Genomic DNA, 557,782 nt, shown 5'->3' with positions numbered 1-557,782 from the left:
GAGGCATGTCATCGACAGTTCCTGTCTCTGTGTATCTCGTCCATGTCCGAACAACATCGCTTTGGTTCACTCTGAGACGCCTGGACACTTCCCTTGTTGAGAGCCCTTCCTGGACATTTCCCTTGCTGAGAGCCCTTCCTGGCACAAAGTAACAATGCGGACGCGATCGAACCGCGGTATTGACCGTCTAGGCATGGTTGAACTACAGACAACACGAGCCATGTATCACCTTCCTGGTGGAATGACTAGAACTGATCGGCTAATAGGCGGTGTTCATGCGTGGTTGTTTACATCTTTGGACGGGTTTAGTGACATCTCTGAACAGTTAAAGGGCTGTGTCTGCGATACAAATCCACAGTCAACGTCTGTTTTCAGGAGTTCTGGGAATTGGGGTGATGCAAAGCTTTTTTGATGTGTGTAGTGTCAAGCGTAGCCCTTAATTCGAGTAAAAAACTTCTGAGGATATACGTTTGGAGTACAGCATTCTATGGTACTGAAACACGGACTGTTGAAAAACCAGGTCATAAGAAAAAAAAAGTGTGTTAAATCTTATGGGACTTAACTGTTACGGTCATCAGTCCCTAAGCTTACACACTACTTAACCTAAATTATCATAAGGACAAACACACATACCCATGCCCGAGGGAGGACCCGAACCTCCGCCGGGACCAGCCGCACAGTCCATGGCAGCCCCTTAGACCGCTCGGCAGGACATAAGAGAATCGAAGTATCCGAGATGTGGCGATACAGAAGAATGTTGAAAATTAGGTGGACTAATAAAGTAAGCAATGAGAAGAATCTCCAGAGAATCGGCGAGGAAAGGAATACACGGAAAACACCGACAAGAACAAGGGACAATATGGTAGGACATCCGTTAATACATCACGAAATAACCCCTGTAGAGGGTAAAAACTGTAAAGGAAGACAGTGGTTGGAATACATCCAAATGAGTGTGAAGGATGCAAGTGCTTCTCTGAGGTGAAAAGGTTGGCACAGGAGAGGAATTTTGTGGTGGACCGCATCAAACCAGTTAAAAGACTGATGACTGATGACTCAAAAAAAAAAAAAGGGAGAGGAAAAGGCAAGGCATTTGTCAGTGTAATTTTTGTTTAAATAAAAATTCAATTGTTGCTATACTATGTCAGCAGTGGTGACAGCTGTTTAAATATTAAAATGAGCACGGCACAAGTGGACTTTAAACTTCGAGAAAGTCAGCTGAACACTTAGGATAGGATTCTAAACTTAGAGCACATATGAAATCTGAAAACCACTTATGCTGTACTAACCTTCGCCATACTGGGCTGTGATGTCATAGGTGCTATGCTAATGTCAGTCATCTCGGACTGTGACGTCATGTCCATAAAATATGACAACCATGCACGGAAGTCAGCCTTCTTGGATTGAAATATCATACAGTTCTGCTCATATTCCCAAGTCAGCGATCTTGAATTTTATGAATTTGACAAGATAATATCCAATTTTGCATTTTTTGCCAATTTACACTTAGGACAACTAGGCACTGAGATGTGTCACAAGAGTGACGGATAAGCCTCTAGCATAGTTAGGCTATTTTTGAATTTCCCATCATAGGGAAATTGGCCTATGTCAGAGGTGTGGGGTGAAGGAGAAAATCTAACAACAGCTTATGACGTCGTAGGGGATGGCGAAAATCTGACAGCAATGCAGGTTGGGCGCTCAGCAACGCTACTGCGGCCAATAGGCTAATCAAAATATTTCGAAACAGTTGAGAACACCAACAGATTTTTTGGTTGCAGCGTGCTATGGTGGTAGGATTTGATAACTTGTGCCATTATTATTTCCAGAATACCACTAAAGACAAAAAATCCACTGTATTGGCTGCCAAATAAGAAACTGACTGTACACCTAAAAGCAGATCCACTGACGATCTTATGGCTCTGAAAAACATAACTCGTAAGAGTAAAAACTGTAAGGAACGATGTGAAGCAATGGGGTCTTAAAAACATAAGCTTACCCTCTTCAGATTCAACATAAATCACTAGAAAGAATAAATACATCATCTAAGGCCTTTTAGTCTGAGAGTAAGACGGTTGCAGTTGCATAAGACGTCCTAGGTACTGTTATGTCAGAAATGAAGATGGAAGTTTAGGGTTTAACGTCCCATCGACAACGACGTCGTTCGTGAAGGGGTGCAAACTTAATTACGCGAAGGGTTAGTAAAGAAATCAGCCGTATCCTTTTCTAAGGAAACATTCTGGCTTTTGTTTCAAATGATTTGGAGGGAAAACACGAAAAACGTCATACTATATGGGCGGATGGGAATTTGAATCTCCGTCCTCGTGAATACAATTTCATTGTCTTACCACTGCCGGCCGAAGTGGCCGAGCGCTTCTAGGCGCTTCAGTCTGGAACCGCGCGACCGCTGCGGTCGCAGGTTCGAATCCTGCCTCGGGCATGGATGTATGTGATGTCCTTAGGTTAGTTAGGTTTAAGTAGTTTTAAGTTCTCGGGGACTAATGACCTCAGATGTTAAGTCCCATAGTGCTCAGAGCCAATTGAACCATTTGTCTTACCACTACAACATATCACTCGTATGCTGTCAGCAACTGCTAGTATCAAAGGATCATATGATAAAATACCTGAATAAACTTTCAATATCTGCAAAAGATGGGACACAGAGTGTACAGCGCTCGTGAATGTTTTTGGACACTTCCAAGACTCATCTTTCTGCGCAGAAACCACATATGTTCATCACTGTTTCGTAGAGATTGTGCTGAAGAAATTAGCTTGCACAGAGGCGTATAAGCAGTTATTCTCCGCACGATCCATTCGTGAATAGAACTTGAACAGACTTTAATGTATGGTTCAACTTAAGTTATCTTCTGCCACACAGTTTATAGAGATTTGTCGAGCAAAGATGAAGATGTAGGCATATAAATTTATGTAGAAAATGAAAGAGCACGAAATACTGATTTTTCTTATGTAACTGACCATTTCGCACATACAGAAACGAGGAGGAATTTTGGTTTTAGGGGCATTACGCTCAGCAAGATTATCTGTTCAAGATTGCGGAGCAGCGCTGCCATGTGTTAAGGAGCTAGTAATGTGGAAGAGTTGGCACTGTTTGCTTTATTCGAAGCTAATGCCTACGACTTGTCTAATTTCAGTCTTGCGAAAGCACAAAAAGAACTTGAGCTGGAAAGAATTCCTTGAGAGAAAAGAATCCTTCAGAACCACAGAAACAGCTTTAAGAGAAAAGGAGGAGGACTGAAATTAGGCAGGTTGTGGGCCTTAGTGCGAAATAAAACGAACAGCGCCAACTCTTCCTCACTACAAGCTCAATAATACATGTGCGCGCGACTCTGCCTTCTTACGGGCAGCAGTCTGATGACGTCACAGACCGACCGTAGCACGATTACGAATAAACAGTTCGGCTTGCTGAGCTTGTTTATATTCGAAACTATTATCTGAGTACGCAGCTCGTGGTCTAGTGGTTAGCATCATCCTCTAGATCGTGGGGACCTTCGTTGGGTTCCCAGGCAGGTCACAGATTATCTTCACTCCATCGATGCGCAAGTCATCGAACAACTCCAGAAGGGGCCTCCCACTCAATAATAATCTCTCTCCGAGCAGGGCAAGGAAGCTACAACGATACCGACCGAACGCCGTGTCATCCTCACCGAGAGGCGTCTCTGGATGAGGGGCTCGTTGTCAGCACACCGCTCTGTCGGCCACTGTCAGTTTCCGTGACGAGTTTCTACCAGGTGGATATCAAGTGCTGAAATGGCATCAACACGTTCCATCAGCTCTCACAAAAGATAGACACGCCTGGTGTAAATTAAGCTGCTCCCAACACGCAAGATGGTTGAAATGTGACTGGGACAGTGTCTCTCGTTAACAAAAATATGGAAGACATCTCAATATATGTAAACTTGAAGAGTTTGCGACATTGTGGAACGCTGGAAAAAAGCTACCCGAAGGTGATGATCTCTACATTTAATCTCATATTCCACAGTGGCGGGGTAGCAAATGTCTGGGTGTTCTGTTTCCGAAGAGACCCAGAACTTTGATTCCTCATACTGGTGGTGCATATTGCATCCACGTATGTGATCGCGGTTTCATTGTTCTAAGTTGTAGTTATCCTGACCCCCAAATCTTTGGATACTGCGTCTTTCATTTTTATGTCTTACAATGCGTATTCGCATGTGGAACAAGGGTATATTCTGCAGGAATTAAACCAGTAGACCAAGGCACCATCAGTTGCCAATCTCACCGGTGGAGGAATGGAATGATTTTCGTATACCCAGACGAGCATGTAAGTACCCATATCACTCCACATTTTTTGTTGTATTTTCATCAGTTTTACGTATTTTCCATCAATTTTCGTAATTTTACCAGATTTTCATGAATTTCAATGCATTTTACTCAATTACTCGAGCTGCAAACCACCACTCTCTACGAGTTGTTACATCAACAAAACGTCTCATCATGTCGATCTTGTGATGCTATCAGCCAGTGACATAGCAGTATTGTTCTCAATTTCTGTATAGGTATCCCGTCCGTTACTTTGCGAGGGTAGTATGCATGTGGACATGCGAACTCTGTTACACTGCCTACATCACAAGACACAAATACTGTTTCTTAGTGTAGGAAACAGCTATCAGCAGAGAGGAGGTGCAAAACATACCAAGAACGTACTAGGAAGGAAAGAATGACTGCAGGACGTAAATACACACACTCCTAAGGCTACACGGTTCTGCACTTAAGCATGCTATAATGTTAATACAGTGTGGTTTCCGATATGTTACTCACATGGAAAGAAACGCTGTTACAATTCCAATGCACTAAATATATTCACATCACATGACATACAGTCACTCCCCAAGTTTTGTATCCCACTCGCTAGGGCGAGAAACTTTAAGATGATAAAACTACTACTTCCTAAAGGAAAGTAAAAAAAAAAAAAATCTGTGTTATCAATGGATTATATAAGCTGAAGCGCAAAGGAACTGGTATAGGTATGCGTATTCAAATACAAACACGTGTAAACAGGCAGAATACGGCGCTGCGGTCGGCAACGCCTACATAAGACAAGTGTCTGGTGCAGTTGTTAGATCGGTTACTGCTGATACAATTGAAGGTTATCAAGATTGAAGTTAGTCTGAACGTTATGTTATAGTCGACGCACGAGCGATGGGACACAGCATCTCCGGGAGAGCGATGAAGTGGGGATTTTCCCTTACGATCATTTCACGAGTGTACCGTGAATATCAGGAATCCGTTAAAACATCAAATCTCTAACATAGCTGCGGCCGGAAATAGATCCTGCAAGAACGAGACAAACAACGACTGAAGAGAATCGCTCAACGTGACAGAAATGCAGCCCTTCCGAAAATTGCTACAGATTTCAATACTGGGCCATCAACAAGTGTCGGCCTACGAACCATTCAACGAAACATCATCGATGTGGACTTTCGGAGCCAAAGGTCCAGTCGTGTACCCTTGATGATTGCACGACACAAGGCTCTACGCTTCGCCTGGGTGCGTCAACACCGACATTGCACTGTTGATGATTGGAAACATGTTGCCTTGTCGGACGACTCTCGTTTCAAATTGGATCGATGGATGGACGTGTACGGGTATGGAGACAACCTCATGAAACCATGAACCCTGCATGTCAGCAGGGGACTATTCAAGCTGGTGGAGGCTATGTAATTGTGTAGAACATGCGCAGTTGGAGTGATAAGGGGCCCCTAATTCGTCCAGATACGATTCTGACAGGTGACACGTACGTTAGCACCCTGTCTGATCACCTGCATACATTCATGTCCATTGTGAATTCCGACGTACTTGAGCAATTCCAGCAGGACACTGTGACACCCCACACTTCCAGAATTGCTACTGAGTGGCTCCAGGAACACTATTCTGAGTTTAAACACTTCCGCTGGCCACCAAAAACCCCAGACATGAACATTATTGAGCATATTTGGGATGTCTTGCAACCGGCTGTTCAGAAGAAATCTCCACACCCTCGTACTCTTACGGATTTATGGACAGACGTGCAAGATTCATGGTGTCAGTTCCCTCCAGCACTACTTCAGATATTAGTTGAGTCCATGCCACGTCGTATTGTGGCACTTCTGCGAGCTGGCGGATGCCCTACACGATATTAGGCAGGCGTACCAGTTTCTTTGGTTCTGTGTAGATTTCTGGAGGTATCATATATAGCGCCTACTGTTCACATCTAATTATGGTTCGGGAACTATGCTATACTCGCATCAGTCCTGTGTAATGATTGTTAGCAGCGGAAAATGAGTGAATCAACTACTACATCTTATGAGGAAATAGACAAATGCATAGCAGCGGTGTTTGACATGTGAAATTACACAACACGCTGCTCTAACTCCATGAATGGAACACTGTCTCTTCCACACACGACATCTGTCAAGCAAATGTATACACAGGGATTTCAGTACATCACAAACCACTGTCACTAACTTACAATCACTGCAGTTTTGAAGTGAATGGCTCTGAGCACTATGGGACTCAACACCTTAGGTCATAAGTCCCCTAGAACTTAGAACTACTTAAACCTAACTAACCTAAGGACGTCACACACACCCATGCCCGAGGCAGGATTCGAACCTGCGACCGTAGCAGTCCCGCGGGTCCGGACTGCAGCGCCAGAACCGCTAGACCACCGCGGCCGGCTTTTGAAGTGAAGACTTGTGTTATGTCTGAGATGTGGCAGGGGAGTGGAGTACTTCGCACACATCTACGTTCGTCAAGAGGACGTTGCCGAAATAAGCTTTACATCCGTTTGATAGACATGATTCATTACACACGCGTTGGAAGTCTTCTGCTGACTGCGGTATGAAGAGCTTTGCTGTTAAAGATTGCATGTTCAAATGGTTCAAATGGCTCTGAGCACTATGGGACTTAACATCCGAGGTCATCAGTCCCCTAGAACTTAGAACTACTTAAGCCTAACTAACCTAAGGACATCACACACGTCCATGTCCGAGGCTTGATTCGAAACTGCTACCGTAGCGGTCGCGCGGTTCCAGACTGAAGCGCCTAGAACCGCTCAGCCACACCGGCCAGCAAAGATTGCATGTAGATAGCACATACAGAAAACGTAGTTGTGTATTATTCGAAAGCAGGTTATACAGCACAACTGATACATCTCAAGAGAACAACGGAAAAAAATGGTTAAATGTGTGATAAATGACCTGCCGCAACATTTTCCTCTCTCTGGAATGCATCATCAGGCTACCGATTACTTCATCGAATTTATAGCATCCTTTAACGCAGATCCATGTCAGTTTTCCAGGAAATCATCAAAGACAGCAATCAACTCGTTGACATGAAATCGATAAAATTTTTAAAAAGGCAGAAAATACGTATAAATTGAGGGAAAATTACGCCAAAATGCGGGCGAAGTTGAACGAGAATGTAGGAGTATATACATGTCTGCTTGGTGCAGGAAAATTCTTGCTCTTAAAAGGGAACGACGGTGTGTTAGCAAGATGAATACGAGAAAAAGTTGACATGGAAGCACTGGGTACCAGAGAAACAGTCATTTATTCGTCGACAGCGATAAGGCGGCTGGAATAGAATGTTTAACATACTTGACCACCAAATGTAGAGTAATAAATTTATCTATCTCAGATCATAATGCAACGTGTGAGCCCAAAGTTATCGGCACCACCTTATAGATTTTTAGAAAGTGTCCTTAGATAAAGACAATTGCATTACCGGCTTGGGAGCTGCAGTAAAAAACTACGGGATGGATCGCATGTTTGACCCTGTGGAAGACTGTTTACTTGTTTTAAAATCTAACAGTCAGTATTTACAATGTACTTCTCTACAGTCACTACCAATCACAACCATGCAATGTCAGCTAACAAATACCCTACAGAACAGTTGCTGCATGGTTTTTAACAACATTCTGCTGTATGTTTATTGAAGTAATACAGATACATACAAGTTGAATGCAGTCTTTCACGCTGTCCTGGAAAAGAGGATCATCTGCCTCTAAACTGACATGGATCTGCGTTAAAGGGCGATAGAAAGTAGATGGTGTAATCGGTTGACAAGGCTTGAAACGAGGTTTTCTAGAGAAATGCATTCTACAGAGAGGAAAGCGTTGCAGCAGACCATTTATCACACATTCGACTCATATACAATTACATGCTCTTTGTGTGACGTAGAGCGCTATCTACAAGCAATGGTTAACATCAAACCTCCCCATACCACAGTCATCAGAGGAATTCCAACGCATGTGTGATGAATCATGTCTAATAAACCGATGGAAAGCTTATTTCGGCAAGCTCCTCTAGACGAACGAAGTACTCCATTCCCCTGCCACGTCTTGGACATAAATCGAGTCTTCAGTTTCATAACTGCAGTGATTCTAAGTTAGTGACAGAGGTTTTTGAGGTACTGCAATCGCTGTGTATACATTTGCTCGACAGATGTCGTATATGGATGACACAGTGTGCCATTCATGGAGTTAGGGCAGTTTATTGTGTAATCCAATTGTCTAATTCCTCGTAACATGTAGTTGGTTCACTCATTTTCCGTTGCTGAAGTCATTTTACAGGACTGATGTGAGCATAGCACAATTTCCGAACCATACCCCCCCCCCCCCCCCATGAACCATGGACCTTGCCGTGAGTGGGGAGAAACGCGTGCATCAGCGATACAGATAGTCTTACCGTAGGCGCAACCACAAGGGAGGGGTATCTGTTAGGAGGCAAGAAAAACGTGTGGCTCCTGAAAACGGCAGCAACCTTTTCAGTAGTTGCTGGGGCAACAGTCTGGATGATTGACTGATCTGGCCTTGTAACACTAACCCAAACGGCCTTGCTGTGCTGGTACTGTGAAAGACTGAAAGCAATGGGAAACTACAGCCGTAATTCTTCCCGAAGGCATGCAGCTTTACTGTATGGTTAAATGATGATGGCGTCCTCTTGGGTAAAATATTCCGGAGGTAAAATAGTCCCCCATTCGGATCTCCGGGCGGGGACTACTCAAGAGGACGTCGTTATCAGGAGAAAGAAAACTGGCGTTCTACGGATCGGAGCATGGAATGTCAGATCCCTTAATCGAACAGGTAGGTTAGAAAATTTAAAAAGGAAAATGGATAGGTTAAAGTTAGATATAGTGGGAATTAGTGAAGTTCGGTGGCAGGAGGAACAACAGGTGAATACAGGCTTATAAGTACAAAATCAAATCGGGGTAATGCAGGAGTAGGTTTAATAATGAATAAAAAAATAGCAGTGCGGATAAGCTACTACAAACAGTATAGTGAACGCATTATTGTGGCCAAGGTAAACATGAAGCCTACGCCTACCACAGTAGTACAAGTTTATATGCCAACTAGCTCCGCAGATAACGAAGAGAATGATGAAATGTATGATGAGATAAAAGAAATCATTCAAGTAGTGAAGGGAGACGAAAATGTAATAGTCATGGGTGGCTGGAATTCGATAGTAGGAAAAGGAAGAGAAAGAAACGTAGTAGGTGAATATGGAATGGACACAGAGCATAACTTAATCATAGCTAACACTTGGTTCAAGAATCATGAAAGAAGGTTGTATATATGGAAGAGGCCTGGAGGTACTGGAAGGTTTCAGATAGATTATATAAGGGTAAGACAGAGATTTAGGAACCAGGTTTTAACTTGTAAGACATTTCCAGGGGCAGATGTGGACTCTGACCACAATCTAGTGGTTATGAACTGTATATTAAAACTGAAGAAACTGCAAAAAGGTGGGAATTTAAGGAGATGGGACCTGGATAAACTGACAGAACCGGAGGTTGTAGAAGGTTTCAGGGAGATCATTAGGGAACGATTGACAGGAATGGGGGAAACAAATACAGTAGAAGAAGAGTGGGTAGCTTTGAGGGATGAAATAGTGAAGGCAGCAGAGGATCAAGTAGGTGAAAAGACGAGGACTCGTAGAAATCTTTGGGTAACAGAAGATATATTGAATTTAATTTATGACAGGAGAAAATATAAAAACGCAGTAAATGAAGCAAGCAAAAAGGAATACAAAAGTCTCAAAAATGGGATCGACAAGAAATGCAAAATGGCTAAGCAGGGATGGTTAGAGGACGAATGTAAGGATGTAGAGGCATATCTCACTAGTGGTAAGATAGATACTGCCTACAGGAAAATTAAAGAGACCTTTGGAGAAAAGAGAACCACGTGTATGAATATCAAGAACTCGGATGAAAACCCAGTTCTAAGCAAAGAAGGGAAAGCAGAAACGTGGAAGGAGTATATAGAGGGTCTATACAAGGGCGGTGTACTTGAGGACAATATTAAGCAAATGGGATAGGATGTAGATGAAGATGAAGTCGAAACAGGGCCCCGGGAGTAGACAACATTCCATTAGAATCACTGACAGCCTTGGGAGAGCCAGCCCTGACCAAACTCTGACATCTGGTGAGCAAGATGTATGGGACAGGCGAAATACCCTCAGTCTTCAAGAAGAATATAATAATTCTAATCCCAGAGAAAGCAGGTGTTGACAGATGTGAAAATTACCGAACTATTAGTTTAATAAGTCACAGCGCGAATTATTTACAGGCGAATGGAAAAACTGGTAGAAGCCGAATAATTCTAATCCCAGAGAAAGCAGGTGTTGACAGATGTGAAAATTACCGAACTATTAGTTTAATAAGTCACTAACGCGAATTATTTACAGACGAATGGAAAAATGTAGATGCCGACATCGGGGAAGATCAGTTTGGATTCCGTAGAAATGTTGGAACACGTGAGGCAATACTAACCCTACGACTTATCTTAGAAGATAGCTACGTTTCTAGCATTTGTAGACTTAGAGAAAGCGTTTGACAATGTTGATTAGAATACTCTCTTTAAAATTCTGAAGGTGGCAGGGGTAAAATACAGAGAGCGAAAGGCTATTTACAGTTTGTACTGAAACCAGATAGCAGTTATAAGAGTCGAGGGACATGAAAGGGAAGCAGTGGTTGGGAAGGGAGTGAGACAGGGTTTTAGCCTATCTCCGATGCTATTCAATCTGTATATTGAGCAAGCAGTAAAGGAAACAAAAGAAAAATTCGGAGTAGGAATTAAAATCCATGGAGAAGAAATAAAAACTTTGAGGTTCGCCGATGACATTGTAACTCTGTCAGAGACAGCAAAGGACTTGGAAGAGCAGTTGAACAGACTGGACAGTGTCTTGAAAGGAGGATATAAGATGAACATCAACAAAAGCAAAACGAGGTTAATGGAATGTATTCGAATTAAGTCGGGTGATGCTGAGGGAGCAAAGTAACTGATGATGGTCGAAGTAGAGAGTATATGAGATGTATACTGGCAATGTCAAGGAAAACGTTTCTGAAGAAGAGAAATTTGTTAACATCGAGTATAGATTTAAGTGTCAGGAAGGCGTTTCTGAAAGTATTTGTATGGAGTGTAGCCATGTATAGAAGTGAAACATGTGCGATAAATAGTTGGGACCAGAAGAGAATAGAAGCTTTCGAAATGTGGTGCTACAGAAGAATGCTGAAGGCTAGATGGGTAGATCACATAACTAATGAAGAGGTATTGAATAGAATTGGGGAGAATAGAAATTTGTGGCCAACTTGACTAGAAGAAGGGATCGGTTCGTGGGACATGTTCTGAGGCATTAAGGGATCATCAATTTAGTAATGGAGGGTAGCGTGGAGGGTAAAAATCGTAGAGGGAGACAAAGAGATGAATACACTAAGCAGATTCAGAAGGATGTAGGTTGCACTAGGTACTGGGAGATGAAGAAGCTTGCACAGGATAGAGTAGTGTGGAGAGCTGCATCAAACCAGTCTCTGGACTGAAGACCACAACAACAACAATCAGTTGTGAACAGTAGAACTATATATGGTACCTCCAGAAAGCTATATAATGCATGGATCCCAAAGAATCTATGGTTTATTTTCATTTATTGTAGGATGTACTAATTTTATCATCTTAAAGTTTCTCACCATATTGGGTGGGATGTATGTCAAGTGTTGCGAACATATTTCCTGTATTGGAGTATTAACAGAGTTTCATTCCACGTGACTATACATCGTAAACCACACTGCATGAGCATTATAGCATGCTTAAGAGCAGAATCATGTAGCATTACGAGTGTGTGTTTATGTTCTACAATCGTTTCTCCCTTCTCAGTACATTCTCGGCCAAGCACTACAACAATTCTACAGAGTTGATAGCACAGAAGGCTTTGTAAAATGTTTCAAACTCCATTATCATAAATAATACGTTTCTTCCTCTTCTTAATCGCCTGTTGTATCATCACAATAACCTCAAATGCATCATGCTCGTATCTGTTATACACCAATAAGGAGAGCTGGATCCCTCAGCATGCAGGCATCTAGATTAATCGTGCGTAACTGGATGGGTAACGTGATAACACTGGTATGGAACAGTCTTCGCAGAATGGCAGTTACAGTTTTGGGAAAGGATACAGGTCTGTATCACTAGCGTCTGTCAGCCTCAATTTGGAACAAGTGTTGTTACTCTTTGGGCGAATGCAAAATATCGAGGTGTATTGATTACGCGGAACGCCAATGGTTCTAATGGCTCTGAGCACTATGGAACTTAATATCTAAGGTCATCAGTCCCCTAGAACTTAGAACTACATAAACCTAACTAACCTAACGATATCACACACATCCATGCCCGAGGCAGGGTTCGGTCGCGCGGTTCCAGACTGAAGCGCCTACAACTCCCGGAACTCATCTCGTTCTGTTCCCTCACGAGACATTAAATGTAGCATGTATAGACCCTCCTACATCTGGTCAGTTGCAAATTAAATCAGAGATAATATTACAGGGAGGGTTGGTTAAAAACAGAGGAAGGGTTACGAGATGCCTATAGAGAGGCCACCTAGATTTTAGCTCAGGGTCCTTAGCCAATAGGGTCAACGAAGGGTTAGCTCGTTTTAAAATAGAGGGTGGAGTGCTAGATCTTTGAATATCCGCCATTATCCTACGAATAAGAGAATGCCTCGCGGGGTACCCGAGCAGTCTGGGGCGCCTTGTCACGATCCGCCGGCTCCCCCCGTCGGAGGTTCAAATCCTCCCTCGGGCATGGGTGTGTGTGTGTTGTCCTTAGGGTGAGTTAGTTTAAATTAGATTACATAGTGTCTAAGCTTATGGACCGATAACCTCAGCAGTTTGGTCCTGTAAGACATTACACAAATATCCAAAAAACAAGAGAATACTTTATAGCTCTCATCCACATAGGGGGAGAGGCAAATCGCTATAAATTCTAAACGAATTTAAAAAAGTGTTTCGGCTAAGGGACGTAGTTTTTGCACCTCCTCTCTGCTGATAGCTGTTTTCTACACTAACAGGCAGCATTTGTGTCATGTGATGTAGGCAGTGTAACAGAGTTTGCAATATGTCCACACCCCCGCAAAGTAATGGAGGAGGTGGTTTAACAACGATATAGAAATTGAGAACAACGCTGCTACGTCATTGGCTGATAGAATCACAAGATTGACATGATAAGACGCTTTGTTGATGTGACTACTCGTTGAGTGTGGTGGTTTGCACCTCTAGCAATTGAGTAAAATCCATTGTAATTACGGAGAAGCAGGTAAAATTACGAAAATTGATGGAAAATACGTAAAACTGATGAAAATACGACCAAAAATGCGTAGGAACAAGGGTATGCTCACCTAGGTATCATTCCATTCCTCCACCGGGGAGATAGACAACTAACGGTGCGTACTATCCTTGCACTATTGGCGATCTGTATATACTCTGTGTGGTTGTGAATTTCCTCCTGCACACCAGTGTGCTATTTTTCTAGTTGTGATCGCCCACTACCTAGTCAGTGACTGGTGGAGGACTAGACGATCTCTAACTAATGGAACAGTGTTGTCAGAACGTGATGGGATTTCGAAAGAGTTAGCAGGGGTCTGTGACTTGGTAGGGTACCTCTCTCACTCGGGGAAATTATGTGGATTCAAATGCTATAAAAGACTGAAAATTCGTGGGAATACAGCAGGTGAGCGATACTCTGACGGAAGGGGATTTGAGAGGTCAGCTCTGTACCGCTTCTTCTAAGGGTTGTGGGAAAACATGTTATAGCCTCTCACGTTCGCCTCGTGAAGTGGCTGCAGTGATAAAATTAAGAGCTAATATGGAGAAACAATCATCAGCAGAAGTTCCATATTTTGTTTTCTAGGTAAATAAGAGACAACATACATCTGCGAGTTTTGTGTGCCAATAAATGGATGAAGGAACATCTTAATAGGTAGCCTATATTTTCATTTACATCTATTTGCTTGCTTGGTAAGCCACTATACAGTGTGCGGCGGAGGGTATCCTGTAGCACTTCTAGTCATTCCGTTCCTTATTCCACTCGTAAAGAGAGCGAGGGAAAAAGACTGCCTATGTGCTTGCTTATGAGCGCTGATTTATCTTATCTTTGTGTCCTTATGCGAAATGTATGTTGGTGGCATTGGAATCCTTCTGCGGTCAGCTTCAAATGTCAGTTTTCAATAGTGTGTAAGTAGGCTGTTTAGGTTTTTATATTGGTAACGCCGTGTAGCGCTCTGTATGAAAATCACTGACTGTGCTGTGTGCAGTCTGTAGCTGGTTGGACTCATTGTTGGAATATTCGCTTGTGACATCTAATTAAACAAATTTCCTTTTTCTGACGGACCCACGTCCAGATCGTCCGCTCAAAACTCTGGCATCTCTCATGACATTGAACGCAATTAAGGTAAATACATTGTTTGTTCTCTATCAAAGTCTCTCATTTGCTAATTATGCCTATTAGATAGTGCCTTCAGTAGTTAGAATATTTTATTTAGATAGCAGTATTGGCTCTCGCTGTATTGCAGTAGTTCGAGTAACGAAGATTTTTGTGAGGTAGGTGACTCATGAAAGGTATGGGTTATTGTTAGTCAAGGTCATTCTTTTGTGGGGATTATTGAAAGTCTGATTGCGTTGCGCTAAAAAAATATTGTGTGTCAGTTTAGTGATGATCAGAATAAGTAAAGGGAGCACTGTCTGAGAACGTTCAGTTTTACTCAGCTGTCTTTGTATCAAATAACGTAGAAGTTTACCAGCACAGTAATTCACAATTTTTCAAAGGGGACGTTTCAAGTGTTCCTCGAAAAGAACATCGTATTCCCTCCAGGGTGTTGCCAAGTGAGCTACCTGGTGAGTGTAATCCGACTGCTGGAAAAAAATTACTGGCCGTGTAAAGTGACTCTTATGGTCAATTTAATTAATTAGCCTATAAATTTGATATCAATGGTGTGGCGCCATGTGGGTGGAAGCGAGGGCTAGAGAACAACGGATGTGATTTAGTAGATAGAACAGTAATTAGGCGTTTTTTCGTTGCGACGATATCTCTTAACAAAATTTTAATCTCCCACCTACACATGAGAGATGACCATCTTAATAAAATCAGCTAGACGTTAATGGCTGTGCGGCCACGGTGATACCCTCTTTGGCCTCTGGGCGTCTGATACGGCAGGTGTGTGAACACCGGGAATTGGTGCTAAACTGACTACGTGGTCGACATGCCCGGCATGGCTGTCTCCCTGCGGTGCTGTGCACTCACGAGCCCTTCGCCGGAAAGCGTGCTCTTCGCGTTCGCGAGTATGTGTGTGATTGGTAGGATTTTTTCTCCTGGTATGTTGAGTGGAAACGCTGTGGTGGAGAAGTGTGCTTGTGTTGTTAAACGTCTGTGCATGCAAGATCTCAGATATATTTAGTGCTGCTATGTATTTGTGGCTAAAATTTAATTACTTGATTTGCAAAATGATTGTGTGTGAATCTCAAACGTTTAAAATATTATTTTATTGCGAAGTCGTATCATCGTATTCAAGAAAGGTAGTAGGAGCAATCCACTAAATTACAGGCCCATATCGTTAACGTCGATATGCAGCAGGATTTTAGAACATATATTGTGTTCGAACATTATGAATTACCTCGAAGAAAACGGTCTATTGACACACATTCAAAATGGGTTTAGAAAACATCGTTCCTGTGAAACACAACTCGCTCTTTATTCACATGAAGTGTTGAGCGCTATTGACAAGCGATTTCAGATCGATTCCGTATTTCTGGATTTCCGGAAGGCTTTTGACACTGTACCACACAAGCGGCTCTTAGTGAAATTGCGTGCTTATGGAATAGCGTCTTAGTTATGTGACTGGATTTGTGATTTCCTGTCAGAGAGGTCACAGTTCGTAGTAATTGACGGACAGTCATCGAGTAAAACAGAAGTGATTTCTGGCGTTCTCCAAGGTAGTGTTATAGGCCCTTTGCTGTTCTTTATCTATATAAACGATTTTGGAGACAATGTGAGCAGCCGTCTTCGGTTGTTTGCAGATGACGCTGTCGTTTATCGACTAATTAAGTCATCATAAGATCAAAACAAACTGCAAAACGATTCAGAAAAGATATCTGATTGGTGTGAAAAGTGGCAGTTGACCCTAAATAACGAAAAGTGTGAGGTCATTCACATGAGAGCTAAAAGGAACTTGTTAAACTTCGGTTACACGATAAATCAGTCTAATCTAAAAGTCGTAAATTCAACTAAATACCTAGGTATTACAATTACGAACAACTTAAATTGTAAGGAACACATAGAAAATCATGTGGGGAAGGCTAACCAAAGACTGCATTTTATTGGCAGGACACTTAGAAAATGTAACAGACCTACTAAGGAGACTGCCTACACTAGGCTTGTCCGTCCTCTTTTAGAATACTGCTGTGCGGTGTGGGATCCTTACCAGATAGGACTGACGGAGTACACCGAAAAAGTTCTAAGAAAGGCAGCACGTTTTGTATTATCGCGAAATATGGGCGAGAGTGTCACAGAAATGATACAGGATTTGGGATGGAAATCATTAAACGAAAGGCGTTTTTCGTTGCGACGGAATCTTCTCACGAAATTCCAATCACCAACTTTCTCCTCCGAATGCGAAAATATTTTGTTGACACCGACCGACATAGGGAGGAACGATCACCACGATAAAATAAGGGAAATCAGAGCTCGTACGGAAAGATTCTTTCCGCGCGCCTTACGAGATTGGAATAATAGAGTATTGTGAAGATGGTTCGATGAACCCTCTGCGACGCACTTGAATGTGATTTGCAGAGTATCCATGTAGATGTAGATCGTGAGGTGGTGGTGAGTGTTTTAAGCGAACTATCTGCATCTAAATCTGTAGAAAAGGTATGGGATAAGATGTAGGCTACATAGATTTCGTGGTCCCACTCCCATGGTCCAAGGAAGGTAATTATTACATGTTAGTTGGTATAGACGCCTTTCTCGATTTACGTGGTTCTTTCCTACCAAGGTAACTATTACCACGACAGTTCAAATGTTCAAATGTGTGTGAATTCCTAAGGGACCAAACTGCTGACGTCATCGGTCCCTAGACTTACACACTACTTAAACTAACTTAACGCTAAGGACAACACTCACACCCATTCCCGAGGGTTGACTCGAACCTCCGTCGGAAGGGGCCGCACATGGCGCCTCTAACCGCGCGGCCACTCCCCGCGGCACCACGACAGTCCTTTATAAACTGAATAATGTGGTTGCCATGGGTGGCCCACCACGAGGCTTAATTACTGATAATGTTACACATTTTAATTTGCATATATTCAAATATAGGAATATGCAAACAAATTAACATTATCTCTCCCTGCTATACAAGCAGAATGGGTAAATAGGAATTCAAGTTCAGCCTTGATCGCGTGTCATAGCAGCTATCGAACCTTATGGGACCAATCTCTACCATGGTTGATACTAGCCTTCAATACAGCTTGCCACGAGTGTCATCTGGCCACGCCTACAGAACTTTTCTCTGCCTTAAGACACCACTCCATTGTGCAACCTGCGCTCCATTGACACTTTGTTGCCTGACAAAGTTAAGCCATAGCAGTTGCTTTAACAGTGGAGAAAAGCACGCAGCAATATTCGAAATGTTTGTAGACGCAAAGCACGAAGATATAATAAAAGCAACGGTCCAGTACTTACCATCTGGGAGATACGGACACAATGCAGAACTTGGGGACGGCTGGTAAGGCTACCGATAAGGTGACTAAAAATATTTAGCCATGATATTATAGGCCTTGGGAGAGTGTGGATTTTATTGCTCCCATCACATTATTGCTATATGATGTCGAAAGTAAACGAATCGTAAGAGCTTATCTATCTCAAGTAAAGCGTGTAGCAAAGGTACTGGATTGATAAGCTGTAATACAGAGGGGTCCAAAAAAATGTATCCACTGTTTAAAAGTCCGTAACTGGCAAACTAATTGACAGAGTTGTCCCATATTTGGTAGTGTAATACACTCCTGGAAGTTGAAATAAGAACACCCTGAATTCATTGTCCCAGGAAGGGGAAACTTTATTGACACATTCCTGGGGTCAGATACATCACATGATCACACTGACAGAACCACAGGCACATAGACACAGGCAACAGAGCATGCACAATGTCGGCACTAGTACAGTGTATATCCACCTTTCGCAGCAATGCAGGCTGCTATTCTCCCATGGAGACGATCGTAGAGATGCTGGATGTAGTCCTGTGGAACGGCTTGCCATGCCATTTCCACCTGGCGCCATTTCCGCCTGGCACGGGATACATGCGGACGTGCATTGTCCTGTTGGAACAGCAAGTTCCCTTGCCGGTCTAGGAATGGTAGAACGATGGGTTCGATGACGGTTTGGATGTACCGTGCACTATTCAGTGTCCCCTCGACGATCACCGGTGGTGTACGGCCAGTGTAGGAGATCGCTCCCCACACCATGATGCTGGGTGTTGGCCCTGTGTGCCTCGGTCGTATGCAGTCCTGATTGTGGCGCTCACCTGCACGGCGCCAAACACGCATACGACCATCATTGGCACCAAGGCAGAAGCGACTCTCATCGCTGAGGACGACACGTCTCCATTCGTCCATCCATTCACGCCTGTCGCGACACCACTGGAGGCGGGCTGCACGATGTTGGGGCGTGAGCGGAAGACGGACTAACGGTGTGCGGGATCGTAGCCCAGCTTCATGGAGACGGTTGCGAATGGTCCTCGCCGATACCCCAGGAGCAACAGTGTCCCTAATTTGCTGGGAAGTGGCGGTGCGGTCCCCTACGGCACTGCGTAGGATCCTACGGTCTTGGCGTGCATCCGTGCGTCGCTGCGGTCCGGTCCCAGGTCGACGGGCACGTGCACCTTCCGCCGACCACTGGCGACAACATCGATGTACTGTGGAGACCTCACGCCCCACGTGTTGAGCAATTCGGCGGTACGTCCACCCGGCCTCCCGCATGCCCACTATACGCCCTCGCTCAAAGTCCGTCAACTGCACATACGGTTCACGTCCACGCTGTCGCGGCATGCTACCAGTGTTAAAGACTGCGATGGAGCTCCGTATGCCACGCCAACTGGCTGACACTGACGGCGGCGGTGCACAAATGCTGCGCAGCTAGCGCCATTCGACGACCAACACCGCGGTTCCTGGTGTGTCCGCTGTGCCGTGCGTGTGATCATTGCTTGTACAGCCCTCTCGCAGTGTCCGGAGCAAGTATGGTGGGTCTGACACACCGGTGTCAATGTGTTCTTTTTTCCATTTCCAGGAGTGTAGTTTGTAGTTCCGGCAATCGCCACACAAGCGTTGTTTTGTTTTCTCAGATGACAGTCGCCAGATAGACAGTGTTTTGTTCTTAGTTGCACCTAGTTACTCGAGTAAACATGGCTGACGCAAGGCTTACATTCTATGAAAGGAAGTTTTGAAGTGGTATTTTAAGTACGAAAACATTAATGAGGTTCAACAGCAATGGCGAAATGAGTATCAAACAGAGCCACCGACACATTTAACGATTCAAGACAAATATGAAGCCGAAGGCTGTGTTAAAGATGACACAAACAACGATCTGGACGACCTGTAACAGCAACAAGTCCAGCTAAATCCCGTCGTGTGTTACAACAATTCACTCGCTCACCACAGAAGTCTGTGAGACAGTGTGCCCGTGAAACTCGAGTGAGTCGCTCAAGTGTTCGGCGAATTTTGAAGACAGCAAAGTGGAAATGCTACATCCCACGATTGCTACACGCAATGAACGAGGACGACCCAGATCGTAGAATGGAGTACTGCGAGTGGTTTACTAACATGGAGCGCAACGATGAAGAGTTTGCAGAGGTGATTGTGTGGTCTGATGAGGCAGTAAATGGTACAGTAAATCGCCAAAATTGCACCTACTGGGCCGCCGAAAATCCGAACGTCCATGTAGACAAAGCCGTGAATTTTCCAGGAGTAAATGTGTGGTGTGGGTTGTCTTACCGTGGTTTGATTGGGCCATTCTTCTTTGGCGGCACAGTTACCAGTGAGGTGTACCTTCGGAAGCTTCAGACATCCATTTTACCTGCCATTAGAGACTTGTATGGAGACGTTAGAGTTTACTTTTAACAAGATGGTGCCCCAGCCCACTACCAAAATCGTGTTAGGGCGTATCTCGACGAAAATCTACCAGGAAGATGGATAGGCCGTAGAGGTGCTGTGGAGTATTCACCAGGTTCCCCAGACCTAACTCCTCTGGACTTTTACCTGTGGGGAACTCTAAAGGACGTCGTTTATCGACAAAAGCCACGCACATTGGATGAACTTCGAGAATCCGTCGTACATTCATGTGCAAATATCCAACTGAACACGTTGCAGTTAGTAGTTCGTGCTGCAGTTCGGCGGCATCGTTTGTGTGTGGATGTTAATGGCGACCATTTCGAACACTTACAATGATATCTTTAAGTTGGACTTTAAGCTACACTTTCACCAAAAATGAGACAGACAACTCCGTCAATTAGTTTGCAAGTTATGGACTTTTAAACAGGGGATACATTTTTTTGGACCCCTCTGTAGTTATGGTGTTCAGCCATGGGGTGTTGTGAATATGTGCCGATGAATCGTCGCACATCTGCATTTATCCTTCCTTGACCCGCACTGGTAGTGCCATCGTGCGTCGTACAGGGAAGGAGTGCGCATTTAGTGCGAAGTCGCGTGGTGGAGGGCAGTGCGGCAAAACAATGTCAGTAGCGATGGCTTGTTAAAGTAATCGTCTGGCGAACAGCACCAGTTTCGGACTATGTCAGTGCTTACCCGAATTAGTGGCTTTTTCTGCGTGTGGAGACGTCTTATAGTTGTAAATTGCGATGGAGAATATGTAAGATTATTGAGCTTACTTACAGGAGTAATACAATGGGCCTACTACATTCATAGCCAGCAAAATTGATTTGTTACGTTAATTTCTACACTTCTGCATCCGATACTTCTTCTGTGTTGTTAGACGTCCGGAACTGAGTGGCTAAAGTTACTAGTACATTAGAAGTTCAGATATTATTACTCTATGAATTTTAACTCCGATGGGGGTGGTAGTATCGAGTAATTGACAGTGTATGATGTTATTCTGTGGAACCTAATATTGTTCTCATCATAGTCTTTCTGAATTTCACACTATCGCCTACATCTGTTGGTCTGATACTATTGTGTGAGAAATGTATTGTGAGTCCGAAAACTTGTACCACTTGTTGGCGTAAGGACACAGAAATTTGTAAAGGATTGCAACTATTATCCGAGGTGGTTGATGTAAAACTGGATGTTATGCATGTACGGGGTACTAATATCGTATGAGTACTGAACTCATCATGAACACCGTCGTGTGTAGTAATCGATCACAATGCTTGACAGTTATGGACTGATGTTTCTTTGACTTTATGAACAAACAGGCCAGCAGGTTATTAAGTACTAGCTTACCTGCAGCTTCGCATGGGCTGAGGACCTGTTGGTAAAAACAAATTTTAAGTCAGTGATTTCTTATATGGCGTGCAACGTGTTAAGCTCGAGTTGTAAGAACAGCGGATAGAGTACGTTTAATATCGTCTGCATTTGTATTTTTTTCTGAAAGTGAACACGACTGTGCTGCCGTCCCTGCTAGATCACCAGTTGTCTTAGTCGTGTTAAATGTATGCATTAAAATATGCAGAAAAATACCGGAAGTATACACTAAAACAAGGAGAATATGCACAAAAAATACGCGAATAAGTACTTAAAATGAACGGACCTGTACCTAAAACCAACAGAAAATGGAAAAATAGTAATCCAGTAATTTATCAGGCGTTTTTAACATTACGAAACGAAACGAATCTCCGTGATCAAGCCCCGAAGACTACGCGATGTCGACCGGCTGCTGAGACATCCTGTGCCATACGGCGTCATGCAGATGCGATCTGGAGGGACACGGGTTCAACAAGCCGCACTCCCACGACGTTTAGACCTTGGAGCCGACACCTCTCAACCACGCAGCTCCTCAATTGGCATCGCGAGGCTGAGCACATCCCCGTCCAGTCCTTCCACCGAGGCAAAGCCCTTGTCAGTGTTAGGAATCGAAACCGGGTCTTTCGTATGATAGCTACGTACACAGAGCACTCAGCGACGGAGGCGGACTCCAAAGGCGTCCATCAAATAATTTCTAAGTAAGGGAGTGGGGTGGGGGGGGAGGGGGAGGGCTAGTCGTGGGGGTATGGGGTAATTTTAATGTTTTGGACCACGAATAGCGCCTTGTAGACCCTATTAAAAACCTACGTAATACCGACTTTTAAATCATTTTCTAGAAAGAAAAACACTGACTATACTACATTTTTCCCCTTTTCCTGAGATGCAGGAGGGCGGGGGAGGGCAGACTGTGATATTACACTAAACACTAAACCAGTTCTGGAATAATTATAGTTGTGTCTCTCGTAGTAAATTGCTGAGGATTTTGCCAAATTCTTTGAACAGGCCAAAATAGTTTCCACATTTGGAGAAGTCCCCTTTTCATCACAATATATCACGAAGTTGAACTCCATTATAATAATGTCGCTTGCAAAATAATCTTCGAAATGTACGTATAGAATGTTTGAGATAATGTTTTTCTTTAATGTATTAACCTGAGGGAATCACAGATTACTACAGCTGTTGCGATTGAGCGTTTGATTGTAATTTTAATTTTTTAAGAAACGGAAGGTTGGTGGTTCAGTGCTGTTTCCTGATTGTGATACGTTGACCTGTCTTTACAATAAGGACAAAAAAATGGTTCAAATGGCTCTGAGCACTATGGGACTTAACTTCTGAGGTCATCAGTACCCTAGAACTTAGAACTAATTAAACCTAACTAACCTAAGAACATCATACACATCCATGCCCGGAGCAGGATTCGAACCTGCGACCGTAGCGGTCGCGCGGTTCCAGACTGTAGCGCCTAGAACCGCTTGGCCACCCCGGCCGGCCAACGAGGACAAGAGGTCGGTAAGAGACATCATAAAAATGACCAAGAGGTAACAACTTTTACAAGCACCGCAATAACCATCGAAAATTAGGCAAATAGTTTAGTAGATTCTACCTAACGGCAAATGAAACAGGAAAACCCATCAAATTGTAAAAACATAATTTTAAATGTTACTCACCTAAACCTTCACTTAATTTGCTTTTTGAGCAGCGAAGACCTTCACCAACTTCTCCATGTCGAGCGAACGCGTAATCTGTCTCTCCACAGCTATTATGACAAGACCTCAGCCGCTCATTGCTCACTGAAGATCACTGATTGTTTTTAATGAACTTTAACCTGCAAAAGCTACGTTCTGCAGAGGCTATAGACACTAGCATGCACAAAAATATTTGTAATGCAATTGTTACATTTCGGAAAAGTCTCGCAAATGCTTTTGAAGATGTATTGAAGTACTTCTAATCACGTGTAGCAGTTTTTGGAAGCATAGGGGACAACAGTTCCATTTTATTTAAAGCTCCTGCGAACTAATGTCCCCTGACTGCAGTTAGGATCTCTACAAGCATCTGCAAGATTTCTGCATCCTCTGTTGAGATCGAATTTCTTTGTTGCCAATTTCTTACTGTAACGAATAATACTGGACACTATCACCAGTTACTGAGCTACTGAAACCTTTCCTTGAAAGACATAGTAGCGGTGTCTGAAGAAGTTAACTGTTAAGCGATTGACTGCCCCTGGAATGGGTTCATCCTTACTTTCCTAACAAAAGTGCTTTTCAACACTAAGGAAGTCTGCATTCTGTTAACTCAGCGACGTTTCCTAAAACTGCAACGAAGTCCTCTTCTTCTTTCTTAGCCTTTTCAAACAGTTGGCTCTATATTCTTCAATACCATTAAGTGTTGATTTTCTTAATTTTACTGTAGTGTCTAATTACACACCTTCTGGCTGACTGCTTTATTGACTTTGTTGATGTGGCAGAGGACACTATGCTATACCACTGCACACAAAGCAAACTTAAATTTTGTGATTTATTTAAAGAGGCTAGATACTTCGCTGAAAAACAATGGGTCATTTTTGCAAGTGTTCTTTACCTTTGCTAATGCAAGTCTTGTGTTACTGAGCTCACAACTCAAACACTTTCAGTCCAAGCCTCCCATCTTGTATCACACAGCGGCTTCAGACTCAATTTATTCTTGGGTGCTTCCCAAGGCTACACAGAGTCAGAAAATAATGTGACCAATCTTTGAACTACAACAAAAAATGTTGCGTAATTACAGGTGCTTTAGTTCAAGCTATGAGTGCAGCAAGGGACGTAATGATCTCTTGGATTTTCTTTGATGGTATAAGCTTAGTACCACTCTTCTTGCCCTTCACGTTGCTTACGTTGTTGTAAGACTGACCCCGACAATCTGCAAGCGGTATGTCAAGATTATGTAGTTATGAAGTAACAATTCTGTGAGACCTTTTCCAGTAGTGTCACTCGCGATTTATTCCACCGTTTACAAACTATAGGAATTGATCGATGAGAGGATATGGAACAAAAAGTGGTCTAATGAATTATGTCCGTAAATGCATGGTTTCCACGCTAGAGACCATTTATTCAAGCAAGTATTGTTACAGAGAGCGGTCTAACATGAGCTGTACCACGCAGCCGCAGTTACCGTATGAGTTGAAAATGGTTTCCATGTGCCTCAACGCATACGTGTTCTGTCTCACACGTTCACATCGGCCAGGCTGGATCCGAACAGTATCAAAGGCATCATGAGTACGCTGCTCCAGTGTCTCCGCATCTTGAATGGGCTCTGCAGGCACGATACATTTATCTCAAAAGTATACCCATAACCAGGAACCCCACGGGTTGAGATCTGGTGAACCACAATGCCCTGCAAGTGGACCGCCTCGTCTGATCCATCGACCAGGAAAGACACGACTCAGGCGCGTTCGGACGTTAACGGCGAAGTGGGCTGGAGCACCATCAAATGGCTCTAACCACTATGGGACTTAACATTTGAGGTCATCAGTTCCCTAGACTTAGAACTACTTAAACCTAACTAACCTAAGCACATCACACACATCCATGCCCGAGGCAGGATTCGAACCTGCGACCGTAGCAGCAGCGCGGTTCCCGACTGAAGCGCCTAGAGCTGCTCGGCCACAGCGGCCGGCGGAACACCATCATCTAGCAGCCACATAGCCCTTGAATCATCAATGGCACTTCTTCCAGCAAAGGGAGGCAAAGTCACCCGCAAGAAACGCCGATAGTTCCGACCCGTTACGCAGTATGGAAGGAAGACTGGTCGCAAAATACGGTCGCCAATTGTCCTGGCCCACACATTCCGGCTGCGCCGATGCTGTGGTTCGCTGTCACCATACCATGGGGGTTCTGCATACTATCCCAAAATGACTGCTATGAAAATTTGGAGATACCACTCTGCTCATCTGTGAACAGGATGAATAACACAAATCCCGGAATTATGGTTGCCTGGTGAAGAAGCCAGTGACAAAAACGCTCCCCATTTGGAAAGTCTGTCGCTATCAAGTCCTGTACACGCTGTAAGTGATAAGGGTAGTAACAGTTGTCATGGAGAATCTTCCCTACGGTCGTCTGGCTTACCCTGTACTGGCGGACCAACTGCCTAGTACTGACACGGCTTTTCACAGTATTAACCACATTTTCCTTCGAGCCTGATGTCCGAAGATTTCGAGTTCGTCCTTCGTCATTTCCTGCTTCCTGAAACGAACCTGTCTCACACAAACGGCGAAACACTGATGCAAACACTGAATGCTTTGGATGTTGTCGGCTAGGATATGTCTCCTAATACAATCTTGTTGCCCGCCGCCCGTTGCCATGTGCCTTTCCGTAAGTAAACACCATGTCGGAAAGCTCTCGACTCGAATACGGAACCACTGTGTACAACGATGTATCACATCCACTACAAGGTGGGTGAGCAAGAAAAGAGAATCGGACACAAGATTACCAGTTACTATGGCGGGAGAGGGCGTTATGCCATGACGTATGAGGAACAGTACCACCCTCTAGGAGGAAACCATGGTACTGTAACTGTGACTGCGTGGTACAGCGCGTATTAGACCGCAGTCTCTGTAACAAAGTATGATTTAATATATGGTCTCCAGCACTGAAGTCATGCATTTCCGGGCGAAAGTTTATTAGACCTTTTTTGTTCCGTAACCTCTCATCGATCAATCCCCAGAGTTTGCACATGGTGGAAAAAATCACCATATATATATACAGGGTTTGTAAAACACCTCTAGCACTCTTAAAACCACCCTTAATTGCTCCTTGTGACTTAAACATGGTGTACAGTCCAATATTATTGAATAATATTTATTTCTTAGTATGGTATTGATCATGGGAGATACAGTCTCACCAGGAACTATGGTAACGATTTCATTTTGTAAGCCCTTATTTAAGTAAGCAACCAGTTTTCTAGATTTAGCCACACAATTAATATGATCTTTTAATATGGCGTCGAACTTGGCCAATAATTCGCCTTGCCCTAAAAAGTTTCCATTACCCGGTTATGGTCAGCTCTTAATGGAAGATTTCTTTTAACAAGAGAACATACCATGGGAAATAACTTCAATAATATCGATTGTGGTGTGCGTGCTGTAAGACCTTCGGTACACACACCATCAGATTATTTGACTTGTCGCTCTAGCGAAGTAGGCGAGTGTCAGCAATATGTCTCGTGGTCTTATCGTGGCGTGTTTATCTTCTGCCGTTAGGTCAGACGATAGAAATGCCACTTGCACACTTAGAGTAGCAAATTGACGGTGACCAACTTTAAACAGAACTTGATTAATTTTCACACACATTTATTAAAATAATTAAAATCATAAACCTTACTTAACTTGATTCTGGAGGCAATTTACAATTGACAATCTGAAGTTCCTTTGGTATTGGTACGTTAATCTTATTCTCACATATCTCTGATACTTGACAAAGTGTCTATTCATTTATCTTCATGGCTATGTACAGGAGTATGGTAATCTTATTAGGCGCAGACTGAAACTTGATTATAGACTAATGCAGACTAATGCAGACTGGCTAATCGGAGGTCTGTACACTCGTTATAATACCTCGAGCGTTCAGGTATCAGTGCGCGAGTGTGATCCATGAGGAGAAAAGGTTCTACATTAGCAGTAATCTCATTGGCTGCGTTACATATTAATACGCGGATTGGTGGAAGCAGAATTTGGTCCGTCTCTAAGACAGCGCCATCTCGTAGTGTGGAGACGGACGAGTGCTGCGCCTGCGCTGTTGTGCTTAGGGGGGAGCGCTCTATTGACTACGCGGAACTATGTACACAACATCGATCTCCACCTCTTTTCTTCCAGATAAATTTGATCTTGAATTGCTTAATATATTAATTTTTAGTTTTTAATTCTCTACTTGCACATTTCAATTCTAAGGTTGCACTACAGTTCACTGTTAGAAAGAATTTCTGACAAGTTATGCCAGTCTTTTACACAATGTCTTGTGCGAGAGCCAATCCTTGAATTGAAAAAGTTGTAATAAAAGCTACACAGAGCATCTTTTGTTCGACCCCATCTGCTCCTATTTCTCGAACATATCTGCATCCTCTACACCTCCCGCCGCCTTGATCCCCCTCACCCCCTAGTTGCTCCTCTCCTCTCCCCTCCCATCCCCGCCCCCTGCCACGTCATCACTGTTGTGTCCCCCCTACCTTCCATCTCTACACCCTTCATCTCCTTTCCCAAGGTGGCTTCAATCAACTCCCCCTCCCGGATGATGCCCTCTCTCCCTCCGTTTATCCCTCCTATCAACTCTCATCCTCACTCCCCCTCCTTTCCTCTGTCCTTTTCCCGGGCTCCCTCTCCCCCCCCCTTCCATCCTCTTCTTTCCCCACCTCCCCTGTCTATGCCCCTTCTCTCCCCTGAGTCCTTTTGCATTTCCCTCCTCTGCCTTTTCTCATTCCCTCTCGCGTCTGCCCTGCCCCTCTCCCCCCTTATGTTTTTTTTTTTTTTTAATTGTGTGTCTACTATGTTACTTGTCTGATTCCTGTGTACTTTATTAACATTGCCAACCACTTTGCTTTCTGTTTTAACTTTCCGCATTTTTTCCGCCATTTTACACTTTAAGTCACCGTTTTATCGCCTGTTTTTCTTGTTTCTTTTCCTCTTCCGTTTTTAAAAAAAGTCTGTAGGCTGTAGAGCAGCGTACTAAGCTGCTGTCAGCCCGCCCCCTTCGGGGGAAATTGAAAATCAATAAAGGAAAAAAAACTTTTGTTCGAGAATATATGAACCACATTCACTCAACTTTTTCGTCATTTTAAAGATGACGGAAGCAATGGAGAATAGTGAGAAACCTTCTTGTCTCGCTGTCCACATGAAATTTTGTGTGTTTTGCGGACCTCCCTTAATAGATCTTATCCTAAAATTATTGTTTATAATATCCGGCCAAGTTCCCGGATCCCTAAGGTCACTAACAACGCTAAGATCACTGACGACTTGAAGGCCGTTATCCATTCCTAGACGATTTTTTTTCTCTCCTTGGTGATGTTGGCCTGCTCCGGTATCTTCCGCACTAACACTATTACAAGCTATTTCTGCTAAAGCAAACGTAACGTCAGCCAATATTTGCACGAAACATACAATCCTACGACATCATCAGCTGATGAAGCTACAGCATCACTACATTCTTTCATATCACACTGTAAGTTCAGAGAAACACTGTCAATTTGGTTTAAAAATTTATTTAATGAACCCTTTTGCCGCAACTGCTCTTTTACAATGTCACACGACAAGTACGATCTGTTTTACATTCTTGCATAAAACAAATCATAGGCTCCGATAGCACCACCGCGCCCGTCGGCGACATCAAACGTTTCAGTTAATTCTGCAAAATCCGGCGGTTGGCTGGGGGAAAAATGGAGATATGTTTAGTTGTCGGTCCACGTGGAGAACGAATTAAGGAAAAATAGTATCAACAATGAAGGTGTTCTCGACAGCTGGACTAGCGTGAATGCATCCTACTAACACCCTAAATTTGAAGGATTTTTTTCTTTAGCATGCAAGGGCGGACTGTTAAGTGAGGACAGATTTTGACATGATCATGGCAGGGGCCCCTCAAACTTAGAGCCCCCCGCGATTGCGATTATTGCGGTAGACCTAAACCAACCCTGAGTCGAACAATACTAAGGAGCAAATAATATATAAAAACACCACAAACATATTATATAGAATTAACAAACGAAAAAAATTGTCATTGGAGAGATTCGATCCATCCTTAATATGAAACTACGAAAGATAGACTAGCGCCTTACCCACTGCATCACTTCAGTAATGCAAGGAGTCATGCCTTAAGAGTGTACGGCCATTGGCGGCACAGTTGCGACTGCTGTTGCAATGTACACACACTATGTTTAAATATCAGTGATGTCTCAGCAAAAAAGTAATGAAGAAAGCTGCCACGGTATGTGCTCAGATCAAAGCTGTGCATTTATTTAGTTTGTAGGAAGAAAGGCTAGTGTTATAGAGAGTTCAGTTACTGGACGACAGGAACAGAGATAAGAAGTAAAGGTTTTTGGCTGAAGTGACGACTGTTTTTAACACGCCCACAGGAGAAATTTACCTGAATATCCACAACTCAAGGAATCAGGCAAAGTAGTTTTATAACACAGATTAATTAACACAGAGAAACATGTCATGTTAGGTTTGATAGTAACAGTTTTGGAACTCGGAAAATTGCCAATTAACTTGAAGTAATACAGCTGTACCTATAATTTTACCCAATGTGGTATTTATCGATTATATTATTACATTGGGTATTGAAAAACAGACCTTCAAGAATTTACAAGTGGTTCCTTAAGTCTATACAAGTAAAAATGCTCAAATAAATGAATGTCGGGGAACGCCTCATTTATCGGATATCCGCCCTATTAGGCGTCTGAACTTCTGTGGGTATCAAGATGAAACTGATGTTATTTTATCATAACTGTTGCTTCACCAAATATTAAAGAGAATAAACGTCGCTGGTGCTAGAAATATTAGTGTCACCAGCAGTCTGTAGTTAACACTAATGGATTAACGCATGATATTATGTAGATTGGCAATTTTGGGTCCAGTTATAAAGAGTATTCCTTCCATCTCCATCGCTGACATTTTCGTAAATTTCGATACTGTTTCCAGAATGAGAGTTTCAATACTGTTGTGGAGTTTCCGTCGCAAGTTCTACAATGATATTCTTGCATGGTACAAAATCGTCCTGCCGCCTAATCTGCTCTCTTAAGCAACACCAACACGGTCGTTTGCAGTTTCTTCTTTGACATTAAAAATATTAAAGGTGCAGCTCCAGCTCGATTCTCTTCCATTGCAATCTCTTCCTTCACGCACTCTTGCGAAGAGTGATTTCTCAGCTCTCACAGACACTCCCACTTCCGTGTGTGTAAACGCTTCTGAAATCTGCTCTCGCAACAAGGACATAGCCAGGATTTTGTCAAAGGGTGTCGATTTGTCAAAGAGGAACATAAAAGGGCTCATATTTTCATTCATTCTGAAAACAACTTTATTTATTTATTTATTTTACGTACATAAGTGTGCTTTCAGGAGGGCTTCATACGAGCAGTATTTGGACAACAAAATTAAGCAAGGGAAACCTTTCTGAAATAATTATATTACATATTCTCAACATTATCTGTGTGTCTGTGGTGGCAATTATTGAACTATACGAAAAAAATGTAAATCAGTTACAAACTAAGCCGTGCACACACTTTATTCAACATATAAAAGTCGCTATAGATATTCGGATTTAGGTTGTGATATGTTCGATATGCCTGCCATCATTGGTGATGATGTGGCGCAGATGAATAGCGGAATACTTGATTACCCACTGAAGTGTCGGAATATCGATGCTAGCGACAACCTCATAAATGGCTGTTTTCAGCTCAGCTATGGTTTTGGGGGTTCTTGCTGTATATCTTGTCTATAATATAGCCCCACAAAAAGGAGTCGCAAGTGTTCAGATCCAAAAAATATGGCGGTCAATCGAGGCCCATTCCTGTGGCCTCTGGGTACGCCAGAGCCAGAAAGCAGTCCCAAAAGTGCTCCTCCAGGACATCAAACACTCTCCTTATTCGATGGGATCGAGCTCCGTCTTGTCGAAATCAGGGTCACTTTTGAGGGCTTTCAAAAATAAAATGATGTGGTGTGGTGGCCCTCAACTACGTGCCCTCTGACTCAAAGTTGAAATATTAAAAGTTTTGGCGGATTTCGTTCTCTAGGGGCTGGGATACGTAGTTGCCGCATTGCAAGCTAAATACTGCTGAATCTACAGCGTACAATATGAAAATACAAATGAATCGAATGATCGAATGTTCCTATCACTAGGCAAATGTAACGTAGAAATTTATAAATAAAAGATTGCAATAAATAAAATCCGCAGGTACTATCTTAACGACTTTAAATGATAAGTATGATAGTAGAAGTACTTTTGAGAATGTGGTATATTTCTGCAAAACACTTACTGGTGTGTATGGCCCAGCAATTAAATAAAATATAAGTTGAATAACAGGGAAACAATAGATTCCTACTGCACGTAATTAGTTATGAACGACAAAGTAGCTCGCAAGACATCCACGTCTAAATGCATACTACGTCTTTGCTGTAGAAACCTCGAAAATCTCACAAGTTCACAAGTCCGCACTCCAAACTTCTCCACACTCGTCTCTTTCGCGAACGTGCGTCCCTCGCGCCGTCCTGTCCCAGACTCCCCCGTGTCATCCCCGTACTCTTCTCCCACTTCCATCCTGTCTCCCCACTCACAAGCGCTGTGATTGGCTAGAGCGCTCCCACCATGTCTTCAAGCCAACGCACATTCACAAACATAATGAAAGACATTCGAAATACTGGATTTACTTTTGAATAACTTGAAATTAAATAAATATTCCTACGGCTATATTCCCACACGCTATAACATACGTTATTAAATCCATAAACAAATTAAATAAACATATATCAAAGGAGTAGCAAGCAAAAGTAGGCCAGTAGCCTAATGTCTCTGTGCTTTCTAAAACACAGTAAATATTTGACCAATTTGTTCATGAATAGTGTATATCGGATATAAACAAAGACATAAATGAATAAATATATTTATAAGCATGCTGCTACTGTTTTTTCGTGTAACTGTGAAGTACTTATGGCCTGACGCGATCGATAGTAAGCAGCCACTTTGACTTACAATAACTCGTGTACTATTCAAGTTACATGCCTGTAATTTATATCAGCTTAGGTTTACACTAATAGCTTTCTAAAGACACGTCGATCGACGCAATCGGATGAACCGTTTAGGTTTTGGAAATTCGTTGCTGGGAATTACTTGTATAATTTACAGTCAGATACTAAACCTTAAACTAATAAAGATATTGAAAATCTGATTACACCATCAGAATCCTCGTGCAAATAATGTTGATCTATATGTTTCTTTTTGAGGTACCATGAGTCATCTGGCTACTATTAATTTCTGTACGAACTGTGAAATGTCTGCCATTAAGGTTTCACACCGCTGGACCACGAGTTGGGCTACCCCAAGTGCTCAGCTAACGTTCGACACCACGTGGTTGCTGCCGGCCCGCGGCCCGCCGAGAGGTCCCCGCGTGACCACGCCAACTCCGAACTTACAATATTTCCAGGGCGCCACAACTCGCCCGTCACCTCACACTTTGGACAATAGGGATGAAATCATCTTCCAAAACCTGCACATACCATTCGGTAGTCACTGTGTCATCAAGGTATATAGCACCGAGTATTCCATGACTGGACATTGCACACCACACAGACACCTGTTGAGCGTGAAGAGACTTCTCGATCGCGACATGCGGTTTCTCAGTGCCCCAAACGTACCAATTTTGCTAGCTGACGAACATTTCCACGTGAAAATGGCCAACAACAACAAAATGCTTGCACATGCACATACTAATTCCCATCGTGCCCTGCAGCCAACCGTGCTGTTTGAACGTCCTAATGCAAACCGTTCAGAAATTATGACGATTTTATTTCACATAGTTCAATAATTGCCAAGGATTCAAAGCTCTTTTGACAACAGCTACGTTTCTCCTACTACAATCATACACTCCTGGAAATTGAAATAAGAACACCGTGAATTCATTGTCCCAGGAAGGGGAAACTTTATTGACACATTCCTGGGGTCAGATACATCACATGATCACACTGACAGAACCACAGGCACATTGACACAGGCAACAGAGCATGCACAATGTCGGCACTAGTACAGTGTATATCCACCTTTCGCGGCAATGCAGGCTGCTATTCTCCCATGGAGACGATCGTAGAGATGCTGGATGTAGTCCTGTGGAACGGCTTGCCATGCCATTTCCACCTGGCGCCTCAGTTGGACCAGCGTTCGTCCTGGACGTGCAGACCGCGTGAGACGACGCTTCATCCAGTCCCAAACATGCTCAATGGGGGACAGATCCGGAGATCTTGCTGGCCAGGGTAGTTGACTTACGCCTTCTAGAGCACGTTGGGTGGCACGGGATACATGCGGACGTGCATTGTCCTGTTGGAACAGCAAGTTCCCTTGCCGGTCTAGGAATGGTAGAACGATGGGTTCGATGACGGTTTGGATGTACCGTGCACTATTCAGTGTCCCCTCGACGATCACCAGTGGTTTACGGCCAGTGTAGGAGATCGCTCCCCACACCATGATGCCGGGTGTTGGCCCTGTGTGCCTCGGTCGTATGCAGTCCTGATTGTGGCGCTCACCTGCACGGCGCCAAACACGCATACGGCCATCATTGGCACCAAGGCAGAAGCGACTCTCATCGCTGAAGACGACACGTCTCCATTCGTCCCTCCATTCACGCCTGTCACGACACCACTGGAGGCGGGCTGCACGATGTTGGGGCGTGAGCGGAAGACGGCCTAACGGTGTGCGGAACCGTAGCCCAGCTTCATGGAGACGGTTGCGAATGGTCCTCGCCGATACCCCAGGAGCAACAGTGTCCCTAATTTGCTGGGAAGTGGCGGTGCGGTCCCCTACGGCACTGCGTAGGGTCCTACGGTCTTGGCGTGCATCCGTGCGTCGCTGCGGTCCGGTCCCAGGTCGACGGGCACGTGCACCTTCCGCCGACCACTGGCGACAACATCGATGTACTGTGGAGACCTCACGCCCCACGTGTTGAGCAATTCGGCGGTACGTCCACCCGGCCTCCCGCATGCGCACTATACGCCCTCGCTCAAAGTCCGTCAACTGCACATACGGTTCACGTCCACGCTGTCGCGGCATGCTACCAGTGTTAAAGACTGCGATGGAGCTCCGTATGCCACGGCAAACTGGCTGACACTGACGGCGGCGGTGCACAAATGCTGCGCAGCTAGCGCCATTCGACGGCCAACACCGCGGTTCCTGGTGTGTCCGCTGTGCCGTGCGTGTGATCATTGCTTGTACAGCCCTCTCGCAGTGTCCGGAGCAAGTATGGTGCGTCTGACACACCGGTGTCAATGTGTTCTTTTTTCCATTTCCAGGAGTGTATATTTAAATTTCCGAAATTTCTGAAACCAAGTCAGGATGCCTTCAACACTTCGAAGCATCCCAAGACCCTCAATTTAATGCCAAATTACATATCTTTCATTTCATTAAAATTCTTCAGTTTCAACAATTTATCAAGATCTTTTTAAATTATTATTTCAACAGTCAACTTGAAATTATAGCAACCAAATTTATTTATGAAATAAACCAGAACGCATGAATACTATGAGCTGCAGTTATGGGATCTTAACATTGATTCATGCAAACAATGTACCTCATTTGTAAGTTGACGCTGTTGTCCGATTAAGTGGTAGTGTTGTCATGTCAATAAACTGGCTCTTTACTTCAACTTTGTTATTGCTGTCCAAAAGGTGTGGACTATCTTTGAGCTTTTGTTCCTTTCGTCCGTGTATGCATAGTATGTTTGTGTGAATACAGATATCATGAGCAATGTAATCGTTATTTGTATTTGCCGTCACAAAGCACACTCTGCTAACATTACTTCCTCGTGGATTAGCTATCGTTCAGCTTGTGACTCTCTACACGAGTGCTGGCTAGTTGGTGAAAAGTCCCCAGTGTTTAAACATGGGCCGCTGGGCCTGTCTTTCTCCACTCTAGGTTTGAAAGCATCCAAAAATAGACGCAAAATGGCTATCATTCACTGATGTTGTTCCTCATTCAAGCAAAATCTTACTTGCTGTTGTAACGTTGTTGCATTGATTTGTTCTGAAAGCGGTGCTGATTGACAATGAAAGCGGGTTAAAAGCTGTGAGCTGTCTGGGGAAGCTAACCTTGCATTACTGAGCAACTGTTTCACCTGTGTTCGGTCTAGCTTACCAAATTCCCAACCAGACTAACATTAATTATAATCTTGTAATAGTCATACGACAACCGATGATATATATATATATATATATATATATATATATATATATATATATATATATATATATATATATATGAGAATTTAAATAAAAAGAAATAAATCAGTTTATATTTGGAAATTTATTTTAACATTGATCATTGAAATTTCAGCATATTAAACGTGAGTCATAACTAAGCTGGTGCCTTATTTAGGACTGTGAAAATGTGAGTTTGTAATCTTACGGAACACATCAAATATGGAGCCAAGATTGGGAGACTGCATACAACACTGCATTCATAAAATAACACACGAAGAACGTTGAAACATATGCAAGAGGAAATTAACCACAACCAACCGATTCAATTTTCACCCAGAGAAGTTACGTTCGTAGCGCAATCCTGTCCGTCATGAAATTACCACACACTGGTATACTAAATTCATGCTAACTCTCTGTGAAATCTTCCCGAAAAGAATAGCTGAGGGCTATTTGATGCTTACACCACATGCTTCACGTGGTCAACTTGGTTTACACAAAGAGTGTAACTCCACAATAATTTTGATAATTAAAATAAATTACATCGAAACGCAATTTACTAAAGAAAAACCTCAAACTGGTTACTATCGTCTTACTATTAACCTGATGGGTCAAACAACAGTATAAGCACGTGGTACTGGTCTCACAAAGTACACCCCATGTGGGTTGAACATAAAGAAAAGTAGCTATATTGAAAAATATTGTCAAGACGAGACGTTATAATCTCACGCACATTCGCATTTAAGATTGATGATGCTAGTTAGAGTTACTGATCAACACGTGGTTCCACTTTACTCATAAAGTAGTGACAAAGCAACTACCGGAATATATTCTGAACTTCACACTCGAATTACACTGCGTTGCAATTTAAGATAACATTAGATATTTTAGAGCTAAACCTGAAATAAAGGTGATTAAATTTTCAGTTAGGCTGGACTTAAGAAATCCATTGTCCTACAGACTTCGCAGACACGCGCTTAGCCGGAGATCTTACCACTTTAGACGCTCGCCACGGACAGACTGCCCTGGTCCCTTCCTGAGGGTGGCTCACAAATACAAACGGAAGTGGCCAGAGAGGCCGCTTCCTATACCAACATGACAAGGGACGGACAGGAACATACTAAGAATAGAAACCTCTATGCTTTTAGAAAGCGTAGCTACCTGTTCCGACGTTGGTCCTACTGTTCTCTAGCAGACAGGCTTGTCTGCTACCCTCAAGCATGCAACTAGAAATACATTTGCTCATTCATCCTCTCACACAGAAGGGAAGGGGGATGACAGTATCTTATCATATACAGTATATAAAAGAAAGCGGATGTAGGTTCCGTATGAGACTGTGTGACATGAATTACATATAAACTGTGTTTTAAAGTGTAGCAGTGTGACAGATCGTTGTTTTTTATGTGTAAAAGTAACACGTTCCACTACTCAGTCTCCTCCCAGATAGTCAGAAACGCCACAGTAAATTTAGAAGAGGAATTTATGCCGTAAATGACAACAGATTTAAGAAATCAAACATGAAAGGAATCCAACAGAGACCTTTCACTGTTCATTATTAACTTCCTCCCCTATGTTGTCTGTAGTGGTAGCAGAACACAACTCTTTGTCAATGGTACTGATCTGCCCTTCCAAGACTCGTTAGGCTGTTTGTATGAAAATACCTTTAGCGGTGAGTTGTGGCTACTCCTGACAGTTTGTGATCCAAAGTTCTCCTCAACCACCTGCAATCATTATGACGGTTGTTGGTATGTAGATTCGTTTTGTGAGCCTGAGTAGCCTTTCGCAATCGACAACAACTTCACAGTGTAACTGAGCGTTTAGACTGACCACTGAAAATCATTTCATTGATGATGGCGGAATGTCAGTGTCTTCAACGGCACACAACCGACCACAGCAGTCTTTTTTGTGTGTGCTTGTTACAATAGCGTCATCAATCTGGAGTCCTGATCCTCTGCCTGCAAGAAGTCCTGTCATAGCATAGCATTACGACTACATTAAGTTAAAACGAAAAATTCAAAGGGCTCTGTTCTGTCATGTAACAATATTCTTGCAGTGCATATGCCTGCTGGCTAGACATGTTTCTCATTTGCGACCCCCGAAAAATCACTTTCGTATACACATGGGACATAGTCTTCTTCAGCTGGAGACGATAATCATTTGACTTTACAGAAAAAAAGCCCATGAGTCGACTAGCGCCTGGACAGATTGGCCTGTCGATGAGAGTTCCTGATATCACGGTAACTGTCATCCATGGAGGATCTTCTTGTTAGCAACCTCATCTCAGTTTGTTTTCCTGAATTCGGCAGATAGGCGAGTGACTCGTACTTTTGTACAGCGACAAGAAATGGCTACAGTATGCTGAGTAGCAACCTCATTCAGGGTACAGCATAGCTTTCACCCCTTCCAGTCACCTGAAATTAATAGCACTATTGTGACGGTTGACATCTTTTGTGTAGTAGTCACTGAAAACTGGCCTTCTGACTCGGCAGTACCATGTGTCCAGGCCGTAGACAGTGCGAAAAAAACCGACATGTTGTCCTATGGTTCCTGTCCTTCCTTAGTTACTCCAACAGTTTTAGCTGCCATAAACTGCTGTAGTACTCCTCTTGCTACCTGGAGTATGAGACAGGCGAGGTTGTGGTGTTCTTCCACAATGTGCATAGGGAACACATTCACGATTCAGTCAAACTTCTATTATCTGACTCTTTTGTGTTGCATATCGTTTATCTGTTGATACAACCTGACAAATCCTTTTCCAGAAGAGCTTGATACATGTGTTCTGTGACTCCTTTCATCAAATCTGAGAGTTTGTCAACGTCTATCACATCTGAATTCACAGTGTGGCGTAGGGACATTCAGTACGTGAGACTGTGTCTTCTTCCCATTTCTTCAATTGTTCTGCCGTTGATTGTTACCAAATGTTGTCTTCAGTTCGGAATGAAATTTGTCCTAGGTAACGAGCTACTCTTTGTTGTCCTCGAATTAGTGCTGGACATTGTTGTCGAAGTACACATTTTTCAAACATATTACATGATCCCACTTGTTGTATTTGCTGACTAGGACAAATCCTTTCAGCCATTTCGTCAGGTCCTGAGTAGTGTCTACACAAAACGCTGATGGATGCCTGCTGTGCATCCACCTGTTTCCTGGATATATGGATCTTAATAATGATGTACTGCCTGTACGGTTTTGTGTTGCCTAATTGGAGCCATAATGATGCAAATGTTTTGAAGCACCTGGCATTTCCCTCAAACAATATCCCATTACTTCCACAATCAACTCTAAATCCAAAAGCAAGTGTCTACAGACAAGTACAAAACTTAGCACTGAAACCACATGTATTGCTGACACCAACACACAGTGGTCTGGATCCGAAAAAAGATAGCGAAAGTCGAAAAAAGTGAGAGTTACCGAATATTTAGACAACTATAGAAGGCTTTAGTGCTTATTATTCCAAAACGATATCTTTGATACCTGAGAAGATACGTTAGTCCAAAGTTTCTGTTCTCGGCATAGCATTAACGAAGTGTAACGCCTCCGAAATAACATCATAAGTAGAAGTACGCAATTGTCCTATTTCTCTTCTGTTTGACTGAGATTATTAAGGAAGCTGTGTAGAATATTAGCGTATGTAAAATTTCATTAACTTATACTATTGTATCTTGTAGTAAATTTTATCGAAAACTAGCAAAAAAGTTATGAATTCAGCGTTATTGAGGAATTTTCAACAAGAGGCATATAACTTAAGTTGTTTTTTAATAGAACGTGAAAGAAATTTCAGTCAATTTCTGCCTCTGTTCTTTTAAGTATGTAAATACAGACACCAAGTCACAATGGGCAGCTGTTTTGATAGGTTAGGGTTGACCACTGTCACTTTTTTATAAATTAAATTTATATGGCAGTTGCTTTATTTTGATGTTTTATTAAATTTTTATCAGTTTTGTAACTAATAACTCGAACAGAGGTCATGTTGCAAATACGAAAGTGCGTTGGCAGTGGCGTAATGAACATAATGGGGTATGACATTTTATTGGCCTCCTCCCTCCCATGGAGCCAGGGGTACGACGCTACATTTTATTGCCCCCCCCCCTTTCTCCTGAAACACATATAATAATATAACAGACAGAATTTACTTTAATAATAATATATTTTAACACATTTTCTGGAGAATCTTGTTTGTTTTGGAGACCACTTCGCTCCCCTCTGCAACTGGCGACTCTCCGACCCACCCCTCTCCTCGCCTTATTATGTCACTGTGTGTTGGAAATGTGAAACATGTAATATCTGCTCTCTAGAGTGCTGCACTATAGCAGGAAATATTAGGTTGGTGCATAAGTTCGTAGTGTTTTTGTTTTTCATGTTGGTATTCCGGTTGCTATGGGTTTATTTATCGACTTTCATTTCTTATTTCTAGTTCACTGTTACTATTTGAGTTTACATATTGTCATCTGGAGATAGAGAGCGGATCTGTGGACGCTAGAAAATGGAGTGCCAAACGGAAAAATCGAACACTTCCGACATATTCTTCTGTTTGAGTTCGATAGAGGAGAGACAGTAGCGGAGGCAGCCAGAAACATATGTGCCTAGTATGCGGATAAAGACACCGAGCAGAGCACGGCAAGAAAATGGGTTTCTCGTTTTAGGGAGGATCATTTTGACATTAGTAAGACCTTTGGAGTTTGATGAATATCGTTTAAACACATTAACCTACAATGATTCACAACATTGTACGGGAGAACTGGCAAATGTGATGAACTGTGATCATTCCACCATTGTGCAACAGTTGCATGCAAGGAGGAAGTTTCACCTGTACAAAGACCTGTGAGAATCCACAAAAGATAATGTTAGGCACCTGGTGGAACAGCGATGGTGTGGTGTACTACGAATTGCTTCCCTGAGGAGTAACCATCACTGCTGTCATTTATTGCCAACAACTAAGACGTCTTGCAGTCGAAATCCAAGAACAAAGATTGGGAAGACTGCGTGAATTGATGCTACTACACAATAAGGCCCACTCGTATTCTGCTAGACTGACGAAAAACACTGTACAGAAGATGAGTTAGATTGGTTGGTTGTTGTGGGAGGAGAGGACCAAACAGCGAGGTCATTGTTCCCATCGGATTATGGAAGGTAGTCGGCAGGACCCTTTCAAAGGAACCATCCCGGAATTTGCTTGACACGATTTAGGGAACTCACGAAAAGCCTAATGAGGATGAACTGAGGCTATATTGAACCGACGTCCTCTGCATGCGAGTCCAGTGTGCTAATCAGTCGCTCGGTGGTTGGGTTGGGAAGTCATTCTGCACCCACCTTAGTCACCTGATCTTGTGTCTTCAGATTTTCACCTTTTCTCGTCTCTATCGAATAACCTTCTAGGAACTTCGTTTCTGGATGAAAATCTGCTACGAACAAGGCTCGACGGGTTCTTCGCCTAAAAACCGGATGATTTCTACAGCTGCTGAACCGAAAAGTTACTCCAGCTTTGGCAGACTGTTGTAAATAGTGAACGAGAATATGTTATTGATGACTAACATCTCTGTTATCTGTATCTATTGTGTTTATTCAACTTATCGAAAAACGCTATGAACTTATGCACCAACCCAATAGTTTCCGTGATTCCAATATGTCATGTTAGAAAGCAGTTACTTATATTATGTAGAATTATATCTGTATTTTAGATTCACACACTGATAAAATAATCTGCACTCAAGAACTGTTTGAGGTTGTTGTTGTTGTTGTGGTCTTCAGTCCTGAGACTGGTTTGATGCAGCTCTCCATGCTACTCTATCCTGTGCAAGCTTCTTCATCTCCCAGTACCTACTGCAACCTACATCCTTCTGAATCTGCTTAGTGTATTGATCTCTTGGTCTCCCTCTACGATTTTTACCCTCCACGCTGCCCTCCAATGCTAAATTTGTGATCCCTCGATGCCTCAGAACGTGTCCTACCAACCGATCCCTTCTTCTAGTCAAGTTGTGCCACAAACTTCTCTTCTCCCCAATCCCATTCAATACCTCCTCATTAGTTACGTGATCTACCCACCTTATCGTCAGCATTCTTCTGTAGCACCACATTTCGAAAGCTTCTATTCTCTTCTTGTCCAAACTAGTTATCGTCCATGTCTCACTTCCATACATGGCTACACTCCATACAAATACTTTCAGAAACGACTTCCTGACACCTAAATCTATATTCGATGTTAACAAATTTCTCTTCTTGAGAAACGCTTTCCTTGCCATTGCCAGTCTACATTTTATATCCTCTCTACTTCGACCATCATCGGTTATTTTACTCCCTAAATAGCAAAACTCCTTTACTACTTTAAGTGTCTCATTTCCTAATCTAATTCTCTCACCATCACCCGACTTAATTTGACTACATTCCATTATCCTCGTTTTGCTTTTGTTGATGTTCATCTTATATCCTCCTTTCAAGACACTGTCCATTCCGTTCAACTGCTCTTCCAAGTCCTTTGCTGTCTCTGACAGAATTACAATGTCATCGGCGAACCTCAAAGTTTTTACTTCTTCTCCATGAATTTTAATACCTACTCCGAATTTTGCTTTTGTTTCCTTTACTGCTTGCTCAATATACAGATTGAGGTTATACTGAATAATTTCAGTTCGAACACACGACTTATATGTTTGGAGCAACATTTTCCAACATCAAAGGAAACTTGTGTAATGCTAGACAAGGACAGGAAATCTTTGAATTTGTTGTTGTCCACACTTAAATGGAGATGGAAGCATTCTCAAAGAGTAACAGAATGGCGTCTTCAAAATAAAAAAGTCTGGCCCTCTTCTTCCACGATTATTAATGTGAGCATTGAAATTTAACACTGAGATAAGGAAATACAATTCTACATCCTACAAAAACTTCAAGTAAGACTCAAAATCCCTTACAACAATTTCATAAGACCACGAATTGTTTGGGCAACTAATAAACTGTGGATTCGAGTACAGCGATTCGTACTTCGAAATCAAAATCCACAGAATCAAAGAAACTTGGTCGACCAAGTATGGAATTCGGGAAAGCAACTGACTGAAGCAAGAGAAGACTAGCCACTGATTTGCATAATACAGTAAGCAAACTCCAACTGTCGTTGGCTACTCAAACGAGCCTTCGTTATTCTGGGGACTTTAACGCTGCCAACATCGTCAAAGAAATCACAACAAAGTCACCAGCACAAGCTGATAAACACAAACTAGCAATAAAATTATCAGAAACTACCCAGTTATTAAAATGACTGCCGATTGTCTGAAGTCGTTGAAAAAAAGTTATCTAAAGATCATACATGCTCATCAGATACTCATGTAAAAACGCAATGCTCTTATCTAACTCATTTACAAAAAAGTAATATAAGACGAAGTCAGATATACATGTAACTGAGTCTCGTGCCGAATTCAGTGTACAAGCGCCCCTAAATCATAAATCAGAAATAATTTCGCTTGTTCAAAAATGACACTATCAAAAAATTATCCCTAAAAGTTTCAAAAATTGTGAGACTGATATTAAAACAGGGTTTCAGTGGTTCTTTGGGACACAATGAACACACACAAAAATTTACTGATGGAAGTGATTTGGATGCTAATGTTTTTATTACTTCATTGGTTCCACTGTAAATGTTATCAAGATAGTTTATTACGTAAAGAAATAGTGATATGGAAAACCCCCACGCCTTCATCATTTCAGTTTTTTGGACATACAAGACAACAATTTTTACATGAAAATATACAGTCTACTTTAAATTACAGAAAATACATTGATGATTAAACTGCGTCTACTTCCGTTTGAAACCATTTGGGATGGAAAAGAAATAATAATACACTATGAAATAGTTTTTACAATTATTGATGGAAAGATCTATAATGCTGTAACATCTACTACGTCATCTATTCGTTGCTACTTGTATGTAGCAACGTCAGAACATTTAAATAATCTCGATTTTGTAAAAAAATATACTGGTTAATGTTTCCAATATATGTCATGAATTATTATACACGCATGGATTCGTTACTTTCAGTATTCACTTCACTTCTGACAGTGGCGGATGCAGGATTTTGGTTTGGAATATGCTTGATGGAGCCAAGAGCAAGCTTTATCAACATAAACACTAAAACACTAAAAAGGCACACAACATTTTATTTTCCTCACTTAATGCATAACAAGTATCCTCGGAGATATTTTTGCGTATTCTTCAATGACTTCGACACGTTGTAGGTTGCAATAACCTGTCCTCAGTCACTGGTCGTACAAAGGTACTATTTTATTAGTCTAAGCGAGGAAAATCTGCACTCCACACTAAAGTGGGTAATGATAATGTAGCGAGAATTTGTAAAAGAATTTTTATATTTGGAGAAACTCATCTGTCTCTTGATACGCCTCTGCTGCTGTGTGGGGGAGACGTTTCCTGTCTCTCCAAAGCTCCTTCCAAAGAGGTATTGCTCTGATAATGAAAGAGGGTGAGGCAAATCGCTGTAGCTCCCACTATAGAATTTAGATTTTTTTTGTTTTTATGGCAGCATTTGGTACAAGGGACGACAGGTTCAGGATTGAAGAGTGTTATACTCTCGAAAATCGACTCCGCAACTGTCCCAATACATATTCTATGAAAGCAAGGAATAGATTCAATCTGGAACAAAACATGGCATGACATTACCCTCATGTTCGAAGAAAATAACAGAAAAAAGAAATGCTGCACAAGCAAAAAGCATGTATATGTATTAAAGGTTTATTTTACCTGTAGTATTCCTTTCAAGGGAACCTCCCCATCGCACCCCCCTCAGATTTAGTTATAAGTTGGCACAGTGGATAGGCCTTGAATCACTGAACACAGATCGATCGAGAAAACGGGAAGAAGTTGTGTGGGACTATGAAACAAATAAGCAAAATATACAAACTGAGTAGTCCATGTGCTACATAGGCAATATCAAGGAGAACACAACTCATTAGCGCTGTGGTCCCGTGGTTGGCGTGAGCAGCTGCGGAACGAGAGGTCCTTGGTTCTCAAGTCTTCCCTCGAGAGAAAATTTTAATTTTTTATTTTCAGACAATCATCAAAGTTCAGGCACTCACACATAATGAACTGCGCTCTCCAAAATTCCAGGACATGTTCAGATTGGCTTGGACATATGCAGGATTTGACGGTCTACACAAGGAAAAATTTGAAAACGTTAAAAACATGTTTTGACAGAGCACAGGGAAAACTGTGTGACTGTGAAACTGTTGCATTCATTTGTTTCAGTTTATGTGACAAACTCTTATGTTTTCGTCACTTTTTTGGGAGTGATTATCACATCCACAAGAAAACCTAAATCGGGCAAGGTAGAAGAGTCTTTTTACCCATTCACCAAGTGTACAAGTTAGGTGGGTCGACAACATATCCCTGTCATGTGACGCACATGCCGTCACCAGTGTCGTATACAATATGTATCAGACGTGTTTTCCTGTGGAGGAATCGGTTGACCTATGACCTTGCGATGAAATGTTTTCGGTTCCCATTGGAGAGGCACGTCCTTTTGTTTACTAATCGCACGGTTTTGCCGTGCGGTCGCAAAACACAGACACTAAACTTATTACAGTGAAGAGAGACGTCAATGAACGAACGGACAGATCATAACTTTGGGAAAATAAAAAAAGCAAACTTTTCACACCAAGGACCTCTCGTTCCTCAGCTGCTCACGCTAACCACGGGACCACGGCGCTCCTGAGTTCAAACTATCCTTGATGTTGCCTATCTTGCACATGGACTACCCAGTTTCTATATTTTGCTTATTTTTTTTCACAGTTCCACACAACTTCTTCCTGTTTTCTCGATTGATCTGTGTTCGGTTTTTCAAGGCTTATCCACTATGCCAACTTATAACAAAATCTGAGGGGGGTGCGATGGGGAGGTTCCCTTGTTAGCATCAGGTGCTTCTGTATTTGAGAGATGGAATGAACTTTTGGCGGTTCTGGATGTTGGCACTGGGCTGTCCAACGGTTCTACAATACGACAGGCCTCTTGGAAAATTTATTCATATTTAGTTTACCTATATCTTTCCAATGTTCTTATTATATTGGCTATAGCAAAGGTTAAGATCTAATGTGAGAACCTGTAGCCGCCGTGAAAGCAAAACACTAATTTCAAATGTAGTGGTTGGGTTACTGCCATCAAAGGGAAACAAAGTCTAATCGTTGAATAGAAGCCAAAAGACTTGCACTTTCCTATGACGAAAAAGTTCTGTACATTTCCTCAAGAACCTGTGCAATAGAGTCAAACGTCTTTTCGAATTGAAGGAGTGTATCACACCTTCAAGCTTGGCTTGAAGGTGTGATACACTCCTTCAATTCGAAAAGACGTTTGACTCTATTGCACAGGTTCTTGAGGAAATGTACAGAACTTTTTCGTCATAGGAAAGTGCAAGTCTTTTGGCTTCTATTCAACGATTAGACTTTGTTTCCCTTTGATGGCAGTAACCCAACCACTACATTTGAAATTAGTGTTTTGCTTTCACGGCGGCTACAGGTTCTCACATTAGATCTTAACCTTTGCTATAGCCAATATAATAAGAACATTGGAAAGATATAGGTAACTTTTCCCGCCCCGGATGTTTTCCCGAGGATAGCTCGATTGGTAAGTTCCAACCTCTTTGCCGCCTCACGTACAAAACTGGTCCCACTACTTACAACTCCCTCATACTGCAAACACTAGGCCCGCTGCAAGTCTTCACGGCAGTTACGTTTAGTTTATGTGCTGCAGAACGCATAGAAGTCACTAATGGCTGGATTTGTTTTATTCGGGATAGGACGGCACTAAACTTTCCAAACATATTGCAACTCCATCATAACCTTGACCTCTCAAATTCTCGGATTTCCTCGAAGTCGTCCTGTTTACTGACGAGGCCTCATTTTATCGTGATGGTATTTCGAACAGCGAGAATAGTCACGCGTGGGATGAGGTCCATTTGATTTAATTCTTGAACAATTTGATCGCTTAATGCCGCACCAGTCAAGTCACTTTCAGACGGAAAGAATATGAACTCTGCGTGTACTGTGCTCTTTACCAAATCCAAGTACCAGATACATACACTGAGTTGTTCTGTACAAACCGGCATCAGTTGTTTCGTCGCCAAGGACAGCATAATACACTACCAAAGAAATTAGTACACTCTTTTAGAGATCTCCAATTCACTCAAGATTTATTGTTGCAACAGCGCATAAGGAGAACACGAAATGAGTACATTTACAGATCAATAGCATAAGCGGTTCTGGGATATCTATGCTGCAACACTCATATTAGAACGTGGTGTAGCCTCCACAGGTGACAAAGGAGGCAATAACTCTGGCATCCAGTCGACCATACCGGTGGCACATACTGTCCTGGGCTACATTATGCGACGCCTGCCCAAACTGTTCACATAGTTCTCTAAGAGCTGTTGGTTGATACATCACATGAGTCGCTTCTCGGTTCACCACATCCCACAGATGCTCAATTGGAGACAAGTCTGGAGATTGCGCTGGCCAGAAAAGTTGCTGCACTTCTTGCAGAGCACCCTGACTTTGATGGTCAGTGTGTGGACGAGCACTATCCTGGTAGAGCAACACATCACCTTCCTGTTGCCAGGACGCCAAAAAAATGCGTCTAACTACATTCTGCATGTACCAAGCGTTGGTTAGCGTCCCCTCCAGAAACACCAAAAGTGTGCAAGAGCTGTAGCTTATTCCGGCCAATGTGTCTAGGATAACTGCACTCTACAAGAGAGTGCTCATCAGACCTACATCCTACATGCAAACGAAAATCACTTGTCTGCAGGCAGAATCTACTTTCTTGACTGAAGACCACAGTGCGCCATTCCATCTTCCAACTGATCCTCTGATGCCACCAGTAGAGCCGTGCACGTTAACGCTGTTGCTTGAGTTATAGACGCACTCGAGGTGTGCATGCCCATTGTCCCATTGTTAATAACCGGTTTGCAACAGTTAGTGTTGGCACATCTGGGCTCACGGGCCCTCTTATCTGTGTTGTGGAACTGTACAGTCTGCTACTGTTGCCCGTACGATACGGCGATCCTGTAGGGCATCTCTGCTGTGTGGGCGTCTACAGCTGTGAGTGATTTCATGTAACCGCTGATACCAGCATAGTTGCACAATTGATGCAGCACGTCCGACTTGTGTGGCAGTTTTCTGAAAGGTCCACAATTTGATACCTTTCATACTCACTTAGTTGGCTGTAGGAAGCCTCTGTGACATGGTTGACTGCTTTCTTCGCATGTGTGTACGACACTGAGCCTTCTAGCTGTGAGCATTCCCTATAAATGGGCACACACAGTTGGCGCTCTGGCAACTATGCAATTACACACTCTGTTGGTGTACGACGTTGAAACCATTATCAGTATATCTATTATCTCCCAGATAGCATATGCCGTCAACGGATCAAAATTGACGTCGTCTTTTTAGGCGAACTAATTTTTTTCCGACAGTATATTTTGCTTCTTTGACTCTGTTGAGTACAGTTTTCATTATGACAGAATGTAGAGAATCAATCAGCTAATTCTGAGTTGTGTTTCTCAGATATGTAGTATTTTCCAGGGCTGTGTCTAAATTTTTTGGAAAGGTGAAATACCTCAATCAATACGAAAGTTTAAAATTGCTCAAAATTTTCCTAGGCCGATTTCATCACTTAATGTATCATCTCAGTAGCTTCTCAACGGTATATCTTCTCGACCGCATAGTAAGATCTTCTTTACTATAAGAATCAGGTACTCTCTATTGCATTTAATCATTTTCAATTTCTCAGTTTCGTTTAAAATTTTGACAGCCTTTTCAGGGTTTTCATACCAACTTCTGAAATGTGTACTATCTGACATCGCCATATTGTGGTAATCGGAAGTAGAGTGGTTTCTGAAGATTTGAAGTGTTTTTTTTTTTTTTTTTTACACACTCTAAGAAAAAAAATGCACACCGCGAAGGAGTTATGCAAATTGGTCACAAATTGATATTCATGCAGGTGCCGACATAAAATGCAAATTTGTAAATATCAGTGGCCAATGGGTAAATGTATGATGCTCCAGAGCAATTTCGCCGTGCAGCTGGTAAGGATAGAAAAAAAAAAATGGTTCAAATGGCTCTGAGCACTATGGGACTTAACATCTATGGTCATCAGTCCCCTAGAACTTAGAACTACTTAAACCTAACTAACCTAAGGACAGCACACAACACCCAGCCATCACGAGGCAGAGAAAATCCCTGACCCCGCCGGGAATCGAACCCGGGAACCCGGGCGTGGGAAGCGAGAACGCTACCGCACGGCCACGAGATGCGGGCAAGGATAGAAAACAGGGGACATGTTGATACCAGGCCATAAAGTTTTTGCGAATTTCATTCCATGTGCTCATTTTTTCAGTAACTATGCCTCGCAGACAAATGTGTGAACAGAATATCAGCATTTGAGAGAGGACGTGTAGTTGGACTCAAAGAAGTCAGTTGGAGTAATAGACGAATTGTTCGACATTTGAATAGGGGTGATGCCACTATTCTACGGCGTTGGCAAGAATGGGTAAACCATGGGTGAACACAGCGTCAAAAAGGAAGTGGTCGGCCTAGATACACGATAGGATACTAGGACCGAGCAATCGTCAGAGAGCCACTCAAAGCCCTGGTTTCGTCATTATCATCGAAACGACATGTAATTGGTGCTTTACTGACCACAAGGACCAGTAACAGGCGACTCACAGAAAAGGGAATGAGCTGCACCCCTTGTGCCGACCACTATTCACCTCTATACACCAGCAAGCCGTTTGCAGTGGTGTCGGGCACATTCGGCCTGGAATCTCATTGACTATAGTCTGTCCAAAATTACTTTAGGATTGGCACTTCGACAGAACCTAGAGGCTCGGAACAGAGCTGCACCGTCCGGCACGGAACACACGTGTAATCTTACATTTCATTCAACTCTCTCAAACAGGCAAACTATCACTTTATTAACACCGAAATAGCATCAGGGTATTATGAAAGATCTACTCTAAGTTTTCATTTTAGTTTTATCTGCAACTACAAATTATTAAGACGGTTTTAGGACAGTTGACGAAAGTGCGTTTTCTCACAACGTTACCCAATTTTCGACATGCGGGAAAGTTTTCTAGTACTGAAGTTAAGTGAATACATTACGCGAACGAAGTCTTAAAAATACATGATATTTTCATACGTTCGAAACCAGAACTATGTCGGAGATTTCTAATGTGAGATAATTTGAGTTAAATATGACGCACAATGGTCCGCTCGCGCGTCAGCTATTAATCGCGCGCCCATACAGTTTCGGAACAAAAACCAGGTCGCTATAGGTTTGTAATGAAACATAAATTTTTCTGATCTGCCTAATTAATTCTAAAGCAACCAAAACTAAGATTGAGCGTGGTTACGACTATGAGAAAACGTATCTTAAATAGGCCAAACTCTATCGTTCAGAAATGAGAAACGCTATAAAAATAACAGGGCCTCTGCCTTACAGCACCTATATTGTAAGCAGTAATATTTATTTTGTGTTACGCATACTGAATACCTGAGATAAACTTCCTTTGAAATTAATTGCTACTAAGGCCTTCTTATTGAAATTTGAAAACTTAGACGATATAATTTTGTTATGTAGGCACTTACAGATGTGAATGGCGCACGTCAAAACGTAGCTGGATCCGCCTGTGCTCCATTTCTAAGGGGATAATGTGAAAACTCCACTTATGCCGCTCTCGTCGCTATGACGGATTCTTGAAGTGTCACTGTCACAGTTGTCATTAAATGAAATTATCATCTCCTCCACTGAATTTTCCAAAGAGCTTCATTCTGCCACACCCTTTCCATGATGTTCAGCGTATGTTTGACGGCTTTCGTCCAGTCTTCAATGGTGACGTTCCAGACAGCTTCTCTTGTGAGTGTGTAAAATGGTTCAAATGGCTCTGAGCACTATGGGACTCAACTGCTGTAGTCATAAGTCCCCTAGAACTTAGAACTACTTAAACCTAACTAACCTAAGGACATCACAAACATCCATGCCCGAGGCAGGTTTCGAACCTGCGACCGTAGCGGTCGCGCGGTTCCAGACTGAAGCGCCTAGAACCGCTCGGCCACTCCGGCCGGCTGTGAGTGTGTAAACTGCAGAGAAATACACACATTAAAAAAGTTTTGCATCACCTCGGTTCCGAGAGTTCCGGAACCTGTAGAGAAAATTTTAAGGGAGATCAACATAAACATCGTTTCCGCCCTTTTTACTGCTCATGAAAACCACACACTGCATGTTGTGCCACCATACAGCGAGACCATCAGAGGTGGTGTCCCAGATTGCTGTACACACCGGTACCTCCAATGCTCAGTAGCATGTCCTCTTGCACTGACGCATGTCTGTATTCGTCGTGTCATACTATCCACAAGTTCATCAAGACACTGTTGGTCCAGATTGTCCCACTTCTCAACAGCGATTAGGTGTAGATCCCTCAGAGTGGTTGGTGGGTCACGTCGTCCATAAACAGCCCTTTTCAACCCATCCCAGGCATGTTCAATAGGTTCATGTCTGTAGAACACGCTGGCCACTCTAATCGAGCGATGTGGTAATCCTGAAGGAAGTCATTCACAAGATGTGTACCGTGGGGCCACGAATTGTCGTCCATGAAGGCGAATGCCTCGACAATATGCTACCAATATGGTTACACTATCGGTCGGAGGATGGCATGCACGTATCGTACAGCCATTACGGCGCCTTCCATGACCACCAGCGGCGTACGTCGGCCCCACATAATGCCACCCCAAAACAGAAGGGAACCTCCGCCTTGCTGCACTCGCTGGACACTATGTCTAAAGTGTTCAGCCTGACTGGGATGCCTCCAAACACGTCTTCGACGATTGTCTGGTTGAAGGCATATGCGACACTCATCGGTGAAGAGAACGTGATGCCAATCCTGAGCGGTGCATTCGGCATGTTGTTGGGCCCCTCTGTACCACGCTGCATGGTGTCGTGGCTGCAAATATGGACCTCGCCATGGACGTCAGGAGTGAAGTTGCGCATCATGCAGCCTATTGTGCACAGTTTGAGTCGTAACACGACGTCCTGTGGCTGCATGAAAAGCATTATTCAACAGGGTAACATTGCTGTCAAGGTTCCTCCGAGCCATAATTCGTATGTAGGAGTCATCCACTGCAGTAGCAGCCCTTGGGCGGCCTGAGCGAGGCATGTCATCGACAGTTCCTGCCTCTCTGTGTCTCCTCCACATCTGAACAACATCGCTTTGGTTTACTCCGAGATACCTGGACACATCCCTTGTTGAGAGCCCTTCCTGGTACAAAGTAACAATGCGGATGCGATCGAACCGCGGTATTGACCATCTAGGCATGGTTGAACTACAGACAACACGAGCCGTGTACCTCCTTCCTGGTGGAATAACTGGAACTGATTGGTTGTCGGACCCCCTCCGTCTAATAGGTGCTGCTCATGTATGGTTTTTTACATCTTTGGGCGGGTTTAGTGTAATGTGTGTATTATTCCTGGCAATATAACCTTTAATTTGGGCATATATTACTTCTTTTGGGTTGAAATGGCAGTGACAGCCTAACGACTATATGACCATGTTTTTTGCCAGTTCGTCCATTTCGTATAGGGGGAACTGTGGCTTATGGACAGAGATTTTTTTTTCCATAAGCTCCACCTTTTTAAGGTCATCACTTACATCGATGTTATGACGTTGAAGCCAATCAATCGTTTCTCTTTTCGGTTTGCCATCGTAGGTACCTTGTCAACAACAACTGAATAGTAAGGAGCATTGTCTAGTGCAATTGTTGACTGTTTTCGAAAATTTGGTACTGGTGAATATCCGAACCACTCTGTAACTGTAATGTGGTTCATTTCTTCGTGATAATTTCCTGTTTTCTTTAATTTAAAAGACAGGAGACCCTTTGGGAGAAAACCCTGCGAGATACCTGCATGAAGTCTGCCAACCTTCAGGCATTGCCATTGCTCCTTTAGCTGCGTCGTCTGTCCAGCCCTTCTTGACTACGAGACCAGAACTGACCCACGTTTCGTCACGCCACACCACTTCGTCGATATTTATGCTACGGATGCCCCTTAAAAATCAGCATCACCATGCAGTAATATCCGCCCTCTCCATCAAGAGTTTATGGCCACAGAAACGTCAATAGTGAAAGCAAAGGTTATGTAAAACTGCGACAGCCTTGAAAAAGTCCTGATTCTTTAAGTGTGACCAGTAACTTCCTGAGCGTTGGATGTTTCTTCCTGCAACAATAATCATAAGCACAAATACATATCATCCTGTGCAAACGAATCAATTGATAATCCGCTTATCCATACGACGTTTCTTTCCAGGGGTGTTAAGTTTCGTTAGTTCTTCAGCTTCCTCTTTTTTTTTTTCTTTTTTTTTTTTCTAACTCTTCCTTCCCAACCTTCACAATAGTGTTTTCTTTTGTATACGAACATGCAGCAGTTCTGTCAGTCACTCTGGTAAGGGAGAACAGCGGGCCACCATTAAGTTTTTCATTCTCAAAGTAGGCACGTAACGTGCAAACCATTTCTTTTGACGGTCCTCACATGGCAATTCCCTGGCCACGAGAACGACGTCGAACTTCTCCACTTATAACTTTCGACGAACTTCCCGCTGACACCGTAGAGTACCACGCAACGGATAACGGTAACACCAAATAAAGGTAACAACGAATAACAACTCCTACAACTGTAAAAACAAACACACAGAACGTCACAGGTCGCAGAGATAACGCAGGACATCAGGGTGGCTGCAACTGAAGCTCGCTGCAAGCAGCATCTGTTTGTGGTAACGGTTTGGCAACTTTGGGGATTTGCAGCAGTTATCCGAAACCAAGTTTTTTTTATGGTTGCTGGCAATTTATCGAAAATATGTATTCTTGAGTATTGAACCCCTTTTGGACCAAGGTAAGTGATTTTAGGCCTTTATGTAGATTGTTTTTACTCCTAGTATTGATGCTTTGTATTGAGCTATTGTATAGAAATTATTACTTGCAATAAATTTCATTAAGGAATAAATATACTGTGAAGCAGTGGTTAGAGTATAATGTTCCTTGAACAGGTTCCTACATAATGCTCCTGAATTTATACCACAAATGAGCCTTCTTATTACACGTTTTTACACACTAAAAACTTTTCATGGTTTGACAGGTTACCCCAGAATATGATCCCAAGCGACATAATATAATGAAAGTAAGCAAAATATGCAACGGTTTTTTTTTTTTTTAGATTTATATCTTCTATAACTGTCATCATTCTCACTGCAAATGCAGACTTGTATAGCCACTTCAGCAATTCTATGGTATGCCCTTCCCAATTGAAATTATTATCAAGTTGTAATGTATGATTAAATGATGAAGGCATCGTTATCAGGATAAAGAAAACTGGCGTTCTACGGATCGGAGCGTGGAATGTCAGATCCTTTAATCGGACAGGTAGGTTAGAAAATTTAAAAAGGAAAATGGATAGGTCAAAGTTAGATATAGTGGGAATTAGTGAAGTTCGGTGGCAGGAGGAATAAGACTTTTGGTCAGGTGAGTACAAGGTTATAAATACAAAATCAAATAGGGGTAATGCAGGAGTAGGTTTAATAATGAATAAAAAAATTGGAGTGCAGGTAAGCTACTACAAACAGCATAGTGAACACATTATTGTGGCCAAGATAGACACGAAGCCCACGCCTACTACAGTAGTACAAATATACATGCCAAATAGCTCTGCAGATGACAAAGAAATTAATGAAATGTACGATGAGATAAAAGAAATTATTCAGGTAGTGAAGGGAGACTGAAATTTAATAGTCATGGGTGACTGGAATTCGAGTGTAGGAAAAGGAAGAGAAGGAAACATAGTAAGTGAATATGGATTGGGGCTAAGGAATGAAAGAGGAAGCCGCCTGGTAGAATTTTGCACAGAGCACAACTTAATCATAGCTAACACTTGGTTCAAGAATCATGAAAGAAGGTTGTACACATGGAAGAACCCTGGAGATACTAGAAGGTATCAGATAGATTATATAATGGTAAGACAGAGATTTAGGAACCAGGTTTTAAATTGTAAGACATTTCCAGGGGCAGATGTGGACTCTGACCACAATCTAGTGGTTATGAACTGTAGATTAAAACTGAAGAAACTGCAAAAAGGTGGGAATTTAAGGAGATGGGACCTCGATAAACTGACTAAACCAGAGGTTGTACAGAGTTACAGGCAGAGCATAAGGGAACAATTGGCAGGAATGGGGGAAAGAAATACAGTAGAAGAACAATGGGTAGCTTTGAGGGATGAAATAGTGAAGGCAGCAGAGGATCAAGTAGGTAAAAAGACGAGGGCTAGTAGAAATCCTTGGGTAACAGAAGAGATACTGAATTTAATTGATGAAAGGAGAAAATACAAAAATGCAGTAAATGAAGCAGGCAAAAAGGAATACAAATGTCTCAAAAATGAGATCGACAGGAAATGCAAAATGGCTAAGCAGGGATGGCTAGAGGACAAATGTAAGGATGTAGAGGCTTATCTCATGAGGGGTAAGATAGATACTGCCTACAGGAAAATTAGAGAGACCTTTGGAGAACAGAGAACCACTTACATGAATATCAAGAACTCAGATGGAAACCCAGTTCTAAGCAAAGAAGGGAAAGCAGAAAGGTGGAAGGAGTATATAGAGCGTCTATACAGGGGCAATGTTCTTGAGGACAATATTATGGAAATGGAAGAGGATGTAGATGAAATGGGAGATATGATACCGCGTGAAGAGTTTGACAGAGCACTGAAAGACCTAAGTCGAAACAAGGCCCCGGGAGTAGACAACATTCCGTTAGAACTACTGATAGCCTTGGGAGAGCCAGTCCTGACAAAACTCTACCATCTGGTGAGCAAGATGTATGAGACAGGCGAAATACCCTCAGTATTCAAGAAGAATATAATAACTCCAATCCCAAAGAAAGCAGGTGTTGACGGATGTGAAAATTACTGAACTATCAGTTTAATAAGTCACAGCTGCAAAATACTAACGCGAATTAATTACAGACAAATGGAAAAACTGGTAGAAGCCGACTTCGGGGAAGATCAGTTTGGATTCTGTAGGAATGTTGGAACACGTGAGGCAATGCTGACCCTACAATTTATCTTAGAAGAAAGATAAAGAACAGGCAAACCTATGTTTCTAGCATTTGTAGACCTAGAGAAAGCTTTTGACAATGTTGACTGGAATACTCTCTTTCAAATTCTGAAGGTGGCTGGGGTAAAATACAGGGAGTGAAAGGCTATTTACAATTTGTACAGAAACCAGATGGCAGTTATAAGAGTCGAGGGACATGAAAGGGGAGCAGTGGTTGGGAAGGGAGGGAGACAGGGTGTAGCCTCTCCCCGATGCTATTCAATCTGTATATTGAGCAAGCAGTAAAGGAAACAAAAGAAAAGTTCAGAGTAGGCATTAAAACCCATGGAGAAGAAATAAAAACTTTGAGGTTCGCCGATGACATTCTAACTCTGTCAGAGACAGCAAAAGACTTGGAAGAGCAGTTGAACAGACTGGACAGTGTCTTGAAAGGAGGGTATAAGATGAACATCAACAAAAGCAAAACAAGGCTAATGGAATGTAGTCAAATTAAGTCGGGTGATGCTGAGAGAATTAGATTAGTAAATGAGACACGTAAAGTAGTAAAGGAGTTTTGCTATTTGGGGAGCAAAATAACTGATGATGGTCGAAGTAGAGAAGATATAAAATGTAGACTGGCAATGGCAAGGAAAGTGTTTCTCAAGAAGAGAAATTTGTTAACATCAAGTATAGATTTAAGTGTCAGGAAATCGTTTCTAAAAGTATTTGTATGGAGTGTAGCCATGTATGGAAGTGAAATGTGGACGATAAATAGTTTAGACAAGAAGAGTATAGAAGCTTTCGAAATGTGGTGCTACAGAAGAATGCTGAAAATTAGATGGGTAGATCACATAACTACTGAGGAGGTATTGAATAGAATTGGGGAGGAGAGGAGTTGTGGCACAACTTGACTAGAAGAAGGGATCGGTTGGTAGGACATGTTCTGAGGCATCAAGGGACCACCAACTTAGCACTGGAGGGCAGTGTGGAGGGTAAAAATCGTAGAGTGAGACCAAGAGATGAATACACTAAGCAGATTCAGAAGGATGTAGGCTGCAGTAGGTACTGGGAGATGAAGAAACTTGCACAGGATAGAGTAGCATGGACAGCTGCATCAAACCAGTCTCCGGACTGAAGACCACAACAACAACAACAACAATCCCAGGAATTTAACACTGTCAGCATCTTCTATCTGCATGTCTTCATACGTTATAGACATGTTCCAGGACAATCCCTTATAGGTTGTGAACTGCATATTGTGGATCTTTTCAAAGTTTAATTACTGAATTAGCTTTAAACAATTTATTAATGGCAGTGAAAATTTTATTAGCAGACATTTCTAAATCTGTACTGGTCTTGCTACTTATTGCAATGTTTGTATCACCTGCAAACAAATTAAGTACATTCTCACTGTACATGTAAATACCTTCCTCTAAATCGGAACCCTTAAGGAACCCAAACTGTGACTTGGACATTATATTATTTGCAGTCATATGTTTAAGGAGACACTTGAACATGACCTTTTCAAATATTTTTGAAAAATTCAGCAAAAGTGAAGTTGGTCGATAGTTTGATAGTATCTCTTTATCCCTCCTCTTGTCAAGACACTTATCTTCAGCATATTTTAGTCGGTCTGGAAATGTTTCCACTAATAAGAGATTGATTACACAAGTAACTTAAGATAGAACTGAACTCACATGAGCACTCGTTGATATGTTATCATAAGCACTAGAATACTTGGATTTTAAGGATTTAATAATGGATGCTGCTTCTTTGGAAGACGTAAATGTCATTTCCATTTTACTGAAGTTATTTGTAAAGATTGGTCTCAGATAATCCATTGCACTTTTGACCAAACCCGATAACCCCAAGCTGTCAGTAACAGGAAGAAACTACGTGCTTAAGATGTTGCAACACTACATGTACTTGCTATCAATGTCTCATTTATTTTTTAGAGTTATCTGTTACTCTTCCTCTTTGGCCCCACCTGTCTGTCTTCACTACATCCCATACAGTTTTTATTTTGTTGCCTGATGTACTTATTTTTTGCTCATAATCAAGCTGCTTAGATTTGTGGATTACTTGCTTCAGTATTTTGTAGTATTCTTTGTAATGCATAACAATGCTAACATCAGAGAAATTCCTAGATAGTAGATACAATCTCTTTTTCAACTGCCCTTGTGTAATCCATGGCTTATTTTTAGACTTTGATTTTAGTTACCTTTAGAGGAAAACAATTTTCAAAAGAGGAGGTAACTTTATTAATTAATGCTTTGTCTTTTCCATTTGAGTGAGAAGTATTGTAAACATCCATACAGGTCATGTTTTTGAGCAATCTCCTAAAATTCTCAGTTTTTGACTGATTTAGTACCCTCCTGTAATCAGATTGATCAGTCTCAGAGAATTTACATACCCTAGTTCAAACTTCACAATAGGAATTAAATTGAATGACAGCGTTACTCATTGCAATAACTGTTACTGACAGAGCTTTCCAATAAATTCACATTAAAATCACCTGCAACCACTATTTCCTTGTTTGTTTGTTTTTTTTTTTTTTTTTTTTTTTTTTTTACTGTGAGGTGGGAAAACAGAGCTTCCAGATTTTTTTATGAAAAGGTTAAATTTTCCTGCAGGTGCTATGTATATACTTACTACTATAAAGGACTTATTGTGAAATACTACTTCTGTTGCAAAAACTTCTAAGTGCTGCTCTGAGCAAAATTTATTAATATCAATATTCTTTAAATCAAAACACTTTCTCACAAATGTGGCAGCTCCTCCTTTCTCCATATTTTCTCTACAGAAGTAGGAAGTTAACTTTAATCCTGTAACATTTAACAAATCTGTGCATACACTTGGTGAAATCGGAGTTGGAAAAAGCATATAACGTTTCTTGGACACATGATTACACTAGAGGGGATTAAACCCTACCCACTAAAGGTGAATACAATTGAGGACTTATTCGTATCTGAAAAGAGTTGACGGCAGATATAGTATTCATTGGGTTTTACCTGACACAGCCATCACCACCTCACTTACTTAAGTCACTCAAGGAGGCATAGCGTGGATCTGGGGAGGAGAGCAGCAGAAAGTTTTTGAAGTTCTTTGTTCTCAATTGCTATCAGCACCAACAATAGACCAACTGGACGTGACACAACAATTCTACCTGGGCTGACATGGCAGTTAGTGTAGCATTGGTTATCATGTATTTCAAACATACGAAGTTGACAGTCAATGTGAGCACCGTGTGACTGCCCTTCATCTGCAAAGCATCAACTATGTGGGAAAGACTACACCTGTTACTGAGGAGGAAGCATTGCCCATTGTTTGGGGTTTAGTAAGTTTAGAGTGTATCTGCTTGTATAAAAACTTGGTACTGAGTGCACAGACCACAAAGAGCTATCACTTTTAATGAAATATAAATCAAAACAAGATAACCTGACAAGATGGGCATCTGCATTTCAAGAGTGTGACTATGGAACTGAATGTAAACACAGAAAAGGAAATATTTTTTATGCACTGTCACAACTGCCCAAAAATCTTGGAGAAATAAACATGGCACAACTAACAGTGAAAATTTGAATGAACTTTGTGAAGTGTGTAGCAAGTGAGAAAGAAATTAACTAACCTGCAGAAAAACAATCAGTTGGAGCACAAAAATGGCGAACATATTCCTCTTCAAAAGACTCTGACAGAAAAGAGGAATCAGCTGCCTCAATCCTCATACCACCTTCCTCACAAAAAATTTTGGCATGCAAACATATTTACACTCTTTTAACAGGAAACAATCTACGAGGGTCACTCCAAAAGAAATGCACAGTTTTTTTTGTTTGTTTTTAAATTCATCTTTTATTCTACATGTTTGAAAGTTTTACAATGTGTAGATACATCCTTTAAGAACAATATTTTCATTTCACCACATAATTTCCACCCCTCTCAATAGCCTTACACCATCTTGGAAAAAGCGCCTGTATACCCGCATGGTAAAATTCTGGATCAACCAGTTGGAGCCACTGTTTGGCATTGTGCACAAGGGAGTTATCATCTTCAAACCTTGTTCCACGAAGAGAGTCTTTCAGTTTCCCGAAGAGATGATAGTCACATGGAGCCAGGTCAGGACTGTAAGGCGGATGTTTCAGTGTTGTCCATCTGAGTTTTGTGATCGCTTCCATGGTATTTTTTGACTTACATGTGGCCGTGCATTGTCGTGCAACAGCAAAACATCCTGCTTTTGCCAATGTGGTTGAACACAACTTAGTCGAGCTTGAAGTTTCTTCAGTGTCATCACATATGCATCAGAATTTATGGTGGTTCCACTTGGCATGATGTCCACAAGCAAGAGTCCGGAATCGAAAAACACTGCAGCCGTAACTTTTCCAGCAGAAGGTGGGGTTTTGAAATTTTTTTCTTGAGTGAATTTGCATGATGCCACTCCATTGACTGCCTCTTCGTCTCTGGTGAAAAATGATGGAGCCATGTTTCATCACCTGTCACAATTCTTCCAGGAAATTCATCTCCACTATTCTCGTACTGCTCCAAAAGTTCGTTGCATACCATTTCTCTTGTTTCTTTGTGAGCCACTGTCAACATCCTGGGAACCCACCTGGCACAAACCTTTTTTAGTGCCAAGTGTTTCAGTATTCTGCAAACACTTCCTTCCCCTATCCCAACTTAGTGTGACAATTCGTTCACTGTGATGCATCTGTCAGCAGTCACCAATTCGTTAACTCTCTGAACATTGTCTGGAGTGTGTGCAGTATGAGGCCTGCCACTGCAAGGACAATCCTCAATAATGCCGTGCCTGCTTTCATCACGTAATCTGCTTGCCAACTGACTAACTGTACTGTGATTGACAGTAGCATCTCAATATACCTTTTTCAACCTCTTCTGAATGTTTCCCACTGTCTCATTTTCACAGCACAGGAATTCTATGACAGCACGTTGCTTCTGACGAACGTCAAGTGTAGCAGCCATCTTGAAGACATGCTGTGACGGCACCACTCAGGGGAACAGGTTGAACTAAGTTTGAAAACAAGCGGGAAGGATGTATCTACACAATGTAACACTTTCACACATGCAGAATGAAAACTGTATTTTTACAAAAATAGTGTGCATTTCTTTTGGAGTGACCCTTGTAAATACTGGGAAGGATGTATCTACACACTGTAACACTTTCACACATGCAGAATGAAAACTGTATTTTTACAAAAGTAGTGTGCATTTCTTTTGGAGTGACGCTTGTAAATACTTTCCCCCAGCCTCTCCTTGTAGTTAAGTTTTCATACTCAGCATCTCCCTCTCACATTTTGGCTACTCAGACTTGGAGAAAAATAAAATCCCTGAGAATTCCAGGTATGAGGAGGAAGATGGTGTCATAAGAAGCTCCTTATAAATTAATGGTGAATGGGGAGGAGGAGGGGAGGGGCATGCCACAGTAATAACTTTTCGTTCCTCACAGCCGAGATATATTAGCCATAACCAATAGTTTAACTGCCATTTTTAAACAATGATAATTTGTATGGGATAATATTCATATAATTAACATGCTTTGAAATATTATTTCAATGCCAGGCAGAAAAAACAGAATCCCCTGAGATTTTATGAAATTCCCTGATTTTTCAAGGTGAAACACAATTCCCAAAGAATTCCAGGTTTTCCAGAAGAATTGCCACCCTGTCTCACTTCCACTCTAAACGTGAATGCTGTTGCAGGCTGACTCACTTCAGAGTGGAGTGCCACTCAGCCCACTCTGCAATCATCACCAAAGGAGACAGCGCTGTCTCACTACAGAGCTAGCAGTGCAAGAGTTGTATTATACAGGACAATGTAGCAAAGTTTATAGTCAACTGCACTATGAGAGAAGATACTATTACCCCATAGTGAATCAAGTGATATGTTAGTGTCTAGTGACTGTAGCAAATACAGGTGACATTCCTGTGGACATGGGTTGTTACAAAGTTAAGTATTTCATCTTGTTCAAGTTATAATAAAGTGATCTAATATTTTGTGAGTGCTGTAGTATCAACACGGCCTCCTCCAGAAGTGAATATAAGAACACGCCACAGTGCTGATGATTGTTCCCCCCGACAGAATATTTTCATCACGAAGTTTTTGGTGAGGATGGCAGAATGAGGCAGTTGGCTCCCTATTTTTCTGTCAGTCATTTTAAAAGGTACATATTCATCTTTTTTGTGCTCTGACAGGAGCATTTTTCCACTGGTTGCTATTTATGTAAAATGTGCTGTTTATGTAAAATGAATCCTACAGTCCAGAAGAGTTTTGACTTTATTTGTATACTTCAACACACTTATATACTTCGATACATATAATTATGCACAATACAAGGTTACCATAAAAATGTTCACTTTACATTTGTTCTGCATTATTACTCATTGAAAAAAACCACTAGTCAGATGACAATCAACAAATTAACGAACACTTATTTTGTGCATACTATTAAGCCACGCAAGTCTTCACAAACAATGCCTCACAGTTCCAACTGCATGAATAGAAAACTGGAAGAAAATAATGTCGAACAATTTCTAATCTAAGTTCATTGTCATGGCCCAACAGTTTGTGAATTTGTATTACTTTGTAGGATACACTGTGGAGAAAACCATAAAAACCAGATTGATAAATCACTTGATTTTGAAAATGTAATTAATATCTCACGCCAGTCAGGTACTGCCACTACGCACTGCGTTATTTAGAAGAAAGCCAAGCAGTGTTATTACAGAACCCCTTAGTTTCCACCTACAACAGTACTGATACAAGAAAAATGTCAGAAAGTAGCAATGGATACTGCAAAATGAAAACCAGCTGAACACAAACAAGCCCAAAATAAATTAGTGAGGTTGAATTTTCTGAATTTGAGATTACTGAAGGAGCGATCTGTTTTACTTTTTTGTGTGATCTTGGCTGTTGAATACTTTTTAGCAAATTAGTGACGCCTATTACATATGAAGAAGGCAGTTTGATCCTATTTAAAACACACAAGTCATTGAAGGAAAAGGAAGAAATCAGAAAATTTCACCATCATTCCATTGGTCTGTTTTGGAGTGCAGAAGTAACGCATCTCAATTTCAGGACAGTAGTGTTGTTCAAACTGACAAAAAATATGGAATTCACCATGTGGAGGACACTAAATCCTATTGTCATCACAGTGAGGGGGACAATAAGTAAAATTATTTATTTCATACATTCAAGAACTTCCGACATGTTTGTATCGTATTTTATGTTCATTTCCATGTGAATGACTGGTTCTGATAGCTCCAGTGGGTTTAAGTACAGAAAGTGTTGTACCATACAGACTGTTCTTATGTGTGGAGCTCACATCTAGTGTTAGGATCAACGACCACCTTGTGGCAGGAATGCAATGATCTCTGATTATGTATGGTGCATAGTAGTTAGAAAACTGCCTATGGCTTGGCACCACCTGATTGACTGTATGTCAGTATGCTGCACTGAACTTGCCCCAGTTATATGCTGACAGTGTGCAGGCACTGGGACTGCTGTGTCACTGCCACTTGGAGAGAGAGCCATCCTACCTACTGCCCATGAGGGATGCACATCTGTTTATGCCTCTCCTGAAGCAATTCATCAATTCATGCACATTACACCACACCATTGCTGGAGCACTAATCAAGGACACTGCTACAGTCCTTCTGTATATTGAACAGTTGATACACGTCATAGTGCTGCCCTCTTACCCTTGACAATCCTCAAGTTTCATCAGTGATATGTGTGTGACATCTCAATGCAACATAGCTGTGGAGCACTAAAAGCCAAGCGCACTCTGGTTAGTGTTTCCTCAGTGCTTCATGCAAGTGCTCCATACAAAGATGAAGCAATTACTAAAATCTTTTGTATGGTTTTATTACTTTTGTGTGTTTCCTTGTCTATTACATGGGAATATATTATTTGAATGTATATTTTAATATTGTTCAAATGATATATTATTTTAATGTGTTTAGAAGATTTTGCAAATTGTACATGACTATTTCTCAGTTTTCTAACATTTGATGCAGTTAGGGAAATATTGTCTCTTTCCATCATTATATTTATACCTGTGATTAAATTTGTGATGGGATATTAGGGAATGTTTATTAACCTTGGGGTACATCTGTTAAACGCCTAGAAACGGCACACTTTTTGTAGTATGTAGTCAAGTTCACAGTTGATATTGTCTTTACTGTTAATAAAAAGTTCATTGTTTTCTGTGCATTACTGAAAAATGTTATGCTACATTCTGTCAGTGTTTTTCATCTATATTTTACTGTATATAGCTTCATGAGATCACTGTTTGGTTATCATTATGACTGATGTTATTATTAGTATTTCTTTCTAAGTTGTCACACAAGATTTGATTGTGAATTATGAACATTATGTGGTGCTTATTGCTAAAACTGAAATGATACAGGAGTTGGGGTGGGTGTCATTAAAAAAATGCGTCTTTTGTTGTGGTGGAATCTTCTCAAGAAATATAAATCACCAACTTTCTCCTCTGAATGCGAAAATATTTTGTTGACGCCGATATACATAGGGAGAAATGATCACCATAATAAAATAAGAGAAATCAGAGCTCGCACCAAAAGATATAGGTGTTCCTTTTTTCTGCGTGCTGTATGAGATTGGAATAATAGAGCATTATTCTGAAGATGGTTTGATGAACCCTCTGCTAGGCACTTAGAGTATCCATGTAGATGTAGATGTACTTGACACATTCACCCCTAAACTAAAATTGACTGACATTGATAAGGAGGACATAGATGAGGAGGATTTGTCTACACTCTGCCACAAGAGTAATATTTACAATCTGTGTCACAATTTATAGTATCATTCACACCCTTACACTGTTTAGAATTACATTAGGCACAAGATATATTAGTTATACACATGTCAAAATTCTTCTGTTAACTGAAATTTATTACAACCTTATGATATTTCTTGAACAACTGGGATGTGTTCAGTTACAGTTTTATTTGACCTTCTTAACTTAGATTTTGACTCACATGAGGAACCCAAGAATGGAAATTTAAGAGCTGCAAGGACATGAAATCCAGCTGAACAATAAGATAACAAACACAACCTTTGTGAGGCACAACATCATCCAGTTAAGCATCTATGGATTCCACAATAAATTGTACAGTTGCTTGTTATCAAGCACATGCCAGCACAGCTGTCATTAAAGAGGAGGTTACTAGTATGGTTGACCATCAACAATTTGCCAGAGAAGTAATCAAAAAGCACAAAGTGATGAACTGAATATTACTGTAATGTGTCCAGTGGAAACTGAACAGTATTTTAGCAAGCTGGAATTGTCGCCCATGATTGCAGCATTTATGAAAGTTTAAGTTATTCAAATAGCTTTTGAAAAAGGATACAATAAAGTAAGTGACATCTCAATCCATTGTGCTTAAGGAACTCCACCCAACTAGTTATCAAATACTGCTAAGGATGAAATGACCCATCACTGACGAGGAATAATTATCAACCCGTGAGCAAGCGATAGGAGCCTCGCGAGTGGCACCAGCACATGGCACAGTATAAACTGGAGGATCTGCTCTAATCACCTGCAGGCCTTACAGAAGTTTCTTATGAGTCAGGGGTACCTGTGAAAGCTGACATCTATTCATATGATCAGCTCATCACCAAAATATTACATTTAATTCACAAATGTGTTGTCTCTTTCAATTTCCACACATACTCGTAGGCAAAAATATTTAGAGTTGCCAGGGAAAAAAAAAAAAAAAATAACGACAGAGAGAGAGAGAGAGAGAGAGAGAGGAGAGGGGGGGGGGAAGGGGGGAGAGAAAGAAGAGAGCAAAAAAAAAAAAAAATGCACATCATATAGAAATCTTCATCAGCTATACAGATAAACAACTGACCATGACATTCATGTGCTGCCTTGTAGCATGATCCCTATACTGGGCACTAAGGGGGAAAAATGCTACCCACAAAAAGAAAAGATGTTCCAATGTGTACTGGTCAGTGGTACATATTCATTTTTTACTAAAAATACTGACAAAAATGGCTCTGAGCACTATGGGACTTAACATCTATGGTCATCAGTCCCCTAGAACCTAGAACTACTTAAACCTAACTAACCTAAGGACATCACACAACACCCAGTCATCACAAGGCATAGAAAATCCCTGACCCCGCCGGGAATCGAACCCAGAAACTCGGGCGCGGGAAGCGAGAACACTACCGCATGACCACGAGCTGCGGACAAAAATCCTGACACACACATTGAATTCACTCAGCGATCCAATAAAATTCATCACACCACATTATTACTGATTTTCATTTACATTCATACAGATATTAATGTATTATTTGCTTATATACAAATGTAAAAATGCACATTAAAAGATTATTTTCATTGAGATATTGAAATTCTAAAACTATCATATATACTTTGTAGTTTCATGTAACCAGTAACATTATACAGTGTTGTTATTATTTTCACAATTATTGCCTGTATTAACATTGTTTACTACCAACCTAATAAAATTCTAATCAAATTAGGATTAATAATTAAAACTCATAGTGAAAGAATAAATATTAAAACAATAATAATAAAACAATTTATGTTTTTCTCACCTGATATAAAATCCTAACAAAATCAAAATCAGAAATTGGAAATGAAGTCACTTTCATCTATATTACAAAAATATTATTGTCATGTAATATCTTTTTTTATCTTTGACACAATTATGAAATGGCTAGATGGCTAATCGTTATATAATGGAGATATTGCGCTGCAGACAGGCACGACAAAAAGACTGCTAAACAAATGAGCTTTCAGCTAAAAGGCATTTTTCCAAAGGAGACAACACACAAACACAAAGTACACATGACCATTGTCTCTGACCACTAAGACTGGACGGTGAACAATTGTGCATAATGGGAGAAGGAATCGAGTGTAGGTGTAGGTGAGGAGGAGGTTGCTCTTGGGAAGGGGAGGGAAAGGAGGGTAGGAGTTGGGAACTGTGAAGTGCTGCAGCTTGGGGGAGTATAAAGGGACTTGGTGGGGACAGGGGAGAGCAACTAGGTGTGGTTGGGTTGTTAGATGGAAGGTGTAGGGGGTGAGGAAGAGAGTGGTAAAGGAGAGAAGTAAAGAGACTGTGGATGCATTGGTCGAACAAAAGGCTGTGTAATGCTAGGGTGGGAGCAGGGAAGAGGATAGGTGGCTGAAGGACAGTGACTAATGATGGTTGAGGCCAGGTGGGTTACAGGAACATAGGATATATTACAGGAAGAATTCCCACCTCTGCATTTCAGAAAAGCTGGTGCTGATATGAAGAATCCGTATGGCGCAGGCTGTGAAGCAGTGATTCAAGTGAAGAATTTTGTGTTGGGCTGCTGTTTCCTGGCCACAGTGTATCAGTGGCCATTTGTGTAGACAGACAGCTTGTCGGCTGTCATGTTCACATAGAATGCAGCACTATGGTTGCAGCTTAGCTTATTGATGACATACTGCCTTCGCAGGTAGCCCTGACTATGATAGGTTATGTGATGCTTGTGACCAGAATGGAGTATGTGGTGGTTGGAGGATGTATAGGACAGGTCTTACATCTACACTACTGGCCATTAAAATTGCTACACCGCAAAGATGACGTGCTACAGACACGAAATTTAACCGACAGGAAGAAGATGCTGTGATATGCAAATGATTAGCTTTTCAGAGCATTCACGCAAGGTTGACGCCGGTGGCGACACCTACAACGTGCTGACATGAGGAAAGTTTCCAACCGATTTCTCATACACAAACAGTAGTTGACCAGCATTGCCTGGTGAAACGTTATTGTGATGCCTCGTGTAAGGAGGAGAAATGCGTACCACCACGTTTCCAGACTTTGATAAAGGTCGGATTGTAGCCTATTGCGATTGTGGTTTATCGTATCGCAACATTGCTGCTCTTGTTGGTCGAGATCCAATGACTGTTAGCAGAATATGGAATTGGTGGGTTCAGGAGGGTAATACGTAACAACGTGCTGGATCACAACGGCCTCGTACCACTAGCAGTCGAGACGACAGGCATCTTATCTGCATGGCTGTAACAGATCGTGCCGCCACGTCTCGATCCCTGAGTCAACAGATGGGGACGTTTGCAAGACAATAACCATCTGCACGAACAGTTCGACGATGTTTGCAGCAGCATGGACTATCAGCTCAGAGACCATGGCTGCGGTTACCCTTGACGCTGCATCACAGACAGGAGCACCTGCGATGGTGTACTCAACGACGAACCTGGGTGCACGAATGGCAAAATGTCATTTTTTCAGATGAATCCAGGTTCTGTTTACAGCATCATGATGGTCACATCCGTGTTTGGCGACATCAGGGAACGCACATTGGAAGTGTGTATTCGTCATCGCCATGCTGGCGTATCACCCGGCGTGATGGTATGGGGTACCATTGGTTACATGTTTTGGTCACCTCTTGTTCACATTGACGGCACTTTGAACAGTGGACGTTACATTTCAGATGTGTTACGACCCGTGGCTCTACCCTTCATTCAATCTCTGCGAAATCCTACATTTCAGCAGGATAATGCGTGACCGCATGTTGCAGGTCCTGTACGGGCCTTTCTGATACAGAAAATGTTCGACTGCTGCCCTGGCCAGCATTCTCCAGATCTCTCACCAATTGGAAACGTCTGGTCTATAGTGGCCGAGCAACTGGCTCGTCACAATACGCCAGTCAGTACTCTGGATGAACTGTGGTATCGTGTTGAAGCTGCATGGGCAGCTGTACCTGTACACGCCACCCAAGCTCTGTTTGACTCAATGCCCATGCGTATCAAGGCCGTTATTACGGCCAGAGGTGGTTGTTCTGGGTACTGATTTCTCAGGATCTATGCACCCAAATTGCGTGAAAATGTAATCACATGTCAGTTTTAGTATAAAATATTTGTCCAATGAATACCCATTTATCATCTGCATTTCTTCTTGGTATAGCAATTTTAATGGCCAGTAGTCTAGGTCTAGGAAGGGAGATCTGTGACTAATCTCTCCAGTCACCTGCCACGTCCCAAAGTTCCAGTGTCCAGCTAAAAATGAACATTCCCCTGAAGCTTCAGTACCACCCAGGACAGGAATGACTGAATCACATTCTCCACCAAGGTTTTGACTACTTCTTATCATGCCCTGAAATGAGGAACATCCTACTCACTATCTTTCTCCCTCCCTCCCCCCCCCCCTCTCCCCCAAATTGGTATTCCACACCACCCACTGAACCTATACCATTTTCTTGTCCATCACTACTCCACCTCTGCATCCAACCCATTGCCTCAAGGTGCATATTCCTGTAATAGGTCTAAATGCAAGACCCGTTCCCTACATCCGTCCACCACCACTTACTCCAGTCTGGTCACAAGCATCACCTAATCCATCCAAGGCTGCCTATGGAACTAGTCATGTGATCTACAAGCTGAGCTGTATTCTAGTAAAAGGGCATGGCAATCAACAAGGTCTCTCCACATGAATGGCCACCGACAAACTGTCATCAAGAGACAGCTGGACCACCCAGTTGCTGAGCAACTGCCCAACACTCTTCTCTTCAATGACTGCTTCATAGCCTGTGCCTTCCTACCAACATTAGTTTTTCTGACTTGCGTATGTGGGAACTCTCCCTGCAATATATCGAATGTTCCCGTAACCTCATTGGCCTCAACTTTTGTAAGCACTGTCCTTCACCTGCCTATCCCCTTCCCAGCTCCCACTCTAGCACTACACAGCCTTCTATTCCACCAATGCACCCACAGTCTCTCTACTTCTCTCCTTTTCCACTCACCATCCCTCCCTGTCTAACCTCGCAACTGACCTAGCTGCCCTACCCTGTCTCCACAATGTCTCTGTATGCTCCCAGAAACAGCACTTTACCGTCCCTCACCCCTATCTTGCTCTCATTCCCCCTCCCTCTTACTGATGCTTTAGGGGAAAAGAAATATTCACACAACCACATTACTTTCCAGTGCAGTTTGCTAAGCATTATCAGCATTTTTAGATTATACACTCCTGGAAATTGAAATAAGAACACCGTGAATTCATTGTCCCAGGAAGGGGAAACTTTATTGACACATTCCTGGGGTCAGATACATCACATGATCACACTGACAAATCCACAGGCACATAGACACAGGCAACAGAACATGCACAATGTCGGCATTAGTACAGTGTATATCCACCTTTCGCAGCAATGCAGGCTGCTATTCTCCCATGGAGACGATCGTAGAGATGCTGGATGTAGTCCTGTGGAACGGCTTGCCATGCCATTTCCACCTGGCGCCTCAGTTGGACCAGCGTTCGTGCTGGACGTGCAGACCGCGTGAGACGACGCTTCATCCAGTCCCAAACATGCTCAATGGGGGACAGATCCGGAGATCTTGCTGGCCAAGGTAGTTAACTTACACCTTCTAGAGCACGTTGGGTGGCACGGGATACATGCGGACGTGCATTGTCCTGTTGGAACAGCAAGTTCCCTTGCCGGTCTAGGAATGGTAGAATGATGGGTTCGATGACGGTTTGGATGTACCGTGCACTATTCAGTGTCCCCTCGACGATCACCAGTGGTTTACGGCCAGTGTAGGAGATCGCTCCCCACACCATGATGCCGGTGTTGGCCCTGTGTGCCTCGGTCGTATGCAGTCCTGATTGTGGCGCTCACCTGCACGGTGCCAAACACACATACGACCATTATTGGCACCAAGGCAGAAGCGACTCTCATCGCTGAAGACGACACGTCTCCATTCGTCCCTCCATTCACGCCTGTCGCGACACCACTGGAGGCGGGCTGCATGATGTTGGGGCGTGAGCGGAAGACGGCCTAACGGTGTGCGGGACCGTAGCCCAGCTTCATGGAGACGGTTGCGAATGGTCCTCGCCGGTACCCCAGGAGCAACAGTGTCCCTAATTTGCTGGGAAGTGGCGGTGCGGTCCCCTACGGCACTGCGTAGGATCCTACGGTCTTGGCGTGCATCCGTGCGTCGCTGCGGTCCGGTCCCAGGTCGACGGGCACGTGCACCTTCCGCCGACCACTGGCGACAACATCGATGTACTGTGGAGACCTCACGCCCCATGTGTTGAGCAATTCGGCGGTACGTCCACCCGGCCTCCCGCATGCCCACTATACGCCCTCGCTCAAAGTCCATCAACTGCACATACGGTTCACGTCCACGCTGTCGCGGCATGCTACCAGTGTTAAAGACTGCGATGGAGCTCCGTATGCCACGGCAAACTGGCTGACACTGACGGCGGCGGTGCACAAATGCTGCGCAGCTAGCGCCATTCGACGGCCAACACCGCGGTTCCTGGTGTGTCCGCTGTGCCGTGCGTGTGATCATTGCTTGTACAGCCCTCTCGCAGTGTCCGGAGCAAGTATGGTGGGTCTGACACACCGGTGTCAATGTGTTCTTTTTTCCATTTCCAGGAGTGTATAAACATTGAGCTAAAAAGGAAGAACATCACAAGTATGTGGTAAAACATAAACTGGAGGATCTCCTCCCCATACTTTCGAACCATCAGAGAACTGTTGCTCATAATGCTGGGGCTTGCATATCTGTGAATTCTGTCTCCTGTTCACACCATCAGTTCATCACAAAGACATTTGGATGTTTTATGCACAAATGTGTGCCTCTCAGTTTCCACACATGCATGCGTTCTTCAGTGTGCACGTGCCCCCCACCCCCCTCCCTTTCCCACACACAAATATGGAAACATATCACTGACCAGCTTCAGCAATAAATGACAACATGTATATCAACAAAATATGGCTCTATTTGATGTTTCACCATTCATAATTATTTCTGCCTAATCTCTTTGGACACTTCAGTGATGTGTTGTCATGGGATACAAACAATGTTTTTGCATATGTCAATTAACAGTCAATATATATTTTTGAATGCCCTCATTGTAAACAAAAACTTAATATTTGTTTATATGTGGAAGTTTGACATACTAACTCATTTTCAATTCTACAGACATAAAATGGTGTTGTTTTATGTAAGTGGCATACATCAAGCTACACAATGGCTGGATATAAGATTCTAAAGCTTTGTTCCACATCCATGAACATTTTGGAATACATATAATGCATAAGCTGTATACCATGGTGCCTGGTTATTCTACCGACCCAGTCATATATACGATATGTTATGCAAAGAGGTCAGTGTTATGATGACAACTGCATACTGATATTCACAATCCTGTTGTTATTTGCAAAGTTTACTGCTGATCTTGTCTAACCTTAAACTAATACCACTTGTTGCTTGAAAGTGAGTCAACAATTGTGTCGTTACACTTTGTGGCCCATCAATGGCATCTGCTACCTCAAGCAGCAACAGATCAGCTTCTATCCCGCCAATCCCCTGATATGCAACAGGTTTTCACATGTCATGGTGTTGAGGTGTTGCACCACCTTTAACTGTACCTATGTGGAAACTAAAATCAAATGCCAATTACCAAACGACATCAATATTTGGAGCAATGTAGTTATACCAGTCAAGTTTGTGAATGGATTGACTTCCTTTCCTTTTCCTGTGATGATGCTGAAATGCTGTAATTAAAATTGTCCCAATGAAACATTACTTAGATATTTGAGGCTATGTAGACTGATTTCCTAACTGTTTCAATCAGTGTATAAAGCTGTAGTATCTCTTCTACACAAATATTTTACTAGTAGCGCAAGATTCTTTCTTCCCAAACATTAGCAGAAAATTTTAATAACATATAATGCATTAATAATGCATAGTAGTATTTAATGATCTGCATTCTTGTCAGACATCCTCAATATCAAACAGAAAAAAATGTTTATTTTGGTATGTTAACCTTCACTCGTTCGATGATAGGATGAAGTTGTCTCAGAGTAAATACTAGGCAAATGGAATAGAAGGAAGGAAATAGATATAATTACCAGTTTAATACAAAATTATGTTGCTCTGTACACAATTCTCAGTGTGAAACTTTTACACATAAGCAACTAGAGTACATACAATACAAAATAATTTAAATTATCACAGCAGAGTAATGTTTATTAAGAATACAAGAGGAATGTTCTCCCTTCACTTGGACTTGAACTGTATCCGTTTTACAGGTATGGCCCCCAGCCAATGTACATTCGACAGAGATTATCAATACTGGTTGCTTCCATAATGAGACTATTGGCTTGTCCTTCTACAGATAGTGGGAATGAGTACGGTTTGCTCGCAGACCGCAACACCCCTTTCAAACGTTGCTCTATTCTTGCGAGATTTTGCACAGCCTGCAACAACGTAAGAAATAAACATCCCTTTAATAGCAAATGGTGTACAGATAAAATACAAGTTTCCAATGCACAGTACCATCAATAATGTTAAAACAATAAATATTCTCCAACACATGAGTCAAGCCACGAGACTCACACAGTAAATGTAAATGAGACAAGGTTGTCTCACATTCACAGATTAAACTATTACCGGTGAGATAAACGATTTTATGCAGTGTAATAGATTAATACAGGGCTCATATTACATTTACAGATAAAGCTTTGGCACCTGAGGTCATGTACAGATTTAATTTCAAGATTTTGTAAGGGTTGGAGGGGGAACAGTGACACCAGCTTGACTGAACACAAGAACAAATGTGGGGAGGAGAGTTGCGAACAGGCAGAAATTTTCACTGTGTTGTCAACTATGCAAATGTATATCACTTGTCTTGGCTTTTTAAGAACATCTACCATGTTGCAATTGCAGTTCACCTGAATCTATCTCTAGCTGGAACTGAATCGATTTTGAAACTATGCCATTATGCATATTTCTACAGGAGACAGATTAATGCTTTAAAAATATGTTTGCACAAAAGACTTGAAATTTGACATAACAAATGAAAAATAAGCTTCAACAATGCTGCTAAAGCTGCTACTGGTCTACAGCACTGTTGATTTTCAATTTGGCTATAGTGTTAATCTGATGTGTAGAACTGAGAAAACATTGAGTGATTGTCATTCAATTTGCTGATATTGCCAGCGCTGTAAGAACTGTAACTAGTAACAATTGATAATGGATGCAAACTACAGCTATGCCTCTGAAAAAAGGTGGATCTACGAGTTCGCTGTTCACAATTCGTTCACACAGACAGTATGACACTACAAGTTAACGGTGATTCATAAAGCAGAGGCCACAAACAACTGTGCAGCAGGAAGAAAACTTGGTGTCATAGAAGTGAATGTTTGTGGATGGCGTGAGATTAAGAATACATTAACAAATGCCAGTTTTACATGCCAAATTTTTGGGGATCTACACAGGGAAGGAGCAGCAGGTGCAAGAGAAATGGAATGATGGCTTTCCTATTACTCGACAAATGATCTAAAAGAATGTCTTGGGGATAAAGAGAAATTTTCCAATTGCATGTATTGAGGAATTTACAGTTGTACTGGTGCTTAACTCTACAACCACCAAGCACAGGTAAAAGTTGCCTGAACATTGTTCTTTTATTAAAAAATCATAATCCTTCTGCATTTATGGGCCTTTTTCTATTTGTCTTTCACCTTATAAAGTATTATCTACACAATTCTATCATTAAAATTTTAAAAACAGCAAATAAAAAATACAAATTTTATGCCGAAGGGCATATTTTGCCCTGGGATGGTACTGTAAGTGATCATAATTTTATTGTCTTCCTTACAACCACTTAGCACAGACAAATATTGCCCAAGCATTCTTCTTTTATCAAATTTCATTTGGCAACCTTGAATGTGAGTTTTGCAGTGACTTGTTGAGAGTTTAATTGTTAAGTTTCATTTTCATCGTTGATAACTAACCGTCATTAGAAGCAGTTTGTCACAGTAGAACAAATGTCTTTCTTGTGGAGTAGATCTTCTAAAATGAATTATAGAGGCTTTAACATTGCATAAATTCTTGCTGAACTTTTAGTAAATGGTGAATAATCCGATTTCAATGATTTTGAGTCAGATCACACAGAAGTAGAAGAGCATTCAAATGAAGAAGCTGAGGACACTAAAGGAACAAACATGTTACAAATTCTGGTATGGTGTATCTTTCAGAAGCTCCGAGGCATTGTAAAAGGAATTTTTCTAACATACTTTGTGAACATCAGGGAATAACTACTGCTGGGAAAGAACAAATATACGTGAATCATTCAAGAATTTTTTCAATCCTGAAATGGTACAGAAAATTGACCATACAAATATAGAAACCGAAAGAAAAAAACGTATCTCTTGCTAGTGTTTCTGAAATATATGCTTTGATGGGAATTTTAATTGTAATTTAGTAGGACACCAATATTTCGCTATCTGATTTATGGTCAAATTTATTGGGAAGAGCCATATATAGAGGAAGTATGAGTAAGAGAAGAGGATATCAGCTCTTGACAATTCTTTGCTTTGATGATAAATGCACCGGGGTAGAAAGATGTGTAAGTGACAAATTTGCACTGCTATGTGAAGTACTTGCTGAACTGAATGGAATATTCCGAAGGTACTTCAGAAGTGGACCTCACAATACAATACAATTGATGAAATGTCATATCTTTCCAGAGGTCATTGTCCGTTCAAAATTTACCTCAAAGACAAACATGGAAAATATGGCATACTTGTTACAATTGTTCGTTGTGCAACTGAACGATACATAATTTTTAAGTGTGTGCTGGAAAAGACATTAGACTTGTTTGTGAATGAGGTCCTCTTGAGATTGTGAAGAAACTCTTAAAGCCAATAAAGAATACAGACTAAAATATTACAACTGATCATTTTTACACTTCTGTATAAAGATTACAAACTTACACTGGTTGGGACACTCAAATCGAACAGAAAACACATACTGCAAGAACTTAAGATGACAGCATGCAGACAGCTGCAATCATCCAAATTTACACACATAGATCCCTCTATTAAGGAGCCTCCACTAACAATTGTCTCTCATATCACAAAAAAAGAAGAAAAAAGCTGTTGCTGTTGCCAACATAACATCATGATGCAGGAGTAGAATTTGATACACCCAAAATGAAAATCCATATTGACCATACTATAATTCCACTAAGGGACAAGTGAACACCTTAGATCAAAAGACTAGGGCATACTCTACAAATAGGACTACGAGAAGATGTCCACTGTCAATATGCTACAGCCTACTTGATATAGCTGCAGTAAACTCATATACACTGTTCAAGATGAGTGTGTCTTAGTGGAACAAAGGGAAATCAAATGCCAAGAAACCATGTCTCCAAGAATTAGGCCTTGAACTTTTTTTTTGAAACGATATGTAGAAGAGTGATCCAAGGAGGAGGAGATTATTGTTTAACGTCCCGTTGACAACGAGGTCATTAGAGACGGAGCACAAGCTCGGGTGAGGGAAGGATGGGGAAGGAAATCGGCCGTGCCCTTTCCAAGGAACCATCCCAGCATTTGCCTGAAGCGATTTAGGGAAATCACGGAAAACTTAAATCAGGATGGCCGGAGACGGGATTGAACCGTCGTCCTCCCGAATGCGAGTCCAGTGTGCTAACCACTGTGCGACCTCGCTCGGTAGTAATGATCAAGGACTCGAAAGGACTGCAGTTGCCTATAAAAATTTTTCATAACTCCAGTACATATTAAATTTATCTGCCTTCACATATTCCTCCTTCAGTGCATTATAAATAGCTTCAAACGTTTCTGGTATTGTTTTCGTCAATGTGCACTGCAGCATTAGAACGCTATACCGCTACTGTAAACTAGAGTAGCTATAAATTGCAGTATTACGGTAAGTCTGTCTTTTGCAGATGTAGCATTTCTGAGGAGAGTGTTCAGCTTCATAATATGAGGAGCTATTTTCTTGAGCGCATATTGAAATGTTCTCTCGCCCATTCACGAAAGGGATTTTCATGTGACTTTACGTCCTCGACTTGCAGCTCCCATAGCAAATTTTGTTGTATATGTTTCGCATCTCGCCGTGAAGTTGACAGCTTCACCCAAGCATGTTCCCTTTTCTTCTGCTTCTCTTGCAAATGCAATGACAATGCAATTGCACTGCACGCAACAGCAGACCACGTATAAGTTTACTTACGGCACTGGTGGCGTAGTGTGTTTATGCTGGCAACGACCATTCATTGCTGGGAATTCATTTCACCATGAAGTAAATAATTAAATCTGTTCTTCAGGGTGTCTACGTGGACAAGAAAAAAAAATTCCCGGATTTTTCCCGGATTTCCCGGTTAAAAACACAATTTCTCCCGGATGAAATTGCGTATAAAGCGGGTGAAAATACATCCGGGTTAAGTAACAGTATACTTTCCCTCGGAGCTATAAAACGTATCAGTCCTTTGAATCGTAAAGGTCTTATACCGGCGGAGGACGTCCCACCACTTTAGGAAACGAAATCCTGGAAAAACAATGCATTTGGAAAGTTGTTTGATGCGAGACAATTATTTTCGTATTGCGAAAGTATTTACACAAATTCCACAAATTACAGCACGGTAGCTTCCGAAACTCCAATAGAGATTGCGTTGAGCGATGCACTTTTGTCAGCCAGTCATAACTCATGTCACGTGACCTCGCTAGCGAATGACGGCAGTTATTCAGAGCACGAGGCCTACGAGAAAGACAGGCCGCGGCGCGTACGTTACGAAGTTACACCGAGCTCGCTCAACTCAGCTAAGTGCGTTTCTACACCGGTTAACTCGTAAGCAGATGTGTGTGTACGAACGAGAATTGCATCATCTATTGGCATCCACTGTTATTAGTCCTACAATGATAGGAAGTCCGTAGGCCTACTAACAGGCTCTAATTTGGCAATTAAAATCGTGCCAAAATGATTATCAGTTGCGTAGAAAAGTCGAAATGTTCTGGCATGAAGAGCCTTGTGACATTGCTCAGTAACACATTATGCACATTTTTTTGAAGGTCAATTACACTTTTTGGCATCGATCGCATAATTTTTTATCTATGAAAGAACAACATTAAATATGAAAACTAACCTGAAGCTCGGTCTTTTTTTAGCGTGTGTTACATGTTAAGTCATATCAAATACAAATGTGCCGGTAGAATTTTTAATAGTGGCATAAATGACTTATCTTCTGGGCTCGACATTTTTCAAATAGCTGATTCTCAAAGTGTTACGTTTTGAATGAGAGTTATAAAGCCCTGTGATTTAAGAAATTCACTGCACATTCTCACACGTACCGGTAACATAAATCATCTTGCATGGAAATTTACTTTGAAAGTAACGCATCTCAAGCCACTATTCGTAATATTTTCTGGTGATCTGTTAGAAATTTAAACAGTTGTGACGTCACGCACATCGAATGCACGTTAGTTGTTACGGACGTACTGCATAATCTTCGACCTAAAGCCTTTGACACTTTTCGGTGTCGGCAAACTGATCTGTGCATTGTGTAAATTACCCATTTTCTATCCAACTAAACATTTATTTTGGTGTTATTCTCTGATTTATGTTTCATTGCTGCAGTATTATTCAGCAGTAGTGGACTAAAGTTCTTTGTCAGCATATCTGATCTTACACGTCAAACCTACAAAACTGAAATCAAACAATGAAAAATCCCGGAATTCTAAAAAATTCCCGGGTTTTTCCCGGATGTCCCGGGCCGTATAACCCTGATCTTGCTCAGTGGTAGACAAATTCTTGAATGTACCCTCGTCCACTCAGTAAATTATATATACTCGTAAAATGAACATTTCATAACAATACATTTGCATTATATTAAGGTGGTGTTGCCAGCGTCAGTATTCTACACCGTTGATGCCGTAAGTAAAATTGAACTGCAGAGAATAGTATTAAGTCATCATTGGCCATTATAGAGGAACTTTCATGAAATATTTGACGACTGTGTAATACTCCATTTTGCGCCACGTCGAAGATCACTGTCAAAGAAAATTTGATAGTATAAGACCGGCATAAGCTCCAACACGGCACCGCAGTTGCCAACTAGAAAATAACTTTGTTGCGAGCATCCGAATCCAACTAACACTTAATATTTATCCGACTGACTTGAAATTGTTTTATAGATTGACAGATACGCAACAACAGTATAAACTGTGATAATAGAGTCGTCACGAAAACCAGATGTTACACAGAGGCTGCACAGTACTGAAAAGTACAGTATAATGTAAGAAGCAAAAAATTACGGCAGTGGTGATAGCCATAGGGAAGGTTGGTAGTAGGTGTAGCACTCATTTGTTTCTCGAAATTACACAACTTCTGCCGAACTAAGGCACAACTGGACAATTGTTGCATGTCACTACGGAATCCCTAAACACATCACACCTCATAGTGTATAGGCTATAGTACCATATTACTGTATTTCTAAATATTTTGAGAACTGGTAACATGAGTGGAAGAAAAAAGAAAAGCATTACTATCGCTGAAAAGCTACAAATTTTGAGAGTTGTGGAGGAAAACAGTAATCGAAAGCGGGGGGATACCGCCAAGGAATTAGGAATTTCTGTGTCTACTTTAAATTCTATAGCAGCAAAGGCAAAGGAAATTGAAGATAGTGCATGTGTGTTCGGAATTTCTACTAGCAGGCGGACAGGCATTCAGGGCGGGAAACATGAAGACGTGGAAGACTGCTTCTTGCAGTGGTTCACGCAACTTAGAGCAGAAGGCATTCCTATTAGTGGCTCAATGTTTTATGAAAGAGCAAATGAATTTGCAATTCGACTCGGTGTGGAAAATTACAGTGCTTCATCTGGTTGGCTGCACAAATTTAAGGTAAGACATGGCATCAGCTGTCAGAATGTATGTGGCGAAAGCAAAAGTGTCGATCCTGAGACAGTGCGAGATTGGAAGGAAACGCGTTTGAAAGGACTGACATCCCAATATGATCCCAAAAACATAATCAAGGCGGATGAGATGGGCTTGTTTTACAATCTAATGCCTGACGGCACAATGGCATTCAAAGGAGAGAACTTCCACAGAAGGAAACAAAGTAAACACGGTGTAACAATGCTGTTATGTGCTAACAGTGATGCGAGTGAGAAGCTCCCCCCACTTACGACAAAAGTTTTCAAAAGCTGGCTTCGAAGTGTCGATGCGAAAATGGGTGCAGCAGGCCGGAAGAATTTATTGTTCATAGACAGGTGTGCAGTGCATCCTCCCCTTACTTCCTATTTGAGAAATGTGACTGTGCAGTTCTTTCCAGCGAATTGCACAAGTGAGCACTTGACCTAGGAGTAATACATAATTTCAAGTTGCATTATTGTGAAATGCTTGTGCAGCATGCCATCAGGTTATGTGCAAACATCGAAAAGAAGGAAGAAATGAAAAGAACACTTCGAGAAATCATTAATGAATTTGTTTCTTCTGATAGGCAATGCACTACAATGCAGCTTCATGTCACAGAGTTTAAGACGATACTATTCAGAACTGTTTCCGAAAAGCCCGATTTGGAAATGAAGTCCCTGATCATGGTGGAAATGAGGGGCATATTGACGATATTTCACCTAATAATGAAGAACGGAATTGACATGAAGAGCACGCATCATTTGAGGATTACATGAATGTTGATGGAAGCCTCATCACTACAGAACCCATGACTACCGCTGAGAGGGTTAATGTGCATTCTGAGGAAGAAACTTACGATGAGGATGATACAGAACAGCCTCAGCATTCCTCTGTGACATTTAATGATGCAGTAAATGCATTACAAATAATTGAACAATCTGTGACGCGCCACAATGTTTCTGACGAAATGATGACAGAGTTATCTAGTTTTGAGGGTACAGTGTACGCTATTGCCACGTCAAAGGAAAAACAAGCAAAAATTACAGACTTTTTTACCAAATGAAGTTTCATTCTGTGCAGAGGTTTACATTTTTCTTTATATCTTTGTTAAGTATTGTACCTAGTAAGCCTGTATAATGTTTTGGAGAATGTACATTTTTATTTACTTGATTTTTCATTTGTGTTTACCAATTAATTTGATAGTATGGTGATATATTTCATATATACGCTTTTCACACTTACACAGTTTTCCCTGTAGTCCGTTGAAAAACATATAAACGAAGTTTTACTGTATATCTTAAGGAGCAGTTTATGACAGCATTTTAATTTTTTTAAATTCAGTTAATAATTTTATGAAATACAGAAAATCAAAAGTTCTGTTGCCCCTGGAAGCCAATGGATAGGCAACCTGAAACTGCGATGGGTGACCATAACCATTTAGTTTTACAGCTAACCAATAGAAGCAAATGACATGATTATTCGATAGGCCATATGGGCAATCCTGATCAGACACCTGTTTCCTTCGGTAAAGCATCAAATGTTACTGTTAACATGAAGGGCGTTAAAAATGTTGCTTCAAGTTCCGGCAATGAAATGGCTAGAATAACAGTAATGTAAGGTGCACTAGCAGGTGGAACGAAGCAACACCCATATGCAATTCATTGCAAAGAAATGATGACAAAAGGAAAACTGCCTGCAAGACTTATTTTTTTATGCCAAGAACAGGGATGGATGACAAATGACATGATGCTAGAATGGCCGTAGGCTGCTTCGAATAGAATACAGGGTGTTTGCTTCACTGAAGAAAATTGTTGCTGCTCACCTAGGACGTTAAGGATGTGATACCAAAGCACAACACAGGCCTTTAAGGATTCCTGGTGGCATGACCTAACTTCAAGTAACTAACATTGTTGTAAAAAGACTTTTTAAGGCTCATCTGTGAGAGATTTACAGCAAGCAGCTTCTTCAAGGAGATCATGCCCTCACTACAGAGAGGAGTTAAAGAAACCTTCAATACCCATGCTGGACCAGTGGAACATTGCTGCATTGGGCAGAATCTCAAGTGAACATATTATGAAAGGATTCAGAATGTGCTGCGTACCCAATGCTATGGATAGCTCAGAAGATGACATACAGTGGGAGCTGTGTCAAAAGGAAGAAATGTAGATAATGGTACCAATGATGATGACGATGATGATGAAATTATTATTATTATTAAACAATGGAAAATCCAGGATGGAATGGACAATATTATGAAAAGGATAGCTGGTACCTACCAAATAGTGGAGATGTTGAGTAGCAGAAAGGCACAAAAAATGACTGTAAGGAAGTGAGCTTTCGACCAACAAGGCCTTCGTCATAAATAGACAACAGACAAAAACACACACACACACACACACACACACACACACACACACACACACACACACACACACACCGTCTCTGGCCGCTGAGGCCAGACTGCAAGCAGCAATATATGACGGGAGAAGCAACCAGGTGGTGAGGTAAGGAGGAGGCTGGGAAAGGGAGGGGGAGTGATAGTAGGGTAGGTGTAAGGGACAGTAAAATGCTGCTTGTGGGAGGGGGGGGGGGGGGGGGTGTTAGCGGAAAAGGAGACTAGTAGAAAGGCGGTGGGTGCATTGGTGGAATAGAGGGCTGTGTAGTGTTGAAATGGGAACGAGGAAGCAACTGGATGAGCAAGGACAATGACTACGAAGGATGGGGCCAGGAGGATTACAGGAATGTAGCATATAGTCCAGGAGAGCACCCACCTGAGCAATTCAGATAAGCTGATGATGGTGAGAAGGATCCGGATGGCAGAGGCTGTGAAGCAATATTGAAATTAAGAACCTGTGTTGGGTGGAGCGCTCAGCAACCGGGTGGGCCAGCTGTTTCTCAATCACAATATGTCGGCGGCCATTCATTTGAACAGACAGCTTGTTAGTTATCGGCCGATGTAGAACTACAGCGCCACGGTTGCAGCTTAGCTTGTAGATCACATGATTGGTTTCACAAGTATCCCTGGCTTTGATGGGATAGATGATGCTTGTGACCAGACTGGAGCAGGTGGTGGTGGAAGGATGTATGGAACAGGTCTTGCATCTAGGTCAATTACATGGATATGAGCCGTGAGGCAAGGGGGCTGGGAGCAGGAGTTGTGTAGAGATGGACGAGGATACTGTTTAGGTTCGGTGGGTGGTAGAATACTGCTGTGTGAGGGGTGGGAAGGATAGTGGGTAGGACATCACTCATTTCAGGGCATGACAAGAAGTGACAGTTGGGTTGGGGTTGGGTTGTTTGGGGGGAAGAGACCAAACAGCGAGGTCCTCGGTCTCATCGGATTAGGGAAGGATGGGAAAGGAAGTCGACCGTGCCCTTTCAAAGGAACCATCCCGGCATTTGCCTGGAGCGATTTAGGGAAATCACGGAAAACCTAAATCAGGATGGCCGGACACAGGATTGAACCGTCGTCCTCCCGAATGCGAGTCCAGTGTGCTAACCACTGCGCCACCTCGCTCGGTGACAAAAGGTAGTTGAAACCCTGGAGGAGAATGTAATTCAGTTGCTCCAGTCCTGGATGGTATTGAGTTACAAGGGGAATGCTCCTCTGCAGTTGAACAGTGGGACTGTGGGAGGTATTGGGTGACTGGTGAGAGAAGGCACGGGGGATCTGTTTTCATACAAGGTTGGGAGGATAATCTCGGTCTGTGAAGGTCTTGGTATTTTTCAAGAGGGACTGCTCATCTCTACAGATGCAACAGCCTCGGGTAGCTAGGCTGTATGGAAGGGACATTTTGGTAGGTTTGGAGTCCGTCAGGCATTGGGCAATAGCAGTTAAGGCCATAGGCATTAGGGATGTTAGTGTAAAGGGAGGTTGCATCAATAACAATGAGAAGGGCCCATGTGGTAAAGGAACAGAAACGTGAAGAGTTGGTGGAGGAAATGGCTCATATACTTTATATATGAGGGTAGATTGTGGGTAATAGGCTGAAGGTGTTGGTCTACAAGAGAAGAGATTCTCTCAGAGGGGGCACAGTAACTGGCCACAATGAGGCCTGAGTGGTTGGGTGTATGTACTTTGGGAAGCATGTAGAAGGAGAGTGCAAGAGAGGTAGGGCTAAGGAGAGAGACAGACTAGGGGAGAGGTTCTGGGGTGGGCCTAAGGATTTGAGGAGAGACTGGGGAGCCGGCCAGAGTGGCTGAGCGGTTCTAGGCACTACAGTCAGGAACCGCGTGACCGCTGCCGTCGCAGGTTCGAATCCTGCCTTGGCCACGGATGTGTGTGATGTCCTTAGGTTAGTTAGGTTTAAGTAGTGCTATGTTCTAGGGACTGATGACCTCATAAGTTAAGTCCCATAGTGCTCACAGCCATTTGAACCATTTTTTAGAGACTGGGGATCCTGCTGGACTTCTGGCATGGGGTCGCTGCGCCAGGGTTTGTAGGTGGATGAATCTGACAGAGTCCTTCTGCGAGGTAATACCTGCAGTTCAAAACAATGGTGGTGGAGCCTTTGTCAGCCAGTAGGATTATAAGGTTGGGATCAATGTTTTGGTGGTGGATTGGGGTTCTTTCTCTGGATGTAAGGTTGACTTGCACGTTGAGGGAATTGGGGAAAGATGGTAAGGCAAGGTTCATGGCTAACGATTTCTGGAAGTTGTTGCTTGGCTCATAGAAACTCCCCAAACGGCCTTACCATCAAATTACCCATTCCCGGCTGCATCCCATTCTTCCACAATGCTCTCCATCTGTTCAGATTCCGCCAGTCCTTAACCCTCACCAACGTAGTGCTCCAAAATCATATCAATCAGGCCTGACATTCCTTGCAATACCTCCTCTCCATCCATAAAATTCTCTTGTTATACAATCCCAAATACCTGGATGCCACATCACACACTGAAACACTTGCCCTCCAGGAACTACAGCAACATGCACGATGCCACCTCAAAAAACTCTCCAGCCTGTTCACTTCCAACTCCCACCTCGAACTACCACTATCCACAACCTCTACAACAATCTCCTAACCTACCCCACATCCCTTCATAGCTGACAAACCCTGTCTTGCAAACCAATTACATTTATCCCACCTTCAAAACCTCCTTACCACCACTATACAGAATCCAGAACCCTAAACAAACCGGAAAGACAGTTGTGAACCTTTCCTCCAAAAGCCTTAGCCATGCAGAACTATCAGTCCCCTCCAAAGGCCTCACTTTTGCCCCACTCCCAAATTCAATCGTACAGGATTAGTCAAAGACCTTCTCTCTTTCCTCCAGTCCCTACAGTAGAAATTCATTTTCACCACCAATCATACCAATCTGACTCAACCAAAAACCAATGTTGAACCCTGCTTAACACAGTTCACTCCTCCACTCAACATGATCCACCACCACTGCCACCAAATCACCCCCTGTCAACTTTCCAGAATTTCTTAACCTTGAACCTTGCCTCGTCACCGTTCCCCAATCCCCTCAACATGCAAACTAACCTTACATCCACAGAAAGTACCCCAATACACCACCTAAAAACTGATCCTGACATAATCCTGCCTGCTTACAAACTCCACCACTGCTGTTTTGAATCACAAGAATTACCTGACGGAAGGACTCCACCAGCTGTCAGATTCATCCACCTACAAACCATGCTACAGTGACCCCATTCCAGAAATCCAGCAGGATCTCCAGTCTCTCCTCAAATCCTTAGGCCCATCCCAGAACCTCTCCCCAGAGTCCATCTCTCTCCTCACCCTTACCACTCCCTACACTCCCACCTTTTACATGCTTCGTAAAGTCCATAAACCCATCCACCCAGGACACCCCATTATTGCCAGTTCCTGTGCTCCACTGAAAGAATCTTGTAGACCAACACCTTCAGGCTATTACCTTCAACCTGCCCTCCTGTATAAAATATACTCCTTTACCACATGATGCCCTGCTTGTCACTATTGATGCAATCCCCCTTAACACTAACATCCCTAATGCTCATGGCCTTACCGCTATTGAGCACTATCTTTCCCAACACCCAACAGATTTCAAACCTATGACCTCCTCAACCTATGACCTCCCTTCCTAGTTACCATGACCAATTATATCCTCATCCACAATTACATCTCCTTTGAAGACATTACCTACAAACAAATCCAAGATATGGCTATGGGCATCTGCATGGCACCATCCTATACCAACCTATTCATGGGCCTCTGTTCATATCAAACCTACCAATCACCAGCAATACCTCCACTTTGACAGTTGCCACCCACTCCACACCAACAAGTTCCTTCTATACTGCCTAGCAACCTGTGGCCATTTCATCTGTGGTGATAAGCGATCCCTCTCAAATATACCCAGAGTTTTACAAGGACCTTCACAGACTGTAATTACCCTCTCAACCTTGCACAAAAACAGATCTCCCATGCCTTATCTCTCCAGTCATCCACCACCTCTCAAAGTCCTACTGTATGGTCACAGAGGAGCTCTCTTGTCATGATTCAGTACCAACCAGGACTGGATTAGCTGAATCACATTCTCCTCCAGGGTTTCAACTACCTCTCATCATGCCCTGAAATGGGGAATGTCCTACTCATCATCCTTCCCACCTATTCCACAGTGGTATTCCACTGTCCATCGTACCTACACAAAATCCTCGCCCACCCCACACAACCCCTTCTCTCAGCCCTTGCTCGTACCTCATACCCATGTAATAGACGTTGATGTAAGACTTGTCCCATGCATCCTCCCGTCACCACCACCTACTCCAGTCCAGTTGCAAGCATCAACTATCCCATCAAAGACAGTACTACCTGTAAAATCAATCATGTGATATACAAGCTAAGTTTCAACCACTGTGCTGATGGGCATGACAACCAACAAGCTGTCTGTGCCTATGAATGGCCACTGACATTGTGGCCAAGAAACAGCTGGACCACCCCATTGTTGAGTAAACTGCCCAAAATGACGTTCTTAATTTCAATACTGCTTCACAGCCTTTGCCATCTGGATCCTTCCCACTGACACCAGCTTTTCTGAACTGCACAGGTGGGTTCTCTCTCTGCAATATGCCCTATGCTCCCATAACCCTCCTAGCCTCAACATTTGTTACACATTGTCCTTAGCCATCTAGCCTCTTCCTTGTTTCCATTTCAGCACTACACAGCCCTGTATTCCACCAACACATCCACAGTCTCTTTATTTCTCTCCTTTTCCACTATCCCCCCCCCCCTCCATCCAACCACCCTATTGCACCTAGTTGCCCTACCCTCTCTCCACCTCGTCCCTGCACACTTCCACAAGAAGCACTTTACCGTCCCCCATGCGGCTGGTCCCAGCGGAGGTTCGAGTCCTCCCTCAGGCATGGGTGTGTGTGTTTGTCCTTAGGATAATTTAGGTTAAGTAGTGTGTAAGCTTAGGGACTGATGACCTTAGCAGTTTAGTCGCATAAGATTTCACACACATTTGAACATTTTTTTGAATCGTCCCCCAAGCCCACCCTGCTACCCCTCCCCCTCCCCGCCCCAGCCTCCGCCTTATCCCACCACATATTTGCTTCTCCCATCATGTGCCACATCTCACAGTCTGACCTCAGCATACAGAGACTGTGGTCATGTTGTAATGTCCCTGCAGAAAATACCGTCTACCATGCACCAATTAATCATTTTCAATCAAACCATCCACATTCATTCACTTTGGAAAAGTTATCTGATCTGATTTTCTCGTAATATATGCGGTGACAGCTCGACGATGCCAAAGTATTTTCTAGTGCGTTTATTCTTTGAAATAACAGAGATGCATATATGCATTCTCCATGGTTGTTAGAGTGGTAACGAGGACAGCTTCTGGAGTATCTGTTGAGGGATTGACGTGTTTCTGAGAGATACATATTCGCCTTTTCTTCTCGCTAAAGTGAGCCAATTAACATTTGTGCCGCTAGCGGTTTGTTTGAGGAGAAAGAGATTGTAAAAGGAAAATAATTAAGGCATGGAATCACCGGAGATCTGGATATGTAATGGAGATGGATTTAATACACAATTTCCTCCATAAATAAGGTTTGTGACTTTTTTGTTCTGGAGTGAATGAACGAATGAGTTTTTTCTGAATCATTTGATGATCACGTTGGCCCTGTAATTAGTGGGAAAGTTTCAGCTGTGTCGAAAAGAGCCTGCAATCACTGAGTCTGTGTTAAATCGTCCAAAAAGGCTTCGTACACATCTGGAATTCGCAATCTTTCGTAAAAGGAACAAATTGTCCAAACGATTGATTCTCCCAACTGACTGCAGTGTTTAACAGTAATAATAAATGTAAAGATCTCTTACAGCAAACCAGCCGCTGATTACCAAGACGAAGGACTCCACCAACGATCCTATTTGGCTGATTTCATGTAATGAAATATTATATTAAAAACTGTACATAGATAAAGGAGAGAAAGAGAGAGAGAGCGAATTGAAATAGAGATAATACTAATAATCCTCCATTAGTCTAATTTTTCGCCTGTCTTATCATGGATCAGCCAAGAATGGGGAGGGCCTTACTTCACTGTATAGATTTATGTGTGAAGGTGAAGGGATCTTAAAGGCAACAGATACACTTCTATACAGACAAGACACTACACAGAGATAGTGGCTAGCTGCATTCATCATCTATTCTTAGATAAAGAGACGGCAACTTATTATCCGAACATTTAAAAATGTTAAAATGTGTGTGAGTTGCATTTGTGTGAGTTGCATTTGTGTGTGTGTTTTTTCTATTTCTGACAAAGGTCTTGTTGACTGAAAGCTCACTTTCTGACAGTCATTTTGCTGTGCCTATTTGTGACTCAGCATCTCCCCTATATGGTGAGTAGCAACTATCCTATTCATAATAATAATTACAATAACAATAACACTAAAAATAGTAATACTACAGATTACCGGGTTAGATAGTAAGCACAAAAAAGAAAGTGAAGATTAAAATTAATGTAAACTTTTTTTTTAATTTTATTTCTTCTTGTACTATTAATATGTAAACAATCAATAAATGACATAAGTTTTTAATAGGTATAATGTCATCTTTTTTGAAGATATTTTATATCTATAAAACAGGTTCTAATTTTGTATAGTCAGAATACGTTACAAATGTGAACTCCAATGGGCCTTTTGAGAAAAGGGGTGGTCTTACATTCAGGTTCACATTCTAGTCAGGTAAATACAGCACTCGGGCAATGGAAGTCTTCTGTAGTGATAGTGATGACAATCATGTCTGACACACAGTACATTTTAAGAGTTTAGTGATCTGTGAGTGGTAACGTGTTTGCCTACAACGCAGCAGGCCCGGGTTCGATTCCCGGCCAGGTTGGAGATATTCTCCTCTCAAGGACTGGGCATTGTGTTGTTCTCATCCTCATCTCATCATCACCAACGCACAAGTCACCCAATGTGGCATCACCTGAAATAAGACTTGCAACCCGGTGGCCGAACTCCCCTGGATGGGGCCCCCCAGCCAACAATGCCACACAATCATTTCATTTCATTTCCACTACACAACACAGCATGCTTTTCATAGTGCCTCATGAGACTCCTGGTCATATTGTTATTTTTAAAAGTTTGACTTTTATTCTGGATAGCATACAAAGAAAGTTATATTTGGTTTCCTAAGCAAAACATGAAGAGAGATACATGTAACATTTCTGAAAAATATGAATGCAATGGAGCAAATAAACTGACAAGAGACATATGAAGTTGAAAATATCTGCAGGAAAGGGAGAAAAGGCCACATGACAGGACACAGACATGCTGCCTGCATAATTTTCCAAGATTACGCAAAACAGAAAGTAAATATAACTTTTTGAAAAAAGATGTAACTCAAATTACTACTAACTTCTAAATTGTACGATGAGACATTGTCTGTTCACATTTACAAGTGTACTACAAAATATACATAACTAGTGAGCAAATACATGATTAAATTAAGGTTATCTAACATTAAATAATAGTAATAACAGTAATCATTACCCTTTCATTTGTCATTTCCTCATTTTTTTTCACTGAACTCTTGTTCTTCCATGAAATAATTGGATCATACACAAAAGGCCTCAAAACACACATTAGAGTGTCACTTTTTGTGCGCAGTAAGCGCAGTGTGATCTCACAGGCACGTCGAAATGGTCCTTCCACTCCTAACGGACCCATAGCTGAAACCATGTTGTGTGTCAAACGAAATGGTACTACCTCTGGACAGTCGAAATTCTCACCCTGGAAGCAGAGCAATCCGACAGTTAGTTTTAAAGGTGACTGTCAACAGTGGAGAAATTTGTAGCTGCAAAAATGCACATATAAATACAAACACAACATTTCAGATCATTCATGAATAGGAACACTTCCACAGTGGCCAGAGGCAGTGGTCATGTATGTAAGTTGTGCTTGTGTGAATGTGTGTGTTTTCTCTCTCCTACTTTAAAGAAGGCCTTTTGGCTGAATGCTAAAATGTATAGCTGTTGTTTTGTTGTGCCTGCCTGTAACTCAACATCTCCTCTGTATGGTGAGTAGCAATCTATCCTTTTTGTAATATTGTCCTTACCAATAACTGTGAATGATACAGTTACATAAGGCACCGCAGTGGACATCAAAGTCATCTTGAGCTATCAAGAGCAGAGACACTGCTAATATTAATTATTAGCTCTAGAGAAGACACGAGTCTTTTGGAAAGATCACATGGAAAATAAAACTTATGTCTGAGTGAGGAGTAAGTTAGACTTAATGGGGCACCATCAGTGGAATAAAGATCCCAGAGTATTGTCTGTCCTGTACTACTACAAACATGCAAACAATTGATCATTACTGCAGTGGTCTTCAGTCCACAGACTGGTTTGATGCAGCTCTCCATACTACTCCATCCTGTGCAAGCTTCTTAATCTCAGAATAGTTACTGCAACCTGCAGCCATTTGAACCTATTTACTTTATTCATCTCTTGGCCGCCCTCTAAAATTTTTACTCTCCACACTTCCCTCCATTACTAAATTGATGAACCCTTGATGTCTCAGAATGTGTCCTATCGATCGATCCCTTCTTTTAGTAAAATTTCTTTTCTCCCCAATTCTACCCAGTACCTTCTCATGATCTACCCATCTAATCTTCAGCATTTTTCTGTAGCACAACATTTCAATAGTTTCTGTTCTCTTTTTGACTGAACTGTTTATCATCCACGTTTCACTTCCATGGCAGGCTGCACTCCAGAAATATACCTTCAGCAAATATTTCCTAACTCTTAAACTTATATTTGACATTAAAAAATATCTCTTCTTGCCACTGGCACTCTACATTTTATATCCTCTATTCTGGCCATGATCAGTTATTTATTGCCCAAACTGCGAAATTCATCTACTACTTTTAGTGTCTCATCTCACAATCTAATTCTCTCAACATCACCTGATTTAGTTTGACTACGTTCCATTACCCTTGTTTCACTTTTGTTCATGTTCATCTTACATCCTCCTTTCCAGACACTGTCCATTCCATTCAGTTGCTCACCCAAGTTCTTTGCTGTCTTTCATCATTACCTTGTTTAAATACTATCCTGATCTTACTATGAAGAAGTTTGGAGAAACAACCACTTCAATGGTTTAGACTAACTAATTCGTGATTCATGCCACGGCTCCCTTAATTATCAGTCTCCACTACAGTACTATTATACTATTATCTAACTAGACTTCAACTCTGTTGCTGTGTTGAGAATGACATAGGGGTCATTCCATAGTAACACATGTTACTAAGTGATGTTTATATTATAAGTTTTGGACAATTAATAGAGGGAAATGTTTCTATTAAATATTTTTTATACCTCAAAACATACTTTGTACAGAATGCTCTATAAAACTGTATCACAATAATTGTTACATTACTATATTTATAAAACCACATCTTATAATTATTCTTGATAACTCATGTTACATTTCCAAGAAATGGCTTTTGCAAATGATAAAGACAATACAAAAGTCTGCTCTGTTTTATGTGAACATTTCTTGTAAGTTTCAGACACAATACCAGAAGATCATATAAGTATTTTCACAAAGTTCCAAACATTTAATCCTTAATAAAATAAATATTAAAATGTAATGAACACATAACTCACGTTACAACATACGGTAACTCATGTTACATCGTCACAGATCACAGTCAAACTGAAAAAAACCACGAGAATTTAGAACACTTGGAGGGTTAACTTTTCTGACAATCTTGTCTTTAGTGTAGTATATCTCATCTTTAATTTCAGGCCACTTCTAAAACTTCCCATCTTTCATCATAACATCAGCTTTAAACTCACCATTTTCAATTTTAGTAACATTACCAGGAAAATATGAATTGTCATATTTTGCCACCACCCAGTCATATACTTGTATATTTAGTGATTTTTCTGTTCTGTTAGTGTTTTCCTCTGCAGCTGATAAAGTGGTGTGTCCTACAACTTCATTATTATAGAGTTCCAAATAATGAATTTTAGAAATGTTCAAGAAAGGCTTGCAGTTCTTGATTTAGGCCCATAAGAACTGCTGTCACATTACAAGAGGAATTCAACAATGCTTTTACAAAATCTGTTGCATTAGTGTAGTATATCTCATCTTTAATTTCAGGCCACTTCTAAAACTTCCCATCTTTCATCATAACATCAACTTTAAACTCACCATTTTCAATTTTAGTAACATTACCAGGAAAATATGAATTGTCATACTTTGCCACCACCCAGTCATATACTTGTATATTTAGTAATTTTTCTGTTCTGTTAGTGTTTTCCTCTGCAGCTGATAAAGTGGTGTGTCCTACTGCTTTTCAGATGAGACCAAACTTAGTGTTTGACAGCCCCACCAATTCCATGCACTGGCCCCTTCCCATGAGAAGTTGCAAAGTACTTCCATGTAATTCTTTTGGCATGACTCTTACTTCGAAATTTTATAGCCTCTGCAATATATCTGTTTTTAAACTGGGAAGCAGGACCATCTGACCAGATTGTAACTTACCTAATATGTTTTGGTAGTTCTACCAACATAGGAAATGACGGTGTTTTTTGTGTGATCCTGATTATCAGCTACCAACACGTAGGGGTGAGAAGTACCCGAATGCCAAATCATGGCAGTAAAAATACTGATTTGATTCTGATGCCAATGTGCACTTTGAATTTCATCTTGACTCTCACATGTAAAATTTTCAGAAAAATCGATTTGCATCATGGCAGTTAGCATCACGGAAGGCAGTGAATCCTTATCACGCTGATAGGTCTTTGATTGTTCTCTCTTAAAGTAGCAGTGCTCTAAAAATTTAGGTCCCATGGTAAGAATATGATCAATACGATTCTGTAATGTACCTTCTTCCTCTTCTTTCAAAATTCTCTCAACACTCTCCTGCCACACAACCACTTCACACCGTACTCTTGTACACCAGTACATAAATCAAGAAGCTTAGCTGCCAATAAATCTTTACATTTCATGCACTTTCCCAACCAACAATCGGCTGTATGCTCCGCACATACAAAAAATTCTGGCCAGTTACTGGTGTACCTAGGTATTTGAGATACTATGCTATGAAGAGAGTTAATAGCACAGATGAGATTCTCGTGATATCTGCAGAGACACACGTTGTGTTGAAGTTTATTGGCAAGCATGACATGTTTGGGTCTTAATTCTGCGAATTTATTTTTACCAGTCACTTTGCTATTTGCTTCACAAAACATTGCATGGGTTTCTTTCAAAGGAAACATCAAGTGTCGTACTTGCAAATTACTCTTACCTTCTCATCTTATACAGTCATGTCTTTGCATCCAGGGGCCTGTCTGCTAATGTCATCTCTTCCATAGAATTTGCTCACTGCACTTATTAATTCATCACTTATTTTTTGTTTAGAGATTCCTTCTACTTCTAAAGATTCAACAAATGTATGATACAACCTTCTAATAACACATTTTTGTTTTGTGGGTGATGCTGGAAGTACACGTTTCTCTTTCGATATGGCTTTTCCCAATTAAGACCTATTTTTATGTGGTGGAGAGGCAGAACTACTTGGTGTAGCTGAAGATGCTTCCTTTAGCTGCTTCCTGTACTTGGCAACTCTTTCTCTAACATTCCATTTCCTATCTGCAGCAATCCTTTCTCATTCTCTTTTACTCAAAGGTTTTTCTTGTTCCTGCTTCTTTTTCCTCAATTTTTTCATAGTTTCCTTGTGTTTGATTTTATACTCTTCATATCTGCCTTCATCTTTCAATTTCTGCCTTCTTCTTCTTCTTCTCATCTGCACTTAAAGGCATTCTGCAAAAATTGCAAATTGTTGTAAAGTAGAAATAGCTATTCCCTATGGGATTTTATGTGGCATATGGAGATAAATATACATTAAATATGTTGAAATATAGTGTTAGCTGTGTTCTATGTAATTCAGAACCAATATGACTGCTCAAAATTATAATTAATCCTACAAAAATTGTGGTAACTCATGTTACATAAATAAAGGGAACTCACATTACGTGAATTAAATATCCTATACCAGGAGAAGGCTTCCAGGAGGAACTTTATTTGAGACACCAAATTATCAGGTACACTTATGTGAAGGACAGCATGGTATATAAGTTTCTACACTTTAATGTACTTTGTGAAAATCATAAAAAATTGGCATTTGGTAACTCATGTTACACTTTTTGTTTAGGTTATATAAATGTTTTTGTATTTATCATGCGTAAATTGTTTGCTTCTAAAAATATACCAAAAAGAAGAAGAAGTTATGCACTTTAAAGTGATATATAAACCATACAGAATTAATACAAATTCCATGATTTTTTCTTTCCTTGAAATTGATCAAATCTTCTGCATGAACAAAATCAACAATATAGTCTTCAAAACAATGGCTCCCACAAGTAAACAATAGGTTTTGGAGGGAAAAATCAATCTTGCCAACAAAATTCAATGCCCAACCTATATATGTAACGGGGGAAAATATTCCCACAGAAAAATTAATTTTTTGATAATGATTCCTCGTTTACATGGAATGCCCCATAGGAATAAAAGCAAGACATATTTTTTTTCTTTCCTTTAATTTTGAAGTCATATCTGCTACTTTTTCCTTTTTGAAACTGTAGGCAATTTTCTTGCATTTCAGACTATCACTACACTTAAGATACAGAAAAATGCCCAAATAAATTGGTTTACACAAAAAACTATGAATGATAACAAAACTATGATTGTGAAATACTGGTACTTTATTAATAGTAATTATGTAATGTGTGTGTTTGAAGGGCTATTCTGAGTAATTGTTAAATACAGTCTTTAAAATCCAGTTTCCTAAACCAGGCTCCCACTTCCCAGAAGAAAAGATGTAATGCTGCCAATATATGTCCTTCATCCCAAAATAATTCTGGTACTGCAGAAATGAATCCTTAAAGCTATATAAAATCTTTCCATTTCACAAACAACTCTTCATTGAAGTTTTTACTAGCATCACTATCACAGTTCAGTTAATGATTGACACACTAATTTAGCCCTCTACCAGTGGCATACCCATATTTTATTTTAGTGCTGCAATACAGTGTTGTCCACAATGAGTGGAATGCCGGTCTGTAACGGTAGAGCTTGGAAGGATGACAGAAACACTTGAAATTATTTTGTTATAAAGATACACATGTAAAATAATTAATGCTTCTCTTGTAATTCTTTCACTGTTCTTGTGTAAGCTTTAAATTTTATCTTTTAACCTGAAGTTTCCAAACAGCTGAAAATTCTGAGAGTTGAATAATTTGGGTACTTATACATGTATGTTGATTTGTTCATTATTCTAGACATTGGTGTCTGTCTTCTACTTCATTCATCCATCTCAAGTCCTTTATGTACCTTAGAAAACTAATCTTTAATTGTTTTGTGTTACATCGAAAAAACATTGTATAGCAGTCACAGACCTTGTTGAAAAGGCAGTTGAAATCTACATGGACAACTCCACCACTGCTACAGTCCAATAAAACATTTTCTCCATGCCGATCTCCAAGACCTAAAATGTATCCCACCATTGACATTACTGCGCAAGTACGGACATATGTTGTTCTTGCCTGGTACCTGGAACAAAATTGAAACTGAGGTAAAATAACAAAATATATGGAGCACATAAGTATGTAAGTTGTGGCAAATAAGACACATTGAAACATTTTATAAGTTCACCACACACACACACACACACACACACACACACACACACACAGTGCATAAACCACATGTTCACCTCCATAGCAATGACAACCCATTCAGAAATTTCCATTACCACCAAATTTTTATAAGGGGTACTGATACAACATACCAACTGGATGGATCTGGAAAAGTTTGAAGGAACCATTCACTCAAAATTGGTGGATGCATCTTCAGTAACTTGTCAAATATTAATCTCTTCTTTGCCACTTGGTCCACTTTACCTAAACAAAATAATGTAAGTATCATGGGATTTATATTAGTGATCTTTCATTTTTTCATGGCATAGGACACATGCAATTATAAACCATCCTGTTGACTAAACTGACACAAAATCTGAACTATTGTGGACTACATACATGTAAGAAGTTCTTTAAGAATTCGCTGAGGTGGGCTAATTCCCATCCTCTTGTAAAGACCAGAGAGCATGGGCCTCAAACCCACGAGATCTGGCACCCATTCAATGATGCCACATTCTTCGTTTAGTGGTACTACAGCCTAAAAAAAAGAAAATAAAACCATGATAAAATGACTGACTTTGAACCACTCATAAAGCACACAAAATAATGTCTATTAGCATTTTTCAATGCAAAAGTTACTGTATGATAAATATAATGTTGCAAACATCATTCCTTAGTGTTTAACAACTGTAACATACAAGTAGACATATTTTTCCAGCAACATTTAAAGTGCCAACAAAAGGGTTTGTTCTGCTTTGTTTGACACACAAATAACAGCAAAATCAGTAAAAACCAGCTTCAGATCTGTAATGTAGCCAAATGCCAACAATATCAGTGATAGACACTAAATTCAAATACTCTTTACTTTCTCACAATACAGTCGTAACAAGTCAGAGCTAACCTTTTCCAACCATCATCAAGATGACTAGTAAGCACAAAAGAAATTTGTGGGAGAATAGACTATACGTATGTTGTACAAAAAAAAGGCTTATTTACTCTGAATTTTCACTTTTGTATTACTAACATAATTTCTGAACTGTTTCAATGCTCGAGTTGCCTGATCAAAAATAAAACAATGCTTTTATGTGACAGATCAATCAGACCATATGAAAGTGGGCAGAGGATGGAGTAATTTTAATGTATGTATGATTTAATAGAAAGCATGCAAAGTTTCATACATTATTATTTATTTGGATTTGCAATTGCAAAGGCCAGATAAATTTTATATTAATCCATTATCTTGTGGCTGTTGAAATATGAATACAACTTAATTTAAAATACATTCAAGTTATCTTAGTCAATGAAATTGCTTAATGGGATACTAAACAATGAATAATCACTCTCCAGATAGCGGAAGTCTTAAGCAATGTATTGGGGGGGGGGGGGGGGGGGGCTAAAAAAAAAATACAGTGTGTCACCCTATATGGTGAGTAGATAGTCAAGGGACAAGGGGTGAGGGGGAACTCCACCAAGGGTTTCACTTTGGTGCTCTGTGCCAGGACATCATTGGCAATGCTGAGAGTGGTGACAAGAAGATACTTCAATGGAGACTAGTGGTCGAAAACCAAAGAGGAGGACTGGGTGGGCAACCTCTGCTGGCTACTGTGATGTCGAAGAAGGGTACACCACCTCCTTGATATCTCCTCATGGCTAACAGTTCTTCCAAGTGGTGGGATACACCAGGCGAGCATGCAAATTATTCAGCAAGCAGTGCACAGATGGCTGCAGAGCTGCTTGGTGCAAAAGTCACTGGGTCGTGACTGTCTGTGCAAATGTCTTCTGCCTTTTGAAATGGGGGCACCCATTCTACATCTACATCTACATCTACATCTACATTTATACTCCGCAAGCCACCCAACGGTGTGTGGCGGAGGGCACTTTACATGCCACTGTCATTACCTCCCTTTTCTGTTCCAGTCGTGTATGGTTCGCGGGAAGAACGACTGTCTGAAAGCCTCCGTGTGCGCTCGAATCTCTCTAATTTTACATTCGTGATCTCCTTGGGAGGTATAAGTAGGGGGAAGCAATATATTCAATACCTCATCCAGAAACGCACCCTCTCGAAACCTGGCGAGCAAGCTACACCGCGATGCAGAGCGCCTCTCTTGCAGAGTCTGCCACTTGAGTTTGCTAAACATCTCCGTAACGCTATCACACTTACCAAATAACCCTGTTACGAAACGTGCCGCTCTTCTTTGGATCTTCTCTATCTCCTCCGTCAACCCGATCTGGTACGGATCCCACACTGATGAGCAATACTCAAGTACAGGTCAAACAAGTGTTTTGTAAGCCACCTCCTTTGTTGATGGACTACATTTTCTAAGGACTCTCGCAATGAATCTCAACCTGGTACCCGCCTTACCAACAATTAATTTTATGTGATCATTCCACTTCAAATCGTTCTGCACGCATACTCCCAGATATTTTACAGAAGTAACTGCTAACAGTGTTTGTTCCGCTATCATATAATCATACAATAAAGGACCCTTCTTTCTATGTATTCGCAATACATTACATTTATCTATGTTAAGGGTCAGTTGTCACTCCTTGCACCAAGTGCCTATCCGCTGCAGATCTTCCTGCATTTCGTTACAATTTTCTAATGCTGCAACTTCTCTGTACACTACAGCATCATCCGCGAAAAGCCACATGGAACTTCCGACACTATCTACTAGGTCATTTATATATATTGTGAAAAGCAATGGTCCCATAACACTCCCCTGTGGCACGCCAGAGGTTACCTTAACGTCTGTAGACGTCTCTCCATTGATAACAACATGCTGTGTTCTGTTTGCTAAAAACTCTTCAATTCAGCCACACAGCTGGTCTGATATTCCGTAGGCTCTTACTTTGTTTATCAGGCGACAGAGTGGACTGTATCGAATGCCTTCCGGCTTGATGTGGTCAGAGCTAGTTAGCATGGCGTAACAGGTGCTGCTGATCTACTGCAACTATATACAGCTGTTGCCACTTACGTACCACCACAATGCATTGCTTCCATCCAGGTGACTGCTCAATGTATTTGCCTAGAAGGCGGAAGCTTGCTGATACCGTGGCATGGCCCACAGACCATGAAACTCTGTGTGCAATAGGTCAAAGAGACCATAAGGCTGGCGACAGTGCAGCACCTCAGCCAGGCTATGCTTGTTAATTGGAGTTGTCCACTAAGAAACCAAAAAGCTGGACAGACATTGTTTCTAGGTACCATCAAGACTGTTTTCTTGAGTCACACTTTGAATGTCCTGGCCAACTGCTCAAACTCTGCAATTGATGCTGACTGGAATGGCGTGGTGGTCTGGTGCTGAATACCATTTTGGTGGTAGAATGCTCCAAACTCTTCCAACACAAACAGGCAAGCATTGTCAGAGACCAGGCTGCACAAAGCAATCTCAATAGTGAAAATGACAGTTAATTGCTGTATAGTAGCATGCAGTGTCTTGGAAGACAACCTAGCAACTTATGGTAAGTTAACAAGGCATCTACCAGTAACAGCTTCATAGCCCCCAAAGAAATGACTTGTCAAATCCATGTGCACCTTGTCCCATGGGTGCTCCAGTACTGGCCACGGAGAGAAATTTTGCACTGGGGCTGCCTTTTAGTGGGTGCACGCTGAACTGGCTCACACTGTGTGATTCACAGCAGAATCAATCCCTGGCCAATAGACATGTCGCCAGGACAGCGCTCTGATTTGAGGCACCCTCAATGAGGTGCAATTAACATCTGCTAAAATGTGATGCCACAATGACGGTGGAGTACCACCATGGCAATTCTCATCTTTCACAGCAAGCAGTTGGGCACAGTCAACATCATTAAACTTATCACACATTCTGAAATATATCCAAAGTGCTGAGTCTGACCTAGTGGGAATACATTTCAGCCATCCCTACTCGGCCATTGTAATTACTCTGCAAGGAATGTAGCCTCACTTAAAGCTGCCTCGACTTCGTACGCCATCAAAGGATATTCACATTTAGGGTATTTTGAAGTTCCAGTCCAGCACAAAACAGATTGCCTTCTGCTTGCTGAAGTCGACATGGCACCCACCTTTAACCGTGACAAAGTGCCCACATTCTAGTGCTGGGAGGTAGCTTCAAAGTGCATATCATTAGAATAATTACTCACAAAGAAGGCGCAACTGTGTGAACACTATGCAGTTCTCTCTAGGAGCTTGGACTGGGGGCCAAACAAGGGGGATGAGTGGCTTATGGTCTGTAGGGAGGCGGAGCTTAGTGCCAAACAAGAACACATGAAACTTTTTGACGCTTGATATGATTGCAACTGCCTCGTCCTCATCTGGAAATAATTTCTCTGTGTTGATGACAAGGTTTTCAAGGTGATAGCAACAGGTTGCTCCATGTCATCATGATTCCTGTAAGAGAGAACAGTATCGATGTCATACTGGGATGTATCAGTGGCTAGAGTCAAAGGCTTCCTGGAGGTCAACATGGCCAAACACAGCCAGAGCAGAAGTGTGCTTCAATTTCTGGAATGCCAACTGACATGCCTCTGACCGCTCAAATGTCACTTCTTTTTTATGAAGCTGATTCAGTGGATTACTAAGATGAGCAGCCAGTGGAACAAATTTCACATAGTTGTTTGTATTCCCTAAAAACAATTGCAACTTCTTAATATTCTCAGGAATAGGCAATTTGTCGAATGCTGCAACTTGCTCTGTCATTGGAACAATACCATCCTTACTTAAAACATGCCCTAAATACTGAACTCTAGGAGGAAAAAACCTATGTTTCTCATGGTTTCATAGCAGGCTGTTGTCTAACAGTCACTGAAAAACTGCCTGCAAGTTTTCCAAATGCCGGTCTCTCAAGAAACCAGTAGGCCAAATGTCGTCCAAATAACTGACACAGCATGGAAAGTCTGTTTTAAGTTGCTCAAGAAAATACTGGAATATTCCTGGAGCTGAAGCCATCTTAAATGGCAAAGGTTAAAGTGAGGAGTACTTAATCAATATTAAAATCATCTGAGTCTCAGCATCCAATACCAAGGTCAGGTATGCATCCCTGAGATTAATTTCAGACAGTCTTGACTGCCTGCCAACTTAGCCAATATCTCCTCATGACATGGAATGGGACAAACACCTATTTCCTTTTGCGTGTTGGCTGTGTGCTTAAAATTGTGCTAAGTCTAACATTGGGTTTCTGGATCATGACCCTGGGGGTGGCCCACTGGCTAGATGATATCTGTGACACCACCCTGAGATTCTGCCCTCTGTTCGAATTCCCAGGGTGTATACGTGGATGAGGAAAAAAAAATTCCCGGATTTTTCCCGGAATTCCTGGATAAAAGTACATTTCCTCCCGGGTGAAAATACACTTTTTCCTCGGAACTGTAAAACTTATCAGTATTTTGAATGGTTATGGTTTAATACATGGGCGTAGAATTTCCTGGCACTTTAGAAAATGAAAGTCAGGGTACCAAACACGTTTTGGGAAGACGTATGACATGCAGCAACATGTACACTTCATATTTCCATATTATGAAAGTATAAATTCGAATTCCACCAAACACCGCATGTTACTTTCCGTAACATTGAAATAGTGATTGCGATGCACTTTTGTAAGCCAGTCATAGCTCACTTCACGTGATCTCGTCAGCCGATGACAGCGGATATTCAGAACATAGGACACGTGATGTAGTCGGCCAAAAGCAACATCATTGTTAGGTAACGTGAACACTCAAATAGTTAATGATTTAAATTAATATACGTAGTGTTGCTACAAGAAAAGAAAAGCTTTCACATATAATGTTGCCCCTTTTTGCATGTGTTACACTTTAAGATACATCACACAAATGTGCCAGTAAAATGTTTAAGAACCACATAAATGTTAGATCTTCTGGGCTCAAAATTATTCTATATCATCATACTCAAAGAGTCGATTTTTAAATGAAGAGTCAAAAGCTCTGGGATTTATGAAATTCATCGTACATTCTCACACATAGTTCATCTTGCGTAAAAGGAAATTTACTTTGAAAATAACGTTTTTCAAACCACCATTCGCAATATTTTCCAGCGACCTGTTAGAAATAAGTTCGATTCAGCACTTGCCAGAGGACGCCTGATAACAAGCATCTTACATAATGTCATAAAAGGAACAAGACATTAGAGGATATTCGAAGAGCATGAGTATTTCGTGAACCATACTAAAATGCGTAATTCGGCTAAAAGTGCACATTCGTATTTCCTGATTCGGATGTAAATATTCTTGGAGTACCAGTACTGTATTATCTCATGTTTGGTTCTTTATTATGGCATAATGCCATACAGTCTAGAAGATGAAAACATGCACTTGAAATGCAGCGAACAGTTGAAACTAGCCAATAGTGTGGAATTAAACACTCCGTTTCAAATAAATTGACTGGTTCAGCGGAAAATATTAATAAAAACCAAATTTCTTTAGCAAATCGACAGAAATAACTTCACTGTTCTGCAATGTGATTAATGCTTGACTGTCACAAAGGGGAAATAAAATAAAATCTGAAACTAATAACATATTTTAGCCTTCCGTAATTATGTAATTCACTTGATAGCTGCCGGTCACAGAAATCCGTTTCGTTTTCATTTGACATAAGAGCAATAAACGAAAAGGGAACAGCAAAATCACGAAATGTAACACGGGTCACGTGAGACTACCCACTTCTCCATTACAAGTTAAGTCTGCTCTGTAGTTCTGCACCGGCCTACGATATTTCCAAACCGGGGCAATACTAGATAGTGGCCCCCCACCCCCTCCCTCAAGCGTTTGAGGTAGGACACCAAAAATTAAAAAAATCGACTTTACAAAAAATGTCCATTTTGTAGCGCACATCTTTCTGAAGAGTCTGATACATAAAATATATGTGTTTGAGGAAATGTAACACATATTGTTTGGTCTTTAATGTGCCAAAGTGCAGTCCAACGCCTCTTCGCACAGCATTCTATCGCATGTCACTGTATTTCATTCTGTGGAACTCAAACATGTAACATTTTGCCATCAAACTATATTCAGATTCAGGACAGTGGAAATTAAAATTTCCTGTGGTGCCTCTCCTGCTCCCAATCGGCCGGTTTGACAACCTGCCCTTGTTTCCCTTTTTTTTTTTTTTTTTTTTTTTTTTAAATAAAAGAACACCTCACAATAAATACTAGGTGGGACTATTTGTAACCGGGAGAACAGTAACTCTTCAGAAAATTTGGACTCTTTATAGCCTGTTAGCTAATAACTTTATGTTTTGTGTGACATAAAATTAAATATAGGATACATAAAACCAGTAAAGACAATAGACAAAAAGACAGTACACATTTCTTCAATCCTTAAGTCTTTGCATTGTTTTTCTCACTAACCTTAGTACAGCTTTACATGGTGTGCTTTCCTTTTGGGTAAGAATCTATTAGCTCATCAAAGTTCGTCAAACGTTTAGCTACGTGAAAAAACCAAATATCACTGGCTAATACTGAAAATGCTATTAATATGAATAGAACTCAAGACTGGTGTGGTTTCTTGATCTGATTACGTGTATTTTTTCATGAAAATAGGTCTGCCTAATATTGCAGCAATTGTAACACATACCGAATAAACGAGACTGTTTCGGCACAAATGGTCATTTTTATATCACGACAGAATATAATCACGAAGTACCAATATCAAATGCCTATTGGGCCTACTACAAGCAAAAAGTTTCATGTTAAGAAATAGTTTCACATTTCATTAATATGCTCTAGCTTCTGAAGCAGTAGTACAAAATTTTTATATAAATTTGGAGTTGTCATATTCTTCCATAATTTGTGTGATGTCCCCGGTTCTTCTCCTTCCTCGTTTTAACAATCTCATCATGACTAATTCTGTGACTATTCCTGCCAGCGTTAAAACTTATTCTCTGGTTAACTTGACTAACCCTGCCACAATCACCGTTTTAGTTATCCCACATTTTTTCTCTGGTTTGGCTTTATTACGTGTTCGTACAACGTGTTTTCCGTGCTGCTCCCACAATAGAACTTTATCGGCTGCTAGCCGGGGACTGTACAACTGGCCCTTACCAGTGTAGCGTTCTGGCAAAAAGCGGGAGCAGGTACTACTCATATGTGACTCAACTGCGCATGCGCACGAGTTCGCCAAATGCTCAAACGAATCTACTGTAAGCAGTTGTGACGTCACGCTCATCGAAGGCAATTTGCTGTTATGAAGCATTCCATAGTCTTCCTAAAGCCGTTGACACGTTTTGCTGTAGGCAGACGCTTGTGTGAGCACTGTGTTTTGTTGCTGTATACGGCATATTTCCTTGGTAACTTTGTTTTATTTTCGTTTTTTTCTCTCTTACAAGTTTTATTGCTGCAGTATTATTCTGCAGTAGCGAAATACAGTAATATCCTTTGTTAGAGTACTGGTTCTTACTGGTCAATGTTACAAAAATTTAACTGAAAACTAAAACAATGAAAAAATCCCGGAATTCTAAAAAAAATCCGGGTTTTTCCCAGTTTTCTCCCGGATAAAAAATTTCCTGGGTTTTTCCCAGACCTCCCGGTTGTCACGGGTCGTATACACCCTGATTCCACCTTTACTTTATCTCACATAGCAAATGACAAGGGGCAGGCTTAACAGAATTTGGTACAGTATGTGGGCCTCAAAACTGGCAGCTCTACCCAGATCCTTACAAGAAAGTTGATAAAACAATTGTGGCCATGTCTCCTAATTCTGAAATGGGACCACCTGAGAGACACAGTTAACATATCGACTGCTTCAAATTCAAAAATAGTGAAAGCATCAAGCCCAAAAATGTTTCCTGCCAACTGTGAATTGATAACCAGCAGCATGAGCTGGCATTCCATATTCTGGTATTTGGCGGTGATTAATAGCCGACTCCACAACAGAATCTGCTGTTCACTATAAGATTACAATGTGGCACTGAGAATGCTGCGAGGGGGGCACCCTGCTCAGTGATAAGTGTCTAGATTGGTAAGATTGGCTGAAACCTATGTCCAATTGAAACTTTCTGTGATACCCCACTATCTCCAAGTCTACGATGATGCAGTACGGCTGTGGGCCCACTGATAAGTCTGCAGGCCTAATGGCAAACACAGAAGTGTTGTCCCTTGGCATGGTTTGCCACTGTTTTCTGCACACAGATGTCAAATATTCTATAATAGTTGATATGTTAACTGTGTGTTATATAAAAACAGACAGCCTATGTCCGTCCAAATGTTCATTAACAAATCGTGTAAAAATCTGAAGTAAACTAGACTATCACTTTTTGTGACTTTTGGCAACAACATTAAACAATGACTTGTCTTTATGGAGTAGTATAGATGTTCCTTACATTGTAAAATACATGACCAACTGCCACTCACAGTTGTTACTGCACATTGTTCATTCAATGTACCATAGATATTTTGTGCAGAAACTCACAACAGCAACAAAAAGTAATTTTATACTACTGACCTTTTGACCTTCTACTCTCTCTAATACCTTCTGTTTCATTACTCTCTCCTTACATCCTCACAAATGAACAAGTAGTTCTCTCTTGTGATGTCGAGACTATTTATGGCCACCTTTCAAATCTTATCAAACAAATCCCCCTATCCTGCCTAAGGAAAGAGCACTCACAAACCAAAAGCTAGGAATAATATTTCTATTTTTAAATATTTCTGCAAGCAGCACAAGCTGAACAATTTTTTGATGTTAAGTTTGTAACTGTTTTCACAATCATCAATGATGATTATGTGGGAAAGTAATTGATGGCATATTCCAGATATTTATCAAATAACTATTAAAATACAAAGTCACTGAAATATTTTCTGTACTTTATATTTTGGATAGGTCCCAGATAGTGGTCTTGTGTTGAAACTTATCAAAATTGACGATACACGGTGTTTCAAACAGGAATTAATGACTTTAAAAATTCATATAAACTTATTGGAAGAAGATGTAGAGTTGGGTTTAGTGCTATTTTGTAGGAAAACAAATCAAGGTTTTTTTTAAACAAAAAAAGTGAACCTTAAAGTGAAGATGTTGTATGTGACTTCCGTTGATTTTCCCGCACACATCCCATTGGAAGTCAATTTCTTCCCAAACTCATTGTAGCATTGCAGGTGTAACTTCCTCAGTAGCGGCATAAATTCTTGCTCTAAGTTCAGGTAGAGAATCAGGCAGAGGAGGTACAAACACGATATCCTTGATGAATCCCCATAAGAAAAAAAACGAGTCGTGTCAGGTCTGGGGAACGTGGGAGCCATGCAATTGCTGCATTACGGCCAATCCATTGACCTGGAAAGCGGTCACTGAGAAAATCCTAGATGTCCATCAGGTAGTGGGGTGGTGCACCATCTTAGATGAAGTAAACATTTCATTCTTGGCCATCCTCATCAATCTGTGGTATCAAAAATTAATGTAACATATCCAGGTACATTATCCTGTTGATAGTCCTCTCACAGGGGGGAGGGGGAGGGGCATACACTTTGTTCTTGCACAATGCATGCAAAATGTTCAGTTTAGAGCTATCACAAACATGTTGCAATGTTTGATGTGGATTTTCACTGCCTCAAATCCTACAGTCATGTGTGTTAATCTTGCCATTGAAGTGAATAGCCAATTCATTAGAAAAGATGATTTTGTTCAAGAAATGTTCATTGTTGTGTAATCGATTTAACATATCCACACAGAAGTTCTTGTAAGCAATTTTATCAGTGACTGTTATTGCTTGTAAGATCGTCAATCTGTACGGTTTCAAACGCAAACAGTTTCTCAACACACACCAAACAGTCATACGTGGGATTTTCAGTTCTCGAGATGCATGCCGGGTTGATGTGATAGGGCTGTTGACAAAACGTTGTCTCATTCACTAAACGATGCGGTCAGATGCGCTTGGAAACTCCCATGTCTTAGTGAACACCCTGTTTCTACAAAACATTTGTGCCACTCATAAACTGTAGGCCTACTAGGAGGATCTTTAGCGTACTTGGTATGGAAATTATGCTGAAAAGTAGTTGCCGACTTCGAACTTCAAACCAAAACACAAACTTAGCACTCTAGAGTCCAGTGAAAGCCGCCATCTTTAATGCAACTGCCACTAGCGCGCCTTATGCTGCAATTCAGCACTAGTAAACTACGCAAGACAAAACTTGATGTATTTCCCTACAAATTGACACTACAATCACCTCTGTAGGTACTATGTATTAATTGATATGAATTTTCAAAGTTGTAAAGTCATTTTTGAAACACCCAGATAGTAATTAAAGGAAACTTGTGGACATTTCTTCCATTATCTCTTAACCACTAAAGAACTACAGCATTAGACCAGAAACAGTAAAATGTTGTTTGTCACCACCATCCAATACATCTTCCTCAAATTAGCTTTCCAGATATGTAATCCTTCTATTCACTAACATCTCAAACTTCCTTTCCTTTCCCCTTTATAATGGATAAACATTTATTACTCACACTTGGGGGTGGGGGGAAGAGGAAGAGGAAGAGAGAGAGAGAGAGAGAGAGAGAGAGAGAGAGAGAGAGAAAGAACAGACACATGATAAATCATATACATCTTCTTTGGCTCCTTACTCACTGTAACAAATAAATAAAACACTTCAAATAGGTTTGAATAAGCTGGAGTGACATGTCCCTAGTTTCTTGCAGTTTACTGCTACACACTATCGAGTAATTAATACAATATTACTAAAAAATTCTACTACTTTTCAGTTTTTTTCTTTAAACTAGTTATAGATACTCCACTAAATGTTTATATGTAGAAAAGTTACTAATAAAATAAGGATACCTTGCATATTATAAATCTGAACACAGGACATACTGAAAGATAGATTATCAATTTATGTAAAACACAACATACTACAGAAGATATAATCTGGTAATTGCTTTTTACTCTCTAAGAATAATCAACCACCAATCATTTAACTATTGATATTCATGTAATAGTTACTTCTAGTGAAGAAAAAAAAAGTATTGGAACATCTGCCATCTATAAGATAATGAGTACTACTGGGTGCCAATACATACATAGGTGCGAACACGTAGAGCACGCTGCCTTGAATCTGGGTCCTTTTTTAAGTATTTATTAACTATGCCATTAAACTCCATCAAGCGAAAATCTTTGCGTAGATCATCCTGCAAAACAGATATACAAAGTACAGAGTAAATTCAAACAACATAAGGCAGCTGGTAAGTAGAGGTACACTAATACAGAGACACTGGTCACATTTTTGGTGCTAAGATACAAAACAAAACTTTCTTATTTTTTGCCTGTCAATGACTTGACAGAAACCATTAAACTGTCTTAGTAAACTTCAGACAAGGATCTTCTGCTGTGCTTCAACACACAGAACATGATTGACAATGTCATTCACATGTTCGATATTACATAACAGTAGTTACCTGTACCCTCATGAACAACTGCAGCCTTGTTGGAAAGAGCGTACTCTAGTTGCCACAGCAAATGGAATTGTTCAGTGTTCACCTGAATGGGATGTCCATCAGACCCCAAACTGTCAAGATGAAAGCACAGCACAGGATGAGCAACGAATGTGGTATCAGCACATTGGATCACGGCCAGATCTTTGATGTCTTATACACAGGACACTTCATCTTCAAAGTTAGGCAAGCACTGAGCTCTACACATGTCAGAATGTCAAGTCTGTACTATGAGCACCTTGATTCAGGTATAAACACTGTTACCAGAGACTGGGGTCCCATCTGTTTGTTGCAGATTGTAAAAGTGGACAGCTGCATTGTTGTGTAGTATATCACACACCTTTTGACTGCCAGACAAGGAGAACCCACCATCTGGAGCTACCTTCTTGAACTGGGATACAGGAGTCACCATCCCACATATATACCTCTGCTCATTGTATGTCACAGGGCAAGGCGATTACTATGGTGCAGGAATTCTGCCTCTGGAAGCTCAAAGCATTGAAAAGGGCTACCTAGACTTACAGCCATATTACACAGCCTTACACGTAAATAACAGGGTGCAAGTATAGTGAAAACCACAGGAGGTGATGCGACCTGTTTTCCAGTAGGGTACAATTCACAACTCTCAAATGAAGCGAGGGAAAAATGACTACCTTTATGCCTCCGTATGAGCCCTATTTCTCATAAGTTGACTTCACGGGCCTTATGCGAAATGTATGTTGGTAGCAGAAGAACTGTTCTTCAGTCAGCTGTGAATGCCGGTTCTCTAAATTTTCTCAATAGTGTCTTATATGTGTATTCTTTTGTTTGCTTAAAACAATCGGTAGGAGTCCTGTAGCTTCAGCACTACAAATCACCTGTTCATTTCCAAATTGTGCAAGAATGATTTGAGGAACAAATTATGGGCATTTTGGCGCTCGTCCAACCTTCAGGTCATCTCAGTTTCACTAAGCATAATTGGGATCACGAGAGTCATGTGGGTACTTTAGCCCTGTTTCATCAACATCTACATACAGTTTCCATAAGCAACTGTATGGTGCACAGTGAAGAGTACCTCATACCGACACTAGTCATTTTCTTTACTGTTCCACTCACAAATGAAGCGAGGGAAAAATGACTACCTTTATGCCTCCGTATGAGCCCTATTTCTCATAAGTTGTCTTCACGGGCCTTATGCGAAATGTATGTTGGTAGCAGAAGAACTGTTCTTCAGTCAGCTGTGAATGCCGGTTCTCTAAATTTTCTCACTAGTGTACTGCAAAAAGAATGTCATCTTCCCTCCAGGGATTCTCATTTGAGTTCACAAAGCATCTCCGTAACACTCGTGTGTTGCTCAAACTTACCAGTAACAAATCTAGCAGCATGCCTCTCAACTGCCTCCCTATAAATCAGTCTGGTAGTACCCCAAACACTTGATCAGGACTCACGAATGGGTTGCACTAATGTTCTATACACAGTCCTGTTTAAAGATGAGTTTTCCCTAAAATTCTTGCAACAAACTGAAATTGAACATTTGTTATGCCTGCTACTATCTTTACATGCTCATTCCATTTCATATTGATTTTCAGTGTTAGGTTTAGATATTTAATTGACATGACTTTGTCAAGCAGCACATTATTAATACCGTATTCAAATATCACAGGATTTTTTTCTTCTACTCATCTGCATTAACTTCCATTTTTCTTCATTTGGAGCAAGCAGCCATGCACAACACCATAGAAATTTGGCCTAAATCATCCCATACCCTCCTACAGTAATATACCCTCCTACAGTAATTCACTGACAATGTTTTCGTATACACTACAGAGCCATCAGCAAACTATAGATTGCTGCTCACGCTATTTGTCAGATCATTTATATTTATAGAGAACACGGTCACTCCTGTCACATTTCCCTGGGGTGCTATGCTAATACCCTCGACTCTGGTGAACACTATCATCGAGGACAATGTACTAGGTTCTATTAATTAAAAAGTCTTTGAGTCAATCATATATCTGGGAACCTATTCCGTATGTTTGGACATTGGTTCATAATCTGCAGTCATGTCAAACTTTTTCCAGAAATATGTTGTTGTTGTTGTTGTTGTTGTTGCTGTTGTTGTGGTCTTCAGTCCTGAGACTGGTTTGATGCAGCTCTCCATGCTACCCTACCCTGTGCAAGCTTATTCATCTCCCAGTAGTTACTACAACCTACCTCCTTCTGAATCTGCTGAGTGTATTCATCTCTTGGTCTCCCTCTATGATTTTTACCCTCCACGTTGCCCTCCAATGCTAAATTTGTGACCCCTTGATGCATCAGAACATGTCCTACCAACCGGTCCCTTCTTCTTGTCAAGTTGTGCCACAAACTCCTCTTCTCCCCAATTCTATTCAATACCTCCTTATTAGTTATGTGATCTACCCTTCTAATCTTCAGCATTCTTCTGTAGCACCACATTTCGAAAGCTTCTATTCTCTTCTTGTCAGAACTATTTATTGTCCCATGTTTCACATCCATACATGCCTACACTCCATAGAAATACTTTTAGAAAAGACTTCCTGACACTTCAATCTATACTCGATGTTAACAAATTTCTCTTCTTCAGAAAAGCTTTCCTTGCCATTGCCAGTCTACATTTGCAAGTCTACTCTTTTACCCTTCTTATCTGCACTTTTTCGCAGCCACATGGGACTTTGCATTGAGCAGGAGATTCACAATAAATGTGAACTATGTGAGGTGCCAGTGCCAAAGAGTACTCTCTGCAAAACCAAATAGGGTTTCCATCCAGACCTGGCAAATTATTTCTTTTCACCTCTTTCTTTTGCTTCTCTACATCACAGACACCTATTACTGTGGCCTTAATTTCTTGAACGTGAAATTTAAAATTTCAGTTATTCTTTTGCTGACTTTATTACCACAGCAGATTGGTTGACAACTAACTGGTTGACAATTGAGTGGATAAAAGCCCTCGACCCACTTAGTGATTTTATGTAGACCCAGAATTTGCTCGGGTTCTTGGCAAGATCTTTCACTACACTATGACAATGGACCTTGTGTGCTTCTCACATCGATCTTCCCGAGTTTTATAGCCACACAAATTTCTACCAACATTTGTCTCCTGGCATTTCCATATTTTTTTTTGAATTGAGAGTGCAACAAGCTCTGTTTCCTTAGCATTTTCCAAATTTTATTATTAAAACACTTTGGGTCTTTTCTGTCCTTAATCCACTTACTTGCCATGTACTTCTCCAGTGTGTTATTTACAACCAGTTACGACTTTGCCCATAATTCATCTACGTCCCTCATACTGGAACTGAATGGCGTCCTTTCATTGTCCACATAATATGCTAACAACTGCTTGTCTGCTCTTTCCAGCGCAAATGCTCTCATAGCCTTCTCGATGGGCTTATTAACATTAGTAACCATCATTGCCATGATGGCACTAGCCTCCGTTTGTGACTCATCAGTTGAGTAACAAGTTCCATATTTATAATGACAAAATAATCAATTACTGGCAAAATTATATAATTGGATAGATAAAAAATCTACTCACCAAGCGGCAGCAGCCTGAAGAAGGAGCCACCACTTGCTCCAAAAGCTTGGCAATTACAACAGTCTTTTATCTGCCACTGCTTGATGAGTAGATTTTTCATCTATCCAATTAAATAAGTTCCGTATTTAGCTATTTACATATGCTTCTATAATTTAATTCTTGAATTAATAGTTGTAGAATGGGTGGGGGTGGAGGCCGGGTGTGCATGTCATCTTGGATGCAGGAGGTGCTGGCCACAGTTTCTGAACAGTGGAAGACAGTGTAGGTCGCTGTCAGCCAACTTCGGGCTGCTGCCTCATGGTGTAGCAGCGGTGGAGAATCTGGCACAATGCATGGGACACCTCAGGTGCCCCCTGCTTCGCCCATGTTCTCTGCTACCAAGGTATCTTACAGTTTACCCAATGCAGGGAAGTTCTCACCTGAGGGTGGGTGACAGGCTGTAATACAGGGTGTCTACGTGGACAAGGAAAAAAAATTCCCGGATTTTTCCCGGATTTCCCGGTTAAAAACACACTTTCTCCCGGATGACAATATATTTTCCCCTATCACTCCTTTGAATGGTTATGGTTTTGTACACGGGCGTACAATTTCCCGGCACTTTAGAAAACGAAACTCAGAGAAAAAGACACGTTTTGGAAATATCTTTGATGTGCAGCAACATGTACGCTGCGTATTTTCGTATTACGAAAACATACATTAGAAAATCCACCAAACACCGCATGTTACTTTCCGAACCATTGAAACCGAGATTTGGATGCGCTTTTGTAAGCCGTTCATAACTCATGTCACGTGATCTCGCCAGCCGCTGACAGAGGATATTCAGAGCATAGCACACGTGATGTAGTCAGCCAATAGCAACATCAGTGTTACGTAGCGCGCCAAACAGGGAAAGTTAATAGTTTAAATTAATATACATAGTGTTGTTACAAGAAACGCAAAGCTTTCACATAAAATATTGGTCTCAAGCTGCAAGAGAAGCTAAGCTTTCGCGTATACTGTTGATCTTTTTTGCGCGTGTTACACTTCAAGAGATATCATACAAATGTGCCTGTAAAATTTTTAATAATGACATAAATGTCTGATCTTCAGGGTTCGAAATGCTTCTAAATGGCTCGTCATCAGACACGTGATTTTTAAATGAGAGTCAAACGCTTTGTGATTTAATAAATTCACGGTCCATTCTTGTATGTAGTTCAACTTACGTAAAAGGATATTTACTTTGAAAGTAACGCTTTTCAAACCACCAATCTTAATATTTTCCCGTGACTTGTTACAAATAGGTTCGTTTCAGCAGTTGCCAGAGAGCTCAGGTAACAGGCGACACCGCGCTTGGGTAGGTATCATGACGTAGGAAGCCCGTATGTACGTACGTGTAAAAGATCATCAATGAAAGATGATACTGCATGAGCATCGGAATTTCGTGAACCACATTAAAATGTGCACATTTAAAGTGCATACTTAAAGGCACACTCATATGTCCAGATTCCCAATGAAGTACCGTAGACCCCGACCTGATATTAAGCTTTTAAGTGTGGTTTTCAGGATGTAAATTTTCTTGGAGCACCAGTACTGTATTATATCATGTTTGGTTCTTTATTATGGCATAATGCCATACGTGCTAGAAAATGAAAACGTGCACTTGAAATGCAGCGAACAGTTGAAACTACCCAGTACTGTGGAATTAAACATTTCGTTTCAAATACTGCCTCTGCGGAAAAGATTAGCAAAAGTCAAATTTCTTTAGCAAACAGACAAAAATAACTTCATTGTTCCGCAAGGCGATTAATGCTTGACTGTCAGAAAGGTGGAAATAAAATAAAATCTGAAATTAATGACATATTTCAGCCTTTAGTAATTATGTGAATGTGTTTTAACTCACTTGATAGCTCCCGGCCACGGATATCCGTTTTGTTTTCATTTGACGTGAGAGTAAACGAAGGGGAAACAGCAAAATCACTGAACGTAAACACTGGTCACGTGGAGACTACCCACTATAGCTCAGATTGCTCTGCGCATCAGCCCCGGATCTACGACATTTGCGAACCGGGTCAATACTAAAAAAAATCGAATTTTCAAAATATGTTCATCTTGTAGCGCACATCTTTCTGAAAAGTCTGAAACATAAAACGTATGTATTCGAGGAAATGTAAGACATATTATTTGGTCGTAAGTATGCCCAAGTGCAGTTCCATGCCTCTTCATAAAGCATTTTTCTACTGCACGTCCAACCTATATTCAGGAGAGTGGAAATTGAAATGTCCTGTGGTGCCTCTCCTGCTCCCAGTCGGCCGGTTTGGCAGCCTGCCTCTCTTAAAAAGATCTCGCAGTTAATAGCGGATGGGATTATTTGTAATCGAGAGAACAACAACTCTTCGGAAAATCTGAACACTTCATTGCCCATTAGTTAATAACTTGTTGTTTTGTGTGTCATAAAATTAAATATAGGATATATAAAACCAGTACTGACAAGAGATAAGCAAGAAATTACACATTTCTTCAAACCTTAGCTCCTAGCATTTTTTTCTCTCTAATCTTGCTACAGCTTTACATGGCGTGTTTTTCTTTCTGTGAAAGAATCTTTTACCTCATCAAAGTTTGCGAAACGTTCTGCGACATGGAAAATCGAAATGTAGTTATCTAATACTGAAAAAGCTGTTAATACAAATAATACCCAAGACTGGTGTGGTTTCTCGATCTGATTACGTCTATTTTGTCACTATCTGCTAGATAAAACAAAATAGGCCTTTCTAATATGGCAGCAATTTTATAACACACCAAATAAACGAGACTGTTTTGGCACAAATGGTCATTTTTATAACACGACAGAATATAATCCATAAGTATCAATATCAAATGCCTATTAGGCCTACTACCAGCAAAAAGCTTTATGTAAGGAAATGGTTTCACGTTTCATTTATATGCACCAGCTTCTCTAGCATGACATCGAAAATTAGTATTACGAAATTTTTATATAAATTTGGACTCGTCTTATTCTTCCATAATTTGTGTGATGTCCTCGTTTCTTCTCCGTCCTCGTTCTAACAAACAATCCTGTCATCACCAATTCTGTAGCTATTGCTGCCACTGTCAAAATTTGTTCGCCGATTAACTTCACTAACCCTGCCAGAATCACTGGTTTAGTTCTCCTGCAATTATTCTCCGATTAGGCGTTCTTACGTGTTCGTACAACACGTTTTCCGCGTTACTTCCATAATAGAACTTAAGCGGCTGGTAGCCGGGGACTGTACTACTGGTCCTTACTAGTGTAGCGATCAGGCCAAACATTTTCTGGAAAAACTTCATTTTCTTGGACACACCGAGAAGATAATATATAATCTTTCTCACCTGTTATTCCTGTCAGTCGTTTATTTCCATTCTGATAGTATGAATCTATGGATTTCGCTAGTAATTATAACAACGCGATCATTCCCACACCCAATCAGCCACATAATCAGACAGCGATTGCCATTCATCCATTCGGCTTTACTCCACTCAGCTCGTATAGCTCCGTCCCCTGTTGTCCGTGGAAAGTTTATTTCTAGATGCGACGAGGATTCTCCTGACAGAGACTTCACGTACACTATGCATGCACTCTAAAGTCAGCTTATGATTCATTCAGAAATCAACTTAAAATGTGTTCAAATACCAACAGAGAAGCGTTTCAAAATAATATGACTAATTGATAGGCAAATGTGCGCTGGATGCTAGGTGCTTTGTGAAACAAGTTTTTTTCCCCTCAAGAATATGAATTAGGCGCCCCCTTTTCCCGGAAGTATCCAGCTGCTTGCTGCGACTGCTTGCACAGCCAACAGCCACATTCCTGTTGACAGAAGCGGGAGAATCTACTACTCAAACGTGACTCTACTGCGCATGCGCATGAGCCCGCGCGTTAACTGCTAAAACAAATCGAATGTAAACAGTTGCGACTTCACCCTCATTGGAGGCAATTTGTTGTTATGAAGCACTGCATAGTCTTCCTAAAGCCTTTGACACATTTTCAGTCGGAAGACGCTTGCATGACCACTTGCGTCGTCGTTGTATATGGCGCATTTCCTTTACAATTTAAGTTATTTTCGTTTTTTTCTCTCGTTTATGTTTTATTGTTGAAGTATTATTCTGCAGTAGCGGGATACAGTAATATCCTTTGTTAGTGTGTCGGTTCTTACTAGTCAAAATTACAAAAATTTAACTGAAAACTAAAACAATGAAAAATTCCCGGAATTCTAAAAATATCCCGGGTTTTTCCCGGTTTTCTCCCGGATGAAAAAAATCCCGGGTTTTTCCCGGATCTCCCGGTTGTCCCGGGTCGTAGACACCCTGTAATACATTCACATCACCTGAAGCAGTGTGAATGTGGGGACTGGTCATTTGGCCTCACCCATTCGACCTGTGACTCGACAAGTGACCAGTACTTCAGCAGTGTCCAAGCAGGCGTACAGGGGGAGGGATTTACTAGTTACTTGAAATTCCAATGTTAGGCACATTATGGACCCTCTTAGGGAAACAGCATTCAGGTCTGGAAAGATGTCCACTGTGCGCTAGGTATGTATGCTGGAGCCATATCCAAGATATGGGGGAGCGACTGCCTGCTATCATCGAGAGTGCAGAGAGCAATCATCTTCAAGCTGTGGCTCATATTGGCACCAATAGTACTTGTTGCTTGGGTTCTTAGGCCATTCTCGGGCCAAACTGGTGGCTGGCGGAAGTGGTGAAGGTCCTGGCCTTACTCGCAGGGTGCAAGCAGAGCTCACAATTTGCAGTGTCATAACCAGAATTTGATCAGAGTCCTTGGATTTGGAATTGAGTGAAGGTTTATTGTATCTCTACATGAACCGCAGATATTACAACAACGTATGTGTAGGATTGTATTGTAAGTATAAATAATTTTAATCTACTACACGTGTCTTAAGAAGAGTCAGTAAATATCTTCCTTTATATTCCAAAGTTATCAAATATTGTTGGTTTGCAGAGTCTGCATTCACCAGTTCTATGTATTTACACAGCATAAAGGCTGAAATTGCAGTAATACTGTTTGTTAGTGAAGCAATTATCTTTGACAATGACATGCGATTTCATTAATTATAAACTCATGCAGACTTGCAAGGACGGTGGAGCAAGATTCACTGAACCCGTAATCCCTTATGCTTACTTGTAAGTTACATTGACAAGAGTCTTTATGCACAAAACTGGAATCAAGGAAAGATAACAGAAATTAGTTAAAACATGCCTCACATATTGATTTCTTAATCCCAAACAATGTCCTTAACAGTCATTACAGTTAGCATAAGCTTATATGAAATATGAAAAAAAGAGGTCCCAAACAAAGTCATGGTTTCTATAATCGTAATTCAAATATATTCCCAGATACATATGACAAAGTTTACTGGGATATGAGGATAGCACATAATGCACGTCCACAAATCTGCAGTCTAGATCATCAGAGAATCCACGGAGTCTCTGATGAGACCCTGTGTGCTCCCCATATTCCAGTTAACTTTAGTTCACAGGTATCTGGGAATATGGTTGAACTGAAGATACAGAAGCTGTGGCTCTGTTCAGAATCAATCTTTTTTTTTTTTTTTTTTTTTTTTTTTTTTTTTTTTTTTTTCGTATCTTGTGTAAGTTTATGCTACATGATAGACCGTGTCCAGAGATGTTACAACAAGGATTTGAGAAAGTTAGCTTGGTGATCTCTGGACACTCAATGGAGGTCACTTCCTGGAATTAAAAAGACAATGTCTGCAGGGATTTCTAATTGCTTAAATACAAAATGCAATAGAAAGCAATGTATTAAAGATATCAGTACTAATTCTGTGTAGTCAAAAGGAACTGTACAAGAAATTGTAATGTAATGAAATATGTTCAGTATGGCCAAGTATGCTATTATGATTGTTAAGGACATTATTTTTTCAGATTGTGAACTGATAATCAATAGAATGTAAAAGCACTATGGAAAGGAAAGTTGCCACTCACCATATAGTGGAGATGCTGAGTCGCATATAGACACAACAAAAAGATTGTCACAAATTAGCTTTCGGACAGTCTGGCCTTCATCAAAAATAGATGACACACACACACACACACACACACACACACACACACACACACACACACACACACACACGACTGCACATTAGAAAATAGTAACAAAGGAAAACAGCCACAAGCTTATATTGTTTGTGACAGTCTTTTTGTTGTGCCTACCTGTGACTCAGCATATCCATTGTTTGATAATTAACAGTTATACATATGTTTTTGAACTAATGTGTATTATCCTCCCTTGGTTTCCTATTTCACACACAATGACGCTCGTCTGTGTAGGTTACAGGGATATGTCAAGAATAATGGGTTAGTTGAATCCTGCCCCACGGTCCTTGGAATTCTGCATGAATTTATGATAAACATAATTGCGTGTCACAGTACAACATGCTTAAAACCTGCTCAACCTCCACACAGAACTCTGTTCTGGCACATACTTATGGATTCCCTGTTTCGTTATATCTGATGATGAACTACAGTTTTCACGTAATGAAATGTATTTCACCTATCTACATGTGTGTGACATATGGAAGTTTTTGTCAGCCCGAGGAGTATGATGATAAGGCAACTGCTCACAATAAGTGGGAAATCTGGGTTCAAGTCCTGGTGCAGCACAAATTTTCTCATGGTGTTCAAGGGAGTACATCTCAATCTATTACAGTTAAGTTGGATTCCTGGAATAAATTCCCTGCTTCTTTTTTAAGATGTAGCAAATAAAATCCAAAGATAATCACTTCAGTAACAAATAGTACTAGTGCGATTTCAGCCTTCATGCAGAGTAGATATGTAGTACTGGGCAATGCAGACATCTCAAAGTAACAATGTGCAATAAAGCTGGAACTTACAGACAGAGATTTAGTGAGACTTTTTGATATGCGAGTGACAGGTTATATTATTCCCATTTACAATACTCTCTTACACATATTTTATTGTAATTTCCATGTTTCATGTAAAGATATAATAGTTATTGTGATCAAATTATTCTTGGAACTGAGAGCTGATTGAAACCCTAAGTAGAAAGCTCCAAAATATTTAACAAGACATTGAATCTATATCAAAAAAGACATTAGATGCCATAGGGGGAACGTCCACTGCAGTTGATTAAAATATTGTGTTTATCGTGGTCAAAATTGAGTCTGACAACAAAATTATCTAGACGCAAGTAAACAGCCTAAGAGAATCAAGTTAATCTCTGGGTGTATTTACTAGCAACCTGATTTGATCGTAACAGTTGTAGAATCATTCAAAGACAGTCTACACTCAATAGTGTGAAAATATCCAGATCATGCAATATTAGCTGGAGGCAACTTTAACCTGACTCATTGCAGGTGGTACAGACAGTCTTGTGAAAGTCATTCTGCAGACTTTTTCTGAAAACTATCTTGAGCAGCTAGTTCGACAACCCACAGGCAATGGAAATATTTTACACTTTACAGCTACTGGTAGGCCTGAACTTGTTGACAGTATCAGTAGAGAGACAGGGATTAGTGATGAAGATGTCATCATAGCAACTTCCAATGTCAGTTTATTGTGAGCATTGGCTGAGTGGCCATGGTTCAAGATCAGTTCCCAATAGTTCAGTGTCTCGTGGAGCCCATTTCATAACACACTGCCACTGTCATCTGGATAAAATTTAGTGTCACATGTACTATGTACAAGTACGTTATATTTTTCAGTACATCATAAACAATTTTTAGAAGAATGTTATCGTCACATAGTATAAAAAGCTACAAACTGATAAATATGAGAACTATTAGATCAATCTAATGTCTCCTACATGCACACTGATGACTAGAATGTTAATACTATGAAGAACACCTAGCAAGTATGGGAACATTCTATGGCTTCAGTATAACATTTTATTCTAAAATTTCCATCATGTTTTTCAGGCATGCATCTAGCATGCGCTCATTGTGGCCTATGTAGGAGGTAAAACTGTGGCCTCAGAAGAGACTGTTATTTCTCGTAATCTGCTGACAAAACCAGAAAAATGTTCACCATGGTCAGCCAATAGGAAGTGTGGGAGAGACATAAAACGTTGGTTACTGGCTGCTTCTTAGAGTGTGTGGCCCTGGCTGTTCGCTCTAATGTGTTTTAGCTTTCCTACAGGGTGTGTGGCTTAGGTTCTCTGTCTCTGGTTTCGCTCTTCTTGACCAGCCATCACATAATTCAGACATGAATTGTCCTAACTCTTCCTATTCCTCTGTATACTATTATCAGTGATCGCCCTGGCTGGCGGACAGCCTCACAGCCCATCCCAGGTGGGCCCACATAAATTCCGAGTTTTCAAAATTTAGCTTATTTAACTCTTTCACTTCAAATTCTTTTCAGACGTCCAAGTCCTTTTCCACCCTGATGAGGTGCACCTGTGCAATATAAGTAAACAAAACGAAAAAATTGAAGTAATATTGGATAAAAATTATTTGCCTTTGCAAAAGACATAGGTGGAAATGAAGATGCTTTACTCTAATCAGATACTTAAACCTATATTCCACAGATCACTAGCTCATTCGAAACTATGCAAAACAAGTCTATTTACAGACTACATACATATAATTTTCTTATGTTTGTTACTGCATTCTGGCATTTGCAAATTACAGTGACTTACATTTAATGAAAATTAATACATTACTGCAGTTTTTGCATCCACAATGCTGCAGAGATGGAGATGCTAGCTGCTAAATATCTTATTATGGGACGTTAAAACCATATATTTTCTTTTATTATAATTTTTATCACCAACCAGCTGTATTTATTGCCTGTTGTGTTGTTTCTATACCTTACAATGCTAGACTTGCACTTGTAAAACACAATGTCTGACAAAATAAGTGACGCACCAAGATGGGGAGGAGGAAACAAAACAAAAGTTCATGGATTGAAAAAGTATGTGATGTTTCTATCAGGGATGTTGTTGGCCACGGGAGTACCTCAACATCGTGCAGAAAGATCACAGAGATACATGTGTGGACGAGTAATGCCCTGTTGAAAAATAGCATGACGATAGCATTATATAAGAGGTAACACTTATATTGCAGGATTTCCGTGATATACTGTTGTGCCATCCGAGTTTCTTCAATCACTACCAGACTTACCTGTAGTCATATCCATGACACTAGGAGTAGCATCACTTTTCCACTCCAAAGCATTGGAAGAACGGGACCTCTCTCTAGGTCCATGTAATCACCATACTCTCCAAAGGCCAAGGGTTGAGTGGGGGATGGTGTGTGGGGTGTAAACCACGATTCATCATGGAATACAATGTGATGATATTCTTCAGCAGTCCATCCGCCCCAGTCATGGCACTACTCCAAATACAGCCAATTATGCTGTGGTGTTAATGACAAACTACACATGGGATGGTAATTCCTTAGTACTGCTGCATCTAGTCTCTGTCACATACGAATGTCACACAAATCTGGATACATCACGATTTGACCAGCCAACCAAATGGAATCTCCGAATAAGCTTCCTTCCCAACTCTCTCAGGTGCTAAAAATGATGTCTCACATTTGTGGCATCTCCATGACCTTCACTGTTTTCACTCATCATAAGATGCTGCTGATGCCATTATACCCTATCAGGCCCAGTAACAACACTAATGCACTCCAGTTGCCATTTTAACTGTTACAGAGTATTGCAACTCTAAGCAGTCACACACTTGCCAATGGCGTGTATATCGACATCCAACCCTGTCTTCTGGGTGCTTCAATTTTTTGTCAGGAAGTGTACATCAGTTACCAATGTGCCTAAACATAATGCCTTTTGTGCTTTAAAATCAACTGCAAATACTCAAAAATATTAAATAAAGCTGAAACTTCCTGGTAGATTAAAACTGTGTGCCAGACTGAGGCTCGAACTCGGAACCTTTGTCTTTCGCATGCAAGCACTCTACCAACTGAACTACCAATGCACAACTCTCGACCCGTCCTCTCAATCTTACTTCTGCCAGTACCTCATCTCCTACCGTCCAAACAACACAGAGGTTCCAGTAGTGTTAGTCCTGCACGTTTCGCAGGAGAACTTCTGTGAAGTTTGGAAGGTAGGGGATGAGGTACTGGTGGAAGTAAGATTATAAGGACGGGTTGTCAGTCATACTTGGGTAGTTCAGTTGCTAGAGCACTTGCCCGTATAAGGCAACGGTCCCAAGTTTGAGTCTCGGTCCGACACACATTTTTAAACTGCCAGGAAGTTTCAAATCAGCGCACACTCCGCTGCAGAGTGAAAATTTCGTTCTGGAAGCATTAAATAAAGCTGGTTGGAGATAAAAGTAGTAACAAAAGAGTACAAGTAGTTTTTATTCTACATAGCAAGAAATCGCTCTTTGATACAACTGCAGTTACTACAACAACATCAGTATAAATATTTACATCCATACTTTGCAAACCACTGTCAAGAGCACGGCTGAAAGTACTTATCATTGTATCAATCAGTAAAGCTTGTTCCCATTTTATTCACGTGTGGAATGTGGGAAGAATGAGTGTGCATTCTAATTATCTTCTTGGTCCCACTTATATTATGGTTAGACATTGTCTCGAAACTCATCTGATGCATATTCTACTGATCAAAGCTGTACGACTGACTTCCAGTGTTAGTTGATGAAGCAATTATTCTTGCGTTGAGAACTAAGTAATATGTGCTTCATATCATACAACTGGTTTCAGAAGCAGATGCATCATCAGCGGCTACCAAATAATTAAAAAAACATTAATGTGTGTAGGTCAAACCAGTCAGTCATGAGGATCAAACCCATGCCAAACAATGCATGTGAGCTTATGAACAGCAACTGGACAGCAGCTGACCAGGAACTGACTAGTGCAGTCTGCTGGCGAGCCAGCTGATTGTGGTGACACAAGCGACTAACGTACGACCACATTCATCTCACTTCCTTGCAAGCTGTACTATTCAGTTCTTTATGGCTGTCAAGGCAGCTGCCCTGGTTGCTCTTACTAGGCTCACATGTGTTGTTGGGTGTGGGTTTGATGATCTTGACTGCCTGGCTCGATCAACGCAGGTTCATAAGTTTTTAGTTATTTTGTAGCACTTGATAATGGAGCTTTTAAATTTTGAAACAGTCTGTGCAGTGGGAAAGACAAATTACTTAGTTCTCAAGACAAGTGATATCTACTGCACCGACTAACACTGGAAGTCAACTATACAGCTCTTATCAACATCAACATCACAACACGCACCAGATGAGTTTCAAGACAATGTGCAACCATAACATAAGTGTTGACATCAAAACCCAGACAGCAATAAAATACTAAATTCATCAAATAAACAAAGGTCAGAAGATTCCAAAATCAGATAAATCATTTCATTATTGTAGAAATAATAATGAAAATAGGAAAGGTAAATGACAAAAACCATAAAAGATTTCTTCTTCTTGCCTTAGATACTCACTTTTGGTTTGCACAACATCATATAGTTTTCCCCATCAGAGCCAACCAGAGTAATACACCTTGGTTTTTGCATCGACTGTAGAATTGTCACTTTCTCAAGAAGGTGGGAAATATGAACACCAGCTCTAAAACAATATAGAAAAGCAAATGATAACAATGTAATTTACTATTAACTACGAGGTTATCTTTTTAAGTTTTTATAAAGGTAACAACTGCTCTGATTAAAACTAGTGAATATAAAAGCATTTATATGTATTCATCAACCTGCTGACACTGAAAATCTATATGGTTTTCTGTGTCCAGTTACATATTTTGTATAGATGAACCAGCAAAATTAGCTTGTTACGATTATTTACATCTCTTCTCTTTCTTACATTAATGCAAGTTTACTTGTAAACAGTGCCTTTCAGTGCAATGACTCACTTTGTGAATTCTGATCTCACTTCAAAAGGGGTATTGCATTTGTACAGATACAAGCATTGTAAATACTCAAGAAACCAAACCCTTTCTATACTGTTCTAGAATAAGCCACATTGTGAGAGGGTAACATTAATGTTATTCTCTCAGAATATGGTTTATTCTAGAAAAATATACAAAGGATATTTTGAACACTGGAGCTTTATTTGCATTTTTTCTGATTTTAAATATTTTGCTTTAAATGGTGTCATTTTCACTTTCAGCTGTAACTGGTTTTATTGAACTATTGTAATTTTGGCTTATGTGCCACTGTCAATTGTAAGGCTTGATGTGATGATACAGAAACAGGTTAAAAATAAAAATAATAATGCTCTTGTAGGGCTGTGTCATTCTTGATAGTAATATTCAATGGCTGTTGTCAATGACATGAGTATAGCTGTGTTACTGATGTGACTGATAAACAGCCGTTGACACTATTACCACCACAGCCTTACAAGAACACTGTTATTTTTAACCTGTTTCTATGTTGTAGCACGACATCAAACTTTATAGTTGACAAGAGCACATAAGCCAAATTAGAAATAGTGTAATAAAAACAATTATAGCAAAAAATATAATAATGAAGTAATTTAAAGAATTTATACAAGGTGCAGGCTCCCGTTATGAAAAGTCAAGTACTTTTTTCTTGTTTTCAATTATGTCTACTAATCCTACTTTCAGGTTTGATACAAAGTAAGTGGTCATGTTATGAACATTACATTGTTCAGTAAAATTTATCGATGTGCTCTGGCTTCAGGAGAAACACTGAATATTCACTGCAGGACTATGTACCAACAGAAAAAATTTCTAGTCAATCAATTTTATAAATTAGAGTGACGACCTAAATGAGATCATCAGGTTGATGGGGGATGGAATGTTGATTCATCTCATTATCAGTAATGACCTTTGTACTGTACCTTTAGTGTTCATACTCAGGCTATTAACATTCTTTGAGTTATTTTACCAGCTGACTGGTATTAGATTAGATTCAAATTTTGTTCCATAGATCCAAAAAATAAGATGATTCATGTCAGAAAGCATAAAATAAAAACATAAAACATTTGAATATAATACTTACTAACCTGATCATTTGTCAGGAGATTGTCAAAATAGGTGAATACAGTGTGCTAAACTGGAACAGCTAATATTTACATGATTAATATGCTGTCAGAATGAAATATTGTTATGCACTTTTAATAAATTTATCATACACAAAATATCTGATCTTGACTGTTGTGACCACGTGCTGTCAAAATTGAAATCTAACAGATATTTTTACTTAAGCCGGCTTAACAGCCTCTGTTAAAATATTCATCTATGGAGAAGAAGGAGTTATGAAACTCTGTTTAAACTGTGCTTTATCTGAAACCAAGTTTTTAATGGTTCAAAATTGTTAAGGCTTTCATGGCCACTTGTTGACAAACTGCCTATTGGCTTCTGTCTCGGGTTCTTAGGCCGACGTTCATCTAATGATTTTTCTATATTAGATGAATGTCGGCCGAAGAACCCGAGAGAGAAGCCAATATGCAGTTTTAAAGGTTTCTGGCAACTTATTGAAAATGTGTGTTCCTGAATACTGAACCCCTTTTTGGACCAAGGTAAGTAATTTCAGGTCTTTATGTAGATTGTTCTTATTCCTAGTACTGATACTATGTATTGAGCTACTGGTTGAAAATATGAATTACTTGCAACAAATTTCATTAAGGAATTCCTGAATTTACACCACAAATGGTTCTTAAAACATACTTTTGCACACTAAAAACTTTTTCTCAGTTTGACGAGTTGCCCCAGAATATGATCCCATACGACATAATAAAATGAAAGTAAGCAAAGTATGCAAGTTTTTTATATTTATATCTCCTACATCTGACATCATTCTCATTGCAAATACAGACTTGTTTAGGCACTTAAGAAATTCTGTGGTATGCCCTTCCAAACTGAATTTATTAACGAGTTGTAATCCCAAAAATTTAACACTGTCAACCTCTTCGATCTGCATGCCTTGGAAGGAAATCTCTTACAGGTTCTGAACTGCATATAGTAGGTCTTCTTCAAGTTTAAGGGCAATGAATTAGCTTTAAACCACTTATTAATATCAGTGAAAATTTGATTGGAAGCTATTTCTAAATCTGTACATGACTTACTACTTATTGCAATGTTTGTATCACCTGCAAACAAAACAAACTTAGCATCTGGCAATGTAACAGATGAGAGGTCATTAATGTACACAAGAAAAAGAAATGGACCCAAGATGAAACCTTGAGGAACACCACATATAATTAATTCCCCAGTCAGGCATTTTGCTATGACACCCTTTGTTTCCTGTTAGATAGATAAAACACAAACCACTTCACATTATTGCCAGTGAGACCATAATATTCTAATTCATGTAAGAGAATGCTGTGGTTAACACAGTCAAAGGCTTTTGACAGGTCACAGAAAATGCCAGTAGCCTATAATTTATTATCTAATGAATTAAGTACATTCTCACTGTAAGTGCAAAGAGCTTTCTCTACATCAGAACCCTTAAGACATCCAAACTGTGACTTGGGCAATATTTTATTTGCAGTAAGATCCTTACGGAGATGCTTGAACAGAACCTTTTCAAATACTTTTGAGAAAGCCGGCAAAAGTAAAATTGGTCAATAGTGATCATTATCATCATCTCTATTTGTCACAGAGGCTACAAGAAAACTGTGTGAAATATGCAGTATCTTATTTGACAATACTACAGCCAACTAATAATGTAACTACTACCTGTATTGTATGGATGTGAAACTGAGCGATCATTATAATCATCTCTATTTATCACAGAGGTGACAAGAAAACAGAGTGAAACATTTGGCAATACTGTGGCCAAACAATGTCAACAATAACATCACATATCAATCATAGTTTGAGAGTGATAAGTGATCATTCAGCATTTAAAAAGAGCAGATGTTGTGCAACAAACACTGGGAACTCCATGGCTGAGCCAGTGTCAGTAATGGTTCAGACCAGGAAAAACAACTGACAGTGCTTTCCATTTGGATTGTACGTAGATAGGTCCCCTCAAAATACGTAACTGTCATACTGATCGACATCAATGCCTTCAGTAACATCTGGTGGTCTGTAGTGTTTATGTGGGTGAAAGAACTCACAATATGAACAACACAATACAAAAATACTCCACAGACTATTTTGAATGCTTAGTTGTAGAATGGTCTACAAGAACTGCAAAATTATGAAGCAATCACAAAAGGATGCATAAAATCATCAATATCTGAGGAAATTTTCTAAGATCTGGCAGTTAAACCCTTTCTTGGAATTATGAAAGGGAACAGTGAAACTGAAAGAGCTTTGTGTACACAGATAACATTCTAATGATGGTTTCAAAGTATTACAGTGCTGCAGTGGACACTAAAGTCTGTGGTTTACTGGAACACATGGGAAGATTGTATTCATACTGTAAACTCATCATTGCTACACAAACCCTTGTAGTAGCTTCAGAGAAACACGACTGTCAGGCTGCTCTGACACTGCCCCATGGGGCATGGGTGCTCAAAAATGCCTATCAGCTAGCCCATGAGAAGGTGATTCAGGCTACCTGCCAGGTAGGCCCACTGCATAAGCCTTTTACCCATCCCTGATGGATGGTCTTGGCTGAGATATGAAGTCATGTAGGCTACAGCCCAGCTCACTGATTGTCCGTACATCAGCTGTTTGCCCTGTGGATGCCCAACTCGAGATGAAATAGCCTGAGCTAGAAATGTGTGTATAAAAATAATAATAAAAAAATACACCACTTTCAGGTGCCTGGGAATATACATGGATGAAAAATTAATTATACTGAACATATTAACACAATGGCACTTAAGAGCCAGGACTCTAGTATAAAACCAGCCATAGTTGGCTCTGCAACATACAAATTATCCATGTAAGCAGTCTCCAACTACTACAGCTCTACCTTTACTACAGTCACTGGTTTTGTGACCTCTGCCTGCAAGGAGTGGAAGAGGGGGGAGGGGGGGGGGGGGGGCGGAGGACGACTCTGCTACTGATAGTAAAAGACAGTGCATTTCCAGGTGCCGAGGGCTGTACATATAGGCTCATTGGTGTGTTTAGAACCATGCCAGTAGGCTCACTATTTATCATTCCAGGAGTCTATTTAACTGATACAACTACTTAAAAAATCAGCCCACACAGTACTGCTCCTCTAAGCAAGACAAAAATCACAGAATCACAGCCACCTGTACAACTAGCAGAGTTGAATTGCGAAACTGGATAGTGGTTGTACAGCAGCGAACCTTGAGAAGAGGCTGTCAGTAATAATATGGTGAATATATGGAGTGTGAGGTGTGAAGACACCCTGTCTCAGAAAATTATAAAAATTGCAAGCCTTATTTAGCTTAAAAATTTGGTTTTCACAGTATTACCATCTGAATTTGCTACACTACTTAGGCCTACTTTTACAAAACTTACTTTCTTATTATGATCATTTTTCACTTTCTTTCTTATTACAGATTGACGTGATAAGTAAATTCATGACTAATGGTATCTGGAACATCTACAGAAGCTTCCACATTACTTTGCCCCCCCCCCCCCCCCCATCTCCCCCCTCCAGATATCATCTGCACTGTTTAAGGTCACATTATCATTTGTGTATCAGACTGCCAAAGGAACAAACAAACATGTAAAATCTAATTCCTTGTATTTTTTGACAAAACAACTAAATAAACCTTAGCAGCTAACACTATACACGTAGTGTTTTTGAATTCTAACAAAACGAACAAACTCACTGAATACAGATAATTTCACAAAATTACCAAAAAATTTCCCTGACCTATAATAATTTACTCCAGGTACAATTTAAAAAAAATTTAAGGTGACAGTCATTACTATAATAGAGCCAGCATGGAGTGTACCATTACATATGAATTAATAGGTGAACTGTACATCTTTTGATGTCACCTGGTTAGAAAAACAGCCAACAGCTTAAAAACAAATACTTTGAGCCATGGGTTATCACATGGTTTACAATAAGTTTTATTGCTACCTTTTCAGCTGGCATGTGCAGAGCAAAAAATTGTCATTGTCACACAGCAAAACCTACCTTAGCAAGGCGATGAAATCATTCGTAGGCAGATTTACTATCTACTCAGGAAGGAAATCATTACACTCTATAAAATATTTTAATAATAAATGATTGGGAAGACATAAACATTACCTTTTCCATTTCTTTAAAAAAAATTGTAAAATTTTTTAACAATTTCTTGTAACTCCATAATTAAGGTGATAAAACCATAACGATTATGGACGAACTGTAATAATTGTCAGTCATGAGGGTGTAACATCCTTCCTAGACAATATGGAAAGCTTGAGAATGCATTGCATCAATTGCAATCAGGGCTAACTGCCCTTTCAACAGTGACTGACACTTTACACAATCTCAATGGTGTAATTTGTATCATCTTTTTGTAGTAACAAACTGAGTGCCTCACTTTATCAGCTGGCAGGGTATATGAATAAAACAAATCTGGTCACTTTTAAACAAAACAATGTACACTCCTGGAAATTGAAATAAGAACACCGTGAATTCATTGTCCCAGGAAGGGGAAACTTTATTGACACATTCCTGGGGTCAGATACATCACATGATCACACTGACAGAACCACAGGCACATAGACACAGGCAACAGAGCATGCACAATGTCGGCACTAGTACAGTGTATATCCACCTTTCGCAGCAATGCAGGCTGCTATTCTCCCATGGAGACGATCGTAGAGATGCTGGATGTAGTCTTGTGGAACGGCTTGCCATGCCATTTCCACCTGGCGCCTCAGTTGGACCAGCGTTCCTGCTGGACGTGCAGACCGCGTGGGACGACGCTTCATCCAGTCCCAAACATGCTCAATGGGGGACAGATCCGGAGATCTTGCTGGCCAGGGTAGTTGACTTACTCCTTCTAGAGCACGTTGGGTGGCACGGGATACATGCGGACGTGCATTGTCCTGTTGGAACAGCAAGTTCCCTTGCCGGTCTAGGAATGGTAGAACGATGGGTTCGATGACGGTTTGGATGTACCGTGCACTATTCAGTGTCCCCTCGACGATCACCAGTGGTGTACGGCCAGTGTAGGAGATCGCTCCCCACACCATGATGCCGGGTGTTGGCCCTGTGTGCCTCGGTCGTATGCAGTCCTAATTGTGGCGCTCACCTGCACGGCGCCAAACACGCATATGACCATCATTGGCACCAAGGCAGAAGCGACTCTCATCGCTGAAGACGACACGTCTCCATTCGTCCCTCCATTCACGCCTGTCACGACACCACTGGAGGCGGGCTGCACGATGTCGGGGCGTGAGCGGAAGACGGCCTAACGGTGTGCGGGACCGTAGCCCAGCTTCATGGAGACGGTTGCGAATGGTCCTCGCCGATACCCCAGGAGCAACAGTGTCCCTAATTTGCTGGGAAGTGGCGGTGCGGTCCCCTACGGCACTGCGTAGGATCCTACGGTCTTGGCGTGCATCCGTGCATCGCTGCGGTCCGGTCCCAGGTCGACGGGCACGTGCACCTTCCGCCGACCACTGGTGACAACATCGATGTACTGTGGAGACCTCACGCCCCACGTGTTGAGCAATTCGGCGGTACGTCCACCCGGCCTCCCGCATGCCCACTATACGCCCTCGCTCAAAGTCCGTCAACTGCACATACTGTCCACGTCCACGCTGTCGCGGCATGCTACCAGTGTTAAAGACTGCGATGGAGCTCCGTATGCCACGGCAAACTGGCTGACACTGACGGCGGCGGTGCACAAATGCTGCGCAGCTAGCGCCATTCGACGGCCAACACCGCGGTTCCTGATGTGTCTGCTGTGCCGTGCGTGTGATCATTGCTTGTACAGCCCTCTCGCAGTGTCCGGAGCAAGTATGGTGGGTCTGACACACCGGTGTCAATGTGTTCTTTTTTCCATTTCCAGGAGTGTATTTCTGATTTTTGGCAAAGCATTAATATCCTTTTTACACAATGATGTCCAATAACTGACACAAATCAGAACCTACCATTCCTCTTCTTCATCATAGTTACAGGCTACTGAATAATTGGGCATGAGAGTCTATAACACTTTTTCTAGTCTTTTTTAATTACATGGTTTTCGGTTTGTGCGATGATTTACACTCTTTGGCTGGCAGATAATGACCATTGGTGTTAATGTGGTTATGACATTTGCTGAATCTACATTGATCTTAACATATCTCCTGAATTGTTTGGGTGTGCCAGTCATTAGATGAAAGTAGTAGTGAAATGTGTGTTATGTAAGTGACTTTGACTGATTTCACGGAAAACATAGAGGGATGAATGAATAGTTCTTATATGGTCCTTATATTCTACATGTGGTTAATAGAAGCTATACGATTTCAGGTGTAAAAATCACAAGCTTGGCACACAGTAGGATCACTAACTATATCAAATGAGAGGAAAGAATGAGTCGCAGATAGGCATAACAAAAAGACTGTCACAAATAGGCTTTCAGCCAGGAAAGCCTTCATCAAAAACAGACGACACACACACACACACACACACACACACACACAGTCCATAACACTTTTTCTGGTCTCTTTTAATTACATGTTTTTAAGTTGGTGCGATCATGTACACTCCTTTGTTGGCAGATAATGACACTGGTGGGTGACAGCGTGTGTGTGTATCTGTCGTCTATTTCTGACGAGGGTCTTATTGGCCGTAAGCTTATTTGTGACAGTCTTTTTGTTGTGCCTATCTGTGATTCAGCATCTCCACTATATGGAGAGTGGCAACTTTCTTTTTCATAATACTGTCACACTCCATCCTGAATTTTCCATTGTTTAAGAGGAAAGACTGCATACTTAATGAATTGCCCAACCAAATAATACTGCTTTCAGATTACTTTTGGACAGTTAAGAAATCAATGGGAACAAAGTGATATAATTTGGCAGTAATAAGTTTAGAATTATCATCACATGATGTGCTACTGTCAAGGTCACACAGGTTCTGTCACAGGAGTGTGACAAATTATAATCCTGTCATACTTGCTGCATTTTATTGATATTTTTAATGCATAACTTCAAAACAATATTAGAAAATCTGCTTTGGCTGTAGTTACATACTCTGGAAATGGGTTGTGTTCCTTTGAACCATTTGAAGGGAGCACAAAACTCAAATACTTCTGTGTGGGGACTATGATTCTGCTGAAATTTGGTGATCTGAGAAGCTGGTTGAGCTGTGGTACAAGATCTGTTACTGTAGTCGTTGATGCCTGCAGGAGTAAAAACATGGCCACATTACAAATATTAGAAATTAAAAATTTTTAACTAACAATAGAAAATATTTACATTAAACATTTTTAACTAACAATAGAAAATATTTACATATCTTTTACATGTTTTGTCAAAAGAGACAAACAGTTCTCCACAGTCAAAATGGAAAATACTATACAAGAACAAGAACAGACTGCCATGTGTGTCAGATAGTATTTTACATTTTCATTGGATGGGTGAAAACCTGACTGCTCTTTTATTACACTTTTGTCAACATACTCTGATATTTAATATAGAATCAGTCTTTTCAATACCTTATACAAATGCCAGAGAAGTGAAAGTGGACAAATTTTTCTGAAACTATTGGCTCTTAAAAGTGGTACTACATTAGTTTTGTGCCATATCTTAGGAATCTGCAATTCTGAAATAAAGGTATTCATAAGATTTAATATCTACTGTTTTGTAACAGGTACAAACATTTCAGTTTCTTCTGTTTGTAGTTTGTCTAGGTTTGCAGCTTTATTGTTCTTCACACACTTGAATACTATATCCCACATATGATACTGGAAAGTTGATTCCATTTGTACATGATCATAACAACAATGCAATGATAACATACAAACAATATGGCTTCAACAACTGTCAGTGTAGTAGCATACAATTCTCTAAGCTGATGTTGGTAGTGACCTTAAACAAGTGAGTATTACTACAAAGTTGCACATCATCGACCAACTTCTATTGAAACAGCTCCTCTAATCAGCCATTGTGAATGATTAATAGAACTGGAGCATCAATGGGGCAACTGGCTGAGGATGGAGAATTAACTTAACATAGCATTTTCAATGGTCCAGGCATTAACCTGAAGCAATTTCAGAAAATCAAGGAAAATCTAAGTCTGAGTGCCTTGATGCAGAATTTAATTCTACTCTGCTCAAATGTAAATCTAATATCTTAAGCTAATGTGCCATCTTGCTTCACCTTTTAAGAAGAGAAAAAATTACAAGGCTCATTCCATGAAATGTGTCATCATTGCTCTGCTAAAGTTCTCTTACAATTGATTACTTCTCTTAAGTAATGGATAATTTGAATAGCAACAAATAATTTGATGGGAAAAAGTATTTGTAACATAAATTAGCAGGTTAACTGTACTACTGCTTTCCTTTCTTAAGCAGAACAACATTTGGTTATACTAATCAGTTCTAAAAACACACCAAGTAACCTGCTCTAATGGACCTCAAACTGAGTAAAGATGTTAATAGTCTTCCTCAATTTGGTTCAAAAGTTTAGAAACAATTTTTTCTTCAGAACCAATGCCATTTATTAGGAGGACCATTTTAGTGTTTTAGACCACCATACATCTCTAGTGTGCTCTTTCTTCAAATTTTCAGTTTCTTTATACCAACTTCTTCCACTCTAATAAAATCCTTAAGTTTTTATCATCTTCCTGATTTTCCATTGTGCCCACTGTTCCAGTAATCTATTTCAACTTTTCCTTCTTTACCTTCCCTGACCCATATTAATCTCAGTTTACTTAAGTAATATGTTACACCACAGTAATTCAAATCTGACAAATTATTTACATATGTCATGTCAGTCAATTCTATATGTGCATTTTCTAGCTTAGGTGTATTTTTCACTGTGCAATAAATCTATGATTAAATAACTGCTTAAATTACTAATGAACACTGAAAAATTACTTGGGCATGTATCACTCCTGTTTCTACAAATTATTGTTCCTTTAACCACAATTCAGCATCTTCAAATATCTACGTCACTAAACTTTTGAAAAAAGCAAATCTGAGTTACACCAGATAAAAATATAATATACAGATTTTCATCTTTCTATCTGTTAAAACTAATTATTACAATTAATAAGCAGCTATATCCCTGAAAGGTACCTTAGTTAAACACATTGAAACACAGATTAGTTTAACTTATACACACAAATTTTGAAACTTACATCAGAAACAGGTTTGTTTGTGAGGTCAATAAGCATATCTGTTAGTGCAATGTAGTCACTGACAAGTTTTGAGAGACCAGCGTGGATGACGCTCTCATCATGCAGGATTTCATGACACCGTTTGGCTCGAACGTTGTAATTGGACTGTACAAAGAAAAATGTATCAGTATAGTACAAAAATTAAAGAGGATCTTTAGATTTAGAAAACATCGTTCTTGTGAAACACAACTAGCTCTTTACTCACACAAAGTGTTGAGTGCTATCGACAAGAGATTTCAAATTGATTCCATATTTCTGGATTTCCAGAAGGCTTTTGACACTGTACCATAAAAGTGGCTTGTAGTGAAATTGCATGCCTATGGAATATCGTATCAGTTTTGTGACTGGATTTGTGATTTCCTGTCAGAGAAGTCACAGTTTGTAGTAACTGATGGCAAGTCATTGAGCAAAACAAAAGTGATTACTGGTGTTCCCCAAGGTAGTTTTATAGGCCCTTTGCTGTTCCTTGTATACATAAACAATTTAGGAGACAATCTGAGAAGCCGTCTTAGGTTGTTTGCAAATGATGCTGTTGTTTATCGACTAGTAAAGTCATCAGAAGATCAAAATAAATTGGAAAACGATTTAGAAAAGATATAAGTATGGTGTGAAAATTGGCAATTGACCCCAAATAACGAAAAGCGAGAGGTCATTCGCATAAGTTCGAAAAGGAATCAGTCAAATCTAAAGGCTGTAAATTCAACTATATACCTAGGAATTAAATTCCAAACAACTTAAATTGGAATATACACATAGAAAATGTTGTGGAGAAGGCTAACCAAAGACTGTGTTTTATTGGCAGTAAACTTAGGAAATGTAACAGGTCTACTAAGGAGACTGCCTACACTACGCTTGTCCGTCCTCTTTTAGAATACTGCTGCATGGTGTGGGATCCTTACCAGATAGGATTGTGGAGTACATCGTAAATGTTCAAAGAAGGGCAGCACGTTTTAAATTATCATGAAATAGGGGAGAGAGTGTTACTGAAATGATACAGGATTTGGGATGGACATCATTAAAACAAAGTGTTTTTGATTGTGGAGGAATTTTCTCACAAAATTCCAATCAGCAATTTTCTCCTCCAAATGCGAAAATATTTTCTTGACACTGACCTACATAAGGAGAACTGATTACCATGATAAAATAAGGGAAATCAGAGTTCGTACGGAAAAATAAAGGTGTTCGTTTTTTCTGTGTGCTATACGAGATTGGAATAATAGAGAATTGTGAAGGTGGTTCGGTGAACCCCTGCCATACACTTAAATGTGATTTGCAGAGTATTGATGTAGATGTGGATTACATGTAATAAAATCCTAACACCAGAATCATAATACATAACACGGTGGGTAGCAAAAACAGCCAGAGGCACAGCAGAAACTGTGGTGAACACATGTAATTCACTTACTACTCCTAGAGTCATTAAGTACTAACTGAGTTGCTGTCTTGAGATTTATTTAAGAGTACAGCTAGCTCATTATTATCCAGTCCACAAAATGGTGGCAATGTGGCTACACTTTATAATTGGAGTTTAAGTGTTTAATGGTAATATTTATCAAAGAATTTAGAGATTTGAAGACATAAATTCAACTGTGTTTGAACATCAATAGAGAACATCCCAATCATGTTTAGCCTCCATGAATGTAAAATTTCATATATTTTCAGTTACGTAACTCAACAACATAATTTTTAGAACTAGCTCTATTTAAGCAAAAGAATATTTCTCTTCAGTCAATCTGTAGTACATGCCAAAAGTAAAAAACAATCAATACATTTAATATGCAGGGTGGTTAGAAAACAGTCTGAAAGCTTGTAAGGGTGTTGAAGGGTAGATTTGTGCAGAGAAAAAAAAATGTTTAAGAAAAAAATTCGATATATTCTGCCGTTTCCAAGTTAATTAGCATTGATGTTAGACAATCAGGCCATTGTGTATGCAAATTCAAGCAGCCCACCAGATACAATTAGTGTCAGTTGTATTCATAGCATACTTGATGGTGCAAGAGACAGTTCAGCCTCTGGTTCAGCTCTCTTGTTTGCTTTTAGGAAACTGAATAAAGAACATGTTTGGTGACACCGTCTCTGGCAGATCACTTGGAAAAAAAAAAAAAAAAAAAACAACCACACACACCACATTTGTTCAATTTATGAAAATGTATTGTGACTGGATAGAAAAAAAATCTACTCACCAAGCAGCAGCACGAGAACACACACATATTAAGGTTAAGGAAATGTGCATTATTTTTGGAGCCAATAGCTCCTCCTCCTGGCAGAAGGGTTGAAGCGAAAGGACTTGCGAAATTTAGGAAATGAGGGAAGTTTGAAAAGGTGTTCCAGAACGCAGGTCAGAGAGACTTAAGAGACCCCTTCAACCCTTCTTCCAGAAGAATGAGCCACTGACTCTGAAAGCAGGCAAATTATCTTAACCTTTATATGTGTGTGTTCTCCTGCCACACCTCGGTGAGTAGATTTTCTTTGCCTATGCAGTTGCAAACACTGAAAATTAATTATTTTTGTTATCACAATTATTCAAGATATTTTTACACATATTTCATCTGTAGTGAATTTCACCTGATGTTTCTGAATCCTAAGGAAACTTTAAATCTCCATGTATAACAAGTTTGGAAGAAGTTGTTGACAATGACACAACATTTTAGGTGTTCAAATTGAACAAATACTTTTAACTTTTGTAATAGCACAAGTATTTCACCTCATCTCTTCAGTCACTAATATTCATTCATTCTTTTCTTAAAAAAAATTGTTTATCACATTGGATGATACAAATGAGAGACAGATTGTGTTTTACACTTTTAATGTATTCCAAGTTAACTAAATACCAACAGGTTGTTTTCAAACATTTTTATATCTTATTCTACTCATCCCTCACTTCACCTTTAGAAGTGTAGGTTAATACTCCAACAGTGTTTTTATGAAAATAATAAATCATGTGTACATAAAATTTAGTTATGCCATTCCAGGTATTCCAGAGCTATGCTTTTATTTCACCCTCACCCTTAGCCGTAGGTGTGCTAGGGACGTCTTACTGTCAAGGCTATCTTTTACAGGTAGCAAGTGATACATGTGCCAAGTTTGGTTGAAATTGCTTCAGGCATTACAGAGAAAAATCATCATCACGACTGTCACCAGTGAATCTAGCAACCCCAAAAACTATGAATTCGACACTAATATTGCTCAGTATTGAAAATTTTCACATATCACATCTTCTCACCCCAATGACACTCCTATGGTTGATGTGATATACACCACCACAGTATTGTTATACGAATAATTACACAAATATTGAGTCATGTATGTACACAATTTGGTTGAAATTACTCAAGATGCTCCTGAGTTATGCTTCTGTGTAACTGTCATTTCAAACCCTCTGCCCACTGCCACTATGGGAGGTAGATTGCTCTTATCCCCAATGTACTTCTTTCCAGAGAGTAAGTGACGTGAGGGACAAGTTTGGCTGAAATCAGTCATGTGGTTTAGGAGGGGATGTGAAACATACATAAGTAAATACAACACCCATTTTTATAATACACTCCTGGAAATGGAAAAAAGAACACATTGACACCGGTGTGTCAGACCCACCATACTTGCTCCGGACACTGCGAGAGGGCTGTACAAGCAATGATCACACGCACGGCACAGCGGACACACCAGGAACCGCGGTGTTGGCCGTCGAATGGCGCTAGCTGCGCAGCATTTGTGCACCGCCGCCGTCAGTGTCAGCCAATTTGCCGTGGCATACGGAGCTCCATCGCAGTCTTTAACACTGGTAGCATGCCGCGACAGCGTGGACGTGAACCGTATGTGCAGTTGACGGACTTTGAGCGAGGGCGTATAGTGGGCATGCGGGAGGCCGGGTGGACGTACCGCCGAATTGCTCAACACGTGGGGCGTGAGGTCTCCACAGTACATCGATGTTGTCACCAGTGGTCGGCGGAAGGTGCACGTGCTCGTCGACCTGGGACCGGACCGCAGCGACGCACGGATGGACGCCAAGACCGTAGGATCCTACGCAGTGCCGTAGGGGACCGCACCGCCACTTCCCAGCAAATTAGGGACACTGTTGCTCCTGGGGTATCGGCGAGGACCATTCGCAACCGTCTCCATGAAGCTGGGCTATGGTCCCGCACACCGTTAGGCCGTCTTCCGCTCACGCCCCAACATCGTGCAGCCCACCTCCAGTGGTGTCGCGACAGGCGTGAATGGAGGGACGAATGGAGACGTGTTGTCTCCAGCGATGAGAGTCGCTTCTGCCTTGGTGCCAATGATGGTCGTATGCGTGTTTGGCGCCGTGCAGGTGAGCGCCACAATCAGGACTGCATACGACCGAGGCACACAGGGCCAACACCCGGCATCATGGTGTGGGGAGCGATCTCCTACACTGGCCGTACACCACTGGTGATCGTCGAGGGGACACTGAATAGTGCAAGGTACATCCAAACCGTCATCGAACCCATCGTTCTACCATTCCTAGACCGGCAAGGGAACTTGCTGTTCCAACAGGACAATGCACGTCCGCATGTATCCCGTGCCACCCAACGTGCTCTAGAAGGTGTAAGTCAACTACCCTGGCCAGCAAGATCTTCGGATCTGTCCCCCATTGAGCATGTTTGGGACTGGATGAAGCGTCGTCTCACGCGGTCTGCACGTCCAGCACGAACGCTGGTCCAACTGAGGCGCCAGGTGGAAATGGCATGGCAAGCCGTTCCACAGGACTACATCCAGCATCTCTACGATCGTCTCCATGGGAGAGTAGCAGCCTGCATTGCTGCGAAAGGTGGATATACACTGTACTAGTGCCGACATTGTGCATGCTCTGTTGCCTGTGTCTATGTGCCTGTGGTTCTGTCAGTGTGATCATGTGATGTATCTGACCCCAGGAATGTGTCAATAAAGTTTCCCCTTCCTGGGACAATGAATTCACGGTGTTCTTATTTCAATTTCCAGGAGTGTATATTAGCAGAGTACCTGGTGTTGCCTGGATATTTATTTATTTCAATCTTCTACTTGAAAGGGAGAAAGATGAACTATTTCTCTCTCCCCTCTTCCGCGTGCCTCCTCCCATCTTGTCCTCCTTCAACCTGCCTCCCCACACCCTGTACCTCTTTCACCTGCCTCATCACAATTTGTTCCTCTTCCACCTGCTTCCCCACACTGTCTCACTCATTCACCTCACGCTTTCTCCCTCTTCCACCTGCCTTCTCACATCCCGTATGCTTTCCCATTTGTCCCCTATCTTCTTCATCTCACACATATTTTGAACATCCCCCTTCTTTCCATCCATCTCCTTCTCCCCTCTCTCTGTTCACTTCCTCCTCCCCCTCTCTCTTTATGCATCCCCTCCTCCCCACTTTCTGTCCATATTCCCCTCCTCTTTGTCTGTCTGTCTCCTGCTCCCTCTCTCTGTCCATCTCCTACTTCCCCCCTTTTTGTCTGCCCATCTCCTCCTTCTGCCTCTCTCTGTCCATCTTTTCATTCTCCTTCTCTCTGCCTTGTCATACGCTCTCCCTCTTTGGACTGGCTCCAAACACCCTCTCCCTCTTCCACCTAGCTCCATCCATATTCTCTTTTCCATCTGCTCCCTACCCATCACTATCTTCCACATGCCTCCTACACCCCCCCCCCCCCTCCCCTACATATCCTCCTCACAACTAACTTTGTCCACCTCCTCCTCGTCCTTCTTCTCTTATTCCATATCTGCCTTAAATTCTATCTGTCCATCTCCTCCTCCCCCTCTCTATCAATCTCTTTTTCCGCTCTCTCAGACCATCTCCTCCACCCTCACAGTCCAGCTCCTCCTCCTCCTCCTCTCTATCTGACCATCTCATCTTCCACCTCTATCTATCCAGCTCATCCTTCTCCCTGTATGTCTGTTCACCTCCTCCTGCCCCCCTCTCTCTGTCCTTCTTGTCCTCTCCCCTTTCTCTGTCTATCTCATACTCCACCTCTCACTACCCATCTCCTCCACTCCCCTCTCTTTGCTCAGTCATTACCATCTGCACATATGCAGCTTGGAACATTCTGATACCACCCGCACAGCAAGCCAGTCCTGCAGGGCAGGCTAGACTTCAAGCATCATTATGTCAAGTGTCATAAACCTTTTTGCCCACTCTCAATCCAACCACTATGGGAGCAAGGTGGTTCTTACCCACACAGTACTTCTCTCCAGACAATGACTAGTGTTTGTATCAAATTTGACTGAAATTTATCCAGTGATCAAGGAGGAAATGTGGACCATACATATACACATACATCCAATCACATGAAAAATGCAGATTTTACTGTCAAAAGGTACAGACAATATGACATTTTAAGATGCAATTTACCTTTAACGGTGCCATCAACATCCAAAGAACATAATGTGGATATGCGATGAGCACTCTGACAATTATAGTCTTCAGCTGTTTCACCACCATGCTATTCTGATGACACACTCTTGATATAAGCTGTGACAGTGCAGTCATCAGCATGTAAGGGGGTAGAGCTGATGTTACTTTCACTGAACAAAACAGAGATAAATAAAAATCCTCATTATTCATAGACCTTATCAATATTATGTTTCAGATATATGAAAAAGAAATATGTATGATTATATTCCACCAAAGAAATACAGGAAGGAAGGGACACAGTCAGGGATTTAAAACCTTTTCAGTGACAAGACCATGAGAGACAAACACAGGCTTGGTTGGGTAAAGATTGCGAAGAGGGAAGGAAACTGATTGTGCCCTTTTCAAAGGGGCCATCCTAACATCTGTCTTGTAGGACTTAGGAAAATCATGGAAAACTTATACCAGAATGGCTATGTGGAAAACTGAATCCCCACACTGAAAAGATGTCCAGTACTTAAAAACTCTACTGTCTTATTTGATAACATAGAAACGGGAATCACCAGTACAAAAACAACTGAAGAGTGATGTCTTAGGAAAATTGTGACCACTGTTGCTATAACGGAGGAGGGGGACTGTATCACTTACTATACAGGGTGTCCCAGGAGGGACTGTAATTATTCTGAAAAGCAAAAAGGCCTAGTAAACAGGGGCTCTAAAATTTGTACCTTAAGAGTTAAAGTACTACTTCATCTTCAATACTGCAAGCTCTTTGCTTTCCATATTTTGAGAGGCAGTAGTACGGACTGAAACAAAGGGGAAAAAATAGTAAACTTAGGCTCTAAATGCATAACTTAAGAGCTATGAGTACTTGTTCATCTTCACTACTGTGAAACAGATCTCTTCTACTGAACAACTGCCCACAGCTCTTAAAGTATGCATTTTGAAGCATACTGACCATTCCTCCAGGCACACTTCATATTTGTAACTGTGATTATTGGTCTGATGAACAGACATTTGAGATCTAGTTCAGAAAAGTGCAGTTTATCCAGTCTACTGCTGCATGGTAACCCTTTTGGATAAATTGCACTTTGCATCATTTTTTTTAGATCAGAGGATATGTTTATCAAATCAAAACTAGTAAACAAAATAATAAATATAGTGACTGTTCCAGATGCTGTTTTCTTTCATTAGACTGTAAGAACTCAGCAACTCAATAAACATTTTGACACGGGAAGATGAAAGAATCACAAGTTTTCTTCATAAGTATTTTTCTAAAAGAATTAGACTAATGGATCAAACAGGAAGATATTCAGAGTAAAAATAGTAAAGCATAATAAAAGAAAATAAACAATGAAATGCAGAAGACATTGTTCGGAAAACTCATATGTGGCAAAGTAACAGATAATAATAGAGCAGTCAGAGACACACAAAACACAGTCTGTATGTGGGATGGGGGGGGGGGGGGGGGTGTGTTAGTTTGAGAATAAGTACGTAGTGGAAATCAGCCACATGTCAGATATAGATTCCATCCCACAAAGTTCAGATTTAGTAGTACTGGGAGAAAGTATCCACTCGAGTCTATCTAGAATCTTAATGTTAACTACACAAGGCACTGAAAATTGCCACTATCTGACCATTTGCTTTCTTTTCATGAAGTTTAAAGCTTAACAGTAACATTGCATATGTTGTTGGAGAAACATGAATTATCTCCATCTCTGGTTATGGTGTCACAACAATAATGGAGAAGGGAGTAGAAGGCAGTATAGGGTTGAAGGGTCAGGGTGGCGGTGTAGGGGGCTGGGATGCATAAGACAAACCTGCAATTGGGGATGGGGGCAGTTGTGTGAGGTAAGAATCATATCTATCCAGTTTTTAAGTAAGAAATAATAAATCATCGAACAGGACAATCCAGACTAATTAAGTGTTGGGCTGAATGAAAGTCAGATAGATAGTACTGGTAGATCAGGACAATATGACCCTGATAACAGATTTGTAATGTTTTATTCTCACAATCCTTGTGTATGTGAGTAACGTGAAGCCTGACAGAATAAGACAGTGGGAAGCCAAATTGGTTCAATGTGATATTCAAATAACACTATATCAGTATTTATCACAACTGCAAATATTTAGAGAATTCAAAATAAGATTAAACGACAGGAAAAGGCATAGGATCAACAATGTATAGATCAACATACTTGTGGATCACTAGTCTGACACATTAGCAAACTGGTTTACTGTCAAGATTTGCACAAGTACCGACAGGAACAGTTGTTATGCATCAAGCTATTTGTGCAAGACGCATTACATGCAGAAACATATCACTGAGAATAGAGTTCTTCACTCCAACAGTAGGATGCTTGCTGGTGATCTGTCCATACCCTTGCTGATTGTGGTAATCGGTACCCAAAATTAATGTGACTATTGGCCGAGAAAAGAATCGGACACCAAACTGCTAAGCAATGTGAATTTAAATCTGACTAATTAACTGGCAACCAGTGGAACTAGTAGCTTTGTGTTATCTACACAAAAACATCAACAAGCTATAGTAATAAAAAAAACATGTGTTTCTGTCAATGAGGACAGAGATAATTTTCTGAGTGCTTAGGTTCCATAACAAAATGATAAAGCTTCCAAAGTGAGAGGATTTTATTCATGACTACTATGATGAGAAACTTGGTACTAAGAAAGAAATACAAGTTCAAACTTAGAGAAAGAGATAAAACGAAAGTTTCCATGATGTCATTTTTAAGACTAGAAAATGGGCTCACAATAAAAACCCTGTTTAATTTGAAAACAAAATTATTTGTGAAACACAGGATTAATATATCACAATGGTCAAATAACAGTAGTAAAATGAATCAAATATACCAATTATATATAACTAAACTAAAACTTGCCTTACATGAGTTAGGGGAAAAATATCTTAATTATAAGTGATACATTAGCACTATAAAACATTTTACGTTACAAACTAATAAAGTAAGAAAGTTCACATACTTAATGATATGTATAATTCCACATTACAAAATTAAAGAACATAAAGCTGACAGCCTCACAAAAATAAAACTACAAGACGGTAAAAGTCCAAAGTTCTTTGTGTGGCAACCACAAGAAAGAGAGAGAATCATACCAAGAAATCATTAAACTCAAAGATTATGAATGGAGGAAGATACCTTGGACTCTACAAAGAAACTTGATGAGAAATTTAAAAATTTCCCAAGGTTTATGGAGATGCGAAAAAGAAAAATTATGTCTCTTTGGTGAAATCATGTCCACAAGAATTTCAAACAAATGGCATCCCTAAAACACAAATACAGAACTGAAAATTCTTCTTTAAAGTGTTACTAGAAAACATAAGAATGTTAATGTAAAGGAGAGAAGAAGAGCATTGTTGTTGTTGTGGTCTTCAGTCCTGAGACTGGTTTGATGCAGCTCTCCATGCTAATCTATCCTGTGCAAGCTTCTTCATCTCCCAGTACCTACTGCAACCTACATCCTTCTGAATCTGCTTAGTGTATTCATCTCTTGGTCTCCCCCTACGATTTTTACCCTCCACTCTGCCCTCCAATACTAAATTGGTGATCCCTTGATGCCTCAGAACATGTCCTACCAACCGGTCCCTTCTTCTGGTCAAGTTGTGCCACAAACTTCTCTTCTCCCCAATCCTATTCAATACTTCCTCATTAGTTATGTGATCTACCCATCTAATCTTCAGCATTCTTCTGTAGCACCACATTTCGAAAGCTTCTATTCTCTTCTTGTCCAAACTATTTACCGCCCATGTTTCACTTCCATACATGGCTACACTCCATACAAATACTTTCAGAAATGACTTCCTGACACTTAAATCTATACTCGATGTTAACAAATTTCTCTTCTTCAGAAACACTTTCCTTGCCATTGCCAGTCTACATTTTATATCCTCTCTACTTCGACCATCATCAGTTATTTTGCTCCCCAAATAGCAAAACTCCTTTACTACTTTAAGTGTCTCATTTCCTAATCTAATTCCCTAAGCATCACCCGACTTAATTCGACTACATTCCATTATCCTTGTTTTGCTTTTGTAGATGTTCATCTTATATCCTCCTTTCAAGACACTGTCCATTCCATTCAACTGTTCTTCCAAGTCCTTCGCTGTCTCTGACAGAATTACAATGTCATCGGCGAACCTCAAAGTTTTTATTTCTTCTCCATGGATTTTAATACCTACTCCGAAATTTTCTTTTGTTTCCTTTACTGCTTGCTCAATATACAGATTGAATAACATCGGGGAGAGGCTACAACCTTGTCTTACTCCCTTCCCAACCACTGCTTCCCTTTCATGTCCCTCGACTCTTATAACTGCCATCTGGTTTCTGTACAAATTGTAAATAGCCTTTCGCTCCCTGTATTTTACCCCTGCCACCTTTAGAATTTCAAAGAGAGTATTCCAGTCAACATTGTCAAAAGCTTTCTCTAAGTCTACAAATGCTAGAAACGTAGGTTTGTCTTTCCTTAATCTTTCTTCTAAGATAAGTCGTAAGGTCAGTATTGCCTCACGTGTTCCAGTATTTCTACGGAATCCAAACTGATCTTCCCCGAGATCGACTTCTACTAGTTTTTCCATTCGTCTGTAAAGAATTCGTGTTAGTATTTTGCAACTGTGGCTTATTAAACTGATTGTTCGGTAATTTTCACATCTGTCAACACCTGCTTTCTTTGGGATTGGAATTATTATATTCTTCTTGAAGTCTGAGGGTATTTCGCCTGTTTCATACATCTTGCTCACCAGATGGTAGAGTTTTGTCAGGACTGGCTCTCCCAAGGCCGTCAGTAGTTCCAATGGAATGTTGTCTACTCCGGGGGCCTTGTTTCGACTTAGGTCTTTCAGTGCTCTGTCAAACTCTTCACGCAGTATCGTATCTCCCATTTCATCTTCATCTACATCCTCTTCCATTTCCATAATATTGTACTCAAGTACATCGCCCTTGTATAAACCCTCTATATACTCCTTCCACCTTTCTGCTTTCCCTTCTTTGCTTAGAACTGGGTTTCCATCTGAGCTCTTGATGTTTATACAAGTGGTTCTCTTATCTCCAAAAGTCTCTTTAATTTTCTTGTAGGCTGTATCTATCTTCCCCCTAGTGAGATAAGCCTCTACATCCTTACATTTGTCCTCTAGCCATCCCTGCTTAGCCATTTTGCACTTCCTGTCGATCTCATTTTTGAGACATTTGTATTCCTTTTTGCCTGCTTCATTTACTGCATTTTTATATTTTCTCCTTTCATCAATTAAATTCAATATTTCTTCTGTTACCCAAGAATTTCTACTAGCCCTCGTCTTTTTACCTACTTGGTCCTCTGCTGCCTTCACTAATTCATCCCTCAAAGCTACCCATTCTTCTTCTACTGTATTTCTTTCCCCCATTCCTGTCAATTGTTCCCTTATGCTCTCCCTGAAACTCTGTACAACCTCTGGTTCTTTCAGTTTATCCAGGTCCCATCTCCTTAAATTCCCACCTTTTTGCAGTTTCTTCAGTTTTAATCTACAGGTCATAACCAATAGATTGTGGTCAGAGTCCACATCTGCCCCTGGAAATGTCTTACAATTTAGAACCTGGTTCCTAAATCTCTGTCTTACCATTATATAATCTATCTGATACCTTTTAGTATCTCCAGGGTTCTTCCATGTATACAACCTTCTATCATGATTCTTAAACCAAGTGTTAGCTATGATTAAGTTGTGCTCTGTGCAAAATTCTACCAGGCGGCTTCCTCTTTCATTTCTTAGCCCCAATCCATATTCACCTACTATGTTTCCTTCTCTCCCTTTTCCTACACTCGAATTCCAGTCACACATGACTATTAAATTTTCGTCTCCCTTCACTACCTGAATAATTTCTTTTATTTCATCATACATTTCTTCAATTTCTTCGTCATCTGCAGAGCTAGTTGGCATATAAACTTGTACTACTGTAGTAGGTGTGGGCTTCGTATCTATCTTGGCCACAATAATGCGTTCACTATGCTGTTTGTAGTAGCTTACCCGCATTCCTATTTTCCTATTCATTATTAAACCTACTCCTGCATTACCCCTATTTGACTTTGTGTTTATAACCCTGTAGTCACCTGACCAGAAGTCTTGTTCCTCCTGCCACCGAACTTCACTAATTCCCACTATATCTAACTTTAACCTATCCATTTCCCTTTTTAAATTTTCTAACCTACCTGCCCGATTAGGGGATCTGACATTCCACGCTCCGATCCGTAGAATGCCAGTTTTCTTTCTCCTGATAACGACGTCCTCTTGAGTAGTCCCCGCCCGGAGATCCGAATGGGGGACTATTTTACCTCCGGAATATTTTACCCAAGAGGACGCCATCATCATTTAATCATACAGTAAAGCTGCATGCCCTCGGGAAAAATTACGGCCGTAGTTTCCCCTTGCTTTCAGCCGTTCGCAGTACCAGCACAGCAAGGCCGTTTTGGTTATTGTTACAAGGCCAGATCAGTCAATCAACCACACGTTTGTCTGGCCTCTCAGCAGATACCCATTCGTTGTGGTTGTACCTATGGTACGGCTATCTGTATCGCTGAGGCACGCAAGCCTCCCCACCATCGGCAAGGTCCATGGTTCATGGGTGGGGGGGCATTAGGAATAACAAAGAGAAAGAATGAAACAGATACAGACAAGCAAACATGCAAGCAGCACCAAGTGGTTCATTCAACAAATTAATATTTTTATTATTGTTGTGTTGTTGTTACTAAGACTAACAGATATTTTCATTTAATTCATTTTTTCATTTTGCTACCTGTAATAGTTTTATCCACTAATCAGCTACAGGGTGTTCAAAATGTCTCTCCGCAGTGCCATACAACTGTTCACCTGCCTGGGTTACTCCCCTTCAAGTGGACTCTCCCAACACTCCTCTGTTTCGTTTATCTCAGCCAGCGTCAGTAGTATCATTGGTGTGTGTTGTTACGTGTTGACGTGAACGTTTTAAGTTAAGTTCCTTTGTTCGTTTGCTTCATTTTTGTCACTGTTAAAATGCTAACCATTGAAGAACATGTGTTTTTAGTTGAACAAGTGCTCAAAGCTTGCGGTAAGTACACATTTTCAGTTTGTCTAACATTTAATTCAGTTTTCCCAGAGAGAACACTCCCACATCGCGATACTGTGCAAGATTTGACTAACACGTGTCAGAGTATGGGTTCAGTGACAGATGCACCGAGAAGTGGTCGTCCTAGCATTTTGTCTGAGGATAAACTACTCGATATTTCCGATAAAATGTCTATTAGTCCAAAAAAATGTGTTTAGTGAAATACTGAACGGTTATTTTCAACAAGATGGTGCAACCGTGCATACAACTTGCATTTCAATGTCAATGCTTGCTGATATTTTTGGTGATTGCGTAATTTCACAGGTACTTTGGTCTGACTTTTTCTTCTGGGGTGCAGTGAAAGCAACTGTCTATAAAAACCGTCCAAAATCCATCGATGAATTGAAAGCTGCAATAGTCACTTTCACTATTTCTGTTACACAAGAAATGTTACAGTTTGTGTTTGAGAACATGATTAGACGAATTGAATTGTGTACTCAACAACAGGGGGGACACTTTCAACATTTAATTGAAAATTTGTAAGTAAAAATGAATATTCAATAAATTAATAACTTGTATTTCACTGAGTTTCATTTCGGTATATTCACTGTGGCTAACAATCGTACGGCACTGCGGAGAGACTTTTTGAACACTCTGTACTACCAAAATATTGATTAGATGTAGAATAATCTCCATAATGCAAGTGCTGCTGAAAATCTTCACATTTGTGCCCATTATCTAAACATGAATGACTCCAACTGAACAATGATGATATTAATCTTATGATCTAATTTTTCTCAGTGTTGAGAAATATTTCCTTGCAGCTAAGCAACATCTTCAATGGAGAAATATATTCAGACTTTTTTCCCTTGTTGTATTTTATGAATAACTGTGCTTGAGAAATATTAGCAAGAATGCTTGGTCAAATTTATATTCACCTATTAGCTCCGTCATTTTTACAGCCATTCCAGCATTACTCCGACCAGCAGCAGTTTGGTTGGAACCGTAATCAAGCCACAGTGTCAACATCCGTGGCATAGACTGATAAATATATTTACAGCCATATTTTAAAGAGCTTCCATAACAGTTCACAATTGCCAACTGAACATCTCTACAGGACAAACAGAAATGAATCAAGATATAAGAACTGCAGACAAATATTTGAGTAGGTTAAAAAATAATGTATGCAAGTAAAGCCTATTGACAGCACGCACTGTTGCTTTTAGTATCAACATTTCAGTAAATTACTAACTTCAGGTTTTGAGTTTGAATAATGTTAGTGAAATTATAATATAACTAGAGAAACGAAAAATCTACTCACCAAGTGATAGCAGGAAGAAACACACGTAAAATGCGCAAGCTTTCGAAGTCGTGGCTCCTTCCTCTGGCAGAAGGACTGGAGGGTAAGAAAGAAGGATGAAGGAAAAGGACTGACAAGGTTCAGGAAATGAGGTTACAAAAAAGTCACCCACAACCCAACTTGAGGGGAGACTAAACAGATGGAATGAAAGGGAAGGACCGACTGTTGGTCAACAATCATTCAACCAACATCCAATTTTTCCTTCTAATCCCATCCGGTAAACCTCCCATAACAAGGGGTTCTGGGAGAGTTTTTGATAACCCTCCACATTTCCTATACCTCATCAGTCTTCTTCCCTCAAAAATGGTTCAAATGGCTCTGAGTACTATGGGACTTAACATCTGTGGTCATCAGTCCCCTAGAACTTAGAACTACTTAAACCTAACGAACCTAAGGACATCACACACATCCATGCCCAAGGCAGGATTCGAACCTGCGACCGTAGCAGTCTCGCGGTTCCGGACTGAGCGCCTAGAACAGCTAGACCACCGCGGCCTGCCTTCTTCCCTCATCCCCCTTCCTCTCTCTTCAACTATTCTGACAGAACAAGGAACCACTTCCTCTGAAAGCTTCCACATTTTCATAACTTTTACATGCGTTGTCTCATACTGCCCCTTGGTGAGTAGGTTTTTTTATCAATCCAATTATATTTTCAAAAACTGATTATTTTCTTGTATAATGTTAGTGAGCTAATACAAACTTTGATCAATTAGAATAACGCTTGCGTGTGTGTCTATTGTTGACGAAGGTCAATGGCTAAAAGCTGTAACTGTGAAAGACTTTCCATTGTGCCTATCTGTGACTCAGCTTTTCCGCTATATGATGAGTGGCAACTTTACTTTTCATAATATTATAATGTTTCTTCCTGGATTTTCCATTGTTTGATATTAAAAATATTTACATTCCATTGTTAACATTGTTACATATGGTACATAAAATAATTAAGAGCAAACTTTATCGTTATTACAATATTTACTATGATATAAGTACGGTATGGACTCCACCCCCCATTTGTTACTGTCTATCAATGGGAGTGTTCGTTGCTGTTAGTAGTAGTTTATCCTGTAGTGAAGTAGAAGTGGATAGTTCCTGTGAATTATTATGGGTGGAGGTTACACTCAACAACCGAGCTAGGTTAATAATTGGCTCCTTTTACCGACCCCCCGACTCAGCAGCATTAGTGGCAGAACAGCTGAGAGAAAATTTGGAATACATTTCACATAAATTTTCTCAGCATGTTATAGTCTTAGGTGGAGATTTCAATTTACCAGATATAGACTGGAACACTCAGATGTTTAGGACGGGTGGTAGGGACAGAGCATCGAGTGACATTATACTGAGTGCACTATCCGAAAATTACCTCGAGCAATTAAACAGAGAACCGACTCGTGGAGGTAACATCTTGGACCTACTGATAACAAACAGACCCGAACTTTTCGACTCTGTAAGCGCAGAACAGGGAATCAGTGATCATAAGGCCGTTGCAGCATCCCTGAATATGGAAGTTAATAGGAATATAAAAAAAAGGGAGGAAGGTTTATCTGTTTAGCAAGAGTAATAGAAGGCAGATTTCAGGCTACCTAACAGATCAAAACGAAAATTTCTGTTCCGACACTGACAATGTTGAGTGTTTATGGAAAAAGTTCAAGGCAATCGTAAAATGCGTTTTAGACAGGTACGTTCCGAGTAAAACTGTGAGGGACGGGAAAAACCCACCGTGGTACAACAACAAAGTTAGGAAATTACTGCGAAAGCAAAGAGAGCTTCACTCCAAATTTAAACGCAGCCAAAACCTCTCAGACAAACAGAAGCTAAACGATGTCAAAGTTAGCGTAAGGAGGGCTATGCGTGAAGCGTTTAGTGAATTCGAAAGTAAAATACTAGGTACCGACTTGACAGAAAATCCTAGGAAGTTCTGGTCTTACGTTAAATCAGTAAGTGGCTCGAAACAGCATGTCCAGACACTCCGAGATGATGATGGCATTGAAACAGAGGATGACAAGCATAAAGCTGAAATACTAAACACCTTTTTCCAAAGCTGTTTCACAGAGGAAGACCGCACTGCAGTTCCTTCTCTAAATCCTCGCACAAACGAAAAAATGGCTGACATCGAAATAAGTGTCCAAGGAATAGAAAAGCAACTGGAATCACTCAACAGAGGAAAGTCCACTGGACCTGACGGGATACCAATTCGATTCTACACAGAGTACGCGAAAGAACTTGCCCCCCTTCTAACAGCCGTGTACCGCAAGTCTCTAGAGGAACGGAAGGTTCCAAATGATTGGAAAAGAGCACAGGTAGTCCCAGTCTTCAGGAAGGGTCATCGAGCAGATGCGCAAAACTATAGACCTATATCTCTGACGTTGATCTGTTGTAGAATTTTAGAACATGTTTTTTGCTCGAGTATCATGTCGTTTTTGGAAACTCAAAATCTACTATGTAGGAATCAACATGGATTCCGGAAACAGCGATCGTGTGAGACCCAACTCGCTCTATTTGTTCATGAGACCCAGAAAATATTAGATACAGGCGCCCAGGTAGATGCTATTTTTCTTGACTTCCGGAAGGCGTTCGATACAGTTCCGCACTGTCGCCTGATAAACAAAGTAAGAGCCTACGGAATATCAGACCAGCTGTGTGGCTGGATTGAAGAGTTTTTAGCAAACAGAACACAGCATGTTGTTATCAACGGAGAGACGTCTACAGACGTTAAAGTAACCTCTGGCATGCCACAGGGGAGTGTTATGGGACCATTCCTTTTCACAATATATATAAATGACCTAGTAGATAGTGTCGGAAGTTCCATGCGGCTTTTCGCGGATGATGCTGTAGTATACAGAGAAGTTGCAGCATTAAAAAATTGTAGCGAAATGCAGGAAGATCTGCAGCGGATAGGCACTTGGTGCAGGGAGTGGCAACTGACCCTTAACATAGACAAATGTAATGTATTGAGAATACATAGAAAGAAGGATCCTTTATTGTATGATTATATGATAGCGGAACAAACACTGGTAGCAGTTACTTCTGTAAAATATCTGGGAGTATGCGTGCGGAACGATTTGAAGTGGAATGATCATATAAAATTAATTGTTGGTAACGCAGGTACCAGGTTGAGATTCATTGGGAGAGTCCTTAGAAAATGTAGTCCATCAACAAAGGAGGTGGCTTACAAAACACTCGTTCGACCTATACTTGAGTACTGCTCATCAGTGTGGGATCCGCACCAGATCGGGTTGACGGAGGAGATAGAGAAGATCCAAAGAAGAGCGGCGCGTTTCGTCACAGGGTTATTTGGTAACCGTGATAGCGTTACGGAGATGTTTAACAAACTCAAGTGGCAGACTCTGCAAGAGAGGCGCTCTGCATTGCGGTGTAGCTTGCTCGCCAGGTTTCGAGAGGGTGCATTTCTGGATGAGGTATCGAATATATTGCTTCCCCCTACTTATACCTCCCGAGGAGATCACGAATGTAAAATTAGAGAGATTAGAGCGCGCACAGAGGCTTTCAGACAGTCGTTCTTCCCGCGAACCATACGCGACTGGAACAGGAAAGGGAGGTAATGACAGTGGCACGTAAAGTGCCCTCCGCCACACACCGTTGGGTGGCTTGCGAAGTATAAATGTAGATGTAGATGTAGATCCTTAAAACATTTAATAAATGAGGCACCTAGAAGCCAACAGAGATAAGTGTAGTTTGTGTGGTCTGGAGTCGAATGCAGCTCTGAACGTGTATGAGTGTCATCTGTCGAGACAGCAAGGAAGGTGAATGAGAGTTATACAGGTGTTGAGATCTGGCAGCAGAAATATGCACAAGGTATGATTTTAACTGTATTTCTTGGTGGCCAAGGGAGATAACTGCAGAGCCAAGATCTTCTCCAAATATCACTCTCTCAGAAACTGTCCTGTGATCCAAAAGCAATAAATATATAAACTGATATAGATTCTGAACTCAACAACACTCCAGAACTTAAAGAATGAAAAGGATAGATTGCTACCCACTGTATACAGGAGATATGGAGTTGCAGACAGGCACAACAAGAAGACTGCTGAACATGTGATCTTTCAGCCAAAAGGGCTTCTTTTAAAGTAGACAACACAACAACGCACACGATTCACAAAAGCACAACTCTCACACCCACATGACTACTGTCTCTGACCACTGAGGCCAGATGTAAGATTTTCATGCATATTTTTGTGGAAAGCCATAAACATACTGACCCACATAATGGGGATTTAGAGTGTAGCTAATTGAAGTCTCAATTGTGATCAATACAACAATGCATAGAATATACGCTCAAAAGGGTGTATCAGGAAATCAGTATGTTTTTATATCTTCGAACATGGAAACTGGAACGTATTACTATTATCAGGAGCAGCTTATGGCACTGGCACACAATAAGAGTTATCATTACTAAGACAATAACCACAACAAAATAAAAGTACTCCAAATTTTCTCTGCATGCACAAATATTAGAAACATTTTTATGTTTTAATATTGCATATCTTCAATCATGTTTTGGATACAATCACCTGCAAATGGGGAGGGGGGAAAACCTCCGTAGGAAAGGACTGTGCAATCAAGTATGCACTGGAGCTGACTGTTCCAGCTCACAGGCCTGCCGTATCTTTAAGATAGTTGAGTACCTCCAAACAACAGGAGTATCTAGACTAAAAGAAGGCAAGAAATTTGAGAGAAAGATCCTCTGTAAGATAATGTGTCAAAATATTCAGGATGGATATAACAGTTTACAAGAGAGGGGAGAGTGTACCAGATAAGTTGAGCCAATTTAAAAAAAAAAAAAGGACTAAAATTTTAAGGGTATCTATTTAGGATTGATGAGAAGAGGCTGACAAAACATAGATCCCAGGAAGTAATGTTAATGGAAAACTACAAATTTATTCAACCTACAATGCTAACTAACAACCAGTTACACCACCAAGTGTGGAACTGTGCAACATGCGATGAAAGTTGAAGTTAAAGAGAAACATATTTATTGAGCTAGGATTTTCAGTAACCAGTTATTACTTCAGTTTTCCATTTATTTTGTTTCCTCTGAATTTGGAAGCCTCAATAGTATCTGATTACTGAAAATTCTTTCTTATTAATATATGTTATTGTTACAGGGTTCCTCAGTCCATTACAGATAACATCAAGAAAGGAAGGTAGTCAAGCACTAAACATTACTAAAATTTCTGGGGGAAAAATGCTACTGCTCTTCCAAAATAAGTAAAAGAAAAAAAGCACTACGCATTATCTTAGTACCATGTCCTTAACATAAAGTATAGAATCCTAAAACTTATGGTGTAATCAAACAACTTTCGATCTCAGAGCATCTCACTACAAAGCACGTGAAAGATTTTCACACCTGTAAATATAAAATTACATACATAATGTCCAAAGTACAGTAAAGTACATAGCAGAGGATACTTAACTTTGCACCAGATGTTACTGTTTATGCTTGTTATAACTGTCTATGGAGTGTGGGAAGAATGAATGCTTACATGCATCTGTCATTGTAATTAGTCTAATCTTGTCTTCATGGTTCCTATGAGAGTGATACACATGGGGACTGAAGTATATTACTAAGTTCTTCATTTACTATTGGTTCTTGGCATTTTTTGAGTAGGATTTCACAGAATAATTGGCATGTATCTTCAAGCATCTGCTACTTCAGGTTGTTCAGGATTACTGAGAGATTCCTCTGCGAGTGAAACAAACCTGTAAGCATCTGTGCTGTCCTTCTTTATATACAATCAATATCTCCCATTATTCATGTTATTATTACTTGATCAATTTTCTAAGATGGGATGCATAAGTGTTCTGTAACCAGTCTTCTTTGTAAATTAACTGAATTTTCCTAATATCCTACTAGTAAACCAAACTCTGCCACCTGCTTTACCTATGACTGGGCATGTGTGATTACTTTAGTTCACATCAACACAAATACCTAGATGTTGATATTCCTACTGTAACTTCTGAAGTGCAAACATCAGTACACTAGTGCATACCACAAAAAATCTTAGTCAAATTAGGCTTATGGCTCATGGAAGGACAAAGGCATGGTATAACAGTTTGTATAGATATCGTACATGTTTTCCACATGTTATGCACAGAAACTGTCAGGACTTATTACTGATGCGGCACACAGCGCTAAAATATAAAAGAGAAACAAATAAAAATAGTAGAAAGACACATATAATACTTGTAACAACAGCAATTACAGCCTGATCTTCCTATGTTGCAGAGTTGTAACATTCATCTCAGTAATAAAACACTAAGTTCACTGAAAAGGTCATAAAATAGCTCACTATAACTTTGGGGCAGGCTAGTGACATCAATTTGAAGGAATTGGCCACGTGCGAGTGGACTCGCGCACTGGGGGCTCCTTGCAAGCTTTATATTGTCCATCCTGGGAATGGAGGATCTCAATTTTTCTTGTTTTCAATATAGATACTGACAAGATATCGCTCTTGGGAATTCCAAGACTGCATCAAAATCTCTACAGTAGTTCCTCAGGCTAGCCCAGATATCCAAAAAGAAATGAGCAGGTTAAGTCAGTTCATATATGTACATATAGAAGATTTTATTAAATGTTTTCACTGCCAAGAGGCTACAGATCTTAATATGCGACATAAATTTGAACTTGATACAGCTATCGGTTTTTGAGAAAAAGAGTTGTTAACAACTAGATAGACAGACAGACAACAAAGCAATCCCAGCAGGTTTCCATTTTTACAGACTGAGGCACAAACCTCAAAAATTAATAAATAAAACTTGAAGAAACAACAGTCACTGTAACTTTTGATTTACTTAAACAGATAACTGGTTCTGAGTTTACAGCCATCATCAGATATGTTAGAATAAAAAAACAAAAGTGTTCAGAATTTGTGAAACATGAACCTGCAATGTTTGACAACATGTTTGTGACCTTGTTTCTTGTTTCAGTCTCTGTCCACACTGCTAGCAAACATTTCTCATAGTGAGTTCACATCATCTGCAACACTATCTGTCGTACTGTTATCTTACGATATGCTACGTTACGTTTTGAGTCGAGGAAACTGTAATGATATGTGGTGCTGCAATATTAATACCTGAAGGTTCAAGCAAACAAATTGAAAGGCATCAGAGTTGTTGGAGGACGAAAACATACTACAGAAGAACTATCAGGAACACAAAAGAGCTGAATACAAGGCATGACTCTGGTTTCTGTAACTTCCCTCAGATGTCTACTGATTTTGAATTTCTGCCAAATATGGTATCACCATTTGTTAAAGAAAAAAAAAATTTCATGAGAGCCATTACTGTCAACCAATGACTTGCTGCTACTCTTCATTTTTTGGCAATGAGAGATTCATTTCAGAGCTGTGCACAATTATTTCACACTTCGAAGCAAGCTATATCTCAAACAATAATGAAAGTTTGTAGAACATTGGTGGCATCCTGAAAGATTATGAAAAATATTGTTAAACACGCATATTATCAAATTTTTATTCATTTTGTGTGATTTCACACAAATCATCGAAATTGCATCCTGAGCAGTGTTATCAGCTTCAGGGTTGCTTATGGATGTGATAATACCAAATGTAGCAGCAGTTCACTGCAGAGCTCCTCGTTTTTTATTGCTGTTACTGTCTGCTTCAAGTATTCCGTAAGCCTCATCCATTACTCTTTTTCTTCGGAAAAACTTGATACAACATACAAAAATACAACACCTAACAACTCTACACAACACGAATTAAAAATATATGCTAGTGCTGTGCTGCGGTAGCCAGCCTGAAACACTGTATCCTTTTATCTGTACCAATATTGCTACAGATAACTGTTTCCACATTTCAAAACGGTGTTCGCATATATTAGCTGGAAATATAGGTTTTGAAAACATGTTTCATGAGTAGAAAATCCATTAGAAAACAGTAACAAAGAAAAACAGCACTGGGTCATCAAGTATAAACACAGAAAAACAGCACCTTAGAAAATAGTAACAAAGGAAAACAGCACCATTAGGATACAGCAACAAAGGAAAACAGCACCGTTAGAAAATAGTAAAAAAGGAAAACAGCACCATTAAGAAATAGTAACAAAGGAAAACAGCACCATTAAGAAATAGTAACAAAGGAAAACAGCACACCGTTAGAATATATTAACAAAGGAAAACAGGATATTAGAAAATAGTAACAAAGGAAAACAGCATATTAGAAAATAACAACACATGAAAACAGCATATTAGAAAATAACAACACATGAAAACAGTCAAAAGATTATATTGTGACAGTCTTTTCGTTGTGCCTATCTGCGACTCAGCACCTCCCCTATATGGTGAGTTACAACTTTCCTTTTCATAATATTATTTCCACGAGTAGTGTATATGTGGGTTAATATTTAAATAATGAGCTAAAGTGCCAGTGGCCATGGTGGAAGGAACTGTGATAGTCATTTATTTTAGTAAAAATACACCATGGATCAATCAGTTTACCATCACAGCCTTCATTCCGAAACACTGCTTCTAGTAATGACACAACATTTGCTGGCTTTACCAGGTCACAATCAAACTATAAACTTCCAGCCCAACCTAGACCACATGTTACACTACAGTTTGGTCTGTCACCAGAACAATTGCTCCAAAAAAGTAGTAAAAAATATTGGAGCTCTGGTGGTGGTGATTTCAGACTCTCCTTCATGACACAATATAATCATAAATAAACAGTTATGAACATTATACATTTTCATTTTCAGTGCTCTCATCTCTCATTGATCACATAAAACTATCCTCCCACCGGCTATGTGAAACTGACTCATTTCTAACCCAAATACCACAGAGAAAAAGCACAATAGCTAGCTCTGCCCATACTCTATACACTGGTGGCGTGTCACCTTATTCCGTCCCCATGGATGCGAGTGTACGTGGTGTATAAGCATTCTGTGTGACTAGCATTTGTCATTACAGTTACTCTTTGACGTTAGAGGTATAAACTATTCCATGTTGCTCTTTACAGCAACTGTTAAGCCTTCCATGCTTGTAAGCTACCTTGTAAAGACATGTTTTATGTGAATATAAATGTTCAATTCTATCAGATACCCACATATTGTCTGACAAATGTTTTGGAATCTGCATACGTTCCAGGCCAGACGAAACTTTGACCACTCTAATAGTGGCCTGCACTCCTGGATGTGCTAGCCTGTGATGCACTCTAATGTGTTGGGACCCAAATGGACGCGCTTTTGGTCCAGACAGGTCAGAATACAATTTAACATTTCCTTCAGGCATCACAACACACTGCAACTTCAGCCATGATGCTTGTTTCAAAAGGGCTTGTAACTCAGCATCATATTGCTGGGCCTGTGTGAGGGCATCAAAATCAATGGTAGCCTCTACAGTTTCAACATGCGAGCATGTATCTGCTGTCTTGTCCGCAACATCTACACATGATAGCACATCTGCTGGTACATTCAGCTTCCTTCATATATAAGCAATGCAGGTGGTGATTTGGCTAATGTAATTTAAATGGTGTAACTGCCTTGGTAATGCTTTCTCTGGTTTTACAGCACAGGCATATGTTAACAAATTGTGATCCACATAAATAGCAAACTGTCAGCCCCCTAGTAAATGTCTGAATTCCTTGACTGAATTGTAAGCTGCATAAAGTTAGCAGTTATAGGTTGCCAACGTTTCTGTGAAGGTGACAACTTGTGACTGAAGAATGGTATGGGCTGCCAACAGTGATATTAGCCATTATAAAAACCTCACATGATATTAGCACAGAAAGATGTCAAAAAGAAAGCTGGGATGAGTAAGAGGTGGACAGGATGACTTTAAAACTAGTATAAATTGTTTAAATAAATTGAAAAGACGAGAAAAATTTGTGGCAGGTAACTATAGAGAAATCATCATATCAGTTTGTGAGGTAGAAATTGGTAAGTCTATGAACAAGAAAATTACATAAGTTACGATTACCATTCTAGTGAGATTAATTCCAGACATAGAACTAATATACTGTTTAAGCTCACAGTCTTAAAGAACCTCCTTATGAGTAAAGTTAAGAAATGATCACATCCTTCTTCATAAATTGTTTTATTTCACTTCTTAATGATCTACACACTTATTATAAAATGACATGACACATACTTTAAAAGAGGTATGTACAATGCATAACCTTACCCTCCTTTTGTATCACGTTCAGCTTCACTGAAATTCTGTAAAACACGGTCATAGAACCGAGCAAGACTTACATAACCTTTCTCCCAGCAAGCGTACATGCTCAGAGCACGATTGTAGTTACGGACCGACTGCTCAGTATCTACTTTCAGCATATCATCATTGTAGCGAGCATATAGAAGTAGTGCCTGAAAAGAAATTATTGTTCATTTGGTTATTAAATATTTCACTACATTTTAGTAGGCAAATGTTGTTCTATTGCAGAAGAATAAAAGAAAACAAATTATTGGCAAAAAGTGAATTGGCATCTAAGGTACTATACGCTTCAAATGTAATTACATAAAAGTAAGCACACATTAAATATGAATATCACTAAAAGTCACAAATATGGTCAGAGACTTTAGTTCCACTGAGTGTTGCAATATGTAAGGCTATGACAGACTCTTCAGAAGAGCTCAAGGATTGCCATTCCACAATTTAACACTGTGGGCTCCTGGGTTTGGCTCTTTCAGTTTTTAAGCTGGTGTCTTTTACTAAACATTTCCCAATACTTTATTAACATTGAAATAAAATATGTTCAAAGAGACAAAACTTACATTTGAACTTAGCAACAAACAGGAATATGGATACTAGCTATTTCTTCCAAATACAGTTATCTGCAATAATGAAATGTTCTTCACAAATGTTTGCAGAACTGTAAGGCACAACATTAGAAAGACCACTGCCTAAAAATGTGACAAATGTAATTTGCTGTATGCTCATAAACACAAAGAACATTCATCCACCTGGCTTCAGTATCAAATAAGGCAGCTTGGTAGTAAGTGCTTCCTCATTTACTGGATTCCCATGTTACATTTTGAATGATTTTTCTGTTGCATTTTATTTGCGAAACCACACACAAGTCTCCTTCAGTATCACCACCTAAACCCCTCTCACTATTTTTCAAGGAAAAATCCCATTTTTTCTGTGTTTTGTACTTTCAGTACTCTGTGGAGACGAATTTCATCTTTCATGCATTAGGATAAAGAACAATAACTGCCCCCTCCCCTTTCTGTTCAATACAGATTTCTATATTTTCTATATATTGTATATGTATTGAACTATGATGACAATTTTCTACATTTCAGCTATCCAAGTACTCTGCACAAAGTATTACTTTTAAACTCGGGCTTCAAACAAAGAGACCATTACAAACGAAGATCTAAAGTTTTAATGCTGAAATTCTCAACTTTTGAGGATTCTGGATATTAGTTTCACCTTGGCATGCAGTATTCTCCGTGAAGTCATTTCTTCATCTTCCTCTTCTTTTTCCTCAGGAAAATCTTCAGACACAACACATTTCAGTGCATGAAACGCTGATTCATGATCACCTTTTATCCAGTGCAGTTTTACTTTCTCAAGCAACAGTTGTGGAAGTTTATACTTTTCAGCACTCAAGAGATAAGTGTATGCCTGCTGATGATGGTTACCCCTGTTTTATGAGAAAAACTATTTTTGGTAATAGATACATACTTTATTCACTGATCTATTGGAAATTTTTGAATTATACAAGCAACATGCTATCATGTAATGAGCCAATGACACATAAGTACTGGTACAAAATAAAAACACACAATGAATTTCTGAAAATGTCATAGAAACTCCAGAAAACCTAGATGTTTGGTTCCATTTAAATGGCCTATAGCTAAATATTTCAAAAATACAGCTGATGCAATTTAAGACAAAACAGTCTCAAATAAATGATATTTACATTATGCACAGAAGCCAGGAGCTAAATAAAGCAAAGCATGTTAAATTCTCAGAAATGCAATTGGACAGAAACCTATCATGGTCCTCACACATAGATTATCTAAAAAATAAACTAAACAGCCCGGCGACTGCTATGACAATCTTAGCCAATGTCACTAGTATAGACACAAAAAGAAGTAGTATACCATAGTTACTCTGAGTCAGTAGTCAAGGGATCACCAATTTAGTATTGGAGGGCAGTGTGGAGGGTAAAAATCGTAGAGGGAGACCAAGAGATGAATACACTAAGCAGATTCAGGAGGATGTAGGTTGCGGTAGGTACTGGGAGATAAAGAGGCTTGTACAGGATAGGGTAGCATGGAGAGCTGCATCAAACCAGTCTCAGGACTGAAGACCACAACAACAACAACACACCAACAACAACAACAACAGTGAAATCTGGTATTGTCTTCTGGGGGAATTCTAGCAACATGACAAAAATTTTAACTTTGCAGAAAAAATTATCAGAAACATATGCAGTGCAAAGCCATTATTATCTTGTTGGCCATTATTAAGAGATCTTAAAGATACTAAGCGTTCCCTCTCTGTATCTTTTCACAAGTAATAACCCTAAACTCTTTTTGTCAAATAATTTCCAGCATAGTTATGAAACTAGAAACAAAGAAAGCTTCATGTTGCCTACACACAGGCTTAATCTTTCTGCACAGACTCCACAATATATGGGAATGAAAGCATACAATAAACCGAAAGACACAAATTTTGGGAAGGTCCAAACTGAGGCAGTAAAAAGAGAATTGTATAGCACCCTGGTGCAGAAATGTTATTACTCTGTTGATGAATAGTTTAATGATCTGGCCATCTGAGCAGGATAAAAACAATAATAATAAATAATATTCAGATTTTATTGTGATTATATATAAAATATTGTTTTCCACAGATGACGAGACTCCGGTACATAAAATCAATGATTTAACTAGTACGTTATGCGACAATAAAATTCTGATTCTGCCAACAATGTCCCAATTGATGCACAAATCTCTCAACGAAGCACAAACATAAATCCAAGCCTATAAATGTATAAGAAAATACCATGCTACATCACTAATGGCCAATCACCTTCAGATCTAAATTCTAATAACACAGTACTCTTAGAAACTAAGCCTGTGTTTGTGTCCACTGACTCATGAGGCTAATGTTCTTTTTTATGGAAATATCAGTAAATGACCTTTTTTTAAACAGCACTGTTAACTACAAAATATGGATTTTGCTGTAATTTTTAAAACCAAAACAGTCAGTATGCTTAATAACTGAGTACTTATTCAATAGTTTGGGGTCTGTCCTCTATAAACTGTTTTATGGTTTAAGAAACAATAATTTAATAAAAGTCCTCTAGCAAGATTTTGTGTCCAAATTGATGGTAAACAAAAACTGGACCAAAACAGAAACATGAAAATACTAAATTTTGGCATATTTTGCACACTTGTCCTCTCTGTGGCCTTACTGAATAACAGTGTTCAATACAATATTTGTTCCAAAACATTGTAACTATCATATTACTTGTTCTGAAACAAAAACCTTATCTCTGAGATAAGACGATGGGAAATAAGAAAACTGCTTACAGGAGGCAACTCCATTGAATATACTACATCACAACAAACCGCCACATGCAGCTCAGTATTTTCGATTAAATAAGTGAGGGAGGAAGTTATAATACTTCTGATTTTTTACATAAAGTAAAAGAAAGGAAAACTGAAGTGTCTAATCCTTAACACTGCAGTCAAAATGGAGTCTACACATGGATACATTAACCAGGAAGCTCAGTCCAATGTATTACGCTCTTAGAAGCAGCTTCCATTGTGTTGACCAAGGAAAAGAGTGTTGTCCTGTTGTGGAAGCTCACCAAGGTAAATAAAGCATTTGTTCAGAAGAGGTTTGCAGTAACAGTATTGTGTAAAAACATATTTACAGATTTAGAAACATACCACTGTAATTAAGAAAAATTAATCTGCTAATAGCAGAGAAGCAGCAACTGTACAGTAAAACTGAGATGGCTGCCCCCACCCCAACATTAAATTTAGAAGGCATAAGCTTGAACAGAATTGAACAGTAGAGAGATAGTTTATTGTTACTACAGTAGACAGGTTAAGTTTCTATTATGTCTATTGTCTCACATTAATGTATGCCTTGATTTATTCCACATCCCTGAAGGTTCTTCTTCGTGATGGGATCTATAGAGCACAATGAATGAATGAATGAATGAATGAGTGAGTGAGTGAGTGAAGATGGATAAGCATGAAAAAGGAAAATTGTTAAAGTAATTATCACAGCACTTGTCTGACATGATGTGAGAAAAGCATGGGAAAATTAAATGTGGATTCTCAAATCAGAAATTCATTACTATAAAATGGGGAAACATCAGCCACAGGGGTAAATTTGGACAGGAACAGCATATGCCTCTTCTTCATTGGTGTCACTGAATGCAAGCTGTTATTTCACAATTACATTCTGCTGTTTACATCTTACATATTGTCAAGAAGATTCGAGTATACCTTATTGCACATAGAAGTTCAGATGGTGGTGTTTAGCAGTTTTCAGGGTAGGGTACAATTACTGTTGTTATCTTTATGCAAATAGTTCATTCCTTGTACTAGAAGAGAAAAAAGTGGCAAGCATAATTTCCTTATAATTTACTTTTTTAATGTTAAGAAGGAAATGTGAAAGTAGTTTGTTCACATATCCCACTTGCACTCATGTGTAGTAAACTACGAGGGTGATTCAAATGTTGTTGTTGTTGTTGTTGTTGTTGTTGTGGTCTTCAGTCCTGAGACTGGTTTGATGCAGCTCTCCATGCTAATCTATCCTGTGCAAGCTCCTTCATCTCCCAGTACCTACCGCATCCTACATCCTTCTGCATCTGCTTAGTGTATTCATCTCTTGGTCTCCCTCTACGATTTTTACCCTCCACACTGCCCTCCAATGCTAAATTTGTGATCCCTCGATGCCTCAGGACATGTCCTACCAACCGATCCCTTCTTCTAGTCAAGTTATGCCACAAACTTCTCTTCTCCCGAATTCTATTCAATACCTCCTCATTAGTTACGTGATCTACCCACCTAATCTTCAACATTCTTCTGTAGCACCACATTTCAAAAGCTTCTATTCTCTTCTTGTCTAAACTATTTATTGTCCATGTTTCACTTCCATACATGGCTACACTCCATACAAATACTTTCAGAAATGACTTCCTGACACTTAAATCTATACTCGATGTTAACAAATTTCTCTTCTTCAGAAACACTTTCCTTGCCATTGCCAGTCTACATTTTATATCCTCTCTACTTCGACCATCATCAGTTATTTTGCTCCCCAAATAGCAAAACTCCTTTACTACTTTAAGTGTCTCATTTCCTAATCTAATTCCCTCAGCATCACCCGACTTAATTCGACTACATTCCATTATCCTCGTTTTGCTTTTGTTGATGTTCATCTTATATCCTCCTTTCAAGACACTGTCCATTCCGTTCAACTGCTCTTCCAAGTCCTATACTGTCGCTGACAGAATTACAATGTCATCGGCGAACCTCAAAGTTTTTGTTTCTTCTCCATGGATCTTAATACCTACTCCAAAATTTTCTTTTGTTTCCTTTACTGCTTGCTCAATATACAAATTGAATAACATTGGGGACAGGCTACAACCCTGTCTCATTCCCTTCCCAACCAATGCTTCCCTTTCATGCCCCTCGACTCTTATAACTGCCATCTGGTTTCTGTACAAATTGTAAATAGCCTTTCGCTCCCTGTATTTTACCCCTGCCACCTTTAGAATTTGAAAGAGAGTATTCCAGTCAACATTGTCAAAAGCTTTCTCTAAGTCTACAAATGCTAGAAACGTAGGTTTGCCTTTCCTTAATCTTCCTTCTAAGTCGTAAAGTCAGTATTGCCTAACGTGTTCCAGCATTTCTATGGAATCCAAACTGATCTTCCCCGAGGTCGGCTTCTACCAGTTTTTCCATTCGTTTGTAAATAATTCGTGTTAGTATTTTATTAAACTGATAGTTCAGTAATTTTGACATCTGTCAACACCTGCTTTCTTTGGGATTGGAATTATTATATTCTTCTTGAAGTCTGAGGGTATTTCGCCTGTCTCGTACATCTTGCTCACCAGATGGTAGTGTTTTGTCAGGACTGGCTCTCCCAAGGCCGTCAGTAGTTCTAATGGAATGTTGTCTACTCCCGGGGCCTTGTTTCGACTCGGTCTTTCAGTGCTCTGTCAAACTCTTCACACAGTATCATATCTCCCATTTCATCTTCATCTTCATCTACATCCTCTTCCATTTCCATAATATTGTCCTCAAGTACATCGCCCTTGTATAAGCCCTCTATATACTCCTTCCACCTTTCTGCTACCCCCTCTTTGCTTAGAACTGGGTTTCCATCTGAGCTCTTGATATTCATACAAGTGGCTCTCTTTTCTCCAAAGGTCTCTTTAATTTTCCTGTAGGCTGTATCTATCTTACCCCTAGTGAGATAAGCCTCTACATCCTTACATTTGTCCTCTAGCCATTCCTGCTTAGCCATTTTGCACTTCCTGTCGATCTCATTTTTGAGACGTTTGTATTCCTTTTTTGCCGGCTTCATTTACTGCATTTTTATATTTTCTCCTTTCATCAGTTAAATTCAATATTTCTTCTGTCACCCAAGGATTTCTACTAGGCCTTGTCTTTTTACCTACTTGATCCTCTGCTGCCTTCACTACTTCATCCCTCAATGCTACCCATTCTTCTTCTACTGTATTTCTTTCCCCCATTCTTGTCAATTGTTCCCTTATGCTCTCCCTGAAACTCTGTACAACCTCTGGTTTAGTCAGTTTATCCAGGTCCCACATCCTTAAATTCCCACCTTTTTGCAATTTCTTCAGTTTTAATCTACAGTTCATAACCAATAGATTGTGGTCAGAGTCCACATCTGCCCTTGGAAATGTCCTACAATTTAAAACCTGGTTCCTAAATCTCTGTCTTGCCATTATATAATCTATCTGATACCTTTTAGTATCTCCAGGATTCTTCCATGTATACAACCTTCTTTTATGATTCTCGAACCAAGTGTTAGTTATGATTAAGTTATGCTCTGTGCAAAATTCTACCAGACGGCTTCCTCTTTCATTTCTTAGCCCCAATCCATATTCATCTACTATGTTTCCTTCTCTCCCTTTTCCTACTGTCGAATTCCAGTCACCCATGACTATTAAATTTTCGTCTCCCTTCACTACCTGAATAATTTCTTTTATCTCATCATACATTTCTTCAATTTCTTCGTCATCTGCAGAGCTAGTTGGCATATAAACTTGTACTACTGTAGTAGGCATGTGCTTCGTGTCTATCTTGGCCACTATAGTACGTTCACTATGCTGTTTGTAGTAGCTTACCCGCACTCCTATTTTTTTGTTCATTATTAAACCTACTCCTTCATTACCCCTATTTGACTTTGTATTTATAACCCTGTGTTCACCTGACCAGAACTTTTGTTCCTCCTGCCACCGAACTTCACTAATTCCCACTACGAGGTGCATTCAAGTTCTAAGGCCTCCGATTGTTTTTCTCCGGACTGGAAAGAGATAGAAACATGCGCATTGTTTTAAAATGAGGCCGTGTTCATTGTCAATACGTCCCAGAGATGGCAGCACCGTACGGCAGATGGAAGTTTACCGCCAGCGGCGAGAATGAGAACTGTTTTAAATACTTAAAATGGCGACGTTTCCCTTACTTGAACAGCGTGCAATCATTCGTTTTCTGAATTTGTGTGGTGTGAAACCAATTGAAATTCATCAACAGTTGAAGAAGACATGTGGTGATGGAGTTATGGATGTGTCGAAAGTGCGTTCGTGGGTGCGACAGTTTAATGAAGGGAGAAACATCGTGTGACAACAAACCGAAACAACCTCGGGCTCGCACAAGCCGGTCTGATGACATGATCGAGAAAGTGGAGAGAATTGTTTTGGGGGATCGCCGAATGACTGTTGAACAGATCGCCTCCAGAGTTGGCATTTCTGTGGGTTCTGTGCACACAATCCTGCATGATGACCTGAAAATGCGAAAAGTGTCATCCAGGTGCGTGCCACGAATGCTGACGGACGACCACATGGCTGCCCGTGTGGCATGTTGCCAAGCAATGTTGACGCGCAACGACAGCATGAATGGGACTTTCATTTCGTCGGTTGTGACAATGGATGAGACGTGGATGCCATTTTTCAATCCATAAACAAAGCGCCAGTCAGCTCAATGGAAGCACACAGATTCACCGCTCCAAAAAAATTTCGAGTAACCGCCAGTGCTGAAAAAATTATGGTGTCCAAGTTCTGGGACAGCGAGGGCGTAATCCTTACCCATTGCGTTCCAAAGGGCACTACGGTAACAGGTACATCCTACGAAAATGTTTTGAAGAGCAAATTCATTCCTGCACTGCAACAAAAGCGTCCGGGAAGGGCTGCGCGTGTGCTGTTTCACCAAGACAATGCACCCGCACATCAAGCTAACGTTACACAACAGTTTCTTCGTGATAACAACTTTGAAGTGATTCCTCATGCTCCCTACTCACCTGACCTGGCTCCTAGTGACTTTTGGCTTTTTCCAACAATGAAAGACACTCTCCGTGGCCGCACATTCACCAGCCGTGCTGCTATTGCCTCAGCGATTTCCCAGTGGTCCTAAAGAAGACTTCGCCGCTGCCATGGAATCATGGCGTCAGCGTTGTGAAAAATGTGTACGTCTGCAGGGCGATTACGTCGAGAAGTAACACCAGTTTCATCGATTTCGGGTGAGTAGTTAATTAGAAAAAAAATCAGAGGCCTTAGAACTTGAATGCACCTCGTATATCTAACTTTAACCTATCCATTTCCCTTTTTAAATTTTCTAACCTACTGCCCGATTAAGGGAGCTGATATTCCACGCTCCGATCGATAGAATGCCAGTTTTCTTTCTCCTGATAACGACGTCCTCCTGAGCAGTCCCTGCCCGGAGATCCGAATGGGGGACTATTTTACCTCCAGAATATTTTACCCAAGAGGACGCCATCATCATTTAACCATACAGTAAAGCTGCATGCCCTTGGGAAAAATTACGGCTGTAGTTTCCCCTTGCTTTCAGCCGTTCGCAGTACCACAACAGCAAGGCCGTTTTGGTTAGTGTTACAAGGCCAGATCAGTCAATGATCCAGACTGTTGCCCCTGCAACTACTGAAAAGGCTGCTGCCCCTCTTCAGGAACCACACGTTTGTCTGGCCTCTCAACAGATACCCCTCCATTGTGGTTGCACCTACGGTACGGCTATCTGTATCGTTGAGGCATGCAAGCCTCCCCACCAACGGCAAGGTCCATGGTTCATGGGGGTGGGGGGAGGGAGGGTGGGGGCGGTGGGGGGGGGGGGTGATTCGAATAAAAACCATAAAAGTTCCATAAAATTTCGAGACGTTGTGTGATTGAGTTTGTAGGTGGCAGCATGGTTCCTTAAGGTTCAGAACATGACTGACATGTGGCAGAGTAAGGTTACAATGCAGGAAAAGGCAGCAGCATCCACAGCATTCATAGCAGAATGACAGTGCAGTACAATGATTCATGTCTGTTGCTGCAGCAAGTTGGTGAGTGGTGCAGGAAGTTTAAATGCAGTGTAGCTTTTATGGAGGATGCCCTAAGAGCACAGTAGGCTCACTGTGTAGTGACAGATGAAAATATTACGTTAATGGAGGAGCTTGTAAAGAAGAACAGACGCATACCGCTGAACGAAATAGCCATAAATTTGAAGATAATTACTGGTTCAGTGCAAAATATTGTTCACAAAGTACTGACTTCAACATGTCTGCAAGATGCAGTAGCGACTCATTAGTATACATTCCTGGTGTTCACAAATTTTTAATTTCAGATAAATATGAGTATGCAGAATTAATAGCATCAGTTATGCTTAGCAACATATTTGTACAACTTCAGCCACTGTCAATAATAATAATAATAATATGCATAACTTGTCTGCAAAAAGGAAGGACTGTTTTTGTGGAATTTCGTTGTTTTTGTACACAATTAAGAACATTTTATGGCAAGAACAAAATAATGTTTAAGCTTTCGCTACTCTCAGTTTCACATATTTGTGTAAGTGGATGTTTCGTCCTTTTTTTTTTTTTTTTTTTTCCGGACAAATGTAAAAGGTCTCTAACTCATGTACTAGTTAACAAATTAACTTGGAGGCTGAAAATCAGGCATTCTTACGTCATACCCACAAAACAACTTATGCTTATTACACATATCTTTGTCAAATGTTCGCTTACTTGATTTCGTCACTTTCTCAGACAACGGGTCTGGTCTGGGAGACTCTACTTCCTTTGCTGCCAACTCTTCCTTTTAATTTTCATTTCTGTTAGTGCTTAATACAGGTTCAACGATGTTCATGTTGACATTGAACAGGAAAGCCAATTCCTGCACAGTAAGCAATCAACTCCAAACACAAACTGCCATTTGTGGAAATTATTAAATTCATGTAGGACTATCTACCAACAAGGTCACTTGACTAGAATATAAATAAGACTGAGAGACAGAAGGGCCAGAAGGGCCAAAAGCACACTCTCTTCAACCTCCCTATATTTAAGTGAATATCAAGAGAAACCAATGAGACAGCTTTTCGTGAATGTTGGGATACACGTACAACATGGGCCTACATAAACCTGACCCACCATAATATCAAAAGATATCAGAAGCACGAATAAATGCTACAGTCACACAATTGACAATGATGTGCTTTGATTCTCAGCGCATCACGTGGATTACAGTATGAAAAATCTAAAATGTAATATATCTCATTCAGAACCCCACAAAATAGGTTTTTCTATCAGTATAATTATAACATATACTGATGACCAATCTAATTTTAGTACATGGTGAATGAATTGGCATATATGTGGAGTGTGCTACAAACTAGTGGGATTTAAGCCATGCAAATGTGGACAAAAATCTGTTGCAGTGTGCTACCACCTGGTGGGATTGACTTAAAATCGTAGTTGAATGGTTAAGTGGTAGTAGCGCACTCTGTGAACAGTGCACATTGTTTATCAAATCCGTATATATTTTGTCCGTAAGGCAATTACGTCACTCCAGTTGCGCATGAGCAGAAGCTCCTTAAAATGTGCACATGTGAAGGTGTGCTTGCAACACTGATGCCATGTTTCACCGAGTCTAGAGAAGCAATGTAGCACAGCGCATTAGATTTTGCATCATGTATTTCAGATTTCTGTATATACATTAAGTTTAATAGCATTCAAAGAAAAATAGCCAACAAATCCGCAAGGTGACAAAAATTGGTGTCTTATTGTGGTCTTACACAACAGCCGCAACTGGCAAGATGGATGCTACATCAGTTGAATGTCAAATTGAAAGATCAAGTCGATGCTTGTGTAGAACTTTTGCATCATTTCCATGTTGAAGGTGATGCATTTCTGGGAAAAAATTGTTACAGGCTATGAGACTTGTGTCTACTATCATCGAACAGACATGAAAAGGTTAACCCATTAAGTCCCGAATTAATTTTTTTTAAAAATTGAATTTTTTATTGCTTAATTATAATGTACATAGTGTATGAACCACAATAAGTACAAAAATTGCCAAAGAATATTTATACATGCTCATATAATGGACGACCTCAAAATAGGACACTGGGATCTAACAGTATCGTATACCATACTAAACTGTATTCAAGTCTTAACTATTTATTTCTTGTGAAATGGTACAAAACACTTCACACAGTGTTACACGGCATTTAACACAATATGTTTTTGGTTTCCCGTTGCATTTAGCTCTTACCCATCTTCTTGGCATGCTTCTTTTGTCAATCATATGACGACCAATTCCATCAAACCTGATGTCTGGTATCACTCTCAACTGACTTGATGGGTATTCCATTGGACGTCCAGTATTCGGTCTTCCAGTGTCCAGTTTCAGGTATGTAACTGTAACAGCACATCTGAAATCCAGTAAATCCTGTGCATTTTTTCCATGTACTAGTCTGTAGAAGAGTCAGGCATTTATGAGGGCCATTTCCAGCAAACGTGTAATAGGACCCAGCACCATTTTTCCCTCTAATTACCGTCGCATATTTTCCAACTAACCAGTCATGGTGGTCAACACCTCCCATGTACGCGTTATACGACTTCAAAACGGCAGGTTGTTGCACTTGTGTATTCTTACTTGCTTGTCTACTGTAACGCATAGCTGCTCCCAAAGGTTCAACTTCGTCAAAATTTGTACCAATTATAACGCATCTGTTGTCGTGGCATCGAACAAATAAGACATCACCATTCCTGTCGAAAATGTAGTCATAGTTTCCTCTTTTTCAATTCGTTGCTGCTCAGTAGTGGACAGTCACCAACTCGATTCTCTCTGATAGTCCCAGTTGCTCGAAAATCCAAATTTCTCAGATGAATCAGAAGATCTCTACTAGTGAAGAAATTGTCAAAGTACACACAATGATTCTTGGGTTTTTCAATGCAGTCCGACATGTTTAGGACTACTCTTGATCCCAATAGTAGGTCATCCCTTGCAGTATCTTTTGGATCCTTTCCACAGTATAAATCAAATTGCAGTAGCCACTTGCTCCACAAAGAGACCACAACTTATAGCCAAATCTTATATATATATACATCTGCTTGTGTCTATGTATATGCGGATGGATATGTGTGTGTGTGCGCGCGAGTGTATACCTGTCCTTTTTTCCCCCTAAGGTAAGTTTTTCCGCTCCCGGTATTGGAATGACTCCTTACCCTCTCCCTTAAAACCCACATCCTTTCGTCTTTCCCTCTCCTTCCCTCTTTCCTGACGAAGCAACCGTTTGTTGCGAAAGCTTGAATTTTGTGTGTATGTTTGTGTGTCTATCGACCTGCCAGCGCTTTTGTTTGGTAAGTCTCATCATCTTTTGAGCTAACAATGCAGGTAGTTTAAAAGGACACATTGTTGACTATAAATAATCGCAAAAAGATCTTTGCCACATATTTCAAATATTACTAAATTGTCGATAAAGTAAATACCTGTAATAACGAAAAGTGTGCCTTAGTATTCAATAATCAATTAATGACAGGATTTATAGCTTTTAACTTCCTGTAAGCATACATTTGTTATAAAAAGCATCAACAAATGACTTAGAACAGTAATAGTTGCAAATTAATAACTTATTGTGTATTTATAAATAAATATGTGCTCTGTCCTCAAAATAGGACACTGGTACTTAATGGGTTAAGCATGGCATGGCACCACAACTCATCACAGAAACCAAAAAACTCTGAACTCAACCATCTTCTGGGTAAGTCATGTTCATTCACTTCTGTGATGCAAATGGAGTAATTTTGGAGCAGTGTATAGGGCAGGGACAGTAATAAGTACTTCTTATTCAGACATGCTGAAAAATAAACTTAACCCTATAATCAGGAGTATGATGATGATGATGATGATGATGAGTTGGGTTGAGGGGCGCTCGACATCACGGTCATCAGCGCCCTGACAAAAAGTCAACATGAAATCTCATGGGTGGAGACGAAGGCTGTCCCCAAATGCAGAGCAGTTTATAACGTACTTAAGTCTGCCACCCTTCCCCAACAGTTTGTGGATGAGGCCTGATAGTTCACAAAATTTCACCACTCTGTTAACACTGGTATTGGTATCTGTGAGGACGGTGGGCAGATCTCCAGCGAGACCAAGGGCTGCCCTATTATCAGTATACAGGACACACGTAGCCACAATATGCCGAACTGAAAGCGGCATGCCACAAACTTCACAAAAAGGTGGATCCTCCCCCTGGAGGAGGAAGCCATGTGTGAAAGGGCTATGCCCGAAGCGCAGTCTGGCAAGCAAAAGCTCCTTCCAGCGGCAAAGCTGACACAAAGTCCGCCAAGCTTTTGTGGTCGGTTTGAGCGACCATAGTTTGTTGTCTGACACCTGCAACCATTCAGTCTCCCACTGACGCATGATGCATCTGTCAAAAAATGAGATAATGGCGTGCAATGGGACGGGACATTGATGGACAGCACCATCCCAACATGCTTCCTCGGCAGCTCTATCAGCCATGTCGTTATGCTGTATCTCAACGTGGCCAGGTGCCCAGCAAAAGATTACCTCCTTACCATGGCGTTTAAGCCGCTGTAAGCAGTCATGGATGAGCTGAATCAGCGGGTCTACCGGATACATTTGGTGAAGCGCTTGCAGTGCAATAAGAGAGTTGGAACAGACAAGAAAACTAGTACGGTGATTTCTGTGAATCGTCTCCAGTGCCATTAGAATGCCATATAACTCTGCATCATAATTTGTAAATTGTTCTGGAAGACGCACTTTAAAAATCCTACCAGGGAAAACCACAGAACAACTGAGAGCTTTCCCCTGCTGTGATCCATCTGTATAAATAACGATAAAACTATGGTACAAACTTATAATAGACGAAAACAAAGTTGTAAAAACCATATCTGGAGTACAATTTTTCGGGTGCAGCGTCAAGCTTAAAATAACTTTGGGCCTCCGAAGACACCAAGGCGGCAGTGCATTCCATCCCTGGGTGTGTATTTTCATGCCCGAGAGTTCCAGACCCTTGAGGCAGGCTGTAGCACATATACCAAATGGCTGGGTTACTTGGGGCCGATTCCTGAACAGTCGTTCGAAGGCGGGTTGGATCACAGGACTAAATGCCAACGACTGGGATCACACTGATATTTTCAGCACCTGTCGAGCCAAAAGGATACGTTGCTGAATCCAGAGTGGTGGTTCACCAGCCTCTGCACACAGACTCTGAACTGGGCTGGTCCGAAAGGCTCCAGTCGATACCCAAATGCCCGCAAATGACAGCATCTAATATCCAGAGGTAGGAAGGACGGGCCGATCCATAGACCACGCTGCCATAGTCTAAGCGTGATCGAACAAATACCCTATAAAACTGTAGGAGGCGGAACCTGTCAGCTCCCCATGTTTTGTCGCCAAGGCATTTCAAAATGTTCAACAACCAGAAGCCCTTTGTTTGTAGGTCTTTCAGGTGTGGGAGCCATTTTAATTACGAGCCAAATAATAAATCCAAAAAGCGCACTGTGTCTGGAAAAAGTAAAATACGGTGCCCCATTGTAAGCTCTGGTTGGTTAAAACTCCAACGAGCACGATTAAAATTGACACACACAGTCTTCTCAGGTGAGAACCAAAAACCAGTTGTCTGTGCCCAGGTTTCCAGCCTCCTAATGGTCAGTTGTACCTGCCTTGTCGTTGTCTTAAGATCAGAGGAAGAACAGAAGATTACAAAGTCGTCCACAAACAAAGAGCATTTGACGGGGCTCCTGACTGCAGAGGAAATGCCATTGATAGCGATGGCAAACAATGTGACACTGAGGACACTGCCCTGGGGCTCACCATTCTCCTGAACATAGCAATCAGATATGGCATCGCCAATACGATAACGAAAACGCCTGTCCTCGAGAAAGGATTGGATCAGAAGCAGCAGGCGTCCATGTAGTTCCCATTCATGAAGTTGGCGAAGGATGTTGTGCCTCCAAGTAGTGTCATATGCTTTTTCGAGGTCAAAAAACACACAAACTAAATGGTTTTGGCGTAAGAAGGACTTCTGTAATGCCGTCTCCAGTAGAATTAAGTTGTCAAGAGTGGAACGGTAGCACCTGAAATCACACTGGGAGCAGCTCAGGTAATCTCGGGATTCGAGCAGCCCAGACAAGGCGGCAGCTGACCATGCGTTCAAGAGTCTTACCCATACAACTAGTAAGGGCGACACTCCGATAACTGTTAGGGGCGCTACGGTCCTTACCTGGTTTCCAGAATGGAATTAACATTGCCTCTTTCCAAGTCGTGGGGTACTGTCCATCAAACCAAATCTGATTGAAACAAGACAGGAGCTGACCTTTCCCTTCAGGGCACAGATGATGAAGCATGGTATAATGGATCTCATCAGGTCCCGGAGCAGTGTCTCTGGCTGCAGATAAAGCTGATTCCAGTTCCCACACTGAGAATGGAAAGTTGTAGACTTCTTCATCACACGAGAAAAAATTGAGCTTCCTCATCTCTGCAGTCCAACGGAATACCTGAACAGCAGGAGCTTGTCTGGATGACTTAGTAACAATAAAGAAGTGTTCAGCTAAAACGTGAGCCATTTCTTCTGGCATGTCCACCAAGCCCCCATTATTTGACAAGGCCATAAGGGGATGTGGACTACCCTCGCCTGAAATCCATCTTATTGATTCCCAAAAGCGTGCAGCGGAAGGGGACCGATTACTGGAAGTCGTGAATTCCCTCCAGGGAGCCCTCTTCCATCCTTCGATCACTCGCCTTGCATGTGCTCTCGAAGTCCTGAAGACATGAAGATTGTCTGTAGTTAGACACTGTTTGAAGTTCCGAAGAGCTGTCTGTCTGGCCCTGATTGCCAATTGACAGTTGTCATCCCACCAAGCTACAGGACGTCGTCCGAGGTGGTTACTAGACCCGGGGATGGACTCTGCAGCAGCCCTTTGGATCTCATGAGTGATATGGGCCACCGCCTCTTGTGCACAATCCTTTTGTTCAAAAATAGCCTGTCAACTCTACTGTAACCAATTTGCCCTTTGTATCATCCACCTGCGTGGTCTCCTGCTGGCCACTGTCCTAGGCGGCAGATGAATCCACACTGGGAAGTGGTCACTAGAATGTAAATCTGGAGCCACTTCCGACTGAACTGAATCTGCAATAGCTGAGGAACAAATGTAAAGATCAATAGCTGAAAAAGACCCTGTAGCTGTGGAAAAGTGAGTCATCTGCCCCGCGTTCCGAAGGCATATATCCTCAGAATGGACGAGTCGCTCTATCAGCCGACCTGTGGAGCAAGTAGTAGCCGAGCCCCACAGCACATTGTGGGCATTGAAGTCCCCCACAAGAAGGAATGGGCACGGGAGTGCCTGGAAAAGGTCTGCCAGTGCGTCCGCATCCAAAGTGTCATTGGGGGGGGGGGGGGGGGCAGGCACAAAGAACACACTGTGATAGTAAACGTTGAGAAAACTTTCACAGCAATTGCTTGGATGGTCATGGTAAGAGGAACAGCAGAGTAGTGGTATCTGTCATCAAGAAAAACAGCCACTCCACCTTTAGCCCTGCCTACAGTAGTATTGTCTTTCCTGTATATGTGATAGCCCCATAATGTAGGTGTGTCTGTGACTTTAAGATGCATTTCTTGTAAGCAGACACAGAAAGGTTTATCCTGGACCAGCAGCTGCATTTCTTCCAAATGTGAGCGATATCCATTCAAACTTGACTGCAAGACAGAAGTCTCTATGGAAGCCATTGGTCAGCGGTGGTGGTTCTTTCCTTTCTCCCTCGGAGGCGGTGATTTACCAGGGAGGTCAGGGGAAACGTTAGCCAGTTCTGCGTTCTCTAGTTCTGATAGGAAGTCCATATCTTCAAGAGCATAGTCGCCATCACAAAGGGAGAGTGCTCGTCGATCCAAAGGCTTACCTACTGCTTTCTTGGACTTAGAACTACTTTTGAAGAACGTTTTTCTTTACTGACAGGAGGAGGAGGCTGCCTGGGATGGCTTAGGTGGCTTCTGAAGTTGGGGAGTGTTATCAGGCTTAGGTGGTAAGTCCACTGCTGACGGCTTCCGAGCAACATCAGTTGCAAGTGGAGCGTTTAGCCCACAGGTACAGCGACAAGTGCATGTGCTCGTACTTGAATCTGTGGTCTGAGTTTGTGTGAAGGCATCACACTTAGCTATTGGTGTTTTAAGGGCTGATGCAAAAAGAAGTTGCAAAAACTGGTGGTTGGACGGCTTTGTAAGCCTTTTTAGCTTCATCATAGGGTATACATCTCTTTAATTTCAACTCTTGAATTTTCTTTTCCTCATTGTAAACCCCACACTTTCTGCTCCACACTGGGTGATCCCCAGAGCAGTTAACACATTTCGGAGAAAGTGTACAAGAAGTTCCTGACTCGTGAGCAGAGCCTCCACAATTGCCACATGTAGCCTCCCCATTACATACCATAGTGGTATGGCCAAATCTTTGACATTTATAGCATCGCATGGGATTAGGAACAAACGGGCAAACTTTAAGGTGGATATAGCCGGCAAGGATATATTCCGGTGATTCGGGAGTACTAAACGTTAGAATAAACGTTGCCGATTTTTCCAATTTGCCATTGACTCTCCTCATATAATTCTGCACCTCCTTGACGCCCACATTCTTCCACTCTTCACGCAACTCCGCGTGGTCCATGTCCATTATATCGGAGCAGGTAACCACGCCCTTACTATAGTTAAAGGTGTTATGCAATTCAGACTCGATTGGGTAGTCACCTAAGACCTTACATCCCAGAAGCTTAGATATTTGGGTGGAATTAGCAGTTTCCACCAAGAGCGTTCCATTACATAGTCGTTTGACACTTTTCAGAGACCCAGCAATACCTTCCAATGCCTTGTTAATATAGAAAGGGGATATCTTCTCAAAGCTTCCCCCGTTTCGCTTGATTACAATAAAAGTGTTAAGGCACACTAATGCCCTGTTACTATTACTCGGAGATTTCTTTTCGGGAGGACTGACCAACAGAGCTCTCTTTGAGGAGTGGGTGTAGCTGTTGCCTGACCCATACCGTCAGGAGTAGTAGTTTCATGAGACAGTTCCATAAGGATCCCACGAGACGCTAGGGAAACAACCGTATACCCAGGCAGAGACCTGCATGCCTCAGCAAGCCTGATTCAACTGAGGTGCGGCAGGTGCCCCATAGGTTGCTCGCTAAAGACTATTTCCCCTGTTCTCTGAAACATACAACATCCCACCGCTGCGCCGCATGGTGGTCGTTGAAGTATGACCAGAGCTTACGGTGACAGAGGACTGGTGGTGCTCAGGAACCACGGGGTCACCAAGCCCGTATTCAGCAAACGAATGCTGAGCCCCTGAGGGGATGTAATCAGGAGTAAATGACAAGGACTTCTGACTTCAGGAGTATTGCAAGAGCATGACAATGACAATGCCCAACAGCATACAACCTGTAAGACAGTTGAGACTATTCAGGAAATTAAATCTGAAGGTCTGGTACATCCTACTTACCGTATTTACTCGAATCTAAGCCGCACTTTTTTGTTTGTTTTTGTAATCCAAAAAACTGCCTGCGGCTTAGAATCGAGTGCAAAGTAAGCGGAAGTTCTGAAAAATGTTGGTAGGTACCGCCACAACTAACTTCTGCTGTCAAATATATGTAGCGCTACACAGAGATGCTTTGTAGGCACAAAGATAAATACTCGCGCCAAAACCTATGCGTCAGTAGGCCTAAATAAATTTTAAAAAAGGTAGAAGAATGTAAGCATTACGCCATGTATTCTTTCGTGTTTGCTGCTATCTCATTTAAATCCTGTCTGCCTAATAAACTACGAAACTAGAATGAGACAACAGCAAACGCGAAAGAATATACATATCATGTCATGTTTATATTCGTATTATCCTTATACTGAATAGTGATACAGTCAGAAATGATGCACGGCAACTCACTAGATTTTTAAATCTAAGATGACTAATTTCTGTGCAGAATGTAATGTACTAAAGAGGCGTCTGCAAAGATTTTCAAATGGAGAAAATTTTTCGCTAAACTCTCGTTCAGAACATCTATCATACGCAGTCTATTACTTGGTTCTTGTTGATTATTATGAAAGAAAGCAGCAGTTTAAGTAACAACAAATAGCAGTCTGTTGCCATTGTTTCACTAATGTGACAGTACCTCTCTTTTTTTTTATTGTAAGCAGTGGTAGCACGCAGAAAAGCAAGCCATGCCGCGACCGGTGACAGGTCATAAACAATCATGATCAGAATGCGACAAACAATGCATGACACAGTACAATAATGCATTTTCAGCGTAGAGTGACGTAAACACCTATAAGAAAGAGAACGGCACTTATCAGATCAAAGCAAAATAAGCAATTGATTCAAACCAGACGAAGCACGTCAAAAAGTAATGGTACCCATATAAATACGGACTAAGCGCCTGACACATAGCAATGGCTACTTGGTAAAGCTTAACTGTTAAGCTTATGACTTGAACCATACTATTGTAGCCCTATCATCATCCATTAGACCTAAATTGTGTGTCATGTTACAATGGACCAACTTCGTTTCGATTTGGAGGTGTGATCTAAAACTTTTCTCTACCCTTGAATTTCAAGCCTCAAATTTCAGGTGCGGCTTAGATTTGGGAAAATTTTTTTTCCTTGATTTCGAGTCTCATTTTTCAGGTGCGGCTTAGATTCGAGTAAATACGGTATTCACCAGATCACTCTCATCTACTCAGTGCACACAAAGAAGCAATGGGAGGCAGGAATTTCGGAAATAACAAAGAAGTGAAAATCGCAGTGCACAACCGGCTACACACATGACCAAAAGAATTCTTTCATCATGATACACATGCACTTCCAAAGCACTGGAATACATGCATTTAATGTTAGGAAGACTATGTTGAAAAATGACATGTAAGTTTTTTGTTCACTGTTCCAATTAAAAATATTATAGCACTTTTAAGATTTTCATTTGAATCATCCTCGTATTTAAAAACATCTACGTGCATTAAGGGAATATCGAAAAATGCCGCAGGCTTCACACAGTGAGGCTTAGTGCTCTACCAAGGTGCAATTATGACCACCGAAATCTTGAAAAAAAAATGGTTTGTTGCTGTAAGCTCAGGAAAACTGTCATACAGAAAGGCCTCAGGCAAATTTAACATACCGCACTCAACATTAGAGAGTAAAGTTAATAATACAAACTTTGGAATGACTGGAAAGCTTCTGTTTTAAGCAGTATTGAAGAGGGTACACTTGCCCACAGTAACTTAATGACTGCATATTGGCATTTTCGTTTTACCTCTGATGATGTACACAGTGAAAGAATATCTCGATAAATATGGATGAAGAAAAAAACACTTTTCTTATAACATGCCAGGAACAGAGGGGTCAAATTCATCCTTACAATGTCACTCACATATATTAAACATCCAACTATCTGAGAACATTAAATGGCAATGTGTGTAAGTGAATTATGAGACAGTGAAATCATATCTCCAGAATGTCTCAACATGTATCAAATGTTTTCTGGAGATGTGGAAAATATTTTGTAATCGATGTGTAAAATATTTTCTAAACATGGAAAATGATTTCTTAAGCATGTATATTTTTGAAAAAGGTAGTTTGTGTCAGAAATTACCCCATTAGAGGGAAATATGGAACTCTGGATGAAAATTCAATGAGCATCCACAATTACCAAATCATACAGAGTAACATCGGACAGTTTTATTTGTTAGAATGTGGTTACTTAAATAATATTTTCAATTCATGTTCTTTGATCATATTATTCTTTAAAGTCACCATAAATACCCTGAACTTTTTGCTGCATGAATTTAATATTCTATGTGAGACTACCTCAAAGAATATTAAAATTCCGTCCAGTATCACCCCATCTAACAGTATGTTATACACTGTTCCAATACAGTTAAAATAGGTGAGGCACAAGTTCAACTAATTCATTCATTCACACTCTGTGTTCCATAAATTGTATTATGAATGAGAGGCATCAGGGATGTGGAAAGAGTCAAATTACACATTAACAGCAGATGCAGTCGTTGTCGTTGTAGAATACTTCTGTAACACATACTACCAACTTTGGGGAAAAAAAAAAAAAAAAAAAAAAAAAAAAAAAAAAAAAAAAAAAAAAAAAAAAAAAAAAAAAGGCACTGCTCCTCCTCATAAATTACTCAGCTGCAGTTTTTATCTAATACTTCAAACAAAGTGTTCGCATACTTTTAATCAATATATTGTGGGCTGTCGATACTCTCTCCCAATGAGAAATCAGTTTGTTGATGCCATCATTGAAGAATGTTGGATTTTGTTGACAGAGCCACAACCTCGCCTCTGCTGGCACCACTTCATTGCTAGCAATGTGACATATTCAAAGGTGTTATTTAAGTTTTGGAACCAGATGAAAACCAAATGCGGCCAAGTCACGACTGAAAGGAGAATGACTGATGACAGTGAACCGAAGGCATCAGATTGTTGGGATGCCGCAGCACTTGCGTGGTCTGGCATTGTCATGCTGAGCAACAGGGTTCTTCATGTGTGGACTCTTCGAATAGATGCTTTCAGTTTTCTGAAGGTCTCACAGTACCTTACGAGTTTATGGTGGTGCCTTTAGGCATGAATTCCAAAGGCAGCACACCTTGAACATCCCAAGACACTGCGAGCATGATTTTGCCTACTGATGGCATGATCTCAAATTTTTTGGCATCAGTGGTCCTTTGTGGTGAAACTCCATTGATGCTCTTTTGCTTTTGGCATCAAAATGGTGAACCCTGGTTTCATCACCTGTAACAATGTTGTTAAAGAACCCATCACCCTCACACTCAAAATGCAAACGAAATTGTTGACGGATATCCAATAACCTCTGCTTCATGCCAGGAGTGAGAACTCAAGAAGCCCACTGTGCGCACAGTTTTCCGTGCCGCAGTTCTGCAATGATGACCTGTACATGCTCTTGTGATATGCCTCACTTACCTGAGAGCTGTGTCTGTGTTATCTGACAATTTTCTCTCATGAATTCACCAACCCTATTCCAATGAGTCTTGTCGGTTGCACAAAATGTTAGCCATTCTCAGCTGTCAGACATGTTGAGGTTAGTACCATAATTTCCTTCATTATGAGCACGAACAACCCAACGTCGCACATTACTGATCTCAATACAATCATCACTGTATACAGCTTTCATTCTTCTATGTATTTTAATTGGAGGTATATTTTTCACAGTTAGAAACTCAATTAAAGCATGCTGTTTCTTACACAACATAATTACATTACACGTCACCATGTTACATGTTACATGTTACATGCTACATGCAACAATTCGGAGCCCTCTAGTGGCAGAGAGTTGTCACTTGCATCAACAAAGCAGGAAAGTCGACTGCACAAGATGTACGACTTGTAATACCTCACCTGATAGTGAAAATAGAATAACAAATTCAGAGGTATCACTTAGTCTTAAGCAGTGTTCAAATCACGAAGATTATTTTTACTGATGAAATTATGGGACTGTTCTATAAAATGCTACTTTAATTTGCCTTTAAATATTGGGGACTTTTCAATTTTCTACCTTATTGCTATCAGCAACCTGTTTCAGACCTTGGCAGAAGAACAATAAAACAACATTATGAACCATAGACAAGTGTGCAGTCTATAGGAAAATTATATTTACTTCTCATATTGTGGTTGTGAATTGCACAGTTCATCCCATTTGCACTCTTGTCATTAACCACACATACCATGATGGAGTACTATATTGGCATGTGAATGTAAGAATACTTAGCTCCCTGAAGAGGCTCCTGCAAGATGGTTATTGCTACAGAATATCCTTACTGCACACTTCTGTAAAATAAATGTTTTTTTGATCTTAGCTGCATTGTCCCAAAAGATTATTCCTTAGTACAGTATCAACTGAAGTATGCCATCAACCTCGTGTGCAGGTCAACGCTATAAGAGAGATTTATACGTACAAAGATGACAAAAATGTGCTTTTTGGTTTATTACTCATGTACTGGTGCGCCAACTCACTTTATTATCCAACTGGACACCTACAAACTTTACACATGAGCCTCACCCTTTGATCTCTATTCCTAGTACCTGCAAGTAATTTATATTTGTTTGGAATCAAACGCTATGAGTGTATGATCGAGGATTAAGTAGTTATACGCGAACCCGTTACAAGCCTGTTCCGTAACACGGGTGTGTTCAGCAGCTATGATTTGTCCACAAACTTGATTCATCAACAAATATCACAGTTTTTGAAGAGTCCAGAGTAAATCATTTACAGAGGTCAATAACAGGTGTGGGCCTAATACTGAACCTAGCTGGACACCATATTTAATGTTTTCCACACAAAAACCTATGGTGTCCTTTGATAATGTGACCCTCCGTTTCCTGTTGTTAAGACAGGACTTACAACATGCATGTAGGGCATCTTTTGTGTCATACCATTTTTGTTTGCCTACAGGAACTTTACGAGCACAATAAAAGACCTATGCAATAGCACAAAAACACCATTTCCACTGGAACTGAGTTTGTGATACGTAGCTCCTTCTCACTAGAGAAGTCTATACCGAACCTAAAATAAACTGCAGTTGAAAAGTTACTCTCAAAATAAATACATAAACAAATAAATAAATAAATATAATTAAAAAATTAATCAGATCACTAGGAGGAGGCAGATATGTTTTTAATTTGAAGTCCCTTGCTTATTTCCAATTATCTGATTTAGTGTTACTACGACGGACTTGCACTCTCAGAGGATACATCAATTTTTGGGATTACTGATACAAAATAAAATTCACACCCTCTAACAGTCCTACAAATAGTTCTCAGAAAGAATAAATTCTATGGGCTCTAACCAAACTTCTTTCCCATCAACCACTGTGAAAGATACACTGAAGTCAAACAGAAATAGCACATATCAGATTTTTTTGTTTGCATGTTAAGCAACACCACAAAATAATAATAGTAATGATACATACTTGCGAGCAGCCCTTGCACTTTGCAGCCAACTCGTTCCAATTTCACGGTCAAATAGTTCTGAAAGCTGTGAAAAACTAGGAGCCACAGCATCACGCAACAATCCCAGCAATGTTCTACGAAAACGGAGAACACATTCAGCAACATGGAATGACCGCTGGACTACTTTAAATCGTGCATCCCAATTTGAGAAAAGCTGTCGTGCTTTTTTAATTCCAGAAGTGAGATTGCTTTCACCTGACAAAAGATAATGAAGTAGTGTAGATATCTGTTCCATCTCGTGTGCAATATGTAACCTGTAACAGAGAAATATAAAGTAGAGAATTGAGACAAATAATATTTTGGCAAATATAACACACCAGTATACTAAATGAACTGCGATCTTTGCTTTGCCCTTTTCACTTACATACAGATCAATTCTGTTATAATGTGTTTTTCTATAGATATGAAGTTTGATAGCAGTGTTCATAGTTTCAAGGAAAGAAAACACAAGGGTAAGTCAAACATTATCCACAATGTTGACATAACTCTTGCATTGATCATACTGACCTGTCCTCATTTATTTTATTGTTATACTCTTCTGCCCCTACTACGAAAGTCTGATGCTAATTCCTCCATCTGTCTTCTTTTTGTTGCAGATATACCATGGCCGCTCTATTAGAAATCTGAACCAAAGAAGAACAACAAGCATTGGTCTGGTTTTTGTGGTCGAATGGTGTATTGGGGCCACAATCCATCAGAGACTTTTGCCACAATATGGGAACAGTGTCTTGCCACAACGAAGTGTCAATGAGTCGATTGCAAAGTTCAAAAATGGTCACATAAGTGTTACACGTGAGGAAGGAGCTGGACGACCATCCATGAGCACAAATGAAGACAACATTGAGTGTGCACATGACATGGTTCTGGTAGATATATGAGTGACCATTGAAGTGGCATATCATCTGCAAATTAGTGATGTTTCTGTCTACAAAATCATCCACAACAGACTTGGGTTTCATAAAGCCTGTGCAAGATGGATCCAGAAACAATCCACAGTGTTGCATAAACAAACAAGGTTGGACATCTGCCAAACACATATAGATCATTACGGCAATGAATGTGAAAGTTTCTTAGACAGAATCATCACTGGAGATGAAACATGGATCGATCATTACAAGCAGGAGAGTAAACAGCAGAGTATAGAATAGAAATATCCACTATCGCCCAACAGGAAAACGCATCCATCTGCAGGAAAACATGTTTACCATTTTTGGGACGTGCAAGGCTCAGTACTGAAACATTATCAGGAGAATGGCACAATAAACAGTGCAAATTACAGTGAGATGCTTACTGACAGGCTAAAGCCTGCAATCGGACGCAAATGCCAAGGACTGCTGTCGAAAGGTGGTGTGTTGTTGCAGCACAATACCTGTCCACATACCGCTGCCCACTCTGTAGAAACTCAAGTTTGAAGTAATGGCTCATCCTCCATATAGTCCTGATCTTGCCCCTTCTGACTATTACTTGTTTGGTCCACTCAAAGAGGATCTAAGGGGCTGTCAATTCAATTTGGCCCAAGAAGAGCAGGACACGATGCATGCATGGCTTGCTGCTCAGCTACAAACCACCTTTTCTGAGAGCATCAGGAAGCTTGTGCAATGATAGATCAAGTGTACTGAAAAGCAAGGGCACTATATTGAAAAATGATATTAATGTACGTGTCCTATTTGTACTGCAACAAAAGGTATAGCTACATCGCGGATAATTTTTGACTTACCCTCATATGTTGGACAATTACAGAAAATCTGTGTAGACATTTCTGAGAAGGAGGCAGACGTGTATGCTTTTCAATTTCTTATCAAATTTTTATGAATGATAGCCTTAATATTTTTCATACTAATCTCCAATTCCTTAAATATCAATCTGAGAGAGAATTACTGATTTTGACTTGTATGACTGGCAGTCAACAGTAAGCCTGAATGTGATGTATTATCAGCAGTTTCCTTTTAACATAAATGCCTCTGGACCAGCCAAGAATGTATTGTCTACTCGCAGACTGTTCCAGACATTTGCACCAACATTTCGTGCATATCTACGGGCTGAAAGAACTCGTATCACCCACATACTACTTGTTACTGTGGTATTCAAATGGAAGATTGGTTTGATACAGCTCTCCATGCAAGTCTATTTGGTGCAAGCTACATCACTCTACTTAACTACTGCAACGTACAAAGTATGTCTGAAAAGTAAGAACCATTTTGGAGGAAAACTCATATAAACATTTTTTTTATTTTTACAAGAAAGAGCACTTCTTAAACTATTTTTCTAATAGTTGTCACCATTTATCAGGTATTTGTTGTAAAAGGAAACCATTTTTTTCTATACCCTCTTCATAGAAAAATGCCTTGAGTATAGACAGGCACTGCTGATCACTGGTTTTCATGTTGTCATTGCTGTCAAAGCATCTTCCTACAGAATCTCACCTCAAGTTCAAGAACAAGTGGTAGTCAGGAGGTGCAAGACAAGGGCTGTACAGCAAGTGATCAAACTGTTCCCAACCAAACTGATGAATAAGGTTTCGAGTGACACAAGCAAAATGAGGATGTGCACTGTCACGAGGCCACACAGTGACTCAACTGAGCATTCCATTCCTTTTAGTTTTGAATTGCGCACCAAAGTGTTTTCAATTTTCCACAATTTTGTACACACATTGACTGTTTCACCTGTAGGAACACAGTGAGCAGAATGCCCTGTCTGTCCCAGAACAGGGTGCACATGAATTTGTGCTGATAATGTTATTTTGAATTTTTATTTTTTGGAGAATCATATGTGCCTTCATTCCATCAACTGTTGTTTTGATGCTGAAGTGACATGATAAACCCAAGTTTCTTTCAGCAGCCACAATTCTGTTTAAGAATTAAGAATATAATACTCTATCAGACAAGAAATGTCAAAGTGCTGTCAAGTTGCTTTGTTTTGTGAATATCTGCAAGCATTTTCGAAACCCAATGGGAACACAATTTGCAAACATTCAAGGACTTTGTGACACTCTCATACTAACTGGTTTTGAAATTTGCGAATATTAGAAAGCATTCTTGCTGTGAACCATCTATTTTCGCTTTCTCAACCAAATCAGCATTGAAAACAGAAGTTTGCCCACTCCATCCTTTGTCATGAATACTGGTTTGTCCATCACTGAATTGTCTCACCCACTTTCTCACCATTCCAGTAGTCACTAAATTTTCATCACAAATCTCTAAAGGTTGATGATGAATTAAACCTGGCTTGGCATTCTCTGCACTCAAAAACCATATTACAGAACACACTTCTTCACAGTCGATGGGCTCAAAGTTTGTCTTCAGTGTTTTGAACGATCACTAACCAAATTCAAACACAACACAATTTGGCCATAATGGCATCAGTGGAAAGATTATTGAATTAACGGGGCTTGATATGACCAAGAAATTAATCATTTTGTGTGTGTACAGATCTCCCAGTAGTAGTGTGGTCACTTTTTTCAATAAATTAACAGAAGTTCTAGATAAAGTCTCAAGTACAAAGGTCAACATAATTCTGTGTGGGGACATTAACATCAATACTAATATCATAAATGAATCCAGCATCACCTTCATAAACATCCTTGAAAGTTTTGGCATGTCCCTATTGGTCAATAGTGCAACAAGGGTTACTACGACGACTGCATCAGTAATTGACCATGTGGCCACAAACATGGACAGGGAAATATGTGATGCAGCTGCAAAAGATCTCAGAATATCAAATGATCTCTGTCAAATAACAACAGTAAAATCAGGCATTGAATCATTCCCTAAACTACAAGACTACAAACGACATCTATCAGAAATAAAAATAAAGGATTTTTCAAAAGAACTAGAAAAACAAAGCTGGGGTGAAGTGTATAAGGAAACCACTGTGAATATAAAATTCTCTAAATTCTCCACATTGTTTAAATTGAACTTTGAAAAGGCATTTCCAAAAGTATGCATGTCTCTATCAACATCTCACAAAAACAGATGGACAACAGCAGGTATTAAGAAGTCCTCCAAAACACTTAAACAGCTCACGTCCATGAAAAAGATTCGCAATGATCCAGAATTATAAAATTTATATCATAGATACAAAAAGATCTATAGGAAGGTGCATATTGCTGCAAAAAAGTCATTTAATGACAAAATAATGTATAATGCAGAGAATAAAAGCAAAGCAGTCTGGGATGTTATAAAAATGCAAATGGGGAGAGGCAAAACACAGAATAACATACTGCTAAGGGAGGGGGATAAGGTAATAAATGATCCACAACACTTAGCAAACTATGTAACATTTTTCAAGTATTGCAGAGAAGTTACAGCAAAAAAATCCCCAAAACAAATGTAACACCTGTAAATAATATTGCACTAAATACTATGATGTTACTTCCAACCACAGAGAATGAAGTCAATAAAACTGTTCAAAAACTAAAAAATAAAAAGTCAGTAGGCTTATATGAAGTAACAAAGTGTTTACTGAAACAATGCATAGGGATTATAGAAGGCCCCTTAACAAATATAATACATGAAGCCTTCACATCAGGGACATTTACAGAGCAGTTAAAACAGGCAAGAGTTGTACCTTTGCTTAAGAAAGGTAATGCAGAAGACATAGAAAATTACTAGCCCATTTCCCTGCTGTCAGCATTGTCAAAAATAATACATCTACATCTACATCTACATGACTACTCTGCAATTCACATTTAAGTGCTTGGCAGAGGTTTCATCGAACCACAATCATACTATCTCTCTACCATTCCACTCTCGAACAGCGCGCGGGAAAAACGAACACCTAAACCTTTCTGTTCAAGCTCTAATTTCTCTTATTTTATTTTGATGATCATTCCTACCTATGTAGGTTGGGCTCGACAAAATATTTTCGGATTCTGAAGAGAAAGTTGGTGACTGAAATTTCGTAAATAGATCTCGCCGCGAAGAAAAACGTCTTTGCTTTAATGACTTCCATTCCAACTCGCGTACCATATCTGCCACAATCTCTCCCCTATTACGTGATAATACAAAATGAGCTGCCCTTTTTTGCACCCTTTCGATGTCCTCCGTCAATCCCACCTGGTAAGGATCCCACACCGCGCAGAAATATTTTAACAGAGGACGAACGAGTGTAGTGTAAGCTGTCTCTTTGGTGGACTTGTTGCATCTTCTAAGTGTCCTGCCAATGAAATGCAACCTTTGGCTCACCTTCCCCACAATATTATATATGTGGTCTTTCCAACTGAAGTTGTTCGTAATTTTAACACTCAGGTACTTAGTTGAATTGACAGCCTTGAGAATTGTACTATTTATAGAGTAATCGAATTCCAACGGATTTCTTTTGGAACTCATGTGGATCACCTCACACTTTTCGTTATTTAGTGTCAACTGCCACCTGCCACACCATACAGCAATCTTTTCTAAATCGCTTTGCAACTGATACTGGTCTTCGGATGACCTTACTAGATGGTAAATTACAGCATCATCTGTGAACAACCTAACAGATCTGCTCAGATTGTCACCCAGGTCATTTATATAGGTCAGGAACAATAATTTGTAGAAACAGGAGTGATACATGCCCAAGTAATTTTTCAGTGTTCATTAGTAATTTAAGCAGTTATTTAATCATAGATTTATTGCACAGTGAAAAATACACCTAAGCTAGAAAATGCACATATAGAATTGACTGACATGACATATGTAAATAATTTGTCAGATTTGAATTACTGTGGTGTAACATATTACTTAAGTAAACTGAGATTAATATGGGTCAGGGAAGGTAAAGAAGGAAAAGTTGAAATAGATTACTGGAACAGTGGGCACAATGGAAAATCAGGAAGATGATAAAAACTTAAGGATTTTATTAGAGTGGAAGAAGTTGGTATAAAGAAACTGAAAATTTGAAGAAAGAGCACACTACAGATGTATGGTGGTCTAAAACACTAAAATGGTCCTCCTAATAAATGGCATTGGTTCTGAAGAAAAAATTGTTTCTAAACATTTGAACCAAATTGAGGAAGACTATTAACATCTTTACTCAGTTTGAGGTTGTGCTTCTTATCTTGGTAAGAAGTCCAAGTAATGCCTGGGCTATAAGACGAGTTGTTTTTGGTGTTAGAGGAGGGTAACCAACTGATGACCCATACTCACAGCTACACTTCCACTGGTACTTTGCCTCCTACCTTCCCAACTCCACATAAGTTCTCCTGCTAAACTTGCAGGACTAGCACTTCTTCATGAAGGATTCCTTAGATAACACATGTATGGATTTGGTAAAAATGTAGCACAAGTTAATAATAATAATAATAATTGTCCCAAACCCAAAGAGAGATTCCCGAAAGTGCACTCACTGCAGATCTCGTCACCACCAACAAAAGAAGAAAGTTATGTGCACATTAACAATCTTAAAAGCAAGAACACATCAGGGGAGGACGGAATTGTAGCAGAACTCTTGAAGAATTTAGGCTCAAATTCACACAAAGAAATTGCTCAAATAAACCAAAACCTCTGGCAAATCGAAAAAATCTCGGATGACTGGAAGATTGCTCTGATTCATCCACTACATAAAAAAGGTAATAAATCAGATATAAACAACTGTCTCTCTGTTACCAGTCACCTACAAAATTCTATCAGCTTATCTCTTTAATAGAACACAGCAGCAATTGGACCCCAAAATAGGAGAATATCAAGCAACATTCAGACAGAACGGATCATATTTGGAGCAAATTTTCAACCTGAAAATCATACTCAAAATGCGAGCTCTCAGACAAAAACCTGTAGTATGCACAATTGTAGATTTCAAAAAAGGCCTATGATTCAGTAGACAGGCCCCACTATTCCAAATTTTAGAAGAGAGGGGATTAGATCTCGAAACAAGAGAACTCATAAAACAAACACTAATTGGCATGAAAACTAAAGTAAAATTTATGGGAGGGATCTCAGAACCTTTCAACATTCAAACAAGTGTGAGAGAGGATGATGGAATCTCTCCTATTCTGTTCAACATAGTTCTAGACAAAGTTATGGAAGAATGGGAGAAAGAACTCTAGAAATGTGGGTTTTGGAAGCCAATTCGACTGGGCGTTGCCAAAAAAAAACCTCTACATACCATATTTTGCATTTGTGAATGACATGGCGATACTAACAGAGGATGAGCATACTGCAGCCAAACAGCTGTAAATACTCAAAGAATGTGCAGAAAAAGTAAATTCACAAATTTCATTTGAGAAAACTGAATTCTTTTGTTCAAAAACACAAATTGCAAGCTTGAAAACAAAATATGGTAAAATTAACAGGGTCTCATACTTTAAATACCTTGGAGAATTCATTGAGCAGACAGGTACTGAAAGAATCGCACAGCAACATCACCTCCAAAAAATTAAAAAAGGGTTAGCGTTGACGCAAAACCTCTACAACAAAAAATCAATGTAAAGAGGGCCAGAAATTTGATGCTACAATACTATCATAAAGTCCGCAGCTCATGGTCTTGCGGTAGCATGCTCGCTTCCTGTGCACAGGGTCCCGGGTTAGATTCCCGGCGCGGACAGGGATTTTCCCTGCCTTGAGATGACTGGGTGTTGTTGTGTTGTCTTCATCATCATCATTCATCACCCTTATGGTCGGAGGAAGGCAATGGCAAACCACCTTCGCTATGACCTTGCCTAGTCGGCGGTGCAGGTCTCCCGCATCGTTCCCTACACTCCTCGGAGTATGCAACCTCATCATCATCATCATACTATCATAAAACCAGAAATCCTCTACGCAAGTGAAATACTAACCATTAATAGAAAACAACAACTTGAAGACATCAAAACAGAAGAGAGGAAGATCATCAGGATAATTCTAGGAGGAAGACATACCCAAGACGGTTATAGGCTACAATCAATTAAAACAACAGAAAAGTTTTCAAACATTGTAACTGATATTAGGAAAAGGCGAATGAAATTCTTTGATCAAGGACCTAAATAATGTGAACATAAGACAAGCCGACATTCTAGAAAGAGAAACCTTCAGACGCAAAGTAAACAAATGGGAAGTTATATCAGAGCAACCAAAAGAAAAACAGTACAGACCAAAGTGGTCAGATGAGCTTTTCAGAAAGAATGAAAGCCTATTAGAAGAACAAGAAGAACTCTAAGAGAAACTTCTCGAGTTGTTAACGTCCTCCATTTCTGGGGCGAATTCAACAATAACAACAACAACAACAACAACAACAACAATAATGAAACATGTCATTTCACAATACACTTTTGCACGGTATCTCCCCCCCCCCCCCCCAGAAAACCTTGCACCCAAATCTTTGCACTGTATAATACCTAAACCTTATCATCTTTCCAAGCTCAAAAACTTCCTCAGAGTGGAGGGATGGTGACACAGATTTTCGGGCACACAGATGGGAAGTCGCAGTACACAAAACAGAAATCAAAATGTCACCCCTAGGCTCTGGATGTCAGCTGGTAGTGCTAGTGTTGCTACATTATGAAATTTTGTGTGTGTGTGTGTGTGTGTGTGTGGGTGTGGAGGGGTGCTTGCGCCATGACTGGTAGTGAGAAATGAATGAACAATATAGCACTAGCTTCTTACATTAATATACAACTTTTTTGCAAAATAGTACTGTACACTAGGGGTAAACCTCAGATTTTCTATAGCCCACCGAAACATTGATGTAAGCATTTCTCTGGGTCATTCAAAGTACATTTTAGTTTTTAGAGGTTTTGTGTGAAAAGGAGGCTTATGACTAAGTACACGCAGCTTATGCTGATGCACAAAAGTAATATGCAAATCAGAGTTTTTATTTGTCTTAGCTACAATTGAAACTTAGACATAGTGTTATCCACATATAAGGTTTTACAATCAGGCAATGGAAAATCCAGGATGGAATGTAACAATATAATGAAAATAATACTTGCTACTCACCATATAGCGGAGATGCTGAGTCACAGTAAGGCACCACAAAAAGGTGTCAGAAAGTTATCTTTTGGCCTTTGTCAAAAGAAGACAAAAAAACGCACACATGCACAGACAATTCGCACATACGTGACCACAGTCTCTGACAGCTGGAGCCAGAACTGGCTCCAGCTGCCAGAGACTGTGGTCATGTGCATGTGAAGGGTGTGTGTGTGTGTGTGTGTGTGTGTGTGTGTGTGTGTGTGTGTGTGTGTGTGTGTGTGTGTGCTTAAAAGGCTGTAATATTACGACAATTTTCTGTTCTTTTCTCCCTTAATCTATGTAGAACAGAAACGTTACCAGATAATACAGCGCATAACTTACTCAACAACTTTGTTATAAGCATGACGATACGCTCCATGCTTGTACACCGTTTCACAAATGGAATCGAGAACCAAGCGCTGAATATCACAGAGACAAGCAGTCAGAGCACCACCAGAATCAGGAAGGCGCATCAATGAAATGGCCTTTCCAACCTGTACTCCCCAATGTTGCACAGGAGCAACATCAGGGCGACTGACAAATTTTTCCAAGTGATCATACTGGCCCAGCCGCCAAAGTGCTTCTGCTTTTTCTGAGAGAATATCTTGCTCTAATTCCGGCCTGTAAGGAGAAAACAGTGAAGGTACTCAATATTTCATTAGAAATGCAAATTCTTAAAATCAGCTCGCATACTTAACAATCGTTGTAATAAACTTTTCTTTCACTCTCTAGATCCCTAACAAATCACTGCAGGCCAACTGGAGTACGTAATTGTGGCGGGTGAATGGATGAGGGAAGTGAGTCGTGAGTGGGAGAGACAGTTGGGAAAGGGTGGCTGATGGTCGAGACAGAGTTAGCAGTGCTAAATACAATTGCATCATAAAGTAACACCAATTTTAAGAATTTCTTTGTAAGTACTCTTCAGTAGAGTAGAAGACAGCACCCAACAGCAAGTTATTTAGTTCACTCTCAAACCACTATATAACACAATAGGTCTCAAATGGTAAAATCAATTCAAAAAACATAGAAAACATAGATTCAGAAAGATGCAGGTTTGCAGTAGTTATACAGAAATGAAGAGGCTTGCACACAAGATAGAGTAGCACAGTAAGCTGCGTCAAACCAGTCTTCAGACCGAAGACAACAACAACAAGAATAACATAATTACAAGGAGACAGATCCTAATGGCAAGTGCTTACCTTCAGGATGTAAAATTCTTTTTACGGCTGACAGAAATAGAAAATACTAATCTTAGCATTTGGACACCGAATGTTCCTTCTTGCAGGAGGAAAGAGAAATTGTTTGCAGCAGTTTGTAAACTAGGGCAGGTCATTCGAAGACTAGGCTGAGAGAAATCCAGATGCTGTGAAGAAGAGGGGAGACAAAGATGAAGGTGGTGTTTGAGAGAGAGAGAGAGAGAGAGAGAGAGAGAGAGAGAGAGAGAGAGCATGGGGGTGGGGGGTTAAAACAAGTAACTTGTTACACTTGCTACTAAGAATTTATCTCACAGTGTGAGTGTGATAAATGTAGTCTTAGCGCATCAAAAAATTGCTGATAAATGATTAAAAGGACATGGGCAAGACTATTAAACACTTTTTCTGATCCCTAAATTCCCATTGTCCTAAACCAACAGTATAACTACTTCGGCACTGTGGGGACCTATCAGCAGCTCACATGGCTGTTGTGCATACTGAAAATTGTAGTTGCAGATGGACATAATAATGTCACCCAAATGTGTATCACAGTTCAGAGATAGTTACTATTTCTTGAAACACTCTATGCTATTTCCGTTACATCAAACAGAAACACTTACCAAAATTAACACAGATCAGAATTATACAATATAATATCTGCAAAATAAATTGCTGTCAATTAAAGACAAAATCATAAATATGTTAACATCCACATCTGGAGATGTGATTTGCTTGCAACCTTCTGTACGTAAATAGTGCGGTCTATAAAAAATCATAATCTGTGCAACTTTGATAGAACTTTTCAATACCTTATTGCTGTAACACCTTCTGTAATTTTCATGGCAATAAATGGTTGATCAAGCCGTAAATAACATTTTAAAATTCCTTGTATATTATGGGCATCTATATGGAATTCTTGTGCCATTTTTTCGTAACATGCAGATGCTTCCTATAGTAAAACAAGTATCAACAATTAGATAATTAATCACAAAATTATAGAAGATGTCTGTGAAAACAGAGGTAATTGTGGTTTACCTGAAGACGACCCATTACTTCATGTGCACGTAATGTTTGGTATAAAGAAGGCTCTTTGCCTTGTATTGCCAATGTGCCAGCAACACCATCCAGATCATTAAGATTTACATATATTTCCTGTAAAAGAATTTATTTGGCCAAAAAAACATAAGATGATCTAAAAGAGATAAGTAGAAAGTACAGGAAAAGGAAGCACAATTTTTCCTCTGTTCCTCCAACAAACTCATTCTGTAATAAATATTTATTTGAAATACTCATCATCTATTTTCATGCCTTAGTCCATTTGACTAGTTGCATGAACCTAAATTTTTGATAATCTTTGAGAAAGTTTAAATATTTCACATTCATTTATAAGTGTAAACATTTTTTAATACTCACTTCCAAGTAGGACAAATTGGCTTGTAGATCACTTGGTTGGTTCTTTACATGTGATTCCAGATATTTCAGTGCACAAGCATATTCCCTGCAGAAGAAGTTTCCTTTCGAAATAGACAGTTTTGGAATTTCTTCCAAGAAACCTGCAGCAGTACATGAATACATTACACTCAAATTATAGTTTCTTGCGAGTAATTTTGTGACAGTCAAATCTACATTTTTGAACATAGTACTCTATAAACATGGCATGAGGCAGTCTTCCTTCTTTCTAGTATGAAGGCAATGATAACCTTAAGCGCTTGGTAGCATTACATAAGTGTACTCTTTGATTACTGTGGCAATAAACTGCAAGAAAGACAGAGATACAGTGTCCTACAAGTGGTAAGTAGGATACAAACTGTATGGAAACAGGGAAGACAAATCTATTAGGCAAGAGTTCTGTTTTCCAGTTGGATCATATATCCACCATTCTGACAAATAATTTTTACTGAAAACTGGTGTTGTAGATCTGCAGTGAAAGTTGTGTAAGGGTAGATGAGTATATTGTGTAGGTTTGGTGGACAGCGGGATACCACTGTGGGAGGGGTGGGAAGGATAGTTGGCAGGATATTTCTCATTTTAGGGCACGACAATACGTAGTCGAAACCCTGGCAGAGAATGTAATTCAGTTGCTCCAGTCCTGGGTGGTACTGAGTCCACCACTGTTTTGAACCGCAAGGATTACCTGGCATAAGGACTCCACCAGCTGTCGGATACATCCACCAACAAACCTTGCCACAGTGACCTCAGGATCCAGCAGGATCTCCACTCGCTGCTCAAATCCTTAGGCCCATCACAGAACCTCTCCCAGAAGTTCATCGCTCTGCTCACCCCTACCAGTCCCTGCACTGCTACCTTCTACATGCTTCCTAAAGTCCATAAGTCTAACTAACCAGGACGCCCTATTGTGGTCGGTTACTTTGCCCCCACTGAGAGAATCTCTGCTCTCGTAGACAAACATCTTCAATCTATTACCCGGAACCTACCCTCCTATATAAAAGATACCAACCATTTCTTCCACTGACTCTCCACAGTTCCTGCCCCTTACCACACAGTGCCCTGCCCATCATTATTGATGCCACCTCCCTTTAAAGTAACATTCCTAATGCCCATGGCCTTACCACTATTGAACACTACCTTTCCCAATGATCGACAGATCCCAAACCAATGACCTCCTTCCTAATCGCCACCACCAACAATACCCTAACCCACAATTACTTTTCCTTTTAATGCATTTCCTACAAACAAATCCGAGGTATAGCCATGGGCACCCACATGGCACCATCCTATGCCAACCTATCATCTACAGGAACACTTCCAAAAAAAAAACCAGAATCCTAAATCCCTGACCTAGTTCAGATTCAGTGAAGACATCTTTGCGATCTGTATTGAGGGTGAGGACACCCTATCCACATTCCTCTAGAACCTTAACAACTTCTCCCCCAGTTGCTTCACCTAGTCCTACTCAATCCAAAACAAGCCACCTTCCTAGAGGTTGACCTCCATCTCAAAGATGGCTACATCACTACCTCTGTCCTTATCAAACCTACTAAGCACCACCAAAAACTCCTTTGACAGCTGCCACACATTCCGTGCCAAGAAGTCCCTTTCATACAGCCTAGTCAACCGAGGTTGTCGCATCTGCTGTGACGAGCGGTCCCTCTCAAAATATACCAAGTGTCTCACTGAAATCTTCACAGACCATAAAAATCCTCCCAACCTAGTATAAAAACAAATCTTCCATGCCTTATCTTTTCAGCCTCCCACCACCTCCCAAAGTACCACTGTCCACCCACAGAGGATCATTCCCCTCTTACCTCAGTACTACCCAGGACTGGAGCAACTGAATTACATTCCCTGCCAGGGTTTCGACTACCTCTCATCGTGCCCTGAAATGAGACTGTCCTGCTCACTATCCTTCCCACCCCTCCTACAGTGGTATTCCGCCGTCCACTGAACCTACACAATTTACTCATTCATTCTAACACAACCCCTGCTCCCAACCCCATACCTCACGGGTAATACCCCTGTAATAGAACCAGATGCAAGATCTGTCCAATACATAATCACACCAGCACCTACTCCAGTCCGGTCACAAATATCACCTATCCCATCATAGGCAGGGCTACCTAAGAAACCAGTCATGTGATCTACAAGCTAAGCTGCACAACACTGTGCTGCATTCTGTGTGGGCATGACAACCAACAAGCTGTCTGTCTGCGTGAATGACCACCGACACACTGTGGCCAAGAAACAAGTGGACCACCCTGCTGCTGAACACGCCGCCAAACACAACATACTTCATTTCAATGACTGTTTCACAGCCTGTGTCATATGGATCCTTCCCATCAACACCAGCTTTTCTGAATTGTGCAGATGAGAACTTTTCCAGGAATACATCCTATGTTCCCGTAACCCTCCTGGCCTCAACCTTTGTTTGTCATCGTACTCACCTACACAGCCCCCTTTCATGTTCCCATTCCAGCACTACACAGCCGTCATTGCACCATCCTACCCAGTCTCTTTACTTCTCTCCTTTAGAGCTACTCCCCCCCCCCCTCCCCAACTCTCCCCTGCCCTCCATCTACCCTGCAGCACTTCACTGATCGCCAGCCCCACCATACTCTCTCCCCCCCTCTCCACCCCAGCCTCCTCCATATCCCTTCCCAGTCCCCACTCCCATCATGCACTGGTGCTGCTGCTCACTGTGCGGTTTCAGTTGCCTGAGACTGCAGTTGTGTGTGTGTGTGTGTGTGTGTGTGTGTGTGTGTGTGTGTGTGTGTGTGTGTGTGTGTGTGTGTGTGTGTGCGCGTGTGTGCATGCTGTTTGTTGTTGACAAAAGCCTTAATGGCCAAAAGATTTATTTGTGACAGTCTTTTTGTTGTGCCTGTCTGCAACTCAGCATCTCCGTTACTTTCCTTTTCATAATATTGTTACTTTAATTTTTTACAAGTTTCTCATAATTTTGATTAACTATATTTCATTTTTATAATGACATGGGTGTTCTAACGAACTGCTAACAATCTGAAACTTTTATTTTATTAGCAATGTATCCCCAAAATTTTATGTTCCATATAAAGTAAATGGAGATTTCAAAGCTCATGTACTAACTATGGAGAGGGTCCCTGACAATATAAGAATTCCTCTACTAAACAAAATGATTTATTAGAATTCAAATGCAGTACAGAAGGGCCTGCAGTTAGGAAGGAGATTTCACACATACATTCTGCTTTATGTATGTAACAGGTAACCCACATATAACTGGTCATTATTCAATCACAATAATTTACTAATAGGCAAATTTTGAAGTTTTAGATTCATTTTTCATTTTCAGTTTTTTAGCTACATTCTTTATTATCCATTTTAAAATACATCTGCTGGCAATACCTTTTGTCTTGAATCTCAATCACTTCAAACAGTTGAACAATGTGAACATAAGCAGTGGAAGGTAATGTGAAGCTTTTGTCTCCACTGTTGTTATGTATACTACAAACAAGCTAGTCTGTGGAAACTGATGTGCAAATAGCAAAGAACACAAACAAATGGACTTACTGGTAAGTGGAATTTTACTACTGCTAAGGAAATGGTTCATGAATTCACACAAAAAGAATTTCTTGGAAAGGTTGGTCTACCAAACAGTCACTGCCACGGACTTGAAAACTTTAACGAAATTTTAATATGTTTGGAGAAATTCTCAAACTCAACAACAAACGGCAGCAAAATTGTGACCAGCCTCTCCTTTTTCTCCTAAGTTGGTTGGGTTCTTCAAAATTCAATATATGATTTCAAAATATTCTATCCAGCTGTTTCAAATGGCTCTAAGCACTATGGGACTTAACATCTGAGGTCATCAGTCCCCCAGACTTAGAACTACTTAAACCTACCTAACCTGAGGACATCACACACATCCATGCCAAGGCAGGATTCAAACCTGCGACCGTAGCAGCAGCGCAGTTCTGGACTTAAGCGCCTAGAACTGCTCGGTCACAGCGGCCGGGTATCCAGTTGTTTATTTCAAACAGTATTAAAAGTGGCATATTTTCAGTATCGGAAAAAAAGTTCAATCAACAAATTCTTTGTTATACAGAGTATAGTGCTATGCTAAAATTATTTGATATTCACATATGGGTACAGAATATCTCTTCTCATCCATCATCAGCAATTAAAAATGTGAGGGGCGGAGTATATACGTGACAGAATTAGTCATAATGACTTTCCACAAGGAAATTTACAACTATTATCTCAGTTGAAATTGTTATGAAAGTAAACGATAAAGTAGTGAATGAGTAGCAGACCAAAGAATGGGAGACTCCTAGCACTTTCAGCATGTCAAAGAACTGTTTGAGGTGAATTTTGCAGATATAGAAACTTTTGTATAAGCAAGGAGCCGAAGTTACTCTTAGCAGACCAAAAATGTGAGTAAAAGAAAATTTCCCTTGCTCTGATCGTTTCCGAAGAGTAAAACAAATTTTGTGTGAAACTATTTTATACTGTGCATGACATTTATTCATTGTAACACAACACAAACTAAATAGGAGTCAAAACAATAAGCAGATGCTGGCTCCTTAGCACTTAAATCAGGACAATTGGTTTCATCTGTAAGGAATATAACAGGGTTAAAGTTTTGTGATGCTGCAGTGATTTTATTCCCTGAATTTAACTTCCTCTGTCTCCTTCTGAAACTCGTCCTCCCTGATCGCCACTTCTGGGAGGGATGGAGTGGAGAAGAGGTGAGTGGGCAGAGTGGGAGAGGAAATTTGTGGTGACATTTTCAAGGAAACCATGATAGCATTTTCCTCAAGCAATTTATGGAAACTGGAGAAAAACTAAATCTAGAAGGCTGGATGAGGATCTCTACCATCCTCCTCCCAAATAAGTCCAATGTCTTCTTACTGTGCCACCTGTGCAGAAACCTCTCAAAGAAAAATGGCGGCAACTGGTCACTGATGTGAGAAATGTACAAATTATCAGAGAGACAAATTGGAGAACAAAAATGTTTTAGAAATAATGTGTTGGTACACTGACCATTAGTCAAACAATTTCTCAGACAACTCAGTAGAAATAAAACAGATACAACACTGGTAATGTAAGCCTTACCATGGTAACTTTCATGGATCTCTGTAATAAATGAGCTAAAATCAGTTATCAGTATGATAAACTAAACTAGTTGCAAATAGTCAAATATTTGTGATATTCTAGTTATACAAAAGGAAAAGTAATGAAACCTAGAATTTATTCCTGTAAATTGTTTTTCTTACTTGAAACTTTCTGGTACGCATGATCATCAGAATTGGCACTATGGGCAGCTTTCCATTCACGAAGCCAATGAGCTAAAAAATCTAGCAATGAATACATAACACGGCAGGCACGTATGTGCTCTTGTTCGCGAGGTCCTTGATTGTGCATTCCCGGACGTCGACGAGGATGCAGCAAGATAGTTCTGTGTTCCACTTCATCTGACATAGTTTGTGGTAGAGTGTTCTGAACTAGTGTTCGCACTTCATATAGGATTGTTTCACGCTGCACAGTGTTACATGCAATAAGAGCATGCACTGTAAAAAAAGAAGTATGTACAATGAGAAATAATAAAACAAAATTAAGTAGGCAATTTAGCATGCACTAACAGTTCTGTGATTATTCTACATCAACAAAAATGTAGAGTCCGATGGGATGAAATTAAGGCTGATGTATAAACAAATGTTGTTACAATTAAAAACACACAACAAATCACTGAGCTCTAAACACGATTTTTCACAACTTAATATACAGAGTGTTGAATAAAAATGGGCATTATGCATGAATTTAACATTTTATCTCAAACAAACATTATCATCATTATTACAAATTGCCATCTGTAAAATATGTACAATCATCATGATGTTTTGCTCAATATTTTGAAAAACACTGTATGAGCAGACCATCATTCAGAATTGGGCAATCATCAAATATTTGATAGATATGGTCCATAGCACTTTTCAACAATTCAAAAGAAGTGTCATTGTTTATAGAGTAGATGCTTTTTCAGGCGCACAGTTCTATGTGAGCAGTTTGCATTCACTTTCTGTTTAAGATGACTTGAGAGGAAATTATCACAAATTTAGAAACTAGCAATGCAGGAATTCATGAAATGTCGCCAGTCTAGGTGCCCAATGCTATGTGAGCAGTTTGCATTCACTTTCTGTTTAGGATGACTTGAGAGGAAGTAATAATAAATTTAGAAATAGGCAACAAGGGAATTCATGAAATGTCACCAGTTCTACAAAAATGGCACATACACTCCTGGAAATGGAAAAAAGAACACAGTGACACCGGTGTGTCAGACCCACCATACTTGCTCCAGACACTGCGAGAGGGCTGTACAAGCAATGATCACACGCACGGCACAGCGGACACACCAGGAACCGCGGTGTTGGCCGTCGAATGGCGCTAGCTGCGCAGCATTTGTGCACCACCGCCGTCAGTGTCAGCCAGTTTGCCGTGGCATACGGAGCTCCATCGCAGTCTTTAACACTGGTAGCATGCCGCGACAGCGTGGACGTGAACCGTATGCGCAGTTGATGGACTTTGAGTGAGGGCGTATAGTGGGCATGCGGGAGGCCGGGTGGACGTACCGCCGAATTGCTCAACACGTGGGGCGTGAGGTCTCCACAGTACAATGATGTTGTCGCCAGTGGTCGGCGGAAGGTGGACGTGCCCGTCGACCTGGGACCGGACCGCAGCGACGCACGGATGCACGCCAAGACCATAGGATCCTACGCAGTGCCGTAGGGGATCGCACCGCCACTTCCCAGCAAATTAGGGACACTGTTGCTCCTGGGGTATCGGCGAGGACCATACGCAACCGTCTCCATGAAGCTGGGCTACGGTCCCGCACACCGTTAGGCCATCTTCCGCTCACGCCCCAACATCGTGCAGCCCGCCTCCAGTGGTGTCGCGACAGGCGTGAATGGAGGGACGAATGGAGACGTGTCGTCTTCAGCGATGAGAGTCACTTCTGCCTTGGTGCCAATGATGGTCGTATGCGTGTTTGGCGCCGTGCAGGTGAGCGCCACAATCAGGACTGCATACGACCGAGGCACACAGGGCCAACACCCGGCATCATGGTGTGGGGAGCGATCTCCTACACTGGCCGTACACCACTGGTGATCGTCGAGGGAACACTGAATAGTGCACGGTACATCCAAACCGTCATCGAACCCATCGTTCTACCATTCCTAGACCGGCAAGGGAACTTGCTGTTCCAACAGGACAATGCACGTCCGCATGTATCCCGTGCCACCCAACGTGCTCTAGAAGGTGTAAGTCAACTACCCTGGCCAGCAAGATCTCCGGATCTGTCCCCCATTGAGCATGTTTGGGACTGGATGAAGCGTCGTCTCACGCGGTCTGCACGTCCAGCACGAACGCTGGTCCAACTGAGGCGCCAGGTGGAAATGGCATGGCAAGCCGTTCCACAGGACTACATCCAGCATCTCTACGATCGTCTCCATGGGAGAATAGCAGCCTGCATTGCTGAGAAAGGTGGATATACACTGTACTAGTGCCGACATTGTGCATGCTCTGTTGCCTGTGTCTATGTGCCTGTGGTTCTGTCAGTGTGATCATGTGATGTATCTGACCCCAGGAATGTGTCAATAAAGTTTCCCCTTCCTGGGACAATGAATTCACGGTGTTCTTATTTCAATTTCCAGGAGTGTAGTTTGGAAAGTTGGTTAACACAAAAATTTGTGTGTGCTGTAATGCCACCTTACTGAAATTAAAATTCCCAATTTGACAAGGAAGCATGCTAGTTCAAGATTAAGGGATGTCTCCAGCATGTCAGCATATTACTGAAATGCCACTGAGGTTACTGACACACACTTATCTTCAGAAAAGAAAGTAGACATTGTTCGAAATGTACACATCGCAACCACACCACACTTCTTTGGGTATTGTTCACATAGATTTCTCTTAGACCAGCTAAGACTGTTTTGTTTATTAATTCAAGCACTAAAGTGAAAATGATCATCATCATTCATCCATATTAAATGTAAAAATGCTTCAGTACATGTTATTTTAGTCAGAACTTCCACACACAGATTAGTCACCATTTACATTCAGTTTAAATTAATCACTGTGCTGAACAACCTTTTTATGGTATTCTTAAACCATACCAGAAGATTCTGTGCACATTCTGAATTGAGATACATGGTGTTGTATAAAATCACCCAACAGAACACTTGGGCTCAAATGATGTAACATTTTGTACTTCTTTCCTATATATGAACACTTCTTGGAGTATATGTTGGTTTATCCTTTAACAGGCTTCCTATTCTTTCTTTCTTTCTTTCTTTTTCACTTGTTTCCTTAATGGATGTTACAACAAATAAGAGTTGTGAAACCCAATGATGAAACAATAATGGTTTTATTTTCACGGTGTTGAAACACAGTCACCATTTCTGTAATATACTCTCACAGCTACATGGAAGGAAGAAAAGGAGGAATGAATGACTGAATGCAGAAAGGAAGGAAGAAAGATGAGGGCTTAAAACTCCTTCATCAGGATTGTTACAGACAGAAATGAGATTGGCTTGTGAAAGGACAGGGAAGGAAATTGGCTAAGGCTTATACAAAGGCCTATTCAGAGGAAACATCCCAGTATTTACTTTAAGCAATTTAGGGAGGTATCATGGCAAACCTAAACATGGTTGGCATGACGAAGATTTGAGATGCCTTCCCATATGTGAGTCCAGTGTCTTAATATCTGTGCCACCTTGCTTGATCACAGCTACAATGTGCTGAGTTCATTCCAGCTATCTGTCTTCAAATATAGTTTACCACATAAAGCAGACAACGATAGTTCCAATTTTAATGCGAGAAACATTTGCTGCTGCCAGTCATAACTTGTTTAGAAAGAGTAGAACAAAATTTTACACTAAACATTTCCAACACACACAAGATCAAAAGGTAACGGAAATTCTTTCTTTACTTTCACAATATTTATACATCCGACTATCAAAAAAAATTTTATCGTGTTGGTGCACATGTTCCTGATACATATTTGCATTTTCAGCTGTTTTGAATATTTAGTTTATGGCTGACAGTCGAAAATGTTATTTGTGTTTTAAAGCACTCAGTGAATTTTTACTTTCGAGAAAGATGGATCAAAGAATTAACATTAAATTTTGCTTGAAAAATGGAATAACGTGCAACATAGCATTTGAAATTTTGTTTGTGGCTTTTGATAAATCTACTATGAGTAGGACAAGAGTTTATTAGTGGTGTAAATATTTCAAAGAAGACTGAGGAGGTACTGAAGATGAAGACCATGCTGGACACTGTAGCACATCAATTACTGGCAACATTGTGGAAGAAGTAAAGAAAATAATTCTGGAAAATTGCTGAATCATGATCAGAGAGGTTGTTGATGATCTCAGCTTATCCTTTAGCTCATGCTAGCAATTTTTTCAGATTTTTGGGCATGAAAGCGAAGTTTGTTCTGAATTGCTGAATTTAGACCAAAAATGGTGTCGCACAGTCACCGCTCATGAATTCTTGAATGAAGTCGACAATGTTCCATAACTTCTAAAGAGGGTTATAACAGGTGACAAAACATGGGTATACGTATATAATGTCGAAATCAAGGCCCAATCATCTCAATGAAAACTGCCTGAAAAGACAAGACCAGAAAAAATTTGACAAGTTCGATCACATGTGAAGGTTCTCACTATTTTCTTCGATTACAATAGAACAGTGCATCATGAATGCCCGCCTTGTGGTTGTACGGTCAGAACAGAATAATATCCAGAAGTTATGGAGTTTGCACTAAGTAAAACAAAGAAAAACAACCAGTGGCAAAGCAGCTTGTAGAAACTGTGTCATGATAACGCTCCCACTCACACCTAAATGATTGATTGTGATTTTTTGGCAAAAAACAAAACCATTATGTTATCTCAGCCTCTGTAATTGCTGGACATGTTCCCAATGACTTCTTTCTACCCCTGAGGCTGAAGAGAACCATGAAAGGATGATGTTTTGCCACCACTGATGAGATAAAAACAGAATGCTGAAGGAGCTAAAGACAATAACGAAACGTGAGTTCCAGAAGATTGGAAAAAGCACAGCCACAGTGTATATTATCTGCGGAAAATGAGTTTGAAGGGGACAAAGTTGACATGGTTGAATAAATACAGATTCTTTAAGAAAAACAAAAATTCCTGTCTCTTTTTGATCACACCTCATATATAATCAATGCAGAAAAAGTAAAATCAGTGGAAAATATTTTGTGTGTTCATCAGTTTTTACAGTTGCAATATTCTAAGAACTATTTTTAGTGCTAACTAAATTACAAAAAATAATTAATACCATTATTTAAGAACTTACGCAAAATGTAAGGGAGCAAGTAAAGTGCAGTTGTCAAGTCTCTCTTCACAATCAGTGCACAAGCATCAAAAATCTTTCTACATTTCCTCTCTGTCACAAAGCTAATCATTTTGAAGGCCCAGCAGTACAACCAAGTGTGAAGGTTTCTCCCATACTTTGACCTGTAAGACAAAGAAACAATAACCAGTAATTTCAAAATCATTGTTTTATATCCATACACAAAAGTTAAATTTTTAGGTGTGGCCTAGAGGTGAATCATCCACCTTATCTTACTGAACTAAAGTACAACAAAAGTGATTATCTATATGCCATTATTCTTTTCTTTTGACATGGTAAAATATTTTCATAGTCCTTGTCAAAATAGTCTTGAAATTTAGTAAATAATTCTTTTAATGGGTATTATTTGTGAATTAACTGCTGAGTTTCTGCCTAAAAAAGTTATCAAAATTCACATTCACAGACAACAATGATTCCGTTACATATAATTCTCAATCTATTTTTGTTCCATTAACATTACCTATGTATACAGCACTGTTGCACACAAATAACTACAATTTACCTTAGATAACTTTCATTTCCTATAGCCATTTACACATTTAATATGTGCTCCCCTCATGTAAAATGTAGTCTCACTTCTGATGGATTCTTGTGTCTTAACCAATACACAATCATTCTCACTCATATATTGTGTCTTCACTGCTACATTAACACTCACTCAAATATAAAGTTGGCACTGGCATTCAAGTTACTGATATATTCATCTCAAGTCCATAGCTTTAATTACATATATAACTTTTCCTATTCATGGCAGAATGATACAGAAACAAGTGATACGTGTTTAGAAGAGATAAACACTCTTGACTGCAAAACAGGATTTATTATTTTATAGTCTGCCAGTAACATGTTTCATCTCATTTAAGGCATCTTCAGATAGGCTGGTACAACAGGAATTAAACACATAGACTGCCATCCATACAAATGTCTTACATTTAAAATATATAAAAGACCTCAACAGGCAACTGACCTTGTCGAGATGTGATAAACTTCATGCAATGCCCTTGTAGAATATACAGCCCATCCCAAAAGACAACATTATTTGCAAGGCCAGAACAAGAACATATACAATGGCATGTCTTACATGTTTACATTTTGTGACGCATTTCTGTAGGCCTGATCCCATTTTTGGTGTCTTCTGGACTATGCTATATAGTCTACAAGAACAGGGTGTAAAGTCTCTTAACAATTGACAAGGTCAACTACCTATTGATGTCTTTTATGTATTTTAAGTGCGACTCCTCATGTACTCGATGCTGTTTTATATCAGGGCACCATTAACATATTGACAATGGCGTATGCTGCTAAGGCATTTGCATCTATGGCAGCCTTTGTGTTTAAAACCTGTTGTGATAGCCGATCTGAAGGTGCCTTAAACAAGGTGAAATGCACTACATGCAAAATATACAACAATGAAGCCTCTCTTGTAGCCAATACTGTTTATCTCCTAAAAAAAAAAAGTATTTACAGAGTATCAGTTTTATATTACATCAAGATCTGATGATAAAACAAACCATTATTTGTTACCAATTCTGATCAAAATGACCATCATCATTTAATATAAAATACTTACAAGCTGTGGGCCATCACTTGCACAACGCATATTTGCCAAAGTACCATATGTCTCTATTTCTCAAAGAAAGCAGTTATTACTAACTTTTTGTTTGAAAGACATTCTTACAAGGAAACAACATGGCAATCGCATATTTGTAATTTTTTATATGGTACATCAAGTTCAGAACTTAAATATCAATCTCAAAATGCTATTATACACAACCCTCAAATCTCCTCAAGAAAATTGTCTTTGAAGTTTTCCAAGTGTCTTTAGTACTGTGAATGAAAGTGGATTTTTCAAAAGGTAGTGTGGTAGAGTGCTCATCTGCCAAGTAGATGGCCCTGGGTCGATTCTGGCTAATGCAAACAAAGGTGCATGTTCTATGATCATTCCCTTGAAGTGTAAAATGAATTAAGATGGAAAAAAAGTCAGTAGCATCCAAGACTGGATGTTGCTGGATTGTTGGTTTGCATCTCAATACGCAAGTACTTGCCATAAATCTAACTCCCCCTTTTATCTCTTTGCACAGAATTACGGCATCTTCTAAACTCCTTGGAGAACGATCAGCAATAAGTAAATGTTTTGCAAAAATTAAACTGTGTACATTACAACCTTCCTTTCCCAATAGATGTTCTTTGCAACTCACTGACTGCTCTACCAGTCTCTCTCTCTCTCTCTCTCTCTCGCGCACACACGCACACGCACACACACACACACACACACACACACACACACACACAACACACACACACCAATAATCTGATCTAGACCCTTGCAATTTCTTCCTAGTCTTGAAAATGAAACTGAAGTTGAAAGTGTGCTGTTAGTGTGCTGTTTTGACTCTACAGAAGAGATTCAAGTAGAATTGCTAATAATTTTGAATATGATTCAGCCAGCACACTTTCAGCATCACTTCCAACAATAGATAAATTGCTGTAAGCTTTTGGGTGACTGGAAATCAAGGTGTTAAGTAAGTTTTCTGATTTATACAGGGAAAATCTCAGAAATTTTGGGTAGTACTTCAGGCTTCATGCAAACAGACTTACATGGAGAAACCAACTTATTAGTGTACATGAATTTTCCGTCCCTTTGCTACCGTCCAAGTTCAGAATTATCCACTGGTCCAAACCAATATTATACTGTTTGCAGTATCACAGATGAACACAAGTAACAAAACACTTGTTTTACCATGTGCTGTATAAGAATGAAACATGTACTATAGTACACCAAAGTTAGCACCAAAGCAAAAGGGCAAAGAGACATAAAGTCAAACATACAGAATCTATCTAAAAATATTTCAGCAACAATACCAAAACTGAATCGATCACTGCAGAAAATGAAAGTCAGGGAAATAATGAAGATGAGTTAAGAGTGTCATAGCTTTCTGTGTCCTTGTAGGCACATTTCTGTGCAGGAATGACATGTATCTGTTACTTTCAAACCTGAACAGACTACTGCAGACAACTTGGTCATTTCATGAATGGGTAAGTCAGCGATCTGTCTCCTTCCTGTGCTAAATTAACTAAAGGGTGTGCATACAGCAGCCAATAAGGTGAGTTACGAGAAAATGGCAGACAAAGTGGATGTAGCAGGAAATTCACAGTAATAACAATGTTTGATTAGTGGTAAATGTATGTGTAATGGAAGTGATTGCCATAAGAATGTATTCAAGAACAGCAAAGTGAAGGGTAAGCAACATGTCAACTGTGCTGGAAAAACAGTATCGAGTCGTAAAACAGGAGAATCACGTGGATAAGTAGCAAACTGAATATGAACATAGGACTGTATCCAGACTTTGAACACATTTCATGAGTGGTTACAGCTGTCTTTTGTAATACTAAAATAGCTTAAGGCAATATTAAGGTGTATGATTTGATCATTTCAGATGCAAAAGAATGCATTTTCAAAGGTTACAGGAAGAATATTTCAAACATGCAATTAAAACAATGAAACTGTTCACCAACAAAGACCATCAAGGTCAAAGTGAGCAATCATAAATAAAGAGTCTAATAAATATCATATCATTAAGAGTGATGATGCAGAGGCAGAACTGTGTAAGAAAACATTGCTAGTCTGTACAGTGTATGGATATAGCAAGTCCATCTATTGTGTAATTACCTCTTCAGGAAGAATCTCCGAAAGAGGGAAGAGGGTTGAATGACAAATTGAATACTAACTAGTAGGAAAATTACATCTGATCAGGAACCCATTCAGTATTTCCCAACTAAAGCTACATATTACCAGGACAATAATGTAAGTTATCTGGATGCTCACCTCAATGTAAAAATAATGTACGACCTCTTTGTTGCAAAAGACCCTAAAGTGGGTCTGTGCAGTATTTGTGAGTAGTCAGAGGTTCAAGGGTTAAAACAAAAAATTCAAATTTATGTGAATCTGCCAAGAGAGCAACAGTTTGACAACTTATGGCTCATTAACATCGTGGTAAGAAATTTTATTCTAAATGCAATAACTGCAGGAAAAATGTAAAGAATGAGATTAAGTACTACGAATATGGTTCAGTTTTATTCAGACCATTCCTTTGCTCCATACATCAGTGGAAGGAATTTTTTATGATAGGCAATTGTGGTTGAAAATTTAATATTCATAAGCTTAAAGATAATAAGGCATTTTCTATTCATATTATGAAAACACTGGCAGTAACTCTCCAAATGAGGTATGTTCATTCCTGCTTCATTACATTCACAGTAACATCCTCTCAACACTGAACACTTTGAAATAAACCATTCAACATTTTAATTATTGTTGCACTGAGGGTAAGAGTTTGATGATGATGATGATGATGATGATGATGATGTAGTCCCATACACCTTGATAGAGCGTAGGAGAACGATGAGGGAGACCTGCACCGCCGTACTAGGCAAGGTCCTAATGGAGGTGGTTTGCCATTGCCTTCTTCCGACCATATGAAGACCATGATGAAGACGACACAACAACACCAGTCATCTCGAGGCAGGTGAAAATCCCTGACCCCACCGGGAATCGTACCCAGGACCCCGTGCTCAGGAAGCAAGAACACTACCGCGAGACCACAAGCTGCGGATGGTAAGAGTTTATAAATTGTAATAAGTCAACACTTATAATAATGAAATTATAAATTAAAGTTTACTCAACATAAAAACAGAAAATTCCAATTTATGTGCTCGAAAAATAATGGTAGTACTGCTGTCATATGCAAAACAGTGAATGGATTTCAAGCTTTAAAGCAGACGTTTCTCCACCTGGACAAGAAAAGAAAATATTAATAGAGAATGATCTGCAGATTTTATAAAACAAAAAGGGTTGTTCGGAATTTTTATCTTGAATCACTTTGTTTCCTATCCGCAAGCCTAGTCTTTCCTGTTCTCAAATAAAACAACCCTTAGTTCTCCTAGATTCAAGTTCATTAATTAATCCGACACCCTGTTCTGCCGACTTTTAACTGATGACAAAAAGATAAGACTTCTGTTTTTATTTTGAAAAAAGCAAAACATTCTAAAACCTCACTGTCATCAGGAACAATGATTACAGGCCCTGATCGTCAAACATAAGCCATTTGTATTCAAAGACAACAATTGGATTGTTTTCGTTTATTTAATATTATTGGCATTCGGTGTACATATTATCCAGCCGTAACTCATTTAATTTAGCAGAACATCTGGTAATTACAACAAATTCTTGTTAATACATGCAGAGCATGGATTCATTAAAATCAGGGATAAGTGTCCACTGTGAGCTATGACCTTTGCAAAGGGATTTACTTACTCGTTTTATAGGATGTTTTGAAACATTGTAACACAGGGAAAGTTGGTAAAGATCCAACTGTTGCAGCTCAAAAACCTTCTACAATATGTTCGTAAGATGAATGTTTCTGCAACTCCATACTGCAAGTGTGTCAGATGCGATAGCACACTTACCAAATCAGATAGGGCCAGGATCTTGTTCAGCCCAAACTGCATGATGAACTGGGGAGCTAGCATGATGGCTACTGCCTAATCTCTAAACAGTGACATGATCTAAGGTACGAGACATGATTGTTCTGACTGATTATCAGAGCAAAAGATGATGCTATACAGATTTGATTGACCAATAAGTTTTGACCTGCCAGTAAATATTTTAATCACATATGGATAAGGCTTTTGTGTAGGGGTCATAAGGAAGTGTTCCTCCTGAGTAAATTACTCCCTAGGAACTGAGACCTTATGATGTCTCTCAACGTTGTGTTGAGGCATTCAGCTATATCATTTTGCTGTGATCTGTATGTCATTGTTACTTTGTGCCAAATTCCTTCAGATTCACAGAACTGCAACAATTTTCGCTAATAGAATGCTAGGCCACAGTCTGTGCAAATTCTCTTCAATTCTGATTTGTTTTTCTGTTTGAATCTTCCATTTCTTGAATTCTTCAAACGAGTCATGCTTATTTTTTAAGAAATGCACAAATATGTATCAGGCTGCATCATCCATGACACTCTTTTAAATATTTATTCCCTCCAAAACTTGGAACACCAATAGGTCCCATGATATCACCAGGAACTTATTTTAAAGTGGATGTTTGTTCCTTCGATTCTTGTGATACAGTTTACAGAAACAGTCTTCATGTCGATTTATCCCCCAAACAGCCATGACACAGATTTATTTCACCTTTTTCACAGGACTGCTTCCTTCTATGTATTGTCTATTGTGCACTTACTGACAGGCATCATTTGACAATGCAATAAATCTAGTAATTCTGTGTTATATTCGTTATTCCTCAATTTGTTTATTGATCTGTCAACTGAACATGGTTTCGTACCCTTACTGTGTTGTTTATTATATACTTACTAATGTGCATCATTCAACAATCTCGTAAGTCTAGTGATTTTGTGTTACATTAATTATTTCTCAATATATTTATTGACCTGTCACCTGCACAGGAGTTCATATTCATCTAATATAAACAACCTTTCTGCTAAGTTTTAATGAACAGTCTCCCAGATTCACAGTAGATCTTGCAATCTTCTTTAATGAAAATAACCTCTCTCTCATTTTCAGTGAGCTGCTTAATAGACAAGATTGTAGGGTCGATCTCAGGCACAAATAGTGTAATGTTAGCTACAAATTCTGTAGCTAAAACTTCAGTGTTAAATTTCTTCAACCTTACTGCACCTTTCCCCACGGCTTCTGTATTTTCTGCCACCATTTATGATCTCAACTAAAATATTTTTATTAACAGCTGAGAAAAAAATTTCCATTTGGAGCCAAGTGATGAGCTGCCCCAAATTCTGGTATCCAGTTATCGCACCGTTCAATGTTAACTGTGCCACAGGCAGCACTCATACTAACAGCATCTAGTTTCTTTTGTTCCTTTCTAAATTTCTCATTTCCAGTTTCTGGTTATGTGACTCATTTTGTAAAAGTTGTAACAAACAAAACTACCTCCTCATGTTGTTTCGCTCTTTGTTTGTTCCTCTCCTTCATCACTTTCCATAAGTGGATTTTATCAGTACTTTTGATTACCAGTATAAGCTTTCAATCCCTGCAGAATGTTTATCTTGATTAGATTCATAATGTCCAGTATCTTCAGCAAGCAGATTCTTTTTAATTATTACTGGCAAACTGCACAAAGCTGTAACTACTGCATCCCATTCGTTTGGAAGCCCACACGGAATAGTCATTACTGAAGTTCCATCATCAATTTCATCACCACCGTTCATTGTATGTTTTGTTTATCAGTCCTAAATAATTTTCCGTAGATTCGCAATTCTTCATTTTTAGAGAATATTACTTCCATTTTAGTACACAGTGCAAAATTTGCTATCCCTGGGGGTATATAATTTTTTGATGGGGTGTATAGTTTCTAAAGTTTTTCTCATACTATTTTTGGATTTGACAAATTTCATATATGGATTTGCTGGTCATCGCATATGGAAAGTACAACTTATGCTGATGCCTTACCTTGACATGTTATATATACCTTTTCAACAGCAGCTGATGCACCTTCATCAGGTTCTATCTCCCCAAGCTCAGTTACAGTGCACAAATCAGATCTATCAGGATGATTTTCGTGTGATACAACCAGAAAGGGTACTTCACTCCACTTAGTTTCTCAACTCTGTATATTTCACTACTTGTTTTACTGTCATTTTCTTTTCTGTGAGATTCACACATTTTCTTTTCTGTGAGATTCACACACACAGCTCAGTGTCAATTAACATTTTCCAAATCCGTCACGCAAAAATAGTAAGCCAGTATTGGCAAATATTTCGTCTTCACCATGGGGATGGGTTTAACTAACACTAACACACTTTTCTATTTTCTTCATTAGCATGACTGGGCCCATAACCATTGCTGTAATGGACTAAAACTGTCAGATAACACACATATTTTAAAAAAGATGCTGTGACTTACCAAACGGGAAAGCGCTGGTAGATTGACACAATCAAAAACACACAAACACACACACAAATATCGAGCTTTCGCAACCCACGGTTGCTTCATCAGGAAAGAGGCAAGGAGAAGGAAAGACGAAAGGATGTGGGTTTTAAGGGAGAGGGTAAGGAGTCATTCCAATCCCGGGAGCGGAAAGACTTACCACACACACACACACACACACACACACACACACACACACACACACAAGCAGACATATGTAAAGGCAAAGGGTTTGGGCAGAGATGTCAGTCGAGGTGGAAGTACAGAGGCAAAGATGTTGTTGAGTGACAAGTGATGTACGAGGGGCGGCAACTTGAAATTAGCGGAGGTTGATTACAGGTGGGTAACGGGAAGAGAGGATATATTGAAGGGCAACTTCCCATCTCCGGAGTTCTGATAGGTTGGTGTCAGTGGGAAGTATCCAGGTAACCCGGACGGTGTAACACAGTGCCGAGATGTGCTGGCCATGCACCAAGGCATGTTAAGCCACAGGGTGATCCTCATTACCAACAAACACTGTCTGCCTGTGTCCGTTCACGCGAATGGACAGTTTGTTGCTGGTCATTCTCACATAGAAGGCTGTCCATTTGCATGAACAGACACAGGCAGACAGTGTTTGTCGGTAATGAGGATCACCCTGTGGCTAAGCATGCCTTGGTGCACGGCCAGCACATCTCGGCACAGTGTTACACCGTCCGGGTTCCCACTGACACCAACCTATCAGAATTCCGGAGATGGGAAGTTGCCCTTCAATATATCCTCTCTTCCCGTTACCCACCTGGCCTCAATGTCCGCTAATTGCAAGTGTGTGTGTGTGTGTGTGTGTGTGTGTGTGTGTGTGTGTGTGTGTGTGCGCGCGGAAAGACTTACCTTAGGGGGAAAAAAGGAGAGGTATACACTCGCGCACACACACACATATCCATCTGCACATACACAGACATGTGTATGTGCGGATTGATTTGTGTGTGTGTGTGTGTGTGTGTGTGTGTGTGTGTGTGTGTGTGTGTGTGCGCGCGAGTGTATACCTGTCCTTTTTTCCCCCTAAGGTAAGTCTTTCTGCTCCCGGGACTGCAATGACTCCTTACCCTCTCCCTTAAAACCCACATCCTTTCTTCTTTCCCTCTCCTTCCCTCTTTCCTGATGAAGCAACCGTGGGTTGCGAAAGCTTGATATTTTTGTGTGTTTTTATTGTGTCTATCTACCAGCGTTTTCCTGTCTGGTAAGTCACACATTATATATATTAAGAGAAAAATTGATTGCAAACACAATCAAAGCAGTGACAGAGTGACAGTATAACAACAATTTAACAGTCTTTTTAAATAATGTCAAAGATAATCCAGTCACATCTCAGACATGGATTGAAGGGAATAAATAAAAAAGCTCCTCTCCATCTGTTCATCTCTTAACCATAGGACAAGCTGTAGGACACAAATGGTCTTTGGTCTTGGTCTTGGTCACATTGTCAGTGAGTCAGTCAAGACGACTGCGCAGTCGAGTAGCCCTGTCAGCTACATAGTTTAACATTTTGTTATACTTGGAATAATTTTGTGAGCACAAGTTATATACTTTAAATTTTCAGTGACTTATATTATTTGAGTCTGTTTTCAGTGATTGATTTTCCATGAGTTTACAAACATTAAATTTGTTTATGACATTTCAGGCAGCTGCAATCCGTAATTATTTGCTGCAGTTGCGACGAGATCCGAAATGTGAAATAATTTGGGTGAAGGTCACGGTTAAAGCAGGCTCAGACATGGTAATTGGATGACTCTATAGGCCCCCTGGCTCAGCAGCTGTTGTGACTGAGCACCTGAGGGATAATTTGGAAAATATTGCGAGTAGATTTCCCCACCATGTTATAGTTCTGGGTGGAGATTTTAATTTGCCGGATATAGACTGGGAGACTCAAACGTTCATAACGGGTGGCAGGGACAAAGAATCCAGTGAAATTTTTTTAAGTGCTTTATCTGAAAACTACCTTGAGCAGTTAAACAGAGAACCAACTCCTGGCGATAACATATTAGACCTTCTGGTGACAAACAGACCCGAACTATCTGAAACAATTAACGCAGAACAGGGAATAAGCGATCATAAAGCGGTTACTGCATCGATGATTTAAGCCGTGAATAGAAATATTAAAAAAGATAGGAAGATTTTTCTGTTTAGCAAAAGTGACAAAAAGCAGATTACAGAGTACCTGATGGCTCAACACAAAAGTTTTGTCTCAAGTACAGATTGTGTTGAGGATCAGTGGACAAAGTTCAAAACCATCGTACAATATGCGTTAGATAAGTATGTGCCAAGCAAGATCGTAAGAGATGGAAAAGAGCCACCGTGGTACAACAACTGAGTTAGAAAACTGCTGCAGAAGCAAAGGGAACTTCACAGCAAACATAAACATAGCCAAAGCCTTGCAGACAAACAAAAATTACGCGAAGCGAAATGTAGTGTGAAGAGGGCTATGCGAGAGGTGTTCAATGAATTCGAAAGTAAAGTTCTACATACTGACTTGGCAGAAATTCCTAAGAAATTTTGGTCTTATTTCAAAGCGGTAGGTGGATCAAAACAAATTGTCCAGACACTCTGCGACCAAAATGGTACTGAAACAGAGGGTGACAGACTAAAGGCCGAAACACTAAATGTCTTTTTCCAAAGCTGTTTCACAGAGGACGACTGCACTGTAGTTCCTTCTCTAGATTGTCGCACAGATGACAAAATGGTAGATATTGAAAAAGACGACAGAGGGATAGAGAAACAATTAAAATCGCTCAAAAGAGGAAAGGCCGCTGGACCTGATGGGATACCAGTTCGATTTTACACAGAGTATGCGAAGGAACTTGCCCCCCTTCTTGCAGCGGTGTACCGTAGGTCTCTAGAAGAGCGTAGCATCTCAAAGGATTATAAAAGGGCACAGGTCATCCCCATTTTCAAGAAATGACGTCGAACACATGTGCAGAACTATAGACCTATATCTCTAACGTCGATCAGTTGTAGAATTTTGGAACACGTATTATGTTCGAGTATAATGACTTTTCTGGAGACTCGAAATCTACTCTGTAGGAATCAGCATGGGTTTCGAAAAAGACGGTCGTGTGAAACCCAGCTAGCTCTATTCATCCACGAGACTCAGAGGGCCATAGACACAGGTTCACAGGTAGATGCCGTGTTTCTTGACTTCCGCAAGGCATTCGATACAGTTCCCCACAGTCGTTTAATGAACAAAAAAAGAGCATACGGACTATCAGACCAATTGTGTGATTGGATTGAAGAGTTCCTAGATAACAGAATGCAGCATGTCATTCTCAATGGAGAGAAGTCTTCCGAAGTAAGAGTGATTTCAGGTGTGCCGCAGGGGAGTGTCATAGGACCATTGCTATTCACAATATACATAAATGACCTTGTGGATGACATCGGAAGTTCACTGAGGCTTTTTGCAGATGATGCTGTGGTGTATCGAGAGGTTGTAACAATGGAAAATTGTACTGAAATGCAGGAGGATCTGCAGCGAATTGACGCATGGTGCAGGGAATGGCAATTCAATCTCAATGTAGACAAGTGTAATGTGCTGTGAATATATAGAAAGATAGTTCCCTTATCATTTAGCTACAAAATAGCAGGTCAGCAACTGGAAGCAGTTAATTCCATAAATTATCTGGGAGTACGCATTAGGAGTGATTTAAAATGGAATGATCATATAAAGTTGATGGTCGGTAAAGCAGATGCCAGACAGAGATTCATTGGAAGAATCCTAAGGAAATGTAATCCGAAAAAAAAAGGAAGTAGGTTACAGTACGCTTGTTCACCCACTGCTTGAATACTGCTCAGCAGTGTGGGATCCGTACCAGATAGGGTTGATAGAAGAGATAGAGAAGATCCAACGGAGAGCAGCGCGCTTCGTTACAGGATCATTTAGTAATAGCGAAAGCATTATGGAGATGATAGATAAACTCCAGTGGAAGACTCTGCAGGAGAGACGCTCAGTAGCTCGGTACGGGTTTTTGTTAAAGTTTCGAGAACATACCTTCACCGAAGAGTCAAGCAGTATATTGCTCCCTCCTACGTATATCTCGCGAAGAAACCATGAGGATAAAATCAGAGAGATTAGAGCCCACACAGAAGCATACTGACAATCCTTTCCACAAACAATACGAGACTGGAATAGAAAGGAGAACCGATGGATGTAGATGTAGATGTAGATGTAGATATTTGTATCATGTGTGATGGACCTGTTACGTTTTTGCAGTGGTTAGTCACAATAATTAACTTTAGTTTACATTGCAACTGACAGTGGGAAACTGTACTTCCAGATTTTGAATGTTTGCTGATGACTTTCAAGAATTAGTGTGCAATTAAATGAATACTGTATTCCCCACATAGATAGCAGCCAATGAAATGGGCTGTGCACTCATAGTTGGCATCACTCTAATACTTATTCTAAAGCAGCAATACCATGAATATTTGGCAGGAAAGTTTTTCAGCACTTTCTGTGTACCATTGTCCACATCTTCTTAAAGAGTATTGCTTTGCCATTACAGTGACTGGTGAACACACACATGATCATTGATGACAGTTTTCTCATATTCATTTTTTTAGCCACTAAAATTTATAGTGCCTAGTTTTTCACATTACTCGCCATCACTACTCTGCATTTGTAGCTCAGAAACCTCCTTAATTACTTTTCTTATGTTTGACGTTTTTGCGCTGTATAATAACACAGATTTTATTCTGACATTAATAATGGCTTAGAGTACTTCAATAATAGTTCAACTTAAGAAAAGACTGTGTATGTCCAAGACATCATTTCACAAATAACTGTAACAGGCATTACTCTGTCAGGAACCATTTTGTGACAACCAGTCTTGTTAGTGGTGCACCTTTTTAACAGAGATTTAAAATTTCTGTTTCCAAACAAAGCCTCAACAAACAACCATTTACGGAAACAGGATGTGATTATATGTGGTGACTTTAATATAGACTTTCTCACCCACAATAGAAACAGGGAGACATTGATTAACATTGCAAAAGCTCATAATCTGCATGGCCTTGTAATCGAGCCCACTAGAATAACACCCTCATCCAAGACAGCTCTAGATCAAATTTTTGCAAATAGAAATAAACTTAACCCAACTCTAGAAGTATACAATGCAGGATTCAGCGACCACCAAGCTTTCATTCTAAAGGTCGATGTTTGCAAAGATACCTCAAATCCAGTTCCACCTAAAACTTTACGAAGGTTTTTCACCCAAGATAATTTGAACAAGCTAAATGCCCTCCTTAGTAAATAAAAGTGGACAGAGATGTACACAGCCAATGATGTCAACATGAAATTCAACGTATTTCTTGACAAAATGATCCACCACTTTGAAGAGGCCTTTCCACAAAAACCAGTAAGAATAAATAATAATAATAATAATAATAATAGGAACAAGAGTTGGATTACACCAGCAATAAAAATCTCTTGCAAACATAAAAGATACTCCACATGTTATGTAAACAAAGTAGTGACTCCCTCCAACTAAGAGAATACTATAAAAACTACACATGTATCCTAAGAAGAGTGATAAGACGAGCAAAAAGGATGCAAAATGATGAGTACATTGACAAATCCAGCAATAAAGTAAAAGCAATGTGGAATATCATAAAAAGGGAAAGAGGGGAAATGAAATTTCACACATGAACATAGAAATCAAACTCAACAATGAATCTATATCTAATCCCGAAGTAATTGTGAACTCTTTCAACAATTTCTTTACGAGCATAGCTGAAAAATTGGTCAAAAATAATCCTAAAACAAATTACCAACCAGCAAACCAAAAATATCACACATGTGCAGAGTCAATTTTCATTACCAAAGTCACTGAAAATGATGTTGCAAAATCCCTCAGAGAGTTAAAAAATTCATATTCAGCTGGAATCAATGGTATTCCAGCAGCTGTAATCAAAAATTGTGAACACACAATTGCTGAACCATTAACTCACCTCTGTGACTGTTCTTTCCAGGCAGGTATTTTCCCTGAAGCTCTGAAACTTTCTAAAGTAATTCCTGTCTTCAGAAAAGGCGATAATAAAGATAAGAATAACTACAGGCCTATCTCAATCTCATCCTGCTTTTCTAAAGTTTTTGAAAAGATAATGTACAAAAAAAATGATGGATTTCATTGGGGGGGGGGGGGGGGGGGGGGAAGAGGATTTACTAAGTTTAGCTCAACATGGGTTCACAAGCAAATCTACTGAAACTGCAGTATATGATTGCATAAATATGCTATTAGAACTGTTAGATAGAAAACAACCCATAACAGGCATATTTCTGGATCTGTCAAAGGCTTTTGACACTGTTGACCAAAAAATATTGCTGGAAAAAATAGAACACTATGGTATCAGAGGAATTGCAAACAACTGGATTGCTATATTCCTAACCAATCAGATGCAGAGAGTCAGCATGAAATACACTAATAGACAAAGCAACTCAATAACCGAAATACTATCAAGTAATAAAACTGTAAAGCAAAGTGTTCCATAGGGCTTAGTATTGGGACCCCTACTTTTCCTCCTGTACATTAATGACTTGAGCCTGAATGTTGATGCACACAAAACAATAATATTTGCAGATGACACAATTGTATTCCTCAAAGGGGGGAATACAGAGTCTGTGTAAAAAGCTGTGAACTTGGCCATTGAACACCTCACCTCAGCAAATGGGCTAAAATCAACAGATTAACTATAAACACCAAAAAGACAGCTTCCATTAACTTTCACACAACACAAAATGCAAATTCCTCTAAGCCATTTGTCACTGTAAATAACCAGCCAATAGATACCACCACTGTTTTCAAATTCCTGGGTCTGTGGGTTCAAGATAACCTGAAATGGCATACACATACAGGAAAGGTAAATGCCAGAATTAGTACTGCATTGAGTGTATTGAAATCATGTGCAAACCTGAAAACATTAACCAGCGCGTACTACGCTTACATACAAGCCCACCTAAAATATGGTGTGATATTCTGGGGAAATTCTCCAACTGCTCAGAGCACGGTCGGAACCCAGAAGAGAGCAATGAGGATTATTACTGGGAGCAAACTCAGTTGAGAACTTAGTGCCAACTGACACAAGAGTCATAAAAAATAATGAAATACATGAACACAACACCAGTAAAAGCGCAAATGTGCATGTTTTACGTACAAACACTCAACTGTGTAAAAAAGGAGCTTTCCACATGGGCCTCCAACTGTTCAACAATCTTCCCACTAGTATTAAGTCCATCGAAAACAACATAAAATTTAGCAAAGCCGTGAAGTCATATTTGTTGTTCACTGTTTTTACTCTGTAAATGAATACTTAGAACAGTAATCTTGCTATCTGAGTTACATTGAAAACATTGAGCAATATAATATGTTAGGATACTATAGGCCTATATTAATATATGTCAACAATGTTAACTGATATTTTCCGACATCTGCAACACACTGTGTACCATCAGATCACATGGAATTTATAAATAACAGAGGAAAAGGCACAGCTCATCGATATCTGGTCAATGTTCAAAGCTCCTTTTAGCAGTGGGTTATTTACCTATCTTTCTGAAGTACAAAATTAAATTAATTTTCACTTACTTTCTGTGGTTAAGTGTTACTTACCCATATATAGGGCATGGGAAGTCTTCTGGACGTTTCAACACAGACTTGTATGTGGATTTCAGAAGTGGTCTCATAATGTCCTGAACATTCCCCGAAAATTTGTTCCATAATGGTGAATTTTCTGTTATCTGATAAATTTTTAGTAACTCCTACAGCACAAAACAAAGAACGAGATACCAAGACATAATCTTTAAAATCCTACCACAAGGAAATGTGGCTAAATATGCATAACAACAATAATGTGCATGAAAGTCTGACACAAACCTGTATAGAATATGAGAAGGCGTCTACATTTTGAGTAACTTTTGATTTTTGGAAGCCTTTCGCCAATTCAGTTATTGCTGCTACAGCAAAGCTTTCATCTTCAACATCAAGTGAGAAAGTGTATCCTGAACCTATAATCAACCATTCCAACAAATTAATAAAAACTGTGCTTGTCGTCCAAAAGTATCCTCATATCTATTACTACAAAGAATGCAAAGAACAATAAAAAAAACACACACCAGTATGCTGCAAACGTTCCCGAGTGGGCATTATGCCAGGATCAATTGCACCTAACTCTCCAAGACACCTTCCAGCAGCTAAGCGTACAGCTTCATCATGATCATGACAAGATTCCATTAACACTCTCACCAACTGAAAAAAAGATGGAGTACTTAATAGATTACTCACTAAGAATGACTACTGAAAATTCAAATTCTTTTATTTGGCTAATGCTAGTGTAACTAGTGCTAAGGATCACACATCGTAATTTCCTGATAGATTACAAATTCTTCAGACTAATTTGATGCTACAATACCTTTTCATATACCTGTAACTTTTTACACCCAAAAACCCTGTTAATCTGTTTTAAATATTCTTTCTAATTTGCATTTGCCACTACAATGTTTTGGCTCCAAGTCATCTACCAATGTCAGGTTATCTTCTCCTGGATGTCCCAGTTTCCAATAAGGGCAGCAGAAGTTATGCAGAGAACTACTGTCCAATACCCTTGACACCCATTTACTGTAGAATCTTAGTACATATTCTGGTATCAAACACAATTATGTACCTCAAACAGAATTACCTCCTCTGTACAAACTGGCTAGGATTCCAGACGCAATGGTCATGAGAAATCCAACTTCTGCCTGTCTCGCACGACATCATGACGGTTATGGATGAAGACAATCTCACAGATTTTCTTGACATACGAGAAGTATTTGACACTGTATCACATCTACATTAATTATCAAAAGTGAATAAATAAATTGTTAAAAGCACACAATTTAAAATTATTGTGGCAATTATATATCTCTGTTACAATGACACAAACAAAGAAAAAACTTCGAATTTATCTGTAATACACAAAAACTGTGCCACAATTATGATTAAAATTCCTTGTATCATAATGAGGGAATTACAAGAACTACACCCAAGGTAGTGTTACACGTCCTTTGTTGTTTCTTATCTATATAAACGATTCACGAGACAATCTGAGCAGCCGTCTTAGTTTGTTTGCAGATGACACTGTCACTTATTAACTAGTAAAGTCATCAGAATATCAAAGCAAATTGCAAAACGATTTAGAAAAGATATCTGCATGGTGCAAAAATTGGCAATTGACCCTAAACAACAAAAAGTGTGAGGTCATCCACAATTGTGCTTTAAGGAATCTGTTAAACTAAATCCAAAGGCCATAAATTCTACTAAATAAAAGGAATTATAATTATGAACAACTTAAATTGGAAGGAACACAGAAAATGTTGTGAGGAGAGCTAACCAAATATTGTGTTTTATTGGAAGGACACTTAAGACTGCTGTGCGGTGTCGGATCCTTACCAGATAGGATCGATGGAGTACATCGAGAAAGTTCAAAGAAGGGCAGAATGTGTTATACTATCATGAAATAGGGGAGAGATTATCACTGAGATAATGCAGGATTTGGGGTGGACATCATTGAAACAATAGCGTTTTTTGTTGCAGTGGAATCTTCTCACGAAATTCCGATCACCAACATTCTCCTTCGAATGCGAACATATTTTGTTGATGCCGAACTGCTTAGGGAGAAATGGTCATCATAATAAAATAAGGGAAATCAGAACTTGCATGGAAAGATACAGGCATTCGTTTTTTCTGCACGCAGTACTAGATTGGAATAACAGAGAATTATTGTGAAGGTAGTTCAGTGAACCCTCTGCCAAGTACTTAAATGTGATTTGTAGAACATCCATGTAGATGTACATGTATAGAAATATCGGGTAAACAGTTCAAGTGACAGTGTTATGGTAAAAACGGAACACTCCACAGTACTCACATTTGTGATCACAGGAATAAACAACAACTACAATGAAAGAAACAAAATTTGTGGTTGTGTGTGTTAATACACCACTAACTGATTACCCAGTGTTGCAAGGATACTGATGTATCACAATCTTATGTCAAATAGGAAAAGGAATGTAATATTATTTTTCTGCGTCACTGCCTTTCCATCCTAATTTGGATCAGTGATATTTTTCCAGGTAGTAAGTGATAGTCTACCAAGCATGGCTGAAACTGCTCCTTGCAGGACAGAATTATGTTACACATGTCAGTCCCTTTCCACTCTCACAACCCCAAAATCTGCAATTTTACACAAATTATTTTCACATGTTACTCCTTTTCAGCTCCTACTAACAGTCACAAGGATTAAATGTCACTGTGACTGTCATCAATCAACCATGCTACACTGAAATCTACGGATTCAATACTAATACCAGTTTTTTTTATTATTTTTATGTATCACCTGCTTCCCAGCCAAGCAATGAAGCCAGTCACAAGCCAAGGGCAGCAAAACTAGATGAAGCTCCCAGCCTGCTTAGAAACTGATGTATTTGTGTGTACAATTTATAAACATATAGATGTAATGGCTGATAAAAATAAATTTATACTGTGTGTACTCTACACTCTAGTAATATACAGGGTAGATCAAAAGACTATATATGCACTTTAAAATCGGCTATACAAACCATACACTTTGAAATCACAATGGGTATGGGTTGAACATGTAGTACAATGGCTGAGCAACACATGCCAGTAGTGTCGTGTTGTGCCAATGTCAGTAAACAAAGTGAGGCCCTGGCACAAACACAACTAAAGTTCAAGGAGTAAAACAGCATTCTCAAATGGTAAAGGATGTTTGGAACATCAGTGAAGTGCAAGAACAACAGATGCAGGAAAATGGAACTGAGTCACCAACACATGTAAGCATCAGTCACCTTTGTAATAAATTTGAAACTACTTGAACAATTATGGATATGCAAAAGGGAAGATCGGGCTGGCCACACACAGCGACATATGAAGAAACTGCTTAAGTGTTAGAAGCAGTCACAGACTCACCACAGAAATCAACACAACAATGTACATGTGAAGCAGCTGTAAATGAACAAGTTGTATATTGCAAAGAGTAAGATGGAAAGTTTACATTCCATACTTGTTATAGGCACTGAATGAGAACAACAAAGCCAGAAGAGGTCAGTTTAGTGAATGGTTCCTCACACACGTCAGACATGATGCTGATTTTATAGAGATAACAGTGTGTATTGGAGCCCCATGAAATCCTGTTTATGTCGAGCAAACGGTCAATTATTCAGGACTTAATGTCTGGTGTGGGTTATCATCAAGGAGACTGACAGGACCTTTCTTTTTCGAAGGTATGATTACTGGCAGCAGTTACCTGGAGATACTGGACACATTAATTTTATCATCCATTCATGCTTTGTTTGGTGTTTTCTTTCAAGAAGATGGCACTCCACTCCCACTTTAATTTGGGTGTGAATGCCTATTTGGAAAACAAAGCACCAGGTCATTGGATTGGACAAAGGGGTCCCATCGAGTACTCCACATGTTTCCTGATTTGATTCCACTTTATTTTTACTTGTGGGGTACCTTCAAGTACCAGTGTGCAGCAGAAAGCCACACACAATAGCAAAACTGTGCCATCAAATGATGAAATTGTATATGCAGAATGAAGCTATAAATGAAAATTTGTACCAAGGCTGGGATCCGAAACCAGGTCTCCTGCTGACTTGACAGATGCTATAAGCACTACGTCACCCTGCCACAGTGGCTGTACACCTCAGTACAAACTACCCTAGCATGCCTCCCTTCCCAAATCAAATTTCCGTTCATGCCACTTGGTATTCACATTCCATTTGATTAAAACATCTATGCCTGGGCTTCAGGCAGGATTGCCTGTTTCGTTCAATGATGAGGTGCTACTGCAATACAGTTGGAGGGCCTCTGAAATGGTGTTTCAGTTTAGGGGGAATACCAAGTGAGTTGAAGTGCAAATGGAAATTTGAACTGAAGAGGGAGGCATGCTACAGTAGTCCGGGTAGTTGTGCAAAGCCACTGTGCCAGGGTGGCGTAATGGTTACAGCATCTGCCTAGTGAACAGGAGACCTGGTTCCAAATCTCGGCCTTGGTGCAAATTTTCACTCTTCACTTCAGTATGCATATACATCACAGATGTTTGAGACTTTAAAATGTCTCTGGAACCATATAGTTTTATTTGAAATTGAAATGGCTTGTCAACAAATACCTGTAGCTATTCTGGAAGACGTGACCTTGAATGTGCAGCATCATGTTCAGAAGTGTTTGGAGGACGTTGGTTAGCATTTTCAACACTTACTGTAGCTGCTTCACATTGATTCACTGTAATACTAATGATAACATATAGACTCATCTTCATCAAAGTGTAAATACATATTTTTATCTACCTCGTACGTACTTAAAGATATAGGCGGAACACTAAGAATGCAAATCAGCATTTACTACAGCAACTGTCATGAAGAGAGCAAAGAAATAATAAAGAATAGAATAAAAAAAACTACCATTTACTTTTTTATGGCTGAAACTAGAGCTTGTACGATTATAACATCAGTTACTTTCGTAACCTCAGCACAAGTCAGTAGTTATTATTGATGTCATTATAGCATGTTTTTGTACATTTATTATACTGAAATTCTCAATAATTAATTTTTTTTACGTTAAACTTTTCTTTCAACTGATAAAATGGACAGACTGGCTAGTCACCGTCAATTCACTGTAGAGTGAAGGTAATTTTTTATTAGTTTCAGGTTAGAAAAACTTCATTTACTTGATGTGAAGTCGGCGTCCCAAAACACCCCGATGGTGTTGTATAGGATTCAGGTCACGACTCTGTGCAGACCAGTCCATTACAGGGTAGTTATTGTCATGCAACCACTCCACCACAGGCCGTGCATTATGAACAGGTGATCGATTGTGTTGAAAGATGCAATCGCCACCCCCGAATTGCTCTTCAACAGTGGGAAGCAAGGAGGTACTTAAAACATCAATGTAGGCCTGTGCTGTGATAGTGCCATGTAAAACAACAAGGGGTGCAAGACCCCTTCACAAAAAACACAACCACACCATGACATACACCGGGCATTCGGCATATGCACACCCTGCCATCGGATCGCCACATTGTGTTCTGTAATTCGTCACGCCACACAACATTTTTCCACTGTTCAATCATCCAATGTTTATGCTCCTTACACCAAGCCAGGCATCATTTGGCATTTACCGGCATGATGTGTGGCTTTCGACCAGCTGCTCGAGCATGAAAGCCAAGTTTCCTCACCTCTTGCCTAACTGTCATAGTACTTGCAGTGGATCCTGATGCTGTTCGGAATTCCTGTGTGATGGTCTGGATAGATGTATGCCTATTACACATTATGATCCTCTTCAAATGTCAGCAGTGTCTGTCAGTCAACAGATGAGGTTGGCCCACACGCTTCTGTGCTGTACATGTCCCTTCACCCTTCATGTTTCCACATCGGAAACAGTGGACCTAGGGATTTTTAGGAGTGTGGAAATCTCTTGTGCAAACATATGACGCAAGTGACACCCAATCACCTGACCACATTCGAAGTCCATGAGTTCCGCAGAGTGCCCCACTCTGCTCTCTCAGGATGTCTGATGGCTACTGAGGTCGCTGATGCAGCACAATGCATCTAATATGAAAAACGTACGTTTTTGGGGGTGTCCGGATACTTTTGATCACATACTGTAGGTCAAAAAGCAAAAATCATATATTGCTGGAAGCAGCAAGACAGCTGCAGATCTTATATCAAGGTTTGTCTTGAATGGATCTTGCATAAATTTCGAAGTGCTTGCAACTGTTTCCACTTTTTCTTTTACAACTTTAACTGAATTATAATTAGGAGTTCAGTAAGTATCAGGAAATTGTTTAAAACTTTTTTGCACTCCCCCCCCCCCCTCCCGCCCCAATTTTTCTTTTTACAAGTAAGTCCCATCTACTCTGAGTTTGCAATACTAAAAAGGAGAAAATGTTGTTTTTATGTTACCTGGTATGTGTGTGTTCTTGAAATGACCTCGGCCATGTTTCCTCAAAACTCACTGGGTGGAAGGGCTATGCTTAGCAACAAACTGTTTGGTTCTTGGCACATTAGTTACGGTGACACAATGATTGCTGACTGTAAGCAAAGATTGAACTTTAAGTTCTGTGTTAAGCTCCACAAAACCCCCTAGTGAAACTTGGACAATGATTAAGCAAAGAATATGCAGGTGAGGCACTTTCAATAAGTCATGTTTTTTAGTGACACAAAAGATTTCATGAAGGCAGAGAATCAGTGAAAGACAATCCCAGGAGCTGGTCACTGTCTACAGCACACACCAATGCAAACATGGAGCGTGTAAGGCAGTTACTGAAAGAAGACCATCATGTAAAAGTATGTGTGATATCAGAAGAACTTAATTTGAATCATAACGTGTATCACAAGGCTTTACGCAAAGATTTAGGGAAATGGAAACTTAATGCAAATCTCACCTATCACAATGATGAATAGAATGAGGAAAGATGAATAATTTCTACTGAACTACTGGATCCAGCCAGGTGTGATCACACATTTCTGTCAAAACTTATTGTTGGGGATGAAAATAGTGCTAATAGTATGACCCTCACATGAAATGCAAAAGTACTGGATGGCAGAGTTCTGGATCGCCAGTATCAAAAACAGTGAAACGACAGTGTTCAAGAACAAAGACAATGTTGATCGCATTCCTTGACAGTAAAGTGTAAGTCCACCATAAGTATGTTCATCCAGGTCTAACAGTGAACCAAACTCTTTACATGGAAGTCTCAAAATGTTTGTGACAAGCAATTCCAAGTTACCGCCGTGATTTGTAATTCTCAGAACTGTTTCTTACTGCATCACAATGCAAGACCTCATAGTGCCTTTTTCTATTATCGAGTATCTGGCCAGACTTTCTGTTATTGCCACCCCACATCTGCAATATTCACCCGACCTCTTGCCTTGCAATTTTTCTTCTTTCCACGAGTGGAAAGGCAACTAAAGGGGAAAAATTCATCAGAATTTTGCAGACATCCAATGGGTTGTGATAAATGAGCTAAAAAGCATCACAGTTGAAAATTTCCCTGCTTGCTTCCAACACATCCATAAACGTTGGCAACTGTGTATAGATAGCTAAGGGGACTACTTCAATGGTAATTAGGAACATTACTTGGCAAGTGCAACTTTCTAAAAGAAATAAAAAATAAATAAATAAAAATTCTGACCTGGAACTTTTCTGAGAACAGGACTATATGTAGAAGATAAAAAGAATGAATATAATTTCTCTACAGTTCCAAAGCAGGTATGCTAGACGGAACACCTGAGAATTCATGAACTCCACAAAGGTTTAAGGAATGATTGCCGTAGGGACCATACTGCACTTTTGGATTGACTTCTCGAATTTTTTGTTGTGTTCCTACATCTACACCTAAAATTGGTGAGGTATTATCATAACCTTGAGTCCTGTACAAAGAAATATGCAGCCCATCTTTTTCCAGCTGCTGTTGGATATCTTTTGATATATCTTCCAGTTCATCTAGTTGGATTTTCTATTCATAAAATACACTACACAATATTTATGTATAACATTTGAAAAAGTAATTTTTAGTATGTAATGCTTTAGTTAAAAAATTAGCAGATCACTGGTAAGCTCTTCCCTGCACTTATGCATAGTCATGGTCTTTTGTTTTTTTAATGGTACTTATAGGTATCAAGAATGTTTCATGCAGAATAATTGTATCAAGCTGACAACTGGTTATCACTCTACAGTTTTTAAGTTTCATGCAATATTTTACAAAAATTTTAAAAATTCTAAACACACCCATTGACAACAGCCAAAGCCTGATATTAGGTAAGTGGGTACCTTTGTTTATATTTTTCACACATTTGACAATGCTGATGGAATACACTCTCTGAAAGCTTGAAGGTAGCAGGAGCAAAATACAGGGACCAAAAAGCTACTTACAACTTGTACATAAACAAGACGACAGTAATGTCAAGGGGCATGGAAGGGAAGCAGTGATTGAGAAGGAAGTGAGACAGGTTGTAGCCTATCCCTGATGTTATTCAATCTGTACAATGAACAAGTAATAAACGAAATCAAAGAAAATTTGGAGAAGGAATTAAAGTTCAGGGAAGAAATAAAAACTTTGAGATTTCTTGACGATGATGTAATTCTGTCAGAGACAGCAAACAACTTGGAAGAGCAGCTGAATGGAATGGACAGTGTCGTGAAAGGATATTAAGATGAACATCAAAAATACCAAAACAATGGAAATAGAATGTAATCAAATTACATCAGGTGATGCTGAGGGAACTAAATTAGAAAATGACACACTAAAGGTAGCAGATGAGTTTTGCTTTTAGGCAGTAAAATCACTGATGATGTCCAGAGCTGAGAGGATACAAACTGTTGACTGGCAATGGCAGGAAAAGATTTGCTGAAGAAAAGGAATTTGTTAATATCAAATACAGATTTAAGTGTTAGGCACGTATGTAAGCGAAATGTGAACGATAAACAATTCAGACAAGAAGCAAAGAGATGCTTTTGAAATGTGGTACTACAGAAGAACACTGAAGGTTTCATGTGCAAACTGCGTAACCAACAAGGAGGTACTGAATTGAATTGGGGAAAGCTTGACTAAACAAAGATATTGAATATTAGGGCACATTCTGAGACATCAAGGGATCACCAATTTAGTATTGGAGGGATGTGTAGGGGCAAAAATTGTAGAGGCAGACCATATGATGAATACAGTACGCACATACAAAAAGACATAGGCTGGAACAGTTATTCAGAGATAAGATGCTTGTACAGGATAGACTAGCAAGGAGAGCTACATCAAACTAGTCCTCGGACTGAAGACCACAACAATAATGGGAACCTGTACTCCAACGTGCTTTTTATTTAATGAACGTATTTTAGCCTTGTGGATTTGATTAAAAATGATCTGGTCTGGGGGTGAGGGGTGGGGGGGTGGAGGGGGGGAGGGGATCCAGAAGGAGACCTCCAAATCAGAAGGCCCTCAAGATTTGGAGGTCGCCCAGGCCAAGAGACCCCCTCACACATCCAGCCCACATAGCAGCAGGTAGGTGTAGGTGGAGAGTCACTGCAAGTAGGTTTTACCCAGGTGCATGGCTGTTGCTGGCTGTTTGTGGAATTTGATTTCGGCATGGCATGGAGTCAGGGGCCACAAAATCATTTCATGGCCACAAAATAGCAATGACAACAAATGAAAGTTAAAAATGAAATGAAAACATGCAACTAAATGCCCAGTTGGTAAACAGGATGGTACCTGAGATACTGACAAGAATAGTACTTGAGATAATGATGATTTACGATTTGCATTAGCTAATAACTCCTGTAAACACATTAAGCAATTTTAAAGAACCAAGTGCCCACAGACAGCACCTGAACAGCACTATCCAAATATAGGTTCAGAATTTCTATTAATATAATACATATTGAGATATGAGCCAGAATGGTACTTCCAAGAACTAAAAACATATTTTAATACAAAATAAAGCACTAGGAAATAAATATAGTGACAGTATGTGAAAGTAAGCTAACATAGCTATCTATAAACTTGTTAGTTTCATGGTGGTCAGTAATAGACAGCAGATCAGTATAAGTTAATTATCTCACCGATTAGAATGTTAACAATGAGACAACCATAAGGACTTCAGCAAAAATCTGCCTTGCACAGGAAAGCTGGTGAGATTCACGTGTAATATCTGTAGTAGCAACAAGTTCAACATAAACTTTTGAGTGTGTATTCACAGGCAGTGGTGATACTGATTAGAAACAGATTGTTTTCAGAGACCACCAGCTATTGATGAACATGTTGTTGTTGTTGTTGTTGTTGTTGTTGTTATGGTCTTCAGTCCTGAGACTGGTTTGATGCAGCTCTCCATGCTACTCTATCCTGTGCAAGCTTCTTCATAGATGAACATACTGATGAGTAATTACAGTGACTGCAATTTTTTGGGTGACAATTTCATGAGCTTGTGAATTTTCTGACAGCTAGTCTGATGAATCTTGAAATTCAGGAAGAATTGGATTTGTATGTATGAATTTTTCTACAGCTAGTTCTATAAAATTTTAGCTTTGAGCTGCGTTGTGTTTGGACTTGTGAATTCTTCATATAACTTCAGGAATTTGAACTCTGAACAGTATCATGCTGTACCGGACTTTTGTAATCTATCGAGTGACTCATGTGTCATGGTTTCTCTCGCAATGTTAAAGAAAGGTTTATTAACGGTTTTTATTTCTAAATGATAACCAGCTGGTTTAGAATATCATGCACACTGCTGACTGTAATCCTGCCTGCAACCGATAATTATTAGAAGTTAACAGAACAATTTATAGGGAATTGTGGCAGGTGTGGAACATCCTCCAGACCAGGGTTGGGCAGGAATCCTGCATGTGTGCAGTGCACTTACACGCGTGCAGTTAACAGGTGTCCTGCGTGCACACAGGGGCAAGCTGGCCACCCACTTCTCTCCCCTCCCCTCCATACCATCTCTCCACTCCTTCCTGTGTAATGCGTTTTGTTTCCTAGCTTGCTTTATTGAATGAACGAATAAGGTTAGTAGGAGTGCTTGAAAGAAATCATCGTTTTAAAAAGTACCTATTACCTAAGATACGTTTTATTTAATTATCACAGGTGGAGTTTACAATACGTTTAATGTCTGGAACAAAATTTCTACATACAGGCAAATGCAAACAGTTACGTAAATTTTCATCAATAATGTTTGCTCTTAACCGGGACTTATTAATTTTCATAACAGAAAAAAATCTTCACAAACGTATGTCGAGCCAAACATTGACATTATCTTCACAGCTTCACGATGGAGACGACAAAATTCTTGCTGTGGACAAGTCGTGATAAAAGTTGTAACGGAACTGAAATGATGGTGGGCTGACAGTAATTTGGAGCCCGCGCGTCGGAAACGGGCGCGCTTGTGTGAGACTGCCAGGGAGTGCACCCTGATGCCATCTATTGGCGAAACTGGGAATTAGCGCTGCCTGTCAGACAATGCACTAAGCTCTCGGAGTCAAATGTATTCTTTTTCTTGGTAATTATAAGTTATTACTGTATAATTTAATGTTGTAAAGCACTAGTAGTAAATTATTATGACTGGTATGGACTCCAGGGTAGTAAATATAAATATTCTTAAATACTAAATGATTTCGGTAAAAAGGTGGTAGGGGAACGCCCCCACTCTTGGTGATACGAGCGTAGCTAGGGGTAGCTGGAGACACAGGGACTGAACAATGAGATGGCCTGGGGAGTGTTGACGTGATCGGACGTGCGTACCGTATTTACTCGAATCTAAGACGCACTCTAATCTAAGCCGCACCCGAAAAATGAGACTCGAAATCGAGGAAAAAAATTTTCCCGAATCTAAGCCGCACCTGAAATTTGAGACTCGAAATTCAAGGGGAGAGAAAAGTTTTAGGCCGCACCTCCAAACCAAAACAAAGTTGGTCCATTGTAATACGAGACACAATGTAGGTCGAATGAATGACGATATACAGCTACAGGAGTTTGGTTTGAGTCGTAAGCTTAACAGTTAAGTTTTACCAGGTAGCCATTGCGCTCCGTCCGTATTTATACGGGTACCCTTCCTTTTCACGTGCTTCGTCTGGTTTGGTTTGAATCGATTGCTTATTTTGCTTTGATCTGATAAGTGTCGTTTTCTTTGTTATAGGTGTTAACGTCACTCTGAGCTGAAAATGCATTATCATGCATTGTTTGTCTGATTCTGATAGTGCGTGTTTACGGCCTGTCGCCGCGCGCGGCATGGCTTGCTTTTGTGCGCGCTACCGCCACTTACAATTAAAAAAAAGAAAAGAGAGGAATCGTCTCACTAGCGAAACAATGTCAAGAGACTGCTATTTGTTGTTACTTACACTGCTTTCTTTGATAATGATCAACAAGAACCAAATAATAGACTGCATATGATAGAATATGTTCTGAACGAGAGTTAGGCGAAAATTTTTCTCCGTTTGAAAATCTTTGCGGTCGCTTCTCTAGTACGTCAAATTCTGCACAGGAATTAGTCATCTTAGATTTAAAAATCTAATCAGTTGCCGTGCTTAATTTCTGACTGTATCACTATTAGGCATAAGAAAAATACGAATGTAAACATGACACGATACGTATATTCTTCCGCGTTTGCTGTTGTCTCACTCTAGTTTCGTAGTTTATTAGGCAGATAGGATTTAAATGAAATAGCAGCAAACACGAAAGAATACGTGGCATAATGTTTACATTCATATTATTCTTATGGTGAAGAGAATACTGCATGTGATTCACATTTCGTCAGGTTCCTATTAGCAACCACCTCTTCTCACAGGTAGTAAAAAATTCAACACGTAGAGTTGGCCATATTGACAAACATCCCGAACAGTCTTGCCAGTCGGATTTTCGTAGTACATTGAAATTCTGCTACATTCGAAGATGAACAATACGGAATTTGTATTTACTTCGTTGGATAATGTACGAAAATGCAGTGGTCGAAACTCGGGGCGGAGAAAAAAGCTCGTCTTCCACCTTTTTTTTTTTTTTTTAATTTATTTACTGACGCAGAGATTTTGGCGCCAGTATTTATCTCTGTGCCTACAAAGAATGCCCTTGTAGCGCTACATATATTCGACGGCAGAAGTTACTTGTGGCGGCACCTACCAACATTTTTCAGAACTTCCGCTTGCTTTGCACTCGATTCTAAGCCGCAGGCGGTTTTTTGGATTACAAAAACCGGAAAAAAAGTGCGGCTTAGATTCTAGTAAATACGGTAACTGTGCTCACGCAAAAGTGATTGTGCAACAGCAAAGAGGCGAATATCGTCGCCGTTTTTGGAGTAAAACGCGACGAATGGTTGTTGAAGCCGCCTTTATGCCACTGGGGCTGATTGTAAGAGTTCCTGTGCCCAGATTTTATGGCGGACGTGCAGTAGCTTATACGAGTGCTACAGCTCATAGTTCCAGCCGCCATTAAGGGCATGAGGCGTGAAGAGCTGCGTTAGCCACATGCATCTCACCACCGGCACCTACACGTCTACCCAAGGCAAGACTGCTTGCAATAGTTAATTCGAACTTTGTATACATGTAAAAGGAGAATACCAGTTTTCTTTTATGCAAGTGCAGAGGACAGAATATAGTAATGAGTAAAATTACGACGCATGTTGTTCATTGTAAAGTGTAGTAACCTCAAACATAGTATAGTGAAATCAGACTGAGGCCACCATCGCCTCTTTCATTTACAATTCTTTTGGTTGTAGAATACTTTAGCGTATAAGAATGTTGAAAAGAGCAATGGTCACACTAGAATGAGTCGCCTATTTACAGTTACTTAAATTTTTCTGAGCAACCTTTCAAGTAAAGTCACTTAACTAATTCTGTATCAATGGTCCAAAGAGTAATATCCAAAATCATTAAATAAGTTGAAGGATAGAATTTTGTTAACCGAAGTTGCATAACCTGTCTTGGTAGTAATTACCCAGCCAACTCACAGAAATTGAGAGAGTATTTGCTTTGTAGAAGCCATTTCACTTTGAAACGAGCCCAAAAATTGATTTATTCTTTTGCTCCTTCAGAGCTGGCGACCGTAGTTATAAGTATTTTCAGGAGGATTCGACGGCAAGTCTGCTGCTCTCGTCGTGCTGATAGGATTATCCACTGCTGCTAGCAGTGGTGATTGGATACATAAGCTCACTACCAAGTTAAGTGGGTCAGGTAGGCAGTGTTACCGTGTGAACTGTAGGGCACTGTAGGCTGTGGATCGAACCCGTTCAATCATCACAGCTCTTAGGGAAATAGTCCGGTTAGGAGTGTACTAATCATTAGGTAAATACTGGCGAGTAACGGTCAAAAATGTATACGCAAGTGAATTTAGCAAGGTCCACGTAGCACCTAGTTAATGTGGTGCAATGGCAAGGGTAGGAGTGGAGTAAAAGTGAGCTGAGCTTGTGGCAGCTGTGCTGGATTCAAATATTAACTACGTGAATTCACTACTGCCTCTTACCATTGGGACTGAGCTATTTACAGTTAAAATACGTAGCAGTAAGCGCAAAGGCGTGACAGCTACAAGTCCGTATTGGTTTTATACATACGGAATTGGGAAGTGGGTCATTCCGTCAGTGGAGGGGGTTAAAACAACCGAGTCAGTGGAGAACATACCCCATTTACTGATGGAAAGATTCAGCGGTTCGGTCGCCAAGTCTATTACACATCTTGCCAAAAGGAACTTGTCTCTCAGACGAGAATTACACTGTAGATCTATTAATTCCATCTGCAAATTGGGATGAATATCTTCTACAGAAACAACAAATGATCTCAAGAACGATTCAAAAGCTTGGGATAAATATATCTCCAAATCTCTTGATAAATTCCTCTTTTATTGCACTAAGTACGGAAACATATTCTTTGCAATTCTATTCTCGCACAGTAGGCAGAGTAGGGAAATGCAGTGCGTTCCCTGATGAGAGCGGTCATTCCCACAGCTCAAGCTTGCTAGTGAAACCTTTTCAGCCATTTCACAAATTAGCTGATTTTCTCCTTGCAAACTTGTGTTCAATGCATTCAAGTGTCCGGTAATGTCCACTAAAAATGCAAGGTCGGCAACCCACTCTGTATCTTCTAACTTGGGGTTGTACCTTCCTTTGTCCTTTAAAAACTGATTTTTTGGTATTCTCAGCTCAAAAAATCTTTTGAGTACATTACCGCGGCTGAGCCAGCGGACTTCACTGTGGTATGGTATGTCACCGTACTCTTCCCCAATTTCAGCTAAATATGAGTGAAACTGTCTATGTGTAAGCCCGTGGGATTTGAAATAATTAACTGCCCGAATAACCACTTGCATGACGTCCCCCAGTTTTGCTGCTTTTGCGCAGAGTACTTCTTAGTGCAAAATGCATTGGATGCTGTACAATGATTCTTCTGTACGCTGTAGCTTTTTTCTTAGTAATCCAACAAATCCCATTTGTTCCCCTTCCACTGCAGTAGAGGAGATTTGTTTCACAGTATCGAAGATCAAGAATTGCACGTCAGATTCATCTAGTATCGTCAGATCGCTCTTCTTAAGCCCAGTCAATTTCCCCATCCGCTCAGAATCCGACAATAAATTGTACTCATCCTTGTGAAATTTATTATAATGGCGTTCAATACTAAACTTCTACTGACCAGCAAGAATACTGCCACATATTAAACATTTCCTCAAAGAAAAAATGATTCTCCCATTCCTGTCCTGTTTGAAAGATAGCATATCTCCACGTCTCCGTTTCCTTGATTCACTCTGCATTTTCCGGTTCTTGAAATACAATGTTCATTACGTAGTGGTCGCTTAGCATCAGCGTCCGCAGCTTAGCCTGGTACTGCACTGCCACAACCTGCTGGCTGTCGCCACTGCCCTGGTCGACAATTGCACGCGAGCAGCACACGTGCACCGTTGTGCGCTCGTGAGCCGCGTGCAATGTTTGCCCGCCCCTGCTCTAGACCAAACAATGTCAACATACATTAAATCGGGCATACATTTCATAAAACCTTTGACTTGCAGAACGCTAAGCACTGCATGCAGGCAAGTACTTCACACATGTGAAATCATGTTTCCAGGACAGTGTTTCACAATCTGATTGGTGCAGGAATTCGTGAACGCAATTGCAGAAGGCAGTAGCAGCAATATCATAAGTCAACAGGTAACAATTCTAGTCCATCTAGCACGTGACAACAGACTTCCTGGCAGATTAAAACTGTGTGCCGGACCAAGAGTCGAACTTGAGTCCCAAGTTAGAGTCTCGGTTCGTTACACAGTTTTAATCTGCCAGGAAGTTTGATATCAGCGAACACTCTGCTGCAGAGTGGAAATTTCTTTCTTGATGACAACAGCATTCAATGCTTCCTAGAGGCTGCAAGTGGGTATAAAACATGCACAACAGTAAGCAGTCGACAGCAAACAGCTGGGGACGCACAGGAGCAGTCCATCTCATCTCGTCTCATCTCATCTCATCTCATCTCATCACCGAGGAGGTGACTGTGGCTACAGAGTAAAGTTGTGGGTCATTGAATAAGTTAAAGGAAGCAGCAGTGCACTGATGCTATTTTTCAGTTTTCTTGTGAGGCACAGCAATGAAAAAGAAATGTGAGTCTGTAGCTAGTGGACGTGAGCCTGAGACTCCAAAATGATATGCTGAAGTAGGCACAATTTCAGGAAGCCCTGTGTTCAGAGGAATATTGTGTCAACTGAATGTTATTATAGGAATCTTTAAAGTTGATTTTGACAATTCAGTGGGGAGTTTGAAACATGATCTTAAAAAGATAGGAGTGGTTTGAAAAATAATATGCGTATTTTATGGACAATTTAAAGAAGATATGCTTAAGGTGAAAACTGACTACCACTGGGAACATTTACGATAAAATTATTGATTTAAATAGCAAGTTTGGCAAAGCAGAGCAGAAGCTGCTGTCAAGAGCTGAAGCAGTTGGAACTGAATTAAGAGGAAAAATTGATTTCAGTAAGCAGAAGTGTGCAGCTAGGGATGTAGAGATGAAGCAGGCTCTAGGAGAAATGGATGAGCATTGTGGTTTCCAATCATGAAACCAAGTCTGTTCTGAGACGCAAAATGACAAGCACAGCTGAAAGTCTGTGGAAGGGAATAGAAGAAAAAGCCACAATAAGAAAACATCACCCAGAAAAGATCACTAAACTAAATAGTAGAATACGCAGTTTAGAATTGGGTATTGTCACTGCCAATGTGGTGTGGCCTGTCATACAATTTTCTACTACTAAAAGCTCTAAAAGAGATAGCAAAAATCATGCCGTAGATGTTTTTGCTTCTTGTAAGGATTGTTTTATACATGGCTAGAATGATGAAGCAAAAATCATATTTGTAAAAAATTACTGCAGGGATTGGCATAAACTTTGGCTAACCAAAATACCAATCAATTTAATATGTATGACATGTTTGAACAAATTATTTTAAATAGATACTGGAGTCAAACTAAAATTTAGCTTCACAATAACATTTTGTATAGATCAGTATACAGGGCAGGAATATATTCATTCAGTGAGGAAATTCTGCCAGGAGGAATTAAGTAAGCTGGTACATCTTGATGGGTCCCTTGGTACAGGGCATAGATATCAATATTAAAAAGAAGGTTACCGGAGACTCTATAATGGTCATTAATCGAGTGCTCTACTGACTCGGTAGTAAGTTTTTTGAGACTTTAATTAGATGATGGATCAAGCAAAATGTCTGCCCAAATTGGGTAAATAATCAAAATAACAGCCAGAGACACAAGAACAGCAACAGACAGGATAGGAAGTGGCAAAATAATAATACAAGAAGGAACAGGCATCACGATGGAAACTGGAGGAGCAACAAAAGTAGATTTAACTAGCGAATGGGAACCAAAGAGATCACTGGAAAAATAATAACAGAAATAAGCACAGGCAGGTTCCAGATAACAGACCAAAAATTTAAGGAGAAGCAAGCACAGTGTTCCAGAAATTGAAAACTGTTCTAGTTAGGGTCAGAAATGGAAAAAGAAAGCATGACTTGAACAGGACCTAGAGAAGAAATTTTAATGAGTACAACAACAACAGATTTTATAATAATAATAAAGAGCAGAAATGAAAGAGGTTTTGTAAAATGGTTGAAATCATGGGAGACAATTATTTATGAGGACATTTGTTTCAACATAATGATAACATAAAAATAAATAAAGGCAGAGCTTGTGGAACAGCAAAAAGTAAAGAAGAAGAATTTAATATTTAAACATTACATGATGATACCTGTAAGATTGTGGAAATTGGAGATGATAGTGTGGGACTAGCAGCTTTAATGTCATGTAATCATTCACAGTTAGAACAGCAGCGATACCACATTAAATAAATATGAGATGTAATGAGCTGAATGAATGTGTGAACAGCAACACTAATAATATTGAATTAGGTGCAATAGGGTCACCCACCATTGTAGATGATGTAAGTTGTGTGCATATCGCAGAGCTTGTGTCAGATGTTTTTGTGGCCAGAAATGTACAGGAAGGTGCATGTCCCACAAACGACGTTAGTTGCCTGCAGATAATGGAACTGTAACAATAGCTTTTGCAAATGGGCATTTACAGGGAAGTGCTTGTGCCAATGATATTTGTGTTGTGCAGAGAGAGTTGATGATGATGATGATGATGATGATGATGATGATGATGATGATATGAATAAACTGCACCGTATACTGGAGACCAAGAGCTTATGGTTGTTGAAAATGACTCCATAAATGACAGGATGAGAAAAGATCAAAATAATGAGGCCAGTGGATAGCTCGTATTCAATGCTATCATTTGCTAACTGCTGAAAACTGGGAGGAAGAAAAAGTTTTGTTTTGCAGTGAAGCTAGGAGGACTAAGTATAAAAAATTTTAATTTAGGAGATTCTTTAACGTTGTAACGCATTTTTTTTGGGGGGGGGGGGAGTGGGGGGGGGGGCAAGGGGGGGGGGGGTTAAAATTCACAATAATTTAAAGAGAAGCAAATTTTTTTAATGGTTTCGGGTTCTATTAGGAGATAGAGGTGGATCTTTTAACAGAGACAGAACTGAAATAACATGTTACAGAGAGGATTCAGATTGTGTTTAATGTTAAAGAGGGTAATGTAAGTGAGGAGGAGGAGGAGGAGGAGGAGATTGGTGTTTAACGTCCCGTCGACAATTATGTCATTAGAGACCGAGCACAAGCTCGGGTTAGGGAACTATGGGAAGGAATTCAACCATGCCCTTTCAAAGAAACTGTCCTGGCATTTGCCTGAAAGAATTTAGGGAAATCACAGAAAACCTAAATAAGGAAGGCTGGAGATGGGATGGAACCGTCATCCTCTCGAATGTAAGTGAGGTTGCTTTGGTAGACACTGGTAATACTATAAACATTATACAAGAAAGTTCCATGAATTTGTTAAAAATCAATATATTGTAGAGCTTTTGGTTGCAGAAGTAAAAATAAAGGATGCCCACGGAATTACAGCATAGTAGAAAGGGAAAAAGCTGTATCCGATGTAGTCACAGAAAGAGAAAAACTAAATCAATTTTTAATGGTGTAGGGAAAGACAGATTGCTACTTACTGTAAAGAAGTCTCATTAAGATGCAGATGGGGATAATTAAAATTACATAAAGCTTTCAGCCACAGCCTTCATCAGTAAAAGAGAAAGACACATAATTCATATACGCAAGCACACACCTCACGCACACATAACCGCCAACTTCAGCATATCAGGCCGGAATGTAACTATCATGTGGGATGCAAGTAGCAATGTGGAGGGGGCAGGGAAGGGTAGGGATAGTAGCGTATGGGAGTGGAGAGACAACGCTGTCTGGTGGAGTGTGTAGGGACTAGAATGCCAGCAGGTGCAGCATCAGAATGTTGTGGGGCTGCAAGGTACAGAAAAAGTGTGCAAAAAAGGAGGGGGGGGGGGGGGGGGGGGAAAGGTGGGTGGATGTGTTGGCAAGGTGTGATATGAGACTGGGGAAGAGATGATAGGACACAGGGGAGACAAAACTGTTGGGTGGAGGGTGTGGGGACAGTATGTTATAGGTTGTGGCTGGGAGAATATGTTGTATATGGGCGGAGAATATGTTGTAAGGATAGTTCCCATCTGCACAGATCAGAAAAGCTGGTGGTGGAGGGAAGAAACAAGATGGCTCAGGTAGTAAGCAGTTTTTGAAATCAAGCTTCTTATGTTCAGCTGCATGTTGAGCCACAGGATGGTCTACTTTGCTCCTGGCCACAGTATGGTTGGCTGTGGACATTCATCCTGGTGGACAGTTCGTTGGTAGTCATGCCAACAGAAAAGCTGTGGAATGATTGTAGCACAGCTGGCAAATGACATGGCTACTTCCACAGGTGGCCTGGCCCCTGGTGGGGTAGGATAAACCTGTGGAGTACTGGAATAGGAAGTGCTGGGTGGGTGGATTGGGTATGTCTTGCACCTGGGTCTTACACAGGGATATGATACTTGTGATGACGGGTTGTGATTGGTAGAGGAATAGGGATGGACTAGGATGTTGTGGAGGTTGCGTGAGTGATGGAACACCACTTTAGGACAGGTGGGAAGTTTCTCAGGTAGGATGTCCCTCATTTCAGGGCATGATGACAGGTAATCAAAGCCGGGGCAAAGGATGTGGTCCAGTCATTCCAGTCCTTTATGGCTGGTCCTTGGGGGTGGTGGCAGGATTGGAAGTGTGAGTGGAAATGGGACGAGAGATCTGTTAGATCTAGGTTAGTGCCTTCCTGTGAAGGCCTTGCTGAGCTGTCATCATACTGAGGAAGGGAGTTTTTGTCACTGTAGATATGCTCTCTCCGGGTGGCCAGGCCGTATGGGAGGGAGTTTTTGGTGTGAAAGAGATGACAGCTGCCGAAATGCATGTACTGTGGTGGTTGGTGTGTTTGGTGTGGATGGAACCATCAGAGAGGAGAAGGTAAATGTCTAGGAAGGTGACATACTGGATTGAAGAGGATCATGTGAAGCGGGTGGGAGAGAAGGTGTTGAGGTATGAAGGAACGGGGGTAGGATGTTCTGGCCTTGAGTCCATATCATGGAAATGTCATCAATGAACTTGACCAGACTAGGACTTTGGTGTTTTGAGAGGCTCGAAAGGTCTCCTCTAAATGGCCCATAAAAAGGTTGGCATAGGAGGGTGCCATGCAGGTGCCCATGGCTATGCCACAGATTTGTTTACATACCTTTCCTTCAAAGGAGAAGTAGTTGAGGGTTGGGACGAAGTTAGTACGGTGTATGAGGAAGGAAGTGATGGGTTTGGGGTCTGAAGGACGTTGGCAAAGATAGTGTTCAACAGCAGTAAGATCATGGGCACGAGGGATGTTGGTGCATGGGGAGGTGGCATCAACAGTGACGAGTAGAGGAGAGAGTCATGAAAGATGTGTTTGGTGTCTTTGGCATGGGAGGCTAGCCTCCCAAAACACCAAACCCCTAGTATGGTCAGGTTCACTGATGATATTTCCTTGATCTGGACTCAGGGCAAGAACATCCTACCTCTGTTCCTGCACACCTCAACACCTTCTCTCCCATTCGCTCCTCAATCCAGCATGAAACCTTCCTAGATGTTTACCTTCTCCTCTCTGACGGTTCCATCCACACTTCTGTACACACCAAACCCACCAACGACCAAGAGTACATGCATTTTGTCAGCTGTCATCTCTTCCATGCCAAAAACACCCTCACATACAACCTGGACACCCGGGGACAGCATATCTGCAGTGACAAAAACTCCCTTCCTCAGTATGCTGACAGCTCAGCAAGGCCTTCACAGACAGGCACTAACCTAGATCTAATCTGCAAACAGATCTCACATCCCTTTTCCACTCAAACTTCCCGTCCTCCCACCACCCCCAAGAACCAGTCATAAAGGAGTCTCCCCTTCATCATCCAGTACCATCCCGGACTGGAATGACTGGACCACATCCTTTGCCTGGGCTTTGATTGCCTGTCATCATGCCCTGAAATGAGAGACATCCTACCTGAGAAACTTCCCACCTCTTCTAAAGTGGTGTTCCATCACTCACCCAACCTCCACAACATCCTAGTCCATCCCTATTCCTCTACCAATCACAACCTGTCATCCCAAGTATCATATCCCTGTGTAAGACCCAGGTGCAAGACATACCCAATCCAACCACCCAGCACTTCCTATTCCAGTACTCCGCAGGTTTATCCCACCCCACCAGGGGCCAGGCCACCTGTGGAAGTAGCCATGTCATTTGCCAGCTGTGCTACAATCATTCCACAGCTTTTCTGTTGGCATGACTAGTATGTTAACTGGAGAGAACTTGATGACTAATTTGTAGATGGTTCAATGAGAGATGGATGGAGGAGGAGGAGGAGGAGATTAGTGTTTAACGTCCCGTCGACAACGAGGTCATTAGAGACGGAGCGCAAGCTCGGGTGAGGGAAGGATGGGGAAGGAAATCGGCCGTGCCCTTTCAAAGGAACCATCCTGGCATTTGCCTGAAGCGATTTAGGGAAATCACGGAAAACCTAAATCAGGATGGCCGGAGACGGGATTGAACCGTCGTCCTCCCGAATGCGAGTCCAGTGTGCTAACCAATGCGCCACCTCGCTCGGTGAGAGATGGATGTGTTAAAGGTTGTGGAATAAATGAAAATGAAAGTGAGTGACATAAAGCTTATAAATGAAAATGATAACGCAGAACTGTTTCAATTGGTGTACAATAACAGGGATTTGTTCTCCAAAAGACCATGGTGGTGACAAACTTGGTGTACTCAACAACAGTAAAACAACATGGGTCCATTAAAAATTAGGTCTTATCCTAAAGCACCAGCAGATAGGAGAGCTGTAAGAACTGACTTATAGTAAATGTGTGATTTGCATATTATTGAGAAGTGAATTCTGTAACCCCGTAGTAGTTGTGAAGAAAAAAGGATAAGTCAGTCAGTATAGTTTTAGATGCTAGGAAATTAAGTAATAATTAAGGTAAAAGACTACCCCAACAACGAGGTCACGCTAATTCAGGGTTTTTATAAAGCCACATTAATGTCCCAAGTGTGGATCTTACTGCTGAGTTCCAACAAGTCCCATTGGCAGAGGAGAGCAGAAAATACACTGCTTTTCTATTTGAAGATAGGACATACCATAACAAAGTAGCACCTTTTGGTCTATGCATATCTGCTACTGCATTCATAAGGGTGTTGTGTTCTTGGCAGTGAACTTATAAAGCAGCTCACAATTTACGTTTATGACGTACTGGTAATGACAATTTGGCAAGAGTACTAAAATTTGTTAGAGGATATGTTCACCATTCTGCAAGAAGAGATGATGAAACTTAAACTCATGAAATGTGAACTGAAGTGTGTGCACGAATAACGCTGTAAGGGACATTTTGTAGAATGGCGTGGAATAATGTTGTATACAGCAGTCTGCTTTGTCTACTGCAACAGTTGTCCTGTCTACCATCTGAAAGCAGCATTAAATAGCAAGGAGACTCAAGTGGTTTTCGTGCCTCTGTACGAATAATGCTGTATGTTACAAGAATGTTTTAGATGCTAGTGGAGTGTCGCAAGGTAATGCAAAATGTGCCATACAGCACTATTTGTGAACACACTTCAATTTGTAAAAGCCGAGTTACAGTTTTACGACATATTCCATCATTAAAAGGAATTGTGACCTGTGAATTTGTCACATAGCTTCATGAACTTTAACTTTGAGTGGTATTGTGGTGTGCCACACTTAGTACTTTTGCAGTCTAGCTAGTGACTATCTGTCGTCGTCTCTCTCATGGTTTTCAACAAAGATTTAATGCACATTTTTATTTCTAACCAGTAACTAGCTGGTGTCAAGAACATTATTTACAGCTCTAAACACAAACATAGCCACACATTTAACAAACCAGAACTTGCCAGAACTGTAAGGAATGAGTGCAGAGAAGTACATCGCAAGTGTCATAAAAAACTGGCCTTTCACAAAATCAAACAATGGTAAATCCAGGATGGAAAGTAACAATATAATGAAAATGATAGTAACTACTCACCACACAGCAGAAATGCTGTCGCAGAAAGGCACAACAAAAAAACTGTCAGAAAGTTAGCTTCCGGCAGACAAGGCCTTTGTTTAAAAAAAAAAAGGACCCCACACACACACACACACACACACACACACACACACACACAACTCACAAGCACACAATCAGTCTCCGTGAGCCCTCAGTCTGGCTCTAAATGTCAGACTGTGTGTGTGTGTGTGTGTGTGTGTGTGTGTGTGTGTGTGTGTGTGTGTGTGTGTGTGTGTCTATTTTTGACAAAGGCCTTGGTGTCCGAAAGATAACTTTCCAACAGTTTCGTTGTTGTGCCTTTCTGCAACTCAGCATCTCTGCTACATGGTGAGTAGCTTCTCCCCTTTTGATTATATTGGTCTTTGTCAAAGTTGATTATGTCAGTGGATTTCCCTGCTTGCAGTCCATATTGTCACTAGACTGATCCCTCACACTTCTCTGTTCTGCTTACACATTTTTTCTTAGTGCATCACATGCCCACAATGCCACCAGGCAGCATTCAATATCAGGTTGGTCGGTGGACATCATATTTCGGTTTATTAGTGCAAATTCATTTTCCTGTATATAGATCTCTTCGAGTGCCACAATTTAACAAGTATCATTAATATTAAGAGATTTGTATATGCATCTGTTATCTAATTCAGATGTCATTTCTTTCAAAAGCCTTACTAGTTCCATAGTTCTATCGATGCAATATACAGAATGCACCCGTTTCTGTATGCTGAGATGTACAGATTTTTTATTTCCAGGTTCTTAATGTCTGTGATAATTATCTTGCAAGATAAATGTAAACGATAAATCTACAGGACAATTATAATCCTTCTTTGCTGTAGAAATAACACCATTGGTCAGAACGATGCCAAACTGCAGCAGAATATTATCGGAGAAGGGGGAAAACATGTGGCAGAAGAAAAAAGAAGTATGAAAATTGACCAATAGATGGTTCTGTTTGTGTCAGAATACATAAATGAAAATACCTGTCATGCGCATGACCCATTGAAGTTGGTATAAACACCCCAGGTACACAGCTTTCCCTCTTTTCGTGTCTGCGACATTTGCCAAGACTGTCTCAATACAGTTTCATGCTCTGCTTGTATAGCTTTACTACAAGAATGATGACTGTGCACGTCACTCTGTGGAAGTTGCAGACATTGAAGGGTTCGAAAAAAGGCATTGGTCCGAAGAAAATGATTCAGAAATTGGAAAAGACATGTTCTTTTGGTGTGCGTGGTGCGCAAAAGTGTAGTTCACAGCGAATTGCCCGAACGTTGGATATACCCATGAGCACGGTGTGTAAAATCCTACGAAACGTCCTTCTTTGCGATCCATTCAGAATTACGAGTTACTTCCTGTTGACCTGCCAGCAAGAGAGACCTTTGCTATAGAATTTATTGCTTGCATAGAAGTGAACAACGAGTGGCCGTGGAAGATTTTGTGGACAGACGAAGCCCACTTCCATCTGACAGGATACATCAATACACAGAATTGTTGAATATGGGCAACGGAAAATCCACATGCAAATCAACCAGTACCACTTCATCCTGAAAATGTTACTGTGTGGCGCAGGTTTACAGCATCATTTATCATGGGGCCATATTTTTCTGAAGAGACAGGTGCTTCTGGTCCTGTTACTTGTACCGTCACTGGTAAGTGCAACCATGTCATTCCAGTTCTCCAACAACATGGATGTGTGGATGGGATCATTTTTATGCAAGATGGCGCACCTCCACACATTGCAAATCCAGTTAAGCAGTTGCTGAAGCGCCATTTCGAAAATGCTAGAATTATCAGCCGCCATTTCCCTACAGTCTGGCCGTCCCGATCACTTGACCTTAATCCATGTAACTCCTGGCCGTGGGGCTATCTGAAAAATGTTGTGTTCAGTGTTCCAACAGCAAACTTAGCTGCATTGTAGGCAAGCATTGCACAACACATTCTGAACGTGAGCCCAGAAACACTTCGATCAGTTGTGGAACATGTTGATTATTGATTTCAACTTGATGCAGAAAACGGTGAACAGCATATTGAACATGTTTTGGGTCAGTCACACGGAAACTAATAATCCAATTTGATTCTGATTTATGCTTTTAATGCAGTTTTTGGTCTCAGGACAATTAAAAACTGATGTGAATGGTGTTTTTTATGTGCTTTTGACCTCAGGATAATTAAAAACCAATGTGATTAATGCTTTTTATGCGGTTTTTGGCATCAGGACAATTAAAAACCGATGTGATTGATGCTTTTTATGCAGTTTTTGGCCACAGGACAATCAAAAAGCGATGCGATTGATGCTTTTTATGCGGTTTTTGGCCTCAGGACAATTAAAAACTGATTTGAGTGATGCTTTACATGCAGTTTTTGGCCTCAGGACAATTAAAAACAATTTTTCCCATCCGACGAGATATGACCTTGCCATGGTGCATGCGCTTACGTAACTAAGAGTATCATCCCCGTATGCCCATGAACACTGAGTTGTACAATTTGTTTAACATCAAACATACACCTTTGACATTGTTGTATGACTCATTTTTCATTTGTAGTCAACCACTATTAAATTTTGATGCTTACAGCGCCATATATTTTGTAACTATTTATTTTTCTTCTGCCATATGTTTTCCCTCTTCTCCAATAATATTCCGTTGCAATTTGATGTCATTCTGACCAGTGGCGTTATTTCTACAGCAGTTTGAAAGTTTAACTTTAGTTATAATCACCCTGTACATTATGAAAGCACTGCTAAACAGCTCTTGGGGTTGAACACGTAATTTACTGCAGTAATAAGTTCTGGTATCTTCCTTCTTATTGATTCAAATAACAGGTGTACCTGAACACCATGTCCTTCAGTATCATTTGAAAATGGCTACACAACCAAAACTCTGCAGTAATGGTGAATACATAATAAAAGAGCATTTTAATCGAACTAATAAAAGCCAGTGTAGCAGATTGTCATCATTCAGAAAAATCGTTATAATATTTGAGTGCCTTATATTAATTTGTTGATTTTTATCTGAGCTCGTTCCACTTACATCTATCATTCACACATATTTGAATAAACAGGATACATACACAGAGTGTCTCACCTAAGAGTCATTAGGTGCATTTTCTCTGATGTTTCAGCAGATATTTACAATTTCATTCTTGCATTGCATTCTTAGAGTCAGCCAAAACAAGTAGTGGTCATGACGTCTTTCATACACTGCCCAGAGTCGACAGAAAGTATTGGTTTGTGCCCTGTTACAAACAACATGATTTTTAAAGTGCCATTTTACATGCCTATTCAATAGAGTAGTCGCAGAATACTCTAGTGCGATATTAGTTTTATTGCTACATATTAACAGGGATAGTAAAATTCAAAGAATAAGCAGTACTCCACAGCAACATCACTGCCCTAGTCTGTGCTGACTGCTACTGCCAAACATGCTGCACTACTGAGTTGGTAGTGGATTGCTTCTTATTCTTAGTGTTTTACAGTTCCTGTCAATATGCATCAATAAAACAAATATCACACCAGACTAATCGGGGACCGCTATATTAAATAGGCACGTAACATCCCACTTTCTGTCGACAATGGGTGTCACATGAAAGGTGTAATGAGCACTTGTTTGGACTGACTCCCGTCACAAGCTGCAAAAATTACCGAAACACCAGAGAAAATGCACCTAACGACTCTTAGGAGAGAGACCTGTATAAGTAGATAAAACATAAAATAACTTCAAAATACAGTTAGAATATAATACATTTACCTCAATGATACTGCGATCAACTTTCTCTTTTGCAACAACTGCTTCATTTACATTTGTTCTACTTTGCTGTATAAATGATTTCAAATTCCTGAGCCCTTCAAGTCTTACATCTATTATTTCATGGCTGGCATAAGCAACTCGTTCACGAAGCATCACAGTAAAATCATCAGATCTGTAAAATGATAATATGAACTGATGAGTCCTAATGATTATAATGTACATTGTTTTGACTACGCCGTGTATCCAAAATTGCTAATAAATTTCAGCAGTATTTTACAGGTGGTGTATATTTCCATCAATGACAACTATTTTCATCATAAATTTTTAATTTTGCTTTAAATGTCAGCATAAATATAAGACTGTTCCTATTCTCTTTTGCATGGTTTAAGCCAACTCCCAAAGTAGCCACGCTCCACATTAATTACAGCTCCTGAAAAATCTTGTACTACCTTTCTAGTACGGATGTCATGCTGTAAGTTGTTGATCAAAGCAGCTGATCTGAAGGAAGAATAAACATCTCAGGGAGAACTGATCTTTTTAGAAGAATTTAACGAATAGGAATGATGATTTCAGATGAGACACATTTTCGAGTTTGATCCTTTCATTAGCCTTCACAAATGTCATTACAATGTTATGCTGATCAACATTTCTCCATCCAAACAGAACTCAAATGTTTAACAGTGGATGCCCTTCCTCAATCAGTTAAAAGGTGTATACAATTCAATTTCTTTGCAACCTAGCAAATATCTTTGGGTAACGTGGTCCAAGCTATATGTGTAAATAAATGACGCAACGCTACAACTTCAGTCAGTTAGTTCACTTGGGAAATGGCCAATGAGTATATGGCTGAAATATCAGTGGAAGAAACGAAGCTGCTATAGCACACACTTTAAACCAAATAAATCAGTTATTGGGTCAAGAAAACGAAAAATGCACAACAATAAACAAATTGTTTGCAACTACTAAGAATAATATGAGTAAATATTTAAGCAGCGTAACTGTTGGGAGTTGTAGGGTGGGGGGTGGAGAAGGGGGATGGTGGTGGAGAAAGGGAAGTACCTCACTGAAGAAAACATAATCATGGACAAAATTTAAAAAAAGAATTAAAACTTCAAGGAAGGTGCACATTATCCTAATTCCTTAGAAAAGTGCTACTACATTCCAAAATATCCAAGTGATCTGTTGAACCTCTAACACTTCAACTGAAATACAAGCGGATGTGTACATGTTAAACTTTTTCCAAATTTCCCAAGTGAAGTTTGTCTTTAAGTAGAGTTACAGAACATTGCCTTATGACACTCTTAAATAAAATGTCACATTATGCATAAAAGAATTTTAATTGTTATAACAAAATACAAATAGTTTAGGAAATAGATTATTGCTATAAGAGAAGTAATGAATACATTAAACATCATTAACAGAAACAAATTTTCAAAACTATAATTTAAGGTTTAGCATGATGGATGTTTCTTTTGGGTTGACTCCATCACTAACCTGTTCCTATTAGAAAACTTCTTCACTGCTTCATGGACAAATTTCAGATCTTGTCTGTCAGGCACAAAATATAAATCTCTAAAACTCTGCCACAAATCATCCTGTCTTTCTATTATGAGATACCGGAAAATGGTAAGTACTTCTTGTGGTAAAGTGTCCAGAAGTGGCAGAAGAGAGATGAAAACAGTGCTCAAAAGTGCTCCTAAGGCAGCAGCATCCAAGCTAGAACATAAAATTCAATACACTGTAAAGCATCCTTGTAAAAACACAGTACAAATAACAAACTGTCTCAACGGTTCAACAGTCAGGCGAAACAAAATTTTATACAAATAATTAGCATTGTATTATTCCTTATTCCTGAAATGTACTATCTTCACACACTGGGCATCATGACAGTTTCTAAAATGTTCACAGAGTTCAAGGTGTAAGAGTATTGGTAAAACTCAGCAGCCTCCAGCTTTGGATGTCTGAACTCACCATTCCAGTTCATAGCCATGAGAAAGATGGGAGAAGAGTAGATATTTTTGGGGTTTTCAACCTTCTGACTATTACTAGCCTTAACTTCAACTTTTTTTCATGTCTTATGTGAGAGTGCCTGAACTCCTTAGTTGGTCTGCACACAGTTTCCTGAGGACTGAAACTGTTGGAGATGTCTGGATTAAAGATAGCAAACTTGCAGCTTTTCCTGAACAGTTGACTGATTTTGGTGAGTTTTCTCACTGTTCAGTCACTCACCCTATCCTTAAACACACTAATCTAACAGTAGTTCTTGACTGCTACAGCTCTGTTTGTAGTACTGTCAGGTCACAAGTAAGTTTTAAAACCAACTGCTGCTTTTCTAATCATGTAGTGATAAGCGTAACTACTACAGTGCCGACGGTTAGCCACAACTCCAGTCTAGCTTACTGTTTCACAGAACCCAATATGAAAAAAACCTAGGCAGTCTTCACACTGTCAACCATTTCTTGCTGCTCTGTGGCAGTTTGCTCATTTTTCCACTGCAACAATATTTTTAAAACAAATCAAGCATGACTATAATTTTAGTCCATGAATGAGATCACAAGAAAACTTGCAATAGTATATAGGAGACTGCATGAACTATGCTGAAGCATAAGCCAATTGCCAAACTACATAACCAGCCTAGAAGTGTGCACACGAGCCACCTGCAAAATTTTGCAGCTGAATGCTAAAACTAGTGCTGGCGTAGCATTCCAAAATGCAGCTGTTTGCCATAGTAGTGAGCTGTGTTTCTAAACACCATGGCACAATGCTGTGCTTTGATACGATAGCCACAGCTACCTATGTGATACGGAGGCGGCTCCTGTCACACTACAGCCTGCCAAATTGACTATAAACGCTCCCTGCTCCGTCATTAACAGCACTTGTTCTCGCACTTCCAACTACTGCTGACACCATGACTGTGTCCATGGCATCCAATGGTCCAATGTGGGGCCAAATGGCTTCAGCCTCACCGAGTAGACATCAGCTAGGCGAAGCTGCTGGTCTATAAACTTCCAGCCAGACCTTATAGTTCCAGGTCTCAAGCCAGTGCTGCTAAGTGGAAGACACTTTTAGGATGCCATCATCTGACACTCCGCGAGATCAACTAGCAGCATTTGCAGTGGCTGTTCAAAGCTGCATAAGCTCACAGGCTGCTGACCTGACGTCGTCCTCGCACCATTAAGGACACTTCACTGCCCTTACTATTCCACTGTGACAACAACCTGCTGCCCCAGCATACAAACATGCTGCTATGGGGTCATAAACACTGCTGGTGTGTTATGCTGAGGTAGCCTGCCACTGCCTTGACAACCCTATCTGCCATCTGGACACAGACATTGATCTCTTGTATGGAAGTCATGCTGAATAAAGAACACTGATACTGAGGGAGCTTTCCCGATCCCATGTTCACCATGGTATTGGATGCTCCTATCCCACAGTTCCCACCCACATCATTCTAGGCAGAAGCGGACACACTAGCCAGTAGAAGTCATTCATGCTAGCAACACCATTACAATAGTGGCATCATTGGTAACATTGCTTTGTTTCTGTATCAGAAGAGGTAGCACCAATGGGTGAATTCATGGAGCAATGATCTGCAGCTTCATTTTAACATGGTGAGTGGAGATTAACTATTATGTCATTTGATAGGATTGAACAAACCAAGTCTAAGTGGGCAGATGGACTGGAGCACTGGACAGGAAGTTCATGTGTTGAAAGGGGGTGTTGTCAGTGAATTAAGTTATTTTAAAGATGGAAACAGATGACAGCTTGTGCCCAGTTAGGTGTATGCAATGTAACTTCTTGTAGCATAGTACATCATGCACCCAGTCATCACTTGATTTATTTCAAGTGTAGAAGGCCTGAACAATATGCCATGGAGTGTAGGGAATGCTCTTGGTTAGAGTTCAGACATAATAATCAGGTGTGTTCCGTGTCAAGAAATGTGACTGTGATATCAATGTTAGTTCCTTTCATTGTAGACATAGGCTATGTAATGGACAGACTGGAGGTAGACAAGATTACCACTACAGATATGGTCCACACCTCGTTAAATCAGATTGTAAAATTGCATGCAGACAATGTGGAGTTGTGCAGGCATTTAGATGTCAGTAAGAGGGGACACATCCTTGTTGTGATCTTGCGAGCTTTCCCAGTACAATAAGTCTTGAAGTCTCTCTGGGTTTACTGCCAGATCCTAAAATCAGATTGATTCATTATTTTGGTGACCCAGCTGTACGTCACCTTCAGGATAATGCTGCCACTGCAGCTGACTCCTGCTGAAAACTAATGACACAGTTGCAAATCGTCTGTACTGAACACAGTACATGCGCCCCCCATCACAGTTGCTGCCCTCCAAGATTGAGAAAGTAGCTCTACCCTTAGAAGAACACGAGGGCAACAATATAAGGGGTACAACTTTGCTTCCACCGTTTGCTGATAGGTGGCGACAATGGTAAATAGCGGTCGAAAGAAACAAATCGCAGACGTCAGGCAGTTAGCTTGAACCTTGGTCAGCATAAACTCATTCAAACATTAGTCGATTTATGTCTGGATCATAAAGTTGTTCTTGATTGAAAATGTCAGTTTACGAGCCTGCAGTTTGTAACATTCACATACTTACAAGATTTCACTTAATGTCATGGAAATATTTTAAAACTAACATTATTATAAGACCATTAATAATTTTAGTTTGTATGCACTCACAACACATCTTGTAGACTATAAGATTCAATTAAAATTGCATGCTCTAGAGGGCATCCAGTCTGAAGAAAGACACACTGTAGAAAATATTTCAAATTAGGTATAGGGTTCTCTCTCTCTCTCTCTCTCTCTCTCTCTCTCTCTCTCTCCTATTGTGCCTATATCCCACATTGGCATTGGCACAGGGTCAGCATGGTTAATTTCAGGGGTGGCTGGATACCTTTCCTATCACCATCTCATTCCTGCTGAGACAGAACATGTGTACTTAACATGCATGGCTACCCATGCAGGTCACACTGGGTAAAGGTTGTTACAATCAAATACAATTTAAAGTTTAAAGTCACAGTATTAATAATAGAAAATACTTCAAACATTAAGCTAGCTGGTGTGCTTTTCAAACTTGTCCCATGTTCATACTTTACATCACATTGCACAATATGCAATAATAAGTCAACAGAGGAAACTGTTGACGAGGTCAAAAGAGCATTTATATTTTTCGGTATGGCTTCTCTTGCCCTGAGAAAACTTTCTGTGTGACAAATCACCAACCAATTACTGCCATAGAGAGTGGGAATTGTTCAATTTGGAAGGCATCAGTCAGATCCAAGGAAGCTACAACCCTAGACCTGCAGAGATTGTCCAACTAGACATATATTATTACACTGATTTTAAATGACAATTGTAGACAATTTCAGGAAATAGAAACTTAATTTTAATTATATTTCAGTTCTTATATAACTTTTTTTTAAAAAGGAAAGTAACAACAATGGGTTATTTTTCAATTTCCCAAACCCTTATTCAGAATTCTGTTCTGATATTTCTAAGTCCTACTGAAGATGATCTGCAAGACTTCCTGGAAATCTTAAAACTACAAGGAACATAACAGAAAATTATTAATCCTCTTAAAGTAGAAATAGAAGTACATCCAAGCTTGAATTAAAAAATGAAGGCTTTTTCTTTCATTTATTTTAGTAAGTCAGTGGTGAGTGGTGAATCATGAAAAAGAGATAGTTCATTCGAGTGAAGAGCGGTTTATATCCATACCTGAAAAGAACAATTTTGTCTATCTCTATTGGACAGAGGTGGAAGTGGGAGTGGAATAGGGGCTAACAGAGTTTGAAGCCAGGAGGACTGTGACACTGAATCAAGTGTCCCAAGGATAATTCCTGTCTATGCAGTTGCTAAAAGCTGCTATTGAAGATGGAGGGAGGATCCAGGTGACATGTATTGTGAAGAAACTACTGCAGTGAAACGAATGTTGCTTATCTCTGTCACTGGATTACCTACACATTGCTGTTGGGCACAATTTATGCTCTCAAAAAAACACCTAAGCAGTGGCTGCAGCACAATTGATATGTGACTTGATAGCTTTTACACATGGCCCTCTCTTTGACTGCATAGCGTTCCCTGCCATAGGACGGCAGTAGGATTGGATGGGTCTTACCTTTGGGTCTTTCCCAGAGATATGACCCATATGGCAAGTGGCTGGGGGTAGACATGACAAAAGGATGAACCAGGATATTTTGTAAATGGGTTGAATGGTTGGCAAATGGTTCAAATGGCTCTGAGCACTATGGGACTTAACATCTATGGTCATCAGTCCCCTAGAACTTAGAACTACTTAAACCTAACTAACCTAAGGTCATCACACAACACCCAGCCATCACGAGGCAGAGAAAATCCCTGACCCCGCCGGGAATCGAACCCGGGCATGGGAAGCGAGAACGCTAACGCACGACCACGAGATGCGGGCAGCTGAATGGTGGAATACCATTTTGTGTGAGGGAGAATATTCCCCAATTCAGGGTACACTGAAAGGAAGCTGAAGAAACATCCTTTGCAGGTGTGGGAGAGTATATGGCACGTAGGGGGAGGGGGGGGGGGGCATCAAGAGAGTTAGGGGTGTGTGTGGGTATGATTCATATGACATTATTGATTAATATTCGTGTCTGCAAACTTATGATTTTTATGTCATGTTATTTACCGTCTTTTAATTTTAAAATATTTCAAAAATTACCTGATGATATGAACTTAAGAAAATGTAAATATACCTCAAAGTATTTATTGATGTGAATTGTACCACATGAAATGTCAACATAAATGTATCTTTGGTTTATGTTTATGCTGCTATGAGAAGTAGTGGATAGTGTTGTACTGTGGAAGACAGCAGTCAAAATATACCCTGTCTCCATTGTACCCAAGTGGAACTTATTGTTTATTTACCAAGAAATAATGAAAACCTTTTTTGCATCTACATAAAAGTGGAGAATAAATAAAGAATTTACTTTAATCTGGTGTTTCTTTCATTTTGAAGAAGTTACTTTTAATACCTGTTTATGTTATTTTGAGAGCACAGCTAACCAGCATTACTGGTGTCTTTGTTTAAAGTAACATTAATATATCGTCATTAAAAACTTACACGGTTCAGGTAAGCTACTGGCAAGATCATATCCTGATTACATTACAGAACAACAAGCAGCTAAAACAACAACAAAAACAACAACAACAACTTCAATGTCAACACTGCATAACAAACAGGGTTAACAAAAATTGCTCTAGGTTCCTTGTCCTGAAACTAACTGAAACAATTCTGTATCAGGTAAATTTTCTCAAACGGAATTGTATCTGAACTTTAAACCATTTAACATTATTTGGATTGTATGCAGGACAGGGTCCTATTAGAAGGTGCATGAATTCCTTGATGAACAATTTCAAGGCTACTGGACTGGACACGGTTCAGCAACACATGTAGTCCCCATCAGAATGTCCATCACATAGTCTGGATGTTAACATCTCATACAACTCATTATGGGGAATAATGAAGTCCCAAGTTATCATTGTCATAGAAAACTAACAAAGAATTATGGTTGGGTTTGAGGAGGAGATTCAGAAGGATGTAGGCTGCAGTAGGTACTGGGAGATGATGAAGCTTGCACAGGATAGAGTAGCATGGAGAGCTGCATCAAACCAGTCTCAGGACTGAAGACCACAACAACAACATTGAGGAAACCTTTCAAAGCTTACTTCCCAAGATACTCTGCAAGATCTCAAGGAGGATATGGAGACACATACATCTCTGTGTAAGGTACAATGGCACAAGCACAAATATACTGATTACATAGTTTTTATGTGTAAGCACCCTAATATATTGTACAAATAATGTTTCGGCATATGCGTAGAGGGACTTCTCAGACACAATGTACAGGAGAGACTTTCCAATGTGGAAGGGGTGGTAGGCATTGAAGTGGAGTTACTGTTGATCAAAAGTACGGTTTAAATGGATTGAAGAGAGGTGGAAGTCACTATCCCGAAAGCTGGCACACTGAGCTCAAGACCAGGTGAAATAGATACATGAAAAGTCTAAGGCTGTGATGAAATGAGGACAATAGGTCTTGAGTCCAGATTATGAACATTCCTCAATGAACCCATATCTGAAAATGGGTTGAGGATCTCAGGTGCCTTGGAGGGGTTTAACTTTGTGGGCCACAAAAGGTTTCATATGCCATACTTAGGAAGTAGCATTACTGATTAATGTTGAAAGTCTTCATAAATCATAAATTAATTAACATATTCATAAAGGGGGGAGGACAAGACACAGAATTTCACCAGTGGATTCACTGCACATTATTGAACGTGGAAAAAAAAATTATCAAAATAGTAAGTAGTGGCTGAAAATATTACACAACATTAGTAACCTGTTCTTCAGGTACAAATATATGATACTCATTGAGTTCATCTTCCTTTAGTAACCTGAAAATAAAAGATGATGTTCCTCTTGGTGACATAAATCTCCCTCATAATAACCGATTATTTCACTCAATTATCAATTAACTTTAATAGTAATAAGTTAGTACCAATGAACATATGCATCCCACGCTGCAACAGTCAGCTCCGGAAAATTGCTATAATTAAGCCTCAGGGCAATTCGCAGGCTTGTAAGCACTTTGAAGCGAGCTAATGTAATATACTTTGTTCCCATTAGTCTAATAAGCATGGGTAAAGACTGCAGTGCTTTCTTTTTTTCTGTATCAGAAACATGTTCTGCTGCCAAACTATTGTCCAAGTAAATGAGTACCCCAAGAAAACGAGGCTGTAAGAAATCTGCCTGAAAAACAGAACAGAGCACAGAATATTATGAACAGCAAAGACAATAATATCATTTGGTGAAAGACAATGGGGGAATGGAGAAATCTGATTTCAAATAAAACTTGACTGTGATGAATCAAATAAACATATAAATAATATATTTTACAAAAATGATTTGTAAAGTTGTTGACAGTTAAGGCAAGCTGTACGTAAACACAGCATATAATAAAGTAAATTTCTTCAAAAATTAAATATATGCAAAGTAATCAATTGCAGTTTGTATAAAAATGTCAACCAAAGTAATAGGTTTCATAAATCAGTGGCCACATTAAAATACCAAGTAGTAGCATAAACCTGAAGTGAATACTTGCTCTGAAATTTTTATTCTTTGTTAGAAGTCCGTGGAACATCATCCACTTACTGACACAGTTTATAACATACCCGAGATTATAAACTGCAAAAATAAGGCCATCTTCACACCCGTTTCTCATGTTTTTCTTTTCCCAGTGTGGCTTTTTGTGAACATATCCAAAATGTTTTATATTGTAAAATTTTGTTTCACAAAGGTATGTTGGAAACTGTTATACAGTAAAACTTGCTCAAAACACAATCGCAAGGGACTAAAACAATTTTCCAAATTCAACAAGATTCCCAACTATACAAAACTCATTAGGCTACATAAAATTTGTCGGATAGCATATATAAAAGCATAAATTTGGAACTATGCATGTATTTACCTTCACTCTTGCACAGTAGGTGTTCTTTTGCTGTATACTGTACCACAGAACACTACATTAACACACTAACTGATAAATAATATGGCATTTCTGTATTTTTACTCCAACTTTAAATAAGTTTATTGCTGAATACACATATACACTATTCCAATGTTTATTTGCTTAACATTTCACTTTTTTCGCCACACATCAAGGAGGGAAACCTGTTTGAATTTTCTGTTCAAAATTGTTTTTCTATGCAGTTTTTTGCACTATACAATTGTTCCAACAGCTTGGGAAATTTTGTGTGTGCTGCAAACTGCATAACATCGATTAGGCATGCAACAGCTTCTTCATGCATATTAATTTTGCTAGGAGCATCATTTTGCTCTTCTTCTTCTTCTTCCTTTCTTTCTTCCTGATGATCTTCTGCATTGAAAATTTCTATTCAGTCTGTTGCTGAAGTAAAAGTGGAGTGAATGAATAGAAGTCATCACTTCAAATGTAGTCACCTGCACTACATAAAATGTTTCACATTTTAATTAATTTTGCAACTGCTGCTGCATTTTCTTGAGCTGTGATGGCCCCAGAATTGTCTTGTTCTTGACCTCCAGATCCACTTACTTGAAGCACTTGGTAACAGTTTCAGCTTTTATGTCTTACTGCCAAGTCAATCCAATCTACTGCACCCGGAACAGAAACTGACTAATAAGAGACTGCACCAATAATCACCTATATTGGAAACTTCAGTCGTATGTTAAGTCCTCAGTCCATGGGGTGTGAGAGGCTGGTAGAAGCTGCTGGGAACTAAGTCAATTTCACATTTGGTAACTTGACACTGGTGGCAGGTTGCATTGTCTAGAAAAAGGAAAACTTGGCAATTTCCTTTTTTCATTTTGGCATTAAAGACCGCAGCCCTTTTTCCATAAGATCACTCACCACTTACGCCTTTTTATTGCTTCGCCATGTGCCTAAAAGCTTACTGTTGTCAGTGTTTTTGAAATACTGCAGTTTTGCCGGCTTTCCAAAAACCTGTGGCTTCCCCATTTCACCTAACATATTTCCACTGAGCAGTACTGTGAGTCTTTCCTTGGATATTTTTCCACCAGTGCACTTTCCTCCTCAAATTACTAGAGATTTCGCAGGCAGTGCGCAATTAAACAGTCCTGTTTCATCAGCACTGAACACATCTTTCGGGTCATAATTCACAATTATGTTCTACAGTATTGTCTTCCATTCCATTGCTGCATTTTCCTGCACATTCTTATCTTACCCACACACTTCATTCCACACAACATTGTGCCTAGCTTTGAAACTGTCCAGCCATTCTGTGGATGCATTTAACTCCATGTTTCCAAAATCTTTAGTGACTTTCAGAGTCTCACTCTGCAACATAGGTCCAGACAAAGGTAAATTTTTTGTCTGCGCACTTATGAACCATTCCTACACTATCTTGTTAATTTCTTCATTTTCTGTCTTCTTCACCTTTCTTTTCATTTTCCCATGCCCTTTCATCCACTCTCCCCACAGTATCATAAATCTGTGTCTTGCCACATTTTAAACACAACATTATTTCTTACACAAAGTGTTTGTCTTTCTTATTTGCCTCAATTAACTTAATCTTTTTGTTACTAGTTAGTGGCACACACTGTTTGTTCAACATCATGTGTTCACTTTAAGTGCTTCTAGTCAATTGAAACTGGCAGAAAATAACATAGGTAGTGCATTTCTGTGGAATGCTTGACCTTGCCGGGTAAAACTATTGTCTAACAGGACACCACCCACCTCTTCCGCTGAGCAGATTGCAGAAGCGTGTTCGCAGGTGGACAACAATGCCCCAGCGTGTGCCCGCGCATCAGTAATAATGGAAAATGAGAAACGGCAACAAACAGAGCGCTCACAAACGAACCATGCAATCTGATGTACCGACACTGGAAGTAACTTCTTTGCTGTTGCACAGAGCACCATGGTTTTATCTCCACACCCTCAATGTTGCACTGAATGTCTTTTCTCTATTTTGCTCCCCCGACACTGGAAGTAACTTCCTTGCTGTTGCACAGAGCAGCACGGTTTTATCTCCACACCCTCACTGTTGCACTGAACATCTTTTCTCTGTTTTGCTCCGCTTAACAGCATTGTCAGGGCTTTGTGTTAAAAGTAGCATCCTTGTAGAGTTCCGAATAACTAAAGGATATTGTGATACAGTAGTACAGTATAAGCTCTTTTCCACATTATACAATGAATTATTAATTAAATCTTAAAATTTGCATTCCATTTCTACATTAGGCACATTCCACTTTACACCAAAAATTAGCGTACAGAAGTGTATTGAATGCGTAGGGGCTGAAATATTTACATGGTTCGGGCAGATTTTTGAATTACACATTTCCAATTTGATCTATACGCGTAAAAAGGTTGTGTAGGTAATCAATATCAACAGGAATTTGACAGACATCATTTCTTTCATACCACTGAAATGTCCACATTCTTCTACTATTTATAAATACATTTAATGAAACAATGGAAATGCCAGGTTGGAATATCAACACTACGTGGAAAAAATAGATTGCCACTCACCGTAAATATGACATGTCGAGTTGCATAAACGCACAACGAAAACATCCTTACACATTAGCTTTTGGCCACAGCCTCCATCAGAAAAGGAAACACACACAGATTCACTCACACAAGCACTTATGACTGCCACTCCGACAGCTCAGGCCAGAATGTGACTGTCATGCAGAATAGAAGCAGCAATCTGGAGGGCAGTAGGGTGGGGGTGGGGGGGTGGGGGTTGGGGGCGGGGGGTTGGGGGGGGGGGGAGGGAAGGGTGCCTCAGCAGGATACGGGTAAGGGGGACGGAAGATTACTGTCTGGCAGAATGTAAAGGGACTAGACTGACAAGAGTTGCAGCATCAAAAAGTCACCATTACAGTGAGTAGCAATCTTTTCCTATGCTGTTAACATTTTAACACAAATTATCAGTGTCAATTTAGAAAGAAATTCACTTACAATACTTTCAAGAGGCATATCCTGGGAACCACCTTTGTACACAGGATCCATCATAGCCAAATATCGAAGTGAGTCAAGAACTTTCTTCTGATTGCTTGCATATTCTAGTATCAACAAATTATGTAGAACCTAAAATGTAATATGAAAATTAATGGCAATGTAAAATTTGAATTGGTATACTAATGTCACAGGAACAAAACAAATAATGAACACTCCTGTTAAGAAAACCTTTTTGCAGTTCACACATTTTACAGATACCATATTGTGAGCCATCTTCTAGCCACAGGCACAAAATCCTTGAATTTTAAGAAGAGAGAGCACTTACACAAACTGGGATCCCCACTTTTCCATGGGTATCTATTGAGTGTTTGCTCTCTCTTTTACTTCCACTAAGGAGACTTTACTATCCACTTATCCTTAGCATATAGTTCCATTAATTTTAAAAAACAACTCTACGTTTGTACAGAGAATGACAAATATGTTAGCAGCCCTTTTTTCCCTTCAAAGTTTAGAAAATGTAGCAATAGAGTTTGTATGCACTGCTGCTTTAATGGTGGTAATGTGTCTGCAACAATTAACAATGGCCCAGAGAAACAAAGAATTAAACAATCTAAAACTAATAGCTAATAAATGCATACATACTGATGAATGTTCTGCTTCCCCAGAGGTATAAACAGAGACTTTTAACACTGTATACTGTGGTACACCAGTGAATGACATTAGAATACCCAGGAAGTTCCAGTTGCCAATCTAAGTAAAATTACATTTGTACTAAAGACATGTGGTGACATTATATGTTGCAAAATTATCACTCTATTGAAAATATCAGACAATATCAAACAAGTCAAAAGAACATTTTGAAACAATAATAACTCAAATTCAAGCACTGCACTCTTCTAGCTGTGTATGCACTTCTCTAGTTGTATATGCACTTCTCTAGTTACATAACATGAGGGGTGTTCAATAAGCAATGCAACACTTTTTTGCTCAATTTTGATTAAAAACTGTAATTTTGCTTGTGACATTCTTAAACATTCCCACATCATCTCTTACATTTCCAGTAACTCTTGGTAGATGACAACACTATAATCGGCCTTCAGAATTGTCTCTGCAACTGAGGTGCATTCCAAGCAAATAGCAGTTAATTTCTTTTGGCAGAAAACCAGGTTGTCACAAATATTCACAGGCATTTACAAAATTTCTATGGACAATAGGCTGTGGATAAAATAGTAAGTTGCTGTGTAACGTGTCTGTCATCAACAGAACAAGGAGAAGCAAAAATAACTGACCTCCCACATGCAGGTCAGCACATGCAGGTGTGATGCCTGCAATGTTGCAATGTGCAGATGTTGGGTCCCTCAAAGCCCAACTGAACAGCAGAAAGAGCAAAGGAGGAACATCTGTTTGGAATTGCTTACTCATCATGCAGCTGACGGAGACAATTTTTTCTCGAACATTGTCACAGGTGATGAAACATGGACTCACCACTTCCAATCTCGATCAAAACAACATTCCATGGAGTGGCAACCTGTAACATCTCCTATGAAGTAGCTCAAAAGAATGATAGCCATGACTTTACTAAGCCATGACTTTACCATTTGATGCAACTGGTAAAGTCATGGCTTGGTAAAGTCATGGCTATCATCCTCTGGGACTCTGAAGGGAATATTCTGTTCAATGTCCCCTCATGGTCAATCAGCCAACTCCAACGTCTATTGTGAGACTCCTATGAAATTGAAGAAACAATTACAGACCACAGGTAGTTAGTTATGTGCTCCATTGATCAATTTCACAGTAACCATGATGTGGAACATGTCAAAAATGTGAACGTGCTCCATGATAATGCACAGCCACACAAAAATCTGCGCACCCAATAGGAGATCACGTAACTTCCGTGTACTATTGTTTCCTACCCACCACACAGCCTGGATCTTGCACCTTCTGATTTCAACATCTCTGGCCCACTGAAGGACGGACTTCGTGGGAAGCACTACAGCAATGATGGTGATGTCATTGACGCAGCAAGAACTTGGCTAAGACGCAGACCTGTAGAGTGGTCCAACGCAGTGTACAGCACTCGCATTAACGTAGTGTAAGGCCATAAAACCAAATGGAGTTAAGTTTCAAAAATAGGGTTTTATAGTCAAAGAATGGGAAAATAAAATGTTGAATTTCAATCATAAATATTGTATTTCAATCATACATAAAACTATCCTGCTCTGAGAAAGAATTGTGTTGTTTTACTTATTGAATTATCTCATGTCAACTTGGTGCCGAGTAATGGTAGTGACAAAGATAGTCTCTGAGTTAGGTTATTATGTGATCGTTCCATATGTAATATGTGCTCCAGAAAGGTAGTAGGAGGTATTTTATGAACAGAATACAAGTGTTGATATCATGATAAGTGCTTGAAAATAAATCTCAAATTCATAAACAATAAAGATCTGTGGCAGTGCCATATGTGTGTCAAATGTTTAGTCGAAATAAATTTAAAGGAATCCGCAGCACTGCAGGAAAAGGAAATAAATACGGTAAAAGACAATCTTACAACAATTACAACACATTCTGAATATGAAGACCACATGAATAAATTAGAAGAAGTGAAGAAAAAACTAATAACAGAAAGTGATCAACACACAACTGATCCACTGTGTTCATGTGGCTAAAAATGCCAATAATAGCGAGCTCGTTACTCTGAACAAGAATTTCGGTGCTTCAAACAAGAACTCCTACAAGAATATTCTCGTGCATATCACCGGCGACAAAAGGCCAAGGCAACATATTGTCACAAAAGCAGCACACATACCAACTACTGTATTAATAACAATGACAATGAACACTTTTCTACACAATGGAAAACTAAACTTTCGGCTAAAGACAGAAACTGTTCAAACAAAAATCCATGAGTAATAAATACACTGTGCTGTTTTTGGCGGACAGTCAAGGCAGGAAACTAAGCAGTATATTAAATGACATAACTAGCGACACTGGGAGCACAAACAACTGCTGTCCTGGAAGGTATCAACCAAAATAAAATAGTATTGCAAGAAACCAACCATGTTGTGTGTTTAAGTGAATAGAATGATGTGGCATGTAATGAAGCAGACACCTGTATTGCAGGTATAAAGAAGTTCTTAGAACATAACCAATCAAAAAATGCAGTTGTTGTTACAATATCCCATAGATATGACTTAATTTCACATTCATGTGACAACAGAGAAGTACACAAAACAAATACCTGCTTCACACAGCTTTGTTCGCAGTATGGGAATTGTTACGTTATAGATGTATGTGATATTGAGCGATCTTTGCATACCAAACATGGCTACATTTAAGTTACAAAGGGAAATTTTTCTGTGTGAACAGGCTAACAGAATAATTGAGGACAGACTCTCAAAAAATAAAAGAATGGGTTTATCAAATTGTACAATCAAAGAGGATCCAGTCTCTTTCTTAGAGAAAATTGTGAAAGATTAGTTCCAGAGTCGTCATAGAGTAAAAATATTTCATGTAAAAACCACGTTCCTAATCACTTAGATACAAAGAAAAGCAAATGTAAATTAATTACTCTCTTGTGAGCCAACATTCACAATATCAGGAATAAATTATTAGACTTAAGCATTTTTGTAAGATAAAAAATATGATGAATTGGTTTACAGAAAATCAAGTAGATCTTTTCATACCCAACGAGTACATTCTGGCAGATGGGCAGAAATGGGAGAAAAAATGGGAAGTTGCAATATTTATCTAACAATATATAAAATTTTCTAAGACAGATACAAGCTGAATTAAATGGAGAATTTAGTTGTATAAGACTGATTGAACAGAATATCATAATTGTCACTGCGTATAAGATCTCCAAATGGTGATGTTAATCTCTTTTTTAAGAAATTTCAGCAAATGCCAAGAAAAATTTTAAAGCTCAAAACAAATGTTGCAGTATGTGGTGATTTCAACATAGGCTGTCTGGTTCATATAAGACAAACTTAAAAATTTTTTAAAGCTACTCAGATCATTAAAATTTATATTGTACTAATAATTGTCCAACACATGGGAATGCCTCTTTAGATAATGTTATAGTTAATTTCTCAAGAGACCCATACAATAGCAGATAAACATTTTACCGATCATGATGATCTAGTACTCACATACAACTGTGCAGAGTCAGATAATGATTATGTGACTGCAAATAATAAGCCAAGCACGATATGCGTTAGAGGTCAGAAAGAGGAAAGTTTAAGTTATTCACTGCCTTAGAAATGCAAACTGGGACTTGGTTTATGAATATGACGCAGATAAATCACCTGTTGAAACACTCTTTAATAATTTCTTTAAGAGATATATTGATGTATAATATAAACGGGTAGATACAAGACCTACTCACCACACACACACACACACACACACACACACACACACACACACACACACACACACACACAAAGGATTTAAAGTTTACAAACTTTTGGGGCCAGTGGCTCCTTCTTCTGGCACAAGAGTTGAAGGGGAAGGAAGAGGGGTGAAGGAAAAGGACTGGAGAGGTTTAAGGAAAGGGGTACAATTGAGAGAAGCCCAGGTCAGGAGAGACTTACTGGACAAGATGAGAAGGAAAGACTGATTGTCTTTCTTCTCATCCCATCTGGTAAGTCTCCCCTAACCTGGGGTTCTGGGTGACTTTTCTGAATTGTACCGCTTTCCCTAAACCTCTCCAATCCTATTCCTTCACCCCTCTTTCCCCCCCTTCAACTTTTGTGCCAGAAGAAGGTGCCACTGGATCTGAAAGCTTGTAAAATTTAAAATCTTTTGTGCTGCTGCTTGGTGAGTAGATTGTTTATATACCCATTTATAATATATTATATTATCAATAATTGATTATTTTTGTTGTTATATATTGGTTCATGGTATTCTTGCTCACCACTGAGAATAAACAGTTCTAAGCCATACAGAAAAGGTAAACAGCTTAAATGGCACACCTGGGATCCTTGTTAGAATCAAGGTAAAGGATTTCACTGTACGAAGGTGTGTAAAAATAACTGCAAACATGACATTTCTTATAAAGCTTACCTGAAATGTGAAAAACATTATAAAGCTGAAATGAAACTTGCCCAAAAATTTCCTATAAAAATCACGTACAAGGAGCTCTGGACACATGTTCGGCTGCCTGGTATATCGTAACACAAGAATCCACTTCTACCCAAACTAAAAACTTTGCTTGAGCCAGAAGAGCTCAACAAATACTTTGCTACTAGAGGAAATAAATTAAGATCTAAAATTAACCAACCAGTATACTTGCTGATTAGCTTCCTAGAGGACATGAATTCCAGTGGGATCTAGTCACACCCATAGATATAGCAAATGCTGTTTCAAAATTTTCTAACTCGAAAAGCACGGACTGTTACTGGCTATGTAGCTGTACAGTAAAAATGACAATACTCTTTACATGGAAACCATTTGCTTTTATTATGAGTAAATGCCTTTAACTTGAAGTTTTCTCTCACCCAGTCAAAATTTCACAAGTTATACCTACATACAAAAAGAGCAAAAAGCATCTCCCTGGGAACTAAAGGCCAGTGTCTATTGTTACAATCTTTTCCAAAATATCTGAAGCAATTTTTCACTTACAGCTTAGTAACTACTTTGTAAAACATAATCTTCTTTGTAGTAGACAGCAAGGTTTTTGGCAAGGAAAAAAATAGCACTTCTGGAGTCCTTGAAGTTGTTAACTAGTCACTAACTGCATTTGAAAATAACAATGCAGTCTCTCTTGAGTTATGCAATTTGAGTAAGGCTTTTGACTGTATTCCCTATGACATATTACTAGCCAAAATACAGTATTATGGAATAAATTACACAGCATTAGAAACAATTAATTCTTATCTAAATAATATGAGGCAATTTGTCTCAATTCAAAATAGGCATTCTTCCCTGAAGACAGTCACATCTGGTGTACTTTAGTGCTCTATCGCCGGACCGTTCTTCTTCATTGTTGCAATTAACGATTTGCCACATTATGTTGGGCTTCAGTCTGTTACCTACTTGTAACACCAATAGTGATTGTGAGTAATTGGTACAGTGTAATTTTATTATGAAGTATTTATTCTGTAGAGTTAAGATGTTTGAATTGTTGGAGGGAAGTGGAAATTTGTGATAAATACTTTGTAAATATTTAACAGTGTGTTTAAATACTGGAATTTTATAAAATAAGTCTGTTGGTAACAACAAAATTTTATGTAGAAAACTGGTTCATGCTTAGGGATCTTGTATTGTGAAACAGAAAAGACGTAGTGAATCTCCTCCATTACAGAAGAGGCTTGGCATGCGAGAAAATGTGGAAGTGGCGGTCAATCTGTGCGGTAAGAGAGAGAGAGAGAGAGAGCATACTAGGCAGTCAGTGGCCAGTAGTCGCACAGTCAACACCGCAGGTGCCACGTGAGGCATTCTGAAACCAAATCTATGATGGAATGGCCTCGGACGTGGTTCCGGCTGTAAAACAGTGCTCTCAAATTTGGAAAGGCTCTAAAGAAGATGAATACATCGCCAAGAAGAATTAAACAGAGCTAAAAACTGCCAGAAGGATGCCTGATAACCACCACGTGCTTGCCATCTCTATTGTGCCACTGCTTCATCTACTTTGGAAAACAGATATGTATACCAGTATAAACCAGTGTCCTTGTGTCGCTTTTGCAATAATAATTCAAGTGTTGCAAAATTTGTGTTTGAACTTTGAAACTGTCCTCTTCATGATACCAAACAGGGTCCTATCCTACAAGTGGTAAAGACAGAGTATCCTTTTTAATGAAGAAATACAAATTTGTTTCTATTTAAATGTGCCTCAGTTTCAGTTTTAAAGTATATAAAAGTTGCTAGTTAAATCATTTGTTTCATACATAAAGAGAGAGGCACATTATTTTAACCTTGTTAAAAAGCTTTATTTAGCTTTGAATTGCTACTACTTTGACTGTGCCAAAGTTTAGTGCTAAAGAGTACAAATGTTGATAATTAAATCACTTGCTTACCAAGCAATGAAAAAGGCACATAATGATAAACCTAACAGAAGCTTTACTTTACCTTGAATTTATTTCTGAAGCTAAATAAGAATATTGCTAGTGTAAATTGTTATAAAGCATTGAGGACTAAATAAACTTAAGTGGGGTTGTAACTCAGCATTTACGTGACGCAAATTGTTTCTGTAATGTGTGCATAGTTGCTTATAAAGGAAGGGACAGTTTAAGGGCCCTACTTTAATCTTCGCTGGTAGGGAAAGATTAACTTCAATTCAGTTTTTGCCATTGAAATCTGGAACATTTCCACAGTAGAGTGAATATGAAATATCTTAGTACAGTGTTAAATTATTGCATTTGTAAATGTATGTATTAGTCAAACTTGAACTCTTGCCAGGTGCCACTTAATCTCGTGAGGTCTTTGAGAAAATATTGTGCTGAATTAATTAATGGTTGATGTAGTAATTATAGTTAACAGGGGTAAAGTCACTTTTACATTTCTGTGATTCCTAACCTATGCTATTATCAGCTACTGCTATCAACTGTGCATTTCACCTGGTAATTGTTTGTGTTCATTGAACTTTATTAAGAAAGAATTTATGAAAGTCCCCTTTGCAAGAGTATATTTAAATCCACTGAAAATAATGTTTTCACATTATTATGCCTAATTAGGCTGGAGACCATTTATTATTTCATTTGATGGAACTTTATTGCTTTCATTTCTTACAAAATTAAAGTATTTCTGCTTTCTGCTAATTGCCATAGCATGAATTTTATGTTCGATACCCTCTATCCATTAGGTTAACACACGGTCAATTTCAAAATTCCTCCCAGAAGGTAACGCTATATTGTATGTTAAGGTCACATTTGGCACAACGTACGTACATACGTATAGGCGTTATATGCTATGTGGACAACACAACTTAATCACCACAGACTGAGATAGGTTAAGGTTACGCCAGAAATCACAGGACACTCTCTCCTTAACACTAAACTGGTTCCCATCCAATAAACTACAGTGCAATCCAGAGAAAACTCAAAAGGTGCTGCTGGGACTAGCTAAAGGCATAGAAATAAAATCTGTAAAACTGCCTGGAATACATATTACTTCCAAACTAAACTTTATTAATCATGTCTGCAGAAAGATATCAAGGTTGTCCTACCTCATTTGGAAATTATCTAATCTAGTGAGAAATGTATATCTTAGGGTAACTTACTTTGGACTTTTTTAATCTCACATATCTTATGAGCTATTGTTATGGGGTCACTCACATCATGTCAAGTGATGTATTATTGATTCAAAAATCGGTGCTAAGGATACAGTGTAAGGTTTGTCCAAGGGAACTCATTCACTAAGATCAAAATAATGACAGTGATAAATTTTGATATCTATGCATCAGTGATACATGCAAAAAAACAACATAGCAGAGTTTGATAGCACGGAAACATACACTGTCATGACGACAGAAACAAGAAAAGCATTGACATTCTTAGGCACAGGCTGATAAAAACGGGCAGCTCTCACAAAGGTTTTAATAAACTGCCACATTCTGCAACCAACACACCTTTCAATACGTTTGAAAGTAAGTTGTATAAATGGTTAATAAAAAATCCATTCTACAGTTTAAGAGAATTCTTGGATACTAGCAGTTTACAAATTGAGTTTTAGGATTTTGATTACAATTGTGAACAACAGGATACTATATGATAAATTATTTGTACATGCAATGTGAACAGTAATTAATACAGTGATTGCTATTGTATATCAGTATAAAGGCCATTCCACTACATGATGTCAATACCTAATAAAGAACCTGAATAAAGAATTTCATAGTACTAGACCATTTCAAGAAAAACTTTTATTGAATGACACAATTATGCTTAAATGAGTAACTGACCCTGGCTTGTTGGCAGACATTTTCAAGATTAACACAGAGAGACTGGTCATCAGTGTTGTTGCAGACAACTGCTAACTACGACGATCAGAAAAACAAAGCAGTGACTGCAGTACTGAAGATCTGCTCACTGAAGGGATTATAAGAACGATTGTGACAGTATAAGTTCATCTACTTCTACATCTATACTCTGGAAACTACTGTGAAGTGCATGGCAGAGGGTACTTCCTACTGTACCACTTATTATGGCTTCTTTCCATCCGATTCGTGTATTGAATGCAGGAAGAATAATGGTTTAAATGCCCCTATAAGGGCTATAATGACAATGTCCTGAAAAGGCTAGATTGCTACTGACTAGATAGCGAAGATGTTAAGTCACAGACAGGCACAACAAAAAGACTACTAAACACATAAGAGTTCAGCTAGAAGTCCTCCTTCCAATATTGGCAACACACACACACACACACACACACACACACACACACACACACACACACACAAATGCAGCTCACATACACAGCCACTGTCTCTGGCTGCTGGGGCCAAACTGCGAGCACCTGTGCATAATGGAAGAAGCAGTCTGGGTGCAAGGAAGCTAGGACAGGGAGGGGGAGGGAGACCAGGATACAGATGGGGGACAGTAAAGTGCCGTTTGTGGGAGCATACATGGACGAGGTGGAGAGAGGATAGGGCAGCTAGGTGAATAGGTGCAGTCAACAGGTTACGTCGTGGTGGTGGTGGTGGTGGTGGTGGTGGTGCTGGGGAGCAGAAAAGGAGCGAAGTAAAAAGACTGTGGGTATACTTGTGGAATAGAAGGCTGTGGAGTGGGAACAGGGAAGGACAATGACTAACGAAGATTGAGGCCATGAAGGTTGCAGGAGAATAGGATATATTGCAGGGAGAGTTCCCACCTGGACAGTTCAGAAGAGCTGGTGTTGGCAGAAATGATCCAGATGGTGCACGCTGTGAAGCAGTCATTAAAATGAAGGATGTTGTGTTGGGCAGTGTGCTCAGAAACTGGGTGGTCCAGCTGTTTTTTGGCCACAGTTTGTCAGAGGCCATTCATACGGACAGACAACTTGTTGATTGTCATGCCCATGTTGAACAAAGCACAGTGGTCACAGCTTAGTTTGTAGATCACATGACTGCTTTCACGGGTAGCCCTGCCTTTGATGGAATAGGTGATGCTTGTGACTCAAATGGAGGAGATAGTGGTGGTGGTTGGGAGATTTACACACCGATCTTGCATCTATACCCAGATCAGAATGACAAAGTGATTGACATCTAGCTGTTCACAGGGCTGCTACCACTCACAGAATGTGGTTAGCTGAGCCTCCTGTTGCATTCACCATTGTCAAATCTCTCTGCTACTGCAGGTAGCAGCCTCTGCAGCCAGTTGTAGATAACACTTGCAGCCAGTAATGTAAACAGTTGCAGTCCGCTTCATTGTGTTGTTTCTGTGTGTGGCAAGTTTACTTTGTGTTGCAGAATGTCTAAAGCTTGTAGTGGAAGCATGCAAAAAAGTGTGGCTGCTAAATGGAAAGTTCAGTGATCCACTCAAGTTTTGCATGATCAGGCACATGAGTTTGTGTGCTCAGTGCAGAAATATTTTGAGAAAGAGATTGACAACGGTGCAACTCTATTTCCTCTAATGAAGGAAGCTGACGGGACAGCAGAAGCTTTAAAGATATGCAAAAATACTGTCGTCAAAATTTGTAAGGAGAAATACTGTGCAGAAGGGAAAGAGCCTGGTTCATCCAAACTGCAGCCACCTGGAAAGAAGGACAGAACCATGAGTAACTAACCTGGACTCTTTTCCATAACATGCTGTTCATCGCGACATGCATGGATATTATGAGAGAAAAGAACATTCAACAATTAAAAACCTGTCCGTTTCTCTTCAGGAGGCAGAGTTATTCAGTGTCAGAAAACAGTTGTTAGAGCCCTCAGTTTGGTTTAAAAAAATTAATGGGCAGAAAATTATAATGAAAAGAGAAGATTATTAGCATGGTGTTTTTGATTTTTAAGAACTATAGTTAAAGTGACATTTGAAGACATTATGTGGCTCAATGAAACCTGGATAACTGCCAGTCTGTCAGAAGAGACTGGACAGATGACAGCATATGAAGAAGTTCTGCTGTTCCGGTGGGAAAGGACACAAGAATTATTGTCTTGCATGCTGGAACTGCATCTGGTTTCGTACCTAACAGTCTCCTCATTTACAAATTGAGGAAAACAAACAGGTACCACGAGGAGATGAGCCATGATAGTTTTTTTTAAGTGGTTCAAGATGCAACTACTGGAAAACTTAAATTGGGCATCCTTCAGTTTAATGGCTAATGCCCCTTACCATTCTGTTATTAAAGATGAAGTTCCATCGATGTCAATGAAAAAAGCCAATGTTATTGAATGGTTGAAATGCCACAATGTGAAAATTTAGAATGATTTATGTAAGGCACTGCTCATGGAAATAGTAAACAATACTAAGCCACAGTTTCAACAATATGTGTGTACGAGGTAGATAAAGAATCTGGCCACAGGATTCTCAGGCTTCCGCCATACCACAGCTACTTTGACGCCATCAAAATGATTAGGGCACAAATTAAAAATTATGTGGCAACAATTTAAAAGAGCTTCACTGTGGCAGAAATTCAAAGACTGTAAGAGGAAGCAGTGACACAAATAACACCAGAGAAATGGAGAAATGTTCTACACCACATAGAAATAGTTGTTAAAGAAGCATGGAAAAGTGAAGTGAGTGAGTGTCGTGAGTACTGTAGAAAATATCATTATATCTTTGGGCAATTCCATTGACTCGTCCATGGACCAGAGTTCAGATAACAACAGTGCCGAGGAAGAAAGTGATTCTGAACTATGCGGCATTTACTCTGTGCCTCAATTTGTCTTTATTTTTGTGTTTGGATTTCATATTTTTGCCTGAATGGTGTTTACTGCAGCTGCACAATAAATCCTATATCATTACTAAGGTCTACCCCTCCGCACAAGTATGACACAATGCATGCACACTACAGTGATTGGTAAGTACTCCAGCAGTTTATGTTATTTTAATGTTTTTAGTTTTTGTATTTACATGAACAATTCAGATCCATTTTAACACCCTTTATGTATCGAATATGACAACTGAATGTGATTCATTCTGATTGCTGTAAAAGCATTGCTCTTGCCTTCATTGAGATAGACAATTAATATGAAGACATTACCATTTTATACTTGGGTGTGCATTTGTTAAGCCACAAGGATATAACGATCCTGTAAAGCGAGCTCAAAACCGCACATTAAAAGGTGGTGTGTGAGAAGGTAGTCCAATAAGGAACCACACAGCTGTTGCTACTAGACATAATGTGCACACACACACACACACACACACACACACACACACACACTAATCACGAACCGAAAACATCGCCCCCTTCCATGCTCAATTATGCTTTGCTGTCAATTCCTTTGTTATTCTGATCTGGGTGTGGGTCTATTACAAGGATATGAGCAATGAGGCAAGAGTTTGGTAGCAGGGGTTGTGTAGGGATGAACAAGGCTATTATTTACACCCTTTGTGCAGTGGAATACCACTGTGAGAGGGGCGGGAAGGATAGTGGATTGGACATTTCTCATTTCAGGGCACAACGAGAGGTAGACAAAACCTTGGCGGAGAATGTAACTCAGTTACTCCAGTCTTGGGTGGTACTACGTCACAACTGGAATGCTCCTCTGTTGCCACACAGTGGGACTTAAGTAGCTGAGGGGTTATTGGAGACATAACGCATGCGAAATCTGTTTCTGTACAAGCTTAGAAGGGTAATTACGGCCTGTGAAGGTCTCAGTGAGATCCTTGGTATATTTTGAGGAGGACTACTCATCATTATAGATGCAACAGCCAAGGGTGGCTAGGCTGTATGCAAAGGACTTCTTGGTATGGAATGGGTGGCAACTGACGAAGTGGAGGTATTGCTGGTGGTTGATAGGTTTGACATGGACATAGGTACTGATGTAGCCATCTTTCTTTGAGGTGAAGGTCAATTGAGGAAGATGGCTTGTTGGGTTGAGAAGGACAAGGTGAAGCGAATGGGGGGAGAAGCTGTTGAGGTTTTGGAGGACTGTGGATAGGCTGTCCAGGAAAGATGCAGTTGGTCATGATGACCAGGAAGGATGTTGTAGGTTTGGAATCTGTTGGGTGTTGGTAAAGATAGTGTAAAAGGAGTGGGCATCAATGGTGACAAGCAGGGCACGGTATACTAAAGGAACACAAACTATGGTGAGTCCATGGAGGAACTGGTTGGTACCTTTTATACAGGAGGGTGGGTTGCAGGTGATAGGTTGAAGGTGTTGGTTGATGAGAGCAGAGGTTCTCTTGGTGAGATGTCCTGGGTGGTTAAGTTTATGCACTTAGGAAGAATGTAGATGTTAGCAGTGCGGGGAGTGACAGGGGTAAGGAGACAGACAGACTCTGGGAACTGGCTCTGGGTTGGGCATAAGGATTTGAGAAAAGACTGGAGATCCTGCTGCATTTCCTAAATGGGGTCACTGTGGTAGGGTTTGTAGCTGATGAATCCAAAAGCTGGCAGAGTCCTTCTGCCAAGTAATCATTGTGGTTCAAAACAACAGTGGTGGAGCCTTAGTCAGAAGGTAGGATAATTAGGACAAGATCAGATTTTAGATGATGTATTGTCATTCTTTGTGCAGATATAAGGTCAGCTTGCATGTTGAGATAACTGAGGAATGATGGTGAGGCAAGGTTCAAGGTTAAGAAATTTTGGAAAGTTAGCAGAGGGTGATTTGGGGGCAGTGGGGGTGCATCACAGTTGGAAGAAGAATGTACCGAGTCAGGCAGGGTTCAATATTGGTCTTAGATTGAGTTTAATTGGTAAGATTGGTGACAAAAAAGTGTTTCCACTGTGGGGACTGGGACAAGGAGAGAAGGTTTAAAGTCCAGTAATATTGAATTTGGGAATGGGGCAAAAGGTAAGGTATCCCGTGTCAGTTGCCCACCATCTCTCAAAGTCTCACTGTCCAGCCACAGAAGCGGTATCCTCGTGACTCAGCACCACCCAGAAGTGGAGCAACTGAACTACATTCTCTGCCAGGGTTTCAATTACCTCTCGTCATGTCCTGAAATGAGGAACGTCCTATCCACTATCCTCCCCTCCCACAGTGATATTCCACTACCCACCAAACCTCCACAATATCCTCATCCACACCTACACAATCCCTGCTCCCAACCCATTTCCTCATGGCTAACATCCCTGTAATTGACTTGTCCCATGCATCCTCCCACCAACACCTACTCCAGTCCAGTCACAAGCATCAGCTATCTCATCAAAGGCGGGGCTACCTATGAAACCAGTCATGTGATCTAACAGCTAAGCTGCTACCACCATGCTTCATTCTACGTGGGCATGACAACCAACACCTATCTGTCTGAATTAATAGCCACCAACACATTTTAATGACTGCTTCATACCCTGAGCCGTCTGGATCATTCCTACCAACACCAGCTTTTCTGAATTGTGCTGGTGGGACCTCTACCTGCAATAAATCTGACATTCCAAAAACCCTCCAGGCCTCAACCTTTGTTGGTCATTGTCCTTCATCCATCTATTTCCTTTCCTGTTCCCACGCCACAGCCTTCTATTCCACAAGTGCACCAACTGTCTTTTTGCTTCTCTCTGCTATATGGTGAATAGCAATTTATCTGTTTCATAATACTGACATTATTCCATCCTAGATTTTTAATAAGGGCTATAACTGATCTTTAATTTCATCTTTGTGTCCCTACAGAAGAACTGCAGCATATTTCTACATTTATCACTTCTTGCAACTTTGAAAGTACATTTTCACGGGATAATTTATGTCTGTTCAGGCATCAGCCAGTTAAGGTTTCCAGCTTCTAAATTATGCTCTCCCAAAAGTTGAACAAACCTGTGACTATTTGTGCTGCCTTTCTTTGCATACATTCAATACCCCTTGTACTTCTTAGAACAGGCCCCACGTACCTGATTAATATTCTAGTATGAGGCTGTACTACAGCACAGTGGGAGTAGCCTATTTGTTCTCATACCAGTCCTAGTGCCAATATTACTTTTTTTTCTTTTCTGGCCTCTTTTCATTAACAGTACATGTACAATAATCATGTTAAATAACTAATTCCTTATTCAAACAGTATTTCATTAAAATTCATGATTCCATTGTAATTTCTCAGTTGCTGATATATTTAGTTCTTATGAAAACATTTTATGTAAAGAAATTCTTATGGTTTATAATACCTGTAGCACATATGCACTTCAAAATTCAATGTTGCTAAAAAGTGTCCATTTCAAGATTGGTATTGTTGATTTAAGAGCCCCCATTCTCCACTTTTCAACCAATGTTTTACTTTTTCCAAAAACTCCATATTTCATAAGTTGTGTATTCTTGTACATTTTGTGCACCAGAATATTCGAATCTTAGAGTGTACATCTTTAGAAAATCCACTGACACTGTTTTGTAGCTCTCATTTTTTCTTCTTCTGAAAATGTCTACTTTCACTAAAACAATTTGCTAGTTTGTTAATTATTCAAATGAAAAAGTTTCAATTCTTAAAAACTTTTGACAAACTTCGGGAACCGTCCTGCACATTAAACTGCTGTTCCATAAAACAGTACCAATAATTTTGCCATTTGCTAATTACACAGCTATTACTTATGCAAACTTACTTCATTGCCTGTTATTTCCTTGTCTCTATCAGTTTTCTGTCCTTCATGTTAATATCTAAAATGTTATAGCTGAGTATTTCATCAATTTATAATTTTCTGTACTATATACATCCATAAACAGGTGTCACAAACAAAGACAAACTCAGTCAGGTCCTAGTAGTGATCTCATAACTAATCTGCTTCATCATCTTATTAGACATTCAGTGTTCAGTAGTTACACCATAAAGTTGCTATGTCCATCATACCTGAAAAACTCTGTTAAGCCACTCACAGATTTTATGAAGTGCTTAATGTGATACACTCACTATCAGACTTACTAACTATAAGGTGCAAGTGAACAAAATGTGAATTTGACCATGTTGTGGTATAAGGTCTACTTATTTACGTTAAACAAGCCTATTACTTAGCTAAATATTTGTGATGATGGACATCCACAAGGCTTATGACACAAAGTAAAAGGTCAGTAACTTTACAGGTCACGCAAGTATTTTGTAAGCAAGCTCCTTTGTAGATTGACTGCATTTTCACAGTATCCTACCAATGAAGCAAAGGCTGCCACCTGCTTTACCTGCTACTGAGCCTAAATGATTGTTCCATTTCATATCCCTACAAATTTTCACAGCCAGGTGTTTGCACGAGTTGACTGATTCCAGTTATCACTCACTGTTATTCACAGGATGCTACATATTTTCTTTTTCTGAATTGCACAATTTTACCTTTCTGAACCTTTAAGGCAAGTTGCCAAGCTTTGCAGCAGCTTGAAACATTATCAAGATCTGAATAAACATTTATACTGCTTTTTCCAGATGGTTCTTCATTATACAGAACTGCACTATTGGCAAAAAGTCTCCTGAGTCATTAACATTTAACATGAACAGCAAGGGTCCCATCACATTTCTTTAGGGCATGCATTAAATTATTTTTACACCTGTTGGTGACTCTCCATCAAAGACAGGATGCTACATCCTCCCTGCCACAAATTCCTCAATCCAGTTGCAAATTTTGCTTGAGATCTAATACAATGGTGGTTTTGTAATAAGCGTAGATTCAGTACTGAGACAGATTCTCTTGGGAAGTCACTAACGCTGCATCATCCTGACATCCTTGATCCATGACTTTCAGGATGTCATGTGAGAAACGTGCCTTGGGTACGGTGTCACCTATGTTTTTGGAATCTATGCTGGTGGTGTGAACAGGGTTATTCTGTTCAAGATACCTCATTACCTTTAAACCAGACATGTTTTAATATTCAGCATCAGATGGAAGTCAAGGATATTGGAGTGCAGTTTTGTCAATCACCTGAGATACCCTTCTCATAGTCCAGTGTGACTTGTGCTTTCTTTCATCTATTGGGCACAGTTTTTGTTCGCTGGCTCTACAATGTACACACCTCAATAAAAGTTTGGAATATCATTGAGTTTACTACAATGATTTTGAACAGAACATCAACTGTGGTATTTACAACACCTTATTAACAAAATAAACATAGTTTCTTCTGAAAACAAGAACAATTTTCGTTAGTTAAGAAAGATCCTTACAAAACAAAGCAGGCTCTCTCCCAAGTGTACATCTTGGAAACAACAGTGAAAAATCTTTATCTCATGATGATGTGATTATCAGTCTTTAGTAGTGAGTATGTCCTTCCCACACACAGATGAGTTGTTCCACTCTGGATGAGACCATCAAATTTATCTTGGGGTATGAGGGGTCCACTCCTCAATGACAGCTTCAGTGAAGTCCTGAAGATTTCCAGGTGGACTTGGACACTGTGCAATGACCACCTTCAACAAGTCTCGTGCATGCTCAATTGCATTCATGTCTGGGGACTGTGCTGGCCAATGCATTCGGTTGATGCTGCATCTCTGAAGATACTAAGACACTGCTGGAGAATGGTGTGGTCTTGCATTGCATGGACCAGGATGAAGTTGTCACTGACTTCATGTCTGTAAGGCCTTACAATCATTTGTAGGACCCTTTGAAGGTATCGGGGACCAGTCAAATTGCCATAGATGGGAATTACAGGGGTCCACCGTCCCATCATTATTGCCATTCAGAATATTACACTTACACTTGCAAATGGATGGACTTCCTGAACATATCAGAATTCCTAGTGTCATATAGTGCTTCTCCAAACTATAACACATCTAGTGTTTGGTTGCAAACCAATAATGGTCTCGTCAGCAAACATGACAGTACTCCATTCTGCAATAATCCAATAATGATGAGCAAAAGCCAGGTCCTTCAATTGTGTCAGTTCCGTTGATTCGGAGCAAAACTCACATTGGTCTTCTGGAATGAAGATCAAGCCAACACAATCTTCTACACACTGTTTGGTTTAAGATCAAATCCCTGTTGCCCGGGAGGAGTCATTTCCAATATTTCTGGCAGTTGATGTTGGGCACATGGGAGCCAATAGTTGGAGAAAATGATCCTGCATTGGTGATGTCATACGATGATGACCACTGTAAAGTCTATCATTCTCATTTCCCATCTCTCTGTATGTTTACACAGCTGCGAAATAGCCACAAATATTGCCAGTAGTCAACACTGTCCAGTGTATGGGCTGTAACTGGATAACACATGAAGTGCCTAGGTCAATGAGACCTCTAGCATTGTAGACTACATTTTACGATAATATTCCAAACTTTTGTTGAGCTGTGTATTATTGTTGATTAATATGGAAACTCTGTATTGAACCTTTTAGGATAGCTGCCGATACTTAGAGGTTTGTTCAGTTTTTACAATTTCCATCCGCTTCCCATGCAACTAACACTAATATCTGTATCAGTCACCTTTGCAATAGTACATTAATTAAACTGTTTTAGTACTCGTAGATATTCCTTTGTAAAAGAACATGTGAAAATATGGTTATGGCTTTGCTTCGGTGTCCTCAATTTCAGTTCCTGTCTCATAGTTTAGTGTCTGAACACTAAGATTCTGATTCTGCTATGGTAGTCACTGAAGGCTTCACAAATAGTCCTTCTGACAAACAAACATGTTTCATTTAGCATTCCTCTATCTATAACCCTATGCTGTATCTTACTTCTAGTGTGCAGGAATAACAGCAGTAGCATACTGCAGGACTGTGATTCAAGAAACAAGCATATTAAGTCATGGCATTTCTTATGAAGCAAATGTACTAATGAGCAGATGGATTGTGGGGTCTTAAGGGATCAAACTACTGTGGCCCAGAAACATGGAAAAAGGCTCAATTTTAAACCACCTGCAAAGGGAGTGGGGATGGGAAAGGGGGGGGGGGGGGGGAGGGGCTAAAAGAAAACTGGCATAAGGCAGCCATAAGGGGTGTTAAGAATGAATCAATAAAGGGGTCAGGGGGTAAAAGATAATAGTGTGGGACTGATGTCAGCTGGGAGCAATCTAAGACCCAACGCAACTTGTCATGCGGCAGAAGGTGCACCCCCACTTGACCAGTCTCCCTCGGCCACTGTACCATGCAAACACAGTTGAGGATTTAGCTACCTAATAGGAAGAGCGTAAAACATTTTCAAAAATAAAGACTCACTGTATTATTAAAACTGATTTGGTATGCTCCTCTTTTGGGGCAGCCGGAGGTCCTCTGGGCTACAAATTTTGCAGTATGCCAAACTCCTTTCCCCCTAGCAGCCAGCAGGAATGTTTCAGTTGAAGTATACAATCCACTCTGACGGGTAAAATTTAAAACTTGATTCACTTCCTAGTTGCCATCACTTAGGGTTTCTGGAAGTGACTCAGTTAGCTGTGAAGCTAGGCATGTAGCAATCAAGGTGGGGTTATTGATGATTGCCAGGGGAGTGCCACAAATACAAAGGGGGTAGGCACCTTGCTGTAGGATATTACCCAGGAGTGACTGCTGTGACGAAAACAGAGGTGACAAAAGATTCAGAATTCCCAGTGAGATGGCCAAAAGGAAGACTGCCATACAACTGTACTCATTTACAGCTTGTAACTTCCTGGTTGTGGTCATAATGCTACATTCACTCTTCCATACCACTAAGAGTCAGTGACATAATGCCTTCCACATGTTAGAGCTTGGTACCTTTATTTCCAGAGCATCGTTCTCATTAGGTTTCTTGGCAAGCAGACTGATAAATTCATTCCCTGGGACCCCAAAATGACTGGGAGACCAGAGGAACACTACTGTCTTCCAGATGTTGTGGAAGTTTAAGAGGAAATCTTACATTCGGCTTACTAAAGGATACCTTAATAACAGTGGGCTACAGCCTGTATGGCTGCCCATACAGTCACTGTAGATTAAGAAAAACTCATGTGAAGGGGTGTGGATGTAGTGAACGGCATACATAATTGGGACAAGATACACACCCAGGTGAAATCTGGGATACAGCATGCTCCATCAGAGTGTTCCCATGTGTGATGTACTGACAGGAAATAAGTAAAAGTCAGAAATGATAAGATTGTACCCAAGCTCATATTCCCACCCAAGGCCACTTTTTTGGAAGTCTCACTTCTGCATCAGAAACTGGAACTACTGATATGGGTGTTCTGGACAGCTACGGACATATATGGCGTAGATGAGTAATTGATGGTACCTGATACGTAAAGGGAGGAATCCCTACCTCCACCCCTCTATCGTGAGGTCGACCACAGAGCTAATTCAGAAGGGCCCAGTCGTAAGTCTGGTTCTACAATGGTTGGGCATGTAGCAACCATAGTGCTGATGGTGCTCCTGATACATAAGCCAGGCTGCCATAATCTAAACATGATAATACGAGAGCTTTGTAGAACTATAAAATGCTAGATTGGTCAAAATCCCAGGACCTGTTATCAAGACAGTGCAGGACACAAAAGTTTAAACTGGCCTGTCTGCTTAGGCTGTCGCATATACAGGTGGAAAGTACACTGTAATTTGGGCCCATATCTGTGAGAGTGAGGTACTAGTTCTGATGGTAGATACTATAAGGCAACTGTTCTCACAGCTCATCTGAATACTGATATGCATATACGAGCCTAGCGAGCAATAGTATCAGCAGGTTGTGAGAATAACTGAAACTGCGCCTCTGGCCACAACAGTGGGTGGGTTTCGCTCTGTGCTTAGCACCATGGACAGTAGGGGTATATCAACAGTCATTGGAGAGTAGTCATGGTGAATGACTGTATGGATCAGAAGCAAAAATTTCACTTTTGGCACAATCTGTCTGTTGATAATAAAACAGCTAGCCATACAAAATGTATCAAGGCGTTAGTAACTTGCTAATCAGATGGCTCAGTTGAGAACAGTAAAGTCTGATTCTAGTGCAGAAAACTAACAGTAACAGGAAATAGTTATTATCAATAAGAGACCTCTTGTTAGCAATTAAGTCAATTTACCAACTCATACTGCAGCCCACTTTAGGACAGGAAAGGAGGAAGAGATTTACAAGATGGGAAGCAATGAGAGTGTAACAGGAGGAATGTTGTAACTGAAACTTACCCAGCACTCCTTCTTTTGCCATTTTAGAAGGCAGCAGGCTCTGGCTTGGAGATCATAAGTGTTGTTCAGCGGATGGTGCTTATAAATTCGAAGTGTCCTTCTCTGACATTTAATAGCTGTGATGATCTCCTGTATTCGCCAAGGGACTGGCCTCCGATGGGGGATTTTCAGGAAATTGGCAGTTCTGCTGAGTGTAGGATCTTGTTTGAGGGTCTCTTCAATAGTATCATGGGAGGTGGCTTGGCTCTGAGCACTATGGGACTGAACTTCTGAGGTCATCAGTCCCCTAGAACTTAGAATTACTTAAACCTAACTAACTTAAGGACAACACACACATCCATGCCCGAGGCAGGATTTGAACCTGCGACCGTAGCGGTCACGTGGTTCCAGACTGTAGCGCCTAGAACCACTCGGCCACCCCGGCCGGCCATGGGAGGTGTATCGGGTGTTATGGAAGTGCTGAATATGTGCCAATCAACGTTCCAGTTGAGTTTTGGCATAACGGAAAAAAAACAGCCTGTCAAGGAGAGCTTCGCGAGCTTTCCATTGAAAAAATTGTGTGTTCAACAAAAATGAGCAGACGAGCCATTGTTCAGTATGCAAAGTTAAATATTTAAAAATGTATGCTCTAATAAATATCACATTCAGTGGTTTTAGAGCTGCCCCATAAATGGTTCTGATCATTAGAATCAATCAGTAAAAGGAAGAGTGTGGGCTAGCTGGAAGATCAAATTGATCTCATGGTCTGTCATTTCTTCCTTGGGTGTGGGGCAAGGAACATTGTAAAGGGAGAATTCTATATTTGTTCATATTCATACCATATTTGTTCCATCATGGTAGTAAGTGCATTTGGTCACTAGATGTTGTCTCAAGGACTATCATACATACTTCACTAGATGTTCTTTCAAGGTCAATTCTGTTCTTATAACAGACTCAATAATTATGTAAAATGCGTGACTATGCTGCAGAGAATCAGTTTTCTGAAGATGTTATGTAAATCACTGAGTACAGTAAAAGCAAGTGCTTCATAGCAAAAAGGTGGCGATAATGGGCGTTACAATTCCACTGGATTATGTTTGCATGTGTGTTCAATGGCAGTGCAAACAGGATGCAATTTTTAATCAAAATCACTAACACATGCTGGTTGTCAGCTATTTGCATGATTTGAATAGTCGTGGAGGCAAAATCAAGCTTAAATGAGTGCTGCTGGGTCTGCCTGCAATGTAGTAACTTCTTCTCCTCAATGACCTCCTCCTCCATACGAAATATGGATTCAGTATGAAGAGTATCAGATACGAGCCTAGTAAAGATGAGGAGTGGGCTGTTCTGTAGCCAAATTTTCACATTTCTTGCAGCTGCTGGCTGTCATTATGGTGCAGGGATGCAATGGTTTGGGTAGTATGGCCAGGAGGGAGATACCCAAGGTGTCAGTCAAGTATACAGCTTTAATATGATAGCAGAGGGGACCATGATAACCTATGCAGATGTACTGGTAAGGGCCGCTACAGCCCACTGACATGGTCCTCGTGGTATATGATGGAAGGGTTACTTTTTGTGAGTAGCTTGCTCTCATCTGGAAAGAGTGAAGGTACTTCTGCTTGTTCCTGCCTTCTTGATATGTTAGATGACAAAAAGTCTTGAACATACATATTTTGTTCAACCTCTTGTGACACAGCAGGTTGTGATCAGGGGAGTGATTCTCAATATATCTGGTGCACTAAGATGGTTATACACAGGAGGTATACCTGTGCAGTGTTCATCTGCAATATGTACAGACAGATTTAGTCATAAAACTAAATATTATGTGGTTAAATTTCATATTCTTAAACACCTCATAAGCATTTGCATCACATTGGTAAACCACAATCTTAACTTTATCTGGAAGTCACCTTCAAAACCTAACATGAATGCTCTGCTGTCTACATTGTTAATTTTAGGCACTCACTGAACCCACCTGATAAAATGGATGCCACATTGTTCCAAACTGGCAGCTCATTACTGATCCACTTGAAGTATGAGGTCCCTATGGAACATCAATTTCTTGACGATATTAAGATCCCGTGATGGGTATTAGTGACAAAAATGTCGCCGAGTTTATCAAGCTTAATGGTCTGTGGTTGAGTGAAGAAAGCTGTGAGGCTGTTTTAATCAGTATAGATCCACTCCGCATTTTGTTTGTTGAGGTGACTTCACAAAACTTGTCTTCAATTTCCTCCACAAAAATAATGGCTGTCATTTGAGAAGGATGCACTACCAATGGTACAGACCAGGAATTGAGGCACATATCTCCCTCTTTGTTTCACGGGTCGGTTTTCATCTCAATTTATACTTATTGAGGGAACAGTATTGGGGTTATATCCTTCTATACTGAAATGAGTCAATCACTCTGACGAGTCCACCGGAACCATATGAACATCAGCATGATTCAATTTAATTCTTTTTTATGTGACTGGTTCGCCTGGATGCCACCAAGCCTCACCAGGGGCTCTCCCCCAACTGCCCTCTCGCATGGAGGTCATCGTTCTGAGTTCTGTGTCCCAAATAAGGTAAACACACACTACAGGGAATTCATGGAAGGAACAGCACTGGCAGCATTCCCTGCATAGTCAGCACCTACCACCATACACATACCTCACAATCCCTCAGATAGACTGGCTATCCTGCTGTGTACCAGCACTAACTGTGGTTTGCACTACTGAAAATTTTTTTGAAGTGGAAAGTCAAACCCAGTGATAGGTGCAATTTTTTGGACAAACTGAAAGGTGTGTAGGATTTAACAAGTAAAGTAAAATTGAATAACAGAAAGCAGAGACCACACATTTCACTGATCATCCGCCTTGCTGGAATGAAGCACTTGCTTTTACTATACTCAGTGATTTGCATATTATCTTCAGAAAACCCAGCTCTCTACAGCTTAGTCACTTATTTTACATAATTATTGAGTCTATTATAAGAGCAGAATTGACCCTGAAAGAACATCTAGTGAAGTATGTATGATAGTCCTTGAGACAACCTCTAGTGGCCAAATGCACTTAATACCATGATGAAACAAATATGGTACGAATATGAACAAATATAGAATTCCCTTTGCAATATCAAAGATGGTATCTGTTGAAGGTTAAGTCAAAGGGATAAACAGACAGGGAACTGAATTGTGAGACAGGAAGGGAATAAATGTTACAATGGCTGAGAGCTCTCAAAAGAGCTGTGACCCCCTGGCAGGAGATCGGGGACGGAAGCAAGGATCATTTCCATAATATTACACAATCCATGTTCACATTACTGTTAAAGTAATTTTAATGTTTTTGTTGGTACTTGTCTTCCCTGAATATCTGAAGTTATGGTCTGTAACACAGATCACTGATCGTTTCACATGTGGCTGTAAGTTTGAGACTCTAGAAGATTTATATCATCAAAATAGTGATGTAACAAGCTCACAACCGAACTCAAATTCCATTCCTCATTTTAATGAGTATTCAGAACAAATATTTTGTAACTGAAAAGATAACACAATTTAAAATATCACTATTTATTTGTGCAGGAAATGTCGTCAACTTATGTCTTTCTTCTCCAATAGATTTTTGAAAACTTGTAATAAACAATTTCACTGTCACACTCTGAGTTTATTTTTGTCACACTGAATTTCACATTTTGCTGTTATGTATTATTGACCACTATTCATACCAATACAAAAAAAGATGAAGCTGTCATCAAATCAAAGATCAGTTAAGATGCTACAATGCTTTTCAAGTCATTTAGGTTGTTACTACTGGAAGCAATATGCTGTTGCCTTCCTCTAACCTTTGAAATGTCTTATCCAAGCTATCATAAAGGAACCTACACTTAACATGGACTCAGAACCATGATGCAACTTGTCATTTTTCACATTAAAAACCACTGCCAGAAGTGAAAAGTCATACATGAGGGAGAAAGTACCATTAATATGGTTATGTATTAATAGTAACAGCTACCAAAACAAAGACATTATTTAACAAATATAGATTGTTGGTCAATAAAAACATTAGACAGAATTAATAGAATAATAATTGCATACCTTGAAGGAACTGAAAACCAAATTGCGTACTGGCTGCCCAGTTATCTTCTCAATTACTGCCAGAGAGGAGCTAATGACTTCCTCACTCTCATTCACAATGATGTATGGATATATGTACTAAACACAAAAATACATACTGCTGTGATAATAAGATAATTTCATCAGATTAGAGCAAGCTGTTTCAATATAATGTTATAAATTTCATCTATCAATAACAATCAAGTTACAATATACAAAAATAGTCACAAATTAACACAGTTACTATGAACCAAATTTCCTGTACATTCACATCTGCAAAATTTCTTTCATTCTGAACATTTAAATTAGCTAACTCAAAAAATATGAAGCATGATTGTAAATTAGGGTCATAAAATAATAACTATAAAGACAGTCATATTATAATATTTAATTAATGGAAGCTATTGTGTAGGACTTAATATATCTCTGACAGGAAACACAGGGTGTAATTAGGAAAGAGACATGTATTAAGCTATCAGGCATCATCCAACTGGGAACTAGTTACATGTGGTGTCCCACAAGATTCCATCTTAGGGCCATTACTTTTTCTTATGTATATCAACGACCTTTCATCTGCAACATTACAAGACTCCAAGTTTGTTTTGCTTGCAGGTGACACAAACATTGCAATAAATAGCAAATCAAATATTATCTTAGAAAGATTAATCAATGAAATTTTCACAGACATTAACAAATGTTTCCTAGCCAATTCAAGGTTTCCTGCCAGTATATGGTTAAAATATGATGAAAAAAATATAGAAGAAATTGACAGTGCAAAATTTTTGGAATTACAGATTGACGATAAATTTAACTGGAATGAGAATACCACAGAGCTGATAAAGTGCCTAAACAAATATCTACTTGCAATGCCAAACACAGTTGATTAAAAATAAAAAAAGCTATCATAACATGTTTACTTTCATTACATGTCATACGGGATTATTTTTTGGGTAACTCATTAAGCCAAGCCAAAGTTTTCTGCATTCAAAAACTTATAGGGCATAATAATAATAATAATAATAATAGAACATCCTGTGGATGCCTGTTTAGGGTCTAGGGATACTAATTACTGCTTCCCAATATCTTTATCCCTTAATGAAATTTGCCATTAAAAATATATCTCTTTTTCAAATCAATGGCACAGTTCATGGAATAAAATAAATAAGAATACTCTTCAAATAGATTTAAAGTCATTTTTTTCGGTCCAGAAAGATGTATCTTAATCGGGAACACACATTTTCAATAATTTTCCAGCTGTCATAAAAAGTTGAACAACTAATAAAGTTCAGTTTCAGACAAGCCTAAAGGATTTATTGGTGGTCAACTCCCGCTAATACACTAATGAATTTCTACGTAGAACCAACTATTGTGTATATGATTTTGTTTTCTTCTTCTGGAGCATCAGTCATGTCAAATTTTCAAAAAGTTATTTCTGTTATTTGACTGTACATAAAATTAAAATAATGTGAGTGTCAGTACAATCTGACTTCTGTATAAATTTAGTGCAATAAAACTATTATTGCAAATAAGTAGCACAGTGTACTGAACATTTACATGTCCTGTGACAAATCATTTATTACCTTTCACATGAAAGTATGTTTAAGATTTTTTTTCACTTATTCCACATCCATGAGGGACATTTCATTTGAAATCTGTGGAAGGTACATTATCATATTTCATGTAAATATTTATTACATTTTCTTGTTTCTCTGATAATGTCATACATCCTTGAGGGCCTCCTCACTATGGATCTGTTGGAACGAAAGTACACCTAATCTAATCTGACCCATATACCTTTATCTACTATCCACATGCCAGTTGCATCTCTTCCTGGAGTCTGTCGAATAGGAGTCATGTACTGTAGCATGATGTGCATGAATAAACGTGTTGCAACAAAGTAATGAAACTGAAAATGAAGTAAGTGGCAGACAGTTGTGACAGAACAAAGTACCAGCCTATTCATACTTGATATTCATACTTGGAGTGCGTTAGGAATTAATCATGACACAACATTTTTTTAATTCAAAGGGAATAAGGAAAATGCAGCATAAAAGGTCTCGAAGGGTAGCAGCAACTAGAGGAAAAAGCTAATCATTCTGTGTTGAGTAACCATTTTTTAATGCAATTATATTTAAATACACACAATATCTGTACAACAAATAATATGAAATGAGAACAACCTGGAACTCTTGCAGAATGAGTTTTTCACTTGTATTATCGATCTGCTCTGCCACCTGTTCAAGTAGTAACATCAATGTGGATTCTCCCAGAACCGACACCTCTGAAAAGAGGAAAGGAAGCAGTCGATGGCCTTCTTGTAGTAATAGTGTGCGAGCAGACTCAAATCCAAATAGCTTGCTTGCTACTTGTAGCGTTGCCACAAAATTACGCTTAGATTTGGAATGGCTCTGTACAGCAAACATTACTATGACCTGCATGGAACAGAAAATTTATATAGCTATTTCTGAGGTTATTTTCAATAATATTAAGTTTATTTGTAACAATGTCTTTATTACAAACTAATTTAAATGTACGTTTAAAATCATCTACATTTCAAAAGGTACTAAGCAAGTGTCACAGATATGCTTCAAAACCCTTGGAAATATAGGAATGGTAAATTTCAAATATTTAACACACGTGTAACATTAATAGTTTACATAAAATTTTACAACACATAATAGTACTGGCATAGTTCTAAAAAAATGGATCAAATGGATCAAATGGCTCTGAGCACTATGGGATTTAACTTCTGAGGTCATCAGTCCCCTAGAACTTAGAACTACTTAAATCTAACTAACCTAAGGACACCACACACATCCATGCCCAAGGCAGGATTTGAACCTGCGACCATAGCGGTTGCGCGGTTCCAGACTAGAGCGCCTAGAACCGCTCCCACCCCGTCTGGCTGTCATAGTTCTACTAAATATCTCAGTGTCACTGCCCTCCTTTCTTTTCCCCCAGGGTTAATTATGATTCAGTGGAACAATATCAGGTGTGAGGCTTTCCCACTGCTAACAAGGACTCTGCCTATCTGAGATCATCGCGCACAAATTTGTAGAATGACATAATGAAATACACAGAATGTGGATAGCTGTGGTGTTAGAATGAATTTAAACACTGTCTCCTTGATTATAGACTATAATCATTGTCCCTCCTTCCTTAATTTCACCAGTATTCTGGTAACAATGTTACTCCACATCAAATGAAACAAGAAGTCAGTGAAACAAAGATACTATCCGAAGTTTGATGAACCTCTGAAGAATGTAATTTGATAAATCAGGTAAAGCAATTGATGGAATTGGGGTGGGGGTCACTTTAAGTATCGTACAGCTACCACAAATGTTTGTCAAGCAAAAAAAACAAAAGCTGTAATGCAAGTTGATAACTAAATGTCCACTCAATATTTCTGGAATCCACATAATCATTATTATGGATAATTGCACTGTGCCTTCCACTGTGTTATCTCTCAACTATTCTCTGGTCTCAAATCATAAGACACTAACAAGTAAGCTGAAAACAGATATTCCAGATCACCAAGTCCTTCCTTTATTAGACGCACTGGATGGTTGCAATTAAACTGATGGTGTTCCAAATGCTGCAGTGCTAGCTATATGCATTGCAGGATGCTGAAACATCATAGTTATGTTCATTGATCAGTGCACTCACAGCATATATGGCATTGTAAGCAGTCATAATGTGAAATCTTTCATGTTTTGACATCAGCACGTTCTTTGTCACTTGGCAACAGTGAAACAAAGATACTGTCCAAAGTTTGATGAACCTCTGAAGAATGTAATTTGATAAATCAGGTAAAGCAATTGATGGAATTGGGGCGGGGGTCTTTCGTGAAGTGCCTGTCAGTGTAAAGGGTTAAGAAAGTGAAGTTTTCAGTATGAGACGCAATGACTACTGGGAAGAAAGACCATGCACTGTTAGTAAAATTGTTTTATCAAAATAGCTGCAATAGCAGTGCTGCACTGCAGAAATATTGCTGACAGAAACAGCTGCGAAGAAGCCCCAGGTCGATAAATGGGCTAAGAAGCATGAACACAAAATTTGAAGTGAAGGTGAATTAGGTGGTGCATCAGGGAGTGGGAGACAACCCAGTCCCATGGCAGTTGATGAAGTTAGTGCAGCCATAGCCAATCGTGCAGCACAGGCCTCAAATTCTGCAGCCAGTGCTTTGGGGAACTGTCTCTCCCCTGGTCAATAGTTCAAAAGATTTTGCAGCTCATTTTACACTGGTATCCCCACAAGGTTCAAAACGTGCACCAGATGAAGCCCCAAGACAGGCAGAATCTCTAGGCAGCCTCAAGATGTGTGGCCTTCCAGATCCCCTGACGTAAACCCACGTGACATCTGGTTGTGGGGATAACTGAAAGATCGAATCTATCAGGGATGTATCTGGACCCTTCCTAATCTGAAAGACAGCATACAATGACATATCGCTCTGATTACATCGGATATGCTGTGAGCAACTGTTGACTATGCCGTGTTGTGGATGCAGCATGTTGCAGAGTCGGGAGACCACACTGAACACGTTCTAACTAATGACTATATTCTAATAAACATGCCAGAACTACTGTTATCAAGTGTTTAATTGTCCCTCCCTTTTCCTGTATCCACACCAAGTTCTGACAACTTAAAAGTGCCATATTTTCACCTCGTGGCAAAACTGGAACCACTTTTTTTTTTTCAGCATACTCCATGAGCACATAGATTAATGAACATAATGTTTCAGCATCCTGTGATGTATACGGCCTGCACTGAAAGCACTCAGAACACCTTCAGTTTAATTATAACAATATGGTAGAATCCAATCACTGTTAAAAAAAAATGAAAAAGCCATAGATCCCAACAGAGACAATTTCTCCTGGCCACAAATGTTGATTTTGTCCACAAAGAAGTAATAGTCTTGTACAGTAATCAGAAAAGCCACTGTGAAGTTTGGGAAGAAGGAGACAGGTAATGGGAGAAACGAAATAGTGAGGATGGGTCATATATCATATCTGGACAGTTCAGTAAGGAAGAAGGAAAGAAAGAAGGTTAGGGTTTCATGTCCCATCGACAATAAGGTTATCAGAGATGAAGCAGAAGCTCAGATTATGTCAAAAATGGGGAATGTGCTGTTTCAAAGGAACCATTCTAGCATTTGCCTGGAACAATTTAGTGGAATCACAGAAAACCTAATCAAGGATGATCAGAGGTGGATTTGAACAAACATCCTTCCAAATGCAAGTTAAGGGTGCTAACCAAAGCACTGCCGGTAACATTCGTGATTCTCAAGTCCCCCCCCCCCCCCCCCCCAAAAAAAAACTAATTATTTTACTGAAGTTACAGTGTGTTCAGAGACAAAACCTGTTCAAATATTTCTTAACCAAAAGTTTATGCTAGAAGACATTTTTGAGGCTCTATTACCTAAAGCTCCCAAACTAATTAAGAGAAGTGGTCGACAATAAAAGAAACTCCAAAGACAAGTGAGTCTGTGAATGTGTGAATATGCTATTATTCATTACATATCAACAATAACTGGTTGTTGCACACTGTCAAAACTGTGGAACTTATTTCTTTTCTTTTTGCATGTGAATATTAGATTTTGGTTGTAATGGAGTGACACATGCATTAATATTTACAAGACACCAGACTTTTTTCAGGGATTTTTCATAAATGCTAATTTTGAAGGGTCAGAGAAGCCAAACTGTTGTGAACAATGTGCTGTGCAGTGTTAGAGGTAAACACTTTCTATTGTTTTCCAGTTTCTTGTTTGCTATAGTAGTAGAAAATGTACATTATTGCTTGTCACCTTATGAGGAATAAAGACTGCCTGGGAAAAACAAAACACCAGGAAGACATGGTTGCATAACGATGTCACTTCATAAACATGTACACACCATCAGTGCGTATGTAAATGATTACAGCTGGAATCCTCTATGACAGGTAGAATGGCACCAGAATGAATTAGTGTTGTTCATGTTTAGTGATGCTACCAGACCTGACAGAGATGTAAGGAGTGTGAACAGTATCAGATACTGAGTGATTACTGTGAAGGATACAGATATGCTATGTACTTGTGTGAGGCAATGCCACTGTGAAGGATACAGAGATGCTATGTGTACTCGTGTGAGGCAATGCCACATACTTGGGTGACACACCATTATCAGCACCTGACAGAGTTTGAAAGGAGCATCATGTAGGTCCCCACTTAGCTATCTGGTTGAATCATGTAATATCCAGATTTCTGGGACATTTGGATGTAACAGTGAAGTCATGTTGGAATGCACTGGAATAAGTGAGACACATGCTTGTTGTCAAGGTTCTGGTCCACAGTGTCTGACCACCACAAGGGAAGATCACTGTATTGTGGAGCTATTACATTGTAACCCCTACACATCTGCGCCTGCAATCCGAGAACAAGTGATTGACTCCATGTATCATTCTGTGACATCCTGCACCAATGGTTGCAGAGTAGCAGCAGCTCGACTAGGAAACTACTGTGCCAAGTGCAGGTTGATGTCAGTGTCACAACACAAATGGCTGCATTTGGAATGGTGCCGTGGCCAGGAAGCATGGGCAGCTGATGAATGGTATTGCATTGTGTTCAGTGATGAATTGCAGTTCTGCACTATCGCTCATGACCATCATCCCCAATGTAGGGCAGTGATATGGGGAGACGTCCCATTTTTCCAAACTCTGACTTTAGGTCAAGGCTGGTAGTGATGGAGGGAACTCTTACGGCACAATGGTATCAGGACATCCTATGTACTCAAGTGCTACCTCTCATGTGACAGTATAGTTGTGCCAATTTTCGACACAACAGTGCTTGTCCACACATCGCACATGTCTCTGTAAACTGTTTCGAAGATGCTATGATACTCCTGAGGCCAGCAAGACACCCAGATCTGTCCCTTACAGAACACATGTGGGGCCAGCTTGGATGTAAACTCCATCCCAGTCCCAGTATCCAGGATACCAAGTACCTGTTACATCAGTTGTGGGCTAGCTTGCCTCAAGAGAAGATACTTTGGCTTTCCAACCAAATCAGTGCGTGCATCCAGGCTAGAGAGAGTGTAGTGCCATACTGGTAAGCGGGCTCATGCTACTAAGTTCTTTGTGAATTTGACTCCATTTTGCAATCATTGAAATTTCATTTGGTCTCCTGGTCACCTTCAGTATGCTTCACTTTTTGTTTTGTCAGGCAATGACAAATGTGATAAAATGTGGAAATTAAAGTCTCCTGCTGCATTTCACAGATTTTATGTTTTTATGCTCAAATTGTTAACTTACTTATTTTCAGAGCAAAACAGTCATTAAAAGTACCTGAGAAATTTCCTGCAAGTCTTCAGTATGTTCTAGAAAAACATTAAATTTTGCTACAGTACTTACACAGCCCAGCTGAAGTCGATATCTTGTAAATAACATTTGAAGAGATATGCCATGAGCTTTGACTATGGCATTTAAACACAGCCTGGAAACACTTGTACAACTTGCATTTACGTGTAAAGCCAAAGCTACAAGGGCAGCAGCAGTATGCAGCAGTATTCCTTCTATGCGCACATTACTGGAAAAGAAAAATATGGTGGAACTGGCAGTGATGGTAGTAGTAGTTGTACTGGTAGGAGAAGGAGAATGAGCAATGGAAAGTGTAAGATCAATCAGGGTAAATATAATAATAATATAAAATACACATTTTACTTATTTTCCTTAGATACACTGTTGTAATCTGTAATGGACTTCAAAGTCACAATTTTTCATCATAGTGTAACAAGTGCTAATAAAATAATGAGGGGAATGGCAACAGCTCCAAAATAGATGTGATGAACTGCAAGCATATAAAATGCAAGTACACAGCATGCACATGTGCATGTACGCACACATGCATGAATGCAGGCGTGACTGCCTACACACACACACACACACACACACACACACAACCCTTAGCCTTGTTGACTGCTTCCACTCTCACAGGCATATGTTCAATCACGTGCTGTAAGGTTTCTTGGGGAATGGCAGCCCATTCTTCACAGAGTGCTGCACTGAGGAGAGGTATCGATTGTAGTCGGTGAGGCCTGGCACAAAGTTGGCATTCCAAAACATCCCAAAGGTGTTCTATAGGGTTCAGATCAGGACTCTGTGCAGGCCAGTCCATTACAGGGATGTTATTGTCATGTAACCACTCCCCATAGGCCGTGCATTATGAACAGGTGCTCAATCATGTTGAAAGATGCCGTCTCCATCCTCAAATTGCTCTTCAACAGTGGGAAGCAAGAAGGTGCTTAAAACATCAATGTAGGCCTGTGCTGTGATAGTGCCACACAAAACAACAATGGGTGCAAGCGTCCTCCATGACAAACATGACAACACTGTAACACCATCACCTCCGAATTTTACTGTTGTCACTACACACACTGGCACACGACATTCACCGGGCATTCGCCATACCCATACCCAGCCATCAGATTGCCACATTGTGTACCATGATTCATCACTCCACACAACATTTTACTACTGTTCAATCGTCCAATGTTTACACTCCTTACACCAAGCAAGGCGTCATTTCGCATTTACCGGCATCATATGTGGCTTATGAGCCGCTCAATCATGAGATCCAACTTTTCTCGCCTCCTGCCTAACTGTCATGGTACTTGCAGTGGATCCTGATACAGTTTGGAATTCCTGTGTGCTGGTCTGGATAGATGTCTGGCTATTACACATCACGACCCTCTTCAACTGTCAGCAGTCTCTGTCAGTCAACAGATGAGGCCGGCCTGTACGCTTTTGTGCTGTATGTGTTCCTTCACGTTTCCACTTCAGAAACAGTGGACCTAGGGATGTTTAGGAGTGTGGAAATTTCGCATACGGACGTATGACACAAGGACACCCAATAAGAAGGAAACACAAACTCCTCTCATGAAACAGGAATTTGATGAAGATATAATACATGTGCGTCACAAATAATGTGACTTTACTACCACTCCCAGAAACTCAACAATCTCGAATGTAATGAGCATCATCAAACAAGTCGCCATCCCCCCTCTCCCTCTCCCTCTCCGTCTCTCTCTCTCTCTCTCTCTCTCTCTCTCTCTCTCTCTCTCTCCAGCAGTGCTGGAATAATATATCAAGGAACTGGTCAAATTCTGACAAACGCTTGACCTGATAAACTGAACATTTCAGGAAGCGAGAGACAAGCACTCAATGCACCTACAGGAGAAAGCAAACTCATCTCCCTTGCAGCTGACAAGAGTAATACTAGAGCTGTTCTCCAGCATCTTGTACACAAAATGTGCAATTGCTCCTCTGACTTCATACAATGTTTGCAAAGAATTACATCTTCAGGGCAGAGCCACATGGTCAGTTTCAGCATTTTATCAACCTTTAGTTAATATACCTGTTGGAAAATCACTGCAGCTTATCACACAAAAGTTTCATACAACTGTGAAGAACTCTTTAAACAGGTGCTGCATCCATTTACTTTCTATATATGGAATTTGAAATGAAATATGACCTCATTACAGCACATCAGCTGATGGTGTCATGGTCTGGTATTGAAATATAATGCTACTTGGTATAAACATTAACTATAATACCTGGTATTTTTTCTTTCACAATTTTCACCAGGTAAGATGTCAGTCTTTTAGCTGTTTAGTTGTCATACTCATAAAGAATGATGCACAATAGTGTAGCACAACTGGCAAATAGTGTGACTGCTTTCACATGCGTCTTTGATTGGCTACAGAATGCCCAGGCCAAGGCTGCAATAGAAAATGGTAGGTGGTTGTGTGTAACAGATTTCACCCAAGCTATCCACAGGGAAATAGCCCACAGGCAAAACAGGTTTGATAACAGGAGTGGCATAGGAGCGAACTACAAACTGCATAGGCTGAACAGTCAACATAATGTCATGTTTCAGGTGGACTACAAATTGTACTGGGTGAATGATCAATATAATGCCATGTTTCAGGTGGACTACAAGTTGCATAGGCTGAATGGTCAGTGTAATGCCACTTTTTACGTAAGGATTTGGGTATGATACCATTAATTTCAGATCTCAATGAGAAGCAGAGAAACCCATGACACAAGATACAGTTGATGTTCTCAAGATACAAGTGACAAAGGACAATAAGAAAAGTACTGAAACACAGACTAAAGTGTTCAATGGCACTCTGCCAAATTTTAATGTCTAATTAGATAGATAAAAAATCTAACTCACCAAGCAGCAGCAGAACACACACATAAAAGACTGTTGTGACTGCAAGCTTTCGGAGCCAGAGGACCCTTCTTCAGGCACAACAGTTGAGGGGAAAGGAGCTTGAAGGAGGAGCCATTGGCTCCGAAAGCCAACCAGTCACAACAGTCTTTTATGTGGGTGTTCTGATGCCACTTGGTGAGCAGATTTTTTATCTATCTAATTAAATAATTTTATCAATAATTGATTGTTTTCATTGTTAAATTTTAATGTCTGATTGGTAAAATATTTCAGCAACTTACCTTGTCGTCATCATCAGAAACATCTGATGTACTGAGCTGATAAGTGAGCTGCCCTTTCCTTCATGATGTCCCTCTATTTCCTCACCTGGCATCCCCATGCACCTGTTTATGATGTTCCATCTGACATCTTCTTCTCATGGGTGGTCTCTATTCTGAATCAATCTGTACACAGTTTGCCCCTATAGATGTCACTTGACATTTATGTGCTCTGTAATGTCCCCTTCCCCTGGGTCATTTTGCAGCAGCCGGTGATCCGTACAAAGTCAGCTTTCAGCAGAACCAGTGGAATTTTTTGTTACATCTACCAGTTGAACAGGTGCTGAATAAATGCTGGTACCACTTACAGAATAGCAATCTGCTGCATGTGTATGCAGATAACATCACTCCTTCTGTAACTTAAGCATAGGTCGCCAAGATTTACTGAGTTGGTAGCCAGGGTCTATGTTGATAAGGGCTTCCCCCAACTTGTTCTGCACTGCCTTCATTTTGACACTCCCCCACAATATGGGAGGTTGAACCAACATTTTTGTCTCATAATAATTAGTGGACTGCTTGTGCTCCAGACAGTGCTCAGATACTGCACATTCACTGGTTTGTTCCAACCACTTGTTGCTTTGTGTACCACACAATGACACTTTATTTTCCTGTCATTTGATCAATGTATACCACATTCACAAGGAATACTGTAGATGCCTGGCTTCCATAATCCTAAACTGTCCTTTAGATTACAAGAAAGTTGACTGTCTGTGTCAATGGGCACATCACACATTTGAAGCTATATTTCCTGAGGATTTAAGCAGAAATGGAATCCGCTTTCTGCAGGTGTGCCAGCACCTTTAGTTTCTCCTCTTCCAGTTCTTCTTCATGACTGAGGTGCTGATGGACAAACACATTCAGTTTGCATAGTGGAACAGCAGTTTTTATAGGAACCTCTCATAAATGTTGAAGTTAAGCAGCCAAACATTCTTTACCTGATGCATCGTAAATCAAGGCCCTGCTTTTTTGCTTAGAAGAGGAGCATACTTAAGACTTTCATTCGCCACAGCCAAAAGCACAAGAAGCAGAAGAGTGAGTCTGGTGGAAAGTCAGCAGTGGTGATAGGAGTGTTGGAGTTATGAGAAAAAATGCCAAGTCAGTAGTCAGAGAGGGGTGGCCCTGGAGGTGAGCAAGTGTGAGTGAGTGTGTGTGTGTGTGTGTGTGTGTGTGTGTGTGTGTGTTTTACCAAATGTCTGTCTAACCAATCAATGATGGTTGCTGCAGTTGAAAGTATTTTTTATTAGTTAAATAGTTAAAAACCACAAACTGTTTCGAAGATTTTATTACTGTTTGTGCATGTAAACTGATACAGAGTGACGTCATGCGTCTTCAAGGTGGGACAAGAGCAGTTCACTACACGCTGTGGTACCGGCTGGCTTCGCAGTTATTCTGTACTGTGGTATCCCAGCTTGGAGAATCAGGGTGCACCACTGAATAAAAGGCACGCTGTGCCAATTGTGCTGATGTCATGGAAAACATACAACACTTAGTTATCTGTCAATTTACACAGGAATGTTATTCCTTGCTGTCAGACAGAGTTCATATAATGTCATATCAGATGAATGGACACTAACTGTATATGTGGTGTTGCCTTATATACACCAATTGTGACAGAAGGGACAACATAACTGTGTTCAGGGTAAGTGCTTTCTATTATTTAGCATAAAGTTGAAAATTTATTGAAGCTTCCAGATTCCAGCACACAGCTTCAACACAGAAATAGTCCATATCAACATGATCTATATGGTTTACCCCAGCATTTATTCGAGATGTAGCAGTTCAGGATTTGAGGATAACAACAGTCGCAATCTAACATGCATTTCACAAACTAGGGAATACTTCAGGTGTGTGTGTGTGTGTGTGTGTGTGTGTGTGTGTGTGTGTGTGTGGAAAAGTGGGGGGGGGGATGTTTACCCACGTGAGAGAGCGAGTACTTTAAGCTAGCTCAAAGGTTAGTGTTGTTTAAACAATTTTAAGTGTGCCCGTGTGACATTAACCATTTGTCTGGTGGTTAGTAGCTGCCTGTCTTCAGTTTTGTGGTTAGTAGCTGCCTGTCTTCAGTTTTGTATATTTTTCCCATACCAAAACTATCATCATATTATTTAGTGCAAAATTCAAATTCTGTGAATCTAACGGTTAATAAAATGGTGAATTAAGATCCAACAGTGTAGTATTGACTATGATAATACACAGATGTATCTGAAGCTTGTAACAATTTTCTTACGTAAACACAGATTACTTCAAAATATTTTGATAATGTCAAGGAAAACAAGAATTAAATACCATACACTGGGAACAAACAATATAACTCCTTTTTTACTGAGTAAGTTACAGTAATGGATACATATTTCATAAGGACATTTCTTCCTGCCTGCAATTCCCCCATATAAGAAAATGAAGCTAATCAAAAGATGCAACTATGCCTCAGGGAACTACCAGCAAGCCAGTTCCTTGCTAAAAACATGAATACATTTTGCTTCAGATTTACTACCAACTATACAATCATTAAGAATAACTGCAGAAAATGATGTACACTTAATACAGCTCACAACTTTTGACAGCCAAAAATCAAACTTTTTTTTTAATGCAATACTACTCCTACTAACCATCCAAGTGTCTTCAGAGTGAAAATAAGTGACTCCTGTAAAGGCTTGTTTTTGGTGTGAAGAGCTTTCCGTACTGCAGCCATGATATGCTGGGAAAACTCAGACAGGAGCTCTTGCTGACACTCCTTACGCTGGCCAATTATTAAATGGTGAACATGTTTTGAAAATGCTGAGCGCACGCTGCTATCTGGATCGGACAGCATGGTAAGCCACTGACTGAAAGGAAGGCCTTTTGGATGAGAAAATGCCACTGGAAAATGTCTTGCAAGCGATGGTAAAAACATAGCAGCAGCACGTTTCATAGGCGATGTACTTGATTCCACTGCCAATGTTGTTAATCCTGCCAGAAATTCTGTGGTATCACTGTTCAAAGACAGTTGCACCTCAGGCCCATCTTTTGACTGGCAGTCAGTACACACAAGTTGCAAGTCCAGTTGATTCCCAGTTAATTTCCTGTGATGAAACAAATGCTCTTTTTTAGTATGTTAGGTTTTACCACAAATATGTGTATATAATTCTGTGTAATTCCTTCTAAATTTAAAGGGAACTATGATACACAAAAGAGAGAAACATTTCATATGCAGAGGGAAACAGCATCATCAATTTGTTCCCACAAAACAAATTGGCAGTAAATAGTAGTGTGTGTTACATTAAGATGAGGAACGAAAAAATGTGACCAACATATTCTGGCTGAACAGATACAAGCCGTGTTTGAATAATGGCCATTAAGGTGCAAGAAAACCACCATGGTTGTGTCAAGGATCACCAGTTTTCACCTACATAATCTGTTTTATGAATGCTCCTAAGTTTATATCAGTGCCGTCAGCTAATTAATCCACGGCCACAGTTCAAAAATGCAAATCAAATTCATGGAAAAATAAAAATAATAACAAAAACTTTACTAATTTCATCAACCTGGGTCCTAAGTATTCCGAGGTCGCCTGCCAGAAGCCAGAATAAATGAGGAGTGACAGAAAACTATATCTCTCAAAAAATATATCTGATAGTACCATTTAAGAGCCCCTTACCAAAATTAAGACAAATATCTTAAAGACAGTGAAAGCTGAGAATGTGGACATAGGAATAATAGAGCTGGTAACAGTGGCAGCCTATTATCCAGGGCTAAAATGAATGGAGGGGCATGATGGTTCCAGGTGTGGTGGTGGTGGTGGTGGTGGTGGTGGTGGTGGTGGTTGATCTCAATATCATTTGTTCCAAACATTAGAGGCAGCTGATTTGGTATTATTCCAAGCTAACAACATGGTCTTATTTTATAAATTCAGGGATAATGATATTATAGTTCGTGTTCTCTACAATTTACAATTTCAGATCAAAAAACAGGAAGTTTACATAAGCACATCACTACCCTGGATAGAAAATCAGATGAGGAATCTACCATTAAATCTTGTAATGTCTACAGACCAAGGTCTCTGGACAAACCCTATACTTGTGGTGAAGAAGAACAGGAACATGCTGAAATGCCTTCTGAAGTTTAAATTCAAAAGGGAGTACCATTATCTAACACTAAATTTAAATTCCCAATACAGCAAAAGAAAGCATAAAACAATTTAGAAGAGAAACTGAAACAGCTAATAAGAACAGTAAGATCAAACTCCAAGAACAAATTTCTAAAGGAACACAGAAAACATTGTGATTTATGAGTAAAAAAATAACTGTTTTGAAGTAGAAGTGTGAAAAAGAAGTAGAACAAAAAAGCTCATAAATGGAGAAACTGTTCAAAAGAACCTGCGAAAAATCTAAGCTTACAAAAATAAAATAAACTTTCACCAAAAATAATACCAGAAATTTTTAACAAACTTTTCAAAATATACTTAAAGTGTATCCTGAACAAGAATTTGTTCTGAAGATGAAAATGGTGTAATACAGTGTGGAAAGTTTTGACACAAAGTCAATCATTTATTGAGGAGTAAGATGCACACTCACTGAATAGAAGAAGTGTTGAGTTACTGACAGGTACACACAAAAGACAAAGAAAACTAGCTACTTGTCAATATAAATCCTTTGTCACACACACAAAATTATATACAGTAAAAAATAAATAAACTGCCCAATTTTTGTAGACAATTTTGCAACAATTTCAGTAAATATGGCACAAACATTTTCTCAAATAAATCCTCTGGAAAGAATAGTCAACAGAACTGGTCTCAGAAACTAAGCTGAAAAAGCATAATTCAGGAGAAATATAGGAATGTGCCTAAATACATGAAACATAAATATTTACAACAGAATGATATCGCAGACTCAGACATACTGGAGAAACCATACAGCAGTATGAACTAGAAGAAATAGTAATATATGCAGAGTTTAAAACAATTAGAAAGAGTATACAGTCTAACTTAAAATATCTACATCAATAAATATGTGTCTAGAAGTACATGACTAAAGTACTGTAACACATTGGTAAGAGGAAAAGATTTATAGACATGGGAATGCTTAACAATGAACTACAAGCAGGACAGGGTGTATATACTTGAAATATGCAGTACTAGAGAAATAATGGATGCACTACAAATTAAAGATGGTTGAAAATGAGAAGTGATAAGGAAATGTTCTGCAGTATACAGAAATCATCAGAAATACTGAACACTTCTACTGAATGAATGTAATTTGCTAACAAAACAAATATTTCCTTATATCTGGAAAAAGCAGTTAAAAACAGCATGGATTGCAGAAATAAGAAAAACACTGTACAGAAACATCAGCAAAGAATTGGAAATAATACAAAGAAACACTTTAAGAATAAAATACTAAATTTAGAAGGCTTCAGCACACAACAAAAGAAAGAAATCAGGAACTATATGAAAAGAACACAGGAAAAGACAACATTTCGAGAAGATGTAGTACAGCTAAATAGAAAACAACAAAGAAAGAAGAGGAACTGAGATTGTTACATGATCCCAGTTTGTCTGTAGGAAGATTAAAAAACTTTATGTGTAGTTCTCTAGGAGGAAATAATATTAAATTTAATATTTTTCTCATTATGAACGGCTCAAAAAATTAATGTTTCAGTACGTGACCAAACACCAACCACTATTAAACTTAAGTAAGTCTGTAACTTGCATTGGATCCATTATTTTTCTAATAGCAGTATTTCAAGAATCTCTATTCTATTCAATCTATAGTTCACTGATAAGCATTCAAATACATGAACGTAGAATTTTCTCTGCATAGTGTACAAAAAGTTCCACTGACACAGGACACATCACACTCCCTTTGTCAGGAAAGTTCCAGAACAGGTTTTTTTTTTTAATTTCTGACCTTCCAATACAAAAAAGCAACAAATGTTTTTATGTTACCTGGTATGCATGTGTCTCAACGACCTTTGTCATGTTTCCGTGCAAGCACACCAGGTGGCAGGGCTACACTTAGCAACAAACTCTTTGGGTTCTTGGTACATTAGTTAGGGTGACACACTAGATGCTGATTATGAGCAAGGAGTGAACATTAACTACTGTGTGAAGCTCGAGAAAATAACTAATAAAATGTGGACAATGATTAAAGAAGTCGCGTTTTCGAGTGTCACTAAAGGTTTCATGAGGGAAGAGATCCAATGCAAGATCATCCCACAGTTGGTCACACATCTGCAGCACATACTGATGCAAACGTGGAGCGTATAAGGAAGTTACTGCAAGAAGACCGTCATGTAAATGTATGTGTGATACCAGAAGAACTTAATTTGAATCTTAACGTGTATCATAAGGTTTCACACAAAGATTTTGGGAAATGGAAACTTAAAGCAAATCTCATCTATCACACATTAACAGATAAAACAGAAAGAGGAAAGGTGACAAATTTCTGCTGAACTACTGGATAGAGTCAGACTGGATACAGTTCTGGATCACAAAGCTCCAAGACAGTCAAATGACAGCCTTCGAGAACAAAGACAATGTTTATCACAGTCTTTGATAGTAAAGGATTAGTTCACCATAAGTATATTCCTCCAGGCCAACCAGCGAAGCAAACTCTTTACATTGAAGTCTTGAAATGTTTGCAACAAGCAATTCAACAACACTGCCCTGATTGTGACATTCTCAGGATGGGTTCTTACTGCAAGACCCCATACTGCTACATCTGTTACTGAGTATCTGGCCAGGTATTCTGTTATTGCCATCCCACATCTGGCATATTCACCCAACCTCTTACCTTGCAAGTTTTTCTTGTTTCCACGAGTGAAAAGGTCACTGAAAGCAAAACTTCATCAAGATATCACAGACATTCAATGGGCTGTGACAAATGAGTTTACAAGCATCACAGTTGAAAATTTCCCTGCCTGCCTCCAAGACCTCCAGAAACACTGGACTGGCAACTGTGTATATATAGCCAAGGGGACTATTTCAAAAACCGCCCTGGAAATTTTATGACAAAGGGAGGATTTCCACTTCCCCATTTTTCTTTAAAAAGGTACGCTGATATCTTAACCTGATCTTAAAATGTTAAGTATATGGATCAATTCTACAATAACATTAGTAGTATTTTGTAGTGATCACTTCTCCACACAAAGTATAAAACAAAAGAAAAGTGAAATTCAAATAAAAATATATTAAACTAAAATAAACATATGTTGAAGTCATTACCTATCAGACAAACAAAATTACATTTAATGTAGCTTCAGCTCTTTGAACCTAAAATTTACACTCTCAGTAGCGCAAAAATGACCAACAAAAATAAATGTGTCACAGGAAGAAGCTAAATAATTTATTATGTGAATTACAAGAGGAACAACGTCCTACAACAAGCAAGTTTGGAATCTAAATACAGAACAATTCACCAAATACTGGAGCTCATACAAACAGTAGTAGTGTGCATGTGTGTGTGTGTGTGTGTGTGTGTGTGTGTGTGTGTGTGAGAGAGAGAGAGAGAGAGAGAGAGAGAGAGAGAGAGAGAGAGAGAGGAGGAGGAGGAGGAGGAGGAGGAGGAGGACAAGAAGAAGAAGAGGAAGATGGTAATAAAAACATTTACAGATATTGGCAGAATCTCAGACAGATTAATATGATTTATTTTAAAATGAACAAACGATACTTCATAGAAACCACACAGTCTATGCACAAAATATTTGCATTCCAATGGGGAGACAGGGGACCCATAAACAGAGTCACAAAGATGGACACAAGCTAATAAATAAAGAGACAGAACGGCTGGCTAGCACCTGCATTCAGGAAGCGAAGTTTGTAATACTGTCAACAGACACATATAGAAGTAAAGGTGATACACTTCCTAGCTTTTGGAACTCATATTTCCTTCCTTGGGGAGGATAAGTTGGAGAAGGTTAACAATGAAGGGCACATCACTCAGACCCCAGCTAAAAACCTATCAACCTTCCCTTTACAAAGACAAAATAGTCACTACAATTATCAACAAGCACAGAGAAAAAACTAAGTCTTAATCCAGGAGACAAACGAGGTGGGTTTAAAACCAGGTAAAAGACAACAGACACTTTGCAGCTGATGACTAACGTGAAGAACAGAGCAGGCTTATGAGTGCAACTCTTCAAATTGGATTCATAGGCTCTGTGAAGTGTTTCAACGCAATCTGCTGTTCTTATCCTCATGCTGTGAAGTCCAACATTATGAAATTACACATTAAAGAAAACAGAATATTTAGGATACATTAACTTACATTATGATAAATAATTCTTCTGTTGCTGTTTGACAGAGTAACTTCACACTTGTAAATGAAAAGGCACAACAAAGTGGATGCCCTTCAGTACTAATACATTTATTTAAGCAGTTTTTGGCTTACAACGGCACCATCAGTCACTAACTGACTGATGAACATCCTTTAAAACGAAAACTAGTTAACTACACAAATTAGTACTGTAGAACATCAAATTTTCTAATGATGATATTGTAAGACGGAAGCTAGTTAACTAAAAAATTAATACTATGAATAGGCTGTTCCAACTCTGCACGATGTTGTGTAAACATCAACAGCTAGCATAGTGGTACAGGCACAGGTTGGTAGGCTAACTGCAGGCAGTTGTATTACATTGTGTTCTCACCACATTCTGTCACATGTGCGAGTCATTTGCCCATCCCTGCCCATGGAAGGTCAGTGAAGGAACATAGGCTACAGCCCAGCTTCCTTACTGCCTCCCATGCACCTGTTTGCCCACCTCTGTTTGGCTGGTTGAGCTGGAACAGCCTGCCATAGAACTTCATAATTTTTCATGATTTTGTTTATAATATTCAAATAAATTTTAAAAAAAGCTGTGAACATATCATACATGAATAGAATAGTGGGAAATTAATGCTTATGGTCCACTATGTCATATTGTTGGTTTGTAGAATACGAGGTGTTTGAAAAAGAACTTCCTAGTTTTAAGTATAAATTTATGGGGAAACTAATGAAAAATTACATCAATGAGTACATATCGTGAAAGATAATTCCTTCAAGTTTTGTTTAATGTTAGTAGACATCAATGTGGGAGCCATTTGTTGCCCTGCACACGTCAAGGCAATATTCCACACGTCAAGGCAATATTCCACTTCTCACCACGTATTCACCAACATTTCACGTGTAACTGTCCCAACCACCACGACGATTGTTTCCCATAAATGATTGATGTCTCTGATCTACACAACATTCTTCTTATGTGGCCCCAAAAGAAAAAGTCCTGGGGGGGGGGGGGGGGGGGGGTAAGTCTGGGCTTTGTGGAGTACATATTGTTGCAGAGTTGCCCTGCACAGAGCTGCACACACGCCTGGACTGAACTGAGGGAACAGAGGGGAAAAAACACCTCTAGTGCCATCTCAAGGTCAAGCAGACCTGCCAACTGCAGGGGATCCAAAAATTGGAGAGTTGATGGATCAAACACCACAAACTACAATAGTGTATGTCATTTAAAACTAGGGAGTTCTTTTTCAAACATCCTATACATGTGTACATATTAAAAGTGGCTAACTGTCGTCAAATATGCTAATTTCAGTGAGAGAGAGAATCCCTTAAAACAACTTCTCCCTTAAAAATAGGTAGTCTTATTACTGCTAACACTGGATTATCCATAGGACAGCAACACAACAAGTTTTTCACCTCTTAATAATACAACGTTCCGTTAGAGCACAAAGGATATCTGGTACAACCCCAAGAAGGTGGACATGTAATGATGCCTGATTGCGTGCTGGTATTAGAAGCTGGAGCACAATTTCCTCTGCTTTTGATGATTCAAAAGCCGTCAGCAGCAAAGGAATAATTTGCACGGCTGTCACAGCATGTTCTCCACCTTCAGCAATAAGCTGAGAAATAAGTTTTACACGCCATTCTTCATCTTCTGACTGTTTTAGAGGTGCCAAAAATCGGATGCATGTATCAATCACATGTGGACCTGTGACACAAAAGAATTAAGTTCAGTAACCTAAAATTTGCTTTCTCACAGTAGGACAATGTACTACAAAGGCACTTCTACACACGAGGTCTGTTCAAAAATTTTCGGAACATTCATAATTTTGCACCAAAGGCGTGTTGGAGCAAAATGCAGTTTGCATCCCCACACATGCCTGTGTTTAAGGTGAAACTGCTGGAAGTTTAATTATTGTATGTCTGATAGTTATTGTTCAGTGCTGTACCGAGTACAGCATTGTGTCGCACAGTTTGCGATTTTCAAGATTGCAGAGTTAGCAACAAGTCTGCATTAAATTTTGCTTGAAACTTAAGAAAACCTCTACAGTGGCACACCAAATGGTGCAGAAAGCCTACAGTGATGAGTGCTTAAGCTGTACTCAGTGTTAAGAATGGTTTACACGGTTTAAAAGTGGCCAGATGGAAATTAAAGATGACCCTTGCTCAGGACGCCCTTCCCCTGTACTGACTACACTGATGTCAGGAACGTCAACAAAATTGTGAATGCCAGTTAAAGACTTACTGACTGAGAGATTGCAGAAGAATGTAACTTCTCAGCTGGATCATGTCATGAAAACTTGACACAGCTTCTTGGAATGTATCGCGTTGCCACCAAATTAGTGCCACAGCTCATGAGTCAAGACCAGAAAGGTCTTTGCCTCGCAATCTGTGAAGAGCTTTTGGATCACACAAATGAGTACAAGATGTTCCCAAAGAGAATCATAACTGGTGATGTGACATGGCTCTATAGTAATGATGCTGAGTCCCAGCTTCAATCTTCACAATGGGTCGGAAAAGGCTCTCCAAGACCAAAAAAAGCTCGTCAGGTCAGGCCAGGTCCAATGTCAAAGCCATGCTGACAGTTTTATTTGACTTGAAGAATTAGTTCATCATGAATTCATGCCACAGAGACAAACTGTTAATTGATGGTACTATTGCAACATGTTGCACGCCTGCAAGAAAAAATGAAAAGGAAATGGGCTGAAAAGTGACGAGACAATTCATGGCTCTTGCATCACAATAATGCACCCACACATTCATCCCTGTTGGTGCATGACTACTGCACAAGAAATGAAATCACTGTGCTGCCTCATCCTCCATACTCTCCTGACCTGGCCCCTGCAGACGTTTTTTTATTTCCAAAGTTGAAAATCCTGTTGAAAGGACAAAGATTTGCAACGATAGATGAGATAAAAGAAAATTTGCAGATGGCATTTTGAGTGATCCAGCAAGAGGTGTACCAATTTTGGAGGAGAGTATTTTCAAGAAAACCATGAGCAATAAGTAAAAGATAAGCAAAGAAAAGTTTTGTGCATGAAGTTCTGGGATTTTCTGAACAGACACACACACACACACACACACACACACACACACAGAGAGAGAGAGAGAGAGAGAGAGAGAGAGAGAGAGAGAGAGAGAGAGAGAGTTTGTAAATAATTTACAAATCACTTAATTGATCAGTTTACATTTCCAGTGGTCAAAACCATGCATCAAATAATTTTTTCAATGTTACACGTGGCAGATTACCCCCTTTTATCATTCAATGTCTGTAGGAATCGCCACATCCTTTGTTGCTCCTTTTTTCTCACCTCCCTGCCCCACAGCCTCCAGATGCTGCGCCTGTTGGCAATCTAGTCCCTGCACACTCCACCACCCAGTGTTCATCTCTCTCCTCACCCCTTTCCCTTCCCCACTCCCTCCAAACTGCTGCTGGTATCTCGCATGATAGTTGCATTCTGGTCCGAGATGCTGGAGATGGTGGTCATGTGTGCATGATGTGGGATTGCTTGTTTGTGTGAATGTTGTGTGTCCTCCTCTTTTACTGATGAAGGCTGTGGCTTAATGCTTTATGTAAGTGTCTTTCAATTGTGTCTGTCTGCAACCTGATGTGTTTTCTTTACGGTAAGTAGCACTCTGTCTTTTCCTACATTGTTGATATTCCTACCTGGAGTTTCCATAGTTTGATTTTTAGCTAGACAAATGTATTCCCAAAATTTCATTACTCTGCACTGATTATTTTTTGGTGTTGTCTGTTTTCTTCTTTTTTTTTCGTCAATGTATGTACTGTCCTTTACATGTGGCATCCTTTAGAATCCCAAACTTTCAATTTTGAAACTTTAAAAATTAATTTTTACCTTTATTTTATTCCTCTGATTTCTGCTAGAGTGAAAAATTGATTTCCACATGAGTGAAAAAATGTAAGTTTACATAAAACTGTTAATAATACAAAAACATCCAAATTAATTATATGATTCTAGAACATACTAGAAGCTCACATTTTAATAAGTTCAACTGAGTATGTGCCATATAACCAGAAGTTAGCAGCCATTATGTGTATTAGTCTCTGTTTTTGTGTATCTGTAATACCTTTTTGTCTCTTAAAGGCATGAATGGAATGAGTAAAAAGCTCTCCTTGGTGCTAAAATGCTGTATGGCGTATTTTTACTGTTATGGCAAGTTAAAATGTGAAATTAAGTATGTGCTATCATGAAATTCGTCTTCACTTTGTCAGTAAAAAACTGTATGTGTGTGTGTGTGTGTGTGTGTGTGTGTGTGTGTGTGTCTCATCTATTTTCAACAAACGCATTGATGGCCAAAAGCTTATATTGTGACAGTCTTTTTGTGGTGCCTATATGCGACTCAGAATCTCCGCTATATGGTGAGTAGAACTTTACATAATATTGTTACATTCCATCCTGGATTTTCCATTGTTTGAATCTTAATTTAAGGCATATGGCTTTAATCAAAGTATGTGACACCTGAGACAGTTTCAACTACCACTTCCTTTGGACGCATTACTTCATTTTACTTTTATTTCCTTTCTCTGTTCTTTTTATCACCAAGGATTTGGAACTTCTGTTATAGTAAACAAAATGAGCCACCCTTATGTTCTTGACAGAGCAAGATTTTCAAATTAAAAGAGGCATTACCTAATCTTCATACATGCATTACTATTTCTTCAAAAGCTCAGTTGCAAAAGGAACGAAGTTCGGTTTCATCAACTATAACACTAATTTTTACACTGCAAGATGCAACTTCTTCAAATTACACAACCATATAAATATTTGCTCATTTTTATAGATTGTGGCACCCCAAAGGGTAAAAATTCCTCACTTTAATTTATTCTGGAACTTTATAAACCAAAAATACAGATTTACATATAAATATTTATCTTCCTACTACACACTGTGAAAGCTCTAGGTCTAAGTGACAACTCACAGGGAAAAAACGTAATTATGATCAACATAACAGTGAAATGCAGCTTTACACAGGATGAACTCGAACTCCACAGACAAAAGTAGGAGATGTCGAGGGACATTTAATGAGTATTTTGGTATAAGAAACTTTTATCTCTAAAGGCTCATCACAGCATAATAATATAATTATGATTTATTTGGTTTATTACACCAATTATCTTCTTTTTTACAACAATACCTTCACAACAGACAGAAGCTTGTAACATACCGTCATCAAAATGAACAACACAAAAAACAGAGTAATGCAACTACTCCCAGATGGAAAGTACTACAATGTGGCTGCCACCACTGTAGGAACAGCTCAGCAAAGTGTCATCACGCAATTCTTCCATTGCACTCTGTGAACCCATACACGAGATGCGTATCAGTCAACTCTTCATCAGTACACCTACACATACAGCCGTGTGTTTTTTTGATGTACAACTAACACTACCAGAAAAATTCCAAGACAGTAATTTGCAGTACTGAATGCAAATTTGAGGACAAAGAGTAAATTAGGCATTACTGTTGACAACAGCTAGACCCATGAGTTGATGGAACAAGTTTGTTTCAAAACAAGACACACAGCACATATTGTCAACATATGCACTATTGTGCAGATATTTTCAGTACAAAACAAATTAAAAGAAAAATGAGCATAAAAAAATCACATGAAATGCAATTATTCTGTACCATTCAACCAGAAACAAAGATTCTTATTTCAAAATTGTGAGGAAATATCACCACACAACTTCAAAAATATTGTTGGCATTGTTAGGATTCTACCTGTAAAATTATATTGTAACTTCTATGAACACATTTTCTTCCACTGAACCAAAAAATGAAGATGTATTTCTCAACTCTAATAAATCACACGAGGTCACAGATATTAGTGTAAATACATTAAACGACAAACAGTCAATAACCAGTACTGTACAGGGCCTCCTATGTATCAGGAGTTAAATGTAGCATCAATGTGTACATATATGCGAGCAAGTGAAACGTTTAGCTCCTATGTTCTACATTTGTCTGTGTCAGTTACACAAGTTCCAGAACATTCAATATTGCTGCTGAAATATCTGAAAATAATATCTTAAATTACTCCTGATGCCAACTGCAGAGTTATGTCTCTCATAGTGTTTTTGAGTACCAACAATAGCTCTGTCTAGCACATGGTCTCCATGTCATTAGCAAGCAGCTGCAACGTTAACTGGTGCAAATTATTTTTCAAAGTCATCACAATGACCATATGGAAGAGTGCACTGTGCAAGCATTCCTCGCGTGTGCAAGCATCCCTCGCCAATGGTGACATGTCAGAGTAGCTGCAGTAGAGGTTTATGGTAAACTTTCACTTTATGAATAAGAAATCATCAGCCCATTACTAGACATATACCTACCAATTCTGAAAACCATAACAAATTATTCACATAAAGAGGCACAGAATCCTTAGTCCAGGAGCCTTGTTGATTCATAATAATGTTTGCCAACATACAACCAGGCAAACAAGACAGGCATTCTGGCATGATGCATCTGATCAACCAGTATAACACTGACCTTTTTCCCAGAAATTCCATATGGCTTTACAATTTTAATTAATTTACTTATTTATGTGTTTTGTGGACAATATTTGGATAACTTTCTATGATGTAAACTGTGACTGCATAGTTATTACTATTATACCTTTTGTCAGTCAAAATATGGGTGCATTTGACTATTTACACAACAGGGTTTTTGGTTTAACCTTTAATTTAACCCCAGTATTTACAGATACCACCTATACATAAATTCTACAATATAACAAAATGGATTATCAAATAGAAATTATTTCAATTGTTTTTAAAACTGTTTTTATTACCTATCAAAACCAATTCACAGTGGAAGCAGTCCAGTTTTTTATGGCTGCACACTTTGCTCCTTTAAAGTGCATAGATAAGGAAAGACTGTGCAAAGCAAAGCTTATTTTTATTCCTTCTGTTATATTTATGAATGCCATATTTTTTATTAATTATGACTGGTTCTTCATGATAAACTTCATAAGAGACTAAATGTGTTGTTAGGCTGTCATTAGTACAACTAGTTTTCTTCAACAGTTGCCTATGAGAGGATCAAGGGTGGACATTAGATATATTGTGAGTTTTAAAATTTTCCCACTGAACTGAATGTTCAAATTTTGGGCTTGCAGTCAGATATCGTTTAATTCATCACACGATCCTTCAAGTGGGCACCTGCCATTCATCCTCAGGTGAGCCATCAAAGACTGATGACGAGCTGCTCTGATTCAGAAAACATAATGCACTGCAAGTATTCTGCACATGCATCAAAATCAGGTTGATAGATGGACCACACTACCTGGCAGCAGCAGTCTTGCTGGTGGAGCCATTTGTTGCAGCCATTTGTTCACTCTTGTCGTCTTTGAGTAGAACAAATCATGGAGATGATGGGGTTCCTTGCACTGCCTAACTGGTAGCCATTATCACTGTTCATCAGGTTTTCTGGCAGGCATATTTTTACAGTTTCTTTAATACTGGAGTCCCAAAAATATGTTGCTGTGAATCACAGTCCTATTAAACTCCATAGAATGTCCAGAGGAAATACAGTGTTCAACAATAGTGGACATGCTTGGTTGCAAAAGGTGAGTGCAGAGTTTATTTTCAGTGCAGCGTTCTTTCACAGTGCATGTGGTCTGTCCTATGTAAGCCCTACCACATTGATAGGGTATTTTGTAAATTCCGGCCCCCACAATAACAAGTTGTCCTTCATTGATCCTGAAAGGTCTGCAATCTTAGATGCTGAACAGAAAATCACTTTCACCTTGAATTTACATAGGACTCTTGCTATTTTAAATGAAACATTGCCCATGACAGAGAGAAAAGCTATTGATTTTGTAGACATGTTGTTCTCTGTCTCAACATTTTGTTTAAAATAGCAAGAATCCTCTGTAAATTCCAGGTGAAGATGATTTTCTGTCCACCATGTAAAACTGCAGACCTTTTGGGATCAGCAACGGATGGTCTGTCATTGCAGAAAGCCAAAATTCACAAAATACCTTGTCAATTTAGCATGGCTTACATTGGACAGACCACAAGCATAGTTGCTCTGAACATAAACGCTGCACTCGCCTTTTGCAACCGAGCACGTCCACTATAGCCAAACACTGCGTTTCCACTGGACATTCATTGGTGTACGACAGAACTATGATTCTGACCACATCATCTTTTTTGGACTCTCTTTCAAATTCTAAAGGTGGCAGGGGTAAAATACAGGGAGCGAAAGGCTATTTACAATTTGTACAGAAACCAGATGGCAGTTATACGAGTTGAGGGGCATGAAAGGGAAGCAGTGGTTGGGAAGGGAGTGAGACAGGGTTGTAGCCTCTCCCCGATGTGATTTAATGTGTATATTGAGCAAGCAGTAAAGGAAACAAAAGAAAAATTCGGAGTAGGTATTAAAATCCAGGGAGAAGAAATAAAAACTTTGAGGTTTGCCAATGACATTGTAATTCTGTCAGACACAGCAAAGGACTTGGAAGAGCAGTTGACCGGAAAGGAGGATATAAGATGAACATCAACAAAAGCAAAACGAGGATAATGAAATGTAGTCGAATTAAGTCGGGTGATGCTGAGGGAATTAGATTAGGAAATGAGACACTTAAAGTAGTAAAGGAGTTTTGCTATTTGGGGAGCAAAATAACTGATGATGGTCGAAGTAGAGAGGATATAAAATGTAGACTGGCAATTGCAAGGAAAGCGTTTCTGAAGAAGAGAAATTTGTTAACATCGAGTATAGATTTAAGTGTCAGGAAGTCGTTTCTGAAAGTATTTGTATTGAGTGTAGCCATGTATGGAAGTGAAACATGGACAATAAATAGTTTGGACAAGAAGAGAATAGAAGCTTTCGAAATGTGGTGCTACAGAAGAATGTCGAAGATTAGGTGGGCAGATCACGCAACTAATGAGGAGGTATTGAATAGGATTGGGGAGAAGAGAAGTTTGTGGCACAACTTGACCAGAAGAAGGGATTGATTGGTAGGACATGTCCTGAGGCATCAAGGGATTACAAATTTAGCATTGGAGGGCAGTGTGGAGGGTAAAAATCATAGAGGGAGACCAAGAGATGGATACACTAAGCAGATTCAGAAGGATGTAGGTTGTAGTAGGTACTGGGAGATGAAGGAGCTTGCACAGGATAGATTAGCATGGAGAGCTGCATCAAACCAGTCTGAGGACTGAAGACCACAACAACAACAACATTATTAAATAATCTGTAAAATAAGGCTGGTGGAAAATCTGATGAACCACAATAGTGGCTACCAGTTGGACAATGCATGGGATCTCCTCATCTCCATGATCTGTTCTACTTGAAAATGACACTGTGCCAATGGCCACAGCAGATGATAATACAGAGGACAGCCGAGTTCCGTGGTCCACAAACAAGGGTGGTGCTGACAGAAGTGTGGTCCATCTGTCAACCTGATTTTGCTGCATGCACGGAATACTCAGAGCACACTGTACATTGCAGAACAGAGCAACTCTTCATCAGTCTTTGGCAGCTCATCTGTAGGTGACTGGCAGTTGCCCAGACAAAATATCGTGTGATGAATTGAACAACTGGCTGCAAGCCCGTTCTCTCTCTCTCTCTCTCTCTCTCTCTCTCTCTCTCTCTCTCTCTCTCTTTTTGTCCCTTTAATCCTCACAGTAATTTTTAATTCAAGTTTCGATGAGTATGCACGTCCAGAAATTTGGATCATGCTGTTTTATATATTTCATTTTCCCTCTGCACTATTTTAATTGATGATTATATATCATGCCTTATTCAAAACTGAATAAAATATGTTTTATTCTAAATAACTAATCAGTAATGCTTCAGAATATTTCATTAATTGTTCCTTCTACTGTCCATACTAATTATGATGGTTGCATCATCAGCTATGGGTATTAGTTCTGCTTTATTAGTGTAAAATGAAAGTTCATTTATGAACAGCAAGGACAGGAGTTGTCCCAATGCTGAGCCCTGTAATACCATCCATAGTGAACTGTACCCATGCTACCTGTGTGAACTATTTAAGATAACCTCATAATTCCTCAGAGTGTTTTCTCATAAGTAATCTTCCTGGGACAATGACACATGCACACATAGAGATTTGAAAGACTGTCTGGCTGCACCAATGCAGACAAGATACTATTAAAATCAATAATAAAAATCACACACGGGACTGTGCGCACCTACAGGCATGTTCATGCCTACTCAATACTCTTAAATGAAACTATAATACTGTCATGACATAAAATATTAATAAAATGAGAGTTAGTTTTAAAGAGCATTAAAAGATATTCCTTGGTACCTGTTGATGCTTGAACATTACGGAAATTCAGGAAAGAGTCAGCCACTGTGAGAACAAGTAAAAACAGACTGACAGTTCTATACATGGGTGCCGAAGGTGCTCAAACAAAAACCTCTGTCTCACTTTCAAAATATGCATTAAAATCAGTAATGGGCACACAGTCAAAATTGCAGAACTACAATATAGATAATGATAAATGAGTTGATCACTAACTAGAAAAGGATGAAGCAACTATGTTGAGATACGTTAAAATAACCTACCCAATAACTGAGGCGAGTCTTGACGATATACAAGAAAGCTTAGAACCTTTTCTACACTCATTTTATTGTTATTTAAAATCATTATCAATAAAAACCACTGTCTTCAAATATAATATAAAATGCAATCAAGTAAATTTGTTGCACCAACACTGGTATGCCACAGGCATTAGGCATTAGTGGTTCCTCCCTCCAAAGAAGTGCTCATGTGTCAAGAGAACAGCAACCTATTTTCAGATGCATCAAAGCCACTTCTTTCCATATACATGACTAATAATGGAATAATTTCTGCCATGGAAAAACTGTATGCTCCATCAGCCTTAGTTTTCATTTTGCACCTCAGGCCACAAATTCTCCCATTGATACATAACTCTCCCCTTAACAACGAGGTAATAGCACTCAGGGGGACAACACGGTACCTTGGCATTGCAAAAAGCAGACACCTGTAGATGATTGAGTTCTAAGGGGAACTTACAAAATAACTTACAGGAGGTTTCCTGAGAAAGATAGTTTCACAAATCTATAATAACATTTGTTCTTATTTACCACTGACACAAAGCAAAAGTGAGCACATTACTGAGTGTTTCAATAGCAGCCTCACATAAATAAAAATTTCTCACACTTCTGACACAACATCAGCCAAAATGTATTTACTGGCTATTACGAAAATGACTTGCTAGTCAAAACTGGTTTAGCAATTAAGGAATTCATGTGAGTAGTTGACTGCATTAAACAGTGTCTGCATGTTCAGAAAAGCGTTGAATTATGCTTATTATTCCACAAAATACGAACCTCTTCAAAAACAGTCAACAGAGCCATAAAACAATGCACGACATCCAATGGCTACATCATCCCAAGGAACTTTCACCATAAACCTGCTAACAGCTCATGTTCAAAATAAGCTAAATGAAATTATCAATGAGAACAACCTCTTTACTTTGTGTATGAGTAAGCCTGAATTTCTTCTTTCTAAACATAAATTACTTACGCAACTTTCACAGAAAACCTTGGATTTTGAGAGCAACGTGGGTATCGGTAATGATTATCAATCAACTAATTGGCAACTAATTCATTTTTATTGCTAGTTCACTCTAAGAAGAGTTACAGTGTAGTAGCTGATGGGAGTAGCTTCTTCGAATGCATTATGTGTGTCTACATACTTGTAAATAAAAGCAGGCTGTGAGGCACATAATTATCTAATATCTTCGTCATTTACAAGTAAAATGAAAATTATTTTCACGACTAGCCAGAAATGATGGAGAACATACTGACCATAATTTTCAGTCTGCAAATCCTCATTACTCATTGTGCTCACCGAAATAAAATGTTCCTACCTGCTATTTACTCAGCAAATACAAGTTCACTCGCACAATATATAATAATATATCTAATGATAATAATAATAGCCCTACCAGAAACAAGCACTATTAACATTTCAGAGGTGACCTCTACAGGAAGTTAAAAGTAAAGTGGTCTATCGCCCTGACTGATAATCACCAAAAGTTATTTGCTTGGCACAAATGAGGAGCACCATCTCACCACTTGCCAGGAAAACCATCTCACCACTTGCCACATGGTTCTGTCAACATTAGGTGTGGCATACAAACAGTCACTTCCGTGAAATCTAAGCAATCCAGGACAGTGTACAGTCCTTGCAAGTTCACTTTCTACTTTGACTGAAAACGCTTTAGGTAGGTGCCTAACTCTGACATTGTCTGAGGCACAGTGTATGCCAGCATTCAACTGACACGGACAGATTGATATCTTGGTGCGAAGTGTCTCGTCTTATTGCCTCTCGGGCTGTATTTATACATGGGCACAGTGGACCATTGAATGGAACATCTGCTATCAATTGCTCTAGGCAAAGGTAGCAGAATCTAAATGGCCCCTTTCTCAGATGTGTTAATTAATAACTCTGTCATTTAACAATTTATAATCTTCTTAATTTTTATATGAATGAAGTTGGCTTGAGTTATAGAAAAAGGTTTAGCTCAACTGCATTTAAGATTTGCCAGTTAGAATTTTTAGAACAGAACCAACAGTAGAACATGACCTCTGAACTTCCTCTTTTAGAGTCCTTGTAATGATTGCTATTTACAGTGAAGTCTTGAAACTTGGTACAGTTGTATTATTTCATCAACATAATCAAGTGCTATAATGAGAAATTTCTCTAACAATTACAAATGACACTTAATCTATTATGAATTTAGTTTTTAGTAAGCAACCTGAAAACCAACTGAGGTAGCTTACTTATGTTACATATTTCGTGGTTTTATATCAAACTGAGGCTACATAGGAATTTTCATCTTCCTCAGTCTGATATTTAGAACCTTCAATATTTCGTAAAAATGCCGATTTTGACCAAAATATTGGTCCGATTAAGTTGAGACTTGTAAGTTTTGGTTGTGACATATATTCGCACATTCTGAACAATTTTTAGCTTTCTAGCTTCATTATTTAGCACCACTTATTTTTTCCTTAAAATAATATATTTAGCAAAACATATTCATTAGATCATTCTTAGACGCGAATGAACCCATTAGGACTATGCAAAGTATTTTAATTTTTAATTTCATCCTAAGATTATAACACAATACTTCGTATGCCTCACACAGGCCCGTTATGACAGCATGACACTAGTAGCAGTGAACTGAGCGAAGTCCCGGCATGCTCACTCACCTCTGTATCTCTCACAATGATACAGCACATGTTTCATCACAAGGCATAACACGCAGAGTTAGAGATCACATAAATGTTACATGTAATTGAATTTGAAATGGTTTAAATTTGTTTATATTTTCAATGAATCCTCAGCCACTCCCATCAACCACCACACCGAAACTCTTCTTAGAGTGACGTAGCTAGAGTTACTGACCCCTTTCCTACATAAAAATTTCTTTAGTATTTGTAGCATTTACAGTCTTGATGCGAGTTCTAATATCATTGAAAAGATTCTCCGAAATACCTTTTAAAGATTTCAGGGGGCCTAAATGAAATGTAAAAAACTTAAAGAGTTTGATCTAATTACATTAACTCCATGAGTGATAATGTAGAAGTTCATACTTTATTAGTATTACCCTCACTACTGCTCATTCCATGGCCTGAAATTTACTTTTTCATTGTCTAAAAAGGAAGCACTTTATGCCAGGTGCTCAAAGTATCAGCTTGTTGCTAATCTTTTTATGTTCCTCTGTCATTGTCAGAAAGTTTTCATACAACAACTTTAAAATACCCCTTTTTGTCATGGGAAATAGAAATAGAATCTGGTTCAGTTTCTACTTGTACGAGAAAAAGATACTAACTAGAAAGGCTTTGTAAATGATCCTGTACATCTCTCAATGGATGACCACTAGGTAACAACTCCATCACAGCTCTCTGTTGCAGCCATGGAGCAGCAAGAATGCCACCCAATGTGCACATACTTTCCTCATCAAATCTCTCTGGAATACGCATTAAGCAGCCTGCCATTTCCACCAGCACTTCAAGTAATTTCTGCGCTTGAACAGATGGACAACTGCGAACAAGTAGTGCAACGTGGACCATGCCATCAACCACAGATTTCAACCTGTAAAACAGAAAACACTTTGAGCATTAACAAAAAAAAAAAAAAAAAAAAAAGAAACAGAACATCATTTATGTTATAAACACCGCAGGCATTACAATGGCACATCTTCAAAATGATTGTTTACTTATTTATTCATTCATTCTAGTCCACTTTCTTGATAACAACAATGGATTTTTCCATATAAAATTACATTTATATTAATATTTATGAGAATCTACTCCTTTTTCTTTCTCAAACAATGGAAAATCAAGAATGTAATAATGGCAACTGCCTTTTGATTTTATGCTATTCTGTTCATTGAAATAGTTTTACAGTGTCTATCATACTGTTTATCCACATCTCTGCCTGTTTCTACTCTATCATTTAGATGGCGAATAATTTCGAGAGAAGCAATATATTATCTGCAAACATATAAAATGTAATGATGAAAAGCAGATATTGTTTCCATGTGACTGGATTAACAGGTACACACAATCATACTTTTTATGGAATCAAGAGTTATTGGTTTTGTGGTGTACACTGTGTCATACAGGATATGCCAAGTAAAAATTTTGTGGTATTAAAATTTGGGCAGATATTCTACACTTCATCAGTATGTTTAACTCCAATTAATGTTTTATTCAGTAATGAACATCCCTGAAGTACCACACTACAGGAACAAGCAACATCAATCAGTATATAGGTAGAGGAAACACTTTAATGTTTTCCTGCAATATAGTATGGTACAATTCATCTGTCGAACTTCCCTGAAAGGAAAATAAACCCATATTTCCCCAAGCTTATGAAGAGCAGCCATAAAGTTTTAATTGCCACATTGAAAAAATAATGTTACATAATTAATTTTTTGTCTGTTACCAGATATGTGTCTGCATCACTTGTTCACACTGAAATCCCAACAACACAGTACCATAGCAGGCTGTTAGGGATACCACAACAAAATGACTTACACCTCATCTCCACTTTTAACAGGATGCACATTTTGTTCTTGTTCCTCTAGCAGAATACTATAGTACTGTAGTGTGGAGAGTTCACTGTGCAGGAGCAATGAGGACATGTATCTGCTAACAAATAAAAACTTAATTACGTAATTTTATTTTTTTCAAGATGATATTTAATGCTTTATGGCTACCAACACCAGTCGAAGATGTGGCTAAAGTACTGCAGGAGGGACTGAGCAGTGGTGTGTAAACATGCTGTGTATGGGGAGCTGGTCGAATGTTGGACTTGCCTGTGAGCACACTGCATAAATCCTACCATACATCCTTCATTATTAGCCATACAAAATTACACATATTCAGGACTTCCTCCCTGCTGACTTGCCAGCAAGAAAAATATTTGCTCTAGAATTTCTTCGTCGCATGAAAGTGAGAAATGAATGGCCATGGAACATTCTGTAGGCAGGTGAAGCCCATTTCCAAGGACACATCCATAAGCAGAAATGCAGAATGTGGGCACCAGAAAAACCACATGCACATCAACCAGTACCACTTCATTCTGCAATGATGACTGCATGGTGTGGACAGCATAATTTATTGAAGAGAGGTATTTTTTCGAAATGAGTCATGCATATCCTGTTACCTGTACCATCACTGGTAAATGCTAAGACAGTCTTTTGCGCAACAATGTCATTCCAATCCTTCAACAGCATGGATGTGTGGGTAGGATCATTTTCATGCAAGATGGTGCTCCTCCACACATTGCACAGGCAGTGAAGTGGCTGCTGCAGAGGTATTTTGGAAATGCTAGAATTATCAGCCAGAATTTCCCTACAGCTCAGTCGTCCAAATCACGTGATCTTAATCTGTGTGACTCCTGGTTGTGGAGTTATCTGAAACATGTTATGCTCAGTGTCCCAATTACGAATACAGCTGACCTGAGGGTATACAATGCACAACACATTCTGAACATGGCTCCCGAGATACTCTGAGCTGTTGTTGAACATGCTGTACCTTGATTTCAATTTGTGGCAGGAAAAGATGGACAGCATATTGAATACATCCTGCACCAGTCTCAGGGCAATTTGAAATCAATGTCATTTTGATTTTTGTGCAGTTTTTGGCCCTAGAACAACTAAAAACCGAAGTCACTTTGCTTTTTCTGTGGCTTTTTGCTCCAAGACAAATGAAAATCAATGGCTTTTACTTTTTATGCAGTTTTTGGCCTCAGGACAATGAAAAATCAAATTTCACATGCAATGTGGTATGACCTAGCCATGGTGGATGTGCTTATCTAACTAACTGTGACACAAACTGTTGACTGCCGAACTTGTACATCCATGCACACTGAACAGTACAGATGGTGTAACGTGCAACTCAAACCATAGCCATCATATTGCAAATCATCTGTCATTTATCGCTGACCCCATATCAATTAAGGTGCTTACAGAGCCATCTATTGGTAAAACATTCATTTTTTCACCCTGTGTCAATAATACGCTATTCAAATTTGACATTATTTTGAGCAGTGGTTTTCTTTCTACAATGTTTTGAAACTGGAACTTTAATTATGGACAACCTGTATTTGATATTTCTTGGTGAACTCTTTTCTCTAATAAAACCTTTACATTACTTGCTGTTGAAGTCGACATATTCTCTGTTATATTTTTGCATACATTTCTATAGTATGTCAAAGAATAACCCCATCTGATTTCCTTGAGGCTCAGATGGGGCACTCCTTTGCAAAGAAACGCAGAAAAGGGTAATGGCAGTGCATCACCAAAATTTGCTTTCCACTATCATTGCATTTCAGTACTTCTTTATTTTCAATAACAGTTCAAAAATCATTATATTTTGCAACGAAGAAAGACCCTACCAACACACACACACACACACACACACACACACACACACACACACACACACACACACACAAAATAATGATCCTTATTGCTTTCCAAGAATCATATCTATTATTAAATTTTAACTTATGCCCCAAAAATAACAGTTAGCCTTGGTACCAGTTGTAAGTTGCCAGTTTATGTGGTTGCCAGTCCATATGGTTGCCAGATGAGGTCATCTCGGTGCATCTAGCATGCTCATTACTCACTGTGCATTGAGACAAGATGGTGATAACACAGTAATGAAAGGAGTCTTGCATTGCCCATTTCAATAGGTGCAAGTCAGTTACCACTGTGCAATGTGATTTTAGTGCACCTCAAAGAATTTGACAACAGCCCTAGCAGTTTCAAGACTGGTTGTTTGTGTAACGGAAATAGCATATCTCACTTCTGTGTGCTCATTTAAGGTGAAGAGCGCAATCCATGGGGTTTTGCCCATAGTTCACAAAATTCTATTCATCAGGCCAGTTGAGAGTAAGCCATTCCTCTTCATGTGTCTTATGTGCATTTTGCAATGATGTTTGTGTCTCAGCCCAAACAGGATTCATTTGCTACAAGCCCATCATGACAGTGATGGAACAAGAATCTGTAGAGTTATGTGAATTCTTCTGAGCAGGGAGATGAATCATAACACAATTTCCTTTCACATCCAATGTTCAGTGATGATGCTATGATCCACTTCAGTGGAAAAGTGATCTGCCACAACGTAAGAAACACAGCAGCTACATACCATAGTTGAGCACAAAAGACCATTTCCAAAATTTCTGGTGTTTTGTAAATTTTCCCAAGATGATTTATGGCATGTTCTTTTTGCAGAAAAGCAGATTAAAGGAGTGAGGCATCTACATATGTCCGAGATGTGAGTTTTTGACAACTGCAAGAACATGCCACAAATTTTATTTTTCAACAGGACCAAGCACCACTACATTGGCACTTGCAGGTAAGAGTAGATCTTAACAAGAAACAGCCTCAGTGCTGCTTTAGCTACAGGGTGTGTGCGAATACTATATTGCACCCTGACCTCCAAAGTCACCTGGTATCATACAATATGACACACTTTTTTATTTTTTTGGATTTGGATTGGATTGTTTTGAGGGAGGAGACCAGACAGCGAGGTCATCGGTCTCATCGGATTAGGGAACGACGGGAAAGGAAGCCGGCCGTGCCCTTTCAAAGGAACCATCCCGGCATTTGCCTGGAGCGATTTAGGGAAATCACGGAAAACCTAAATCAGGATGGCCGGACGCGGGATTGAACCGTCGTCCTCCCGAATGCGAGTCCAGTGTGCTAGCCACTGCGCCACCTCGCTCGGTTTTTTTTTTTTTTTTTTTTTTTTTTTTTTTTTTTTTGTGAAAGCCTCCATCTAGGTGCCTCCCCTTCCAACAACTTTGGGACTTTGGAACTGTGATGTCACACAGCAACTTCAGTCAACACGTAACTTCACAACTGCTTGAAAAAGTAAAGGGGAAATTTTAACTATTACCTTAATGTTTGTTGTGTGTCCAATGGAGGGCACACAGAACATTTGTGAAAGATAAATGAAAAAAAACTCTGATGCTGAATGTAATTGTAAAAATTACCCAAAGGTAGTATGTGGATGCACGTACGAGACATACCTCTGCAAAAACATATGGTTCTTTTGGAAATAAAATCTTTGTAGTCCTATGCCAAAGTTAAAATTCGCCCCACATTTCTACCTTCAATCATGTACAAGATATACTACTGTGAAACTGGACAAATCTTTTTTAAACACTCTGTAATACACAACTTCGAACAAACAAACATTAGCTACTGGTATCACAAATCGACATAAATGCTCACCATTCTGTAAAATTTCTTGGGTCCATCTGGATAACACCAACACACAGATGAACTACTTAGAAGCTCATTTCATTTCAGCCTGAACCTTTTGTGAAAGGCAAAAGAAGGGTTTTTGCTGAATTGAAACAATATTATGAAAAGGATAGTTGCTACACACAACATAGCAGATATGCTAAGTCACAAATAGGCACAACAAAAGGACTGGCACAAAATCAGCTTTGAGATAGCAAGGTCTTCGTCAATCTATTTCCGACAAAGGCCTTTTTGGTCGAAAACTCATTTTGTAACAGTCTTTTTGTTGTTCCTATCTCCGACACAGCATCTCCACCATATGGTGGGTAGCAACTATCCTTTTCATAATATTGTTACATTCCATCCTGGATTTTCCATTGTTTGATTCTGCTTTATTGTCATAGCTCTCTGTAGTGCTATGTACAATAAATAAAGAATTTATTCAGAAGAAGTGAGTAGGAAGAATAAATGGTGAAGCAGATGTTATGTCTTGCACAGCAAGACAGAAGTTGTTCGTAAATCCTCAGAACGAGTGCAGAATACCAACATTAAATGCTGGATGGACAAGCACCAAGTGTTCAAGCTAAACAGCAGGGAAAGACTCCAAAAGTGCAGCCAAGGACAAACACAAAATTAAGTCAGTGCAACAGTATAGAGAAATGGCGACATAAAAAAGCAAGCGAGCATACACTGAGTAAAAATGGATCAAGCTAGTGCTACCTGTGACAGACTCTGGACATTATGTAACGGAAAAAGGGAAGTTACAATTCCACAGCCACTGGCCAACATATGCAATATTTACACTGCTCAAGGCAGAGCTGCAGATCGCTCAAACTATCACAGCTTACAACTCCTCATCTCACATACCTGCGTCTGGTGGGGATAGCAAATATCTCCACCTTTTAAGAGGCACATAGTGCTGAAAATGCCCAGGTCTCTGCTGGAGTCAGTAAGTCAAGGGACAAGGTGTGACAGTGATCTGTGCCAGGTGTTCTGTACGGGCACTCACTGGAGCGAAGTCAAGGGTCGTGCTGGAGGTGGTGACAGACTGATACTCCACCTGAGGCTGGTAGTCAAGAAGCGATGAGGGTGGGCAGGGATGGGGGGGGGGGGGGGTCAACCTCTGCTAGCTGCTGCAATGATGGAGGGAAGAGGTGGTGGTGGTGGTGGTGGTTGGGATTTTTAAGGGGGATTAAACAGCTAAGGTCATCAGTGATGGAGGGAAGAGCTCTGCCTCCATCAGACATCCTTCTGGCTAACAGTTCACCAGGGTGGGGGTTTCACAGAAGGAAAATGCAAATTACAGGGCTATCAGGGCATATGTGATGGGAATGTTGGCAAGCACTGCTCAATGCTTGAAGCCAGGGGTTGTCTGTCTCTCATGCCTGAGTGTGTGCCATCTGAATAACTGGGATCTGGTGCCTGTAACTCAATGTGACATGGGCGTTGCTGGTTAGCATAGCACGTCATGCAGTGCTGACCCACCGTCACAATATAAAGTTGCATTGCATCCACACTGGTGTCCCCCTAAATGTGTGTGCGCAAATGGCAGAACCTTGCTGATACCGTGGCACAGCTCTCGGGCCGGAGACACACAGCGTTATGCGCAGAGGGTCAAAGAGACCACCAGCCTGATGGCCTCAGCTGGACTACACCTGTTGATTAGAGCTGCTTGGTAAGACGTCAAAAAACTGGATGATCTCGAACACTATTTTCTTCAGTTGCAATTTGAATATCCTGACCAATCACATGACCTCTTCATTAAATGCTAAATGGAATGGTGATGTGGGTAGGTGCTTAATACAATTTCGATGGCAGAGTGCTCGAAATTCTTCAAACAAAAACTGATGACCATTGTCTGAGACCAGAGTGCACAAAAATGGCAGCCACGGACCAAAATGTATGTTGCAATGTCATGGAGGACAATCTAGCAACATGGTTGTGACCATATGCTGTATAGCTTTGCACTGCGTGCTCGGTGACAGAATTAATTGCTGGCCAACAGACATGTCACTAGGCCAATGCTTTCATTTGAGACATCCCCCAATGGTATGCATGTAACATCTGGAAAATGTGTTGTCGCAACGACAATGGAATAGCACCATGACAAATCTGATCTTTTGTAGCTAGCAGTAGGACACCACTGACAATGCTGAGCCTATCGTGAAGTTTGAAATACATCCAGAGAGTTGGGTCTGAGCCCACAGGCAGAGGCTCCAGCCATCCTTGCTCAAGTGTAGATCCTCACTCGTAGCTGCTGTAACTTCTCCGGTAGTCAACAGAAACACACGTGGCCCTGCCTTGAATTGTGTATGTGTGAAACTACACATGTCATTTATCAACTGACATGCCTGCACTGCACAGACTTTTACATCAGTATGACAACAACTAAACTGGCTGAGCGCATGAACGGACACAGACGAACTGTCCGCCTAGGAGATGCCCAATACCCAGTAGCGGAGCATGCCCTCCAGCATAATTCTAGGGACCTAGGAACCTGCTACACCGTATGTGCCATTTGGCTTCTCCCACCCAACACCAGTCCCTCTGAACTGCGGAGATGGGAACTTGCACTCCAACACATCCTTTCATCCCGCCATCCCCCTGGACTGAACCTACGTTAAACAACCTCACCTCCATTTACTCTTCAGTCTTCTCCTCTTTCCCTTTCCTCTTTAGCCTTTCATGCATCTTTTCATCCTACATAGTTGTGTTTATCTTTATGCTACATACCTCTTTACTTCTGTATGCATCCTCTTTGGTTTGAAGCTGGCACAGTACTTACAGTAGAATATCTTTGGCTTCCCTCTGACAACCATGCCTCCATCCTTGCTACCCTCCCTATTTTCCTTTCCCTGTTGCTTCATAACCTGAGTTGTGAGTAACTGAATCTACTTTCCCTTCTTCCCTTTCTTTCCCCTCTCTCCTCCCTGATGAAGGAACACTTGTTCCGAAAGCTAGGAACGTAAATTTTCGGTTCTGTTTTTTGTGTATCTATCGGCTGTACTGAGCTGACGTAAGTACTGGCCAGCCCCTCTATCTCGTTGTTAGTATTTGTTTCACATCTTTATATGAGATTTTCCATTAATCATTTAAATACTCAGAAAGAAGGTCAATGCTGTGCTGTTCTGTCCATGAGCTACGACTGGGGACCAAGCAGAAAAATTAGCGGATTATGATCTGTACGCATGTGAAACTTAAGTGCCATACAAGAACACACAAGACTTTAACACCATATATGATCACAAGTGCCTCCTCCTCAATCTGCGCAGCTGCTGAAAGGTTGAGGCAAACGTAACAGGCTGTTCCAAGTCATCAGGATTCCTGGAAGAGAGAACAGCGCCAATGTCATATTGGGATGCATCAGCAGCCAAAGTCAAAGCCTTACCAGGGCTGAATGTAGCCAAACATGGGAACTAAGTAGTGGTGTTGCTTCAATTTCTGGAATACTAATTAACATGCCTCTAACCACTCAAATTCACTCCTTTCCTACAAAGCTGAATCAAAGAATGACAAAGATGAGCAGCCAGAGGAACAAACTTTGCATAGTAATTTGCCTTCCATTGAAAGGACTGCAACTCCCTAATATTCTTAGGGACTGGCATTTTGTTGATTGCTGTAGCATGCTCTGCCATTGGTATTGTACCATCCTTATTTAACAAATGCTGTAAGTAGCACTGCTCTGTAGGATAAAAAAAACTACATTTCTCAGGCTTTCATTCTGCTCCACTGTGTAAAGGTGGCTGACAGACTGAGTGCAAATAGTGCAAATGCTGTTATCTTGTTGAGCCTGAAAACAAAACATCATTCAAATAGTTGGCACAGCACGAAATACCACTGATAAGTTAATCAAGAAAACATTGGAATATTTTCGGAGCTGAAGCTACCCCATATGGCAACCAGTTACAGTGGTGCATCCCAAAATGAGTACTTTGTACTAAAAGACACTGAGACTCAGTGTCCAACAGCAACTGCAAGCAAACATCTTGGAGATCAATTTTGGAAATATACTGACCGCAGGCCAACTTAGCTCACAACTCTTCGGGACACAGTATGGGATAAACTTCTATTCCATTACGTACATTGATCATGTGCTTAAAATCACCACGAAGTGTAACATTGCCACTGGTATTCTGTATAATGATTATGACATGGTCCTCTGTCTTGACGAAACTGGTGACATTACTTTGTGATTTTGACATCTGGCTCAACAGAACTTACAAACCACAGATAGTTTCAATGTAATGTGGGCCTCAAAACTGATGGCCCTACCCACATCCTTACCAAAAAGCTGATCGAACAACAACAGCAGTGCTCCCAAGTTCTCAAACTGCATCTTAAAGACCAGGTTAATACTACTGACTACTTCAAATCCAAAAATTGAACACACTAGCCGAAAATATTTTCTACCAACTGTGAATTTACAAATAGAAGCACGAGTTGGCATTCCACATTTTTGTATTTGACCACAACTGGTAGTTGTCTCTGCAAGAGAATCTGCTGCCCACTATAAGGTACTATTCAGCACTGAGAAAGCTGTAAGGCGGGAGGGAGGGAGGAGGGGGGCACCCCAGACGATGATAAGAATACAAATTGATTAGACTAAACAAGGCCTTAGTCTACACTCGACTACCTCCAAGTCTGCAACAATATGTTGTGGCTGTTGGCCTGCCGACATGCCTGAGAACTCAAATGTGGTGTCCAGTGACACAGTGCAAGCATGACAAGCTGCAAAGAAATAGCTGATACAGCTCTCATCGCATAATGAGCAGAAATCTGAGCAAGAATGGTTCAATTGCAGGGGCAAGTCCAACACAGTGTAAGTACAATGCTCTGCGCCTGCTGTGAATTCAGTGAAAGAAACATGCAGCAGACAGCCCCTACCTTTGTAGCTTACCTGTGTTGGGATGCCAGTGTACCCATTCTGTTGTTATGCCCATCTGGTCACCTCATAACATAGAATATGTCCAGAGGGCGTATACTGGCAACACACAACATCCTGTTGCAAAGCATGCTCTACAACATGACAACTTGTCACTTCAGTGCCTGTTTCACTTGTGCCATCTGGATTCTTCCCCTCAGAGCTCGGCAGGTGGGAACTGGCCTTACAAACAGTCATGTCCTTGGTTCTCATCACCCATCTGGCCCTAATTTACATTAATTTCTTCTGTCTCAGCATTTCTTCTCAGTAACTATTCCTTTCTTCAAGCACTTTTAGTTTCCCATATCTTTTATTTTCTGACCTGTCTATTTTTCCCCATCCTCCACACACAGAGCTTTCCACACTTATTAACTTATCGTCGCTAGGTAATGAAAACCTCATAACTCCATCTGACAATGAAATCCACATAACTCCATTACCAAATGTAGACAATTATGCCACATAACCTGTTGAAACCTTCCTTCTTCAAGTTGTACGCTGTCGCCATCTAGCGGCAATAATGTAAAACTCGCATCTCCAGCGATATGTAGTGCGTGCTGTAAAGCTCGGATCTCTGGTAATCGCCACTGTTAGGGTGCAGGGCGAACATATGCTCCGAGATTAAAATGTTTTTTGATGTGATAGTAACCCATTTGACTGACAGACCCAACATTGCTTTATTGCTACAGGTACGTGTTAGTATTTCTAGGTGTTTATGTATTGTATTTTAATATACAGAATTAATAATGACCTTGTTAAATACAATGTTGATTTACTAGTTTTTTCATCGCGCATAAAGCAGACTGCACTCGGTACATACGAGGTTTTAATTTTAGAACTTAACAGAATCCTATACATTCTACAGTAACTGCTTTGTTTTCAGCTATGGGTAAAAAGAGTAAATTCACTCTTCACCTTATGAAACAAGCCGACAACGGGTCATATTGTATAAAATCACCGGAAGAAGATTCTAGTCAGTTTACTCCTTGTCGTAAACCAAAAGAAAGAGTGGACCTACAACATAAAGGTAAACCATAGTTTATAGTGTTGTAACTTCAAGTAAAATCCTTGTTTGAAAGTTGAGGTGATTAAATTATTTAAATTTTATTGATGACATTATTGTTTACACTTCAGATAATGTGGAAAAAGAAGCCAATACAGAGGCGAATTCCACTACTGAGTTTGAAAGTCTTTTCGAACACAGCTGCGAGGATGATATCTCCAGTGGCAGTAGCGATGTGTATGATCCAGGTAAAAACAAAAATGACCATAGCAGTAACAACAGCACGGAAGACGACGATGACAAAGTTGATATGGGAGTAAAAAGTACTAAGCAGCGCCATGAAAGGAAAAGAAATCAATCACTTCAAAGTTTGCAGAAAGAAAAACGTATGAGAGGACAGGATTATTTAGGAATGCAAAAAGATGAGTTTGGCAAAAAGAGACCAACAATGTGCAGGAGAAGGAGGGAAATTAAACCATGATGTACTTTTAAACATTCTTCCTTAAATCGGAACAAGAGTTGCAAGGATATTACAAAAGAGCAGAGACAGGTAATTTTTCATCATTTCTGGCAGGATATGTCTTGGGGTGAAAGAAAATTTTTTGTTAGAAGCCACGTCTACTACGTTCCAGTTAAAAGACGCAGAAATAATTCAGAATCTAATAAATCTCACCATTCTAACACACTATATTACAATTTTGTAATAGAAGGACAGAGAAAAACTGTCTGGGTGACTATGTTTCTCAATACTTTGTGCTTAGGCGAATTGAGTGTCAGAAAATGGGCATCTAGTGCATCAGAAAGAACACTTGCAGAAGGGCCTCAAATGCAGGAGAGACCAACGAAAGTTTCAGGTGGACGACAATCAGCATCAGATTTTTTTGCAGTGTTGCCGAAACTGGAATTGCATTACTGCCGTCGTTCTTCCACAAAACTCTACTTGGAACCTAACTGGCAGAGTAAATCAGAACTACATAGGGAATATAAGGAATTTTGCAAGAAAAGAGGACAAATCCCAGCTGCTTAGAAAACAGTTCTGCAAGTTATTCGATGAAAATAATCTAAACTTATTTTCGCCTAAAAAGGATCAGTGCGATCTTTGTTGTTATCACCAGAGAGGCAGTCTCTCAGACAATGAATACTCTTTGCATATGGCCCGAAAAACTGAGGCAAGGGGAGCAAAAAATAGTGATAAATTAGGACCAGCTAGAATGTTCACTATGGACCTTCAAGCACTTCTGCTTTCTCCCAGACTAAAAGTATCCGCACTGTACTATAAAAGCAAACTAAAGGTCCACAACTTTACCACTTATGATTTAAAAAGTAACGATGGTTATTGTTACCTTTGATACGAGAGTGAAGGTGGACTAACAGCTTCGGAATTTGCCAGTATACTGATGCATTTTATAGAAATGTACGTCCAAAATGATTCAGAAGCTATTTTCTATAGCTAACGGATGCACATACCAGAATCGAAACTCAGTCATGAGTAATGCACTGGCTCATCTCGCCAATCAGAAAGGCATTACAATAGTGCAAAAATTTCTGGAGAAAGGTCACACTCAAATGGCGTGTGATTCTATGCACTCCACCATAGAAAGGAGGTTAAAAAACAGACACATTTATACTCCTGCTGGCTATGTAGATGTTTGTACTACCGCAAGACAAAGTCATAGACTTTATGTTGTCAATTATTTGGACCACACGTTTTTCAAGTCCTATGATAAACTCTCGTCGTATTCGTCTATTCGGCCAGGATCCAAAATTGGGGATCCAACAGTGTCTGATATCCGGTGTCTCAAGTATGATCTCTCCGGAAAAATGGAATATAAATTGAAATTCAGCGATACATGGGAAACATTCGAAGAACGATGTCAAACATATCCAACTCATTTACAGTGCCCCCTCTCTACAGTTCACCACTAAAGATCAGTGCAGAAAAGTTAATGCATTTGCAACAACTAAAGCTGGTCCTTCCTAAGGATGTGCATTCATTTTATGACACACTGTCTCACATTCATAATGAGAGAACATGTCCATGCCTAAAAAAATGCAGCCGAAAATAAACTTGTTTACAGCCACCTATGACTGTGATTGTGATAGTAGCAGCAATAGTAACAATAATAAATGTTAATAAACTGCACAATTGTTTACAGTAATAAAAGTTTACTAACAACATTGCTTCTGTGTTTTTTACACATTGTAATTTATTAACATTCAGATTCCAATATTTTGATCAATATGAAATTATTCATTTCACTTTATATCTGTAACAATGTATCCTTACAGATGTTTCGTAATACACAAATGATGCAAAGTTTAGCTAAGTATGTATTTTTTAAAACAAATTAAACATTCATTCATTTCAGTTCTTAACCGTGCACTCATTACATGCCTCTTATCTCCATTACTACCAAAAAAATAACTGTGAAAACCTTGTAACTCCAAAAACTGGCAGAAAATTTGAAGTGCATGATGAAGTCTTATGTACCAATGACCGGATCCATATTGTGTAGCAGAAACCACTACATTTGACTAATCAGGTCCCCATGTGATTTCAATAATTAGTTTTTTGTTTCTCCTGTAAAATTTGACCAATTTGAGTTACAAGGTTTTCATTGCCTAGCGACGTTATGATTTTTTGTCAGTAATCTCTTTCTTGCTTATTCCCCTTTCTTCCAGTTTTACGTTCTACAGTTTTCAAATCTTGTCTGGTACAGTCCCCAACAATTAGTCTTTCCTTCTCATCCCATCCAGTAAGTCTCCCCTGATCTGGGGTACTGGGTGCCTTTTCTGAACTCTCCCCATTTCCGAAAACTCACCAGTCCTTTCCCTTCATCCCTCTTCCTTTCCCTTCAATCCTTCTGCTAGAAGGAACCACTGGTTGTGAAAACTTGCACTTTTATATAAGTTTTCTCCTTCCACCACTTGGTGAGTAGTAATACCAACCATAATACTAACTTCTTACTTCAATGTAGCAGAGTTTTATCACTGTCGTCAGCCACCATCATTCAAAAATTGATTAATGTCCAGTACAGGAGATAGGACGCAGATGTTTTAAGTTATGGCTAACAATGACTTTTAATTATCAAATTAAATAAGTTGAAAGCTTTAATCAAGTGCATTTTTTAACACTCTATGATACATTTCCAAGTATTTCACCTCCATTCCCAGGAAGACTGATTTACTGCTAACATACATTGACAGTTGAGTATGGCTTTATAAGAAATTGTACTCATTTTTTAGCAGTTAAAGCTTGGTTTTCAACCAATTTTCAGCATGTGCTACAACAAATATCACACACAGGTACCATAGAAAAGAGAGGAGATACATATACAAGTTGAGGACATAAAGAAAGCCCTTCCAGCCTATCATTAGCAGATGCTCCACATTCTCAACAGCAGAAATACTTCCTTACTAAGGAGATATCAGGAACGAACACATGTCTAACATATAATTGACAGTCTTACACCATTTCATTGGATGCTTTTGTCTTACAGGAACGTGTCATAATGTAACCACTTCTTCGAAGAGTATTTGACGATATCTCGTTTCATCCTTTTTTTTTTTTTTTTTTTTTTTTTTTTTTTCCCCACCCTACCTGAGAAAGATCACAAAAGCAGGAGCACAATCCGTCTAAACAGAATCATTCCATCATCTGTTTGGAGAGGTGCCAGGACTCCATCAGTGTCAATACAAGGATAGGGTAGTACAAGAGGATAGATGAGAAAGCCTCTGTCAGAAATACGCATGGGCGTAATCTGTGTCCGTGTGAGATTCTGACTAATAGCAGAGAATACCAAATATTTATTTCTTTTTTTTATATTTCATCGATTTATGTACTGATGGAAGACATAACTCATAAATTATTTTTTATAGCATAAGCATTTTTTCTGTAATATAAAAGTGAAGAACCATATTTACTAGGCCACTCACCTTTCTCCATAAAAAATAATCTCTCCAACATCCAAGTAGATGCCATGTAAGTGTTCGCCCACCTCTGCAGCACATGCTGTAATAATGTGAGCAAATTTAAGATGCACAACAGCATTTAAAGTCTGTGAATCTGTAACTAGATGTTCCTCTTCACATAAATCCTTCAGAGTTGACTCCAGACGCTTAAGCAATGATGACCATGTTCTGCTTCCTGTTGCAGCTAATATCCTGTCAAAACAACAATAAATGAAGACCCAGAATTCAACCTATGCATCAGCTGGAAAAACTAAATAAATCACGAATAATGCAAGTTCTTTCTATTCTGCAAAAAGATTTATATAATACAGAAAACACATTCAACTGCATGCAATGAAACTAAAATGGAAAGTCACACACATTAACGTAGATGGCTACGGCTGGGAGGGAGAGGCAGTAAGAGGATGGAATAGGAATGTGGCACTGGTAAGACAGGCCTGGTGCTAGCAGTGGAAGTTCCATGGAGCGCACAATGAAGTGGCTGAGTTGATAGAGAGGGAGAGACTGCAGGTATAGCAGAGGGAGAGGAAGATTGCGGAAAGGAGAATGCGAGTATAAAAAGAGCGACACAGGAGGTAGAGATACGGAGATGCAGGTGGGTGTGGGTCAGGGGCTAACTGTATCTGAGGCCACGAGTGTTCTTCGACTCCAGTCCTCCTCGTCTCACCTGTTATCAATCTTTGCCAAAATAACATAGAATACTGGATTAAATTCATTAATGAAACTGGTCACTGTAAATTGCTACACATTACATATCATAGAAAATTATTCCAACAATATCAAATATGAAACTACGATTTTCTAATTTTTCTTTTCGCCATGACTAGTTCAGTAATTTATCTAGTGAACACTTCAGTTCTTCCACATATTGTACACAAAATTCAGATTCCACACAAACTAAACTTAATTTGAAGTTTTCCTTTATTCAAACATACAAGTTTTATTTCACTTATCCTCCAACCTTTACTACCAAGAACCTTCACCTTACTCTCTAATGATACTAAGTAGGCATCAAAATTATTTTTCAGGGCAAATTTACGACTGGCATTACATTTCACACCAGAATTCATCTTAGTTCTTAGTGTTTGTTTGTCTCTCACTCTCACTCTCTCACTCTCTCTCTCTCTCTCTCTCTCTCTCTCTCTCTCTCTCATTGACTGCTTCATACCGCCATTTAATGGTGCATCCAGTTGGTTCAACTGTTATGCTCTTTCATCTCAACCTCTTCTTCACTGACAGTAACCATTTGTCAACTTATACTTGACATTTCTTCCCTGAACCACTAGATCCTTTCAGATCCAGCAGACATTTAAAACATTCTACAATCATATTTTGTGGTAATTTACTACAGGCAGTCTGTGTGGAGCTGTAAGGCTGGGTGAAGCCCCTGCCACCCTGTGGAGCTGCCGCTGGTTCCTGAATGCAATGGAATACAGCAGATAGTGGAGGCTGCTGATCATTTATGAGTGGTTGCTATGGTTCATAGGTGTGAGGAAAGACGAAAACAGTGTCAAAACAGCAAGGGAGTAACATACAGAAGAAGGAGACATGGGAGATAATGGAAGGCTGGAGAAGGGGAGGTAGGTGGCTCTCAAGCAGCAGCAACTTAACAACCAAGACACTTGTCATGCACACACAAATATTACGACTAAGGAAACTCATTTGAAAATTTCAAATCTAATTTAAGGCATTTCTCATAAACCCAGACGTTACACAGCATATTCCGTAATGTCTGTCATTCACAATCTTTCCATATGAACCTACAGTATGCAGGACTTTTTTCGGGTAGACTGAAGTGTGATTGAAATGACCTGTTGACAATATCTTGTTTGTCACAGTTCATAACAGATTTTCATCCCACTGAGATGGCTGTGAACAACATAAAATGAGGTTACATTGGAAACAAGTATAACTAGTGTTCCAAGTGGAACAAGTGTCACAGGCAAAAAACAATATGAGAAGAGGAAGCCTTCTCTAAAACTTTCTAAAACTGTCCAGCAGATCATCTCCCTAGCACACAAGAAGGAATGGGTACATCCGAAATAATATTCAAGTAATACATAAAAAGAACTGTTGTTACTTTCATTAATGCAATATTTTCAGAGATTAAGAATATTCTTCACATGCTTACAAACTGTTGCTCATAATCAAAACACTATAGGAAGTAGATTTCTAGAATGGAAAAAAAAATTATCATCATGCTTTTATTGTCGAAAACTGTCAAAAGTCTGCAGGTGCTAAGTACAAACACACTACTGGCCATTCAAATTGCTACACCAAGAAGAAATGCAGACGATAAACAGGTATTCATTGGACAGATACACTATACTAGAACTGACATGTGATTACATTTTCACGAAATTTGGGTGCATAGATCCTGAGAAATCAGTACCTAGAACAACCACCTCCGGCTGTAATAACGGCCTTGATACACCTGGGCACTGAGTCAAACAGAGTTTGGATGACGTGTACAGGTACAGCTGCCCACGCAGCTTCAACACGATACCACAGTTCATCAAGAGTAGTGACTGGCGTATTGTGACGAGCCAATTGCTCGGCCACCGTTGACCAGAAATTTTCAATTGGTGAGAGATCTGGAGAATGCGCTGGCCAGGGCAGCAGTCGAACATTTTCTGTATCCAGAAAGGCCCGTACAGGACCTGCAACATGTGGTCGTGCATTATCCTGCTGAAATGTAGAGTTTTGCAGGGATTGAATGAAGGGTAGAGCCATGGGTCATAACACATCTGAAATGTAACATCCACTGTTCAAAGTGCCGTCAATGCGAACAAGAACTGACCGAGACGTGTAACCAATAGCAGCCCATACCATCACGCCGGGTGATACGCCAGTATGGCAATGACGAATACACGCTTCCAATGTGCGTTCACCGCGATGTCGCCAAACACGGATGCGACCATCATGATGCTGTAAACAAAACCTGGATTCATCCAAAAAAATGACGTTTTTCCATTTGTGCACCCAGATTCATCGTTGGGTACACCATCGCAGGCGCTCCTGTCTGTGATGCAGCGTCAAGGGCAACCGCAGCCATGGTCTCCGAGCTGACAGTCCATGTTGCTGCAAACGTCATCGAATTACCCTCCTGAACCCACCGATTCCATATTCTGCTAACAGTCATTGGATCTCGACCAACGCGAGCAGCAATGTTGCGATACGATAATCCACAATAATGATAGGCTACCATCTGACCTTTATCAAAGTCGCAAATGTAATGGTACGCATTTCTCCTCCTTACACGAGGCATCACAACAACGTTTCACCAGGCAATGCCAGTCAACTGCTGTTTGTGTATGAGAAATCGGTTGGAAACTTTCCTCATGTCAGCACATTGTAGGTGTCACCACTGGCGCCAACCTTGTGTGAATGCTCTGAAAAGCTAATCATTTGCATATCACAGCATCTTCTTCCTGTCGGTTAAATTTCTTGTCTGTAGCATGTCGCCTACGTAGTTTAGCAATTTTAATGGCCAATAGTGTGGTACTACACATTTCAAATCTCATTTGAATACCAAAGTCCTTAGCAAAGTCTCACTCAAAGATTCATACAACCATGGAATTGTCACGAGTTTAGCACTCACATTAGTTACCACTGTGGAATATTATTCTAAAATATCTGCACAGAGAGAAGGCTGAAGGTTCACCGAATATTATTAAAACTTACAATGGGGCTCTAAATATAAAGCATACTAATGAACACAAACATAGCTGATTCACCTTGGTTTCGGTAGAGACTCATTCCGGAGTAATTTTTTTTGCATTTCAAAATGTCCTAGTACACTTTTGCGGCTTTCATCCAAATATATAGTGTTATTCTGGTAGTCAGGCATCTCTGCCAATTCTTTAACAATGCAGCATACAATAATAGCCCTCCCATACTGAAACATAGAAAAAAAAATCTAATTTTTACGTACTGTCATAGAATGTTGCTCCAGAACGAAAATGGAAGTATATTAGAAAATATTAGAAACACATGGTGATTTCCAGAATGATATTTTCGCTCTGCAGTGGAGTGTATGCTGATATAAGACTTCCTGGCAGATTAGAACTGTATGCCAGACCAAGATTTGAACTCCGGACCTTTACCTTCCATGGGCATGTGCTCCAGCAAACGAGCTACCCAAAGCACTACTCATGACTTGTCCTCACTGTTTTACTTCTGCCAGTACCTCGTCTCCTACCTTCCCAACTTAACAGAAGTTCTCCTACAAACCCTGCAGAACTAACACTCCTGGAAGACAGAGTGTGCTAGTCCCGCTAGTTTCACATGAGAACTCCTGTGAAGTTAGGACAGTAGGAGACAAGGTACTGGCAGAAGTAAAACAGTGAGGACATGTCGTGAGTCGTGCTTTGGGTAGCTCATTTGCTAGAGCACATGCCCATGGAAGGCAAAGGTCCAAAGTTCAAATCTCCGTCCAGCACACAGTTTTAATCTGCAAGGAAGGAAGTTTCACATGATGGTGTGTGTGTGTGTGTGTGTGTGTGTGTGTGTGTGTGTGTGTGTGTGTGTGTGTGTGTTCAGTAAATCACTCAAAGACAAATTTCAACACAGTGATTATACATCATTTTATATAATAAGTACAGTTAAAAGCTTTGTACCTTTAATCAAAAATGTTCCAGTCTTTAATCCAGGCATTTTTATCTCACAACTCTCAAGCTTTTTTTAAGAATTAAGATCATGCTTGTAATAAATGGCTTTAAAATTGGCTACAGTTATAAAAAAGTAGATTTGAAAAACAATCTATTTATATGATTGAGCTCAATGACTGCTTCTATACTTTTACTGCCTTGTACCAGTTTTGTAAATTATAATTAAATAATATTTGATTAAGCTGACCCATAATGGAAAGAACATGTGATGAAAAGAAAAATAATATTTAACTTAAAATCACAAGTACGTATTAAGAACCAAATTGCATGAGACAAATAAAACATAGTCTGTGCTTCTTTGTGTCACTAAACACAACACAATTACAGCAAATAAACAATGAATTAATTGAAAATAAATATTTATTAAATAATTATAATCTGTTTGAATTTGGTCTCCTTAATAGAGTGTATTCAGAGTTATTTGTAGTGTGCTATTCCCATCTGAGAGAGGAGGAGGATATATAAACAGACACAAAAAAGGTATTGCATAAATAGAAACTGTCAGTATGATTAAGTGCACTTTTGGGGCATGCTAAATCTCAAGCAGGTTGCCCTCTTTGAGGCCTGTTATCTCAGACAGTTAGCTGGATGTAATATATGCCAAACCACTCACAACCAGTAGGTTGATTTTAATGCCCTTGCCTTCCTCAGACTTTTGAACTGGCTCATCCAGCCACTTATAAGACCTACAATTTAATGTGGACTCTAAACTTTACTGCAATTTGGGATTTTACACACATGAAAATCATTGTCAGATTTAAAAGAGGCAGTAAATAACTGGAAAAATCCTTGGACAGGCTGAGCATTGAGCTCACCAATACTACAAGTTTGGCTTTGACACGTGATGATGTACTGCTGGCCACCCTCAGTGGAAGATGTGCCTCAATACGCTCCCTAACTTTCATTGTTTTGAGTGATCACTACAGTGGTCATATGTGGCATCCAAGTGTAAAGCTGAACCACCTACGTGCCAAATTCATGCATTCTGCACTTTGCTCTTTTATACACAACAATTAGTTTCATTTGTGCTTGTGGTGTTCAGATTAACACCAACATACCTGTAGATAACCTTGTGAAACGTCACAGGAAGCTGCAATTCTCAAGAGTCGTACCTCTCCAACTCCTAAAATCATTCTGTGGGGAGATACTAGATACAAAAATAGGACTGTTTTGGTAACTGTTGAAGAGAGGCTGAATGCGAATCAGTATGTCACGAGAATAGTAAATCCTCTTGCAATACCCTTCATGACTGTGGTACCAAATGAAATATTCTAGCAGAATAATGAAAGGCACTAAACTGCACTTCACACCACAAATGTCTCAAAAGTACAGATTCTTGACTGCTCTGACCAGTCCCCTGATTTGTTACCCATAGAGTAACTCTAGGATGCAATGGAAAGATGTAGACTTTCATAAGAACCTCCCGCCAGCAATCTTTGTGAATTGGTACAGCATGTTTCAGGCATGATAAGAACTTCCTCAAGATGACATCCTGAAGCAGTTTTCTTAAATGACACAACGAATACAAGAATGTATTCATGACCATGGAGGTCACACCTCATACTGTTTTCAACAATGGACATCAGTTCTGAATGGAATAATTTAATGGCCATTGTCTGATGAATATTTCCACTACTTTTGATAATTACCGAGCTGGTTCTTCATCGTGTACAACTTTAAATTTTTTTCAGTATGCTACTGATAATGATCATAATAGTCCTCTCCTTTGATCACTTCTTAAATTACTATTTAGCTTGTTTTTTCCATATCTTTACTACTTTGAGAATGATAATTATTATGTGCATTTATAGTTGGACTTCACTGTTTTTTGCTTTGAGAATAATTATTATGTATCTTTTTACTGGACTTACATATATACCTAAAATGTTTATCACTGCTTTCATTGCATGCTGAGAAGTAATGAATTCTTCAGCAACATGAAAGTTGTAATCACAGTTGGTCAGTATCACCCAGTCAGACAACACTGATGAGTCATTATAGTAATCACTGTGGAACGCACGTATCAGAAAGGAAATAAAAGTATGCCATGACAGTTCATTGCTATAATAATTACTGGAGGTGGTCCAGGGCTGCAGAATTTGTGGATATTTCAAACAAACTAGGAAGGAAATACACTGGGTAATATGGCAATCACTACCCTGAAAACAGTTTTAGGACTCGCTCAAGATTTGCTCAGCAAAGAGTTTACTGTATTTATCTCAACAACTGATACAATTGCCCAGATTGGTAAACAAACTAACATGTACATTTACCAAAGTTGGCACAGTGCAGCACGACTGAAATAAGTTCCCAGACTTCATGGAAAATGAAATACAGAAGACAGGAGAAAACATAACTGCATACAGAAACAAGAAGATGTGATAAAATGGAACAAGATATATATGATAATAGTCAGCACCATGGAAATGTAGTTGTAAAAGTAAATGCAAAGAATATGTTGTGCAAAAGTTGTATAGTCACAAATTACAACAAGAACATGGAACCCTTGGACAGGAGTGATTCCAAACTGCAATTCGGTAAATAGTTGGCTGTATTCTCTCCACTATATGGGTCATCAGTTGGTTACCCTCCTCTAACACCAAAAACAACTCGTCTTATAGCCCAGGCATTACTTGGACTTCTTACCAAGGTAAGAAGCACAAAACAAAGACCAACAGATGTATGTACAAAAGGAGGAGGCATCTTACTCATGCACATAATGTGAAATTTCTTCAGGTGCAAAGAAAGCGATTTTTCATTTTGTGAAAATATAACATTCTTTAATTTTTAATACATCACAGTCAACTGTAAGCCATTTTAATTTTCACCCATAAATTAAAAATCCACAATAAATGTGGCACACATTGTGTGAGGTGGCAGTTAGCACACTGAGGTTGAAATTGTGCCAGCCTATGCTAGGGGAAACTACCCACAAGAAAGAGACGTAGGCGTAAAATACTGACTTAAGGGGTTAGTAAGAAAGACATACGACCCTTTGACTTTTGTTCTCATCCTTTACAGAGATGTCACTGCATTCAGTAACAAATAAATTCCCCTTAAAAAAAAAGAGAACAAGAAGAAGAAGAAGAAGAAGAGAGAGAGAGAGTTGGTTAAGTAGTTAAGTTTATAGTATTCTGCATTCTTCGATAGGCATTATACATTTCAAGCAAAAATCAAACAATGGAAACTACAGTTAGGAATATCAACAATGCATGAACAGACAGAATGCTACTTACCATAAAGATGACAAATTATGCTGCAGACAGGCACAATAGAAAGACACCAGCAGATAAGCTTTCGGCAACAGTCTTCGTCAGAAAAAGAGAAACACCAATCATTCATTCACACAAGCACACACCCCTCACACACACAGAACTGCCAACTCCAGCAGCTTGGGCCAGAATGCAGCTATTAGATGGGATGGAAGCAGCAATTTAGAAGGGGAGAGGATAGCAGTTTACAGGAGGGGGGAGAGAGAGGAGTACTGTCTGGTGCAGTGTGCTGGGACTAGAATGCCAAGAAGTTCAGTATGAGGAGGTTGTGGGACAGTGAGGTGGGGAAAAACAGAGCAGATAAGGAGAGGAGCGGACAAAGATGGGCAGGTGCATTGGCAGAGGGCGGTAAATGAAGAGGGGGGGGGGGGGGGGGGGAATGGGAGGAGGTGATAGGACAGTATGTATGTTATCATAGGATGAGGCTAGAATAATTACAGAAGCAAAAAATTTGTTGTGAGGATAACTCCCATCTGTATAGTTCAAAAAAGCTGATGATGCAGGGGAGGATCAAGGTGGCTCAGGTAGTGAAGCAACCATTGCAATCATGCATGTTTTATTCAGCTACATGTTGTGTCACAGGATGGTCTACTTGGCTCTTAGCCACAGTTTGACAGTGGCCATCATCCTGGTGGACAGCTTGTTGATAGTCATACCAACATAAAAATCTGTATAATGATGCAGCAAAGCTAGTAAATGACATGGCTGCTTCCAAAGGTGGCCAGGGCTCTGACTGGATAAGATAAACCTGTGACAGGACTGGAATAGGAAGTCTGGGGGGAGGGGAGGGGGGCAATTGGTTGTACCTTGCATCTAGGTCTTCCACAGGGATATGAACCTTCTGGCAGGGGCTGGGATTGGGAGTGGCATAGGGATGGACGACAATGTTGTGGAGGTTGGGTGGGTGGCATAACACCCTTTTAGGAAAGATGGAAAGGATCTCGGATAGGAAGTCCCTCATTTCAGGGCATGATGATAGGTAATCAACGTGACGATAGGTAATCAAAGCCCTGGCGAAGGATGTGGTTCAGTTGTTACAGGCCAGGGAGGGGGGGGGGGGGGGGTTATTGGATGAGGAAGGAGGCATGCCTTTGTGGCTGGTTCTTAGGGGTGGTGGGAGGATTCGGGCTCTGAAAGGAAATGGCATGGGAGATCTGTTCCCAGACAAGGTCTGGGGGATAGTGCCTGTCTGTGAAGGCCTTGGTGAGACCCTCAGCATACTGGGCAAGGGAGTTCTTATCACTGCAGATATGCATCCCTGGGTGGCCAGGCTGTTTGGGGGATGTTTTGGTGTGAAGGGGATGACAGCTGTCGAAATGCAGGTCTGTTGGTGGTTGGTGGGTTTAATGTAGACAGAGATGTGGATAGAGGCATCAAAGAGGAGGAGGTCAAAATCTTGGAAGGTGTCACGCTTGGTTGAGGTGGTTGTTGTTGTGGTCTTCAGTCCTGAGACTGGTTTGATGCAGCTCTCCGTGCTACTCTATCCTGTGCTAGCTTCTTCATCTCCCAGTACCTACTACAGCCTACATCCTTCTGAATCTGCTTAGTGTATTCATCTATTGGTCTCCCTCTACGACTTTTACTCTCCATGCTGCCCTCCAGTACTAAATTGGTGATCCCTTGATGCCTCAGAACATGTCCTACCAACCGATCCCTTCTTCTGGTCAAGTTGTGCCACAAACTCCTCTTCTCCCCAACTCTATTCAATACCTCCTCATTAGTTATGTGATCTACCCATCTAATCTTCACCCATCTAATCTTCAGCATTCTTCTGTAGCACCACATTTCGAAAGCTTCTATTCTCTTCTTGTCTAAACCATTTATCGTCCATGTTTCACTTCCATACATATTCTCTTCTTGTCTAAACTATTTATCGTCCATGTTTCACTTCCATACATGGCTACACTCAATACAAATACTTTCAGAAACGACTTCCTGAAACTTAAATCTATACTCGATGTTAACAAATTTCTCTTCTTTAGAAACGCTTTCCTTGCCATTGCCAGTCTACATTTTATATCCTCTCTAATTCAACCATCAACAGTTATTTTGCTCCCTAAATAACGAAACTCCTTTACTATTTTAAGTGTCTCATTTCCTAATCTAATTCCCTCAGCATCACCCGACTTAATTTGACTACATTCCATTATCCTTGTTTAGCTTTTGTTGATGTTCGTCTTATACCCTCCTTTCAAGACACTGTCCATTCCGTTCAACTGCTCTTCCAAGTCCTTTGCTGTCTCTGACAGAATTACAATGTCATCGGCGAACCTCAAAGTTTCTATTTCTTCTCCATGGATTTTAATTCCTATGCCGAATTGGTTGAGGAGACCACGTGAAACGAATGGAAGAGAAGGTATTGATGGTGTGAAAGAACGAAAACAGGCTGTCTTGACCATGAGACCAGATCATGAAGATGTCATCAATGAACCTGAACCTGCTCTGGTTCAGGTTTGGCATTTTGCAAGGCTGGGAAGGTCTTCTCTAGATGGACTATAAACAGGTTGGTATATGAGAGCACCATGCGGGTGCCCATGGCTCTGCTGCAGATTTGATTGTATGCCTTCTCTTCACAGGAGGAGTAGTTGTGAGTTACGGATAAAGTTAGTAAGGTGTATGAGGAATTAGGTAGTGTGTTTGGAGTCTGAAGGGCGTTGGGAAAGGGAATGTTCAATAGCGGTAAGACCAAGAGCAAGAGCGTAGTTGGTGTACAGGGAGGTGGTGTCAACAGTGAGTGGGGATCCAGGAGTTGAAGGGGTCGGAATGATGGAAAGTTGGTGAAGAAACTGGTTTATATCTTTGGTGTGGGAGGCTAGATTACGGGTAATTAGTTGGAGGTGTTGGTCAATGAGAGCCAAAATTCTTCCAGTGGGGGCACAATAATCAGCCACAATTTGGCATCCAGGATGGTTGGGTTTGTGGGTTTTGGGAAGCATGTAGAAAGTTGGTGTCCAGGGTGTCGTAGGGTGAGGCTTTAAGCAAGGATTGGAGGTTATATTGGACTTCTGGGACGGCATCACCCTGGCAGAGTTTATAGGTGGAGGAGTCAGGTAATAGGTGGAGGCCTATCGCCAGGTAGTCACTATGATTCATAACCTTTGTCTGCAGGTAGGATGTGACTAGGTCAGGACTTACAGGACTTATTTTGAGGTTGTGTATGGCTATTCTTTCTTCTGTTGAAAGGTTGGTGTTCTGTGTAAGGGATCTGAGGAAGGATGGTGATGCTAAGTTGGATGTAAGGAATTACTGGAAGGTGACCAGCAAGTGGTTAGGTGGGAGGGGGCGGGTGAGGAGGGGAGAGGATCACAGTTTGATGATGGTACGAACTGGGAGAGGCAGGATTCAATGTTGGAATAAAGTTGGCTTTTTGGCTTTTGCTGGAGGGACTGGTGGCGTAGAAGTGTTTCCATTGCAGGGATCAGAAAAATGACAGTAGGTCTTTGACAAGTCCAGCATGGTTAAATTGTAGTGTAGGGCTAGGGTGAGGCCTTTGGCTAGTACTGAACCCTCTATGGACCTGATTGTTTTTGTGGAAAGATTAACAACACAATTATAGAAATGTTTCAGCTCTGGATTTGGTGGATTGTTGATAGGGAGTTTTGAGGGATGTGGCAAGTTGAAAAGGTCACCTGAGAAGGGCTTAAATGCTGTGAGGGGTGCATAAGGAGGAACACTGTTGGTAGGGTAGGTGTAGGATAGTGGTGCACTGAGGCAACAATAGGATGTCAGCAGGTTGGATAATGTATGGATGTGGTGTCTGGAATGCTCCTCCAGGTGCTGGAGAGCAAGGGATTCAGTTTCACAGATGTGATGTATGAAGTAGGGATTTCACAGTAGCAGTATGTTGTGGAGTGAGCACAGTTGCTTCTGGGATGCCTGTGCCATGGAGATGTGATTTTGCAGTACCAGGTTTGTGAGGGCTAGGGACTGCCAGAATATCAAAAACTGAAGATCACTGTGAAGGGAGGGGTGGAATCCAGAGAAAGGAAATTTTATGCTCAGACCATTTGGAGGGATTCCATGGTTCGAGCAGCAGTAAAAGAATAGGATGTGAGACTGAGTGTTAGCCAGGGAAAGGGATACTTTTCTGAACTGGTGTAGAAAGATGGAGCAGAGGTCCATTGTGACAGGAATGGTGTAAAGGAAATGGGAATGACACAGAAATGGCAAGATAGGTGTTCATGCTTGTGAGAGGAGCTGAATAAGAGAAAAGATGTGTAAAAAATAAATAAAGACAAACAAAACCACACACAGAATGCAAAAATACATTAAAAATTAGTTATCCAACTGGCTGACATCCTACTGCTGCACTGGGGCATCGCTATCCAAGCCCTATCCTACCCACAGGGTTTCTCTTCAGCCACTCCTTGTAGCACCTAAACCCTGCCTAAGCTGTCCTTACCAACTTGCCACATCCCCCCCCCCTTTTGTCACTCAGTACCACCTCAAACTGGAACAATGGTAATAAATCTTTCGCCAAGGCTTTGATTACCTATCATCATGCTTGAAACAAGTGACATCCTACCCGAGATACTTCCCACCCCTCCTAATGTGGTGTTCCATCACCCACCCAACCTCCACAACACTCCCAATCATAACCCCCTGCCACTAGGACCATATCCCTGTGGAAGACCCAGGTGCACAACAGACCCAAGCTAGCCAGCCAGCATTTCCTATTCCAGTCCTGCCACAGGTTTATCCTAACCCGTCAGGGGCCACGCCACCTATGGAAGCAGCCATGTCATTTACCAGCTCTGCTACAATCATTACACAGCTTTTTATATTGGTATGACTATTAACCAGCTGTCCACAAGGATGAATGGCCACTGCCAAACTGTGGCCAAGAGCAAAGTAGACCTCCCTGTGGTGCAACATGCAGCTGAACGTAACATGCTTGATTTCAATGACTGCTTCACTACTCAAGCCATCAGGATCCTCTCCTGCACTACCAGCTTTCCTGAACTGCACAGATGGGAGTTATCCTTACATTTTCTGCTACCACAACTATCCTGGCCACAACCTATGGTAATGTACTGTCCCCACATACTCCACCCAACAGTTTCCACTACCTCTATTCTAACACCTCCATCCCATTCTTGCCTCCCATCCTCTTTGTTTGCCACCCTCTGTGCCAATGCACACACCCATTTTCCCTGCCCCTCTCCTTTTTTGCACTGTATTTCCCCACCTCCCTGCCCCACAACCTCCTGACACTTTATCTGTTGGCATTCTAGTTCTCCACCAGACAGACCTCCCCCCATCAGACAGACCTCCCCCACCCCCACCCCCTCCTGTAAACTGCTATCCCTTCCCCTTCCCCTTCCCCGCTACCTGCTTCCATTCCACGTGATAGTTGCATACATTTCATGCACTCGTTTTTTGCAACTTCATTTTCTTTTATCTTCTAAGGAACATATCACATCCGTTTTAATTATAGGAAATATGCTCAAGCTCTTCTCCATGACCTCATGTGACACAAGTCAGATTGTATTTACCTTATAACTGGAAAGTGGAAACTAGTCATCAAGTAAAACTCACACCAAATCCAATATTTCTAATTTATACATTTACTGTCTACATTAAAAGCCCTACTTTAAAGAGTATTCCAATCTTATTGTAATCTTTTCTATTCCTGTTACATTCTGACATGTTACCTGGTCTTCTTTTCTCTCTATTTTGCTACGCATTAACACCCCGCTCCGGGCATTTTGAGGTCCAGTTTCACCTTGGAATGGTACTATTAGCTAAATACCACCAACCATATGCTGACAAGCTTAAACATTACGACCATTGCCTACTGCAATGCGGGATGCCACCTGCTGGCGTTGCGGGTATGCGACGTGGTAACTTAAGTATGTAAGCAGTACAGACACGGACAGGGTGTCAACCAAGCGAAGACATGGGCTGCAAATGAGGAAATCCACTGAGGTAAGTAACACTGACAAAGTGTGGATTATTATTACGCACAGCCTGTGGATGAGTATTTCGAAAATGGCAAAGCTGTTTGAATGTTCATGTGCTACTGCTGTGATCATCTACAGAGAGAGTTAGAAGTATAGTGAAACTACCATTAAGCGCTAAATGGTTGGACATCCATGACTCTTCACAGAACATGGGGTTTGGAAGCTTGTCTGTTGTGTAAAGCGGGACAGATGGTAATTTGTGGCATCTCCGCTGAAGGAGCACAGCACTGGTGCACACAGAAGTGTTCCAGAGCACACTGTTCATCGTACATTGTTGAATATGGAGCTCTGTAGCAGACCACTCCTACGTGTTCGGATGTTGGCCCCACAATGTCGTCAGTTCCAACTGCAATGGGCACGGGACCACCAGGATTCAGCCACTGCTCAAGGAAAAGTGTTGGCTCTTCGGGTGAATCATATTTTTACTGCACTAGGTCGCTGGTCGTCTCCACTAATGTCATCATCACCGTGAATGGCGGCTCAAAATGTGCAGCATGCTAAGGACACAGGCTGCTGGGAGCAGTATTATGCTATGCGAGACATTCTCCTGCCGTGCATGGGACCTGTGGTAGTAATCAAAGACACGCTGACAGCTGTGAACCATCTGCATCCCTTGATGCTTGATGTCTTCCCCAATTGTGATGTCATCTTTCAGCAGTATAATTGTCTGTGTCTTGGAGCCTGAAATGTGCTAAAGTGGTTTGAGGAGCATTATAGTGAACTCACATTGATGCCACAGCAAGCAAATTCACCTGATGTAAATCCTACGGAACCCATCTGGGTCGCTATCGGTCACCATCACTGCGTAAGCAAATCAGCAGCCCATTATTTATGCAAATTACATGACTGGTGCCTACACATCTAATGTCTCATACCTCAACAAACCTACCAACAAACTGTCAGATTTCTGATAAGCAGAAGAAGTGATGCATTTCATTCCAAAGACAGATAAACAACCAATTAAGCAGGTCATCATAATCTTTTGGCTCATCATTGTACGTGGGCATTCTAGTGTAAGACTGAGCAGTGTACTGCAGAAGTGCTGACAAAAGGCAAATGTGAGATGATGTCACTGTAATAATTCAACAAGGCCAACACAATGCTGTGAGACAGGTTAGCTTGCTGAAACAGCAAACTCAACAATAATGCACAGACTAGTGAAACAAGGGGCAAGGCAAATTTACACACTGACAGGAGCAGTGACGTTTTAGGATACGTAAAAGTGTGCCGCAGCGGAAAATTTTTATAATGGAATTTAATTTGGGGCAGCCCTACCAGGACAACAAGGCTGTGCTAGACGAGGATGCCACAAGGACTTGCCAGTATAAGTCACAGGTTTGAGGCCACAGCAGGCCAACATCTCTATGCATTGGCGCAGCAGCCCTTCACAGGTCATCACCTGCAGCACAGCTAATTCCTGCCCAGCAGGTCACTCCCCAGGCACACCAGCCACCGTCCACCGCTGCCGAATAGGCATCTCAGCATGTTGTGCATCCACCACCATGACACAGCCGCATGTCTCCCGGGGCCATAGCAGATACGTCAGTGTCACATATATGCCGCTGGTGTAGAGGCACATGGGCAGCGCACCTACTGAACCCACCAATACTCAGTGGAGATCTGCTTCAGCATCTTGGACCCTACATGCAGCCAGCCAAGCAGAATTCAGCAGCCAGTCGACCACTTACCCGGTGCATCATGCAGTGCAGATACATCAATGAAAGTGTTTGTTACATTTGTAGCTGCCTTTTCTGGAACTTCTTGGGCTCCCATATTGCCTCCACTGTCCATTCGAAAAACTATGGCTCGTACCAATCCTTCCTGCACTAGGGTGCCAAACAATGCTAAACAACTCTCAACTTTTTAGAACATATGGAATTTTCACACCATCCAAGAAACCTTACTGCAATAGTAATAAAGAAATTGACTAATCCAAGTGCTTACAGATTATGTGTGTCAGATTTTCTTCCAATTTTGTGAATGTCAGCTTGTTTAAATAAATCCAAAGCGAATGATGTAACATAATTTCTACATTTTCTCCAACATATAATTAGTCTTGAAGATTATGTAAAAGGCGGAGAAGGGCTAGGTACTTACTTTACATGAATCTAGTTTCCCTGCAATCTCCTCTATAAAATGTCTTTCCAGCTTCCATTGGAATGTGCGTCCAAGTATTTTTCTAATAATATTGTTCAGGGTTTCTGACACAATATCTAAAAAAAATTGATGGAGAATAGTGATCAAATAAAATATAAAGGCTAATGTAACAAATTTTTTTTAAAAAAAAATAGTCAAACACTAAATTTAAATTTAGAAACCAGAATTATAGTGACATGTGAAGACCATTTTAATAATAACATAATATGACCTGGAAGAGAAGTCTGCTGTCATTACTTTCACTGCTACAACATTTAAAAGCAAACACACAGAGATAAGCATACTTATACTCTTATTTAGCCTCTAATTAGTTACAAGTACAACTAGGTCTAATATGCTACTTTAGCTCAGATAAATTTGCAAACATTATCTCACCCAAGACGTTCCCATCCTAATGGTAAAGTAGAATCACCTCTTAAAAGTAGAAAGTATCCTCCTTTTTAAATACCTTTTTACAATATGTAACAATGGAAAATCCAGGATTGAAGGCAACAGTATTATGACAAGGATAGTTGCTAGTCACCATATAGCAGAGATCATGAGTTGCAGAAAGGCACAACAAAAGGACTGTCAGAAAGTGGGCTTTCAGCCAACAAGACCTTAATTGCACACACACACACACACACACACACACACACACACACACACACACACACACATACACATACATACATACATACATACATACTCTCTGGCAGCTGAAGCCAGATTGCAAGCCCATGATGGGAGAGGCATACCCGTAGGGGTAAGGAAGAGTGTGGGACAAGGAAGGAGAGATATAGCAGGGTGTAGGTGGAGGATGCTAAAGTGCTGTTAGTGGGAGCATACAGGGAAGAGATGGAGAGAGGGTAGAGTGGGCAGCTAGTTGCAGTTGGGGGGTTTTATGGAGGGCAGCAGAGAAGGGGAGGGGGTGGAGGTAGTGGAAAAGGAAAGAAGTAAGAAGAGTGCATGCATTGGTGGAATACAGGGCTGGATAGTGGTAGAACGAAACAGCGAAGGGCTACATGGATAAGGACAATGACTAAAGAAGGTTAAGGCCAGGAGGGTTATGGGAGCATAGGATATATTGCAGGGAGAGTTCCCACCTGGGCAATCCAGGAAAGCTGGTGTTGGTGGGAAGGATCCAGATGGCACAACATGTAAAGCAGTCATTGAAATGAAGAAAGTTATGTTGGGTGACATTCTCAGTAACAGGCTTGTCCAGTTGTTTCTTGGCCACAGTTTGTCAGTGGCCATTCACGCAGACAGACAGTCTGTTGGTTGTCATGCCCACGTAGAAAGCAACACAGTGGTTGCAGCTTAGCTTGTAGATCACATGACTGGTTTCACAGGTAGGCCTGCCGTTGATGGGATAGGTGATGTTGGTGACAAGACAAACAGGTGGTGGTGAGAGGATGTATGAGACAGGTCTTGCATCTACGTCTATTACAGGGATATGAGCCATGAGGCAAGAGTTTGGGAGCAGGGTTTGTGTAGGGATGGACGAGGATATTGTATAGGAGAATGTAATTCAGTTGCTCCAGTGCTGGAAGGTACTGAGTCATGAGGGAAATTCTCCTCTGTGGTAGACAGTGGGATTTTGGGAGGTGGTGTGTGACTGGAAAGATAAGGCATGAGAGATCTGTTTTTGTACAAGGATTGGAGAATAATTATGATATCCAAAGGCCTTAGTGAGACCCTCGGTACATTTCGAGGGGGACTGCTCGTCACTACAGATATAATGACCATGGGTGGCTAGACTGTATGGAAAGGACTCCTTGGTATGCAATGGGTGGCAGCTGTCGCAGTGGAGGAATTGTTTGTGGTTATTAGTTTTGATATGGACTGACGCACTGATGAAGCCTTCTTTGAGGCACAGGTGAACAACAAGGAAGTTGGCTTGTTGGGTTGAGTAGGACAGGTTAAGCAAATGGTGGAGAAGCTACTGAGGTTCAGGGGGAATGTGGAAAGGATGTCCTTGATCCAGATCACGATGGTGTCACCAATGAATTTGAACCAGGTGAGGGGTTTGGGGTTCTGGTGTTTAGGAAGGGTTCCTCTAGATGGCCCAAGAATAGGCTGGCATACGATGGTGCCCTGGATATGTTTGCAGGTAATGCCTTCAAAAACGAAGTAATTGTGGGTGAGGATATTGTTGGTCCTGGCAACTATGAAGGAGATTGTTGGTTTTGAATTCATCGGGCATTGGGAAAGGTAGTGTTCAATAGTGGTAAAGCCATGGGCATTAGCATTAGGGATGTTGGTGTGAAGGGAGGTGGCATCAGTAGTGAAAGGAACATGAACTGTGGAGAATCTGTGGAGGATATGGTTAGTATCTTTTATGTAGGAGGGTAGGTTGTGGCTGAAGATGCTGGGCTATGAGAGCAGAGATCTCTTAGTGAGTGCACAGTAACCACCCACAATGGGGTGTCCTGGGTGGTCGGATTTATGGACTTTAGGAAGCATGTAGAAGGTAGGAGTGCAAGGAGTGGTGAGGAGAGACATGGACTCCAGGAAGAAGTTCTGGGATGGGCTTAAGAATTTGAAGAGAGACCTGAGATTCTGCTGGATTTCTGGAATGGGGTCACTGTGGCAGGGTTTGTAGGTGGATGAGTCTGACAGCTGACGGAGTCTTTCTGCTAGGTAATCCTTGCAATTCAAAATAACAGTGGTGGAGCCTTTCTCAGCAGGTAGGATTATGAAGTCACAACCAGTTTTTAGGTGGTCGACTGCAGTTCCTCCTGCGGGTGTAAAGTTAGTTTGAATGTTGGGTGATTTGGGGAATGATGGTGAGGCAAGGTTCATGGTTAAGAATTTCTGGAAAGTTAACAGGGGGTGATTTGGGGGCAGTGGAAGTGGATCACAGCAGATGGAGGAGTGAACTAAATCAGGCAGGATTCAACATTGGTCTTTGGTTGAGTCTGATTGGTAGGTTTGGTGGCAAAAAAGTGTTTACACTGCAGGTACCACAAGAAAGAAAGTCTTTGAAAAGTCCTGGATGATTGAATTTGTGAGTGGGGCGAAAAGTGAGGCATTTGAAAATGACTGATATTTCTGAGGGGCTAGGGATTTTGGAGGTAAAGTTAATGACTGTTTTGCATCTGTTTAGTTTCTGGATTCTGTGTGGTAGTTCAAGGCAAAAATCAAATGAAATTGGCATGCACTATCGCCTTACTCCCTCTGATTTAATCTTGTTTCCCTTTACTTCATCCATTTCATCATTTTCGTGATTTTTCCCACGAGTTTAGCCGGTTTCTTTGTAAAATTTTTTTGGACGGAATTCTACATTATTTGCATATTATTACTCATTTTTATCCATCATGACGTATCATTGCTCCTTTCATCTGCATCAATACAGAAAAGCTTATTTATCCCTGACCAGAGCCCAGTCCCACATACTGTTCCTGCAATGTTGCCTCCCAAATGGCCTTACCATCAAATTACCCATCTCCAGGTGCCACTCTTCCTTCCACAATGCCCTCCATGTTCATATAACAGCAATCCTTCACCCTCCCAAAACAGTCCTGCAAAACCACATCAATCAGAGTCAAACCTCCTTGCAATTACATTCTCTCCATCCACAAAATTCTTCTGCTATGCAATCCCAAGTTCCTGGCTCCTGTGACACATACTGAAACTCTTGCCCTCTAGGAGCTAGAGCAACACGCACTATGCCATCTGAATAAACTCTCCACCTTATTCACTTCCTATTCCCACCTTGGACTACCATAATCCACCACCTCTACAGCAACCTCCAAATCTTCCCCACATCCCCGTCCCCTCATAAAAACAAAACTTGTCGTGCAGCCCTACTATATCTATCCCACCCTCAACAACTCTCTCCCACCACCACACAGAATCCAGAACCTAAACAGACCCTAACACAGTCATGAACCTTTCCTCCAAAAGCCCCAGCCCTGTAGAAGTATCAGTCCTTTCCTAAGGCCTCACCTTTTGCCTCACTCCCATGTTCAACCATGGGACTTGTTAAAGACATTCTCCCAGTTCCTACAGTGGAAACACTTTTTGCCACCAACCATACTAATCAGACTCAACCAAAGACCAATGTTGAACATTGCCTGACTCAGTTCACTCCTCCATGCAACCGTTATCCAACTCCACTGCCTCCCAATCACCCCCTGTTAACTTTCCAGAACTTCTTAACCTTGAACCTTGCCTCACCATCATTTCCCAAATCCCTCAACATGCAAACTAACCTTACATGGGCAGAAAGAACCGCAATCCACCACCAAAAACTGGATTGATCCTAACCTTATAGTCCTAGCTGCTGACAAAGGCTCCATCACTGCTGTTTTGAACCACAAGGACTACCTGGCAGAAGGACTCTGCCGGCTGTCAGATTCATCCACCTGCAAACCCTGCCATAGTGATCCCATTCCAGAACTCCAACTGGACCTCCAGTTTCTCCTCAAATCCTTAGGCCTGTCCCAGAACCTCCAGCCGGAGTCCATCTCTCTCCATACCCCTATGACACCCCGCACTCCTACCTTCTACATGCTTCCTAAAATCTGTACACCCAACCACCCAAGACATCCCATTATGGCTGATTACTGTGCTCCCACTGAGAGAATCTCTGCTCTCGTAGACCAACACCTTCAGCCTATTAAACGTAATCTTCTCCTCCACCAACTCTCCACAGTTTCTGCCCCTTTACCACATGGTGCCCTGCTCGTCACTACGGGTGCAATTTCCTTTTACTCTTAACATCCCTAGTGCCCATGGCCTTACCGCTATTGCACATTACCTTTCCCAGCACCTGACCGATTTCAAACCAACAACCTCCTTCCTGGTCGCCATGATCAACTATATCCTCATCCACAATTACTTCTCCTTTGAAGGCATTACCTACAAACAAATCTATGGCTATGGGCACCCGCATGGCACCATCCGTAACACCCAGAATCCCAAACCTCTCACTTGGTTCAGATTTACTGATGACGTGTTCGTGATCTGGATTGAGGGTGAAGATATCCTATCCTCATTCCTCCAGAACCTCAACAGCTTCTCCCCCACTTGCTTCACCTGGTCCTACTCAACCCAACAAGCCATCTTCCTCGATGTTTACATCCATCTCAAAGATGGCTACGTCAGTATCTCTGTCCATATCTAAACCAGCAATACCACCAATTCGACAGCTGCCACCTGTTCCACATCAAGAATTCCCTTCTGTACTGTGTAGCCACCCGTGGCCACAACATCTGCAGTGATGGGTGTTCCCTCTGAAAATATACCGAGGGTCTCACTGAGGTCTTTACAAATCCTTTTTACCCTCCCAACTCTATACAAAAGCAGATCTCCCGTACCTTATCTTTCCAGTCACCTAACACCTCCCAAAGCCCCACCATTCAGTCACAGAGGAGACTCAATACCATCCAGGACTGGAGCAACTGAATTGCATTCTCTGCCAGGGTTTCGACTGCTACTCATCATGCCCCGAAATGAGATATGTTCTACTCACTATCACTCCCACCTATCCCAAAGTGGTATTCTGCCACTCACCAAACCTACACAATATCCTCATCTGTCCCTAGACAATCACTGCTTCCAATCCCTTGACTCATGGCTCATATCCCTGTAGTAGTCCTAGAAGCAATACCTGTCTCATACAGCCTTCCACTCCCACCTACTCTGGTACAGTCACAAACATCACCTATCACAAGAAAGACAGGGCTATCTGTGAAACCTGTCATGTGATCTACAAGTTCAGCTGTGACCACTGTGTTGCATTCTACATGGGCATGACAACCAACAAGCTGTCTGCCCGCATGAATGGCCACTGACAAACTGAGGTCAAAAAACAGTTGGACCACCCAGTTGCCGAGCACACCGCCCAACGTGACGTTCTTCATTTCAATGACTGCTTTATATGTTGTGCCATCTGGATTCTTCCCACCAACACCAGCTTTTCTGAACTGCATAGGTGGGAAATCTCCCTGCAATATATCATATGCTCCCATAACCCTACTGGCCTTAACCTCTGTTAGTCATCCTTACCCATGTAGCCCCTTCCTGTTTCTATTCAAGCACTACATCACCAAAACACCTCCAGGTTTTTTTACTTCTCTCCTTTTTTGCAACCCCCTCCTCTCTCTCTCTGCCCTGTGTCTAGGCTACCAACTGCAACTAGATGCCCTAACCTCTCTCCACCTCTTCCCTGTAAGCTCCCACTAGCAGCACTTTCCATCCCCTACCTCTATCTTGCTCTACCCCCCACCCTCCCCTCCCTGGCCCATCTTCATCCTTATTCCCACCACCCAACTGACTCTCCCATTATGTGCTGCTACTTGCAATCTGGCTTCAGCTGCTACAGATTGTGGTCATGTGTGTGTGAATTGTGTTTGCTTCAATGTGTTTGTGAATGTTGTCTTAATCTGAAGAAGACCTTGGTGGCCGAAGCTCATTTTCTGACAGTCCTTTTTTTTTTTTTTTAACCTACCTGCGACAGCATCTCTTCTACATATTATCACATATATTGGTAATGTGTATCACTTACAAGTCTGTTTTGAGATGCCACTCAACAACATGATGAACAGAAACAAAAATCCAGTGCCACGATATGAACTAGTGGCTATTCTGAAAATATCAGTGGAAGGCATATTGATGAGAGCGAATCCAAAAGGGTGTGTGAACAATGACTTTGTGGTTGACTGGGTGATGCATGTTTGGCAACATTGTCCTGGTGTTTTACTGGATTTATGTACACATTGGTCCTGGACAGCTCCTGCAGAAATACAACTGAAGAATTGCGGGGGAAGTTGTAGAATGGGTAAACAGACTTGGACATTATGCCTGAAGGCCTAACATCCATTCTGTAACCACTATATGCGAGTATAAATCAACCAAAGCAGATGGATTTGTCCCAAATCAGTGAATGGGTAAATGTGCATGAAACTCAATTCTGCTACCACTGATGGAAAAACCCTTCAAAACATGTGATATTACAAATTCACTGGACAGAACCAAGGACGATGCTCAATGGGAAGATGGCAATAACAACGATTCTTCTGCTAGTGATGATGATGAAAGTGATGATAAATAGAATCATTATATTAGAATATACTTTTTGTAAAGAAAACACAAATTAAATGCTGTATTCCCTTCTTTTTTTTTCCTTCCTTAAAATTAGGATGTGTGGATTATTCGATGTTGTAGACTATTCATATAAGTAGAATAAGAGCATCTTGTTGGAGCACTACAACATACTGACGTAGGAAAAGTAAGTGTGTGTGTGTGTACGCGTGTGCGTGTGCATACATGTTCATAACGAAAGTATAGTACACATACCTGACAAAGCATGTGATAATTCTTGAAGCACAATATTTATTATAGTGACCTTTATGAAATCTCTGTCCAGATCAGGATAAAGATGAACATTTTCTGCAATTTCCTCTAGTAACGTCTTCACTGCACTTTTCAACTGTCCATAGGGTGCCTCAGGTAAATCAAAAGTGTGACAAGCTACACATATCTTCTCCAAAAACTTATAAAATGTGATCTGGTTGCTTTCCTGTAATTTTTCATAATTTGTGAATAAAATATGAACACCCTCAGATACAAATGAAAAGTATGTAACAATTAATACAATAACTCAATGAAAATGCAAAATGGCATATTGTTGCATATACAAGAAAATATATTTCCAGTAAAAAAAAGTAGATCTACATATAAGAGGAGGCTGTGCAGGGCAGGAGAGTGGGAGGGGAGGGCAGAGGGGGAGGTGACAAATTAGGTGTCCGTTAGCATGATGCTGAAAGAAAGAAAGATTAATGTTTCACAGCCTGTACATAATTAGGTAATTAGTGACAGAGTATTAGATAATTAGTGACAGAGTATAAGCAAGCTTATACATTTTCTATTACTTTTATTTGCACTCTGTACTCCTGCTCATTCACAAACTTTCCTTTCTAGGCTTGAAACAACTCCAAATTTGTTGCTCTCAAGCCTTGCTTTACATGAGGACTGATTGATATGTCACATTAGTACTTCTTCACCACTCAGCTGCTCCACACGTTTGAATGCTTCTCTCTTAATGTATTCTAAAGAATTATGACAATATTATGAAAAGGACAGATTGCTACTCACAGTATAGAGTAAACGTTGATTCTCAGACAGACACAAGAAAAAGACGTTTATGCTTTCGACCAAAAGGTCTCTTTCAGAAACAGAAAACACTCTCTCTCTCTCTCTCTCTCTCTCTCTCTCTCTCTCTCTCACTGTCTACAACTCATTTATTTATTTTACAATGATTTCTGGTCCTGAGAATGAACGGCGTAAACGACAGGTAATATGATTTACCCATATCTTTATTGTAGACCTCTGCGATATGAAAATATGAAATTTCCAATAAGCGATGACGTCTCAGCTATTAAAACTTTATCTACAACTCAACATAGCCTCTATACGGTGAGTAACAATCTACTATTTTCTATAATATTACTTGTTCAAAATATATTGAGGTATAAATTGCATATACAAAAAGATTAAGATAACAGTGTCAATACCGCTGCTTCAAACTTTTGGTAATGGGCAAAGGTTTCAAAAAATATTACTTATACAAAGTTGTTGCCCCTTCAAATCAAACACAATTTACCGACGGTTAGTGCTATTACATACAATTATACAATACCAAATTTCATGTCATTAACAATTTGGAGCAGGGGGGGGGCCACACTTAAACTGAAGTGTTATTACATACAATACAAAATTTCACATCAACAACAATCTGGAGCAGAGTGTCAAAAATAACCAGTAAGAGCTGTATTGGCAGAGGTTGACCCTGCTGACTTACACTTATATATTCTGAAAATGGCCTGACTTTGTACACATCAGCTGCAAATTCAAAAGCTTTCATCTGCACAGGAACTGTTCCAGTTCTCAGCAAGTCCAGTACTAAAGGTAACAGGTTTGAATGAACAGTGTGAGGATGTGGTTCAAACCCAGTTGTCATTGATTTCAGAAGCTGCAACAAAAACATAGGTGTCCTATTTTTAGTCTTCAAAAGACTGAAAACCAAATACAAGTAATACCTAAGAGAGACAATGAGCATTATTTATATACTGCTGAAACAATAAAAACTGGAACACAAATGCTTTATTTCAAGGTTTTTGGGCACTTTTTTTCTTACAACATTTTGCGTTGTTGTCTCCACTTGCTCATATTCCTGAAAATTATAAGGAGACTTGACTCTAGAAATTAGTTTAAAATATACAAGTTTGACAAAATACCCACTATCATAAGAAATAAAAAAACCTCCAATAAATGTTTAATGTGAAGAAAACCTTGCTTACTACAAGAGACCAAATCTTTCAGGTGAATACCAGTGATGTTCACTAACTAATATACCTGAATATTTATATATATAAAAAAAAAAAAAGAGCAGAAAGTCAATACTGCTACTAAGTTTAACATGTGACAAAATAAAATCAAAGACTTCCAACAGCAGGCAGCGATACAATTTTTATAAGTGTTTGGGCTTACCTCCATTCTCAGCTTGCATCTCAGTTTTGTTTTTCGAGTTTTGCATCATAAAGTCAATAAACAAACCAATTTACATTCAAACCTTAAACAATGGTTATTTACTGTTAGTAACATGTACGGCTAACAAAAAAAATGGCTCTGAGCACTATGGGACTCAACATCTTAGGTCAAAGTCCCCTAGAACTTAGAACTACTTAAACCTAACTAACCTAAGGACATCACACACACCCATGCCCGAGGCAGGATTCGAACCTGCGACCATAGCAGTCCCGCGGTTCCGGACTGCAGCGCCAGAACCGCTAGACCACCGCGGCCAGCGTACGGCTAACATGTGTGCCTCCTTTATTCATGGTTGACTACAACTAAAGTCATTCTTCATGTGTAAAATTTATCATGGATTCTTTCATCTGGAGTTAATATAAAAGCCCTCAAACAAGAATAAAAGTGTAGCTTAAAAATTGTGTAAAATATCAATAACAGAGCCCCAATGTGCATTTTTTTATCTTAAACCCTGCAATAATTCCAGAAATTTAGACCTCTTTATTCATACACTTAAATAAAAATCTGTAACAGTGCTAAGAACTCTAAAATTTTCTTATTCACAATGCAATCATTCACATTATTGTCTCTTTTCTACTCTCTTCCACATTAATCTACTCTCTATCACATTAATTGCCTTTCCAGAATGATGAATGTATGAAGGGGAACTCCTCTTCCATAATAGATGAACAATTGGTACCAGGGTGAACAGCAATCTGCCTTATAACTAAATTATTTTGTCTGCTAATAACAAAGGTCCACCTGTTAAAACTTTTTATTTAAGAATATTAAGCATTCCTCATCATCACACACTACATGATTGTCATGAAAACACAACTTTTAGATGACATATTAAGACCAAATATACTGAAACTCATTGACAAACAAGTTTACAAAGCAGAGAAAAGAACTTGATACAGAGTGTCAAGTGATGTCTGTCTTAACACTGGTGCTCAACTGATCATGCACTGGCATTACACAAATTAGCTATCATAAGAAGGCATCAAGTGACACAGTTACAGTGAGAACTGGGACTTTGCATTAAAAGTGACACACAATTATTAACAAAATCAGCATTGGAAATAAAAGTAAAAACTTAAATTAAGAAAAATAAAGGTATGTGATTAATATAAATCATTTGAGCAAGGGATAATGGGAAAGGAAGGAAGGGAGGACAGAGGGTATGGTGGGACGACCAGGAGACAATCCTAGGTCGTGCAAATGAGTGCCAGAAGCATACAGCACTGGTAAACCTACAGCTAAAGTACAGTGGAAAGACTCAGTTAATTGTATAAATCAGCACTCATATTCACTTGTTTCCAGCAGCTACCAATGTTGGTCTTTAATACTATTTGCAAAGAGTATTTTAATTGAACACATCAATAAAGTTAAGCATTTTCAAATTCAATTACATATAACTGGTAGAAGAACTCCAACAGCTGTTGGATGTCAGATACATCCATCTATAAACCTTGCCACAGTGACCCCATTCCAGAAATCCAACAGGATCTCCAGTCTCTCCTCAAATCCTTAGGCCATCCCAGAACCTCTCAACGGAGTCCATCTCTCTACTCATCCCTACCACTCCCTGCACTCCTATCTTCTACATGCTTCCTAAAGTCCGTAAAACCAACCACCCAGGACACCCCATTGTGGCCGGTTACTGTGCCCCCGCAGATAGAATCTCTGCTCTCATAGACCAACACTTTCAGCCTATTTCCCATAGCCTACCCTCCTATATAAAAGATACTAACCATTTCCTCCATCAACTCTCCACATTCCCTGTCAATTTACCACATGGTGCCCTGTCCCTTTAAACTAACATTCCTAATGCCCATGGCCTTACCACTACTGAACACTACCTTTCCCAATGCCCGACGGATTCCAAACCAACAACCTCCTTCCTAGTCACCATGACCAATTATATCCTCACCCACAATTATTTCTCCTTTGAAGGCCTTACCTACAAACAAATTGGGGGTACAGCTATGGACAGCCGCAAGGCACCACACTATGCCAACCTATCCATGGGCCATCTATAGGAATCCTTTCTAAACACCCAGAATCCTAAACCCCTCGCCTGGTTCAGATTCACTGGTGACATCTTTGCGATCTGGATCAAGGGTGAGGACACCCTCTCCACATTCCTCCTGAAGTTCAACAGCTTCTATTCCATTTGCTTCGTCTGGTCCTGCTCAACCCAACAAATCACCTTCCTAGATGCTGACCTCCACTTCAGATATGCCTACATCAGTACCTCCGTTCATACCAAACCTACTAACCACAGGCAATACCTACACGTCGACAGTTGCCACCCATCCCGTACCAAGAAGTCTCTTCCATACAACCTAGCCACATTGTGGTCGTCGCATCTGCAGTAATGAATGGTCCCTCTCTAAATATACTGAGGGTCTCAATGAGGCCTTCACAGATCATAATTATTCTCCCAACCTTGTACAACAACAAATTTCCTGTGCCTTATCTTTCCAGTCTCCAACAAACAACAATCTCCCAAAGTTTCACTGTTCGGACACAGAACAACTCAGTACCACCCAGGATTGGAGCAACTGAATTACATTCTTCATCACAGTTTCAACCACCTGTCGTCGTGACCTGAAATGAGAAATACTCTGCCCACTATCCTTCCCACCCCTCCTACAGTGGTATTCTGCCGTACACTTAACTACGGATTATACTCATCCATCCCTACACAATCCTTGCTCTCAACCCCTTAATTCATGGCTCATATCCCTGTAATAGACCTGTCCCATATCTCCTCTCACCACCACCTACTCCAGTCCAGTCACAAACATCACCTATCCCATCAACCGCACGGCTACCTGCAAAACCAGTCACATAATCTACAAGCTAAGCTGCAACCACTGTGCTGCATTCTATGGGGGCATGACAACCAACAAGCTGTTTGTTCATATGAATGCCCACCGACAAACTGTGGCCAAGAAACAAGTGGAGCACCCTGTTGCTGAGAATGCTGCCCAACATGACATCTTTCATTCCAATGACTGCTTCACAGCCTGTGCCATATGGATCCTTTCCCGAAACTTCAGCTTTTCTGAATTGCACAAGTAGGAACTTTCCTCGCAATATATCCTACGTTCCCATAACCCTCCTGGCCTCAACCTGCATTTTACCCGGGCCGCTGAAACATTGCACTTGACGTTTGCGTATGAAGTTGGCAGCGTAACAGAGTAACAAGTGAAGAACGATAAGTGCTAGGCGTTCAGCGTGGGGCACCAGCCGATCACAGCGCAGTGAGCAATGCTGTTACATGCTGAGACGTCAAAGTTCCCGTGTTGCCGGTTTTGTTTAGTGAATGTGTATTCAACGTGAATTGTATGTTGTTTACCATGTGTTTTCGTTGTACTGTGTGCTATATCGTTGTGACTTTTGTTACGTTGTGAGTTTACATACTTGGAAAATCCCACCGAAAAGACTTCATTCACCTAGTGACAATCCTTTGCATCGAGGGGTGCCGCTAAACAGCCAGGCACTGGAGTTACTACGCAGAACTCGTGAGTTTTACGAGCAGGAGAAAAACTACGTAAGCATTCATGGACAGCCATCAATTCCCACCGATAAAGCGGTGGAACGTACGTCGAAAACTCTTGGAATTAGTGCAAGAACCATGGTAAGTAAGGGAGTATTACTACAAAACTTGGAAGATACTGAAGTGAGCCGTAATGATTCCGAGCTGTCTGGATAAAATAATACATTTTTAACAACGCCGGGAAAGAAGAAAAAGCAGCCTAATCCTATCAGACATTTAGATTCTTTCCAGACTGATGCAATTCATAGGCATGTTTATGCTTACTACAGCAGAAAAGAGTATCCGACTGTAGCTAAGTTATTAGTCTCTTTAAAAGAAAGAACTCTTCAGGGGTGGTAAAACATCACTAAAAATTGTGCTAAAAATATGGGTTTCCGTTACAAAACGCTAGACGGACGCAAAGTACTGTTAGAGAGGGCACATATTGTTACCGCTTGTAGCATTTTCTTGCACAAAATTGTGGGCAGAGACATTCATTCCATAATTTGGCTAGACGAAACGTGGGTTAATGCCGGGGAAGCTGTCAGTAAATGCTGGATGGATAACACACCCAGCAGTAGCTGCCATCAGCAGACGGGAAGAGGAGCTAGATTAATCGTGGTCCGTGCAGGCTCCTCCAGTGGTTTTGTCCCTGACACTCTTTTAGTTTTTAAATCAAAAAAGACTGTTGATTACCATGAAGATATGGATCACACACGATTTGTTGAGTGGTTCAGGAACCTTTTAAAACAATTTCCTGTCCCTACAACAATTGTAATGGACAATGCTCCATATCATTCGGTGATACAGAACAAAGCCCCAACCACAAATGGTCAGAAAGAAGTTATGGTGCAGTGGCTACAGGCTCGAAATATTGCAGCGGATATGAGTATGACAAAGGTTCTATTATATTCTCTTGTTAAAGAAAATAAGCCTATGACACCTACATATGTAGTAGACGAAATTGCCAAGGAGCAGGGTAATAATGCTGCCACCATATCACTGCCATTTCAACCCTATTGAGTTAATACGGAGTGATGTAAAAATGTATGCAAGGAACAACACAAGTCCTTTACAATAACAGAGGTGGAAAAGCTGTTGCGTGAAGCTCTTGTGACTGTGGGTGCAGCCTCATGGAGAAAAAAAGTAGAGCATGTCGACAAACTTATACGAGCAGCACAGACAATAGAAGGCATTATCAATGGCCATGAACAACTAATGATTTGTCTTGCTGTTGACGACGATGAAGACAGTTTTGGCGATGAATTGGACAACAGTGACGATGGCGAGCTGGATGGAATTGCGCCATTATCGCTGTAAATTGGTGAATGAAAAATTACTAATATTGGTAATTTATTGCACTCTTGGTTATTATTTATTTTGTAAACTACGTACATTATTGATTTTAGAGTACCAGTCGTCGGATGCTTGTTTTTTGTATTTCTCTGCTCCGTTATCGAAAGGGTGTGCATTGTTATGCTTTTACATGCATTATTATACGGTTGTTTACTTCCTGTCATTGTAGTACAACTACAAACGAGTTTTTATATACACTGTAATTGCTCAATCGCTTGCATTTACGAGATGGGACGGAAAACTGTATCGTGTGCTGTGTGTATAGAGGCTGCTGTTGCAACGTCGCTATTACAGTATAGCCAACCTAACTACACAAAAACCCAACTGTCAAGTACAATGTTTCGCTGGCACGGGTATAGTCATTTTTCTCACCCATCCAGCCCCTTCTCTGTTCACATTCCAGCACTACACAGCCGTCATTGCACCATCACACCCAGTCTTTTTACTTCTCTCCTTATCCGCTACCCCCCCCCCCCCACCCACCTCTCCCCTGCCCTCCATCTAAGCTCCCGACTGCACCTAGCTACCCTACCCTCTCTCCAACTCGTCCTTGCATGCTCCCCAGCAGCACTTCACTGTCTCCCACCCCTACCCTTTTATCCCTCTCCCTCCCCATCCTAGCCTCCTCCTTACCCTCCATCCAGTTGCCGCTCCCATTATGCACTGCTGCTGTTGCTCGCAGTATGGCTTCAGCTGCCAAAGGTTGCAGTCGTGTGTGTGTGTGTGTGTGTGTGTGTGTGTGTGTGTGTGTGTGTGTGTGTGTGTCGTCTATTTTCGACAAAGACCCTGTTGGCTGAAAGCTTATATTGTCACTGTCTTTTTGTTGTGCCTATCTGCAACTCATGATCTCCACTATATGATGAGTAGCAACTTTCCTTTTCATAATATTGCTACATTCCAGCCTGGATTTTCCATTTTACATATACCATTTTTGTGAGCTTTAAATCCAGGAGTTACATCTGCTTTCATTTACAAGTACAGAGATGCACTTAACATAGGGTCATCTGCTGGTTATGATTTACTAAGTTGACTTTATACCAACTGAAGCCATTATACTTCTATTAATACAGCTACTCATGTTTGAAAAACATGATATCCTTTATTTCAATGACTGCTTCACAGCCTGTGCCACATAGATCCTTCCCACCATCACCAGCTTTTCTGAATTGTGCAGGTGGAAACTTTCCCTGCAATACATCCTATGTTCCCGTAACCCTACTAGCCTCAACCTTCGTTAGTCACTGTCCTCGCCCATCCAGCCCCCTCCCTGTTCCCATTCCAGCACTACGTAGCTGTGATTTCACCACCATACCCAGTCTTTTTATTTCTCTCCTTTTCCGCTACTCCCTCCCCCCCCTCCTCACCTCTCACCTGTCCTCCATCTAAGCTACAGCACTTCACTGTCCACCACCTCCACCATGTATCCTTCCCCCTCCCCACCCCAGCCTCCTCCTCACTCCCACCCAGTCACCACTCCCATCACACACTGATGCTGCTGCTCACAGTGTGGTTTCAGTTCTGTGAGACTGCAGTCATGTGTGCGAGTTGAATTTGCGTGCGTGTGTGTGTGTGTGTGTGTGTGTGTGTGTGTGTGTGTGTGTGTTCAAAAAATGGCTCTGAGCACTATGGGACTTAACAGCTGTGGTCATCAGTCCCCTAGAACAAACCTGCGACCGTAGCAGTCGCACGGTTCCGGACTGCGCGCCTAGAACCGCGAGACCACTGTGGCCGGCGTGTATGTCTGTGTGTGTGTGTGTAACTTAACATAATACAGTCTTACAACATAGGTACTAGCACAAATTTTTTTCCTCCAAAAACAATTGCAAGCCACATCCTTAAGTACAAAAAATAATACAGGTAGCCACAAATGCTTCACATCAAATCTAAAACAATAAACACACTAGATATTAAAGCACAAGCCCTACCTCCAACAAGTAACACTGCAAATTTGCACAACCTTCAGAACTTGACAAAAGTATAAAACATGGAGACAAATCAAGGTCAATGCCATCAATTGTTTCCCCTTCAGGAATAAATCTTCTCAGTTCAAATTGTTTTTTCAACGTTCCTTCTGTTCCCAGAGCTTCAGTGATATCTGCGACAAAAACAATCTACAGTTCATCTAAGAGTAAAAAATAAATTGCAATTATGTTTTTCTTTAGGTTCCTTGTACAATGAAAATAACAAAATAAAAAGCTGTGTATGTCCATGCCATCCATAGGAAGCATGAAATTGTTAAGTTCTGGCAAAAGGATTCATGAATTTGGTATGCACATGAGATTGTAGCATTACATGAATATGTCCAATATGTCTACTTTGCGTCACATGAGGGTAGGGGAGTCAAAACAAGTAGTGACCCACAACATCACATCAACTTGATATTTTCTTTTTTAAACATGTAATTCATTTCTAAATTTTATTGATTATTTACAGAGTAAATAATTTAATTATGTACAACATTTAATAGGTAATGAGTTTTAATGTGAGAGATATGTTTTGACATAGCAAATCACCTTGTTGCATTATGCCTGATATGTTTTCTCTTTGTAAAAACAAAAACTTCCGTGTTGCTCGAGTGTGCGATCAAGTAGTTGTCGAGTGCAGATCATCTGTAACTTATGAATGGGTATAGAATTGTTAACTTACAACCCGGAGTTGATTTACAAATTATTCTAGGGAACAACAGCCCGACTTTGGTGCAAACAAATCGCATGCGAATTCTCAAATATCAGCACGGAGTTTAAGATACGCGGCTGGATATCGGGCGCTAACGTCAAGTGTATGATTCAATAAAATTAATCGCAATTTACGGACATTAGCTTGATAATAACTGCCAACGACATATGAGCAGCATAGTAATCATCTTGATGCTTAAAGCAAGTGAGAAGCGATTTACTGTCTGTATACGACAAATATTAATCATTGCATAGTCAAATTGTTGATACGCTGCTTAGCACCTCATAATTGGATAGTGATAGAAATACTGAAACGATTTTTTAAGTATCAACGACCACTACACACACATCAGAAATTAATTACTCTAACTGTGAGCGAATTCTGGATTGGACGAGTTCTTACGAAGTAGAAACTTCATCAATGGTGTCATGCTCATCCAGTTTAGTAGAACGATAGATAGCACTAGCTGCGCTACTATTTTTAGTTTTAACAGAAAAGAGAGCACGTACCTGTTTTTCTTTTGAGAAATGTTCATACTTCAGTCATCAGTCTTCTCAAACCAGAGGCACGAATGATGCTCGCTCACAGCACTATGATATCGTGCACCACCACACACATGTGCCCCCGTCTCACTACATTTCTGCATTGAAAACCCTGAGATATAGCCATGGTACAATAAGGAAGAAAGAAGAGGAAATATCAGCAAAAGAAACAGACCAAAGAGAGAAGGGGAGGTCACATTTGACACCCCATGTTGGGGAGCAAAGAGAGAAGGGGAGATCACATTCTATCACTGTCTGTTTATGAGTTGCTAAGCAACGTATCAACAAGTTGACTATGCAATGATTAATATTTGTCGTATCCCGATACTAAATCACTTCTCGCTTGCTTTAAGCATCAAGACCATTACTATGCTGCTCATATAAGTCTTTGACAGTTATTATCACCCTACACACGACGATAATGCCCGATATTGCTAGCTCCGGGGTTTGGTGTAATGGGTACAGTAGTTTTTTCCATTGGGGTGACTGTGGCGGTGTGGGAAATGGGATCAGACTCATCAGTAGTTCTGTAGGATATGCAGTAGAGATAGGAAAATAGTGGAACAGGAGGGGAAAATTGCTGCCCTTCAGGCACAGTTAGAGGAGGCTAAGGAAGATTTGAACAGGTTAAGGAGGGAGAAGGGTAAAGAGAGGTGGGAAGTGGAACAGGTAACAGGAGTAACAGACCTAGAACTTGGTCAGACAGCTTCGTGGTGAATGCTGATGAGCCTCAGACAGAGGTAGGTGTAGAGAGGGCACAACAAACTTTCAGTAGAAAATTGAATAAGAATGTAGGGAAGTCAGCAAAGAGACAGAAAGTTTTGTTGTTAGGTATTTCACATGTCAGAGCTGTAGGCCAACTTTTGCAGGACCAGTTAGGATCAGAATACCAGGTCAGTCAAGTTCTGAGAGAAGTAAAGACTGAAATCAAACAGCATAATCCTGGCACATTGGATCAGCGAACACAGCTGCTGGTTAAAAATTTGCAGCAATCAGCAGAAATTTTATTTCCACACGATTTCATCTTGGTAAATGTGAACTGCCAACTATCTTTAGTGCATCAAAATATTCAAGGGCTTACAAGTAAAATTAATGAAATACTTATGTGCATTGATGAATTAGAGTCATCGAACCCAGTTGATATAATCTGCCTCTCTGATCATCATGTGACCACTGGTATAGATATGGTAAACCGTATAGAATTTTGGTTAGCCTCCTACTTCTGTAGACAAAAGATGGAGAAAGGGGGAGTTGCCACATTTGTTAAAACAGTTTTAAATTTAAGAATACTGACAGTAATAAATTTTGCTTAGAGCAGCACTTAGAAGCATGTGCAACAGAGATAGAATTTCATAATAGGTCCTTTATAATAGTAGCCATATACAGAGCACCTTCAGAAAATTTCAACCTGTTTATAAATGGTCTTGAAGATTCATTATCTCATATAAAATTAAAAAACAAAGAACTAGTGGTTCTGGTGATTTTAATATAGATGTCCTGAAAAACGCTGTCAGTGAACAGGTACTGAAATCAGTTACATTGTCATTCAATTTAATTTCTACTGTAAATTTCCCAACAAGGGTATACAAGTGTTCTAAGACTGCCATTGATAATATATTTACAGACAATTCCTGGCAACTAAGCCACATTACAAAACCAGTAGTAAATGGACTATCTGACCATGACATGCAACACCTAACATTAAATTTTGAAAATTGTCAGGGTAAAACATCTATCAGAACTGAGTACAGAAGGCCAATAAAACAGTCAAAAACTGAGAAATTTAGGAGATTGCTCAAAGAAATTAATTGGATGGAAGTTTACAGCATCCAAGACACAAGTGGAAAATACAAAACATTCATTAATAAAGTTTGCACCTTATTTGAAAATTGCTTTCCCCTGAAGGTAACTCAAATTAAGCAGAAGTCTAATAAGAAAGCATGGATCACACAGGGGATAAAGATATCATGTGAGACAAAAAGGAAACTATCTGATATGTAGGGACACCTTTGATACTAGCATTATAGCTAATTACAAAAATTACTGCAAAATACTGAAGAACGTTATCCAGAAATCTAAACACCTGCATTATGAGAAGAAGATAAATACATCCAGCAATAAAATAAAAACAACATGGGATATAGTTAAGTCAGAGACAGGTAGGACCAGAAATGAGGAGGAACAAATAGTTCTAAAAATAAATGAAACCCTGGTAACAAACGCATGTTGTGTTGCAAACCATTTAAACAAGTATTTTGTCTCTGTTACTGATAGCATGGGGTTGTCAGGTTCAGTAAATAATGCAATGGAATATCTGAGACCAGTACACACAAGCAATCTCAGTAAAATGGAATTGACACTTACTTCACCCAAAGAAATAGAATCCATCATAAAGTCCTTGAAATCAAAGCATTCTAGTGGTTATGATAACATATCAACAAAGTTAATAAAAGAGTGTTCATGTGAGCTTAGTCATATCTTAAGTATTTGTGTAATCAACCACTTGTCACAGGAACATTCCCGAACTGGCTTAAATATGCTGAAGTTATACCTCTCCACAAGAAAGGGGACAAAGAAATGCCATCAAATTATCGACCGATCTCACTTTTGCCAGCTTTTCCAAAAATCTTTGAAAAGGTTATGTTCAAGCGTCTACTTAAGCACCTTAGTGAAAATAGCATACACCATGTGCTGTTGACTATTTTCCCTTTGTCTTTAAGGGAGAGGGGATAGGAAGGGTGTTGTATGAATTCCCAGATCACCAGTATTTACACCAATATCCTGGATTAAATTCCAAAAATCTCTCTACTGTGTCTCATGACATGAATGCATGTGACACTGCTGATGATTTCCATACATTGGATGGATGTTAAGCTCAGTGGGCCTCTTTGTGCTCTTCGAGAGAAGTGCTCTATGTGCCTGCACTTGCTTTCTCCCTCTCCCTTCTCTCATCATCTCCAACACCAACAGAAAACTATACTACATACACAGCCATCACAGTCACCTACACTTAACAGATACACACACGCACACATAGCCTTCATACTCTGCAAAGTAATCTGTGAGCACAAAAGAAAGGGAAAACATTTCCAATTAGGCAGCTAAATCTATCCTTCGGGGTCTCCCAGGTGTTCATGTCATATGTCTTTACAAGTGGGCAAGCAAGATTATGTTATACAAAAGCCTGAGAAAGAAACATTTTGTACTCTTGTTGCACTATGGCAAAATGCCTGCCACCTGCTGTGAAATGGTGGCCACAGCTGGGATGGAGGTCAGTCATAAATGCCCCTGTGGCCAGCCTAATCCTCTCATGGTAGACTACATCCAATATCCATATAGCTTGACCTCATAAACAAACCACACAAAGACTCAGCAATTTTGGAGAAGAGAAACTTAGTCTGTTCCCTGTCTGATACATGCTATGGATTTTAAAATACTGAGCACTTATTAACACTATGTTTTCAGGTCCCTCAGGTTCATAGCCATGAAAGCTCCTGAGTAAAAAACTTCCAGGTTCGAGAAAACCTAAAACATGATTGGAATAGTTATAAGCAACATATGCAAATTTTCTGACAAAAACTTAAAATTAATTTTTGGTGCCTATTAGACCAGGCTCATAACCATTCTCTGCACCATGCAAGAAAATTAAAAAGTTACACATGACTAAACAGCCCTGAATCATAGCCTTTTACTGTGGATGTAACACTATTTATGACAGTGGTGGATAAACTTTTCTGTAGTTAAAAATTGTGGTTTTTAGGGGAAGTTAGATGGTTTATTAAAAGGTGAGAAGGGCAGCTGTGGCAGTAGTACCAACATATTTCAAGAAGAACTTGCCAAATTATATTAGGGCAACATTCCCGCCAATTTTGGAGATCCATCTCTATTAATACTACCCAAATTTCTTCACGAAAGCTGCACCTCATAATGCACCCATTAATTCCAATAAGTTTTCTCTAATTGTGGTACATTTCATTGACTACCTCTGTGTAGTTCTTGTATTATTCTGATGTTGCCAGTAACACTTTGAGCAAAAATAAGTGGTTGGGCAATGTCATCTATGTATGAGCTTTCAGAAAGTACCGCTCCAACTACACAAACTTAAACACCAATTGTTTGTAAAAGTAGTGTTGTATGTTCTCTAATCGGAAAGTTATCATTTTTCTGGACACACTGATACTTGGAAAAAACTGGCCTGGATGCATTTACAGATTTTGTTGAGAAGTGTGTCATAAAACTGTTGTATCCTCGGTGTTGCTGTCCAAGCTGGCTCCACTGTACTAGTTAACATGTCTTCTTCCCATTCCATTCATTACTGAAGTGCAGGAAGAATGATTGTTTAAATGCTTCAGTGTGCTCTGTAATTAATCTAATATTGTCTTTGCAGTCTCTGTGGAAGTGGCACACACGGGGTTGTAGTAAACTCCTGAATTCATTATTTAAAGTTGGTTCTTGGAATTCTGTAAGTAGGTTTTCAGGAGATAGTTTGGGTCTGTCTTCAAGTGTGTGCCAATTAAGTTTATCCAGCATGTCCATGACACTCTCTCATAGGTCAAACAAACTTGTGAACTATGAAATGATTTTTTGACAATTCACTGTTTTATTGAAAACCTTAAGCATCAAACAACTACAGTCTTTGACTACCATCAATGGATATTTACACAAAGGTAAAAACACAAATCAAATCAAATTTTTATTATCACATTACATGACTCATACAAAAAAGACTGTGACATAGGTAACTTGTCATTTTTAAAACTAACTCTAAGGTGACAGTACATATGTATTACTTTACACGGTTAACATTTTTTTTAAATATATGGTTATAATATGTATGGTGTTACTATATATATATATATATATATATAGAGAGAGAGAGAGAGAGAGAGAGAGAGAGAGAGAGAGAGAGAGAGAGAAGGAAACATTCCACGTAGGAAAAATATACCTAAAAACAAAGATGATGTGACTTACCACATGAAAGTGCTAGCAGGTCGACAGACACACAAACGAACACAAACATACACACAAAATTCAAGCTTTCGCAACAAACTGTTGCCTCATCAGGAAAGAGGGAAGGAGAGGGAAAGACGAAAGGATGTGGGTTTTAAGGGAGAGGGTAAGGAGTCATTCCAGTCCCGGGAGCGGAAAGACTTACCTTAAGGGGAAAAAAGGACGGGTATACACTCGCGCACACACACACATATCCATCCACACATATACAGACACCTGTGTGTGTGTGCGAGTGTATACCCGTCCTTTTTTCCCCCTAAGGTAAGTCTTTCCGCTCCTGGGACTGGAATGACTCCTTACCCTCTCCCTTAAAACCCACATCCTTTCGTCTTTCCCTCTTCTTCCCTCTTTCCTGATGAGGCAACAGTTTGTTGCGAAAGCTTGAATTTTGTGTGTATGTTTGTGTTCGTTTGTGTGTCTGTCGACCTGCTAGCACTTTCATGTGGTAAGTCACATCATCTTTGTTTTTATATATATATATATATATATATATAGAGGGAAACATTCCACGTGGGAAAAATATATCTTTCTTTTTAAATATATATATCATTGCAGGAGACTAGATTATCTTTAGGGAACTTCTTTGCTAGTTTCTTGTGTAAACAGAAAGTGAAAAACGAAGTTACCATTATAAAAAATACAGAAAAACACCAATTCCAAAGCAAAAAGGTACAAACCTCTGTAATATCCAGATGCTAAATGGTAGCATAATTATTGTATAATGATCCATGAGGTGTGTAAACACAAACATCAATCACAACATAAACATAATGCACATGGCGTTTCTAATATAAAATCTATTAAAAATAGGAGCAAATCGTCAACTATCATTCATTCACACTCTACCTAATTACATTAATCAGCTGCGGCCACTAGTTAACGATTATGTGTGAAAGACCACATCATATGTGATTGTCATGTCAGATTCTTTACTTTTAAAAACCAGATCTAGCAGTATTACTGTCACAAAAATGTAACCAACCACAGCATACGCAAACGAGTGGCCAAATTTGACTTTACGGACTGCTAATATCAAGTGTATATAACAGCAATGATGACCACACAATTTTTTCTTTTATAAACATAATGCAATTGTAAGGCACTGAATAAACTGTCACTGGGTTGTTTAAGATGCCAGCAGAAAATTACACTTAATACCCGGCAGATGATTGTCAAACACAATATTTACCTGTAGGCACACTGATCCAAGAAACATTACAAGGAATGTGGACCTCAGACTACAGTTGACTTATCCAATACATATTACATAATATCCAAAGCAAGTGTTTGGTAACCAAATATGTGAAAACAATGTCCATGAAGAATAAGTACATAGCAAATTAACACACTGTCTAGAGCAATAATGTGATCACATACTGGGATGTGTATTCAACTGGTGAGACGTCATGAAAATGATGTAACAATAATTTGACAGTATAGTATCTGTTGGAAAGACATACGACACATTCATCGAGATACAAAGAAACTGCACCATGAATTTTAAAAAAAGTAGGGGCATACTTCACGCAAAAGACAACATATTGATTAGAATTTCAGACTTTAAATATACGTCCTGTTAACTGCTGTCACTACTGACAGCACCATAAATGTCCTGTGTTGAATTTATTGTACTGGAATTCATTACTTATTACACTGGTGTCCAAAATTAATGCAACAAACAGAAATTTCGCAAGGTTGTGTTTATTTTGCCACAAAATGGTATAAATCGATGATAGTAAAGTAAAAACAATGTAAAAAATACGGAATTATAAACAACTGCAACATGCATAATGGTAGACAAAAATGTCCTTAATTTTTTTCCAACTTAACAGATTTGCGCACACATTCAACAACTGGCTAATGTGCCCAGTATGGAGTGTGACCACCTCTGACAGCACTACAGACCTGACAATAATGGGGCATGTTGTGAATGATGTCATCCTATATTGAGGCAATAATGCTCCTTTTTCCTGCAGAGCTGCTCGCAACTCTTGAAGAGTGTTTGGAGGATGCTGACATGATGCAACCCACCCCCCTACTGCATCCCAGAGAGATGGAGCTGTGAGATTCAAATTGGAAGGGTAAGCAGGCTACGCCATGCATGTAGTATCTTCCATTTACAAGAAAACATCAATCATCTGTGCATTATGAGATCAAGCATTATTGTCCATCAATACAAAGTCTACACCCACAGCACCTCGCAATACCTACAAATGAGGTCAAAAGATCTTGTCATGATATCTGACAGCAGTTAAACCTTGCCTATTCACTCATATGCGCTATGATGGAGAGATGTTCAAGTGGTCAATATAATCCCTGCCTACACCATTCAGGATCCTCCTTGATATTGGTCTCTTTTCACAATGTTACGGTCCCGAAATCGTGTTTCACATTACCTCCAGATGCATATCCACCAAGAGTGATTCTCCAGACCAATCTGGGACTCATCTGTGAAAAGAACAATGGCCCACTGTTCGACCACCTAGGTGACATGTTGACGACTCCACTCTAGACATTCCCATCTGTGAAGACACATCAGAAGTACACATACAGCAGGTCTTTGACAACGGAGGCCACTCTGCCGAAATCTTCTGTTAGCTATTTGCCTTGATCCAGTGGATGCTGTGAGATAAGATGCCTGCTGCCATGCGGTACTGTCTTGCCCTTACCGCCACATAATGGTACTCTCATTCTGACATCACACATGGTCGGCTTGCCCCAGTCTTCGGGATACAGTTTCTGTCTCTGTAAACTGTCACCACATCCAAGAAATAACAGAACGATTCAGATCAAGGCATCAGACTACGTCAGTTTGCAAATAACCTGCATCCATTCTTCCTCCTCCATGGCAGAGTGTCTAGTAGGCAACTTCTCTGTGCCATACTGCACCATCTGTGATTGTGTACACAGCAAATGTGGATGAGGAATTATCCGGCAAACGCTAACCCATTCGGTAGGTGCCCAGACATCATCACTAGCGTAGCTGTCAATTGACTGAATGCCATCTTCCATGCAGAACACAATCATAAGGGCATCTGTTGACAATTTGTACAATTATATAATGAATTAGACATAGGACAGGAAAATGGCTGTCATTGCTTTAATTTTGGACATCAGTCTATAACACCCTAGATGTGTCTACTGTCAAATAATGACACGAGAGTTGTATTTACTTGAACTGTTTTTAACTTTATAAGTATTCACATTGGTTTTGTACCTCTTTATAATTTATTAATGTATTTCTGTGCATTATATTTATCTGTGTCTGTAGCTTTCAATAGATATCTGCTAATGATGGTCAAGGAACAAAACTGGTTGATGCTTAAGATATTCAATAAAGCAGCTGATGGTCAAATAAGCATCTCATAAATTACAGCTCTAAACAGTCATCTAACAAAACTGTTTAAGACCTGTGACCATTTGTGCTGCCCTTTCCACACATATACGAAATCCCTGTTAGTCTAATTTGGTATACGTCCCACACACATTTGAGCAATATTCTAGGCTGGGTCATTCAAGTTTTCTGTACGCACTGACTGCATTTCAGAACTACTCTACCAATCAATCAAAGTCTGTCACCTGCTTTTCTTATGACTGAACCCATGTGATTGTTCCATTTCAAATCCCTACAATTGTTACACCTAGGTCACATATTTGTAAGAGTTGACAGTTTCCTACAGTGACTCACTGATATAGTAATCCTAGGATACTTTTTTTATGAAGTGCAGAGTTTTACATTCCTTAACATATGAAGCATGATCTGAATCACTGCACTACTTTGAAATCTCATCAAGAGCTGGTTGAATATTTGTGGAGCTTTTTTCTGACTATATTTCATTATAGGTAACTACATCATCTATGAACAGTCTGAGGTTACTATTAATATTGTCTTCAAGGTCATTAATAGACAACATACAGTGTCTTCAAATGCCTGGTTCTCTTTTGCAAACTATACACTAGAACAACACTAGCTTTTTCACTGTTTAATATTTCTACTGTGGTGGAAGTATTTTGTTTGCCTCTAACTGAACCATCATTAGCATGAGATTTACCTCTTTGGAAACTATGATGTCCTCATTGTACATTAAGCACACAGATTTATCACCAACATCAATTGTTCAAGGTTTCTTGAATTGTTTGACATTCTCTACCATCTCCTTCAACCGCTCTCCCCCTTTTTTGTTTTTGCTGTCACCCTTCAGACTAAAATGTCATAACAACAGTTCAGAGTGAGAAAACTGCAACCTTCCACACAAGCAAATTCATGCATGTAATGAAAATATTGCTTTACATATGTAGGCTATAAACTATCTTGACACTATTGATGGCTACTATGCAAATTTTTGGATCCTGGTTGATTCAAGAAATTGTAGCAAACCAATACACTCCATATTTTGTGGATGGGATGATCCAAATACACCTACAAGTCAATCTGTCAACATCTGTGAGTTAGCATCAGTCTGCAAGCCACTCCTTAATAGAACATTAATGTAACACATTCCACTTATCTCTGAAATTCTTTAAATGTTCTCCTATATGTGTGTTTCTTCAGTATAACTGCATATGCTACTCAGGACCTGTTGTCAAGATCTCTTCATGCCCTCCTCCAAAGTTCTGCAGCATAATGTGCGAAATGCTTCAAGATTCTCTGCAATTGACCAGCTCCGCAACTCCCCAGACTAGAACTGCTTACCTGCATCTGACTGAGAAGCATCAGTCCTCACTCTACATGGTAATAAGCTTTGTTGGATGGGTATTTCAGCAACCTCATAAAAGATATAAATAATTTGATTCATCAACTTCTGGACACTGTTGCACTGTTCAAATGCAGTACATTGGCTGTACAGCTTTTCATTTTGTCAACCACTGTTAATCAATCTCTGCCCTCTTCATCTACATAAGGCACTCAGTGTAACGTCAGAAGCAACTAATAATTTGACCATATTTAGCTGACTCTCTCTGACCGAGTGCCTACATCTTTCTAGGAAGCATTTATCAGTTTACTATTCTTTTAATTAATGGAAGAGGTAGCACAAAAGAAAGATTTTATGTAATATAATGATTTATTGTTTTTGGTTCCACAATGCTACTCTCGCAACAGCTTCTAACACACTCATTCCCTCCTGCAGATTTCAGACCTGCAATCTTGGTCAGTTAAGCCACTGTTTATTCTGCTTAATATTTCTGTTGAATGCAGTTTGGATAATTCTCACAACCCCTTTTAGGTAAATTAACACCGTCTGCACCACATTCTAAGAAAAGTGTTACTACTTTTTGTCAAACATAATCGAGTTTACATTTACATGCAATACTAAGAACCAGATATTAATTAATATTAATTTGCACTCTCTACAATACATAAATGAAAAAAATCATTTCAATACACCTTCAAGTCCTTCATGCCAATTTTTGCCCATTTAGGGTAAAAAAAGTTTCCATTTAGTATTCGCAGCACTTTAGGTATCCCGACACTCAATTGTGCTCAAACTGCTGAAAACAGATCTGCATTATCAGTATGTTTGTTCAGAGTTACTAAAGAGTTGCAATGGAGGAGACATAGTTCCCTTACAGTGCCCATCTTTGCAGTTTTCTTTCAGGCTTCACTCCATCTCGTACACTTACAAGCAAATCAGAAATCAGTCACTGGAGTGTAGATTATCAAACATTCCCCACGAAACAGCATGTGCAAGGGCTAGAGAATGTACTGAGAGAGCAATGGCAGATAATGACCGTGAACCCGTGTTGCAGTGTGTGTTCTGTCCTTTATTTGAAAGACACATCACATTGTAACAAGAAGAGGCTGTCAACAGCTCAATAAGGGCAGGTGATTCCAGACCTCCACAGTGTGTTATGTGGATTGAAGTGTCTACAGAGTGTGGATGGACAGGGGACTGTGCAAGAAGATTTGAGAAGTCATCTGCAGCTAAGGTATCATATGGTGGCAAAGAGAGGGGAGATACATTAACCTCATTGGCCTCTTGCAACTTGACTGACAGTCAGACAATACTGACACAGAGGAGAATGGAAAAACTGAAAGAAGCCAACCTCAGGCAACACCAGTTTGGATTATGGAGAAATGAAGAACACGCTACGCAATCTTAGATGATATGTTATGGTACAGAAAATATACATTGATAACACTTGCCGACTTAGAGAAAGCTATTGACAATGTTGAGTGGAATACACTTTTTCGAAATTCTGAAGGTACAGAATACAAGGAAATAAAGTGGTAAATACGGGAGAACTAGGAGGATGGACAGGTAGAGAAAATAACTACAAAAGAGGTACAGAAGACAGCTACACAAATGGAAATTGGGAAATCACCAGGACATCGAAATGTACCAACAGAATTAGTGAAGAATGGTCTAGGCATCCTGTATGCATATCTAAGTAAGTTATTTAATAAATGTATGTGGGATGGGGAGGAAATTCCAGCAGAGCTGACCTTCATGTATCTAAGCCCCACACATAAAAAAGGAAGCAAGAAAGTATGTAGCAATTATAGTGGCATAAGAGTCACAAAAACAATTTGCAAGCTGTACAGGGAGATTTTAAAATCAAGAATGGAGAAGTGGAAGAACAATGTGGCTTTAGAAGAGGCAGGTCATGTGTAGATAACATATTTACCGTAACACAGATCAGAGGAAGAGACTGGAAAGGAATCTAAGCAGTCATTTGGTTTCCATAGATCTTGAGAAAGCATATGACACAGTTCCAATAAAGATATTGTTCGATGTGCTGTGATCAGAGGAACTGGCAAAACTTTAAGAAGTATCATAAACCTTACAAGTCAGCAGAATTTGTCATTAAAGTAGGGAAAGAAATTTCTAGAGAGGCCTTCAGAATAACTAAAGCACTGAAGCAAGGATGTTGTCTGTCTCCCACCCTCTGCAAGATGTATCTGCATAAGGGACTGGATCCCTGGTGTAGAAAGTGCATGGGCATGGAGACTGAAGTAGGGAACCACTGTATGTACACTCTTTTCTACGCTCATGAATACATTGTTGTAACAAATGACGGAGAGGAGATATCTTACATGCTTAGGAAGTTGTTGGAAGAGTATAGAAAGTGGAGCTTAAAAATTAATTTTGAGAATATGGAGAATTTCCAAACATGACCATGTAAGAAATGAGAAAATAACAGAAATGACACAGACACATAGTATTACGGAAAAAACAGAAGAAAGACAGCTAGGATGGTTTGGACATGTCAAAAGAATGGATGAACACAGCCCAAGAGAGTACTTTCATGGCAACCTCTTGGAGGGGAAGGACAGGAAGATCATGGAAAGTATGGCTAGTGGTATCCAAGAAGCAATGGAGAGAAGGGGAATGGAAGAAGATGAGAAATAAGGGTGAAATCAACACATTAGGTAACAGAGATGTGGGATACAGCTGAAGTGTAGCGGCTCGTATCATGCCTATTCAGATGAGATATTACAGCGGTGATTGGACATACAGTGAGTCTCGTATAAGACAGGTGGCATCAGATGGCTCGAGTGTATGCAGTTTCTATGCAATATGATAGAGGTCACTATCTGATGGACACTGTTGGAGTTGCAGTCAAAATATTGTCAAATTTATTTCCAGTTTTGTGGGTTTCATTTTCTGATTGTTTGTTAATTACTATTATTATATTGTTAGATGAAGTTGAAATGGGAGATATGATACTGTGTGCAGAGTTTGACAGAGCACTGAAAGACCCAAGTCGAAACAAGGCCCCGGGAGTAGACAACATTCCATTAGAACTACTGACAGCCTTTGGAGAGCCAGTCCTGACAAAACTCTACCATCTGGTGAGCAAGATGTATGAGACAGGCGAAATACCCTCAGACTTCAAGAAGAATATAATAATTCCAATCCCAAAGAAAGCAGGTGTTGACAGATGTGAAAATTACCGAACTATCAGTTTAGTAAGTCACAGCTGCAAAATACTAACGCGAATTCTTTACAAACGAATGGAAAAACTGGTAGAAGCCGACCTCGGGGAAGATCATTTTGGATTCCACAGAAATGTTGGAACACGTGAGGCAATACTGACCTTACGACTTATCTTAGAAGAAAGATTAAGGAAAGGCAAACCTACGTTTCTAGCATTTGTAGACTTAGAGAAAGCTTTTGACAATGTTAACTGGAATAAGGAGACACCCTCTACCAAGCGAAACGGCCTCCTAGGAGGGCGGATGAGCAGGTAGAGGCAGGGCACTCTCTTGTCCTTGGGATGGGAAACTGTCCCTAAAGGCGGAAGAGCCACATGATGGCCAACGGCATAGAATGAAGAAGGCAAGGAGAAACCACTTCATTAAAGATCTAATTAGATTTCTCAAGTATCAGCAGCCATAATATGAATATGAAACAAGCTCTAGTAAAAATGCAATCCGGAGTAATAGCCCCTCATTCAGATCTCCGGGAGGGGACTACCAGAGATCTCGTTTCAACAGTTCATAGGAAGAAAGGAAATAAAAAGAGCTATAGTAGAATTGGAACGTGGAACGTCCGCACCTTACTGCAGATGGGGAAGCTCGAAAACCTTAAGCAAGAAATGAAGAAAATGAAGTTGGATATACTAGGAGTGTCTGAAATGAGATGGCCTAACTGTGGAGATTTCTGGAGTGATGAGTACAGGATAATTCACACAGGAACGATAGAAGATAGACCTGGAGCAGGTGGGGTTGGAGTAGTTATGAGTCGAAAATTGGGGCAGAGAGTGAAGGGATATATACAATATGGAGGAAGGATAATACTTGTCAGTCTGGATACCAAACCTACAGAGACGGTTGTGATACAGGTCTATATGCCTACCACAAACCAGAAGGATGAGGAAGTTGAAGCTGTATATGAAGAGTTAAATGGAGCCATGAGAGGAATCAAAGGAGAAACAAATTTAATAATTATGTGAGACTGGAACGCAATAGTAGGAGATAAAGAGGTACAGCCAGCTGTTGGACGCTACGGCCTTGGTAAAAGGAATGATAGAGGAGACCGACTTATAGAATTTTGTAACAGGAATCAACTGATAATATCGAACACGTGGTTTCAACATCACCCCCATAGAAGATACACCTGGAAGTCACCAGGGGATAGAGAACGATACCAAATTGATTACATTCTAGTAAAAAATAGATTTAGAAATCAACTAAAAGACTCTAGAGCATACGCAAGCCCAGATATTGTGAGTGATCACAACATGGTTGTTGCGGAATGCCGACTCAAGTTCAAATGCATAAGGAAGAAAATAGGAATGGAAAACTGGATATAGGGAAGCTTTGAAACCGTGAGACGCAGAAAGAGTTCCAAGAAAGGGCTAAGGATCTAATTCAACAGCATCCTATAGAGAATGTAGAACAACATTGGGAAAATATGAGAGATGGCCTAATAAAAGCAGCTGAAGAGATAATTGGAAAACAAAAACCTGAAAAGAGGAAGGAGTGGATAACTGATGAAATAATACTTATGTTTGAGGAAAGAAGGAAGCTCAAAAATAATGAAACGGAAGAAGGGAAAACGGCATACCAAGTGCTTAGGAACAAAATCAACAGGAAGTTGAAGCAAGTAAAAGAAAGATTCCTTGAAGACAGATGCAAAGAAGTTGAAGACCTTCTGAAGAAAGGGAACCTTGAATTAGCATACAAAACAGTGAAACGCTTCTTCTCAGGAGGACAAAGGATTAGAAGGATTAGATGTAATGCCCTAATAAGAGAGGATAATAAGATGGTGTATAATCATGAAGATATAGCACTTACGTGGAAGGAATACCTAGAAAAATTATATGGAGGCAACGTACAAGATGACATGATTGAAAGTGAGGACGAAGTAGATAAAGATGAACTAGGAGACAGCATACTAAGGTCTGAATTTGATCAGGCACTACAGGCACTTAAGCACGGAAAAGCACCAGGAATTGACTCATTGCCTGCAGAAATCATCAAAGCAGCTGGAACAGAAATAAAAGATAAATTGTATAAATTAATCTGCCAAATATATGATACTGGAGAGCTGCCTGAGGACTTCAAAAAGTGTATTATTGTTCCATTACCAGAGAAAATGCCAGCAAAATCGTGTGCACAATACAGAACCCTCAGCCTAACATCACATGCATCAAAAATTTTGACGACCATCCTCCTCAGAAGAATTGAAGGGAACGTGGAATGCATGCTCACAGAAGACCAGTTTGGCTTTAGAAGAGGGAGAGGTACGCGAGAAGCCATTATGGCCTTAAGGCTCATAATAGAAAAAAGAATGGAAAAAGGAAAGGACACCTACATAGCATTTATTGACCTCGAAAAAGCCTTTGATAAGGTTGAATGGAAAAAGCTATTCCAGATATTGAGGGAAACTGGAGCTAAGTATAAGGACAGGAGAACGATATGGAACATATACAAAGAAGAGGTGGCAATAGTGAGATGTGGGGAACATCAACAACAAGCAAAAATTAAACAGGGTGTGAGACAGGGATGTGCACTCTCCCCTGTCCTCTTTAATATGTACATACACAAAGCAATGGACGAGGTCAGAGAAAAGTTAGGACAAGCTAATGGAATCAGGATCCAGGGAAAAATAGTTGATATGCTGCGTTTTGCGGATGACATTGCTGTCCTAGCGGAAAATGAGGAAGAATTACAAGTAGTGTTGGAGGAAATGGAAAACACTCTTGCTACACGGTACAACATGAAAATTAATAAGTCAAAAACAAAAACCTTAGTTGCAAGCAAACAAAATAATCAAGCAATTACGAATATAAGGCTGAATGGAGAGAAGCTGAAAGAAATACAAGACTTTGTCTACTTGGGAAGCAGAATAACATCAGATGGTCGTAGTAGGAAAGATGTAATAAGTAGAATAAATCAGGCAAAGATTGCATTCTATAAAAGGAAAGGACTCCTCACATCAAATATGATAAGTCTGTCGTTAAGGAAGCGGTTAATAAAGACCTTTGTTGGGAGTGTGCTTCTCTACGGCAGCGAAACCTGGACACTTGGAGAGGACGAAAGAAGAAGGATTGAAGGATTCGAAATGTGGTGTCTGCGAAGGATGTTAAAAATTCCATGGACGGCCAGGATGACAAATGAAGAAGTCCTGCAGAGAGCCGAGGAAGTTCCAGTTCTTTGGAAGACGGTCAAGAAGAGGAGAGATATATGGATGGGACACATTCTGAGACATGAAAGTCTTCTCCACACTATAACGAAAGGCCTTGTGGAGGGCAAAAGGGCAAGAGGCAGACCTAGAAGAAAGTACATAAGCCAGATAATGCAGGACCTAGGATGCGGAAGTTTCACGGAATTGAAGAGGTTGGCCGACAATCGCACTGAATGGAGAGCTGCTGCAAATCAATCTTAGGATTGGCAACTTAAGAAGAAGAACTGGAATACTCTCTTTCAAATTCTGAAAGTGGCAGGGGTAAAATACAGGGAGCGGAAGGCTATTTACAATTTGTACAGAAAGCAGATGGCAGTTATTAGAGTCGAGGAGTATGAAAGGGAAGCAGTGGTTGGGAAGGGAGTGAGACAGGGTTGTAGCCTATCCCCGATGTTATTCAATTTGGATATTGAGCAAGCAATAAAAGACACAAAAGGAAAGTTCGGAGTAGGTATTAAAATCCATGGAGAAGAAATAAAAACTTTGAGGTTTGCTGATGACATTGTAATTCTGTCAGAGACAGCAAAGGACTTGGAAGAGCAGTTGAACGGAATGGACAGTGTCTTGAAAGGAGGGTATAAGATGAACATCAACAAAAACAAAACAAGGATAATGGAATGTAGTCAAATTAAATCAGGTGATGCTGAGGGAATTAGATTAGAAAATGAGACACTTGAAGTAGTAAAGGAGTTTTGCTATTTGGGGAGCAAAATAACTGATGATGGTCAAAGTAGAGAGGATATAAAATGTAGACTGGCAATGGCAAGGAAAGCGTTTCTGAAGAAGAGAAATTTGTTAACATCCAGTATTGATTTAAGTGTCAGGCAGTCGTTTCTGAAAGTATTTGTATGGAGTGTGGCCATGTATTGAAGTGAAGCATGGAATAGAAGCTTTCGAAATGTGGTGCTACAGAAGAATGCTGAAGATCAGATGGGTAGATCACATAACTAATGAGGAGGTATTGAATAGAATTGGGGAGAAGAGGAGTTTGTGGCACAACTTGACTAGAAGAAGGTATCGCTTGGTAGGACATGTTCTGAGGCATCAAAGGATCACCAGTTTAGTACTGGAGGGCAGCGTGGAGGGTAAAAATCGTAGAGGGAGACCAAGAGATGAATCCACTAAGCAGATTCAGAAGGATGTAGGCTGCAGTAGGTACTTGGAGATGAAGAGGCTTGCACAGGATAGAGTAGCATGGAAAGCTGCATCAAACCAGTCTAAGGACTGAAGACAACAACAACAACAACAACAACAACATATTGTTTTGTTATGAGAGTGAAAGAATGTGTGAATGTGAAATACTGTTTTATGTAAAGTTTTTATACTATACACTGAAATAACAGGTCACATGAGGAGTGTTTGAGAATGACATGTGCTAGTCATTCATACTGGGGAGTTTATTATAAACTATTTCGTCAGTTTATGGTATTGAGGAAATGAGATAATGATTTCGGAAAAGTAGTTTTGTTAACAGAAAATTAATTTTATATTTGTGGGTGTTCAAACTTTTTTTATGGTGATATACTGTTCTGAGTGAGTGACAAATTTTGACTGGTTCTGTGTAAATGTGCAGGATTGAGTGGGTTTGGTGCTTCTTTCCAACTGGCTGTGATGTTTTCTGCCTATCAGAAATTAGTATATTTGCACGGTTCTTGGGGAACCACAAACTTCTTTTGTGTAGAGAGAGCAGAGTTGGGGCTTGGATCTGATGGTGATTAGACATTTTGATATGTGCTCCATTGAAAATTATTAATATTGTGATATTTCGGTACTAAAATGTTTGACATGTCCAGTAAAGTGCGGAAGAGTATTCGAGTTAATGCATAGGGTGAAACTCGGATTTTTTGGTGACATTTAAAATATCTATAGACCACATGGTGTGTTGCTTACTCGCAAACTTGAACAATTTGTTCTGTGAGGCTAATATTAGCAACATTTGAGCAAGCAATTCTAAAAGAAACAATCTGTTTGTATACTTTCAGTGAAGGATTACCATAAACTGGCTATGGTTATGAATGAGGTGTGCTTGTGAACTTTTCAAGTTATGTACAATTTAGAGTAAGGCTTGGTAGTAACTGGTGTATGTAACCTTACCATAATAGAGTGAAATTTTGTGCAGACAAATACTTTCATTTAACTATTCCTTCCACCAACAAAACAATTTTAGTGTGCCTTGAGGTTACGACGACTCCTGCTGTTTTTTCTACAGCTTTTTCCAGCTCAGGACTGAATGTCGGTGACTTCAAGGACGTGTGCCTGCAAGAAGGGATTCACCAGCAGGTGAGTGGAACTTTGTAATAAACGGCGACAGCTGTAGCCCCCCCCCCCCCCCTCCCCCTCCCAACAAAGAAGGAACGAAATTCAGAAGGTAGCAGGGATAAAGTACAGGGACCAAATGTTATTTACAGCTTGTGCAGAAACCACTCAGTGGTTACAAGAGTCAAAGGGCATGGAAGGGAAGCAGTGGTTGAGAAGGCACTGAGACAGGGTTGTACCCTGTCCCCGTGATACTCAATCTGTACATTCAATAATCAATAAAGGAAACGGAAGAAAAATTTGGAAAAGGAATTAAAGTTCAGAGAGAAGAAATAAAAGCTTTACGGTTTGCCAATGACATTGTAATTCTGTCAGAGTCAGCTAAGGACTTGGAAGAGCAGTTGGACAGAATGGACAGTGTTTTGAAAGTAAGATATAAGATGAACAATAAAAAAAGCAAAACAAGGATAATGGAATGTAGTTGAATTAAACAAGGCAATGCTGAGGGAATTAAGATTACGAATAAGACACTAAAAGTAGTAGATGATTTTTGTTATTTGAGCAGCAAAATAAGTGATGTTGGCTAAAGTAGAGAAGATATAAAATGCAGAGTGTGAATGGTAAGGAAAATGTTTCTGAAGGAAAGAAATTTGTTAACATTGAATTTAAATTTACATGTTAGGAACTCTTTTCCAAAGATATTTATCAGGAGTGTTGCCTCCTACAGAAGTGAAACATGAATGATTAGCAGTTCAGACAGGGAAGGGAATATACGCTTTTTAAATGTGGTGATACAGATGAATGCTGTCAATTAGATGGGTAGATCATGTTGCTAATGAGAAGGTACTGAATAAAATTGGGGAGTAGAGAAATTTTTGGAACAACTAATAGAGGGAATCAGTAGACAGGACACACTCTGAGACATCTACGTATCAACAATTTAGTATTGGATGGAAGGTAGGGGTGTGTGTGGGGGGGGGGGGGGGGGGTATTGTGAGAAAGGCCAAGAGAAGAATACACTAAGCAGTTTCCAATGGATGTATGTTGCAGTAGTTATTTGGAGATCAAGAGGCTTGCACTAAAGATCACAATGATAACAGTGATAAGGTAGAGTACAGAGTAGCACAAATCAGTAGCAAAAATTGGCACTCCCATCTGTGTCCCACCCACAGAGGATATCCAGTCTGTAGAGTAGAAGAGTACCACAATCTTTAAAATGTGCTCCTGGATACAAAGGAAGAAATGTCTTTACTCTGAATTATAGTTCCATGTGCAACTCAAGCCCATTTATGCCTCTCTGTAGTATAGGAGCCACCTTCTTTTAATTTTTTCCTTATGGCTGAACGTATTTCTTCCAGTTACCATTTCACAACCTGAAGTTTAGCAGGTTTTTGCATTCACTACCTTTTTGTCACGGATATGAATGATGGTGGAAATACTGGTGGTTTCGTAGACTAATATTATATTCAGTTTCACCATACAGTGTCATAATGACGTACGTTTACTGAATCTTTTTCTCCTTAATGAAATTTTTGTGGCCACAGGGTTACACAACTTACTAAGTACAGGGTGTCTACATGGCCAATGAAAAAAAATTCCCAGATTTCCCGATTAAAAATACACTTTCTCCCGGGTGAAAATACACTCTTTCCGTGTTAAGTGACCTTATACTATTCCTTGGCACTGTAAAAATCCTCAATCCTTTGAAAGTGTATGGTTTTATATACCAACGTAGAATTTCCCGCCACTTTAGATAACGAAACTCAGGGGGGGAAAACACGTTTTGAAAAACCTTTGACGTGCAGCAATATGTACACTGCACATTTTCGTATTACGAAGGTATAAATTCGAAATCCACCAAATACCGCATGTTACTTTCCGAAGCACTGAAATCAAGATTGCGATGCGCTTTCGTAAGTCATTCAAAACTCATGTCACGTGATCTCGCCAGCTGATGACAGCATAGGACACGTGATGTAGTCAGCCAATAGCAAGATCACTCTTAAGTAGCGTGAAAACACAAATAAGAAAAGTTAATGGTTAAAATTAATATACATAGCATTCACATATAATATTGGTCTCGAAGATTAATAAGCTGGAAGAGAAGCTAAGCTTCCACATATAATGTTGATTTTTTTCTGGGCATGATACACTTTAAGATGCATCACACAAATGTGCCAGTAAAATTTTTAATAACGACTTAAATGTCTGATCTTCTGAGCTCGAAATCCTTCTAAATGGCCGTCCTCAAAGAGTTGATTTTTAAATGAGAGTCAAACACTTTGTTGTTTAAAAAATTCATCGTACATTCTCGCCCATAGTTCATCTTGAGTAAAAGGAAATTTGCTTTTAATGTAACGCTTTTCAAACCATCATTCGCAATATTTTCCCACTACCTGTTAGAAATAGGTTCGTTTCAGCAGTTGCAAGAGAGCGCCAGATAACAGTCGTCACCGCGCGATGACGCAGGAAGGCCATATGTTCGTACTTGTAAAACATTAAAAGATCTTACATTATGTCCTAAAAGAAACAAGACATCAGAGGATACTTCAAGAGCATCGGAATATCGTGAACCGTACTAAAATGCATAATTCGTGTGTCCAGATTTGGATGTAAATTTTCTTGGACAACCAGTATTATCTCATGTTTGCTTCTTTATTATGGCATAATGCCATATGTGCACTTGAAATCAGCGAACAGTTGAAACCAGCCAACAGTGCGAAATTAAACAGTTTGTTTCAAATAAACTGACTGCCTCAGCAGAAAAGATTAATAAAAGCCAAATCTCTTTTAGCAAACCGGCAAAGATAACTTCATTGTTCTGCAAGGCGATTAATGCTTGACTGTCAGAAAGGTGGAAATCAAATCTGAAACTAATAACATATTTTAGCCTTCCGTAATTATGCAAACGTAATTTAATTCATTTGATATGTCCCGGTCACAAAAATCGGGTTTGGAATCATTCACCGTGAGGAGCAATAAACAAAGAGGAAACAATAAAATCACTGAACATAAACATAGGTCACGTGGAGACAACCCACCTCCCCACCACAACTCAGACTGCTCTGTGCATCAGGCCCGGATTTACCATATTTCCAAACTGGGACAATATTAGGTAGTGGCACCCAGCCACACTTCTATAACCAGAAGCGGGAGAAGGTGCTACTCATACGCGACTCAACTACGCATACACAAGAGCCCACCTGCAACTGCTTAAATGAATCTAATTTGAACAGCTGTCACGTCACGCTCATTGGAGGCAATTTGTTGTTATGAAGCATTGCATAATCTTCCAAAAGGCTTTGACACACTTTGCTGTTGGCAGACACTTGTATGAGCACTGTGTTTTGTTGTTGTATATGGCGCATTTCCTTTGCAACTTAGGTTTTTTTACGTTTTTTTTCTCTCTCTCTCTCGTTCATGTTTCATTGTTACAGTGTTACTCTGCAGTAGCGAAGTACAGTAACATCCTTTGTTAGAGTATTGGTTCTTACCACTCAAGATCACAAAAATTCAACTGAAAACTAAAACAATGAAAAATTCCCAGAATTGTAAACAATTCCCGGGTTTTTCCCGGTTTTCTCCCGGATGAAAAAATTCCCAGGTTTTTGCTGCATCTCCCGGTTGTCCCGGGTCATATACATCCTGTAAGTAGTTTACAGAGATTAGTTGCTATGGCTATGGTTGTCCACATTCAGGAACAGCTGTTTCAAATTTACTATAGGTTGGTCTGTCTTGAAAGATGTGATGGTTATGTTTCATAATGGTGACATTTGAAGCATCCTTCACATTTTGTACATGCTTATCTCCCAGGAAAAAAGATGTTTGTTAGTATTATAGTGTGTCTACATCACTTCGTTGTTTTAAAAATGCCACCAATACTTCTCAATAATACAGATATAGATCAATGAAATCTTTGTGAACAAGACACCATCTCTTTTCATTACAATAACAACATTCTGCAACACACATAAACCTCTGTTACTGTTCAAGCCCATTTCATGACAATAAAGACATTCTGTGATACAAATTCTCTGATACCATTCATGCCCATTTTTAGACTTGAAGGATAGGCCTACAGCAAGCATTTGATGGGCTGATAGTGAATCCTGCCCCACAGACTACTCTAAATGCTGAGAGTGAGCTCTATAGATTACCCATTAGTGGCTGGAAAAATAGAAGTTGATTGAAAGAGAAATCTACCCTATGTTTTGTATATCCTTATGCTGATGATTCCTCCCCCCCCCCCCCCCCCTCCCTCCCATGAACCATGGACCTTGCCGTTGGTGGGGAGGCTTGCGTGCCTCAACGATACAGATAGCCGTACCGTAGGTGCAACCACAACGGAGGGGTATCTGTTGAGAGGCCAGACAAACGTGTGGTTCCTCAAGAGGGGAGCAGCCTTTTCAGTAGTTGTAAGGGCAACAGTCTGGATGATTGGCTGATCTGGCCTTGTAACACTAACCAAAATGGCCTTGCTGTTCTGGTACTGTGAACGGCTGAAAGCAAGGGGAAACTACAGCCGTAATTTTTCCCGAGGGCATGCAGCTTTACTGTATGCTTAAATGATGATGGCGTCCTCTTGGGTAAAATATTCCGGAAGTAAAGTAGTCCCCCATTCGGATCTCCGGGCGGAGACTACTCAAGACGTCATTATCAGAAGAAAGAAAACTGGCGTTCTACGGATCAGAGTGTGGAATGTCAGATCCCTTAATCGGGCAGGTAGGTTAGAAAATTTAAAAAGGAAAATGGATAGGTTAAAGTTAGATGTAGTGGGAATTAGTGAAGTTTGGTGGCAGGAGGAACAAGACTTTTGGTCAGGTGAATGCAGGGTTATAAATACAAAATCAAATAGGGGTAATGCTGGAGTAGGTTTAATAATGAATAAGAAAATAGGAGTACGGGTAAGCTACTACAAACAGCATAGTAAACGTATTATTGTGGTCAAGATAGACACAAAGCCCACGCCTACTACAGTAGTACACGTTTATATGCCAACAAGCTCTGCAGATGACGAAGCAATTGATGAAATATATGAGGAGATAAAAGAAATTATTCAGGTAGTGAAGGGAGACGAAAATTTAATAGTCATGGGTGACTGGAATTCGAGAGTAGGAAAAGGGAGAGAAGGAAACATAGTAGGTGAATATGGATTGGGGCTAAGAAATGAAAGAGTAGTGCTAGTAATAGTGTTCCATAGATTTCGTGTTTGTTTTGAATACAGTCAGAGAGAGTCCCTTTAGTCAGCCATAGTGCCAGTAGTGTTAGTGTTTGTTTTGAATACAGTCCAGAGACAGGTAGTGCTATTTTCATTGTTTTCTACAAGAAGTGGCTAGCAACCACAGTTTAGTCAACAATCAGTCACCTTTAGTGAATTAGCAGTCTAGTTGAAAGTTGATTAACTCTCTACAGTAAATTGATTTCTTAGAATGGATAGGATGTGTGACTGCTGTGTACGGACGCAGGAGGAGCTGGCCACTGTTCGCGAACAGCTGAACGTGTTGATGGCTGCGGTCAGCCATCTTCAGGCTGCTGCCTCGGAGTGTAGCGGCAGTGGGGAGTCTGGTGCGTCGCATGCTACACCCCAGGTGTTACATGCTTCACCCACTGTCCCTGCTGTCGAGACATCTTCGCGGGCACCGGGCGCGGTTGGGCCACCCTCTCCCCAAGGGGAGTAGCGGCGTTCACGGTGCACGAGGCAGAGGATCAATGTGGAGGCTGGCCGTGTGGCATCGCCCGCTCTGCCTGTGAGTGGATATTGGACCGCTCCTCCAGCAAGGTCCGAGCAGGCACAGGGGGGGGGTTATTAGTTATTGAGAGCTCCAACGTTAGGCGGGTGATGGAGCCCCTTAGGGAAATAGTGGAAAGGTCGGGGAAGAAGGCCAGTGTTCACTCTGTCTGCTTGCCGGGGGGTCTCATCTGAGATGTGGAAGAGGCCCTGCCGGCGGCGATAGAGAGCAATGGGTGCACCCGACTGATAATTGTTGCTCATGTCGGCACTAATGACTCCTGCCGTCTGGGTTCAGAGGTCATCCTCAGTTCGTACAGGTGGTTGGCAGAATTGGTGAAGGCGGAAAGCCTCACTCGCAGGGTGGAATCAGAGCTAACTATTTGTAGTATCGTTCCCAGAACCGATCGCGGTCCTCTGGCTTGGAGCCGAGTGGAAGGCTTAAACCAGAGGCTCGGACGATTCTGCGGAGATCTGGGGTGCAAATTTCTCGACCTCCGCTATCGGGTGGAGAAATATAGGGTCACCCTGGATAGGTCAGGCGTGCACTACACGCCGGAAGCGACTACAAGGGTAGCGGAGTACGTGTGGAGGGCACATGTGGGTTTTTTAGGTTAGAGAACTCCCTCCCTAGGCCCGACATGACGCCTCCTGTGACGCGGCAAGGTAGGAGTAGGCATAATGCAACAGGGAATAACAATATTAATGTGCTAATAGTAAACTGCAGGAGCGTCTACAGAAAGGTCCCAGAACTGCTCTCATTAATAAACGGTCACACGTAAACAATAATGAAATCCTAAACTCAGATTGGAATGTATACCACAGAGACAGGCTGGACAGTGAAGGGGGAAGCGTGTTTATAGCGATAAGAAGTGCAATAGTATCGAAGGAAATTGACAGAGATCCGAAATGTGAAATAATTTGGGTGAAGGTCACGGTTAAAGCAGGCTCAGACATGGTAATTGGATGTCTCTATAGGTCCCCTGGCTCAGCAGCTGTTGTGGCTGAGCACCTGAAGGATAATTTGGAAAATATTTCGAGTAGATTTCCCCACCATGTTATAGTTCTGGGTGGAGATTTTAATTTGTCGGATATAGACTGGGAGAATCAAACGTTCATAACAGGTGGCAGGGACAAAGAATCCAGTGTAATTTTTTTCAGTGCTTTATCTGAAAAATACCTTGAGCAGTTAAACAGAGAACCGACTCGTGGCGATAACATATTAGACCTTCTGGTGACAAACAGACCCGAACTATTTGAAACAGTTAACGCAGAACAAGGGAATCAGCGATCATAAAGCTGTTACTCCAACGATGATTTCAGCCGTAAATAGAAACAGTAAAAAAGGTAGGAAGATTTTTCTGTTTAGCAAAAGTGACAAAAAGCAGATTACAGAGTACCTGACGGCTCAACACAAAAGTTTTGTCTCAAGTACAGATAGTGTTGAGGATCAGTGGACAAAGTTCAAAACCATCGTACAATATGCGTTAGATGAGTATGTGCCAAGCAAGATCGTAAGAGATGGAAAAGAGCCACCGTGGAACAACAACCGAGTTAGAAAACTGCTGCGGAAGCAAAGGGAACTTCACAGCAAACATAAACATAGCCAAAGCCTTGCAGACAAACAAAAATCACACGAAGCAAAATGTAGTGTGAGGAGGGCTATGCGAGAGGCGTTCAATGAATTCAAAAGTAAAGTTCTATGTACTGACTTGGCAGAAAATCCTAAGAAATTTTGGTCTTATGTCAAAGCGGTAGGTGGATCAAAACAAATTGTCCAGACACACTCTGACCAAAATGGTATTGAAACAGAGGTTGACAGACTAAAGGCCAAAATACTAAATGTCTTTTTCCAAAGCTGTTTCACAGAGGAAGACTGCACTGTAGTTCCTTCTCTAGATTGTCGCACAGATGACAAAATGGTAGATATCGAAATAGACGACAGAGGGATAGAGAAACAATTAAAATCGCTCAATAGAGGAAAGGCCGCTGGACCTGATGGGATACCAGTTCGATTTTACACAGAGTATGCGAAGGAACTTGCCCCCCTTCTTGCAGCGGTGTACCGTAGGTCTCTAGAAGAGCATAGCGTTCCAAAGGATTGGAAAAGGGCACAGGTCATCCCCGTTTTCAAGAAGGGACGTCGAACAGATGTGCAGAACTATAGATCTATATCTCTAACGTCGATCAGTTGTAGAATTTTGGAACACGTATTATGTTCGAGTATAATGACTTTTCTGGAGACTCGAAATCTACTCTGTAGGAATCAGAATAGGTTTCAAAAAAGACGGTCATGTGAAACCCAGCTCGCGCTATTCGTCCACGAGACTCAGAGGGCCATAGACACGGGTTCACAGGTAGATGCCGTGTTTCTTGACTTCCGCAAGGTGTTCGATACAGTTCCCCACAGACGTTTAATGAACAAAGTAAGAGCGTATGGACTATCAGACCAATTGTGTGATTGGATTGAAGAGTTCCTAGATAACAGAACGCAGCATGTCATTTTCAATGGAGAGAAGTCTTCCGAAGTAAGAGTGATTTCAGGTGTGCCGCAGGGGAGTGTCATAGGACCGTTGCTATTCACAATATACATAAACGACCTTGTGGATGACATCGGAAGTTCACTGAGGCTTTTTGCAGATGATGCTGTGGTGTATCGAGAAGTTTTAACAATGGAAAATTGTACTGAAATGCAGGAGGATCTGCAGCGAATTGACGCATGGTGCAGGGAATGGCAATTGAATCTCAATGTAGACAAGTGTAATGTGCTGCGAATACATAGAAAGATAGATCCCTTATCATTTAGCTACAAAATAGCAGGTCAGCAACTGGAAGCAGTTAATTCCATAAATTATCTGGGAGTACGCATTAGGAGTGATTTAAAATGGAATGATCATATAAAGTTGATCATCGGTAAATATTCATTGGAAGAATCCTAAGGAAATGCAATCCGAAAACAAAGGAAGTAGGTTGCAGTACACTTGTTCGCCCACTGCTTGAATACTGCTCAGCAGTGTGGGATCCGTACCAGATAGGGTTGATAGAAGAGATAGAGAAGATCCAACGGAGAGCAGCGCGCTTCGTTACAGGATCATTTAGTAATCGCGAAAGCGTTATGGAGATGATAGATAAACTCCAGTGGAAGACTCTGCAGGAGAGACGCTCAGTAGCTCGGTACGGGCTTTTGTTAAAGTTTTGAGAACATACCTTCACCGAAGAGTCTAGCAGTATATTGCTCCCTCCTACGTATATCTTGCGAAGAGACCATGAGGATAAAATCAGAGAGATTAGAGCCCACACAGAAGCATACCGACAATCCTTCTTTCCACGAACAATATGAGACTGGAAAAGAAGGGAGAACCGATAGAGGTACTCGGGGTACCCTCCGCCACACACCATCAGGTGGCTTGCGGAGTATGGATGTAGATGTAGATGTAGATGTAGATGTAGATGTAGAAGCCGCCTGGTAGAATTTTGCGCAGAGCATAACTTAATCATAGCTAATACTTGGTTCAAGAACCATAAAAGAAGGTTGTATACATGGAAGAACCCTGGAGATACTAAAAAGTATCAGATAGATTATATAATGGTAAGACAGAGATTTAGGAAACAGGTTTTAAATTGTAAGACATTTCCAGGGGCAGATGTGGACTCTAACCACAATCTATTGCTTATGAACTGTAGATTAAAACTGAAGAAACTGCAAAAAGGTGGAAAATTAAGGAGATGGGACCTGGATAAACTCAAAGAACCAGAGGTTGTACAGAGTTTCAGGGAGAGCATAAGGGAACAATTGACAGGAATGGGGGAAAGAAATACAGTAGAAGAAGAAAGGGTTGCTTTGAGGGATGAAATAGAGAAGGCAGCAGAGGATCATATAGGTAAAAAGACGAGGGCTAGTAGAAATCCTTGGGTACCAGAAGAAATATTGAATTTAATTGATGAAAGGAGAAAATATAAAAATGCAGTAAATGAAGCAGGAAAAAATGAATACAAATTTCTCAAAAATGGTATCGACAGGAAGTGCAAAATGCAGGAATGGCTAGAGGACAAATGTAAGGATGTAGAGGCTTATCTCACTAGTGGTAAGATAGATACAGCCTACAGGAAAATTAAAGAGACCTTTGGAGAAAGGAGAACCACTTGCATGAATATCAAGAGCTTTGATGGAAACCCAGTTCTAAGCAAAGAAGGGAAAGCAGACAGGCGAAATACTCTCAGACTTAAAGAAGAATATAATAATTCCAATCCCAAAGAAAGCAGGTGTTGACAGATGTGAAAGTTACCGAACTATCAGTTTAATAAGTCACAGCTGCAAAATACTAACGCGAATTCTTTACAGACGAATGGAAAAACTGATAGAAGCCGACCTCGGGGAAGATCAGTTTGGACTCCGTAGAAATGGTGGAACACATGAGGCAATACTGACCCTACGACTTATCTTAGAAGAAAGATTAAGGAAAGGCAAACCTACGTTTCTAGCATTTGTAGACTTAGAGAAAGCTTTTGACAATGTTGATTGGAATACTCTCTTTCATATTCTGAAGGTGGCAGGGGTAAAATACAGGGAGCGAAAGGCTATTTACAATTTGTACAGAAAGCAGATGGCAGTTATTAGAGTCGAGGAGTATGAAAGGGAAGCAGTGGTTGGGAAGGGAGTGAGACAGGGTTGTAGCCTATCCCCGATGTTATTCAATTTGGATATTGAGCAAGCAATAAAAGACACAAAAGGAAAGTTCGGAGTAGGTATTAAAATCCATGGAGAAGAAATAAAAACTTTGAGGTTCGCCGATGACATTGTAATTCTGTCAGAGACAGCAAAGGACTTGGAAGAGCAGTTGAGCGGAATAAACAGTGTCTTGAAAGGAGGGTATAAGATGAACATCAACAAAAGCAAAACGAGGATAATGGAATGTAGTCAAATTAAATCAGGTGATGCTGAGGGAATTAGATTAGGAAATGAGACACTTGAAGTAGTAAAGGAGTTTTGCTATTTGGGGAGCAAAATAGCTGATGATGGTCGAAGTAGAGAGGATATCAAATGTAGACTGGCAATGGCAAGGAAAGCGTTTCTGAAGAAGAAAAATTTGTTAACATCGAGTATAGATTTAAATGTCAAGAAGTCGTTTCTGAAAGTATTTGTATGGAGTGTAGCCATGTATGTAAGTGAAACATGAACGATAAATAGTTTAGACAAGAAGAGAATAGAAGCTTTCGAAACGTGGTGCTACAGAAGAATGCTGAAGATTAGATAGGTAGATCACATAACTAATGAGGAGATATTGAATAGAATTGGGGAGAAGAGGAGCTTGTGGCACAACTTGACTAGAAGAAGGGATCGGTTGGTAGGACATGTTCTGAGGCATCAAGGGATCACCAATTTAGTATTGGAGGGCAGCGTGGAGGGTAAAAATCATAGAGGGAGACCAAGAGATGAATACACCAAGCAGATTCAGAAGGATGTAGGTTGCAGTAGGTACTGGGAGATGAAGAAGCTTGCACAGGATAGGGTAGCATGGAGAGCTGCATCAAACCAGTCTCAGGACTGAAGACCACAACAACAACAACAACAACAACAACAACAACAACTATGCTGATGAAACAAGTGACACTTTCATTCTACGAAATGAAAATACTTCACTACACAAAATTTGTCTCAATGAATATCTTCATGACAAAACAATTAAACATATTTCATGGCTATTGCCCCAAGAACCACGGCCTTGCTGAGGTGGGATGGCCTACATGCCTCAATGATACAGATAAGCATAACTCTGAACTGCTAGATGCCATCTGGTGTTATTAAGGCAGCTGTTTCTTGGTTAACTTTGTCAAACTCAATTTGCCAGTAGCCTGTCTCCATATCTACAGCTGAGAAATACTTTGCTCCTTTCAAGCACTCTGGTGTGTCATCAAAGTTCAGTAATGGGTAGACATCTTTTTTCATGATTTTATTCCAACATTGGCAGTTGACAGACAGAACGCTGTCTGCCATCCTTCTTCAGAAGAACCACTGGAGTAAAATAAGGAAGGTTCCACGATGTCATCTTGCAGCATCTTCTCCACTTTCTCTCAAATTATTCATTGTTCAGCCATCAACACCCTACACTAACACTGGTTAGTTGATTAATTATCCCCAGTGTTGACAAGGTACTTTATTGTGGCCCGCTTTGTTTTTTCTCCACTTTGGATTTGAAAGCATCTGAAAACTGGCGAAGAATGGCTAACACTCGCCAATGTTGTTTCTTAGTCAGGCCATATCCTACTGGCAATTCAATAGTACCTTCCTCCACTGTGTTGTCTGTCGTGGTAGTCAAGCATAAGTCTTTGTCAATGCCACTGATCTGCCCATCCAGAACTGGCTCAGCTGTTTCTATGCACATACTTTTAGAGGTGAGTAGTGGCTGCTCATGACAGTTAGTGACCCCAAAGGACCCACTGACTGCCTCCAGCGCTTATGGTAGTCATTGGTATACAGATTACTTTTGTGAGCCTGAGTAGCTCTTCACAATTGATGAAAGCTTCACATTTTAATTGAGCATCTCGAGTGATAACTAGAGCTTGTCCCATTGATGAAGGTGAAATAACATCTTCAAAGGCAAACAACCGCTCAAAACAGTATTTGTTGTGGGACTTGTTTGAATAGTTTCGTCAGTCTGGAGCTCTGATCTTCCAGATTTTATGACTACTTGTGAAGCCTTTCATAAACTGCATCCAAGAAAGACATTATGGCAACATTCTAAAAAAACAACAAATTCAAAAGTCTGCATTCTGTCATCAACCCAGAGTGAATGAGGTGAAAAATTGTTACACCAGTTATGAGGTGGGTATGAGATACCCGAAGCTCTGATAGCAAATTTTTGATACTATAATCGTGTATGGAGTATTTTTTTACTTGGGATATTAATAATGGTGTCTATGAAACAGATGAGTAAGTAAAATACTATGTTTAAGATATAAAAACCTTGCTTTTTGAGTGAAGTGTATATTTTCTCAGAAATAGTGTAAGTTTCAGAAGTTTAAGATTTTTTCATACAATTCATACAAAATTCAAACAAACCTAGTTTCTTTGATTAATTAACATAATGATATTATCTTCTAATTATATAACAGACAAAGAAAATAAAAAGTCTTATGAGATCAATTAGCTCAGCACCAACATTACACCTACAAATCAGCACATTCTCCGCAAATGAAAATCGCGTGTTCCATACATATTGGCTTCTCACACTGCGAACGTTTTGTTTTCTTGTTTTTTTTTTTTTCTGCCCCCCAGTACAGTCACCACACCTGACATTTCTACCAGTCTTTTTTTTTTTTAAGGGGGGGGGGGGGGGGGGGGGCCTGGCGACGAAATTTCTCCCATTTGATCAGCAATCCTCTTTCGAATTTCCCTTGGAAGACATATGCGTTTCCTTGTCTGATGCAAAGACTGGCATGACTTTGACGGCATTTATCGCAGTCATATTGAGTATACCATAAAAAACTGTCACAGGCCAACATTTGCAGTTGCAGATAACATCATAAGTGGCACTCAGTATATCTGTGACATTGACTCGAGCTTTACTTGCATTGTAATAAGTAATCATTTCTGGTTTTCTTTTTATCACCTGTCGATTGGTCTGTTTTTATCATGGTGTGAAGTTGATATAACCAGCACAACTTTATTTTTTTAGTTATGTAGGACATCAATGAAACATCATTCTGGGATCCAAATAAAAAACTATATACTTCTGTTTCTTTTTCTGAAAATCTCAGATACATTGGTCTTGTTTTTACAGACTGTGCCGACAGAAGAAAATGAATGTTCTTTCAATAGATGGATTCCTATTTGTTTTCGCTACTGGCTGCACTAAATAGTTTCCCAATATCATATGCTTTATTACTAAGGTGGTAAGGTCCTGGTGGTTGTTTCCCGGGTATACTTCCAGTTTGAGGACATAGAATGTCTTCGCATCTACAAGAGCCATATTTGACTGATTTGTTTGGCATGTATACACGGAAAGGAATCTCCCTTGGAAAGATAACAGTATCTCATCAATAGTAAGGTTCTCAGACGACATATAGTGTTGCTGGACATTTTCAACAAAATTATCAAAAATATATCTTCTGGCGGCCAAATTGTCAGACTTTTTCTTTTCATCCCTGGTGTTCTTATCATCGAATCTCAAACAATTTTGGAGAAAGTAAAGCCTCTGAGTGATATTGTAGTCTGAAAGATTGCAGTTCCAGTATCATCCAAACGCCACAAACCGTTCAAGTTTTGTCTATTTATGCGTTTTATGCCCACTATACACAGAAGTCTCATAAATGCCTTCAAATCCTTCAAGTTGCACTGTTCATGTGATACTACCCTTTATTTTCTGGATATTTTCCCCTGATATTCCTTATTTGATTATTTGTATGTGGGACTGTAGTATTCAACATACTGTTTGTTATAAAAAGACTCCAACATTCAGTCTCTGTTTTGGCATGTTTTGCAGCACCTTTTACACCAGGAGAATTGGCAACAATATTCTCTGAACGAATACGAACACTTTGCCTAGGACAATCCTTCACCCATTTTGTACCATCTTTGGACGTATAAAAATTCCCAGATACCTCAGGTGCCACTAACACAGATCTTCCAAATCATCCAAAATACCCTATTGCTCCAAATCACTTCCTACACTTCTTTGAGAAACTTTGGCAATCTATCTCTTCTTCACTCCCAGAGTCACAGGAACTAGCATTTGAACAGTTTTCTAAAACTACTTCTAGCAGTTCTTGTAGCCAACATTCATTTTCTTCATAAGACATCTTGAGAAATATAAAATCTAAAAATAAATCAAAGAATACTATAACTAACTATATATCTCATAAGCTTGCTGACAGCTCAGAAATGTAACACTGACTACAAGGTCGGGTGTGACATACCCTTGCCACCTTTGCACCCTTGTATCTCCCTCTGACTCTGGCGCAACAATAAACTCAACACTGCATCTTGAGTCCCTCTCCCTTACCTACAACTACTGTGACAGCAATATTTGTGTGGCAACAATGACACTCAATAATCAGTGCTTCAAAACATCTCAGGTATGACGCACCCAACCTCACTCGCGCTAGGTTAATAGCTTTTCTCGTAACACAGGTTCCTGTCAGTTTAAGGTATTTCCCATTTGTTACATCCAGCACAATCACTTTCATATCACGGAACATAGTCTACTTTAATTGGTAACAATAGGCATTCGACATTACACGAAAAGAAGCCTCTCTGTTGACTAGTCCCAGATAGATTGGCCATCAATGGTGACGTCAATGACATCTGAGTAACTGTCAACACTTGAGGAATTTCATATGTGGTGGCCTCAGTTCCACAGGTGGTTTCCTCAGTTTTCTTGAATTAGGTGGCTAGGTGAGTGGCTGGGACCTCTGTATGATGATATGAAATGTCTAAGGCATATTGAAGAACAACTTCATACATGGTACAGTGATTGACTTTCTCCCACAGATAGGCTATAACACAGAGCAATGAATTTTAACTTTGTGTCTTGCCCCAAGATGAAAGTATGTGGTTTTTACTAAATGCTGATTGCGAAAATGAAATCAGAAACATTCCATCACATATCCATTTTTCTGGAAAAGATATGCCACATATCTCACTTTCGAGAAACATTGGAAACGACTCAGTAACAATACAGGAGGACTATGTAGTTGATTAATATACAGACCATGCATCAAAAGTAATTGTTTGTATTACAAAACATAAAATAAAATGCAAATAGTACAAGAAAGCCAAATAAAAGCTTGAAATATTCTTAAAAGTTAAGAGACTTTTCCTGGAAACTTTTCATTTGTGGGTGGATACTAAAATTTCTTGTAGGAATGTCCAGCAGTAATCCGGCAAAAAGTGACTATCTTCCCTAATATATTGGTGAAATCACTTAGTATGTTCGTCACTCACACATTTAAGATTAGGTGAGAAGAAATTCAAATCGGAATGAAGGAAATGTAATTCAGAGACATGTTTTACCCCATAGTCTTGTAACAGTCAAGCATGTGTTCAATCAGTTCCCTGTAATTCTCAGAATTTACTTTTCCCGAGAAATTGCAGCAAAAATTTTTAAAAGCAAGCTCAGCAGACTTCTCAATATGTCAGCAACTGTTCAAAGGTAATATCTTTCATATGATATGAATATGTAGTGTCTGTTCTTTCAGACATATCCGAAAGAACAGACATCACGCATTCATATAACTGTTCACCTCTTTCAGTGTGGATGCACAACTGCATCTGACCTCCTGAGGGATCTCAAAGTAGTGAGCATGGATGACATGGTAAGGGACAGAGGATAGGTGGCATTAAGTGAGAGTATAGTTTGGCCACGAGGCTTGCCGATATAGTCCGCCAGCTGCAGTAAACAGTGTCCAGGTGGCACAGTAGTTAACGGAACTGCCTAGTGAGCAGTAGATTCCATGTTCGAATCCCTGTCCAGCAGACATTTTCACTCACCGCCGCTGATTCTGTGTAAAGTTCCGAAGCAGATGACATCAATAGCCCCTTCCCTTCCCTTTCCTCCCCCCCCCCCTTTCAATTTACATGTAATATCTTACACCGAGTCATGGAGATGAGGCCCAATGAAAATTCCTTCTTTAATTTTTGCCGTACTAATCACAGGAAATTCAGATAGTGAAAAATTGAAAACCCTCATACCTTTGTCCACCGCTTTCACAAAATTCTTCATAAAGCCCCATTTAGGATGGAGTGTTGCTAACAGCACACTTTATTTGTCATCAGCTGTTCATGCAACACATTTTTTACACCAGGATTGAATATTTCTCTCCAAGGCCACACTCTGACTATATAATGGTCTTTCCTTACCCTACTGTCCCAGTCACACAAGAAACAATAATATTTTGTGTAAATTGTCTTCAATCCCAGAAGGTCCCAGAACTTTTAACTACAGATTGTTCATTTGTGATTCAAATAGCTAGTATACTTCAGGTGTAGCCTCATGTTCTCATACAGTTCCTTTAATTGAACGGAATGGGCCACTGGTATTGATGGCTTCTCGTTTCTGTTGTGTAAAAGAACAGTTTTGAGACTACTCTTTACGGAATCTATAAATAGGCACCATTCTTCTGGATTGTGAATCATTCCAAATTTTGTACGCAGTCCATTTATTTCATTACAATATACCAAACTCTCTGTCACTGAGAAAAGACCAAGCTGTCGTTTATGGAATGTAATACTAGTGTTTGCTTGTTACAGGTTCTTCTCTTGAAGACAAGACCCAAGTAAGTCTACTTTCGTCTTTGAAAGAGTTAGATCTCCTACAAGATTTTCAATTCTGCCTCCAACAATGGCTGTGGTTGTAGCTGTGCTGCAGATGACATGTACTTAAGATCTTCACAAGCTGTTGGTTTGTCACTATCATTGTCTGTTTCATCTTATAGCGTCCATTCTGTTGGTGATTTTGAAACTGGAAGAGAATCAGAATGTGGAACTGGGCGAATTGCAGATCCTAAATTTGGATTAGAAACTGAATGTTTTGATTTAATTGAGATTCCTTTTACTTTTGTTAAATAAAAGTAGCAATCTGTAATGTGGTCTCTAGGTTCCATCCACAACTGTCGCAAAGTAGATGGCACAGGAGGTGGGTGTGTTCCATGCAACCAGCCTCCTAAATATCTGCAGCAACATGAGCAACAGTTCTGTGGTGAAGAGCACTTACACTCATCTACCTTTGATTCGAAATACAACTCGTATGCCTTTTTGACAATTGCTAAAATGGGATGCCTTTTGGGACTAAGTAGTAAACTCGTTCCACACATAACAAAAACATTTGGTGAATTAACACTCTTCCTAGACATCGCTGAGTGTAAGAAATGTGCCAACAAGCACAAACAATATTCTTCATGTTAGTGTATATAAACACATCAAGAGCCGATACTGTGTGATCTCATAGTGAGATAGTCGAATCGATAGTTGATTAACTGATGCACCTGCAACTTCCCTCTACCTTCCCCAAGTTGCTATTCCACCTACCCTCTCTGCTACCACCACTAGGTAATAATATTCTTAAAATAACAGAATGTGATAAGCACCGCAACAAAATAAAAAACACATCCAAGTGCAGATAAAATTGCATCTCCAGAAGAAAGTTAGGTGACAGCACACAATAGTTTTCACCACTGTCATCAGGACACTGAACTACATAACAACCACATATTTTTGTTTTAACAGCAAATCTCATAGTCGCACTGTGTAATCGTCTGCAGCTGAGAGGTGTGAATAAGATAATTGTGACAGCTGGCATCTTGCAGCGTCATAGTCATCAAACACTCGTCTTCCTTCTCTATAACAGCATACAAGGTGGTCATGGTGTCCACAGTGCAAACATACCAGCTTATTGTCTTCCAACTGCCAAATGTCTGTTTTTCTGTGAAATATTATACTTGATGAAGGAGTTGGCTTATCTGTGTCAGTCAGACGCTGGGCTGTTGTTTGACAACTGTGTCGTAAGTCTGAATTGACAAGAGTCCTTTCATCAAGATGTGTTCGATTGGTGGCAGAGATTGGTGCTAAAGATCAACACACCTCTTCCTCAACATCCTCTACTACTTCTTGAGGTATGGCACCAACAGTGCTATATCGCTTTTTTTACTACCTGGCATATGAAGCAGCTGAGGTCATAGTAGCCTTCCGCAAGTCCCATAGGGACCATCTTTGGGAGTTGGTCATACCCCTCTTATCTGACTTTTTCTGTGGCATTTCCTCAATGCACTGGCATCACATGATGAATTCCTCTGTCTTCATAACATCCTTTACCAGAAGAGCTTGGTACATGTCTTCTGCAGCTCCTTTCATCAAGTGTGAGATTTTGTCGGCTTCTGCCATATTCAGATTCATAATGTGGCACAGGGACAAAACATTCTGTTTGTAAGTCTGTGTCTCTCAGGTTTTCTTGGCATGACTGATCGATAGTGTGCTTCCGGGTGTTCTGACAAGTTGTTGTTTGCAAACAAGCACACTATCAAGACTGTGTCATTTCCCCATGATGTTGGACCTTGTTCTTCAATTCAATCGTTTATCCGCTAAGTGGACTTACTGCTGATTGTCAACATTACCCCCAGGTCAAACTACCATTTTGCCTGGACAAATGCTGAGCTGTGCTTTGGAAGCAAAGTACACATTTACCTAACATGTCATGTCATCCCACCTGTTATGTAAGAGGGTGAGTCAAATGAAAACCTTAAATTTGTAATAACAAATCGAAACTTCGTGCCGCTATCCTACAAGTTGGTAAGCGTGCTACAAACAGCGTGCAGAATGGCCTGTAGGTGGCAGCTCAGTGCAGATGCACACATACCGTCGCAGTATCAGTATAAAGATGGCCACCCCACTTGCGACTTGCACCAGGGAAGAACAGCATTCTGTTATTCGGTTCTTGCATAGTGAAGGTGTAAAACCTGTTGAAATTCATCGACGAATGAAGGTTCAGTACGGTGAAGCATGTTTGTCACAGCAGCAAGTCTACAAATGGAGTAGGAAGTTCACAAATGGTGTGACTTCAGTGGAAGATTCTCCTCGTCTAGGTCAGGCACAAAGAGTTGTGACTCGACAGAACATTGCAGCAGTTGAACCCATAGTGAAGGAAAACCCCCGAGTGACACTGAATGACATTGCAGCATGGGTCAGCACACCACACTGTGCATGATGGGCTCCAGTTTCACAAAGTGTCTGCAAGATGGGTGCCATGGCATCTGACTCCTGAAATGAGAGAACAACATGTTGATGCTTGTGAAGAACTTCTTCGGCGCTTTGAATGAGAAGGTGATGGCTTCCTTGCAAGAATTGTTACTGGGGACGAAACCTGGGTTCACTTCCACCAACCGGAAACAAAGAGAGCGAGCAAGGAATTCTCATCACAAAAACCAAAGAAGTTTCGAACAGAACCATCAGCAGGGAAGGTTATGCTGACTCTCTTTTGGGACGAAAAAGGCGTCATTTTGGGGCATTACATGCCTAGAAGGACCACTGTCACCAGTGCATCATACACAGATCTCCTAAAAAATCATCTGCGGCTTGCAATCAAATCAAAGTGTCGTGGATTGTTGTCAGCAGGTGTCCTTTTGCAACATGACAATGCAAGGCCCCACACTGCCCATACAACAGTTGCAACAATCACAGACCTGCATTTTGAATGCCTTCCTCATCCATCATATTCCCCAGACCTTGCCCCAAGTGATTTCCATATGTTTGGGCCACTCAAAGACGCAATGAGAGGAAAGAAGTTCCGTTCTGATGAAGAGGTACACCATGTGGTGCACAAGTGGTTGCGCGGACTACTAAAAGAATTTTTTTCTAAAGGAATTTATGCAGTTCGTAAGTGCTGGAGGACTTGCATTGAGCATGGGGGAGATTATGTTGAAAAGTTATACAGCTTTGTACCACTTCTGCACAATAAATAATATTTTAAAAAAATATTTAAGGTTTTCATTTGACTCACCCTCGTATTCGGTGACTCGGTCAAATCCTTTCAGCCATTACGTCAAGTCCTAACCAGCACCTCCTGGAAACACTCATGGATGCCTGATATGCAGCTGACTTACTGCTACTTTGTAATCCATAATTTTCCTGAATATAAGGATCTTGGGAATGATGTACTGCTTGTACTAAAGTTCTTGTCTGTGTAGGCAACAGCTTTTATGTTCCTAGCTTGAGCCACAGTGATGTAGACCCATCAACATAACGAAGTAACAACAATTAAGTCCAAATCTGGAAGCACGGTCATCAACGAAATACAACACTTAGCACCAAAAACACATTTATTACAGACACCATCGTACAGCCACAACAGAACTGTTTCCTGGCTGGAAAGTGCTGCTCTATATAAAAACCGTATATTCCATAAAAGGCGAACACTACAAAAATACGAAATTTCGAGAACCTTCCAGAAGTGATAAATACTAAATAACAAGCCTTCGGTGCACAGATTTGAACTGGTAAACTGCAGCATGCGAAGCAGCTACACTACCCGTTACTCTACTTTGCATGCAGCACAGCTCATGGCAATATTTACATGCCTCTTTCACTGCCATCTGTCATTAATATTTTCATCTGAGAAAATGCCACCACTGCTTTCTAAAAACAAATAGTTCTGAAGGGTATAACACATTATTATAATGACTGCTGTGTCATTTGATCAGATTTTAAACTCCGAACCATCACTTTCTGAACCAACTGACACTCAAACTATTACTTTCACTGAAGGAAGAAAAATCATTTATTGTATGCATGGTAACTTTGTTAACTGTAACCGTGTAGACTAGTACTTACAGCCATTACATCCCAGTTATCTCATGATCAACACAAGAGCACCTTTCTGTTACTTCTTTCTTAAAACTTTCACATTTTCTTCTGCTTAGGATAATATTTTGAAGAACTCAATTCTTTGTCTCTGAGACATCAAAAGCCCGGTTTTTTTTTTTTTTTTTAAAAAGTCAGTAAGTTCCTTTTACTTCCAGAACTCAGTGATATGCTCCTATAGAAGTAAGTGTATGTTTGGAACTGAAGACAGACTGGTCAGCCAGTTCCACAGGAACAAGGTGTGTACAAACAAAAGAGAAGAGAGTAAACAAAGCAAAAATCTTTGCTAAGTCCATGAAGAACAATTATATTTAAACTAAAAACAAAAATATTAATTTTTAGTTATATGTGTACTAATCAGTTATTAGATAACAGATCACACTCCAATTTACATAAGTTGTAATAATACAGAGTAAAAAGAAATTCATTACCTTGGAGACAAAAGATATATTCCTGCACCAATTCCATGGCAAGAGCAGGATGTTCTGCCACAAGCATATCTAGTATTTCGATCTGACTAGTTACAATCAGCTTGTGAATTATAGATAACCTTGGTTGCCCCAACATATGGAAGAGTCTTCCAAACATCCACATATTGAACACTACAAAAATAAAATTAACTATATTCCACAGTAATATGTAGGTATTAAATGTTACATAAATCTACTTAAATGCTGTGTCCTCTTTTAACATTTTATCTTTTCTCCAATTTTGTTTCCCTTCCTTCTACAAGACAAAAAGCCTTCTCTGCAGAAGGACAAGCCATCTACTACTCTGCTCACACTGACCATCCCTAGCATCAGAGAAACCGCACAGTCTGGCCCCTGAATGCAATGTCCATTACCATGAAAATATGTTGCACTCCCCTGCTCTTTCTTCACCCCGAGTTCTTAAGAAAAAAAAGAGGATCATACATAGTCCATAAATCCTTATCTGACTCCTTAAACACCCAATACTACTAAAACAAAGCAAACACTTTTATTGACTAACAAATATCTCGCATCTCACATCATGGGCCATTACTTAAGATAATTTTGAGCACAAGTGAGAACAACTTGGAGCAGATGAAAAACAAAATTACATCACCAATATTAATTATTGTTCATAGCATTTAAATTCACTTCTCGTCTGGTCCCCACTCCAGTCCCATTTGGTCTCCCCCATGTTTACTTCTTTGCATTTTCATCTCTCGTTGTTTCTTTTTTCATTGTCACTGATCTAGTTGATAGACTCATATCATTCACCTACCCATTATTTCTTAACCCAACGCTTTTAAACACATTTCACAGCACTCAAAGATAAAACTATACATGTACATAAGTATATTATACAGCAGCTTTGCTACAACAATTGTTCACTGTTCCAAGTGGAAATTACCATTTTCTAATCATATACATTATCAGGGTGTATACGTGGACAAGGAAAAAAAATTCTCGGATTTTTCCCAGATATCCCATTTAAAAAACATACTTTTTCTCGGGTGAAAATACACTTTTTCAATGCTAAGTGATATTCGGTTTTCTGTAGATTTTTTCCTTTGGAACTGTAAAACTTATCACTCCTTTGAATGATTAACATTTTATACACTAGCGTAGAGCTTCCCGGAAAAGAAAACGGAGGAGAGAAGTTTTGGAGAGACTTTTGCTGAAGAAAAAAAAAAAGAGAGAAGTTTTGGAAAGACCTCTGGTGTGCAGCAACATATACACTGCATATTTTCGTATTACGAAGTATAAATTCTAATTGCACCAAACACAGCACGTTAGTTTCCGGAGCGTTGAAATCGAGATTGCAATGTCCTTTTGTAAAGCCAATCAAATCTCATGCCAGGTGATGTTGCCAGCCGATGACAGCAGATATTCAGAGCAAGATCACTGTTACGTAGAGTGATTACACAAAGAGGAAAAGTTAATGGTTTACATTAACATACGTAGTATAGCTACAAGAAAAGCTAATCGTTCACATATAATATTGGTCTCGATGATTAATAAAGCTACAAGAGAAGCTACGCTTTCACATGTAATACTGATCTATTTTGTGTGTGTTATACTTTATCACACAAATGTGCCAGTAAATTTAAAATAATATCATAAATGTCTGGTCTTCAGGGCTCGAAATTCTTCTATGTGACTGGTCCTCAAAGTGTTCAGTTTTAAACACTCTGTGATTTAAGAAATTCATCCTACTTCCTACAGTTAACATAATTCATCTTGTGTAAAAAGAAATTTACTTTGAAAGTAACGCTTTTCGAACCACCGTTCACAATACTATCCCGAGACTACATAGTTCCGATTTAACAGTTGCCAGAGAGCGCCAGAAAACAGGCGTTATTGCGCGTGCACAGCTGCAGCGGTGTAGGAATCCTGCATGTTCATATGTATAAAGCACTAAGAGACCGCCGGCCGAGTGGCCGAGCAGTTCTAGGCGCTTCAGTCTGGAACCGCGAGACCGCTACGGTCGCAGGTTCGAATCCTGCCTCGGGCATAGATGTGTGTGCTGTCCTTAGGTTAGTTAGGTTTAAGTAGTTCTAAGTTCTAGGAGACTCATGACCTCAGATGTTAAGTCCCATAGCACTTAGAGCCATTTGAACTAAGAGAGCTAACATTACACCACAAAAGAAACAAGACATCAGAGGATACTCCAAGGGCATCGGAATTTCATAAACCATACTGAAATGCATAATTCGGCTTGAAGAGCACACTGGTTTTTTCGAGATTCACGGTGATATTAAGTTTTTCAGTGTGGTTTTTGGTACGTAAATTTTCTTGGAGTACCAGTACTGTAGTATGTCATATTTGGTTTTTTATTATGGCATAATGCCATACATGGCAGAAGATGAAAACGTGCACTTGAAATTCAGCGAACAGTTGGAACTAGCCAATACTGTGGAACGAAACACTTCGCTTCAAATAAATTGATTGCCTCAGCGGAAAGATTAAATAAAGCCAAATTTCTTTAGCAAACTGACAAAAATTACTTCTTTGTTCAGCAAGGTGACTAATGCTTGGCTGCTAACAATTTGTAAATAAAATAAAATCAGAAAACTGAAACTAATAATATATTTTTGCCCTCCATAATTATGTGAATGTATTATAATTCAATTGATAGCTCCCGGCCGCAGAAATCCATTTTGTTTTCATCTGATGTGGGAGCTGTAAACGAAGATGAAATAGCGAAATCACTTAATGTAAACAGGGGTCAGGTGGAGACTAACCCCCTTCCCACTACAACTCAGAGAACTCTACGTATGCGTGAATCTGGCAGCTAGGGCGTGTGAGAAAAATTTTTCTCGTTAGCATCTGGCTGCTTGCTGCCAATACTGCCAACAGCCACACTTCAAGTAGCGGGAAGCAGGAGAAGGTATTACTCATACGCGAGTCATTTGGGCATGCGCAAGCGCCCGCTGGCAACTGGTCAAATGAACCTAATGTAAACCGTTGTGACGTCGCACTCATAGAAAGCAGGTTATTGCTACCAAGTATTACATAGTCTTTGCCTTAAGGCCTTTGACATACTTTTGCTGTTTGCAGACGCTTGTGCGTGCACGGTGTTTTGTTGTTGCAAATGGCACATTTCCTTTGCCACTAAAGTTTTTTTTCCCATTTTATTGTTGCAGTATCATTCTCCAGTAGCAGGATACAGTAACATTCTTTGCTACAGAATCAATTTTTACCAGTCAAAATTACAAAAATTTAACAAAAAGCTAAAACAATGAAAAATTCCCGGGTTTTTCCCAGTTTTCTCCCAGATGAAAAAATTTCCGGGTTTTTCCAGGATTTCCCGGTTGTCCCAGTTCGTATACACCCTGATTATCATCAACAGTTTATTGATGTAAACTTAACTAGCTACTTTGGGAAATAACATGTACAATTTCAGTAACTGCTTCAGCACAACAACCCAGGCCATTATTTGATGTGTGCAGTTTGTAGGGTGCAAACTTTCAGCATCATCTTTATACATCACATAGATGAAGTGCAAAATGTTGAAGAGGTCTATGAATGGTGCCACACCACTGTTTGTGTTAAAAATCCGTATATTTATTAATGAATGTTGCCATTTCTCCTTCTGAGTTCATGGAGAGCAGATTGGCATCACATATTACGGAGTTGTGTTCTTGCACGAATAAAAGTATGTGATAATATTCAGACTGGAATAATCAGAGATGAATAATGTTCACATGTAATTTAAACACTCAGATATCCGACTTCAATGTTCAAAATCTTTGTGACAAGATGACTTAATCTGTTGAAGAGGAACTGCTATATGACAAAGCCTGAAAAGAGCTTACTGATTAAAATAAATGACCACATACAACAGGAAAAGCAACTACCAACATGCATTAAAATGTTTTTCACAAGTTGACTTCCCTGGTGTAACAAATGTTACATCAATGTCCCAAAACTGAATCTGCACTAACCCCAACTTTTCCAATTCTCATCCACCTGAGTACTTTCCATTTATCTATCCCCCACATCCTGCCACTCTGCTTGGTTCCATTCCCAAGATTGTTCCCATTCTCCTTTCTATATTCACTTTTCATCCTGTACTCACTCAGTTCAAGATGACCATTTTACAAACTGCCTTTTGGCTTCTGTCTCGGGTTCTTCGGCCGACGTTCATCTAATGATTTTTCTGACGTTTCGCCAGCACGAGTGGCTGGCATTGTCAAAGCTTCACCCTCCATTGCTGGTGGTGAACTGGAGCCGAGCTTGCGGCCGCAGACTATATGTACCTGGCGCGCCAACGTCCGGGGGCTTCTCCGCGGTCATTTCCGGTGCAGTTCTCCTCTTGCTACCTGCGACGGTCGTTCGCTGCAGTACGGGAAGCCAGAATCCGTTTACCTTAAGGCTTTCCTCTTTCTTGTTCAAACTGTTCACGTGTTTTTGTATTTCTACAGCTTCTCTGAACAAGCGCGTGTGATAGTGCTTCTCTACAGCCAGAACTTCCGTGTTGGCGAATTTTATTACGTGGTCGGTCTCATTCAGTGCGTGCTCTGCCACGGCCAATTTCTCCACCTGCCCCAACCTGCAATGTCGCTTACGCTCTTTGATCCTGGTGTTAATGGATCGTCCAGTCATTCCGACATAAACTTTTCCACATGCGCATGGTATACGGTATATTCCCGACATTGCAAGTGGGTCTCTTTTCTCCTTCGCCGATCTAAGACACTCTTTGATCTTCCTTGTTGGTTTGAAAATCATCTTTACGCCACGTTTGCACAATGTACGGCCGATTCTGTCCGTCACTCTGGGAATGTATGGCAGAAAGGCCGTACCCGACATTTCTTTTTCTGGTTCCTTACTTCGCCGAGTGTTTGACTCTGTTACACTTCTAATATAATTTGTGGAGTACCCATTGCTCCTCAGGACAGTTTCCAGGTGTTGCATTTCTCGTTTGAGGTGTTGCGGCTCACATATTCGTCCTGCTCTCGTTACGAGCGTACTAATCATGCCTCTTTTCTGGCTCGGGTGGTGGTTTGATAGTTTGTGCAAGTATCGGTCCGTGTGTGTCGGTTTTCGATACACGCTGTGTCTCAGGTTTTCGCCGTCCCTTGTGACCAGCATATCTAGAAATGGCAGTTTCTTGTCCTTTTCTACTTCCACGGTAAATGTTATGCTGGCATGGAGGCTGTTCAAGTGTCTTAGGAAGTCACCGAGCTGTTCTTCACCATGGCTCCACACCACGAAAAGTATCATCGACGTACCTGTACCACACCTTAGGTTTGCAAGTCACCGAGACCAGAGCCTGTGCTTCGAATTGTTCCATGAAGAAGTTGGCCACCACTGTACTGAGAGGACTAACCATGGCGACGCCTTCCAGCTGCTCGTAGAAATCGCCATTCCACGTGAAATAGCTCGTGAGACATGCATGGAAGAGCTTTCTGATGTCTTGCGGGAAAATGGAACCGATGTGCTCCAGAGCGTCACTGAGTGGCACTTTCGTAAACAACGAAACAACATCAAAGCTGACCAGGACGTCGTTTGGTGCAAGTTTCAGTTTCTTCAGCCTCTCAATGTAATGTCCTGAGTCCTTAATGTATGTGTCGGTCTTCCCCACGTGTAGCTGGAGCAGAGAGGCCAAGTGTTTTGCCAGTTTATATGTTGGTGAGCCAGGAGCGCTAACGATCGGTCTCAGTGGAACGTTGTTCTTATGGATCTTGGGTAATCCATACAGCCGAGGTGGTAGAGCTTCTGTGTTAAGCAGGTTTCTCTGTATGTCTGCCGGCAGAGAAGAGGCCTTGATTAATCGATTCGTATTCCGTGTGATACGCTGCGTCGGATCTGCGCTTAGTTTTCGGTACGTCGTCGGATCTAATAGGTCTCAGATCTTTTGCTCATAATCTTCGGTCTTCATTACGACAGTCGCATTCCCCGTATCGGCAGGCAGTACCAATATACTCTTGTCGGCGTTGAGATTCTTAATGGCTTGTACCTCTTCTTTCTTCAGGTTGCAAGCTGGTGGTTTTGCTCGGTGCAGTATCCTGGCTGTTTCAGTGCGTATTTCCTCTGCTCTTTCACAAGGAAGGGTCCGAATGGCTGCTTCAGTGTTGGCAATGATGTCCTCCATAGGTATAGTTCTCGCGATGATAGCAAAATTCCCTCCTTTTTGAAGAACAGACACTTCCTCTTCGGTCAATTGTCGTTCAGTGAGGTTAACCACCGTGTGTGAGATGTCGGGAATCGCCTTGTCGGTCTGCTTCCGGCATCTTTACTTTTCCTTCTGCCGCTCGGTGCAGCGCTCGAGTTCGTTCTGCATTGCAGGTTGGGGCAGGTGGAGAAATCGGCCGTGGCAGAGCACGCACTGAATGAGACCGACCACGTAATAAAATTCGCCAACACAGAAGTTCTGGCTGTAGAGAAGCACTATCACACGTGCTTGTTCAGAGAAGCTGTAGAAATACAAAAACACGCGAACAGTTTGAACAAGAAAAAGGAAAGCCTTAAGGTAAACGGATCCTGGCTTCCCGTACTGCAGCGAACGACCGTCGCAGGTAGCAAGAGGAGAACCGCACCGGAAATGACCGCGGAGAAGCCCTCAGACGTTGGCGTGCCAGGTACATATAGTCTGCGGCCGCGAGCTCGGCTCCAGTTCACCACCGGCAATGGAGGGTGAAGCTTTGACAATGCCAGCCACTCGTGCTGGCGAAACGTCAGAAAAATCATTAGATGAACGTCGGCCGAAGATCCCGAGACAGAAGCCAAAAGGCAGTATGTCAACAAGTGGCCACGAAAGCCTTAACAATTTTATGTGACCATTTTAGTTATCCATCTTTAAGTATATTTTCTCTTCCTTACTTTGCTTTTCTGAAAGAAATGCCTATTCGTTACTTTTGTCTTTCTGCAAAACAAACTTGTTTCTTCCATGCAGGACAATTCTTATATCAGTGTCTTCCTATAACCTGCATCTACATTCACATACCCAACATTTCTCTCCCACTGAGAACAACACTTCACTCGCTGCTTCCAATAGACATAACCTTTGACAGAAGTACATCTGTTCTGACACTTGATGTTACTTGCTTCTGACAACTGACTAACATTTGAAAACTTTAGAGCAATATTTTTCTTTTGTATCCTCTTTTACAGCATTCATGACAAAAATAGCATAGTGGTGTATCCCCTGCCAATTGCTTTCTTCCTAACTGGTTTCAAACGCCCAAAATCTTACACAATGGTATTGTTTTATTAGCATAAATCAAATTTACAAGAACATCTGAAATTTCAATATTGCTTGGGCAATTCTGACAAGGAATAAAGCTGAATGTTTAAACAAATATAGCTAAATATGCAGGCTCACCAGCATAATTGGATTATGTATGCCAAAACTAACATTTTCCATTTTCTATACTGATATCAATAAAATATTACACAAGGAACATACATTATGATAAATTTATGTGACAGAGTACACACCTGAACAGTTTTTAACCATAGCAGAATAGTGCTCCTTGCAACATTTTTGATTAGGAACAAAATACTTCACAAGATTCTTTTTGTTGTCAAGCAGGTACTTCAAAAATGACTTTACATGAGCTTGATTTTTATCTAGGTTTTTATATATTGTTTTCACTGGTTCATTAATTGTCTTCCATGCACGATCATGTCGAAGGATAACACTTTCATTTGTGCAAACAGGACTGCAAGCAGAAGTCACAGACAGATTATAGAGAAAAAGAAAGAAACAGCACATGCATAATTTGAAATAATTGATACAAACTCTCCAGAATTCCTACTGATTCTTCTTGTTATTACAGAATCATCATCATCAACATCAGCTGAGTCTCCATCCCATGTTTCACTGCAAACAAAAAATGTTTGTCAAAATATGAAATTAGCACAAAATCATAAACAGGAAATTTGATACAAAACTGTGAAGTACACTATGATAAATTCTGTACTGAATACCACTTACAATGTTGAGAGAGCAGGAAAATGAAGTTTCCGTTGAAAAGAAAGCAGACATATATGTGAATAAACTGACAATTAACGCAACATGGAACATTATGAAACAAAATAAGTGTTTATATCGATACATACAAGTACTTGTATGTATTGTTCACACTATATCTGACACAGCTTTATTTTCATTCACATTCAATGCTTCAGTTAGGTATATACCTATCACTCCTCTCTTTCAAAAGAAACTTACAAACTCATTAACTTTTGGAATCACAGGTATCAAATTCAGTGTGAAAACTGTCAATACAACTGTTACGGCACAATACATTTGCTAGTAGATGTTTACGAACATGACTCAGACGTCTTCCCTGGCAGCAAAAGCATCTTCCAGCAGGGTAAATGTCTGTGTCACAGGGCTAGAATCAGGCTACAGTAGCCTGAAGAGCATGATAGTTAACTCGTATTCATGTCTTGGCCACCAAATTTGCCTGATCTGAACCCAATGGAACACATCATAGATGCTACTGGACACTAGATCCAAGCCCACAAACGACCAGCCTGTAATTACCAGGAGTGGTGTGACCTGTGCAAGGACATTTGGTGCCAAATACCTACAAACACCTATGAAGGACTTGTCAAATCCATTCGGTGCAGAACTATTGCCGTCTTGCATTTCAAGGATGGAGCAACATGCTATTAAGCAGGCAATTATAAAGTGTTGGCTCATCTGTGTACATTAATGTATGATGGGTAGTATTTGTTACAATCTCAAACAACCTAGTTATACAAAATAAGACGTTACTCAATAAAAATGTAGCCTTATCCCATTGGCTCTAGAGAAAATATCAAGAGTCACAACCATTTCTTAACGTCGAAATAATTGTAAAGATGTTTGCATTGCAAAACAGAAATATGTTGTATAGTTTGATTACAAGTTTTATCAGTCACAACTGGAGTCTGCTATATCACACAAAATATTAATAAAAACGTAAACCACATGGCAGGTCTCAGTTTAGTAGAAGGAGTGGGAAACAGGTATTTGACTGGGATGTGTTGACATGTCATAAGTGCTGAGAGATAGACCAGAACATGACCAATATTTAGTTTACTTCTACGTTATCTTTTCAAATGTAAGTTGTGATGATAAACTGATAAGCACTTTAGCCCAAAGTCTACGTTAGCTTGGAAAAGTAACAGCTGTATGTCAGCAAATCCAAAAAGAATTAAAGCATGAGAATAATTGTAATTCTTGTTATAATGCATGTTCAAATACATTAGATTTTGGTACGGATTTATGTCTGCCTTTTGGATGGCACCATGTGTCAAAACAGATGGTTGGTAATAGAAGTTCCACATTTCACCTGACTGCAAAAGTAACTGATGAAAAACACAACTGTAAATACTTCTTATTGGACCATAACTCACAGTAAGTACTAATGTGTGTGATGTTAACACTAGGGACTACCAGCAGATGTCATGAGTAAGTGGAAGCCATAGTCTTCTTTGTCCGATATAAGCCTATATCAGAAGCATTTAGAAACCTCAACTGACAGACAAGGCAAAAAACACGTCAAACATCTCAAAAAATATTTTTTGCAAGTTTCAAAGAATCAGTTTAAATAACCAAAATTACAAATAAACCACTATTAAACCTATGTACAGACTGCGTAGACAAAATTCGTATACATAAAGAGAGTGTTAATAGATAGTTGTGTGTTCCATAGGTCACATTCACAATAAATGTTATGATGCAGAACATGTCAACTGAACAGATACTGAATACATATATGAAAGAGAGACAGAGCAATGAAAAAAAAATATTTATATGACGATTACATTCTGGCCATTTACATGTTTCTTCTATGTAATTAACTAATTACTCCTATTTATGAAATCCTCTATCAAACAATAGACAATGCAGGATGGAGTAACAATATCATGAAAATGATAGAATACTATTCACCAAATAGAGGAGACGCTGAGTCACACTCAGAAATAACAAAAAGGCTGCTATACATTTGAGTTTTCACTCAAAAGGCCTTCTTCTAAAATGGAAAACACACACACACACACACACACACACACACACACACACACACACACACACACACACACAAAGTGCAACTCACGACCACTGGTATATGAGCCAAGGGGTTGGGAGCAGTGGTGGAGCAGGGATGGGCAAGGATATTACTTAGGTTCATGGGGCAGCACAATACCACTATGGGAGGGTGGGAAGAATAGTAGGTAGGAAATTCATCATTTCAGGGCATGATGAGAGGGAGTCGAAATCCTGACAGAGAATGTGATTCAGTTACTCCAATCCTGGGCCGTACTGAGTCATGAGAGGAGTGCTCCTTTGTGGCTGGACGATGGGCATGCAGAAGGTGACTGGTGAGGCAAGGCGCAGAAGGTGACTGGTGAGGCAAGGCACAGAAGATCTGTTTCTGTACAAGGATGAAAGGGTAATTTTGGTCTGTGAAGGCCTTAATGAGACTATCAGTATACTCGGAGAGGGACTGCTCATCTCTACAGATGCGACAGCCATGGGTGGCTATGCTGTATGTGGGAATGTCTTCATATGGAATGGATGGCTGCTGCCAAAACCTTTCACAACCACCACCAGTTCCACAATTTCGACAGCTGCCATCCATTTAATACCTAGAAGTCCCTTCCACACAGCCTATCAAGCCATGGCTGTCGCACCTGCACAGACTGAAATACCCTTCTAATGTTTTACAGAAGCAGATAGCATGTGGGGCACGTATAGCAGGTGCTCCATAATACATTACGGGTACTGAAATTCCCAGGAGAAAAACTGTTGGAAAAAATGCTCTGTAAGATCTGTGAGAGTCTCAGAATGTATCATTTTTTGTGGAGGTAAATACAGTGAGCATTAGTTATCTATTGACCCACATGAACTTCAATGGCAACTGCTTGCAGCACAGTAATCACGGATACAGCAGAGGAGTGGTGCGTGTTATTGACAAACACTGATATCCCTCCCTTGGCTCTTTCCTCAGTCAGCCATCCTTGCGGTGGAGGGGACAGCCCTGTGGCACAGCAGTGAAATATGTTTAAAATATGTTTCTTGTAAACACAAGCAAACCCACTGATGTTCACTGAAGTATGGGAGCCATTTTATCGGCGAGATTTCTCTTTCACATTGTCTCTCATTACATTGTCTCTCAACTGGAATGGGGATCCAGGAATAGTAGGAGGCTGTCTTATGGGCTTTATGGCTGTTTCAAGCAATTGGATTTCATTGTCTCCACAGCAGAATCATTAGAACAGTCAGATGGAATGATACCTATGACCTGACAAAAACCAGCCTTCGTCTGAAGTTGACACTTTCCTTCAATTTATTTGTCAGAGGAGTCTTTGGAGGAATCGTCACAGCAGTGGTAGTAAAAGTGCTGACCTGCTTACTGGAGTCTGCTTGTTGAGTTGCCAGAAGTTCTACAATGTTGGCAACTGTGGCCTATTTGAATGTGCTGAGAGAGGGAGGGGGCTAAGACTTTGTGACAGCAGTGATGACACTAGCAACCTCAATTTAGTAGACTTTTCGCCTTTCGGAATACAATTTTTAAGAGCTGAAGTGAAAGAAATAGTGAAAGCAGGAGGCTGCATGGCCTTATAGATCTTTTTGGTCTCATCATATGGGATATGCTTCATTGTTTTGAGCTCCTGTATCTTCTTTTCTTTGAGGCAAACGCTGTAGTCTCTACTTATGACTATGTGACCCATAGAGCAATTCACACACTTCAGAGGAAATAAACAAAGACTTTTGCTGTGGCCACAGGAGTGTGCATTTGGGTGTCTCTGCACTTGTGTGTGAATGGGTGTACTATTGCTGTGGAAAGAACTAGTGCTTGAAAGCTGTTTTCTGTTATGAGCTACTGTGCTTGAAGCATCTATCTGCTGTAGGTGAGTGGTTGCCTTTCCCCTATTTTGCATACTGCTCCATCCAAGAATTTCCATTACTGAAGTATGTATGGTTAATCCAGTCCAAAAGTAAAGTAGCCACTCAAGTTGTAACAATTATTGGCCTTTTGTCAATTGTCCCAGTGTTGTTAAAAGTTATGCAGGTTGCACGCAATACGCATGTTGCCTCAGTGGCTCAGATAGTATGTGCCACATTACAGACACAAAGGCGGCAGTCAGTCCCAGAACTTTTCTCTGTCACCTACTGCCTTTGGCAGTGATTTGTTAAAATAAAATATAAGAATCTACACTGTCATCCAGAGTCCACATTAAACTGTAGATTCTGCCTTTAGCTGGCTGGGTACATCTAGTTCAACGATCAGAGGAAGGCAAGGCCATACAGCCTCCATTAGTTCCATATCCAGCAGGAAACTTAAGCAACCTTCAAGTTGAGGACAGCTTTACTATTTAATAACCAAATTGTAAAATACTTTGCAGAAAATAAGATATTCAGCAGTAATAAGTTTGGTTTTAGATCAAGTTTGGGCATGGTTAAAGCTGTTTTGTTATTTCTTATACAGTATATGCAAGACGTTGTTTAGAGCAGACTTTTTGACACTATATGCCTTGAAGTAATATTGAATAGCTACATTTTTATGGATTTAGAGACAATGCTATTGGATTGATGGACTCATTTAACAGAATGCAGATGACTGAATTTCAAGGCACAGAGTCTGAATAGAGCCCTTTGCAAGTAAATGTCCCTCAAGGTTCTGTACTGGACACAATCTTATCCATTATTTATATGAATGACTTGTCACCTAATATAATGGTATCAAGTACATGCTGATAATTATTTGCAGATGGCCTTGCAGTCTAGACAACATCAAAAACAACAGAGATGCTTGTCTATGGCACAGATCAAACCACTGTTAATGTATAAATATAGAAAACAGCAACCAGTCACTTTCTTGAAATATCCGTGACTGTTTGCAGTTTTCTGTATTAATATTCTCATTCTTGGGTTCTAGAACATCTATAATGGATAAGCTTAAAATTAAAATTAAAATTTGTGTAATGCTAACTCCCTCTGCATCAATCAAGGTGAAGTATAGGACAAACACACAGCAAAGGATTGTGACAAGCTAATGCAACAGGATGTAATTGCTGATACTTGCTTTGGGATAACAACCTATTCTGAACTATCTAGAGATCGTCATACAGAGAAAATGATACACAAATTTAATGAACGTATATTAGCTCTAAGCAAATTCCGCCTCTGTATTGATTTTCCTGTACTCAGAGTTGTTTTATTAGTTTTGCATGTTCTGAGGATCTTGAAAGTGAGTTCTCTCTATGGTGTGGAACAAGCAAATTTTACTATTATCGTACACTTTCTCAGTGAACAATTTGGTACAATGTAAAGCATTTACATGACCCCGTACATTCAAAAAAAATTAAAAAAGGCCTCAATGGAGCAGAAGGAGTTGCCAAACAGATAAGATTCAGTTTGCATTTGAAGCTAATTTTGTTATCTAGGAAATACTTTACACCACTGGGTCAGTAGTCAAACACTTTTATGGCTGAATAATGAATACCAGTATCTCACTCCACTTTGTGCCACGATAAGGCCAAGGCCTCATGAACCAAGGACTTCGCCGTTGGTGGGAAGGCTTGCGTGCCTCAGCAATACACAGAGCTGTACCGTGGGTGCAACTACATTGGAGGAGTATCTGTTGAGAGGCCAGACAAACGTGTGGTTGCTAAAGAACGGCAGCAGCCCTTTTAGTAGGTGCTGGGGCAACAGTCTGGATGATTGATTGAATTGACCTTGTAACATCAACCAAAACAGCATTGCTGTGCTGGTACTGTGAATGGCTGAAAGCAAGGGAAAAGTATAAAAACGGTTGAAAGCAAGGGAAAACTATAGCCTTAATGCTTCCCAAGGGTACGCAGCATTACTGTATGGTTAAATTATAATGGTATCCTCTTGGGTAAAATATTCTGGAGGTAAAATAGTCCCCCATTCGGATCTCCAGGGCACTACTCAGGAAGACGTCGTCATCAGGAGAAACAAAATTGGCGTTCTATGGATCGGAGAATGGAATGTCAGATCCCTTAATCAGGCAGGTAGGTTAGAAAATTTGAAAAGGGAAATGAATAGGTTAAAGTTGGATAAAGTGGGAATTAGTGAAGTTTGGTGGCAGGAGGAACAAGACTTCTAGTCACGTGCGGACAAGGGGAATAAACACAAAATCAAAAAGTGATAATTCAAGAGTAGGTTTAATAATGGAGAAAAAGTAGGAACATGGATAAGCTACTACAAACAGCATAGTGAACGCATTATTGTAGTCACGATAGACACGAAGCCCATGCCTACCATAGACACGAAGCCCATGCCTACCACAGTAGCACAAGTTTCTACCAACTAGTTCCACAGATGATGAAGAGATTGAAGAAATGTACGATGCAATAAAATAAATAATTCATACAGTTAAGAGAGACAAAAATTTAATAGTCATGAGAGACTGAAATTCAATAGGAAGAAAAGGAAAAGTAGTAGGTGAATATGGACTGGTGATAAGGAATGAAAGAGGAAGCTGCCTGGTAGAATTTTGCAAAGAGCATAATTTAATCACATCCAACACTTGGTTTAAGAGTCATGAAAGAAGATTTTATATGTGGAAGAGACCTGGAGAGAACAGAAGGTTTCACATTGATTATGCGGGCTGGATACAAATTTTGTCACGAAATTTTAACCCTGGATAGCTGATGCCAGTAGGAACCAAAATTATTAATGTTGTGTAGTCGACAATGCACCATTTTTAAACTACAGAAACTTGGCGCCACGCACTCCGATTGGGAATGGTATTGCCCTGTTACCGTTCATCGGTTGATGGGCAGTGCTATGGTTGTCGGATCACACAAGCAAACATCCCTCGCCCCGTCACTCCCCCAATGTGATATGCACACATGTTGAATAGGTCTTCCTGTTTGTCTCCATCTCAGAGGCATTCACACGTAAGCTTCACTTCAGAGCACACACACGTCACCAGCGATTTAGTCATACAGTAAGCTTGTCAACACAGTATTCGTTTGAAGAACAACGAGACATGGTTTTTGTTCATGGACTAACGAACGGTTATGCACATGAAGCTCGATGGTTGTATGAGAAACGGTACCCAGCAAGATGCCATCCATACCGGAAAACGTTTACAGCAATTCACCAGCGACTTGGTGTAACAGGCTCATTAGAGAAATATCATGGTGATGCTGGAAGACCTCGAACATGATGGGATGCTGCATTTGAAGGGACTGTTCTAGAGCGCTTCAAGGAAGCACCTACATGAACTACTCGAGAGGTTGGACACGACATGGAGGTCACTCATCGGTTAGTCTGGAAGGTTTAGAGGTATGATGGCCAGCATCCATTTAGTTTCCACCCTGTCCGAGAGCTAAATCTTGTGGCGGAATATGAATGCAGTCTAGGGTTTTCCCGGTGGTTCTGCAATGTGTTGCACTAGATCCCAACTTCCCCGCCATTGTGTTGTTTACCGACGAGTGCACCTTCCATCAGTATGGCCTTTACAACACTCAAAACATTCATTACTGAGCATGGGGAAATCCTCACATCACGTACGTCCACAGACACCGGGAATGATTTTCACTCAACATTTGGGCATGCATTGTGGGTGACAATCTGATTGGGCTGGTCTGTCTACCTTCTCGACTTACCGGGGCAAACTACCTTCACTTTTTGCAAGAAACTCTACCCGGCCAGCTGGAAGATGTTCCCCTGGACATACGGCTAAACATATGGTTGCAACATGGTGGGGTGCCCTCACATAAGTCATGCTGTGTGTGGGTATTTAAATGAACTCTTCAACGGCCGGGTAATTGGCGGAGGTGCTCATAGGACATGGCCCCCACAATTAACAGACCTCACACTAAATGCCAGGATTTTTTGAAAGATTTCGGCCAAACACCATTCGACGTTACCAAGCTTGTGTCGCGTTCGACTCAGTTCCACACTGTCGCTTGCTACAAAAAGTGCGCACTGTCGAACTATCCAATGACATATGTGGTTGGGTAGAAAGTTTTCTAACAGGCAGAGAGCAGTATATCATCCTGAATGGGGTGACTTCAACAGAAGCAAGTGTAACTTCAGGTGTGCCCCATGGCAGCGTAATAGGTCCGCTGCTTTTTACGATTTACATAAACGATCTGGTTGATGGTATTGACAGCGGCATTACACTGTTTCAATGAGATTTGTAATGCTCTTGCGATGGCTAAATGTTCTAGTCACAAATCTTGCTGCTCTTCTTTGGACCTTCTCAATCTCTTGAATCAGACCCAACTGGTAAGTGTCCTATACAGACGAACAATACCCTAAGACTGGACAAACTAACGTATTGTAAGCAATTTCCTTTGTTGAAGGACTGCATCGCTTCAGGATGCAACCAATAAACCGCAATCTAGAGTTCGCCTTGCCCGTTACTTGTATAATCTGATTATTCCATTTAAGATCATTTCACCCAGATACTTGACGGATGTTACCACTTCAAAAAACTGGGCATTTATTTTGTACTCTTACATCAATGGGGATTTTCGCCTTGTTATACGCAGTAGGTACACTTACTAATATTGAGAGATAACTGCCAGTCATTACACAACACATTTGTTCCCTGCAAATCCTCATTGATTTGTTCACAACTTACATGTGATACTACTTTACTGTAGACTATACTATCATCGGCAAACAGTCTAATGCCGCTGTCAATACCATCACCCAGATCGTTTATGTAAATCGTAAACAGCAGCGGACCTATTACACTGCCCTGGGGCACACCTGAAGTTACGCTTGTTTCTGTTGAAGTCACCCCATTCAGGACGACATACTGCTCTCTGTCTGTTAGCAAACTTTCTATCCAACCACATATGTCATCAGATAGACTGTAAGCATGCACTTTTTGGAGCAAACAACAGTGCGGAACTGAGACGAACGCCCATCAAAAGTCGAGAAATATGGCATCAAACTCGGAGCCGGTATCTAGAGCCTGTTGTATATCAGGCACAAAGAGGGCCAGCTGTGTCTCGCATGACCGCTGTTTCCTAAAACCGTGCTGGTTTCTGCAGATGAGCTTCTCAGAATCTAGGAAGGTCATAATGTCTGAGCACAAAAATGCTCCGTGATTCTACAGCAAATCGACATCAGTGAAATTGGCCGGTAATTATGTGCATCCAATTTTCTACCCTTTTTATAGATTGCTATGACCTGGGCCTTCTTCCAGTCTCATGGAACTTTCCACTGTTGCAATGATCTCTGATAGATGATGGATAAGAATGGTGCTATATTTGTAGCATAGTCAACATATAATCTTACAGTGATACCGTCTGGGCCAGATGCCTTCCTGGCGTCTAAGCATCTTAACTGTTTTACAATCCCAGATACACTAAAGACTATGTCAGCCATCCATGCGTTTGTTCGATAAATGAAAGGGGGAATGGTGCTGCAGTCCTCTACCGTAAACGAGTTTTTGGAAGCTATGCTTAGAATTTCGGCCTTCTGTTTATCATCGTCCATTACATGACCCGTACTGTCAGCAAGACAAGGTATTGAATTATTTGTAGCGTTCATAGATTTTATGAACAACCAAAATTTTTTGGGGTTATTTTTGGAATCTGCAGATAAAATATTGCTTTCAAATTCGTTAAAAGAATCTCTCATTGACCTTTTAACAGCTGCTTTCATTTCGCATAATTTATGTTTGTCAGCAGGGCAGTGATTACGCTTAGGACGACTGTGCAAAGTTCTCTGCTTTCTCAGCAATTTCCTAATATGTTTATTGTACCAAAGTGGATCCTTTCTCTCCCCTATATATTTGCTAGGCATATACTTCACTAGCACCTGGTGGGCAATACCTTTAAATTCCAACCAAAGATGCGCAATAACTTTGTGTCCCACGGTGAATGCTTGGAGCTGACTATGAAGATATTCATTAATGACACTTTTATTTGCTTTCCCAAACAAGAAAACACTTTTTGAAACTTCCACTGACATAGAAGCCACAACGACATTATGGTCCCTAATACCTTCTTCTAGATTAACTACCTCAAAAAGATCAGGTCTGTTTGTCGCCAAGATATCTAATATGTTCCCATCTCGAGTTGGTTTTCTAACCAATTGCTCAAGGTTGTATGTTGAGAGCGTTCCTACAATAACTTCACACGAGTCTTTGCTTCTGCCCCCTGTCATAAATCTGTAATTTTCCCAGTCAATGGATGCCACATTAAAGTCTCCACCTATAACTAATGGATAATTTGGATATTTATTTCCTATGTACTCAAACTTTCCTTGAAACGTTCTGCAACATTTGTTGTGGATGCTGGAGGTCCATAAAAACATCCTAACACAATCTTAGAGTATTGTTCGTCTGTATGGGACCCTTACCAGTTGGGTCTGATTCAAGAGATTGAGAATGTCCAAAGAAGAGTGGCAAGATTCGTGACTGGTACATTTAGCCATCGTGAGAGCGCTACAAATCTCACTGACAGTTTGAAATGGGACACACTTGCAAATAGACGATGCACTAAACAGAAGGGACTGCTCACTAAATTCAGAAATCTGATCTTCGCTGAGGATGAAGAGCATATATTATTACCACAAACTTTCAAATTGTGCATTGACCACCATTCAAAGATAAGGGAAATTAGAGCTCGTATCGAGGCGCTCAGACAGTCATTTTTCCCTCGCGCGATAATTTGTAAAAGACTTTCTGTATGCAAACTAACAGCTGTTGACATGTTTGTTCCCGGTACGTCTTATCATGAAACTACAATGGACATGTCGGGACCCAGCGGATTCGCCCCCAGAGGGGAAGGTTGGCGCACTACCACCAAGCGTGCGGGCCGCCTTGGCTACATCGAGATCTCCACCGTAGGCAAAACATTCGCGGTCATGCATTGTCCAGAGCACCATGCAAAAGGGTAATCCCGTGGCCAATCGGAGCGTTTGGTGCCAAGTTTTCATAGTTTAAAAATTGTGCGTTGTCGACCTATACAACATTAGTAATTTTGGTTCTTACTGGCATCAGCTATCCAGGGTTAAAATTTCATGGCACAATTTTTCTCCACCCTGTATAATAGTAAGACAAGATATTTAGGAACCAGGTTTTGAACTGTAAGATATTTCCAGGGACAGATGTGGACTCTGGCAACTGTAGATTAAAACTGAAGAAACTGCAAAAAGGTAGGAATTTAAGGAGGCGTAATCTGGATAAACTGAATGAACCAGAGGTTGTAGAGAGTTTCAGAGGGAGCATTACAGAACGTTTGACAAGAACAGAGGGAAGGAATACAATAGAAGAAGAAGGGGTAGCTTTGAGAGATGAAATAGTGAACACAGCAGAGGATAAAGTAGGTAAAAGACGAAGGCTTGTAGAAATCCTTAGGGAACACAAGAGATATTGAATTTAATTGATGAAAGGAAAAAATGTAAAAATGCAGTAAATGACGCAGGCGAAAAGGAATATAAATGTCTCAAAAATGAGATCGACAGGAAGTGCAAAAATGGCTACGCAAGAATGATTAGAGGACAAATGTAAGGATGTAGAAGCATGTAACACTAGGGGTAAGACAGATGCTGCCTACAGGAAGATTAAAGAGACCTTTGGAGAAAAGAGAACCATGAATATCAAAAGCTCAGATGGAAAACTAGTCCTAAACAAACAAGGGAAAGTTGAGGGCTGGAAGGAGTATGCAGAGGTTCTATACAAGGGAAATGTACCTGGTGGCAATATTATGGAAATGGAAGAGGACGCAGACAAAGATGAGAAGGCAGATACGATACTGTATGAAGAATATGAAAAAGCACTGAAAAACCTAAGTCGAAAAAAGGCCTTGGGAGAAGACAACATTCTGTTAGAACTACTGGTAGCCTTGGAGAGCCAGCCATGACAAGACCCTTCCGTCTGATGAGCAAGATACATGAGACAGGCGAAATACCCTTACACTTCAAGAAGAATATAATAATTCCAACTCCAAAGAAAGCAAGCGCTGACAGGTGTGAAAATAACTGAACTATCAGTTTAATAAGTCACGGCTGCAAAATACTAACACGAATTTTTTTTACAGACGAATGGAAAAACTGGTAGAAGCCGACCTCAGGGAAGATCAGTTTGGAATTTGTAAAAATGTAGTAACATGCGAGGCAATACGACACATGGCATCTCATAGAAGATAGGTTAAGGAAAGGCAAACCTACATTCATAGCATTTTGAGACTTATGGAAATGTTTTGACAATGTTGACCAGAATACACTTTTTCAAATTCTGAAGGTGGCAAGGGTAAAATACAGGAAGCAAAAGGCTATTCACAATTTGTACAGAAACCAGATGGCAGTTATAAAAATCAAGGGGCAGGAAAGGGAAGCAGTAGTTCAGAAGGGTGTATGTTATTCAATCTGTATATTGAGCAAACAGTACAGGATACAAAAGAAAAATTTGTAGTAGGAATTAAAATCCATGGTGAAGAAATAAAAAAGGTTTGCCGATGACACTGTAATTCTGTCAGAGACAGCACAGGTCTTGGAAGAGCAGTTGAACGGAATGGAGGATATAACATAAACATCAACAAAAGCAAAACGAGGATAACGGAATGTAGTTGAATTAAGTGAGACTTAAAGTACAGGTGAGTTTTGCTATTTGGGCAGCAAAATAACTGATGATGGTCGAAGTAGAGAGGATATAAATGTAGACTGGTGATGCCAAGGAAAGCGTTTCTGAAGAACAGAAATTTCTTACCACTGAGCATAGATTTAAGTGTCAGGAAGTCATTTCTGAAAATATTTGTATGGAGTGTAGCCATGTATGGAAGTGAAACATGGACGATAAATAGTTTAGACAAGAAGAGAACAGAAAGTCTTGAAATTTGTGCTACAGAAGAATACTGAAGATTAGATGGGTAGATCACCTAACTAATGAGGAGGTACTGAATAGAATTGGGAAGAAGACAAATTTGTGGCACAACTTAACTAGGAGGATTGGTAGGACACATTCTTAGGCATCAAGGGATCACAAATTTGGCATGGGGGGGGGGGGGGGGGGGGGAGTGTTGAGGGTAAAAATAAAAAAGGGAGACCAAGCGATGAATACACTAAGCTGTTTCAGAACAATGTAGGCTACAGTAATTACTCACAGATGAAGAGGCTTGCACAGGATAGAGTAGCATGGAGAGCTGCATGAAACCAGTCTTTGTAATGAAGACCACAACAAAAAAGGCAAAGGGATGGTAAGTGTAAATCATTTCTCTCTCTAGTGTTATATTTATGAATGTTAATGTCGTTTATGAACTGTAACTGACTTTTGACAACAAACTTGATGAGGTAATAAATGCACTCCGAAGTAGTTACCGGCTCTACAGTGGATCCTTATTACATACTTCTGTGCAATAAACATTTTTCCTCAATGATTAGTTACCCAGAACATGATGCCATAAAACATCAATGAATGAAAATAGCAAAACTACGTAAAATTTTTGACTTCAAAATATGACATTATCCTTAGCTAAAAAGCTGCAGAGATTTGACATTCAGGAAGATCTGTAACATGTAATTTCCAGTTCAAGTAGTTACGAATATAGAGCCACAAAAGTTTAGAATATTTGATTTCATTTATAGCTTTATACTCATGCATTATTTTTAATGGTGTCGTCAGGCCTTGTGCAGTACTGATTTGTTCTTAGTGTCTTTTATCTAAGTTCAGTGATAGTTCTCTTGCAGAAAACCACTTATTAATTTTCAGAAAAAAATATTTACATTTTCAAGTGCTGAAGTTCATCCATTAGGTTTGATTATAACACCTGCAGTGTCAACAAAGAGAACAGTCCTGTCTTTGGATATATGATGAAAGCCCATTTCTATACAACAGGAACAAGGTCAGATGCATTTCATTATGTATACTCCTTGAGTTACTTAATGTAAAACTTCACCCCATTTCAATAAGATAAGGTGAAAACCAGTTATCAGCACAATCAATGATACCACAATATTTGAGCCTCTCTAGAGCGCTGAACTGCGCTATCAAATGCTTTTGACAAATCACAGTTGGCAATACTCTGTCATTCCAAATTTTGTATGTTCTGAGTTGTAAATTGAAAAATGTCGTGTTTTGTGGAGAGACTCTCTTGAAATCCACACTGAGACTGAATAAATATTAGGTTGGTGCATAAGCTTGTAGCATTTTTGTTATGCATGTTGGTATTCTGGTTGCTAAGGGATTATTTATCAATTGTCATTTTTTATTCGTAGTTCACTGTTGCTATTTGAGTTTACATACTATCATTTTCTTATTCAGAGATTGTGAGTGGAGTTGTGGACACCAAAAAACTGACTGAAAGGTGGAGCAATCAGAACATTTCTGACATACTCTTCTGTCTGAGTTTAATACAGGGATGACATCTACATCTACATACGTCCTCCGCAATTCACCATACGGTGTGTGGCGGAGGGTACCTCGTACCACAACTAGCATCTTCTCTCCCTGTTCCACTTCCAAATAGAACGAGGGAAAAATGACTGCCTATATGCCTCTGTATGAGCCCTAATCTCTCTTATCTTATCTTTGTGGTCTTTCCACAAAATATAACTTGGCGGCAGTAAAACTGTGCTGCAGTAAACCTCAAATGCTGGTTCTCTAAATTTCCTCAGTAGCGATTAACGAAAAGAACGCCTCCTTTCCTCCAGAGACTCGCACCCGCATTCCTGAAGCATTTCCGTTAACACCTGCGTGATGATCAAACCTACCAGTAACAAATCTAGCAGCCCGCCTCTGAATTGCTTCTATGTCCTCCCTCAATCCGACCTGACAGGGATCCCAAACGCTCGAGCAGTACTCAAGAATGGGTCGTATTAGTGTTTTATAAGCGGTCTCCTTTACAGATGAACTACATCTTCCAAAAATTCTACCAATGAACCGAAGATGACTATCCGCCTTCCCCACAACTGCCATTACATGCTTGTCCCACTTCATATCGCTCTGCAATGTTACGCCCAAATATTTAATTGACATGACTGTGTCAAGCGCTACACTACTAATGGAGTATTCAAACATCACGGGATTCTTTTTCCTATTCATCTGCATTAATTTACATTTATCTATATTTAGATTTAGCTGCCATTCTTTACACCAATCACAAGCCCTGTCTAAGTCATCTTGTATCCTCCTACAGTCACTCAACAACGACACTTTCCCGTACACCACAGCATCATCAGTACACAGCCGCAAATTGCTATCCACCCTATTGAAAAGATCATTTATGTAGATAGAAAACAACAGCGGACATACCACACTTCCCTAGGGCACTCCAGATGATACCCTCACCTCCGATGAACACTCACCATCGAGGACAACGTACTGGGTTCTATTACTTAAGAAGTCTTCGAGCCACTCACATATTTGGGAACCAATCCCATATGCTCGTACCTTAGTTAGGAGTCTGCAGTGGGGCACCGAGTCAAACGCTTTCCGGAAGTCAAGGAATATGGCATCCGTCTGATACCCTTCATCCATAGTTCGCAAGAACACATATGAAAAAAGGGCCAGTTGCGTTTCGCAGGAGCGATGCTTTCTAAAGCTGTGCTGATGCATGGACAGCAACTTCTCTGTCTCAAGGAAATTCATTATATTCGAACTGAGAATATGTTCGAGAATCCTGCAACAAACCGATGTTAAGGATATTGGTCTGTAATTTTGAGTTTCCATCCTTCTACCCTCCTTATATACAGGCATCACCTGCGCTCGGGACTTTACGTTGGGCAAGAGATTCGTGATAAATGCAAGCTAAGTAAGGAGCCAATGCAGTAGAGTACTCTCTGTAAAACCGAATTGGAATCCCATCAGGACCTGGTGATTTATTTATTTTCAATGCATTCAGCTGTTTTAAAACCCCAGGGATGTCTATCACTATGTCCTCCATACGGGAATCTGTATGAGACTCAAACAGCGGTGTGTTTGTATGATCCTCCTGCGTGAAATATTTCTCAAATGCTAAATTTAAAATTTCAGGTTTCACTTTGCTGTCTTCAGATCCCAGGCCAGACTGATCAGTGAGTGACTGGATGGAAGCCTTCGACCCGCTTACCAATTTTACGTAAGACCAGAATTTCCTTGGGTTTTCAGCAAGATCTTTTGCTAAGGCATGACGGTGGTAGTGGTTGTATGCTTCGCGCATCGCTCTTTTTACAGCAGCATGAATCTCCTGTCCTCATTCTCCCGATCTTTCTTGTACTGCAAGCGCAACTGTCTTTGCTTCCTGAGCATTTTCCGAATTGCTCTGTTAAACCACGGTGGGTCTTTTCCATCCGTAACCCACTTTTTCGGCACATAGTTCTCCAATGCATGATTTACAATGTGTTTAAAATTTGCCCATAATTCTTCCACATCCATCGCACCGGAAGTAAATCAAGTCAATTTATTTACTAAGTGGGATGCTAACAACTGCTTATCTGCTCTTTCTTGTAAGAATACTCTCCTAGCCTTCTTGACCAACTTTTTAACTTTCGTGACCATAGTCATAATGACACCATGATCACTAATCCCTGTCTCAACACTGACACCGTTGATGAGGTCTGGTCTGTTCATGGCTACCAGGTCTAAAATATTTCCATTGCCCGTTGGCTGTAGATTTAGCTGCTCAAGACAGTTTTCGGATAATGTGTTCAAAAGTAATTCACACGATGGCTTGTCTGTACCACCTGTAATGAATCTGTAGACATCCCAGTCTATACTAGGCAGGTTGAAGTCACTTCCAACTAATATAGCATGATCAGGGTACTTCTACGATACAGAGTGTAGACTCCCTTTGAATGATTCTAGAACTCTCACGGTGGAACCTGGTGGCCGGTAATAACACCCAACAATTAACTTTATTTCTCCTAGCCCTGCTAAACGTGTCCAGATAACTTGACAATCACACTCTACTTCAACCTCAGTAGACACAATATTTTTGTCAACTGCAATGAAGACACCACCTCCAACAGTGTCTAATCTCGTTCCAACCCTCACTAAATATTTCAGAACTTCCTATCTCAGGGTTCAGCCAAGTCTCAGTCCCGAGAATAATTTGCGCACCACATGCTTCCTGGAGGGCAGTAAATTCAGGAACTTATTCCTGAACACTCTTAAAATTTACTGTTAATATCTTGATAGCTGAAGTGTCTTTACACTGAGCACATCCTGATTTCCCTGCCTGCACATCAACTGGTGAGTGTTCATCAGGACACCTCGCACTACTGCCTAGACTAAAAAATCCCCATGTGCACGCCACAAGTACTCTGCTACCCGAGTAGCCGCTTCCTTTGTGCAGTGCACCCCTGACCTATCTAGGGGCATCCTACAATTCCCCACCCAATAGCGCAAGTCTATAAATCTGCAGGCAAGACCGTCACAGAGTCGCAAAGCCTCTGGTTGAGACCCTCCACTCGGCTCCAAACCAAAGGACCTCTATCCACTCTGGGAACGATGCTGCAAATATAGAGCATCTGCTTGCAGCTCGCGTGTGAGGCTAGCAGTCTTCACCAAATCTGCCAGCCGCCTGTACGAACTGAGGATCGCCTCAGAACCCAAGCGACAGGCATCATTGGCGCCGACGTGAGCAACTACTTGCAGACGACTGCACCCCATACGCTCGATAGCCGCAGGCAAGGCCGCCTCCACATCTTGGATGAGGCCCCCCGGCAGGCAAACCGAGTGCATGTTGGAATTCTTTCCTGCCCTGTACGCTATTTCCCTAACGTTGGAGCTCCCAATAACCAGCAAGCCTTTGCCCCCGTGTGCCTGCTCGGGCCCTGCTGAAGGAGCGGCCACCTGCCCACTGACAGGAAGAACGGGCGAGGCCAGCCACCACATTGACCCTCTGCCTCGAGTGACGTGAACGCGTTGCAGTCAACCACTCACCCTGAGGTGAGGACGGCCCCAATGCGCCGGGTACACTAGAAGGTGCCTCAGCGGCCGAGTTAGCGGACACATCAAACGATACCTGGGATGTCTCAAGCGACACACCAGACCCTCCGTCGTCGTTGCACCTCGAGGCAGCAGCCTGAAGGCGGTTGACCATGGCCAACAGCATGCTCAGCTGCTCGCGAACCATGGCCAGCTTATCCTGCGCCTGCACACAGCATGCACGCACCCTATCCATCCTATCTGGACGTATAGAGTTGCGACAAATAAAACAGCAATATGCAACTGCACAGTTGCGTCACCAGCGCCAGATTGAGCTGTGATATATGAACAATTACTTACGAACTAAGCAATCAAATGACCACGACTACACCACTACACAGATATTACAATGCGATCCTACCCCTGTCTTAGTACAAATGACAACTGCCTAAGTGATGTTACACTGTAACATTATTAAAATTTGAAACTACCCCTTTCTAAATTCGAAAATACGCAAAGATCCGAACAATTTCACCACACAAGCACAGAAACACACAAAGTAATTTGACTTAAACCTGAGGAACTAATATGAAAAACTGAATATACGACTAGTTTCTGCTACTGCTGCTCGCACACGTCACTCGCAAGCACAGATGAAACTGCACTGGCCTCTGTCTGCCGCTAACTGACTCTACGAAATAAACAGAAAGCAGTGGCTGTCCAAAACAAACAACTGACTAACGACTCCGCGAATTTATACTTAACAGCTATCAATAAACAATATAACTCCTCTCAAATACAAGAATACGCAAGGATTTTATGTAATTAAATATGCAAGCGCACAAACACTCGGAAAGAAATTAAGAATCAAACTACAAAACAAATATGAAAGCTAAATATGCGACTCCCTACTGCACTGCTGCTGCACTGCGCTGACACCAGTGGAGGCAGCCAGAAACATTTGCACCGAGTATGGGGATAATGCCACTGGATAGAACAAAGCAAGAAAGTGGTATTTTTCATTTTAAGGGCGATCATTTTGACATAGTGACTCTCGATGACCAGGAAGACCTTTGGGGTTTGATGGAGATCATTTAAAGGCATTAATCCACAATCAGAAGGTGGCCTTTGTGAATCTCTGCTTTTTTGTCATTAATTGGCTCATGAACAGCACTGATCATTCCTATCCTGTATTGTTACTGGTGATAAGAAATGGTGTCTCTATGCAAACACGAGGAAACAAAAGGAATGGCTGAGCCCAAACGAAGCAGCAACTTCCCTTACAAAGAGCTGCATGCCTCCACAAAAAATGTTATCCACCTGGTGGAGCAGTAACAAAGTGGTGTACCACAAATTGCTTCCCAAGGTGTTACCATCACTGCCGACATTAAATGTAAACAACTGGGACTTCTTGCATACACAATCCAAGAACAACGACCAGGGAGACTGCGTGAAGTGATGCTACTCCAGGATAACATCCGTCTGCCACATTCTGCTACACAGAGAAAAAACACTATACAGGAGTTGGACTGGGAGATCATTCTGCACCCACTTTATTCACCTGACCTGTTGCCTTCAGCTTTTCATCTTCTCTGTTCTCTATCAAACAACCTTCAAGGATCCTCCTTTCCAGATGAAAATGCGCTGCAAACATGGCTCAATGAGTTATCTGCCTCAAAACCACATAATTTCTACAGTTGTAGAATCAAAAAGCTACCCCTGCATTAGCGGAGCGTTATAGATAGCGAAGGAGAATATATAGTTGATAAATAAAGTCTCTGTTATCCTTATCTGTCGTGTTTCTTAAATTTATGGAAAAACACTGCGAAACTTATGCACCAGGCCAATACTTTATTTTGAAACAGGTATGTACTGGTTCTTGCATACATAATCTTTTTCGGTATCTTTGAGGAGGAGGAGGAAAGTAATATGACTGGTCAGAAGTTATAAATGTAGGTTTTACTGCTTTTGTGGGAAAGGGACGGACAACAACATATTCACTTTGTCTGGAAATAATTCCCATAACGATGTACTGCATATGTGATTGAATACAATGTATATAAGTGAAAAGGCGGGATTTAGTACTTTATATCAAGTATTATCAACTCTATGAGAGTTTTGTAAGTGGCATTACACTGTATAAGTCATATTCCTCAGATCACATGGAGAGTGGTCTCTAGGATCTGTAAAGTATAACACCAGCTTTCTTACTTACAACAAACTTCTGTACTGTGAATATACTGTGCCTATACGTTGAATTTCTACAGAAAATGATTACGTAACTCATTACTGACAGGAAATATGCAAAACAAACTGGTTTATTTATTTTTAAATCACCAAGCAGCACTTATCATGCATACGAAAAACAAAGCAGAACTAAGACGCACCATTATGTAGGTGTATACAGAGCACAACAACTTCTTAGCAATAAATTGAGAAGTATGGATGTAGGGAAGTTACTACATAAAAACAAAGACAGTTCTGTTAGATATTTCTCATGCCACAGGTGCATGTAACTTTTGCAGGATGAAATAGGACCAAAATATCACGCTACCAAATTTTTAACCCCAGTGCTGGTCTGAGTCCAATGACAGATGATTTAGGATTATTTTGTAATGTGACGACCAATATCATTTGAACTCTTCTCTCAAGAAAGTAAAATGGGGCATGAAACGGCTGCTTACACTGGGTGCACAGTCAAATACAGGTGTGGTTCATGTCGATTCTGTCAGTAGATGGGAATATACTAGGCATGGCCTTCACTTCAACAGGAAAGGAATGGATAAACTAGTTTGGCTAATAGCATAAACCTTACAGGGGTAAGGAGTGGCAGAATACCAATGGTTACAAGTCCAAAGGCAGTAGCTATTTTTACGATAGGTAGGACAGAAAGAAATAATTTTTATATGAGGTTAAGACTGTAATAAACCTTCCATTTGACATAGAATCTATACAACATAATTCTGACATACTGTACTGCACAAGTACAAACAGCTAATGGCTGAAAATTGTCAGCAATCTTCAGAAATTTTTAATTCCACTCATTTGTTTCAGTCAGCATGGAGAGCCAGCTATCTTCATTTTTCAAAATATCTGAGGGCTGAAAAGTAAAATTAATTAACTACTTCTTTGTATTGATGAATCACAGTTCTCAAACCAAGTTGATATAATCTGTCTCTCTGAACACCATGTGACCAATGGTATAGATAGATGTGTTAAACATTACAGGATTCAGGTTAATATCTCAATTTTGTAGAGCAGATATGGCAGAAGGCAGAGTTGCCACACTCATCAGACATCGTCATAAATTTAATAACATATTGACATTAATAAATCTTGCTTAGAGCAGCATAAGGAACCATGTATAATGAAGTAGAATTTAATAATAATTCTTTATTTAACAGTAAGCGTATACTCAACACTTGCAGGTAATTTTAATTTGTTCATAAAATACCTATATGCTTCACTTAAAAAAGAGGTAGTAGTGACCTGTAATTTTCTTACATACTCTTCTAGTAAGAATTTAAAGCAGTCTGTCACATTATCATTCAACTTAATACCCACTGTAAACTTCTGAACTAGGGTAGCTAATTGCTTAAAACCTGCCAATTATAATATAATTACCTCCCAAGGCAAAGCTGACATGAGGTACCAAATGAGTCAGCTCAGCTGTTAGAATAATATAAAATGGCAACCAGACTTCATTGCAGCAGCAGCAGCCTTTGAAAACGTTATGTTGTGACACTGTCCCTAATTCATTTAGCAGTGTGTATTGCATATCAAAGAGAATATGTCTACCAACAGTATGACATGTAGCACAAACACAATACCAGAAACAAACACAATCTAATACCATTCCACTGTATCTATACAAAACTACATTAACTTTTTAAACACAGATTAATAAAACATTTTAATCACATACATCATTACATCAAGAATATAGCAATTCAACAATTCAAAAAGATAAGAGAATTACGGTGAAGGCTCTAGTTTTGGCCACTACCCCACTTATGGCCACCTTGATGTCAAAGGTTAATTTTTAAGCTTCTCTGGAATACCAGCCAGTTCTACTATAGATTATTATAAACTTTGTGAAAGGCTCTCTTCATTTGTCTACATAATAATTCTTTTGTCTGTTTTTGTTTGGAGACACCATTTTGTGAAATGATCAGTGTTGCAGAAGCTGGGTTTTGCAGAAGTTTTCTTTAAGCAACACATGATCTGTTTTTTTGTATTTTACATGTTTAAATAAAACATTAGAAGAAACTTAATCTGTTCAGAGGTAAGATAAGACATTATATTTTCATTTCTTTTAAGTTTTATATCGCTCAGCCTAAAAACATGTTATCAAAAGTATGTGGCCATTAACAGATCCATATTTAGCCCTGGTTCCGTGTTATGGCCACGCATGTGGCCATAAGTGGAGACATATATGTATCCTGTTTTGGCCACTTCTAAAAACTGATACAAAAACATCAATATTAGTGTTCTGTCCTACATTACACTAGGCTAATTTTATTTAAATAGGCTTATTAAAATATTTTTGGTATTTTTATATCAATATATACCTCATTGTTAGTATTGTCTTGGCATATCATACTAATTTACCTATGCTTGTAAGATACAAAATATGCAATAGGCACTATTCAAATATGCAACATTCTTTAACTAAATCTTTGTGCATTATTTATAGGAAAAATGAGTCAACCAAAGAATAAGAAGTTTCGGTATTCTCCCAGCAAAGTTAAAGATGCTCTAAAGGCTATTGATGAGGGAATGAAGGTTGCTACTGCAAGCAAGTTGTACAAAGTTCCAAGGACAACATTAAGAAACAAAATTTCTGGTGTATCTCCAAAAGAATCTACAGGGCACTGTGGTCCACATTCTGTCTTAGGAGAACAAATTGAAAAAAAATTGGTGGACTGGGTTTTGGACTGTTCTAGCATGGGATTTCCAGTTACTAAAGAAAATCTCTGTGCATCTGTGCACAAACTTATTGAGAATGCAGATATGGAAAGTTGTAAGGCTACATTTACTAACAATCGACCTGGAAAAAAGTGGTATTATGGATTTCTTAAGAGGCACAAGGTTCTGTCACAAAAACATGCAGAATATGTCAATAGGTCTAGAGGTTCTGTTACAGAAGAGAAAATAAGAAACTGGTTTCACGAAGTATCCATCACTTTAAATGATATGGATGTGTTAAATGACCCAAATAGAATTTTTAATATGGATGAAACTTCTTTTTTTCTGGCTCCTAAAGGGGAATTAATCATAAGTCCTCGTGGCCATCATGTTTATGAAGAGTCGTGTAACTCTGACAAAGATAACATTACTACATTGTTTGCAGTGAATGCTGCTGGAAAATTTGCTCCTCCCTTAACACTGTTCAAATATGCAAGGATTCCAGCATCATTGGTGAAAGCAGCTCCTCCAAACTGGGGCATTGGAAAAACAGAAAATGAGTGGATGACAGGTGAAAGTTTTTTTGAGCATATAACAAATGTATTTGATCCGTTCTTGAAAGAAGCTGAAATTCCCCGGCCTGTAGTAATATTTTTAGATGGGCACTGCTCTCATTTGACACTTCATTTGAGCCGATATTGTAGGGAAAATCAGATCATTCTAGTTGCTCTCCATCCCAATTCTACACACATCTTGCAACCATTAGATGTAGCTGTCTTTGGACCTATGAAAAAAATGTGGAAGAAGATTGTTCATAAATGGCGTTTTGAAAATAATGGCACTGAAATTTCAAAATCTGATGTACCTTCTGTTCTGTCACAAATTATTACAGAACCTAAAATGGTGGCAAATATTCGTGCTGGTTTCAGGGCCACTGGTCTGTTTCCATTTAATGTGAACAATGTAGATTACAGCAAGATAGTTGTTCGTAGTATACCAGCCTCAACCACAGTTCAGACAAATGAGGAACTTCAGACACATTTCTCATACATAGAAAAGCAAATTGATCCTGTCCTTCTAGATGAGTTCAGAGCAACCAAGAGAAGCAATCATGAGTGGGAAGGAAATCAAGAAGCATCATTACTTTTCAAGTTCTGGAGAAAAATAGCTGATGAGGTTGAAATGCATGGTGCTAGTGGTAACACTGATGACATTCTGACAGATAGCATAGCGCCTCCCTCTGAAGATAATCAAACGGAGAATGTTTCACAAAATGCAGACAGACTTAATCAAAATGTTGATAATATTGACATATTTTCAACACGCAATTCAGATATTCCTTCAACACCCACCAACAGTCTTATTCCTGCAGACATATCAACAACCCCCAACAGTATTTCACATAATTCAGTTACTCCAATATCCAACCATAGTCCATCTTCAGTGTGTATCCAAGTGACACCACTAAAATCATTAGCAACAGTTTTTGAAAGTGTCATCACTTGGCCAGAACCTAAACAACGAGGCACAAAGAGAAAGAAAGAACATACACCCACTGTTGTGACTAGTGACAAGTGGGTGGAATATCATGAACTGAAGGAAAAAAGAGAAGCAGGAGAAGGAGCAGGAAAAAAGGAAGAGAAAAGCTATGAAGGAATTAAAGTCCAAAGAGCAGCACTTGGCATTCTCACACGTAAAAAAGGGGAAAACAAGAAACAGACAAGAGTTAAGTGATAGGCCAACAAGTTCTTCCGAGGAACGAGAATGGATGGACAATGGAAGCAGTTTCGATGACTATGTAGAAGGAGATGAAGATGAAATACCAGAAAATGTGAAACTATCTTCGAGTGAGAATTTGAAAGTAGGGGACTTTATTTTGGTAAAATTTAGTTTAACAGGAAATAGAAGAACAAGACCTGCAATTTTTAAGTATGTATCTGTAATTTTGAAAGTGCTTTCTGACTCTGAATATGAAATTCAGTGCCTAAAAAGTTCTAATGTTCAGAAAACTTGTTTCGAATACATTGCAAATGATGTTTTGACTATAACGGGTGAAGATATTATAGGGAAACTGCCAGATCCAGTCTTGATGCAAGAAGGACGTTCATTAAAAACAAAGTTCCCTGGTTCCATTGATACTCGTGAGAAATAAACTTGTGTGGAAATTGATTTAAGTAATTACTGGGACAATTCTTTGCCTAACGAATTTTTTTTTCTGTTCATTCAGTTTCTGTACCTTTTACCTATTTGATGTATGTTTGTTGTCTGTTGTCTTATATACTTGTATAAAGCAGAAATTACTTTCTGGCACATGGATTGACAATTATTTTAGCCATAGTTTTATTATAATATGAAGTGGCCATAAGTGGGGAAACAACTGGCCATAGGTGGGGTTAACATGGCCAAAACTGGGGAAATGCGCCATTTATTTTTCAATATTTTTTTCTGCTTTTGTTAAATAACTTAGAATATTTGTTTTTACATGGTTGTAATGTGTAGACTTTGAAGCAATAGATACAATTTTTTAAGTAATTCGTATACTTTCTTCCTATACTAAAAATGTGGTGTATCTCGAATTGCCCTTAATGTGGCCATAACTGGGGCCTCGACCGAATCTATTACAACTGGGTGGTTAGGAAGTGATGAATTTCTGACTGCTGGGTGTGATTCAAATATCTGCATTATTGTACATGTTGACTGTCCCATATTAGTGATAACTAGTAGAATGTACTCTTCATTTTAGAATGCGGTAAAATCTTGTGTAACTGTTTATATCAACATGGTACTTGAAGTTACTAATGGTTCAGAATATCCAGAAATTCTTTGCAATACCAAAAATTTATCCATTCACTTAAAGAATAAGTGGCTGTCTGAAACAGGTGATTCCTCTGCACTTTCTAGCAGTTAACAAGATGACACCAAAACATCAGGTAAGAAATAACACGAGGCGAGATCCTTGATATCCCACTATAAAAGGGAATACAGCCTAATATTGTAAAATCATCTGCGAACGAATGACCGTTTATTAAAAGAAAAACATACTAAACCGCAGTAAAAACAAACAATCAAAATATTCATCCCAACAATTATAATTTTAAAATGCGCAGATACAAATTTAATTAAAGCGGAATATCACAATCCTGACAGCTCTTAACCACAAAATGATTTCTCTCGACGCGCAAAATGTTCAAATGACTTACTGGAATGCAGCCGGACGACGTTTTCGGCGGTTGCTAAAGATGTCCCCCGGCTGTATTCACGTAAATTATCTGAACACCAACACATTGTTCGAAAAGTACAGTGAAATAATCGGGTACGTACACTGATGGACTTCTGATGCCTTGCACTTCCATTGCCTACCACTTGACACGACAACCTGTACAGCACTATTTACGTCATCTATTCAATTACTTACAGTATAATGAGTCAACATACACAAAGCATCAAACACAACATAATTACGGTTACACAAGTGACACATAACAGTAGTGAATGAAAACAGTCCGTATTTCAATCAACTTCCCGCTCTGGCCAAAGTTTACGATCAGAGAGATGGAACAATAATCCATACACTCCTGCAGGGAGTAGGTTTCTCTGAACAGTGTAGCTCGGTGGCTCATGAGACGAAGCTGACCTATATTTCTGGTATTGTGTTTGTTCAGGTCAGTGTTTCCATTTAGATTAAGTGCTCGGAATAAAATAATTGGTTTAAAAATGTACACTAATCAGCCAGAACATGATCACCGACCTACTATCGATATAAATCCATCCAGACAATACGCACACACACGGACAGTGAACTTGCTATCCGTTTGTAGAATGAGGAAGGCACAGGATCTGTTTGAGTTTCACAAAGGACAGATTGTAACGGCCTGGAGGCTTAACGAGAGCATTTCGGTAACTGCACGACTTATTGGCTGTTCGGGGAGTGCTGTGGTGAGTACCTTCAACACGTGGTAAAACAAAGTGCAGACGTCATGGGGTTGGGCGGCCACTCCTCGGTACAGATGTCGGACATCGTAGGCTGGGCAGACAGGTAAAATATGACACGTGGCAAGCTGTGGCGGAACGAATATCGGACTTTCAATGCTGGGCAGAGTGCGAGTGCGTCTGAACACACAGTGCACCAAACAGTCCTAATGATGGGCCTCCACAGCCGATGACCCATGTATGTGTCAATGCTGACACCACGGCATTGGCAACTGCGACTGAAAAGTGCGCATGGCCATCATCAACAGAAATTTGTACACTGGCAGAGCGTTGCATGCTCTCATGAACCCCAACACCTTCTTCATCATGATGGGAACGCGCAAATCCGTCGTCCTCCAGGTGAACAGCTCCTTGATACACGTCCTGCTGGATGCAGACAAGCTGGCAGCAGCTCCATTATGCGGTGGGGAACATTCCTTTGGGCATCCATTGGTCCAGTTGAGTTTGTGCAAGGCCAAGAAGTATCGTAGAATGGTTGCACGTGTACACCTGTTCATGACAATCGTGTTTCCCGACAGCAGAGGCATTTTTCAACAAGATAATGCGCCATATGACAACACCAGGAGTGTGATGGAGTGGTTTGAGGAACACAGTGGCAAGTTCCAGTTGATGTACTGGCTCCCTAACTAGGCAGATCTGAACTTGATCAGACACATCTAGGTTAAACGTAGCGTCAGAGTTCATCGCCTTTATCCCAGAATCGTTGGGAATTAGGTGACTTTTGTGTGCATATGCAGTGCCAACTCCCTTCAGCCACCTACCAGTGTCTCACTGCTTCAATGCCATGATGCGTTACTGCTGTTATCTGCGCCAAAGGTGAACATATTGGGCATTAGGTAGGTTGTCATAATGTTCTGGCTGATCAGTGTACTTATCTATAGCAGTTAGTATCCCAACTTTAGGGAATAAAGCACAGTATGAGCCTCTTGGTTTTGCACCACAAATTATTCTTACAGCCTTCTGTAACTTCAAACGCTTATGAAGATTTGTTTGTGTGGTAGCATCCCATATCTCTATTTCATAGTTTATACTAGAATACATTGACATATGATAAGCAGACTTCAGTACATAGGTATTATTTCAGTATTCGCTCTGCATATTTATTGCAAATATATTTTAAACCAGTCTGCTTGTCACAGAGAGAACATATGTATCCCAGTATTGTTATTTCCAGGATTTCTATAAAGTTTTCCTTGATACCAATATCAGTTCCGGAGTACAACTGAATTTCAAAATCTGTCTTGTGGGGTTAAAATCCATTACTGCTGTTATCTTGTGCTCACAATGAGGGTGGATGGAGCACCAAGATATAGAACTATCTTTGAATATTTGGAGCAGTATTTAATGTCATCTACATAAATCAACAAAATAAGGCATCGCAGTACAAAGCACTGGGTACCCAGTATTACATATTAGTAATGTGAGATCTGTGTGTGCCATTTGTCATTCTTAACAGCGAAAATTGATTTTTGATAATATTTAATTAGACTATGCACTTGGATTGGTGCATCTTATCTGCAGGATTAACTCCAACCTGTGTATTAATGAAGTTTGCAGGCTGCATTGTCACCACATTTTTATTTCTTTGTTTGAAGCCATAAATATCCTCATTAAGCAAAGCAGATGTATTTGTCAGACTGATGAGACGACACAAAAAGGTCACACATGTAAAAAGTAATAATAAAAGGAAAGATTGCAAAGAAGTTCCTGACAGCTCATTGTAAAACTCATTTGTTTTTGGAGATATTAGTTACTTATATCTTCCATCCAGAAACTTAAGAAGGCTTTTAGTTCAGTGTCTTCTAGGCATAATGCTGTTCATTGAGCATGGCAACAACCAAGCCTGAGATAATACAGTTCCGTGATACTACCTAAGAAGAAATTGATGCACTGGATGCAAAGTGTGCAATTTACTCTACCAGCAGGTGTTCCAGGAGATGGCCTCGCACTATTCTACACCATCATGAATATTTCTGTGGTAAATACATTACTGATATAATCATCACTGACAGAAAATCGAAGAGTCACACTTTTGCTTCAAGTCCCTGAAGAGGCAGTTATCAACCCACACTTTCCACAGGAGGTAGGACTATCAATTACAGAATTCTGAAATGTAGATCTTGTAAACCTACAGTTTATCTAGCAAAACGAGTAAGAAGCGACATGTGTCCCAAATCAAATGAGAGAACAAAAGGTTGCTGTGTTATAGCACACAAATATACAGTGACTAAGAAGTGTGTATAATGATTGCATTCAAAGCTATGTAGATTTATCTAATTCCTAGTTTAAGTAATTTACATTATTTCATTGCTATGGTACCTACTGTTATCCATTAAAGTCAGAATGTCAACAACTACTTTGTTACTTTAAAATCTTCAACGTGTTTGCTGCAGCCAACTCTTATAAGTGTCAACACAAGCCACTAACCCTGGGCATTTAAGTGTCAGCTGCAGTGAGTGTGTGAAACAAGAAAAATTTTGCAATTTATTTGAAAGTCCTAATTGAGTTTCCTTTTCCAGGTGCGTTTATTCTGAAATATTAAAACTGATGAGAGTTTCATTTCTAGGCCCCTAATTTTGAAATCTGGATGACACCATCCCAGCACTGCAACAAAAAGTGCACCATTCATATGACATGGCCAATGTAATCTCTCCTCTCCCATAAATTTGCACCTGCACATGTTGGGATCACAGGAAACTGCACCAAACATGTCAGTATAATACTACTGTTCATTTTCCATATATCTGAGCGAAACCAGTTCTTGCCTGCCCAGGTTTATCTCATCTATGCACTGCATCTTTCCCTGAACTTTAGTGTACTTTACAATAAAATTTGTATGGAGAGTTTTCTGAGTAAATTACCTATTCCATACCTACAGCTAATGCTTATGTAACCCAGTGTTCCATTCATATAGGTTTACCTGAGCGTCAATACAAGCCAGCCAGTGTGGCTGAACGATTCTAGGCCCTTCAGTCTGGAACCGCGCGACCGCTACCGTCACAGGTTCGAATCCAGCCTCAGGCATGGATGTGTGTGATGTCCTTATGTTAGTTAGGTTTAAGTAGTTCTAAGTTCTAGGGCACTGATGACCATAGATGTTAAGTCCCATAGTGCTCAGAGCCATTTGAACTATTTTTAAACTTAAATTGGAATGACGGCATCGATAATGTGAAGTGTACTAAAGAGCCATTTGAACCATTTTTTTTGTCAATACAACTGTCAGGTTTGATTCTGGAAACTTCATTCAAAAATATATTCCCATGTCACTTTTTAAGTATCTGTTCTCAGCTGCAAAATGTATTGTGCACTGTCAGTGTGATTTCAATGTAAACATTTTAAATCATGCTGATGAATATACCAATAACACAGTTTCACCATACCTCAGAAATTTAATTTTAATTGCTTCAACCAAAGAGAACTTGGGACCAAATCTTGCACTGCCCTCTTTTTGTGTATTAACCCAATGGTGGGCACAAAGGTGCTGGTGGTCACAGCATATAGTTCTGCTGTGGCTGACAGTGATCTTGTGGTAGTCAGTGTTGTAACAACCAGATAGCATTTTTACACATTTTTATATTACTGAGCAAAAATATTTATTTATGTCTGATATTTCTTACCTTTTCCAGACGATTTTTGGGTCTGCAGTATTTTTATTAGGATGTCTTACAAAACCAAACGATTAAATGACTAGAAAGTTGTTCATGAATCCAGTTCTAGATACATATTTAACATAAGGTACTTAACTCTGTATAGGATAACAGCTCAAACAGTAATTACAAATCTATCTTTCTTTTTAGCCAAGATTATTTTAGATGCAAATACTTCGTGCTCAAGGTTCCTAAGGGCCTGCTGAACACATTGACTGCCATGCTGCTGCCACCAGCGACAGCAGAGCAGCACGCTTAACCCATTAGCGCCGGAATTAATTTTTTCGTGATTTTTTTAAAATTTGCGCTGTTATGTCTGTAAAAGGCATAAATTACACAACAGAGTTGTTTCAACGAAAGTCATTACCACCATTAGCGAGATATTTGATGTTGCCATATGGCAACGCTAGGCGCTTTCACCACCTAAATTTATATGGATTACAGCTTCAACTAAAACAAGTAGGTTATTGAAATTTCTCATTACATATACAAGTTTTGTCCAAATTCATCATACAATTGATACTTTATAACACAGTACAATTAATAATCAAAAACCAAACCTAGAACTTAGCATTATTTTACATGAAATGGAATAAAACAGTCAATACACAATCCCACATTACACTTTGTTCGCACAATAGATTTACAGTCCTTCTGCGCACACCTTTTCTTCTTCTTTCCTTCTGTGTGCTGGACGAGGTGGTCAGTCTTATCAAACCTAATTGAATCTGATATGCGGCTGTCGGAACATGCTCTTGATGCAGTTGGTCTCCCGGCTCCTTTTGGTAAAGCTTGGTGTCTTTGCAAGTACACTGTTGCTACTTTTCTCTTGAAATCAAGCTGAGAAATAGTTTGCTTTCTTGCTTTATTATACAAAATCCCTAACATCCATGTAAAGAGACACCAGTATCATTTCTTGCTTCTCATTGCAATGCGATAGCATGCTAGATCCTGATCCATCTGATCAGTAGTACCTTCCATTTTTGCATTATATTTGACTACCAGTTTTAGTCTGGAAATCATTATATTTCGCTTTCTTAGTTGCGAGAATCTCTTGACTTGGCCAACTTCTTGTGCACCACATGAAGAAGAGATCATTGTGACAACTGAGTTGTCCAGCGACCGCACATACAATAGTCCATCATTCTTCTCTATTGCTGTCTCAAAATATTTCCAAGCTTTCTTGGCATTATAAAGAATCTCTAGCGCCTCAGCAACCTCTTCTAAAACAAAAAAGAGAAAATTCGTCATTTTACTGAGTACAAGCGCCATATGGCAACGGCCTAAATGAACATAATTTATTTCACAGCAAGCAGTAACCTCCAAGGAATATATATTTGAGTATTTAAAGTACAACCATTCTGAAAAACCAAATTATATATCGTAAGTTACTGTGTAAAACGTACTTACTCGAACTTATACTCCATTTTAGTTCGTCGTTCCAACACTGCGACGCCACAGAATTTAAATTTATTGTCAAACTGTTGCATTGTAGTGATCTTTACAGTCTTGCGGAACGGGATACAGTGCTGCCAACACTCTCGCTTTGTTGATGTCGTGGAATCAACGATTTTAAAAAGTGTTACAAACGTTGCCATATGGCAACGCATGGCGCTAATGGGTTAATGCTGTATGCTTGAACTGGTGGTGAAACATCTGTCACTTTCTAAGTCAGTAAAACTGTTAAATATAGAAAAACTACAGCCAAGAAAGCCAGCAAGATAGACTCTGGGGAGTACTATAATCTAAAAACATAAAATTGCAACTAAAAAGTCAATTTCCAATTATGTCAACCAAGCAAATTATGCTTTCAGTCACTTTCTTTTACCACAACTGACTGGTAAACATGCATACTGGAAGACTGGTGAATATTTATACTTTATCCGTGAAAAGCAGCAAAGCCATTAGATAGAGCTATGCAAATAGCCCAATTTATGTCGAAATTATCAACAGGGTATGTCAATTAAATTTTGTCAACTATAGGCAGCACAATAAAGGAACCAATAGAAACAGACAAACACCGAATTAATTTCTTTATTAACAGTGCTCGGATTTCCACATCACCATTGAGGTACCAAGCTTAATGTGCTACTAGTTCTTTTACATGGTGAGTTTCCCCAGTAGGCCTATAAACCATGAAGCACACAAAAAGCTACTTCCCTCTGTCTTCTCTTCTTTGGACTTCCACTTTAGAAACTCTGAAACATCCATTGAAAAAACAGATTACAATACTCACAAATCTGGATTCTGTCACTGCAATTCGTAGGTTTCTTTTCTGTAAAAAATACTTATTATTGTCACTGATATAATTTTGAACATTCAAAAGTTTTCATGTATGCAGCAACATGTTACTGACAGCAAATATTTGAGCGATACTAAAGTTAGAATAGAGTTACTACACAAATTCTGACCAACAAAAAGTTACGATGATTGCAACTTATATACCGAAGCCAGTTCTTGTGACAATACGCCGTTATGACTAACAAGCCACATAGATGAACTGAAAGAAATACTGTAGGCACAAAGAACGAAATTCTATAGATTTTCTTCCATAGCATAAACATAATTACACAAAGTTACTTACCGCTCATTGTCTGGAACATAAACTTTCCTTTCTCCATTGGAACCATGTGCTTTAGCTGCATATGTGTTCTCAATTTAGCCAAGACGTTGAACGAAAACTACAGCCGTCCTGCAGGCACTTCACCGTACCTTCCGTATTTGGATCTATATCCTCACTACAGCTATTCACAATATAACTATGATACAAAGTGTTCCATACTGAAATGCTTTATCACATACACAAAACACAAAATCCGCTATTATACATACACCCACAACGCACAAGAACCAGTAAAGAACGGCTTGGTTCGAAAATACCAGTGACATTGGCTGGCATGAGAGACGACGTCATGATATGATATGACGTCATGATTCCTCAGGACCTGCAAACGACGTCACCCAAACAATTTTTTTTATTATTATTATTTCACTTTGAAATGGTTATAATACAGTTTAGACTGTAGTTCTAGTTGGTCAGAAAGAATAGCCCACAGTTACTTATAATAATCTGCACTACAGTTATTCACAATATAACTATGAATTAGTCATACCTTGAATTAATTAGTCACCAAAAATTCAACAATCGAACCACATACTCGAGAGCTGCTCATGTCATAGTGTATGCAGAACGGATGTCTTGTTGCACATTGAAAACAAAATTAATTTACTCTCTCATATATGCAATTGTGCATTTAACACATGCCCTCAAGAACGAATCACTGATTTCTACTTGTGGTTGTTTTTCCTATTAGCCCTACAACCACCAACCACAGGCAAAACTTGCCTGTACATTGTTCTTTTACCAAAAAAAAAACATAACAAACGTCCTTCTGTGTTTATGATCCTTTTTCTATTTGTCTTTCACCTTCTAGAGCACTATATTGTACAATTCTATGGTTAAAATTTTAAAAATTGAAAATAAAAAATAGAAATTTTAAGCCCAGTGGGAATATTTTGTCCTGGATTGGTACTACATGCGACCATAATTTTTTTGTCTTCCCTGTAATCAGCAACCATGGACCAAAATTGCCTGTACATTTTTATTTTAGTAAATTTTATTTGGCAGCCTCGAATGTGAGCTTTACAGTGCCTTGCTGAGAGTCTAAATGTTTCGTTTCACTTTCATTGTTGGTTACTAACCATTATTATTAGCAGTAGAGCAAACGCCTTGCTCCTAAAGGAGAGTTTTTTTCTAAAATAAGTTATAGAGGCTTGAAGGGCGCAGTAATCCTTTCTGAACTTTTAGTAGATGACGAATTATCAGAGTTCAGTGATTTTGAGTCGGATCACACAGAAGCACAAAGAATTCAAATGAAGAAGCGGAAGACAATGAAGAAACCGTGCAGGTAATGCTCCAAACAAGTATGTTACATGTTCTGGCAGAGTGTATTCTGCAGAACAGGGTGTATACGCTGGCAAGGAAAAAGAATCCCGGATTTTTCCTGGATTTCCCGGTTAAAAATACACTTTCTCCCAGTTGGAAACACACTTTTTCTGTGTTAAGTGACAGTATATTTTCCCTCAGAACTGCTAAACTTATTGAACCTTTGAATGGTTATGGTTTTATACACGGGGGTATAATTTCCTGGCACTTTAGAAAACGAAACTCAGGGGGGAAAACTCCTTTTGGAAATACCGTGGATGTGCAGCGACATGTACACTGCGTATTTTTGTATTACGAAAGTATACATTGGAATTCCACCGAACACTGCATGTTACCTTCCGAGTCATTGAAATAGAGATTTCAATGCGCTTTTGTAAGCGTCATAGCTCATGTCACGTGATCTCGCCAGCCGATGACAGCAGATATACAGAGCATTAGACCAGCCAAAAGCAACATCCGTGTTAAGTAGCACGAACACACAAACAGGAAAAGTTTATAGTTTAAATTAATATACATAGTGTTGCTACAAGAAAAGAAAAGTTTTCACATATAATATTGGTCCCTAAGGTTAATAAACTGCAAGAGAAGCTAAGTTTTCGCATATAACGTTAATCTTTTTTGCGCATGTTACACTACACACAAATGTGCCAGTAAAATTTTTAATAATGACTTAAATGTCTGATCTTCAGGGTTCGAAATTCTTCTAAATGGCTCGTCATCAAAGAGTTGATTTTTAAATGAGAGTCAAACGTTCTGTGATTTAAGAAATTCATGGTACGCTCTCACACGTAGTTCAACTTACGTAAAATGATACTTACTTTGAAAGTAACGCTTTTCAAACCAACATTCGCAATATTTTCCCGCGACCTGTTAGAAATACGTTCGTTTCAGCAGTTGCCAGAGGGCGCAGATAACAGGCGACTCGGCACTTGCGCAGCTAGCATGACATAAGGAGCCCGTATGTACAAACATGTAAAACATTGAAAATTCATACATTATGTCGTCAAAGAAACAAGACATCAGAGGATACCCCAAGAGCATCGGAATTTCGTGAACCATACTAAAACGTGCACATTTAAAGTGCATACCTAAAGTGCACATTTGTATGTCCAGATTCCCAATGAAGTAGACCTTGATCTGATATTAAGCTTTTCAGTGTGGTTTTCGGGATGTAAATTTTCTTGGAGCACCAGTACTGTATTATTTCATGTTTGGTTCTTTATTATGGCATAATGCCATACGTGCTAGAAGATGAAAACGTGCACCCAAAATGCAGCGAACACCTGAAACCAGCCAATACGTGGAATTAAAAATTTGGTTTCAAATACATTGAATGCCTCTGCAGAAAATGTTAATAAAAGTAAAATTTCTTTATCAAACAGACTAAAATAACTTCATTGTTCAGCAAGACAATTAATGCTTGACTGTCAAAAAGGTGGAAATAAAATAAAATCTGAAAATAATAAAATATTTTATCCTTCCGTAATTACATGGATGTATTTTATTTTACTTGATATCTCAAGGCCACAGATATCCATTTTGTTTTCATTTAACGTGAGAGTAAACGAAGGGGAAACAGCAAAATCACTAAATGTAAACACAGGTCACGTGGAGACTACCCACTATACACTGTAACTAAAGACTGCTCTGTGCATCAGCCCCCGATCTACGATATTTGCTAACTGGGTTAATACTAAAAAAAAATCGAACTTTCAAAAATATGTTCATCTTGTAGCGCACATCTTTCTGAAAAGTCTGAAACATATGTGTTCGAGGAAATTTGAGACATGTTACTTGGTCTTAAGTGTGCCAAAGGGCAGTGCCACGCCTCTTCATACAGCAGTCTTCTATCACACATCACTGTATTTCGCTCTGTGCGATTGAGACGTGTATATTTTGTAATGGATGCCATCAAACTATATTCAAGGACAGTGGAAATTGAAATGTCCTGTGGTACCTCTCCCGCTCCCAGTCGGCCGGTTTGACAGCCTGCCCCTCCCCCCCCCCCCCCCAAAAAAAATAATTGCGCTGTTCATAGCGGATGGTATTATTTATAATCGGAAGAACAAGAACTTTTCAGAAAATTTGCACTCTTTATTGCCTATTAGCTGATAACTTGCTGTTTTATGTGACATAAAATTAAATATAGGATACATAAAACTAATAAAGACAAGAGACAAGTAAGAAAGTATACATTTCTTCAGTCCTTAGCTCCTACCATTTTTTTCTCTCTAATCTTACTATAGCTTTACATGGCGTGCTTTCCTTTCTGCGAAAGAATCTATTACCTCATCAAAGTTCTTCAAATGTTTTGCTACATGAAAAATCGAAATGTCGTTATCTAATACTGAAAAAGGTGTTAATAGAAAGAATACCAAAGACTGGCGTGATTTATCGATCTGATTACGTCTATTTTGTCACTGTCTGCTAGACAAAACAAAGTAGGCCTTTCTAATATTGCAACAATTTTCTAACACACACCAAATAAACGAGACTGTTTTGGCACAAATGGTCATTTTTATAATATGACAGAATATAATTCAAGAAGTACCAATATCAAATGCCTATTAGGCCTACTATAAGCAAAAATCTTTATTTTAGGAAATAGTTTCACATTTCATTCATACGCACCAGTTTCTCAAGCATGAGATCAAAAAGCAGCATTACGAAATTTTTATATAAATTTGGAATCGTCTAATTCTTCCATAATTTGTGTGACGTCCCCATTTCTTTTCCTTCCTCGTTCTAACAAACAATCTTGTCATCACCAACTCTGTAGCTATTCCTGCCACTGTCAAAATTTGTTCGCCGTTTAACTTCACTGAATCACAGGTTTAGCTATCTCACGATTATTCTCCGGTTAGGCTTTGTTACATATTCGTACAACATGTTTTTCGCCTTACTTCCCAAATAGAACTTAAAGTGGCTGCTAGCCAGAGACTGTACAACTGTTCCCTACTAGTGAAGCGATCTGGCCAAAAATTTTCTGTCAAAATTTCATTTTCTTGGATACACCAAGAAGATAATACATAATATTTCTCACCTGTTATTCCTGTTAGTCGTTTATTTCCATTCTGGTAGTCTGAATCCATGGATTTTGCTAGTAATTATAGCAAAGCTGATCATTCACAAACCTGTTCAACCACATAATCAGACAGCGATTGGCATTCATCCGTTCAGCTTTACTCCACTCAGCTCGTATAGCCCCATCCCCTTTTGTCTGTGGAAAGTTTGTTTCTAGATGTGACGAGGATTCTCCTGGGAGAGACATCACATACACTATGCACACATTCAAAAATCAACTTATGATTCATTCAGAAATCAACTTAAAATGTGTTCAAAAATGTTCAAAAACCAACAGGGATGCGTCTGAATATCATTTGAATAATTGATAGATCAACCTGTGCTGGATGCTAGGGTCTTTGTGAACTAATTTTTTTTTTCCCTCAAGAATATGAATTTAGTGCCCCCTCTTCCTGGTTGCATCTAGCTGCTTGCTGCGACTGCTTGCACAGCCAACAACCACTTTTCTGTAGCCAGAAGTGGGAGAATCTACTACTGAAATAAGACTCAACTGTGCATGTGCATGAACCTGCTCGTAACTGCTAATTCGAATCTAATGTAAACAGTTGCGACTTCACTCTCTTCGGACACACTTTGCTGTTGGCAGACGCTTGCATGAGCACTGTGTATTGTTGTTGTATATGGCGCATTTCCTTTGAAATTTAAGTTATTTTGGTTTTTTTCTCTAGTTTATGTTTCATCGTTGAAGTATTATTCTGCAGTGCAGTAATATCCTTTGATAGAGTATCGGTTCTTACCAGTCAAAATTACAAAAAATTAACAGAAAACTAAAACAACTTCAAATTACCGGAATTCTAAGAAATTCTAGGGTCTTTCCCAGGTTTCTCCCAGATGAAAAAATTCCCGGATCTCCTGGTTGTCCCAAGTCATATACACCCTGCAGAAGTTCCAAGGCATTTAAAAGAGATTTCGCCAGCATACTCCATGAACATCTGGGAACAGCTACTACTGGGAAAGTAACAAATACATATGAATCGTTCAAGAAATTTTTCACTCCTGAAATAGTGCAGAAAATTGTTAACCATACAAATGAAGGATCCGAAAAAAATACGTATCTCCTGCTAGTGTTTCTGAAATATTTGCTTTGACAAGAATTTTTAATTCTAATGGAAATTTACCAGGACACCAATATTTCGTTACCTGATTTATGGTCAAATGTATTGGAAAGAGCCTTATATAGGGGAACTATTAGTAAGACAAGAGCATATCTGCTACCAAAAATTCTTCACTTTGATGATAAAGGCACCAGGACAGAAAGACATATAAAGGTCAATTCACACTGGCTGTCACATCATGTCACGCCCAGTCCTGTCAAAACATTCTACAATACATTACAAATGGTGGCATCCACATTGGCCATCCCGTAACGCCATGTCATGTCGTGGCTCCGTCAAGGTTTCTCGGCAAGAAAGTTTTGATGGTTGATATTATCCATCCATTGTTGATCACATGACCCCCAAGCTCATTTCCTCCCAATATATGGCCATGCGCAAATCTTCATATTTTATTTGGTTGTGGTTTCAGTGGTTAATATCAGTTGTTTTTTGCTATAAAATTGTTTCAATTTGTTATTTCTTTTGTTAAAATTTACAATAAATGACGAAAGGTCAACTGAGGCAGTGAGGCAGCAGTCTGAATTGTATAACATGAGCGTACTAAATAACTTGCCCACTACTATATATATACAGTGAATTTTTATACATACTGGTACAATATTTATTATTTTACAATGAAATGCAGACAATATGGCTGCAGCTTGAAGTGAAAATAGTATTATGTACAGTATCAGATTGATTAGTAGGTGGACTTTATTTGTATATTGTCAAACAATGGAAAATCCAGGTAGGAATATCATCAACATAGGAAAAGACGGATTGCTACGTCCCATAACGAAAGAAGACATATCAGATTGCAGACAGGCACAATTATAAGATACTTACATAAATTTTTTGGCCACAGACTTCATCAGTAAAAGACACACACACACACACACACACACACACACACACACACACACACACCATTCACACACACACAAGTAAGCACCCCTCACGCACACACAACAGGTAACTCTAGCATCTCAGACAGGAATGCCTGAGGCATTGTCAGGCATTTGTAGCGTTTTGCAAGGAAATGCCCTGAAAACGTCAGACATTGCGAGTTGTTTGCTTAAATATGTGCTTGTGGCATACCTGTTTATTGTTAAGACGCTCTGTTGGTTATGTATGAAATAGTTTTTCAGGGCATCAGTGGTCAATATTTATGTGGTTTCACATATAAGATGTAAAGAAAACCTATAAATGTTGAAGGGGTAGGTATTGAGTGTGATAGCACTATTGCACTGGACTAAACTAAACATAACCTTAAACAAACAAATTTTTCATGGGATGTGATGGCACCTTTTTTTAGTAATTCTGGATGCAATTTGATGTAACAAAAAAAAATTATGCTTCAACTTTCTAAAATATAAAATGAAGATACCTCTTCCTCGGGTTCCTTGTACAGTACAGTACGTGAAATTCCCTTTCTGTACCACATAATATTTTTCGGATCCACACTCTTTCTTTGTGTAGTTTTGCAATTCTGTCTTCCTTCTCTGATACACAAGCTACCTCTGAAAGCTGCAAACCTTTTGAGTCCAATAAATGCCATTTTCATACAAATAGGGACTCAAATACTCATATATAAAAGCGACTACGCTGAGTATGCGAACTACATGTAAAAGACGTTGAAAATCGTCTTGCAAAGATCGCAATTCCAGCAAAAAAAAAAAGCTGCCGATCTGCCGTTAGCCATGCGATTTGAGATCACGTGACTTGAATTGACTTTATGCCCCATGACGTGATGGACAGTGTAAATACACCTTGACGCAGTGTTGCCTTGACATGATGGATAGTGTGAATTAGCCTTACGTGACAAATTTGCATTGCTGCGTGAAATATTTGAAGAACTGAATGGAATATTCCCAAGGTACTTCAGAAGTGGGCCTCACAATACAATTTATGAAATGCTATATCTTTTCAGAGGTCGACGTCCTTTTAAAGTTTCTCTCAAAGACGAAACCTGGAAAATATGGTATAGGTTAGAATTCTTATAAAATTTTTATAAATTCTTATGAAAATGGAAGTTTGTGCTGAAAAATACAGTAGACCTGTCTGTGAACGAGGTCCACTTTAGATTGTGACGAGGCTGGTGGAGCCAATACAGAATAGAGGCTACAATATCACAGCTGACAGTTTCTACATGTCTGTGGAATTGGAGGGCATTTGTATGAAGATTACAAACTTACATTGTTTCAGACACTCAAATCCAACAGAAAATACATACTGCATGAATTTAACACGATAGAAGGCAGAGCTGTATCCTCAAAATTTGCATTTATTAATCCATCTGCTGAGAAGCCTCCAGTAACAAGTGTCTCTTACACTACATATGATTAAAAAAATCTGTTGATGATGTCAACACAACATCGTAAAGAAGGAGCAGAAGTCGATATACCCTAAAAGAAAACCCATATAAACCCATACTATAATAGCACTAAGGGAAGAGTGGATATCATAGATCAAATGGCTAGGACATACTCTAGAAGGAGCGGTATGAGAAGATGGGCACTGTCAATGTTCTACAGCCTACTTGATATAGCTACAGTAAACTCATACACATTGTTCAAGATGAATGCTTAAGTGGAACGAAGAGAAATTAAATGCCAGAATGCTGTATTTCCATGAATTAGGCCTTGGAATTTTTAAGCTATATGCAGAAGAGTTATCCAAGGACTTGAAAGGACTCCATTTGTCTATTATTTGTGCAACTGGAGAGATCATTGGAAAGAAACTAGAGGTGACCAAAATTGCTGCAAATGAGGAAAGCTAGATGTTACATGTGCTTGAAGAATGCAATTAACCAGGAGACAGAGACAGTATCACGAAAACCAAGTTAACATTTGCAAGCTGTGGTCTCTATCTGTGTAAGAATCATTCAGAATCAATCACTTTCGTGCAATAGGTGAAGGTCATCTGAAAAATGACAGTAATTTGTCCAAATGAATTGTCTTTTTTGAAAGTTTTCAATGTACCTCAATCCATATTTGTGCAAGTGTTTTTATTTCTGTTTTTGAAACTTTCATTCGAGGAAAAAACTGTATTATTCAGTTGTTAGATCAAAGAGTGCATAGAAATTTTGGACAGTATGTGTATTCAGGCACAGACTTAACATATCTAGTTTACACTGTGCAGGGAGGAGACCCCCAAGAGGGATCATTGCCGACAAAATTTTATTAAGTAAATTTTCAATGCATAGTGTTCGGCCGTAGCCGGCTTAGGCATACTGTGATGGAAGGTGCTGGCCGGAAGACCATGGTCGGCACATTCCTGCCACGTGCTCCTCGGTCAGACTCAAGTCCCACGGGTTGGTTGCGCTGACGGGGGTACGCTACTAGCAAGGCGCGTTGGCGGAATCAACCCTCCAATCAGAGACTAATCGTGTGATCACGTGGGGACGCGGCCGGGAGCGGCGAGGGCGGCTTGGAAACAGCTCCGCGCTCTCTTAGCTTCTGTCCTCGGCCCTGCGTAGTCGCTCCTCTAGCCTCTGCCTCTCTGATGAGCAGACGGCAACCCCTCTTGGGGCTGCTCAGCCCTACGTAGGCACCACTGTACCATCATTACAAGAATAAACTGGGTCCATTCCACTCAATTAATTTTCATTTTACAACGCCCTCCGCTCCTGACTTCTATCCCGACGAACAAATGGTGTCAAAAAGGGACGAACTAAAAAGTTCTCTCCCCGCTTTGAAGGCCCGTATCGGATTGTACGGTTGACCTCACCAGTCAATGCAGAACTGCAATTAATCGATCGTACGGTGATAGCGCACTTTGACCGCCTGCAACCTTACCACGGTAGGGCTGTGTCACCACAACAGGTCGCAGCCCCCAATCGGAACAGAAAAAACCAGGACTTGAAATGCATAAGCCTCGCACGCTTTGTTTATGGGACCAGCTCTTGGCGGGGCAACACATCAGCCGTCGCCTCCCCTCCTCTCTTCAGCGCTGTCCCTTACGTGCGTCTCGCGGGCCCCGAGGAATCGCTTCATGACGTCATCAAAAAAGGCTGGAAGCGTGACAGCGCTGCCTGGTGACTAGACCTGTAAACAACTCTGTTGACGTAAGTGACGTCACACGTTGGCTACAGTGTTTATATAGACTGACTGTTGTTTTGGAATGTCAAATCAATCCAGATTGTTTTAATGAAGCTTCCGTTAACAGAATAAAATGTAGAAAGAAGGTTTAAATGCGAATAATCTGTATTACGGTGACATGATAAACCCACAGCGTAGTCAAAGTTACATATTAGAGCCGTACGTGATTGATTGAAGCCAACTGATTACAAATTATTGGTCGAAAGGCAGAGTGATTTATAGCATAACACATATTACACATTGCGGACAATGTGTCTAAATGTTTTTAACGCATTAACTGCAGCTTACTAATGTAGGCTAACTACCACTGAGACGTTTGCAGCACGAATTTGTCTTTGAACCCATACCAGCAGTAGCAAATGCGGAAAAACGAATCAAATACGGTAAAGGATGCGTAGTGGAACGCCCATTGCATATCTGTACGTAATATGCATCAAAACACGTCGGATGCTTGTTCATTTTCTAATATATGTTTTTTGGGGATGACCTAATAGTTTTATTGTTTTTATTATGAGAAATGCGTTAAATGTGGGAAAGTGCATTTAAATATGCCGCAAACAAATATTAGGCAAAGACACACGTCTGTCTGTTACCACAACCTTTATTTCTCATTCGCTGTGTTCCACAACTGTCAACAAAATTATCGCTTTTCTACCTAATGTAGACCTCAGACTATGCTACAAATAAAGTTATTACTCCAGTCAAGGTTTCTAGGGAAAAGGGGGCGAAATCCAGTATAGTGCTCTTGCCCAGATATGTGCTCTTGCCCTGTGTGTGTTACCGATATGCTTAAATTTTGATCGTTATTTTTCTGTAAACAAACAGCTATATGTCAATCACATCTTCTGTGTGTAGTTTCTCAAAAATCCAGTTTATGTGATCTTAACATAAAAAAACTCAATGAGGGAATATTAATAGATCGAAGCAATACTGACATCTCCAAATTGTAAGGCTGCTATATATGGAAGTCACTGATTGTCAGTGTGTGTCAGTGGTACAAAACATTTGAAGTAAATCACGAAGCTTTAGGTTAGTTCAACTATTACTTCTTAATGTAGTAGGCAGTCACAATTTTTCTTCCGTATTTTTATGTATATACATACTACACAAACAACCAAATGGTACCGTTCCACTCGCAAATAGAGAGAGGGAAGAAAGGCTGTCTATCATCCGAGCCCTGATTTCTCATGCTTTCTAAATTTTCTCAATAGTGTTATACAAAATAATACTCGCACATAGTTTGAAACTACTGGTAACCTATCTAGCATCCAGCCTTTGAGTTGCTTCAATGTGTTGCTTGAGTCTGACCTGGATCTCAAACTTTGGAGCAGTACTCATGAATGTGTCACATAAGTGTTCTATACGGGTGGTCTAAGTGATCTTCCCCTCATTTCCAGTCACGAAACGTATTCATCAAGGAACTAATGACCCTGAAAGCTAGAAATGGTATTTTTATTCAAGTACTGTTTTTCTCTCATACTTCGTACAAAGCATTTCAGAATTTTACAATGAGTACTGGCAGCCCTACATATAATGGTAACATTAAAACCCTGTTAATATGAACCTTAGTGTTAACTATCATATGCATCCTTGAGTCAGAACATTACGTTTAATTATAATTATAGAAGGAGAGGTTAATAAAATAATTTTTTTACTTTGTATTTTATTAATATCTTAGGATTTTCAGTTTTCTGCCTGATGTCTAGCAGCAACCTGTTAAAGACTTTAGATCAGAATGTGAAATTCCGTTGTGAAACGTAGGCAGGGGTGTATAGTCTACATGGATATTGTTTTTTCTTGCAGTATTTTGCAAGTTCATTTCACTGAACAGAGTAAAATTACCCCTATTATGAACAACAAATACTATTAGGGAGTAAATATGTTGACATGTAAGTGAAAGACTCCGAAGGCCCTGAAGAGACTTCCGTAAGAATCTGCACTATCGATTTTACACAATAATTTTACTCACATGGATCAAAAGTTCTGTTAACTTGCCATATCAGATTTGAATAATATCGCAAGCTTTTCATAACAGCCTCCATCACCGTCACCGGTAATGGTACTGGTACGTAATGGTAGGGTGTACTGTAGCAGCACATTACAAGTGTTTCAATTGAATTGATTCTGCATTATTTCTCTTCCCCATGTCCTTGACATTAATGCTACCAAGTTATGTTCTTGTACGTTAATTAGTTTCCATATTATAACATGTTAAATCTAGAAAGTTTAACTGTAACCAAGCAGTAGTTTTCTTTCATGACAATATCAGTTCCAGTGCACAACTGAATTTAAAAATCTGTCTTGTGGGGTGAAAATCCGTTACTGCTGCTATCTTGTGCTGACAATGAGATGACTTTCATAGAAATACTGAGTTATTTCATTTGTAATACAGTTTCATAGTTTTTGTAGTTGCTCATAATCTTTACACTTGCATGCAATGGGTGTAGCATCAGTACACAGAACTATCCTTGAATTTGAGGAGCAGTATTTTGTCATTTACACAAATCAACAAAAGAAAGTATCCCAGTACACAGTCCTGGGTATCCTGTATTACCTATCAGTAATGTTAGTTCTGTGTGTGCCACTCACCATCCTTATGAGTGAAAACTGATTTGTGTTAGATAAGGTTTTATTAAACTGTGAACATTATAGGCATAATTACCAGCCGTTTTCCCGTAGTATTTACTATCTCTCTCTACAAGCAACTGACAGAGATTAGCTAAAACAAATCAGTAATTTCAGATGGAGGTCTGTCTATATCTAAAATTATGTTTCCTTTCCCATGCTACCAAGTTATGTTCTTGTACGTTAATTAGTTTCCATATTATAACATGTTAAATCTAGAAAGTTTAACTGTAACCAAGCAGTAGCTTATCGCAGAAAGTTGAGTAACACCTTCAACACGTAGGAATTACATCTTTGAGCACCAATTATTGCCACTTTTTGCAACATCACCGTAAGGTTTGATATCCCTACTAAAAGATGAGCAGAAATTTTTGTTAATGGGTGCATAATAAGATTCTTTTTTGGTATACCAATGCTCAGTAATAACTGAAACATCTGGTGCATTAAAACATGCTACTACGTCCAAATCATTGTGCTTATTTCCTTAGCTCGTAAAGTTTTGGAGGATGATCTTGGTTTGCAGGTTGCATTCTATCCACATACCATCATCATCATCATTTAAGACTGATTATGCCTTTCAGCGTTCAGTCTGGAGCATAGCCCCCCTTATACAGTTCCTCCATGATCCCCTATTCAGTGCTAACATTGGTGCCTCTAGATCGTAGCTGAGCGCTCACTGCATTAGCTTTGCTACACCTCGCTTCCAGTTCTTTCACTATGTTGCCATCCTGTGAGAATATGCATCCTAAGTACTTGAAACCGTCCACCTGTTCTAACTTTGTTCCTCCTATTTGGCACTCAATCCGTTTATATTTCTTTCCCACTGACATTACTTTCGTTTTGGAGATGCTAATCTTCATACCATAGTCCTTACATTTCTGATCTAGCTCTGAAATATTACTTTGCAAACTTTCAATCGAATTTGCCATCACAACTAAGTCATCCGCATATGCAAGACTGCTTATTTTGTGTTCACATATCTTAATCTCACCCACCCAGTCTATTGTTTTCAACATATGATCCATAAATAATATGAACAACAGTGGAGACAGGTTGCAGCCTTGTCTTACCCCTGAAACTACTCTGAACCATGAACTCAATTTACCATCAACTCTAACTGCTGCCTGACTATCCATGTAAAGACCTTTAATTGCTTGCAAAAGTTTGCCTCCTATTCCATAATCTTGTAGAACAGACAATAACTTTCTCCTAGGAACCCGGTCATATGCCTTTTCTAGATCTATAAAGCATAGATACAATTCCCTGTTCCACTCATAACACTTCTCCATTATTTGCTGTAAGCTAAAGGTCAGGTCCTGACAACCTCTAAGAGGCCTAAACCTACACTGATTTTCATCCAGTTGGTCCTCAACTAATACTCGCACTTCCCTTTCAACAATACCTGCGAAGATTTTACCCACAACGCTGATTAAAGAGATACCTCTGTAGTTGTTACAATCTTTTCTGTTTCCGTGTTTAAAGATTGGTGTGATTACTGCTTTTGTCCAGTCTGATGGAACCTGTCCCGACTCCCACGCCATTTCAATTATCCTGTGTAGCCATTTAAGACCTGACATTCCACTGTATTTGATGAGTTCCGACTTAATTTCATCCACCCCAGCCGCTTTATTGCACTGCAATCTATTGACCATTTTTTCCACTTCCTCAAATGTGATCCTATTTCCATCATCATTCCTATCCCATTCTACCTCGAAATCTGAAACATTACTGATCGTATTTTCACCTACATTGAGCAACTCTTCAAAATATTCCCTCCATCTGCCCAAGGCATCCACAGGGTTCACCAGCAGTTTTCCTGACCTGTCCAAAATACTTGTCATTTCCTTCTTACCTCCCTTTCGAAGACTGCTAATTACACTCCAGAATGGTTTTCCAGCAGCTTGACCCATAGTCTCCAACCTGTTTCCAAAGTCTTCCCACGATTTCTTCTTGGATGCTGCAATTATCTGTTTGGCTTTGTTTCTTTCTTCAACACAACTTTCTCTGTCTACCTGGGTTCTGGTATGTAGCCATTTTTGATACGCCTTCTTTTTCCTTTTACAGGCTGCCTTGACTGTATCATTCCACCAAGCTGATTGCTTCATCCTACTTTTACACACTACTGTTCCAAGACATTCTTTAGCCACTTCTAGTACTGTGTCCCTGTACCTTGTCCATTCCTTTTCCAAAGACTGTAATTGACTACATTCAACTAACTGGTACCTTTCTGAGATCACTGTTATGTACTTGTGCCTGATATCCTTATCCCGAAGTTTCTCCACTCTTGTCCCCCTACATATGGACCTGACCTCCTGCACTTTTGGCCTCACAATCCCAATTTCACTGCAGATTAAATAATGATCAGTGTCATCAAAGAATCCCCTGAATACACGTGTGTCCCTCACAGCCTTCCTGAATTCCTGATCTGTTATTATATAGTCAATGACAGATCTGGTTCCCCTGCCTTCCCAAGTATACCGGTGAATGTTCTTATGTTTAAAAAAGGAGTTTGTGATTACTAAGCCCATACTGGCACAGAAATCCAAGAGTTGTTTCCCGTTCCTGTTGGCCTCCATTTCTTCTCCAAATTTACCCATAACCTTTTCATACCCTTCTGTTCGATTTCCAATCCTGGCGTTAAAATCACCCATGAGCAGAACACTGTCCTTGTCCTTTACTCTAACAACTACATCACTGAGTGCCTCATAAAAACTATCCATCTTATCTTGATCTGTCCCTTCACAATGCGAATATACTGACACAATCCTAATTTTCTTGCTAGACACTGTCAAATCTATCCGCATCAGTCGTTCGTTTACATACCTTATTGCAACTACGCTGGGTTCCATTCCTTTCCTGATGTAAAGCCCTACACCCCATTGTGCTATTCCTGCTTTGACTCCTGACAGGTAGACCTTGTATTCTCCCACTTCCTCTTCTTTCTCACCCCTTACCCGAATGTCACTAACAGCTAAAACGTCCAGCCCCATCTTATTTGCAGCCTCTGCCAGCTCTACCTTCTTCCCAGAGTAGCCCCCATTGATATTAATAGCTCCCCATCTCATTACCATTTGTTTGCCAAGTCGTATCTTAGGAGTCCCTGGTTTGTCACCTCCAAAGGTCCAAGGCATTTTGCTCTGATTGTTGCCAGCATCATATTTAAAGTACCAGGGAAGCAGGTTGCTAGCCTTACTTGCCCCGAGTCCCATTGGGTTTTACCCCTAACGGCTGAGGGACTAACCGGTGGATTTGGTAGTCTTTGCCGTATGAGCACAAAGGTGACCACGACTCAGAATATGTCCGAGATGCCCAGTCTTATTCCAAAGTAACTGGTATCCCGACTATCGGGACCACTTACTTGGCCACTCATACGTTGCCCGTGGTTCATGAACTAGGACATGACTACAGGAACCCACACATATTTATTTATTTATTTATTTTTGTAACCATAAATATCCCCATTAAGCAAATCAGATGTGCTTGTCAAACTGGGAAGAGGAAACAAAAAGGCCACACATGTACAAAACAATAATAAAACCAAGATTCCAAAAGAGTTCCTGACAGCAAAATGTAAAACTTAATGGTTTTTGGATATATTACTTCTTATATCCTTCATTCAAAAACTTAAGAAGGCTAATAGTTTAGTGTCTTCAAGGCATGATGCTGTTTCATTGAGCATCGCAACAATCAAGTCTGAGATAGTAGTGTACTATGATACTACCTATGAAGAAATTGATGCACTGGATGTAAAGTGCACAGTTTAGTCTACCCAGCAGGTGTTCCAGATGATGGCCCTGCACTGTTCTATACCATCATGAATATACCTATACATTAGCGATATATTCATCACTGACAGAAAATTGAATAATCACATTTTTGCTTCAAGTTTCTGAAATGGCAGTTGATGAGATCATATCTGAAGAGACAGCTATCAACCCACGCTTTCAGCATGAGGTAGGACTAGCAATTACCAGAATTCTGAAATGTGGATCTTGTAAACCTAGAGTTGCTCTAGGAAAACAAGTAAGATGTGACACGTTTTCCAGATCAAAGATGAGAAAATAAAAGGTTGCTGTATTAGTTATAGCACACAAATATGCAGTGAATAAGAAGTGTGAAATGACTGTGTTCGCTGGCCGGGGTGGCCGAGTGGTTCTAGGCGCTACAGTCTGGAATCGCGCGACCACTACGGTCATAGGTTCGAATCCCGCCTTGGGCATGGATGTGTGTGATGTCCTTAGGTTAGTTAGGTTTACGTAGTTCTAAGTTCTAGGGGACTGATGACCTCAGAAGTTAAATCCCTTAGTACTCAGAGCCATTTCAACCAACCATTTTTTGGCTGTGTTCAAAGCTATGTAGACTGGTTTAATTCCTGGTTTAAGTAATTCACATTATTTCATTGCTGTTTCCTGCTGTCATCCATTAATACCTCAATGTCAACAACTACTTTGTTACTTTAAAACCTTCAACATGTTCACTGTGGCTGACACAAAGGTCAATAAGAGCTACTAACACCGTGCTTTTAAGTGTCATCTGCAGTGAATGTGCAAAACAAGAACATTTTTGCAATTTAATTGAAAGTCCTAATTCAGCTTCCTTTTTCAGGCATGTTTATTTTTAAATATTAAAACTGATGAGAGCTTCATTACTAGACCACTAATTTTGAAATCTGGATGACATCATCCCAGCACTGTAACAAAATGTGCACCATACACAACAGGTTCAATGCAATTTCTCCTCTCCACAAATTTGCACCTCAGATGTGTTGTCATATAATACTACAGTTAATTTTCCATATATCTGAGCAAAACCAGTTCTTGCGTGCCCACGTTTATCTCATATAGGCATCGCACCTTTCCCTTAACTTTAGTGTGCTTTACAATAAAATTTGTATGAAAAGTTTTCTGTGTAAATTACCTATTCTACACCTACAGCTAATGCTTGTATAACCCAGTGTGCCATTCAGGTGGGTTTACTTGTGTGTCAATATAATTGTCAGGTTTGGTATGAAAGGGTTTCTTGAAATATATTCCCACATAAATTTTTTAGTATCTATTCTCAGTTGCAAAATATGTTACGCACTGTCAGTGCCATTTCAATGCAAAAATTTTAAATCATGCTGAGGAATATACCAACAACACAGTTCCAGCACACCTCAGAAATTTGATTTTAGTTGCTTCAACCAATGAGAATTACGGACCAAGTCTTGCACTGCCCTGTTTTGTGTATTAACCTGTTGGCTGGCATGAATGTGCCGGTGGTCACAGCAGACTGCTCTGCTGGGGCCAGCAGTGATATGGTAACAACCAGGTATCAGCAATTTTACACTTTTATCTTACTGGGGAAAAATATTTACTTATATTTGATATTCCTTGCCATTTCCAGACTATTTTTGGGTCTGCAGTAGTTTTATTTAAATTTCTTACAAAACCAAACGATTAAATGACTACAAAGTTATTCATGAATTCATTTTTAGATACATATTTAACTGGGTAAAGGATAATTCCTGAAACAGCAATTAACATTCTAGCTGTTCTTTTTAGCCACGACTGTACAGATGCATATACTTCACATTCAAAGTTCCTAAATGCCTGCTTAACACATTGACTACCATGCTGCTCACAGCATAGCAGGACACTTACTGCTGTATGCCTAACCTGGTGGTGAAACATCCATTACTAGTCATGTCAGGGTCAAGAAATGCAGAAGATAATCTCTCAGGGAGTACTATAATCTAAAAACGTAAAATTATAACTAAAAAGGTCATTTCCAATTATGTCTACCAAGCAAATTATGCTTTCAGTCAGTGATTTCTTTTGCCATAAATGACTAGTGAACGCACGTGCCAGAGGATGGTAAATATTCGTACTTTGCCTCTGAGAAGCAGCAAAGCCATTAGAAACAGCTATGCACATAGTCCAATTTATGTTGAAATTATCACCTGGGTACTTGAATTAAATTTGGTCTACTATAAGCAACATGATAAAGGAATCAAAAGAAACACACACACACACTGAATTAATTTCTTTATTAACAATGCTCGGATTTCCACTTCACCATAGAGGTACCAAGCTTGATGTGTTACTCGTTTTTTTACATGGCGAGTTTCCCCAGTAGGCCTATAAACCATGAAACAGACAAAAAGCTACTTCTCGCTGTCTTCTCTTCTTTGGATTTTCACTTCAAAAACTGAAACATCCATTACAAAAACAGATTACATCACTCACAAATATGGATTCAGTCATTGCAATTCATACCTATTTTACTGTAAAAAAATACTGACTATGATGAATGATGTAATTTTGAACATTCAAAAGTTTTCAAATGTGCAGGTTACTGACGTTAGAATACAGTTACTACACAATTTTTGATCAGGAAAAAGTTACGATGATTGCAACTTAAATACCGAAGCCATCTGTTATGAGAATACGCCATTACCACAAATAATCCACATAGAAACTTTACTGGGTAACATAATGCATCAGAATACTATAGGCACAAAGAATGAAATTTCTGTAGATTTACCATACACTTTACTTTTCTTGAGCATTATAAGATTACTACCGTAACTTACTTACCGTCCATTATCTGGAATATAAACTATCCTTTCTCCTCTGCAAACGGAAATACGGAAGCGTCCGATCTAACCCGTCGGCTTTGACCCATGACGTCACAAATATAGCGGAAACGACAATTCCAATATGGCGGATATAGAAACGTTGCATACGTATCACGAAGACGAAAACACATAGAAAAAGAACACACACAAAGGTTTCACAAGAACAATCTGCTAACATTGATAGCAAACAAAGATAATAATAAACAAGTGGTACTCAAGGCCAGGCAGGGGGGGGCTGCGCCCCCCCCTGACCCCCTCCCCGCCAAAAAAAAACTCCCAACCTAACCTCGTATTCAGGGCTACGCTACAGATCAATGTGTAGGTCAATCAAAAGATAAAAAAAAAGAAACAAATAAAAAAAAAGAAAAAAACAATATTGATTCATTAGACATAACGAGTAGCGACAAAACATATAGACCATAAAGATTGAAATGACGTCACACACCACAACACCCTTACGTCACGGGTCAAAGCCGACGCGTGAGATCGGATGTTTCTGTTGACCCCTGCAAACATCTGCTTTTGCAGCAAGTATTATCAATTTTTTCCCGTGATTGAAAAGCTTTAACGCACACAAATCACAAAACCCGCCATTATACACACACACACACACACACACACACACACACACACACACAATGCATTAGCATCTCCATGGAGGTATAAAGAGGGGAGATGCCATGACGTCACAAACTTGAAGCCGACAGAAACCGAGCTCCGCCATTGCAGTTTGGTCAGAAGACTCGTTTCCGATTGTGCTACTGTGTAAAGCTGCTGAAGATTTTTTTCATTTTAAAATGCTGGTTTGCGTCGTTTGCGGGTGTACTAACCGTTGGAATAGTGCTACCAAGTTAAAAGGAATCATGTTCCATGCGTAAGTGGCCCCGTTCGTAAAATATTGTCGTTTATATTCGTGAGATGTGCGGCCTTGTTTACGTTTTGTGAAACTGTTTTCTTCTTATTTTATTTCAGATTTCCGATCAATGAAGCTCGTAGGGCTCTGTGGGTTCATATGCTTATTTTTCTTGACAAAGCACAAACGATGTTTGTATTTACAAATGAAATTTTGTATAAGTGTGTAAACGAGTAAGAAATATCATCCCGTATGTAAAGTAGCATAGCTTTCGGGTTCTGCTTTCAGTTTACATCGACACAAATACAGTAAAAGGTGATTTGAGTTTGAAAAGAGCTTTGTACACTGTTATTTTTCATCATTCGAAGTTCGTATCCAAAAGAAACACTTAAGTTAACGAAACCAAATCAGTTGTATTGCTGGGGCAAAAACGCATTAACAACAAAACGAAAACACCTGAAGAAGCTATTCTGACGTTGTGTTATGCATGTAAACATTGTAACACTCATCATCTGAAATTATTTCGCAGACATAACGTTAAATATGAAGAACACGCAATTCTAACAAGAGCTCTGTCACCGTTTTGACCAATCAAACATGGCGGCCCACCGGCTTCAAACAGACGTACAGCAGACGGCCATAGTGCCATCTCCCCTCCTTATACCTCCATGAGCATCTCATGTTCAAAGAATATCCGCGTTTCGAAAACTGCCAGCGATATTGGCTAGCGTGAGAGACGACGTCATGTCATGATGTGACGTCATGATTCCTCGGGGCCCGCGAGACGCTTCTTTGTCCCTTCTCCTCGCCAAGAACTGGCCAGCGGCCATAATTTTTTCTCAGCCAGTAACAGCGCTCCGCGCGATGACGTATCTTATTACCACGTGCGCTGCCGCCTCCAGCGTCTCAACACGCGGCGCGTCCGAGTAGTTACAAAAGCAAACCGCAAATTACTGCCCTATCTTCCGTGTATGACAGACCACAATGCATTTACCATCATTTTATATAACTAACAGCCTTTTTAAGAAACTCTTATTCTAGATAATTAGCAATTTCTAATTCATAGTTATTTCTGGTACACGCTAAGCGCGTGATATTTGTCGCTGCAGTAGCGGCCGGTCTCTCGCGGCTACACGCTGTCTCACATAACCGCTGACGTGCCGGTGCCTACTTCGCACCTACGCGTGCGCTGCGCGCTCGCTAACAGCTCCAAGCTGGTTTCTTTCATGCAGCCGGAAGACACGGCAAACAAAATTCATTCAAACATCCCAATAAATCTTAACATAAATATTAAGTAGATGTGATTCATTGTTTAAATTCTTTTCCTTGTTTTGTTTCACATTAGCTGGATAAATCACACGAAGTTCTTAACGATTTACATTATTCTGCATACCTTAGTCTGCCAATCCTATAAGTGAAGTTTCACTACTGCTTTGATTCATTGTATAAGCTACAAACTACAGCCCTAACCCTCTTACACATCGAACTATGATGACATTTAACGTTAACTTCCTTGGACAAGGCCAGATTGGGCAAACCAATGCAATGCCACGGGTTTTTCACGCTACTGACGAGGCACAAACGACCAATCGTCCGGGCTGCCGTATATCGGTGGGCGATTGTTCCTTGGTTGCTACGCAGTTATTTTCGCCCTTCCCATTTATTTTACTCTACCGCCGTGGTCATTGTTCTATCCTGTTTTCCTTCTTCTGTCGATGAGGAGGCCCCTACCACATGTTAGGTACCCTCTTCCGACAGTACCGGTCTTTTAATCTTACCACCCATTTACACCGAGATATTGCTCTCCCTTGTTGCAGTCTTGCCCCAAAATATCGGCCGATGATCCATTGTGAGATACGTACTTTGCGTCTGATTAGCAGGTGATGTAAGCGCTACGGGAACTGTGCCTAGTTGTCCTTTCAGTTCAATTTGTTATCGTCAGTTTTAAAACTAACACACACGCAGCCTAGCAGCCAGCCCCAGGTGGCCAGTGTTACATGTTAACGTTGAGCGTTCCGACTGCTTACAGCGTTATTATTATACATCATTGTGTTTTTATTTTCCTGTCAATATATGTCATTGTGTTTAATTATGTCATTATGCTAGCGCTAGTGATTTATAGTTCATGATTTTCATTTTATGTAGTGTTATGTACTGCGCGCACAAAAAGTGACGCTATTTATGCATGTATGCTATTCTAGCTTCAGAGCTATTTTTATTGCTTGAACAGTCGACATTTTCCTAGTACAGCAGGTCGCTAATAACGCCGCTGATACTTTTATTACATGTATCGCAGGAAACTCATGTGCCTACACTAATTCTTATTAAGTCAGGCGGACGCCCTTAGGCCCGCTGAACCACGGTATCGCTGATAGCTCCAATGCACTGCCTACCCCTCAATTATTAGACAGGTTGCCTTAGCACTGTCCGCAGGTTGCTCCATTGCCCTGCAAATTATATAATCATCAATCCAAGTCTGCAGATTGCACTAATGCACTGCTGAACTTAATAGTCGGGTCACTCGCAGGTAGCTCATACGCACCGCGAACTTGTACTTACACGTCACCGAATCCTAGGCTCCTCGGTTGACCACAAAACAATTCATACATCAATTACCGTGAGGCAATTTGCACTCACACTACGCCTTTGGCACTCATCCACAAATGAACTGAGCCCAGACGCTCTTTTATTACATTTTATACAACGCTATTTTCTTCTACATGGCAATTCCATTGCAAAATCATCGGATTCTGCCAAAGATTCAGATACCGTTCCAGAAATGGCAGCCTTTTCCGTTGCTTAACGGATTAATTGCTTTTCACCATCTGACACTGCAAACTGCACTTTTAAGAACTATGTTGTTATATACACACACTGTCGGATTCTACTGACGTAGTCCCTTATGCACTTCGTCAACCGACTAAAAAAACAACTTCCCCTGACGGATTTCGTATCCGATTCGGAAGGTTATGTTCGGGAAATATTCCCTTTATTTTATTTCTTGTCAATTATTATTACTTCAATGTCATGTTTTATTGTTATCAATTCATAGTTATGATTGATGTTAGTACACTTTATATTTATACGTTATTTTTGTGTCATATTCGGTATTCCCTTTTAACTTTCATTGTTTCTGGACTGGAAGAATCTCTGATAGCACCTATTGGCCTTCAATTCGTATCCGCCATCAGCTACCATTAGTCACACATTTACACAACACTTCATACGCCCAATAACAACTAACAACACACTCACACTGTTCATATCCACACTACCTTGGTGTAACTTGTTGATGTTACCAGACCTCTATTGTCATATACTAAGTACTTGAACAAGACTTTTATCGTTTATGCCCTCCGCTCTTCGGAAGGGGAAAGGGAAGTACGTACGTATGTACGTTATGTTCAGTAGCAGTTTCTTTTAATCAACGACGTAATCAATTTACCTGTTGAACACTTAAGTTGTTCTGTTAAAATGGAATCAAACGTCTTTGTGACATCAGCTATTCGTTTACCATTGCTTTGCAATAGACTGTTACTTCGAAGTTGCACTTACAAAGTCTTAAGCCCGGTCCACACGCAACGATCTGTCTGCGCAGACATTGGCACAGATGTCTGTACATGCAAAAGATCGCTGCAAATGTGCTGTGTTCACATGACACAAACCCCAATCTACTACTCGCCCGCCATCTGTCGGTGTAGAAAAGAAAAATCCGTGGCTAGCGACTACGCTCCCCGTAAACGTCAAAAATTTAATTCAGTTATTTTGAAATATGGAAATGGAGGAAGTTCTGTTGTGGTCTGTGTTCGCAACTTTGTGTTGCAAAAAACATTCAGACCAACCGCAGGAAACAGAGAAGGCGGTCAAAATGGTGTAAACAATGGTTGCTAAAGCGAAAGCAGTTTTCTCACGTACATTTACTGCGAGAGTTGCAGGGCGAACCTGTTTTGTTTTACATTAACTCTTGTTCCATTTCCTGGCACATTGACACTTCAATTTCATCTTCAGTTGTACTCCTGCTTGGTCTTGGCGTTTCTTGATCACTAAGAAAGCCAAGCAGATCAAAATACCATAACGTTGGCTGGTATACTTGATCTACTTTTACACCAGATCTTCTAGATTTCTGAACTTTGGATAACTCTTTTCGGTAAACAGTTCGCTGACAGACTTAATTTACTTAGCTTGCCTTCATGAACTCATCCTTCAGGACAGCGTAAATAGCTTCACATGTGTTGGGTAATATTTTACTCAACGCTTGTTTCGATATTGCAGTTGAAAATTCCAAATCCTTGTAGCTCCTTCCTGTTGCTAGGAATCTTAATGTTACCGCCAGCCGTTCATGAGGAGACATTGCCCTTCTCATACAAATATTTTTTCTCATAATATGAGGGGTTACAAGCTTTAAGAGATAATTATAAATTTCGACATCCATCCGCAAATAATTTCGCCAGTTCGCAACGAATTTTTTTTTATTTTTTATTACCGTTTCTCTGTTTGCCGAGGCGTCAACTGCCCGCAACTTTTCAATTAGAGCATTGTATGCTGCTGTCTTTTTGTCTCGGTCACTATATTCTTTACTTTTAATCTTCCACAAACATGGGTAGTTTCTATATATTTCAATGAATTCACTTACAAACTCTCGAGAACACTGACGAGTATCAGCCATTTTAATGCCCTATGCGCACAAATGCAAACACTAGACTGAGCAAACAGCTGCTTCGTGCCAGATTTGCGGCGATCTCCTGTCCACACGCTCCAACTTGTCTGCGCAGATGTGGTTTGAACCCACAGATTTGAGAGGTTTCGCTCAAACCTCCAACTCCAACTTCCAGGTTTGCACACACCTCAGGTTGGTGCAAATCTTCTGTCCACACGCAACGATCTGTCTGCGCAGATGTGATGTGCGCAGACATTTGCGCAGACAGATCGTCGCGTGTGGACGGGCCTTTAGTCTCGGACGCAGAGCCACTAGCGCTCTCCGACGCTGTTATCTGAGCTCAGCACTCTGCCGGCTCAGCGCTGATAAAGCTGCGCTGCGCCGCCTCCACTGCTTCACGCCCAGCCTCTGTATTCACGAGCAACAGACTCGCTCTCGCTAACATTCATTTCCGACTTCAGTACAGTTAATCTCTCTATTGACCACTTCTGTACGTAAAGATCCTATGATTATTGAGTTAACTTGAGTTGTCCTACCCTCATTCGGGTTTTCTACAGCTGAAAAACCACTCAATATTATTTCTGAAATTTATGAAGTACTTCACCTGTCTCACCGTGTCGAGCCTTAGCGGGGTGGGTGCCCCTGCGTAGTGGCCAATGCGTGGGAGGTGCCTAGGCTGTGCAGGTTTACACCGCGATCACAGGATTCCTTCTCATTTTATTCATTAAAAAAAATAAAATAAAACAAAATAAAAACTTTCTTCGTACAAAATCTCAAATTAATTAACGACACTTGGCCTTCGTCCCATAGCAGGTTGAAAAATTTTTCCAGCGAGTTACGTTTAGTCTGCGCTGCGTAGTACTGCCTCCGCGTTCAGCGTCCTTTTTGCTGACGCGTGATTGATCAGCGGATACTCAGTATTGAATTACACCATTGTCTTGCCGCCTTGCTACCCCCACGGCTGCCAAACTGTTGGTTGCCTGCCGTGATTCTACTTCGTGGCCTTCTTCATCAGTAAGCGTGACTGAACGGGTCCATCGTCGCTACTTGCCAGGTAATTATTGCTACAACGTTGTATCCCCTCTGTCATCTCTGAATTACTCATCAAGTAAGCCAGGAAATTTTTACTTCTAGGGTCACTAATACTTTCTCTCGCAGTCGACCGTTATCAACATTGGAAGCTGAAAGCAACCTCCGTTCAAATGGCTGTCAATTTATCATCCGCAATGGGCAGCATGTTAATCTCAATGGTTGTCGTCGTCGCCGTTAAGGCGCCTCCATTTCGCGTCTACCCTTCCACATCTGGCGTGCTTTTTGGACGTGCATACTCCACATTATGCTATTGTGTTAGCTGATGTCAACTTAACATTATTAGAAGAGGAAGACCGTGCTTTATATGATACAGCTCAGCAATTGTCAAAATATGAAACCTTCTTGACGCAGACGAAGGAACATGAGTTTCTCCGATCTTTGTGGGAAGTGACTAGAATTATTTCAACCCTTCGAAGTCAATTGAAGATGCAGTACCACTGCCTCGTTTCAAACGAGCCTGGTTGCCCGTTGGAGGTACATTATTAAAATCTGTCTTTGGGACTCCTGACGAAACAGACGCAAACGCTGGGATTTGGACACACAGCAAGCGCTTTCGGAAACACAAGTTAATCACGAAGTGTTGGTACATCAACAGGTGCGCCTGACACATCTTGAGAATAACCTGTTAGCCACAACTAGACAAATACAAGTTGTAGCCGACAGCTTAACACGACACTATGGTGCACTTGAACAATCCTTTAACCAAGAGTGGACTCATCTTCGCACGGGATTACGTAATCTAACTATCACATTGGACATTATGAAGACCACGCAGATTCTTTTATTTAATATACACACAGCACAGTTACACGTGCACATGTTACACTCGGTCATTCAACTCGAACTGCAAGGGAAGCTCAGTCCACATCTGTTACCCTCAGAGCCCTTCTTGCACATCCTACACAATGTGTCGTCGCAAATTTTGGCCCCTAAACAAATGCTTTATGCCGCGCGGGAAAGCAACCTCCCCTTTTACTATGCTGCGTTGGAGGTCCGACTTACCCGTAATTCGGACGGTATTTGGATGCGAATGAGGTTGCCAATCACGTGCGCAAATTGCGAATACGAGTGCTATCAGATATACACTTTTCCAGTCTCTTGAGCTACCCTTCACCACCATGTTGTTTGGCAGACTCAAGAATTTTTAATAGTTAGTCGGGATCGACAAACTCACGCCACTCTCTCCTGCGCTGAACTATCCAGTTGCTTCCACACAACACATTACTTATGCTCCACGCTAATTTTACACACTAACACTACTGAGTGCGAGATGTCACTGTTTTTAGCTGAAACTACTACACCTCCATGTCCTCGTGTTCTAGTCTCACTTCGTCAACCAATAATTCAGCCTGTTGGCAACAGTTTTCTGTTCGCTGTTCCACAGACTGTCACCGCCACCCTGGTGTGCCACCCGTTCAATGTCAGAGACTGAATCGTACCGGGTAACACTGAATAATAGTGGCCTAGTGTATAATAGTTCAAGATGTGACGTATACGCTGCTTCTATGAGGATATCAGCTCAATTGCACTCCACCTTTCATGTCACCATTCCCACATTTACCTTATACGTTCCTGAACTCTCTTTTAAACTCCATCACCATGAGAAGCTAAAGAATTTACCGAATGCCAATGATTCAGATCTACTCCAATCGATCAATCATCTCCTTACCCAGGGACACAACCAAGTTGCTCTTGACCGAGTGGCCTCACATATTGCTGATTGGCACCAAACCAAGCGATTAACCACCGTTGTATTACCCAGCGCTGGTTCGGTAATCATCATTGTAATGATTCTGATTATAGTATCCTGGATACTCTGTAAAAGAGGGTTTTGCAAATGTTTCACTTCCTTCTGAGAAGTAGTACCACCCCCACAACCTGAAGGTGAATATCACACCTGAAACTACCTGCCAACCTTGGTGCATGCGATCAGGCATGACCCCTCCCCCCCCTTAGAATTAAGTTGTAGTCTAGGTGTCAGGTCAATGAACTAATTTTGTAATGGATTTGTATTTCTATGTAAAGTCTATGGAATCACAATTTAACTGTCGAGTTTTAACCCTCATGTAAGTCATTTTGTTTTCTCTTTAAATTTTTGTCATTTTGTAAAGTTCTCATTCACCCACTTGGGCAATTACCACTGTAATCCTAGATTTAAGAACTCAAAGTAATATTACGGGGAAAAACCCCCTTGTGACTGTTAGGCCTGGGAGCATTCTCTCACCCCCACGAGCGTGGAGTGTTTCAGTGTGCCGTGCTCCGGTGCCCCTCATCATCGCCTGGGTACCCACCACCACTGATACCGCCGACACACACTCACAGCATGGCGCCGCCTCACTGCCGTCGCACCAACTTCACAAGTTTGTTATTCAAGAGCCTTCCTTCAGGCCCTTCAGGCCACTTTGTAACTTTTGCACATATTGATATCACTATGTTATGGGACCCTTCGTAATGATCATACATTTTTTTAAATGGGATAATCAATTAGAATAAGCTCATTCATTTTCATCCAGAGAGCCTTCTTCGGAAGGGGAAAGGATGTGCAGGGAGGAGACCCCCCAAGAGGGATCATTGCCGACAAAATTTTATTAAGTAAATTTTCAATGCATAATGTTCGGCCGTAGCCGGCTTAGGCATACTGTGGTGGAAGGTGCTGGCCGGAAGACCATGGTCGGCACATTCCTGCCACGTGCTCCTCGGTCAGACTCAAGTCCTACGGGTTGGTTGCGCTGACGGGGGTACGCTCAAGGCGCGTTGGCGGAATCAACCCTCCAATCAGAGATTAATCGTGTGATCACGTGGGGACGCAGCCGGGAGCGGCGAGGTCGGCTTGGAAACAGCTTTGCGCTCTCTTAGCTTCTGACCTCGACCCCGAGTAGTCGCTCCTCTAGCCTCTGCCTCTCTGACGAGCAGACGGCAACCCCTCTTGGGGCTGCTCAGCCCTACGTAGGCACCGCTATACCATCATTACAAGAATAAACTGGGTCCATTCCACTCAATTAATTTTCATTTTACAACGCCCTCTGCTCCTGACTTCTATCCCGACGAACAACACAAACTTTCATTCTCGAAGATTTGATCACTGTTGCTTGTTATATTCACCCTGTGTGTTCAAAAAAATTACGTTTTCAGTTATGATGTCACTACTTCCTATTAAACTGATTTCACATTGGAAACACAATTACTTAAAATAAATACATATTGCAGGATTGACAGCTTATTGTAGCATGGCCAAAATTTGCCTCTGGTTGGTTCTCCATGTAACCTAAAATATCTTGGCACTTCTAAGGTTAGAAGCGGAGATGTCAACTCTAATGGAGATGACACGTTGATATGACAGAACTGGTAGAACAATCTCTGCTGGGACTGTGAGTGATTCTCCATACAAGATTTCTGCTAGTGATCCGCAAAGGTCTTCCTTGAATGCCATATGAAAATGTAGGGTTCCGCTGTATTGGAAATTGTGCTGGTTTAGCTGTATGTTTCATTTTTTTCTGCCTATATTTATCCATTCATTTGCCTAAGTAGTTTGTGCTAAAGATTAAAATGCGGTAACCCACAGCGATCACGTATGTGGAACTAGCAAGAAAAGATGAACATTAATTCTCTCCTGTTTGTAATAACTCCTAACAGATGTTCCATCAGTCCTGCACTATCTGTCTTTTCCCATCCATGGTAGAGAGAGGACATGGATTTCTGTTCAGTTCATTAATAATGTGAAATAATTTATTTCTTATAGTATGAAGTCAAGTTCACTTACTAGTTCCTTAATCACATTATCTATCTGTCTGTGTTAGCAGTACCAGTAATATTTTAGAGAAGCAAGAAATTTAAGCAGAGCAAGCTGGAAGCCATAACATTGTCTTCAAAGAAGAAGAGGAGGTAAATTACGTCAAGGCTCAAAAAACTGTCACCTATTAATCCAATATTATATGTTACAGATTTTTCATATTTACGAAAACTCATAAGCCTGACTGTCTGAACTGTGCCACTGTGCGTAAATTAGCTGAAACACACGTTTCTGAGCAAACTCACTATTGTTGTGCCTCTTGTGCGATGCCTGCAAATTTCCATTGTAATTTTTATTCTTAAAATTATTAATGAATCAGTAGAAATGGCGACTGTTCCTGCGTGGTGCCAGACAGATTAGACAGGTACAATAATAATCTGATACAAAACATGTTGTGTAATATTTTATCGTAGTAATTGTGTTTGTATTTACTTTGTTTCATGATTGAAATATTGGAGAGAGAAAACGAAGGTCAGACACCACATGGTATGCATAAATTACAAATTTTTACCAGAAGAATTATACCAACAACATTTAAGAAGATAATCAATAAGGTAGGGAAGGACTCCAACTTACAGCTCACATGACTGTGCTTGGTATCGCCTCGGCTGAAAGAAGTATTAGTGCCTTACACTGTCCTGTTACAAATCTGAAGCTCTTTTTTTTTAAGCAATCGAGATTTGGGTTACATTATTTTCATTTTTTGGGGTGTGGATAGAAAAATTGTAAACAGGAACAATACGCTAAATGTAGGTGTAAATGTCGTTTGACTAGTTCCTCCCGTCAGGGAGACCCTTCGCCGGGTGCAAATCTTTCGATTTTACGCCACTTCGGCGACTTGCGCATCGATGAGGATGAAATGATGATGATTGGGACAACACAACACCCAGTCCCTGAGTGGAGAAAATCTCCGACCCAGCCTGGAATCGAACCCGAGCTCTTAGGATTCACATTGTGTCGCGCTGATCACTCAGCTACCAGGGATGGACAACAATAAGCTGCAATACTAACATAAAATACGTCATGTACTGATTTCGAACATTCTCGAAATAAATTTTAAGATTAAAATTTAATTTTATTTCATGTTTAACTTTAAAAAAGATTTGCAAAATGGAACCAGTTAAAAAAATTGTACTGGCTAACGCAAAAAGAGTAGAGATACAAAATGTCGCCACAGTGGGTGGGACGACAAATGATAGTGACAACGAAAATATCGATCATATTAATGACAGCAGAGAATATTACTGAAATTGAAGTTATACGACACAATAATGTCTAACCTCATGACGCTACCATGCTCGCAGTAGACAAGGCTAGTTCCCAAACCTCACTAAAAAGCATTTTCTCTCATAAAGCCAGTGAAAGACACGCTAGTGCAGAATCAGTAAATTCGAATTTCTCTGGGTTAGGAGATCATGTTTCAAATATGATGGAACCAGACATGATAGGTACACAAGAAGCTAATGCGTCATCAGTGCATTCAGTTCAGGACACGTATAAGGGTCTCACTGACCTAATCACAACTTACTTAATAATTTTTCTATACAACAAACGAAAAAACTTAATGACAAAATTTCGTGATTCTAAAAATCAACAAAAGCAAACATTTGATAGTTTTAAGAAAAACTTATCACAGAGGTTCCATAATTTATGCCTAAATTTACCCACTGACCTTTGTAATGATATAACTTGTAACTTTGCAGATATGTGGACGTTATTAAAGATGGAAATGTTAACTGAGTTGTCTCAGGAGATAAACAACATAGATCAAAAAATATCATCTAGAGATGAGGCATAACAGGAAACAGCAGGCAAACTAAGGACCATGAGTGACATGCAGACTCAGATGTAAGAGGCTCAGTTGCAAATTTGCAAAAATTTAGAAACTGTGACCAGTACTGTTAATGAGTAATGTGACAAAGGGATCAACACTCCATGCTGGATTATTGCCAGATTTATTCAAGATGCCAGATCCAAGATGGCGGCCACAGATGTGGCAACACTGTAATGACGTCTTGGTGGGATGTTCAAATTTTGGTGGGAAAAAGTAAAAAAAAAAGAAATAGCATCAAATTTCCGTCCATTTTCACTTTAACCAGAATTTCCAAAAATTTTAGAAAAAGTAATGTACAATGGGCTTTATAACCATCTTTAACATACTGACAAAGTCGCAGTTCGGATTTCTAAAAGGTTCTGATATTGAGAAGACTATCTACACTTACAGTGAAAATGTGATTAATTCATTAGACAAAAATTGCAAGCAACTGGTATATTTTGTGATCTGTCAAAGGCATTTGACTGTGTAAATCACAATATCCTTTTAAGTAAATTAGAATATTATGGTGTAACAGGAAATCCTTCAAAATGATTTGAACAATCTTATATCTCTGGCAGGAAACAAAGGGTGTTATCAGAAAAGAGACATGCATTAAGCTATCAGGCATCATCCAACTGGGAACTAATTACATGTCAAGTACAGATAGTGTTGAGGATCAGTGGTCAAAGATCAAAACCATTGTACAATATGCGTTAGATGAGTATGTGCCAAGCAAGATCATAAGAGAGGGAAAAGAGCCACCGTGGTACAACAACCGAGTTAGAAAACTGCTGCGGAAGCAAAGGGAACTTCACAGCAAACATAAACATAGCCAAAGCCTTACAGACAAACAAAAATTACGCGAAGCGAAATGTAGTGTGAGGAGGGCTATGCGAGAGGCGTTCAATGAATTCGAAAGTAAAGTTCTATGTACTGACTTGGCAGAAAATCCTAAGAAATTTTGGTCTTATGTCAAAGCGGTAGGTGGATCAAAATAAAATGTCCAGACACTCTGTGACCAAAGTGGTACTGAAACAGAGGTTGACAGATTAAAGGCCGAAATACTAAATGTCTTTTTCCAGAGCTGTTTCACAGAGGAAGACTGCACTGTAGTTCCTTCTCTAGATTGTCGCACAGATGACAAAATGGTAGATATCGAAATAGACGACAGAGGCATAGAGAAACAATTAAAATCGCTCAAAAGAGGAAAGGCCGCTGGACCTGGTGTGATACCAGTTCGATTTTACACAGAGTATGCGAAGGAACTTGCCCCCCTTCTTGCAGCGGTGTACCGTAGGTCTCTAGAAGAGCGTAGCGTTCCAAAGGATTGGAAAAGGGCACAGGTCATCCCGTTTTCAAGAAGGGACGTTGAACAGATGTGCAGAACTATAGACCTATATCTCTAACGTCGATCACTTGTAGAATTTTGGAACACGTATTATGTTCGAGTATAATGACTTTTCTGGAGACTAGAAATCTACTCTGTAGGAATCAGCGTGGGTTTCAAAAAAGACGGTCGTGTGAAACCCAGCTCGCGCTATTCGTTCACGAGACTCACAAGGGAACCTCCCCATCGCACCTCCCTCAGATTTAGCAATAAGTTGGCACAGTGGATAGGCCTTGAAAAACTGAACACAGATCAATCGAGAAAACAGGAAGAAGTTGTGAGGAACTATGAAAAAATAAGCAAAATATACAAAATGAGTAGTCCATGCGCAAGATAGGCAACATCAAGAATAATATGAGCTAAGGAGTGCCGTGGTCCCGTGGTCAGCGTGAGCAGCTGCGGAACGAAAGGTCCTTGGTTCAAGTCTTCCCTCGAGTGAAAAGTTTAATTTTTTTATTTTCAGACAATTATCAAAGTTCAGGCAATCACACATAATCAACTTCGCTCTCCAAAATTCGAGGACACGTTCAGATTTTCTTGGACATATGCAGGATTTGTCGGTCTACACGCGGAAAAATTTGAAAACGTTAAAAACATATGTTTTGACAGAGAACAGGGAAAACTGTGCGACTGTGAAACTGCTGCATTCATTTGTTGCAGTTTATGTGACAAATTCTTATGCTTTCATCACTTTTTGGGGCGTGATTATCACATCCACAAGAAAACCTAAATCGGGCAAGGTAGAAGGATCTTGTTACGCATTCGCCAAATGTGCAAATTAGGTGGGTCGACAACATATTCCTGTCATGTGACGCACATGCCGTCACCAGTGTCGTATAGAATATATCAGACGTGTTTTCCTGTGAAGGAATCAGTTGACCTATGACCTTGCGATCAAATGTTTTCGGTTCCCATTGCAGAGCCACGTCCTTTCGTCTACTAATCGCACCGTTTTGCGGTGCGGTCGCAAAACACAGACACTAACTTATTACAGTGAACAGAGACGTCAATGAACGAACGGACAGATCATAACTTTGCGAAAATAAAGAAAATAATCTTTTCAGTCGAGGGAAGACTTGAACCAAGGACTTCTCGCTCCACAGCTGCTCACGCTAACCACGGGACCACGGCGCTGCTGAGCGCAGAGTAACCTCGATGTTGCTTATCTTGTGCATGAACTACTCAGTTTGTATATTTTGCTTATTTTTTCATAGTGCCACACAACTTCTTCCTGTTTTCTCAATTGGTCTGTGTTCAATTTTTCAACGCCTATCCACTGTGCCAACTTATAACTAAATCTGAGGGGGGTGCGATGGGGAGGTTCCCTTGTCAGAGGGCCATAGACACGGGTTGACAGGTAGATGCCTTGTTTCTTGACTTCCGCAAGGCGTTCGATACAGTTCCCCACAGTCGTTTAATGAACAAAGCAAGAGCATACGGACTATCAGACCAATTGTGTGATTGGATTGAAGAATTCCTAGATAACAGAACGCAGCATGTCATTCTGAATGGAGAGAAGTCTTCCGAAGTAAGGTTGGTTGGTTGGTTGGTTTGGGGAAGGAGACCAGACAGCGTGGTCATCGGTCTCATCGGATTAAAGAAGGATGGGGAAGGAAGTCAGCCGTGCCCTTTCAGAGGAGCCATCCCGGCATTTGCCTGGAGTGATTTAGGGAAATCACGGAAAACCTAAATCAGGATGGCCGGACGCGGGATTGAACCGTCGTCCTTCCGAAGTAAGAGTGGTTTCAGGTGTGCCGCAGGGGACGGTCGTAAAACCGTTGCTATTCACAATATACATAAATGACCTTGTGGATAACATCGGAAGTTCACTGAGGCTTTTTGCGGATTTTGCTGTGGTATATCGAGAGGTTGTAACAATGGAAAATTGTACTGAAATGCAGGAGGATCTGCAGCGAATTGACGCATGGTGCAGGGAATGGCAATTGAATCTCAAGGTAGCCAAGTGTAATGTGCTGCGAATACATAGAAAGAAAGATCCCTTATCATTTATTTACAATATAGCAGGTCAGCAACTGGAAGCAGTTAATTCCATAAATTATCTGAGAGTACGCATTAGGAGTGATTTAAAATGGAATGATCATATAAAGTTGATCGTCAGTAAGGCAGATGCCAGACTGAGATTCATTGGAAGAATCCTAAGGAAATGCAATCCGAAAACAAAGGAAGTAGGTTACAGTACGCTTGTTCGCCCACTGCTTGAATACTGCTCAGCAGTGTGGGATCCGTACCCCATAGGGTTGATAGAAGAGATGGAGAACATCCAACAGAGAGCAGCGCGCTTCATTGCAGGATTATTTAGTAATCGCGAAATCGTTATGGATATGATAGATAAACTCCAGTGGAACTCTCTGCAGGAGAGACGCTCAGTAGCTCAGTACGGGCTTTTGTTGAAGTTTCGAGAACATACCTTCAAACGAAGAGTCAAGCAGTATATTGCTCCCTCCTACATATATCTAGCGAAGAGACCATGAGGATAAAATCAGAGAGATTAGAGCCCACACAGAGCCATACCGACAATCCTTCTTTCCACGAACAATACGAGACTGGAATAGAAGGGAGAACCGATAGAGGTACTCAAGGTACTCTTTGCCACACACCGTCAGGTGGCTTGCGGAGTATGGATGCAGATGTAGATGTAGATGTACACAAGGTTCCATTTTAGGGCCCTTACTATTTCTTGTGTATATCAATGATCTTTCATCAGTAACATTACCAGATGCCAAGTTCGTTTTGTTTGCCAATGATACAAACATTGCAATAAGTAGCAAATCAAGTGTAGTCTGAGAAAGATCGGCTAATAAAATATTTGTGGACATTAATCACTGGTTCCTAGCCAATTCTTTGTCACTAGACTTTGAAGAAACACACTACATGCAGCTCAGAACTTGTAAGGGGTGTCCCACAAGTATATGCCTAACATATGATGACAAGCAGATAGAAGAAGTGGCTAGTGTTAAATTCTTGGGATTACAGCCTGATAAAAAATTCAACTGGGAGGAGCACACCACAGAACTGCTGCAGCGTCTTAACAAATCTCTATTTGCAATGCGAATTGTGTCAGACATTGGGGATATAAAAATGAAAAAGCTGACATAATATGCTTACTTTCATTCCATAATGTCATATGGGATTATTTTTTGGGGTAATTCATCAACCCAAGCTAAAGTTTTCCAGGCACAAAGCGTGCAATAAGAGTGGTGTGAACTCAAGAACGTCCTGCAGAAGCCTGTTTAGGGGACTAGGGATACTAACTACTGATTCCTAATATATTTATTCCTTAATTAAATTTGTCATTAAAAATATATCACTTTTGGAACCAACAGCTCAATTCATGAAATCAATACTAGAAATAACAATAATCTTCTCAAGGATTTAAAGTCACTTGCTCTTGTACAAAAAGGTGTGCATTATTCAGGAACACACATTTTCCAGAACTTGCCAGCAGCCATAAAAAGCTTTACAACCAATGAAATTAAGTTTAAGAGAAACCTAAAGGTTTTATTGGTGGCCAACTCCTTCTACTCCATTGATGAATTTCACAGTAGAACTAACTGATTTTTATATATATATATATATATATATATATATATATATATATATATATATATATGGCTTCGTACAATTGCAGTGCAGTAATGTGTTCATTATAAATAAGTGTGTGTGTGTGTGTGTGTGTGTGTGTGTGTGTAAGTATGTACAATCGAACTTCTGCACCATTTCAGTGTAGTGATGTGTTCACTGTAAGTAAGTATTATAGTAGTTCTATTACATGTTTATTATGTTATAAATAAAAAACTATTTTATTTTAAATTCAGTGCATTAGTGTTTGTAAAATGATTCTTTCATATGTGTTCATTAAAAAAAATGACAATCATTTCACTTGGGATCTGTGGAATGGTACATTATCTTATGTGTTTCAGTTGTAAATAATTGTCATGTATCATTGTTTTTCTGACGTGTTCTACATTCCTGGAGGAACTTCTCACTACGCATCAATTGGAATGAATGTAACTCTAATCTAGTGTTGTGACACTGTCCGCCATTTTCTTCTGCAGATGGCCAAATTACGAGATTTTCAGCAGCAAAACTATTTTTTACAGATCGAAAAAGCAACATACAGCAGACATATCGCACTGACAGCTAAACCCTGCAAAAGTGGTGTATAGGTCATGAAATATGAAAACTGTCACAAAAGAGACTTGCTCAATTACACTGCTCTGCTACTGTCGAGGAAAACTTGAATTTTTCAGTGCGAAACCGATCTCCAACGAGACAATATCACCACACAATTCGTATCCTGTACCATACAAAATCATCACTTCTGCAGTCTCCGGACAGCTATTGATCACCAGACACTCATACATACACCGCAAAAACAGGCATATCCAAAAACAATATAAGCACATGCACATATAGTCGAAACTAGACATTTCCTGAGAGGTCGGTCGGTCATCCAGGGGGCCAACACTCATGAGTCAACTGCCCACGCACACTCGCTGCCCTGACACACGATAGAGACGGCCCTGCATTGGCGGTGGGCGCTCTCTGAATTACTGTACAAAGGCTTGGCGATTACCCCTAGCACAGAGACGTTACCTGCTTGCTTGCTGCCATGCTTTCTACACCCATCTCCATACTCTGTAAGACACAGTCTCCTTTACTAACGATTGGTTAATAGGACTGACGTGAGCGTAGTATAATTTCTGAACCATCATCGGATGTGAACAGTGGGCGCTATACATCTGTGGAAAGCTCTATTGTGCATGTATCTCAAAGACTATGTTTTAAGGAAGTAGTTTTTCATTTCACATTTTGCCACTGTAGTTTATTGTAGAGAAACTTCCAAGGAGAATGTATTCCATATGCTGGAAATATATTTCTTACAATGAAATATTAACAGCGCTACATTCCACATGACTAATAGGTCGGAAACAGCAACGACCTAACAATATAGCGTGTTTTATGTGTAGAAACCGGTAACCTTAGGAGTGCATTTGTTTATGTTTTCTCTTACCAGTACCTTCTTGGTACTGACCCCAGACACTAGAATGATACGTTAGAATTGATAGCACAGTTGATTTACGTAAACTGCGTCAAACTCCGTCCATCTAGAGCTGTATCATGCATAAAAACCACATGTTTCTTCTTCTTAACCGCCTGTTATATCATCACAATGCTTTCACATCTACTATAAACCGATATGGGGTGCTAACGTCCTCGACATGCGCGCATCCGGAGCAATCTTTTACACTTGAATGGGTACCGTAAGATTGGTGCGAAACAGCAGTTACGGACTCGGCTCACTGTGTTCCTTCATGAGATGTGGAATGTAACAGGCTGGCTCTGGTCAGCTGCAAATTTAATCTGTGGCAGTATTACAGGGAGTGTTGGTCAGGGACAATGCAAGGATATCTTTCAACCTCTAACTTTATCCACAGAATGTGAGAATGTTCTGTGACACCCGTCTGTAAAGGGAAAGATGGGCAATCGTAATCGTAAATTACGCACTATGATCGAAGTGATATAAATATGTAGAACGCTGTCTGGTATACTTTGGTGTATATGTTCAAGAATTAACGTCCATTCATGTATCTACATGCACAATCGACTCTGTAAGCGCAGAACAGGGAATCAGTGATCATAAGGCCGTTGCAGCATCCCTGAATATGGAAGTAAATAGGAATATAAAAAAAGGGAGGAAGGTTTATATGTTCAGCAAGAGTAATAGGAGGCAGATTTCAGACTACCTAACAGATCAAAACGAAAATTCCTGTTCCGACACTGACAATGCTGAGTGTTTATAGAAAAAGTTCAAGGCAATCGTAAAATGCGTTTTCGACAGGTACGTGCCGAGTAAAACTGTGAGGGACGGGAAAAATCCACCGTGGTTCAACAACAAAGTTAGGAAATTACTACGACAGCAAAGAGAGCTTCACTGCAAATTTAAACGCAACCAAAACCTCTCAGACAAACAGTAGCTACACGATGTCAAAGTTAGCGTAAGGAGGGTTATGCGTGAAGCGTTCAGTGAATTCAAAAGTAAAATTCTATGTACCGACCTGACAGAAACTCCTAGGATGTTCTGGTCCTACGTTAAAGCAGTAAGTGGATCGAAACAGCATATCCAGACACTCTGGGATGATGATGGCATTCAAACAGAGGATGACACGCGTAAAGCTGAAATACTAAACACCTTTTTCCAAAGTTGTTTCATAGAGGAAGACCGCACTTCTCTAAATCCTCGCACGAACGAAAAAAAGGCTGACATCGAAATAAGTGTCCAAGGATTAGAAAAGCAACTGAAATCACTCAATAGAAGAAAGTCCACTGGACATAACAGGATACCAATAGATTCTACACAGAGTACGCGATCGAACTTGCTCCCTTCTAACAGCCGTGTACCGCAAGTCTCTAGAGGAACGGAAGGTTCCAAATGATTGGAAAAAGATCACAGGCAGTTCCAGTTTTCAAGAATGGTCGTCGACCAAATGCGCAAAACTATAGGCATATATCTCTGACATCGATCTGTTGTAGAATTTTAGAATACGTTTTTTGCTCGCGTATCATGTCATTTCTGGAAACGCAGAATCTACTCTGTAGGAATCAACATGGATTGTGGAAACAGAGATCGTGTGAGACCCAACTCGCTTTATTTGTTCACGAGACCCAGAAAATATTGGGTACAGGCTCCCAGGTAGATGCCATTTTCCTTGACTTCCGACTTGTAGATAGTGTCGGAAGTTCCATGCGGCTTATCGCGGATGATGCTGTAGTATACAGAGAAGTTGCAGCATTAGAAAATTGCAGCGAAATGCAGGAAGATCTGCAGCGGATAGGCACTTGGTGCAGGGAGTAGCAACTGACCCTTAACATAGACAAATGTAATGTATTGCGAATACATAGAAAGAAGAATCCTTCATTGTATGATTATATGATAGCAAAACAATCATTGATAGCAGTTACTTCTGTAAAATATCTGGGAGTATGTGAACGGAACGATTTGAAGTGGAATGATCATATAAACTTAACTGTTGGTAAGGCGGGTGCCAGGTTGAGATTCATTGGGAGAGTCCTTTGAAAATGTAGTCCACCAACAAAGGAGGTGGCTTACAAAACACTCGCTTGACCTATACTTGAGTATTGCTCATCAGTGTGGGATCCGTACCAGGTCAGGTTGACAGAGGAGATAGAGAAGATCCAAAGAAGAGCGGCGCGTTTCGTCACAGGGTTATTTAGTAAGCGTGATAGCGTTACGGAGATGTTTAGCAAACTCAAATGGCAGACTCTGCAAGAGAGGCGCTCTGCATCACGGTGTAGCTTGCTCGCCAGGTTTCGAGAGGGTGCGTTTCTGGACTAGGTATCGAATATCGAATATATTGCTTCCCCCTACTTATACCTCGCGAGGAGATCACGAATGTAAAATTAAAGAGATTCGAGCGCGCACGGAGGCTTTCCAGCAGTCGTTCTTCCTGCGAACCATACGCGACTGGAACAGGAAAGGGAGGTAATGACAGTAGCACGTAAAGTGCCCTCCGCCACACACCGTTGGGTGGCTTGCGGAGTATAAATATAGATGTAGATGTAGGATCTAGTATATGGTACTCGCAAAGTAGAGGAGGGATGGTTTTAGCGATGGTATAGAAATTTGGAAGGATGCTGCCACGTCATTGGTCAGCATTGAAATTACGATAAAATTTCTAAAACTGATCGCACTATCAACTTTGATGCTTATTACAGTACATCGACGTTGTCTTTGCCATCCTATCCATCCACTGGTATACTGTTGATTAACTCATAATAATTGACTGACATTACTTGTTTGAGATGAAGAAAGAGTCTTGGTGGAGGGGCAACATCTTCTGGGGATGGTTAGCACCGAAATAGAGATCGCATACATGACTCTAATATGAGGAATCCATCCAAATGTAACACTGTGCCATCTGCTACCCCAGCATTGTGAAAGATGAGTTTAAATGTAGAGGTCATCTTCAGACAGCTGTTTGGAAAAGCTCCACAATGCAGCAAAACTCTTCAAGTTTCTGTAGCTGTGATTGTCTTTTATTTAAAATCATCTTGTGTGTATGTTGTGGGAGCAGCAGCAACATAATTTACACCATGTTATGTCTAGTTCTCTGTGAGAACCAATGAATCGAAATACACTCCTGGAAATTGAAATAAGAACACCGTGAATTCATTGTCCCAGGAAGGGGAAACTTTATTGACACATTCCTGGGGTCAGATACATCACATGATCACACTGACAGAACCACTGGCACATAGACACAGGCAACAGAGCATGCACAATGTCGGCACTAGTACAGTGTATATCCACCTTTCGCAGCAATGCAGGCTGCTATTCTCCCATGGAGACGATCGTAGAGATGCTGCTGGATGTAGTCCTGTGGAACGGCTTGCCATGCCATTTCCACCTGGCGCCTCAGTTGGACCAGCGTTCGTGCTGGACGTGCAGACCGCGTGAGACGATGCTTCATCCAGTCCCAAACATGCTCAATGGGGGACAGATCCAGAGATCTTGCTGGCCAGGGTAGTTGACTTAACACCTTCTAGAGCACGTTGGGTGGCACGGGATACATGCGGACGTGCATTGTCCTGTTGGAACAGCAAGTTCCCTTGCCGGTCTAGGAATGGTAGAACGATGGGTTCGATGACGGTTTGGATGTACCGTGCACTATTCAGTGTCCCCTCGACGATCACCAGTGGTGTACGGCCAGTGTAGGAGATCGCTCCCCACACCATGATGCCGGGTGTTGGCCCTGTGTGCCTCGGTCGTATGCAGTCCTGATTGTGGCGCTCACCTGCACTGCGCCAAACACGCATACGACCATCATTGGCACCAAGGCAGAAGCGACTCTCATCGCTGAAGACGACACGTCTCCATTCGTCCCTCCATTCACGCCTGTCGCGACACCACTGGAGGCGGGCTGCACGATGTTGGGGCGTGAGCGGAAGACGGCCTAACGGTGTGCGGGACCGTAGCCCAGCTTCATGGAGACAGTTGCGAATGGTCCTCGCCGATACCCCAGGAGCAACAGTGTCCCTAATTTGCTGGGAAGTGGCGGTGCGGTCCCCTACGACACTGCGTAGGATCCTACGGTCTTGGCGTGCATCCGTGCGTCGCTGCTGTCCGGTCCCAGGTCGACGGGCACGTGCACCTTCCGCCGACCACTGGCGACAACATCGATGTACTGTGGAGACCTCAGGCCCCACGTGTTGAGCAATTCGGCGGTACGTCCACCCGGCCTCCCGCATGCCCACTATACGCCCTCGCTCAAAGTCCGTCAACTGCACATACGGTTCACGTCCACGCTGTCGCGGCATGCTACCAGTGTTAAAGACTGCGATGGAGCTCCGTATGCCACGGCAAACTGGCTGACACTGACGGCGGCGGTGCACAAATGCTGCGCAGCTAGCGCCATTCGACGGCCAACACCGCGGTTCCTGGTGTGTCCGCTGTGCCGTGCATGTGATCATTGCTTGTACAGCCTTCTCGCAGTGTCCGGAGCAAGTATGGTGGGTCTGACACACCGGTGTCAATGTGTTCTTTTTTCCATTTCCAGGAGTGTATGTTAATGTCAGTTGAGAACCTGACACAGACCTCGAAAACGTGATGGAAAAAACAAAATGTATGGTGGTGAAGAATGCTGTATCCTACCCGGCTTGGATGAGTTAGGGCAACACAGGGACCCTCTCTTGCGACTGATAGTCTGTGGGATATGGTCCTCCTACAGAACAGGCGATGAAACTTTACACTGTCTGTGCATGTGCAGATGACTTCGATCACTAAGCGGATCGATACCAGTATATGTAATAGGATCGTTGACACTGTAATAACTTATCAAGTTCTCTACCAGATAATGTTAGCTGAGTTTTTATAGTAAGTAGCTTTTTGTTCTCTGTTGGATGTTAGATGATAGAGAGAATGTTTGCGTGAAGACGTGGATGCACCCTGAGGGATGCAAATCTCCTTTGGACTGCAGTACCTATATGTAGTTTAGAGACATATCACAATGCAGTAGCAAAATGTCATCATTCTCCCAGTTCCCATAACTATTTGTACTGTGCAGAAAGTTTCGTTTTGTGCTGACCTTACTCATCGTACATGGCTGGCAGAGCTATGACAAAATATTCCCATTTCCACCGAATAGTCAAAACATGGTCCCGTCGCATTAACTCAGCTCACCCTGTTTCAACACGGGTTGCAGAAGGTGGCAGATACAGCGCTCTCCGACTTCTGCTCAGTTCCAAAATAAATTGGAACGATCACAGGGAGAGCTGGGCAGAGACTGAGGACCAGTTCCAAGATGCATAGGGGTTGCCGAAAAAAAAATATGTTGGAGTTTTAGCGTAGCAAATAGGTTCGAAAATGGTGACTCGTTTTGAGATATGAGAGTGCTATGAATATGATTGACTAGTGCCTGTAATCATTAAAAGACATCTACACAGGATCCAATGCAAGTATGTGGTTGAATGGAATGATTTGATTCCAAGTCGCAGACAGCATCTATCTATCAGAAAGTACAACATTATAGATCTGAAAAACCAGTGTGCATTTTATATAACCTCAACCTAGTGGTGTACGTTTTATGTGATTCGTCGCATAGCAAACCATTTACTGTACGTGATCATTCTCAATCAACCATCGCCTATAACCCAGTGTATGTATCATAGAACCTAGGACATGTCATCGAGTTAGAATGCATTACAAATACTGGAGACTGAATCCCTTTCTCGCCAGTTTCCAGATGAGGGTGTAACCTCCCCCTCACTTACCGACCTTAATGACAGTGAAAAATTAAACCGCATGTACCTAATGGAAATTTGGGAAAAGCAATCGTCACCGAGGTTAATTTGTCGGTAAAGAGGGAGGAAAGGGTTACATCTAAATGAAAGGAAAAATGCTAATGAAACTGGTGGAAATTAATTTTGAAAAAGGGGTAAAGTTAATAAAGAAAGTAAATGTGCGGCCGTTACATTAACAATCAACTAGCGGTAATTAGATATTTGAGATTTGGGGGAAATTACGGTCGCCAGTCCTAAGGACAATTACTATAGTAACTCAAAAAGAAAGATTATTACACCTATAATTAGCACTAGAAGCGTGGCAACTGAAGGTTGACAAGTGTAGTGTGAAAACTGAAAGTTTGTCAAAAGTAATAAATTTCGCTACACTCTGACTTAATTTAGCAAAAGAATTAATAAAACAGGAAAATCGAAAGTTAATTTAGTGACTGAAGTTAACAGTGAGCTTTCTTTCTGAAGCACATCGAAATTCAGTAAAATACGGTTAGTCTTGGACTACCTAAACAATCATTTCAAAAGCTACTTGAATCTACGCAATTTAGAAATAAGAGATTTAACTTTGAACTTGAATTAAATGATTCTGAACAATTAACAATAGTAAAATTTAGTACGTACCAAGCTGAGCTGCAGTCACAGGTAAGCTAAAATATGGTAACAGAACTAGCACTCTTAATTTGTGCTTGTGTAATCTAAGTATTGTAGCCAGCTATGAATACTTTAACTGAACTTTGAAATTAAAGTAGTGAAATGGAATGATTGTATTTTAATGCTGGCGTCTGAATTTGAACGACACTCGGGTTCATTCTGGAAAAGGAAGGGACCCTGCTTGGTAATGCAATTGGGACAATGAGCAACAAAGGTTCATGCTAAGTAGCTGTAATTTTGTGATGCAACAATTTTAAAAGTTTGAAAAGCTGAGGTCTGCCATACAGTTCTAAAACTTTACGTGCTTCCAGTCTTCCTTGTTGCTTGATTGAAGGTTTGAAGCCGTCGATCGAGGAGGTGGCGACAGTCACTCATTGTCGGCCGTCGCTGTTGCAGAAGCTGGATGTTGGCGCGCCTTCTTCTCGATACGGTCACCAGACGAAACGGGCTCTTGATGTGCGCCAGCTAATGCTTCCCATCCGCGACACCATGTCAGAAACTATCATCGCAAGTCGAGCGCAATTACATGCTGCCAAACCCCGAAAGCGCGGCAACTCGCGGGAGCTTCACACAACACACCTGCTCCACTCGCTACCCCCGCCAGACTCTCCCTCTGCCAGCGCTCCACGCGACAGAGTTAACACTACCAAAGATCCTAAACACTTTCGTTCTCCACACGACCTATCGATGTATTCGTTCGATAGTATAGTTTTCCCTAGGCAAGACCCAGTGCAAAAATACAAATAATATTTACGAAACAAACCAATTATACATCAACATAAATGCATAAATATATATATACAAATAATAAAACAATTACAATATGTAAAGCCACAGAAATGTCATATATTCAGGTAACAAAAATAAGGAAAACAAATTTATAGTACACTAGATGGAAATAGGAGGATATGCATTTCCGGCGTTACAAGGGAGGGGTAGGGAGGGGAACAATGGATACAAAAAAAGACTTACATCCAACCTATCTGGCAGCTGAGCACAGACTAAATCCTTTTCCCACCAATTTCTATATGGTGATGGGAGGGGAGGGATGGTGGTAGGGTGGTGGTAGCGGGGTTAGGTTAGTGGAAGCAGCCCAATTGACTTATCTTCCGACAAAAATTTCAACTTCCCACCATGACGTCACTGCGACATTGCCACACTTATGGCCGCCATCTTGGATGCGCCACCATGAATAAATTTGGCAATGATGGAACATGGGATTGGTGCTCTCTTTGTCCCACAACTGTTGCAATCTTTATGTAAAGATTTACTGGAATAAGTAATTGAGCTGTTGGTAAAATTGAGTAATTTAGATTTAGACACTGTTGTTGTTGTGATCTTCAGTCCAGAGACTGGTTTGATGCAGCTCTCCATGCTACTCTATCCTGTGCAAGCTTTTTCACCTCCCAGTTCCTACTGCAACCTTCTGAATCTGCTTAGTGTATTCATCTCTTGGTCTCCCTCTATGATTTTTACCCTCACCGCTGCACTCCAGTACTAAATTGGTGATCCCTTGATGCCTCAGAACATGTTCTACGAACTGATCCCTTCTTGTAGTCAAGTTGTGCCACAAATTTCTCTTCCCCCAAATTCTATTTAATACCTTCCTAAGAGACAATCTCCATTCCTTCCGAACTGACTATGCAAATGTATACGAGATGTGGCTCAAATTCAAAGATATAGTAGCAACAGCAATTGAGAGATTCATACCTCATAAAATGGTAAGAGATGGAACTGATCCCCCATGGTACACAAAACAGGTCCGAACGCTGTTGCGGAGGCAACGGAAAAAGCATGCGAAGTTCAGAAGAACGCGAAATCCCGAAGATTGGCTAAAATTTACAGACGCGCGAAATTTGGCACGGGCTTCAATGCGAGATGCCTTTAATAGGTTCCACAACGAAACATTGTCTCGAAATTTGGTACAAAATCCGAAGAAATTCTGGTCGTATGTAAAGTACACAAGCGGCAAGACGCAGTCAATACCTTCGCTGCGCAGTGCCGATGGTACTGTTACCGACGACTGTGCCGCTAAAGCGGAGTTACTGAACGCAGTTTTCCGAAATTCCTTCACCAGGGAAGACGAATGGAATATTCCAGAATTTGAAACACGAACAGCTGCTAGCATGAGTTTCTTAGAAGTAGATACCTTAGGGGTTGCGAAGCAACTCAAATCGCTTGATAAGGGCAAGTCTTCAGGTCCAGATTGTATACCGATTAGGTTCCTTTCAGATTGCGCTGATACAATAGCTCCATACTTAGCAATCATATACAACCACTCGCTCACCGATAGATCTGTACCTACAGATTGGAAAATTGCGCAGGTCGCACCAGTGTTTAAGAAGGGTAGTAGAAGTAATCCATCGACCTACAGACCTATATCATTGACGTCGGTTTGCAGTAGGGTTTTGGAGCATATACTGTATGCAAACATTATGAATCACCTCCAAGGGAACGATCTATTGATACGTAATCAGCATGGTTTCAGAAAACATCGTTCTTGTGCAACGCAGCTAGCTCTTTATTCGCACGAAATAATGGCCGCTATCGACAGGGGATCTCGGGTCGATTCCGTATTTCTGGATTTCCGGAAAGCTTTTGACACCATTCCTCACAAGCGACTTCTAATCAAGCTGCGGGCCTATGGGGTATCGTCTCAGTTGTGCGACTGGATTCATGATTTCTGTCAGGAAGGACGCAGTTCGTAGTAATAGACAGCAAATCATCGAGTAAAACTGAAGTGATATCAGGTGTTCCCCAGGGGAGCGTCCTGGGACCTCTGCTGTTCCTGATCTATATAAATGACCTGGGTGACAATCTGAGCAGTTCTCTTAGGTTGTTTGCAGATGATGCTGCAATTTACCGTCTAGTAAGGTCATCCGAAGACCAATATCAGTTGCAAAGCGATTCAGAAAAGATTGCTGTATGGTGTGGCAGGTGGCAGTTGACGCTAAATAACGAAAAGTGTGAGGTGACCCACATGAGTTCCAAAAGAAATCCGTTGGAATTCGATTACTCGATAAATAGTACAATTCTCAAGGCTGTCAATTCAACTAAGTACCTGGGTGTTAAAATCACGAACAACTTCAATTGGAAAGACCACATAGACAATATTGTGGGGAAGGCGAGCCAAAGGTTGCGTTTCATTGGCAGGACACTTAGAAGATGCAACAAGTCCACTAAAGAGACAGCTTACACTACACTCGTTTTTCCTCTGTTAGAATATTGCTGCTCGGTGTGGTTTCCTTACCAGGTGGGATTGACGGAGGACATCGAAAGGGTGCAAAAAAGGGCAGATCGTTTTGTATTAATGACGTAATAGGGGAGAGAGTTTGGCAGATATGATACGCGAGTTGGGATGGAAGTCATTAAAGCAAAGGCGTTTTTCGTCACGGCGAGATCTATTTACGAAATTTCAGTCACCAACTTTCTCTTCCTACATAGGTAGGAATGATCATCAAAATAAAATAAGAAAAATCAGAGCTCGAACAGAAAGGTTTAGGTGTTCGTTTTTCCTGCGCGCTGTTCGGGAGTGGAATGGTAGAGAGATAGTATGCTTGTGGTTCGATGAACCCTCTGCCAAGCACTTAAATGTGAATTGCAGAGTGGTCATGTAGATGTAGATGTACCTCCTCATTAGTTATGTGGTCTACCCATCTAATCTTCAGCATTCTTCTGTAGCACCACATTTCGAAAGCTTCGATTCTCTTCTTGTCTAAACTACTTATAGTCCATGTTTCACTTCCATACATAGCTACCCACAACAAAAATACTTTTAGAAACGACTTCCTGACATTTAAATCTGTACTCGATGTTAACTAATTTCTCTTCTTCAGAAACGTTTTCCTTACCATTGCCAGTCTACATTTTATATCCTCTCTACTTTGACCATCATCAGTTATTTTGCTCCCCAAATAGCAAAACTCCTTTACTACTTTAAGTGTCTCATTTCCTAATCTAATTCCCTCAGCATCACCCGATTTAATTCGGCTACATTCCATTGCCCTCGTTTTGCTTTTGTTTACCTTATATCCTACTATCAAGACATTGTCCATTCCATTCAACTGCCCTTCCAGGTCCTTTGCTGTCTCTGACAAAATTACAATGTCATTGGCGAACCTCAAAGTTTTTATTTGTTTCCCACTGATTTTAATTCCTAGTCCGAATTTTTCTTTTGTTTCCTTTGCTGCTAGTTCAATATACAGATTGAATAACATCGGGGACAAGCTACAAACCTGTCTCACTCCCTTCCCAACCACTACTTCACTTTCATGCCACTCGACTCTTATAACTGCCGTCTGGTTTCTGTACAAATTGTAAATAGCCTTTCGCTCCCTGTATTTTACCCCTGCCACCTCAGAATTTGAAGGAGAGTATTGCAGACAACATTGTCAAAAGCTTTCTCTAAGTCTAGAAACGCCAGAAACGTAGTTTTCCTTTCCTTATCTATCTTCTAAGATAAGTCGTAGGGTCAGTATTGCTTCACATGTTCCAACATTTCTATGGAATCCAAACTGATCTTCCCCGAGGGTGGCTTCTACCAGTTTTTCCATTCGTCTGTAAAGAATTCGCGTTAGTATTTTGCAGCTGTGACTTATTAAACTGATAGTTCGGTAATTTTCACGTCTCTCAACACCTGCTTTCTTTGGGATTTGAATTATTATATTCTTCGTGAAGTCTGAGGGTATTTCGCCTGTCTCATACATCTTGCTCATCAGATGGTAGAGTTTTGTCAGGGCTGGCTCTCCCAAGGCTATCAGTAGTTATAATGGAATGTTGTCTACTACCGGGGCCTTGTTTCGACTTATATCTTTCAGTGTTCTGCCAAACTCTTCATGCAGTATCATGTCTTTCATGTCATCTTCATCTACATGAACTTCCATTTCTATAATGTTGACAGATCATCAAATGCCATTTGAGAAACGAATCATTTATTAAGCATCACACAGTATGACAATATGATATGAAACACCAACTGCACATTTCCAAACATAGCCAGAGATCATCACAGCTACCCAAAAATGAACCAAAAAATTTTGAGACATTTGACAGACAACCTTCAAAGAATATGAACGATACATATGTATACATATATATAACAACACTGAAACATTAATACTTTCACACTCTCCTGAAATGTTTTATATATATATATATATATATATATATATATATATATATATATATATATATATATATATATATAGTGAAGTAGGCACTACACCAACAAGTTCCTTCATCATTTATTATTTTGTGTATGGTACCCCATTTGTCAGAAAGTCTGTTGTCTGATCACCAGTTGGTATGGCATTCACTTCAATCTTCCTCTCTCTCAACAGTTGACAAATCTAATGATACACTGTCTATGTGTTTTGATTGTTCATAAAACTTTGATCTATTAATAAATTTGATAGCACTTTGGTTATGAATTTGTAAAACAGGAACAGATGTCTCACCAACAGCTTCATTTTATTTCAGAAGTCTGTCTAACCATACAAGTGATTTGCAAGCTTCACTTGCAGCCACATATTCTTCCTCCATTTAGGAAAGAGCAACACACTGCTCTAATTTACTTTTCCACACAACTGGCCCCCTATGGAACTTGAGCAGGACGCCACTTGTTGATCGTCTAGCACCTCTGTCCCCACCATGGTCACCATGGTCCTTCATACACTTAATGCCATCTGTAATTGTTGATTTAAGATGCCTAAATATTCGTTTGAGTAATGAAACGTTTGCGTGTGTTGGTGAATCTAGAACTCTTGAGGCAACATTAACAGCATATGATAAATCTGGTCTTGTGTCTTGTGTTAAAGACATCAAATTTCCAACCATTTCTCGATACAGTCCAGTATTATTAAAAGGAGGTGACTCACCTGGTTCAATGGGTAAAGACAATGGTTTTGCATCCATCACATCATATTTCTCCAAAATCCTCTTCACATATGCAGATTGATGTATTTCAATACAGTTGTCAAACCTCTTGATTTGTCAAGCCAAGAAGTAATCAACTTTTTCGACACTGATTTGAAAACGTTTCCCCAACTGTTCAATGAACTTAGCAGTGGCATCAGTAGAGCACATAGCCAATCCATCATCAACATAAAACAACAATACCAGGTTTTCATCATAAAACATACATGGAACCGAATTGCTCTCCCGTAAGTTACATTCAGTAAGGAACCCAACAAGACATTCGTACCAGCATTTTGAGGCTTGCTTTAAACCATATAGACTCTTCAGTAACATACACACCATCATCAAATTCCTCTGGTTGACTCATGTAGATTGCTTCCTTCAAAATACCACTGAGAAATGCTGCTCTCACATCAAATTGCCTTATGCACCAATCATGTTAAATTGCAACACTCAAAAGGCATCTCATTGTCTCACATCTTGCAAGAGGGCTAAACATGTCAATATAATCTGCTCCAAACCGTTGAGTATATCCTCTTGCCACTGGTTGAGCCTTATATCGAACAACATCATTATTTGCATTTAATTTTGTAGCAAAGACCCATCGAGTTCTAATCCCATTGTTTGGTTTAATTTTGTAAACTAATTCCCATGTTCCATTTTTCTTTAGAGCATCCATCTCTTCCTCCATTGCATTCTTCCACTCTTCAGAATTCTCTGACTGCAATGCTTCTTTATAGCTTCTTGGTCTCTCACAAAGAAACATCATTTTTGGTTGATGAAATGAATCTTCACAGTAATAAGATGGTTTCTTCAGATTTCGCCGTTCACATGAATTGTGGCTTCCTCTTTCCTCATTCCTTGCTTCCATGTTACTTCCAACTTCTCCCTCAGTGTCATATGACTCGTCGTTAACACTTTCATCGCTTGTAGCAACATCTTGGTTCATGCAATCCTCTTCAAAATCACCATCTTCATGCTCAGTCTCCAAAACATCTGCATTCTTATCTACAGCTGATATTTCAACAACCCTTATAGACTTTTGAGTACCGATAAGAGGCTTGCAATTCAACTTTACATCTCTGCAAACACACACATACCTTTTTTCAATAAAATAAACACAGTATCCGCAATCATCATAACCAACCACATATCATTTCGAAGATTTAGCATCAAACTTCTTCCGTTTCTGTGTAGGAATCCAAGCATAGCATTCCGTTCCAAATATCACAAATTATCAAAACTACCTTCTTTCTTCAAAAATATTTAAATTGGAGCTTTACCTTTAATTTTTGTGGGACCTGTCCAATTCAAAGTGTATGTTGCAGCCAGAACAGCTTCACCACACAATGTTTTTGGCAGATGTTCAGCAGAGTAAAGCCAAGAATGTGCCATCTCACTGGGGATTCCATTCAGCAATTCCATTCTGTTGAGGCGTATATGGTGCTGTGATTAAATGTTTCAGTTCAACTGAGCCAGAAAATTTTTGCACATCTTTATTATGGAACTCCTTGCCACCATCTGTTCGTAATTCTTTCACAGTAACGTCTGCCTGAGTGTTTATCATTTTAATGAACAGTGGAAGATTTTTCTTTAATTTCATCTTTGTGTTGCAAAAGGTATGTTACTCTAAAACTGGAAAAATCATCCTTAAAAAGAGCAAAGTATCGATGACCCTGCAGATCATTTTCTTCCATCGGACCACAAACATCTGCACACACTAACTCTCCAGGTTTAGTGGGTTTCTGCACTCTTTCATCAAATGGCATCCGGTGATGTTTACCATAGACACACCCTGCACAAAAACTGTTATCAGTTGTTGCCTCTACTCCATGATCCTTCAAAAACTGGTGCACATAGCGTTAATTTTGATGACCCATTTTTTCATGCCAACTCTGTAAAGCGTCATCACTTTCAATAACAACACAAGACTTTTCTTGACGAACAACCTCCACAGCCAAACGATAAAGCTCATTTTCACACTAGGATGTGGCAATAGCTATTGCAATATTATATGAAGATAGTAACTGTTCTCGAAAGACCAGATACCATTGATGACCATGCAGCTTCTCTAGGATAAATTGTAATTAACTGAAACCCTCAGCTGCCGACAGCAGCAGTTATATCTCGATGAGGACAGCTGAAAATGTCCCGACCGGGACTCGAACCCGGGCTCTCCTGCTTACATGGCAGACGCTCTATGCATCTGAGCCACCGAGGACACATATGAATAGCGCAACTGCAGGGACTTATCCCTTGCATGCTTCCGTGAAACCCATATTTCCAGCTGTCCACAATCTACATACGTAAAGTTCCTAATAGATTTTTTCCCACCACTTACGACACCAAATGTTTCGTCACACTCTAAACTAATTCTCATAATAATTCTCCAGCTCCCCCAGTTTTCTGGGCCGGTGAGTTTATCTAGTTGTTGTCTTTCGTCGGCCATTGTCTCGTCTTTGCACTTCTGTATCGTCAAGTAATTCTTTTCCGAAATCGGCTATCGCACTTCGTACAAACTTTATCAACCGCGCACGCCTGCTACAATGTTTACAAATCATCAAATGCTGTTTTAGAAATGAATTTATGAGACATGTCACAAACAACCTTCAAAGAATATGAACGATACACACACACACACACACACACACACACACACACACACACATATATATATATATATATATATATATATATATATATATATATATATATATATATATATAACAACACTGAAACATTAATACTTTCAGACATAATATTGTCCTCAAGTACCTCGCCCTTGTATAGACCCTCTATATACTCCTTCCACCTTTCTGCTTTCCCTTCTTTGCTTAGAACTGGGTTTCCATCTGAGCACTTGATATTCACATACGTGTTCTCTTTTCTCCAAAGGTCTCTTTAATTTTGCTGTAGGTAGTATCTATCTTACTCCTAATGATATATGCCTCTACAGCCTTACATTTGTCTTCTAGCCATCCCTGCTTAGCCATTTTCCTGTGAGTCTCATTTGTATTCCTTTTCACCTGCTTCATTGAGTGCATTTTTGTATTTTCTCCATTCATCAATAAAATTAAACATCTCTTGTGCTACCCAAGGATTTCTACTAGCCCTCGTCTTTTACCTACTTGATCCTCTGCTGTCTTCGCTATTTCATCTCTCAAAGCTACCCATTCTTCATCTACTGTATTTCTTTCCCCCTTTTTTGTCAATCGTTCCCTAATGCTCTCTCTGAAACTCTCTAAAATCTCTGATTCTGTCAGTTTATCTGTGTCCCATCTCCTTAAATTCCCACCTTCTTGCAATTTCTTCAGTTTTAATCTATAGTTCACAACCAATAGATTGTGGTCAGAGTCCACCTCTGCCCCTCGAAATGTCTTACAATTCAAAATCTGGTTCCTAAATCTCTGTTTACCATTATATAATCTATCTGAAACCTTCCAGTATCTCCAGGCCTCTTCCATTTATACAACCTTCTTTCATGATTCTTGAACCAAGAGTTAACTATGATTAAGTAATGCTCTGTTCAAAATTCTACCAGGCGGCTTCCTCTTTCATTACTTACCCCCATTCCATATACACCTACTATGTTTCCTTCTCTTCCTTTTCCTACTATCGAATTCCAGTCACCCATGACTATTAAATTTTGGTCTCCCTTCACTATCTGAATAATTTCCTTTATCTGATCATACATTTAATCAATCTCTTCGTCATCTGCGGAGCTAGTTGGTATATAAACTTGTACTACTATGGTAGGCGTGGGCTTCGTGTCTATCTTGGCCACAATAATGCGTTCACTATACTGTTTGTAGTAGCTTACTCACACTACTACTTTTTTATTCATTATTAAACCTACTCCTGCTTCACTCCTATTTGATTCTGTATTTATAAACCTGTAGTCACCTGACCAGATGTCTCGTTCCTTCTGCCACCGAACTTCACTAATTCCCACTATATCTAACTTTAACCTATCCATTTCCCTCTTTAAGTTTTCTAACCTACCTTCCTGATTAAGGGACCTGACAAACCACGCTCTGATCCATAGAACGTCAGTTTTCTTTCTCCTGATAATGTCGTCCTACTGAGTAGTCCCCTCCTGGAGATCCAAATGAGGGACTATTTTACCTCCAGAAGATTTTATCCATCATCATTTAACCATAGGGTAAAGCTGTATGCCCTTGGGAAAAATTACTGCTGTTGTTTCCCCTTGCTTTCAGCTGTTCGCAGTACCAGCATAGCAAGACCATTTAGGTTAGTGTTTAGACATTAATTTCATAAAAATAGCACAAGAAAAAATCGAAAAGGAGGTATAGAATTTGAAGGACAGAGCCAAAGCACGAATGTTAGATAAGGGGACGACCCTCACGCAGAAGGTCGTGCAAGAGTGTAAGATCTGTGGGGAAGCAGTTGAACAGGTAGTAAAGGAAAGGGAAAGCGAATTGTTTGCTAGGATTTGGCAAAGCTTAAAGGCAGTGGAAGAGAACTTGTAGAGCGGTCTAATTAATGTTGCAGATGTCACAAGTAAGACGTCAATCAGGTGCAGTGGGGCAGGACAGATAATGGTAATACTTATCAATCATTTGCTACTAGCCCTTCAGACAGAGAAGAAAGGAACTACAGTCACGGCAGTATCAACACCAGTTATGCAAACACAACCAGAGTATAATCATGTGCATCCAAACAATACCACATGGCAGCAACAGACATTACTGCATGTTTGTCTACTTTATTAGTGGACGAGGGTTTGCTCTATTGTAGGCAATTTCCGATTATTTTAATGGAGGGTAAGAGAACGAACCCCCTAGTGTTTATCAGAGCATTCTGCAACATGTTACCCCACAACTTGACAAAAGCACAGAAGATCTCGTTCATTATGGGGTACAGAGGGCGATATTTTATTGTGGGCGACAGATATGGCTGAGAGATGCAATTTGAATGGGCGTTCATGGACATATGTTTGTCCACAGCTGTCCAAAAAGGCTAGGTCGAGAGGTTTCCAGCCCAACACCATTCAGTAGTAAACATGGGATACTGAGAAAGCATCTCGAAAAATACTTAAACAAAACCAGATATCGGTTAAACCCAGTGTCCCACATGGACACAATGAAAATCCCGAAAAGTCTCGTGCCAACCCCTATCAAGGTAGAGCTGATCACTACACCTAAAAATGATAGAGAGTATTTCTTATCTGAACGCAACTTGATTGACCTAATATAAGAAGATGGGCCATCGCAACCACAGAACATTACTATGCAGTATTCATCTCTGCAAAATAGTCAACGGCAGAATGGTGGTTGCCCCCATATGCCCCATGCAACAACAATAAAATAAGAAATAATTACAGTAACACAGGAAACGAAAAGTACAAACGAAATCTACAAAATTACAATATACCAGCTTATACAGAAGAACTGTGATCAGCAGGTTCACAATGCACCCTCAACAAGTGGCAATAACCAATACAGGAATTGCCAGGAACCGACCACAAATAGACGATCTGACAGTCCACCACCTGACAGTTACAAACAATGGAATAACAATTATATATCCAGGGGGTCAAGGTCAAGGAGAATTTAATTCTAGGGCAATGCAGGACACAACTGGAGAGGTCAAACCTAGAAAGAAGAGATAATTGAAGGGGTTGTGATAATCCTCCATTTGCAGAGCAATAAAAGGGGTGGGGCATGCAGTTTATTCCAAATTACTTTTTCAGATAGACCAAGGGTTAGCTATGAAAGAAAAACTGTGTCAGGAAGATATAAGCAACTTAGACAAGGATAATGAGGAGTCAGTGGAAGTTGTAATTAGTGCCTGGATATGTGATCCAGATGTACCTGTGGTACTTGACATGGGTGCAACAACAAATGTAATATCACAAAGTCTGTTTAAAGAGCTGCAGCGAAGTTATGCACCAACATTTCCAGTGCAATGTGGAGCAAGTCAAAAGGAGTTTAACGTCAGGCATTAGTACCGATAACGATCAGCAATTTTTCCTTAAAGTTTATTTTTCTGTTAGTGGAAAAACTTGTTGTAAACTGCCTTATTGGAGTGGATACCTTTAGACAGTACAAAGTACGAATTAACATACAGAAAGGAAAATGTTACTTTACAATCAACAAAACGAGGTTATCAGTAAATTTAATATAAACCAGCACAACTGAAAATATACTCAAATTCAGTACTGAAATTGGAGTACAATTTTCATATCCAAACGAATTCTTTCTTGATATATAAAAGGGTGAGCAGCTGTCTGAAGAAGACATGAACCCAGAGACAGTCCCAACCAAAGTAAGTGAATCTACATGTTTATCAGAGGATCAGAAGGAGGAATTACAAGAATTAAAATTTCGCTATGCATAAGTATTTAGAAAGCGCCCCAGGGTAATAAAGAATTATGAGTATAAATGGACTTTTGCCCGCACAATACATTCTGCTTTTCTTCAAACCCAATTCCTTGGACAAAAAGGGAAGCTGTGAGGAAAGAAATTGAAAGGATGATAAATTGGAAGATCATACAACACTCCTAGTCCCCATATTGTAGCCCTATTTTAACAGTCACAAAGCCCAGCGGTAGTGTCAGGATTGTGCTTGACCCCTGAAGTATAAACAAAATATTTGTTCCTGTCAGGACACGCCCTAACAACCTTAAAGAACAGTTACTGAAATTTCACAGTGTTGAATACCATACTGTAATTGATTTAAAAGTATTGTATTGACAAACAGCATCACACTAAGATATTAGGAAGTACACAGCCTTGGTGTGTGGGGAGAGATACATGAATTTAGTGTTTTTGCTGTTTGGTTTGAATGTGAGTGCAGATGTTTTCATTTCCAAATTGGACAAGGTCTTAGGGCCTGAACTCCTCAGTGGAGTTACTATGTTAATGACCTGTTAATAGCTGCTCCCACATGGAAAGAACGTGTGAGGCTTTTGACACAGGTATTATACGGATTTGCAGAATATGGGATCACAGCTAATTTAATGAAGTCAGAGTTTGGAACAGAAAAGGTCAAATTCCTGGGCCATATTATCTCAACACAGGTTATACTACCAAACCCAGGAAAACTTTATGCGAACAAACATTTCCCACCACCACAGAATAAAAAACAAATCAAGAAATCTGGAATTGGTTTCATTTATTAGGAAATCATTCCAGATTAGTTATTGAATAGCGACACACTGCGGAATCTTTTGAGGAAAAACAATCCATGGATATGGACTGATCAGTATCAAGCTGACTTCAACAAAATAAAAGAAGCATTGCAACATGCAAACATACTACATCACCCTGTCATGTCACAGAATTTTTGCTTCATTACAGATGCATCTTCACAGGGACTAGGAGCATGCTAATTTCAAATCACTGAAATTGGGAGTGAAACACTATCTAAGATAATCAGTTTTGCCAGTGGAACACTTTCTGAATCCAAGCAGTCATATTCCATAAAAGAAGTCGAGGCTCTCAGGATTATACGGGCATTTAAGAAATCTGAGTACTACTTATGGGGAAAGAACACCAAAGTCTACGGTAACCATCAAAAACTTTCTTTTCTGTTGACATGCAAATTATTACATCGATGGCCAGCAGGAGTTCAGCTTTAAAATCATATACATCAAGGCTAAAGAAAATATAATCATGGACGTCTAACCAAGGTTACCTCAAGGGTTCAATGAATTCTTAGAATTCACGGAACAGAATTCTGACATTAGTGTTCTATTTATGCAAGGCAGGAGACAACAACCATATTATGTGTGAGAGTTTGGCTTAATTGCTCGATGGAGGCCTGCAATGGATACAGGTAAGATCGAAACTGTCTGAAAATAACGACTAGAATGTGAAGAAATTCTATACTATTTACAAGGGACCCCTGTTTCTTCGGCACACACCGAACTATGAACCAAAACGTCACTTAGATGATTTCATTTTGTACACTCACAATGTATGGGGTCACTATGGAGTTTCCAATTCTACCAACAAGATAAATACATATTGCTATTTTCCCAAACTGCAGAGAAGAGATCTCCAAGTAATTCGAAAGTGGATTACTTGTCAAACAACGAAGCACTCAGACAAGTCCAAGTTGATTGAACTGTGTCCTGTAGTTCCCATAAAACCTTTAGAATTAGTGTCCTTGGATGCTGCTGGACCACATCCACTAGGAAAGGGAGGTGTCAAACATGTTATTGCCTTACATTATGTTTTCATAAAATATGTTTAGTTGTACTCGGGACAGTCTGTGACTACAGGTTCTGGTAATAGGAGGATTACAGAAGATTATCTTCAGAGAGTGGGGGAAGCTGCAGATATTGTTACTGGACAATGCATCATATTTTATAGTCAACAGATGGAAGGAATTTACTAACACAAACAGGATAATCATATATATATTAGTATTCAGATTTCAACGACACAAACCCACTAGTAAGGATATTCAAGGAATGTAACAGGTTTATAAGCACATATAAAACCCAGAACCACACGAAACAGACTGAGCTTGCCTCACTGTTTCAACAAATCATTAACAACTTACCACGTCCCTCAACCAGTTTTACACCCACTGAATTGATGTGTAAAAGGAGACAAGTCAACAAGTGGGAAAACCCATTGCCTAAGACACCTAGGGGAGAGATGTCAGTTGAAGATAAAATACTCCAGGCTTTGATTAATCTGGTATAAAGGGCCGAACAGAGGAAAAAGCCATATGGTAAAGGATTAGGGCCCACTGTATGGTTTCAACTAGGACAAGGGTTATTACAGCGAATGCACCATTAATCAATGACATATGGGAAGCTTAATTGTAAATGGCATCTTTTGTACACTGGGCCATTTGTGGTTAACTAAAATCCCACATGCAGGTGCATATAAATTAGCCTACCCCAGTAGTGGAAAGGACAAGGGACTTTATCCATACAAGGATATAACAGAATTTGTTAACTAAAAGAAATGGACTAAAGTCAAACCCCACTTGAAGTTCTGTACACAAACAAATTAAATATTTCAATATAACGTATATGTAACAATTCTTCACTTAGTCTTGTGAGAAAATTTTCATTTTGTTTATTTACACGTTTTTAAATGGAAGCAAGGTAAGTCATAGTAATTTAAGAGTGTGTTTAACTTCAAAAGGCTATATGAAGCGTGAAAATAAAACATAATCACAGTGGTGCTGTTTCATTCTACAATATGTACATTTCCCAAATGCAATGTGATAATGCACTTTATATGAAAACTAGTGAAGTAGCATTACAAGAGAGAGAGGACGAGCAGGCATGGTAGGAGCTAACACACAGGTAAGCAACCTCAGTGCATGCACAGAAATAGTTCAGTCCAACACACCTGGTAGCACGCCAGATGCAACGTAAACATGGCGTCTAGCTACCAAATAAGCTATATTCTTGATGTTTTATTATAAGTGAATTACTATTAAAAGAGAGAAATCTACACTATAGGAAAAACTAATGCTGTAAAGAGGTTTACATTAAAAGAAAATTTACAGAGGAAGAAAGAATAACTAGAGAAACCTACCTACACACTATACTAATATTTACTGTATATACAAATTTCTACTGAAGTTATAAACACAATGAATAAAACACTATAAGGAAAGTATCTACACACAACAAAAAAACAATTATTATAGGAGTTTTGTCATATTATGAACGAATTACGAAAGATAATGAAATTGTGCCCATCTACAACAACACTTATTAATTTGCAAGTCTAATCGTAGTATGAATATGGAAGGACTGAGAAAGGTAGGGCAGCACAGTAGACATGCTCTGAATATTTGCAATCTTAAAATATAAGGATTTCTTTTGGAAATTAAAATGGAGTTGATGAATTTGCACATCCACCAACTTGAAGTAAAAATATATATGTGTGAGAAGAAAAGTGATACGTTACTTAGTCATGGAGCGACAGCGTTCTTAATTTATAAGTTATCATTAAGTTTATTTTCCAGTAACGATGCAATAACATGCCATGATAAAGATGGGAAGGAGAATTTAGTTAGCTAGTATGAAGGAAAATGGGCCACAGCACAATATAAGATATAAGAATGTGACATTGTGAATGAGAGTGTGTATGTGAAGAGAATGTTGTTAAATGAAGTTGTTTAGGTCTAGTGCTGCCAAGGCGAAAAGGGGTCATACAGCTTATTAAAAAGTGCCAGCTACTGATATGAGTACCAAATATGAGTATTCATGGTGCATTTACACAGGATCACAACTTATCTCAACGTTCTTCTACAATATTTTCTCGGTACAACCTTCATAGTGACATATTTAAGTATATTATATACACAGTAGTGGTATCTTGAAGATATGGATATATGTTAGGTACAGTGAATTACATTCAAATGGTTAATATTGCTGACTTATTTGACACTGCACTGTCAGAATTCTGCAAGTAGTTCATCAAACACGAAATAAGTAGTTTCACACGAGGGAGATTTGAATATGTATCTCTCCCATCACAGTACAAACCGTGACCACACAACCCTGATGTCGTGGTTCCTGCAATTCGCTCAATGTTGCACATCTTGAGCTTGGATCGTTCACTGTTCCTATATTGCTTGTTTTTTCACAGTCAACACATTTTCTTTGTGTTTTCATACTTGATCTTTGTTCAGTTTTTGATGGGCTGTCCACTAGGCCACTTTACCACTAAATCTGAGGGAGGTGTGATGGGAGTTTCCCTTGTTAGTCAAATTTGTCATTAAAATGTATATTTCAAAACATATAATATTCAATACTAGCAATAGTAGTCTTTAAAAAGTCACTTACCTTAGTTCACAAAGGTGTCCATTATTCAGGAACACACATTTTCAATAGCTTGCCAGCTGCCACAAGAAATTTAACTATTCACAGAGTTGCAATTAAGAGACGCCTAAAGGATTTATTGATGGCTAACTCGTACTATTCCATTGATGAATTTCTTAGCAGACTCAACTGATGTGTATATAATACAAATAATTAAGTATTTCGTACACTCTGACTTCTGTGCAGACTCAGTGCAATAATGCAATCACTGTAAATAAGTGTTGTAAAATGGTTTTTCTATTTGATGATGTGTGGATACAACAGCCTGTGAATAATTATATGCTCCTTAATGTATTGGACACGTTTTGTGAGAAGTTTGCTATTACCTTGTAAATGAAATTATGCTTACGAATTTTTTTTTAGTTATTCCACATCCATGAGGACCATTTCATTTAAGATCTGTGGAAAGTACGTTAGAGTCTTCGCTCTTCCCTGCAAATATTTATTCTTTATTCACTTTTTGATTAAAAGAGGTAACCACTCATCGAAAAGCAGAAGTTTTGAGTTTTCTATTGCCACACGCAGCAAGAAATAAAACTTGCTATCATTCAAAGTAATGCTTTTATGAGGCACAATAAATTGTTCTGTACTTTTTCCTGAGTCAGTAGGCCTATGCTGTAAGGATCCAACAAGATGCTATTACCATATATATGCAAATAATCTGCACACCCTAATTTTGTGGGAGGAAAAAAAGGAGGAAATACTGCATTTAATTTGTGTATTACTTACAAAAAATTGCAAGATGGATGTTAGGTCTCCAAGGATAGTAACTAAGTGCCTATGCCCGTCAAGTGCCATCTAGCCATGTAGTGGCACAGCCATATGTGTGATTGTGTGTTAATCCAAAAGTATTTACATTCCATTAGAACTTTCCTACAACATTTATACTGTATTCTTGTTTCCTGACATGTTCTACATTCTGGAGGATGTCCTTATAGACTTATTGGAATGAAATCAACACAGTATTTTATCCTTAAGAATTGTATATTTTTGTTGCTGATTGTTCTTAAGTTTGGCACTTTCTTTAACATATAACAGTTTTAGAGAGGATATAAAATGTAGACTAGTAATGGCAAGGAAAACGTTTCTGAAGAAGAGAAATTTGTTAACATCGAGTATTGATTTAAGTGTTAGGAAGTCGTTTCTGAAAGTATTTGTATGGAGTGTAGCCATGTATGGAAGTAAAACGTGGTCAATAAATAGTTTAGACAAGAAGAGAATAGAAGCTTTCGAAATGTGGTGTTACAGAAGAATGTTGTAGGCTAGATGGGTAGATCACATAACTAATGAGGAGGTATTGAATAGAATCGGGGAGAAGAGGAGTTTGTGGCACAACTTGACTAGAAGAAAGGATTGGTTGGTAGGACATGTTCTGAGGGATCAAGGGATCACCAATTTAGTTCTGGAGGGCAGCGTGGAGGGTAAAAATCGTAGAGGAATACCAAGATATGAATACACTAAGCAGATTCAGAAGGTTGTAGGCTGCAGTAGGTACTGGGAGATGAAGAAGCTTGCACAGGATAGAGTAGCATGGAGAGCTGCATCAAACCAGTCTCAGGACTGAAGACCACAACAACAACAACAACAACAACAACATAACAGTTTTGCACTAATTCTAAAGATTCGCTCATTCTTACACATCACTCGACCTCCCAATTCACAAAAGTTTGTTTAATGTACTTTCTTCTTCTTCTTCAAAAGGAGGGCTGTGGTGAAAACTTCTGACTTTCTGGTGCTGCTGTAGCAACAGTAGTGGAAACGGTTTCTTTTGAGTTAGGGAACATTTTATTCTTTATATCACTTTTATCAAGCTTATGTGGTAGTTTTATATTCAGCTATAGTTATGGTGGCCTATCTGGGACCGGAAACGTTAAATAATGTAGGTACTGAATTCTGTACCAGTTCCCCACTTCCGTCATAAATCAGTTTGTTTCGAAGCGTAATGAATAAAACTTAACGTTACTGCCTTTCTGCAATTCGTCAAGACTTCTGCTGTTAACTATTTATTTCTTGTTATAAAAATGTCTGTAGGTTCGTAACTAAATGTTCCTGAGTAAAGTGCTGTTTCATAATTCTTGTTTTCCTTAGAAAAAATATAGAATGACAATTTTGCTGTCTTTTTTTGTTTACACTACAATTTAGTGTGCTACGTGCACTTTCTTTTGTACAAACCATGCAAAAAAACAATATAAATGATAATATGAACATTCATAGGACACTGTATCCAACAGAGCAGCTTATTGTCCATTTGGCGTGCTGCTGCTACAGTGTTAGATTGTGATGTTACCAATGTACAGTATTTCACAATTCATGCTTTTGTTTAGGAATAAAAATGCAAACTACTGAAAACAAGGCCTAACAATGCCGAAAACGTTGCTCTCCAGAGACATAATTGTACAGAACATGCCAACTTGTTTCTTCTCCTTCTCGAATTGATAGCTACAGTAGGCAGAAGACATGCTTTGTCGGTGATGCATATTTTAGCGATTTTAATCGAGATAAACTTATGCTTCAGTGTTCTTCTTCGCACGCCACTGTAGAAGTGTGCACAGAATCAGCTAAGTGAAAAATCCGTGTAACATACGTTTATTTATACCAATATATAACAGTCCACTTAGGAATTATCCCTTGTGTGGGACCACTTGTGTCGATTTATTTAGTTCTATATTCCCATATTATATTGTTCGCTTCGTTTCTTCTGCGTAATTTTTCATTGTTCGTATCAATACCCATTTGTAAAATGATATTCTGTGAAATTTTGAACATTCGAGATAAACTAGTATTGTTATCGTAGACTTAAACTAAATTGTGCATTTTTAAAATTTTAAGGAGAGTAGGCCTATCCTCATTCAAAACAATCTTTCTTTACTTTCATTGCCCAATTACATGAGAAATAGGTTACTTTCAGAATTTTCGTACGCTTATTGAACTATATTTTCATAAGTTACTGGTACGAGTGTTTTGGATACGTAATTTAATTTGAAACAAATCAGCGTTTGTGGATCACACTTTAGCCAAAGTATGCATCACCCCTGAATTTCATTGTGCGTTTTTGAGAAATTTCAGAAGATACCATTCTTCTTCACATAATCTATGAGCAATCGGGCTTTGTGATTTAGTTACTTAGCAGATTTTCTAACCTTTTGTGTTACATCCAGTTTTCCCTGAAAGAGTAGCCCTATATATTATTTGAATTTATCGTAAATTAAGTCGGTTTTCGAGTTTGCTAACAACTATAACGTCAAAACGTTTTGGGAAACCAGTAATTTCTACAACAAGTTTTTGTGTTGCCTTAATAGAAATCTCGTTTTGTATATCTGCCTTACACATTGCTCCAACCAAAATGCAATCACACAGTGAATGCTGTTCTCAAACACGGTATGAGGCAGTTGACATTCAAATTCAGCTGGAAATCGCCAAAAAGATTGACAACTGCTGCGAATCGGTGTGTTGGAAGAGCTCCCGAGAGTTGTGAACCTGCGATACCTGCATCAGAGGTACTTCAAGTATTGTCCTCTCCTTTATTTATTGTTTTTTATTTACACGTCAAGTTCCGTAGGACCAAATTGAGGAGCAAAACTCCAAGGTGATGGAACGTGTCAATACATGAAATTAAAACATAAAAGTAATAACAGATAAAAATAAAATGTTTATGAACCCGAAAAAAATCAATTCTAAGTAAACGCAGTCAACAATACAACGAGAATCAGCTTAATTTTTCAAGGAACTCCTCGACAGAATAGAAGGTGTGACCCATGAGAAAACTCTTCAGTTTCGATTTGAAAGCACATGGATTACTGCTAAGATTTTTGAATTCGAGTGGCAGCTTTTTGAAACTGGATGCAGCAGTATACTGCACAGCTTTCTGTACCACAGTTAAGAAAGTCCGATCCAAATGCAAGTTTGATATCTGCCGAGTATTGACTGAGTGAAAGCTGCTTAGTCTTGGGAATAAGCTAATATTGTTAACAAGAAATTACAGTAAGGAATATATATAATGAGAGGCCAACGTCAAAATACCCAGACTCATGAACAGGGGTCGACAAGAGGTTCGGAAACTTACGCCACCTATTGCCCAAACTGCCCGTTTCTGAGCCAAAAATAACCTTTTAGAAGTGGAAGAGTTACCCCAAAATATAATACCATACGTCATAAGTGAATGAAAATAAGCAAAGTAGACTAATTTTCGTGTCGAACGATCACACACTTCAGATACCGTTCGAACAGTAAAAATAGCAGCATTAAGTCTTTAACAAGATCTGGAATGTGGGCTTTTCACGACAGTTTACTATCTATCTGAACACCTAGAAATTCGAACTGTTCAGTTTCGCTAATCATATGCCCTCTTTGTGAAATTAAAATGTTGGGTTTTGTTGAATTATGTGTTAGAAATTGTAAAAACTGACTCTTACTGTAATTTAGTGTTAGTTTATTTTCTACAAGCCATGAAATTATGTCATGAACTGCTCCAATTGAAACTGAGCCAATGTTGCACACAACATCCTTTACTACCAAGCTAGTGTCATCAGCAAACAGAAATATTTTAGAGTTACCTGTAATACTGGAGATCATATCAGTTATATAAAGAAGGAGTGGCCCCAACACTGATCCCTGGGGCACCCCCCATTTGACCATAGCCCACTCAGATCCCACATTACAGACATTCTCAACACTCTGAATAATTACCTTTTGCTGTCTGTTGTTAAAGTAGGAGGTGAATCAATTGTGAGCTACTCCCCGTATTTTGTAATGCTCCAACTCATGGAGCAACATTTTGTCATCAACACAATCAAACACCTTAGTTAAATCAAAACATATGCATAGCATTCGAAACCTATTGTTTAAGCCATCCAGAAACTGACAGAGAAAAGAGAATATAGCATTTTCAGTGGTTAAATGGCTTCTAAAGCTGAACTGTATGTTTGATAGCAAATCGTGTGACATAAAATGATCAATTATCCTTACATACACAGCATTTTCAATAACTTTAGCAACCACTTATCTCATAGAAATAGGTCTAAAATCATCTACATTATCCCTTTCTAAGAAGCAGCTTTACTACTGAGAGCTTTAATCACCCAGGAAACTGACCATTCCTAAAGGAAAACTTACAAATATGGCTAAATACAGAGCCAACATTTGCAGCACAGTACTATAATATTCTGCTAGGCACTCCATCATAACTACGGGAGTCATTAGTCTTATAAAGGTACATGATGACGGACCCTCAGGATAACGAAAATTTGAAATTTATTAAAAAAAGAAAATGAAACACTGATCAAGCATAAGCATTGGCAAAGGCGTTAATTATGAATGTGCCGTAAGGCGCACACAAATGGAAAAACCATCATTCATTTTTTGTACATGATTTTTGTTTCTCATTATCTTGTATGTAGAAGTTCTGTTACGAAGTGCCATTCAGAGGATGACAGGCTATGAGTGTTTTGTATCATACATGTATTGAAATAAGAAACAATTTGATACCAGCATTAAGTATTTTTTATTCAAGTGAAGTGAGACCAAGTAAGAAGGATTTTCTTAATTATGACATACACTGGTGTACTTGAAGTCTGCTGCCTGCATCTACAATTGAAATGTAAGAGAAGAAGACTGATAGCCTAAAAATTCGTACAAGTGCAGAACATTTCTAACAGTGGAGTTGTATTATTCTTTTATATGTTTTTCATATGTATATTATTTTAGTTATTTATTTTTCTTTATTTTACAACACAGTCTTTAGTGATTTAATTATTGACTCAGTCTCCCCCTTGTCTGTATCACAGAGGAGTATTTCAGACGTCAATCTCAGAAAGGCATTTGCCTAGAAACTTATATGATTCCATGTAGAAACTAAATTTTGCCACCAATGCTCAGAAAATGATTGTTAAATACTGTACATATATCTGATTTATCAGTAACAGAAATATTTTTAGTACGAACTGATTTTACATCGTCGATCTTGTGCTGATGACCAGACACTTCCTTCACAACTGATCATAAGGTTTTAATTTTATCCTGTGAATTAGCTATTCTATTTTCTTACCACATACTCTCCGCATTCCTAGTAACATTTTTAAGCATCTTACAATACTGTTTGTAATGGTCTACTGTCGCTTGATTGTGACTACTTCTAACATTTTGATATAATTCCCACTTTGTTCTACACGATATTTTCATCCCACTAGTCAGCCACCCGGGCTGCCTATTACTGCTAGTACCCCATTTAGAACATTGTAATGGAATGCAGCTCTCAAATAGCATTAGAAATGTGTTAAGGAAAGCATTATATTTATCATCTATGTTATCAGCACTATAAACATCCTGCCACTCTTGTTCCTTGGCAAGGTTTAAAAAAACTCTCTATTGCTGTTGCATTAACTTTCCTATAGTCTGTAATTATATGTGGCATTTGTTTGAGTACAAAAGCCTTTTAAAGTTAAAATTTGTGCATCATGTTCTGAAAGGCCGTTTACCCTTTTACTAACAGAATGTCCATCTAGTAATGAAGAATGAATAAAAATATTGTCTATGGCTGTGCTTCTGTTCTCCTATACCCTAGTTGGAAAAATCACAGTCTGCATCGGATCATATGAATTTAGGAGATCTACCAACATCCTTTTCCTTGCACCACTGTATACAAAATTTATAATGAAGTCACCACATCTAACTAATTTCTGGTACTTCCTGGAAAGTGAATCAAGAACCCTCTCTAGCTTGAGCAGAAATGCTCTGAAGTCAGACTTAGGGGACCAATAAATAACAACAATTAGAAGTTTAGTTTCACTAAATTCAACTGCGCCTGCTGTAATGAAAATAACTATCGGAGATAAAGATTATCTCGCGCGAGAAGTACGATGCCCACAGTAAAGAGTTAAGGTAACTTCATTATGTTGCCAGAAAATGTGTTTAATTTATTTAATTATGAATATTTTCTTTTATGATAAATAATGGATTCGTTTGAGATGTTAAATGTTGTATATTTATATGTATCTCTGGAGCTTATTGAGGCCAGTAGACCAAAGAATCTTCAATGCAGGAATGTCTACAACTTCTGGGCGCATGTTGGCTTGCCCGCCACTTCTTTGTCCGTATTGGAGGGGGATGGTTGTGTTTATGTGACAAGTGCAGCATAATGCATTTAGAGTATCAATGTTCATAGTGAAAATGGTGTAGGTACTAACAAAAAGTACGAATAAATATAATTTTTAGCTGAAAGTATTTCAGATCCGGTAGTGTTTATTTCAAACAAGAAGAAAACCCAGGCCATGCTTGTTGGAATGATTGTTCTGCAGACAAAACTTCGAGAACACCTAGACAAAGGAGATCTGCGGTGTGTAATCTTACAGGAGCTACTAATAAATAAGTCTTGCTGAAATTGTGCTGGAACTACTCGTATTATTCTCATTCAAAAGCACGTGGTGAGAGTGTGGTCCAACCATAATATACCGCGTAAGATTCCACAATTTTTCAGTTATTTAATAAACGAGACAGGTAACAACCAGTACAATATGGTGGGGTCGTCCGGGATTATTGGAAACGTTACCGAAATAAATTCCCACCGAGATTGCGAAGAAAACGACAGAATTAGTACATCCTGGACGAAACTGTTCAAGGAAGTCATAAGCTGATAGCTTCAAGGTTACGGAATGCAATTACTGGAGCAAGAATAACGGCGCAAGAAGTCAAGAAAGAAGAAAAAATTGTAAAGTGTTGTGGAACAAAAAAGCAATATTCATATAAGTGTAGTGTTTCAGTGTTGTGAATTCCAATACGCACCAATCAACAAAGAAGACGTTATAAGATAAGAAAATCAGTAAAGTGTGAGTAAGATAATTTAGTATCCTTTAGAAAAGATCACTTTATTGTATTTTGTTTATTCCTGTGTAAAAAGATGACTACTGTAAAAGAGGAGCTTACTGACGACGGTGTCGCCAACGCTAGTACAGATGAAAATTTATCATACGAAAGTGAATGCAACAGTAATAGTCTGGATCCTGTAGTCAAAGTTGAAACTCGTACAGAAAGACAGGATGAATTACATGGAGGGAAAATTTAAGGCGATTGATGACACTAACAGACAAAACGGGCAGTGGTTTGGAAATATTAAAGACAGACTCGATGCAAATGAGATTCGTTTGGAACAAATGGAGCAAAACAACGCTGCTCAGTTAGACCAGAATCTTAAGCTCATCAGTGATAGATTTGATAAACAGTTCAAAGAAAAATAACGATCACTTTCAAAAAGTAGAAGCAAAAATTTCCAGTTTGAGTCCTAATATGCTTAGGATCACGGGTAAGGTCAATTATGTCGGGAGAAAAGTTAAAAATGTAGATGCAAACGTAAAAAATCTGAAGTCAGTACAGGTAGAGAGAAAAATCCGTAATGACGTCACACACCACAACACGCTTACGTCACGGGTCAAAGCCGACGAGTAAGATCGGAGGTTTCTGTTGACCCGATGTTGCAAGTAGAATGCAAATTTGAACAAAAGATAGGAATTATCACTGAAAAATAGATGTAAATAACCAGATTAGCAAAAAGTAAGTCAAGAGTTTAGAAAGTAGTATTAATGACATCACTAAGAAACTTGAAAGTGTTAGTAGCAATATGGTCACCAATAGTTTGCCGAACAGTATTGGCACTTTGTGCTGCAACATTCCAGTAAAAAACTTTTCAGATGAGAGAAGTATGCATCCGGTAGATTTCCTGCAGCATTGCAAAAATAACTTTTTTCCAAATATAAACGATAATTTCAAAATTAAATTTGTGAAAAGATTTCTAGAAGGTGAACCATTGTCATGGACTAATCATTATTGTACGGAGGGAATGGCTTTTTCAGAGTTTGAGGAGAGGTTCTTAAGTAAATTCTGGTCAGAGACAGAACAAGCAAGAATAAAAAGCGAATTCTTGAATGGACCTGTTTATAAACATGAGTTTGGTAACATGAAGCAATTTTGCAGAAATCAGTTAAGGAAACTCAAACCTTTTGATGAACTCACTCAAATCGATGCACTTAAAAGGAAGCTACCTTATTAACTACAGTGGGAGTTAGCTTATGGTCCAGATGACACAATGGATCAGTTTTTGAAATATGTTGACAAACTAGACAGAATTATTGAGAAAACAAGTAAACCACCACACCATAGTCAAAACCATTTTCAAAAGACAGGGCATACAAACCGGGGAAACACACAACATGATAAAAAGGAACCACACAATTTTGGAAGTAGTGATTCTCATCATAGAAATCACCAGTACAACTTCAAGGGATCACAAGGACAAGATTTCCATTACAAGGGTCAATATGGAAATAATCATAATCAATTTGGTAACAGACACTTTGGAAATACCAAAGGAGTGGAATAGTCATAATGGTATGGGGAGAACTGAACAGGAGTTAAAAAACTGAATAGGGCTCCATTGGCGGTCTGCAAGGTAGGAGCTACTTATACACAAATGGAAAGGGCCAACCCAAACTGTCAAACCAAACAGAAAGATACCAGTGACATAATGAGTAATTATTTTAAAGAGAAGTGTTATCCCATTAATGTATCTGTTACAAATAATATTTGTCATACAAATAAACCAGAAACGAAAGGTAAGATATTTAAAGACACTGATTGCTTAGAAAACTGTAAAGAATTAAACTTAGATTCATTATATGGGTGGGCTGAGAGGGACACATTGCTAGAAAATAGTGGTTAAATGCTCAAAGTGTATTAAGAATTAGAGAACTTATGGAAGAGTCTGGTGGGCTAGGAATGAAAAGAGCACCTAGTAAATATGATTTAAATGTGTATATGCATACTGAATTAAGGGTGCAGAGGATCAAGAGGATAATTTTTGTGATGTTGATTGGGAAGGAAAGGAGACAGGATAGTAGTGAAGAAAGATGTTTTATTGGTGTAAGTGAGGAGTTGGAAGCTTTAGGGATTACTAATATAAAAGAGGATAGTGATGAAATTAGCGAGGTACGCTTGAACACAGTTTACAATTTGAATGATAAGGATGCCAGAATTTTAGTCAATGTGTTGTTTGATCTTGATACATGTAAGGGAAACGAGAAGGAATTGACAGAAAGTAATCTTAACAGCATTAGGGGAGTAGATGATGAAATGTCAGATAGTGAGCAATTTTTGTTTAACTTATGGGTTAACAGTAGTGCCGTTAAGGATGATGAAAATTTCAGAAAAGTAACACTTGATATATGTGAAACTTTGTATCCAGAATGGTGGCATAGAATTAAGTATCACATTGCTCAGATGTTAAGAGATAAATATAAAGGAGAGACGCACAATAGCACAAATGAATGTAGTTGGATTAATGAAATATTCAGGAATAGTAATCAGGCCAAAGAAAATGCAATTAGGGTAATATCAGCATATAACTATGGTAGTAATGATACAGGTAAGGACACTGGAAAGGGATATGGATTCAGTGAAATTGAAGATGACTTATTACATGAGAATATTAATTAAAAATTTGACTTTGATGTAAGCAATCCGTTTATTGATGTACAGATAGGATCATGGAAAGGAAAGCATTTAGTGGACACAGGAAGTCAAGTATCTGGGATATAAGAATCATTAAGTAAAAAACTGAAAACTAATAAGGATTATGTTGAGTTACCTGTAGTAGGAATTAAAATAAGAGGTGCTACTGGGAAGCGCAGTAAATCAATAAGGAGTCAGGCTTTTATTACTTTTGAAATTGAAGGGGTATCATGGTCAAATGGATGTCTTGTCATTCCTGATCTCACAGAGGATTTTATCCTAGGCATGTCTTGGATAACAAAAGTAGTGCAGCATTTGATTGGGCTGTACAGAAATTAATGATGACTCTACCAAATGGTGAAGTCATTGCTACAAAACTTCTTACATCAAATATGTTGTGTATTAATAAGACTGTGAACAGTATCGAATTTACAAAAGAAGGTAAGTACATTGAAAGCCGTGTCACAGATTTTGATACAGATGAGATAAGAGTTTGAAAAGTTGGTAAATGAAAAAGTAGCCGAAGCTAGAGAACTAACTGAGAACCACAAACAAGATTTGAAATTGTTCAAACAAATTTCGGGCTTGCAGCTGGTCGTCGTTCAATACTTTGCACGATATTTCAACTGGGCACCTGCCAGTCGTCTTCAGGTGAGCCGTCTCAGACTGGTGATAACGTCCTCCGCTCCGCAATATATAGCGTACTGTAACTATTCTGCGCATGCGTTGAAAACTTGATAGTTGATATGTGATAGTCTCAAGATTTGAAATTATTTTTGTGGGAATGTAGTGATGTATTTAGCAATATACTAGGTAAAGTAATTGGATACCAGTGTACTTTACAGTTGAAGCCACATGAACCTTTCTTTACAAAACCATACAGTATTCCAATCTCGAAAAGGGTAGCAGCGGAGAAAGAATTACAAAAGATGGAAGTGTGTGAAATCATTGAGAGGAGTATAAGCCCTTACAATAATCCCTTAGTCATTGTAAATAAACCTAATAGTCAAGTGAGATTAGTACTAGATTCCAGACAGTTAAACAAATGTTTATACAGAGAAACTGACTACCCAGAGAACATCGATGAGTTGTTATACAAATTTAAAAATATCCAAATTATGTCAAGCCTTGACCTAACTTCAGGTTTTCATCAAGTACCTCTTGCAATTAGTTCTAGAAAGTACAATGCTTTCTTATACAATGGGAGATATTACCAGTATTGTGTAGCACCTTTCGGATTAAACACATTAGTCGCTGAATTTATAAGGGCACTAGACTATGTACTTGGCCAAGAAGTTGTCAGAATTAACAATTTATGTAGACGATATATTAGTGTCAAATCAAAGTTGGGAGGATCATTTGAAGTTATTGAAAAAGGTATGTGAGAAACTCAGAAGAGGGGGAATGACATTAAAACTGGAAAAATGTAGATTTGGTGTGTCAGAACTCAAATTTTTAGGTCATGTCATTACTAAGGAAGGCATAAGTGCAGATCCTGAGAAAATAAAATCTATCGTAAACTTTCCATCTCCTAGAAACCGAAAACAATTAAAATCTTTCTACAGACTCGGTAGATTCTATTAAAAATATATAAATGGACAATGGCTTAATGTAACATGTTTAAGCAACTTACTTAGAAAATTTGCTACATGGAATTGGTCTGAAGAGTGTCAGAAAGCATTCGATAAAATTAAGAATGAACTTTGTAAGAACAGTCTTTTACATAGACCAGATTTTAGTTTGCCATTTTGTCTTCACACTGACAGTAGTGATTATGGACTAGGAGCAGAACTATTTCAGGAGAAAGTTGTGAATGGAAAAAATCTTCATTGTACTATTGCATTTGCCAGCAGAATGTTACTTAAACATGAGAGAACGTACACAGTCACAAAAAAAGAATTACTCACAGTACACTGGGCATTTAAAAAATTTAAAACATTCTTGTTAAAACACAAGATAAAAGTGTATTCAGACCACAAAGCTTTAATTTACTTGCAGGAGTGTAGACTGTATCACAGTAGATTAACGAGGTGGGCAATGTTCATGCAACAGTTTGACTACGAAATTGTGTATATTAAGGGGTCAGAAAATGTAGTAGCTGATGCTTTATCCAGGTTACCAGTAGGAGGAGATCAGGAAATGTTTGATCAAGAGGAAGAAAGGGAATTTAAGATAAGATACATGAAGGAGATCCAAGACGAAAAGCTCATAAGGACACTTTGCAATAACATCAGGAGGGGACAAAATAACGATCCTAATTGGAAATTGGTTAAGGACTGTTTAGGCAAAAGAGAGTATGATAAACTTGACAAATACTATAAGGTCTTTAAGGGAATACTCTTTAGAAGAACAGATGTGAACTCTGACAATTGGAAGCTATGTTGGCCAGAGTGTGAGGCAGACAAGTTAATAAAGTACACCCATGAGAGTTATGGTCACTGTGGAATACAGAAATGTGTAAAAAATTTACAAGAAAATATCTACTTTTATAACATGGTGAAGAAGGTGAGGAACGAAATATCAACATGCGACAAATGTGAAAGAGTAAAAGTGAGCAACAGAACATGTCAGGGAGAAATGCAAAACATTATTTCAGGTAAGCCATTAGATTTAGTAGCTGTAGACTTTTATGGTCCTTTACCTAAAACAAAGGTGGCCATTGTTTTATATTCATCATGGTTGATGTATTTTCCAAACTAATTAAACTTTATCCTGTTCGAAAAACAAGTAAAGAGATCATTACAAAGGTTGAGAGAGATTACTTCAAGAGTGTAGGGAAACCTAAAGCTATACTATCTGATAATGGTTCACAATTTGTTTAAAAAAACTGGAAAGCATTCATGGAAAAACCTAACACAAGGCACATATTGATATCCGTGTACAACCCATCTTCAAACCCAGCAGCTAGGTACATGAGAGAAATAGGGAGACTTTGCAGGACATACTGTAGTCATAAGCACCCTAGTTGGTCCGACCATGTAAACAACTTTGAGGACATCATGAATAGCTTGCAGCATAGCTCTACTGGGTTTTCACCATATGAAATTGTTTCATCTCAGACCAGCGGATCTTATTTCTGAATTAATAGACTTTCCACAATTTAGCTTAATATCACTGAAAGACCGTGAAGAGATAGTAAAGAAAACCATGAAGAAACTAAGTGAAGCTAGGAAAAACAGACATGATAGGAAAATAAAGGCTACCACATTCAGAGTAGGTGACCATGACTTAGTGAAATCCCACGAACGATCGAAGTTACTAACAGCGTAACTCAAGAAGTTCTTTGATATTTACATTGGGCCATTTGAGATTATTGAGAACCCCCACCCAAATGTGTACTGATTAGTATATCCCAAGTCGAGAAAGCTGTTTGGTCTTAGGAATGTTGTTTCTTTGAAACCATATATTGAGAAAAGAGCAAATTAAGCCTAGAAACATGTCTATCTGGAAAGAATTTTACTGGAAGAAAAAAAAAATCAAAATGCTGTGAGATAGTCACAGGAGCAAATTACAATCACCATACTATGCCATGTAACATATCTCATGAAAAATGATGTATCTAGACTGATTGTCACTTAATTCTATTATAAGATTAGATTTCATGATTCTTACATGCTTGTTAAGTAATTGTACAGTATTTAATGACTTGCAAAATTATTTTATTGGTGATGCTAGGAGACAAGACATGTCACCCACCCCCACAGTTTGAGAATAGCAAATCTTATAAATTTTGAAATCTTGTTCATTCACTTAAATAGACCATAATGCTTATAAAAATATGTTCTGTAATTAATAGACTATACTTTCTTGTAGATGCAAGTGTGCTTTTGTTTTACATCATGCTCCCCATGGTAACTGTTTTTATTCAGCTGTGTTGATAACACAACACAGATACTTTATGTTGGCTTATTTTGCCTCTTAATTTTGATATCACATAATCTACAAGGCTCATGAGAGAGTAGTGTTGTTGAATTGAAATACTTTTGCAACCTCACTATGTTATAGTAAATTTCTGGGTAACAAACCGATACTGTGTGTTTATGTAATTTATGTTGTGAGACAAAGGAGGAAGTCAACAGTTGATGAAAGAATAAACAGTTTACTACAGTTGTGATAAAAAGTTGTATACAAGCCAAGACAATGATGCAATTTCTGTATCGGACTGACAAGTGGACCAGGGTACACTTGTAAGTCCTGGTGGGCTATTGTAATATAATTAACTGTTGGAGATAAAGTTTATCTCATGCGAAAAGTACGGTGGTCACAGTAAAGAGTTAAGGTAACTTCATTATGTTGCCAGAAAATGTGTTTAATTTATTTAATTATGAATATTTTCTTTTATGATAAATAATGGATTCGTTTGAGATGTTAAATGTTGTATATTGATATGTATTTATTTATATGTATCTTTGGAGCTTATTGAGGTCAGTAGACCAAAGAATCTGGAATGCAGGAATGTCTGCAACTTCCGGGCACATGTTGGCTTGCCCGCTACTTCTTTGACTGTATTGGAGGGAGATGGTCGTGTTTATTTATTTATTTATTTATTTGTCCATATAAATCTCTTTTTAAGTACATATATTGTACACAGGATATTGGACAGAAAACATTTTTTGGCTATTGGATTCTCAAATATCAAACATAAATTTTATAAATTTTTATGACAAATGGGATCTATACAGTTAATAATTACAAATTTTTGAAATACTGTATATTTATAACTTATTTCTACAAATAATGATATTGGACAGAAAACATTTTTTGGCTATTGGATTTTCAAATATCAAACATAAATTTTATAAATTTTTATGACAAATTGGATCTGTACAGTTAATAATTACAAATTTTTGAAATACTGTATATTTATAACTTATTTCTACAATTAAAGATACAAATTACATTTTTTCTTGCATAAGATACTGTGAGACCGAATAGTAGCAGTTTTTCAGAAGGTAGGATGTCACAGACTTTTTAAAGCTTTGTAGTTCAGTAAGACATTTTATATGTCTTGGTAATCTGTTGTAAAGTTTTGTTCCTGCATGATATACACCTTTTTGGCATAATGTGGTGTTACAATGATTGACATGTATGTCACTGTCTGACCTGGTACTATAATCATGGACACTTTTGTTTTGAGGAAAAAGGTTTTCTTTTCTCAGTATGCTTTTTTTGACATGCGTGACTATTTCCAGTATATAAATGCAGGGAAGGGGTAGGATCTTTAGATTTTTATGTGACAAGTGCAGCATAATGCATTTAGAGTATCAATGTTCATAGTGAAAATGGTGTAGTTACTAACAAAAAGTACGAATAAATATAATTTTTAGCTGAAAGTATTTCAGATCCGGTAGTGTTTATTTCAAACAAGAAGAAAACCCAGGCCATGCTTGTTGGAATGATTATTTTGCAGACAAAACTTCGAGAACCCCTAGACAAACGAGATCTGCAGTGTGTAATCTTACAGGAGCTACTAATAAATAAGTCTTGCTGAAATTGTGCTGGAACTACTCGTATTATTCTCATTCAAAAGCACGTGGTGAGAGTGTGGTCCAACCACAATATACCGCGTAAGATTCCACAATTTTTCAATTATTTAATAAACGAGACAGGTAACAACCAGTACACTGCACAACATTCAAATATCTGTTCAGTGCAGTGCCATGATACGTATATGGACTCGAATGGTATACTGTTTTTTACATTCATAGCCACTCCCCCACCCTGCGAGGAACTCCTTGAAAAACAGCCAGCTAATCTGTATCCTCGTAAAGGAAGCCTCTGAATTGTCAAATTATTTAAGTGGTGCTCCAACATACCAATAATATCAGTCAACATCTATAAGCAGTTCACGAATTTTATCTCTAACACCTCTTATATTTTGATGAAATGCTAATTCCTTCTCTACTTGGAAACATGACATCCTCTGAAGGTGAGCCCTTAGTTAGAGGGACTTCCTTTAACTAGGTATAATTGTCAGCTAACTTCAATCTAAAAAAGGTGCAGCTCTAACACCAACTACTACAGAAATTTTTCCATGAGTGATCCCACCACCACCCACTACACTGTCACAAGATTTGCCGGCCTCTCCTTCCCATACATATTGAGGTGCAGGCCATGCCTAGTGAAACCCGATCTACTGATAGACCCATCTGGCACCACTGAAAGGTGACACATGACCTCTGCCATCAGCACTCTCTCCAGCCCCATGTTAATGCGCCTAACAGCCACATTAAGATGAGACTGATCATGACACTGAAACAGATGCAAGAAATGTACTTTAGTGCCACCAGTTTGAGTAGCTGTCTTTACCAAGTCACCACTTACATAATATTCCCCATCCCTATCAAGACTGTTTCCTGCTACACCCATTATCACTACCTGATCCTCCTTCATAAAATTCCTACATAACTCTATGCTGTCAGTCACCTGAGCCAATCCTGCACAAGGCTTCAAAATGCTGGTGACCTGGTACTGACTCCCCAACACTTCCTGCAAATGCTGGCTGACACCTCTACCGTGCAAACAGCCTGGCAGCTGAACATTCTTCTTTCTGTTAGACTTTGCAACTGTCACAGGTGTAACGGAACATATTAAAGGCTTTACTGTACCGAAGTATGTGATACCCTCCAAATTCAACCAGTTTAACGAGTATTTATGATTATAGAAAAGTTATTGTGTATGTTAACAATGATTGCGTAACATGTCTCCATAAACAGTCAACCCATTAAATTATACTGAATTACTAACCCACACAAAAGTTAAGATCACTTGATCACTGATACAGCAAATGTCATCATGTAAAAACACTGAATTCATCTTAAATAATTAATATGAAGTACGAAAAATAGTGTACAACTTAGGTATTTTGGATCTCCTTAAATAAAAATCACCCAGTGAAACCTATTTGTTCACTAGGAGCGGTTTCACTTAGTATTCACGAAATCAATCCTGTTTTAGACGAAAACCAATGTATTTCTTAATAATTCATGTTAATTACTTATTTATGCAAATTTGTCAAGTCAACAAATCTGTCTGTCATTTTAATAACATGTTAAATTATGTCACTCGATGCAAATTAATAACTTTTCTGCACAAATTATGATAACAGATGTACATGTGACTTGTAAACTATATCTCTTTTTAGTAGTTCTTTGACAATGTTATAAATACGAGCAGCAAGAAGGGTCGAGAGGCAGTCGGAATGTCACTTTGGTACAGTGTGTTTGTGTGTTATTGTTTGAGGTGGATAAACAATGCAAAGAACATGTAAAGGAAGTTGTGTTGTTTCATAGTCTTTGGTGGACAGTGGAATTAAGATGGCCACCAGAGAAATAAATATTTGAAGTTTACATATTTGTTGGTTTCGTTCATTCTTTATCATCAAAAGCACATAAAAAACACGGGACCTCATGTTTTTAACCCTAGACAACCAGATTTAGAGCCAGCATCAACATCGAGACACAGCAGCGATCCAGCAAGCAGCAGTGAGTACTACAATGCATTGTAATGGCGCCAACCTAACATCAAGTGCTAACAAGCTCCGTAAAGGGGAGTGAAATAGTGCGATTATAGCAATTAGCAATATCTGCGACCATTACAAAAGTGGGGGCTCAGCCGGGATCTTTAAGTGCATCGATGATAATAGTGCAGCGATAAATTTCGTAAGTGCTTAGCATTCCAAAAAAAGTTTATTTGTGCAGTGTGGCAACAGTGAAAATATGTCAAAAAATAAATAAATAAATAAAGTGTGTTTGTGCGACTACCTAAAACCATCATCACACCGCTCGGAAGATTAACGTCTGGATTATGTCAACAGAAGTCGTCAGCCAAGACCTCAGCTTCAATAAAACCGAATAGAAGTGAAGAAACCAACAGGAACACCAATCACGACATCATAGCATAAAGCAAGGTATTTTGTTGTTGTTGTCATTTAAAATAATTAATAGTTAACATGTCTCTACCTGAGAGTGATGAGATCGTAGGAAATATAAAAATTGAACCAGGGTATGGTGAACAATTAAACTTAACAGAGTGGCTAGCAGGGTTTGTAACTCAAATAAGCTCGCAACTTAAACAATCCAGTGAAGAAATAAGTGTGAAACTGAAAGAAGTTCTCAATGAGAAGTGTGAGGAAATTAAAACTACCCTCAGTAAGGACACTAGAGAACAGTTGATACACTTCAGAAAAGAATTTCAAGTTAAAGTTGAAAGTTTAAATGAAAACATACAAGCTAACACAGACAGCATTGCTGTCATCTACAACAGAGTAGATACTGAAGTTGAAAGATTAGATCAGAGAATAGACAAAACTTCAGAAAACCTTAAACAAGAATACAACCTGTATACCACTAATGTAGATACAAAAGTAGAAAATATACACACTAAATGTACACAATTGGAGGATGCATTGATGTCCAAACAAACGATTTACAATCAAAATACAATGTATGGGCACATCCAAGTGAAATGCTTTCCTGGTGAAAATCTGCACCCTATTGACTTTATTCACCAATGTAAGGATATGTTTGTGGTAGGAATGTCAGATAACATAAAAATTAAGTTAGTAAAACGATTTCTAGAAGGGGAGGCCCTATCCTGGGCAAATGAGAATAATGATTCTTGGAATACTTTTGAAGAGTTTGAAGCTAAGTTTATTTGCAAATTTTGGTCACAATCCATACAAGCCAGATTAAAGTCAGAATTTCTAAATGGACCAGTGTATGGAGGGAAAGTAGGGGGAATGCAAAATTTTTGCAGAGATCAATTGAAAAAGCTTGCTCACTTGAATAACTCTTTTGATATTATGACACAAATTGATGTTTTAAAAAGAAGGTTACCAGAGAGACTGCAGTGGGAATTGGTCCATGGACCAGACGATTCAATGGAAGGGTTCCTGAAATTTGTAGATAGATTAGATAGGGCCTTGGAAAGAGAAAATAACCAAAGTTTTGGCTCTGGCAACAACCAGTATGGGGGGTGGAACAGGAATGTAAATAGAGATTATTATGGGAGGAGAGACTTTGAAAATTCTGGAAATAATGCTCCAAATAGGGGAGATAGGAGATATGAAAATTATTTCAGAAACAATACACAGGAGGGAGGATGGAGGAGAGATAACAGGAATGATAGAAGTAGGTATTGGGGAAGAGAACAAGATAGAAGGGGGTTTGCTGAAACTAGTGAACAAAACGACAACTACAAACGGACAGACCGAGGGAACCAGCCGGGAAACGGTGGACAGTCCCACTAGATGTCCGTAGTTTTGGGGCTAGACAATATTATGATAGGACAACACATAACCGAAACTGGAAAAGGAGAGGATACAATGTAAAGAGTAAGTACCATGAAAACTCTGATGTTGTTAGAATGAATAAATTAGAATTTAATAAAAGGTTTTGGGATACTATGAGTAAAAGTGATACAGTTAATAAAAACAGTGTTCAAGCACAGGTAGTTAGTGAAAGTGCAGAAGTTGAAGGTATTGCAGAGTTCCATAGTTGGGCTGAAAAAGATACTGGTGTTAATATCAAGTCAGACACACCACAAATAGAAGCTATTTTGGGGGGTTTATTTGATAAGAAGGGGGATGACGAAGTGTTTAATGGAGCCAAAGACTCAATTGCTGAGATTCAGATACATAGGGGGGAAGCTGAAGATGGGGTTGTTGCGGAGGAGGAGGAAGAAGTAATAGAGGGACATTTAAATAATGATCCTAAATCAAGTGATGTTGTTGATGAGAGTGTGGAGGAAGAAATAAAAGTATTTGTAGAATTGAAAAGTGATGATGAGGTAAAGGTGTGACAAACATGGGTCATAATGAGGTTCATGTAAGTGAAATGCAGACTAGGGAATGTGTATCTGAGGACAAGCTATTGCCTATTGGGAACTATGAAACACTAATCTATGAGAATGGTAATAATAATAATATTAAAGAAAATATAAAGGGATGGAATGTAAATGTGTGTTTTCAAGAGAAAGGGGAAAAGTTTTTAGAAGTTTTGTGGAACAACTATGGAAACTGTATAAACAAAGATGCCTTTTGGAAAGAATTAGCAAAGGTAAGTGCAACCTTGTATCCTACATGGTGGACAAGAATCCGTAGTGGACTATATAAAAAAGGGGGTGAAAACAGTAGTTTAAGTGACAACACTGTGTTAAAAGGAACAGATGAAAATAAAGGTTTATGTTTAAATGTCAATGCTTTGCAAACAGAGAGGGATGTGTCTAAGTGTAGGAAAGAGACATTAGACTTAGGAACTAAAGAAATTGAAAATGATCTATTGTTTGAAAATACAGAAATAGACAAAGATGTTGAGTTAGGTTGTCCATATGTTAAAGTAAACATTGACAAGTGGGAAGGAAGAGTGTTAGTAGACACAGGAAGTCCTGTTTCTGCCATCACTTCTAGACTTAGAGATAAACTCAGAAATTCTCAACATTTTCCTGAGATGCCAGTTGTTGGATTAAAAGTGAAAGGAGCTACAGGCAGAGCCAGCAAGGTAGTTAAGAAACAATTGTTACTTACTTTTAAAATTGATAACCTAAATTTTGAACATGGATGCTTAGTAGTAGATGACCTGAATGAAAATTTCATTTTAGGTATGGATTGGATATTAAAAGTGAATGCTGGGTTTAATTTTACAGCAAAACAAATGTGCATTATAGAACCTGTTACGCAACAAAGCTGTGTAGTGAATTTGTTAATTTTAAACTGTGGTGACAGCTGTAACCACATTCAATCAGTGTATCATGAAAATGAGGATGTTTATTACCTGGATGAGAACTTAGAGGAAGATGTAGAGGGTCACGAGTTTGAGAAGTTAGTAGAGAAAAAACTGGAGGAAGCTGAAAGCCTAAATAGTACACAGAAGGAAAAATTAAAAGAGTTATTATGGGAATTCCAGGATGTGTTTGATGATAGACCTGGTAGAGTGAAATATTATCAATGTAAATTACAGTTAAAACCTCATGAGCCTTTCTTTATAAAACCATATGGAATACCATTTGCAAAAAGAGACGCTGTGGAAAAAGAAATACAAAAAATGGAAAATTGGGAAGTTATAGAAAGAAGTCGCAGTGCCTACAACAATCCGTTGGTCATTGTAAAAAAGGGAGACAATAGCGTTAGGATTGTATTAGACTCCAGACATCTGAACAAGTATCTCATCAGAGAAAACGACCACCCAGAAAGTATAGATGAGCTGTTAGGTAAATTTGAGTGTGTCAAACATATGACAAGCCTAGATCTCACCGCTGGTTTTCATCAAGTTGAACTTAGTCCTGATTCGAGAAAATATACAGCCTTTTTATATAATGGTAAATGTTATCAGTATACAGTCGTACCATTTGGTCTCAATGTATCAGTTGTGGAATTCATCAGAGCATTAGATTTTGTACTTGGTCATGAAACTAGTTCAAAATTAACCATTTATGTAGATGACATTTTAATCACTGGGAAAACTTGGGAAGAACACCTTGAACTATTAAGGGAGGTATTTATGAAACTCAGAAAGGGAGGAATGACATTAAAATTAGAAAAATGTAAATTTGGGCTAGAGGAGTTAAAATTTTTGGGACACATCATCACAGAACAAGGGATTTTGCCAGACAAAGGCAAAATAAAAGCCATAGAAAATTTTCCAACACCTAGAAACAAGAAACAACTCAAATCATTTTTCGGCTTCACAGGATTTTACAGAAAATTCACCAGTAATCAAGCATTAAATGCAGTTTGTTTGTACAACTTACTTAAGAAAAATGTAGTGTGGGATTGGACACCAGAATGTGAAGATGCTTTTAACAAAATCAAATCGCAACTATGTAACAGCCAACTTCTACATAGACCAGACATGTCAAGTCCTTTCTGGCTAGCTACTGACAGCAGCGATGCAGGGTTAGGAGTACATTTATTTCAAGAAAAGGAAGTAAATGGAAAAATGGAACACTGAACAATCGCATTTGCCAGCAGAATTCTTCAAAAACATGAAAAACACTACACAGTGACAGAAAAGGAATTACTAGCTATACATTGGGGTTTTACAAAATTTAGAAATTACCTCTTGGGACATAAAGTAATAGTACAGACAGACCACAAAGCATTAAGCTATCTCCAAGAGTGCAGGTTATACCATAACAGACTCACCAGATGGGCCATGTTTCTGCAGCAGTTTGATTACGAAGTGAGGTACATTCAGGGAAAACAAAATGTGGTAGCAGACGCTTTATCAAGACTACCTTTGGGAAGTGATTTGGAGGGAAGTAGTGGGGAGGATGAGAGAATTTTCAAAATTATGTATCTAAAGGGCATTAAGGAGGAAAAGGAAATACAAAAAATCTGTAACGACATTAGGAGGTTTCAGAACCACGATGACAACTGGAAACTAGTCAAAAGTTACATAGGAAAAACTGGGGGAGAAAAGGTAGAAGCATATTATAAAGTACACAAGGGGATACTATTCAGAAGACCTAAACCGGATTTAGACTATTGGAAACTGTGTTGGCCTGAGCAACAAATAGATACGCTCATTACTTATGTACATGAAAGCTTTGGCCACTGTGGCACCACTAAGTGTATTCAGAAAATACAAGAGAACATTTATTTTTACAACATTAGCAGAAGAGTAAAGAAAAAGTTAGCAACATGTGACAGATGTCAGAGGGTAAAAGTGACTCACCAAACCACCGGGGGAATAATGCAGAACATATTACCCACAAATAAACTCGATCTCGTTGCAACTGACATCTATGGACCATTACCCAAGACAAGGGGGGGTTACAGTTATATTTATGTCATGGTAGACGTCTTCTCCAAATTTATAAAGCTTTATCCCTTAAGGAAAGCTACCAGCAAACAGATAGTTTCAAAAATTACAAGTAATTATTTCAACACTGTGGGAAAACCTAAGGCAATACTTTCAGACAATGGGTCTCAGTTCACCTCTAAATACTGGAAAACTTTTATTGAAGACACGGGAATTAAACACATTTTGATATCTGCTTACCACCCGTCAAGCAACCCGGCTGAGAGATACATGAGAGAGATTGGAAGACTGTGCAGAACCTACTGTAGCCAGAACCACACTAATTGGTTAGAGTACATAAATAGTTTTGAAGAAATAATGAACAGCTTACAGCACTCTTCCACTGGATTTTCCCCACACGAAATAATGTACAACCAATACCCCGCTAGTTTCTTCACTGAAAACATAGAGTATCCACCTTGCAAAATTATGTCACCCCAAGAAAGAGAAGACTGTGTACGGGAAACCATGAAAAAACAAGGGGAATTGAGAAAAAGGCGACATGCAGCCAAGGGAAAAGCTACACAGTTCAAACCAGGGGACCTTGTACTCGTCAAGACACAAGAGAAATCAAAATTATTGTCAGCCGAACTTAAAAAGTTTTTTGATATTTACATTGGTCCATTTGAAATAAAAGAAAGCCCACATCCTAATGCGTATAGACTTATCTTTCCCAGATCAAGAAGGTTATTTGGATTAAGAAACATCACTGAATTGAAACCATATAAACATGGTTAAGCACATTTCCCTGTTTGAATACAGTTACTTACCCATTTTCCATAAAGCATGTTATCAGCAAAGTTTTTTACTGGGTGTGTCTAATAGCAACTACCACTCATTCTACAGAACCTGGAGAAGTTCCAGATCTCGGAGAGAATGTTTTTATATTTATATTGTCACTATTGAATATTAAATTTTGAGACATCTTCTTTACTTGCAATGGGCAAGAAGGTGACAAACATTTATTACTTTCCTTTTGTATTGTTGAATATGGGACATACTTGCACCAAATAAAAGACAATGAAAAAATTGTTGTGCAAGACCCATCATTTTGTGACTATTGTGTTCTTAGGCATAAGATTTGTGTACAATTTTCTACAGCTAATCAGATGTTCACCAAGTTTGATGTTTGTGTTATGTTGTGACCAATTTAAGTGTCCAATTTTAGTATTAATATGTTCTTGTACTGTCTTGACTATGCATCTCAATGGGAGACAAGTTTTTTAAATATTTCCTTTTTTTGCAAGTGCATATTATATTCATACACGTGACTTCTCTAGTGTTTGTGTTTATATATCATGTCCATACTTATATTTATGTTCCTTGTTTTCCTTTCTTTTATGTGGCTCAAAAAGAGCAGACAGTTGCAATATTTTCTTATGGACAGATGACCTGTCCATCTATGTAATATATTTATGTTCCTTCCATTATCTTGATTAATCTGTGACTCAATGAGAACTGACTTTGGAATAATTTATATATATTTTTGATATATCTTAAAATCGCATGTGATATATTTGTGTCTGTTTTTAATCATTTTCCATGTGGCTCACTGGGAGCAAAGATTAACGTTTTTTTTTTACTTTCATATATTACTAATTATTTTTATTATGCTGTCATACTGAATGACATAACACAAAGTGCATTTGAAACAACACAACTAAAATATTTGCAGGAAAAAATCATTTTGAAACGGTGTAACGGTCATTGCGTACATACACATTATGCATAGTAAAACAAAAAAATTATTAAAGTAGTACTTTTCCAAATTTTAACAATTTGACACATTTGTCCTAGTTGGCTAATATCATTAACATTCTGTAAATGATATTACCCGAGAGGGGTATTGTAACAGAACATATTAAAGGCTTTACTGTACCGAAGTATGCGATACCCTCCAAATTCAACCAGTTTAACGAGTATTTATGATTATAGAAAAGTTATTGTGTATGTTAACAATGATTGCGTAACATGTCTCCATAAACAGTCAACCCATTAAATTATACTGAATTACTAACCCACACAAAAGTTAAGATCACTTGATCACTGATACAGCAAATGTCATCATGTAAAAACACTGAATTCATCTTAAATAATTAATATAAAGTACGAAAAATAGTGTACAACTTAGGTATTTTGGATCTCCTTAAATAAAAATCACCCAGTGAAACCTATTTGTTCACTAGGAGCGGTTTCACTTAGTATTCACGAAATCAATCCTGTTTTAGACGAAAACCAATGTATTTCTTAATAATTCATGTTAATTACTTATTTATGCAAATTAGAGAAGTCAATTGACAAACTTCTAAAAAAACGGACTTTTTGTAACAAAGAATTATTCTGTCAAGTCAACAAATCTGTCTGTCATTTTAATAACATGTTAAATTATGTCACTCGATGCAAATTAATAACTTTTCTGCACAAATTATGATAACAGATGTACATGTGACTTGTAAACTATATCTATTTTTAGTAGTTCTTTGACAATGTTATAAATACGAGCAGCAAGAAGGGTCGAGAGGCAGTCGGAATGTCACTTTGGTACAGTGTGTTTGTGTGTTATTGTTTGAGGTGGATAAACAATGCAAAGAACATGTAAAGGAAGTTGTGTTGTGTCATAGTCTTTGGTGGACAGTGGAATTAAGATGGCCACCAGAGAAATAAATATTTGAAGTTTACATATTTGTTGGTTTCGTTCATTCTTTATCATCAAAAGCACATAAAAAAACACGGGACCTCATGTTTTTAACCCTAGACAACCAGATTTAGAGCCAGCATCAACATCGAGACACAGCAGTGATCCAGCAAGCAGCAGTGAGTACTACAATGCATTGTAATGGCGCCAACCTAACATCAAGTGCTAACAAGCTCCGTAAAGGGGAGTGAAATAGTGCGATTATAGCAATTAGCAATATCTACGACCAGGCGACCATTACACAGGTCTCCTAACTGCTGAGGACTGCTGCATGTTCCCTACGTCTACAGCTACAAGGGGCTCCTCTTCACCCAACTCTGATAGTTGGTCACACCTATTGCCTATAAGCAAAGTATAACTATCTGAATTCCACCTCCTCCTAGCTGCCTTCTTGCCAACTGCCAGTTCCCATTCCCCACCACCCTTCACCCTCCTCAACCTATCTACGAAGGGCGTTCAAAAAGTTTTGCACAGTCGTCTCTAATTTTTTTATTGTTTGCAGGAAGAGAATGAAATTTTTTGTGAACGTACTTGGAACATTTAGCTATAAGTTGGTATATAAAAGTATTTTCTTTCATTTACAGGTGAGCCATAATGGACTGTGAAGTAGATGTCAGGTTGCGACAATGGTTGGTGGAGTTCCTCTTCAAGACCAACGATGACTCTGCCACATCGATTCACAGGAAGTTGCTCCCTGTTTATGGGAAAGACACAGTGGACTGCAGCAGTATCTAGCGGTGGTTGCAGAGGTTTAAAGAGGGTGATTTCTCTCTACTGAACAATCCACAGTGCGGTAGACTGTCGACAGCAGTGAGTGATGTGAATAAGACCATTGATCAAATTGTCCGAAATGATAGATATGTGATTACAAGACAGCGTGCTGAAATGACTTGTTTGTCATTGGGTAGTGTGGTAGCACTGGTACAGTCACTAGGGTACAGAAAAGTGGAAACAATGTTTTGACGGCATCATTATCCAGGATGAAACATGGTTGTTTTTGTCCGAACCTGAGAGCAAAACCCAATCCATGGAGTGCCATCATCCAGGTTTCCCTCAGAAGAAGAAACAGACTTTCACAAACAGCAGGCCGAAAGGTGATGGCCTCCTTCTTTTGGGAGCAATGTGGTGTAATTTTCATTGACTTTTTGGAACCTGGCTCCACAATTAACCTGGACCATTACTGTTTTTCATTGGACAAGCTGCGACATGCAATCGAGATGACAGCTGCAGGGACAGTTCATCAGACTACACCATGACAATACCAATCCCCATACAGCCCTGGAAAATTGTTCCTTATCCTCCCTACAGTCCGGACTTGGCTCTGTCTGATTTTTACCTCTTTGGTCATCTGAAGTCCCACCTGTGTGATAAAACATTTGATAGTGAGAAATATCTTATTTTTTCAAGCGATGGTGTAAAAGTCAATCCCCAGAATTTTACCAAAGTGCATTTACATCATGGAAGGAATGTTGGGCCAGATGCGTCACAGCTGAAGGAGGCTAGATTGAGTACGCTCAATGTATAACTAAATGTTCCAAACTGTTCTCAAAAAATTTCGTTCTCCTCCTGCAAAAAATAAAAGAATTAGGGAAGACTGTGCAAAACCTTTTGAATGCACTTTGTAGTTCCTCCTTTGCGTGTTGTAACTGCACCTGAAGGGCGCAGATCTTATGCTCCTGCTCCTCTATAAACTTATTTCTACTACAGATTCTGCATTCCCAGGAGCAGATCTCACTAGAATGCGCACTGGCTTCCTCACTGCATTCCCTCCAATGAAAATACTTTGAACAAATCCCACACTGTAACCCACTACTCACAAATCTACGATGGAACCCACACTTCTCACTCATAGTAAAATTTTACAGTAACTGAAAAAAACTGTGTCTACATTACCTAAATTCAGTTACACCAGTAGAACTATTTATAGAACTAACAATAGCAGTCTCGAAATTCTCTGTCTACTAAGAAAGCAACTACTTGTATTAATACTACTACAACACAGCTAATACCAATACCAACAAAACTTCACAAAATTACTAGCTAAAACCAAAAATCCAAGCAGCCACTGTAACACTCAACAAAGTTAAAACACTGAATCAAAATTTTACTGAAATATTTAACTAGAAACAATAAGAAACGTGAGCTGAAAACTAAAGCACGAAGTTTACTAAATGACTTCAACGCACAGAAAACTCTAAAAAACACAATGAGCAAACTTTACTGTTAGACTTTGCAACTGACCTAGGCCTCCTAACTGCTGCATGTTCCCTACATCTACAGCTACGAGAAGCTCCTCTCCACTCAGCTGTTGACAGAGTGGTGTGTCAATGGCATCAAGTAAGGTGGCGCAGCAATTGGTACACTGGACTAGCATTCTGGAGGATGACGGTTCAAACCCGCGTCTGGCCATCCTGATTTAGGTTTTCTGTGATTTTCCTAAATCATTTCAGGCAAATGTCGGGATGGTTCCTTTGAAAGGGCACGACTAGTTTCCTTCCCCATCCTTCACTAATCCGGGCTTGCACTCTGTCTCTAACGACCTCGTTGCCAATAGGATGTTAAACACCAATCTCCTCCTCCTCCTGTGTCAATGGCAGACCTATGTGTCCTGTACAGAGTGGATGGGGACAAGGGAGGTTTCAGGGTGTTGTACCGATCTGCCTAACCAACAAGTTTGTGGTGCTGCCTTTCACTGAAACTGAGCCGGTGGGACTCACTTTACTTGTTTTGAGGAAACATGTTTTGTCTGGTGTCAGAAGGAAGCAAATGCAAAAGGGTCTATTAATTGTCAGCAGTTCAGATGTAAGGTGAATGATGGTACCCCTTAGGGAAATGGTAGGGGATAGCAAAGGACACCAGATGCAATTGTGTGTATGTCTGGGCACCTCATTCAACATGTTGAAGAGGTTATTCCAGCAGCCATAAAGGGAACAAGGTGCAACCAACTGCAGATTGTGGCAAACATTGGAGGAAATGGTGCCCATTGTCTGGGCTCCAAAGTCATTCTTGGGTCATTCCAGCAATGGCAGAGAAGGTTGAGAAGAACAGCTTTGTGCATGGTCTTTCAACGAGGCTCACAATTTGCAGTTGTCCCCAGGACTGATTGTGGCCCTTTGGTTCTGAGCTGTGTGGAAGGCTTGAACCAGATACTTTGAAAGTTCGGTGACGAGCTAGGCTGCGACTTCCTGGACTTGTGCCATAGGACTGAGAACTGTAGGGTCCCCCTAAAAATGTCAGGTGTGCACTACTCACAGAGCTGCTACTCAGGTAGCTGACTGTGTGGGGTGAGGTGACTCTCCATCCAGTCCAGGTAACGGTGGCTGTAGGAAACCCAGAAGTATCAGCATAAGTTCGAAAGAAATGCCTTCCATAGGTGAGAGCATTAAAATCCTAATGGTAAGCTGCCAAGGCATTCGTAACAAAGAGCAAGAGTTTGAAGTGCCCATGAAAAACAGTGAAATTTTGGGGGAAAACTTAAGTCCATATCAAAAAGATAGGAAAATGGGAAAATAGAGGTGGTTTATGTGTTGCAGTAGACAGAAAACTCAAATCCACCGAGATAGAAATTGAAGCTGCATGTGAGATTGACTGGGCAAGGCTCAGTATCAGGAGTGGGCATAAAATTATAACTGGATTCTTCTATTGCCCACCAGACTCATCTCCTGATGTAACTGAAAACTTCAGAGTAAATCTCAGTTCACTTGTACATAAGTTCCCCAATCATACTGTAATCATCGGTGGACACTAATCATCCAACAGTTAACTGGGAAAATTACAATTCTGTAAGTGGTGGGCATGATAAGACATCCTGTGTAACTTTACTAAATGCCTTCTTTGAAAACTACCTAGAACAGATAGTTAGGAACACCACTCATGATGGAAATATGTTGGATCTAATGGCAACATATAGACCTGATTTCTTTGAGGATGTCCACATCGAAACTTGTACCAATAGCCAAGATGGGGTTGTGGCAGCAATGATTATCAAAGTACAAAGGACAACTAAAACACGCAGAAAGATATATATGTTCAGTAAACTAGATAAAAAATCAGTAATATCTTATCTCAATGAGGAACTTGAACTTCCAGCACAGGTCGGAGCATTTAGGGAAACTCTGGCTCAAGTTTGAAAGAATAGTTAACCACACACTGTATAGTATTGTACAACACACTGGATAGTACTGTACCCAGTACAGCAGTTCATAATGGGAGGGAACCTCCATGGACACAGTCACAGTAAAGAAACTTCTTATGAAACAAGAGATTACTGCATAATAAGTGTAATACAAAAGGCAGGGCTATAGAGAGATGCTGAATGAAACATGTTTGGTTGTCAAGAGAGCAATGCATGATGCCTTCAACGACTACCATAGCAGAATATTATCAAATGACATTTCACAAAATCCAAAGAACTTCTGGTCGTGTGTAAAGGCTATTAGTAACACCAAAGTTAGTGTCCAGTCCCTAGCGAATGAGACAGGAACTGAAACTGAGGGTAGCAAAGCCAAAGCTGAAATGCGTAACTCCATTTTTAAATGTTCCTTTAGAATTGCCCCAATTAAATCTTAGCACCACTGAAAACATGAATGAAGAGGTGCTGAGGTGCTGAGAAACATGAAATTGTTAAAATTGAGCAAAGCTCCAGGCCCCGGTGGAATCCCTGTCAGATTCTATACTGAATTTGCAGCTGTGTTAGCCCTCTTCTCACTATAATCTATTGTAGACCCCTCAAACAAAAACCCATGCTCAGTTCTTGGAAAAAGTCACAGGTTACACCTGTCTACAAGAAGGGTAGTAGAAGTGACCTGCTAAACTACCGTCCAATATCCTTGGCATCGATCTGTTGTAGAATCTTAGAACATATTCTAAGCTCCAATATAATGAGGTATCTTGACCAGAATGACCTCCTAAGTGCTAACCATGTTTCCTGAAAACATCGATCTAGTGAAATCCAGTTCGCACCTTTTTCACATGACGTACTGAAAACTTTGGATTAACGCAACCTGGTAGATGCAGTGTTTCTTGATTTCCAAAAAAACATTTGACTCAGTACTGCACCTAGGCTTATTGTCAAAAGTACGAGCATATAGGATTGAGGACTTTTTGGTAAGGAGGACGCAGCATGTTATCTTGGATGGAGAGTCATTGTCAGATGTAAAAGTAACTTTGGGTGTGCCCGAGGGAAGTGTGAGGGACCCTTGCCGTTCATTTTGTTTATTAATGACCTTGCAGACAATGTTATTGTAAAATCAGGCTTTTTGCAGATGATGCAGTTCTCTATATGGAAGCGCTTTATGAGAGAAGCTGTATAAATATTCAGTCGGATCTTGATAAGATTTCAACATGGTGCAGAGATTGGCAATTTGCTCTAAATATTCAGAAGTGCAAAACAGTGCACTTGACAAAACAATAAAGTGTAGTATCCTATGACTGTAACATCAAAGAGTCTCTGATGGAATCGGCCAACTCTACAAATACCTGGATGTAAAACTTTGTAGTGATATGAAATGGAATGATCACACAGGTTCAGACATGGCTAAAACATGTCGTAGGCTTTGGTTTATTGGTGGAATACTCGGGAAGAGATTGCTTATGAATCACTTGTGTGACCCGTCCTCAAGTGTGTGTGGGACCCGAACCAGATAGGACTAAAAGTGGATACTGACGAATACAGAGAAGGGCAGCATAAATGGTTTGTTTAGTTCATGTGAGAGTGTCACAAGAGATTCCGAAAGAACTGAATTGGCAGACTACTGAAGATACAGAAAGTCTGTTAACAAAGTTTCAAAAGCCGGCTTTAAATGATCTCTCTAGGCATATGCTACAACCCCACCTCCCCCTAGGTATCACTCACACAGGGATCATGAGGATAAGATTAGAATAATTACTGCACGCATAGAGGCAAACAGTCATTCTTCCCACACTCCACATGTGAATAGAGCAGAAAGAAACACTAATAACTGGTACAGTGGGATGTACCCTCTACCATGCATCTCACAGTGCTTTGCACAGTGTAGATGTAGATGTTAGTGGCACTTTCTGATGTTCTCACAGCAGCAGTATTTTTATAGCAGACGATCCTACTCCATCCCATTTACAAGTCATATTTTCAGCTAACGGCTCAAAAGTGTGAGAACAACTTTGTCGTATTGCATAAAAATATTAAACAACACGCTCAGTAATGTTGAAAAGAAACAAAATTGTTCCTTACCTATCATTATTTACGTGATTTTTACTGTTAGGGATAAGATTTTTTAAAGAAAAAACCAGGCGAAGCACAAATTCTTTCTATCAAAAATTCCTTTCCATCACTATTTGTTAACACACATTGCCCCTTATAAATAAGAAGACCTAGGTTGGTGAAATTGTGGTTTAATTTACAGTACATACAATGCTATGTATTTTATGTCATGTACTGTAGTCATTCTTTGGTGCAGCTTAATTAATTACACATATTTAATTCTGAAGTAACATAGTCACTAGAGGAGTAAAACCGTATCCATGAGAAAATGTTTACTGCTTGTTCCCTTAAGCAAAAGGCACTACATACAGCTTGCAGTTGTAACTGCATAATTCCGTAATTATTTGAAAATCTACTGTACCTTTTAATAGCTTACAAGAAACGGGTCCCAGAAGGTTTAGGATATTGAGAGTGTGCCAGGTGAGAAACCCATAAAAACTCTTGATGTATATTTGATTTGATTTAAACACGTAGACAAAGTGACAATGGTCTTAGCCGCCTGTTGCCCGCATCGAAACTAAGTTTATTGTGCGGTATCTCTTCCCTGTCATTCTAGTAAAGCCAGCCAATAGCCTTGAAGTGTAGTAGGAATCTCTTTGCTAGGTCTCTATTAGGCACAATCTCTCCAGAAATTAGTGCAATTTCAAACCCCACACAATACAGTAAACACTTGGGTGCTTCTTTCTCTATTCCCATTAATAGAGTTTTTTGACGGTCCAATCTTCTGCTTTTACAATGTACATGATGATTATAATTAAACTTTCAAACCGCTATAGAAATAACACCACTGGTCAGAATGATGTCAAATTGCAATGAAATATTATTGGAGAAGGGGAAAACATATGGTAAAAGAAAAATAAAGTTACAAAATATATCAACAGATGGCGCTGTAAGCATCATAATTTAATAGTGGTAGACTACAAATGACAAATGAATCATACAACAATGCCTAAGGTGTACATTTCATGTTAAACAAACTGTACTACTCAGTGTGCACGGGTGTACAGGTGTGATACTGTTAGTTACGTAAGCCCAACCACCACGGCAAGGTCTTATCACATTGGTTGGGGAAAATCAGAGGCCAAAAAACGCGTAAAAAGCATCAATCACATTGGTTTTTAATTGTCCTTAGGCCAAAAACTGCATAAAAAGCACCAATCAAAATCAAATCAGATTATTAATTTCTGTGTGATTGGTGCAAAACGTGTTCAATATGCTGTCCACTGCTTTTTGCAACAAGCTGAAATCGAGAAACAGCATGTTCCACAACTGACTGAAGTGTTTCCTAGGTCATGTTCAGAATGTGATGGGCAATGCATGCATTCAGTGCAGCTATGTTTGCAATCAGCCCCACAGCCAGAAGTCACACGGATTAAGATCAGGTGATTGGGACGGCCAGGCTCTAGGGAAATTGAAGATGATAATTTTAGCATTTCTGAAATGGCGCTTCACCAGCTGCTTAACTGGATTTGCAATTTGCAGAGGTGCGCCATCTTGCATAAACATGATCCGATCTACACTGTTAGAGAGCTGGAATAACATGGTTGCGCAAAAGACACTCATAGTGCTTACCAGTGATGGTATGGATAACAGGACATTGACATTAATGTTAATAGTGTTAATGGGCAGGTGTTTTTGCACAGCCCTTCTTTCTCTTCGAAAAAATATGACCTTATGATAAATGATGCCGTAAACCTGCACCACATAGTGACCTTTTTGGAATGAAGTGGTACTAATTGATTTGCATGTGGGTTTTCCATTGCCCATATTCGACAATTCTGTGTATAGACATATCCTGTCAGATGGAAGTGGGCTTCGTCTGTCCACGAAATGTTCCACGGCCAATCATTGTCCACTTCCACGTGAACAAGAAATTCTAAGGCAAATGTCTCTCTTGCTGGCAGGTCAACAGGAAGCAACTCGTGTGCACAGGTAATTTTGAATGGCTAGCAAAGAAGGGTGTTTCCTAAGATTTTAAGCACGGTGATCATGGGTATGTCTATTGTTTGGGCAATTCTCCATGCACTACACGTTTGCACACCACCACTCATCTCCTCCTGCATTGCTTTGGCCACTGCTTCCACTGACATCGAATCAATTTGTTTCCTCACTCTATCAGGTTGCACCCGTCTTTTCGAATTTCCGAATCATTTTCTCCAGACCTACGACAGTCATCAGACCAATGCCTTTTTTCAAACCCTTCAGTGTTAGGAACTTCTGCAGTGTGACGTGTGCACAGTCACTATTCTTGTAATGCAGATTTACACGCAGAGTGTGATCCAGCATTGTGACAGTCATGACGAACGTCGCAGACGTGAAAGGACGAAAATCTCTTCTCCGATACGATTTCGTTGCAATTTGACATCATTCTGACCGGTGGTGTTATTTCTAAAGCATTTTGAAAGTTTAACTTTAATTATACTCACACTGTACATCTGTACAGAGTTTAGCTTTTTAACTTCCTGTACTGAACATCTGCATGTGAAGTCACATTATCTCTGCACAATGTTGGTGCAGTTACGATGGACTTAGTTACCGATGTCATCTTGCTTATGCTGGAATCAACAGGTTTCAACTAATACTGAATTTCTATAAATGAATACAAAGCATTTCTTCTGTAACAAACTTCAGATATTATATCTGAATACACAATGACTTCTGCTATTTCAAGCCTTACCTTATAGAGAACATTACTTAAATGAACATCCCGAGTTCAAATTTAAGACCACGGTTGCAACAGGTTCTGGAATTCAGGGAAATCAGTGAATTTCAAACATCCAGGGAAATATCATAAAATTTGAAAAATTTGGATTTTGTCTCAGTAGATAAAATGTTTTGTTTATGTCACTGCTGGCTGGGTGCAGCAGAGTACTGTTGCTGCTTCCCTACTCTTCTCCCCTTCCTACCACTCTCCTCAGTGTTCAGTCAGTGTTGCCACCACCTCTTCTTGCTAGCCTAGCAGCTGCCGATGAAGGCAGAGAGGGATGAGAAGTCATTTGTTTGGATTTGATTCTCAAAGACTGTAGATGCAGTGGCCGGAGGCATCGGTCATGTGTGCACGATTTGTGTGTGAATGATTGTGTGCTCTCGTTTTCTGACAAAAGCTGTGACTGAAAATTTAGTTGTGAGAGTGTGATTACCTTTTCTATGTGCCTGTCTGTAGCTCATCAATCATCTTTATGGTGAGTTGCTACCTATTCTCATTATTACTGATTTTCAGAGTATTTGAACAAGTTATCTGTTGCATGGATTGATCTCCGTTGTCTCATTTCATCAACATGCTGCCTGTGGCTCGTGAATATCTGGCCGCACGTGTGGATCTCCATTATGGGCCAAAATCCCAGGCCATTTCTGCAGGTATCTGTAATTGATCGGCCCTGTCAATCTGAAGCCTTTCATTTTCCAGCAATGCACGCTCTGCCATTCGGATCTAGTCTCCCTGATCTTGCCTGCAGGCCGGGTCTGTTTTTGTGTGGCGTAATGCAGCGAATCTCCATGGTTTATCCATGGACCCAGGACTGCGGTCCTCCTCAGCAGGCCAGAGGTCATGGGCGATGGATTTCAAGAATAGCGACTGTCTCACCACAAGTACATCGTACAGTGTCGCATTTTACAGACATTTTATTTGTTTTAGTACATTTGTCACCCCCATGAACCATGGACCTTGCCGTTGGTGGGGAGGCTTGCATGCCTCAGTGATACAGATGGCTGTACCGTAGGTACAACCACAATGGAGGGGTATCTGTTGAGAGGCCAGACAAACATGTGGTTCCTGAAGAGGGGCAGCAGCCTTTTCAGTAGTTGCAGGGGCAACAGTCTGGATGATTGACTTAATCTGGCCTTGTAACACTAACCAAAACGGCCCTGCTGTGCTGGTACTGTGAACAGCTGAAAGCAAGGGGAAACTACAGCTGTAATTTTTCCCAAGGGCATGCAGCTTTACTGTATGGTTAAATGATGATGAAGTCCTCTTGGGTAAAATATTCCGGAAGTAACATAGTACCCCATTCGGATCTCCGGGTGGGGACTACTCAAGAGGATGTCATTATCACGAGAAAGAAAACTGGTGTTCTATGGATCGGAGCGGGGACTGTCAGATCCCTTAATCGGGCAGGTAGGTTAGAAAATTTAAAAAGGGAAATGGATAGGTTAAAGTTATAGTGGGAATTAGTGAAGTTCGATAGCAGGAGGAACAAGACTTTTGGTCAGGTGAATACAGGATTATAAATACAAAATCAGATAGGGGTAATGCAGGAGTAGGTTTAATAATGAATAAAAAAAATAGTAGTATGCTAGGAGTAAGCTACTACAAACAGCATAGTGAACGCATAATTGTGGCCAAGATAGACACGAAGCCCACACCTACTACAGTAGTACAAGTTTATATGCCAACTAGCTCTGCAGGATGAGATAAAAGAAATTATTCACGTCGTGAAGGGAGATGAAAATTTAATAGTTGTGGGTGACTGGAATTCAAGAGTAGGAAAAGGGAGAGAAGGAAACATAGTAGGTGAATATGTATTGGGGGTAAGAAATGAAAGAGGAAGCTGCCTGGTAGAATGTTGCACAGAGCATAACTTAATCATAGCTAACATTTGGTTCAACAATCTTAAAGGAAGGTTGTATACATGGAAGAATCCTGGAGATACTAGAAGGTATCCGATAGATTATATAATGGTAAGACAGAGATTTAGGAACCAGGTTTTAAATTGTAAGACATTTCCAGGGGCAGATGTGGACTCTGACCACAATCTATTGGTTGTGAACTGTAGATTAAAACTGAAGAAACTGCAAAAAGGTGGGAATTTAAGGAGATGGGGCCTGGATAAACTGAAAGAACCAGAAGTTGTACAGAGTTTCAGGGAGAGCATAAGGGAACAATTGACAGGATTGGGGGAAAGAAATACAGTAGAAGAAGAATGGGTAGCTCTGAGGGATGAAGTAGTGAAGGCAGCAGAGGATCAAGTAGGTAAAAAGCCAAGGGATAGTAGAAATCCTTGGGTAACAGAAGAAATATTGAATTTAATTGATGAAAGGAGAAAATACAAAAATGCAGTAAATGAAGCAGGCAAAAAGGAATACAAACGTCTCAAAAATGAGAGTGACAGGAAGTGCAAAATGGCTAAGCAGGGATGGCTAGAGGACAAATTTAAGGCTGTAAAGGCTTATCTCACTAGGGTTAAGATAGATACTGCCTACAGGAAAATTAAAGAGACCTTTGGAGAAAAGAGAACCACTTGTATGAATATCGAGAGCTTTGATGGAAACCCAGTTCTAAGCAAAGAAGGGAAAGCAGAAAGGTGAAAGGAGTATATAGAGGGTCTATACAAGGGTGATGTACTTGAGGGCAATGTTATGGAAATGGAAGAGGACATAAATGAATACTGCATGAAGAGTTTGACAGAGCACTGAAAGACCTGAGTTGAAACAAGGCCTCGGGAGTAGACAACATTCCATTAGAATTACTGATGGTCTTGGGAGAGCCAGTCCTGACAAAACTCTACCATCTGGTGAGCAAGATGTATGAGACAGGTGAAATACCCTCAGACTTCAAGAAGAATATAATAATTCTAATCCCAAAGAAAGCTGGTGTTGACAGATGTGAAAATTACCAAACTATCAGTTTAGTAAGCCGTGGCTGCAAAATAATAACATGAATTCTTAACAGGCAAATGGAAAAACTGGTAGAAGCCGACCTCGGGGAAGATCAGTTTGGATTCCATAGAAATATTGAAACACGTGAGGCAATACTGACTCTACGACTTATCTTAGAAGAAAGATTAAGGAAAGACAAACCTACACTTCTAGCATTTGTAGACTTAGAGAAAGCTTTTGACAATGTTGACTGGAATACTCTCTTTCAAATTCTAAAGGTAGCAGGGGTAAAATACACGGAGTGAAAGACTATTTACATGAAAGGGAAGCAGTGGTTGGAAAGGGAGTGAGACAGGGTTGTAGCCTCTCCCCGATGTTATTCAATCTGTATATTGAGCAAGCAGTAAAGGAAACAAAAGAAAAATTTGGAGTAGGAATTAAAATCCATGGAGAAGCAATAAAAAATTTGAGGTTCGCCGATGACATTGTAATTCTGTCAGAGACAGCAAAGGACTTGGAAGAGCAGTTGAATGGAACAGGCAGTGTCTTGAAAGGTGGATATAAGATGAACATCAACAAAAGCAAAACGAGGATAATGGAATGTAGTCGAATTAAGTCGGGTGATGCTGAGGGAATTAGATTAGGAAATGAGACACTTAAAGTAGTCAAGGAGTTTTGCTATTTGGGGAGTAAAATAACTGATGATGGCCGAAGTAGAGAGGATATCAAATGTAGACTGGCAATGGCAAGGAAAACGTTTCTGAAGAAGAGAAATTTGTTAACATCGAGTATAGATTTAAGTGTCAGGAAGTTGTTTCTGAAAGTATTTGTTGGAGTGTAGCCATGTATGGAAATGAAACATGGACAATAAACAGTTTGGACAAGAAGAGAATAGAAGCTTTCAAAAGGTGGTGCTACAGAAGAATGCTGAAGATTAGATAGGTAGATCACATAACTAATGAGTAGGTATTGAATAGAATTGGGGAGGAGTTTGTGGCACAACTTGACAAGAAGAAGGGACCGGTTGGTAGGACATGTTCTGAGGCATCAAAGGATCACAAATTTAGCATTGGAGGGCAGCGTGGAGGGTAAAAATCGTAGAGGGAGACCAAGAGATGAATACACTAAGCAGATTCAGAAGGATGTAGATTGCAGTAAGTACTGGGAGATGAAGAAGCTTGCACAGGATAGAGTAGCATGGAGAGCTGCATCAAACCAGTCTCGGGACTGAAGACCACAACAACAACAGTACATTTTGGCACTTATATGTTAGAAAGTATGGACGATAAGAAGAGGAAAATTGTGTCAGTCACTGGTGGTTTGTATGCTATGTGCTCACGTATTTCTTGAAAGAAAAATCACACAATATCTGTAAAATAATAGATATAACACAGTGGGTAATATCTGACAATAATGAACATAGTAGAACCAACATTTTATTGGCGGTAACCTACAGTGTTGATTTACACAATTCTTCCTTGCTTTATACACTTCTTTCAAAAGTTCTACTTTTTTCTGCAGTTCTTTCTGAAATCAGTGAAGGTATTTGAAATCAATCTTGCGACTCCAAGTCAATGTGTATTTTTGTCACCAAATGTGTTTCGTTTTATTAAAATATAATAACATTAGTGGTCTTAATGAAACACACATACCATTTGGCTTGCTTTCTCCATTTAAAACAATTCATTGCAAAAGATGATGTTGGTACTTAAGATTTTTGCTCACATCCTGAAACACCATCTGCTTGCAAGGTTTTTTTTTTAGATATTTCCTTGTTTGCACTATTGTTTCTTGTACCGTAGCTGCAATGACAGATTGTCAACTTACATCTTAATTCTTGTACTGTAGCTGTAAAGACAGATTATCAACTTACGTTTTAACTTACCCTTGACATCTCAAAATTTGTCAGGGAAAAATGCTATAACTCGTCTGGAAATCAGGGAAATATCGGGGAATTTCACTTGGGGAAACTTGTGGCAACCCTGAAGATTGACACTGACATTTTAAATTTGTTCCAACTTGCTCTCATGTCACACAACAACGTTACTGTACTTACTTTTATTTGGTGGTGCATCATGTTACTTCAGCCTAAGACGATAACTGAGAAGAATACACAAAGCGCACACAGGTCCTGCAACTTGGGATCATACTGCAATTGCCGCCCCACATTTAAGATATGTGGCATCTGTCAGTACACTCGCCACATTCAAAACACCAAAAAAATTTTTAATCAGCTTCATATTTCTTAACAAAGCAATTATTATATGGTTTAATGATTACAACTATCATTCATTGTCTAGGTAGACGTAGTGCTACACATTGTTCTGACAGACTGATGTGCAACGCCACACTGTTCCAAGCCCAGTATTACAGAACTTCTCTTTAAACATAGCTTCGGCATTATTAGTTCACCACGTTTTTGTTTTTGTGTCGTAGTCCCAGTTTCTACATGCTGTCAATGGTCTCATTTCCTGCTTTAGCTAGCATATCAGCTTGTTTATTTCCAGTAATAACTGAGTGACGAGGAATCTCCAGGTTATTTACCCTGTTGTTTTTCCCCTAACCTCACAAGGGATTCATGACATTGTGTGATGATCTTTGATCTTGTTACTGGGGCCGATAAGGATTTTGGAGTTGCTTTGCTGTCTGTAGATTTTCCTCCAAAAACCATCTGATATGAGTATCTCTGCTTGGAATACTGTAGCCAGCTTTCGTAGAGAGATTGTGTTCTGTAGTTCTGTCTATACCACATATACCATGGCCCCAGCACCTTCATCTGTTTTCGACCCGTCTGTAAACTGACTGTGTTACCTGAATGGTATCTGGTTCATTCTTCCACTGCTCTCCACTTCTGTTACACTGAAAGGTTTGTTGAATCAGCTGGAAGAAACTGCACATTCAGATGGCATTTCCCTGACCATTGCTGTATTTGGAATACATTATATTAGTAAGGGATTATGGATAGCGTAAAGATTTCCAGATAATATTGGTTTGCTTTTTATATAGAATGTCCTAGGAGGAATGGACAATATTTAGGGATATGCCAGGAACAATCATTCTAAGCCAAAAAGTGTAGTAAACATGGGCTCTAAACTGCGTAGCTTAAGAGCTACAATCACTTTTTTATCTTCATATTTTGGGAAGGGGTGGCTATGTGGACCAAAACGACTCACCCAGACAGCCACTCATTTTAATGCACCACTTCCAGGACATAGGCAGGAGCCGGCCCTGCATCGAACGCACCTGTCAGATTAACAATGAGCGCTGGTGTGCCAGTTAGTCTGGATGTGATTTTCTGGTGATTTCCCACATGCAAGTACATGAGTACCAGATTTGTACCCAACTTCTACCTCTGTTACACGATTTGCAAACATATAGAAAAGACATTTACACACATTCAAATTAATAACACCATATACAGGGAATTGCGTTATACACATTCCCTTGTTGGTACATTTGTCTCTGGTGTAGGTATGCATTTTCAGCTGTTTTGAACATTTAGTTTGTTGTTGACAGTTGAAAACGTTATATGTGTTTTCGAGTGCTTAGTGAATTTTTATTTTTGAAAAAGATGGATCAAAGAATTTGCATTAAATTTTTCATGAAAAACAGAATAAACTGCAGCACTGCTTTTGAAGTATTGACTGTGGGTTTTGGTGAACTACTATGATTAAGACAAGGGTGGTATAAATGTTTCAAAGAGGGCCGAGAAAATATTGAAGATGATGACTGCCCTGCACATCAATTACTGATGACAATATGCAACACAGAAAGAAAATGTTTCTGGAAAATCACTGGTTCACCATCTGGGTGGTTGCTGATGATGTTGGCACATCCTTTGGCTCATGCGTGAAATGTCTAGCAGCAAAGTTATTTGTGAAACTTATGAATTTCAATAGAAAATGGTGTTGCATAGAAATTGCTCAGGTATTGCTGAGTGAAGTCAACAGCGATCCAGAACTTCTAAAGGAGGTTATAACAGATGATGACATATGGGTACACATGTATGACGTCAAAACCAATCCCCAATCGTCCCAATGAAAACTGTCTGAAGAGCCAACACCAAAAAAATTCGAGAAGTTCAAACACATGTGAAGTTTCTTCTCGCTGTTTACTTCGATTAAAATGAGATAATGCACCACGAGTTCCTGTCTTGTGGTAATACAGTCAATAAAGAATACTAACTGGAAGTTATGTGCTGTTTGTGTGAAGCAATCAAGAGAAAACAACCGGAATTGTTGCAAAACCTCTCATGGAAATTGCATCATGATAATTTTCCTGCTCACACCTCAATGGTTGTTCACAACTTTTTGACAAAAAACAAAACAGTTGTGCTGCCTCAATCACCATATTTGCTGGACATGGCCCCATGCGACTTCTGTTACTGAGGCTGAAGAGAACCATGACAGGATATTGTTTGCCACCACTGATGAGATTAAAAACAGAACTGCTCAAGGAACTGAGCACTATAACAAAAAAGGAGTTCCAGAAGTGCTTCCAGGGCTGAAAAAAGCACTGGCACAAGTGTATTATATCTGAAAGTGATTACTTTGATGGGAACAAAGTTGGTGTTGGTGAATAAATAATGATTAATTAATAGAAACAAAAAGTCCTGTTACTTTTCCATCACACCTTGTAGGTAGTGGGAGGAGAGTGCATAGGCCAAGTGTTACAGTGGGGAATGGTCACGAGGGTAGGAGCCATAGAGCTGGACAAGGGGGTGCAGGGTCTGAAAAGGATATTGTGGAGATTGAGAGGATGACAAAAAAGCTGTTCTAGCTGTGGCAGGCAAATATGTCACATAGAATGGACCTCATTTCAGTGCATGATTTTAGGAAGTCATAGCATGGCCAAAGTAACTGATTAATATACTCAAGACCAAGAAAATACTATATGACAAGAGGTGTATTCCCAAGTCTTTTTTGAGGTATCAGCAGTACCAGGATTTAATGTGATGACCAGTGAAATCTGCTCTTGAACTAGATTGGTGGGGTAATTATGTCCAATGAAGGCTGAGGTGAGAATGGTGGCGTATTGCCGTACCGAGTCTCTATCTAAACAAATATATTTGCTTTGAATGCAAAGGCTGTAGGGGAACTAATGTTTGACGTGGAAAGGATGGCAACTGTCAAAAAGTAAGTGCAATTGTTTGTTAGTAGGTTTAATGTGAACAGAAGTGTGTAGCTGAACCTTAATGAGGGTGAGGTAAACATGAAGGAAAGTGCCATGGAATTTGGAATAGGACTATTTGAAATTTAATTGGGAGAATATATTTAGATTCCCAGAATTTTAACAGGTGATCCTCACAAACTAAACCATGCAGGGGCTGAAGTCTTATGGATCCCAGTAAAGTCCCCTATCTTTCATGGATTGTTTGGACACAAGTTTCTCAGAATTCCTCAGGTGAGGTCTTGCCACCCACCTGGTCTTAATTTATGTTAATTTCTTTGGTCTCGGCATTTATTCTCAGTAACTATTCTTTTCTTCACTCTCTTTTAGTTTTCTGTATTTTTATTTTCTGCTCTGTCTTTTTTTCCCCCCAGCCCCCTCACCTATACCACACAACTGCACTTAGCTTTTAACTCTTGTTAACTTGTGCACAATGTTTCTCTCAGTAATCTCTGGCTTGCTGATTACACTATCTTACACTGGGTGAATATGTGGACAATGAAAAAAAATTCTCGGATTTTTCCTGGCTAAAAATACACTTTCTCCCGGGTGAAAATACACTTTTTCCGTATTAAGTGAAAGTATACTCTTCCTCGGCACTGTAAAACTCATCAATTCTTTGCATGGTTATAGTTTTATATACCGATGTAGAATTTCCTGGAACTTGTGCAGCAACATGTACGCGGCATATTTTCGTATTACAAAGGTATTAATTTGATTCCACCAAACATCGCGTTGCTTTCCGAAGCACTGAAATCGAGATTGCGATGCGCTTTTGTAAGCCAGTCATAGCTCATGTCACGTGATGCCAATAGCAAGATCACTCTTAAGTAGCACGAACACACAATTAAGAAAAGTTAATAGTTTAAATTAATATACATAGCTTTCACATATAATATTGGCCTCAAAAATTAATAAGCCGGAAAAGAAGCCAAGCTTCCACATATAATGTTTTAACTTTTTTGCGTGTGTTATACTTTTAGAAATAGGTTCGTTTCAGCAGTTGCCAGAGAGCGCCAGATAACAGGCGTCACCGCACTTATGCAGCCACGATGACGCAGTAAGCCCATATGTTCCCACATGTAAAACATTAAAAGATCTTACATTATGTCATAAAAGAAACAAGACATCAGAGGATACTTCAAGAGCATCGGAATTTCGTGAACCATACTAAAATGCATATTTCGGCTTAAAGTGCACATTCGTATGTCCAGACTCAGATATAAATTTTCTTGGAGTGCCAGTACTGTATTATCTCATGTTTGGTTCTTTATTATGGCATAATGCCACACGTGCACTTGAAATGCAGCGATTAGTTGAAACTAGCCAATACTGTGAAATTAAACACTTCGTTTCAAATAAATTGTCTGCCTCAGCGGAAAAGATTAATAAAAGACAAATCACTTTAGCAGCTGGCCGGAGTGGCCAAGCGGTTCTAGGTGCTTCAGTCTGGAACCTAGCGACCGCTACGGTCGCAGGTTCGAATCCTGCCTCGGGCATGGTTGTGTGTGATGTCCTTAGGTTAGTTAGGTTTAAGTAGTTCTAAGTTCTAAGCGACTGATGACCTCAGATGTTAAGTCCCATAGTGCTCAGAGCCATTTGAACCATTTCTTTCTCTTTAGCAAACCGACAAAAATAACTTTATTGTTCTGCAACGCGATTAATGCTTGACTGTCAGAAAGGTGGAAATAAAATCTGATACTTATAGCATATTTTAGACTTCCCACTTAGGCGCCGACGCCCGTAAAAATACGGGCGTGCGCGACCTGCCCGAAAGTCCGGCGCCCGTAATTTTACGGGCGCATGTTCTCGTTCTTCCCCTTCTTTTCTTTGTGTGTTCTTACGGCTCCCGCTTGTCTGGGAGGTGCTGCATGGACTGTAGTTCGAGTATTGGTCACTAGATAGTGCGGGCATGCTGTGGAAGGGTGTGCTTCCCTTTTTATTTGTCGGATTTTGTAAGCAGCAATTTTGTCCCGCGCAGTCTTAGTAGCATCGACATGGCGAAGCGTGGCTTGACGGATGAAGAAATTGCTCGCGAGTTATATCGTGATTTAGAAGAAATTGATGTTGATTTGTCAGAGGAAGATATTGCAGATGACTCTGATGATGATGTGGATTATGTTCAAGAAGTAGTTTCTGGCAGTTCAGGTAAAGAATTCTGACAACAAAACATCTATAATTTTTGTTCATATTTTCACTTAAAAAACTCTCAGTACGTAATTATGATTTTATTTGCAAATACTACTCTTCTGATAGACTCAGAAGAAGAGAGCAGGTGTCCAAGCAGTTCAGCAGCAAGTAATCCCGTCGATATTGTGCCTGAAGAACGAGCGAGACTGACGGCAAGGGGGAAGCCGAGACGTATGCGCCACACCAATTCTGAGGAAGGTTGGACGACTACTGATTGTGCACCAGATATCGATCTATTCTCAGGACAATTTGGAATATGCGATGTTGTCAGTTTAGACCAGAACAGTGCACCTCTAGAATTTTTTTCATATTTCCTGACAGACAATATGATGAAACATATAAAGGAACAAACTAATCTGTATGCTCAACAATGCATCAGGAAATTATGAAGCACAAATTCCCTTTCACCCACCTGCTCATTATCAAAGTGGAAAGGAGTTACACTTATGGAAATAAGGAAGTTTCTGGCACAGTGTGGTGAAAAGACAGGAGCTACCAGTGTAGTGAATGTAAAGTAGCATTGTGCAAAATGCTGCACTTCAAAATTTACCACACAAAGAGCAAAATTGCATCCTAAAATAGTTACAGAAGGTTACTGTAGATGAGACATACTGTATCCATTGTAATTACAATTTTTGTGTAAAATAAAAAAAATTTCTCCTAGAAAATACAGTGAATATACTTTTGACCAATTTTTCCTTTTTTCAAAAACAATGTTATAATAATAACGCTTGTCAAAAGTATGTATTTATTCAAGATAAAGGTATTATATATGGTTTTAAACAAGAAAGTCTAGGTTTTTCAATAAGAGTAATTTTATTGCTGTAACTGAAACCTTTCATGAGTTGTAGTAGTTTAAAATATGTTAAAATCAGCCAGTCTTTATGGTAGACACCCGCGCAATGGCTCAGGACCCAAAGTGTTAATGCTTGACTGTCAGAAAGGTGGAAATAAAATCTGATACTTATAACATATTTTAGCCTTCCATAATTATGCGAACGTATTTTAATTCATTTGATAGCTCCCGACCACAAAAATCAGTTTTGTTTTCATTTAATGTGAGAGCATTAAATAAAGAGGAAACAACGAAATCACTTAACGTAAGCACAGATTACGTGGGGACGACCCACCTCCCCGCCACTACTCAGACTGCTCTTCGCATCAGCCCCAGATCTACGATATTCCCGAATCGGGGCAATACAAGTGGCACCCAGCCACACTTCTGTACCCAGAAGTGGGAGAAAGTAGTATTCATACGTGACTCAACTGCGCATGCCCAAGAGCCTGCCCGCAACTGCTCACACAAATCTAATTGAAACAGTTGTCACATCACGCTCATCGGAGGCAATTTGTTGTTATCAAGCACTGCATAGTCTTCCTAAAGCCTTTGGCAGACGCTTGTATGAGCACTGTGTTTTCTTGTTGAATATGGTCCATTTCCTTTGCAACTTAAGTTTTATTTTCATTTTCTTTTTTCTCCCGTTCATGTTTTGTTGCTGCAGTACTATTCTGCAGTAGTGGGATATAGTAATATCCTTTGTTAGAGTATTTGTTCTTACCAGCGAAAATCACAAAAATTTAACTGAAAACTAAAACAATGAAAAATTCCCGGAATTCTAAACAATTCACCGTTTTTTCCCGGATGAAAAAAATCCCAGGTTTTTCCCAGATCGTGTACACTGTTACACCTTTTAGCTCTCAGGTTTTCAAATATTGTCCTCTAGTGTAGTCAACAATCAATCTTTCCTCCTCCCCCCCCCCCCCCCCCCTTCCTGCCCCACTGGTAAGTCTCTCCTGACCAAGAGTTCTGTGGGACATTTTCGAACTCTCCCCATTTCATAAACTTCACCAGTCCTCTCTCTTCCTTCTTCTGCAATCCTTATGCCAGAAGGATCTGCTGGCTCTGAAAGTTTCCAAATTTCAATATCTTTCTATGTTTTTTTTCCTATCACTGCTTGGTGAGTAGATTTTTTTGTATCTATACAATTACAGCATCATCTCCAAAACTAACAGACAATTTTTCATGGGGTTTTCACAGGTAATTTGAGCATAATTTAGAGCACCATATAGGTTTTATTTCACCAAAATCGGATAATGGAAAAAAGATACCATGATTCAAAATTTTATCTATAACTGTCGTATCTGTCTGTTTCTCTGTTTGAACAAGCTAATCTTCAAAACTACTAGACGGATTTTCATGTGGCTTTCACAGGTAATTTGAGCACAGGTTAGAGCATCTTACTGGCTTTTTTTCAGCAAAATCAGACAATAGAAAAAAAATCGTAACTGATAGTTGTATACATACTAATACTGCAAACACGTATTCATGACTAACCCGCTGAACCGATGGAGATACCTTGAGCCCTGCAACATACCAGCTGCTAAGAAATACCAGCAGATTTTCTAATCAGAGCCCCTGACAAGAAAATATTTGCAACACACCAAAATAAAGGGATTGACAATTGGTTGATATTTGGGCTATGCAAAACTCTGCTAAGAAAATGTGGTCCAATGTTCTCATAGGGTCAAGCTGTGCACACCCACTTTCATGTCCATTACCTACGACAGATGAAGTACTTATATATTATGATTCTCCGATCAAGTAGCTAAGGCTCTGGCAAGTTAGGCAAAATTTTACATAAACACAAATTGTAGTCAAATGAATAATAATAAACGACAATAAAAGGCTATTATTCTCTGATGATAAACTGATGTAGGCAACACCATAAATCTATGTTGCTCCTAAAGTGATAATTTACCCAGCACGTCATATATAGAAATGTAGGTCCCATAATAATTCAGTTTAAAAGATACAAGTTGATAATGTGTGACTGCAGTTAAGACTGCATAAATGTGTGTGATCAGAATGGTAGTAGACTCTTCAGAAATCAATAGCCACCACTCATTCGTAAAAATAATGAAATCCCATGCTTTGAACTAGGCACAAAAAATCCCAGAACAGCAAATAAATCACATCAAAGTTCCTTGAGGCACATTATATCATGATCGCTCACAATTAATTTCATACTAGCTCACTGAGTCAAAGTCCCACTTGCTTCGGAATTGTACTAAGTACAAGAAACTTTTAAAGTATTTGTGACCACTAGCTGCTCATATACTGTCATATCCCAAAACTATGTCTTATCCCTATCCTACCACGACAAGAAGTTCGCTGTATCATGTCTCCACATTAAGTGTGCTCTCTATCCCGTCTCAACATGAAGTGTCTATTATATTTTGAAACGAAGTTCCCCTATTACCTCTCAATACTAAGTCTATCAGCTCTCTCTCTCTCTCTCTCTCTATCTCTCCTAGAAATCTCTCTCACTCCCAAGTCACACCAAGAATCTGACTGTCAGAGTCTCACTGCTTGCCCCATACAAAACAATATTATTTACTAAAATCTATAAAGTGGACCAACACTTGCTTAGCAATAATGTTAAAGATTAGACATATGGCTTAAATTAAAGAACATTTTTCTCACTTCTGTAGAGACTAAACACAATATTATAAATATAAAGGCATAAAGATAATTAATTAAACATGATCTAGTGCATACATGCTTATAACAAATAATAAAAAATACACATTGCAACATATGAAATATAAGTTAGGCCTGGTCAACTGATACATCTTATCACGCTCAATCTATTTATGGTATTAAAGTGTAATAATCATTTACTGTTTTTAAGGTACAAAGATTCTAATACTGGCCAACATATATTTTGGTTATCATTAAAAAACAGTTAATAGTTGAGATGAATGTAACATGATCACATATGGCTAGATCTGAGAATTGCCATACTGCTTTCATTTGTTGTGTATCTGTGGAGGATACTATGATCCGACACATTTACATAACAAAAAGATGTAATAACCAATAATTCAATAAATAAAATACGAGGGCTGTTCAATAAAGAATGATCATAATTTTTTTACAACGTACCT

The 557,782-nt window shown here is 39.9% G+C and overlaps 1 protein-coding gene across 1 annotated transcript; it reads right to left on the bottom strand.

Annotated features, from left to right (window-relative positions):
• Positions 1 to 72,750: 72,750 nt before the first annotated feature.
• On the bottom strand, positions 72,751 to 441,245 carry LOC126162547 (serine/threonine-protein kinase ATR). Its single transcript, XM_049919128.1, has 43 exons — positions 441,047 to 441,245; positions 414,775 to 414,855; positions 414,471 to 414,694; positions 406,992 to 407,162; positions 365,790 to 365,959; positions 358,234 to 358,404; positions 356,730 to 356,952; positions 349,386 to 349,501; positions 337,121 to 337,281; positions 333,348 to 333,575; positions 318,556 to 318,818; positions 306,114 to 306,405; positions 299,064 to 299,516; positions 293,320 to 293,494; positions 288,117 to 288,368; positions 285,919 to 286,035; positions 260,831 to 260,959; positions 256,871 to 257,121; positions 249,813 to 250,034; positions 248,319 to 248,490; positions 221,146 to 221,278; positions 220,907 to 221,037; positions 220,643 to 220,791; positions 204,987 to 205,147; positions 199,883 to 200,176; positions 194,589 to 194,728; positions 194,211 to 194,327; positions 193,985 to 194,124; positions 192,325 to 192,603; positions 183,040 to 183,333; positions 159,984 to 160,197; positions 158,730 to 158,914; positions 148,152 to 148,324; positions 140,129 to 140,301; positions 133,755 to 133,898; positions 131,645 to 131,793; positions 123,066 to 123,189; positions 107,684 to 107,791; positions 96,084 to 96,222; positions 95,837 to 95,948; positions 95,445 to 95,598; positions 89,530 to 89,769; positions 72,751 to 73,095 (listed from the first exon to the last, which is right to left on the bottom strand). The coding sequence occupies exons 1-43, from the start codon at positions 441,076 to 441,078 to the stop codon at positions 72,922 to 72,924; spliced, it is 7,830 nt and encodes a 2,609-aa protein (XP_049775085.1). The 5' UTR covers positions 441,079 to 441,245; the 3' UTR covers positions 72,751 to 72,921.
• Between the last annotated feature and the right edge of the window lie 116,537 nt (positions 441,246 to 557,782).

Source organism: Schistocerca cancellata, chromosome 2 (genome assembly GCF_023864275.1).
Source record: "Schistocerca cancellata isolate TAMUIC-IGC-003103 chromosome 2, iqSchCanc2.1, whole genome shotgun sequence".
In the NCBI taxonomy this organism is placed as follows: domain Eukaryota; kingdom Metazoa; phylum Arthropoda; class Insecta; order Orthoptera; family Acrididae; genus Schistocerca; species Schistocerca cancellata.
The sequence above is the reverse complement of the archived record's forward strand: the minus strand, read 5'-3'. Positions and strand labels throughout refer to the sequence as shown.

Bases quoted from the DNA above. Each gene is read 5' to 3' on its own strand.
- LOC126162547 (XM_049919128.1), bottom strand. From the start codon at position 441,078: ATGGAAGTGCAAGGCATCAGAAGTCCATCAGT. The intron at 358,405-365,789 runs GTAGGGCTTGTG...TTTTTGTTGCAG, and splicing joins TGCAGTGTTACTTGTTGGAG to CTTCTGAAATCAATGACAAC. The intron at 349,502-356,729 runs GTATGTGTACTA...AATTTTTTTTAG, and splicing joins ATTATCACATGCTTTGTCAG to ATATTGTGTCAGAAACCCTG.